The sequence below is a fragment of the Hypomesus nipponensis genome, chromosome 5, assembly GCF_054491055.1.
Source record: "Hypomesus nipponensis isolate SF chromosome 5, ASM5449105v1, whole genome shotgun sequence".
Classification (NCBI taxonomy): Eukaryota; Metazoa; Chordata; class Actinopteri; order Osmeriformes; family Osmeridae; genus Hypomesus; species Hypomesus nipponensis.
The window spans coordinates 7,207,149-7,778,573 of NC_140365.1; the positions used below are offsets into that span (position 1 = coordinate 7,207,149).

General features: G+C 49.2%; 17 protein-coding genes, 1 long non-coding RNA gene and 1 other non-coding gene across 29 annotated transcripts in view; 10 read left to right on the forward strand and 9 right to left on the reverse strand.

The window, feature by feature from the left end:
- Window positions 1-2,976: 2,976 nt before the first annotated feature.
- Window positions 2,977-72,154, reverse strand: uvrag (UV radiation resistance associated gene). 3 transcript variants are annotated; one of them, XM_084697986.1, is made up of 16 exons: window positions 71,859-72,154; window positions 69,565-69,682; window positions 68,931-68,965; window positions 67,162-67,323; window positions 66,995-67,069; window positions 66,786-66,871; window positions 57,717-57,822; window positions 52,555-52,681; window positions 47,915-47,999; window positions 45,713-45,800; window positions 45,230-45,290; window positions 43,731-43,805; window positions 42,224-42,389; window positions 32,907-32,982; window positions 10,970-11,061; window positions 2,977-5,183 (listed from the first exon to the last, which is right to left on the reverse strand). In XM_084697986.1, exons 1-16 carry the CDS (start codon window positions 71,961-71,963, stop codon window positions 4,337-4,339), a joined length of 2,304 nt encoding a protein of 767 aa, XP_084554112.1. In that variant the 5' UTR covers window positions 71,964-72,154; the 3' UTR covers window positions 2,977-4,336. The 3 variants fall into 3 exon arrangements, with proteins under 3 accessions (XP_084554112.1, XP_084554114.1, XP_084554113.1); XM_084697988.1 differs by lacking the exon at window positions 71,859-72,154 and adding an exon at window positions 69,967-70,271; XM_084697987.1 differs by lacking the exon at window positions 43,731-43,805 and having other exon boundaries at window positions 71,859-72,153.
- Window positions 72,155-72,908: 754 nt separating this feature from the next.
- dgat2 (diacylglycerol O-acyltransferase 2) lies at window positions 72,909-80,282 on the reverse strand. Its single transcript, XM_084697989.1, has 8 exons — window positions 80,003-80,282; window positions 78,884-79,012; window positions 78,443-78,550; window positions 78,268-78,338; window positions 76,194-76,398; window positions 75,689-75,863; window positions 74,850-75,052; window positions 72,909-74,499 (listed from the first exon to the last, which is right to left on the reverse strand). The coding sequence occupies exons 1-8, from the start codon at window positions 80,040-80,042 to the stop codon at window positions 74,345-74,347; spliced, it is 1,086 nt and encodes a 361-aa protein (XP_084554115.1). The 5' UTR covers window positions 80,043-80,282; the 3' UTR covers window positions 72,909-74,344.
- A 2,693-nt stretch (window positions 80,283-82,975) lies between these two features.
- On the reverse strand, window positions 82,976-88,744 carry mogat2 (monoacylglycerol O-acyltransferase 2). Its single transcript, XM_084698656.1, has 5 exons — window positions 88,613-88,744; window positions 85,335-85,539; window positions 84,915-85,089; window positions 84,262-84,461; window positions 82,976-83,792 (listed from the first exon to the last, which is right to left on the reverse strand). Exons 1-5 carry the CDS (start codon window positions 88,634-88,636, stop codon window positions 83,638-83,640), a joined length of 759 nt encoding a protein of 252 aa, XP_084554782.1. The 5' UTR covers window positions 88,637-88,744; the 3' UTR covers window positions 82,976-83,637.
- A 2,314-nt stretch (window positions 88,745-91,058) lies between these two features.
- map6a (microtubule-associated protein 6a) lies at window positions 91,059-103,923 on the forward strand. Of its 2 annotated transcripts, XM_084698655.1 has the most exons (5): window positions 91,059-92,044; window positions 98,265-98,481; window positions 98,842-99,056; window positions 102,226-102,336; window positions 103,771-103,923. In XM_084698655.1, the coding sequence occupies exons 1-5, from the start codon at window positions 91,326-91,328 to the stop codon at window positions 103,919-103,921; spliced, it is 1,413 nt and encodes a 470-aa protein (XP_084554781.1). In that variant the 5' UTR covers window positions 91,059-91,325; the 3' UTR covers window positions 103,922-103,923. The 2 variants fall into 2 exon arrangements, 1 of the variants encoding a protein (XP_084554781.1); XR_014755216.1 differs by lacking the exons at window positions 91,059-92,044; window positions 98,265-98,481; window positions 98,842-99,056 and adding exons at window positions 99,329-100,218; window positions 100,478-100,577 and having other exon boundaries at window positions 103,771-103,786.
- Window positions 103,924-106,897: 2,974 nt separating this feature from the next.
- umodl1 (uromodulin-like 1) lies at window positions 106,898-113,942 on the reverse strand. The gene is made up of 17 exons (XM_084698748.1): window positions 113,867-113,942; window positions 113,361-113,603; window positions 112,929-113,081; window positions 112,722-112,828; window positions 112,443-112,629; window positions 111,907-112,047; window positions 111,538-111,762; window positions 111,037-111,294; window positions 110,549-110,661; window positions 110,217-110,436; window positions 109,891-110,028; window positions 109,164-109,726; window positions 108,626-108,786; window positions 108,168-108,401; window positions 107,808-107,967; window positions 107,601-107,685; window positions 106,898-107,508 (listed from the first exon to the last, which is right to left on the reverse strand). The coding sequence occupies exons 1-17, from the start codon at window positions 113,940-113,942 to the stop codon at window positions 107,321-107,323; spliced, it is 3,252 nt and encodes a 1,083-aa protein (XP_084554874.1). The 3' UTR covers window positions 106,898-107,320.
- Window positions 113,943-115,557: 1,615 nt separating this feature from the next.
- zbtb21 (zinc finger and BTB domain containing 21) lies at window positions 115,558-121,597 on the forward strand. Its single transcript, XM_084698662.1, has 2 exons — window positions 115,558-115,672; window positions 116,744-121,597. The coding sequence occupies exon 2, from the start codon at window positions 116,745-116,747 to the stop codon at window positions 119,811-119,813; it is 3,069 nt and encodes a 1,022-aa protein (XP_084554788.1). The 5' UTR covers window positions 115,558-115,672; window position 116,744; the 3' UTR covers window positions 119,814-121,597.
- Window positions 121,598-122,058: 461 nt separating this feature from the next.
- atg101 (autophagy related 101) lies at window positions 122,059-123,711 on the reverse strand. The gene is made up of 2 exons (XM_084698471.1): window positions 123,093-123,711; window positions 122,059-123,010 (listed from the first exon to the last, which is right to left on the reverse strand). The coding sequence occupies exons 1-2, from the start codon at window positions 123,342-123,344 to the stop codon at window positions 122,606-122,608; spliced, it is 657 nt and encodes a 218-aa protein (XP_084554597.1). The 5' UTR covers window positions 123,345-123,711; the 3' UTR covers window positions 122,059-122,605.
- c2cd2 (C2 calcium dependent domain containing 2) lies at window positions 123,693-135,243 on the forward strand. 2 transcript variants are annotated; one of them, XM_084698469.1, is made up of 14 exons: window positions 123,693-124,785; window positions 125,107-125,202; window positions 126,259-126,378; window positions 128,672-128,773; window positions 128,897-129,013; window positions 129,241-129,349; window positions 130,175-130,283; window positions 130,447-130,511; window positions 130,815-130,930; window positions 131,057-131,225; window positions 131,363-131,604; window positions 131,710-131,989; window positions 132,242-132,278; window positions 132,860-135,243. In XM_084698469.1, the coding sequence occupies exons 1-14, from the start codon at window positions 124,501-124,503 to the stop codon at window positions 133,164-133,166; spliced, it is 2,154 nt and encodes a 717-aa protein (XP_084554595.1). In that variant the 5' UTR covers window positions 123,693-124,500; the 3' UTR covers window positions 133,167-135,243. The 2 variants fall into 2 exon arrangements, with proteins under 2 accessions (XP_084554595.1, XP_084554596.1); XM_084698470.1 differs by lacking the exon at window positions 132,242-132,278.
- A 313-nt stretch (window positions 135,244-135,556) lies between these two features.
- prdm15 (PR domain containing 15) lies at window positions 135,557-144,352 on the forward strand. 2 transcript variants are annotated; one of them, XM_084698835.1, is made up of 24 exons: window positions 135,557-135,625; window positions 136,295-136,334; window positions 136,421-136,514; window positions 136,624-136,777; window positions 136,893-137,045; window positions 137,136-137,238; window positions 137,412-137,498; window positions 138,109-138,342; window positions 138,518-138,739; window positions 138,881-138,975; window positions 139,086-139,173; window positions 139,282-139,449; window positions 139,845-139,939; window positions 140,408-140,539; window positions 140,655-140,798; window positions 140,945-141,108; window positions 141,205-141,284; window positions 141,401-141,520; window positions 141,645-141,776; window positions 141,885-141,968; window positions 142,136-142,311; window positions 142,477-142,557; window positions 142,669-142,875; window positions 143,082-144,352. In XM_084698835.1, exons 2-24 carry the CDS (start codon window positions 136,304-136,306, stop codon window positions 143,613-143,615), a joined length of 3,378 nt encoding a protein of 1,125 aa, XP_084554961.1. In that variant the 5' UTR covers window positions 135,557-135,625; window positions 136,295-136,303; the 3' UTR covers window positions 143,616-144,352. The 2 variants fall into 2 exon arrangements, with proteins under 2 accessions (XP_084554961.1, XP_084554960.1); XM_084698834.1 differs by lacking the exon at window positions 135,557-135,625 and having other exon boundaries at window positions 135,846-136,334.
- Window positions 144,353-145,994: 1,642 nt separating this feature from the next.
- Window positions 145,995-154,875, forward strand: ripk4 (receptor-interacting serine-threonine kinase 4). Its single transcript, XM_084698849.1, has 8 exons — window positions 145,995-146,299; window positions 149,092-149,383; window positions 150,277-150,425; window positions 150,695-150,744; window positions 151,757-151,915; window positions 152,142-152,248; window positions 152,774-153,014; window positions 153,192-154,875. The coding sequence occupies exons 1-8, from the start codon at window positions 146,031-146,033 to the stop codon at window positions 154,457-154,459; spliced, it is 2,535 nt and encodes an 844-aa protein (XP_084554975.1). The 5' UTR covers window positions 145,995-146,030; the 3' UTR covers window positions 154,460-154,875.
- Window positions 154,876-155,655: 780 nt separating this feature from the next.
- LOC146288249 (uncharacterized) lies at window positions 155,656-157,247 on the reverse strand. 2 transcript variants are annotated; one of them, XM_084698851.1, is made up of 4 exons: window positions 156,801-157,247; window positions 156,289-156,716; window positions 156,132-156,183; window positions 155,656-156,008 (listed from the first exon to the last, which is right to left on the reverse strand). In XM_084698851.1, exons 1-4 carry the CDS (start codon window positions 156,862-156,864, stop codon window positions 155,839-155,841), a joined length of 714 nt encoding a protein of 237 aa, XP_084554977.1. In that variant the 5' UTR covers window positions 156,865-157,247; the 3' UTR covers window positions 155,656-155,838. The 2 variants fall into 2 exon arrangements, with proteins under 2 accessions (XP_084554977.1, XP_084554976.1); XM_084698850.1 differs by having other exon boundaries at window positions 155,676-156,008; window positions 156,132-156,716; window positions 156,801-157,245.
- Window positions 157,248-160,216: 2,969 nt separating this feature from the next.
- On the forward strand, window positions 160,217-172,357 carry c5h21orf91 (chromosome 5 C21orf91 homolog). The gene is made up of 5 exons (XM_084697413.1): window positions 160,217-160,352; window positions 161,700-161,827; window positions 168,491-168,997; window positions 169,733-169,795; window positions 170,181-172,357. The coding sequence occupies exons 2-5, from the start codon at window positions 161,701-161,703 to the stop codon at window positions 170,348-170,350; spliced, it is 867 nt and encodes a 288-aa protein (XP_084553539.1). The 5' UTR covers window positions 160,217-160,352; window position 161,700; the 3' UTR covers window positions 170,351-172,357.
- Window positions 172,358-172,852: 495 nt separating this feature from the next.
- btg3 (B-cell translocation gene 3) lies at window positions 172,853-177,411 on the forward strand. 3 transcript variants are annotated; one of them, XM_084697688.1, is made up of 6 exons: window positions 172,853-172,870; window positions 173,412-173,552; window positions 174,393-174,600; window positions 174,763-174,900; window positions 176,480-176,675; window positions 176,794-177,411. In XM_084697688.1, exons 3-6 carry the CDS (start codon window positions 174,428-174,430, stop codon window positions 176,995-176,997), a joined length of 711 nt encoding a protein of 236 aa, XP_084553814.1. In that variant the 5' UTR covers window positions 172,853-172,870; window positions 173,412-173,552; window positions 174,393-174,427; the 3' UTR covers window positions 176,998-177,411. The 3 variants fall into 3 exon arrangements, with proteins under 3 accessions (XP_084553814.1, XP_084553813.1, XP_084553812.1); XM_084697687.1 differs by lacking the exon at window positions 172,853-172,870 and adding an exon at window positions 173,291-173,308; XM_084697686.1 differs by lacking the exon at window positions 172,853-172,870 and having other exon boundaries at window positions 173,313-173,552.
- A 268-nt stretch (window positions 177,412-177,679) lies between these two features.
- cxadr (CXADR Ig-like cell adhesion molecule) lies at window positions 177,680-208,421 on the forward strand. The gene is made up of 7 exons (XM_084697685.1): window positions 177,680-177,856; window positions 196,533-196,702; window positions 201,788-201,992; window positions 205,279-205,434; window positions 205,571-205,693; window positions 206,034-206,172; window positions 208,123-208,421. The coding sequence occupies exons 1-7, from the start codon at window positions 177,805-177,807 to the stop codon at window positions 208,406-208,408; spliced, it is 1,131 nt and encodes a 376-aa protein (XP_084553811.1). The 5' UTR covers window positions 177,680-177,804; the 3' UTR covers window positions 208,409-208,421.
- A 9,624-nt stretch (window positions 208,422-218,045) lies between these two features.
- LOC146288253 (uncharacterized) lies at window positions 218,046-222,450 on the forward strand. Its single transcript, XR_014755113.1, has 3 exons — window positions 218,046-218,247; window positions 219,515-219,590; window positions 222,044-222,450. It is a non-coding gene; the product is annotated as an uncharacterized LOC146288253 (long non-coding RNA).
- On the reverse strand, window positions 218,367-456,930 carry auts2a (activator of transcription and developmental regulator AUTS2 a). Of its 2 annotated transcripts, XM_084697684.1 has the most exons (17): window positions 456,652-456,930; window positions 415,686-415,940; window positions 368,707-368,808; window positions 308,805-308,834; window positions 249,887-249,935; window positions 230,800-231,370; window positions 229,307-229,629; window positions 227,828-228,060; window positions 226,480-226,524; window positions 225,469-225,564; window positions 225,166-225,237; window positions 224,650-224,679; window positions 222,587-222,658; window positions 222,081-222,222; window positions 221,694-221,858; window positions 221,181-221,421; window positions 218,367-221,075 (listed from the first exon to the last, which is right to left on the reverse strand). In XM_084697684.1, exons 1-17 carry the CDS (start codon window positions 456,919-456,921, stop codon window positions 219,824-219,826), a joined length of 3,948 nt encoding a protein of 1,315 aa, XP_084553810.1. In that variant the 5' UTR covers window positions 456,922-456,930; the 3' UTR covers window positions 218,367-219,823. The 2 variants fall into 2 exon arrangements, with proteins under 2 accessions (XP_084553810.1, XP_084553809.1); XM_084697683.1 differs by lacking the exons at window positions 249,887-249,935; window positions 308,805-308,834; window positions 368,707-368,808; window positions 415,686-415,940; window positions 456,652-456,930 and adding an exon at window positions 238,020-238,538.
- trnav-aac (transfer RNA valine (anticodon AAC)) lies at window positions 430,600-430,672 on the forward strand. Its single transcript has one exon. It is a non-coding gene; the product is annotated as a tRNA-Val (tRNA).
- A 91,526-nt stretch (window positions 456,931-548,456) lies between the features above and the next one.
- On the reverse strand, window positions 548,457-564,951 carry ints2 (integrator complex subunit 2). 2 transcript variants are annotated; one of them, XM_084698665.1, is made up of 25 exons: window positions 564,159-564,951; window positions 563,200-563,500; window positions 562,890-563,028; window positions 562,676-562,778; window positions 562,401-562,514; window positions 561,067-561,197; window positions 560,803-560,973; window positions 560,264-560,484; window positions 559,958-560,083; window positions 559,652-559,723; window positions 558,750-558,864; window positions 557,591-557,659; window positions 557,340-557,474; window positions 556,988-557,164; window positions 555,926-556,034; window positions 554,929-555,033; window positions 554,580-554,744; window positions 553,191-553,392; window positions 552,420-552,545; window positions 551,628-551,829; window positions 551,153-551,401; window positions 550,310-550,417; window positions 549,969-550,074; window positions 549,496-549,672; window positions 548,457-549,326 (listed from the first exon to the last, which is right to left on the reverse strand). In XM_084698665.1, exons 2-25 carry the CDS (start codon window positions 563,490-563,492, stop codon window positions 549,151-549,153), a joined length of 3,591 nt encoding a protein of 1,196 aa, XP_084554791.1. In that variant the 5' UTR covers window positions 563,493-563,500; window positions 564,159-564,951; the 3' UTR covers window positions 548,457-549,150. The 2 variants fall into 2 exon arrangements, with proteins under 2 accessions (XP_084554791.1, XP_084554792.1); XM_084698666.1 differs by having other exon boundaries at window positions 563,200-563,567.
- Window positions 564,952-565,680: 729 nt separating this feature from the next.
- med13a (mediator complex subunit 13a) overlaps window positions 565,681-571,425 on the reverse strand; it is a 53,377-nt gene continuing 47,632 nt past the window's right edge. The window contains exons 23-30 of the mRNA XM_084698330.1: window positions 570,599-570,822; window positions 570,146-570,288; window positions 569,893-570,051; window positions 568,693-568,881; window positions 568,307-568,458; window positions 567,962-568,126; window positions 567,000-567,100; window positions 565,681-566,783 (exon numbers count right to left, since the gene is read on the reverse strand). Coding sequence (XP_084554456.1) covers window positions 566,651-566,783; window positions 567,000-567,100; window positions 567,962-568,126; window positions 568,307-568,458; window positions 568,693-568,881; window positions 569,893-570,051; window positions 570,146-570,288; window positions 570,599-570,822 — 1,266 coding nt within the window. The 3' untranslated portion in view covers window positions 565,681-566,650. The remainder of the gene's footprint in view (window positions 566,784-566,999; window positions 567,101-567,961; window positions 568,127-568,306; window positions 568,459-568,692; window positions 568,882-569,892; window positions 570,052-570,145; window positions 570,289-570,598; window positions 570,823-571,425) is intronic.

Consider the following 571,425-nt stretch of genomic DNA (forward strand, 5'->3'; position numbering starts at 1 on the left):
CTTCATGGTCACTGCGAAGTTATTTCTTCGCCCAGCATATTCCACTGACAACCGTCCAATCCCAATATTGATAGCGCTCCAATGAAATCAGTTCCACACAAATGCGTTTCATGAGCTTCAACATGTGGCCGTGGAGCGGGCGATTCAGCCCCCATAAAAGTCAGGGTTTGTGAAGGGACGGAGAGATCCTGTTTTGGGGGGAAGGTGGGGGAGGGGCGTGGGGGGAGACAGACGACACAGAAGGGGTGACTCTCAGGAATGAGGCGTCAGCTGACTGGAAGTCGGGGGGGGGGGGGGGGGGGCGCCCACGCGGTTCCAGGCGGGCGAGGCGTCTTGTGGGCTGAGACGACTGCGAACACGGCCCGGCACAGTCCACCGTCACGTGGTCCGGGTCAGGCCGTGGCCAGCAGAGTAGCATGCTGGGATATGCAGCGGCCAGGCCGCTCCCAGACAGGGGACTGGAGCTGCTTGCTTGGACTCCCTCGGCACTCGTAAACATATTCCCTCAATCCTTGTATTATGACTATAATCCTGCAATAAAGAATTATGGCCATGGTATAAGGTCTCTGCACACTTATGAATTAAAAACCACTCCACTTTCAGTGTGTGTGTGTGTGTGTTGATTTAAACCACAGAGTTGAGAGGGTGCCAGGTATGGTTTCTGACACAGGCCTTTGACTCATCACTTCTGATGCCTCTTAAATGGACTGCTGATGGGCCGAGACTAATGGCACTACTCAATTCACAATCATACGCTACTCTCCCCCTGCCCTACCCTTCCATTGATCACTGCAGCGTACTGAGAGAGTGAAGTCATCGAGATGGAATGGAGCATTTAGTTCCAATCCCAAAATGGCTACCACTGGTTTTAACAAGGTGCGTTGCACTGGTATGGTACTGTAAGAGCAGAAATCGCAGGCAGATCATATATTAACCCATGCATAGACACACACATACACACACTTCCTGTTATAAAACAGAGAGGCTAGGGCCCTCACACACAGCCTGGGGTGCTTATTTGGCCAGTGTGTGTTTTGCGAGGTGCTGGTGATGGGGAGCAGGCTAGCAGGCCTGACACCGAGCCTGTTATGAATTCTCAAGATGTGCTCGGCTTCAACACGAAGATGGGTTAATACGGGCAAGAGTAAACAAAGCCCATTTATTCTTAACCCAATCGTTCTTTTCACCTTACCTACCGCATCCAGAAAAACAACCGTGTGTATCACTCACCTTCACCCCATTTCACAAGTTCCTATGGCAGTGATGTCATTTTTCTGGGAGTCCTGCGATGGCGTGGAGGTGACCTTCCCAGCAGCCATTTGGGCTGCGTCTGTGTTCCGTCGCCAAGCTCTCAGACACCTGCAGGGGATTAGTGGTGAGTGGACATACACTCTGCACAGTGAGACAGGGAGCTTAGAGGACTGGGGACAAGAAGTCTGCCTTATGTGGATCTAGAAACAGGACAATCTAAGAGACAGATGGATTTAGCCTCTGCTGAAGTGCACAGGTTTCTCTGCTGCTTTCCTGAAACAGAGAATGAAAAGGTCTAACGTGATTTCATTTCCTCTGATAGAGGTATTTCTTCATGTGGGGATAACCCAGAAGAATACGACTTGCTCACAGCTGGAGAGACTGGACAAGCAGTAGGTTTTAACCCAATTTGGCCAGAGCAAGGCTCCTTTTTAAACTGAGGTTATTAAGTTCTGGGGGGGATTGGGTTATTTCCCAGTCCTGAGTAGTATTTCTTAACAAACGAATAACGGGATTTCATGGGCAATACCTGACAAAACCCTACTGCATCTCACAGTAAGGTTTTAGTTCAAATATCTCTATAGAGTCCATGGCTGCAAAAACGCAAGGCATGACATTAAGAATAGAGATATCTGTAAACCAGCACATACAATGAACACCGCCTGGAGAGAAAAGTCTTGGAAGACTCAATGGCAAAAGTGACAGTGTTCATAGCTGAGGTTCACCTACCCATGAGGTTCCCCTGGCTCCAGGGCAAAAGCCTAGACAATACAGAAGATCACTTTCTAAAGCCTTGAATCCACAAAGAGATGATGCCAATTAGACCCTGAATGGGACCTGAAAGTTTAAGGGTTAAGTCACAGCCAAACAGTCTTTATCTAACCAAAGGCCTCAGGCCATAACACTTCCACATCTGCAAGCTGGTGTCGAACAACCTCTCAACTCTTCTCCTCTTCTCAAACTCTCCCTTTCTACTTAACTCAGTTAGATATGAAAGACTCCTCAGGACAAGCGAAGCAGGGATCTACCTTGTACCACATCCCCCCCAGACCCTCCAATGGTGTTTGAGAAACAGCAGCTAGAATATGACCGTTACTAATCGGAAACGGCAGACCATAGTCACACGTTTATTTTCGTCTTCAAAATACTTTAATGGCACCATTATGAAGGTATGTCAGCCATGAGCGGGACAGACAGCGTTTTGTTCAATGCGCTGATGAAAAGAGCTGGAAGGTACTGTTGACAGCCAGACATTTAGGGAGTTTCTTCAGAAGCAGCTGCACCAAATAGCTCATGATGATGGCGTTGCCTAAAACCTTAATCAAATCTTCATTCCTTTTCCAGTTTTTTTTTTATTTTTTTACATATTTTCTTCTAAAGGTTGCTGCCTCAACTGACCTGCTACAGCTTTTGGCACCTGTTGTTTTCCACTTGCTGTGGCAAAGTTGACCTGACAGTGAAACAAATGTGTTTTTTTCTAATACAGTGAGTATTACTCATCAGTTTGTGTAGTTGTGTTCCAGGGGAGCAGACCCAGCCCAGAGGAGAGCTGGACAGGGCTAGACTTCCAGGTGTAGAGCCGCTAGCCTGCTCAGTGACACAAAGCCAAGACTTTGACTGTCTGTCTATCCATCTCTCACATATGATCACTTGATATCGTCATTCTGTTTACTCACTGTCCAGCCATGAGACGTTCTGTAGAAACAAAGACAACTGGAGACACAGGGCAAAGGGAGCTGTACAGCCATACCACTGGACTGTATGTCTTTAATAATAAAACAGCCTCCATACAAAAGTATATATGTACAAGGTCACATACTGTAGCAGGTTATGGAAATGATCAATGTCCCATCTTGCAGCTTAAATACAATACATTTCAACAGTCTTTAACCACAGTACTTGATCATAATAAAAATAACTAAAAAATCCCATGTTTTTTTTTTGGGGGGGGGGGGGGGGGGGGGGAGTGGTTAGGGTTGGGGGTCCATCTTTGTACGGCAGGCAATGCAAAGCAGTAGACTACCAGCTTTCAATGGTGAGATAATCTGTGGCTCTTGCAAGAAAGACAAATACCCAGGTGACAGATTTGAACATTGGGCAACGTCAATGAGTGATGTCCCACCATGGGAAAGAGAGCAGGAGTGGGGGGAAAAACCTTCCAAACAAATTCACATAACTCAGTGAGCGACATTATAAATAACACACATACTTGCCAATGCACAGCAGTGCAAGAAAACAGCCATTTGGCAGAAAAATCTGAAGACAAACAAATCATGGACAGAGGATTCAAATAAAAGTATCACTGTACAGTTCAGGTCCCAGTGTGATATTTAAAGCGTATTGTACAGGTTGCTCTGTACTCTTTTGTGGATCAAATTTGTGATCTATGGGACTTGACAGTGACAGTGTATTCGAAGGTCATAAAAGAGAATGCAGACATGTAAAAGGAGAGGAAAACAATTGCACAGTATCCCTGGCATGTGCCATTAAGCTACCAACTTTATTCTCCTATTATCGCATCAACCTGAAAAGATGCTCTACCGCTTAGAGTCTCACCCCTAGGAAGACAGACTGACCATGCCTGTCCACTGTGAGGGCCCGATGCTCCTGGGTGGAGTAGTAACAAAGCATCTGATTGGGCAATTACTGATCTTAGGTCCCGCCTCACTCTGAGGTATCGATTGACACAAGACTTAGGTCCAAGGTCATTGGCAGGATTGAGCAGCTCGTTCCGCTGTGCAGGTCTACCACTATGCTTGAGCCCCTAGATGTGTGTAGGCAGCTAAACACACACATACGTACACACACACACAGACACGCAGTCAGTCAGTCACAGTAAACCGCCATGCAAAGAAAGTCCGGGATGCTCTTCAACCACACAAAACATTCGCTTTATTTCAATTTAATGGATGACGAGAGAAATGTTTCAGAGAAGTGCAAATTGGTTGTAATTCCACATCGAAGCTCCTATATCGTATTTTGTTCCGTCGACGTTCAAGAGATGACGTCCCCACGCGGGACTCCTCCCCTTTCTTCTCGGTCCTCCGTGACCCATGGGTCGGCCCCTCCCCTCTGTCCCCCCGCCTCACTTCTCAGAGTTCTTGCGCGGCCGGCGGAAGCTGGACATGTTCTCGTTAAGTGCATAGATGCGTCTGGAGAACTCCTCGAAGCCGGCAGCATCCAGCTCGCCCAGGACCTGCTCGTCACACTCCACCGCCACAGCGTGCTCCACGGGGATGCAGGGGTAGTCCTCCATCCGTGCCCCATCTCCCAGCCCCAACCCCAGGCCCAGCCCCAACCCCAGCCCCAGCCCCAGGCCCAGCCCCAGGCCTGTGGCCTCCGTGCCCATGATCTCCTCAGCCTGCTCCACCGAGCAGCACATCTCGGGGGCTGGGCCTGCGGGCATCGACGGCCCCGCCGGGCCCTCTCCGGGCACCGCCAAACCGTTCATGGCCCCGTCGTGCTGGCGTTCGGGGGCCGCCAGCTCCGCCTCCTCCCCGGTGTCGTCCACAGGAGGGGGTGACCCTGACCCAGGGGTGCTGGTGGTAGCAGGCTGCTCTTCCACCACCGACACCTCGGCCTCTCCATCTCTAACTCCCCCACCTTCATCCCCCTTCCCCTCCCCGTCCATGGTCTTGTCCAGGTGGATGCAGCCATCCAGGGAGGTGGACATGTGCTTGGGGGAGGCTCCTGGCAGCGCCAGCCCTCCTCCCCCTGCCTCCTCCCCCGCCTGGGCCATGGCTGTGCTGTAGCTGGTCGGCGGCGAGGCCTTGTACTTGAGCTTGTCAGCCTCTGAGTTGGCCCTCTTCCTGAGGCCCCGGTCCGGAGAGCTGGTGTGGCTGGGGAAGCCCACCTCGGACGCGGACGCCCCGGACACGCCGAGCTGGGCCTTGGGCGGAACGGGGATGGAGCTGGACACTTGGTGCCGGTCACTGTGAGGCAAAGGAGAGGGGCGGGGCGGGGGAAGAGGGAGAGACGGAGAAAGAGAGAGAAAAATGGGTGTTGAGAGAAATGATGGATCCGGCTCGTAAGTCTGTCACTTCCAACGAGGGTCCTGTGGAGAGGAGAAGGACCCCCCCCCACCCCACCCAGCTCGTCTGATCAGACACGGTTCAGCATCGATCTCCTCTCCCTCTCTGATCCACGACAGAGACACAGCTGCTGGCTTCAGAAAACCCCACTCTCCCCCCCCACCCCCACTCCGCCCTCCCCCCTTACACCCAAAAACATTTGCGCGGCGAATGTGCGATCGTTGGGGCCTCGCGCACTGGGGAACGCGCAGCGGGTGTCCTCAGAAGTATGCGAGGCATTCTTTGGTGGGATAACAGGTAACAGACTGCGGCCCACGCTATCTGGCCCGTTCACATCATAAATTCACAGCAACGAGAGGCCTGGTGGCTCACACACACGCACATATACCTGGACTCATGTTAAGATAGGGCTGCTTCAACCCGTACTGATCCTGGTCACTGCAGTATATGAAAAGCCATTTGTCTGCGAGGTCAGAGGTGAACGTGGACGCGTTCCCTATGCTCGCCAAGCTCACCACCTGTGGCTAGTTAAGGACTGGAGGATCATGGGTAAACTGACCTACATTGTTAAAACGTGAGATGAGGTCCGTCGAAGTGAGTCTGGCTGGAGACCCACGCTAAGGAGGGTGGGGGGGGGGTCTTCAACACACACACAGGGCGTGTGATAGAGGGGCTTGGCACTGTAAGCATGCTAGCTTGAAATAGGGGGCAGAGGCCTGACTGGAGCCCTTCGCCCCCCTGCAGAGATACTTGAACCCGGGGCACTGAGACAGGGTTCACACAGGGGGCGCGCCCCCTAACCCGCTTAGAAAGGCCCGGAAAAGAGAACCCTGATTAGAACTGCATGATGGCCTTAAGCATGAAAATACCAGCTTCTAAATATACACCACAGCACAGTTTGATCTTAAGCCCCAGACAGATATAGACAGAAGATGTTCGGGGGGGGGGGGGTAAATGTAAAGTCAATAAGGATAATCAGTTTGATCTGGTATGTAGTGGGATGGTCTATCATGTGCACAAAGGATCAGCTCGGAAAGTGTCATCGAATTGACCTTAACTGTCAATACAGGGAATGGAAAACAACGTGCTTGATGTTGCAACCCCATTGACCAGGCGGCGAAAAAAAAACTCCTGCGAAAAACTCAATGTTATGGTTTGCCATTAATGACATGTGAACCCTGAACAAAATGATTATGGTGCCGCTGAGAGTTGAGCTCACGGGCCAGAAACACTTACAAGAAGGATTCTGAATCCAAATGAAGAGACGCTCCCTGAACATGAAGAATCATCTAAACGATGGAAACCCTCCCGAAAAGGCCCCTTCAAACCACGAGGCAGGTTTGGAAAACGAAGCTGACTGGTTAAATCTTTCCATGCGTAATTTCTAACAGCTAATGATTAACTGGGGATTGTTGTTTCCTTGTATCCGTGGCAGCGGCCAGTCCAGATTGCAGACCTTCCATTTCAGCGATATACAATTACAGTCACGGCAAGCATATGGACCAATCCCTCCTTCCATCTCCGCTGCGTGATGTCACTGTTGCCACGGGCTAATAAGAAATGTCTCGCTCGGAGCACGTTTGTTTGCGACGTCAATCCTCTCCCCCGCCCCCCCCCCCTCTAAACGGGCTCCTTTGAACAAGCGTTAAATCAAGTCTCATAATCATGTGTGAGTGGTGACGGACCATCGCGACAGAACATCTCCTGGCGCCGTCATCATATTTCCTGCGTGTGACAAACGTGTACACAGCGTGCTGGGGGTGGGGGTGGGGTGCATTCGCGGATCCAGCTCCCCCTCACCACCTTGTGAGCAGGCGTGGAGGGAGGGATGAGCCTGTGGGGGGGGGGGGGGGGGTGGGGGCTGATGCCACGGCCTTTGGGAGGCAGACACGGGGCATCCTTCCACAGAGGAGGACACGAGGAGGGGTCGGCTGATTTACAGCCGGTGGTTCCTCACCTCCTTCACCCTGGCCATTTTAACTCATCATTAAGTTTTACTGGACCTCCGTCCCCACTGCAGACTTCCCCCTCAGTGATTTCACCACATCAAAAAGCTATCGGAGATCTCTCTGCCTAAACCATTAAGGGCCCCGGGACTTGGCAGGGGCCCCGGGACTGTGAACGAGCCCCCCCCCCCCTTCTCTCTCCCACTTCCAAACATGTTGGTTTTAGACGATCTTGCTTCCCCTCCACGGTCCCTGTGTCAGCCCTGCATATTTCAACCGGAGCCAGGAATGTAGTAAACCAAACATTTCCACTGTCTTATCCCCCTCGTACAGACTGGTTTTCAACCCAGAAGAGCCAGGCGGGCCCATGTCCAGGTCCCGCTAAGAAGCCATGGTTTGGGCCAAAACACACACTGGCAGATAAGAGCCCTTCTTTGATGCCGAGGTACAGGAAAAACCCCAGGGGACCCCGGCAAAGCTGAAGATTATAACAAACCACGTTCTATTCATTTAGTGGCGGGGGAGGGGAAGGGAGGGGGGGGGGGGAAGGGGGGTCTGAAAGGGAAAATATTGTAATAAGACATGACTCCTTCTCAGTCTGGCCTTTTGAAGATAGGGAATATGACCGAGCTATCAAACTGTCCACCACCCAGCATGTGTAACACATTGAACAAGCTGATAGGATAAACACTCCAACTGGAGCCAATCGTGAGCGCGGCGCCGAGACGTTTAACGTGACGGCCTCTCTGTTGAATCGACTGGGGAGTGTTCGCCCGCCGTGTGTTCCCAGTGACGAGGCGAGGGACAGGGCTATGACAGGCCGTCATGATGAGGTCACGAGGCCTGGTTAGTGATGTCGGTGACACGTACAGGGGGTGCAGGGGTGTGTTGCTCTAGATGGAACCCCCCCCTTCCCCCTCCCCGCTCTACTCTGTTCTGCAGAGGAGTCCGAATGAATGTGGGAGAGCGTTCCAACAGATGTGGTCTGGGAGATCATCCATGCTTGGTCCACAGGGACACGCACACACACACACACACGCTCTCTCGCACGCTTTCCTAATTCGAGATCTCACAGCCAAGGCGATTGTGTGTGCAGGAATGTTCAGACACATCCAAGCTAATACTTTAGCTTAATTCTAACTAAGTACCGGAATTGAAATAGGATCCACCTCAAATTCAAGTTCAATTTCATTCAACCTAAGAATAAATCATTGCTCTGACTTGCTACCATGTCATTAAATGGACTGAGCTGCATATGTGATTACAGTGCTGAAAGTACAGTACACTGTCTTCTGTCACTGGCCATTGCTTGTGCAAGCACACACACACACACACATCTGTGTGCTTTTGACGGAGCCAGCGTGATTGTGCTTGTGTATACTGCATGTCTGTGTGTGTGTACATGTGTGTGGAGGGGGTGTAGATTTACGACTGTTGTCTCTGTTATCTCATCGGGGGGGGGGGGGTGTATCAAAGGGTGGACAGGATCTTCAGAACCGCCGGGCGCAGCGTGACGTGGCAGAACGAAACCATGCCGTGTCGAAATCGCCCGGTCCCACCCGGCCAGCATCCCCCGCCCCCGCAGACCCAGCCTCGGTGCACCGGGACGGGGCTGGGGGCCCTGTGAAACTCTGCCAGGGCCTCCGCGAATCTGGAGCCACTAATAGGGAGTGTGTGTGTGAAGTGTCTGTTTTGAACTCAGCAGGACTTTCTGTTGAACAAAGCAGAAGCCTCGGTGGGTCTGACTCTCCCGTCTCCTATCCTCCACGATCGCAGTCTTGTCCCCGGCAGTCCCGAGTCGATACTCCTGCTTCCTTCTCGCGTGTGGTCATGTTCCGCATGTTATGCGGTGGGTATTCTTGTAGGGCGCGAGGACACCTGCGGTGGGAAACTGAGGCTTCCTTCGTGAGACCCCGAGCCCAAATCGTCCCACAGCCATTTTACGTTACGGCTCAGGTCCTTTCAAACGCACACACACACGCAGCATCTCTCGCTCTTTCCATCCCGTCCATGTGAAGGGCTCTGGGAGGCCCACTGCTTTGCTATCCCGTGTTCCTCTGGTGGGAAGCTAGCAGATTGAATCCCATGCTGCATTAGCTCTAGATGGAGTGGAGAAACATCTCCAGTACATGGCTGAGAATGGTTCCATTGGACATGCCCTGTATATCCCCCCCCCCCACCCACCCACCCATATAGATGGGAGGGATGGAGAGAGGGCTGGAGGGAGGGTGAGAGGGATGAGGTAAGGAGGGAGTTAGGGAGTGAGGGGAGCGGATATCAACCACTTTCTCTCTCTCTTTCTCGCAGTTTACTGGTTAACTCCCCACAGCTGCCAGGCAGCATTTTTATGCATCCATATTTCAGAGGCTTGGCCCCCTCTGACTGGAAATAGGATCTGAACTGAGGCTTTTTCGAGCGAGGGGGGACTGGAAGTGATCCGACGGGGAGGAAGGCCAATAAAAGGAAAGGAGAGTGAAATGAGCGTCTGCCCTCCCCAGTCGGACGGTGCCGCTCCTGCGTTTCCTGCGTTTCCTGGGCAGGGTGGCGGAGGGGTTTGGGGCGGGAGGACCTGAGGGGGTCACGTGACGAGGCTGGGAGTGACCGGCTGTGCGGTGGCGTAGCCTTCTCACAAGGGCAGTGAGACGGCTGTCTGAGCGGCCGTCTCGCTTCGAGATGATCCGAGATGATCGTTTTGGGGTTGCATGTGTGTGTGTGTGTGGGTGTGTGTGTGAGAGCGAATGTCGTGTGATTGTGAGCTGTGCGTTACACACTCTCACAGACGACATTACAGTCGCTGGCAGCTCTGGAAACCTCAACCACACCGTGTTGAAGAGCGTGCGGACGCGTGTCCGCATGTATCCGAGCGTGAGCCCTCTCCTCCTCCCGCCCTGCCGCACGAGGAAGCCACAATCACGGCCCTCGGCGCTGGGATGGAGAGCCCACAGAGCGGCCCTCGCTCTGTCCCATGCGGCCGCGCTGTCCACCGAGCGGAGCCAGGGCATCGCTCCACCTCCACTCCTCCTCTTCCCTCCACACACACGCACACGCACACGCACACGCACACACAGCCCTGGCCCCAGGTCCAGTCTGCCCCAGCTTTCATCTCCTGTCTTAGGGCCCTTCCACTTGACATTAGGAGGATGTGAGGAGTATATTCAATTGCTTGGCATCTCTCCTTTCAAGACTGAAGATTATTCAATTAACAGCGTAATTCCCCATTTTCCCCTTTGCTGACCCGCCCCCCAGGGGAAACTGGGAGATCAAAGATGTGCTTTTTGAGGCAGTGAGCTGCAGTCTGAGGCTAGCACACCCAGGGTGACTCCCAGACTCTCTGAGGGGTTACCTATGGGCCAGAGGCAGGGGAGGGAGGGGGACCAGAGGCTGGGGAGGGAGGAGGGGGGGACCAGAGGCTGTGGAGGGGGGTGCAAAGGAATGGCATTGGGAGGGAAAAGCCTCCCTCCAGCCTCTAGCCTCTAACAGGTATTTAGGCTGCACCTCAACGTCTGCTGCACATTTGCGTCATGTTGCCAGTCCATAAACAAACACAGAAAGAGCTTCAACAACTGGACGATTTGGGGGTTCCTTCCTACCTCCTGATTCCTCCCTCCCTCCACCCCTTTCCCCGGAACTTTCAAGAGGCCCCAAAGAAAAGCCACACAAAGCTTCTTCACCGTGGCAACTTGAGGAAACGAAATGGTACAGCGGAAGCCCGCAGGACGCAAACATTCGGATCATGCTCACCATCGGACGAGGAGGCCGTGTTCCAGAAAGTTCTTGAGGTTGGGCAGAGTCTGGCGCAGGTCGGGTGTGGACAGGCCGTGCTGATACCTCAGCTGCAACAGACAGAGAGACAAAAAGAATCACCTTTAACATCCACGCTAGAACCTTCCCCTGGGCTCCACCCATCTGCTCGGAGAGGGAAAAACCCTCCAAGCAGGAGGATAGACACAGTCATTACTTAGATTCAGCAAACTATTTTTACTTTCCCTCTAGGACTATATACTTTACCCTGCTGAAAAGGGCCACCTTTCCTGCATCCCTCCCTTTCTCTCCTTTACAGACAAACGAACTAACAGGTGGTTTATGTGTAAAGATGTGTGGATTAGGGGTGGGGTGGGAGGGCAGAGCCCCCTCTCAACGACCCACAGCTCCTCACTGGCCTTCTGCTGTTCCCGGCCCAGGTCCCGCCCTCCTACAGGACTGTACGCTTACAATCATCCTCATAGCCAATCCGAAAAAAAAAAGAAAAAAAAAAGGGGATCTTCGATGGTCTCCCCCCGCAGTCCGGGAGGGGAACTGCGTCCGTCTTCCGAGACTCGACTTCAGTTCACTCTCCGGACAGCAGCCGGACGTCACGCGGCACGTCCAGGGTGTCTCTCCCAGACAGGCCCGCGCGTCGCTCACACTCCCCAACACCGTCCAACATCTGCCTCCTCTACGCTCTGCCCGCGGCGACACCCATTCTTCTTTACACACCGTCACCCACCCACCCCTCCATCCCTTTATCAGCGTAGACCAGTCAGTGAGCGATGAGGAACATGTGATCCTAATTAGGCTGGACACAGTACCAGCGGCGTAAAGCACTCCCACAAGCCCATGCACATCTCCTCCTCTCGTGACAGCGAGATAGCGCTTCTCACGCCCGGCCCGTGAAGACGTTAGCGAGGAGCATGACAGGGCGATATCATGGGGATTAATGACGACAGAGTCTGAAGTCAGAAGGCCACAGGTCACATTTCCCAGTTTGTGTTTATAGATAGAGGGGGGAAGAATGATTTTCTAGGACCAGCGGGCATCTCAACACATTCATCCATAGTTTCTTCTTTTGGGGGGGGGGGGGGGGGGGTGGTTGTGATATCCTATCAGACTGGGATACAGTGTGCAGCCGTTGTTGTAAAGCTTGACTAATGGCATAAGGGGTTGGCATAAGCATTGCCACACGGGTCCCTACTGCCCCTGCCAGGGGAAGAGAGCGCACACACACCCACTCTCTTTCTTCCTGCTGATGAAACAGCTCCAACCTCACGAGAACAACAGACATCCATTCATGGCTCTGGGTAAACCTCGGGGTGAGACCACGACGGTGGAGACATGTCCTCAGGACCAGAAGAAACAGGGTTTCAAAAGAAAAGCCAAGATCAATATCCCTCTTTTATAGAACCCAAGAGAACAGTTATGGAGGACGGGCGGGCTTGAAAGCTCCGGAGCCGCAGATGAAAAAGGAAATCAAACATCTGTGGGCCTCGATGAGATACAAGTGTAGAATAAATCCTACTTGCCAGTGAAAGTCAACTTTATTTGCCAGTCATATTCGAGGATTTGGTCCTGTAAGCGTGCCAAGTTGTACGGCTTAACCGAACACCCTTTTAATCCTCCACGTGAACGAATAAGGTTCGACCTCTTAAGAGTGGTGACCTCATCGCTCATGTGATCCATACAAGTGTATAGGAGATGGATGAATGAGTGCGAGTCGCTGTGTGTACGTGTGTACGAGTCCTCTTACTCTACCCCCTGAGCTGTAGTGCGTGTTGAGTCCACGCCAAGTGTGCAGCACACGGTATAGAAACCAGATAGGGGCGAAGACAAGACAGAGCAGCAGGTGACATCACTGGATGGAGTCCCCCCTCTCCATTGTCGGAGCGATTGTAAAGAGGGACACAGAGAGGAGCTTGTACCTGAGAGGCACGCGTGTGAACGCTGAAGAAGGATATCCACACGCCTGGGCTGGGGAGGATGTACCGTAACACAGTAGGATCAACCAACAAACCAACAAAGACGACAAGGTGACAGGTCTTTCCTACTGTATATCACTTCTCTCTGTCTCGCAACCCCTTTACACAAACAGTACAGCCCAGGACAGCCACAACCCTTGAGCTGAGAGCGAGGCCGGCTGCAGTGTTGGCACCAGGTCTCGGAGGCTGGCTGGTGATTTTTTTTTTAACATTAGCAGGTCCAGGGCTAGTTGACAAGCATTGTCAATACTCTGGCACTGGCCTGGCTGTTTTGATCTGAATTGTGCCTGTATGCACCATGTGCTTGTGTGTGTGTGTGTGTGTGCGTGAGCTCTGCTCTTGGCCCCGGACCTGGGAAGGATTATATCCTGGTCGTTCACTGCAGTGTAAGCAAACACTCGCCTTTTTCCCCTCCCTCCCCTCTTGTGTAAGGGCGACCGAAAAACATCAAGACGGCCGACCACATGAAAAAGGGCCTTGGGAAAACAGAGGAGGGGAAACCTGTGAAAGAGAGAAATGTGCGAAGCAGCTTTGCCTGACATCAAGTTCGATGTCACTTCCAATTAGAGGCAACACCGGGGGCCTTGAGCATGAGGGAGAAACAAACAGCTCAGCGGGAGATTCTGCCTCCCCCATCCGAGGAGTTGTTTGGGTACGTGTCACGACTGACAGGGCAGAAACACTCGCGCTCGGCCTGACAAGATGGTTCCACTCAAAATCAGAAAACACTGACAGGGATATGTATTTATGAATCCCCCCCAAAATCTGTTGGTTGAGCAGGAACGAAAGCGCATCTGCTGTTCGACACGCAGCGTCCGGGTGATATCCATATCAACCTGGGGCAACTGACGAGCCAATTCTAGGTCGACAGCTCACAATGCACCCACGCAAATTGTTCATAATCAACGCATGTCATTTCATATTTCCCTCCCAGACAGGAGGGCTCGAACCCAATCTGAATACAGGTGGTCTCCCTCTGGAAGTGGAAGTCCCCCCCCTCCCTCACCTGGTGGCCCGCGGGCCTCTTTGTGCTGGGCTAACCAGATCGTGGTGAGAAATGGCCAGGCCCCATTGAGGCTGTAAGGCGAGAGGCCCGGGCCAGGGCCGCGCCCACCTGGGCTCTTTCACATGACGTGATGCTGCTGGCGCCCTGAAACGGATCCACCAGCAGCAGTAGCTCCTCCTCCTCTTCCCCCTGCACCTCCTCCTCGTCTCCCCCATGCACCTCCTCCTTCTCTTCCCCCTGCACCTCCTCCTCCTCCTCCTCTCCCTCCTCTACCCCCTCCAATCCCTGCACCTCCTCCTCCTCCTCTCCCTCCTCTCCCCTTGTACTGCTGGTGCTGCTAATACTCACACCTTTTGTGTGTATCCTGCCCCTGGAGAGGTCTGACTTCCTGTTTACCTGGATCTCCTACTCGGGTCCTGTCGAATGCACAACCAGAGCGAGCTGTCCGATTGAGGAACAGGATGTTTGGAGTGCAGTGATGAGGGTTTAAGGGGGCGAGGGGGGGTTAGCATTTCGGCCACATGTGTCAAGGGTCCAACCACCGTGGACAGCCAGAGGAATGCAGAGTTGCATTCAGCCTTGACGGGGGAAACAAACAAACCGGTAAACAAGCCTGGGCTTACAATAGCCAGGCAGTGGCCCTCCAGTTCACGTGCCAGCCCTAACCCGCCGGGGTTCTGTAGCGCAGCTAAACCAACACACTTCAAGCTCACACGGCGGGTTATTGTTTCCTCCCTTTTGTCACAACCAATCGGCTTCAGAGCTGACGGCGCTCGAGGGAGGCCCCCGGCGGTATTTGATGCAGATTGGCTGCGGCGTGGCAAGCGATCATCGCCTCGCTAATGAAGCCGGCAACCTGTCCCGCCGCAAAATCACTTGACGAGCAGTTTGTCAGCAGAGACGTCACAACAGTTCAGCTGGTGGAGATCGTTTACCGTTGCTTGACAAGTGACGGGCCCTGGCATCCACGAGAGAGAGAGAGAGAGAGAGAGAGAGAGAGAGAGAGAGAGAGAGAGAGAGAGAGAGAGAGAGAGAGAGAGAGAGAGAGAGAGAGAGAGAGGGGGTGATCAGGAACCTAGGCCCCTCTTACCAAGCCTATTTGAGGGGCCTGTCCAGGAGGGGGCCGTGGTAGACACTCCCAGGGTTACTCATACGGGGGTGGAGTTCAGTACAAACTACTGTCGTGGCTGACGCCCATCAACCATCTCTACAGACACATTTTTACAGGCAAACAACGCAGCATTTGGAGAGAACAGGCCATCGACAATATTTCAAGGGTTTCTCTCGAGAACAATAGTGGTAGAAGAATACTAGTTTGGCCCAACATACCACGGGAATCTGCCTCGCACACACTTTCATCGCATGTACTGCGCGGAAAATCTCTTGTTAAACGGATGGTTGCAAAAAGAAATATAAATCCAAAGACAGATGAAGTTGCTGGGCCCTGACAGTCTCCAAGACAATAACTGATAAACAAATCATGGCGAGAGAGAGAAAAAATCATCATGGGAGAGCTTTGAGGAACATTGAAAGGGTAAAGCCATTCATCATTGGGGATGAAACCGTGCTCTCGTCTTCTCGAAATCTCTAATTTCTCCTCCACAACACGGAAAGCAGGTCCACATGTTGCGTTGATAACAAACCCTGCATCCAGCGTTATCATGAACCGCTTTCCTCAGGATTCCTGTCGACTCGGCCAAACCCCCATCAGAGTGACCCTCGGGCCAGACGACTTGGCACGCTGCAGCGCCGCTTATGTAGAAACACAACAACAAGAAACAACCAGTGGTCGTTACTGCTGGAACCATGCATACTGGAACCATGCATACATTAGGCAGCGGGCCCGTAAACAGAGCCGTTCACCGTATAGGCCGAGGAGTGGATACGAAGCATGAGAAACACGGAGCAGGTCCCTCCGGGCGATGGGCCCTAGAACCTGCGCTGAGTGTGCCGACACTAGTCTGGCACGGCTGTGTGTTTTGAAGATTCCTCTCGCACAGACTCAAAGGGGCTCTATGCGGTCAGCCCTTCAGCTGGTGTGAGGGCAATGCGGACAGACTGTTTCTCCCTAGGTTAGGAGCTAGCCGGGTCAGCTCACGCAAACCACAGATACTTGGAATGATCCCATGCCATAGGTCAGTAGCAGTCTTCAGGGTTAGAAAAGATGGTGGCTTGATTAAGGGTGAATTAGGCCTACCAGTCACAGTCCAGACTCTGACCTGCTGGCAGGGTGTTGCCTACCAGTCACACTCCAGGCTCAGGCTCTGTGCCAGCTTTCCGTCCAGACCGACCCAACAGAATGGAAGTGGCGGGCCCTACATGCATCTTGTCAGGTCGCTGTTGTTTTCTTCAACACAAACCACACTCCCCACACACACACACACTCCCACACACACACACACACTCCCACACATACACAGCGGCCATTTTCTAAAGTCTCGTAAACGGCAGTGTATGGAAACCACACACCTGTATGAAGCCAGGAGGAGTGACGGGTCTTAACCCAATAACGTTTATGGGCCACTCACGCATCGGTTCCTCATCAATCACAGTGAGGCACCATGGGATATGAAGTCCAAAATGATCCATCAAAAATACCTCGTATAAACATGTGAGTCAAGAGACAGCGCATGAGTAAGACAGTCCATGGCCAACTGGACTATTAAAACGAAGGCAATGCAGGGATTTGGACACGCAGACAATGGATGATCACGATGTCCTTGTAAAACCAAAACGAGGAGCAGAGGTTTGTTTTCAAGTGCATGCACAGCAAAGCACAAAGAGTATTTGTTTACCAGATATCTTAGACCATTTGAGTGTGGAGAATTTCCACTGTCCTCACTTCGTGGTTAAACAATGGTGGTGGAGATGAAGTCCAGATTCCATCCCTACACCATTCCCAGGCCTCGGCCACAACAGGACCTCTCCCTCTCAAACACATGTACTGGCCTTAGTATCAGTGAAAACTGGATGTATAGATTATGCCTGGAATCCGAAGACAGTGTTAGACCTTATTATGATCAGGAGTAGGGCTGGGCTATATGGGTCAAAAATTATTGATATAGATATTTATATTTCCATTTGATAACAATTAAGACGATAAACCATAGATCCATAGACGAAGCAAAATAAGTCTCTTCCTCAACTTTTTCCCTACACTCTGCCAGGGAGCACTTACCTGGGGTCAAGTAACTCAAGCTTTTTAAAACCTTGCTTTATATCAATACCTTGGCGCAAACTCACACTTTCTGCATGTTCCAACAAGTGATTTTGCTTCTGGTGGTAAAAAAGGTTTGTCGTTTTACCAGACTTGGTACTTTTACTACACAATTTGCACCGAACATTGCTTTGCTTTTTGTCAGATTTCAAAAGGCCAAACCACTTCCAAATAACTGAAGAAGACAAACCCTTTTTATCTATAATTTCATCCTTGGAAGTTGCTCCCTCACCATGGTTATCGCTGGCACTGTTTTTGGCAATAAGACTCATTTTCCATGGTTAACACTAGCTACTCCACTTGAGGTGGTCAGTATATTTTAGTGAGCGTAGACTACCATTTCTCCACAACTTCCTGCTGCATCAGAGAAATTAAATGGACCGCTGTTCCTAATTATTCCCTATTGACATTATCAATATTATTGAAAATGAATTAATGTTACGATAAGTTTATTGAGGGAAGTCATTACTTCGATAAATTGATAAAAAAATGTTTTATGCCCAGCCCTAATCAGCAGTCAATAAAACGAGACAAATCTCAAATAAAATTGTCTGACTGACTTTGTAAATCTTCTTTGCAAGGCACTTAAAAAGGACATTGGATCTGCTCCTCTGTGCACGTCCTATACCTGTTGCCATGATAAACAACTGCATCATCAGACAGCACTTTCCATACCTATCTGAAACCAACCATCTCTTCCCCCCCCCGCTTCCTCCTGTACTCTCATCCTCTCTCTCCCCCCCCACCCCTCCCCTCTCATAATGCAACACAGGTGGGGTGCGTTCACCGTGGTGCCTCAGCCAGATCCAATGAAGGGCCTAATTCAAACCAGCCTCTCCCCTCGCATTACTTGTTGTTACACTTTATTGAGTATCGAATTCCCTCCAAATTCGGTCAACAGATTTACATTTTTACAGGAAAGGCTGCGTGAGACGAATGGGAAATTCGGTTAGGAAGCCGCCAGTGACAAGGGGGTGGGGGGGCGCAATGTTATTCCCCATTGACCCCAATCACTGAGGGAGGGAGGGGTTTGTCGCTGTAAGTCCAGCCTTGATGAAAGCCTCTCAAGCATGAACGATACGCGAGTGTGTGCGTATTGGTCTCGTCGCGCCCATGTCTCCATGTGTGTGCATGAGAGAAAGTAGAGGACCTGTCGCGGTACCACACGGGGCCCAGGTTCTGACACGTTGTGCTACAGTGACACCTATTGGAGGGGCCGATGGCAGGGGGGGTCCGAGGGCCCCTCGGGGTTAATGAGCTGCTCGCCGGTAAGACTAGACCCGGATTACAGTGGGGAAACCCTACACCCCATGTCGTATTAGTGAACCCACACATACCCAGGGGTCAAAACCTCCTGTTAGCAATGTACCAGAAGCAGAGGAGTCATCTATCCTCCTGGTCCAGACTGGCAGGTCTGGGGGGCAACTCCGGAACTCAGGCAGTTGGATGAGGCCGACCCTGGCAGGCTATGGTAATACTCCACTTTGTAGTTTCAGAGTCAAAGGACAGGGAGCGAAAAAAACTCGAGGGAAGCCACAGACCTTTGTCGGTTGGATGGTTGATGGAGACAAAACCGCACAGGGACAGCGCGGTGGGAGCATGGAGAGGAAGGGTGGGTGCCTTTGTGTTGGCCGGAGCGAACCGCGGCTCTAATCATGTCAACCACCTCGTCTGGAAAGACGCATTAACGGAGGAAATTGTTCCTCAAGAAACAAAACAAACTTTGCCCCGGCTGCGGCGTGTCGTACATGTGGCACTGCCAAATATAACCGTTAAAACATTACTTCAAATTTAGCCAAAGTCTGGTCACCATTCGTTTTTATTATTTGGAATAAAAGTGTTAGGGTATTACACAAGGAAATCTTTCTGGGCCCGTTCCGTGTTTCCACTGGGTCTCAATATAAACAGCCGTGCAGCTGGATGAATATATAGTCTGTGGTCAGGTGCCCATCCTGGCCTGGGCTGGCCACAGTTCCTCCTTAACACTCCTCCGCTCCCACTCAATGGGCCGATTGTTGTCCTTTCTCTCTTTTTATTGCCGGTTGGGGGGAGGGGGACGCAGGCTTTATGGCCGAGGGTTTTGTATTGGTCCTTACTAGAGGTCAAAGGTCAGCGTGAAAGGCCGGGTTAGTACATCATGAGCGTTCCTCCCGCTCTCCCAGGGAAACGATGATTACCCCCCCTGACGCGTTTGGCCGCGTTGGAAGCCGTAGGAGGGTGAGAGAGTTGCGTGTCCGAGTGTATATTTAAGATGCTCCTAAGTGGAGTTGTCAAACATAAAGTGTGACTGAGACCACAACCAAGAAAGGGGAAGGCCAGAAAGCACTTTTTTTTTAATTCAATTTTTTGGAGTGAAACATTTGGAAACAGGTACTGACACGGCCAACACCACCAAGAGAAAAATGAGTGTTTTTCCAAATCAGTCACCGCTAGGATAACAGCGCTAATTGCTGCATGTCCTATTCATCCTTAAAGCCTACCACGTCAAAATAAAACACGGAAGGCGAGTGCCCTCCTTAAACTGAGCTGCCTAGCCTGTAATGAAGTCCACAGTGCAGTCCTCAGGCCTGCTAAATACAGCTGGAGCTAACCCCACAGATAACATCAGCCTGTTACTCTGCACTGGCATATCCTCTGCTGCTTCATCAGCCTGAGCATACCATGTGACCTTCAATCAAGTAACTGGACAGGCTGCAATCAAACCTCTGCTTCCAGTACTTCACGTGCTTCAATGAGATTTGCTCCCAAATCCTTTACCTACTCGACCTCTATAGAATATGCAGTATCAAACTCAACCGTGGAGGAATTTGGGCAAGGTCGGAGGGAAAAAAAAAATATTGAATCGGTTGAGGAACAAGAGGTCTTTCTCTCGCATATTTGACTCCATGTCAACAAAGAGAAAGATTAGGTGGGGGGGTTTGTGTGTGTTTTTTGCATTAACATAACTGTAAAAGTGTGAGTGCACGTGTGTTAGTTATGTGTGTGTGTGTGTGGGGGGCTAGCTAGAAAGAGGGAGGGATGGATGGGGTTGTGAACATATTAAGTATTAGCGGTCTCTCTCCATCTAAGCTGCCCGATCCTGTCAGATAAAGCAGCCCTGAGCTCCCCATATCATAAACCCAGCAGCTGGAGCCTCTGCTTCTCATGGGCCCAGGAGCACAGACAAAGTCCACATTATACCTCAGCAAGGAAAACACACCAGAACCACATTCTTATATCTGAAACTGGGGGGGAATGAAGGGAGGCAGGTAAAAAATAAGAGTTTGTATGTTGCGATCCATATGCTATCCTTGTGAAACTATACATTGCGCTCTACGTGTTTCGACAGATAACATGCCAAACTCATCTAACATCTGCTGTGGCGCAGTAACACCCATCGAAAAGATGGAGACGCGATCACACACGCATTACACTTTATCAAACGCTCACGCACACACACGCGTAAGGGTGAATGTCTCCCTAGTGGAACGTCCTGGTAGCACAGGCATGATTGAGCATCACACTACTTTCTGTCCAAAGGAAAAAAACACCACATGTTCTCAGACGTGGTAGAGCGTGAGAATCAGACTTTGAGAAAGTCATGGAATATATATAAGACAAAAAAATAAAATAATAAAAGTTATATAAAACCCTCCGCTTTCTTTTCCGTTGGCTCGGACGGAGTATCAAATTAAAACCTGCCGCTGTACAGGATGCCTATAGAGCCTGTGTCCGGTTTTCTTTGGAGCCTCCGGAACATTCCCTGGTCACCTGGGTTTGTTCAACTGTGACCCTGCGTAGTGTTAAGGATGTTAGGGCTTGCTTAACACAGCCCTGGCTGGGTGCACAGTGAATCAAAGCCTCGTTGTACGCGCACACAAAGAGCGTCCTCCCACAATGGTTTATTGATAAGAATCCGAGTTAGAGCGATGGCGACATTCCATCAAACAATCCCTCGTGGATTTGGTCTTTGCAAATCTACAGTACTGCATACAACATTTCATCTGACCTAAACACTGTGGGACTGTTTACTCACACACTGTGTCCTGGCAGTCATGTTTGTTTAAACTCAGATAAGGAAGGCCTAAACACTGACTGGACTATCAAATCCAAATAGTCGGATTATATCTTCATATCAAAGAGAGACCGGCACACAGAGGCCTCAACCTTTGGACTGTTCACTTGAAATAACTGAACTTTTGTTTGCCTATGCCACATCTCTCTTCATTCATTTCTCTCAATTCCTCTCGGCACAGCTTCGAATTCCCATTCGCACCTGCCAAAAAAAAAAAACCCAAATCACGTTAATGTGAGATGTATGTAATAGGCCTCGCTCCCCGAGATCACAGCAGTGACCCCATGTATCAGATACCTGCCCAGGGAGATGAAAGGGGTAGGTAATATTGCTTTTCTCCAACACTGCAGCTCTGTACAAGAACCGGTCTGGTTATGATGCTACACTTTATCCCTGTTCGCAACTCAACTCTTCGCCAACTGGTAGGGGGTACATTTTTATTAGAGTGTATTCTTTTTTTTCCTGTCTTTTCTCTCTCTTGCAAAGCTAGTTCTTTTCTCTTCACTTTTTACTCCTTAAAAAAATATGAGTCAGGAGGGGTAATACTGAGAAACTGGGCTCCACATGGAAGGTTCCAGGTCTTATCAGAGATGCTGGACGGGACCCTCGAGAAGGAGAGAAGGACAAAGGAGAACAGAATAACAAACAGGTAAGAATCCTTCCAAAGAAACGACTAACCTCGCACCTCTTTTTCCAGATTGTTTCAGAGTGCCAAACTCTTCACTTAGATCCATAAATCCTGAGAGAGTGAGAACTTTTAGACAGTATAATGGGCTGGCCCCATGCCTCTGTTCTGACTGCGTCTGTTGTAAGCCACTCAAACTCATTTAGGTATGCAACTTCTCATTTCACCAATTCTTCAGTCTACGAACAGGCATTTTCCATCAAGTCGTTTCCCAGTAACTCTTCTAGAAAGAGTAGACGAGTTCAGAATAGTTTGGTAATAATAATAATAATTGTATTTGTAATGCACTTTTTATTTTTTGTAAAAAGTGCTACAGGTTAAAAACAAGAGAGGGCGCAAAAAAACAAAACACGTAGAACAAAAAGGAAAATTTTCAGAAAGAACATGAAGTTTGGTGTGTCCGTTCTGGAAGGAGTACAGTGCCATGATAGGCCTTTGTTAACAACAGAATTCAACAAAGCAGACAGATAACCAACTAGGAGGCACCCTCACTAACAGGACCCCCACTCATCATCTGAACCTCTGGGAGCAGATAGCCCGGACAGGGAGGGAGGGAGGCGCCGATTAGAGACCTGGGGTTTGTTATCTGCTGGGAGAGCCAGGGATGTGTCCAGGCTGAGGGGAGAAGACAGCTCTTGTCTGCATGGAGGAGCTGGGATGAGTCATGCTGTGGTTGGCTGTGCTGACAGGTACTCCTCTGCTGGTCCCGCCCTCTCCCCCCCCTCCATTCCCCCCCCTCCATCCCCGGAGAGGAGCAGCTCATTGCACCCTGCACCCCCTGAGGAAGGCCGGGCTCACAACTGCCCCACTGTGGCTTTTGGAAGCGAGTGTGTATGAGGCCGGGGAGAGCCAGCCGACGTCAAAGGGAGCCCCTAACACACGTGTTGACACAGTACTCGAGTGCAGTACACGCACCGGCACATGTTTATGTGCCGCGCTGCCCTCGCCCACGCGTCTGGGGGTTGGCCCTCATGGCACACGGGGGCACCGGCTCCTGCGGACAGGGGCACAATTATTCTCCTCCCAGACGAACCAACGATCAGGCTCAGACATGCTTAACCCAAAGACCAGGCGTCGCCATGGAGACCTGTGGCTGAGTGGCAGCTTACTCCATGTAGTGCGGGGGTGGTGGGCCCATTTCTCTAAACCCAATCAAAATGAAAGCAAGAAAAAAAAAAAAAAAAAAACGTAACCCCCCCCCCCCCCCCTTTTTTTTTTTTTTTGAAAGTCGTGCTGTGTTTATTTAAGGGGCGCTTTCATTAGCCACTTAGCTCGTCTTTCTCAAACAACTGTGAAACGATTATGTGGGTCCTGGGACAGGGGCCCTCAGGTCCTCACAGACGCCTCATTAATAAAACTGGGGGGGGTGGGGGGGAGCTCTCATGGGGGGAGGGGGGTCCTCATGGAAGGAGGGGGACGATGATGATGATGGGGGCATGACAGTCGGGCCAGGCAACAGCCACCCATCATACTGTATCGCTCAGCCGCCCAGGCAGAGCAGCGTGGGCTGACATCACAGGGTGGCAGGCCGGGATCCTCCCTAATGGGGTGAGATTTGATTTGACGGAGGAGAGGAGGGAGTGAGAGGGACAGCCTGACAGCCGGGGAGGATGTCTGTGTTTGGGCTTCGTGTGAGGGAGAGAGAAAGAGAGAGAGACAGAGAGGGAGAGACAGAGAAGGAGAGAGAAAGAGAGAGAGACAGAGAGGGAGAGAGAAAGAGAGAGAGACAGAGAGGGAGAGAGAAAGAGGGGGAGAGAGTGGGAGAGAGAGAGGGGGGGAGAGACAGGGAGAGAGAGAGGGGGGGAGAGAGAGAGGGAGGGAGAGAGGGGGGGGAGAGAGAGAGGGAGGGAGGGGGGAGAGAGAGGGAGAGGGGGGAGAGAGAGAGAGAGAGAGAGAGAGAGAGAGAGAGAGAAAGAGAGAGAGGGAGGGAGAGGATGAAGTCTGACTTTGGCCAGCTTTGTTCCCTCAATAAGAGTCTGGCTGAGGAGTACGCTGATGCAGATCCATGGTGTGTTACTGTAGATCAGATGAAAAGCTACCGCACGGAGGAGGAGGGAGAAGGAGGAGGAGGAGACCCTAATCAGACCCACATGGAGGAACAGCACGGGAGAGGCCTGACACAGAACCAAGATGGTTGACATTTCTGAAGGTTTTCTACCAGATGGGGCCACAGCATTGTTTTATACCAACGGCCGTTTCATTTCATCGAAGCGGAATAGGCTCTCGCAGATGACAGATCGTCATTTAACCAGAGCGCACCTAAGGCGGCACACACAGGGTTTCGATGAAAGAAATAGAAAAACAAGTTATCAAAGCTTGCTGACATGAGATCTAGTTGGTCTCAGCAGGAGAGGAAGGCCAGAGCAGTCCTTGGCTGCCGTGACGCGCATGAGGAGAGATTCCTCCCTCCTTTCAGGAGCCGGGAGTCCAGCTTCCTTTTCCATAAGCGAGAAAAACAGTCTTGAATATGAAAGGGGAAAAAAAAAAACATTCTGGGCAGTTATACACATTATCGCAAAGCTCTGATAAGATGACTGATGTAACCCCCCCCCCCCCATACTGAAAAACAGGAACTACTTAAGCCTGTCACATATTTTTATCTCTCCCACCACTTATCAAAAAGTCATATTATTCTCACCGCTTTCCGATGTGTGTCCCATTCCACAGCCATTATTATTATTTTGGAGCTGTCTGTGTGCTCAGACAGAGTAAGAGTGAGAGAGTGAGAGTGAGAGTGAGAGTGAGAGAGTGAGAGACAGAGAGAGAGACAGAGAGAGACAGACAAAGACAGAGAGAGAGAGAGAGAGAGAGAGAGAGAGAGAGAGAGAGAGAGAGAGAGAGAGAGACAGAGAGAGAGACATAGAGAGACAGAGAGAGACAGAGAGAGAGACACAGAGAGAGACAGAGACAGAGAGAGACAGAGAGAGAGAGACAAAGACAGAGAGAGAGAGACAGAGAGAGACAGAGAGAGACAGAGAGAGAGAGACAAAGACAGAGAGAGAGAGAGAGAGAGAGAGAGAGAGACAGAGAGAGAGAGAGAGACAGAGAGACAGAGAGAGAGAGGGGGGGGGGGGCTCTGTGGTGGGACAGAGGAGACCAGACTCCAGCAAACAAACAGACCCAGCTACAAATCTCCACCAGCTGGAAACTTCTGCCGCACTATTAAGTAAATGAGGGAGTAGTGAAGCCAGCACTTTCCACTTTAACACCCACGGTGATGAGGATTCACTCCCCCCCTCCCCCGCCCCCCCTCAGTCAGCAGAACCCCACGATCTGACCGAGGGATATGATGACGTGACACGTCAATGAGCTTCCTACAGTGAGAATGTGACACGACACCTGTCATGGTCCAAACACACAAAGGATGGTTGACCTAATCATCGGATAATGGTCTATGTGACACCGTTGACCCCTCATGGATCAATAGGTTGAACATTTCATGAGATGTCTCCCTCACTAGACCTTTGCCTTTTCACAGTCTTACGAAGTGAACGTATTCGTTGGCCTCTGTACAACACAAAACACAAGGAAAACCCAGTATTTCTCAAAGCCCACGTACACACAGGGGAAACAAGAAGCAGGATTCCACCCGTATATTTAGTGAAAGTGCCTCCTCTGGCACCTCTGTGGTGATGGGCAAAGCCAAGAGACTGACCTCAAACCGTGGAAATTCAATTAGACGACTTTAAGTGTTTCATAAAGCCGTAGGTGGCTATCCGTAGGAATGCCTGTAAAAGCCTCCCGAGGCGGGGCCCTCGGCGCGGCGCGCTGTCGCAGGCCGCACCACTGTAAACCACAAAACAGTGACATAGGCTTCTAACTGCTCTCCCAGATCCCCTCGGTAAATCACAACTGGCCACGGGTCCTCATCGAGGAGATGGATGGAGACAGAGAGACACAGAGACAGACAGGCAGAGAGAGAGACACAGAGACAGACAGGCAGAGAGAGAGACACAGAGACAGACAGGCAGAGAGAGACAGAGACAGGGAGAGAGAGACAGAGACAGGGAGAGAGAGAGAGACAGACAGGGACAGAGAGAGAGACAGAGACAGACAGGGAGAGAGAGACAGAGACAGACAAGGAGAGAGAGACAGACAGGGAGAGAGAGAGACACAAAGACAGACGGGCAGAGAGAGACAGAGACAGACAGGAAGAGAGAGAGAGACAGAGACAGACAGGGAGAGAGAGACAGACAGACAGAGACAAGAGATTGAGGGACACCCACAAACTGAGAAAGAGACAGGAAGAGACAAACAATCTTGAGTGTGTACTATCTGCCAGCCCAGTTCTAAAGGAGCCTCTCTCGTCAGAGCAGTGACTGACGAAGGGCCCTGGGTGCAGCAGCTGGGCCCAGCTCCAACCTCCAGCGGTGCCACTGTTCCCTCTAGTGAGTATGTGGAACTGGAGCACCATGGCGGGCCGGGCTCGACTCTTATCGCGGTATGGGCAAGGGGGTTTACAAGTGCCTCCACACACACGTCAAAATACACGGTACCGCAAAGCCAAAAGCCTGATAAAACTCTAGATGAGGGTGTTTCCGCCAGTAGCTGTTGTAAAAGTGTTCCACCAGGGGACCTGGTCTAGCCAATATTTGGGCTCTGAGTGTGTAGTGGTGGCAACTAGGTTTGTGTTAGAAAGCGGGACCACAAAATAAGAGGGCTAGGAAAATCCATGGAGCGAGAGAGAGCAAGAGAGCGAGAGAGAGGGGTGTCTGGCTCCTCCTGATTATTGCTCCCTTCAAGAGGACCCACATGGAGTCTCCACAATGGAAGCCTGGTTGCTTCTTCATCGGGGATGTATCCAGGACAGAACTACATTTCCCAGCCACCCACAGATCTCTGAGCAGAACACGGCTTGGGAGTTGTAGTCTTTGTGCAAAGTGGGAGAACTTCTCTGACGTCTTCCGTTTCCTCAGTTCCTTCCTGGACCCATTCATCACCACGCTGAAGATTAATTATACTTATGGAATATGACATCTGCTGGATAAAATTTAAAAGGATCAGTAGATTCAAGAGGCTTCTTTTCGAAAGCCAGATAGGTGGGCGGGTTGCATTTAATTTGTAGCACAGATTTACCTACGAGACAGGGCTTCTGGCTGCGTTTAAAAACACAGCCAGGATGAAACGGCCGCTAACGTCTTTACAATGCTGCGGAGATGCAATGACTTCCTCCTCATCTACAACACAGTTCACATACAGTACATCACAGGCTTCGCACGACGTCGGAGAGACTGACAATCTGACAGACCTAATCCTGGGTCTAGGACTGAGAACACAGACTCTCTCGTTGGATATGAATCACGGGGGGAGAAAGACAAGCAGTCAAGCCACGGTCTCTGGTACGGGGCAAGTTCCAGATTTTGGAACAATCCCTTGATACAGATCCTATCACTCCCCTTGCTTACTTAACCTACTTTCACCCTGCCAAAAGCAATTTGTTGCTTGAAATGTGACGAATAAAGTGTGCTAATGAAGTGCTCTTTACTGTTGAAGGGTAGCGAGGAGATCCCCCCCCTTTTAAAGTGGCACCTTAATGGCGTTCAAATATGAACCACATTGTCAAATGCAGGGGTGCGGAACCGGCTTCAGACAAGATGTAGCGGGACAATTACCGCACAGCGGTTATGTATGTGCCCATATGGGGAACCACGGCTTTGAGCTGCCGGCTATTCCTCACCGAGTTAAAACAAAAACAGACACACGAGTATGACCTGGCCTCAAAGAGAACTTGACTTGCTCTCTTCTTCTTCCCTCGCTTCCTCCCTCTTTCAAAGACAGGGGTGGGGGGGGGGGGGGGACTGTAAAGTACAGCACACTGACTCGTAGCTGTGCGCATGAGGCTTGCCCCGTCCATTATGCGCTTACCATATCAATCCCTGCGAAATGGAAAACGGATGCAGCCTTTGCGAAAGGATGGAGACAGTGAAGGCAGTTTGGAAAAGCCGATCCTTTCCAGGTTGCCGTCGGTCATCGCGAGGTGGGTGTGTGTGTGTGTGTGTGTGGGGGGAGAGGGGGTGGAGAACCTGGGTCCAGGTAAACAAACAGCGTACAATGCGGGGCTCTCGGGTTTTCTGGACACAGATGCTTGTTTGTTGAGATGAGGTTTTGGCCTGGGGTGGCTGGAAGAAGGCAACGTGTGGTCGTTCTAAGGGGACAGCACAGACGCAATCGCCGGGGCTTTTTTGGGAGCGCTGCTCGGACCACGCTGAGGGCTGAGTCACAGACCGCAACCCTCAGCCGGACGAGGAGCGAGGGCCTTTTCTTTGAGGGGGGAAAACCTGGAATAGCTGCTACTAAATATGCTCCCCAGAAAGACCATAGAAGAAGAACTGTTCAGGAGCCGAATTCTGCCCTTGCTACCCCTTCTTGTGTTTACCTGACTGATCTTAATTAGAGGGAAGAAAACACGTCGGTGCTGTTTCTGCTCCACGTCTTTTAGCGACACTGTTTGAATTATGAATGAGAGATCCTTGTCAACATTGGCAAGGAGGGGTGTCTGAAATTCTTGGTCAATCTTCCAATCAAGGCGTCTATTTAAGTAAGAACCAAACAGGATCCGAAAATGCGGGACTTTTCCACCCCCTCAATTTAATTCAGTGGTTCATTGAGCATTGTGTTGATCGTTCCCTTGTTGAAGGAGCTAAAATAAGATTAAGCAAGGGCATGGGAACAGCCTGGGTGATTGTGGTGGAGGGAGCGTTCAGGTTAACGTTCAATATGTGAACTCATTAGATAGGAAGGAAGGAATGAGTACCATGAAGGTCTGAGAAAACGAGAAAGAGGGGTAATGCCATCCCTAAATGTTGTTATTCTAGTTTGGGGGTTTGGTTTGGTCACTGACAACCCCACCCCCACACCCTAAGTATTGCCAGCCTCTCCAACACAAAAAGCCCTTTTGCAGCCCTGTTTGGAAGAAGAAAAAAAAATTTGGGAAAATTACTGACAAAGGAAATAAGGTAATAGCTGCTGGAGATCATTTCGAAAAGACATACTTCACTTAACAGTCCCTAGTGCACGTGCTCTGCAGCAGTGAGAGTCGCCACGGCGATGTGAAGGTGGAAGCGGGGTCGGGTGGTGCTGTGCATGTCTCTGAGTCACATGGTTCCCATTGCTGTGTAATCACGCGAGATAATAGCCACGGAAAGCTTTTTTCTTTTCTTTTTTTCCCGCCAATATCTGCCAGCTCACTGTTTTGGGTTCACGAGGAGACTGGTAACGGCATGATGAGTGGCAGGCACAAGAGAGAGAGAGCATCACTGTGTGTGTGGATATAGGAACCATAGAGAGAGAGAGAGAGAGAGCATCACTGTGTGTGTGGATATAGGAACCTTAGAGAGAGAGAGAGAGAGAGAGCATCACTGTGTGTGTGGATATAGGAACCATAGAGAGCGAGAGAGAGAGAGAGAGAGAGAGAGAGAGAGAGAGAGAGAGAGAGAGAGAGAGCATCACTGTGTGTGTGGATATAGGAACCATAGAGAGAGAGAGAGAGAGAGAGCATCACTGTGTGTGTGGGTATAGAAACCATAGAGAGAGAGAGAGAGAGAGAGAGAGAGAGAGAGAGAGAGAGAGAGAGAGAGAGCATCACTGTGTGTGTGGATATAGGAACCATAGAGAGAGAGAGAGAGCATCACTGTGTGTGTGAATATAGGAACCATAGAGAGAGAGAGAGAGAGCATCACTGTGTGTGTGGATATAGGAACCATAGAGAGAGAGAGAGCGCATCACTGTGTGTGTGGATATAGGAACCAGAAAGAGAGACAGAGAGAAAGAGAGAGAGATGGAGGCCGGAGAGAGGTAAGCGGAGGTCAACGAGGATTTGCAGTTCTGCTCGACACAGGTGATTAGGACGAGCAAATAAACAACCCGGAATAACTGATGGCAGAGCCTCTTTCTCGCTCCATGATCATCCACACTGAGTCCAGGTTATTCTAGCCCAAAACACCTTCCTGCCTTTCCGACCGCTCCACCGGTAATAACTCCGAGGCAGCTCCTGGTCCGCATGCTGGCAACTCCGTTAACCACTAAACACAGTGGCTCCCCAATGACTCACAGCCTTGTTTTATTGAGCTCCAGTTGCCACTCCTAATGGCCGCGCAGCTCTGACGTCCGCTCCAGACCACCGGCATGGCACCAGGCCTGAGGTGCATTATGGGAAACGCGCTCAAGACTCTGGAGTGAATGATTGAGAGCAAGTGGCAGTTTCCCCCCACCCCCCTTCACCATGAGGCTTTCTGTGGCGCTGTGCAGGGCTGCCTCATTCATCCACTACAGATTGGTGCCGTTTTAATTCCCAACACTGCGTTTCCTGCTCCCGGACCAGGCAAATACGATACCCCAGGCTTAGCAACTGGAGGCTAATTGTTATGGCCCCTCCACCCCTCCCCCCCCCACCTTAAGATTTCTTGTAGCGTCTGTTGCAGTCTAATCAAGCCCACATGCCTGTTTCACAACGGGCTAGCTTAGCGGATACGGCAGGAGGGGAGAGTGAACACAACACATTGCAGGGCTCCAGGCTCCGAGCACTGCCTTTCCCTAGGAGCCGGCCTCGCTAACTTGGCTAATTTGTCTGCGTGAACGCAGGATTGGCGGTTTTAGCATATCTGCCCCCTGTGGCGCAGGATTTCAGGCCCGGTAATAGGACCTGTGGCCTCATGCTTTCGAGGAGGGAGCTGCCAGAAGCCATTCATTTATTAGCCAGCCTGAGTACTGATCACGCTGAGGTGAAAACGCAGGCCGGCCCCCAGGAGACAGTCACTAGGCATTAGTAACATCTATATCATGGACTCTGGGGACAAGAGGGACCAAAGTGAAAACATGCATGTTAACGAACTTGGAAATGTCTCCAGCTCAAATCCTACAACTCATTTGGGTGTCATTGCCGTTAAAACATGCTCGGTTCAGATTTCAAAAAGAATCAAAGCATTGGGGGGGGGGGGGGGGGGGGGGGCTATCCTGTCGGAGTTTCGCAGGCGGTTTTTGTTGAACAAAAGACCTCAAGACTCCAACGCGAGAGGCTTTTTCCCACCTGCCCTCCAGGGTGGGGCTAACCCTCCACCCGCGTTATGACACGAGACCTAAATAAAAACAACAATGTCTAGTGCTGCTACTTCAAAGCAGCCCCCCCTGCTGTGCCCCTGGTCTCTCGCCAGCTCCTCAGTATCACTTTCAAACAACCACGCGGGACAACTTAATAAGAGATGAACGTCTAATGTCTCCCAGCCAGCCTGCCTGCCAGCCAGCCAGCCAGCACCACTGTGAAACCAGACCTCTGGATTGTGTCAGCAAAGCCAGACGCTAAGGTAACTAAACTTTTCTACACTTCTGCTCTGGACTGCCTCGGTCAACCAACCTAGAAATGACATTAATCACAAAGGGGGAAAAAATTAAAATAAGCAAACAATAATGAAAAAATAAAAATGTCAATAAGAATAATAACAAACAGCCCTGATTGATCTGGTGCATGTTGGTAAATCATACGAGAGTGGAAAAGCCAGGCTCAATTTTCTAATCCAGCTGTGGTCAGTGAAGCAGTCATTTCCTAATAAAGAGTCGGGCAAATTAACAAGAACCATACTCTGGTCTCAGGGATGAGAGGAAAACCAGGTCTCCCTGATGAAGCGGTTCGAAACGCCGGGGTCTGAAAACCCAATTAAGAGTTTTAGAAAGAAGGAAATGACATGTGGCGTGACAGTATTGTGTCACTTCATGCATTCCCTGGGATTTTCAGCCGGCAAAGGCGGACCATGTGTGATGTGGAGGAAGGGAACAGGCGGATCCGACACAGACGGGTATGGTTTCATGTGGCTTGAGAGACGCACCGTGGAGAAGCCGTCTTTGTGGTGGGTTCCACTCTATTGAATATGACGTGTTTACCACTTTTTTTCCGTTCTGGAACGATGCTTAAAAATCAGCGTTGTCGGGGCGACGTGCGTGGTTGCCTGTTGTGTTGCTTTTGAGTGGACACGGTAACTCATCCCAAGAAATGTACATACGCGCGCTCACACATGGAATGCATGAGACGGCGCCTTCAGAAAAGCCCGTGACCTCACGCTGTCGGAACGCTGGGACACTTTGGATTAGTCGGCATAGTTGCTCCGACGGTGAGAATGAGATTTCCTCCGGCTCATTACAAGTCAGCCGACAGACTCCCTCATCTCCTCTCCCTGACATCCAACAACCTGCGCTGGGGATGAACCCAATGGATGGAACATCTGGGAGAGGGCAGGGCTAGAAGAGCACACTGTCCTTTGAGAAAAGCGGAAAGAGAATGTTACTGATTTACATCCCAGTAGGTGTCTCCTGGCTCTCCGTGTGCATGACTGCAGGCTAAATCAGAGCAGCAAATCTCCCACACAGAGAGCTACCTTGCCACGGAGACGAGACAGTTACTGCGGTACTCAGGACTCCCATCCGAGTCATTCACTTGGCCGAGGCGACCAGTAATGGTATGAACGTCACATTTAATTTGATGTCGGAGCATTTCACCACAGTTACAGGTCACCAGGTAATAACCGTACGCAACCATGGAAATAAAGTATGTGAACCTCTCATGCATCGTCAGCCAAACAAAACTGTTTCTTGAATCCGGTTCAGACACATTTTCTTTTCTTAAAAAAAAAATATTAAATAAGAACATGCAGAACTTTTTGTATGTCTTCAAATATTCTGCACCGAACATCGAGCTGGTTCTCCTGTGCAGTCCCCCGCACACGCACGCGCGCAAGCACGCCCACGCACGCACACACACACACACACCTTCCCCTCTCTCTGCTTGGACTGGGAGAGGGATGGTGGATGGAATGCACAGTTTTCTACACGCCGCTAAATGACACACGGAGGGGAGAGGGAGAGGCCGAACGCAAGATGGTGGAAGTGTTAACAGTAGCCACTCCCACCCAGCAAGAGAGGAATTGACCTTTACTGTGTGTGTGTGTGTGTGTGTGTGTGTGTGTGTTTCAAGTAGACACAGCAGTCCATTTCTCACCTGAGCAATGTTCTTGTTGAGCAAGTAGACGCCATATTCAAACTGGAAGCGCTCTCCTCTGGGGTAGAGAGGGAACCTGTGGGGAAAAGAAAAGAGGGGGGGGGGGACAGGAAAGAGGAGGATGAGAGGAGGGTGAACAGAAGCAGGTGGCACAGCCGGTCCACCGGTACCGGCTGAGAGGAAACCGAAGCCTGATAGATTGCCCGACTTCATACAGAGCGGCCCCCTGGCTCTCGGATATAGAAACAGTTACAGAGCCCTCCAAAGAATCATGGGCTTCTAACACGCGTGACACTATGGAAACAACTTCCTGCATGGGAAGGTATTAGAACAGTATGTACAGAATGTCCAGTGCGGTATCCAGACACAGGCGAGGCGGCCTATCCAAAACAAAGAACATTTTCACGCGGTGTTAGTTTGGTTTTACGAGATTCAAAGACAATCTCTGGTTCCATATGGATTCTGTGTATGATTAATTTTTGTTGGGGGGGGTTGCAGGCATGGTCCCAAGCCCCGGCGGCTGTTCAGTCAACAGTGCCTCAACAGATGGTTCTGGAGGGCCCCCCCGAGAAGGACCTGTGATCCCCATCCACATCCGCTTGTTAAACCGGGATATCAGACAGGGCTACCAGGCCATCAAACAGCCGGTTCACCTGCTTCAGACGGAGCGGGGAGAGGGGAGAGCCCCAGGTGGGGAAGCCCCGGGAAGAGAGGCGTGAGCGGAGGCTGGGGATCACAGCTGACGGGGGGAGGGCTGTCGACACCCAGAGAAGACACAGCTGTCATCCCCGGCGATGGCTGAGGACTGGAGGAGTCAGCTCACCCTGTCATTACGGGCTCGGAGGGGCCTTGACAGGGGGCGCTGCCATGGGGGACGGTGGACACGCATACATAGACACAGGCTACGTTCACACACCAGGAAACCACGGGGAGACTCCCAGGCCCAGAGAGACCCTGGAAACGCACACACACACGCAGACACACGCTTGACCTGATAAGACGTTGTCGGGCTGAGGGTCAGAGCTGTCAGAAGCTGCTATCAGATTGTGTGCAAGTGAACATCCGGCAACACTCTCTCTCTCCCCCCCCTTTTACCTTCGTTATCTTCCATTCCTGTCAGGGGCCATGCGGGGGGGGGGGGGGGGGGGGGGGGGTCTGGGGGCCAGGGTCCTGATCTACTGCTAATCCTGTGTGAGAGGTGACATGGCCCCTCACTTTGACCTGCAGGTGCCAGGGGCTGGACAAGTGCTCTCTCTCTCTCTTTCCCACACCACGCAGCAGAGTGCAACCTGTCGGCTTCTTGAGGGGCCGGGCTCTGGTCCCGCATGTGGTCCCGAAAGCTCCACAGATCCGTTTCACACGCCAAAGACAGACGTTCACAGCTCCGCCTCTTTACCCCCCTGGGGGGGACACTCAATGTAAACTCAGCCACTTCCGGAGGTTTCCGCGGACGTCACCTTTAAACCCTTCCCGAACGCAGGCTAACGACGTGGAGTGCACGTCTAAATGTCCTGAGCGCGGTCACAGTCAGTTAGCATGACGGCCTACAGTAGGCCACACAGTCTGAGACACTTGTTCTTCACATGGGCAGCTTAGCCAGGCCCCCAAAGGAAGCCCCCCCCCCCCCCCCCCCTTGCCAGAGGTCACAGCCCAGCACCAGGAAATAACCGGCACAGGAAGAATAACATATCAAACATACCCTTGCACTTCAGGCATTCCGAGTACCACTTCCCCCCTTGGACAAGATACGTTTTGTTTTGCCGCCGCACAGCGGGCCTGAGAGACGTCAGGAACGCTTGGACAAACACGGACTTCTGCTCGCGGGCCGCCCAGATGCACGCGCGCAGACACATGCACAAGGTGATTAATGACTGCTGTCCAGTAGGTCTGAATCACACTGAAGGGACTCTGGTTCACCAAACACATGGAATTCCTCCGAAAAATGTCCAGCAGAGTCTAATATATTATTATACCCTGATGGGCGGGGGGTCAGGGGTCAAGGATCCTACTGGTAGGAGAGGGGAGGGGAGAGAAGAGGAGGGGAGTGACGAGGAAATGGAAATAGAGAGGAGACCTGATTGAGGTAGAGAAAGAGATCGAGCCATGTAAATGTATGTATGTGTATGTGTATAGTGGAGGGGTTTGCAAATCAGCCTAGCATGCATGTGTGTACTCACAGATGCACACAAACACTTTTTGGCTTCCGACAACCCTAAAAGTCTACTGCCCTCTTCTGAGTTGCATTAGAATCCCTCCCTTACCCCACACATGCACTGGACCATTCCTCCTTCTTTCCCCACCTTTGTTTCAATAGCTCCATACATCCTTCTGCCACACCTCCCTCAGGAAGTCATGCTGAATGGCTGAACTGCCCCTGATATCAACGTCCGTCCCCAGCAGACGCTAATGAATCAAACATGAGGTCTGCTTTCATTTTGGCTTCTACGTTGTTGCTGCTCAACCTGGAAGGACATGTTGAAAGCCCAAACCCTTTTTTTTTTTTCCCTAATCGAGCCTTTGGCCCCGCTCTCCCACATTTCCATGTCTCGTTGTCTCTCCGTCACGCACCAGTCTCTCCGAAAGACGGCCGGCGTGCGAGCCAGCGAACCCTCGCCGTACAGGCCTGTAATTAATACGCTAGGAGGACTCAAAGTGTCTGAGTCGTAAAAGTAGCTTCTCAGAGAGACCAGCGCCTCTGTCTGTCTTTATTGGCCTGGGATATTTACCCAGAGCTCTGTCTCTCTTCAGCCTCCAGACCTTAACCTCTCTCTCTCTCTCCTTCCTCACAGACGGAGACGACTGTGAAATATGTTCGAGCGACCCTCGTAAAGACGAGGAAATAAACGCAAAGGGGATAAACGCTCGAAAGAGAGAAGGGACTCGTCTGGGTCCATCTCTCTCTCTCCCTCTCTCTCTTCCCCGTCTCCTAATCTCTCCTTGTCCCCTGCTTCCTCCCTGCTGTTGATGGGAGACGCTCGTTACAGCGGGCCGGGTCACTGTCCTGGGCACACAGGAAGGACCACCAGAGTTTGACGGAGGGGCGGATAGATTCATGGAACCTTCTGGCAGGCGACAACAGCGCGTAACTTTTTTTTTTTTCTTTCTTTTTTTTACGGTCGTCCGTTAAGTGGCGACATTCCGATTTACTGTAGACTGACTCCTTGTGTGGGGGAAGGGGGGGGGGGTTGGGAGGGGGGCTAGGGTATTTCAGTCCAAAAGGCCCTGTGACGGAATTCGAAAGACTTTTGGTCTGTTTGGCTTTGTAAACACGAGCTGCGGAGGGTATTGGTTGCCGTGATTGCGTGCGGTTTTGGAGACGAGTGGACGGCGAAGGAGCCAACATGGAGGGCGGCGGGTCCAGCAGGAACCTCGACCTCTCTGCGGAAAAATGTCCGCCTTCCCAATAGACGGGCCTGTTAAAACAGTCCATTACAGAGCAGTGAACAGCAGGTCACCGGGTGTACCTTTGCACAGACTATTCAGTCCATGTAAGTATGTTATAGGGCATGTGTCTCTCCCCTGAGGGCTGTTGTGCTAAGTACTAGCTCTGAACAAGAGGAGGATCTGGCGGTGCAGGTGGGTGGTCGACGTAGGGGAGGGGGTGTGGGGGAGGGGGGGTTGGATTTGTCGAAAAAATATTCTCGGTGACTCAGTGACCCGCTGTATTGTATACACAGGCAGTGTTCTCCACATGTGTCGGAGCAGACTGTTTACACGTCCTAATTAATAGTCTTAAGTGTGTACAACAACAGCTCTGGTTCACATGGTAGGGACACACTGTAGCAGCCGCAGCCATTACCTCCTCACATCCCGTACTCTGAGGTGGTGGTGGTGGTGGGGGACTAGAGGGAGAGAAGTTCCCCCCAGAAGTTTCGAGAATGTCTTTAATGTGCAATTTCAAACAGTTTCAGGGCCATAAATCATCGAGGCTGCTTTTAAAAAACACCTGCCTCGCAACTGTCAGCCCCTAATGGCAGCCGTTACTATATAAATCACAGCGAGCTGTAATTTCCAATATCGAAGAAATGATTACACTGAGCATCTGTCAGTGAGTGCTATTTTAATGGCTGGAGCTGTGCTTACGGTCGGGTGACTGTTATGCCATTGTGGGGCTGGCTGGGAAAACAGAGAGTGTGTCCAGACTGATGGGCAGGTTGCTCGCTCTGTCAGCTTGGGTTTCTCATCACAGCTCTTAAGAATACCCAGCCGCTCGACTGTTCTCTCTCTCTCTCCCCCCCCCCCTCAATCCCCCCACTCACTCACTCTGTTCTCTTTCTTCCCCACTCTCGCTGTTATCTATTGTCTCTCTCCCGTTCCCTCTCCCTCTCTCCCTCTGTGTTCTCTCTCTCTCTCCCTCTCTCTCTCTCTCTCCCTCTCTCTCTCCCCCCCCCCCCCCCTCTCTCTCTCTCTCTCTCTCTCTCTGTGTTCTGAATCTCTCTCTCTCTGTGTTCTCTCTCTCTCCCCCTCTCTCTCTGTGTTCTCTTCCTCTCTCTCTCCCTCTCTCTCAGTGTTCTCTCTCTAGCTGTACAGTAATTAGAAGCAGGTCAGAACACAGAGGACAGGATCTAAGCCTGGCTCTGAGGGGCTCCACGGGAGCCATCTTACACAGGTCAATCTCCACTTCCCTCCACATGCCTTTTGAAACGCCAAGCACACACACTCGCCTATATAAAACACGTGTCCCATTAATATGGCCGTATAACATTGAAAAGTTGCTGAATCAGAGGGGCGGCTGTGGCAGTGGACTGACCCAGCCCGACGAAGCAGGTTCTGATGCCATCTATGGACAAGCTCAAGGACGCCAGGACTGACCTGGGGCCAGTGGAGTTATTCCATGATGTCTTCACCGGCTACACCAGATAGCATTTGAAGGCAGATGCTTATTGTTAGCAGTTAAATGAAAGAGGCCGGTCTGTCAGACTGTTTCTGAGATCTCAAAGAAAGAGGAAGACAGGATGCGCACAGGGCTGTGGTTCTGAGGACTGGAGCGGAGCAGCTTCGAGCTCTCTCCGCATGGATTTAAGAACATAGGGTGTGCCTTCACGTCATAAGAGCGTAGACCAACCGCTTCCTCTCACATCCAGGAGGATCCTGGATCCAGGAGGATCACGGATCCAGGAGGGTCACGGATCCAGGAGGGTCACGGATCCAGGAGGGTCACGGATCCAGGAGGGTCAGGGATCCAGGAGGATCACGGATCCAGGAGGATCACAGATCCAGGACTGGCCCCTGAGGGGTGAGGGTGTGGGCACACGGGGGTCAGGAGAGCAGCCCTGACGGTCCACACCAAGCCCCTGGTCCTCTGAATGAGACACAGGGTTGGCAGGCCTGGGTTGTGGGGCAATCAGGTCCCCGTACAGCTAACCCGGCACAATAAACAACGATGGCACCTCTGGGCTGAGCGTTCTTCCCGTTGTCCTCACATAATGCAGCACAGAAACGGTTTGTGTGAGCACATGTGCCTGCCTATAGTCTGTGTGCTGTCATTGAGCAGCACACACACACACACACACACACTACCCACCATCTTCTGTGGCTGCTATGTGACCCTAATGGAGGAAGGAGAGGGGGGGTGTATCGACCCCCCTCTCCTTCTGCCCACATGGTCCCTGTTAGGAGACGTGAAAGTGCTCCAGCCCGTAACAATAACCTTCTTCTGAGCTCACGGGTTCCTCCTAGACCCTCTCTATACAGCTTGCCCCCCCCCCCGCCCCCCTGCCCCCTCTACCGTCCTCTCACTGGCACTCCCATTCACACACCACCGCCACCACCAGCTTCTATATACTTAAGCCACGCATTGATGTGTGAATCTCTACAAATTCACTATTTCTTGTTTTTCTTTTCTTTTTTTTCTTTTTTTCTTCACCGTCCCGCCATAAAGAAAATCAGGCACTGAAAAAAATGGATTGGCCTTATTACTCCCTAGTAAAATCCTGTATGAGGCAGCGCTTGGTTTTAATGGCCAGGCTCTGGTCTCAATCATCCAGTGGACATCTGGATCACATCTCTTCTGGTCTCCGCCATGCAATCAGACACACCGAAGCTGGGCTCTGCTCAGCTAAATGTGGGCGCAACGTGTCGTTAGAGACCATTGCATCCAGAGAATGTTCGAGACAGGCGGGAGAGGACGGCTTCGGAGATGCCGAATCGCGGAGCGTTGAGGGTAGGGTTCCAAAATTCCGAGAAGCAGTCCAGTCCTGGAGTTGCCGTTGGCGTTCGAAGCAGAGGCCCCTGCCCGGGTGTCAAGGGCAGTCCAGTTCAGCTCGACACAGGTCTGTAAGCTTTCACCGGGGCAAAATGGCCGCCGACATAAAAGCGAGCCGGTCATTATCCTGGCTTACAATTCCACAACCGCGACGTGGAGTGGAATATAGCAGTAATGCCCTCACTCTACAGGTCAGTCACATTTATATGCCTGGCAGAGAATGGAGGGCCCTAACGATTTTTAAGGCACCAATTAACAAGCCCCTTAAAAAAAAAAAGAAAAAAAAAAAAGAAACGTTTATGCTGAATTGGAATCCTTGTTCTTGTTCTGCTATACGGCCTGAACAACTGTAGGTGGTACACAGAGATGTCATAGTTGGCTCCGGGGGAACACGAACGTGAGAAAGAGGACTGGCGAGGGGGAACGGGGGGGCTCCACCAGTTAGCTCCACATACAGGGAAGCCCTGTGAAGGCCCAAACTGTGGCCCTGAGCTCCGTCTAGTGGGGGCCAGAGTGCAGCATCCAGCCCTCTCTCCCCCGACGACACAGGAGCCGCCCATGGAACAGAGCATCTTGGCGGGGGCCCAGGTTTCTCAGGGCCCCCCTGGCCTGGATGTGGAGCTCCAGAACAGAGCGGGCTCTGTACGCGTGCCACATTGATCGATCGGCCCCCGTCAGCTAATTCCGCCGTGCTTCAAGGTACCTGTCCGCTACCACCTCACTTATCTCCATTGACCGGCCCTTTCCAACACTTTAATGGCTCTTTGCTGGGCTAACCCTGGGTGCTTTCCGTCTCCCCACACATCGTTGGGTGTGTAGCAGCGGTGGGGGGGTGGTGGTGTAAACACAAAGGTCGTCAGGGTGTTTGGCCCTGCTCAGAGCCACCTGAGGGTGGTGGTGGGGGGGGGGCTTCATCCCAGGGCTGGATCTATGGTACACCCTCCCCCCGCCCCTCCGTTTATTTTCTCTGATGTGCCTGGTGTAAATATCCTGCTTTAATGAGCCTGGAAATGCGTACAGTGCAGAATGGTTCCTGGCTTTAGGGGGCTGGAGACACCCCCCCACCCCGCCCCCGCCCCCACCCCCCCCCCACCCCAGAGATACCCTCCAGCTGCCACTATGACATCATGACACGCTCCAGGGGGAGGGGGAAAGGACACAGGCTAGACACACACACACACACAACTTTCTATCTGCATGCTTGTGTCTGAACGTAGAACATGTGGGAAAGTGTGTTTGAGTTTGTGTTTATTTACCGATCGCCCCCCCCCTCCCCCCCCTCCCCCCTCCACCACCCCGTCTGAAACAGACAGATGTGCAGTGTGCCTGTGGGGAGAGCGTGGCAGGAGACACACAGGATGCTCCGGCAGTGGGGGTTCCAGTCAGGGTCAACATGTGAGGGTCAGGCAGGGTCATGGGTCAAGGTCAAGGTCATCTTGCAGAGCCAGCTGAAGAGGTGTGAACCAGCCAGAGGTTCTGGGGTCTAGAGGACCCGGCTTGTTACCCGGGGTCTTAATGAAAAAGAGGTTTGAGGTCTGCTTGTTCTCGGGGTTCTCAGTGATTCATTGAGCCAAATAAGCCCTGCTTGAGCTCTTCAAAGGCTGGCCTGTTCCCCCTACAACACTACCCACAGCAGACACCTCTCTGTCTAACCTGGGCCTTCTGGCCATTAGCAACCACTCCACAGGACCTTCCAGCGACCTAATAGGCCTATGTTTGTCCAGACTGACGACCAGCGATGAGAAAACAAGCCGTCGACGAGGCGCGCTGTCGTTCAGTAGCCTGAAGGTCGACGACCCGACACCCCAAATACGTGAGGCCTAGCCTGAGCGCAGGGATTTCATGGGTTAACGTCTGCAGCCGGCGCGAGCTAGGTGAGGGGCCGTCCACGCCGAGGGGAGAGAGAGGCCGTATAATCTGAGCAAGCTGTGCCAAGGGAGGGAGAGAGAGAGATCATGAGGCGCCGACAGAACTTAGCGTGGCAAGGCGCAATTCTGCAAAAAGAAAAAAAAAAAAAATCATCTTCCTTTGTGCGTTCCTCGCAATTCATTGACTGTGAACTAACGCTTATTAATCAATCTAACACCGAGCATGCCGACATCCATACCCATCACCGCAGAGACTAATTATACCAATTTGGACATCATTCGTTCAGTGCCTTGTTGGTGGGGAAGGGGGGGAAGGTGGGGGGGGGCTGGTTGGGGGTCCTTACCATGCACGGAATGAAGGAATGCACCATGAATACCTCTGAGCACGTGTGTGCCCCAAACATGCAATTATCCCCATCTTCAGGAGTCTTTCACCCCAGCGTGATGCATGGTTACCGCACCAAAACAGATACAAATAATAATTTCAATAGACTGGCCTGCACTGTAATTGTGGTACCCCCCCCCCCCACCAGCCTTAATCGAGCCATTGCGGAGGCCTCTGAGGGTGTATCTTCCCGTCTCCATGGCAACCACGTCGTAAAGCAGTCGTCGTTCAGGTAAACCTGTCTGCGTGCAGCGGGGGTAGAAAAGGAGCGCTCCCTCAGGGAACTGGGACCCGTGAGTCTGTCTACCGGGAACACCAACACAACGCTCTCCATGGCGACTGTCGGAAGCGCTTCTTGGAAATGACAAAAGGAGGGGACTTTTGTAAAGCGGTTAGTGATTGGCAGGGGGTTCATTAACAGAGTGGGGCTCACGCGATCAAACGTGCTGCTCAGAGCGGGAGCCAAGCCGTCTGCACGGGGCATCTGGCTGGACGGAGGACGGGTCACATGACGGGTCACATGACGTCCTCTCTGTCTGGGCCCTCTCCTGTGGAAGCTAGGGGCCCTGTCATACACTACAGAGCTCTCTCTCTCTCTCTCTCTCTCTCTCTCTCTCACACACACTCACACAAACTTCATCTAGACCCCATGTGGCATTGCTATAAGCCTAATTTTAAGACTACTAATTTATCCCTGATTTTAATTAAACCTTAATGAATATCACATAGAGTTAGACAGTGAATTAGAGTTCTGCCATCTTGACTGAAGTCCATGTCAGTGAGACTACACATTTAGCAAACCAGATGCTGCTCTAGTGAACTACATTCAAGGTCAAAGGTTGAGGTGATTGGGTCTTACTCTCTCTCTTTCTCGCTCAGCTTGTCGGTGATGGTGTCCTTGATGGAGGAGCGCGAGCCCTTGTGGATGACCGGGTACCTGAGGGGGATCTGCAGGAAGCACGAGATCATCAGGACCAGGTGCGCCGTGTAACCCAGGGCAACCGCCACACTCCCGTCATCCTTCGCTGTGGCACAAAACACAAACATAGGGTCCATTATTATGTATATTTTACGCCTCAAAGGTTCTCAGAGTGTTTTTTTGTTGGGTAAGGATGTTAGGGATAAAAACACTGGGGTCACAATGCTGGTTAATCATTCAATGAAGTTCACCGCGGTAACCATCCCCACACAAGGCAAGGCCAGAAATGAACAGGGATTCAAATGAGGAGCAGTGGGTGTTTGCGCCACATCAGAGCTTCCAAAGCAGCGGGGTCACAGATGCTTGGAAAACGAGCACATTTCAAGTGCCATAATGAGGCTGTACTGCCCTAATAATTACGCAGTTAAAATGTTCCGTTTCTCAAACACAAACAAAAAATACAATACAAAAAAAAAGACTCCAAACCTACAAAAACGTTTTGGTTACCAAGTAATTAGGAAGATGAAGGGGGGGGCGGGGGGGGGGGGGGAATAAAACGAATGAATCCCGTTTATAACGACAAAGGAGGCAAAATGTTACACGGCATGCAAAGCGAATTGTTTGGAAGCTGCAGAATATCCCATTGACTTCAGAAATGTGCCTGAAAAACAATCCCATCATGTAATACCAGCCCCCTCTGGGCTCAATTACATTTTAAGGGGAAAATTAGACGGTTTTGTGATCATTTCAGAATAGGAAACAGAGCACCGGCCTCAAAGAAAGAGAACCGTTTTTCCTGATGGCACATCAAGTTGTTGAGTGTTTTCACCAAGCAGCAAGACAGCGCTCCGGGCGAAGACTCCATGCTCTCCGAATCACAGTGTGCCGTAACGCTCTGCAATAACACACCGTGGCCCATGCCCCATCCCGAGCCTACGAGACTCATACCGTATGGACGGTGCTGAGACCCGGGACTCTAATGTAGAACATCCTGCCCTGCAGCCCTCCTGTCCTCCCCCCAGCCCCAGCCCCAGCCCCATCTGCACGTTTCCGGACCTGATCAGCCAGACGCAGGCTCTCCCCGGGGGCGGGCCCCGCCGAAATCAGTCGAGGGGTCGGAGGTGAATCCTCCATGACGAGACGGGGTGGTGGAGAGGGTACATGCTCATTCCCCCCCCCCCCCCCCCACACACACACACACACACACACACACACACCATTTACCAGGTCAGTAGACGACAAAGAGAAGCCATGTCTGTTAAGGTGGGGTGAGGCATGATGGGGTTGGACCCCTTTCTCTCTCTCTCTCCCCAGAACACGCCTCGCCTCCTGGCTGAGAGAGGGAGGGGGACGGGAGGTGCTGAGTGAGCGGGTTAGAGCGCCCCCTGTAGGCCCCTCTCTCCTAGGTCTACTGCCACAGCACCACATGCTGGGTGGTGGTACTCACTGCCTGGTCCCAGGAGGCACGCGGGGGTGGGAGGAAGAGGCAACCGCACGCCTCGCCGGGGCGCACACTGCAGAGCTGCAGACACAGACCAGCGTGTGGGTGGGGAGAGGGCCCTCACACCAGGGGGGCGAGGAGAAGGGTTTCAAACGGGTTTAGGAGGGCAGACTGGCCGTGGTTTGAAGTGAATGAGGAGTTGGCGTGTGTGTGTGTGTGTGTGTGTGTGTGTGGGGGGGGTGGGGGTGTGTGCTTGTGTGTTTGTGTATTATATATAATTGTGCGTGTTCCCACTGCAGGTGTGAGTGTTGAGGTGGGGGGGGTGGGGGGCAGGAGGCCTAACATCAGTTGGACAGGGGCGAGCTGCTGAATTCAAGTGGATGTGAGCGATTTGGACGCGGGTGGGTGTGGTGAGAGAGAGTGAGTGCGTGTCTGAGAGGGGAGGGTGGGGGGGGGGGTGTAGTGAGTGTCTGTTGGAGAAGCACCCCTGTCCAAACCTGGCTCCTATTAACCCTCCCCTTTCACTTCCAGGGCTCTTTTGAAGTCATGTTCCCTTGGCCGAGAAAGCCAAATCTGATTTCCCACAACACGGTGCGACATGCAGGAAATGAGATGAATAACGCTTTCCAAATGTAACCCCCCCCCCCCCCCCCCCCGTTCCCCTCCCTCCACCTCTGGAATCATCATCATCTCATTCAGATTCCTCACGGTGTAAACACGCACAATTATATATATAATACACACACACACGCACAGACCCCCACACCCCCACCCACACGCCAACTCCTCATTTGCTTCAAACCACGGCCAGTCCGCCCTCCTCCACAGGCTGATGATACTGTATACATCAAATATGGAACATCCATCCCAGGGTTGGAGCGTGAGAGGGCCTGTGGGGGCAGGAAGCGGCCCAGCGGTGGGATGTAGAAACTGAGAGTCATAACAGTGAAATGGAGGCCAGTCTTTCTCACCCCCCCCACACACACACACACACACCCCAAATCCTTCTAAAGTAGCACTGCACTTTTTTTTCTCTCAATAAATCCATCTTGAAAGTTCAAGTACATCGGAAGTAATTTCCCCACATTCCTGGGTGATGGGGGGGGGGGGTGTGAGGACAGCTTCCAGTCAGTGAGGACTGCTGGGGGGGGACTGGGGTGAAGCTGTGGCTGTGGAATGAGTCTATTATCAGGGTACTTCATCTGGTGTGTCGGCCCAGCTGGCTGATCCTGCCGGGGGGTCCAGTGGGCCGGATGCTCCTGTACGCCTGCTGTTTGTCCCTCCTCATAGCCCCTGACACGCTGACGCGCCGGGACACGGACACACACACACACACACACACCATGTAGACACACACACACACCATGTAGACACACACACACACACCATGTAGACACACACACACCATGTAGATACAGCGGCGGAAAGCGTACGATACCCAAGCCTGAACACACACAAGCACCCGCGCGCAACAACGGCCCTCAGATTCCAATCAGATGAGTTACCTTGGAAGTCTTCAGAGTTGGGCAGCTTAACACCGCAGATGACATAATCAGCCTGATTGGCCTGTGGAAGGAGATGAGAGGAGGTTATCTCAGGGATGAGGATCCAGAAACAAGGATCAACGTCGAGGGGTCGTCTCCTCTAATGACCACTGGAGAACCTATTGAACTAGACTGAAGATGATATCACGTTAGCGCTGGTTATAAAACATGGCACAGAGACTCAATTGAAGCACATGTATTGCATATCATGACTTTTATTAGGGCGGGGTGTAAAGTACTGTAGCTTCAAGAGCAACACAGGAAATCGGGATTATGTCAGTTCCTAAAAAGGGATTCCTGCTCACAATAAATGTGGAACATGGGCCAAAAGAAAGCACTACTGTAAATATTACATTTTCCAATGGTAAACCAGTATTGAGCTTGAGTGTGTGTGTGCTTGTGTGTGTGTGTGTTTGTGCTGGTGTGTGTGTGTGTGTCACTCACCACGTCGATGGGGTAGATGTAGGAGAGCTCCGACAGCAGCTGACGACAGCGGAAGGTGAGCTGAGCGTTGGACTTGAGGAACAGCTCTCTGGGGAGACAGAAGCACACACACACACACACACACACTTCAGAGAGAGAGAGGACTGGGAAGGAGAGAGAAGGAGGGTGTTGGGCTCGATGGATGTGGGGGAGAGACAGAGAAACAGTTGAAGGTGGGAATGGGAAGAGACAGGGAGATGGAGGGAGCGAGTGAGGTAGAGCGAGGCAGGGAGATGGAGGAGTGAGTGAGGTAGAGCGAGGCAGGGAGATGGAGGAGTGAGTGAGGTAGAGCGAGGCAGGGAGATGGAGGAGAGGGAGGTAGAGCGAGGCAGGGAGATGGAGGAGAGTGAGGTAGAGCGAGGCAGGGAGATGGAGGAGTGAGTGAGGTAGAGCGAGGCAGGGAGATGGAAGAGTGAGTGAGGTAGAGCGAGGCAGGGAGATGGAGGAGAAAGTGAGGTAGAGCGAGGCAGGGAGATGGAGGAGAGAGTGAGGTAGAGCGAGGCAGGGAGATGGAGGAGAGAGTGAGGTAGAGCAAGGCAGGGAGATGGAGGAGTGAGGGGGAGGAAGCAGACAGACGGAGGCAGGGGCGAGTGAGGTAGGGCAGTCAGAGAGGTAGATAGGGTATGGAAGTAATGAGGAGTGACGCTGTGTTGACAGCAGGCGGAGAAGGAGAGGAGACCAGCAGGGTTCTGTTAGTTTTGGCTCCGCCTGGACGAGAGAAAACTAATGGCCCCGCACTGAATCATCTCCACAGTAATTGCAAGAGCAACTCAATTATCATAACTGCAAAATTACCAGTCACTCCTCCCCCCACCCCCCCCCCCCCCTCGAGACAGGCCCAAATGATCAACCCCTGGCCCCTTAGCCCTGCCCTGGCCTGTTCCATTACCACAGCTGGTTGGGGGGGGGGGGGGGGGGTCATCCGACCTGCCAAGGTGAGAAGGGGAAACGTCTGGAATAATGTTGACTTTCCCATGTCCACCTCTGACGGAGAAGGTTAGGACTTCAGAGAAAGTGTGCGTGTGCGTGTGATCAAGTGTGAGAGAATGCGAGTGTCAATACAGTAGGTCTTATGTGTTCCAGCCAGTTGTTGGGGATTGTGGGGAACGGCCCATCATCTCACACAGATGAAAAGGCCCGCTGGGGGGAGAGGATGCAGGGGGATGGAGGGATGATTACTGGATGAGACAGGGTGTCTTTCCTCCCCCTGCTCTGGGATCCATTACCCATCCTGCTCTCCGTGCGGTCGCTGAGCCTATGCCACATAAGGGGGTCATGGGTGATCTGAAGACGTCTTATTTTCTCTGGAGACGAGACCATACGAGATTACTTTTCCTACTTATCTCCCACCTCATCCTAATAGGCTTTATTTGATCTGTTAGCTTTAGGCCGCAGATGCAAGGCCTCCGACCCCCCCCCCCCCTCCCACACACGCGCACCTCCCTGAAGTTAAAAGGCCCCCCCAAAAAAGAATCCCCAGAAACAAGCTTCGCTAACTGTATTTTTGCCGCCAACTCAGAAACCTTCAAACAAACACTTTGTGGCCTCTCGGAAACCAAAATAGGCACGTTCCAAAGGGGTGGATGTTAGGCAGATGCACGGGTGTCACAGTTCATTTCCCTGTTGAGTGTGTTGGTGGAGGGAGGGGGGGGCGGGGGGGGGGGGCAGGGGGGTCTGTGTGAGGCTTGCAGGCTGAGGTGTGTGTGCGCGTGGCCCCAGACCGTAGCGGGGCCCAGGCCGTGCCCTGCCGGCTTGCCAGGTACTCCTCAGACAAACAAGCGGAGCGTCCAAGGCTGGCGTTGGAGGCCGTGTGCTCCCCTACAGGCCAAGGCAAACATGCCGGGACCGGCCCCCCCGGCGCAATCTGCTTACTCTCTCCAGGGGCCGGCTGGAAGACACAGCCGGCGGCGGCGCCAACATCCCCACTTTGTCGAGGACGGCTGCAATCTCACGGCGGCCGTTTAGAACCATCAACAGCGTTTTAGAGCACGTTCGTTCCGTGGGGCCTAGGTAATTTCTAGCAGGTGGTGTGTGTGTGTGTGTGTGGGTGAGGGCAAACGGAGTGTGTGCAAACAATTGTGTGAGAATGTTTGTAGCAGCGTGTTTGAGACATGGAGGGGGAAGTCAAATAAAAGAGCTAGATAATCACAGGTTGACACATACCTTTTGGCAGTGCATTCTTTCTGCTGCTCTGCTAACAACTCCTTCTCCACATCCAGACTCTGGTGAAGGGTAGAGAACGCTTCCTCTGGGGGGGGAAATAGAGGAGAGGAGGGAGAGATGAGCAGATAAAAGAGGGGGAGAGAAAAGGGGGGGGGGGGAGCAGGGGGGAAGGGAGAAATAAGGATAGATTACCAGGTGTGTTTCGTCCTGGAGAGAGTTCAGAGACAAGAGGGTGTGTTTGGCATTTGATTCAGTTCAGCGTTAAACACTGGTAACACCCACCCCATGATAACTTTGATCATTAACGACCATTTCCTCTCCGCACAACATATAAAAACCCATCCTAACACAAATAACGATGACAGGCTTTGCTCAAGTTTATAAACACCGACCGGCCTGAAAAAATAAAACAATCTTCATAAGATAGAACGGTAACAGTTTTGGATCTGGAACAATGTGGAGTATTGTGCTGTTGGTTATTATACTGTTAGTTTACCATTCCTTTTTCAACACAAGGCTCAATCACTGAGCGACAGGCGGTACCAAACAAAACTTCAACATCCCATAATGCCCCTCTCATTGTTGGCAGGTTATATGAACTGAAGAACAGATCCAACGGTCTGATACACACTCGGTACACTGGCCCAGCTGGTTTGAATGACCCAGGCCTCCAGTGCATGGTACCTGTCAAAAGCACTCTGCCAATACAGGCTTCCAGGAAGACCGGGGAGGTGGGGGCTAGGACAAATCTCTATCAAATTAGCTAGGGAGAGATTGTGTCTGGGCAGATTAGAATTTCGTTTTTTAAGACGCGACTTGAAAAGCGTTGCACCCCACAACCCCCCCCCCCCTCGCGAGCACGAAGCATGAGAAACTGTTCAACTTTTATGTAACGCCCCCCCCCCCCCTTCCTTTCCTTGGCCATGTCCAATGTACACATCAAAGTGGAGGCCGACAGACCAAGACAAAATACCGCTGTCGTGTAGAAACAGGTCGGGCGTGTGTGTGTGGGTGAGACAACCCACCGCACCGCACAGTAAAGACTCGGGTTAGTCACGCAGCGTTGGAGATGTTGTTCCTCTCCTTCCCCCTGAGACGCCGTGACATCAACCCACTCCACGTCCACACAACCTCCGATAGAACATAACACTGTCTCAGCCCCCTTCAGCAGAAGACAAGAGGGCACAGAGACCTGCGTGAGACGTTTCATTAAGAGGAAAGCATGAGAAAGAACGATGGGAGGGGATCAGAGAGAGAGAGATAGACAGAGAGAGAGAGAGAGAGAGAGAGAGAGAGAGAGAGAGAGAGACAGAGAGACAGAGGGTAGGAAAGGATAGAGTGAGAGTGGGTGATAAAATACCAGGTGCATTGAGACACTGGAATAGAAAACACGGGGGGAGGGGGAGAGATGAAGGGCGAGAGAGGAGGAGAGGAGAACGGCATTAAACCTGATAAAAGGGGGAAGCACGGCGCTCAAGCAGGGGGGGAAGTGACTTCACGTTGACCCTCGCCCGATATCAACAGCCGTGAAACATCACAGGATGTCTGCTCTTTAATGCGCTCTCCCTCTCTCTCCCGTCCTGATGAGGCCGGGGCAGGACGTGTTTCACTCACGCTCACCCAGAACAAAGGAGAGGCGAGGGGCCGGGCCGCAGCTTGTCCTCCACAGAGCGATCCAGCAGACCACCTCTCACTCTCACAGACGGAGGGGAGGAGGGACGCAGGGGTGAAGAGAGAGGGGGAGAGAGAAAGAAAGGGATCGTGAAAGAAAGAGAGAGAGAGTAAGAGTGAGACAGAGAGAGAGAGAGAGAGAGAGAGAGAGAGAGAGAGAGAGTGAAGAGCCTGTTCTGTAGCTCCCATTAGCTCCTGTGGGGCCCACATCACTCCAGCCCTGTAATACCCATCATTAGCCAGGCTGTCAGGCAGAGGCACCTGTCAACGCCGTCTCCACCTAAAAATGGTGGTCGGCTGAGGACCCTGGGGTATGTAGTTCTCACAGGAAGTTTTTGTGCGTGAATGACAAAAACTACAATGTTACACTTTATACAGTGTCAGATATCTTAGCTACTTATCGTAAGTGACCGACACGGTGCTGGAGTATGAGTGAAGCTGCTGTCAGAAAAACAAACAACTGGTAAAGAATTTTCACAGCCCCGATTTGCACGCCTGCCTGAAGTGGACACGGACATTAGACGAGAGGAAATTGTGACCCCACAGGGAGGTATTTATTCTGGAGGTGGAAAACAAGGCCTGAGAGCAAGAGGGTTTCTAAAACAGCAAAGCCACTTCGGTGCCGTCCATGAGGCCCTGGATTGGGACAGTGGACCATGTAATGGCTGTGTTTTTACTGGTGTATTACACAAACACAGGGAGTGGGGTCAACCATCACAGCAAACCAGCGAGTGCTGGACGGTTTGGAACCCGCCTTCGAGCTAAGACGGCAGGTATGTTCCCACTGTAGGACGTGGGCCCGTACAAACACACACACACACACACACACAGCCTGCAGGAATTTCACAGTGTACACAGACACCCACCATCTATGTGCTTGGCTTAACGACCCAGTTAGTTCTCAAAGACCAGGGGGTTCTGAGAACAACAGGCATTCTGAGGGAGATAAAAGGCGGGAAACCAAAGCAGTCCCTCCACGGCGCACAGCGGCAGTACCTGGAAACACAGCCCTGGACTCTGTCAAAAGGGGACCGCCGCTCAAGAGAAGGCTCAAGGCCTGTGTTTATTGAGCCGGGGGCAGTGATCGGGAATTTCGGTCCCTTGTAAGTAAGAGGATATGAAGAGGCTGGGCGCCGGTCTTTGATCAGGTCTCTCAGGTCTTAGACCCCTGAGAAAGAGAAAAAAGGGGGCGCCTAGTCTTTGTAGTTCTCCGTAATCATACGTGGTAATAACCAGTCCCCTCGCCGGGGGAAACCCTAGCACCGGGCCTCGGCTACGCCTCCTCCTCCATCGAGCGCATAGCACTCCTTCTCCGTCCCGTCTCTCCTGTTTCGGTACACACCTCTCCTCCTTCAACAAAGGACGCCCAATGCGCCTCCTCAGAGCCGGGTTCTGAGTGGTGACAGCTAAAGAGGAGGGAGGGATTAAGGGCCATTTGTCAGGATTGGGACACAAAGACAACCTTTCACTGACCTCCACCGCCCCCCCCCCCACCTCCCATCCCCCAGAGAGGTGTGTATCACGTGTGTATGTGGGCATCATGCACTCTATGTGCAGTGTGTGTGCGTATGACATAAGCCTATGCTTTGCCGCGAGTCAATCATTGACTCCTCAAGAGAGAGGCTGGCTGTGTACGCTGCCCCGCCCCTGGGTCAACACGCGGGCCGCATCCATCTGGCTCTGTCAGAACCTCCCCCAACCCCCCTTCCCAACCTGCCTGCCCTGCTACACAAACACACGGAGGGCCTGGGCGGGAACAGGGGGGGAGGGGGGAGATGGATGGCTCATCCAGAGGAGGGGGGCTTTGAAAGGGAACGGGGCGGCCGGGAGCATCAACACTACCTGGCTGTGGATCACTCAGGACAGGCCTCTCCCTCCAAACAACTCTGGTCTCTTCCTGTTTGCCTCTTCCTGTTTGCCTCTTGTTTACCAAGTCCCCTCTGGCATGACAGTGCAGCCGAGACCGCCATCAGGATGAACGCCGAGTGTGGACTGCACGGCTGTGCTTCTGCACACGGCAATCTTCTCTTATTTACAGTTGTGTCATTTTACAGATGCTTCGAGCGAAAGGAGCTAGAACAGGAAGAGCTGAAAACCAAGGATCAGCGGTGCATCATTACAGAAGTCACTGGACCATCTTCTTGATACCAAATCTCTCGGGTTTGGGAAGCCTGAGAAAGCTGAACACGCATGAGGAGAGAACGTGTTATGGTTCACCCACGCTGTAGGATCTACAACATGGCTAGCCATGTGTGTGTGTGTGTGTTTGTGTAACGTACGCATGGGAATGTGTTTTTCCAGCACAGTGGAATTAAAACATGAACTCCGCTCACAGTTGTATTTCCCAGTGGACACCAAGGAAAACGCAGCAGTTAAAGTAGCCAGTAACGCTAAAAGCCCAGCCCAGCATCTCAGACATGATACACTCTGCAGTTATGGACTCCATATAATTTAACCATACGACACCGTAAAAACCGCTAGCGACTTTCCCTCCCAGGGCCCCGCTAGGATGACCTGGCTGGGCTACACAGAAATGCCTCTGTCTGACTGTCGCCACGGCGAGGGAGGAAAACGCCATTGAGGTGTGACTCAGGCCCTCCACAGGAGGGGGGGGGGGGGGGGCGAGGGAGAGGGGTTTCCTGTGTGTGTGAGGTGCCGTACTGTTCCTGACTGGACTCCAGTGTACATATAGACACGCAGGGACTTGTAGACAGTTAGAAGGACTGGGGTTCATGGAAGTAGACTTGAGTCAGTGTCCCTCAGGGATAGACGAGAGGAGAGTTGAACTTGGCGAGCTCAAAGTGATTCCCTAAATATTTTGCTTCCTCGCCCACCCTTGAACCTTCCTTCGTTTTCCAGTGTGTCACCGCACCGCACGCTCGGCAAACAAGGGAGGTCGAGAGACGGGACGGCCGTGTGGGCGTGCCGGCCCCCCCCCCCCTCTGGGGGAGTGCCCTCCTCCCCCTTACCTTTCCTCTGCAGCAGCGCTCTCTCTTTCTGCCGCAGGTCGGTCTCTCTGCCCAGGGCCTTCCTCTGTCGCTCCAGCTCACAGTGCAGCACCCCGAGACGCACCTGCATGCACTCCCTCTCCTTCTTCTGCACACGGAGAGAGAAGGGGAGGAGAGAGAGAGGGAGAGAGAGAACAGACAAAGAAGGAGAGAACAAGACAGAAGAGAGGAAAGACAAACGTGAGAAATAGGAAAGCGAGAGCAAGAAACGATACAGAAAGGAAGGGGGGGTGGTGAGAACGAGACGGCAATTGAGAGCGAGAGAAGACAACATTTGCAATTCAACCGCAGAGGCTTGTGCTTTTAATTACCCAGAACCCCCCCCCCCCAAAGTCCCTCTCTTAGCTCCCTCAGAACAAGCCACCTAATATAAACCCCAATCCCGATACGAACGCATTCGCCACGCCGTCTCTTCACAGCTCCCACTGTCAGGACACGATGAAGACAAAGGAACGAAAAGGAAAGCATATCAGGTCATGAGAGGGGCGCTGGTGTATGTAGGCAGGGCATTATCAGAGGGGGATTACAGGAATGGGCCAGCAGGCCGGGGTTCAACCAGGGACTGGCAGGGATCTGAACCCTGAGCCCTGGTGCTTTTCTCTGGCCGACCAGGCCTGGAGGTTCAGGGTGTACAGTACAATCCAGAGAGAGACGGGAGGGGAGTGAGTGAGTGAGGAAGGGGGCAGGGAGCGAGGGAGGGAGGAAGGGAGCGAGGGAGGGAGCGAGGGAGGGAGCGAGCGAGGGAGCGTAGGAGGGAGCGTAGGAGGGAGGGAGGGAGGGAGGGAGGGAGGGAGGGAGGGAGGGAGGGAGGGAGGGAGGGAGGGAGGGAGGGAGGGAGGGAGGGAGGGAGGGAGGGAGGGAGGGAGGGAGGGAGGGAGGGAGGGAGGGAGGGAGGGAGGGAGGGAGGGAGGGAGGGAGGGAGGGAGGGAGGGAGGGAGGGAGGGAGGGAGGGAGGGAGGGAGGGAGGGAGGGAGGGAGGGAGGGAGGGAGGGAGGGAGGGAGGGAGGGCAAAGAGAACAAGGTGAGGGGCGGAGGAAGTGAGAAGGTCTGAGAGGGAGCAGCAGAGGTGTTCAGAGTTCCTTGCCACCCTGGCAGTCTGCTGGCTGCAGATGGATCACGTGTGAGTGACTTCAGGGGACAGGGGGTGAGAGAGAGACCACCAGCCAGTCAAACACAACCGTGATCATGAGAGGACTTGACAACCCACAGAGAACTCGATGCGTTGATATTTAAAACAAAGTCATTCCAAACTAACAGCCTATCACCTAATCAACTAAGGTTGTTAGGGTAGTGTGTGTGCGTGTGTGTGTCCGGATGGCCTCCAAATGGTCTCCGTTAGAGCAGAGGAGGAGAAGCGCATAGGGAAATTGTTGTGGTGCTGTGATAAATGTGGTATCCTGGTACATCTTGTAACACCAGACTGGCAGTACTGTGGTTGGTGAGAGGGGGGGGGCAGGATTGTCCTGGGGAGAGGGGGACGAGAGACTTGTGCTTTTCATTACCCAGAAAACCCCCAAGTCCCATTAGCTCCCTCAAAACAAGCCACCTAATCTAAACCCCAATCCCGAGACGAACGCATTCGCCACGCCGCATCTTCACAGCTCCCACTGTCAGGACACGATGAAGACAAAGGAACGAGAAGGAGAGGAGGGGGAGCAGGGATGGGGTTATGTTAAACAACCCAGATATGTTGTCATTATGATCTATATCTGTGTTTTTTGATCTGGGAAAATGTTCGGCGCTGTGGCCTCGTTTGCCCTTGCGCTAAATTGTGTTGGTGCTTACCGAGGGCTTAGCTCATCTAATATGAGGCCATGAGAGGGGCCCTGGTGAACCCTGAGCCCTGGTGCTGCTCTCTGGCTGACCTAGACAGAGCACAGGCCTGGGGCTTCAGGACGTACAGTACGATCCAGAGAGAGACGGGAGGAGGAGTATAAGCAGGGAGAGACGAGAGGGAGAAAGACAGAGAGAGAGAGAGAGAGAGAGAGAGAGAGAGAGAGAGAGAGAGAGAGAGACAGAGAGAGACAGAGAGAGACAGAGAGAGAGGGGGAGGGAGGATCTCCAAAAGAAGGCAAAGAGAACAAGGTGAGGAGAGGAGGAAGTGAGAAGGTCTGAGAGGGAGCAGCAGAGGTGTTCAGAGTTCCTTGCCACCCTGGCAGTCTGCTGGCTGCAGATGGATCACGTGTGAGTGACTTCAGGGGACAGGGGGTGAGAGAGAGACCACCAGCCAGTCAAACACAACCGTGATCATGAGAGGACTTGACAACCCACAGAGAACTCGATGCGTTGATATTTAAAACAAAGTCATTCCAAACTAATCAAACCTAATCTCACCTCACCTAATCAACTAAGGTTGTTAGGGTAATGTGTGCATGTGTGTGTGTGCGTGTGTGTGTGTCCAGATGGCCTCCAAATGGTCTCCGTTAGAGCAGAGGAGGAGAATCGCATAGGAGAGACACACACACACACACAGGTGACGGCATTTCCAACAGGCGAGGCTGGTACACCCAGTGGCGTCTTTCTCTCTCTGCACGCTCCAAGGCCTGGGGAGCATCATCAGAGGGCAGGTCACTCATCAACATGTCCACGGGGGTGTCCTGCAATCTGCCCTCGCATTGCTCTCTGGGATCCATTGGCTGGCCTGCGGGAGGCCTGCAGCGCTGTACCCAGCCAAATGAGAACCAGCACGAGAGAGCGTACAGGAGCGCAATGAGCGAGGGGGGACACGGGGCGGGGGGGGGGGGGGATTGATTAGTGCGAGGGTACATACTTGAAGAGATAAGGTGAAACACGAGAAGGGCAGAGGGGCAGATAGGTGGACATCCACTGGGGCACATACTTGGGATAGATAAGAAGAGGGAGGGATGGATAGAGAGATAGTCTTCCATCCCCCAAAGCCTCTTTAATTCCTCTGATCAGTATCGGGCTTCCCCGCTCTGGAGGCTAATGAACACCAGAGCACCCTGGTGTACAACATGTCCCAATGAGCCCCACCAAGTCCCCTCCGCCGCCGGGAATGTTAACCTTGTTATTGAGCAGCCTTTATTTTGACAGTTGCCTGTGGCTTGTGTCACACACACACACAGAGAGACACACACAAGACACACACGCCCAGAGATAGCCATCGCGGGCTGGATCAGAGTACAGGCTGATAGGGCTCTTATCGAGGCCTTCTGAGGCCTTAGCGGCAAAACAGAGGGGTGTCAGTCAGAGGGGGCGGCCAGATAGAGCCTCCATCTCCCCAGAGTGTCACGGCCCTCATGTGGCGCAGGAATGCTGCAGCTCGCGTGTTAGCCACCAGCAGCCCTGGGCCCTGGCACGAACCACACAGCCCGGGAGCTTGTCCTCTCACTGCTGGCCTTCACAGCATATCAGGCTTACGTGTGTGTATGGGTCTGGAGACGTGTGTGTGTGTGTGTGTGTATGTGTTTACGTAGTGTGTGTGTGTGTGGGCCGTCCCAGCCGCCGCGTTGCAGCGTGCCTGAGTCAGCGCCAAGATCAAAGGACAGCTGGTCAGCTGAGCAAACAGGCAGCAGGCAGGACCTGGCCGTAACCCTGGAGATCAAGAGCAGAGAGTGGGTGAGAAGGTGAAGAGGGCCAGGAGCCAGGCTGGTGGGCTCAACTTTGCCCTCTTTGATCCACACTCACTATAGTGGAGGGAAATCCAGAGAGAGACAGACAGACAGACAGACAGACAGACAGACAGACAGACAGACAGACAGAGAGAGAGAGAGAGAGAGAGAGAGACAGACAGACAGACAGACAGAGAGACAGAGAGAGAGAGAGAGAGAGACAGACAGACAGACAGACAGAGAGACAGAGAGACAGAGAGACAGAGAGAGAGAGAGCAACAGAGGACTCATACAGAGTTCAGGAGAAACGTGAAAGACCCATCACACAATACTCCCCTCTTTCTGAAGCCCTGACAATTATTCGCCTATTATTCGATGATCTTTAAAGGAAGAGCCGAGGCCAGTCCTGGTGAGTGAAAGAGATGTATCGCATGATTTACTAGCCAAGGCGGACTGGGAAAGGCCTGGGAATGTTTCCTTGAGGACTCAATAGCAGCCGCAAGGATGTTTTTGTCTTTTACAGGGAACATTGTGCTGGGTGTGTTTGGGAGAGGAGAGACCGGGTTTATGTGAGTGATCCAGGCTTTGGTGCTGAGGTGGTGACTGGAGAAGGGAAGTCGAGAAGCTGGGCATCAAAGGCTGACATGAGGGGACAGCTGTCTCGGAGGTGTGGAGGGAAACAACAACAGAGAGCTGTCAGGGCGCCCCCCCTTCCCCCCCCTTACCCCAAACACCCCCCACCCCAAACACCCCCCCCCCCTCCAGATCTGGTGTCTGCTGACAAAGAGCACACAGACTTTCTCTCTCTCCCTCACACACATGCACGTACTTTGGTGGAATCCAATGCGCCAAGAGGTGGCTTTTAGCATCTGAGTCTCCCTGGGCCATAACACCAGGTAGGTGTCCCCCGCCGCGGGGCCCTTTCCACAGCAGGAGGCGGGGCTTTTGAAGTGTACGTTTACCACAAACACGCCAGTCAAACCTGGGATTAGGCGCTGCGCTTTCACAGCTGCACGGCTGCCAATTCCAAATATGTTAAATATGCTTTTCTTTCTTCTGGCCTGGGTCTTTGTCAAGGATCCGGCCAAGGTGGAAACATAAATAGCGGGGGTTTGGTCAAAAGCCTCCCCTTTGTGAGCCGGGAGGGGGATGTGGCCACCGCTCAGTTCTCTTAGGCCATCAAAACAGAAGATATGATGACTGCCTGAGGGCCCTAATGACATATTTACGAGGCTCTGTGTAATACAAGATATACAATCTGCTAAGTATTTAGTAGAGCGACGCCCCGATAGATTATTATTCCTGCCTGATCTCGAGGAACTGAGAAGCAGAACACGATCCATCAACGCCTCGCCAGAGAACACATGGACTGGTCTGGCTCTCCGCAGCTTCGGATGGGCGCTCCAGGTACTTTTAGGCCGATTTCGAAATGTCGATTTCGACATCGTCACAGTTTCGACGAGTTGCGTTTTGGGATGACCAAGAGAGCCCCGGGTGAGTCTCTGAAGCGCCAGGCGTTGAGGCGTGTGTGGGGGGGCAACGTAAACTCACCCTTTCTGTGCAGGCCGCGGTCGTCCGCAGCTTCTCCTCGATCTCCTTCCCGATCTTCTGCACCGTCACCTGGGTCTGCTTGATGGCTCTCTGGGCCGTGTGGAGCCTGGCAAGAAGCAAACAGGATTCAAGCACCGGCCAAACACCGCTCAATGACATTTATCACAGTACAACAGGAAACAAGTGTCCCATGTTTATACCGGACAGTCCAAGAGGCATGAACTGTATAACAGAGGACGCCTCGAAGATTCTTGAGGATTCACGACCCCCGGAAGGGTAAATAAACAGTCTGCGAAGATGAACAACGAGCTGAGAGTGCAACGTCTATGTCAGCATTTATGTTAGCATGTCTCTTGTGCTTTTTGTTAGCAGGGTTTGTTTGGAGGGCGGAGAGAGGTGGGTCATGAGTTCTGATCATGTACATGTGTGTGATCCTTGAAGCCTTCGTTCACTAGCCTCACTGTTTCTCCTCCTGATTTCCTGGGGTTAATCTGCTTTATGTATCCTGTACCCAGAAATGACTGAAAGTTAATAAAAGTTTAATATGAACAAAGGACAAAGTAGGTATGGCGAATATTGTCTGGGGGGGGGGCTGGGGGAACACAAAGGGCTTCATTAAAAATACTCCATGATGTATTCTTTTAGACTCAAGACACATATCAAGTTCTCAAATACCGCAAACCACAATTAACCACACAGAATTTTAATCACTATTATTTTTTTAAACATTAAACCAGAGGTTTGGATCAAATGTCCTCCTACGGGACCTGAACATATCAAATCTGGAATGTTTCAAGGAACCTCAACAGGTCACCCAATGAACAAAACCTTTTTTTTTCTCTCTTTTTTTCTCACAAACCTTTAAATAACAGTTAGGCCTACAGATGTCAATGTCCTCTGAGGAGATGGAACAATAACAACATCACCAGAGTGACAAGCCAGAACGTTATTGCTGCCATCGATCACAGAGCTGATTAGCTCCAAGCATGCTTTCAACGGCTCCAGATCTCATGTGGAGAGACAGACCGAGCTTCCCACAAAAGTGCGGCCCGGGGGAGACGGGGTCTAAGTACAGCAGACAACCGTTCCACATGGCTGCCATCTTCTCCAGAGACACAAGGGGCTTCCAAACACGAAAGGAGGCCAGCGATTAACAACTGCGTCGAGAGCCTCTTTCGTGTCTAATTTATAGTGGTGCTTACTCGTCGATCTGCATGAATCTCTTGTCTCCCTCTGGCTCCATGCTGAGAATGGCTCCACCGACTCGGCTCTCAGTGGACCATGTGGTTAGCCGGTTCTGGTTAGCGCATTCCCTTTTTGCCATGTTCCCACATTGGAGTCACTTCTACCCCCCCGCCCCGCCCCAAACTCCAAGCCACATCATACGACCTCTATCAGGGACGCATTCTTTCCTCACTTCTCCCGTTCGGTTTATCCGTCGATGTTTCTCACTCCATGTGCTGTTCGGCATTAGTGAACCCTCAGGACCGTCCTCTTCTCACGCTCCGCAGTCAGTAAAACACTCGTGGACGGCGTTTCGTATTCGCAGCCTTCCATCTGACCAGGTAACGCGAAGATAATCCCGCTCAAACTGCAACGTGTCGAATTCTCTCGAATCGAGGCACCAAAAGCCCGGCCAAAACATACAAAGCATTTTGGCAGCGAGCAGCCTCCGATGACAGAGTACCACTGGTGTGTTGGCTGATTCTGGTTACCTTGGTGGGACCACAAGGAGTCTTCAAAAGGCCCAGAGCCTGCAGACACAGTCCCATGTTTGGGCCAAAACACTCTGTGAAAGCCTGGTCCTACACTTCAGCACCTTTTAAACTGTCATCGAGAGCCAGGTGTCATGGTGGTTTTCCTTCCCTCCAAAACCTAGTGCTGTTTTGCTTTAGCTGTGCCTTTCATTCGAAAACTCTAATGCCGTAAGACGTTATGACCGATATATTATCAAGTGGAACAGACCCTCCATCAACTTGTTCTTCAACACTTCACACTTAGAGGCAGGATACTGCGGTGGTCTTTCGGGCCACAAAAGAAAAGAATCTTCACATGCCATCCATCTGCCGAAATGGATCCAAAAGCAAACTAAATTGGGCTGGTTGATGATTGATTTCATTCTCTGTGTGACTGCTAACACCTGGGTCCACACACCCATGTCCCCCCCCCAACAGAATAAGTTCCAACTACAAGCACTCAGATACATTCTCCTTCCGTCATTTTTCGTCTTTGCATCACTCTCGTTCCTCAATTTTCTCAAAAGGCGTCATTTGGCTTAATCTGCCAGATGGGCCATACTCCTCCACGTCGAACGAGTCTGTTGGGGATCTGCTCTACATCATGGGCCTTCAGAGGAAGCACTAAAGGTGCAGCTTCTAACTGGGTTCTACACGGCCGGAGTGGGGCGCAACAACCTTGTGGGCTGCAGCTCATAAGGGTTGCGGTCATGTGGAGAGTTATGGCTTGGGGTTTGCGGTTGTGGGGGAAGTGGAAGAGGGGGGGTTTAGTACTTGCTGTAGGGGGAAAATGACTTCTGCTAAGGTATGCAGTCACTTAAAACTTTCATGATTTGTTTTGTACTCTCCCTAGAGAATGTAACTGAAATCCAGCTAGCTGGGGGAGTTTTGCAAATCCAATGGCCTCTTTCATACCGTTGGATACAAGCTTCCATAGAAACCTTGGGATATTACTGTAGGTGGCATGAGCCCCATTGGAAAATAAATCATCGCTGTACCTACACAACTGGTGAGTTTAGGATTTCCCAAACAGAGAACAAATAATCTCCTCAAGAACCAATCACCTTCTCCCCCATGTTATCCTGCCTGATGAAGCGATAGCTACTGGTGATAGTCCTTGGGAACTTCAGAGAAAAGTCACTTTGACAGCTTTATCTCTTTAGGTGATTGTGACCGAGGAATCTGATATGGTCACTTCCCCCCTAGGTTAACCGAGTTATCTCCCCAGGCTTTCACGCATGTCTGCCCTCATCCCAGCTCCCCAGTCTGGGCCTTGGCCCTGCCCATCAGGCTCCATGTCAGCTTCTGGATCAGAGGAGGAGAGGCTGGGAGAGGTGGGGAGGCCCTGGCCCCCTATGCCCACACTAGGGCACACAAGCCCTGGGCACACCTCCAGACAACACACTCACCCCTGTGAACCATAACAACTTTCCTTTTCTTCACCAGGAGGGTTGGCAGCTATATGACAGCTAAGGCTTCCTGGATAGGACTCTCTGACAGGATTGTGATGTGCTAAACCCTTGATGTGAGAATGATTAACATCTAAAAAGTTACATTCCTTTGACCCTACAGCATTGGCTAGTGTTAGTGTGACTGGTAAAGTCTTATTTTCAACAACGTTTGAAACGTTAAACCCAATGTTTCTCCAATAAACAGATTGCGGAGGTCTTGTTAGCGAGGATTCTTGCAGATGTTGGAATGAACATTTTGATGGATTTACGAGTTCACTAAATCAGTGAACGTTGAAATAAACACAAATTACCTTGACTCTGAGCTTTGAGTCAGTATGTACTAACACCATCCAGTGGGCCTGGATACTTGTAGGGGGGGGGGACTGCCCCTACCCTGAATCACTGTCCATGCCGCCCACCACTACAGCGTGTTTATGTACTTATTTACTCCGCTGACGAACTTTAAATAAATATTTACGACGGTCTGTGTGCAGCCCTACAGCCTTGCAATCAGGTCCGAACAACAGGGAAGAGCAGATGTGTCATCTGGCTCGCAGAGATAAGCCGGAAAAAGAAGTAGGGTTCGAGGAAGAGACGAAACCTCACGTCCTCCGTCCCCTCTGGACCTCCCCGGCGACCGCGTCGGAACAGGGCCCGTCTGTAGGGCGTCACCGCCCTACATGGAGCGGGTGATGGCGGAGGTGTTTGTGTACTATAGGATTAGATAGCTGAAGTCTGGGTAGGACTCCCCTGGCACTCAGCCACGTTCTTTCTTTTCTGCGTTTGCATGAATTCACCCGCCCACCTCCTATCGCTCCGCCGTTTTGTTTTTTTGCTTTTTTTGTTTTGAGAGGCCGATTTGGCACATTTTGTGGCTCTTTTGTGATGGAATGAAAACGAGGATACGGGCTGAAGTGATGTTGTTTCAATGAAAACAGTAAAGGGAGGGAGACAAAAAAAGAGAGTAAAAAAAAACTGTTTTCTTTTGTAGTGCGATATGACAGGATTTCTTAGCTGAAACGCTTTTCTATCAGGTGACAAGAGATTAGGGGCCTTGTTGACGTTCCTCGTCCCCATCTACACCTCCACTTCCTGCGGTTTAGAGATACGGGTCCGACAGGGGGACAAAAAAAAAACCTACTTCCCAATCAGGCCTCCTCTCTGTCAGTCAGTGTGGGACAGCTTCATTTGTCTCCCACGCCTCAATGCGGCTGCTGGAGATTTACGCTTGTTATTCGCCCTGGAAACCTCGGGGTGGTGAGAATGCCGACAAATTTATGACTTGCTTTAATGATCAGATCCAATAGCAATAGCTGTTCACACCATGACCACATTTTTGCCACTTGCAGGAGCTGAAAATACCCTGCGTCGCCAAAATCAGCCAGGTCAAAACAACAGCACTGGGCAGACCCAAAGCAAACAAACACCTTGCACTCTGCTGCATACCTGTGCTTCACTGGCGAGGAATGTCAACACTTTTCACCTCCAATTTCACCATTGCCTCCATCTGCACATGGAGAGATCAGATTGTACCTCCCCGGAAAAATCTTTTTTGGCGGACCTGAACATGCACCGACTCTGAGGAGATGGGTTTTGTGGAGCTGAGAGACGTTTACACGACCACTCTGGGAGGGAAGCAGAGAAGCGAGACGTCTTAAGACAGGCTGCTCCGGTCATGTGATGAGGGGCCTGTGCACCCCGTAGACCGATGTTACCTCTCCTGTCACAAGAACCACCTCCTCACCTCGCACTAAACCCCTAACTGACCTGTCACATCGCTAAAACTGACAAGAGTGAACGAGTGAAACAATAATAATTAAAAAAAAGCTCAACCTCGCAGCAAAAAAACAGCACTTTGTAAACAACGCAGAGTAAAAAATAAAATACAAACGGAAACCACAGCCTAACGTCTTGGTTTAAAGGAGGAACATTATGACAGACGACGTAGTAAGAAACGCGCAAGCCAAGGAGTGGGGTAAGGCCAAGTCCTATTGAGGATGCGATTTAGGAAGGACGCACACCCTCCATCAGCGCTCGGAGATTAGGGCAGACAGCGGGGGCTCGCTGCTCACCAGCGGCCCTCACAGAGAGACTGGGGCAGGCCGAGCCACAGCTTCTACTCAGCTGTGGGGAACAACAGGCCCTGAGTGGAGTCTGGGCCCTGCGGAGAAACAAATCAAACAGGCTGCCGTCCCAGCTACGCACTCCCATTCAAAGGGACGTGACCCCCCCCCCCAAAAAAAACAGGACATACTGGATCCATTCTGCTTCGTCTCGTTAGATGTAGTGTTTAGGACAAGCAGGAAAGGCTTTCTCTAACTGCTTCTCGGCTTAGTGGGGAATTAAAGGCTTAGAACCAAAAAGAATGATTCCAGGAGCATGGAACAAAGGTCCACAGATGTTTTGATGCTGCCTCGGAATACTGCAGAGGTGCTTGAGAACAAGAACAGAATATCCACATTCATACAGGCCTGGCAATTTAGGGCTTAAGGACCCGACTGTACTCTGGAGTCTGGGCCGTGGCTGGTCCAGGGGCTGGTCTCAGGGCTGGCCTACGCCCGTCGTTTAAACAGATCTTCCAACCACATCCTGTGGCGGAGGGCCGCGGCGTTGCGCCCTGCCGCCAGGCGACCTTGCGTCCCACAGGAAGGGCTTATCGCCTCAGTCTCCACAGACACGGGGCAGACCCCTCGCCGACCCGGCAACGCAGCCCACTGCTTCTGTCCACACGCACGGACGCGAGCGAGCGTAAGTGGCAAGTCAGACGAACAAGATCAAGACAACATGTGGCTCTGAAGGGGGGGGGGGGGGGGGGGGGGGGGAGCAGGGGCAGGGGTTGCGGTACAATCATTTTAACAAAGTTAGGAAAAGACTTCTGAACTCATTCACTCGACTGCATGTGCAAAGACAGATGTGTATCGGAGGGGCACTATTAGAATTGTTTCTGCCTCTGTCAGCCAATGTACACACGGCCTGTGTTGACATTAAATCCATTACTCAAAGTCCAAAAGGGAATATGATTTACTTATGCTCTTAAAGACTGTGAATGAGGTTCCTGGAGCTACTTGAGTGCATCCATTTCCAGGGCACTTGAGACCAATGTTCAACAACACCTTATAGTGCCGCAACCACCCAAATTAGGCCTCCGACCAAGACAAACTCGAAGGAAACTAGACAGACCTTCAACCCCACCGGTGGAAACCGTGCCTCTCCGCAACCGTCATCCAACCTCAGCTCCAGCTGATCCAATCAGGTCTTCCCCTTTCCCCTGATTGCAGGTCTCCACTGGTAGAGAGGCTAGCACCTGCAGTCAGCACAGATCTGGGACCGGATGACCTGCGCCTTATTATAACGCTGACCATACCGTTGGATGACCTACAGCTCAAAACCAGATTTTCAAAGGTCAGGACACGTGTACAGAGATCCATGACACAGCTGTGTCATGCTGGCTAACCATCGCTGGCGTTGCTCCAGCCGTGTTCTCTTCCGTCTCCTGGGACGCCAGTCTCTCCCCGCCAGGGTGTGAATCTCCAGCCAAAACCCACAGGAGGCCATGCTGATTGATGGAAAAACGCTCTCTGTTCCGTTTCTGCATCGAGGCTCGACATCTCCACTCCGTTTTCACACGCGCAGCTCAAGGAGGCGTCTTATTCCTGCCCCAATAGCAGCCCCGCCAACCTGGCCAATCAAGAACCTGAAGAGGAGAGGGCGACCCCGGGCATTCATCCCTGTGGGTATAGAAAAAACGACACTACCCATGTCCCTCAAAGCACTGAAACAACCCTCATCATTCTAATGGGTTTATTACACATTATGCGAGCGAGCGAGCGAGCGAGCGAGAGAGAGAGAGAGAGAGAGAGAGAGAGAGAGAGAGCAACAGAGGACTCATACAGAGTTCAGGAGAAACGTGAAAGACCCATCACACAATACTCCCCTCTTTCTGAAGCCCTGACTATGAGAGAGAAAGCAAGCCCTGAGAGAGAGAGAGAGCAGGAGAGGGCGCATGAGAGAAAGAGAGAGAGCGGCAACTGAGGTTTTCCTGTGTGACCCCATCTCACAGCCCTGGTGCTGCTCAGGGCCCGTATCGGACACAGATCCAGAACAAGTCTGGGATTCATTTAAAATTCAACACAGCACATCACTCCAATGTTCCAATTACACTGACAAATTACTGTGTATTTCCAACAAAATGTTTGCGGAGGAAAAAAAAATCCCCCAAAAATGCATACTGTATGAAGTGTTCTTGGCCATTTCCTCCAGCCCAAGTGATTACAGTTAAGGTGTACAGCTAATCCAGTGCTGAGTGTATCATTATCAGCTGGGAAAGCACAATCCAAGAATACAGACAATGTAATGTTTCAACATGCAAACAGTGTAGTCAGAACTGAGGCCAGGTCACAGAGGTTAAACATTCTATAGAATCCTTTACCATGAGGGGTGGGGGTGGAGGGATGGGGATAGAGGTGGAGGGGGACCCTAACGGGAGTGTGCATCTGATGAATCACTCTGAGGCACTGGCCCAGAAGACATGAGCACACCATGGCCTGAAGCCAAGATACTAGCCAGAGACTGGGGGGGGGGGGGAGAGAGAGAGAGAGAGAGAGAGAGAGAGAGAGAGAGAGAGATATAGAGAGAGAGAGAGAGAGAGAGAGAGAGAGAGAGAGAGGCAGACACAGAAGGTCAGCAAGGGGAAGCAACAGAGAAAGGAGTTAGGAGGAGACAGAATCCTAGGCCATAACAGGGGGCCAAACATCCCCCCACCTCCAATTCACCCCTCCAGCCCCCCATCCCTTCCAGCCCCACAATCCCCTCCAGCCCCCCATCCCTCCATCCCCTCATCCCCTCCAGTCCTCCCCAGGCAGCCTCAGGGAAGCTGGGGATCAATGGAGCTGCCTGGAATTCCAGCAAGCCCCACAGGGGACCAGAAGGAGGAGGAACCATGTAAGGAACAACAGCAGCAGCAGGCCCCATAAAGCTGGATGATTCAACCTGGGATGTCCCTTGACGGGATGTAGAGGGGCCATTTTCTGCTCGCATACAAAGTGAAAAACACAAGAGGCGTTCCAGCCCAGGGAGGGCTGCTCAGGGAGCTGCAGACGCACCGAGAGAGGAAGGTTGACGGTGGAGGAAGGTGGTTTTAAATACCTTCTATATAGCACTGAGAGGAAAGGCTATGGGACTTGGCAGTGTTTGTTGTCCCAACAGTGCAAAACGGTTGACTGTTTTTTTTAAGTTAAAAGTTGTAATTGTGGAGGAAGGGTGGATGTTAATCATGGGTTCCCTAGGGGAAGCCCTGCTGGTGCTATAGATAGGGTTTACGGCTCACTACACTCAAATATAGAGCAACAGCACTGTATTATGTCACAAGAGTCTTAATTGAAACTCCCAAGAAAACTTCTAATGCGAAAAGTACGTCCAATGCGAATGTCTGCCACCCCCTTGTGGTATATAATAGTAGGACAGGTCATTAATCTTTAATATCATCAGAGCAGGTAATTCTAATGGAATTCTCCATCTGTGGATTACACCGCTGGCCCATGATGACAGGGTGCCTTGATTTTACTAACTTGATTAGAGCTTTCCATATGTATGTGCTTTCACGTCCAAGTAAAACACTACAGACTGTATTGTTGGCAGCTCTATATAACTTGAGAGCAAAAGCAGATTCATGGTAGAGCTGCAGTTGTATAGTTAGCTGTTTAACAGTGCCATCTACTGGACAAGATGGGAACCATTTCTTTTAAATATATTTTTGCATAATGCTGAGGAAAGGCCTGAGGGTGTGTGTGTGCCTGTGTGTGTGTGCATGTGTGCGCGTGTGCGCGTGTGTGCGCTTGTGTGTGCGTGCGTGTGTGTGTGTGCCTGTGTGTGTGCAGTCTCACCTGAGAAGAGAGAAGACACTGTAGGAGTTTCTGACAGAACTCTGGTCCACCTGAATCAAACTATTCTTCTTCCTTTCAGAGTTGTCCTGAGAACAAGGACATTTTACAACAGGAAAGAGAGAGACAGAGAGAGTACAGCCAAGGTCACTGAATTATACTTTGCCATTTTGCTTCGCAGACTAATCCAGGACACTGACAAAAGGCAGTACCTTCTGATCAAAGTCAGCTGCATAGTAACCATCGTTCAATCCAAAAATAATCTCATTTGGGTTCCTGGAGCGGATCTGTGAGAAAACAAAGAGGAGGTGTGTCACTGGGAACGTCAGAACAGGGCCCTCATAACAGCGGTGACGCGGCAGCGCGCGGCGTGTCTGACCTGCTGGCCTGCGTATCGGAGGCCGTCCAGGTTGACCTTCCACTCGATGAGGAGCTGGTACTGCTGCTCTCGGCCGCCCCAGATCCTCACCACGAAGCTGGACACGGACGTGTCCAGCAGGTCCGGCAGCATGCCAAAGTCCAGACTCCGCCATGTTGGATTCTGCCGGGGTGGGGGGGGGGGGGAAACACAGACAAGAAATAAAATCGCATTTCATGAACATGCAGGGACACTGGGATTGGAAACTTCATCTGACAGTTGGCCCTCAAAACTTGAACTTGAATTAAGGCACTCCGGCACAATAGCAGGCCGTCAGTGAAGGGCCTGGGGATGGGGGGAGCCGAGGTCAACCAGGCTGCGATGCTGTCACTTAACAACCGCCACGTGACGACGTCACAGCAAATGTGGACACATTCAACCTTCATATCCACAAGGCCCTTTCCGGGACCCTTGGGTAACACCAAGCACTCCAGTTTCATAGACTGAACTCCCTTAACTCCATAAAATGTCGGAATTTGAAGGACCATCTGTCAGAGAGCACAACAAAAGTTCTCCCATCATTTAAAGTCTCCAGTGGTTTCCTGTTAAAAGGAATACTGAACTGATCATCTCTTGTTTTTTGGATGGAGCCAGACGCACAGCAAAAACCTTTGCGGACAAAGCGTGTGTGTGCATATGTCTGTGTTTGGCAGAAGGAGGAGGAGAGCACAACTTCTCATAAAAACAGGAAGAACAATCGACAACAGGGAAACGGACAGAACACTCGATAGCAAAGGTCACCGGTGAGGAATGCTGACGTTGTCAACGTTATCATATTCACACACGCTTTCTGGCGGCGGCGCGGGGGGGGGGTTCATCTGCAGTGCATTAGCGCCTGCTGCCCCGGGGGCAGACACAGGAAAGGTAGGCTGGGAAGGAAAACGCCAAGGCCAGCTCCTCGGCCTGGGCTTGGCCTGATAGCATTGCTTTGTTGTACTTGGCTCCATTCAGACAGAATGGAGCAACAAGCTGCCGTTGGTGCATGTGGCCTGGGCAGGGACAGGGCGGTCTAGTACTGTACTAGAACTATACTGGAGCCAAGTCTCCTCCAGGCAAGCAGGACGGGCTCATGACCCACCTGGTGACACTGGAAGCTACGAGAGCGAGGAAGCAAGTCTGATGCTACAGCCGTGTTAGCTGAGGGGAGCATTCCTTGGCACTGACAGAGAGAGGCAGCTGCCTGTTTGTCTGCTGCTGCTGCAGCTTTTAGTCAGACAAGAGACAGGAGGTCCAACTAAAGCCTTATGTGAAGGCACGGCGTGTCCTAAGTGCTCCCGGTTTCCTTCCTAGTCGCTTCAAATATTCATGCTCGGGTACACAACTGGGAATCTAGCATGGAGGATACAGAGAGTGTGTGTGAACAGTTGACACGTCCAGAGGCGTTGTTAAGAGATTAGAGGAACGTGGGAGGCAGCTCTCGATGCGTGTGGACGACCGGAGGCTAGCGCAGCTGGCAGGAATCACAGGCTTTTACACCTCACTGGAGAATGTGATGCACTGTTAACACAGTCACTGTCGGAGTGAGTCTCCAGGAGAAGTGTTGGTGGGAAAAGCAGGGGTCATCATGGGGTCACGTAATCCGAGGTCCAGCGAGAGACCCTGATGTCTCCGTGATCAAAGTCCTTTGGCTCGTCAATTTTGGAATTGATGAACTAATTACACAAAGTGAGACCTTAACTAAATGAATGCCCTGTAAGCGGAACAGAACACTGTCAGATTGTGACACTCACCAGTGAATCCCGGATGACTTCACTCTTGTAAAAGCCTGCAAAGAGAGGACAATGGAAACATCAGAGAAGTGAAATGGACCAGTGCAGGTCAATAGTTTTGGAGAACACAAGCTCAAAATGAAAGATGTCTTGGGTCATCAAACTACTGTACAATAAACTCCCCCCCCCCCCTCCTCAAGGTCGGGTTTCGCTTGAACTTACTAAAACCAAAAATGAGAGAGATGCTTGTCTGATGGAGCATAGAGAGCAGTGGGCCCTACCCCCCCCCTCCCCCCCTCCCTCCCCCCTCAAGCCAAGCAGCTTTGCTTCTCATGTAGAAAGGTGCTTCCACCTCCTTTATGCCTCTGCGGAAAGGGCTCTTCTCTTCCTGCTCCGGATATTATCACAAAAACATATTACAGCTGGAGGCCAATAACCAGGGCCGCATGTGGTCTACCCTCAAAACGTACAACATAACAACCAGAACCAACATCCAATACTACAAAAACACTCCAGATGAATGTATGTCAGGTGAAGTGATTGAGATGACATTGCTGAATTGAGTCTTCAGACTTAAGTGAGGGGGGCTGTTGATCGTGCTAAAAAGGAGTGACCTGGATGGTCGAGGGGAAGAAAAGAGGAAGTGAACCTGCACCTCTGGATATCCGGTCCTCCAGAGAGAGATGGAGGGTGAAGTACGTGTCCAGCAGAGGAGAACCATTCCTATTCACGATGTTTCGGGCAGCGATGCTTCGGAGATGACGTAACCGCCTCTGTGATGGGGGGGGGGGGGGGAGAGAGAGAGAGAGAGGTTAAACTGAGACAAAGAGAAATAGAGTGCAGGGCTATGGACTGGAAGGGTGGGGGGGGGCAGGTGCTTAGTGCCACAGTCGTTAACGTCATACTGTCTGAAAAAGAACAGCGGTAGACTATAACAAATTAGCCCACAGTCACATGCTAGCCATGTACTCCACATTTCCCAGTTCCATGAGCATCTTTTGAACAGTGAAACAAGCCATACTGTACCATTTGAACAGTGAAACAAGCCATACTGTACCATTTGAGCAGTGAGACAAGTAGTCACTGTAGCCTACGGTACACCTCAGACCAGCGAGGACTCTTCTATGAAACACGTTCCAATCCTCCAAAAGAACATGACATCACCGTTGTTGGATATTAGTCAAAAGTCCGCCCTACAAACAACTTGACCAAGTAGTCCCTCCTGCCTGATAAAGATCCTGGTGGAGGATGGAAAGGCTGCATCAACCCTACTCCATCTGACCCTCTTCCTGGAGAACAGGCGACTTGGGACGAGCCTGTGACAGTCAAACAATGGTTCCAAGACAGCCTAGCGCCTCAGCCGGGGTGGGGGTGAAGGGGGAGACATGAGACCCATGAAAAGAGCAGGCCCATTCACCAGGGTTCCCCCACCCCCCACCCCTCCGGCCCAGCAGAGTCAGAGCAGGAAGTACAGGACGTCTACAGAATGGACGAGGCAGGCAGGCATGCAGGCAGGCATGCAGGCCCTCACCTGATCTAGCCCACATTCTCCAGCTCCAGCAGCAGACCGAGCTGCCACTGCCGCAGGCATATTAGGGCTAAATCTAAATCATGGGTTATAGGCCCCTATGAGATTAAGAGCCGCGGAAACAAAAACTTGATTTGTTCAACCAGGGTGCTTTCCCCCCCCCCCCCCCCCCCATTTAAAAATGTAATTTCTGAAAAGAGCTAATTTGACCATGGTTGCTGGGAAGAGGGATTGGGGGGGGAGGGGTCCAGAGAGAGACCATTAGACAGAGACAGTGTGAGAAAGAGGGTGAGAGAAAGTGGAAAGCGAGAGCCTTATACCAGCAGTGCTTGTGGTCACCATTAGAGTAATGTAACATGTTAGAAGGGTCTTAATAAACATGCTTCTAGTAATACTTCTCATGTTCTGTTCCAATAGACTTTTCGTTTGGTCAGAGGTCACATGTGATCACATGATCCCCATACGTGGTAATCTATGACCTAGTGGTCTCATTCACTTGTCAGCCAACTCAACCTTAGCATCGGATACTAGTTCCATTCTCTGCAACTGTACAGTCCTTAGAATGTTAAAGACACATTGAAAAAGCACCCGTATGATACCTGTAAATTGCTCAGATCGGGCTAGGGAGATGGTATTAGTAAATGTGTGAGAGAATAAATATATACAAAAAGAATGAATGAATGAAATAAGAGTGGATATTGTATGCTATAGCTGCAATGGAAATCAAATTCAAAGGAAGGTAAACACAAACTGCAATATATTTGCAGTAGGAGCTTTAAGGAATGAATGCCTGGCGTTCTACCGGTATCTATTATGCATAAAGCATAGTTCCATTAGTGAGTCAGGTTTTAACGTTGGGTTATATAGTTTTTGTAGTAAAAATGGTGGCTGTCACTATGCTAGCTCTTAGAAAGGTGTTCTTAAAAAGACAGCCCGGGCCTTCTGTGTTTGTTAGCTTATTACATCGACCCCGTGACAGTCTTGCGTTTATTCTGGTGCTCGTTGACCTGGCTTGTTGCAAGAAACCTTCTGTATGTATATCTACTTTATGCGAAATGTCATCCTTTCGTTGCTAAAAATGCGATAGCAATATCTGCAAGCTAGCTATTATAACTACGTGGCTATACTGAAACATAGTGATAAACATTAATGATGAGGAGAATGTTTTTTGTTCTTTGCTTAAACTTAAGTTATCTGACTTCCAAGGCTTAGAGTTAGTCAGCTAGCAGTGCTAGTATAACACTAGCCATTTAAGCTAACCGTGCCATAACTCTAGCTTGGTGAGTTAGCTAGTCATGCAATGTAGGCCTGCAATGTTCACTTCACTGTAGCATTGTAGTAAAGACAGCAATAACATTAGTTTTTCTATTAACGTGCGTACTGCAAATACTCAAATATTAAGTTTGAATGCACGTCCTTACCTGCTGAGAGGTGAGTTCTACGTGCAAAGCTCGTGAAGATGAAGATCCAGAGTTTGTGACAGAGGCAGCGGGGACAGCGAGATCCCGACCGGTGATGGAGTTCATCCTATTGGCACCCGGGGCGTTCGCTTCATTCAACAAAATATCCCATCACCAACATCCAGAAACCTACAGTTGTATATATGTATATGCACTCATTAATAGGGAAAGGTGTTCCGACGAAATATACCACCAAACACTCCAGTTAACTAGTTGCTGTCAGACAGCTTGCGACATAAACAAAGTATGGAAAGGAAATCCGCCTTTTTCATAGTCGGACCCCGGAAGATTTCTGATTGGGCAACAGTGGTTGCCAGTCTAATATAGGCGTTACCTTTTAGTCAATGACAACGTCTCGATTTGTCCAATTTAATGCCAATCATTTGAAAAGGGTCGGTTGTTCTTGAGGTGCTCCAATTGAACATGGATAAATTACCGGAATTGTGTTATAGCGTTACCTGCTGGTAACGTTGCCAAACGCATTGGGAACCATATCACATTTTGTGAAATATACATTTAATTTGCATATTTTATTTAATGTACATTAAAAGGTGTGTGTCTGGTTGTGTTGAGTGAATCATTCAGGTTATTTGTTTTAATTTGTAATTGAAATGCACACAAAACAGAAACGTTTCTTTAGTCAATTCTGACACTGGACCATCTTCAGCCATCTCCCTTGAGCAGTCTCTGTATGGTAGACAATTTATTAAAGGTAAAATTACTCAAAAGGCAGCACAGCAATCCCTAATCTCAAACGTAAAGTAATAAGCGAGGTGTGCATATTCTGCAGTGACTGTGTTGGTCACATACAGGAATCTAATGGGATTTGACTGTTCACATTTTCTATATCAGTACTTAATAAATACGTAAATAGCTTTTTATCCACCTCATCTCTTGGATGATTGAGTATTGAGGATTAGTTTTACATTGAGGTTGTGAAAAATATGTTGAGGAGGAATTACCCAAACTTAGTCAGATGTATTATATGATCATGTGTAAAAAAGGAAACAATTAACTATGTACATGTTTTATTCGCAAAATATACAAAACATTGAATTTAAATAGGCAGATTGTGGAGAACCATTCACAACATAAAGGCTGTGCTGTGTTTATTTCTTTATTGCACATTAATCAGACTGAGCTTTACAATGGTTTTTGCAAGTCACAAAGGTGAAGCCAAATAAAACTGCTTATCAGAGGACACTGCCAATAGTTTGTGCCATCATTTTATTTTCATGACAGTGGTAGATAGACTTTGCTTGGTATGACATACCAATGCTAGTTACCTCTGATGATATTTATAACATCCTTGTAAGGCAAGACAAAGACCTGAGATCTTTACACATTTGCCAAAAACAAATGTCTTCACATACAGCACATTATTTCTGATACCTTGCTTTTCATCATTTTCTCATTCATCAACAGTTCATCCTCAAAAAAGACAAACAGTACCCTGGGGTACAGGCTTCAGGTCTTGCCTGATCATCCTAATCTTAACATCCACAATATTCAGTCATCTCCTCTGGGTCTAATGTACTGCTGAACTTCAAGGCACATGTCAATTCTGCAGGCCAGCCAATTCCTTCAGTGTCTGGAAAGTAATTTGGGTGAAATGACAACGTCACAGCACAAATATTGTATTTTGCATTGTCCTGCATTTCTTTTACCAAGAACATTCAAAGAAGATTCTGGTTTATAAGGCATCTCAAGGGTGAATACCTCTGCGAGTCATCACATATACAAAAAGTGCATTGATCATTTCACTGGGAAGACAAAAGGTACACATTTCCATAAGGTGAGGCACACTTTCCTTCTTGCACAAAACACAATTAATACTTAATGGCACCAATCAAATATATACACATGCATTCCCAAACATATGCAAAGCCTTATTTGATTGAACAGAATTCCTTTGTTTTCATGTTCCAACAGAATATACGTGGGTGAAGGGTGGGGCTAGAGGTCAATGACCAACAGATCTTTGGTTTAATTAACCAGTATTGACCCATTAGTGAACCAATACCATACAATTGCATTGTTTGTGCGTATAGCAAAGAGAATAGTCGAGGTGTACACAATTCCATAAGAGGAAAATCCTTGCTACCTTTTAACCAATGCATAGTTTCACCTTGTAGCGCCATCTAGAGGATGCTCTGCACCTGCATGCGGGAGATTTCTTTACATCCCGTTCTCTACTGTCATGAAAAATAACCATGGCCATTAGGTGGATAGCACCTTGCCATAACCAACTTCAAGGACTTTAACACCACCTAATCCTGTCTTTAACATAGGACAAAGACTCAAGCACAGGAGGCTGCTGAAAGTGTTTTTACAAAAACATTAGTGTGTACAAATCCAAGTTCAATAACGTATCAGAGCCAGGCTCGAGAGCTGAGAGGTGTTTCTGAAGCAGCTGTCACAGGTCAGAGGGTCCCAGAGAATCCCTCTCATTGGATGTGCAGCATGTCAGTCTCCTTTAGGCCAAAGCGGGTCTTATGCTTGTCAAAGAGGGTGCAGAGGGAGCGGATGTACATCGCATGATACAGATCCACCATGTCCTGGGTCGGCTCCTCAACCTTTGGCACTGTGACTGGCTCACCAACTGAAAATAAATATATGCATGTGCGTGTTGGTGGTACATCAGAAGTTGAGAACCAGAACGTTAAACATTAATAAGTACTGGATATTGGCTGGTGTAAATATTGACTGTGGATGGCCCTGCTCACAAAGATGAACAGGAACAAGTCCTTGAACAACTTGCTGATACTGATTGTGAAATCACTGCACTCAAAGATTTACACAAATTCCAAATGTATATAATTAACCAATACATCTAATAAGTAAAATACATATGTAAAGTTACTTAAATTCTGACAAATTATTAATGAAAGACATTCTTATTTAGGAACCCCTCCACTAACTGAACCCCAAGAAATAAGGAGCTTTTCTAACCGATGGTGATGATGGGCTTGCTGTAAGGCACAAAGCCCCAGCTGTCTGAGGAGAAGAGACCACAGCCATGGAACAGACAGGGGGCAAAGCCCAGCAGCTTCTGGAGTCTCCTCTGAGCCCACCTCCACCAGGTCCCCTCCTCGAAAATCACCTGCTTGTACACATCATTCTCTCCGAAGGAGTACACCGGCACCAGGTCGGCTCTGAAAGAAACAGGGCATCATTAGCCTCTGTCACTCACAGATGAGTTAACTGCTGTATATTACAGTCACTGTAGTTTGCACGCACAGACATGAAAAGGCGACACCTCCGTTACTCCGAATACTGTGTAACGTACATGTTATGTATATGCGTGTTATGTATATGCCGTTACCCAACGTGTTATGAACGAGGGTCTACATAATAGCATTATTATATTTACTTAACAAAAATCCAAGCTCCTTAGACAAGGTACGACCAGGGTATCTGTAATCCGTGACTAGACGATTAGGTAGGAAGTAGGTTTGTTTGGTTTAGCGGAGCCAATCCGACCTTCAGCGTTTGTGTGCTGCACTGGGAATTCCAATGTTAGCTCCCAGATTTCGCTGTTGTTAAATCCTATCCAGTCTCTTGGCCTTTGTTGCGTTATTTGTGTGTTCATTTTAGCAACAAACCACCTGTGCCAATCACCACGCGTAATCAGGATTTGCCAAAACGTTATGTTCACAATTTTTTTGCCCATTTGTGAGTCATGGATCTTTGTGATGTGAGTCAGCAGTTCAGTCTTTGTTGTCATACCCCCATGTTCTTGGATTAGCTCTGCTTTAGGAGGTGTGCGAGTGTGTTAGTGTTAATCTCACCCTTTCTGAAGGGCCAGTTTCACAAAGCCCTTTCGGTTCTTCAGTGTGACCGTGTTGAGGCCCGGCCTGCACTCCAGCGACTCAGCCGCTCCCCCGACTACGATGACCACTGCATTTCCAGTGCCATTCCGTGAGAGGAGGTAGTCGATGGAGTTTTTGTTCACTGGGCAGATGCCTGGGGTGGGACGTAAGGATGATTTAACACAGTGCTCAAACAAACATTATAGTACCCTACCAGTGGGAACATGCCAGTTCAAAAAGCAATGATGGGCCACTGAATTTTGTACCTTCATAAGAATACTGAGAATTGCAAATTCAGCAAAAGCTGTCTGTAATAGCGGATCAGCAAATATAGTCCGAGAGAGAGATGGGGAGCGTGTTCGAGCTGAGCAACAGGACAAAGCTCAGTTCTCCAAGATAACAGTTGTGCTGTATCTGCGTTGGGTTATCAACAGTGCAGAGGACAGACGCCTCCACACAGGGCAGAAACCCTCAACCTGCTCACCTCCAGACATCAGATAGTCTCTCAGCACCGGCAAACGGAAGTTTCCGGCCAGAGTAGCCAGGGAGGGCTTTATGCCTGGGAACTTCTTGGAGAAACCGGTGGCCTCGGTCCCAAAGTTACAGAAGGCACCAAAACAGAAAATGCCGTGGGGGTGGTAGCCAAATACGTAGTTACGGCTCGGCAGAAGGTCGTGGGTCTTTATGAGCTGAAAAGTAGAAAGACAAAGGGGGTGCGTGAATACTTTAGTTCAGTAAACAAACACAAAAACATAGAAGGCCCATGAGTTGAAGAAACTCAGTTTATAAAAACCATTCAGTTGACAATACATTTTCCTGTTTCAATTCAATTCACAATCCACACAAGAACTGACAGACATTTGAAGGTGAAGCATGTCTGGCAGCAAAAAGCAGCAAGGATGTCAACCTGGCAAGCTTCTGTAAGTGTCCTAGGACAGTAGCCATGTATTCTGGTGCAGTGTTTTTAGCTGAAGCCCCATATAGGGAAAGAACTGTATATCAATTTAGCCCTGATTTGACCTACTTATCTTCATGCCCAGGAACAGCAATAAAAGTAATTGCCAATAAACCATTCTGTTCAATTGTTTATCTTGTTTCTATAAAAATAACTTTAAGTTATGTAAACGTTAATTTTTAATAGTTATATTTCAGTTTTATGTAATGGTGACAGATGGTCAGTGAAGCAAGACCCCCAACACACAAAAACATGCTTGGATCCAAACAGATGTGTGCACAGGGTTCCCATACAGGTAAGTCAAACAGGGCTGTTGCATAAGCACAGCTGTAAGGACCTCCAGGAGATTGGCTGGAGGGCTGCAGCAGAGATGACATGACAGATGTAAAGGGATCTACTATCTGGTGATGGCAAGTAACGTTTTAAATTTTTACATTCAGGAAGACGCAAGGAGAGCTTGTCCATTGGTCAACAGAATGTCTAGCCACATGTACACCTGTAATCAAATAAACCGATCTTATTCAGCGTTCACTGACATATTGAACCATAAAGTATAAAATGATCTCATGACACCCAGACAGACAACTGTAAAACAATGTAAAAAAAAAAATAAAAAAAACAGAACAGAACAAAGTTCAAGTTCCAAAGACAGCAAGGACTTGCCCAGTGTTAATAATAATGACTCATTATTGATTATGCTTTTCACCTTTATTCTAAACAAATGTGGAACAAGGAGCCTTGTATTTGCTTGTCAAGTGTTTTAAGTGGGCTAAACTCATTTTTTCGGTGTAATTGTGATATTACAGTAAATTAATATGAAATCACAAACTTGGTAAGACCACAAAGGGTTAATATAGGCTACTTTATATTCTTTGGTATAAGGGGCCAACAAACAGTTGAGAAGGGAGAGAGAGCGAGAGAAGAGAAAAAGCAGCATCCTGGTAATCGAAAAATCCCTAAACTGATTTAGGAGTGTGTTCATCCTTTTTAAACTGAGTCCATTTCATTAGCAAAACGCATTTAAAATGTTTTATCAAGGTCATTTGCTACAAATACAGATAATGTCAATGGCCGTTGTTCCCACAGCATTAGAGGACTGACAACACAATTTAAAAGGTTTCTTATTCGAGTGGAAGTACTAAACTGAAATAAACCATTATGGTGATTTCCTAAAAAGAAAGTGTTTAGGCAGGAGGAAGCAACTGAAGAGAGACTTCAAGTAAAATAAACAACTCATCATCTGCATTCTCTTATCAGGCAGACTGAAGTCTAACACTCAACCGACGTAATAATCAACAGGGAAAGGAACAGTCGAAAGCCAAATCGATGATACTGACTCCAATAACAGACAATCTTATCGCCCAGCAAGCCTGCGCTACTCGGACTCTGCAGCATAATCAATCAGGGTATTACTGATCGTTAACTTCATATCTGAGCAGCAAAAAGGAGTACATTACATCATAGCTTTTTCCATAGGCTACACAAGTACACATACTGTTTTTTGAAAGATAACTATGTAAATACAATAACAACCTTTCACCATTTTACATAATGGTACAACACTAATTCAAGGGCATACATTCAAGGGCAGAACAACACCTACCCTGATAGGAAAGTAGTCTCTGAAATAAGTCCACATGGTCCAGTTCCTCACCCAAGAGGACCTCCTGCCACCTGGGGGGGGGAAGGAAAGAAAGATGCCTCAGACTTGGATCATCAAAACCAAATAAGACCACCTCCTCCACCATGTTAACTGTAGAACATATGGGGAGACCTACCTCGTTTTGGAGTGTTCCAGTCAAATATGAGCCAGGCGGTATACATGGCAGCGATGACCCAGCAGTCTGTACAGAACATGTACATGAGCAGTATTGTGCAGGCAACACCTGGAGAGAGGGAAGGGTGTCAGGGATGAACATCTCAGTGACACTATGGCTGCAGGTGACTTATGTCACATGGAAGAGACAACATTTGAGGCTGTCAACGACCTCCCCTTCGCTGGGAATGCTATTCTGAGAAAATAATGCCTTACAAAGTGAATGAGTGGGTGGATGGGTGAGTGAGTGAGTGAGTGAGAAAGCTTACAGGCTTGACCTGCTTATTAGAATTACAGTATAGAACTAGACATGTATTTTAACAGTTTGCAGCAGCCACACAGACATTAAGAAGCATGCATACATTCTCTCTCACACACACACCACACACACACACACACTCACCCAGGGCAAGGAAAGACAGGACCCACTGCAGCACAGAGATGACTTGTAGATGTTTCTCCATCTTGGATCTGGAAGGCCAAGGAGCGGAGGGCAGGTCCTGCAAGGCTGAGAGGAGGCTGGTGCCGGTGCCTACAGGAGGGAGATCAGGGGAGGTGGGGGACAAACAACCTCTTAGAACATAACACACATTTTTCACATGGATTAAAAGCAGTCATGCCTTCGTGTTCAAATAGTCCGTGAGCACAGTATCAAGATAATGAGTGTAGCGATTGGATTCCTGGATTATCCTCCTCTTTCAATTACACAGAAAACTAACACAGTTCCAAAGAAAACTAAACCGATGAGACCCTAGGAGGTTATTCTGTAACCAATGAGGACCAACTCACCAGCATGACCCGCTCACCAACTGATAAAAAAAAGAAAGCTACTTTTCCACTGCACAGCTACATGTGTGCCGTTAGTGTAATAGCAGAGATCAGGAGTGACTGAGGAGAACTAATGCTGCTCAGCCACACAATTCAGCCATCCCCGAGGAGAAGAGCCTCCCCACTGGATAACAGAGTCTAGTAATCCCATCTTTGAGGTCTGAAAATAACCCTGTGCCATATTGGCAAAGACTATCACTCTACCAGTGCAGTCAGGCATTGATATCCTACAGGACCAACACCTGCCTAAGGGTCCAGGTAACAGCCACTACAGCAGTGTTGCTGTCAAGACTCTCACACGCTGGTCCCTGGTACTCCCTGGTTCCTGCGGCCATCCAAACCAGACTGGTCTGCATTCTCCAATACATTTGTATTTTAGGTATTTAGCAGACATTTGTATCGAAATGACGCTACAGAGTGTCTAGAAAACCTGTTTCGCTAAACAAACCCCTGCCAAAACGTGGAAAAGTGCTCATCTCTCCTGTGCAAATGGCAATGCCAAAATCATGCCTTAGTCCAAATGTCCATACACAATGTATACTCTTCTTAATTGGTGTCGGTAGTCTTGTTTTCTCAAAAAAATTAAACAATTAGGATTCGATTATTTTCAGGTGGATCCAATTAACACAATATGTACGGGGCAGAATAACAAATTCGTATACACAGTACGATTAAACGATGGTTTAGCGCTTACCTTTAAGGACACCGGAGTAGGCAGCAAGTAAGGTCTTCATAACTGAGGCTCTCTTAAACACAGATGACAAAACTCAGAAATACTTGTTGCAATGAAGTTGTTTCACTCTACAGCCCCTCTGTCATGACTGCATTCGACTGCAATGAAGTGACGAGCCGAGGAGACATTTAACCGGTACGGGGAGGAGCCACTAACGAGTGCGCAGCCAACGAGGTTTACAGATGTCCAAACTGATGTGCCAACTGAAATGGTCCGCGGCGGGGGAAAACCGAGGGAGAACTGAAGTATTATCTGGACTGTGGTGGGGTCGACCCTCCTGGGGTAGTGTATTTATCAGGTAGTGGATGGTCACGTGTGGCCTGTAACGGTCAATGTTCATGTTTTGTCCATTCTAACCAACAAATAACATGAACACTGACCAAAGTAGGTTATGCCGTTTTGTTTAATCCCCAATGTGTATCCAATCAACAGAGACTGTCTCTCTAATACAGTTTTGTATAATAAACAGGCAGATTGAGGCATTACAATTTCGACAAATGTGTGGTCAATCTGCATGTTGGCACTGGTTTAGCGGCATGCCCTTCCCTCCTGTAGGATGCCTCCTGCTCCCATGCCCAGTCTGGCACGCACAGTAACCAGCCTCAGTAAGCTTTTATCAAGGTCAATCATTGATATAATAGTGAGTGGAGGTAATGAATAAACATGTCAAAATAGTCTTTAGACTTTATCTATATGTGGCAATCCCCTGTTTTTAACTGTTGAAAAGAAATTCCAGGTAATGGATGTATTTAGAAAGACTGACAATTTTGATTCATATTTGAGTCAGTGTGCCCCCAACACTTTACACATTTGTTTTATATGTTCTGTGCGGATCCAAGACCCAGGGTAAATAAAAGTGAGTGAAATTGAAGAAAACATTTGACAAAAAGGTTTTGTGCCATTGCTCTGTGTTCCTCGTCCTTGGGCATGTTGTTTCAAAATGTCTCCCTGCATGTCTGTCTGTTTGTCTGTCTCATGCTGTTGTTGCACTCAACCCTTTGCAATGAATGGAACTACGAAAGGCTTGCAGGAATCTGCACAATATTGTTAAACAAAATAATTTTGATAAATTGTTTCAATGAATTCTTAAGGAGAAAAAAAGAAGAAAGAAATCCCACACTCCCAGGCGCTAGTTGGGGATTGATTTACAGTAATTGCCATGGCTGTATTGTTTTGTTACCCCAAAATGTTGTGGGTCCCTCAGATGTGCAAGCATTCCCAAAAATGAATGCAACAGAAGGGTTCATTACTTAGCTTCTTAGCCAATACAAACACAGATGGGGGACTGGCCCATGTCTAGACGTATTACAAATATCGAATGGGTTCAGATCAGAATCAAAATTTCATTTGGCTGATAACCAGCCATATCCTTGACTGGCTGATATCCTTGACTACCGTGTCACTTGTGAAACAGATTGTTTTTGGCTTGCCATCCCCTCTGTACTGTCCAATATGGGACAGTTGATTAGAGGGTGTGTCAGCAGAAAATGGAGCACGAATCCACATCGATTAGAAGGTAAACTAAGCTTACTGAAACAGTTGTGTTATATTGATATACTTGTAGGAAGGCGGACAAGAGTATGTGCAGTCTGTTTTCTTTCAACAAGTTAAATAAGGGACTCCTTTAAGATTAGATATCCCACAAAAGATACCAGTGTGTGTAACATGAGTCTTTATTATCCTTATTCCTTAGTGAGTACTTTGCCCGTTCCTGAAAAAAGGGGATATTGTTTTCACAATAACCCTACAGTAACAGAGTAATGAGAGACAACGCTACCATCCAGGGCTGCCTGTATCAGAGCCACAGATAAAAGGCACTGTTCAAAGCTCAAACCTGGTCATTAAACAGGGACGTTCACATCCCCTCCCCTGTTTTTCGGATGTGTTGCTGTGATAAGGTCAGACCGTCTCACAAACAACACACCAACTCTCACACCCTCGTCTTGATTTGTAACACCTGTGGTTTTATTCTCTTATTGAGGGTTCACTTGATCGAAACATTTCTTGTGATATTATAGATTATACTGCCAGCTCTCATTTCTCATAAAATGAGAATCAACAGCGATGTCATTGTCAATGTCATTGTCATTCAGCTGTGTACAGAAATACGTCCCACAAGGCACAATCCATAGCTCACTGGATGAATGTGCGTACCATGTAGGCTGAGGCCTTACCATGGTGGCTTGGTTTAGAATCTGGCCTTGGTTCTTTGCTACATTAGTAGTCACAGTTCACTTACAGTAAATACTATCCAATCAATCATGACAAATTCCCCAAATATGTCTTTAAAATGTGTAATTGCCATTCCACCTGCTCTTTCCATATGACCTGCATGCTTTACCTGTAATTAACAAGGTAGTCAGCCGTTGTCATCCCTGTCACACTCCTCGCTCCCATACCAACATCCCGTCACGTATTGTTGGCTGAAGATGTTGAAGCGGATGGCAAGGATTCATTTTCCCTCCCTCTTTTGTTCACACATGTTTCTCTATCTCCCTTGGCCCTTTTATGTTCAATCATTTCTTAACCAGTTAATTTGAACTTTCTATATCTCTCCTGTCTTTTCCCAACAAGGTCAGGCTGTGTTGAAACGGTCTGGATACTGTCCATGTGCATGTGAGACTGTGCCATTCTGGTGTGGAAATATGCCACACAGTGTACCAGTGCTGAAAGAGCTAAAGTTCACAGACAGTTGTATCTAGCAAAGATAATATTACGTTTATAAATCAATTCTTAATTGGCAGGTGTGGCAATACAGTGAATGAGACATGTTATCTGTTACTGGAAGCTATTAAAGCAAAATGACTTCACAATTGTCAAAAAGAAAATGATGTAAAAAGAAGAGGGTGTTGCACTTTATTTTTTATTATTATTTGAAAGAATGCAACATAATGCAAGATTTTGTTATTGAATGCAGAAAACCAATACACTTGATACTGTAAATGCTGGCATCACCCTATTTAATGTGTTGCTGCAGCACCATTTAGCCTTTGACTTTATTTGAAAGGATCTGAAGCATTACACAAGTCACAAATCCTCCAGACAGATGTCACTTCCTCTGGGGATTAAGTGAAGAAATATATGGACAAGATGATTATAGTCCTCAGTGTCACTCTTGATACCTTCTACAAATACACCAGATAAATCATATCCACAATTGGTGAAGAAATAAAGACTATAAGTCCAATTCAGTTGTAAAAAAGATGGTCAAATTCATCTTTAGACATGTTGGGATTTCAACTCACCAACATGCCCCATTTATACAAAATACTGATACTCTAGTGTCTTCAACCTATCTACATGATACACACAGATGCCCTCTATGTTTGTTGCTGGAGTTGAAGTATGGAGTATGATTTTGGATGTGCTGGTGCTCGTATTAGCAAGAGTTTTCTTTCGTAAGAAAACATGACAGCGAATCTCTCAAAGTCGGGGTGCTCAGGTATAAATGTCTTTAGATGAAACTCTAGGCGGTTTCCTCCTTCCCTCTCCTCCCACATCCTCTTCTCCACACCACACTCTTCCTTTCTCTCCTCCCACTCTTCCTCTCGCCCTCCACCTCTGAACCCTTCGTCTCTCCGAGTCCTGTGTCCCGCTCAGACGAAGCTGAGATGAGTGTTCTCGTCCACCCCGTACTGGGCCTTGTGCTCCTCAAAAAGCTTGTAGAGCGCGTCCATGTAGCACTCGTGAAGGGCGTCCAGCTCCTCTGTGGAAGGATTCTCGTTCTTCTCCACCCTGATTGGCCGACCCACTGTGAAAAGGTCAAACAATACAGAGTCACACTTGCGCTTGAAAAAGGGCATTGTGTGCAACACGCGCGCTTCGTGCTTTTAGATTTGATGACGGTCCCTGTTTAACTAAGATATCGTAATGCCATCTAAAGTTTGCCAAACAGATGACCCACGCTGGCCGCTATTGCTGAGGGATTGCAGAAGACTGATGCAATAAGTTAAAAAGTGAAACAATCTTTTAAGGAAAAGCATTATCTCTCTGGACGGTTTGAAACTTAACTCCATCACTGCTGCTCACACTCACTTATGTAAAACTGTCGGTAGATTGAAAATGTAACAACTTGCCAAAACAAACAACTGGAAGAAGGTTTTATACATAGTAGATGGTCACTGGTACAATAGCTGCATGACCAAGCCCCTGTGTAGCCTGTTGGTAGTTTAGTTGGGATACAGCATGTGCTGTGTTGTGGTGTGCAGTTAGATACCCACCCACAGTGTTGATGGGTTTCCTGTAAGGCATGAGACCAAAGGAGTATTGAAAGACACCGCGAGCGTGGAAGATAGGCAGAGAGATACCCATGATCCCTTGCAGTTTCTCCTGAATCCAGCGGAGCCAGGTGCCTCGATGGTTCTCTACCTGGTCGAACAATTCGTTTTCCCCAAAGGAGAAGATGGGGACCAGATGGGCCCTGGGGAAGGCATGGTGGAAAATATGTTTGGCATGAGTTCAGCCGCTCTCTTATTTTAACTTCGACAAGAAAAAACTGCCACCAAATATTCACAATTCGGTGATAGACCTGTCTGTTATTGCGCTAACAGTTGAGAACACACTTACACACCTCCATGCTGAGGTAGCAACAGCAATGCTTTCTACTCTGACATATACTGTACTCGTGTCAGTTGGGTCCTATTTGCTCACATGTAAGTTTCCATGTAAGGAAGGCTTAACAATGCTCTTATTTTAGACAGCCTGCAGTTGACACAGTGTTAACATCAGACTGGGATTGATAGAATCACACAGTTGCCTAAACCATGAAAAATAGATTTCCTAAGTGTGAGAGTGTCTACTTTGTGATGTTGTGTTTCTTCTCAGAGATAACAAAAAAAAAAGTAGGACTATAAGAGGCCGGCTCTTGTCTTACCCATGTTCCATTGCCAGTTTAACAAAGCCCTTCTTATTGGCCAGCAGCAGGGTGTAGGCACCAGGCCTGGCATCCAAGGCCTCCGGGGCTCCGCCCACTGCTATCACCACGGCATTACCGCCTTCTTTTCGCCTTAATAAATAACTGGCGCTCTCCTTGTCTGAAGGAATCAGGCCTGGGTTGGACAAACAGACAGACTCCATCAGGCATTTAATGGAGTCGAGTATGACGGCTTAATACATTCACTGATCTCCACGTCCAAAATTTGAGTCACATACACTCTCGTACGTTGTTAACACCATAACTTGAGCAACAGCAACAAAGGGCTATTCTCTAAACGAGGGCAGTTCAACCATCAATTGACCGGGAACATGCTCCCAATGAAACCAGTAAACGTGCCGAATTATATGTGGCCCGGACCTGCGCACATGATGTAGTCTCTGAAGAAGGGGGCTCTGAACCACAGAGGCAGCATGAGCATGTAGCAGGTGAAGCCGGGGAACTTGTCCCTGAAGCCTGTGGCGTAGACGCAGAAGTTGGTGAAGGCTCCGGCCACCAGGACTCCGTGAGGGTGGAAGCCAAGGATGTAGTTGTTCTTGGGGTCAAGATCTGCAGTCTTATGCAGCTGCAAACAGAAAACAGTGACACTTTCAATGGTGAAACCAAACAGTCGAGCACTGAGACACCTCACTTAAAACACTCTTCTAAAAAAAAAAAGGATTCAATCAACTTTTATGACTTTTATGTCTGCTTTTCTGTTTTCTTGTTTTGTTGTCATGTTGGGCATTGCAAAGGCATAGCATGGTCACACTGGATGTAGTCGAGGAGAGGATATCTCACCTGACCTGGGAGCTCTATCTGTAGTCAACCAGTACTACTAAGGTCAGGGTGCATCTCTCCCTCAAATTATTTAACAAATTATAAATCTGAAAGTACTTACATATTGTAAGTTAAAATGTACTTCCTTACTTATAGTTGTCAATAAGTATGCAAGTCTACAAAATCAGTGCACAACAGTAAATCATCATAATACATTTCAATTTGATTCAAGTATTCTATTTTCTGTTGGCCGATGCGTTTGTAGAACCACTGTCATACAGGTTAACTGCTACTATATAGACACTGAAGTGTACTGAGCAAAAAAAAGAAAAATACTTGGAATCACAGTGGTATGTACATTTTTAAGTTTTTTTTACCATACCCGTGATTTGAATGTTTGTGTTTGATTAAGGATTTCGCAAGTCATGCTCCTGGTATCAAAACTAGGTCACGGTAAAAGCTGACCAAGAACAAACTGAATTGTATTTAATCAGCTACTGGACATTGTTCTCATCACAACACTACCTTTTCTGTCTTTTTAGCCTTTCGATTCAATTTTGGGAAGAGACTATTTAGATTTGTTTAAGGCTTGTTTCAATAGAGAGAGAGGGCAGAGAGAAAAAAAGAGAGGAAGAGTGAAAAAGAGATAGAGAGAGAGAACACTAGTGCATTGTTTAGTAACTACTCATTATTTTGGATCCCAACGGCAGCCCCCACATTTTCACAGGGTTAATCATTGGTCCGGTTTCTCCATTGAACAAAGCTGGTGTTTACAAACAAAAGAGCTGTCCTCTGAAAAACGATCCCATCGGAATAACATCTACCCCCAAACCCTGGCTTCAGCATAACTTTCCTAATTATCTATACGTAGCCTTCATCATGCGCAGTTTTGCAGGAACTTTTTTTAAGGGAGATGGACTTAGATAACGTAAAACTTGTCTACATGTTTAATCCTGAGCCCTATCAAACATTGTGTTAGATGGCATCATTCCATTTGTTGTGACTCGATGATGAGTGGATTTTTAAGTGCTTGTGTCCCTAGAAGGAATGCTTGAGATCAGCTGGTGTAGGATCTGACTGAGGCCGAAAGGGATTGATTATAGACTGTGGCAGAAAGCAGACTTTAATGAACTGGATTAGCCTCTTTGAAGGAGGGCTGTTTTCATAAGAACAGACGCTTCATGGTCTTTTTTTCATCACTAATAATGCATAAAGTCATATGTCCTGTCTGCGTAGCATGGGGAAAGTACTCAAAGTCATTTGTGGTTCTTTTTTAAATGTTCAGAGATTTTTTTTATCTGGAAATTCATGGTTTTGTTGTTTACATGGGAATTGTAGGAAAGTACATGGTTTTAAAGCTGTGCAGCTACATGAGTAAGTGATCCAGTGTGTTCTGCTGGAAGAAGAATCTAACTGACATATAAACTCTATTTGACATACGTACAAAAACTTCCAATAAGCAGTTTTCTATCCACTGCTCGGAGGTATGCACATATGTTTACTTCCTAAAACGGTACAAAGTTTAATAGAAAATAGTGGGGACATGCACTGTGCTAGGTACACAAGATAAGAAGGATTATTTGAGATATACAGTATCTACTGTAGTAACATGCTGATATGCACACAAACAGTAAGATATGGATTATCTACTGTGTATTTCTGCTGTTTTCAATAATAATCAAACAAGCTGAAAGACTTCTTTACAACGTTATGTTTAATTTTAAAACCTACAGCACAAACCCATATCTAAACAATGTGATTGACATGAAATTCAATCATAAAGCAGAAGATACACACGGTTTGTTTTGGTCTTTTAAAAAAAGGTTCTCCCCAGATATTATGAAAAACACATTTGGGGGATAATTTGCTATGATTTCAGGTTCATAAAAATACTTGAAGACACTCAATACTTAATTTTAATATGATGTTCTCATAATATAACTCTATTAAAGCCTCCCAAACAACAACTAAAACAAAGGAATAGCTAGATATGACTCCATATGCCCACCAAAAAGGTTCATTTAAGTGTAGAGATATACTGTTGTTGATTTTTTCGTTCTTATCAGTTATGACCAAAGTTTAAAAGCCGTTCAAGGCCAAGAGCATGGAGCTCTTACTCAGGCAATTGACGGCACAGTGTCGTAAACATCATCATATTCAAGTTTTATTTTAAACGTCTGTATCGTTTTAGTCAAACCATCCAGTTTTCTGTTGCTTTTTGTTAAAGCATCTGCTGAATTAACAAAAAAGTATTATTATTAACCTCCTCTCTAATATCCATCATGGGATTGTTTATATGCACAGTCTGCATATCACCACTAGATGGAGACACCACCCATCAACTACAGAGGACAGCAACTCCCACAAAATACTCCCTTGCCTCATAAGCCATGCTTGTCGCTGTTTAGTCCATTGGCTTCATTTGGACACCCTCTCATTTTGGTCATGTCACACCTGAATATCAACAAAGTAAAAATGACGTCTGCCAAGTCATTGTGACACAATGAATTTACTAGGATCAGAGAATGGAATTGGAGTGTGGTCAACATATTCTACTTCCACATAATTTGAGACCTCCTTCCATAATTGACGTTATCAGTGGCCTTGTCTGCCTCCTCCTGCCTGGCCGGGTAAATAGATAAGCAACAAGAAGCCACTGCCAGTTCAGAAACCCAGAGGGTTTTATTTGGACTGAACCCAAGTCCAAATAATAGGGTTAGAGTTTAGATGAGAAAGCAGTTTACCGACAGAGAGATAGAGGTAGGGTCTTGCCTATTAAACAAAGGTCAATGATCTCACTACGTACGCTCGACGGAAACATCTAGATCACAGTCCTTTCGGAGAACTTCAAAGCATTTCGAGTATAAACAGACTCTCACCTGGATGGGAAAGTAGTCCCTCATGTAGTTCCAGATGCGGAGGCCACACACGTAGGGCACCCTGCGACCTCCCTGGGAAGGCGTCTCCCAGTCCACAAACCACCAGACGGCATACAGCACACTGATCAGCCAAAAACGTGTGAACAGGAGGAAGACGAACAGCACGATGCAGAGTGGGGCTGTAGTAAATCACATATGCAAGCATGAGCACACACACACACACACATAGTTCGACACTTGTTAGATATGCAAGTATCAACTTAAAAAAAAGATTGGAAATGTTGTAAATTGAAGGTAGTTCTGTTGACCATTGGCCATCTGTTCATTAAGTCCTTTTTCCATAGGATTAAATAAATCAATATCTCTGAAATACTGTGTTTTTCGTATTTTCTTTCAGATATGTCTTTGCAGGTGAAGGATCGTCAGTCCGGTTTGTATCTCTTGACCCTGTTGACATACTCTGGTGTGATATCTTGATCACGTGACCTACAACCCGGAAGTCTTAAAACGTGAACCCTCATTGCAGCTACTGGCTGAAAAAGTCTTTCCTGGTTAAGTCAAATGTTCAGTAAAAAAACTCTAACCTTCACTTACACTTGTTTCCTCTTGACTGTTTTGAATCAGGGTACATTGTTTCATACCTTATTACAGGAAATCACAATATAATACAATTTAATAGGCTAAATTGGATCACCAGCCCTGGCAGTCCATGCATGCATGTTCTACTGTGTAAACCATACTTGACATTACTTCTCGTCTAAACAGAATTAATGATGTATGCACCACACTTGCTCCCTAAGACTTACTCCCAAGTGTTCAGAGGTCAGTTGGTCAAACACACATATCTCCTCTCAAAATGAGCAACTCCTTGAGCAAACTGACATGAAATCTTGCTTCCCTATTTGGTACAGTAAGGCTGGGGGGCTAAGGAGACACCTGCTGCACGCTCTCAGATGCAAAGTCCATGTGGTACACACACACACACACACCCACAGCTCCAATATACACACCAGGATACTTACCCAGAAGGATAAAGGAGAAGACCCATTGCGCCACAGAAGCTGTCTGCAGTCTCCGGTTAAGGGGCACATCTTTTGGGGCAAATTCGATCTTCATGGTGGGTAGAGAAAGAGAGAGAGCAGTAGAACCGACCACTGTGACAGGCAGCCAACGACGGGAACTGACACCCAGGAAGGATTGAGCAAAGTGGGTCCAAAGTCAACAACACATCTTATCACAATCATCTTTGAAAAAAAAAAAAAAAAAAGCTTTAATTTCTCAAGCTCTATTGCATTTGACTTAACTTAACCTATCTGCAGCTGCCACAACCTTTACTTTAACATGAAATCTGAACAGCTAATATTCATTTAAGAATATTTGAACTAAACGGGTAATGTCCAAGTCATTTTTGTGTTGACTTTACTGTAGACAGTCCTGTACAGTCAGTCTGCTATTGATTTTGACTGACTGTCTCACATCTGTTTAAAAAAGCAGCACCTATGCTACCGCCCAACGTACTTGTTAACTGTGAACAAAGGACTCATAAATAATCTGCATTCATAGGGATTTGAAAAAATGCAAGCAATCTTGACTTTTCTTGACCAGGTACAAGTTCAAATGAATGTCCAGTGTACAGAAGGCTGTAATTTTGTCCAGATATAGTAAAAAATGAATGGCATGTGTCCAGAAGGCTGTCATTTTGTCCAGATATTATATCAAATTAACATCAAACGAGAGAGAGAAGATGTTTTTGTCCAGGTATAACATCAAATAATTGGCCAGTGTCCAAACTGGAAAATATATTTAAATTTGACATAGTAGAGAGTTACACTTAATTTGGTTTATGTTGTTAACACCATGTTAACAAAAAGGACACATGCTGGCTGAAGTACGTCGAAATGAGTTGGCATTATTTATCTCGACCAGCTATAGAACTGAGGCCATCTGTCAATTTTTAACAAGACCTTTGGGCCTAATCACAAGGGCCACCTCCTGCAGTTGGCAACATCCTGCACAATTATGAATGACTTCTTCGTAAAACGAATGTGAAATTGCCATGTAAATCAAAATAATACACATTTAATATGTATGCAATTTCGCTCACATGGCACTTGCAAACCCTTATTATTGTTTGCAAAGTTTCCGTTTCAATTCTAAACGAATAGAAATGTTGCAGTACATGATGCAGTGGGCCTACATAGGAACGTCATCCTTCCTTTGAAATAATAAGGAAAAACTGCGACTGAATAGAGACGTGGAGCGTCGAAACGCCCCTCCCTCTGCAGACGCTGCGTGATGATGGAGGAGGCCAGGTGATGTTTCTCTGGACCAATTCTCAGCATCCGCTTGTGGATGCTGAACGAGAGGGCGGGGCCGTTTTTCTTTGCAGTGCCCTATCGGAGTGTAAATATGCATGACGGGACAGAACGGACGTAGCAGAGTGAAAGGCAAAAGGCAAGACATCCGAAGGAAGATCGTTTTTAGGGCGTAATCCCAATTAACTGTAGACCTAACGCGCTTATTTTTAAGTATAACATGGATTGATTTACTGTTTTTGATTTATATTTGAGAATTCTAAGCTACACGGACATTTCCCTCATATGAGGATTCTGGTTCGCGGTGAGACCAGAGTAGTATCAGACGTTCTCCTATCGGGATCTCTGGGGTAAGGAACAGCTGCATCGCGCGTCAGACCTGAGGTCGAGCCGCTGTCATGGCGTGGCCCTGCATCACCAGGGCGTGCTGTATGGCCCGCTTTTGGAATCAGCTGGACAAAGCTGACATTGCGGTGCCATTGGTTTTTACCAAATACACGGATGTCTCGGAGATGCAGCATCTTCAACTGCAGCCATACCATAAGAAACAGATGCATCCCCAGGCACGGGCAAGCGCTGTCGCCATAGAAACACAACCTACCCGTGCCCAGCCGGCCACGGGTTCTACTGCGCCCGAGGAGCGCGCATGTAGCTCTGTCATGCGCCAAGACTATAAGCACTGGAGAGTTCGCCCTGAGCCTAGCTGTAAACCTAAAAATGAATACCACGGCCCCGAGACACCTTTTAACACTGAGACACAATATCAGAAAGATTACAAGCCATGGCCCATCCAGAAACGCGGTGACCATCCATGGATTCCCAAACCCAGTCCATCTGTTGGAGCACCAGATAGATCGAAACACTCTCACGTGCACGCAGAAGTGGACAGTGGTGTAGAGAAAAGTGAAATTGCTGACAAGGTTCAAGAGAAAGACATTGTGCATGGGGAGAGGAAAAAGAAGGCAACTAAGAAAGTGGAGAATGCTGTCGAAAAGAAAGTGATTATCAAAGTGGAGGGACAACACGGAGATTTTGCGGCAGAGGGCAAAGGGAGGGCGGCAGTCGATGCCCTCAACCAGCAGATAAAAGAGGAAGTGACATCCGGCAGCTCATATAGGTAGGCAGCATAAATGTTACCTAGCAACAAACCACAAGTCCACAAAGTAGACTTGTTCGTCAATTTTGGTGGCTTGTTTTAGTTCACCTTGATAAAGAGTTGTGTGCAGGGCTCTGGGTTGGGTGGTGTACTGTGCATGGAGATGAAATGGTTTTCTGATCTGTCATGCATACACATACTGTAGGTATTACCATCTCTGAAGCAGGTATATCCACCAGGTGTAACCCATAATAGAGCTGAGATAGAATCATAGTTCAACGTTTGATGCAAGTATAATATTGTGTTCTGCTATGTGAGCATGACAGAAGGTGCAGTCTGGCCATCTATCAGCCTAGCACAGAGAGCATGACTTTGGCAATCTACCAGCACTTGGGCAGTTGGAGGCTCAGAAATAGAGAGGAGAAGACTTGGACAGAGGAGTTGGTATTGTTATGCTCCGTGTTCGAAATCTCACGCATGTAAGGAGTTCACTGCCACATCCATTAGAATCGAGAGTAGATGTCTGCATGTGCCCCGCTCTGTCACGATTCCAAAGGACAATACAACAGTCAGGGAGTTTGCTATTGTTTAACACCACTACCATGACATCGCTGAGTTCAATTCAGCCATCGTGACAGTGTACAACGAGTCATACCGGAGGGATATCTCACAAACATTGCTTTATAGCTCCTGTATTTGTACTGTTGAATATTATGATTGCTTTAATTGACACCTCCTAGACCAAAAGTCTGAAAATAGGCTGAACTTGAATGAGTTCACGTGACAGACGAGTGTTTGTGAGATGTGAGAGTCACCGGTCTGGCAGATGTTCACCAGAGGGGTCAGCCCAGGGCTCAGACCTCCCCGCGTGGCAGGAAATGACTGCGTTGGGACAAGCGGCAGTTCACTTTATGCCTTCTGAGAGAGAAAGCAGGTCAGCTGTAGGTTCATGTTTGAACAGCAGACACACTCATGCACAAACCTTTGTGTAATCACATGCCGTAGATACAGACACACACATGCCCGAGGTATGTGGGTGCTATTAAACGAGGTATCACACGGTGCTCTGCAGGTATTGGTCGCCCTTGTACGTGTTTATATTATACTGCGGTTAGTTACTGTCGATATTAAGTTTCAGAGAAAGGCTTTTATTGTTTATGTTGCATTTTACCGTGTAATAACCTTCCAATCGATTTCAGCAAGGGTCCACGTACTGCACCTTTCTGCTCTTCATTGTCTAGAATTGTTTGAGTTGTTTTTTGGTTTTGAAGGGATGAACCACATCCTGATTGCTTACTGTTTCTCAACTCCCTGAAATGGATGATATCTCAGTTAGGAGAGATTGTTCAAGACTCTATGAAAGAATACCCTGCTATCAACAATATTTAGCAGAAGAATTCTCTGCAAAATCTTGCCGATTTTGAAAATAATGTACACCGCAACCAATGATGTGACCAGGCAGCTCAACCCCCAAAACATCCATGAACACCATTTCTTTAGGATTCAGACAAAATGTCCACCCTGCACTTCCTTTGTGCATGAAAAAAGGTGAAAGCAGGGGTCAATAGGTATCTCCATTCTCAGCTACAATCAAAGCGTACCACAGTGTTAGTAATATCAGCCTAATGAGGACGTGGGAAGTGTCCTGCTGTTATCCAACAGAGGGATCTGGCCTTGCAGCCTTGCAGATTAGCTCTTCTGTATGTTTACACTTCAAATGGCACTTGTGCTTGAGAAACGTCCCAAGGCAAGGCCTAACCGGCTGCTACCTAGCTTTTGTTAAATGCTATCACACATCCTTTTTCCTAACAAGAAAATCAGACCATGCTCAGTCAGCCGTCGATTGCTTCATCTAATTGTCTGTTATCCCTTCTATCGTGAAGATCCTATTTGAGATATTCAAATGCTGAATATCCAAGGGAATTGCTTCATCGTTCATATTGCATAATGTGTAATAAACCCATTAGAATGATGAGGGTTGTTTCAGTGCTTCGAGGGACAAGGGTAGTGTCGTTTTTTCTATACCCACAGGGATGAATTTGCACCACGGCTTGACTTTTTAATGCCACAAAATTTCACACGTTCTATCTGGACTCAAGACTGTAGATGCTGTGTTCTCCCATTCATCATACACCCACCTTGGATCTCTTCTCAGCTCTCTCTCTCTCTCTCTCTCTCTCTCTCTCTCTCTCTCTCTCTCTCTCTCTCTCTCTCTCTCTCTCTCTCTCTCTCTCTCTCTCTCTCTCTCTCTCTCTCTCTCTCTCTCTCTCTTTCTCTTGTTTTGAGAGACAGCTGTCAGTGCTTGAACCATGGGGACCTCTGCACTCTGCCAAACAGGGTGTTCAGACAATCATTAGATACGTTTTTTAGTTTTTTTCATTCAGAGTTTATCCCTGCCTGCTGAATACTGTACCAGTGGTGTAAGTCTTGTGAGCAGGCAGCAGCCGCAGTGGCTGACACGTTGTAAAGAAGCCAGCAGATTTGAGTGGATTTTTAAAATGATCCTCTTAGGAGGCCTGTAAAAAACGGCTTTTCCAGCCACAAGCCACGCAGGCAGGAGTCCTGTTGAGGTCCTACTTTCAGCGATGGAGGGAGGGATCGCAGGAGGGATGGATGGAGACAGAGCATGCTGCTCAATTCCCGACTCTCCTCCTATTACACTGAGACAGGCTGCTTTAGCCCTGCAGGTGTAGGAGGTGAGGATCAGCCCAGAGACACTCAACAAACACAAGAGGGGTTGTCAGGGATACAGGTTTAATCTCCGGATTACAACGTTTAATAGTCCCTGTGTCTCTATTGTAGGTTGCTCTCTTCCGAAGTCTGAAAAAGGTCAGTATTGTACAGGACATTATCCAGCCTTCAATCATAATAGGCGTATGACTGAAACTCCTCCAAGTGTTTATAAATCTCCACCCACCCTCGGTGGAGATGACACGGGGGAGAAGTTGTGCCTTAGTGTCGCCTTTTAACTGTCTCTACAAGTCAGAGACACTGTCAGACGGGAGAGAGAGACCCAGTCGAGCAGAGCCCTGAGGGAGGAGTGAGTATCGATCAGATATCATCCGTGGCCTAGCTACATAGCTGACACAGTCCGAGCAGCAGAGTCAGAAGAACCCAGGCCCCGTACACTGGGATTGATTCGCTTTCAATCCCCATGTATCAAAACGATACGTGTGCCGGTCCAGTCGTGGTCTGTAGATGAGAGCTGTGTGTGGTATAGAATGATCATTGATTTTACTAGGACGGTACAGGTATCGAATGATCGTTTGGAACGTATCTTATTTCCTGTGAGATATTCTGGGCATGTTGTCCTTAGACTCTTTTTAGTTATTCTGTGCATATTCTGCTGAGTCACTTGTTCAAGCTTGATTTAATGATTTTTTTTGTCGGACTGTCACTTACTATTCACTATCAAAGATCAATGGGTTTGGTGTTACAATAGCTAAGATTAGTTCTTGCGATTATAATAGTAGTACTGTCGAAATATGAGTGAAAAGGCACTGAACAACGGAAATATACTTAAGGTAGTTTTCTTGTTGTACGTTCTTACATTCAGTCCTATTGCAGTTAATCCAAACAAATATGTTGAAAAAAGTAACTTGTAAAATGTAATAGAATAAGACCAAGATACTGTTAAAGTTGCCATTGAATGTCTGCCCTAATCTCTGTTGACGTGATGTTGTCGATGTGCTGTGTTCATGCCCTTATGTCAATCTCTGCCCTCTGTAAGTGAAGAAGCCTGCCAGGTTGGGTCTTGGCCGGGTCTTGGTTGTGCCATGCTAGAGAGGGGTGACGTGTAGCTCAGCAGTGTTGCATCCTGGCACGACCACCCCTCGTCAGTGCCAGTGTGTTGTCACGGTGACAGAGCTGTGCACCCCACAGGCCGTCTGTACCCACAGGGTCAGCAGGGACGGCCTCTTCCTGACAGACTGGAACACACAGCAAGACCCTCAGCAACACGCTCAGCCTCTTGGCCAGGCCTCGTCAAAAGACACTGCTGCACAAATGTCCGGAAAGTGTTTTTTCTTTGCCCCCAACTTCAAAAGTGCTACAAGAGGAAGAGGAAGGGTTGTTGTTTTGTTTTTTGTTGTTGTCGCAAAACTCGTGTGTGCTTTTTAAAGTGACACATCAGTCCGTTCGTACCAAGCACAACACTGACCTGAGAGACACTGGCCTTATTGTTTACAGTCATATGCGCATGACCACCAGCAATGTACCGTGTACACCCACACACACACACATAAACACACACAGGCACCTCCAGAAAGCACTCAGTGCCCATGGCCTTGGACATTGTATGAGGCTGTCCTTGTACTGCCCCTTGCCCCCCAGCTCAAGCATTAAGTGTGGACTTTAGCTCTGTCTTGCGTAACAGCTCTGTGGTGTTCTAACCTCCATCCAACTTCCGCTCCACCTCATGTCTGCCTCCACACATCCTGACACCAATCGCCGGCCTCTCACACCCTCCTTTCCTGGGAGAAAACATGCTTGGTTGGACTGGAAACAGAATTTGTTTTAATCGGTTATCAGACAAATTGAGCAAACTTTAAAAGTTGATGGGTTATTCAGTTTTATTGATGAAGCTGAAGTGAGCTACACAGTATATATGTAGGGTATTCGTCTATTTTTGAACGCAATTAAAAGTCTTAAATGCCATGATGCAAATGTCAACCATACCATTAATACTAAATGTCATGAAATGGCAGATGAAGACCCTGACATTGCGATAAAAAAGTTTTCTTTACTATTATTTTCTTCCATCCATCTGAGGCCTGGGGCTGTGACAGCTACTATATCGTCATGGATTTACTATGTTCATCATATTGATCCCTTTGATATATTCCTCACGTAATCACACCCAAAGACAATATTATTACTTAATGAGAACTTGCTAAGTTGGTAAGTCAATGACAGAACCGCAGATGGCTGCTCCATGGTGTGAAAATCAGAGAATCTAGATGTGTTACTCTTTTCCTCACAGCCACACATTCTGTTCTGCTTTCTCTCCTTCCCACATGCAGTCCCATGACAACCTACTACAAGAGAATCTTTGAGGTTGGAATCCAAACTGTCACACGCTGTGAAGTAAACTAGAACAGAACCAACAAAAGCTAGCATCTAATTTAAACTCTGGTCATGTTCAAATGACACAACTCAGACCAAGGCCTCATTTTTTCTACAAACAGCACAGTGTGTTACCTAACACTCTCCACAGTTTCCACCCTTCCCGCCAGCTCACTATAGATTTTCATGGGTTGATTGTAATGGATTTAATGTTCAATAATATGATCTTGACCAGTAGACAAATTGTTTTAATGGGCCTGTAGTGCTATAGCCTTCCTGGGAACACTCCTCTATCCCCGGGCAGTAATAGTGTTATCTAATCAATACGCCCCTTCCTGCACAGGCCCAGTGCACACAGGGACCACTGCTCTCACACTGTGTGCCGTCTGTAGGCTGGCTGATGCAGGGGTTTAGCTGTGGCTGGTAGGAAATGTATGGTGTTGTTTGGGGTGGGGGAAAGGGAGGGGGCTGCTTGTGTGTGTGTGTTTTTGTGTGTGTGGGGGGGAGGAGGGTCATATGGAGGCTTGACAGGTAGTTTGTCCTTGTCGAGGGACTGGGTGTGGGCCAGGGATGGAGTCATTCTTTCTTATTTTAGGTCAGTCTTCTTGGCAGCAGTAACCACGGATATGGAAAGGATAGAAATGCATGCTTCTGTATGGCATAGAGTTTTGTACAGAACATTGAGAATACAGAATAATTACAGGTGTAATTATTCATTGAAGGATGGAATTCTGGGAAAGTAACTAATACAAATAGTTGAATGGCGTTGAGTAATTCGACAAATTCTTACCCTGCACTGAACATAGTACAATTTCTCCTGTTGTTATGAATTGCTCTTAGCTAACACAGTGAAAGGCCAGAGCTTGGCTCTTAGCCTACCCGTGCTGCAGGTTAGCTTGCCTTGTATCAAAACCACAGAGGTGACCTTCTCCAGAACTGCTGTGTCCGTATTACAGTAAACAGCTGAGCTACAAGTACAGCGACCAGCTCTCTCACAGACCTTACCTCTGCTGGGAGTAAACCTCCAGCCACTCCAATAAGAGTATTTTCCATGAACAAACACAATTCACTGCATAGGACTCCGACATAAACAGAGTGATAGAAAACTCTGTCCTGTGAACGCCCCGAGCCATTGTCTGGTCTCTAACCGTGTGCCACTGTGTTCTTCCCCATTCAGGAATGAGTTCAAGGCCTACAAGGATGTGAAGCCTGTGAAGTTGTTCAGGGGTCAGTCCCAGTACCTGCCCCCTCACGAGAGGACAGACCCGAAGACCAGTTACAGCTCCTCCTTCAGGGGAGAGCAGGCGGCCAAGATACTGCCCACTGACAACAAGGTGGTGGACCGCAGGAGGATACGGAGCCTGTACAGTGAACCCTACCTGGACCACACTAAGGTGAGAGCATGTGTACCATCTCAGTACAAGCCTTGTCATTTCGAAAGCTAGGATTTGGGATCCTGTGGATGTCAAACGCTGAAGCTCACCCCCACAGCACTGCCACGCTGTGTGTCCCCCTCCCACTGTTTGTCTAAGTCATGTGGAGGTCCTGTAGAGGTCAACTCCTTTATCCTCATGATAACTTCATGGATGTTACAGGGTGCGTGGTTTTTAAAATATCACCTAACTGAAGCTGATAGCTAGTATATATAAGGATGAGTATCCAACTGGTGGAGGTCTAATTTAAGTTATCCATCCCTAACGGGTGTATCAATGAAGAATGACCAGTGAAGGTTTCCTCCATCTCCTACTTCCCAGGCTGACAGAGCTACTGTCCCCCGCTCCAAACCCAAAAAGGCGGCCACCCCGTCGGCCACCCAGGGCAAACCTCTGAAGAAGGCCAGAGACAAGCAGAGTGTGGCCCTGAGGGGCACCAAGACGAAGACCTCAGAGAACCAGGCAGATTCCAGGGCCGCGGTGGGGGACAAGGAGAAAAGTAAAGAGATGAACAACAAACTGGCTGAGGCAAAAGAGTAAAAATCATTTAGCACTACTTCTACTTTTTTTTCTTTTTTTTTGGGGGGGGGGGGGGGGGGGGACGAAAACAAAGGCTGCAAAATTCATTTGAGGGTTCTCATCCCCTTGTATGTTCTCTTTCTCACTCTCTTTCACTCTTTCTCTCTTTGTCTCTCTCACTCCCTCTCTCTTTCTCTCTCTGTTTCTCTTTTGTCTCTCTCTCTTTTCTCATTATTTCCCTTCTTTCTTTCTCCTCCTCTCTTTCCTCTCTCTCCTGTCTGTTGGCCAAGTTTGTAGCAGTGCAGTACTATGTGAGGGTTGGACATGACATGTCACTGCTTTCCGCCTCACATTACATGTAATCACCGTAGTAACGAGGGGGCGTGTACATCCTCTCCCTCTGCTCCTCGACGCCACCCCACCCCCCACTCAGTCTTCATCGCAAGGTTGCCATGGCTACCGGCTGCCTGGTTAGCTAATGGATGGCAAGCTGTTGTCTTGCATGGGCCCTCCGACGAGCAGTTCTGTATGGTTGACTTCCGTCAACTGAACAGATTGCTTGGTTGAGTTTATCAAGGATTTTTGGGGAAAATGAAGACCATGAAGGAATTGGTTCACCGGACTAGATTTCTGTTCATGCCAAATTTATGCAAAGATACTGAACTTGATGGTCTGAAAATCTTTGATAAATGCGAAGCTTGATTTCCGGAGAGTGTATGGTCCATGGCTTGGTTTGCGCCTGCTCGGTCTCTCTGGAATGCTGTTCTCTTCTCAAAAGTGCACATAGGACTTTATGTATGTTATCCAATGCCATTACCAATGTTTTGCTAAACTCTGTTATCATTTTGGAATGCAATGTCTCAGTTCTGTAAACTCTCACTCTTCGGAGGAGCATAATGGATTATTTTGAGGTGGTTTAGAACTTGAATCACCCATCAGAACAACCTAGGTGTACACTCATTCAGTAAAAACTATTTTTATATCTCCATTCATTGAGTTGAGTTTAAGATCACACAAGTCTGTTTGGAGTCAACCAGGTTGTTGCCAGGGAAACGTGTGTTATTCAAATGCAATTATGTTTACTGAACCAGCCATTTACACCGCAAATGTCAACTTCCACCAAAGCAAATGTACTAGCGTGCAGTTATAATGACACTTTGGACATTTCATAGACTCACAGTAGGTACATTTGATTGTGGGTTCTTAGCTTTTTTTCATCTCATCCAGAAGTTTAATTGAGAACACATCTTACACATTCGCACACACATACTTCTTTGCTTTCTGTCATACACACTGCCCCATGGACGTAACAGTTGGGAAAACAACATGATTCCAGACACTCATCCAGAGCCAGAGCTGCTACCATTACACAGCTACACTGTTTGTAAAGGTTTTAACAATGTGCTATTTATAATTATTTACTGTTTCCACTTAACAGCTGTTTTTTTGCTCTGAATTTATGAACAAAGCATGATTTACCTCTGCTAATACCTCTCTTTATGGAAATATACCCCAAAAATGACCCCAGTGATTTGATGGTAAGTTGAAAGCTGCTCATTTTGATATGTTCCTCTCTGTTATCTTTGTTTCTGGCTGCATGTGGTTTTGTCTTTCTGTCTTACTCTGGCCTAACAGATCTGGTCTCTCCTTCCAACCAGGTGTGTAAGTCCGTTTTTGACTGACTCAGCTGAGATTATCTGTTCAACATTAAGTACTGGAGGCAAAATCTATACCTTTTTGCTGAGCCATCCAATAGGTGTTGGCATACCCGTTAAGAGCAGTAAATGTCCCGTTTTTGTTCATGTTATAACAATCTTAGCTTTGGTTCGATCAATCGTTAAACTTTCCAGTATATGTTGCCTCTGCCACTAGATATCATTAATAGGGAGTTAAAACAATATGTATCATAAAGATGAACCTGATTATGTTCAAATTAATCAAGTTAAACCCCCTTGTATATACACAGTATATTTCATGCTATTTTAGCGAGTATTAGGGCCCGGTGTTGGGTGTAGTGCAGCAAGCTACACCAGTCTGTTTACTGTACAGTAGGAATAGAGCAGCCCCAGTCTCCAGGGATGGGGCAGGCCACAATAGGAGTGCTTTGTACAGGGCCTGTCTTGTCCTGGCCACCCCCTACCACCAACCCTTGTCTGTTGTCATCTGTCGTGCCAGCCTGCGTCCCTCCCCCCTCCCCCCCTCCATTTTGAGTGGCAGACTGTATTGTCTCCATGTTCTGTGGTGTCTTGAGTGTGTTAAGACGACGACAGACTGAGCACGTGCCCGTGGAGGGGGAGGGCGAACTCATTCACGTTTTGCAGCCTTTGGTTGGTGGGGGTTGCTCTCTGTCACGTAGCTCAAGGGAGAGGGGGTCAGGAGACGTGAGAGTTGAGGTGGGAGAGGGGATCGTACACATAAAGAGTTGAGTACAACACACACCTGGTTGCTATGATTTCTCCAAGCATTAGGGTAAAAAAAATTACTAGAGAGTATGGTACAAAGTTATGTATTGGGCCAAATATTTTACTGTGACGTGCGTGTGATTCTCTCTGCTTGCTCGTATTTACTGAAATATTACAAATAAATGCAAAAGCAGAAAAAGCGGTGTCCTCTTGGTTCTTTGATTGAAAAGTTATGGAGGATGTGAGAGAACTGGAGGTATATGTTTTTCAAGTATTTCTAGTGTTACAAGGTGGTTTTGTGATAAGTCCTGTTTTAGTGAAAGACTCCACATGGAAGAGAATTTTGCTGTTCGGTTTTCTTTAGCGCTTTTCAAAGATTGTGGCTAATTCTGGCATGAGCTCTGGCATCCTTTTCAGGGCTAACATATTGTCGTAAGAGCTGAGAAATATATTATTTTTTGCATCATGTGTCTAATATATTCCAGGATCTTACCAAATTAATTTGCAATATTCAAGTCAAAGGATGGACAGATTCCTGATTCCAGAATAAGACGTAATTGATTTATTTGGCCGAAATATATTTATTTATCAAATACGTTTTTCTGTGCGGATCACAGTTTTGTGATTTTTCAATATCTTCTCTGATATCACTACTACTATGTCTTAGGTTTATCATTCCAAGTTTTATCCAGTAGTATCATCAGCCTTGGGAGGGACTGTCAAATTTGGATGTACTGTGCGTCGTTCTATCTAGCTAATGAGTGACATTCTGATTCATTTGAAGGGTTGTGGTAAAACAGTACCACTACATACAGCTCTGTCAGCCAATCCGTGACACTGGCTGGGTGCAGACTCTAAAGCAACACCTATGGGGCTGTGCTCTACCCAATTCCAGGTAATCCGAAACACACCCAGACCACAACAAGTCGCTACCCTTCGCTCATTCCCATCCATATGTGCTCATGAAATTTAACGTTTCTTTTGCTGTTGTTTTTCCGATAGTGACACTTTTTGGGGTTTTGGAGGTCGGCCGCTGATGTTTCTCGGTAGTACCATAGTTCGAGTTCTATAGGCTCCTTGGTGGTTCTCTTCCATATGGAAACTAGATCTAGTTGTCAGAGGAGTGAATGGGGGTGGCTGACTGCTGGCTGTCACGTCCTACATGGAAGCTTCCTTAAGGTTCCTCTCTTAAGGAGGCCCAGGGTTTGTCTCATGTAGAGTGTCTACTACAGCAACCATCTTGGAATCCCCATGAGCTGCTGTAAAATGCATCCATTGCTCCTGGTCAGAAGAAATAGGTCAAGGCTAAAGAAACTGCATGACTGCGTGAACGTGACTGAAATGTATTCACACATGAGTTGAGATCGCCCAGTCTATGATGATAGAACAAGCTGATTACTCAATACTGTGCATTCTGTGTGGATTATTTGATATAACATTGGATTTTATATCAAATGGATATGGTTACAAGCCTATCAACAATTGCTATTCAGCTTAGCTGTTATGTTTTAGACCCAAAAGCTATGTTGGATGATTCCATAAATCTATTTTACAGATTCGCCAAGTTCTTCATCTTAATTTTGGTTTATCATTGTTTATCAGCATGATGTAACATGATGTTTTAATGTATGTTCTACTGTATGTAAACGTGAGACCAGCAAACTGGGTGTTTTAGTATTGTCCTTGGGGTAGTTTTGATGATACGTTGAACATACTGTACAGTATCTGTGTAGCGGCATATGTCAGTGTGGTATGTCTGTTTGAGTGGGTTTGTAGAAGCACATGTTTTTGTGATCTTTAAGTTACAGAGCCATAGTGTATATGTTTTTTTGTGTTTTATACCTTGAACACCCTGAGCCTCTCGTTGTGCTGTCAGCACCACAGCTGATTGGGATTCAGAAGCTGTTTTAGCTGACAGACATGAACCCCTTTGAATATAGAAATCCAAAAACATCTACAGAAATCACCTCTTTGGCCGGATAACATCAAGGATGAAACAAAACAAAAAACACGGCTACCCTTTGAATTATCTGGGACGTGATGAGTTGATTCAACCAAGACAGTCTTGGAGCTATTTTTAGTGTGACGTCTGCGACAAGCAGCAAGAGCAGTAAACCCCCAGGAGCTTTCAGAGCTTTGTCTCAGACTGAGCAAACCGCCCCCACAGTACAACCCAACAGTCTGACATTCTCCCCCTCCGACATGAGCGGTCCCAGGGTGCTCAGCTCAGCCCGATGGCTTTGTCACTCGCCGTCCAGCGATGCCTCATCTTCTGTCTTCTCTTGTCTTCTCTCCTTCCTCTGTATCTTAACTGTGTGCTGCCTCCTAGAGAGCCTACAGACGAGGTTCTCCGACCCGGTGATCATCATTCCTACGGTGCTGCTGGAGGAGAACCACCAGAACCTCTGGTGGAACGCCCAGAGCCTCGCCGGAGCGGGGGGGTCGTGCATTTTGCCCCGGATGTGAAGTCCTCGGACTAGATCTCCCCACGGGGGGGTGGGGGGGCGGGGGACACATCGTGATACAGAGACTGCTGTTCCTGTACTGTACATATCTTGCATTTTCAACTGAGTTGTATTAGCGAAATGTTTTAAGCCTATTGAGAGCTCCTGTAAATGAGTAAGAAACTAATATAAGATGCACGCGTTGATCGTTGCTGTTTGATCAAATGCAAATGAAAAGGTGCTATTCGTTTAGTTTAATGTTATGTTTTATTGTCATTAATGTTAGAAATGCCGCGCACAAACACACCATGAAGTGCTTATTTAAAGATTAAGATAGTACTGTACACAGATGAAACAAGTGCAAATAAAAATAGATAACTTGCGGATATGCTAATTTGTGTTCTATTTGTATTGATGAATGGCAATTATGACACTAGAACAAAGAAAAATACATATTGGGCTTACCAACCCAACATAACATGATCTACATACACGACAAATACAAGAGTAAGAATAGAAATTCACATTCATATTTGAGAGTGTGTTTGTGTGAGGACTCTTGGTCTTTCTGGATTAGGTATCGTGTCATGGGGGGAGGATCAGGTCTCTGGCTAGAGCAGCTGTGCCTCTGTCTCCCTCCATCTTGTTCCTCATTAGACTGTCTCTCTTCCTGGTTATACTGTGATTTCATTGGGTGTGAATTAAGTGGTTGGACGTGTGGAGGATGATGTGGCTGATCAGGGCAGGCATGTGGCTGTGCAGTAATCTGTTGCCGGCTTCTCTGTGATCATAGCCTGGAGGACCCAGTGTCCCATCTCATGCAAATAGACATTCACAGAGGAAACAATCACACACGCCACATTTGTGTACTTGCACACCAACACAGAGCCATCACACAGGGCTTGATGATGCCCCAAGAAGTTGAGTTCAGTTGCACGCCATTGACGGAGAACTCACATCTTCCTTCAGTAACCACCACCACCGAAACGACCTTTCGGAAAAGGGTTAGAGTTAGGGTTAGATACAGTTAGTGCCTAACCCCATAAAACCCTGTGATGGAGGTTTGGTTGTACAGACTTTAAATACTTCCCTGTAATTGTCTATTGAAGGGAGGGAGGTACTACAATCTGTCACTCTCCTTCACTGAGTCAGCCATCGTGATGAAGAGCTCCTGAATTATTCAAAGAAAGAGCACTTTGTTTAAAGAGCACAGCAGGCATCAAATATTGAGCTATACTGTAGTTGCCATCCATGTTGTTTGTGAACTTACCAAAAAGGTACAGTATATGATTTGAGGTTGTTCAAATTGATGTAAATACCCAGAACCTGACCACCACAGCCAGGTCAAATCAATACACTCACTCATCTTCTCTAGTTCTTCAGAAGCTGCATGGATGTTTGGGCCGGGGCCTTGGTGGGTCCATAAACAGACACGGGTCTCAGAGGATGGAGGAGGCAGATGGAGCTTTAATTAGTAATGACCTGGGTGAGATGGGGTTTGTCTGAAAGCCCGAGGAGATCACTGAACATAAAGACTCGTAGAGATGATAAATGCTGCCTACCGGGCCACTGAGAGACACACTGACCCAGAGAGATGGAGGGAGGGGGCTGGAGAGGTGGGGAGACGGAGGAGAAAAGAATCAAATTGGTTCAGCTGCCTTCCAAACTGAGGTTTATTGAGTGCGTAGGAAGAAAGTCATTACTCTTCCACTGCCCCACCTAGTCCCAAGGTCATAACAAAAGGTTTGAAATCCCTCCCCGGACAATATTGGAGATATTTTGAGAATAAGAATGTGAATTAGGTTATAGTAGATCCAATGTAGCTGCCGAACCCTATAAAGCTAGGAGACCTAGCCTGTTCCAATTGTCCCTGGCACATCATTAATTGCTGTTAAATTGTTCAAAATGAAATACAACTTAAATACAACACAAAACACAGGGGTACATTTACATTTATGCATTTAGCAGACGCTTTTATCCAAAGCAACTTCCAAGAGAGAGCTTTACAAAAGAGCATAGGCCACTGATCATAACAACGAGCTAGTCCCAAACACTGCAAGCAGCCAAAACATGAAGCATACATTGTGAAAAACTAAACAAGTGACAAGGTAGAAGTGGGTTTAATGTTGGATGGAAATCAGATCAACCCATTTGCTTAGGTGGGGTCTGGGACTGATGGGTGAGTTGTTTGGAGTTGCTACAAACAAACAGGAAGGGGAGGGGGGGAGGACACACGCCATTGTCTGGATGTCATCTGAACGTGATGTGTCCTGAACGAGGCCCTGACGGAGATCCAGTGGTAACATGCTACATGTGACACGTTTGGGTTTGGTTGGGTATGTTACCACAACGTCTCAGATCTCTGTTGCTCTGTTCTCTCTCTTCCCCCAGCCCTCAACAGACTGCGAAGAGCTGTTGCCATGGTGACCGGGCGCCAGTGCAGCTCCACTCCTTGCAGTGAGAGGGTTAATCACGGGGTGGGGTGTGTGTGTTGGGGGGGGGGGGGGGGGACTGTTGCTGGTACCAACCCAGGTCTCAAGGGAACGCCTCGCACGTAGATTCTTCACCTGTTTACTATGTAGGTCTGACGCAGGGCTCACCTTTGTGGGAGAGATGGTTTTCAAGAGGATGAAAGGTCCTGGGGAATAACAACATGGAAATGTTTCTTACATTACATATTTTACATGTTTTGTAAAGGTGGTTTGAAGAGGAAAAACTGGTTTAAACATGGGCCTCTTCAGCACAAAGCTTGTTGACCTTTTTATTTTTCTCTTTCAGTCTATATGCGCACTGTCTCTGACACAAACATAGCTGTTCTCCTGTTATGTTCAACGGAAAGAAGCCATCTTGTCTTTGCCTTGTGGCTCATGGGGATACCACAGCACCATCTAGTGTTTCAAAGATGACAGTGCTTTCAAGAGAGACATCTTTAAACAAATCTACATTAACCTTAAGGTAAAGAACCTTGACAAACGATGTAGCTGTGTAACTTGAATCTTTTTATTAGGACATATTCAATGAGGAAAGTAAGTGGGGTTTTAGGTTTTGAGATTACAACAAACAATGCGCATACTGTACCATTACATAAATAGCTTAAATCTCAAATGTAGAAAAATATTTTTCAAGCTCATATTAGGATTGTAGTAGTTTGATACATTGTATGTTACTTGTGACTTAATATTACTGCATTAAAAGGTAACATACAGTTCTGATGAGAGTTAGAGTAATACAACACTAGTTTAGCAGAGACATATACTTCAAAGACGCAAACCCTTGTTCACAGCCGTCATAAAGTATTCAGACTACAGAGAACAATCATCAATTCCTTGAGGTTTCTATTAGCTGACAGTGAGGCTTGACTGAAAATCGGACATTACAGTTTGCAGGAAGGGACTCATGCGTTACGGTTCTATCTAATATTGCCTGAAAGCACAGCTAGGCATTAAACTCATTGTATGTAAAGATCTCGGGCTTGGGTTTGAGATTGAAGTTGTAGTGTCCGATCTTGTTCCTGTGGTAGTAAAGCACACAGATGAAGGCACCGAGGAAGAAGAGGGTCATTCCTATGCCCAGGAAAGAGAAGCCCACCAGCTGAAGAAGATCCAAGTTCCCGTCTACGGGCTCTGTTAGAAAGTGCAACGATACGTTCATCCCAATCGGTCAAACTGAAGAAATGACCTTATTCTGTAACTGTGTAAAACTACAGTCTACTTACTTTCTTCTGATCTTAGAAATGGACCACAGGATGCCTTTGCTGTCCCGAATGGGTTGGAAAAGCCCTTAGTTTGCTCAATGCAGTTCTAAGAAAGTCAATATTCAACAAAAGAAATGAAAGTTTTGGGGGGGTTGCTTGTTTTTTTATTTCCTTTGAAATGATTACAATCAATCTCTATAAGAAAATAATTTCACCGAAGACACTCACAGGTTTGCAGGAGCCAGAGCCAGTGTCCACGCAGATTTGAATCTCGCAGTGCAGATAGATGACATTCAGGGGGACGAAGGAGAAGATTTTGACACTGACACGGGACCTGCTGGAGTTCCCGTTCTCTATGACTGCACTGTATGCACCTGAGACAGGACAGCTGAGGAGAGGGAGACAAATGATCTCATCACTTGTCAAATCCTCCAGCCCACATGTGGGCAACAGAGCAATACCTCCATCGTCAAAGCTCCAGAGACCACCTTCAATGTTCCAATAGGACCTCTCTGAACCCAAAACTTTGAAGCAGAAGAACAGCGTACCTTCACCAATAGCAGTGTTCTTGGGAGGTAAGGAGCAAACCTGTTTTCCAGGAAGGTATATGGGAACCCATCCGGGTTACTGGTCTCGGTCACCCAGCACCTGTTGATGACCACTGTGATGTTGCTCATGGTGGAGTTGAGGGTGACCTCCACCACAACCTCCTCGTTGGGGGACAGGCTGTAATTCTGAGGCTGGGGATACTTCCCGTTCAGGAGCTGCAAGGTCAGCTGGAACACCCCCGCTCCAGTGATAACATAATTCATCATGTCATACCTGTGGTCAAACACACACAAACACAAGTCTGGATTGGCGGTGGTATATTCATGTCCTGGGGTTTTACATGATACAGGATTATGTTGTATCATCTGTACTGTAGGTTTACCACATTTCCAGTGGCTATTTATGAAACATGTGAGACATGAAAGCAGGTGTGCAGTGGTTTGAGGGAGTGTCTCAGGTGAGGCAGTGATGGTATGGGTAACCATGGTGAGGCTTACCCCGTGGGTCCGTAGCCCGTGGACACGAAGATGTTCCTGCTGTAAGTACAAAGGATGGGCACCTGCAGACGGACTGTGGGCGTGCTCACGTTGCCATCAGGCAGGGCCTGGGGAATCATGGAGCTGAACAAAGTCACCTGGGCCGAGTAGTGGGAGCTGTTCTGAAATCCAAATAGAGACATAGCTCACATCTGCTCACCTCTTAACAGAACATGTGGACAGTTAAACCCATGTCTTCCCCTTTTGTGGTTATGGTGCCTGAACCAACAACAATTGAAAAAAGGTTCGGATTTTTCTCAAATGAATCGCCGTGCTATTCGTCAGGTATTCATACCTGATTCTTGTTCAATGATAACCACACCACCGACAGTACAAGTTTGCATATGCTAGGAACTTACAGATTGTATTTGGGTGCCACACAGGTCCTGTCAGGCCAAATAGTGTCGTACCTAACATCACAATGCCGTTCCGAAGCAAGGAATGTCGCTATGCCGACCTTAAATTCCTTACCCTTTCCATTTCCTTAAGTGGAACTTACAGTTTCTATTTGGGTGCCACACTGGTCCCATGCTGCGGTCAGCTGGATGTGAGTGGTGTTGCCAACAGGGATGCCACATCCTGGCTGGCCCAGGTAGAGGGCTCGGTCACTGATGTGGCCATTCACCAGCAGCTGCCTGGCCACTGTCACTGTGATGGCACTAGGCAAACACTGCACTGAGATGAACTGTGTTTGGGACACCAGAGAAGTTGAGGCTGAGGGCTGTGCAGTCCTACTGGTGCTGACCAGAGAGGTAGCAGTGGTGATGGCGGTTGTGGTAGTTGTAGTTTTCGTGGTGGCTGGGGTCGTAACTGGAATAGTGGTTGCTGCGGCTGTGACTGGAGAAATGGTTGGGGTTTGGACTGTATGAGGGGAAGTGGTTGTGGCTGGCATAGTTGCTGTGGTTGTAACTGTCACGTCATGTGACACTGCAGTAGTTACGGATGTGCTCGCGTTGAAGGTGAGTACTATGTTTGAGGTTGTGTGTGTAACAGGAGAGAATGTGGTTATAGGTGGATTTAGCGTCGTGATGAGAGCTGTTGGTGTAGTGATGGTCGAGGATTCTATGGAAAAAGGAGATTTTATGAAGACAAACATACACATGTTCCCACAGTGACATCAGAGGCTTAAATCTTTATATCTAAAAAAGATTGAGACAGTGAAGTGGGCAAAGGAGAAGATCGTATCTGAGATCTAGAAGTCTCTCATCTCAGCTCTCGGCTGCTACCTTGACAGCTTCGTCCAGGCAAGGAGGGATTGGTGTCTGTGTAGCCTGTCAGGCAGGCACAACTGTAGGAGCCCACGGTGTTGGTACAGTCCGCCAAAGTGGAACAGTCCACGTCCCCCGCCGCGCACTCATCAAAATCTGTCAGGGACAGAACCCATCAGGTCTTCACCATCACCATCCTTGCACATTACTATTGTCTCACTGTGCTCTCTGTAAGGCTGTCTCCCTCACTAAGGGGACACAAATCTATGTAGGTAATGAAGAACAGCCATTTAAAAATAGCAAGGCTCGGCTGGTGTCAAGCTGAACGTGTTTATTTGAGATACCGTATATGTGGGTGCTGTTTCCGTCCACAGTGTACACCGAGCTGTTCTGCAGGGAGGAGATGAACGCTGAGGACACGTTCCAGATGACCTGGGTGTCCGTGGGGACGAAGACGAAGGTGAAATTGACCACCACGCTCCCACGAGACAGGCCTGTGATCAGGAGTTCCACCATCCCTGACTTCACCATGTCCAAGATGTCCGGAGGGAGGGATTTCAGGATCTACGACAAAGAAATCCAAATTGAGAAAGGGTTCAGAAAATACCCACAAAACCAAACTGAAGTGTAAACTTACAGGCAAACTAATGTTTGACTTGAACTTGTAACCTCCTACCTCGTCTTCAATACATCGAGTGAGGTTTTGGTAGGCCTGGCTGCTGTGGTTCAGCATGTCAGCAGTGAACTCAATGTTGGTGAGGCGAGCTGTGGCTTTAAGCGTTTGTGCAGCTATGGATGAAATACATATTCAGTCAGTGGAGTTCCCTGACAGAAACCTTCTCGTTTCCTGACAATGAGAGTTAACAGTCAGCGATCTCAACAGTCAGCGATCTCAAAATCCTGTTTACGGTTTAGCCCAAGTCATGTTGTTGCTACTATAGGTCACATGATAACGGATTAGATCAAATGTTTTCTCTGCGGGTCACTTTGCTCCGTCTTGACATATCACATAAGTGTTGTTTTCAATCATTTGGAGTCAAAGAGGTGCCACGGTATTGAAAGCGAAAGCATTTGAAAACATTCACAAATCTCAGTGTGATCCACAATCATGAAATGACAAAGATTTCACAGGTGTGAATTGGGTGCCATGTGCACCTGATTTACCTGTTCTCACGTGGATCTGCAGGCTGTGACCCTGGACTCCGCAGGCAGAGGGCGTAACCGTGACGTTGTAGAGCACCCCGGGCTGCAGCCCTGTCACCTGCCACATCGTCTGATTGGTCGTCGAGCTGTTCTTTACCTCTGACCCTTGAATAAGGTCAACCCGGAAGGTTTGCCCGCTCTGGGATTGGCTAGTCCAGGACACGCAGAAGGAGGAGCCAGTTACATTGTATGACTGCAGGTTGGTGAGAGGTGGTAAAGCTGGAGGAGGGGAGAAATAGGTGTCACAATCTGTTTGTTAGTTTGTATGGAGCAGCCTATAACTTTCTTCTTGTGATATAAATATAATCAATATATTGGTCATTCTATTTAATGATTGAAGAACTCTGAATTAGGATCAATCTTGCTGACAGCTAGCAATGTGACATTTGGGAAAATTGTAAAAAGACAAATTGCATAAACCAGTGACTTGTGAAATAAAGGGTGTGTTATCCATCCACATACAGCATGGGGGAAGGGTGTTGTCCACGCTGGTGCTGGCTACAGTGCTGTTCTGATGGTTCTCAGAGACAGGCAGGGCCACGCTGGTCAGGAACCCAGTAGAATGCTGCCCTGATGTGGGGTGTGCCGTAACGTTGTCATGCATGCCGGAGCTCCAGCTGCTGCTCTCTTCTGGTGGGTTGTGAACGGTGGTCCAGTGAGGGGGCATATGAGTGACATTGTCCACGACTGGTGTCGAGGAGAGAACAGACGGGAAAAAAACAAACAGATTTTTTCACGTACGTTTTCCAGACTTGACAAAAGATTGCGTGTGAAGTTGCAAACATGTATACTCTCTGATTTCTAGTCAGGGGCAGGAGCCCTAGTCCTCACTATGGCAGTGCACCCCTGGGTTGTGAGGCTGGGTGTCAGTGAATCCCGGAAGGCAGGAGCAGCTGTAGGATCCCACGCTGTTGTTGCAGGTAGCATACGCTGAGCAACAGTTGAGACTAGCATGGACACACTCATCCACATCTATACAAAGACAAACCAATATATGAATGGATACAGCCTGTGTGTGTCTGTCTGTCTGTGTGTGTGTGTGTGTGTGTGTGTGTGTGTCAGTACGTGCATGTGTGAGTGTGTGTATGTGTGTGAATGGCTGTATCCTTGTGTTTGCACTGACGAATTTCCTCGTCGGCATGTGTTACAAGTGTATGCGAGTGACCTCGTTGTTCCATTTGTACAGGAAACACAGATGTCTGTTAGTAGGAAGCGGAGGCAGCAGGACACCATGGTTACACTTAGTCAGCTGTTCCTGAACACAGTGTTCTCGTCAACATTAGTCAAATGCAGTTACGGGAATTACATGACAATAATACTCAGCTGGTGGAGTTAATTCCTCTCTCCGTGGTCCACAGTGCCCCTACCTTCCACTGCCACTGAGGTGATTTCCTCAATGTTTTGGAGGAGAAGTTGAAGCTTTGCCGTGGTATTGGACAGGCACAGAGTACCAGGGGAACCAATCAGGAAGGAGGAGGAGGTCCTGTATGGATCCAAAGGCCAAGACTCAATGTAGAAGATGGACATATTAGGGAAGTTCAGTGTTCCTGTCACCTGGAGGACACAGAACAGTAGTGTCATAAAGAACCGTCTGAACAAGGACCGTCTGTGGGAATGAGAACGTTGAAGAACTCAGGATGACCCACCATTGAGTGAAGGAGGCGTGTGTGGTTAAGGATCCCTCTGTCCAGTGACAGCATGTAGTAATCTGACTTCACTGTCACAGTCAGATTTAAGCGCCAACCTTGGCTACCTGAATGAATAATAAGGAAAAACAATGACTTTTACGAACTATGTGCGTAAATATGATATCAATAATAAGCCACTTATAAATAAGACAAAATGTAGTTGACCTGATGGCTGAGGGTTTGTGCATTGTCCTTGGCAGCACTTCTGCCACCCTGGGCAATCTGTATCCTGTTCACAGCCAACCGTGTAGGCTGCCAGTGCAGCCGGCTCAGGGCAGGACCCTGGCTTGGCTGTGAATTCACCACTTCTGTTCAGGGCTAAGACAAGAAAATAATCTATGAGTTAAGTGTAAAAGGCCTTAACAAGCTAGAAGGGTTAAAATACTGATGCTCTTGTTTTCACAGCCCCATCTGGTGGCTGTTGAAGAATACTGCATATGAAAATGTTACCATGACCACTGCTTGAAACATTAAACATGGGTTTTCAACTCAATTTACTATAAATCCTTTACTTTAAACATAACATTTATTGGTATCATTTCTGGGGAGAAAAAGCTAAATGACCTAAACAAGTAAATGAAGCACTTCAAAACTCACGCAAAGCACAATAGCTGCCAACTTGTTCATAGCCGGCACAGCACATTCTAACTTCTTTGGTGACAGTCTTCTGTTCGATCCGGTAGGCAGTTTTATAAAGTGTGACCTCACACAACCTCCAAGGGAGCCAGCCACCACAAGGTCGCTTCTCTGTGTAGAGGGTCGTGTAGGACGCCACATGACTCTCCACGATGGTCTCATTCCCAGTGCATAGGTTATAGCTGGACATAGACAATCTGTATCCTGGAATGGAGGGATAGTGAGATATTACAGTATAGTAATCAACTGACTGTGTCTACAAACAAATGGTGTAGGCGCAGTGTTACATGCAAAACAAGTCTAATTGATCTAGTAGTTATGTTATCATATTGAACCATTTATTTACAGTTCAGAATGCACCTGCTTTATAGTTGCATTAGCCGTTAATAACATCCTCTCTATCAGTGAACCTATCAACAAAATACATTCAAAATATTAATTGACTGTAAAATATGTTGCCCTCTTACCTTCAGACAGAGTGTTGTGTCCCCTGCAGGACCCCAGCAGGACCACAACCCAAAAGGTAGACAAAATCCAAGTCATGTTGAGCATCTGAGATAGTTTGCAACGTGTTCAAGGACCATTCTGTATATGCATTGCACCTAGCTGAGTTCATAGTGATGGTTTCCAGTTATTTTCATCTTCCACACCACCCCACCCCACCCCACACACTCTCTTCTCCTCCCAGATCCAACAGTCCCTGGTGTACCCTTTCTCTGGCAGCTTCAGTGGCAGAGATACATGGATGGAGTGCAGTGTTTCTAAGATTACATTACAATTACTGCAATCCACTCGAATAGTAGTCATCTATGGTTTTCAATTAAGAAATCATAAATAGATTTGAGAATGTATATTAATTGTTGGGTACTGATGTTTTGTGTGCTTATTTATCAGAAGCCATTAATGACCATTTACCATTAATGATATGACTTTGATATAGAAATGATTTCACATGCTTTTGTATCCCTGCAAGTTGATGGACTACGATGTGGCCTAGTGTCAAACAACATGTTTATGATGCCAGAGGGGCAGAGAGGAAGGCTTAAAGAGCAGCACTGACTGTCCCAGATGGCATGTTTTCCAGTTTGGTATCCATGGCAGTGGTGTACCGTGATATTTACTTTTAAAGCCCTTGGCAACCAGCATCAGTGGAGAGAGGTGCAGGTTAAAGAAAATGTTTTTTTTTTTTGTGAACTTTATATTCTTCAAAAACACTTTTCCAAGAAAATACTAGGACAAAGATATAGTTGGTAGATTATGTTAAATTACAATATTAGAATTAGGCCTATCTCATTTCTTGTGGAACCTTGGGTCCTTTTGTCATAGCTCATTACAAGCTTGTGAAACATTTAATTGCTTTGCGTCATATTGTTCTAATGTGGTGTGAAATGGAAGCTAATTAAACACGCTTCTGTAATTTGAGTAATGAATGTCTCAGTACTAACCAAAGCACTGGACAATGAAGAGGGTGGGTAGGGGTTGAGAGGGTTAAAGCAAATGTTTGTGTATGTGAGGGGGCGGAGTTGATTAGTGATGTGAAGTATTAAGACTATTTAGATCATATTCATGCATACATCAAACAAACATGCGTTTGCATTTGTAACACTGTGCCACACCTGGGTTGGAGCATTACACTGTTCCCAGGTTCCTGTGAACTTTCCATGAGGAGTCCAGATAAACACAGCAACCAATTCCCCTCAGGGAGCAGAGGTACCTGAGCAACTGCTTTCTATCCATGTCTCTTTAATTAGTTTCATTGGGGCCAGTGGATGTGACTACATGAATCAACAACAATCAAGTATCAGCTCAGGCATATTTATTTTACAGGTGATCAACATATCTATAAACCAAGTAGCCTATATAATTAAATTATACTTTGACAGTTTAATACTTTTATTATAGTATTGGCAACACAATACTCACTTTTAACATTGCTGTTGAAAGTACGGATTATTTAGATCATCTACAGCCGCAATTATTAATGATCAGGGATACTACTAATGTAACAATTATCTAAATGAAATGGCGATTATACACAAAAATATGGTCTGTGCCTTTAAAAGAGTGTCTAATGATTTCTGCGTGTCACTTACGCCCACAGTACAAATACAGCCTATCACAGAGTAGTGCACGTGACGAGCGTTCTTTGCGATGACCTCATCTCTAGAGTGGGATGACGTCAAATTCAAGATGGATGGAATCACGACTGGCACATACACTCAACAGAATTCTTAAAGTAGTGTACTCCGTGGGAACAGAGATATTACACCAGGGTAAGTTTAGGTTGCCAATGGACAACTTTGATTGAGATTATCTGACCGTAATGTCTTGTGCTGTTAGCGTTGCTTGGGAAAAGCCTTTTCTCCTGACGTAACTCGGAAGGGGATACTTCTTTTGTAAACCTCTCAGTGCTTGTGGCAGGGCTGAGTCTGCGCTGTAACCAATTCGAGAAGACAGGAGCGGGTGTGTGCTCACGTCCATTGAACACACTCTCAAATAAACAAGTGTTTTCAATTCTGATATTTGCATAGTTGGTTCCATTGAAACTAGGAAAGCCAAACAGCAGTGCATTTTATTACGTCTTGGAAACATTGTAATACAAATAATAATAGCCATGTGCTCGTCAGTAGTAGGCTATAAAGATTTCAACGCACGCTTTCTTGTTTTTTCCCTGCTTGTTCATGAAGAAGGTAGCTAGTTAGTTTCTAGGGGTGCTAAAGCTTATATTCAGCTGAAGTTGAGTTGTGTCATAAGAAATTCAGCCACGTCTCACAAATGAACGCTCCCCGGACTTCCCCATTGCATTTTAGTTTGGACTGCGTTCTCATGTTAGATCTTGTTCTTATAACAGCAATAGCTGACAAGACATAGTTGCTTAGTATAACATACGTCAAGATGACTGCGTCTAGAGTTTCCGTTCATTTTAGAACGTTGCGTCCCAGTCCTGCAGTTTGTGCAGTAGCCTATGTCTTACGGTTAAAACATGATGTAATGTAATGAGCAAACGGCTGAACCCACGCATGCGTCATCTTATTTGCGCTCTTACCACAGATGAATCAAGAAACCAGTTGCTTATTCAACCAGTTCACAGGCGTTTTGCTTGAATGGGATATAACAATATTTCATGTATCAGTTATATCGAGTAAATAGAACTACAAATATTGTTCAGTCCGTATTTGCTATAGAACGGCTAGTTATAGCTTTACATACTTATAGTTTGCATCTATAAAAACGAACGTTGATAAATTTCCTTCATGTTGATGTGCTTAGTCATCATATTTCCTTTATCATTTGTGTTTAGCAACCACATAATAGTAAAATTGTATTCCTTTTTTTCCCGCCAGTATGGAAAGCCTAGTGCATTACAGCCACCCCTCACATGCCCTGTCAGTGCTTGGGGTCCTCAATGAGCAGCGCCTTAGGGGACAGCTGTGTGACACAGTGCTGGTTGTGGGGGATCAACGATACCAGGCTCACCGGAGTGTACTTGCGGCCAGCAGTGAGTATTTCCAATCCCTGTTCACACGGAGAGACTCGGAGCCACAGAAAGCGGTACAGCTGGACTTCTGTGAAGCGGACGCTTTTGAAATAGTGCTAAATTATATATATTCATCCTCCCTTTTTGTGGACAAAGGAAGCTTGGCAGCCATCCAGGAGCTGGGCTACAGTTTAGGAATCCCCTTCCTGACGAATATTATGTCAACAGCTCCTCATGTGTCCTATTGTGTCTCCAGAAAAAGACTGGGTTTTTCCGAGGAGGATGAGAACGACAGTCAGCAGAAGAGTGTTATTGTGTGCCAGACCCAAAGTGATGCACCTGTTCCCAGCGGCGCGTCAACATTTCGAGGGAGACACCAACGTACTCCCCCTGTATCATCTGAGACAGCGTCATCCCCCCACTCCTTCAGAGAGCGGGGTCAACACCCCTCAGGACCCGTCAATGAGTCAGCCAGGCATGCTGCGTCCGTCCCTAGAGAACCAGCCCACGTGATGAGTGACACCGACAGGAAGCCCGTCGGTTCATACGCCTCCATCTTGAAGGGGCACACATCCTCGTCAGCGAGGCCGCAGCTCACTTCGTCAGTCTCCTTCAGTGAAGTTCAGATTCAGCACGTCAGGTTACACGTGGACGGCAGCCTCGGCCCTAAAGAGGAGGAAATGGAGTCCCATTATAGCCCCAGGCCACCCTCTCAAAGCCAGACCAGTGAGCCTAGCCAGACCATAGACCGGAGTGGTCCCCTCATAAAAAGCTTGCTGCGCAGATCGTTATCCATGGATAGTCCTGTCCCGGTTTTCTCCCCAACGTTGGAGCTCAAAGAACTGCAAAACAGAGAGCAGTCTGTTGTTAAGACGGTGGCAAAAAAAGAAAAGCAACCGATATCTGAGCCCAGACCCAACCCAACAAGCCACCAAACCCAAACCAAAAGTATTTCTCCTCTAGTTCTCAGGTCCAGGTATCACAACAGGTATGAGGAAGACCCTCAGGGAGACGAGATCCAGGTGAAAACGGAACCCAGCAGTCCACTCGCTGACCCCTCTGACATCATTCGAATCACGGTCGGGGATAGTTTGCCCGTCAATATCAAAGACTTTCAACTGAATTTTGACACAGACCCCAGACCCTCTTTTAACGTCACAGGAAAGAGAAAGGGTAGGACAGACAACCGAAGGTATCCGTTTAAAAAGTCCAGGGAGATCAATGAACATCATCTTACACTGTCAGAGCCTGTCCAACACGGCTCCAACTTGGAAGACAAAGACGAGGACAACGAGCAGCCTAAGCAGAGTAAAATATTTAAATGCTGGAGCTGCCTGAAAGTATTCCGATCCAGTGCTGGGCTTCATCGTCACGTCAACATGTATCACAACCCCGAAAAGCCATATGCGTGCGACATCTGCCATAAGCGCTTCCATACCAACTTCAAAGTGTGGACCCACTGCCAAACTCAACATGGAGTCGTTCAAAACCCCGCCTCATCCTCTAGCTCTTCTCTACTGGATGAGAAGTTTCAGAAGAAGCTGATAGACATTGTAAGGGAGAGAGAAATCAAGAAAGCCCTGCTCACGAAGCTCAGGAGAAATAAGCAGGGTCTTCCCCCTCAATTGTTTGCCAAAAAGAGGACTAGAGCACATTTGTGTCCTTACTGTGGGAAAACGTTCATGTTCCAGTCTCATTTCAAGCAGCATTTGAAGACTCACCCCGCCGCAAGAGCTGACCAGGAGACGGAGAACGAGGAGGCCGCTTTCCAGAAACAGGATCAGACTGTTCATCAGAAGGAAAACACAAGTACAGAGGTTTACTCCTGCAGACTCTGCAATGAGAAGCTGTCCTCCATCTTTGAGCAGGGGGACCATGAGAGGGGGTGTAGGCATGCGACCGTGTGTCCCTACTGTGGTCTCCGATTCTCCAGTCCCGAGGTCAAGAAGGATCACGAAACCCACTGCAAGTACAAGAAACTGACCTGCTTGGAGTGCATGCGCACCTTCAAGTCCTCCTTCAGCATATGGCGCCACCAGGTGGAAGTTCACAACCACAATATGATGACTGTTAGGGAGCAGATGAGCCTCAGCTGCGACGAGAACAATGGAGAAGTGCCAGATCCTCTCAGAGAGTTGCCCAATACTCAGGAGTCCATGGGCACGAGTGGCTCAAGAGAGGATATGGCCTACAGTGACTCCTCAGGAGCACCCATGTTTGACTCTGAAGACTCTTCGTCGTACATACCTGAGGACCTGAGTGTGGGCCAGCATCACGGAGAGCTGACCGTGAAGGAGGAGCCAATGGAGGAGGCTGTCAGCGAGAGGGAGAACGTGACGCCTATCACAGTCAACCCTGAGGAGCCGGGAGTGTGGCCGTGTGAGAAATGTGGCAAGCTTTTCGGTTCTCACAAGGACCTGGAGCGCCACCAGGAGCTGCTCTGCCACATCAAACCCTTCATCTGCCACATCTGCCACAAGGCCTTCCGGACCAACTTCCGTCTCTGGAGCCACTTTCAGTCCCACATGTCTGCCTCAGATGAACCTGGAGCAAGGGAAGCAGACCGACGGCCCTCGTCTCCTTCTCCATCTCCACCCCTGACCCCACAGGTGACTGCTCCTCCTGCCCTGCTGTCCTCTCCGCCTCGAACAACCCAGGCTGTACCAGTGGCTGAGGAGGAGGAGCCTGGATGCTCATCCATGACCAAGACCAAGAAGCCTGACATGGACAGACAAGACAGTGGCCATAGTCCTCTATCCAGGACGGATAGCATCGAGAATCCAGTGGCTTCTCAAGAGTCTGACACGCTGTTTTACCATGCCCCCTCTCTGTCTGCTCTAACATTTAAGAGGCAGTTTATGTGTAAGCTCTGTCACCGTACTTTCAAGACTGCCTTTAGTCTTTGGAGCCATGAACAGAGCCATAGCCATCTGTGACCTTGTCACCCGAGCACCAGAGCCCCTCGTTGGACATGTGACACACCCACATATTGGAATAAGTACAATAACTACTTACATCTCAGCCTACGCAAGAATGAATGTAGTTATTCCCGTTTATAGTTTGCTGGCCTACCTGTTATCGTTCATGTACATTGGTATAGAGGTGGAAAAGTGAATGTGTACAGTGAAAAGACTTCATCAGCTTCATGTGAACTGATGCTTTGCCTTTAAAATCATAGGTTGGTTCTTTATTTATTTTAGGTATCACCAGAGTGAGCCAACATGCTCATAAAACATGATCATCATGCTAAAAGTGCTGTTTTAGACACTGCTATATAATTTGAGAGAGACTGAAGTGCTTTTCATCTGATTTTTTTTGTTCTGCTAGCTAGTGCATTAAGTTGCAAGTAGTTAATATCAGTGGCCTCAGGCATTCTGTAATTGATAAAATTGATATTCATATACATATTTTTTAAGAATATTAAATGATTCAATTATTTCCTATTATAGTATTGAGTATGTTCTTTTGAGTATTGCACATGTGGTCTAATTGCTGTTATTCTGATATTTTTTTCTAGTTTTAATTCTCCCCATTCCATTTTAGTGTTTTGTACTCATGGATGAAATTCACATACCTCCTAATTTTAAAACTCATTTTTAAATGCCTTTTTAACATAGAAATATGACCAAAGAAAAGGGAGAATAGATACAATATCTGGAAACACCCAAACCCTATTTTGACCCTTACCTATGGCCTATTTGTCCCCAAACTCTTGAGTACAATCTCACCTGAGTTGGACACTTAATTGCACAGTTTAATTGATATTTTACTATGATTGTAACTGTAATACACATTGGTAGATCATTGTTTACTGCAAATGAATGTCATGCTTCTAATAGCCTCTTCCTTAAATATTGTAAAATATGTGTCTATCTTATGATACATAGGCTAGTTGAAGTCATGGCACATGGTATTACATGGTGTAGGAGTTAACATCAGTACAGTATATTGATATGATTAATGAATAACGGCACTAGTTTGACAAAAGGTTTTTGCAAATACATTTGATAATTACACGTATTACTTTTTTTCATTAAAGTGTAGATATCAGAATATCCAAGCTGATAAAATTTACAAAATGCTCTGGAACATAACACAACACAAAAGCACAATATGGATGAACATTTTTTCTAATCAGGCAAATGATCTGAAATACACTTGATCGGAAAATCTGAAGCTTCTGTAAACCACCCCCTTGTATAAGTGACTTAATGAGTCAACAATGTATTGTAGTAATTTTACATTCTTACATAACTGGCATACTTCTGCTGTGGTTGTGGTGGTTTTAGATGTAATCTGAAACAAGAGTCATTATATGGTTCTAATTTTCTTGTCAGAAGTTTATTGTATTAGAAGTGTAACCTTTGGGAATGTTTGTAAATCTGTGGGGGCACCTCTGTCACCACATGAATATTCTACAGTAAATAAAGGAAATTAGGATTTAGCTTGGGAAAAGTATAACTTCTGGTTAATTCTGTATATATTAGTGATGTAATTTTCTGTGAAAAACTTAAAGATCAAGAGTAAGATATAATTTCTGTATTGCAGTGTTTGTATTCAATTTTGTACCTAGTTTGTTGCTTTATAAAAATGTGTGCTTTTACTGAATTTATGCATATTTGTATTAGTATGATTTACATATTGCAGTTTTGTGTTTGGGCTTTTTCTACAGTTTTGTGCTTCAATTCAAAGTAATAAAGTGACATTATGCCTATCCCGACCAGACCTATGCTACCCTTTATTTACATGCATGTTTTTTTTCCATTTTCTAAATTACGAGTCATGCTTTTCAAATGCTTCATTTTTGTATGTGTGTCAGTCAGAGCTGCGACTAGAGGGTGTAGAAGTCAGTAAATAGTATTTTTGTTTACAGATTACTGAAACCTATAAAAGCAGTGATTCCAATGTCCATCCTCTAAAATAGTCAGTTGGTCATGGGATCGTTTTAGATGCTACATGGAAGGCACTGACTCATTTCTTGGCTGGACATCAGGAGGTGAACTAAGGAACTGTCTGTTGCTTTGGAGGATGTGAAAACTTTGGAAATCCTAGGTACTCAACAAATATACAAGCCCCCCCCCCCCCCCCATCCCCATCCCCATAAATGAATGAATCAAGATGTGTTGAAGGAAATACATTTGTACTTAGTTAATACAAACAGAAAAAAACAAGGACACATAATGGTGATCTAAATTTATTTTTAAGAAATGTACAGAATTGTAAATAATCTTGATTATTTGACTAAAAGAGATAAATGCCAAAACATGTTCATAAATAACAAAATTACTTCACCAATAATTTAAGCTTTGCTAGGTTTTTTAAAATGTAAATTCTGCCTTGGACAGACTGCATGCGTGTTTCAGCAGTTTTATTTCAAAACCTTAAAAGCAAAAATGTGATTGCTGTATATTCTAATTTTCTTTCATATTTAAAAATAAGGAAGGCAAGTGGAGAAAGATGAAGGAAAGTATAAACATTCTAAAATTGTTGTTTACAAATGTAAAGATGTGTGATTAGACACGGCATGGTGGTAACTTCTAGCATTTTATCCGTGTTTTAAGCCTAGAGGTCAAGACACAGAAGGGGCTTCAAAGCCACAAAGGGCTCCGAGAGGCACGGAAGCTGAAGTGACTGACTAGTGCCTCAATCTACCGAGTTTGTCATTTCATCCAACAGTCGATCATACCCTCTCACTCACGTCACAGATGTACATCATTTTGAGGCTCTCTCACAGTGCTAACGTGTCTTTGATCAGCCTCCTCATAGTGGTGCTTACAGAGGTGCCGAGTGTGTCAGTGATCTGGAATGTGATCTTGTACAGGTAAGGCTGGACATCTTTCAGACTGGTGTCAAACACATTGTCCACTTCTGACTGTGTGGGCATCTTCGGTAGGTACTCATGGCGGTTGATGACCTCGACAATATTTATCACTTTTTCACCCAGCTTCTCGCCCACTTTCTCGCGACAGATCTGTCTCTCCTGCTCATTGGCCAGATTAACAACGTTGACCTTGATACTCCAGACCTCCCATGGAATGCACTCGTCAGAGAAAGGCCAGCGAGACTTTTTCTTCTGGTAGAACTCCAGGGAAATCTGTCCCATTCCGTCGCTCCCCGAGTTGCCCAAAGCATCCTGAATAATATGAAGTAAATGCAAAGTTATGTCCTCGTTAGCTAACTCACCAAATCAATTCCATATCTATATTCTACATTACCTTAAATTCACACACAGCTCTCCTTATCACTCTGTCAAGCTCATCTGAGCACACTCGGACAAATGTGAAGTCTATGAAATCACAGTCAATGTCCTGGGTGCCCACGGTGCCGATGGAATAGGTGCCCTCCTTCTTGTAGTGAAATTTCCCAGTGCTGCGGTGCAGCAGGATAGTGTGCAACAATGCCAACATGGCTTCATCGACCTGTCTACCCTCGACTGACACCTCCAGCACTTCGGAACGACAATTCATTATGATGATGATGAGGATGGTTTCCAAACAACCTGATATTGCCAGAAATTAGGTGTGCACTAGTCTAACCATCGATGTAATTTACTGCTTATTTTCTGCTGTAGCTAGATGTTACTGTAATGTCCCATGTTGTTGTTTGCCATCAAAATGGCTAGCAGGCTAGCTTAGAAGATTTGTATTGTTGACAAGCTCGCGAGTCACTCAGTATAATGACTGTCTGAACTTTTTTCCATGACAATAATAACTATGTATGAAAATACCTTATGCTCTTTGTTATTTAACTAAATATCGGTATAAACGGTTACGCAATGGTTAGCTAGCAAGCTGACTCACATACGTCGAGCTCGGCCAAAACTCGTCTGTCTGTGCAAATTGGGAGGGGCCATTTTTGTCAACAAAGCAAGCATAAACTACGGCAAGTGCCGTGCTCAAAATTGCACGTCGGTCTTTTTTTGGAAATCTGTCCATAATTGTTTTCATAAGTAGAAACTGAAAAACATCAATAAACTCGTTGTATACTTTGTAAATGTGAGAGGTCATATGCTGGCTATCATCTTATTATAATGTGTAGCTTGTTGTTCTAACACAGGATCGTAGTGGCCCTTTAAGATGCCGCCGTGCGTTCTGGGAAAAACAGTTTGTGCCACATCTTTCGCCACATATTACATTCAAAGGCGAGTTTTCGGTTTTGGTCAACGTTTGTTCTTGCAGCTATTCCGAAAGTTGCTACTGTATAGCTTTATGGTAGAGCTAGCTCAGCTAAGTTATCCGTTTGTTCCATCGCTTGGAACTTAAAACCTTATTACTTTCTTATGGATTTTCTTGAACATTTGTGTGCCTTGAGAACTCCTGTGGTTGCAAACTTGGTTATCAGTAGAACTAAATACATGGGATCATGGCAAGCCATCTCGCAGTCGCAGAGGGGACTTGCAATACAGTTTTAGCTAGCATTAGCAACATTGCGGCAACTAGCGAGTTTGCTAGCTAGCATATGCTACTAGCGGGTGGATCTTGCAATGCCTGATTTCTTGTATGATAGTTAGTTAGCTATGACGTTTTGTTTGGCTCAGAGATAGACAAGTTAGCTGCTTTTGGGGGAATTGTCAATTACATACTTAACTGCTAGCTGGTTTGCTAGCCTAGTTGCTTGCTTAAGATGCCTCAATCGGAATCAGAAAGTTCACCTTCTTATTTTGGTTTGGGGGACCTGCAGTGGCTTTGTATGGTTACACTCTTCATTGCGTCCATCGTTACATTGATATTGTATCTAGTACAATACTTTTTCGGCGACTTACAAGTTCAGCCTCAGCCAGAGAACAGCAATGGGGTCACGGAGGAAGCGGACGCTGTGTTAGGATGGGCACTGTCACTGAAAAGCTGGAAAAGTCAATGGAGAGGTGCGTGGTGCAAAGCCCTTAATGACGAATCGAGGAAGTCTGTGGTGAGTCCCATGACCGAGTTTACAGCCCATTGTAAATGAAATTGAGGATGTGTGATTTTTTTCACAACAGGTAGGTTGGTTGTGTACCCAGTCGAGTGGTTTTATTGTAGCAGTAACCTGAGCACAAGTAGTTCTATAGCTCCTCTACTGCCACCCAATACACCTGAACATTAAATATTTTGTTTGCACATTCTCACGCTTCTTGGGCTTACCGTATCAGATGTTAAAATTCTCTATAAAACATGAATGCTATGGGAATGTGGCTGTGTGATTGCATAGTTCTTGGGGGATGTTGCTGATTGAATTACTTTAACTTCCTAGGATTCTGTGCAACTAACATTTGAGGAAGATGGTCTTCAGTCATCAGAGCTGGTGTTTGGCCAAATGTCCAACTTGCAGAAATCTGCTGGGCATAAGGTAAAGTTCCATTGTCAGACAGATCTAATGACTCAGTTACCTCAAGTAAGCCAATACCGACTTCCAGTGTCTAGGGTTGTTTTTGAATGCGTTTTTACCCCTGATAAAATCAAGGGTGAAGTACGATGAAGATCAATAGAATCATTGTCTTACTCCTTATCTCCAGTGACAGATTTTGCATTTGTTATTCGTTTGACAGGGTGGTTCTCCTACATATTTGTTAGAAAGGCAGGTTTAAAAAAAAATCTTTCTCATTTCCTAGTCATTCTTAGCCTAATGTCATAATTGCTGAGATCAATCTCCTCTTCCTTGTAATTCAATAAAATGGAGGGCTCTTTACTGTCAACAAAGCCTTTTAATTTCTTTCCTGGTCCATAGTGGCCAATTTTTGTTGCACAATGTCCATTAGCAGTCCTGGCACTTTCAGACATTCTTTCTGGAGCCAGTACCCTCAAGAGATTTTTGTGCCGTAAGCAGTTTTTTTATTTATATTTAAAACATTGGCGACTTTCAGACTTGTCTAAATTTTTTCGTAGACTTTCTTTTGAAGGTCGATATTTAGTAAAACAGTAAAGCCCTGAGGATTTGCTTTTCTTTGATAGTGAAGGCTGGTCTGCATCAGTATCTATACACTCTACTGTTTTACAGCCATAAAGAGTTTTGTCAATAAAGGCTCATCTTTGCCTGGCCAGAGTGAGTATGTGTGTAGTAAGGAGCTTATGAAGCTGTTCTTTTAGCCAGCACAGCTTAGCATTAAGGAGACATGGTGAACTAATGACAAGGCCCATGCTGGGAGACATGATCAGACGCAGCCATCATTGAGAAGATGCTTTATGTTTGGGCGAAAATGTCCAAACGCACCGTATCGAAGCCTTATCGAGTTGACTTTGAAACTGTGCCGTATCACTAAAGTACGGTTCTCCGAGTGCTCATCATATTTTGTGTGAAATCAGAAATGCTGCGAAACTAGTCAACTACAAACGCACTGTTTAATGTACTCCTCACATCAACCCTCATTATCCGCCTGTCTGTGTTTGTGTCATCTTGCCATTGCAGATTTCTCGCTGCATGGTGACTGGGGAGAAGCTTCAATTTTCCATCTGTGCAGATTCCCCAGCCATGTCTACAGCTGGGCCCTGCAAGTACACAGTCAGGATATCACCTCTGGAGCTGCAGGTAAAGGAAACCGCCACACAGTTACATGGGATTCATTTAGCTAATTTATTTGATCCATAGCAACATACAAATAGGGCAAAAGAAGGTCAAGAAGAAAATCAAGGATCTGAAGTAGATAGTTCTACCAGTATTTTGTGGTTAATTCAAGTCACCAGCATACCCAGTGTCTAACCTGATGCTGAGGGCAGAGGATGAAGCCAACCAGAGTGGTGGGGAACAGGGCTCCAGAATGTCCACTTGCATTGTCTTAATGGAGGTTGTCTTTGATTCATTGAGCATGACACGTTTCACCGTTGGTTGAGTCTCCACTGGCAGGGGAATCCGATTAAATGTTGAGGCCTGTGATGTGGGCCACTGTCCCAGGGACCTCATCTAAATCACTGTCATACCCGTTCTCAGAACACCCTCACTGTTTGACTAAGGTGTTCCACTTTCACTACCTTAGTCACAGCAGAGAATGCGATGGAATTACAGAAAAGATCTCCTAAAATGTAACTGTGACTGGCTTTGAGTGGTGGGGAATTCATGCAAATAATGCACTTAATATGTTATTATACAATAAATGATCATTTAATTGACACGCCATCAATGCTCATGCCTTTGCTCATCCTATATTTTACATTAAGCTTCACGAATCTTCCAGGCCGTCTAAGGTTTTGACCCACATGTTAAGTCGTGGCAAAAGCAACGGGAGTAAGTGCCTCTGCTAGCTAACCCAATCGAATGAAGGCTATTTTAAGCCAGTAAGGTGCTTGTTGGCTCATTGTGGGGCTGATCTGGGATTGCGCGTAAACACAACCCCAGAAAAAGGTTAGGAAGCTAAACCCAGGATTAGATCCAAGGGCGCCATTGTTTTGGGTAGTTATTGTCACGGCGGCGGGTTGAGGGAGACCTCTGGTGTGTTCAAACTCTTTCATCCGTCGTTTGGTCTGGAAAAGTCCCGAGGCCTTTTCAAATTCTTTCATCCATTTGTGTTTACCAGCCACTGTTGGTCTAGAATGGCCAATGCTGGAATGATCCTAGTTCATTGATGAGTTCAGAGTTAGGCTATAGAGACTGTTATGTTCATTTTCACACCAGGATTCTCCACCCTGTGCACTGTCGTACTGTTTGTTTTCCTGTCCCTGTTGTGGGCTCTTGAGAATTCATGTGACACTCACATGTTACACGCCTAGGCTTTACCTACTTATTTACCATAGGACACTCAGCCATGTTGTTGTAGTCAGATGACAGGGCACATTTTCAGACAGTAGCATTGGAATTGGGGCCCTACTTTGTTGGAAATACAATGCCATTGTGTATAGGTAAAGATTTCTCAGTGTCTTTATTTTCTGAATGGCCCCGATTTGTTAGATCTGGCCATGCATTATAGAGTCGCTCAGAGGACGCTATCAGATAAGGCCTTTGTTTGGTAACAGAGAGGCGGTTCTACTCCCAGAACGGAATCTAGGCATGCTGGGGCAGGATGACCGAGCCCTTCTCAACTGTTCCGCTTTCTCTCTCTGCCCACCCCACCCCACCTTCAGGGGGGCTTTTCTGTCTTTCGCTTTCTGTATGAGTTGACATCAATCCAGTTTCATTTTAGCATTGAACATTGAACAAGTAGTGTAACACGGCTTCGCTGGTGCCGACGGATTGGCTCCTGTAACCAGAGAGGAGGCTGAAGGGAGGGAGGCAGAGTGGGCGAAGGAGGGCAGGGAGGGAGGCAGAGTTGGGGAAGGAAGGGAGGCAGAGTGGGGGAAGGAAGGGGGGCAGAGTGGGGGAAGGAAGGGAGGCAGAGTGGGGGAAGGAAGGGAGGCAGAGTGGGGGAAGGAAGGGAGGCAGAGTGGGGGAAGGAAGGGAGGCAGAGTGGGGGAAGGAAGGGAGGCAGAGTGGGGGAAGGAAGGGAGGCAGAGTGGGGGAAGGAAGGGAGGCAGAGTGGGGGAAGGAAGGGAGGCAGAGTGGGGGAAGGAAGGGAGGGAGGCAGGCAGAGTGGGGGAAGGAAGGGAGGCAGAGTGGGGGAAGGAAGGGAGGCAGAGTGGGGGAAGGAAGGGAGGCAGAGTGGGGGAAGGAAGGGAGGCAGAGTGGGGGAAGGAAGGGAGGCAGAGTGGGGGAAGGAAGGGAGGCAGAGTGGGGGAAGGAAGGGAGGCAGAGTGGGAGAAGGAAGGGAGGGAGGCAGGATGGGGGAAGGAAGGCAGGAAGGGAGGGAGGCAGAGTGGAGGAAAGAAGCCAGGAAGGGAGGCGAGAGGCTTGGATCAGAATGATGTCCATGACTGATGCTCCAGCTGACCACGGTGTTGTCTCTCACCCCCAGCTGGACTTGCAGATGAGGGAGGCTGACGGCATGGTCGAGGTGGGCTGGGGGGTTTCTCACCTGGAGACGATGGACCTTCAGCTCAGCCCCAGCTTTTCTCAGGTGGGGCGGACACGCACCCCGACCACCGCTCAGCCCATGCAGTCAGACCCACATCCAGGAGCGGAGATCCTGGCTTTCTGCTGGTGCCTTTAGTAACGTTTGTTCCGTGTGGTCTGTTCCCAGGGAAACGGCTCTGGACCCGGCGTGGCAGCCGTGAAGGAGCGTCTGAGACAGCTGCTGTGTGCTGTGCGTCCTTCAGTAATGCTGAGCTGCAGGCCTGCACAGGCCACACAGGTCAAGGTGAGCACACACACACACACTCACAGTAGGACCCGGCCATGCAGCCATACACACATCCACATCCTGTCAGCGCAGTGTACCCACCCACCATGTCCATACCCCTTCTGAAAAACTCTATGGTTTCCAGACAGAGATTAAGGCTTTCTTTAGGAAGAAAGCCCTCAATTCAATAAACAATTTCAGTCTTAAAGCTGTATCCCCCCCCCCCCCCCCTCTTTCTTCTCCAGGAGGCCCAGAACAAGGTGATGTCCCCACCGAAGCCTCCCCGCGCCCACGACTGGAAGCTGCTGGTGAAGAACATCAGGGTCATGTGCAGTCAGGAGGATGGTGCTGCAGGTCAGACACACTGTGTCACTGTCTCGGTACAAACGCCCACAGAAAACACCTTGTAGACGGAGGCTAAGGGGTTTTCAATAGAAAGCCCTGGATATCCAGGGTTATATAAAGATGCATTTTGAATGCAGTCTATTCAGATACACACTGCACTCCCAAAACAGTTGGGCGCCATCTTTTTAGCCACAAAACCCTCTGAATTAGGTAGGACCTGGAAGTCTGGGGACTGGAGTTTCTGAGGTTCTGGACACGGTGTTCCAAACTCTGCTATGCTGGGCTGTAAAAGCCCTTGCTCACTGATGTCCGGCGCGTCCATGAATACATGAACCCTGACAGATAAGACAGTGTTCAGCACTTCTCTCCAAGTACCTCTTTCTTCATTTAACTGAAGAGCACAATTATCTTGATCGGTTTATTGATTGATTGGCTCTGAGCCAAGCCATGCCAGCCCCCCCCCCCCCTTTTTATAAGGGGGTGAGAGGGTTCTATCTGGGAAGCTCTTTTAAGAATGGAGATATGCCATTCATTGAGATAGTCCAGCTTTCATTCACAGAGTCCCAGTTTGGCTCGCTGTACTTCCTAATGGCTCTGTTGGCTTGTGTTTATCCTCGGACAGTTCCGAAGAGGAGCACTTAGTCAGCCAAACCAGCGCCACTTCCAGCCCATGCATTATTTATCGGTCTTCATAGGCCGGATAGTCCTACATCCACTCTTACATGAGCATGTTAGAGAGTATCATATTAGGCTGCCGTATTGGATTAGCGAATGATCTAATGACATTGCAGCATCATTAGCTGTGCTAACGTGAGTGGTGTGTTGTGTCTGCAGGCAGTATGAACCCCCTGTGTGTGCTGCAGCTAGATGACCCTCCCCAGAGATTTTCCACCTCGGTGTTGAAGAACACATGCAGTCCTGCCTGGGACCAGCCTTTCATCTTGTAAGTACAACCACAGGTACCACTACCAGGGCTGCTTCTGAGAGCAGAGACCCCTTTCCTCCAGAAGCTTCCACCCTCGAAATATGGTGTATTATTCAACTTGCAGCTCTTTGGCTCCCTGACTTTTGTCATTTGTTCCAACTGTCTTCCTGTGTCTCTACAGTGAGCTGAATGGACGATCAAAGGAGCTCGTCATTCAGTTGTTGGATGATGGGAAACCTCAGGAGGGTGAGTGTACCAACGTTGGCAGGGCTCCCTTTTGTCTGTTTCAATCACATGACAGTCGGCGTTAATCTGCCCAAAGCCCCCTAGAAATGACTTCTCAGAAGTGGATTTTGGGGGGGAAAACAATGAAGGCTTTTCATCCGTCTAAAAATAGGGCCCAGTGTCTGCACGTATCATCTCCTCAGTGTGGACGTTTGTTATGTAGGCCAAATCTCCAAGTTATCAGCTTGGGTGTGATCATAACAGGGCAACATCATACGTTTGGAGTCTTTCAACTGATTTGGGTTGTGATTTGTCGTCCGACAGGCTCGTTGTTGGGTCAGGTGTCGGTGCCTTTCGATCTGGTTAAAAAGCAACCCAAAGGACAGCAAACATTTGCACTCGTGACCAAAGACCAAGTGACCGGGTCTCTTACTACTGAGGTAAGACCCCTATCTGAACCACGAGTGTAGCCTTTAGAAACCCTGACAGGCATACTGGTGACATTATACTGTACAGAGCATTACCTGTGTATTCCCTCACCCTGGGCCCACCTGCTGTGCCCCCAGTTTACCTACCTAGAGCCAAGCGAGGTGCGTTCCTGGCAGACCCCCACGCCTGCTGCTTCCAAGAAGGTGGAGATGGACCGCACGGTCATGCCCTGCGGCACCGTGGTCACCACCATCACAGCTGTGAAATGCAAGCCAGGCCGGCTGCTACCACCTGGACTCACCATAGGTAAACCACCACATGCTAACCATGCTACATGCTAACCACAGTACGAGAAGAATAAAAGGATTCGCCTGCCACTTCAGAGCATCAAAACGCACAACGTCAGTGAGCAGCCCCTCATCCAGATAATCCTCGTGTTCTAGAATCCCCGGTGAGGCCCGCGGTCGCCAAGTCCAAGCTGGCGGGCCGCCGGGTGTCGGAGCAGCCGGCCGTGCTGGGGGCGGCGGTGAGCAAGGCGCTGTCCTCCTCCGACACGGAGCTGCTCATGCTGAACGGCACGGATCCCGTGGCGGAGGCCGCCATCCGCCAGCTGCACCAGTCGGCCAAGCAGAAGCTCAAGTCCCCCGTCAAGAAGAGCACCATCATCATCTCCGGGGTGGCCAAGGTGCGGCGAGCTGCACCCTCACGACAGCCCTCCGTGGTTTTCGCGGTGTGTTGAAACTGTTCCTCCATTGGGCTGACACTTACTGGTTTTCCTTCCCCCTCCCAGACTCCCCTGTCCCAGGATGATGAGATGGCCCTCATGGCGGGTTACGCCGCGGCGATGGATGCGTCCATGTCGGAGGGGGGTTCAACTCAGGACGTGACCGCCGCCGTCGTCTCCGGGTCCAGCAGCCCCACGGAGATGTCGGACCCCCAGGAGGGGCCCAGTGGGCTGGGCCGAGGCCCCAGTGACTGGGAGTGCCAGGTGGAGGAAGAGCAGGGCGCCGACAAGACCTCCCTGTCCAACTGTGTGTCAGAGTCCAGCTGTAAAAAGAACGTTTCGAAAGGTGAGCTGGCGGGTACGTGTGGAGCTGCGGACTCCCCTTATCGGGGACCCCCCCCGGCTCTGTTACATGTTCACACAGTGTCGCTGTTTTCATGTCATGAATGTACTAACTTGACACGCCAAGCCCTGTTGTTGCCGCCGTTGTCTGTGAAGGTGTTTTTTTTTTTGTGTATTTTTTTTTGTCTCTTTGTCCATGTTCTCATTTCTCATCCTTCCCTCCTGTCCCCTGTTCACTTTCTTTGCCATCCTTAAGAGGAAACCTGTGCTAACCAGATATTATGTCACGACGCGTAAGTTACCATTGCAAGCAGCATTTCATAACCTCTATAGTGAGTAGAGTGGAGGGCTGTCCGTCCGTCATGTGACTCTGATCACTCTCAGGTGGGGGTGGGGGGGGGGTGTAGAGAATTAGAGTTGATAACACAAAGATTCTGTGTAACAGTACTGTAGATGTTTTTGAGAATTCCCTTTAATTTCATGTCAGCATCATCAGAGGGTTTGAATGAAGGTGGTCTCATTTCTGCCCTCCTTAAAGTAAAGGGAAGGGTATTTGGCAATACTTACTGCATCTGCAGGTTTTTAAATGATGGGCTTGAGCCAGTTTTGCCTGTTTTGCAAGACAAGCCCTAAAGGAAAACATTTGCTCAGATATTCCCAGTATGTGCGTTTTAACTTGGCTCTGATCATAGGCGATTGTGCTTTTATGAAACTCGGTATTCAGGCCCTATTGTAGCAGAGAGTAGCCTGTGGCATTACTGAGGGTAGAAAAGAATAGCTTACAGTTACTGACTGTCAAAGTAAATCCCTCACGCATCATTTGCCCCCCCCCCCCCTTCTCTCCCCGCCACCTGACCAACACCGCCCCCTACAGGCAGCTTCCTGCAGAAGAGTGCCAAGCTGTTCTTCCGCCGGCGCCACCAGCGCAAGGAGCCGGGCATGAGCCAGTCCCACAACGACCTGGTGTACCTCGAACACCCAGTGGCCGTGGACCGCGCCAGCCGCACCGCCACCCTCACCCGCATGCTCAACCGCAAGCTGCTGCCCAAGAGCAAGAGCAAAGCCAATGGCTTTGCCCCCACAGAGGAGCACCACCCCGGCCCCTGACCCCACCTCCGCTTCCCCCTCCACCACCAACCTGCACTGACTGTGTCTCCTCCGCCCTGTCCCCCACCCCCTGATTCGTAGCGGTAGGAAGGCTGTGTCAACTCAAATCACGGGGGGATTTCCTACCTTGCGGTTCGGCCCATTCATACTCATCTGGGAGCAGTAATACTGTATGTAAGAGAAGAGGTTGCGTGGGTGACGCAAATCTGAAAGAATTTTCAAAAAAACGTCTTATGCCGTTCAGAATTTTAAAATGATAAATATAAACTTTTTATTTTCTATGAGCTTATGCAACATTCTGATCAATTTTTCTGTGTAAGTGGCCTTTTGAAACCACCGGAATACTTGTGGCTGCTCCAAACCCTCATCCACCCCTAGAGCAAAGGCACCGTGTTTCATGAGGGACCAAAGAAGAAGAGTGGCGTTGATATGATTTGCACATTTCTAGAGAACACCTCTAGGCTGGCTCAAGGTGGATAAAGATGCTATCCAGTGCAATGACCAGAGCTACTCTTGAGAACAAGATTGTAACCAAAGCTTCTTTTATAATTGTGATAGAGTGGCTTGGTGTTTTGACAAAGGGAGACTTCACTGCAAAGCTGATTCTAGCTAAACATGCTCATATGCTAATACAATGCCTTTGTGGCACTGTTTTGCCATTACAAAATGACCCACTGTCAACAAAACCCTGGTACACACTGGTTGAAACACACTGCCAAGTGAAGTTCTACCAAGATTTATAATCATAAATGAATTAATATTTCATCTTGGTGTTATGCCAGTGGCAATTATATCACAGAAGATGTTGATATTGTGTAATTGTAAATTATAAATCCAAATTTAAAACCTTGACACTTATGAAATACAATTGGGAATGCAATATCCGGTTTCATTTGAATGCCTTTTAATGTTTATTTTTGTTTGTTTCAATGTTAGTACTCTGCAGTGTGATTTTAAATGATATCCATCACCTTGTCGTCCTGACGATTTTGTCTGTACACTACTATCAGATCTGTGTGAATGGTGACCCCAAGGTGATTACACTACCTTTCAGACATATGCATTGAAGTTTTCACGAACCAAATCTTTATCCACTTATGCATTTCCATTGAATGAATGTGGTCTGCTGTTATCTTGTTTTAAAGATGTCTGGGAGATTTAAACATTTCCTGATTCTGAACACAGACCGGGAAAATCTGTGGAAATCCAATTGACTGCTTTTATTTTTTTTAACTAGCTATAAAGATTGTTATTTTTTAAAAGCATGTTATTGGACTGTCTAATATAAAGCCCTTCATGTAAACTACTGTTAATCCTTCTAACCAGTGAACCTACTGAGAAATACTTGTAAAAACTGATGGATGTGCCAGAACGGATGGACACGAGTGGCAGAGGGCCAATCATGATCGGACAACTGTCCCATTGTACCATGTCGAACTTTGGGGATTTTACCTCTCGGAGAGATGAACAGTTTTTACCATCTGACTTGGAGGGAAATGTGCTGCCCAGGCCTTGTTGGGACCTAACGAATGACACCTGGATTTGAGACCACAAGGCTGACCTTCCTTTTCCTCTGATCCACACCAAGGCTGTATAACTTAGAAGCCCTGTTTCCATTTCCATGTTTGATGACTCGGTTATTACGCTGGGCCATCTGGTTATCCATGGTTGCATGCCATTCATGTTGATATTAGCAGCATTAAGTATCTGCAGATACTGTAGGGGGGGTATTAAACAGTGGTGGGTCAGATACTTACATAAGGGGGGTTTCTGTGACTTAACAGCTCTTTGTTTATGTTGACTCTACTAAGGTTTGGTTTCGAGCCTGTGCGCATCTTGAGGACTATGGTGAAAATCATTTTGAACCTCAGATTTAAACATAAATAAAAAGAATGTGGGATCTTGTAACCATGCGGACCTCTGATTAAGCTTGAAACCGGGCCTCCTGCGCGTGCCAACTATTATGCATACCTGGAAGCAGAAGGCTTGTTTGCAATTGATTTGCTTCCTGACATTTTATATTGGTGTTGGCATTGTGCACAGAACCTGAACTCCCACTCATGCAGAATGCCAGGCCATGCTTGCAGGGACTGTTATTACTAATCAACATATCAGGTTTGTCATCTTGAGCAATAAATATCGAGTTAATAACTTGGTGCTGATGTCGTTTAATTGAACTCAAAGCTTTTTATCTTTATGACACTAGTAGTCTTTTTAAATCACATCCTGGCATTATGATATTTAGTTCTTATGTAGATTGGTTTGTTCTCTACGCTTATTGATCCATGTTTGAAATAAAATATAATGTATTTGTGTGCTTTCATAACCACAAGGATGATTACACTTCGGAGATTAGTTAATTATTTAGAGTATTTTTGATGTCCGTGAAATACTCTTGAGGGACTTCAAGAGTAGAGAAAGACTGCATTTCCCAGATAGCAGTTCAGAGCTTATTTCCGGTCTTGCGCGGTTTCTGGTGCGGATTGGAACCCGGAGTCAGGATTCAATAAATGTGAAGTCGTTTGGACAACAGGTAACAAGACTATTTCAAATATGCACCTTGTATACAAATAATAATTGTGCCAAAGTGTAGAACATTTACAGGGATTTTGCACAGTGCACTCAGAACCGCCCTGAGTGCCCATACTTGAGCCGCGTTGACATTGAAACGTACAGGCTCCAGATGGGGTTTGCGTCTCCATTCCATCCGCCATGCCGATTGTTCTTTGTTACATTTGCATTGCTGTAGAAGACTGAGCAGCCTGTGATCGGAGTTAAAACCCGGCTACAGTTTGGATTCCGCTGAAATCCTGGATCCCGTCTCTACCGGATTGTGTTTGTAGCTACTCGCCCGAAGAATAGTTATTCTGAGTATTATTTTTTGTAGGCTTTCGAGTTCTTAGTAAAGACTCGAGTTGCCTCTGCTGCCGTAATGTCCCTGTAAACTTAGCAACTCATTGTTAACGTAAACATAGACAGTATCTTGTGCGGATGGATTATACACTCAAAATCAGAAGTTTGATTATTTGTCATTCAATCAGTCACTGCCTTATATGCGTTTAAATAGATCTAACCTTAACATTCCACATTACTGGAAATAAAGCAACATTTAAGAGGATTAGCTCACGAGTAGTTAATACGAGTATTGTTGTGTGATGTACGATTTCATTGATATATCATAAATGTATCTTTATGAATTAAGGTGGACACAATGGCTGAGCAGACGCCAGATGACTTTATCTGTAAGTAACTATCTCATGTATTTTTGTAGTTGCGTGCACCCGTTGATACGCTTGTCTAAATATTTCTAATGCATCTATTCCACCAGGGTGTGAGGACTGTGGCCAGTACCATGACTCTGAGTGTCCAGAACTGGGACCAGTAGTGACCGTTCAGGACTCATTTGTCTGGAGCAGAGCACGGTGAGTACATCGAAAGCGTCCAAGAAATACAAAGCCAGGGTAAATAGATGGCAGGGACCACAGATTTGCAACATATTGCATGTCTATATGTTTGTTTTCCCTGGCCTAGTTCATCTCTACCAGACAGTCTGGAAATCCGTCCAATGCCAGATGGGAAAGATGGCGTGTTTGTCCAGCGGCGACTGGTCAAGAGGACCAGGTTTGGGCCCTTTGAGGCCAAGAGAGTGTTCCACCTGCAAGAAGAAGGGCCCTTTCCTCTCAAGGTAGGTCCACAGCAAAATAGTAGGTTACCAATGCATGCACAACATATGTCCATCTCTACTTTACATGTACATGAATCCCACTTCCTGTGTGTTGTTCCTTGTTGTTCTTTTTCAGATCTTCCAAAAAGACGGCCAGGTGGTGTGTTTCGACTCCACCAATGAGGATGACTGTAACTGGATGATGCTTGTGCGTCCAGCCACAGACCACACACACCAGAACCTGACTGCTTACCAGCAGGACGAAGGGATCTACTTCAACACCTCTCAGGTATCCTTCTACCTACCAACCCCTAGCACAACACTCTGAAACCAGTATTCCAACTAAACAAAGGGAACTGACTCTTTGCCTGTTGCTAAGGATGTGCTGCCAGGGACAGAGCTGAGAGTCTGGTATAGAGCTTTCTACGCCAGGAAGATGGATAAACCCATGTTGAAGCTGCCAGTCCCTCCACCTCCACCAGGTCTGCATGGTCACCGAGGACGACACGATTCCACTCGCTGATTGGTCTAGTGGGAATGTGGCGTTGGAAGCCGTTGGCTCAACACAATACGCTTTGTTCTTGAGCAACTTAATCTGTTGTTTAGAATCAATCCGTCTATTTTCTTCAACTTTCTTTCCTTGTGTCTGACTCAGATGTGGTCGCTTCCTCCACCCAGCCAGGGCAGGCCTTCGAGAACGCTGGAACATCACTCCCTCTAGTGGTGCAAGAGAAAAACACAGGTTGGCTCCGTGCAAATGACATACCGCATGTGGTGGTGTCTTATGGTTATTTTTAACATCAGCTCAGCTTGATAAAATACCTGGTCTGACAAAGGCAAATTGTCAACAACTGAAACAAAAATTCACAAAGCATGCACAGATTATTTCTCGTTCACAATGCACAGTGATAAGGTTATGTGTGTACTGATCAGCATGTATTCTGGGTATGATCCGTATAGTGCGTTAGTTGCTAGGCAGTTGCATTCACTTCTGTTTGGTTTGATCAGAATAGAACCTCTCCTTTGCCATACAGAAAGAGGAAGTGACTTGAGTCAGTGTTTTGTCCCTAATTGGACAGTGGCAGGAGGCCAGCAAGTGGTCCTGAAAAAATCCAGTAGAGGAGGGAGTCATGCTGTCTAAACAAAGCCTCATGCAGTTTGGGTTCAGAAATGAGAATCAAAAAGTAGTCTTTATTTTACATGAAGCTATTTTTATGAAATACTTGGTGGCCCTTACAAGTGTCTAGATGTTGAGGGTTTACAACACATGGCTGGATGAAAGGAAGCAAAGAGTTTGCATCAGTGTATTGACGTGTATGTTTTTCATTCACCCATAATTCCACCCGTTTCAGTGTCAGAGCACTTGCTGAGCCACCTCCAGGAGGTGAAAACAGTTGCTCCTCTCCCAGCCAACCAGCCCGCCGACCAGCCCGCCCCCCAGCTAGCAGACCTGGTGACCCACGAGGACATGGAGGATCCCCAGCCCCCTGCCCCCGCTCCTGTGGAACCCAGTCGGAGGCTGGGCCGGGGCCGCAAGGCCAAGGGCCGCAAGGCCGGAGCCTCATCTGCAGCCAGGAGAACCAGAGGTGAGAGGAACACCTTGAGAGATTCCCACAAATACTGCAGTTCAAATCTCTGCTCAGGTCTTTTCTCAATCCCATGATCCATTGTAATTGTACGTGTATGCTGCAAGTACCATGCTCTGCCAGGACAAGCTTTCACATGCGAGTCCTGCACCTCCTCCTCCTCCTGTCCCCCCAGGTGCCATGGCCTCAAGGCTGGGAGAGCGCTCCCTCAGCTTACCTCCTGCCCCCGGGGGAGAGGCCACACAGGCGGGAGGCAACAGCCTGGTGATGGGCTCCGACGGCGTGGCCGTCCTGAGGAGGGCCAAGACCGGGGAGCAGAAGCGGGTCTACAGGTGCTCGCTCTGCAGCAAGGTCTTCCAGAACAGCAGCAACCTCAACAGGCACATCCGCTCCCATGGTAACCATCCCTTCACACCCACAGTTCATTCATTTGTCCTTCTGCACCAATCTCTCCTCCTGCCAGCTCACGGCTGGATTCATTTATATTTTTAATAACACATTTTTTCTTTTTCTCTCTCTCTTCTCCTTGCACGCTCAGGTGACAAGCTGTACAAATGTGACGAATGTGACAAGCTGTTCAGTCGCAAGGAAAGCCTGAAGCAACACATCTCCTACAAGCACAGCAAGAATCTGGTAGGTGTCTCCATCTTAGAAAACATCCAGAGATGACTTGGTTTTGGTGACTCCATAAGCCGCTGTGTCATTACTCAAAGTGTGCGTGCGTGTGTGTGTCTCCTCCACAGCCTGACGTAGAGTACAAGTACAGGTGCAACACATGTGAGAAGTCCTTCCGGGTGGAAAACGCCTTGAAGTTCCACAACTGTCGGACAGGTCGGGGTCAAATGCGCGGGGCGGGGGGGATGGGGGTGGGCGGGTGACTGGCAATGCTCTTCACTCTGTGTCACACACTGCTTCACGCTGCGGTTCGGCTCCCTGCAGATGACAAGACGTTCCAGTGTGAGATCTGCTCGCGGTTCTTCTCCACCAACAGCAACCTGTCCAAGCACAAGAAGAAGCACGGAGAGAAGCTGTACTCCTGTGAGATCTGCAACAAGATGTTTTACCGCAAAGATGTCATGCAGGAGCATCACAGAAGGCATGGCGTGGGTGGGTACTCTGTTTCACTCGTGACTGGACTCTGCAGTGAACCCCATGCATGTTACAGATTCATTTTGCAGACACTTTTATTCAAAGCGAGGTACAGGAGGGGATATGAACTCGTAGCCTCATTGATCATCAGTTCGACGCTCTACAACTGAGCTGTGCCTAGCCCTAACAGCTTCCACCACAATGCTAAAGTGACTGGATTGTATTAAAGTACACACACTGAAGCAGATGTTTGGTTTACAAGCATAACGCATACTTTAGAGCAGATACCATAATCAAATACATGATGAGTTCATTAAAAACCTGGAATCCTTTGATAGTAAGATCGCATAGACCCGTATCCAGAGTTGCCCTCAGGGTTTGTGAAGTGAACTGAATCAAGTGTTTGTGTGCAGGCCCAAAGCACATGAAGAGAGAGGAGCTGGAGGCCAACGGAGACGAAGGGACCAAATACAGGAAGGAGCCCTCTGCTTGTCCCATCTGTGGGAAGGTGAGGGACAGACACCAGACAACAGGCCAACAAGACCCCGCATGAAGGCACCCGAGAAAAGCCTTTTAGTGATTGTTTGTATGTGAATAATGAGGTGTGTGTGTGGTTCTGCAGCATCATGAGGTGTGTGTGTGTGTGTGTGGTTCTGCAGCATGAGGTGTGTGTGCGTGTGTGTGGTTCTGCAGCATCATGAGATGTGTGTGGTTCTGCAGCATGAGGTGTGTGTGTGTGTGTGCGTGTGTGGTTCTGCAGGATCATGAGGTGTGTGTGGTTCTGCAGCATGAGGTGTGTGTGTGTGTGGTTCTGCAGCATCATGAGGTGTGTGTGGTTCTGCAGCATCATGAGGTGTGTGTGGTTCTGCAGCATCATGAGGTGTGTGTGCGTGTGTGGTTCTGCAGCATCACGAGGTGTGTGTGTGTGTGGTTCTGCAGCATCATGAGGTGTGTGCGCGTGTGCGGGTTTCCGCAGGTGTTCTCCTGCAGGAGTAACATGAACAAGCACCTGCTGACTCACGGCGACAAGAAGTACACGTGCGAGATCTGCGGACGCAAGTTCTTCCGGGTGGACGTGCTGAGGGACCACATCCACGTTCACTTCAAGGTGAGGGGACGACGGCCGTGTGAGGAAGTGGTTTTCAACGCGCCGGTCAAAGGGAAGTCCAGTCACTAAGCGATGGGGCGCAGGACGTGACGGTAGCCCTGTTGGTTCCCCTCAGGACATCGCCCTGATGGATGAGCAGGAGAGGGAGGACTTCATCAAGAAGATCGGCATCGCCGTGGACGACAGTGAAGAGTCCGAGGAGGAGGAGGGGGAGGAGGAAGATCCAGAGAACCACAAGTACAGCTGCAAGAAGTGTCAGGTCAGACACACGCACGCAGACACGCGCGCGCGCGCGCGCTATGCAATCCAGCCGAAAGCAAGTCGAATATCGACACCTGCGTCGACGCCCAATCCCGTGTTCAACAGGAAGCGCCCATCAAACGTGTCACTTCTCTCTGTGTTCAGATGTCGTTTGCCAAGGGCAGAGAGTACCTGAAGCATATCATGGAGCAGCACAAAGAGAGGGGCTACGGATGTGTCATCTGCAACCGCCGCTTCGCCCTCAAGGCCACCTACAACGCCCACCTAGTGATCCACAGAGAGCAGCTCCCGGACCCCGCTGTACAGAAGTAAGTTGGAGTGGAGACATTAACAGGAGTCTAAAACAAAGGCATGCTGTTATTCATAGTCAGGAGGTCTTCCTAATGAAAGTCCCTGCCTCAAAGGTACATCCACCCGTGCGAAATGTGCGGGAGGATATTCAACAGCATTGGCAACCTCGAGAGACACAAAATCATCCACACAGGTGTGTAACTCTGTACGGCCCCGAGCATGCATTAACACATTTCCTGCAGTAAGACACCTTCTTTGTTCCTCGGGACCTCGCTCTGTGTACGACTCATCGTGTTTATCTTCTGACAGGGGTGAAGAGTCACGGGTGTGACCAGTGTGGGAAGTCCTTTGCCAGGAAAGACATGCTAAAGGAGCACTTAAGGGTTCATGACAACATACGCGACTTCCTGTGTGCCGAGTGTGGTAAAGGTCAGTCCGCCACCAGGTCAACAGCTCCTAGGAAGAATCTCTTATTCTTTCTCTGTTTATTTTATTTTTTTAAAGCGGGATGAACAGTGCCAAGAAATGGCCTGATGTGTGTTTCCCTCCGTAGGGATGAAGACCAAGCACGCGCTGCGGCACCACATGAAGCTCCACAAGGGCATCAAGGAGTACGAGTGCAAGGAGTGTAACCGCAAGTTTGCCCAGAAGGTCAACATGCTGAAACACTACAAGAGGCACACAGGTTAGCAGGGCTCGTGAGTCAGAACTTCACCTGTGGCTGAACCATCTCCCGCCTCCCACACAGGTTTGTGTGGTCCCCCTGTGACTCATGCTGTGTCCATGCTTGCAGGGATTAAGGACTTTATGTGTGAGTTGTGTGGCAAGACCTTCAGCGAGCGGAACACTTTAGAGACCCACAAGCTGATCCATACAGGTGAGAAGCCTTACTCGTTTTATATTCTCGGAGTATATATATATCCATCTTATAGCTTAGTGATCAATGTCTTATATATGTCTTCTGGCTTTTTAGGGGCCTATATTTGTGTGTCCTCTTCTGTGTCTCCCTGCCTCACTTTCTCTCTCGCCGTATCTCTACTTCAGTGGGGAAGACGTGGTCGTGTGCGGTGTGCGATAAGAAGTACCTGACGGAGTACATGCTCCAGAAGCACGTCCACCTCACCCACGAGAAGGTGGAGGCCCAGTCCTGTCACCTGTGTGGCACCAAGGTCTCCACCCGCGCCTCCATGAACCGGCACATGCGTCGCAAACACCCAGAAGTGAGTCGAGACGGAAGCACGATCTTGCTTTACGATTGTGCTTTATTTTCAGTCACCAAATCGTGCTCTCCAGCTATCTAGTTACTTGTACATGATATCAACATACTGGCTAACGTGTATTTTGTTGATGCAGTTTTCGATTTCTTCTTTTTCCCCCTCCCCAAGATTGTCAGCGTGAGGATCGACGATTTCGACGACCTTCAGGAAGCCTCCACCATCGACGACTCCTCCATCAGCATAGTGCAGGTCCGGAAGCCTCTTCACATTCCTGCGTCCATCGCAAGGTCGCCACAGCCGGTGAAACAACACGCATGTTCACGTTGCCCGTTTCATCCGTCCTTTCCTCCCATCTCCCAGCCCACCCTCACCCTGGACAAGGAGGCTCTGTCGGAGGACAGGCCCTCGCGGACACCCCGCCCCCACAGGAAGAGGCCCAAGCAGCTGGTGGAGCCGGAGCTGTCCGACTCTGACGAGTACGCCGACTTCGCGGCCAAAGCAGCAGAGTTCACCGCTGTCGTAGGGGACGAGACCGAGACCAGCTCTGCTGTGCAGAGTATCCAGCAGGTACATCTACTGGCCTGGACTTATTATGCTTATGCCGTGTTTACAAACCTATATTCAATATGTTGAAGGTCTATTGTGTTTAGTGTAGGTATATCTACTATGAGTCTAGGACTAGTGAGAAAGTGTAAGCATTTCAGGCTTGTGGATGAGTTGGCGATGGTGGAGATGCCATGGGGTCTGACTCAGTGTGGATTCTGTGGTTCCAGGTGGTGGTTTTGGCTGACCCCAGTGCCTCCTCAGCCTCCTCACCCAACAGCTCGGTGGGCTTGACCAACATTACGGTCACCCCCATCACGTCGCACGCCCCCGCCCAGTTCACCAGCCTGCAGCCCGTCGCCGTGGGCCACCTGACCCCCGGCGACCGGCCCCTCACCCTGGACAGCTCCATCCTCACGGTCACCTTCGACGCCGTCAGCGGCTCCGCCATGCTCCACAACCGTCCGGCCGAGCTCGTACCCGAGACCATGGGGCCGGGGGGGGCCGCCGCCCCCCAGTCCGTCGCCCACTTCATCAACCTCACCACCTTCGTCAACCCCATGGGCCACCCGCTGGAGACCTCCACCCTGGCCTGGAGGCCCGTCACTCAGGCCGAAGGCGGCCAGATCTCCCCTGTGGTGGAGGGGGCTCCAGACAACCCCCAGGAAGGTCAGACTCAGGCCTCAGAGGAGGGCCAGGCCCAGGGCCAGCCACAGGCCCAACCACAGCAGCCCAACACGGCACAGCAGATGTTCAGCTACTAGAGGGCAGAGGTGCTGGTCACCTCCCAGCTGGGAACTGTCCTGTGGTCCTGTTGTGAAAGCCCATGCGGAGACGAGAGACTCACCCAGTTGCCTACATTCCCCTTGAGGCACTTCTTGAGAAGTGGATGGAAACCGAATGAGAAATCACTGTTGTGTCTTTAGCCCTATTATCAAAACCCTATAGCTGTTGATCATTGTAATGGACAATGTGATTTACTGTATGTAGAGTAAGACGTTACCATGCAGGTTTCCTTTTTGGTGTACAGTTTACGTTTTCACTTCCAACAGTTACATAAATCAAAGAGGACGATTATGTGAATGCCTTATGATTTAGTATCATCAGACGTGCATGTTTTGTTATATTATCAGAAGGTCCTTGTTAGCTTACAGTCATAATGTCTTACAAACAATGTTTAAAATAATCATTTTCTGTACTAAACTTCTAAAGAGATTAGGGTACACTGCAGAAGCTGAGAATGGTTGATTCATCACAACATGAAGCATTTATCCAAATAGAGTTCAAATGGTAATAAGCTTTGAAAAAAAGTTTGTTTTCAGTGTGTGTAAGACAAATGCAGATTATTGTTGAGCAATTATCTAAGAGATACTTGAAGCCTTTTTTAGTGTTTTATGTTTTTCAAGTAAATATCCTAAAACGGCACGTGGAAAACAATGTCCAAAATGAATAATATAAAAATGGTATATACAAATTCACCTAGGCATTGCAGACTAGTGTTGTGAATTTGTTCCATTCAACTGCCCCCAGGGCTGTCCAAGCCCACCTCACCGGTCCTCAGATATCTGTCCCACTACCCCATCTGTTAACCACTTGTAGACCGAGCATTACCACTGTACCACAGTCATCCACAAGGGGGAGCCATCAACCAATAGAATGCAGTTTTGTAAACGCACCTATCTCAATTACTCATACACTTGTGACGACATAGCACTTAAGGAGAAAATTCTTATAATGCTCCATAAAAGTTCCAGGAAAAACAATTCCCATGGCTATTTCACAACAATACTTCAAGGTACATAAACTCCACCATTCAGCAAGTTCTCTAGAGCCGTGTTCTCATTTCTTGGTGGGTGAATTTGACACGGCCCATGGGATTTGTCTAATGGTCCCTGGGTTGGTAATCTGATTCTGACTCGTACAGCTTTTTATTATTAATAGTAATGGAAGCTTCACCAAATATGTTACTATGTTAGCTGTTGCATCCCTGAGCAAAAATAACCTAGCTTGATGAAGTGGACTGGATTTTTAAACATGTAATTACTTAGAGATTACAAATAAGAGATCTGCTCAGTGGAGGTTGGAGGTGAAATAGCACTCACCAGAGATCAAGCTTAGTGTTTTCACTTTGCACCATATCTACATATCCTTGGGCATTAAATGTTGATTATCACCTCAAACGACCATCAGAGCCAACACCCAAAACACGTTAATGCAATTAGCTCAGTGTTTGAAACGTATGGTTTGATACCCCCAGGCTAAAGACAATTAGGGGGACTATACCTGAGATACAGGATGTTACAATGGGGAGAAGTGGCCTAAGCCTCCTGGATGATTGAAGATCTCATTCCTGTCGTGCAGTCTCCCTCATGGCCCATTCACACTGACTCCCTCCTCTATAGAACCAGCACACCAGACCAGTGTACCCAGGCTTGTCCATAGCCTGAGGGTGGATATCAGAACAGCTATCATACACTACAGCCATCTTATTTGACCTCAGTATTTCATCTGGAACATGTAAACCAAGTCAATTATTTAGACCATCAAACATCCTTCACTAGGATTCAGTCCATTCTTTGGTGTATAAAAAAAACCGTTAAAAAAAACCCATTTTGTATTGTTATTTCATGTCATTGTTATACCTGGTGCTGAATGTTCCTGTCTTGCTGAGTCACTGGCATGTCACAGTACACAGTGTGATTGAGGCAGGTATATGACATAATTACACAAATGCAACAGGCGTGTTGTTTTGAATTTCAGTAGTTCCTCCATTGTGAATCGGCTCATATGCTTTTGAGATGCATTCCCACATTCCTTGGATGAACACTGCCACTTCTCACATGACATTGCCATTGTTAAGAAGTGTTCATCCTTAGGGGGCTATCAGAGACCTGACTTTGAGAAAGACAATGGTGCAGTGTTAAATATAACATTCCAGTGCTCTTAAATTCCACCATGTTACAACGTTTATTTTTTTTCCTGGCCAGAAATATGATTTTCGAGGAGGGGCTTAAACAACATCCATGGAAAAAGCTATTTACTTCACGATTTCGTTGGCTCAGGAACTGATGTCATAACTCCAGGCTCCTCCCCCTTTCACCTGGAGAAGGAGTGGCTTGATCTAGCTAGGCAAGGAGAAAAAAAACAGGAAAAACTCACACAGTCAGACAGGTGTGTGTATGCTCAGTTGTTGTGAATGTGTTTCGGAGAGGAAAATAGAGGGATTTGGGAATTTGAACAAACCTGAAAGCTTTCTGAAGACGGATATGGATATACCAGACAGTTCCCATGGGAATATGGGGCTGTTGAGGACCTTTGATTCTACTGAGTTTGGCAACTGGGAAAAGATAGGCTCCGGCGGTTTTGGACAAGTATACAAAGTCCGGCATGTTCAGTGGAAAACATGGCTGGCTGTGAAGTGCCCTCCCTGCCCTTATGTAGATGACAAGTAAGTATGGCAGCTCCTATGTATCTGTGGTTAAATGTGTTTGCGAATAAAGACTACGTTTGCATGGTTCAAAGTAGTTCTGTGTGTAATATTTAAGGTAATATATTTAACTTGTGTTCTTTTAAAATTAAAAAAAATTCGGCCTCTTATTCAATACTATTTTTACACGCTCATCTGGCTGAAAGTTTATAATTATGATGATCGATTTTATGAAATTACTGATTCACTGCTCATGAGAGTTCTTGAACAGGACACCTGTGAATGTGTGACAACTTCCCCTTTCCACTGGCTTGTACACTACTGCAGAGACGGTATTTGAACAGCCTTCAGGTGTTTTGTTTATTTGTGTGTCCCTCTTATCTTATACTGTCTACTGTAATACAGTGTGATGAGGTATATTTGAGGAGGACATGTTCCCTTCGAACACCCAAACACCTCTGTCACTGAACAAAGGACTCTTTGTTTTTGGGAAGAGCTTGTTTGAATACCTATCTAGCTAAATTAAGGAACCTGGCCTTGTCTCCAGTCGACCCCAGACATTACACATGACAGTGGAATGTAGGGGCTTCTGGTCCTGAGTAACGCTGGCCTGGATTTAATCTCGGATCGCTGGTAGGGTTTCAAAATGGGAAGTTTATGGTCATCATAGTTTTGGGAAGTGATTGTTTTTTTATTATATCAACTGTCAACCAGTTGCTTCTGTTAGTTGTGTCTGCTGTTGGTGTGTCTGTGTGTGTGCGTGTCCATTTGTATGATGTGTTCAGTGGACTTGTATGTAGCCATACATGTGGAGAGGAGGGGGTAGGGGATGAGAGAGTGAAACGTTATCCTAGCATGGTCCTTCCTGTCTAACAACACCATGGATAGCTGCGTGGGTGACTGTGTTCATTACATGTATGTCAACAGCCGTAAAACATCCCTACCTCCACCTTAGCGGAAGTTTCCAGAGGCACAGGCACAATTGTACTTTGTTGTAATTGGCCTTCCTTATATTATAGAAAACCCACAGTCGTTTAACGTTGCACACCGCTTTGGGCTTAAAACATTGCACTGCCTTTCCATTTGAATACCATGTAATGTGTCTAAAGGCTAATCATGCTTCTGGGAATATACTGTTTTCAGGACACAGACAATGAAGAGCATTTAAACCACTGAACCATTGTTATTTGATAAATTGTACAGCCTTGGGAGCAGTAAGTGGATCTGGTTGCACTTCTGAAGCTATTTGAACTCAAGGCAGTGTGAGCCCACTGCATAGACCAAATCACTGGACTTTCTGATTTCGAGATTAAGTCCCTAGGAACCATCACCGGTTCACATTGTTGTTTTTCACAATCAATTTCCTCATATCTCTTTGATGTTTTCCACCCTAGTTCTCTTAATGGCAAAGAAACATCTTTAGAAGATACTAGATGAGACAAAAAAAAAATCTTCAAGTCAAAGTAAAGCCTTGACATGTTCTTCCAACTGACACTTAAATCACCTAGAGAGCTAAGTAAAGAGGGTGTCCGCCCTAAACATCTGCAAAGTACATGCATGTGCCCGACCCCTTACCCCCTCCCCTCCTCCACACTGCTGTAACTCAAAGCCAGCCTTGTTGGACTGGGCTCTGCAGCCGTGTGTCGCAGACAATGAGAGAAGTCGCAGAACCGGTCTGGTTAGGACTCCTTCCATCAGAAAAGGGACTTTGTTTGGTTCTGAAGGGCTGTTGAGTTATTTGGATGAAGCAAGGGATTAGCTGGCCCCGGTGTGGTTCCAACTGCAACATAGACGTAAACAGATTTGCCATGCCTTTGACATTAATTCAACCCTGGTCAATGACTGTACCTGTAAACATGATTCTTGGGTAGTGCGTTGATTAAAAATAGACCTTTCTCAGGACAACATTAGTCAATCAATCAAGGTTTTTGTTGTTGCTGTAAGGAATAAATAAATGTTTTAAAAGTTCAGAATTTGCAGTTTCAACAGTGAAGGACAATTGAGACAATTGAGTTAATGTGTTTTGTAGTTCATACTTTGCAACATGGGCATATTAACCGAATCAATGTTGTTTTAATCGAAAGTAGTGACCTTCCATTGACACTAGTCAGGTGAGTTCAGCGGTGAAATGTCGGCCTGTTTGAGGCTGTTAGGTCACCGCTCTAGAACTGATAAAGGTAACTGTGCAAAGGTTGAGCAAGAGGTCTGAGAACAAGAGGTCTGTTCATGTTTCTCACTGCCCTGGATGCTTCTCAGGAATGCCATTAAGGCCTGTCTCTGTGAAATGGAGCCTTTAGACACAGTAGTTTATAGTCATTTCTGACATACTTCGTTTCATAAATTTGTCATGGCTGTTGGAAGGTCATTAGCTGACAGTGCAGTAAAACTGAAAGCACCTGTCTTTGCTGTATAACTGTGAGAACAGGACCAAGGGCAAGTGAAATAGTATTTTAAATGGCTTGGGTTCACCTGTACATGACCCCAGAGTTTAATTCAACAGACTACAATTCATGGAATTCATGAAACAATGCAGACAATTAGGTTTATATGGCAGGCTAAACCTTATGGTCCTGTGAGCCCATTTATCTAATCGTTCCTCGGCCATTGGGTTTTGCAACTGTCTAGCCACCTGTGCAGAAGATTTCATGTTGCTGAAGAACACAAGTTGAACAATAGGCTTTTTATGCGAGCACCGCTGACACGTTTGGTTGTTAACATCAGGTTCTACACAGCAGTGTCACAGGGTACACCCCCCGTACGCCAGACGGGCTACGTCACGTCACCTGACCGCCATATTCTTCTTCTTCATCTAGGGAGCGCGCAGAGCTGCTGGAGGAGGCCAGGAAGATGGAAGCAGCAAAGTTCCGCTACATCCTGCCCGTGTACGGGATCTGCGGCCTGTCTCAGGGGCTGGTGATGGAGTACATGGAGACGGGCTCGCTGGAGACCCTGCTGGTGGCCGAGACCCTCCCCTGGGAGCTGCGCTTCCGCATCATCCACGAGACGGCCGTGGGGATGAACTTCCTGCACTGCATGAACCCTCCGCTGCTGCACCTGGACCTGAAGCCTGCCAACATCCTGCTGGACGCCCACTACCACGTCAAGGTGAGAGCTCAACGAGGGCGGCTTCGATGGCGACGCTTCTTCCGCGTCTGTCTCTGACTCCCCCTCTGCTGGCGTTGCGACACCGAAACACAGAGGGAAGGGATGGGGATCGCGGGTGTGCATGTTTACACCTAGTATTGTTCTTTTGACATGAGGAAAAAGTAGTGCCGTCAAGTAGATGAGGGAAGGACACTGTGGCAGACTATGGAGATGAACCCCATGTCATTGACTCTGGGATGAGTGCTCACAGTCGATGGACATGTTGCTACAAGCACGAGGCAGTGCTGTGTTTTTTGTTGACTAATATCGAGATGAGCTGAGGGAGTTTAAAGAGCGAGCGCACGCTGTTGTTTCAATGGGGATTACTTGTTACCGTTTTAGGGCTCGTCACTGGATTAACTCCAGTGGAATTATTGATGGAATTATTGTTTTAAATGTCTGTTTTTCAGTCTTGAAGTGGCATTTACTGTAATGCTTTAGGCAGAAAGGAGTCTCCCAAGTCTTCATGACCACCTCATCACCAAACTACCTCACGTTGACTTGACAGAAGGGGAGGAGATTTAGGTGGGAACGCTCATGCTTTTGCCTAATGCCTGGATAAGAAAACACCTTGTCTGGGCCTGTCACAGCAGGCTTCCAAAGGCCCTGCCAAAAGTGTGCGTTCGTGCGTGCATGTCCGTGTGTGTGTGTGTACTCGCCCACGCAGGCCTAGTGGAAAGGGCCTCTCCTTTTGCGAAAGGGAAGCACTGACAGGCTAGGACATGGCTGCGTTATTCATGGTACACATCACACAGTGAGGGCTAAGCCATCACATTAGTCATGTTTGGGAAGACGGGAGAGAACACAGTTGGGTTCTTGTTCTTAAAAGATGGCTCCCATCCCTGCCCTCTCAGATCTCCGATTTTGGCCTGGCCCGCTGGAATGGGCTCTCCAGGGCGGATGACATCAGCCGTGACGGGTTCTGTGGCACCATTGCGTACCTGCCCCCCGAGAGCATCATCGAGAAGGACAGGGTGTCGGACACCAAACACGACGTCTACAGGTGAACCTCCCCACCTCTCTCTTTTGATTTTGAGCACCCTTTTCTTTTCTTTTTTCCTCTCTTATTTCCCTCTTCTCTCTCCAGTTCTCGGTCTCCCTCTCATCCTTTCGATGTCTCCGTCTCTCCATCTCTGTGTGTACCTCATTCCTTTATCATGTTGTTTCTTCCCACTGAACCATATCACTTACATGACTATGATCTGTCCAAAAGCTGACCAATGAGTTAGTGGTGTATCCTATGACACTAACCAGCCCTTCTGCCTGTTCCAGCTTCGCCATCGTCATCTGGGGAATTCTCACACAGAAGAAGCCATACCAAGGTGAGACACGTAGACAGTCGATTTGGCAATAGATTACTAGATAGATAGTTGGGTTTACAGTAAAGGTTGTCATTGAGTTTATCTCCGCTTTTATTAGATCATCTCAAACTGTCTTGGGGCTTTGTAAATCAGTCATCGACCCAATATATGACTTGGAAATTGAACCTGAGAGTCATGCTCTTATCAAAACATTATCTATTCCCTGGAAGGTTTACCCACCCTAAGTTAAGGTCACTGCATTTGAGGGAAAGTTAGTCAGCTTATTTGCTGTGTGTGTGCGCACCTGCGAGTGAGTGAGTGAGTGAGTGAGTGTGTGTGTGTGTATGCAGACATATGTGTGTTTACCTGATGGATCCAGTCGAGGCAAACAGAGCCAGACTGGCAGGTGGAGGGTGTGTTCCCAGGCATATCATGTGCCTCTGTTGCTGGAGGAATTTAGCTTTTTGTATTCGGAAAGCTACCAATCAGGGCAGGAGGGTAGGCATCTCCTCCCCGCATGCTCCCTTCTTTTCTGAAGGAAATTAAAGAGTGTGAATCACTAAACAGGCCTCGGGCACCTGTGATTAGCGCCACTACCTTGTTTGTTTTGAATCATTGACTGGCTGCTCCTACAGCCTGCTAACAATGGGGCCACTTCTCAGCCTGTAGGACGTCTGAACATTTTTTCCACAGCTGCTGTGGGAAACTTAAACACACCAACACCCTTATCTTAGCCCGCCGGAGGAAGATTATAGACATAAAGTCCTGTCAATATTGGTAGTGGTTACTCACATGTGGAGGGGTTTGTTATGGTTTGCGCTGAATACGTGAGCCAGTGTGCCATATGGTGGTTGCTAAACTCCAGCCAGCCTGCAGTGTCATCCTGACTTGCGTTCTTGTTATCATTGTTCTCGTAAGCTTTATTGCACACAGGTGAACCCTAAAGCTCAGGCGCCACTATAAAGGACACAGTGATAACAGGAAGTCTTGTCGTGGCTGTAACCACATCCTCTTGTCGTCGTCCCCCCTCCAGGAGATAACAACATCTTGCAGATCATGGTGAAGGTGGTGCGAGGGGGCCGGCCCGACCTTGGGGCCGTGCCTCGGTGTCGACCCCAGGCCTGCTCCGGTTTCCTGAACCTGATGCAGCGCTGCTGGGCCAACACGCCTGATGCCCGGCCCAGCTTTCAGGGTAAGCCCGCACTACCCATCCCCCCCCCCCCCCCCAGTCAACAGTGTTTCCACACATGGCAACACAGCCTCATGCCATAACAGATGTGTTTTTGCGTGGGTTAGACAACAGGTCACTCCCTTTGTTGATCGAAAGAAAGGGAACATTTTAAATGCGGTTCAGCGAAATGAGAGACACTTGATCTGCTCCTGATGTGTGTTTCCCAATATGTTTTTTCCCCCTTTAGAAATCACTTCAGAAGCAGAGGAACTTTGTTCGAAGCCCCAGGAGGAAAGCAAAACTCAGTCACACGAGCAAGAGAATAACCAGTCCAATGGGCACATTACCAGCCAGGTAAAACCACACCACCCTTCTCAGACTTGTGACCCCACTCACTCACTTTTAGAATCTTTCAATTTCCTGTTCAGCATTCCAGCAATGTTAAGTTATATTCAAGTACACTTGAATAACCCGTGGGTATGCATGAAATTTGTTTTTTTTATCAAACATTTCCGTAAAGGCCCATGTGTTGTCAATGTTTCACTGAGAATAAACAGTTTCATCAGCACACAAGAATGTCATCCTTCAGCATTGTTCCTCTTTGTGTTCTTTAGTCACTTCCTGAGCTGTTATTGTATGTGACTTGAGATGAACAGATGCATGTTTCTGGGAAATGACAGGTGTTGTTAACTTTCCGGTAGAGTGATCATCTTGGTTCTGTTTTGTATTGACATGAAAGACTAGAGGTGGCATGTCTATCTATGTATCTCATGTATTGTTTATCTACAATGCCATTTGATATTGGTTGTTTACTTTTTCAACAATCAAGTGTGACTGACAGTTAGCTATATGCTAACATATCTTTGTATCCTGCAACAGGCCACAGACCAGAAGCCAGTCAGACCCAAGTCGGCCATGTTGCCAGAAAAAGACTACAGCCTTTCAGAGCTTTTGAGCCAGGTGGATTCTGGGATATCCAGGAGTTTTGACCGCGTGAAGGAAGACGGCTGTGCCAGTAAAGACAACACCGGCAAGAGACTGTCGGGGATCTCCTCTGTCGACTCTGCCTTCTCCTCTCAGGACTCCATCACCCTCTCCTTTGAGAAAGAAAGCACATATGGTAAGAGGGAGCTCCTTGGATTTCTTTAAATCATTCAGGGTCTGAGTTAGAGATTTGTACAGCACGGCTTCCTTCCTGAATATTTTTTGTTGTGGCCAGAAGCAAGAATGATGCGGGTCTGTAGATCCTTATGTCGTTTTGGTTAAGTGTGTGTTTTTCTGTCTCCTGCTCTTGCAGACTCGGCGGAGGTGCAGAGGAGGAAGCTGTGCGAGGCCATCAGGACCAAGGACATCGCTAAGCTGATGAAGATCCTCCAGCCCCAGGATGTGGACCTGCTGCTGGACGGAGGAGCCAGCCTGCTCCACCACGCCGTGGCTCTGGCCAACGAGGAAGCCGTCAAGTTCCTCCTCCTCAACAACGCCAACCCGAACCTAGCCAACGCCCGCGGCTCCAGTCCCCTCCACCTGGCCACCGAGAAGCACCTGAAGGCCCTGGTGGAGCTGCTCCTGGGCCGCCGGGGCACCAACGTCAACGCCAAGGACGAAGACCAGTACACTGCGCTGCACTGCTCGGCCCAGAACGGAGACGAGGCCATCACGCGCCTCCTGCTGGACCGCGGCGCCGCCATCAACGAGACGGACGCCCAGGGCCGCACGCCGGCCCACGTGGCCTGCCACCACGGCCAGGAGAACGTGGTGAGGGTGCTGCTCAGCCGCGGGGCCGACGTGCGCGTCAAGGGCCGGGATCATTGGACGGCCCTCCACCTGGCGGCCTGGCAGGGTCACCTGGGCATCGTCAAGTTGCTGGTCAAGCAGGCGAGAGCCGATCTGGACGGGCAGACCACGGACGGGCGGACGCCCCTGCATCTGGCGTCCCAGAGGGGGCAGTACAGGGTGGCGCGGATCCTGATCGAGCTGGGCGCCGACGTCCACGTGACCTCCTCCGGGCTCAACACGCCCCTGCACGTGGCGGCGGAAACAGGCCACACGAGCACGTCACGCCTCCTGGTCAAGCACGGGGCGGACATCCAGGCCCGCAACGCCCAGGGTCTCACCGCCCTCCACCTCGCCGCCCAGCACGGCCACCTGCCCACTGTCAAGATGCTGATCGAGGAACGGGCGGACGCCGACTGCACCAACCAGGCGCTACGTACACCCTGCCACCTGGCAGCAGAGGGCGGGCACTGTGAGGTCGTCAAGGAGCTCCTTCTCCATTGTCCGGAAGGTGCCAGCCTCACGGACGAGCAGGGTCTCAGCCCCTTACACCTGGCCGTGAAGGGAGGCTACACGGACATCATCACCATGCTGCTAGCACAGGGGGTGGAGCTTCCACAGGACTGCCACGACTCCATTTCCCAGAATGCAGAGCAGCTGGTGGAGGACGGCCCCAAGCCCCAGGTAGCCAGCTATTTCCAGAGGAAAGTTGTGATCCTCAAATTGACAGAGCAGGACCGTCCTGGAGTCCAGGAGTCCGCTGACTCTCTGTGTAACTCGGCTCCCTGCTGAGGGGACAGTTGACCGTCGGACTTGAGGTCACTCTGGATTGTACAGACCTGTCTTTAAAACCTGACTTTAAAAACTCCCATTCGATCCCAATGGATGACATGGGGAATGTAGAGTGGAGAGAATGAAGATAACTGTTTTTGTACATATTTTTTTTTATTGTTTTATTTCAGACGGGTGTCATCACTGGCGGATGGTATAATTCTTAGGTGCTGTGGTCTTAAAAGCCACTGTTACCTGTAGAATTGCAACAGAAGGAATACTTGTATGTAAATATGTGTACACTGTATATGGAAACGTGGCTTAAGCCTTAAAATAGACCACATGGACCAAACTTTCAGGTTACTGTTAGATTCCATGTCATGTTTCTTCCTGTTCAACTTTGCATAAGCTGAGGGCAGTATGCCCACAACTTTATAAATAGGATAATGTTGATGACCTGTTGATGATCATTTGTATTTTCCTATTCCATAACATTTTGTAGCAGATGTGTAAAAATGTCCATAAGTTATATTCTCAAATTAAAAAAAATAAAAACAATGCCAGTACTTTTACAATGCTTTTTAGTGTGTGCACATGTGCTTGTGTCCAGAAATGACTACCTCTTTAGATACCAGGTAAAATGGGCATGTCTACATCTGCAGCCCTGTGATTATTCTTATCTCGGGTGCCGCTGCCCGACACAAGTGAGCACGCTTGATTTGGCAAGCACCATGGGAACTGGCCTCAGGGGGGATCGCAGGGAGCAGGAGGGGGGGTGAGCGGGAGGGGGGGCTGACTTCTAGGCTGTTGGCTAATACCACAGACCACTTAAACTTTTCATCGCTCGCTAAAGCAACATGCCAACCCTGACGCCCAGAGGGATGGGCTTTTGAAACCCTAGTCCCCAGCCCTCCCAGCTGAACGCCGGTATAGGTTTGTAATTGCTCTGTTTTTACAGATCATGTTTGCGGAGACCCACAGAATTGACGGGTTGTGGAGCGTGTAATCTGAAGTCTTTGTGTGTGTGCTCAGAGAGGACTATTTTAGCTGTTGCCAGGTGATCCTGTAAACCTGTAGCGGTGTAAAAGATAAAGTTCTGCTGTTGGCCAATTTCCCTTACCTCTTCTGTAAAGAGACAGTCTGGCTAGATTTAACCTGTTTATGGAGTAACAGTAGTAGTTCTGTTTTGTTGTGGAATCTTTTGTTGAATAGTTAACAGTAATGGTCAGTTGATGTTCTACATTGGCAACGATTTATAGTTTGTACTCAACAGACTGGTCTTTTTATACTTTGCACATGCCACTTTTTTGTTGTTGAAAATAGTATGAACGACCATGATAACCTTTAGAGTTGATCACTGTTCAGCCCTTCTGACCACAGTCCGTCCAAACAACTAGAGGTCACAAAGTTGGCCCAATCTCATAGTCAAACTCCATCCCAGACTCCTCTGCTGCCACTGAGGCGTCCTGAGCCTCCGTCGAGGTGTGGGTGTCCAGTAGCCGCTGTACACAGGCCTCCAAGTCCTCCTGGTCCAAAGAGTGGTCCATGGTGTAGTGAGAAGGAGCCTCACCTGCAAAGGAGTCTTGTCAGAGGCATTTACAAATATCTACCGACCACAACATTAGGCTATCAAAATGTTTAATGACATGGGTACATGAGTTTTGAAGACACAGGCTATATCAAATTTAAATACCTGACACCTGGGTGGGAATTGACCCCAGCTCCTGAAAAGGGGTCGGAGAAGCCTGTTTGGGCACAGGCTCACATTGAAAGATCTTCATGGCGTCCTCTAGTGAGGTGGCCTTGGGGAGGCAGCTGTCCCTTGCTCCCTGCAGGTGTGTCTCACTGACCTGGGTCAGGATGGTTGGTCCTGCCACAGGACCCGGGCTCTGGAGTAAAGGCCCGACAGCCTTCTGCCAAGCTGCCAAACAGGTGCTGTCACCAGCCTGAGGGAGGAAGCTGTGTTGTGGGTGAGGCCCTGTGGTGAGGCCAGACCACATCCTGACATTCATAAACCTGTGCCTGTAGGAGCAGGGGCGCTCAGCTTGGCTGGCCACGTTGCAGTCCTCAGGCCACCCGTGTGTGAGGTGCTGGTCAGGGTGCAGTTTGTGATGGGGGAGTGGGTAAGGAACACTACAGCGGTACTGGCTGACACACAACCTCTTGGGGACAGACTGGATGAGGTGTCCCATGTAAGGATCGGGCACCCGGTGGGCGCTCTGGAGCCACTGCCCCTGGGTCTGATGCCACATGACTGGACCCTGCCTTTCTGTAGTATCTATTCACCATCAAACAATATAATTATTGCAAATACTGTACCACTATAGCAGTGAAATTAATGGCAACCATCCATTGGTCTCACCTTGGGCAAAGGCTTCTGCCACAGTTATTGCCAGAAGTTGGTTTTGAATGATGTGGAACTGCATTTCTTCGTCCTCCGTAAGATTGTAGTTTGTATGTTGCGTTTTTACGGGTTAAATTAAAATATGCCGATTGATCGATGGCGAATAAAAGTGTTTTGCTATGATATCTGTACATTCTGTTTGATACGGTTTCTGTGGCAACTATGTTCCATTGGGGGGGGTCATCCCAATGGCTCACTGGGTAAGAGCATGTCCCACTAAGGCCAACGTCTTAATGCAGGGGGCTTCTAATCCAGCTCAGCCCATTTCCTGTGTATTCACCTCTCTCTCACCCTGCTTTCCGATCTCTCTTTCCAAAGTCCATCAATAAAAAAAGGCCCACAAAAAAAACAAGAATCCAATGTTCCATCGCTGTCAAGAAAGTCATCATGTTTTATGACAAAAAATTTAAAAGAATACATAAGAATGCGACAGGGTTTTAATATAGTTTTTATTCAAATTTCTGAACAATCCGTTTTCCTTTGCTCCTATAGCAACCACACAATATTGTTAAAAAGTTGCTGATGACTCAATGCTAAAGAAGGACTAGATACATCTACAACTTTTACAGGAATCACTAATCACAAAAGAAACATACAAAACCATTCCTCAGACTGGTATTGAAACCATTAAAATCCCATGTGTTTTATTATCATACTTTGTACCCATCAAATTATATCTTTGTGTGGCATCGGACATGTGTGGTTTCATCCTTCATTAAATACAAACATTGTATCTGATTGGCAACATTATGACTAGATGAGCAAGTTATTGTTTGCATTGTCTGGCTAGACACCTGTTGCGTATGGCCTTCCTGTATAGGAATATGTTTCAAAGGTTGAATAGACTTCCTTTCTGGGAGACACTGTTACACAGTCAGCTTGCATGGGTGCCTTTCAAGGTGGGCGGTAGCAGAAATGACTCAACACTAATTTCCTGGTCCATCCATGAAAATGACGCAAATGTCCTATCATTTTTGTTATCACCTACTCACAACTTCAGTCAATCATGAGATATGTAGCTTGTGTACTGAGCTATCGTCTGTATACACCCAGTGCCCTTCAAACTGTAGTTATGTAGTGGACTGTCTAAAAACGGTAGTTTAACAGTAACAATATTTATCATAGACAGCTGAGTGATAAGACCATAGGAATCACAACAGCACAAAAAGCTGAGGGCTGTTTTTCACTCCGTTTTCAACCTCGCAAAACCTGTCTAACTAGATGTAGGCTGGTGCCTCTGAAGATGGTGTGCAAGCTGCAACTTGTGGAGATCACCTCAGGGTGATGTGGGTGCACTGAGGGATTCTTAGATTTATAGCTGGATTAGAAAAGGGCTAAAAGCACTGTGCTGAATATATAATTTGAAAAGTTACTCAATAACAAAGGGGTCAGTGTGTTCACATTGTGTGTTTTCTATCAGGAATGATGAAGGGTGAGGCAGCCCCATCACGAACAAATCTAAAGAATTATGTGTAGTGCAAGTTAACATGTATTACTTTCTGCATAAATAAACTTTACTGTTGTTATTGTTGACTTCAGTCTCTCAACAAACCAAGTTCTTATTTCAATCCAACCATCTTTTTTTCTCTGAAAATATACTGACTAGAAACACGTACTTTCACGCCACCTCCTGGAATGCACTGCTCTAAAAATATATTTCAGTCTTGGCCGACACTTAATAGCTGTAAACAAGCTGTTGTTTTTCATTTCCACTGGAAATATACAGTTTTAAAGGTTTCTTCAATACCTCTTTTTAAATTCATGTTGAATGCAACTTACATACTTCATTCCATTTGTGTAACTTTATTAAACATTTACTGCAACCCTATCTTCTGACCAGGAGGTGGCCATGTCAGTCCTTCTCCATTGTGCAGTCAGTAATGTGTTGCATGTCCAGAAGCAGGATTTCTACTGTTGGAAAAAAGGCTACTGGCATGATGAGGCGTTCATTAATGATGCTTGTGTAGATACATTGGTCAAACATGAATATAAAAATCCTAATATCTGTTTACTTCCTCTATAACTGCATTGTGTTCAAATTCGGGAAGACAAAAGTGAAGGCTTTGGAAAGAAATCTAAATCTGAGTTCAGTCTTTGCAGACAAGACAGTCTCATTGGAAAATATATTTTAATCAAGGAGAATGATTCAAACAATTGCTGCGCCAAAAAGGAGGTGTGGCATTGCACGATGCTGGCAGGAGATGAAAGAGGAGAACAGCATGGTAGGCCTGAATGTCACATTTGAACTCTGAAGAGTCCACCCCAATGTTAATTCAGTGCTGCAGATTTCTACTTTAAACTGGGAATTTATATATTGAGCTTTTCTAACTTGTTTGAATGACTGGTTGAAGACTTTTTGGGGACTTTTAGCTGGAAATGTAAACCATCTTGTTGTAAATGTACTCTTCATGGGACATCATATAGTAGCTTAAAGACCACTAATGCTCCAGCTAGAGGGCCAATTTTAAATAGGCCCCTAACCTTGTTGGGACAAAGGTTGTAAATGTTGTCATTTCTATGGACAAAATCAATCGTTTAATTAATGAATGAGACCAATTTATGTCCTGCATTTCAGCATTGCATCTGAAACTATTTGTCTTCAGTAGGTCAATAGTAGTCGATATTAGATGAGAGAGTACGTTAAAATTGTGTGTTGTTACATTCTATTTTTTAATTCCAGCTGTACAGTTAGTTTATAGGTTATTTAAACCACGTTAAAATATAATTAATTTTATTTCTTAAAACATGAACACATATTTCATTTTTTTATGTCACAGCTATACTTCATGTTCATGTTGAGACAGATTATGTAGCCTATAATTTGTTCCGGGCTGACAACAATTTTACACTGGAAATAGGAATGTCCCCAATGGAATTCCCCGGGTTTGCCTTCATGTGAATGAAAAATGAAAGAGGTGTTGTCAATGCTGAAAATCTATTGCAATTTAACTTCAACTGGATAAGGTACAAACCACTCTCTTATTTTTAAATAACATTTTCTTTTAAGTTAGCTTTCTCTAATAAAATGATCAAAATATCTTTGTTTCCTCTGAATCAGCCAGAACTGTTCATCTGTTTTGATAGTACTGTTAAGAAGGAAACTACCGTGTTAGTCTATAAAGGGGCCATAATGTAACAATATTTCAAGATGGGTAATTACAGTATCTTTTTGCATAAAATCTAGTTTTTTAATTGTACGCAGACAATCATAATCTAACTAAAATGCGTTTACATAATAGCAATGTGAAAACACGTCCCATGTTTTATTTGTCAATATTGTATTACACCCACTTTAAAACCAGTGGTTTATTCCGAAAGGGTGGGGGGTGGGGGGGAATTTCCCCGTGTACCAAAACTAATGTAGCTAACTGATGCTAGCGTGCCAGAGAGCGGAGTCTGACTCCATCAGAAGGTACTTTGTGGGCGCCGTAGGACCCGAGGAGGCGCAAGGGAACTAGCAGAACACCCGATCAATTTATCTAAAGTCGATCCGCTGACGAAGCTTACAAGGTAACTAGACGAAATATACATTATCAAATTGCCCTCGCTTGTCATTAACAATTATGTGTTGTATTCTTGGCTTTGGCTTGATGGAGACACTGTAGGCTACTGACTGTAGCTAGCTAGCTAACGGTCACGAATAATCTTGCCCAGCTAGCCAGGTAGACTAGCAATAGCAGCTAGCCTAGCACTAACAGCAGCAAGTGGCACCTGGTAAGTCAGTGAGATAGCTAAATGCTAGTTACTTGCTTACCTTTACTTGCTTTACTTATATTTTCATTAAATATCATATAGATATGTTGTGAGCATAATTTTCAGTTCCTGGCAGTAGTTTGAAACAGCTATCCTTCTGCAAGGGTCAAAGGATGACATTTAGCTAGACTTTTGCCTCTAATCACGACGGAATGGTCAGTGGTCGGGACTGTTGCATAGACTTGTGAGACCACCTTCTTGCCTGTCTTAGTTTCCTAAACATCTAACCTACTTCCTTCCATAGGTCTGTGAACATGTACATTTTAGAAACGTTCTGTATCCGACCATTGTACTGTACTTGGTGAGCGAATGTTGTCATTATTACATTTCCAGCTTGTCCTCCACAAGTCGCAGCACCAGGCGTCTGAAATTAGATTGTGTCAATTATGTTTCAAACTCATGTACACCTTCATTATATAACGCTAGGGTACTGCTTAATTAAACTAAAGGAACTTTCGTGTTCTGAGAAAGACACTGAAATTATTCTTCTCAAATTGTAATGAAATTACACACTTGGTTGTGACATTCCAGAGTAGTGAACTTATGTAAGCTAGGGTAAGCTAATTTGCTGTGTGTAAACATGGGTCACTAGACACACTAGTGTTCTGTTTCTAAAGACCACTGCTGTTTTAGAAGCCAGAAGCCAGACTCTTACAGCCTTTTGATGCTAGCAGAACAAGGTAGTGTCTCCTAGCAGCTTGTCATGTGTGTGAATACAAAGTTCCCCTATCTTAAGAGAGAACCGATGAAGCTCAATAGATTTACATTTATCTATTGCCAGTCGTATTATCCATATTATCTTCTGAAGTCAGCTAGGCTACAGGCTATTATGCAAGTGTTATGGGGGTAGACATGGAAGGCAGATAGTGCTGCATTCAACAGGCCACAGTCTAGCTCAGAGCTCACTGATGTCTAGCTACCTTTTAAGCTGTGAGCCAACAGAAATGCAAGAACACATTTGTCTTGCTGTCGACAAGCCAAGCTGTTTTGTTTGAAATACATTGTCTGGGTAGTGACAATCTTGCCTAAATAGTTTGGAGGTTGTGCAAGGTCTCTCAAATCCTGCTCTGTGTGTGTGTGCATGTGTGTTCCTCTCACGGGCAGCATGGACGAAGAGGAACAGTTTGTGAACATCGACCTGAATGACGACAATATCTGCAGTGTCTGCAAACTGGAGACGGAGACGGGGACCTTATCCTTCTGCCACGTCTGCTTCGAGCTCAGCATTGAAGGTGAGAGAACGAGAAGGGGTCCCCACAGCCTGTTTAGACAGTGGATCTGAAAAGCAAACAGTGTCTCTCATGTGCAGTCAGTGTGCAATGCATGTGACTGCTCACGTTTCAAGGCAACCCGATGACTGTCGGCAAAACGGCGTCTCTCATAAGGACCTTGTTTGTGCACCTCACTGTGGAACCTCTCCCTCATGATTGTTCCGTGGTTATTTGGCACCTGATATCGACCAAAAGCGAAGAACAAAGATGGGCTGGCTTGAGTATGCCGGCGATCATTGTGCCATTTTTGTTTTCGGTTATTTTTAATATGCTTTACTGTGTCTCATATCACTTAGAATGAAGTCTAATGTCGAACCTCTGGCATGTATATCAGCACCTTTTTGTTGCTTGATAAAAAATTTAAGGCCGTGGCTAGGTATCACCACACCAGAAGGCCTCAATCCCCGATCGTATCACTCTCCAGGGACCTTTACATTACCCGCTGAGGTGCACACTGCAGGTTGACAGCAGGGTAGTCCAACTCCTCTTTGAGCCTTGCGAACTCAAAGTGACGACACCTTCATCTCCACATCCGAAGCATCACATCCACCAGTTAGCCCTGGCCTGTTTCTCCACAAGTTTTTTTGTGGCTAATCAGGCTTACGTTTTTGATGTCGTCATCAGGGTCAGTATGTGGACTTGTCTCTCACCAGCATGAACAGTGGGCCCAGAGGGGGCACATGCACGTCAGTCCACTCAGCACCAGCAAGCACCTCTCACCACAGCGGACCACTGCCGAGGCTCCCTCCCCTCATAAGCCTCTCCAACATTACAGCCGTGGGTCTGAAGGGGCTATTTTTGCTGTTCTTAATTAATGAGCAGGCCTACTAGAATGAGAGCGGTGTCTCCCAGGAGACTATACATGCCTGGCCTTCTCCTGGCGCTTTGTCCCAGACCCATGGCACGAGGGGCCCTCCTTTGTTGGGAAGGGAACTGTGTTTATCTTCCCTCCATAAAAGCAGTGGGCTAGCTAGCTAGCGGAGCAGTAGCTGATAGCAGAGCAAAACATTCTCCGAGAAGCATGACATCATATTGACAGGAGGGCAGTTTTATACGCTGCAAGGATTTAAGGCACGGATGGACTTGAGATATTGAATATGGGAACTAACCGAGGGGCAGAACACATCCCATTTGTTCCCGAGCTAAGTCGGTTTATTTTCTGTGGGAATTCATGTGAGTTCTTCCCAGAATGGGCTTCATTGTGAGTTGCCGTGAGCATCATGAGCTGATATCACAGTCTGCCTCCTCGTGTTACCATTGTGGCCCACTGTGCCTCTTTCAGTAGAAAAGTCTAGAATAGATATTGTTGCAGAGGTTCTGATAGAGCCTGTGCAGCCACAAAGTGCTGGTTATGTAACAGGCTGCCTTGGGTGGCAGGCCCATAATAATAGTGTTTGTTGGAAGGAGCCTAGGGTCTGATGGGCTACAGTCTGATAGCAGGCTAGTGTGACCCAGCCCTGCTTACAGGCATCCCTAGCCAGGCTACGTGCCCAGAGATGATCTAGTGCCAACGGCTCATCATCATTAGCTTGACTTAATCGGGGGAGAACAAAAGATTGCTCTATGTCCATGGGGCGCCAAGGGCAGACCGTGCAAAGAGATGCCCTCTTTCTCCATCTCTCTTTCTCGGTCCTATTCTTTAGCCACATTTCCACTGCAGGAACTCTTCCACCTGGAACCAAATGTGTTTCACCCCAGGAACCGGGGTCTAAATTGAGTTCCGAGGTGCTAAAAGCTGGAACCAATGGGGTCCCTCGTCCAGGGGTAGTACTTTCCAGAATGCAGGAACGTTCAGGGTGGGGCTTGCAGCACTGAGCATTTCTAATATGTACTCGCAGCAGCATACAAGGATTTCAACCAAGATTTATTTTGTTCTGCGCCTGCAAACACATCAATACAGAGAACAGAAGACCATGTGATAGATGTCCAGCTTCTATCGCGCAGTTGAATTAGCACCACAAAATATTCATCCGTGCTCCTCTGAATATTCAACATGAGCCATCAAACAGTCCTCGTATAACACTGCACCACTAGCTCAACATGAGCTACTTGGAGGCTACAGATAGGGTTTTTCTCAGTATGACAGCAAGCATACCACGCAGCATTGTAGCTAAAGGCAGGCCTGCAGGCATCTTTTTTTTGGGGGGCTTTCATCTTGCTGCCCTCCTCACACCCTCCTCAGCCCATAGCAACTTCACTGTCGAGGTTCTGGTCTGTTTCCACATAGCTGGCTGATACACTGTACTGTGACAGCTGGAGCCAGAAAATGTACGCCAAGACACTAACAAGATCTCTCGCTCTCTCCACCAGCCAAATACTTTTCCCATGCTCATGAGTCCAGTGATAGCATATCACTAAAGATAGAAGCTGGTGTTGGCGGATAGCACGTACTGTTTTGTGGGTCCATTGATTTACTGACTGGCCACCAAACCCCATACACCAGAGGGCTGACAAGCGGATTCCACTGGTAGCATTGTTAATGGCTTTGTTGCTTACAATGGGGAGAGAGTGCAGTCCTCCATGTGTTCAGGAAGTGCCGCCTCTCTGCTATGTCTCAAAGGGGTTGTTTACATCTCCCAAGTAGTGCTCTGTAGGAGGTGTTGAACCTTTTGGGTGTGCACATTCTGTGGGTTCTAACCGTCAGTAGCTGTGACAGTAATTGTACTATTTTTAAACAAGTGTCCTCTGCGGCGCTGTGTATTTTTTTGCGTATCAATTCATTGTTCTCTTCTACTCCCATGCGCTTCATTCGCCAGCTTTGATGCTTCACACGCTTTGGTCTCTGTAGTGTTTGGTGTTCCACTGTCGGGAAACACGTGCTTGTTTACTGTGGTTCGGTAGAGTCCCGGGCAAACTCCCGCTGAGCTTTCTGTCCTTGTGAAGAAGATCCTGTGATAAGCTGGTTGAAAAGGACCCTCGGCTTCATCCCCGACAGCGGTTCTGCTCTGGCAGAAGAGCCCTGTATCTGACAGGCTGTTCACTCCTAACACCTGATAGGAATCCCCACGATGACCTGAGGGCCCTTTCCTCCAGCTGCTTCTGTCATCCCGATGGGGGCTGACGTTGACGACCTCTCTTGACCCCTTCTCCAAAGCAGACGTCTGCAGAGCAGCAGCCGTCATCTCTCCGGCAACATTCCTTCATCCCTTGACGTAACCGCAGATGGAATTTGGGCTGAGGCCTTGTGAGGTTACCGGCCTGGACTGTGAGTTCCGGAGAGTGTAAAGGCAGGGAATGTTCCAGTGAGGAGAGGGCCGCGCTTCCACACAATGACGGAGCTATGGGCCGCTGTAGAGCTGGCTGTTTGGGGGTCATTGTGCTCCGTAAAAAGCCTGCTTATTGTGGTTGAACTCCTCACCTCGAGGTTGATTATGTTGTGTTGTGGCCATGGTATTTTGTGCCTAATGTAGTCGAATAGAACTGGCAGAGTAATGTGCTGACTCTGCTATACCCTAAAGTCCAAAGCCTGCTGCCCTCCTGGCAATCCATCCACAGGCCATGAAACAGAGGAATAGCATGCTCTTCCTGCTAAATCCTACTATACATAAACTAGGTTATGGGAGATGTTTGGGTTTTTTGAATTGCGTTTTGGGATTTACTCTCTGCGATGTTCTATTGTTCGTTTGCACGTTAAGACAGAAAGCTTTCCACGTCAACCATATAGTGAAACGTTCCACATCAACCATATTTGTGAAACGTTCCATTTCAACCATGTTTCCAGTGGTAGCTGTTCAACCCTGCCTGGTTGGAAAAAGGTCCCCACTCCAGCAGCGGTTGAGGACAGGTTGAGAGATCTGTGTCTGCTGTTCACGTGAGCTCTGCATGGCGTCCAGGTTTAGCTCTGCAGCTGTTGACAGTCTTCCTGTTTAGACTGTGCCACTGCCAAGTGGCTCTATTAGGACACGATGGCCCACTGACCCCTGTCCTATTTCTCCTTACAAACCCGTCACCCACCTACTGGCGGTGAAGTGTGTCAAGGGTTGGGAGCCCTTGCTCAGTACACACAAACTTGCTCAAAGACAAGATTGCTGCCAGCAAGTTTAATCGAGCTGTAATGAAACTATTTTGGAATATTACTCGGAAGGAAACCAGGGAACTTGGGTGTTTTTTTGTTTCTAGAGAATTACATTTTTGTAACATATTTATATTGGCTGGTTAGTGACTTGCACAGTCTATATACTGGTATGGAGTGGAGAAAAGTATCGGTCTTTTGAGACCACACACACACACTATCATGTCTAATTAGATGAGAGGCCTCAGGACTCTATCTTCACAGCAGCGAAAAGACAGCTAAGGCATAGATTACATATGATAAGATTATGGTTTCCATGGCAGCGAGTAGAGAACCACTAGCCCTCCTTGCTCGTGGAGAGGGAGAGCAGATATTTGTCCAGATGCTGGACTGCTCTCTAAATGGAGACAAGGATTAGATCAAATGAAGGAACATATTCTCTTCATAGCCCCAGGGATCCACTTTCCTTTCAGGAGTTACTCAATTTGACACAGTCACTCCAACGCAAGCCCTGTATATTGGCTTTTGGTTATGCTAGTCTGTAGTCGCTACTGACCTAACGTTCCAGTTGTGAGGCCAAGAAGTTGTCCCAAGGCTCCAGGATGTTTCATTCAAGGTCAGGTAGTCTGTCACTCGGAACACAGAACCAAGCGGGCTTCACCCGTATTCAAAGCTCCGTTGCTCACCAGGTCCACGCTGCTTACGTTCAAGACTGGAGAAGGTGTTGACTCACCTCTGCTTGAATGGTGTGTGTGTGTGTGTCTCTGTGTCACAGACAGAAAGAGACTCATGTTAGTGGTTAAGCTGCTTAGCTCCGGTGCTCAGCCTGACTCCCTGCCTGGCTAGTGGAGCGCTGCCCTGGTCGTGGCCTCCTATTTTCAACATGGGGCCAGTGCTTTGTGGCAGAGCAGCGTCTGAGCCTGATCGGCTTATTGCTCTTGGCTGGGGCTTACGGAGGTAAAGGGTGAGCGAGGCAAGTTTGGGAAGTGTTCACTAGCTGTGGACGACGACATTCGAAACACCGGTTGGTTCCTGACCTTAAAATATACGAAGAAGTATTTGTGTCTGTGGCCAGAGTAAGAACGCACACATGCACTAAGAATTGATGCCCCTCATCCCAGAAGTATGGCCTACTTCCAGTTTATCTAAAGAGGCAAATGGGCTTTCTCCAGCCATAAGCCTATAGACTATTTCTGTTGGATTTTGCTCTTTCACCTCCACTGTTAGTCACTGTTGCAAGAACAGGGAAGTATTGTGACAAGTTAAGGCAGGTTGTATCTCTATGGTAAATGGGTTGTGTTACTTCTGTAAGTAGTGGGGGGGGGAAGGAAAAGTACAAGCGAGTCAGCTGCTTTGAATGTGTCTCTGGGGTTGATGGCGCAACAGAGTTTTTTTTTTTTCTTCCCTGTTCGCTTTTCTGTGCTTCGTGTGAGAGGAAGCCAGGGTATTCTATGCGTGGGTATTTGTGTGTTTTATTCTGTGAGGAGACTGTGTGTGTGTGTGTGTGTGTGTGTGTGGGCTCTGGGTGGTCTGAAGGTCCTGGCCTTTACTGCCTCTTTGTTTGGGCTACCGTTTAGACAAGTGAGCCCTTCCTGCTGTTGGCCTCCCCTGTGGGAGGAAATGGTTTAACGGTCAGGTGTTTAGTAGTGGTGTCTCTGGCTTTCTTCTCACCTCGCCTCTCCTTCCTCTAATGTTTAAGTTGAACCCTGCTAACCCAGCTCATCAAGCGCCTCCGTCTTGACGAATGGTGGTGGTGACTAATCCCCTGGCTTCATGTTCATACACGCAAGTCTGCCTCGCAGAAATGGGAGGCCTTGAGAAGACTGCGATCAAACAAAGCCTGCACAAACAGCACAGTCTCTTCCCTTTCTCCCTCTACGTCTTGTGCACACATACACATTCGGTCCTCATCGATCTGCCATCCTGTACCCTTCCATCTCTACTATTTGCCGGCCTCTCTCCTCACCAAGGTTGTTTTGACTTGGAGTGGAGACACTTCTCGGAGTTTCCTTTGTGTAATAAACATGAGAGAAAGAATGTCTCCTGTCTGGAAGTCAGTTTCCTCAAAACGATTTGAAATAATATCTAGAAAAGGTTAACCCAAGCATCATAATTGGATCTGGCCTGTATATTATTCTCAGTTGGTATCCAGAATGCCCAGTAAAATGGAGCACATGCCATTTTTGTAGAGTAAATATGCAGTGATTTACAAAGCCATTGCTCAGGGAAAAAAGAGTCTTTAAAGCTGCAGAGACCGGATTGAACCTGTTTAGAAGTTGTGAGGGAGCCAACAGTGGACTAGGACCCAGCAGATAGCTATCTCTATTTAAGATGGGGTCAGGCTGCAGTCCCTGCCTTCTCCATGCTGGACAATGGCAAGATAATCCATAGCATACTTAAGCCGCTTTCACCCGAATATCCACATATTTTAATCTGACCGTTTTTTTAGCTGCTTTTTATATTGGATTATTTCAAAATGAATTGTTCAAGCGCTTTGAGTCAGGGCTGTGCCGTGATTGGTGTTATATCTCCATAGACCAGCGTCTTGGACACACTTATCAGACTGAGAAACGGAAAGTCCTAACTTAAAACCTCCTGCTCTGTCCCCCTAGGTGTGTCTGCCTCCACCCTTCTCCACTCCAAGTCCCTGCGGGGCCACAGGGACTGCTTCGAAAAGTACCACCTCATCGCCAACCAGAAGCTGTCGCGCTCCAAGGTCTCCCGCAGCGCCTACGAGGGCATGAAGCTGGCCCTGAGCCAGAAAATCGGCCGCATCGTGCAGTACGCCCAGAACAAAGACTCCTCCGACGGGCCGGGCCGACGGGGGGGCAAGCTGCTGTGCCACAGCCAGCAGGGGGACTGCAAGCTGCTGCCCCAGTCTGACGCCCAGGTCCCCCGCTACGCCCCGCGTTGGAACCAGGGCACAGCTACGGGGCTGCCCGACTATGCCGCAGGCATGCTGGAGTGCCACACGGCTGAGGAGCTGGGCCTGGGCCTCTTGGAGGACTCGCAGGGCTGCCTGTGGGGAGGCTCGGGCAGACAGGGCCTGCAGCGCCTCTCCCCGCCTCCGGGGGGCGACCAGACGCAGTGCAGACACCAGGGCCACGGCAGAGACCAGCGTGAGTGTCCAGACCCCCCCCCGCCCCCCGTTCACCGTCACCCTCTTCACTCACACAAAAGAAAGGCAACATCTTCAGATGGCATCAGTATGTTGTGGCTTCCTCCGCGGAGAGTGACTTTGAGTAGGAGGAGGCACATTAGAGAGAGAGGATATGAGAAGAGGGCAGATGGGGGAGACGGGTGGAATGCATCACACGCTCGTTATCCTCCCCTCCGTCGCATCTGCTCTCTGCAGTGTGCGGGCCAGAGATTCCTATCACCCTGGTTTCCTCCTCAGCGATGTGGCAGGCAGACAGTAATGGTGACGCAGGAGCCATGCTTTCCTGGCACTCTCGGGTGTCGGTGCCTGACCTCTCTCCTTCTCCTCCTCACCTCCCTCCACACCGCCACCCTCCTTCCAGAGAGAAGCCGTCTCTTTCTTTCCTACCTCAAAAGATGCCCTTGCTTTCTCCCCGCTCCGTCACTAAACCAAGGTTGTGTTGAACACATCCTCAGGGAGCGAGGGGGGTGCTTTCTCAAGGACGCTGGCCTTTCATACTCTTTGAATTCCATTCCTTTGAAAAAAGAGAACCAGTGTGACTAACCAGCCCCTTAATCTGGCAATGCATAGTTTGTTGCTATGCGACAAGTGCATGAAGTTGTGGTCAGAGACTGTAGTTTGGAAATGAGTTGCTAAAGCACAGGGAGGTTACCAATGCCTGTGTTTTTATAATGTATTCTGTTTTATGTTGCAGTGGTTAAAATGAGTATGGATGAGCTCCACCAGCTGAATGGCCAACTACTACTGCAGATTCAAAGTAAGTTTACAGTCATTTTTAGTGAACAGATGGGTCAGAGTTATGGCTTTGCGTCAGTTATATTGAGAGGAGTGCTTCAGTATACTGGATTTACTGGCCTTTTTGTTTTAACTGCCCTTGTTTATTCAAAACGGATTCAAATGATATGCAGACTGCCGTCTGCAGCTTCGTCCTTGGGAGAAATGGTTTGTTGTGGTTGTCGGAGATTAGCTGTTGTGTCTGCGTGAAGTCATTGCTCTTTGCCCTCTCTTCACTCCGTTTATGGATTTCCTTTGTTTGTTTATTGTCCCTGTTTGTCATGTTGTCAGAGTGAGAGTTTCCTCTGACCTCCGTGTGTGTGTGTGTGTGATCTGTACTTACCTCTGTTTTGTCCTGCCCTCCTCAGAAGTGTTTGAGGAGCTGACCGGGGCAGTGCAGGAGAAGGACTCTCTGGCGTCGGAGCTGCACGTTCGTCACATCGCCATTGAGCAGCTCTTCAAGAACTGTGCCAAGCTGCCCTGGCTGCAGATCAGCAGGGCAGGGGTCAAAGCCAGCAGCAGCGCCCCTGTGGAGTGACTTTGTGAAAGGAGTTCCTGGATGGTCTCCGGGGGGCGGGGTGTGTGGGGAGGGGGGTGGTGTGTCTCCTCCTCCCTGCCACACTGGGCCGTGTGGCTACAGCAGCCTGACCCATGCCCTCTGAACCCTGCTTTCACAACATGGTGTGTGTGGTGAGTGATGGAGGACAGGGGAATGGACATGCTTTCCCTTCGTCTGGGGACCTCTGGTTTCTGCAGTACTTAAAGAAAGGGTTTGAGAAAGGCAATAAAAGGACTTTGGTATCCACCAGTTTCACAATGGAGGACTGAATGTGAAGTCCTAGTGTTGGTGGATCTGTTTCCTATGCAGATAAGATACAAACATGGTAAGGTCTCTGCTGCATTCAAATGTACTTTAGCTAGTTACTTTTTTCCGTATTTTTGTTTTTTATCCTTATATACATTTATTTAATTGGAAACTCACCAGTGTTTATTTTTATTTTATTATTATTGTTTTATCATTGGGGATCAAGCTATTGTGATTGGCCTAGCATCTTCATTATACCCATTGAGCCTTTGGTCGAATGGTTTTTTTGTTGCTGTGGTAACTGTTGCAAAATAAAGAGCAATCTATTACTTTTTTAAATCAGTGCAGTGGAATCATCTGAGTTCCCATGGAAGGCAGTAATATTAACCCGTTATTTTTGCATTTTGCAGTAAAAAAGATGATTTGATTAGTGAAATGCTGCAGACACAGCATTCTGTTTGTCTCAAGTCCTTGATTTCTAACGGCTAGGTATCTAATGATGGTTGTTCGTTAAGCTGTCAAGCACAAGACAGCCTGATACTTGAACAAAGGAATATGAAATAGGTGCTGAAAGGTAGAGATGTGATTGAATGCACTGGGGGTCTGTCCCAGAACCAAAGCCTTCATTTGCTGCAAAGCAAAGTATATTTCAGTATTTATTTCACTAGTGGCCTAAGAGCATAGGCCTCAATAGACTCACTATAGCCTACTTGTTTCTTAGCGAAAATGCAATAGAAAGCACTGATACCAAATTAGCTTTGATGTGGCAAAAATATAATTCACATTCTATTAAATTGCCCATATTGTTAAAACCTGCGACACTTTCAAATGTATTTTGGTTTTGTAAGTGATCTGTGTTAGCAATTATGCAGTTACCTTATTTTGTATATTTGTGTGAATGTTTTTTTCTCTCTTCTGTAATCTATTTAAGACTATGGCTTTACCTTTTCTCCTCTGTAACCATGGATCCAAAGCAATATTGTGAGGAGAGAAAGGTTACAGATGTTCATTGAATAATGCAGATTGTCTGGAGCATTTTAGTTACGGTTTTCAGTTCTGATCAGTGTGTGTGTGTGTGATACCCTGATTGTGTTTTTGGTTGTTTAAACATTTGTCCTCTGCTGTTGGTTTAGATGAGTTGGTTTTGACCACGGGGCTGGAACCTCAAACTTACTGGCCGCCATCATTATCTCAACAAGTGTGTGTGTATATTTGAAAGGTGTGACATTATTTTAACTGGATTGAATTACTTTGTGTCTTTCTCTCTCTTTATAAGAGATGAAATAAATCCAACCCTCTTTGGGTGTATCAAAAAGTTTTTAACTCCACTTAAAACGGTCTGGTTTATTTAGATTTGTAAATGTACGTCCTGTGTGCATGAGTGTTGTGTCTTTTTGGTAAATCACATTGATTGTTATTTATTTTTTATTTGAATTGACTGAGGCTTGTAGATTTGGCAACACTGAAAACATGTGGGGACAAGTGAATAGTGCTTCCCTGCTTTGGGTAAGAAATCATCAGTTACCATTAACATGAATCTGGGATTTGTGCATTTCTGTTTAATTTGACATGGCTCATGGTTTACTGCTGTGGTAGATACATAAGACTGCTCTTGTGCTGTGTGACTTACATTATATTCATGTGTGTTTGTGGAGTTTAATGCCTGTGTAAATTGTCTGAACAATGGTTTGTATTTTTTCAAAAATATTTCAATAAAATAAAAACTATTTTTTCTCATAATGTTTTGCGTTTTTTTTCTCCAAACTGGTTAGGTAGTTGGCTTTATCCCACAGCTTTGTGGTACATAATCAAGCAAACTTTGCAAGCTGGTCATATCCAGTTCATCATATGCTAAATATGAATAGTATAAAAAGGTTTTACGTGGGGAGGTATATTTTGCGAAAGCCTGGGGCATTTAACCTTTCTGCCGGGAATTAAGATGGCTAATGTGAGGAAGCCAAAGCAGAAGCATATATAGACGTTTTTGTACTATTGCATCAGTTTGACTGTGTCTTCATTGATTCCTAATATTGTTGGGATCAAAGTGTAGATAGGTCATATTACAGTTTTGAAACTTGGATGGAAAGTTAAACAGTTATTAAAATAATCAAATTCGACCGGATTCAATTATGTGCAATTTCCTACAGTGGTACGCACTTGCACCTGTCCAGAGTTACAAATCATGATGACATTTCGTTACATCGACATTACTGGACCTGTAATCAAAGAGCAACCCTTGGATGAAGTTTTGAGGTAAAATCCACACGTTATTGCTTTGCCTGTAAATACAGAAATATATTTCTAATACTGCCTATAAAATACCATGCATAAAGGCATGTGTTTTTTTTCTTCTTCGAGAAGCCTTAACATAAAACAACAAATCAGTCGATTGCTAGCTGGTAGTACTAGCCGGGCAATGCTGGTTTTGGTAATTGATTGTAGCTAACGTGACCTAATGTAGTCCCAACTTTACATAAGATAAATTATGCATTGTGTCACTGGCAAATGTTCAAAAACAGTCAACATTCTAAAACGAGTTGGTCGGGCCAGGGTCGTAAGACCTTGAGCCATAGAAAAGAGCCATTTTCTATGGCTTTTAGACCCAAATAAGATAGACACGTGGAGAGTGTGCCCTCTTGTGGACACCATATCACACAAATACGATTAACCTACATGATCATCAAAAACGTGGTAAACTAGCGCGTTTTATTCTTCATCCATGTATTCACCTCCCTCTCCTATGTCGTATAAATGGATAACTCAAATGTATTTCTATGTTAAATTGTTTTGGTAGCCATTTTGGTAGCCGAGATTTGTTAATTGCGGTTGACGCTGACGTTTCTGCCTGGATGGAAAGCGCGCCTGCGGAGACAACGCACGTCTCGGTCACATCTGGCAACAGTTGTCCGTCCACATGTCATGAACATTGAAAACAGTAAGTAGAATTGATTTTAAGTAATTATTTATTTGTAATGTTTTCTACGATGCCGTCGTTTAACTAGCAATACATAGAAGTAAATCGGTGATTTATGACCACATTGGTTCAGATTAGGTTGCCAGCCAAGTACAGTAGGACATAATTTCCAGCTAGCAAATTTACTTTTCTTAACTGAGATTGGTTTATCATCTAGTACTAGTCTAGTTGTTAGTCACTGACTGTTTTACCCAGTTGTTGTTAACTATTAACTCGTGCTAGCTAATGTCATGTAGCTAGAGTTGCTAACCTCAGTCAGCAACATAGTTTCTGAAATTGTATTTTCATATACTTGGACTATAAATTAGCCAGTGCTATTACAGTACAATCCAGTTAACAAACCAAAGTTATTGGCGTAGTACTAATAACCAAGTAGGTTTTTAGATCGTTAACTTGCCCACGCTACATCACCAGCTGTCATGCGGTCATCATAAACCAGCTAACGCTAGTTCTTCTAGCTTAATTTAGCATATATTACCTCGTATAAAGCTATCTAGCTCTAACGTTAAGTCAGTTACAGTTTTAGGCACTAATGACTTAAATGACCATTTATTAGAGGCTTGTCCCGATTATATAGATGCTTTCGAGATGATGGTACAGTTTATTTGTACATGATTGTTAGAGCTGTGGCTTCATACGTGTTAACGGAAATAGTGCGTCACAGCGCGCCTTTCTGGAAGATACCCCGCCATACTGGTATTGTGTCAACAATAGTCAGCCGACAAAATAATTGTATTTCTTGTTGGAAGTTCATGTCGCCGGTTCATTTTGCCGGTTATCATGATTATCTTGCATTCCCAGATCCTGGTCAGCGGTGAGAGGGACATTGATGAAATATGAAGAAGGAAATCGCAGCAGTGGTGTTTTTCCTGAAAAGACTCATCAGGAAGGCTGAGAAGTTGGAGATAGAGCAAGTGGAACAATTTGTTGAGAGGTTAACTGTGGCTCTACAGGAGAAGTTCAGGGGCCATTGGTACCCTGACAACCCCAGCAGAGGTCAAGCGTTCAGGTAAAAGCTTTGCATTGACATCCTTTTTGGCTCAATTTTGTCTCGATGTCAGATATGCTTTGTCCCTGACACTAATTAAAATTAGCATATCTATCAGTCAGGCATTGCACAGCTCATTTGAAACTCAGTCTACAAATTGAGCCTGATATGGTTGTCTTCCAGGTGTATCAGAGTGAACAGGGTACAGAAAGAAGATCCAGAGCTGAAACGGGCCTGCCAGGAATGTGGGGTATATTACGGAGACCTGGGCCTTCCCCATGAGCTAACCCTTTGGGTGGACCCAGGCGAGGTGTGCTGCAGGTCAGTCATTTTTGCTCAGGATCCAAAACAAATCGCTCACACAGTTGTTGATCGCTCGTTTAAAGGGGTCATTGAATTGTAGATTGACATGACAACACAGATTTATTTGAAAGAAACTGTCAGGAACATTAAATAACGTTATCACCATTGCCTATACACTAGGCTAAATCATCACACATTCTATCTATGCTCTTGCGTTAGCAAGCTAAACTAGTTTACACGCCTACAGTCTAGGTGTTTTCACTATATAGTTGTTCTTGCATTCCTTGCAAATCAGCGTTAATAAAAAGCAGATGAGTTAGAGTCTAGCTAACATTGACTAGACGGGCATGGCTGATGTTTGTCTATAATGTAGCGTAGAAGATCCCTGTGCAGTTCGTCCCTCGATACATTTGCACAAACCATTTCACCAAGGACGGTTTCGAAAACCTGGGACAAGCAAGATTTCCTTTGAAGCTGTTGCTGAAAAGAGTTATGTTCATCACAACCGCAAACTGTAGTATGATTTTGTTGGTAACAGGTATTTTCAATGCTAACGTATCCTGTATCTAGCACCTGCCTTTCTCCAGTTCTTTCAAATAGATAATCTAGACAGGCGTTAACAATAGGCTGGACTGCTATTCGTTTTCTGGCTATGTTTACGGAAGCATCCCTTCTAATGCCGACTACAGCTAATCTAGCTAGAGTCATTTGCTAAGTAAGGTATGTTGATGTGTTTAGAAACGTATTTAGCATTCTACCTATGCTACATACAGGAGACGTTCGCATTGCTTATAGGCTAACTGTTAGCGACAAAATCATACTTACAGCTTGCATTTGTGATGAGCATACGGTTGGAACAGCACCTCTTTTCAGCAACAGTGGCTTAGCAAATCCTTCTTTTAAATTGTCCAAGGTTTTCATTCAAAACCTTTGGTGAAATGGTTCGAGCAAATTAATAAATGAGTGTCAAACTTCACAGGGATCTTCTCATAGAAAATCATCAACCCGTCGAGTGTCTGGTAAGGTTCCTTGGGAAGATTCTAAAGTGTCAGCATTCCCAGTACAGCCTGAAACATTGCATTTACAATGGTCCATTTTCAATATACTTTAAAAACTTTCAAACTTTCTCTTTTGTTGTTTGCGTGGAAGTACACAGAGCAGGGCGCAGCTAAACTAGTGTCTGAGATCCTGGGCCAGAACACCAGAGAGCTGGCCTGTATGTAAATGTTGGGTGATGTGGAATTTGTGACGTCACAAATTCCACTTTTTCGAAACTGATTGTTTTACAGCTGCAGTTTCAAGTTGTGAGATTTAGATAGGAAAGAGGTGTCAATGGACTTTGAGGTTTACTGTTTGTCCATTTTACCCACCGAACTGTCGTTATTCAACTTTGACAAGGTAAAATCGGTTTTGCAATCAATGACCCCTTTAAAGCCAGACCCTACAATGTGACATCACTTTTTCAACAAGAGGTATAAAATCAACTATCTCGTGCTTTGGAGGCAGGACTAAGGGCTGAATTTGGAACTGAGCACGCTCTACGTACTGGTTAATATATAGTCACATCATGTTCCTGTTGCTTCCTCCTGCTACTTAGGTATGGAGAGAAAAACCATGCTTTCACAGTGGCCAGTTTTTCTGGTGATAATGACGATGACAAAGAAGACGTCACCAAGAAGGTAACCAGTGCTGTGGAGAGGGTTACCTCAGACTACCATTCTGGCTCTTCATCTGATGAGGAGAACAGCTTCAGGGAAACCCTCGCACTCCCGCGGAGACACTCAACATTCCAGGTACAACAGGTTTACATGCAAGGCTAATCATTTTACTTAAAGATGAATTATTTCAGTTTGAATTTAGCCAACTTTGGCTGTGTCAGAGATGGGACTTAAATCTGTTTACTGTTCCAAGATGAACCCAGCGGCACCCTTGTGGCATCCTGGACCCAAGAATAAGATGGGACCAAGCAGGGGATTCAACCCTCCTCACCATCACTACGGCTTTAGACCTCCAAGCAGACCCAACCAGCCCTTCAGACACAACGGATGGGCTCGTTCTGGCCACAAAGGTTGCCATGGCTACTGGGGTAGCATCCCAAACCTGGCACACTGTTAGAAAGCACTGTAGCAATGTAGTTGAGTTGATGTTATGAAATTGGAGGGAGCTAAAAAGAATTCCACTAAAATGACTGACCAGAATTTTACAATTATTTTTGTAGTGAGATTATAACTCTGGAATTTATATTTGTTTATTTTAATGACGATAGCATAAACACATTGCACTTTAGATCAACTTTATTAGTGTGAGTCCATCTGTAGTTAATTAAGTACAAAATCCAAAGGAATGGGTTTGCCTTGTATCTCATAGCCATGAAAATATGTACTGTATTTATATTTGATGGAATAATCGTTACTTGCTGTCCACTAGTTATTTACCAATGAGCAAATAGTATATTTATTCACATTGTAGTATTATGACTTGTACACCTTTTCTTAAATTATGAAATTCATTAAACACTTTCTAATCAGATTTGTGAGCTCTGGTACTTGGAAGTGTTGTTGTCCTGATAATTTGATATTTGTCATAAATCTATAGCAATAAAAGCAGTTATTTTAACACTGATGACACAGTATTGCACACTAATATGTTCACAAAATGGCAGGCAGGCACGTTCATCTGTCGGGCACAGTGGTGTTATTACTGTTATGAACGGTAGAGGGCATGAGAGCGTCTTGGAATAAAATCCATGGTCTCCTCCGGAAACCACGTGACGACACTCCAGCTCCGTGCACCTGCCGAGGCGAAGAAGGAACGCCGGAGAACTCGGATGCTTTGCTTTGGTGAACTGGTCTGTCAGACAAGCGACACAAGTTCTGTTGTAGCAAGTTTATCACAATTAAGTCTTGGAATAAACCAAAAGGAATGGATTTGACGATATTCCACCTCTGCTGTTTATTAATTAGCGCAATCGCAGGTAAGTTTTTAATTAATCTTTTACTTTACCTTGAATCTTCGTACAAGCAGGCAGCGAAAATGGAGTGGTCAACAGCTCGCACTCGACTACGAGTCGCAAGCAACATGTGAAAAAGTTTGCCGCTTCCAAAATATAACAATACATAAGATACACTGTTTAATCCAGTCAGATAATACTGAATATTTCAAAATTATTTTTAGTTTGTAACGTCCAACTACGTGCTTTTTACTTCGAATAATTACGTTAAACGGATAGCCGACGTTTCAGCATTGATTTTCGAACTGAAAACGGAGCGTTTTTTCGTTACAAATGTTAAATTATAGACCAATACTGCTTCTTGCTTGAACTAAAGACTCAAATTTGATAATATTTGATAACTCAAAAGTTATATGACCTGTTAGTTTATGGCAAGCTAGCTAGGTGTTTTTGTTGTGCATCTGGTAACTATTAGGCTACTTTCCTAGATACAATAGCTTGATCCGCTTTAAACCCGTGGACAAGGGGCTTCAAAAGTTTGCCATCTGCCAGTTAAGGCCAATACTTGGTCCCCCTCCCGCGCAACACCGTCTCACATTCTATGTGGAAGTGCTTTTAAGCCAAGCCTGAAATTGTGACGGCAAATTTTAAGTATCTTTCTCAACTTGATCTGACAACCTTATACGAACGGTTAATGTTTTACAAAAGGAATATATCCCAAATTACTACCCTCAGTTTAAAATGTGACCACTGCAGTCTAGTGCGCAGTGAGAACTCATACAATTGTTGATTCCCATGTCCATTACAAATTCCCCTTAATTGTCAGCAGGCCAAACTATGTGATGGCTTGTTAACATTGATTACCAATAAAACAATACTATACAACTCAAACGTTTTGTCATCAGGGATGCTCTTTACTATAGCCTCCCATTTCATTGCTGGAGGCGAAATGCTTCAAGGGAATTATGCACTTTGGTGTGTCACTCAATGTTCTGGAATTCTCACTGAAACCAGGCAATGCCTCCTCCCTCCCACGTCAGAAGTGAAACTATATATAAAGTATCACTGTGTTGGCCTGTGAAGCCCAGTTTCCTTGTTGAGAATGCAGAGCCATAGTCAGGACAATGGCATTCCAGTCCACTGGTTAGCTTACTGATAAACCCATAAACTAATGAAGTATTTTGTGTACACAGGCATGTCCTTGTCTTTTATAAAGTAGGGACAGTGATGGTAATGTTTAAATGTCTAGTATGGGTGTGGTCAAACTCAAAACAATGCTGCCCCCCCCCCCCTCTCACGCTGCACGTTATTGTATATGGCAGAGGGTCATTACCATTATAATTGCATCTCAGTCTCTCATTTAGACACTGTTCCACTTCAGCAGACATGCATGGAATTTTGACTAGGCAAAAGCGTGTTTAACTGGCAGTAATGATGCATACCTATCTATAATGAGGATCTGTAGTTTCCACCAGACCATTTTATACACTTTGTATTCCTTGTCAAATTTCGGCTATACTATATATTTAATTTCAGATGTTAGCAAATAACTTGTGTTAGAAAAGCATGTTAAGCCATTGACCACGTCTCTGGTTTTTCCCATCACACAGGTATTCCTTTTTTTAAATAATATTTTAGTCAATATTTTTGAGAGCTCCATGCCACATACAATTCTCCTTTACCCCAAGCCTTCTGTCTAGTTTGTGTCCAAGACTTTCTGTTCCTTTGTCTCTCTTGATATGCTAAGGTCCCTATAGTTCCTGACAGCTCTGCCCAGTCCTAGCGGCATTAAGCAGATGCCTCTAGACATCCGGCAGCCAGTCAGCACTTTGCCTGTGTTTGTTTAAAGTTGCGATGCCTGTCTGGTTATTTTCTCTGGAACCTGAGGAGGTCTCCTATAGAGCTGCCTCTTGGGTACTCTCTCCACCCCCTGACCCCCCCCCCCCCCCTCCCCCTGGCCCTGGCTGGGTCAAACAAGGAGTGAATTTGGTGACCTAGGGTAAGGCAAACGCAGCAAAACCACAAAGCAGGACCAGGATGTCATTACCTGATAAGCTTGCACTCTGAGTCCCCGGCTGGGGATCTGGTTGCTAGGTTACCTATTGAAAACAGGCATGCTGATCCTGGGAGTGTGATTGGGTGTGTTTGTATTTCTCCACCGAAACCACCTCTCCCCTTACTGGTGCCTCTTGTGCTTATTTCAGTTCACAATCAGTAGAACATAAACATAAATGTTTATTGGTTCTCACTTTGATTGTTTAATTCTGCACGGTCAACCTGGATTCAGATTTCAGGTATTATAAGCACAATAACACAGGCAACACAAACACAAATCTCTTGAACTGTGAACAGTTCTCATGCTGATCATGTTGCTGGTTGAAACGTGGAACCTCAACTATTGTCAGTGGCCCGATGCCGACAGTTTGTCCTGGGGGTCACAATTCCACATTCAGTTGTCGTGACATGGATGTCCCATCCCTCCAGTTGCCTCTTGTGTTCCGCAACACACTGTGGCAGCAGCTTCACCTCCAACCCAACATCCGCCCGCAAGCCTCGTCCTTGGAAATGAAGCAAGAACATGTAGAATCGGATTACACTCCAGGGACGTGACTGTGTCCTCCACGATCTGATGATGAGGACGACGCCCCATGAATATTCAGCGGCCGAGCCTTAAATATTTTAACATGCCGGAGTCGTACAGGCCTCGCGTCGGCTCCGGTTCCCTCGTCCAGGAGTGCGAAGGGCTGATCCTGCCCCTTAACCTCATGCACTCGACAACCCCTGTCTTTTGTATTTGTTCCATTTTCAATTTCGAGGGCGATTGGACCATTCCATTACAGCCAATGATTAATAGGAGCTCCTGTTTTCCAGGCCTGTGTACAGCAGCGAAAGGCCACTCTGTATTCAGTGTTCATTCCTTATTCACAGGTAGTGGGAGCAATAATTCGGCCTGCTGTTGGGGCTGCTGCCAAGGCACTAGACGTAGAGGAGATGGTGGTAACCTTTCACTTGAACTTGCTGGCCATTAACCCTGCTTTATGTGAGCTGATGTTGTAAATAATTGGAACGACTTTGCTGAAGTTTTCTGCATTATCATTTTTATGGAACTTTTGGTCTGCAGCTTCAGTTGACATTGGGCTGCCATTGTCTTTGAAACTCCAGCTGATAGGCTTTGGCCCGTACAAGTTGCACTATGTACAATTGGGTTAGTTGCCTGTAGCCTTACTTAGATGTGTGTTGATGACTTGAACACACACAGTTCACATTGGTTGACCAGCACTGGGACACGGAAGAGAGACTTTTCCTCCACTCTTAATGTAACCCATCAATAAAAACAAGGTCACTGTGCTGCCATGCTGATTCTCCACCAGCCTGGGAATCCATCTATCATCAGCAGGGTGTCGGTCTGTTAAGACGATAAACACCCCGGCACATCCATCACCCGGCCACTCGGTGATGTGCGGATACTTACGGCCCTGCAACGCCCTCCATCCCTAACAAGGAGTAATGGGCACTGTGATGGATCAACAGGGAGCCGTGACCAAAAATGGGATTTTTCACATTCATATCTGGTGATATTTATCACGCTGAGAACTGCTCCTTTAACGGAACCACTGAGAGCCATATGAGCTTCTAGCTGGCATGACTAAGTGAAGGATTTTCTTTTAGCAAATTTGGGCCATCTGTTGTCATATACTTAGAAGGTGTTATAAAAAAAAAAAAAGCTATATTCTGAGAACTTGCAGCTTGGGTTTACTGCCACTGGATTTTTTTTTTCTAAAATTGGATACCGACTCACTCACTGTCTTGTGATCTCAGTTTGTTTGATCCTCAGTGAGCTTTGAATTGGGCGTTCATCAGTCTGGATGAAGAGGCCTAGTAAAAGGGAAGATCATACATCACTGGAAAGAGCAAGACTGTTTTTCTACCTCATATTCACAGGCCTATTGTGATTTCTCTGCTCCCCTCTCTCCTTATCCTGCTGCCCACCACTCATCCTTCAGAATACCACATCAACCCCCTCTCCGATTGCTTGTCAGCCTTTTGACAAGCTGAAACCACGGTCTATCTGCCTGTCACACTCTCACTCGGTAGTCTCGAGATGACTCCTTGTTCAAGTGTTGTCTAATTGCAGTCTTTATTGTTGTGTTCACCGTGGCGTCCCCTGCTCACAGTGGCTGGTTACTGGCCTCCACCTCCTCCCCTGAGCTATGCGAGACAGTCAGCACGGTGTGACGGTACACAATGAGACAAGCCAGTCCCTAGGGGGTTGCATCTGCAGGTGTTGGTGGGCAGTGAGCTGCTTCCTACCTGCCAGCGAGGTCCCAGATCTCCCCTACACGGCTCCCTCCGTTAGACGCAGTGGGGACTTATGATCGTACAGGTTTAGAACCGGTGAAGACGAGCTGTCAGTCTGAGGGAATTGCCATGGGTAATGTTTTCTCAGATATGAACATTTATTACATGTAAAGTGTGGGTCCTGTTGTCCACACGTTGTGTTGTGCAGATACCAAGCGATTAGAAAATGATAATACTCTGGTATTTTCCAGCAGTAAGCCCACCTCCTCCCTCCACTAAGAACATTAGAGTTAATTGTGAGTCTAATCTTGAAAAATATTATGGCTCTGGAAAATAAGCAGCATGAGCGAAGGTTGGGGCTGGATTTGGAGTGGAGTTGAAGCAGCTGTTGAAGGAGCCATTTTTAGCGCCTTTATCTCATTGAGAAACATTACGCATTGTCGACTAGCAACATGCACGGGGGAGAAGGCAAATATGCACAGACTGTAAAAAGCCTCATCCTTGATTCAAGCCTCTCATCATGCCCTGTGGCGATGGTATTCAAGCCATTTTTTGTCTCATCTTAAATCAAGACAAATTACAATTAGGCCTACGTGCATGGCATGCATATGTAAATGACCCAGCGTGCATAGGAAATGATGTTTCCCTCGATGGCTATTATTAACATGCACCATCTTTTATTTTTTTCGGCTCATGCAGACCTCTGTCTCCAAAAATATGATTTTGTTGTACTTTCTGTGAATGTCCTAAGCTTTGTTACGGTATCTTGGGGAATTGTACACTATAGGCTAACCTTTTGTTAAGATCTGTAATCTGCAGTGCCCAGGGAATATGAATAAATCAGGCAGCGCTTTTATGTTTTTGTCAAAGAGCATTACATTTCAATTTCAGATTTCTTAAATGCTACGGTGGCTTAGAGGCGTCGAGCGTGGCATGTACAAAGCCCCACTATAAATGTTTTATTCTCTTAATGGGTCTTCACTGTGTTCAGATGATTTTCCTTTTGCTGACAACACCATTACAGCCAGGTGCTTCAGAACAGAGTTGCAATCTGCCACTTGGCCACATTGTCCTTAACCTTCACGATCCAGACTCCTTCCCTGCTGGGGTTCTGCAGTTTATTGCCACGGGCAGCAGGCCCTTGGTTGGCTGTGTAAGGGATGATACCCGGACATCTGCTGGCGTCCACTCAGGGGAAGGCTGAGTGCCTGAACCACGAGCAAGGTCAGCAGGCCACATCACACACACTCATTTAATTACCGTAGCACTTCTCACCGCCAAGCCAGGAGATCAACAGCTCGTCCGTTGGCTCGACATTCCACAGGAAATGACCTGAAGAAGACCTCCACGCGACCGGCTGCTTTATGGTGGTCAGAAAGCACAGGTGTGTTAGTGTACAACCTAATCACGAGTGCTCCTGTTTTAACCGCCAGGCACACGGGGGCTGCTAAGCTGCTGCGCTCGCTTGTCAGCAGCTTCCTCAGGAACCAGCTGTTAAGTGTCTTAATAGAGCCCATGTTTTATTCATGTGCACATGCACAGGGCTGCCTGGCTCTCCTCCTCAGAGTGTTGGGTAATTGGCGAGCCAAGCATCCCCCCCCCCCCCCTGTCACATGGGTACAAATGGTAGACATTCTCCTTGTGTGAGGTGTGGAGGAACATCGGCTCCACGTCTAGTGAAATGCCACTGGAGGTTCCAGGGCTGGAGACAACAGGAAGATGTTTGCTACAGGGCCGGCGCTATGGAAACGATAGCAACAGGCTTTATAAATGACAGTTGAAAGGAATTGTGCACTAAAATAAGTAGAGGGACTTAATGTGCTGCTAGCATCACTAACATAGTATTGTTAAAAGTGCTCCATTGTCGATATAGGCTACAACCCCCCCTTTTGTTTTCACCTATATTCATCAGGTAGTTAAAGTGTATCTTGGAGTTCTGTGCCTAAAATGTGTGAAATGCCCTAAGGAATAAGCTGACTTTTGAACAAAAAGTGTTGGTTTGTCTTGCCCAGCTTCTGGGGCAAAACAAACTTGACATGACATTGGGAACCGAATGTTCATTCCTGTCTCAATAAAATACATTTTATCAGTCTTGGAATTCAGGGGGTTGCTATTGCAACATGTAGTGCTATCTATAAGCAGCCACATTTACAATATGCACAATAACAAAGAACCTAACATGCCCAGATTGCCCACTTATCTGGAATGTTTCTCTTCCTAAAAGTACTGTACACATACTTGCAAAATCGTTGCCCACAACGTTGGGTACATTTTAGATTTCCAAAACTTGCAAAAATAACCAAGGTCAACGCAAGCAGAGTTATTATAATTTTTCTTCTGAGTTTAGGTCTAATGATAACATGTAGAAAATGTTTGTGGTCGGTTTCAATCTTGTAGTCATGCACTCCTACTAACTTTTACCTGAGGGGATTGTATCCTTCGGTCTACTGTCCATCAGACACTTTCCCTGGGATTACGTTGTTACCAGACTGACCCAGGGTGCTCTGGAAGTAAGCCTGTGTTGTCTGTTGGGCCACTGGGGGTTTAGCCCTTTTAGATGTCATTAGACTGGCCTGCCTGCTTGTCTGGGAGTTCTTAGGCAGAATCACTCACTGTATACCTGTTGACCTCTCAGGGGGCCTCTGACATTGAGGCATCAGTTGCAAGGTTAAATGTCAAGTTGACTAAACAATTTTGAATTTGGAATGTTTTAAACTTCTCATAAAAAAACAATTTTCAAATGAAAGTGCCGTTTTATCTCGAGACCAGAATAGCAACATGGTGATGTTTCAATGGGGTGAATGAGGTGGTATCTTAGATGGTAAGATGCTCTCGTCAACAGTTTTCATAGTCAAGTCGGTTCCCATCCATCCTGTGTTACTTATCTCTCTAAGCAGGTGTGATTGATGAGGGGTACCTTGGTTGCGTGTGTAGCAACAACACAACAGCAGCAGCTATCTCAACCACGTTTGGTTAGCGATTCAGGTCGTGTGTATTTATAGTAAGACATATTACGCTGTGCGACTGTGAAAGGTCAAGCATGTTTTTCTTGTCTGTCTTGCAAATATGGTGCTGTCAGGCTGTTCACTGTTCGGAACAGATGCAAGACAATATTCTTCAGAGTTTAACCCAGAATGTCGGATGGATAGGGTTTGTGTCTTCCTTCTAAAAAGAGCTTCTGTGGACATCACTGTTGCAACACATATCTTTTTTTTTTTACCTGTATGAAAAAAGACATTGGGTAAGCATAAATTGTCCAGAGTCTTTCCACTATCCAGCACAAAGCCATTCTTTCACATGCCCTTCTGTATCCATGAGTGTCAATTAGGCTTTGAAATGTTAAATCACCAAAATAGCAGAGCTACAGCCTTTCATTCCGGTAGCAATTCAAAACAAATTTCATGCGTTAACATCAATTTCAAATGGCTACAGTGTGTCTAAACATGTATGCATTTCATTTGGTCAGGGGAGTGGCCAGGGTCTTGACTGTCACCTGAACAGCCACACTGAGGCCTGCACACCCTAGTAACAACATTGGACAGGGATTGGACCCCCTAACCTGTTCACAGCCTGAACCCCTGCACTCCCAAGTCCCAAGCTCTGCGGCTTTAAGGGGCTTACTGCATTTATCTCTGCCGTCCAGACTGGGCTCTTCTTTATATCAGCTTGACAGCCTCGTCTCTCATACACTGTAATAGAACGCAACATCAAGAATAAATACCTTCAAGAGATGTCAGAACAGAGATGTAGGGGGAGGGGGAGAGCGGCCTAGAAATCTTTTGCAATATCTTCTTTGTGGGAGATTGCTTAGCCGACACTGTGGAGTGTATTTTCATTCTCGCCTTCGCCTATCGCTCCTTGTCACTCACTCGCTGAACAGGCCAGACGTGGGGTAGAGTGGGTCCTTTAGGGTTTTCTTATCACGTCCCGGCTTACCACGAGAGCTCGGAGAGATGAACATGCCCATTGGGGGTTGGTTTAGCCGTAACAGCAACTGACAAGACTCTGCAGCTAGCCAGCTTGCTACGGGGCCCAAACGCTCAGGTGGGTTCACCTCCAAACTCGTCGCCTTTGTGGGTCCTTAGAGCGAGGGACACTCTCAGTCAGCCCCGAGTTCTCAACAGCCGGCTCCGGTTTCCCTGCCGGTGAGGAGAGAGCTGGAGGATGCAGGAGTCAAAGGGTGATTATCAGAAGGGAGTCAAGAGTCCTGTTATCTGTTATCTTCTGACAGGGAGCTTATCTTGATGTCCTGCTGCACCGTCTCCTCCTCAGAGGGCAGGAAGAGGAGGTCTGTCTGTGTTATTCCAGGCCCACAAAGCACGGCTTTCTTCCTGCATGGGGAGGGCGAAAGGGGCTAAGATTAGTGGGGATACTATAGCAGGGAGGCTACCCATCTCTTTTGAAAGTGATATCGATCTTTTGTGGTTATGAGGTGCTTCATCAATACAGCATTTGCCACGGTTCCCCGAGGCGCTATCATTGGAAATACAATAGTGCTAGATTGAAATGTGTCTTTGTTGCGTGCGCAGAAGTAGACTGATTTAGATGCTCACATGGGCATTCACGCACACAAGCAATCCTCACATGTTCTTGTTGTTGTTGTGTATCTTGTTGGAAATGTCCAGAGGACCAACATCCTTGGGGGGTTAGGGAGTGGGTGGTGTGGACTGGGGGTGTGGGGGGGGGGGGGGGCTAAATTTAGACCAGAACCTGCAAGGGAGAGAACATGAGCAAGTCAGACTCATCAACTGCTCCTGGCCTATCCCGCTGACAGAATCGCATGCTCCTGTTTGCAGCATAGGAACTAGGTTACATTGTAAAATATGCATAGAACACACGTTAATATCTTCATCTGCATGGGTTGTGCGTGTGTATGACATGAAACGCAGGAATATAATAAATTAATTCAACAATAATCCTGAATACGAAATAAGAATTGCTGCTATTTTGACCTACTAAATTCCTCTACGAAAATAAGTTTGGATAAGATTTTTTTATTTATTGTTATAGCACGGGCAGCAGTAGTTGATTGAAGAAGGATTTTCAGTTATTTGAAAGAAACCAGTTCCATCTCTGGAAAATGGAAAGGATCATTTAGAGCTAACAATTTTTTTCCAACCGTCTTTGAATTCCCTAGCTCTGAACTGTCTGCCTAATGCCTCCCACAACTCAATCCTTTTAGTGTTTGGCAGTGAGCCACAAGTCTTTGCCCCATGTGTGTCTATTAGGCCTATGGACACATGGTCATATACAGTGTGGTTCTTTAGTGTACTAGCACCTCGAATGTGATGCGTAGGAGACCTTCACAGCCGTGTATGGTAATAGAAAGGACGGCATACCAGCAATATTCATGTCAAGTATTTGTACCAGACAGTACCAAGGAACTTGTTAGATAAGTGTGGAGTAGCCCTGAACTGACTGCAACCTCCACCAGGGTTCTGGAACTGACCAGACTCCTCCAGACTATCTTCACCAGGCTTTGAGTTAATTCCTTTTTTCTTTTCTTAGTTTCCATAAGATTGTTGGGAGTGCGGCAAATGAAGGTCACTCACAGCACCGATAGGCAGATAAGCATGTTGGCGAGCACTGCTCGCCTCAGACATGGCTTACCCGTGTGTTCCCAACACCAGACATGTCTGGAGCCCTTTTCACAGGCCTGGCCCTCTTTTCAGAACCTCCCATTACTAATGACGTTGAGAAACCGGGGCTTGTTCCGAGTGCTAGCGAGGGCTCTTAATCCTTAATTGAGCCCTGCGTTTCAGGGGAGAATGTTCTAGTCTGATATTCACGCTTCGTCAGTCTAAGCTGGCTACTTGTATGGCCCCCTCCAACGTAATTAAGGACAGTCGTGAGAATGCTTTTTAGTGCTTTTCATTCCTCGGTTAACCCGGCAGAGCTTGACGCATACAGAGAAACTCCATTCCCACTTCTCCTACACTTCACAGGGCCGTTATTTGGGCGCGCTGTTTGCTCATCGCCTAATTACTCTCGCGTGAAAAAATGTGCTGGCCTGCATCCTGCATTGTGCGTAGGTCGGATTTTCCTGTCTCAAAAGCAGGGGTTTGTTGTCGGCCCCGCACCCGCCTGATGTTAAGAGGTCCTGTGTGACTCGATCCCATGATTTGAATGAAGCGGCTGCACTCAGCAGTTGTCTCCCGTGTTTGATCAGAGAGGCCCCCCCCCCCCCCCCCCACCTCCCCGGATCAAAGGGAGCTGTGTGCCCGCCCCGCCCCGGCCTGGACAAAGGCGTGGGCTGGGGTGCCGACAGGCTCTGGCCTCTATCAGGGGCTCTGTTTGTTTTGGGGGATGGTGAGGATGGAATCATGTAGGTATAGGGCTTGGCTACACCCTCCCCCCCCCCCTTGTGTCTAGAGGGACTTGTGGCTGCACCACGCTGAACATGTGGTTTTCATTTTGACAACTTGTTGAATCGCTTGAAGCATGTAAGCCTTTCCTGTATTTCCTTCCTTCTCCCAACATGTCCCACAACCTGCTTTCACCCCTGGAAGAACATGATTTAGTCTCTTATCACTGTTCTCTAGCTGTTTATCCCCTAATCCTCCCTGTATTTTAATCTTCAATAGCTATTTTTTAGGATGTGATTTTTACATAATGTTTATAAGTCTAGATTTCTCATAATATGATATAGAGAAACAAAGTCGAAGCAGAATGGTGAATAAGCTGCTTTAGCTCTCTTGGCATGTTTGAGGGATTGTTAGGATGTGCATGTTGGGAGTGTGTGTGTGTGTTGCAGATGGAAGGCCCGTGGTCAGTGCTGAGTGAGGGACCTCAGTCACCGGTCAGCGGTACTGTCCTATTAGAGCTCCATGAGGGACTGTGAAGATTGACGTCCTCGTAAAGACGCTCCGTCTTCCAGGGTCACGCCGCCGCTTTGCTCCCCTAATGGCCCTGGTCTCCACATCACGTCACATGACTACCGCGTGAACTATCCCCCTCCCCCCCCACCACCACTGTTTGGGTCACCTGCCGTTCACCCGGGGAATGGAACCTGTGACTCGCATTGTGGGATTGTTACTTTACTTCCTAAATGAGTTAAATAAACTCATTACCCCCCGTGTCAGACTAGTTGAAACTTGACTCAGATCTGTTTTCCCTGCTTTTAATTGGGTTATTATGCTGGTTATCAACCACCAGCCTGATGCACTGTGTTGTGGTTGTTTGTGGTTTGAACTACTTGGGGTGAAATCCGCCTCAAACTCCCACGCCATTTACAAGTCTAGTTAATTGGTTTGGTTTGATCCTGCAGTGTAGCTCTGTGGTCCATTAAGTGTAATTTGTGTGTTTGTGTTATTGTGTGTGCACACGCACACTTGCGGCTGTGCAGCCTCTATTTTTAATGCTTTTCAAATCTTCTTTGGTGGTAAGCACCCAATGTTTAGTAATCGCTCACAGGGAGCTATTTTTCACAGAGGGGTGAGGATGACATGGTTTCATAATTACTCCACCAGCCCCACACACCCACCCCACGACTGGAAGAAACATGCTGCATGTCTCCCGTTTGCATGTCTCTGCATCTACAAAGCCAGGGTTTCTAAACAAGGCCGGGCATCACGTCCCTGTAGACACCTCACGCTTAGAACTCTCCCTCTCGTCCTCGGGCTTCCCTCCCATGGCCTACGAGCAGCTTGTTAGTATTTTCCCCTTGAAGGTGTTCTCACGCTTTTCTGGGCTCCCCGGCCCTGGCCTGCGTCCTATCAGTTTGTCTGCAGAGCCTGCCTCCCCCCCTCCTGTCGCCAGCCCACAGTGTCCCTGGGGCTCCGCAGGACTGTGTGTGTGTGTGTGTGTGTGTGTGTTGCCCTCAGGGGTCACACCGGGGAGTGAGGAGGAGCTTAGTCAAGAGGTGTGGGCACTCTTATCTGACCGTCCAGAGCGCTTCAGATACGGGAAGTCCCATCTGGGCCAGACAGCAAGGCAGAGAGAGGGGGTAAAGGGAGAAGGGAAAAGCACGGAGGGAGAGAGGGTGGGTAGGCGGACTGTCTCCAGCTCAAGCTCCAAGACAAAACTTGGAGGGTTAGACATGGAGCAGCTGCTGAAAGTCCACAGCTCTGACACCTTGTAAGATGATAACGCCGAGCCTATAAATAACGCCGCTATTCTTCCCAAGGCTGTGATGGCATGAGAGTCTCGGCGAGCACGTGGGCCTAGAAAGGAGGCTCTGGCCCTTTTTGATTTAGCAAACCATCAAGAAGCGAGGCGAACACGTCCGCCGGGCTGTGCTCCATCCCCGCCAGCCCCTTCGCTCTCACTCCAAAGCCCACGTCGGGTACTATTCACTGCTAGCTCACTCAGCGGGCGGCGTCATCGGAGCCTCATTAGCATGCCCTCAGAAGAAACCGGGAGATGTATTCCGGAGCACAGCCGTGGCCTTTAACGGCTTCGGCCAGGAAGCTTCTGGAACCATCAACAGGGAGAAAGCAGGGAGGTCGTAACGCCAGGCTGCTCACTGGGTCAAGGACTTAACATCTAGGGGTCAGAGACGTGATGAAATCACCCTCAAGCTCTCTTAGTCTGCCCTACATATCGAAACGTGGAACGATACACGAGACGTAAACAGGCCAGCAGCTTTTGAAGTCCTCTGGAGTGATGCGCAAATCCCTGGCACTAACTGCTTTACATTTCCCACGGGCACTGGATCATCTGCGTTCTGTTTAATGTAGCGAAGGAAAGCGAGTGAAACGCCTGTCATTTGTCACCCGCTTGTCTGCTAATGTTCAATTATGTCCAAGCGGAGCCCCCAGGTCAATCTGCTACACAGACAACCGACTGCAGTGCAAACCCAGCTCCCAGGCTGCGTTCCAGCGTGTTCAGTACGGTTCAGCCCTGTGAAACACAACACACGACAACCCCGCTCGCTCTGAACGCATCTAGATGGCTCCAGATGAGATTGCTCAACTAGGGTTCACTAGTTTGAAAACCACCATCGGAACGATGAACCCCGCGCTGCGAAGCTCACCCAAGATGCGCCTCTGCTTGGTCACCGAAGGTTGACAGGCTCTTGAGAAAGGGTGGTGTCTCATCAGTGCTCTTTAATTGGCTCGCTATGGGTGCCCGCCAGACCGTCATTTTCTAACGGTGATCCCCCGCCTTCTAATCCCTTCCCCGCCAGCAGCGCCCACCCAGGAAATTGTGCCACGCTCCTCAGAAGCCCTGTCACTGAGGGCTTCTAGTTAGACAAGCAAGAAGCTCAGTCTCACTCAACGTCCCCAAAAATAACTCCATCCCCCTCTCGCTCTCTCTCCTTCTTTCTTCAATCTTGTTTTACGGTGGTTTGAAATGTTTCTAAAGAGTGTGAGGGACCAAACTATTTCCGTTTTTTGGAATGCGTTTTTTTCCGTGGCTCTGTGTGTGTCAGATGTGAAGATGCCACTCTTATTAGAATTCACAGCGTGCGTACAGGCTGTTGTCTCTGAGGATGTGGAAACCTTCTCCACCCCCACCCCCCCTTCAAACACTCTGACTTGTTTATTGTCACTTGCATGTCTTTACCAACAGGAGAACTCTCTGATTTTTCAGCGCGACGCGGTAGCTTCACAGCTTTTTTTTCCGTCGACGCAAGCTGGTCCTGCATGTTTTGCCTGACACCTAAACACACGTAAAGACACACAACCATAAGACACACACCCAACCACTCGCAGTTTGCCTCACCCAGCTCCTGCCATTGCCATTTTATGGCCCGCTGTGGGCCCCTGCCCTCGTTCCTGGAAGGACCCGGACCTTGCCTTGACTCCCATCTCCTCGCACAGCCGGGCTGTTAAAGGTCATCCGTCGGCTGGGGGAAAAGAGGCTTACTTTTCTCTGCAACCACCGTCAACAGAGAGGGATCTTTGACCAGGTCAGGGCCTGGAGCTAGGCTGGGGAGCTTTAGGCTTTAGTGCTGTCGGCTAGCTGTTGTTTAGAGCAGTCCTAGCGGCGTATTACTTGACTCCTGCCCTTGTAAGAGCTCTTAGTGTAAACACTATAAAGATAATGATCTTTCATGTGGAACATTGTGGCAACCTTACGTAGCCTTGGAAAAAAAAAAGAACACAGCTGTGTTTGCGGCCTCTCGACAGAGTGAATCATTTGGCCTAGATCATCAGGGTCAATGGAAAAGTATACGTTTTGAGTGATGATGTAGTATCTTAAAACACCTCTACTGCTGATCTTGCTCAACATATCCATTCAACCCTGTTTCAGAGAAGGGCAGCGCTTGGGGAGTTGCTGTTTAATGCAGCTAGGCAGCTTTTACGGAGCTCCACCTGGGTTTTTTATACCTCCCACCACGGAATTCCAACCGATGACTGGCCTGACCACAGCCATTTGAAACCTCTTGAGCAACATGACATCTTCCCCTTTCGCCAATCCGTCAGCCTGTTGTTCCTCTCCTCCTTCCTCCTACCACCTGTCTATCACTCTTTCTCTCCCTTCCCCCTCTCTTCCCTTTCTCTCTCTGTCTCTCTCTCTCTTACTGTCTCAAGTGCCATTGCAACGTCCTCAGTAGGATCTGTTGCCAGGAGACGGGATTCTCTCCCCATTGTGCCGCGACAAAGGGGGTCTACAATTGACTCTGCTGGGGAGAATCTGGGACCCAGGGGACCAGCACTGCACAATCAGGGGGTGTGTTTATGTGGAGGGGGTGGGGGGTGGGTAGGTCCCCTCACACACACGATTCAGTAGGCCAGAGCTGGTCGCCAGGTAACGGCACTGGGATGTGCTGTGTCAGACTGGGAGAGTGTAAGCGGGGGGGGGGGGGGGAGGAGAGAGAGAGAGATAGTCTGGCATGGATAGTCAGAATCAGAAGACTTTTTAATTACCCAGTATTCCAGCTCCCACTGCTCCCCTCCTTACACTCACACACACGGCTGGAACAGGAGGGAGTTAATGCAGGCACCACGATTAACGATGATGCTCGTCCTTCCTCTCACTCTCTCTCACTCTCTCTCTCTCTCTCTCCTCTGCTTATCAATGCACACGTTTACCAGCAGGTTTATCTTCATCGTTGTCCCTTTTTCCCCAGACCATAATAATAGGTTATTTTATCACCCGGTGTTGACCATTAGAGAAGGCTCCGGCTGAGGCTGTGCTGCCATTACTCTAAATCCAGAGCCAAGGACATCCTCCTGGATGATTACATGGAGCACTAGCCCACACTGCCCTCCTAAGAACCAGGGCAGAGCTGAGCAAAGGCCATTCCCTCCAGCTAGATGCTCGTAGGTGATTTGCAACTAACTAGTAATATGTTTCTGTTGTCTCTTTGCCTGCTATTGAACCATAAATGAGTGTTGGTTTGATGGGGATTATAGTGATGACTAATTACGTGGAAAAGCATGTCCCATCTGGTGAGCATGTGTCGCGTGAGTTTTTTTCCCCTCCAACTTACTGTAGGGGTAATGGTTAACTTTATTGTTGTAATTTGTCATGATTGAATGTTTTCCCGCCTCAGCCCCCTTCATGTATATGCAGATGTTAATTATGTCTCTTCCATGTCCTATTTTTGTTTACCACACAGCACATTGATTTGCGTGGGCTTATCTAGCCTGATAATCTTTGCCAGAGCTCATTTTCATCACCCTCCCGCCCCCCCCCCCCAAGTGATACCATCTAGTCCCATTCTATTGCCTGTTTATTAAAGTGATGAAATGGATTTTAGTGGAGTCATCTCTCCATTACATAAACTTTCACTGTGTAAAAGGGGCGGCCATCTGGGTCGTTTGATATAAAAAATGTTTTTTAATATGGCGTAATGGTGAGGGGAACGTCAGCAACAGCCAGGTCCTTTTGGCACATTAAGAGCAGCTCTTTAAAACACAAGACGTGCTAGACGAGTTAGAAGCTATTAACATGATTAGAAGATGAACCCAGATGGGCCGGGCGTCCACGCACACCAGGAGCCCCCTCACCTAACTAACCGACCTGGCAGGATGTCAGGCGTCAGTCGAGAGCGACGCCGTTTGACGTTAGCGACGGTCAATCCCCCCCCCCCCCCCTCTCCACTTCCTGTGGCTGAAGCTGCTGTAAAGACGGGGGTGTAAATTTCGCTCGGCCGTCGCAATGTTAAATTAACTTCCCATCACAGACGTGCTGTCTCTCGCCCCCTCTCACTCACCCGGCTCCGCTTTCACCCCAACCCCGCGGCTTCATTCCCCGGGCAGATTTACAGCCGGCGCTCAGAGTGATTAGATGATAGCTCGAAATAGCACTTTCCAACGATTGTGTGGCAGGGTTGGAGGGAGAGAGAGGTCTTGCGATGCGCAACGATGAAGAGTAATGCAGCCCAAGGTCGGCAGGGTCCCAGCCTCCTCCGCTAGACAGCAGCATCAGATGTTGCTCCTCTAACCAAACGTGACGAGAAACAAACCCTGATAAAACGGTTCCAGCTGAACGGAATGTGAAATTTCTGTTCTCTACCCCCCCCCCCCCCCCCCCCCCCCCCCCCCCCACATGTTCAGCTTGATGAATTGATCCAGCTTCCTGTCATGCAGGCCTGGAGATCCGTCCTGACTTGACAGACGTGCGTCTCTGTTTGTTTCTACTGCGCTGGTTCCTCAGGCTGCTGCCCAGGACGACTGTCAGATCCAATGGACAGGAACAACCAACAGTAGAAGTGAGGGGGAATAGCCTTCGCTGACCGGTAGAAAGCCCTGAGGCAGAGCCAGAATCTTCACCAGCAGGCCTGATGGATACTGTGTGCTTGCTTGTGTTTCCGGGTCCTTTGACCATTTTAAAAACAATTGGAGAGGACACATTCGCCTAGTGTTTGTGCGTGTGTGGATACGTGTGTGTGTACTGTATGTATGCGTGGGTGTGTGTAGCCTACCTCCCGGTGTCTATCACTTCAGGGGGCGTGGAGGCGCAACGTGGCGTTGGGTCCGAGCCAATGGGTGTGTGAGTAAGGTCACCATCTGTGGCCTCCACCCTCCCACCACAGGACCAGGGGAACAGGTTCTGGAAGTTTCTGTCAGCTGTTGTTCTGAAGACTCTGGAACACGAGTCATCCGATCCAGAGGATCACAGTCAGTGTCTTTCTTAGCAAGGAACAGGATGGGTGATTTAACACCAACACAGGGACCTAATGATCTAAGCATTTTTTTTCACCACAAGTCATATTCTGGTTTTGACTCATTATGACTGGATGGTATGTCTTCCCTCCTTTATTCTTTGCGTTTAGATCTGTGGTGAGCCGGTAGTATGTGACACTCCCAGCCAGACTTCAGCAGCTGAGAGAGAAAGCAGAGTTCCTCTCCACACAGTCTTTGTGTGCAGATAATTGAGGAGCGAACGGATAGACCCAGGGTTTCTCCCAGCCTATAGAACAGTCTCTATGCTGTGGCGAGGTGGGGGTGGGGAGGGAGCAGGTTTGCTGTGTTACCCCCCTGGCATGAGCCCTTCTATCCAAATACACAGGGATGGAGGGGGTGAATGGGGCGGAGGCGTTGTTTGAAATGTTGGGGGCTGGCAGAACATGCAGCCGAGGTGTGTGATTGATGTAGTCCAGGCAGGGTGTGAAGGGGGTACTCCTATGGTTCTGATCGACTCATCTCTGCGCTTTGTAGATCGCAGGAATGTACCTTCAACTCAGCTCCTTTGTGTGTGTGTGTCTTCCAAGTCTATGCCTTTTCATTTTCCGAATTCGGCTCATGTTGGTTTCACGGATTCCAAAACGCTCCTGTTTGTAAAACCCCCGTCGCCTTGTCTTTCTAGTGTGGCTGATTTCACACCGCTGTTGCAGTCTGTGTAATTGGTAGTACTGTATGTCTTTACTCACAGACACATAACATGCCTTGGAGGGGAGTAAATTTCTTCCTCTTTTTCTTCTCCAGTGGAAAGACGAAGGGATTTTTTCTGTGTGGTGTCAGTATGTGACAACTCCATTCTCTATGGACTGTATTTGCTGCTCAGGCTTAAATCGGCTATTGAATGGAGCATTTTAGCCCTGTGGATGTCACCAGGAAATGATTTTTATTCATTCTATGAATAACTCTTGAAAATGTGCTCCAGTCGGATGATGGCTTGGCTGCAGTCATTCTTAATTTACCCTCCCCCCCCCCCCCCCCACGCAATCCCTCTGTAGAAGTGTCTCTTCACTGCGCAAGTCACATTTCGCACAATAATATTTGCTACCTTCTATTGAAAAGGCCAGAGCCGTCTCTCAGAATGTAATGCCAGCGGTAAATAGCCTACCAATGTCAAGAGTGTTTGTGAACACACTCGCTTGTGTGAAGAATGCAGCGGTGAAGCACTCCCATCGATTGACCGACTCCTAAACATAAGTTTCGTGAAATGCCGCCATTGACATTTTCCGGTGAACTCCAAAGGGCTTCTTAAAGTAGGTTAAATGTCGTCCAGTGTTTGTTATAGTTTCAATGTTTCTTTTTCTCCCTCCCTCTCTCTCCCTCCTCAGGTTCAGTCCAGAGCCTGGAGATCACCTCCACAGGGCCCACGTCTATAGAGAAGGCCAGCGGGCAGACTGTCAAGCTGGACTGTCAGTTCTCCCTGGCCCCTGAAGACTCCGGCCCCCTGGACATAGAATGGAGCCTTCTGGCCTCCGACAACCAGAAAGAAGACAAAGTGGTGAGTGCTGTGTGTGTGTGTGTGTGTGTCAGTGCTAGTCTGTCTTAGACTGCAGTTTATTTTACACAGTAAAATAGTAACCAAACCCTTATGGGGGGTTACATTACTGGTATTTCTTTCTCCAAAATGTTTTTTTTTCTCATTCATACTGTCTCTGATAGACATTTGAGTCGTCAAAGATGAAGTCGCCTTTGTTCCTCTTCTTTGTGAAGCAGCTGAATGGATCTTCTAGTTGGTTCTCCTGGGTGTGTCCTGGAAAACTCTCACTGCACACAGCTGTGGCTGTGGGAAAAAAAAAACCTTAATCTGCTAATGTTTAACCTGGTAGATGTTTTTGGAATTTACACGACTGTGTCCACATTGTTAAAAAGTGTGTGAGGACACAGGTGTGTGTGTGTATAAGGTGTGTAAGAGTACACAAGCCTGTGTTTGTGTGTGTGAGTGGCTAATCTGATACATTTAGTGTATTTTAATACTACGCCGGTTTTGAGGAACTAGTGTGGATGTGGAAGGTTGGAGAGTCTCTGTGCTGCAGTTCCTGGTAGAGGTCATGCAGGGGAAAGTACTGTGTGTTTGTCTGGTTTGTGGTACTGCTCCCCAGTCTGGACCACAGGGGTCTGATGGTGGACTAGACCCGTGGGGATGTATGGAGATCCAGAATGCTGGACTGAGACAGGAGCCCGTTTCTGAGCGTTCCACTCCTGGCTCTCAGTATGGGGGAGGGGGCCTCTCATGGATCTATATCTCTTCGTGTCTCTCTCTTTTTCTCTCTCTCTCTTTCTCTCTCCCCCCCCCCCCCCCGAACCCGTGTGCTGGGCCGAGGCCAGAAATGGGTCAGCAGCCCATCGTTAGCCTTTCCATTCTCTCTCTCTTTCATCTCTCCATCCCCCACTCCCTTCCACCGGGCCCAGTCCAGGAACGCACTGAGGGCTCCATCCCTTGTATGGTCTTTCTCTCTATTTTTTTATATTTCTCTCTCTCCCCCTCCCTCTCTCTCCACCCCTCCCCTATTGTCTCCTATGAACTGGGGAGCGGTGCCTCAGGAGGGACTGTTTGTTTTTGACCTACTTCACTTTATTTAGAAAGGGAACCTCTAATGACTGATTGGAAGGGGGGAGGGGGGGGGGGCGCACAAATGGCATGTTTCCATTTTTTCCTTTTTATGCAGTCTATTAACAGTCCACTATAACAGTGTATTACTGTACAACAACTGCTCCCAGGTTCAGGGGATTTGGCATCAAGGAAAATGATGGCCTAGTGGGTGATCTAGAGGATGTTCCCCATTGTGGACGCCTCTTCCTTACAGCTGCAGCCACACGTAGAATGTTCCAGACTCCAGTCCAGTTTCACAGTTCAGTGCCGCTCCTTAATCTGCAACTCATTTGCGATGTCACCAAACTTTTTTTTGTCCTTTTTGGGGGGGTGGGGAGGGATTTATTATGGCAATCGACTGTATATCCTTCAAGCGGGTTCATTTTCATTGACCTATTAGAGATGGGAGGGAGTGTGCAGTGGTCACGCACACACACACACACAGTCACAGCCTCCCAGTCCCTTATGTGATGATGATGTCATGTGCAGAGTGTATTATCAGTAATTACTGGCCTGTTAAGTCCAGTGGGCAGCTTAGTATATGTGACGGTGCCCAGTGGGATTAGACTGCCCAGCCAGGGCTGGGCCTGCTCTGTACTGGCAGCCTGCACTGACCCCCCTCACACCACCTCCTCCCAGGGAGAGGGAGAGGGAGAGGGAGAGGGGGAAGGAAAGGGAGAGGGAGAGGGAGAGGGAGAGGGGGAGGGGGAGGGAGAGGGAGAGGGGGAGGGAGAGGGAGAGGGAGAGGGAGAGGGAGAGGGAGAGGGGGAGGGGGAGGGGGAGGGGGAGGGGGAGGGGGAGGGGGAGAGGGGGGGGGGTTAGAGAGAGGAACGTTTAGTCTAACTGATAGCCCGAGGGCTCTCCAGAGACTCTCTTAACTGATCCTGAGTCCACCGATAATGGGAGCAGAGGAGGCCAAACGGCCTGGAAAGATGGATCACGGGAGCGAATGGTCGCCCATGCAGCGTACAGCACCGCTCCCCAGGGCAGACTAACCAGATGAGCCGATTCCGCACACACCACGCCGTCACAGACGCCGAGAGCCTCTGCTCGGCAAGGACGGCGTCCGCGGTTTCAGGTCCAGAGAGTTTGGTGGATCCTCTTGACAGAGCAGGGCCTTTGGGGGGGGGGGGGCACTGGTGCATAGCTAATGGTGTTGTCTTTGTTTGGGCTCAGATGATGGGAGATGGCGTCTGCGCTCATGCCTCCAGTAACAGTCGTTTGGCTCTCGTGTCCAGGGGACAGACTGATTCAGAGCAGGCTGGGTTCCGGGTATTGAAACTTGACTATAACGGTGCTAACCATTATAATACACAGCACTGCTGGTGTTGTGTGTGTGTGTGTGTGTTTTGTGAGAGATGCATCTCAGGGGGCAGGAGGGAGATAACGAGCGAAAACGAATCATTTGGTACTTTCAAAACAATTCCCCAGTCGTGCAATCGTCTGTTGTGTTGTGTCCTTGAACAAAGCGGCCGGGCTGCGTGTTTACCCAGGGTGACGACAGCACAGCCGGGAACACCAGAGCGCTGGGAGAGGACTAAGGCAGGGAGGCTTTAGCCGTGAGCCCCTGACACTGTTTGTTTTGGTTTCACAGCCAACAGACCGCCCCCCCCCCCCCCCCTCTTCCTCCTTCACCTATGGATGCTGTCCTCCAATGGTGTTGTTGTGGAGTGCGTTTCATCAACTTAAACTCTCCTCTCGCCCCAAGGGTACTCCGGTCCACTCTGGGAGGAAGGCTCTCTTTTAACCTTGAGAATTCATTTGGGGAAGAGCTGCAGCACATGTAGAAAGGCTGTGGAGGCGTAGCGGGAGTCCTTCAGGATTAAAGCCTCGCTCCAACACGCGCACACACACACGCGCGCACTCAGCCGCATGCTTCAAAGAGCCAGACAGGTCATTGAGAGCACGCAGGTGACCCCGCCCTCTTATTTGACTCCCAAATGAGGCCCCTCCCTCAGGTAGGGTGCGCTCGCCTACACCAGCGATGACCTCATCTTCAGACGTCACCGTGACTCTCCTCTCCACCTCTCCCCCCTGCTGTCACTAAGACAAACACAGGTCTTCATCCCGGGCGGTCCTCAGAGACCTGCTGTCCAGATGGAGCCGGTGAAGGCTAACCTGCTGGCGAGCAGAGCACTGGGGGGAAAACGTCGTCTTTCCCCACCCGGCCGATTCTCTCCTGCCTGCTGGTCTGCTTGATAGCTTAGCGGTCTGGCTGCCTGTCTGTCTCTGGTCTGTCTGCCTGTCTGTCTCCCTGTCTCTGTCTGTGTCTGTCTGCTTGTCTCCCTGTCTATGTCTGTGTCTGTCTGCCTGTCTCCCTGTCTATGTCTGTCTCCTTGTCTCTGTCTGGCGGCCTGTCTCCCTGTCTCTGTCTGTCTGCCTGTCTCTGTCTGTGTGTCTGGCTGCCTGTCTCCCTGTCTCTGTGTGACTGGTTGTCTGCCTGTCTCCCTGCCTCTGTCTGTCTCTGTCTGTCTGCCTGTCTCTGTCTGTGTTTCTGGCTGCCTGTCTCCCTGTCTCTGTGTGGCTGGTTGTCTCCCTGTCTCTGTGTGGCTGGTTGTCTGCCTGTCTCTCTGCTGGCCTGCCTGGCAGCCTAGCTGGCGGTCTGCCGGTGTGTCTGCCCGCTCAGCATGCCGTTTGGCCTTTGTGGTTTCCATCACGCGGGGCCCTGACAAGGTATTGGTGGGATTTGTTTTGTGGGGCTTGGCTTTCACCGGTGTGTACTAGTATGAGACTGTGGTGTGTTTTTTTTATTTTATTTGTTGTTTGAGCAAACGAGTTTTTGTCTGTCTACTCCGCCGCCTCGGGCAATTTAATTTCCTCCCCTCCGCGTTCTCGTCTCGCTGTTATTACTAGCGATGTTCTGATCCCACAAAAGTTTCAGGACTTGCCCCCCCCCTCCTCTCCTCTCCCACCACCCCCTCACCACCCCCTCCCCAGCGATTCAGGTGGAATACATTATACGTTTCCATGGCTAATATGTACAAGATGTACGAGGCGCCTGGTAGCCGTGGGGCGCCATAACAAGACTCCCCAGCCGAGCGGAGCTGCGCTTGGCGTTCTCCTGGACCGCCGTCTCTCCGCTCCCCCCCCCGCCCCCCCCCCGTTCTCTCCCCCTGTGAGCTGGCTGTGTTCTCTGATGTGTTGATTAGGATGCTCCACTCTCCCTCTCTCCTCACATCCTCCCTTTCTCTCCACTCTCCCCCTCCTCACATCCTCTCCTCTCCTCCCTTGCCTTTTCTCTCCTCCACTTCTCCTTTTCCTCTCTTTCCCCCCTCTCCTCCACCCGTGGGTTTTGTGCGTGTCTGACGGTGATCCCAGCACAGAAAGCCTGTTTCTGACAATCTCCATAGAAATGGGGATGAATATGCCCTTGTGTGTGCCTGTGTGTGAGAGAGGGAGAGATGGAGAAAAAGCAAATTGCTGCCTGTTTTTATTGTGTCTTGGCTCTGCGTGGTTGTTATGTTTGCTCCTGTGCATCTATTGGTTGGCCACACCTGGTCTTCATCTCCTGGCATTTCCTCGTTGGCGTCGTCAGCCAGACAGACGGGCGAGGTATGGGGGCTTGGGGGGGCTGTGTAGCTGGGGGGCCGGGGGGCTGTGTAGGGGCGGGGGGGCGGGGCAGCTCTCTGTTGACACAGCAGGTGTTGATTTGACTCAACAGTGGGGGCTTTGTGTGTTCCACGCAGTACCTAGGCAGCACTGAAAGGGCAAAAGCAGTCTGACGGGCAGCTCGGCAGCTATCGCCAAGGAGACAAGCCTGAGACTGTCTTCCCTGTCCTTTGTTTAAGGGAAGGGTGGCTGGATGGGAGGGTCTGGTCTGTGTGTGTGTGTGTGTGACAGATTGGAAACGAGGGCCCTCTTATCACAGCTGGAGTGGTGAAGCATCCTTGTTGAAGGAAAGGTTAGGGTTACTGTGTTCTCACCAGCGACTCTTCTCCTCCTCTCTTCGTCCTCGTCTCCCTCCTCCTCATCTCCCTCCTCCTCCTCCTCCAGGTGATCCTGTACTCGGGTGACCGGGCCTACGAGGACTACTACCCGGCCGTGAAGGGCCGCGCCCACTTCAACTCGGCCGACCCCAAGAACGGCGACGCCTCCATCAACCTGACGGGCCTCAAGTCGTCCGACACGGGCACCTACCAGTGCAAGGTGAAGAAGGCTCCGGGCATCCGCAGCCGCAAGATGCTGCTCACCGTCATGGGTGAGTGACGCTCCCCCGCCCGCCCGCCCGCCCGCCCGCCCCGCGCTGCCACACGAGTGCTCCAGGCCCACAGTTAGCCCAGCACTGCCTGGCTCTGTCAGGGCTTCCTGTTTAGACGAGCCACAGGCTTTTGCCACTCAGTTTTGACCCCCGACCCCAGTTTATTTTTCTTGTACTCGGTAGAATTCTGACAATCCGTTTAACCCCATAACATATGTGATGCATACCTGATTTTCTTGTGTGGGTCTCCGCAGCGTATGATCCCAGGTGATTTGTCAGTGACCTAATCCAATAGAATGCCTACAGATGCAAGAATCACATCTAGTAAAGTAAAGACTCGCTGAACTTGTTACACTTCCTCAGAAGTGCGGCAGCAGCGAAAATGGGATTGCAAAACAATCCCATTCCGCAGCAGCAGCTGAGAATTGGAACGAGCGCGTCCCTAAATGAGTTACCCTGAGGGGAGGGGCCAGTCGGATATTTCAGATGGTACTCACAACAACGGTTAAGATGGGCTTCAAATGGGACTTCAGGCTGACTTGACTTGCTCACAGCTTTTATATAACTCAAGCCAGAATAGTATGTGGAGTGTCTCCACGTCCAAAACCATGACTCACCACCATCATCATCATCATCGAGCTAGGCAGTCTCTCAGGCTCGGAGGGAGAAGACCAAATGTTATTGATCAGACACCTCACTGGGCTTATCTCCCTGTCACAGGCTCGCACCAAGGCTGCATCCGTCAGCTGAATCACTCCCCCAAACAACTGCCCTCCTGTCACAGTCGACAGTCGGTCCACTTCCTGAAACCCGGTTGTGTGGATAGGGAAAGCGCTTGTGGTCAGACATCACGAGACACAGCCCTCAGGGGCCTCTGGAGATAACGCTCGATGGTTTCACCTCACATTCAAAACATGAGCACACAGCCCGCGCCTGCTGTTCAGCACGGCGTGTCTTCTTTATGAGCGATCAACACGCGTTACGACGCTAAACTGCCAAGACGGCTTCCCGCCAGACCGGTTCCCGCGTCAACACGCCGACGTCGACACGCGCGCGCACCTTAGTGCACCGCCAGGCCTCCCCCCCCCCCCCCCCGCGCGGCCTCTGAGGCGAGGGAGATGAATGGCTAGGGTAATGTGTAATGATTAGCCGCACCAAGCTGATGGGCTGGAGGCTGACCAGAGAGAATGTCCCGACGTGACCGGCCTGACCAAGCAGTGCAGGGGGCGGGGCGCACGGCGTGAGACACCAGGGGTGCTGGAGCAGGACCGGAGACATGGCCTAATGTCTGCCCACTCTCTCCCCCCCCCCCAAGCCATTGACCCGAGGGCCAGAGCTCTCCTGGCTAGGAGGGGGAGGAGGAGGGGGGTTGACAAGGAGAAAGGGGACAAGGGGAGACATGTGGCTTGCTCTGCAATTTTACCTCCTGGTCGATCTTGTCAGAGGTTAAAGACGCTCAAGCACATACGCAAAGGAAGGACACGCGGGCGTGAGCTTGTCTAGGCAAGCTGACACACACACATGCACACACGCACACAGCACACACGCACACACAAGTGCGCCGAGATGGACGGTGAAGGTAAGGACAGGCAACGCCAGCGGCCCTCACGCCCAATCACTGTTTCTCTAGCTGGACCTGGCCGAGCCCTCGGCAGCCAATCACCTTCACTCTTCGGGGTGGGGGGGGGGCCTGACCTGATTTTACAACCAGTTGCCCCATTAGCATCAGACCTCGCCGTAGCCAATCACAGCCTCACAGCAGTCAGTCAGCGTGCCGCTCTCTTTATATCTCCCTAGATGTGGTCTACCACAGTGTATCAGCCTCTCCCCTATCTTCACCCCCGCACAGCCCAGCTCCCATAAATCTCTTATCTCCGGTCTTTTATATGCGAACACACAACCAATCACTCTCTCTCTCCTTATCCCTCTCTCTCCTTATTCCTCTCTCTCTCTCTCTCTCTCTCTCTCTCTCTCTCTCTCTCTCTCTCCTTATTCCTCCCTCTCTCTCTCCGTCTTGTCCGGGCTCTGTCTCTCTCCAGGTGCCCTCTCCTTCATCTTTGACCTCATCCCTCTCCCATATCACACAAATAAATCCACTTGTGCCGTCGCTGCCTCTCGCTCATATGAAAAGCGTCCATGTCACAGCCCTGATTTGAAGTGAACAGGGATTCCAAATGCCACCGCAGTATGACATTCATGCAGCGTGCGTTGTGTGTGTGGGTTCACCCTGGCAGAGATCCGATCTCAAGACAGAGCAGCCTTGGCCCCTGTCCTCCCCTCCAGCCGTCCATCAGCACTCCTTTAATTTCTCTCGCTCTCTCTCGCTCTCTCTCTCCCCCCCCCCCCTCTCTGGTTCTCTCCATCCTGACCCCTGACTATCAGATGAGTGTGAGCGTTCCCCCAGGACCGGCCTGTCTGGTGTTAATCCACACGGTTCTGCCCACTAAGCCCCTGGCCCACATCTGCCCCGCCCCCTGCCCTCTCCCTTCCCGGCCCTGTTGTTATAGCGGCCATTAGCACATCATGATGTCAGTGCTGACACACACACACAGACAGAAACTCAACACACACACACACACAAAAGAGTGGCACACATCCACACATGTCTTAAATCTAAGGATTTGAGCTTCATAAAGATGGATTCATGGAGCCACACCGGCCCGTACTCCCCCTATCTCACCCCCCCCTGACCTCCCCCGTCCACCCCTCCCCCGGCGCGCCCAGCAAGCCCGCCTGTCCTTGCCTTCCAGTGGATCCGGTCTGGTTTTAATTTGGAGCTTTGTTTGCTTTTGAATTCCTATCTCATCTCCTGCCAACAGACCAGGGAGTCTGTTTGCGTACGTTTCGGCTTTCACATGGAGGCCTGTGTTCACCCTCCTCTGTGTGTGTGTGTGTGTGTGTGTGTGTGTGTGTGAGTGTGTGAGGAGAGAGCATGCCCCCTACTTTCTGATCTTCATTATCTTGAGTGACAGCACCTGTAATGACAGCAGCTGTATCAATTACCCTGATTACACCTCTCATTATGCTGATGACTGCAGCCATGACGGGACACACAAACACACACCAACACCCTCCCACGCCCGCACGCACACGCCAACCTGCCCAGGGGAGAAAGAGAGAAAATCAGATATGGTTTATGTGGAGCTAATGTGTCCACCTGGGCACAAATGTCACATCTAATATACTTTCCCCCCCTTCTCCCTCCATCCCTCTCTCCTTCCCTTAACTCCATCCGTCCTCCTGTCTCTCCCCCTATCCCTCCATCTCTCCCGCCCTCCCTCCGCAGTGCGTCCGTCCAAGCCCAGATGCTATGCCGAGGGCCCCACAGAGGAGGGGAAGGATGTGGCCCTGAGGTGCACCTCCAGCGAGGGCACCAACCCCCTCCAGTACAAGTGGGAGAAGACCAGTGACACCAAGCTGCTGCCGAGCTCCGCAGTGCTGGGTAACGCACACACACACACACAGTTACACACACACACAGTTACACATACACACATCACGTATAAATACACACCAGACCCCAGTACGTTGTAAATCGTACCGTGTTTGAGAGGGTCGCGATCACGTTCTCTCCGCAGACCCGGTGGGCGGGACAATGAACGTGCGCAACGCGTCGGCCGGCTCGTCAGGGACCTACCGCTGCACGGTCCAGAACCGCGTGGGCATGGAGGAGTGCGTCATGCAGCTCAGCATCACGCCGCGTGAGTCCCCGCCCCCCCCCTCGCCTCCCCACCTATCAGATCCCTCCACACCGACGACGCCACCATGTCGCTACCTCTCGATGGGGAAACAACAGGACTTCTGTCACATGTACCTTTTTAGTGGCTTCCACAAGCTCTGATTAGTTGTTGAGTGCTCTCTGTGGCTTTGGCCTGGCCAATCATGTCCAGCCAACACTCAGTGTGGATGGGTTAAGGGTCTAGTGAGTGGGTTTGGAATTGGGTCATTCTGGTTAGGGAATCAAGCTGTAGGGGTCGGTGAGCTGTCTAAATGAATGTTCCTTCCCTCTCTCTCTCTCTTTCTCCCTTGGCCTGCGTGCAGCCCCCAACACGGCGGGCATCATCGCCGGCGCCATCATCGCCGTGCTCCTGGCCCTCATCCTCCTCGCCATCATCCTCTTCTGCTGCTGCCGCGCTCGCAACCGCAAGAAGTACGAGAAGGAGATCTCCTACGAGATCCGGTAAGGCTGCCCTCCTCCGCACCGTCACACGGCCCCTCTCCCCAGAGACGCCGCCGCCACCGGTCCCCAGAGACGAGGGCCCCAGACTAGGGCGGCGCCCCTCGGCGCGCTTGAAATCGCTATCTCCAATCATACCTCCATGCGATCTCATTTCTAAAATGACGATTTGGACGAATTTTCATGAGGGACGGCAGCTCCATTAAAACGAGCGCCCTTTCTCAACCAATGACGGCGCGGCGTCACACCGTGTGATGCAGAGCGGTAGCTCAAATCGTCCCAGGCAGAAACAGCGGTGAATAGAGAGACTATGAATCCAGTAGGAGGCCGTAGTGAGGTCTGAATCTAACCAACCCTACTGTGCCTGGACTCAGCTGGTTCAATTGAATGGGATATGTAAGCTGGCTATTGAAATGCAGGTGTGTACGTGTCACAGTGACCCAACGCTGGCCTGTGGCCTCACACACACACACACACACACACACACACGCACACGGGCACACCCCGACAGGGCAGGAAAATGGTTGTGGCTCCATCAGCAGTTCTTCTTTCCCTGCCCTCTCTTCCTCAAATAAACGGCTGTGGTCGTCAGTTTGCGAGCTTTGTTTGTTCTGTGGATCCTCTGTCTGCCCCCCCCACCACCCCCACCCCCACACACACACACACACACACACACACACACGGTGTGGTCAGGGGATCCGGCCAGGCAGTGCTGGGCCCGCTGGCCCCTGGGCCTGCAGCTCTGGCCTGGACACTGTGTCTGTCTGACAACACAACAGTACTCTGCTCACAGCCAGACACAAGGGGGGATTAGCCCAGTGAGCATGCTGCCCTGGCCCTGTCACACATCCACTCACACACACACACACTAGCAACACCATGCATACTGGAGATACACACACACACAACACTATGCATACTGGAGATACACACACACACACACACACACAACACTATCAACACCATGCATACTGGAGATACACACACACACAACACTATCAACACTATGCATACTGGAGATACACGCACGCACACACACACACACAACACTATCAACACTATGCATACTGGAGATACACGCACGCACGCACACACACACACTAGCAACACTATGCATACTGGAGATACACACACACACACACAACACTATCAACACTATGCATACTGGAGATACACACACACACACACACACACAACACTAGCAACACTATGCATACTGGAGATACACACACACACACACACACTAGCAACACTATGCATACTGGAGATACACACACACACACACTAGCAACACTATGCATACTGGATATACACACACACACATGCACTTTAACACACGCTATCAACAGTATATATACTATAAGTTTACACACACTAGACACCAAGTACACACACACATTCACTCACTATACACACAAAGTATACATGTACACTCACACACATACACACACACACACACACACTCTTCAAAGGCACACACTGCACAGACAGACGATGTATATGTACACACACGCTGCAGGCCCCCCCAGGCTCAGTTTGATTGAGCTCTTTAATGGATTATCGCTGCTTATTAGTTGGTAAATGTGGTGGCTCTGGGTGTGAAGGCTCGCTAGTTGCTTAGTTACCTCTGCAGGGAATTCAGAGTGGCTGACCGGGGCTGACTGCTGTGGCCAGGAGCTGTCTCTCTGTGTCCGTCTGTCTGTCCGTCTCTGCCTTTCTCCTGTCTGCCTCCATCTCTCTCTCTCTGTCGCTTCCTCTCTCTTTCTCTTCCTTTCTCTGACTCCTACCCCCCTCGCTCGCCCCCCCCCCCCCAGTCTCCCTCTCTCTCTGTGGTCGTGCATCAGGCCCCGAGTGAGTGGAGAGTCTTGTCTGCTGTCTAACACGGCACCCTTCTCTTTCTCCGTCCCTCCATCCACCGCTCTCTCTCCCACTCCACCTTCCCCCCCCCCCCAGAGAGGACGTGCCGCCCCCTAAGAGCCGCGTGTCGACGGCCCGCAGCTTCACCAGCGTGGGCAGCCAGCGCTCCTCCCTGGGCTCCATGTCTCCCTCCAACCTGCACGAGTACGCCATCAAGCCCCAGTACGACAAGATCCCCTCCACCGAGGACTACGACCGCCCGCCCAGCCGCGCCCCGCTGCCCCCGCCCGTCGCCGCTAAGATGGCGGGGCCCAACCTCAGCCGCATGGGCGCCATCCCCGTCATGATCCCCGCCCAGAACAGGGACGGCTCCATTGTCTAGGAGCCCCGCCCCCCAGCCCCCCCCCCCCCCCCCCAGGCGAGGGGACAGGGGGGGACAGGGGCGTGGCGGGACAAGAGCCGGTGGAGACGGGAGGGGGATTGGAGAGCCGGTTCAACCGGATTAACCACTTCCTGTGTGGAGGTGTGGGCGTGGCACGGAAAGGAGAGATGGCGGTGCTGTAAATCAACTCCCTCGGAGAAGATGAACTGTATTTACTGAAGATGCAAAACCAACACACACATGCTTTCATGAATTTCCGACTTCCGTAACTTGTAGGGTTGGACGTACAGTTGAATGGTCAAATGTACAGGTTCTATTGTACATACTGTAGGTGGATGCATGGTGTTTCCTGTTTAAGTCTAGCTGGCCCTGTACACAGAGATGTTTAGAGAAAGCACACCTCTGATGAGGGTACAGTGTTACTCAGACTGTTTATGGGCGTGAGAGATCTGTAAAACTCTACTCTCTCTCTCGCTGAATGAATTGTCCTCGCTTTGATCTGTTTTTGAAACTTTTATCCATTTACTACATTTTTTTAAACATTTTTAATTCTTGGTTGCTATCATACCTTTTTGTTTTTTTTAAGGACCTATAGATATACAATAACGTGGATCGTGAATTTGAGTTGTTTCAGTAGAATCGGAGGCTGGCTGGGATTGTCCAGGAATCACACAAAAGTTTTCACTAACAGAAAACACTCCCTTTTCTCGAAGTTGAACAATCTGGCCGATGGTCAGATGTATCAGTCCTGGGAGCAATTAGGTCAACTCTCTGACCGTTATAGCGTTGGAAACATCCAACGGGGGTTGGGGGGGGGGGTTGGGTGGGTGTTGAGGCCAACACAGTGTGATTGGTGGATGATTGTGTCTTTGCCCGGCTTACACAACAAAAAGAACCCCTCCTGCTTGAGTTCTTAGAACCGTCCGTGTTTCAGAGAACAGTGGAGGGCCAGAGGTCACCGAGCAATCTCATCTGATTGTGTTTGACTGGCACCGGACACCCCCCAATCCTGCTGACCCCTCCCAGCAGGTCCCCCCCCCCACAGTCCCCTCCCCCGGCCCAGCCCAGCTGCTCATGAAGCCCTGCTGGAGCTGCATCCACCGCAGGGCTGCTTCATCATCTTTGGTATTTAGAACGGGAGCCCAAAGGTCCCCCTCATTTGTCATGGTCCTAGTTGTAAGTGGTATCTATTTGTAACTGCACACCTGCTATTCCGTATCTTCATTTACCCCCCCCCCCCCCTCCCCTCTCCTCACATTGGTTCATATGAAGTTATTAGTGGTCCTATTACCCTGAGTGGGGAAGTTTTAAATGAAGGATTTCTCGGTGCAGTCGTGACATGCCGGGTAGAGGAGGCGAAGCGGGGTAGGATGCAGGCGCGGGGGAGGACGGGCCGGGAGGGGTGGCCGGGAGGGGGGGTTTAGGCTGCTCCTCCAGTCCAGGATGCTCACTGTCTGTTCTGACCCTCAGTCACGAGAGGCTGCTCCATCCTGTCTCTCTCACTGCCCCTCCCCCCCCCCCCTCCTCTCTGTGCTTCTCCACAGCCCCCATAGCTGTGACTGACAGCTGTGTCTCTACAATTGACATATACTATTGTTGTGCCTTGGCCCTATTGACTTCACACCCGGCTGCCACAGGCACTGTGTGTGTGTGTGTGTGTATGTGTGTGTGTGCTTGTGCACGTTAGTGGAGCTAGGCTACATATTGCAGGTCCCAGTGGTCATTAAAAGTCTGTGTTCAAGGACCCAGAGCCCCGGTCAGCATATGCAGAATGCATTGCTGGCTGTTCTGCTGCTGCAGAACTGAGAGCCCTGTACCACTACTGAGACCACGGCGCTGGTGGAGGTTAGCTCCCACACCTAAAGCTTGCCTCCTTGATAGATGGAAACATAACGACACGTTTTAGCACTGTATGTAATCATTTTTCAAGCATTTCTTAATTTTTTTTTCCACACATGAATTCGTACATTTTATTTCTTCCTTTTAGTTTTTTACACAAAAGATTTTTTTGGCTCCTTGTAAATATCCTGTGAAAGTATCTTGTACTGTATCTCTAGAACTAATCACAACACAGTCTAACAGTCTGGTGTTTGTTGTATGATGCTCTGCAGTGCTGTGCTTGGCTATGCTCTATCTAAACCCCAGAGAGCTCTTATCAGTGAGAATGACTGCTTTCTTGTATGGGTGGGCACCGCTGACACGCGCACACACACTCCCCTGTGTGTGTGTGTGTGTGTGTGACTAGAATGTAATGTAGTGCAGGTGTGTGGTCTAAGGGGGGGGGGGGGGGTGACAGGTGTAGAAGTGTCCTAGCCTGTTCCAGGCGGTGGCAGGTGTAATCTCACACCTTGGACACATCCTCCTCCTCCTCCTGGGCTCTGGAAGAGAGGATGAGAATCCCAGCACCTTCTCTAGCCTAAGGTGTCAAATCTGTCCGCTTTAACGGCGACTCGTCTCTGTGTGTGTGCTGCTGCTTCTTTTGTCTGTGTGCGAGTATATCTGTGTGTCTGTGTGTGAGCGAGCGAGCGAGAGTGTGTGTGTGTGCTTTCTTGCGTGTGTGTGTTCTGTCTGGATGGGCCCCTGTAGTATTCTAGTAGACTTAGACATTCAACTGCTGACAACCTGTAAAGAGCCATTAGCTAGTTAGACAAACTGTACAGTCCCTCACACACTAAATACTAATACTTATCATATTAACGGTAGCTTTGAAGACAAACGTACTAATATTGTATGAAACCGATTGGCACATTGCGTGGAATCCATTTTAGTTGTACTTTTTCTTTTTGTGCGTGTATTTTTTTGTGCTGTATTTTTCCATAATAAAAGTCTGTAAAATGAAAAACGCTTGGTTTTTTTCTTTTTCCGTAGCAGCAGCTGTTGACTGGAGCCTAAATCAAAGTAATTTCTTCACTCTCTGCAACTCTCGGCCTCCAGGGAGCCGGTCTCCTGCAGCCTTCCACTGTGATTAATTCTAATCAGGCAGTGATTTTCACCCCTAACACCAGGTGAGGTGACTTTCCAACCACCTAATGACTGTAATTAATCAATGAAGCCGCGAGGCTCGATCACAACCAGCCAGCTCCTCGGTTTTAAAAAGATAACCGTAGAACGCGTACAGGTTTACGTCCCAGCACGGCGTTTAGAACCTTCCGGCACTTGAGCACCTGAGTGAGAGCGTGTGCGCGCGAGCCTCATTGTTATTCCCGGGCTATAGAGCTCACCCTGGTGCTTTGTCCCCCCCGCTGCGACGCAAAGGGGACGAGTCAACGTTTGCTGAGCTTTTTTCAATTACAGGCAATTTCCTCTCCTGGTTAATGTGGTTTGTAATTAACTGCATCGAGAGTCACAGCTAATCAACGTTTGTTTCTAAATTAGCTCTCCTAAATAGCTTGTCTGAGCTGAATACGGAGGAATGTAAGGTTAATGGCTATGAAGCCTATCATCCCTGCTGGCGTTTGTAGCCATGTCTTAGCGGGTCAAAGCTGAACCCACTATAACATCCTTGTTTTCCTTCCTTTTTCCTTTTGCGATCTTGAGTTACGGGTGAATCTATGGCTGATCATTTGCCAATAGAGCGGTTGTGACTGGTGTAGTTGACTGGTGGCCGATAAAATACTGGAGCACTTAGTGGCAGAATGAGGCTGACAAGCCCAGCTATAATTAGATGCCTGTAATGGATAGAGCCTGGATGTATTGATCTGTGGTCAGTCAAAGTCACTGATGGCTTCAATAGCTCCCACATCATCATGGAGTTCTACTCTGGGTTGGTTTAGCTGGGCTGGCCATGCTTTCCCCACACCGTCACGGCCCAGATGGATGTTCATGCTAATGTAATGGCCTCCTTTTACGACTGTGTATTCAAAACACACATTAAAAGGATATTAGCGCTGTCTGGCTATGACATGTATGGATTAGATTTAAGGGCTGTGTGCCATTCAACTGTCATTGAATTAGAGTACCATGCATTATATATCTCCTCTTGTTTCGTGGCCCAATCTCCATTTGTGACACGTTTAGCCTCTTGTCCCGGCTTGGAGAGAGAGGGGGAGGACGAGAGACTGCCGTTTTGTTAAGCACCTGGGGATTTGTGCCTTCTCTTCCTACCTCTCCGCTCACTCCCATTTGACTGCAAGGTATTAATTGTTTGCACAGATCGAGGGGGGGGGAGGGGAGGATGGGGGGTTGTGGGGGATAGGGGAGAGCTCTCATTGGTTTGCCAGGCGGGTTTCCTTGGCAACCTTATCTGGTTGTACACAGTCTAAGCTGGCTGCGCCGTCGGATGATTTATCTTGTAAGCGTGATTCTCCCCCTGCGAACAAAAGGACCCCTCTAAAATGCACTGGTCTCATCGCAAAGACCCTCTTCCTCCCGTGTGTAAAGCCTCCACCGAAAAGTCTGTCTGTGTTTAGAAACCTCCGCAAAGACCTCCTCCAGGAAGGTCTCCGGGTCCTGACAGTCAAGCCAACCGTCATGTGTAGGCAAGACTCTCGCCAGGCGTGAGCAATGAGCACTCGTGTAAGATTCTCCTGACACCCACAACACTCATTCGGCTACGGCCAGACGTGACAGACAAGCTATCTGGGATGAATCCTCCAGCTGTTCCTCTTGCGTTTGTCATCTCCTCTGCTAGGGAGGGGGGGGGGGGGGGCGAATAACACCCTTGTGCCCTTTGCCTGCAATCTCTTACCATCGGTCCACATGCACAGGATGAGGCGTGTCATACATTGGACAGTCTGTACAAGGTCTGGATTCTCTTCTCATGGAGTGACCGTCACATGGCCCTGACTGAGGTCACCTCTGACGTCACCGCGACACCTCTCTTGTGGTGACTAACGCGAATGCCAGCTCGCCTTTTTCCCCCAAGCGGGAGACCCAATGCCGTAGGGGTCTGAGAGACCCAACACACAACACATTTCATTCACCCATGAAGCACGCCAGTGAGCCAGGCACCCTTACCGGAGGAAATCCTGCTGAATGTCACCCGGCTCCTTGTAGGTAACAGTGACATTTTCATCACTCCCTTCAGTCATGGGACCAAACTAACGGCGCTTTGCAACACCGCGGTGGCGCTCCCCATGTGGTGAATTAACTTCATCAGAGATGCTCTGGCAGCATGTTCCATATGGCGAGGAAGGAAAAAAGTGCCCAGGCGTGCGATGGAGAGGTTGAGGGCAGGCAGGCAGGCAGACGTGCGCTGGTTTAATATCCTCCTCTCTGTGGTCTAGTCTCACAGCACGGCCACATCCCCACCTCTTGCTCTGCTGGCTGCCTGACGGGCAGCTCTGTTATCGGCCCTGCTTGACCTCAGAGGAGGGGCAGGGGGGCTCGGCTGGGCTAGCGGTCGGGGAGGCTGGAAGTCAGACCGGGGCTCGCCCCCGGAGAGCCCTGCCCGAGGAACTGCAGTCGTTCACACGGTGATTTGTACCGTTAATCTGCACCTCCGCTGGACTCCATTACAGGTGATCAACCTCCACTGCCAGGTAATCAGGAGGGCACAATGGACGCGGCAGTGAAACGCAGCCTTGGCCCCGGGAATGGAATGCATTTCTTTTTTCCTTCCCTTGTGATTGGGGTCATCTCTGTTATTACCATGGTGATGCCGGTGATAAATCGGCTGTGTGCGCGCGTGTGTATATGTGTCCTGTGTGTGCTTGGTGAGATTGTGTGTGTGTGTGTGTGTGTGTGTGAGAGAGAGGGAGAGAGAGTTTGTGTCTGTGTACACACATTTGTACACTGTGCGGCAACACCGGGCGGAGGGGCTACCGTGAGGCCACAGGTCAGGGTGGTGATTTAGTGGAGAGGGGCCATCCCTCTCCAGTCCCAGCCCCTTGGACATGACAGCAGCCCACCCCAGGCTATTTCCAGCCAGGCAATTAGAGTGTCCTTCCCCCTTCTCAGTGCTGCACACGGACCCCACAGTAGCCCTGTCCACGCACACAGATTGAGACCTCCCTCCCTGGCAGAACTCACCCTTCACATCGGCTGGAAGTGGGGCTTTTCCTCCAAGGGGCTGTGTGGGTGAAGGGGGTGATCTGGAGATCTGGGCCTGATTCAGCTGCCTTCAGGAGAGAGATTGGCTAAATTGTTTTTCTGGTTGTAGCAGCAGCCCCGAGGGACACGGCCGGGTCAGGGAGCAGACATGATCAGGAGGAGGAGATGGAGAAGGCATGGGTCAACCCATCTGATGGCACAGAGGAGCCAATGGGCTCACAGGGTCAGTGAAAGCATAGATTCATTTGTGAGAAATGGCTGCTTCCTTCAAGGAGCCCAGGGGGAACATAAGATTGCACCAGTTAGTTATCGGCTTTCTATTGTGGCGTGAACACCTATGGGGGTTCGAGTGCAGATTTCTGACGTGGTTGTTGAAAATAAATCCATCTTCCATCACAAATAGAAGCAGGTTCCTAAAACCTGCAGGCAGGCAAAATGTGTTTTTTAGTAAGGTCCAAGAAGATTGGCAGTCAAGGGGCGCAGTTTGATTCGATAATCCGAGGGAATTCATTAGGCTATAGATACTGAATGACAAAAAAAAACGTATTCCTTATTTCTATTCCATTGTCTTTGAGAGGCAGAATGTGACAGCTTCACCCAATTACATTAATGATGCTCTCCCGCCCCAGTTTCTGTGAAAAGGTTACTTTGGATTTTTTGCAAAAGGGACACTGTTCTCAGGACTGCAAAATACTGATATGTAAATTCCTGGTTGTTCGGAATTACAATCTCAGATATTACAAAAGGATGTAGGCTGTCACAGCAAGAGCTTGTTAAGTACCCCTTACACCTGTCTATGTGGTAATTCAGGGAGATAAAAATGGGGAAAGTAGACAAAGAACATGTTCCTCTGCTGTTGTAACAGCTAGCTGGTTAATAAGACATTCATAATGAGGGCTGAAATGAGGAGAAATGTTGTAATGAGTAAAGTGTTGAAGAATGTTGCCTCATCAAAACGGAACTATTCTCCTACTTTTTGAATGCTGAACAAATATTAATAGAAAATGTACCCAAGGATTTCATTTCAAGACCTAACATGTAGGTTGTGCATTGCCCTAGAAAGAAATTCTACCAAATTCAGGTTGTTAAACTTCTTTAGCTTAGCACTTGATGGCATTCAAAAATAATATTTTTAGGTCAAATTATTTATTGTAGACTATTACAAAGTGGCTGTCCTTTGACCTTGTGAGATTTTAGTGCCAGGCATATTCTTGCTCAGAGCAAGGCTGCACGAAAACTCTGCATGAACCATTTTGTGTCAATCTAGCCATCGGCTTGTCATGTGTAGCTTAAGAAGCTAATCTAATAGAAAACCAATGAAACATATGCCTGAAACATTCCTCTTCTGAGACACTGGAACACTGGAAATGAGTTTGACAGTAAATAGACTTATTGGACCGTTGAGGTCATAAAATAGTGGTTTATTCCACTGTGCTGTGGGTAATTTAACACAGGCTTTGTAATCTATTCTTTCAGAATTCTTAGAAAACAGTTAAGATTCCGTGCAGATTTAAAAAGGGTGTCACATTCTCTCTGTCTGCATCCTTCACGGCTGTGTAAATGGAGAGACTTCTGGGAAAACAACCATTCCAAACACCTCCTCCATTAGCTGGAAGCGTAGCAGTAATGGTGTTCAGATTAATACCAGTTGTGTGTTTATAGTCCATTTCTGAAAGGAGTCTGCAGTCAGGGGAACATTACCACGGAGAGGGGGATATTTTCCCATTTATGAGAAGGAAGGGTATTTTTAGGAGAGCTTGAGAGTGTTTGTTTGGATGTGATTAGGATTGTTGTCAGGGAGAAGCTCCTCAGCGTTCCCACCTAATCGCCTTCGCTATAGACTCCCTCTGTTCTACAGTGGCCAGGGAGGGTGTTCTATAAGGCTGAGGAGGCCGTGTAAGACTGAGAAGGGGACGGGAGTAATCTGGTAACACCTCCCCATCCTCAGTGTTTGAGTGCAGGGATTGACACGTTTCGACCCCCCGAAGAGAATGTTGTGTCTCTACCTGTGAGGATTCACCCCGGGGTTCAGTATGCTCGAAAACATTGATTTTGAATCTCTTTTTGTTGTAGAAATAATCCTGTTCCAATGGCTGTGTGAACACCATGACATGGCCCAGACACAATCACACGGCTCTCTGTCAGTGCTCACCGCCTAGAGATCTTTACCAACCGGGTTTGATTCCCATGGACGTCAGATGTGTCATTAACCACCACTTCTCTTCATCTCTGTCATGCAGCTCTTCCAGTTAGACGGCAGTGTTGGCGTTCAGTTCCACATAAAACAAATACCAGGGAAGTACCAAAACAGAAAAACACCCTTTTGTTAACCTGCAAGACTGGTTCTGCCTCGTCAAGAGGCAACAGCAGAAGCGCTGGGTTCTGTTTACAGGATGTCATGCACGGTATGACTTGACTGGCGTTATTTGGACACTGGTTGGGCTTTTTCATCCTTCACGTTATGTTTTGTCGCCCTCTAGTGTTGAAGAAGCAAAGTACACCCGGAAAGGTAACGTATAATGCCTGCACGCACGTCGTTTTGAAACCTTAACACTAGCTTTGTGTTCCATGTATTTCTGTTGGGGGATCTCTATTTTATGTATATTGAGAGGGTACAATTCCTGGGGGGAATGAATGTGAGCCTGCAGCCAAGAGAGTTTATTTAACTCCCTAAAATACATATTTTAAGTGGCCTTTTTTGAAAAAGAAAGACATGTTAATGTGGGCAGATCGTTTCTGCTTTATTTGGGACAGACCAGTGACGTTAGGGGAGGACATGCAGGTGAATGGCTCAGGTGGGATTCAGAGCCCTGCAGTAAGGCCTCAGCTCACATGGAGCCACAAGGGTCCCAGTCCAGGAGTCTCCCTGTACAATGTCTCTCAGGAGACATGAGCATGTTGGTCTCTAGAGCTTATGCCACTGATAAAACATGTCATATCTTTAAAGTGGCCTTATTTATATTTATTTTTAAATATGATTCCAGATTGTTTTATTCTAAATGAAGTGGGAGGTTGGCCCAGTGGATAAGGTAAGAGCAAGCACACTACTTCAAAACAAACATGTTTAAGTACAGTAGACCAATATAGCTTTAGTGCTGTAACCAGTGTGTGCTGGAATAAGACAAGCATAGTAAGAGTGAGGGTTATGCTGGCGATTTGAAATGTAACAGCTGTCAGGATCTTTTTCAGGGGCGATTTTGAATGGCGCAGTGCCGCCCAAACCGTACCTATAGACCCGGCGGTACAGTCATAGGTAAGTCTGTTAATATATTAAGCCTTTTGCAGTTGTACAATGGTGTGGCCTTGTGAATGTAAAGCTTTTACAAAACCTCTTGTGTTTCTCTTGTGGTTTGAAAGAAAATAAGAATAATGAAAAAGATATTAAATGGTTGAGAAGCCTTGAGGAGAGAATACATTTCCTGAAAAGGTATAAAATGAGAGAGAATATATATATATTTAAAGAGATGAATCTGGAGGACAGGGATAGTCCCTTTCAGAAATGCACAGTAGAGTCCAGCAGCTCATTTGACCTGACTGATGGACTGTGCCCTTGTATGACAATATCTCAGTAGTGACTCATGTCACGGCTGTATCTGTTATCAGATGGACCTCGGTCTCTTTCAGAATAGACATAACAGAAACTCTTGCTCAATTTCAGTTTCACTCCCATCCTCCACTGGAGACATATACTGCTATATCTGATAGTTCACGCTTTGCATAACCTGATTTTGTTGTGGTTCTGCACCCAGGGGCCATCAGTGATTCCAAATGCAAGACCATCCCACTGACACGTTGTACTGTGTGAACAACCCTGACTGATGATCCTCTGACCCTGACACATCTACCTGGTATGTGTCTGTTAAGTACTAAATCCTCAGACTGTATATGCTATCTGTTCTATCTCTACCTATAGAGTGTAGCACAGACCACACCGTCAGCGAGAGTCATAAACAGCACATGGACAACGTTAGTTCACATTTTTTAATAACATGGCACAATTTACATAACACAAGTTTAAATGAGGATCATGCTGAAGATTCAGTCGCTTTTGTTTTTTTTTCTTCTCATTTTTGTACATGATCTAGAAAGACTTCATTTTTTTACGTACATGATAAACAGCAAAAAAGTTCTTGTTAACAATCTCTTTGCAATACGCATTGACTAACCACTACGGCTCCAGTGGACATTTTTAATGTTGGATTTAAAAAAAACACTGCACAACATGATCTCACAGAGTTTGAAGCGCACAACTAACCCTTCAGTAGACTACTAAAATAGATCTCTGCTCATTAGAAACAAACCGTCCATAGTTCAGACTTGCTTTTTTGTCTTTTTGTTTTGTAGATACAACAACTTAGGATAGCACTTTTAATACACTGTTTGACCAACAGAACTTTTTATCCAAACACGTACTTTACACTCCTTCAGAGGGGGAATTGTGATGTCCTGTTGTTAGTGTGCTGTGGTGTGTTCTCTCCATAACCAGGAAGTATACGGGGGGGAACACAAAGTTCTCTCTCCCTTCAAACTAAATTTGCAGCGGTGACTTGGCAGTTCCCCCCCCCCCCCCCCCAAAACAAATATATAATACCTCTATTACAAGAACTTGAAGGATTGTCACCACGAAAATCTCCTATCTAAGACTTACATTACCACAGATTGTAGCTGGCTCTCCCAGACTGGTTGTCATGGAGTGAAGGGATGTGAACTGAAAGATGAGTGGGGTTGTGGAGAGAACACAGCGTTGTCAGGTGGGGAGGCAGTGTCTGAGGCAGCCTCTGAGGCGGGCCCAGACTGTTGTTGCATAGTTGAATGGGGGAGGTGGTCTCTCTGGTACAACGTTCATCTTGTTCTGCTGCAGCAAGCGAAAACGGATCTGCCCGAAGCACATTCTGCACCTGTTCCTCAACAGTCCTCTATTTACATTTGTTCAAAGTAAAGCTTTCAAAAACACCCTTTTGCATATTTGTACCATGATTTTTTTTTTCTCCCCCCGTAAGGAGTGAGCAATTTGACTGTACACATATCTACACGCTTCCCCTCTCTCGTTGAAGTACCTGTACATTCCAATATTGTCTCTGTGGGGGCTTTCATCTCATTTCTACTTTTCTACAGACCTTCAGCATACTCCAGACCACTTCACCAAACAAGAGAAAGAATACACACAAAAGCAGGAGCCAACTGGAAAAAGGTGTGTAAAATCTCATTTTTTTGTCCCCATCCTTTTGTCCCTTTTTGTACAAAAAAACAACTCATGGTGTATATGTGTGTGTGTTTGCGCGCCCATATCTGTTATTCACAGCTATGTTGGAGTCTGCTTCGCCCAAGGGTAAGTGCTTGGTGTGAGTTCACGATGAGTTGAGGCACAGGGCTGCTGGGTGAGGGGCGGGGCAGTCTAGTCTGGAGTGACAGCCCAAGCTCTCCTCACCGTGCCTCAATGTCCTTGTGGGTGTGTGAGTTGGGCCTGTCCCTGATGTCTGTGCCCAGGGGCGTAGTCCGTCTGGGCGAGCCCGCTCTGGCGCCGTGAGTGGGTATCAGAGGGGGCGGGGCGCTCAGGGAGGCTGTGGGCGGGGTCTTGTTGAGGATGCCGTTCTGGTGGGCGGCGGCGGCGGCGGCGGCAGCCGCCATACCGGCAGCCGCCGAGGGGCTGACCCGGGGGTAGTGCATGCTGGGTAGTCCGGGGGCCATGAGGGCGTGGTGGGGGTGAGGCAGGTGGCCGTCCAGGGCGTGGTGGTGCATGGGGTGGAGGCGGCCGTGCTCGTAGTCCTCCCTGAGCATCTGCAGCCGCTCCCTCTCCTCCAGGTGGGCGCGCTCGTGCTCCCTCCTCTGCTCCAGCACCAGGGGGTGCGGGTGGTCGCGGTTAAAGTCATGGGGCTCCCGGTCCCGGTAGGAGCGCTCGGCCTCGTACAGCCGGGGCCCCGCCAGCCTGTGCAGGGAGTCGTTCCTCAGCAGCAGGTCGCGGCCCAGAGGGTCCCTCCTGTGGATGTCCAGGCCCCTGTAGGGGTCCCTCATGGGGTCCCAGTGGAAGGCCGGGTAGGGGAACCTCTCGGCCCCCGGGATGGGGCTGATGCCCATGAAGGGCGCCACCATTCGAGTCCTCTCCAAGCCACTGATGGCGTTCATGGGGTGGACGCCAGCCATGCCCATGGGCATGGGCATGGAGGAGGGCGGGTGGAGGGTGGGTGTGGGGGCCACATGGGGGGGGTGCTCGGCCGGTCTGTCCGGGGGGCTGTCCTGCTCCTCCTTCCGCTCCTCCTTCACCTTCACCTCGTTCCCGTTGTTCTTCTTGGGGTGCTCGTAGATCGGCTCCCCCTTCTTCTCCGAGACGCCCAGGCCCCCGCTGGGGCGCTCCAGACTGGTCTGACGGATGTAGGGGGACGTCCCGCCCCGGTTGGGGGTCTTGTTCTCGGACACCCGCCCGTCCAGGATGACGGGCGTGTCCTTGTCCCCGTGGTGGTTCTCCTTGAGCTTGTGCTCGTCCGACGGGCTGCGGCCCTCCTTCCAGGACTCGGAGTGCTCGCGCTCCCTGTCTTTGGCCTTGCCGTCCTTGTCCCTGGGGTTGTCAGCGGGGGGCAGGTGGTTCCGGGGGGGCTCCTGGGGCCGTCCGTGGCCCAGCAGGGTGAGGGGGTTGATGGGCACGGGGGACGGGTGGCTGGAGTGGCGCTTCTCCACGTCCCTGGAAAGGAGCACAAACAAGCGAGGTCAGTACAACCGCAAAATTCCACCCCCACTTTCGTGGGCGTCACGCAGCGACGCGTTACGTCAGGTAAGACACACCCACCTGTCCTTGTCGTCCTTGGTGACGGAGGAGGAGTCTCTCTTGTCCGAGTCGCGGTCTCTCTCGTGGGAGCTGACCGAGGCGCTCCTCTCCGAGTCCCCGGGCTTGAGCCAGGGCGGCGGCGTGGGGAAGGAGGGCGGCGTGCGGTGCAGCCGGTTCCACGGCTCGTGGTTGTTGCCGAAGTGCTGCTGTGCGTTGGGGTTGTCTTTATGGCCGAACATGGAGTTGGGCGCTGTTAGGGATTCAACACACGGAAAACACACAACGACGCAAGTTAAAAGGCATATCGACATGGGCCTACATTGTCCATCGAGGTTCAAACTACATGCGTTCCCATCCTATGTAATACTATAGCTTAGATGCTGTTCCTGTTCAACTGTATCTCGGTTAAAGTATAAATTGTTAGAACTTCTGGTCTTTGATTATCTACCCACGTATATGTCGATTTTTGGCAGTGAGTACAAATATGCATACAACATGTCAACTGTAAGGTGTGGCCAGGGAGCTGGAACTCACTTAGTGCCGGGTTCCCCAGCCCCCCGAACGCGGCCGAGCTGAGCGACGCCAGGCCGCCGAAGGAGGGAGGCCTGCTGAACGGCTCGAGGTGAGGGGCGGGGGTGAGGAAGTTTCCGGGGTGGTGGGAGGGGTGACCGAAGGGTCCTGCTGAAGGGTGTGTCGGTCCTGAGGGAGGGAGGGAGAGGAATCATTACCAAGCATTAGGGATGGGGGGGAAATAGATTCACATTCAGTCTTACATCCATTCACAAATTTCAAAAATTGATTTTTTATTTTTATGTAAGCATATATTGATGAGATCATTAATCTCATCAAACTTGAACTCGGATGTTATCTGCTCTGTGTTGCAGGGTAAAGTGTCCTGGGCTCCAAGGTAAACACACTTACCTCCAGCTGAGAAGAGCGTGGCGGGGCGTGCCAAATCATGGGGGTGGTGGATCGCACCAAAGAGGCTGGGGCCCGGGGGCCGGCTGAAGAACTCTGGCTTGAGGCCGAAGTCCAGCTTATGAGGGTCGACCTGCATCTGCTGCTGGAAGACGCCAGGCGGAGTAACAGCACATGAGAAACCAAGCCCTCCACTCAACCTCACATATACAATAGTAGTACACAGCATACTGTAGACAACACCATCTTATGCATTCTACTATAAAATAAATAAAATGTTGGGCAACAATTGACTGGAAGTTAATGGAACAATTAAGAGTTGTCAGACGCTGCCTCAATAAATATGTCTTGATGAAATGCAAGAAGATTTGGATGTCTGTCTCCTTGTTGTTGTTACTGTAATGAACCACTAGATGGCAGTGGTATCAGCTGCACACTCAGCCCTAGTAACAACAAAGCTAAAAAGACCCTCGTTTGATTGAGTCACACAGCATTAGGGGAGGTCTCACCTTTACTTTCTGTTGGTGGTGGTAGATCTGCCAGGCTATGTGCACATGCATCGCACACCACTTCCCCGGTTTCTGGAGACACAAAAAGAGGACATGGTTACCGTCAACAGCTAACATTCAGCAGTCAGAAAACACACATTCTAGCTTACACTGTAGGGCATTTATGTGACTGTGACATGGTGTATGTGCATGGATGGGTCGAAATCCTTGCCACGAGCCAAACCTACATTTGGCTGGGTTTGTTCTTGTGTTACATTTCTACAGAGATGGCAAAGCACACATCCTTCACTCAAGTAGAAGTACAGATCATGTTTAAAAAGACATGAAGGAACTGACCACTTTTTCACTCAAATTAAAGTATAGAAGTATGGGCTCTGACATGTATGTAAGTAGAAAGTATGCTTTACTACTACCGGTTTCAATGTCACACTGGTAACTGGACCTCACATTATATTAATACGTTCATACAAATATACACTAGACATGCATTCGCCAGGAATAATTTTAACACAGACAATTTCGAACATCTCCCTCATGTGTGGCCATGGGTGATCAGGAATGTCTCTATTCTCAGTCATGTCGACATTGCTAACTCCCTCCGTCTCATCCATAACATGATGCCATTCTTGTTGCCTTGCTCCCTGGCAGCTTTGTAGACTATATTACTAACCCCTTTGGTAATATCCCCCAAAGCACACATACCCTTTGGTAATTTCCCCCAAAGCAGACATAACCTTTGGTAATTTCCCCCCAAAACACCCATACTAACCCCTTTGGTAATATCCTCAAAAACACACATACTAACCCCTTTAGTCATTTCCCCCAAAACACACATACTAACCCCTTTGGTAATTTCCCCCAAAACACCCATACTAACCCCTTTGATAATTTCCCCCAAAACACCCATACTAACCCCTTTGGTCATTTCCCCCAAAACACCCATACTAACCCCTTTGGTCATTTCCCCCAAAACACCCATACTAACCCCTTTGGTCATTTCCCCCAAAACACCCATACTAACCCCTTTGGTCATTTCCCCCAAAACACACATACTAACCCCTTTGGACATATCCTAAAAAACACCCATACTAACCCCTTTGGTCATTTCCCCCAAAACACACATACTAACCCCTTTGGTCATTTCCCCCAAAACACACATACTAACCCCTTTAGTCATTTCCCCCAAAACACCCATACTAACCCCTTTGGTAATTTCCCCCAAAACACACATACTAACCCCTTTGGTAATTTCCCCCAAAACACACATATTAACCCCTTTGGTAATTTCCCCCAAAACACACATACTAACCCCTTTGATAATTTCCCCCAAAACACCCATACTAACCCCTTTGGTAATATCCTCAAAAACACATACTAACCCCTTTGGTAATTTCCCCCCAAAACACACATACTAACCCCTTTAGTCATTTCCCCCAAAACACCCATACTAACCCCTTTGGTAATTTCCCCCCAAAACACACATACTAACCCCTTTAGTAATTTCCCCCAAAACACACATACTAACCCCTTTAGTCATTTCCCCCAAAACACCCATACTAACCCCTTTGGTAATATCCTCAAAAACACATACTAACCCCTTTGGTAATTTCCCCCCAAAACACACATACTAACCCCTTTAGTCATTTCCCCCAAAACACCCATACTAACCCCTTTGGTCATTTCCCCCAAAACACCCATACTAACCCCTTTGGTCATATCTCCCAAAACACCCACACTAACCCCTTTGGTAATTTCCTAAAAAACACACACATGCCCAACATGGTAAACAGTGGTTTCAGACCTCTCCACACTGTTATCCTCTAGCAGAGACATCATCATCCTGCTACCTGCTCTCTGTTGTTGTGGAGCTGAAAACACTCGAGTGCTGCGCTCAGTTCATTAAAAACTCTATCGACTCAATCAGACAACACTTATAAGGCAGGCTGACGCTGTAATTAGTTTTTCTAGGTAAGAGTGTGTCAGGTAAGAGAGTGTGTCTGTGTGTGTGGGGAGGGAGGGGAGATGGTGGGGAGGGGATATGACCGCTGATAGAGCACTCTTACCCTGAGAATGGGCCGAAACGGATCCGTTAGCTAGAGACACAGAGAAGGGAGGGAGAGAAGAGACAAGGCTCAGTTATTTAGCTGTCAATCAAGCCATTCTAATTAGCAGCGGAGCATCGTTTCATTATTGGCCAAATTAAAATGTTAGAATTTCCCTTTTAAATGAAGCATTGGGGGAGTAATTAGGAGTGTGTTTTATGAATGTGCCTGCCCTCAGTACACCCCCTGCATATCAATACAGACAGGCTGTTAGACTGCGGTGTGGTAGTACCACGCCAGCGCCCGAGCTAACCAGCCGTAAACACACAATCAGCCACGCAGCACAGCGCGCAGGCTGATCAACACACAACTGATAATGAGCTGCTTGTTGATGATTCGAGAACAGGCTCAACAGGAAGCATCGCTCAAAAATGCTGACGGCCTCTCAAAGTCTGGGGGTGGATTTTAATAACATGGTACAGGGTTTTGTGTGTGTGTGTGTGTGCGCGTGTGTTTGAGTGTGTGTCTAAGACTTACCCTGGGGTCCTTTTGTAAGAGTGTGTGTGGGACTGCGCCGGGTCTGGAAGCTACGTCCAGAGGATTGGAGGTCTGAGGAACACACACGGAACACGCTATCAGACAGCAGCCCCCCGGTAGCAGCCCGCTTCCCAGACGGTCACATGGTAAGTGAAGGACACTTTGGAGGCCGCAGAGTGCGAGTGGCTCTTCATCAGGCCTTGACCGTGTATTCCACATGGTGTGTGTGTGTTTTCATCGACCACTCCCTATGCTGAAACACAAGCGTAGGGCGTGTGTGTGTGTGTGTGTGGTGCTCCGTACCTTAGGCTGAAAGGCCCCCTGCAGCGAGCCGAAGGGTCCAGTGGGGGGGATGACCGGGGGAATGCCGGACACGGCAGGGGGGTAGGAGTGGAACAGCTGAGAAAAGAGAGAGAGAGCAGAGGAGTGAGGACAGGTGTGGCGGTTCACTGAGGCCAGCAGCTGTATGGACTCCGAGGGTCCAGGAGGGCCCCCCTTGCCTTGGAGAGCCCACTCTGACAGCCCCCTTGAGCCCCCAGGCTACCCACGCCAGAACCTCCACCTATTCATCTACACTGGGTGTATGTGTGGAGTCATTAAGTGTCTCTATATGTTCAGCACAGCTACTGGAAAAAGGTAATTGGAGCGTTTCCCCCAACTCCCTTGACAAGAGATGGAATGCTTTGGTTGAAACTAAACAGACATATTTTAATGTAGGAATGAAGGCCATGCAGGGCCTGCCCTGGGTAACCATTCTAACAGCAATAAGAGGTATTAACATAACTGATGGGCGTTATTGCTGCTCTCAGTCACAATGAGCACAACAGCTGAATCACTCTGGATAACAGAGCGCTAATTAAAGCCAGGGGGTCAAGTGCGGTAGATACAAAAGCACGTACACACAAAGACACACACAGACACACAGACACACACACACACAAATACACAGTGCAGCTGTTTCAGCTATTAGCTGTGGGTTGTTCAGTAAATGGCAGCATGTGAAAAATGTTACCGGTTAGCAAACAAGACACAGGATTAGTAGCACAAACATATCTTCCTTCATCTCCATCTCTCTCTCAGTCTCTCTCATTCACAACATAATGCAAGAGCCAAGCAGCCGGACAGTGATGAACTGGATGCTGGAGTGTCCTCCAGCAGCAGCAGATGGGAGATGGCATGAGATCATAAACACACTAGGACACCGACGAGCACGATGAGGTGACATGACAGAGCAAGACGACAGGGTGGGGGGGTGGCAGATGAGGGACTTCCCCAGCGGCACAGATAAAAAAGGCGACGTTGTCAGAAACTCACGCTGTGTCTGTAGAAGGGGTCGACTTTTGTCGGGTATTTTTCAAACTGTTGGAAGGAATGACATAAACACCATTGAGAATGGGAGCACTCTTTCCCCCCTCACACCAAAGCAACAGAACAAAGAGCTGACTCTTAGAACGTGCCTTCGAAAGGACGTTTTTAGGGGACAGGCGTGTATTTTTGCCGCTGAGTCATCTCCGTGCTAGCGGCGACGTTTGAGACTTGAAGGCTTGTTTTGTCGACACTAGACGGGCAGCGATTTGAACGCTCCCTGCTGCCCTGCCTCAGAGAGACCACCCCCCTCCCTTCCTTCCTCCCTTCTTCCCTCCCTTCCTCCCTCCCTCCATTTTGTCCCTCATTCACTGCGTGACTGGAGCCCTGGTGAACTTTGCAGAGCTGCCTCTCATTTAGGGCAGCTTTAGGTGACTTTAATGTGGGTCTGGGGAGAGCGTTCTCCTTCCCCCAAGTCAGGACTAAACGGTGCCATCATAAAAAAAGCTTCTCTTTTAGGCCCTCATTAGCTGTCACCCAGCTAGCCACACAGCGCCTTGGAGGAATCTTCAGAGCTGCCGAAAAAATCTCTAGTCTAAGCAATTTACAGTGGGTCTGTGTGTGCGTGTCTAAGGGACTGCCACCCCATCGCCTACAGTCGCAGACTAACAGCATGGCTCGAACCCAAAGCATTCTCCCATAATGAAACCCCCACACAACTAAATGATGTCATTAAAGCTAGCATGAATAAACCGGTATTATGTTCTCAAAGCTGGCTCGGAATTAAACAACTCGCTCTGGCCAGTTATTGCCAATTTAGAAATAACTGTATTTGAGTTTTGTTGGGGTGGGGGGGGGAGGGGGGGCACATATGCCAGAGAAAACACTAGAAAGGGTTTTGGGGAGAAGAAAGGCATCATTGTGGTTGGAGAGAAACACATGGTCATCATTGAGCACAGCCCACAGAAACCTCTGTTTTCCTCCAGACAGAGTCCTACACACACGCATACTGTACTGTGTAAAATACTCACGTTCTTCAAAACTCACAAAAAACACTTTCCTTTCCACCCCACCCTAACCCACTTTTATACATGTAAAACACTTAACTGCTGCACATGAAAAATAGTATAAACTTCATCCCCAATGACCTCCCTCCCTCCCTCCCTCCCTCCCTCCCTCCCTCCCTCCCTCCCTCCCTCCCTCCCTCCCTCCCTCCCTCCCTCCCTCCCTCCCTCCCTCCCTCCCTCCCTCCCTCCCTCCCTCCCTCCCTCCCTCCCTCCCTCCCTCCCTCCCTCCCTCCCTCCCTCCCTCCCTCCCAAAGGTACCCCTGTTGGAGTTGTGCTCTACTTATCCTCACATTTCTGGCTGGGGTACGCACCATGGGCGGTGCAGGGGTGGGCATGATGGCGTGGGGGAAGGGGGTGAAGGTGTGCTGGTGGGTGTGCTGGTGGGTGTGTTGGTGCTGGTGCTGATGCTGGTGCTGGTGGAACTCTGTGCGCAGGTATGGGGGCGGACCCAATGAGGCGCCGCGGTCTGCACTCTGGGAGGCCAGGAAGCGAGTGTTGAGTTCCTGACGCAACAGGTCTTGTTCTGGATTGGTGGAGGAGAGAGAGAGGAGATGGAGACAGAGTGGTAGGGGTGTGAGGTAGGGTTTTCATCGCGGCTGTTTGAATGACTTGTAACCTTAAACAATGCTACAATCTTAAAGTAAGTCATAATCATACAAAGAATAGATATCATACTGATCAAAAATGTACAATTGTGCAACTTTTCTCCAATAAATAAGAGGATGGATCTTAATCTTAATCATGTTGACCTATGTATCAGTGCTTAGAATTACTGTAGAACTAAACTCTTTAGGCACAAATATTTATTGGCAACCGAATCCAGCCTTGCACAGACCCGGTTATCCATTGGCACAAGCTCTCAAACACAAACCCAAGAACATTTTATATTTCGCTCTCTGTCCAAATTGAGCAAATTGCCCAAGAAAAGTTATTTTCTCCAGAGTAACCGTATAATTTGTATTCCACAGTAATTCAATGCACCGTTTTATACATTTATTTCTATCTTTTATTGAGTTATGGGGGAGGGGAAATTGTTTTTTTTCTTCATAAAAATGTCATTAGAATCTTTGAACAATATCCAGCCTGGTTCATTGTGTATCGACTAAATTGATTTCTCCTAGATGAACACATTTCCCTGTGAAAATGAAATGGCAGTGAGCGTTACTAAAGCCTTCCATTCCTCCTCGTCCACCCTGACCCTGACATTTAGCTTGATAACGCCCTGTCAAAACACTGAGAGCGTGTAATCACTTTTACACCAAGGCATAATTGGCTGGTGTCTGTCATTTGTGTGTGAAGCCAGGGGCCCATCCATCAAAGCTGGCAGCGAGAGAGAGCGAGACAGAGAGCGAGACAGAGAGAGAGAGAGAGAGAGAGAGAGAGAGAGAGAGAGAGAGAGAGAGAGAGAGAGAGAGAGAGAGAGAGAGAAACAAAGGGAGAGAGTGTGTGCTCCTGTCCACACCGTCACACATCGCCCCCCAGAGCCCCTGTGGAATCTTGGAATCTTAAAACGACTGTCGCTGTCCTTCATAAATGATCACCAAGGTAACATTCTGCCCATCCGTCTGTCTGTCTGTTTGTCTTCCCCTCACGTGTTTCCATGGCTATAACACTCACACACGCACATCTCACAGAGCATGACAGGGCTAGCATCTGCCACAACAGCCCCTGCATAATTCACGACTCTTCGTGTGTTCAGGCAGCTGTCGGGTGCGCTTCCTCGCCGCTCCAGAGGGGGGCGTTGTGGCTGCATGGGGGCGCCGGCTTACCTGAGTAGGCACTCCCAGCGGCAGGGTGTCCAGGGACCGGCAGGGTACTAGACGTCAGTGGCGGTGGTGGGGGCAAGGCCGCTGGAGGCGCAAACATATTGGGGTGATGTGGGTGTGGCGAAGACTGCAGGGCCTGAGGGAAGCCGTGGGGAGCGTTCTGGTTGGCCGGCAGGGGCAGGGGGAAGCCGTGGGGAGCGTTCTGGTTGGCCGGGAGGGGCAGGGGGAAGCCGGCGGCGGCGGCGGAGGGCGGGAGGTGGTGTAGGTGTGGGGGCGGAGCCTGCTGGCCGTGGGGGGGCTTGCCAGGTGTGCTGCTCCTACTACTGCTGGGGAGAGAGAGAGAAAGGGAGGGAGAGAGAGAGAGGGGGGTTGGAAGAGAGGAGGGTTAATTCATCGGACTCCCTTTACGCCATCTGTTTCTTCGCCGTCCTCCATCTGAAGACAAACACAGGGGCGCTCCACCCTGTCAAAAGGCCACGGCTGCATCGCCGTACGAAGGAACCACGCCACCTTCACAAGCCACTCCAGTACATGCGCCGCTAGCAAACACCACCGAAGCGGCGTCTGTCTTCAAGTTAAGCCAGATGCAGTAGCATGGAACAGAGAGAGAGAGATAGAGAGAGAGAGAAAGAGAGGGAGAGAGAAAGAGAGAGAAAGGGGGGGGGGAGAGGGGGAGAGAGAAAGAAAGAAAGAGAGAGAGAGAGACAACTTCTAGCGTGCGGGCATGTGTTCCCCCTGAGGACCCTGGAGGAGCCTGTGTCTCGGTGTCTTACACACACTAAAGCCCTGGAAGCCGGTCTGCCCGTCTCCACTGTGGTCCCATGATTATGCACAGTGACTGCCAGGCCTGCTGGCTGACTGGCAAGGCTGGCGTTGAGGGAGGGGAGGGAGGGTGGGGGGAAACGAGCGCCAGCTCCCCAGAGCCTGAGAGCTGGAGCAGCTTTCACTGGGACTACAAAGGGGCCTCTGGAGGGGGGGAAGCTATCCTGGAGCTCTGAATTAATGGAGAGCGTTCCAGCGAGCAGGCTGAGGCTGGAGCCTGGGCGCACCACTATGTGGGGAGCAGAGCATATCCGTCGACAAGAGAGCCTGCTTGTGCGTGTGTGTGTGTTTGTGACAAGCCGTGCTGGAGGGCTAGGGAGAACGCGGATGACAATGTGGGTGGGTAATAAATCAAAGGCACTTATCTCTCAGCACGAGTGCCGTTTTACCCACCCTGTTGACAATCAGCGCTATTGTGCGGCAGGGAGAGGTTCAGCTTTTCCAGACAATAATTTACATACCGATATGGTATCAGAGTTCCGGCGCTTTCAGTTTAAGAGGGACTTGGGTATTTTGAAGAGTGTTGGAGTGTGTGTGTGTGTGTATGCCCAGGTTCAATGCTATTACATTGTAGCCCACTTAAAAACCAAAGTGCACAAAAACATAGGCTGGAACTCAAACAAGCTCAACGAGAAAATCTACTTTTGTCCAAGTGTGGTAAAGATGGTGCTCACCTGTGCCCGTTGAGGGTGAGGTTGCTATTGTAGTTAGACAGCGGGCGAGGATGGCAGCGGGAGGGGGGCCGGTGGGGCCCGGCCTGGCTGGGGTGGTGATTGTGGTGGGTTTGTAGAACTGGAGATGGAGGGTGGTGGGGGTGGAGGTTGGGCGTGGGCGGGGGCCGGGGATGGGCTTTCTCAGGTTGGTGCTGGGGCCGCGGAGGGTGGGCCTGCGAGGGCTCGTGGCCCTGGGCGAGAGGCAGGGCTGCGGGGGTCTGAGGCCTGAGGAGAGCCTCGGAGCGTGGGGGCAGGTGGGCCTGGGCCTGGCTCTGGCTCTGGGCCAGCCGCGGGGGAGAGGGCTGGATCTGGGGGCCGGGGGGTGGGGCCAGAGGCAGGGAGCGGACGGCCGCTCGGGCCTGGGGGGGTGGAGGCTGCTTGGGGCCGCTGGGCGCAGGAGGCTGGACGTCCCGGCAGCTCTCCTGGCTCTTCTCCTGACTCCGCTCTAGGCCTGACACCTTGGGGAGGGCCGGGCCGCAAGGCTCCTGGCTGCCATTGGTGGAGGAGAGCGCATCAACGCTGAAATCTGGAACTAGAGAGAGAGAGAGAGGGGGGGGGAGCACAAGAGAGAGTGAGAGACTGGTCAGATTTCAGCACACCACTAATTAGGCAGCTAAAACTGTCCCGCATCAAAAATCAGGAAGTAGAGAAAACACCGCAAAGAGAACTCCTACACTGATTTCCTCTGACTTACCAGAGAACATGCCAGAACATATCGAGCTGCAGGAAAACATCGGACCAGATCAAGCCTTTCACAAACGTTACCATGTGTCTCTACAACGACGGTTCAGACGTCACGGTGCAGATGTGTGTACGTGCGTGCGTGTGTAATGAGCTCATTCCCGGTGTAAATGATGATTACCAGTCCCAGAGAGGCCGCCACTACCGGGTGTGTGAGTGAGTGATGGAGCCTCGACAGTGTCATGTCTGTGTAATTGCCTCCGCGTTATTGTTCGACGTGATGTGTGTGAGCCCGCGCGCGTGTGTGTGGCACAGCGGTGTTCTGCACTAACAGACAAGGCCCCTCAGAATATGAACTGCTCTCTCACACAACCACACACACACACACACCGCCCCCGCTGTGACAGCATCTGGGCCTATTCACTTGTAATACAAGTCCCCACGTTCCAGCCCTCACACACACACACACACACACTCTAATATCATCCCCAGGGCCTAACTACAGAGCACTTCTGCGGTTCCTGTTCCAAGATCTTGTAAGTCAGAAAACTGTGGTTTAATATATACACATAGTTCATCTTTGGGCCTTTAAAAAGCTATGATGCTCCGATATGCCCTGTGCATATGGAACATAGCTTTAAAACAGCCTTCAGTAGAGACCCACTCATTACACTGCATCCTGTAGTCGGTTCTGGTGTTCTGGGGCTAGGCAGAGAGGCTCATGGGGGATGACAGTGCATACATCTCCCGTAATTAACTCTCTTCCCTGGCCTGGGCCTCTAGGGATGGGGGGGTGGGGTTAAATCCCTTCTCCGGCAGCGCAGAGCTGCGTTGATGAGCCCCGATTCCCCTGGGTGAGGGCCTGTAGAGAGAGAGCGAGGGTGTGTGTGCGTGCGGAGGGAGGGGGGGGGGGGGGTGGTACTCGACTGGCAGGCTGAGGCCTCTCTGGGGAGGACCCCCCACCCCCTCCACCCCCATCCTCGGAGTACCGGTGTCCCCCTGGGCCCAACCGAGCAAGCGCTAACACCACACAGAACTGAGCGCGACACGCCTCAGCTAGCACGGTCTATGGCGGGCCCCTTCCACTGGCATTAGCATGTAAAGCAGGGTGTTAGGGGCCCCCGCACATGTGACACCATCATTAGGGGTCAGCGAAGCTACTGCCTGCTGCCAGATGAGGATCAATACAGGCTATAACTGCTATTGACTACAAGTCCCAGGAGGCCTGTCACTGTGCCAGACATCTGGCAGGCTGACTGAGACAAAAGACACACTTGCCAGAGATCTGTTGATCCCATATGACCACCGCGCTTCACAGAGCAGACCCCCCAAACAAACACTGGCTGGGAGACAAGAGGGTTAGGAGGAATTCACCACTGCCAACATTCAACCCCTCAGGCTAGCTCAGACTTTTCATGAAATCTTCCCAAGTCCCGATAGACATCTCTGTCCTTCCCCCGCCCTCCCCCCACGCACGCCAAACAAGATGCCATCTTGGGGCCGCGGTGCATCGAGTAAATCCATATCAGTGTCCGCAAGCCTGCCTCCTCCTATGCCCGACCCCACGAGGGCTCCCCCCCCCCCTTCACAAACACCTCAGCAGAAGGAGGGAAAACTCCCTAATTCTCCCCTCCCTCCCCAGTCGTCCTCCCCCCTGGGCATCCAGGGGCTTGTTTTCAGGAAAGTGTGAACGTGTTGAAGTGACGGTGGTCTGTCCTGCTTGTAATGAAGACCCCAGGGCCCGGCTTGGAGGATGAGCTGCCCCCCCACCCTCCCCCCCGCCTCCCACAAGGCTTCATTTGTCAGTCTCCTTAATCCCAGGAAACAAATACAACCAACCCTCCCCCTCCCTCCCCAGGAAGAGCCAACCTTGCTGTTTTCGCCTCTTACGTTTCATTATTCTCGATTCCTTAAGTAGTAGGTGGGTCCTGTGGACATGGGGGGGGGGGGGGGGGTGATTAGACATGAAGGCCTGGTGGGGAGCCAGGGGCTGGATTTGAGGGGTTAAGAGGGGAGTGGGGGAAGGGGGAGCAGGGATGTGGAGGGGCTTTGTGTGGGTCAGCAGGGTCTGTGTGTGTAGCCGAGCCTGGTGTCAGGGGACGCACCGAGGGACTTAGGAGTGCAAGTCATTAACCGGGGGGGCGAGACACCTCTTACCCCTCGCAGAACAACAGGAACACACCCCACCCCTCTGCTGAGGGGGGAGGGGGGGTAACAGGGGGAGAGACAAAGAAAGAGGAGAAATGAGGGCCGCTCAGAACACGAGATGAAGAGCATGGGGCTACCTCGAAAAAAGGACGCTTCCGCCGTAGCGACGAGAGTGAGAGATTCCATCTGAATCATGTTGGTCATAGACACTGCCTATAAAACGGTTACAACACAGCTGTCTACGTTACACCATCCTCCAAACAGCTAGTCCACACCTGTCCTAATAAAAAACACTTTCCTATGCTACACACAAACACACACACACACACACACACACACACACACAGAGATATAGAGAATGCGTCTCCCTGCAGTCTTGGAGACCTCCTGACAGATTTATGAGGGAAGAGACCTCTGCGACACGCCTGGACTCCGTCCTTCTCTGCCCCTTCTCGCCCCCCCCCCCATCTCTTCATTCCTCCTACAAATAGCCACCTCTCACATTCTATACCCACACGCTCACCTGCAGGATCCAATCACGTCAGGGGTCACACAGGCTCAATCACACAAAACCAACAAGCTAACACTCACAGGGTGAGTGTCTGACCCTTCATCTCTCTCTCTCTCTCTCTCTCTCTCTCTTCTCTTTCTCAATGATCTCCCTCCTTGCATCCCTCTCTCTCTCTTTCTAAGAGGCTGGTGTCTGTCTGAGCAGAGCAGACCTGAGCAGGAGTGACGTGAGGGAGGCTAGGCTGGCTGACCCAGGCTGCTGACCCAGGCTGCTGACCCAGGCTGGCTGACCCAGGCTGGCTGACCCAGGCTGCTAACCCAGGCTGGCTGACCCAGGCTGGCTGACCCAGGCTGGCTGACCCAGGCTGGCTGACCCAGGCTGGCTGACCCAGGCTGGCTGACCCAGGCTGCTGACCCAGGCTGGCTGACCCAGGCTGGCTGACTCAGGCTGCTGACCCAGGCTGCTGACCCAGGCTGGCTGACTCAGGCTGCTAACCCAGGCTGGCTGACCCAGGCGTGGTGGTGCGTCTGGGTGCGCCTGCCTCCCAGGACGCGGAGCTGTCCGGGCGGCTCAGCGTCACACACCCAACCTCCAGCATGCACTGCTAATCCATCTGAGTCTAACCCGGCCGCCGAGGCCCGCTCGTGGACGCTTCCCCGCTCCGCAGCCCCGGGGGCCCAGTGCGCCGGAGACGTCTCCCTCTGTCACAACCAGCTCGTTTTCTCCTCCTCTTTCACAGCCTCTCAGGTGTCCGTCAGATAGGCGGTGAGACGGAGTGCTAATTTTCATTTAGCCTCGTCCGTGTTGCCCTCTTAAAGTTAAGTGACTCCCGTAAAGACTTAGCATCGCATGGAGGTTAGGGTTACTGGCAACACCGGGCAAGCTGACAACTATGCACCTGTTGAGGGCTTCTAGGGAGACAAGTGGTGCCAGGGCAAGCCATGCCAGGAAACAAGCCGGGATCAGCCACCGGAGGCCCTGTCACTGCCCTGTGGGTGGAGACACTGGAGCAGGTACCTTGTGGGCATTGTTGCTGGGTGGTGTCGTAACTGACCAAGTCCCTGTTGTGTGGGTGGAGAGGGGGGTGGGGCGGGAGGTTGTGTCCATGACGAGGCAGTTTCAGCGGGGGACCGGTGGAAGACGAGCCACCCTGTGACAGGTCGCTGACAGCCATAATCCCAGCTGTCTGTCACATCTGACAGATGCCTTTGGATCTCTCTCTCTCTTTCTCTCTCTCTCTCTCTCTCTACCCAACCCTCCCCTCTCTCTCTCTCTCTCTCTCTCTCTCTCTACCCAACCCTCCCTCTCTCTCTCTCTCTCTCTCTCTCTCTCTCTCTCTACCCAACCCTCCCCTCTCTCTCTCTCTCTCTCTCTCTCTCTCTCTCCCTTTCTGCCTTTATCTCTCCTCTATTCTCTTGCCACAGTAAGCAAAATCCGTCCCAGGCTGCTGTGCTTCAGGGGAGATGCATCACTCTCTGCACTTTCTGAACTCTTCCGACATTCTGCAGCCAAAGCAAGGCTGCGAAACGGAAGGCCGCACTGCAGCCAGGGATCGAGAGAAAATCAAGCGAAACAGATTAATTTGGTCTAGACAGAGCAGCGTGGGCGACATTTTCGTCGCTCCCCTGCCCCCACTTTCTTTTCCACTCCAAGTCTTCCAGCCGGACTCACAATTACGCACTTAAACAATGGCGGTGTTGTTCGGCGACTGCCCCTCGTCTCACCTCCCCTCCTCCTGCCTACTGCTGTTTTTCTCCCCCGGAAAAAAACAAACGGACAAATACAAGAGGGGGAAGGCTGACTGTTTGCTTGAGTCAAATTAACTAAAGAATACATGGTGCCCGAATGCACTTCCCTCCTCTGACAGAATCCCATTCTCCATCTGTCCATCTATGTAAACATTCATTATAATCAGTCGTTCCCTCGGCAGGCAAGGGGCTGTAGAGGGCTCCTGTGTTGTCAGAAGGCTCCATGAATAAAACAAGAGGACACACAGTCCCGGATGTGCTCGGCAAAAGGTGTCTCTTGTTTCGAAGGAGTAACCGCACTGCAGCCCGTGGAGAAAGCAGCCTGGAAACCCATTCGCCTCACAAGAGGGGATCCAGCTCGCTTCTCAGCCGGGTTCATGTTTTGTTAGGCAACAAAATGAGGCTCGTAATTGGGCGGGGTGGGTGGGTAAGGGGGGCTGCTGACTGTGTGGTGACCAGAGTGCCGCTGGACCTCCCTGCTGGCTGGAGGGCCTGTTTATTTACTCCCAACCAAGCCTGCAGTCAGATACCCGGCAGAAGTCTTTAACACATCCCTCCCACACCCATGAGGAACAATAAACACTCCTCTCTTCCCCCCCCCCACACACACATCTCCTCTCTTCTCTGTCAGTGTGTGTGTGTGGTTCCCTCCACCGTGGGACGGCAACCCTGTCTGTCAGCGCCAACGAGGCAGTTGGAAGGACACGGCCCACAATGCACCTCGACACCAGGCCGTCTGAGGGAACGCTTCCTGTTTCGGAGCCCTATACTCGGCGACGCTCGCCTGCTGTTCCAAGTCAGAGGCTAATGAAATGTTTACAGCAGCTTGAGCCAAACTACCAGAGACGCCGACTTAAGGCTGGGGCCGTAACGTGACTCCCTCTCTGCAAAGCCCCGCGCCTGTAACCGCACCTCAGGGAGCTTAGCCCCCCCTCGCCACACTGCCCAAACCTCTGAGAATCCCCAAAGTATCGCCCCCGCTTGTCCCTCTCCGGTTTTAAGGCCTTAAAAGCATTAGCAGCGGCAGGAGCGATGACACCGCCCTCCCTGATCCCAGTCTCCAGAGTGTCGGAGCAGCCCACAGCTATGTGCTCACAGCGCCCAGGCATGCGTGTTAGACATGCCCAGTAAAAAAGGGCCCTTTGGCTGGGCCTGACAGTAATGGCCCCCACCCCCCTCAGAGCTCATCCATGTCAGCAGCCAAGGGTAGGAGGGGTGTGGGTTACACACCAGGCCTTACCCCCCTGAAGCTTGGAGGGGCTGAGGGACGAAGGCAGGCCTGGGTTACCAGCATTACCCTCCGCAGGGGAGTGGAAGCCACACAGACATCCATCCAGGGTTGGAAGGAGAAACTATTCGGGGGCTGTTTCCCCCCCGGGAGACGGCATGAGGCGTGTCATGTTTCGGGAGGATTCCTCGGTGAAATCTTCCCCGGTGTAAGGCACACCGAGGCATCAACCACGACTGAGGGAGAAAACGGCCAGGAAAGCGCGAGAAGGACCTCTCAGTTTCCACTCAAGTCCGTGATTCCTTCTGGCGATGTGGTGCCGGTGTCTGACGCGATGAAGGGTGTGTGGATTAGCACTTTTGCTGTTCTCTCCTAGACCCATGGCAGCGTGTGTGGGATTCCCAGGGAACAGCCAGCTATCTGCTGTAATTAGGCTTATTAACACAGTGACTGTTGTCCTAAGAGTTTCTGACAGAGGCATGGCCATGGGAGAGGCCCTGGGGCCAGAGGGCCCCCAAACACAAGCACTCATACAGAGAGAGAGAGAGAGAGAGAGAGAGAAAGAGAGGGGTAGAGAGAGAGAGAGAGAGAGGGGTAGAGAGAGAGAGAGAGAGAGGGGTAGAGAGAGAGAGAGAGAGGGGTAGAGAGAGAGAGAGAGAGGGGTAGAGAGAGAGAGAGAGAGAGAGAGAGAGAGAGAGAGAGAGAGAGAGAGAGAGAGAGAGAGAGAGAGAGAGAGAGAGAGAGAGAGAGAGAGAGAGAGAGAGAGAGAGAGAGAGAGAGAGAGAGAAAGCAAGAACAGGCAACTGATCGTCAGCAAGGGAGCGAAACCCGACAGGGCCGAGAGCCGCCCCGCTTCCTCACCTACCTTGCCCGCTCTCCATCTTCCCTCCAATCAAACACACAAGCTCAGCAGCAAGCCACCTGACTCCTCAGTGGTCTCCTCTCCTGAGTCATCAACACCGCGTCACTAACTCTCAGCCAAAGTGGTGGAGGCGGCTCTCAGCCCGACCCAGGTGTGACTACCACAGGGCTCCCGGGGCCCCTTCAGAGGCCTGTCTCGTGGCCCTCCACAGGAGTGGGCAGAATCTGCTTCATCCTCCGATGGTCGCGGTAACACTGTCCGCTACGGCACCCTGCTCTCTCCAGAGGCGTGTGCACGTGTGTGTGTGTGTGTGGCCGGCCACGCGCGTCTGCGAGGAAGGAGTGCTCGATGGCAGTGTCCCATTTCCAGGCCCTGCAGAGTTCCATCGCTGGCCCTCTTCAGAGAACAAATCTTTATATATCCCAGAGGAGGTGAGGTCAGCCTCACGGACAGTAACCTGAGAGGGTTGTCACAAACCCCCTGATGACGGGCACGCTGGCACAGGTGCTCGCATGGAGGTCCGGGGAGGGGGGCTGCTCCTGCCAGGGGGGCCCACCAGGGGCCACCCCTCAGGGAGGTCAGGCCAGAGGAGGGTGCTAACTTCCCTGACATGGTGTCGCTGACGGATACGCCGCGGCTTAGGCTGCCGTCTAAAGCGGCCACAGCCGGCTTTGGAAGTAACACCACCGCGACAAGCAGTGCCAGCATCTGGTGGGTCTCTCTGCCAAGGGGGGGGGGGGGGGGGGGGGGGGGGGGGGGGTGGGGTAAACCTACACCCCGACATGCAGCAGCCGGCAGGCCGGGGGGCAAGTCTTTAACCCCCACCGTGTCAAAGTTGACCAGCTGATAGGATTTCTCACAGAGCCTGATGTCTTCACTGGCGACGAGTGAAAGATGGTAGGTGGCCCCTCTGCTTGTTGTGTGTGTGTGTGTGTGTTGTGTGTGTGTGTGTGAGTGTGTGTGTTCTCCCCAGAGGGAGGTCTGAGCTTCCTAGAGCCCTCACAGTCCAGGGCCGTCAGTCAACGCCGCCCCTCTCCCGCTCCCCCGTGACTCTCCCGTCACTCCTCAGTCCATTGGCAGCCAGGCCCCCGCAGAGACAAGCAGTCTTAAACACAACTAAACTCCCATTAGCACCTAGCACAGCCCCCCCCCCCCACACTCATGTTACTGGGAAGTCCACCATGGGAAGCTTTTCAGGCAGAAGCTGGAGTATGTGGAAGCTAAGATATCTCCATGGGATTTGACTTCAAACGGGGAACAAGTCCTGTTGGTTTGAACTTCCACCTCGGTCGGAGACTGCTCCACTCTCCCTTTTCTACATGTGAGCTGGCCCCAGCTCCCACTAAGCTAGGAATCCATCAACAAGGCTCCAAGAGGATCAGGCCAACAGGCAACATATGGCCAAACCGCGGTATGAAGAACACAAATAAAACTGGCAGCGGTTATACGATCTCTGTCAAAACAAACAAGCAGCCGCTTAGAAACGCAATACCACACCGGCCTCATAAGCTTGAGCTCCTAGACGCATACTCGTGCTTCAATGTCACTTTCTCGCCCCGTATTCTAACTCACATGCGACACAAGTACACACACACACACAACCCTACCGGTCTATAGGTCCAACTGCCGCCTCAGTCATGTGCTTTGTGTTGCCATATGTCCTTTGGTCAGGTCTATTCTCTGTGAAGAGGGGTTCCTCCATTGAGACCCCGGCAGTCTGCAAGCTCGTTCCCAGCGGGTCGTACCAAACAGGTCCACGGGGGTGGCCGCTACCCTGCAGCAAGACGAGGGCAACTCCGGAGGGGTGTGCTCCTTATGCTCTCTCTCCGGTGAGAAGCTCCGTAGCGCTGAGGGGCAACAACGCTCCCTTTCCTCTCGCCTGTGGTGTCAAGTAACCATCCCTCCAGCAGTCCCTAACTGATCCCTCACCCTCTCTCTATCGCTCTCTCTCGCTCTCTTTCTCTCTCTCTCTCTCTATCGCTCTCTTTCGCTCTCTCTCTCTCTCTCTCTCTCTCTCTATCGCTCTCTCTCTCTGTCTCTCTCGCTCTCTATATATCTCTCTCCTCCTCCTTTACTCTCCCCAAGTTTCGCTCGTCCAGGGGGAGTGAGCGAGAGTAAGTGACTGGCTGCAAGCAGAGGACTGACAGCTTGACACGAGGCCGTCACTTGATTTCAGAGGGAGGGAGGGAGAGGGAGAGGGAGAGAGGGTGATGTATTCCTCTAGAGAGCCATCAGTCCTGCTCGGACTGTCTCTTTAGAACAAGGGGGGGGGCAGGGGCAGCTCCGAGATTTAAAGGTTCTACAGATGCGCATGTGGCGGTTTGTCACAGAGGTCGCCGTCGTCGCGGAGGAAACTGAGACGAGAGATTAAATGACAGCGAAATATCTTTTTTCGACAGGCAGTAATTATAATTAGGGGGGGGATGTATTACAGGGATAACATATGCAGGGGTAGCAAATTACATGTAGCTCTCTTTCTCTCATTAAATATACACCTGGATTCCTCTGCCAGCCGGTCCGTGTGTGAGCGCGTGTTCGTCAAACGCTCTCTCATAGCCCCCCCTCTCGGGTTTCGGGTGCGGGTAGATTATCGGGGTGCCGACCGTGAAGCACAAAGACAGGGCTGCCTCTTCTACCTCCTTTCCCCTCGAAGACCTTCCCCTCCCGTGTGGCCCTGCTGATGTGGCTGTAAACCTATCTGTCTGTCTGTCCTCCGCACTCCCTCCTCTCTCCCCCCGAACCCTCTCTGGAGCTCCTCCACCGCTTCCCCTTTTAAAAAATAACACCGCAAATTAGCCAGGGGTGTGTGTGTGTGTAGCGGGAATAGGGGTGGGGGGGGGTGGGGGCTTGATGGAGATGAGGTTTGGCTGTGTGATTGCTGGCTTTCCAGGGGAGAGGTGGGGGGGGGTGGGGGGGTTCAGCCCTGAACTGTTTATTTGAACTAAGTCAAGCAGCCCAAGCAGTCAGCTGCCTCGCTCCTCTCTCAACAAGCCTCTGGGTTTAGCGTGAGAGGGGGGGGGGGGGGGGGGCGGCTGCGGGGTACATGATACCCCCCTCCTGGCCGCGGCGGCCCGGGGGTTGGGTTACGGCGGCAACAAAGCGGCCTCTGTGCGGGGCTTCCTCCAGCCGAGGAGGCGTGGGTCTAGACAGGCTCACTGGTGTCAGAGCCAGCTAGCGGATTCATACATCACTACACCGCACTGCATGTCTGAGGGCAGGGGACGCGCTCCAAACCCCCTCCGCCCCACACCGCTCCACACACAGGCCCAGGCTGAACTCCTCTCAGCCCACCGCGAGCTACGCCAGGACTGGCTACGCTAGCCCAACGCTCTGCTGGTTTCCCTCCTTGAAAGTTCCAACAACAAAAAAATTGGCTCTTCTAAGATGTCGGCTTTGGTACGCCGGTGTTTACACTAAAACTTGACACGTGGAATAAAGCGGGGACCCTCGAAAGTCCAAATCAAATAGCTCCCACCAGGAGCGCCCTAATCTTCAACAGATGGTAACAATCCGGGGGGTGTTGATGTGCCTGGGCAGGCTTTTCAAAACCCGGCCAAACTCAAGAGATGTTGAACTCACGTAGTGACAAAATGGAACATTTCACAGTTCATTAGACCATGTTTATATCAAATGCACATGCTTCGCTTTCCTTTTCCAGCGTCTGTGTGTAACGTGACACACGCATAACCCTGTCCTCTGTGGCCTCGCTCTCCTGGTGGAACACAACACCGCCAGCAGGGGGCGATGTTGGACCGGGGTTTGAGGCGGGGGGAGGGGGGCCTTGTCAGACCCATCGCTCCCCATTACTCCAGACAATCTCCTCTGTCTGTCCAATCAATGGCGTGTCGTAATGAATGAACACTGTCTGGGACAAATGAAAGCCAGACTCCTGTCAGTGGCTTTTGGCTCAGAATGTACTGGAACCACATGTAGGCTATCGCTGGGGTTAGGGCAGCCGTGGCGGGCCCGTCTCTTAACTGCAGGATCTGGCTCTGAGGTTGCATCTAATCTGGCCTCTGGCCCCCCTCGAGACGTCTATTCCAACTCTGCATATTTATGAGGCGAACGAGGGAACGAAAGGGTGAGAGCGCGAGGGCAAAAGGGAAAGAGAAAAAAAAAAAGATAACTTCTTCTCTTGGGGGAGCAATTACAGCTGTGCTTTCATCAAGCCAGGCCGGATTCCTCCTGCTTACCCCCGCCTGGCCTGGGCACCATCTGTGTGTGTCTCCAACCTTATCCTCCATCTCCCAGCCACGGTGTTTACCCTTTCAGCCTGTAACCCTGCCTCCCCTTGGGGGACCACACGGGCGGAGAGGGACCAGACAGGGCAGCCTGATCCCACCCGTGAGTGCCCCTACCCACCCCCCTCACCCCCTCTGCACCTCCTATCAGTTCTTGTAAGTCCCCTCACCGAAACACAATGCTCTGTTCTGGTGCCCCAGACGACTATGTAACTCACAACACCGTCTGGGTTTCGGTAACTCTAGACCCAAACAGACTAACAGATCCCATGTCACAACTGAGGATAACTGAGGGACTATGGGATGGGGGGGGGGGGGATATCCATCAAGTAGAATGCACTCAACACAGGAAACCGCCTCACTATTTTGGGAATACCGTCTGGGAAAAAAAACCAAACAGATGATAAATGGTGTTTTGGTCCAAAAAAACTCTAAGCAGCCTCCCGATACGCCGTGAAGTAAAACTGCGACGGGTTTACCAACTGTCGTACCTTCATCTCACTCATCAGCTCGAAAACCTCCGAATCCTGCTTCACAGCCCGCCCTGCTCAGAGCAGCGCGGCCCTCTGGGCGGAAAAACACTTCACGGCAAACAGTCATCAGAACCTGGGAATCGAATCCTGTGTGTTAATCCCATCATGTCTTACTATTTCATGCGGCAAGGGCTGTTAAGCTGCATTTGCTACGGAGCTATGGAGGCCTGGAGTCGTTCAGCAGCATTCAAGTCTCACGGTTTGAACCGCCCTCTGATATCACTGGTGAGGTGACCTGACAAGGCAGGTCTGAAGAGGCAGACAGATGGATAGCACTCCTCAGGAGAGAGGCTCCGGGGAGGGGAGAGACTGCCTCCGGACTCGACCAGTAAACAAGGATGGTAACAAGGATGAGTCCATGCAGGGTTCCTCCCCTGACACGCACACTAAGACCTCAGCCACCGTGAGGCCTCATTAGAAACACCATTCTGGCATTAGGTTTTTAGACACACACACACACACACACACACACACACACTGACAATGTCACCTCTGCAACAGGGACTGCAGACTGACACAGGCATAATTGGGCCAAACAAACCGGTGGTGCACTGGGAATGCCAAGGCTCTGATAGACAGTGTGTGCGGTGTGTGTGTGGTGTGCGTTTGTGTGTGGCTGGCTGGATAAGAAGCTGTGACCCTGTTAATACTGGCCCACAGGGAGAAGAGTAGCTGATGTCACATTGGATCAGCGGATAAGGAGGCTCTGGGAGGAGGGACGAGAGCATAAACCCCCTGACACCAGGAGAGTGGGCCTTTCATCACCTCCACCAATCAACAGCCTCCCATCCATCACACATATGTCAATGTAACGCCGGCAGTACAAAGTTCCCATCGGCATCATGGGGCATTTTGAAAGAACCATCATGAAATGGGCTCTGTATTTTCGTATGTGGAAATTACGTAACACAATAAAGGATATATTTAACTTATGAACTCTTTCACAAAGTTAAAATGTATTCAAAAAAATGTTGACACTTTTTAAATACGAGATTGTAACAAACTGCTACTACTTCTGAAAGCGGAGTGTTCCATCGTCCAAGTAAACTACTTCTAGAAAAAAAGGAGAATCCTCTTTTCACCTCCATCCAATCGAATCATTAGGCTTCAAACACATACCACGGTAGGTCCAAAAGATCCAGAAAATGTGTTATTAAGTCCTGTTGTCTGTGCAATCCAGCTCAGACTCAAAGGAAAACTTAGAAAGGCTTCTAATGTGAAAACATCTGCGATTATAGGCTACCTACTTTTCGACACCAAACCAAGTTAGCCAAGAGGGCTTGAGCGGGAACTAAAAAAGACTAAAGAATGATGAAACTGTTCCAAGCCTCTGCACTGCTCCTGCACATATCTCAGTGGAGCACAAACATGGCGTGGGGTGGAGGGGTGGGAGGGTTGGTTGGGTCGAGACCAAGAGTTCTAACTTTGATCTCTGGAGTGTTGCCCATTCAAATGTTTGTGTTTGAGAGGTAGGCCTTTAATTTGGCCCGATGGGTTCCAGGCTCTCTGGGTTTAGCATGGCATGTCGGATATGGGAGTGTTTACACACTCTCCCTCCAGCTCGACTGGTGCTGAAATAAGTGCATTAAGATGGATGGATTTACTTAGTCTCTAACCTCGGGACTTAGGGAACAAACTCTGAACGACCTCTTTGTGAGGTGCCGGTGAGGGGGAGGGAGTGAGGGGAGGGTGGGGAGGAGTGAGGGATGGAGGGAGAGGGGACCAGGCCAGAAGCTCTGTTTGTCTCCACCAACTGCCCCACCAGATCCAATCTCCTCAACACCCCCGAGGCCTGCACCTCTGGGGCCGGGAGATAACAGACCTCAATGGGGCACTTCATTACTGGCTGGTTCCACTGCACAAAGCCCGCCCAATTGGCTCAGGGAGCAGTCCGTGCCATTCATGAAACGCTTGAATTTGTATCGAAATATTACAACAACAGCAGTGGACTAATGCCTCAGGACGTACACTGGAGCTTAACGGCTCAGACCGGTCCTCGTTAAAACGGAAATTTGGTAACATTATTGTTGTTAGTACAAGGGAACGACACACTGATATGTCTTGCTTTCTCTCTTTCCCAGTCACACACACACACGGGCCATGCGTGCCCATGCATCACTCTGCAGGTTGTGTAAGAGAGGGAGGGGGCGGGCAATTATTTGTGGCGGCGTGGTAGTAAATCACCCAGTGCTGCCCTTGATTTGTTAACCTTTGTGTGGCCATGTCAGCCGATGAGACATCGCTGGAGCGCTTCCTTTCATGGCCGTGAAATACAGCCCCCCCCACCCCCCCTCACCCCTCCTTCCCCTGAGGGAGAGGGGGGGTGGAGGAGGGGTATCCTGTCTGCATATAATACTTCCAAGCATCTACAGGGACAGTTAACGCCCCTGGCTGAAGACTTGACGCTCACATAGAGTAACTTCCAACGGGGAGAGGCTGAGATCTGTTTTTCGATTTTCTTCTCCAGCCCCGCCCTCTGGGGAACACGGGCTATAACAGACATATTTGTGTGGGAGCTAAGAGAATAGCTACAGGACAGTGTGCGTTTACCAGACAAACTGTAACTAACAAGTCTCCTTCATTGTTGTGTCTGGAGGAGGCAGTGGCCTCTGTTTGACCTTGTCTCCCCTCCAAGAGGGAACAGGCTGTCATTGGCTGCTGACTTTTCTGCCGAATCCACAAAAGGCCAATCAGAAGCAGGTCATCTTTCCACTGTGTAGCAGGTCAAGTTCCACGGGCTCCTCATGTCTCACCGGACACACAAACCCACACAGACAGTAGAGGTCAAACCAAGGGCGCGGTGAAGCCTTGTGGCTGTAAACCAATGCCAGTAGTGTCGAGAAAGGCTAACCTTTCTGATCCCAGACACTGCGTGGGTCAGAGGCTGAACACGGGCTCCATCCTGTGTTTGCCATAGCATCAATACATCAGCCGGTTAGGAGTAATGCTCCACTTCAGAGAGAGAGAGAGAGAGAGAGAAAGCGAGATAGAGATACACAGTGCATGTGGCGGGGGATTTTGCAATAATGGAGCTAACTCGGTCAGAAAAAAAGAGAGAGAAAGAATGGGAAAAATGAGAGCGAGGGAAAGAGAGCAAGATAGAGAGGGGAAGCTATCAGCTTACTCCCACACAGTGGTAATACACTTCCAGGCCATTGGGCTGGCTGAAGGACTCTCCACCACAATCCAGGCAGCTCTCCAGCCGTGTTATCAGTCCCAAAGTTCCCTTCTGCTTCTCTCTTTAACTCACTCGCTCCCCCCCCCCCCCCCCCCCCCCCTCAAACACAATGACAAAAACGACACATCGCTCTCTCCCCCGACAACCGATGCACTCGAGGCCCGACTCGGTCCGCTGAGTGGCGGCCGGTCTCTCTGGCGTGGGCCCGCGGGTCTCACTGTGACGCCGCTGAATCAGCTGCAGCGACACACCCGGCGACATCGACGTCTGAGGGGAGGGCCGTCAGATGGAACGACCCTGCCTGGACCGCGGGCCCGCTCTCCACATCCACAAGCTGATCTAAGGGTCCAGATATCTCTCCTTCACATCCCGCACGCAGCAGCTCGTTGACTAGCTCGTTAGTACTTTTTTGATGTGAAATTCTAGAAAAGCTCAATAAAACGACTTGGCAACAATTTGCCACAGTCAGGTATTTCACGGTCTGTACCACGCTATGATATTGTTCGCATTATTGTTATTTGAGAGAACTCACTGCAACATAACAGGAGTTTGTGTAGTACTAATGAGGACCTCGCCTATTTTAATGATGCACTGCATTGGTAATGCCATTTGATCCTTTTAGATTTTCTAGTAATCTGCAATACCGTCTCTTCTGTTCAATACTTTGTCTGATGCATGGCTACAGGCGCACCAATGACTCATAACCTTTATTTACAGATGTGAAAGATTACAAGACCGCTCACCATAAACGGTTCCACATCGCTTTTCAAACGTCATTTAAGCATTACCTTAACATCATTACCGTGGCTCTGCTCAAACAAATGAGCTGTAATACGTTTAGGCTGTCATCTCGAGTGACTTAGAGCCGTTTAGGCCCTGGCTCCGGGACCGCCAAATATCATAAAGGATGGCAGTGGAACAGCGGCGAGGAGAGATTACCCAGGCGAGACTGGGACTTTAATCATTTGATAGATCTATGTGAAGAGGCTTTTCTAGTTACATGGTGCTCTGGTCTGTTATCAGAGTCTAGGCACCCCTGCTCCTAGGCACTTTTCTCCTTCCGTGGACAGCACACACACACACACCCTTCAACAACACACACACACACCTAACAAAGTCTGCAGAGTTAAAGTAAGGATTTAAGACAGCAGAGTCGTGTGCTAGCAGCCACTAGACTGCGTCGAGGCCTCCACAAACAGCATACGCTTGCCTTCTTGGTCCAATTTCTCCGGGAAAGTAAACGAATGAGGCTAGCAGGCAGGCTGACACCTGCAGGTGGCTTGACAGGTCCCGTAATTAGAGCTAACGTTTAATGATTCTTAGTTAATGAAGGCTGCGCCTGGGCAAATTGAACTCAGACCGAGTGGAGAGAGAGAGAGGGGCAAGGAGCGCACGAGCGAGCGAGAGAGTGTGTGTGAAAGTGGTACAGCCGCCAATTACACACAACGGGTGTCATTGGCCCTGAGGGTTAGGCGTTAGGTGAGGCACCAGGAAGAAAATAAATCCACTGTTAAAAAAACACAATAAGGCTAGCAACTCAGGATCTGTACGGCTTTTCTTTTTTCCCTGTGCGCGAATGGGCCTCAGGCGATAAGTAATCAGTGAGTTGGCTGTAAAGAGAGTACAGTAAGTGGGTCTGGCAGGGTAGTAATTGTAGAGTAGGTGAGGCGGCTGAGACGCAGAGCGAGGGGCCCCCACTGAGAGACATCAAGTCATCAAATTGAGCAGGGACCACGGGCTGCGCTATGGGGCCCGCCTGATTTCGACACCCTCAGACAGGCTGCCGTCCCCAGTCAAACATCAGAAAGGTGAAGCGTGAGAGCCCGACACCTGAAGGTTTCCTCCACCTCCGTGTCCCACGTCTTATCTTCTGTCTGAGGAAAGCTCCGGCAATCACTTGATTTGTCCTCAGGATTTACGATGGAAGATTAACAAACGGCTGAAACGCCAAGTGCAGTATTACCGAAAACCCATATTTCACAGCTCATTACTTACTATGCGGTTACTCGCTGCGTTCACCCAAAACATTTTCTTTGTTCTACTTCTGTGCACATATCTTTCTCTTTCTGCTCTGAAGAACAAGTCACCTTTACCTCAGGTTTGTGCCTGCTGCCTGGTATGGCTAACTCGTTAAAAGACGATAGCTACATCGAGACCGGCAACCTGCGTTTTAGAGTGTTGTTGCTGCTGCTGCCTTTCCTTTGACCTTTGGTGTTCTTGCAGTGATGTCCAGGACCTCCCAGCCTATGTCCGAAACGCTAAGCCCTATAAGCATTCCATGTGTACCAACGAGACAGCGCAAACCACCAAACAAACAAGAGATCTCTTGCACCTGCCCTCCGGCAAATATCGACGTTTATCTCCACACAATCTAGCCCTCTCTCCTGTCCTGCCGGGGCCCCTGTCTTGTCCTAAGGCTTGGTCGCATCCTAGCATGGGTTAATCCCCTCCAACAAAACCTCAAGCCTGCTCCTTTTATCTGACCGACTCCCCTCTATAAAAAAATACCAGCGGCCTTGGTTTTCCCGCACCTGGATTCTTTTACTCGTCTTTTGCGATGGCAATAGGAATTTGCATATAGCAGGAGAGGAGGAGGGGACAGGGTGTTAAAAGGGAAGAAAAGAGGGGATATTTAAATGGAAATGGGGGCCAGGAGAGAGTGCACAGCCATCCACCCCGGGAGAAAGAAAGCGTATTTGTGAACTGTTTCCCCCAGTCAGGCCTTTCAGCGGAGGGGGGGGGGGGGGGGGGGGGGGCGGGGGGGGCAGAGGGAGGTCTCGTGTTGATTTAGCCTGGACAAAGAGGGCCTTAATCCTTTCAAGGAAACCAAATCTGCCCACAGAGAGGTTCCTTCAAAAGGAAGCCTCCCTGTCAAGCATGGCCATTGAGCCCTGGATGGACGCCACAAATCAAGCCCTGGAGGGAATCAAAGGCCAGAATGTGGGAAATGTGTTTGGGGTGCCCCGCGCTAAGGAGGGGGCAGGAAGAAAAGAGCGGGGGGCTGACACAAGGACCTATCTACACCAATCGGGCGTCCTCTCTCCAAGTTCTGTGGAGGGGTCACCACCTCTGTCTCCAGCCGCCCCCCCCCCCCCCCCCTTCCCCTCCCCTCCCACCCGCCCGCCCGGCCCACAAGCAGGGTAAACTCCCTCCATTACAGAGGAATGGCCATTCACTCCAGAGCCCCTCCATTATCTGGGCTCCCCCGGGGACAGAGAAAATGGGGCTGCTTTTAACAGCAAATTAGTGACGTGATAATGAGGTCACATGTGGTGTTGGCACACTAAGGTCATAAACAGATGCCTTTACTGCACTGACTTCATCTCACAGTGCATTGGCACACCCTCCTGCTCAGCTTCTATACAAACCCTTGGAACACGGACACACAGACAAAACACTGGCCCCTCGTCACAAACACAGCCAGTTGTTAGGTAGTTCTTTTTGTTGTTATATAGCGAGTCATGCTTCAAAGAGATGTTATTGTTTTAATCTTTGCAAGTATTTCCACTAAAAGGTGTAACATTTCTTGTATAAAACCCTGCAAGCTGTTTATCTGAGACAGAGGTCTATATGGGTTTTCTCATTCATCACACTGTATCCAATTCAATCCCATTTAATAGACCACCGAGAATGAATTTTCAGTCACGCACAGACGTGAGCCAACACAGATTGATATTTCACACCTGTGCAGCATTGCAAATGAAGAATGCTTTGATGCAATACATTCATCTCTAGATCTGACAAAACATGTGTGTAGGCAAACATCTCTTTCACAGCAGATACAAACAAGCATGCAGAGTCAAATCAAGTTGCCAGACATTAAAACACTGCAAAAGACCATTTTGATACAGCCTTTGAAACAGCCCAGCACTGATTTTTTCATTACAGCTTTAAAACACTATTTTAATAGAGCCATACCTTTAACTGCGGCGGTTCTGAAGAATTTCTCTGAGCTGGCATCGGACGCCTGTAAAAAAGGAAGGGGATATTAAATTAATTAGCAAATCTGCTTAAACAGCCAAGCTTAGAGTGAAAGCCAAATGCTCAAAAGGGCATTATAAACCGACTGTAGCAACACATTTTGCACTTCCTAAAGCAGCCACTTGATGGCAATGTTGGTCCACAACAGGACACTACATTCCATCTCCTCGCCTTCTCGACAGAACCCACATTAACATTGCTGTGTTATTGTGCAAACGTGCAGTGCTAGCATTTACACAGTATTAGGTAATGAAAGCTATTAGGTGACAATGTGGTGCCAAATGGGCATTGGCTAAATCGATGCTGATGAAAAGGTGAAAGAACAATTTGTTACAACGTAACAATGGTGCGTGTCCGTGATCGCAGAGGGATAATAAAGCAGGATAAACAACCTGCAGTCTACCGTTATGAACTGAATTTTCATGTACATCCATTTATTGACGTTTTGTTTTAAATATATCTTCCTTATTCGCAGAAAATTGCCTATAGTCTAGTCCAAGCCCGGGTAGGCCTCAATTAGGCTGAAAACTAAGAGGACGCCCTAGATATGTCAGAAATGGTCACACCTGTCTGCAGGTGGACAGGGGTGTCAAGCCCAACAATAATTGAGGGGATTTGAAATGCGGTTCTCACATGAAATTGTCATCAAATTTCCCAACGTGAAATGCACCGTAATGATGATAATCAACATAAATATGGAACACAATATTTTTTTTCTTATGTCTGAACACAACATTGGCTTTCGGAGCAGGTAGCTTACTTCCAATTCGCCAGAGACATCGGGGCATCCTAACAATTCAAATCAACGTTTAATGCGTCTGCATGGTTGAAAATGAGGTAGGTATTCGTGGTTTGGATGAAAACTAAAAACAAGGGTTTCCAACTGCAGAATGTAACTTTAATTTTCATAATTTGAAAACCTTCATGTGATTTTGCAACAGTTTCCATGGGGTATAAGAGTCAAACATAAATACACACTATGCTGTTCCACTGCAAGACATACAGTACCTTAAAAACCCACTAATGTCGACTACTGTAGTTTTACTTAATTCATAAACCAATAGTATTATTAATGTGCAATTTTACTATGCAACAGCGTATAACCCACTGTCTGCTATGTAAACAACTGCAGGCACAAATCAATGCTGAAAAAGCATGACATAAATGTTCCATCAAATAAATCTACCACATTCCAAATGTTAATTTATAACATACATCGTATATGCATGCATTTTCCCACAATAGTGTTATGGTAAGGAAATAGGAAATAGAAACGCGACGCGCATACCTCTGATGTGGCTGAGATGGCAAGGAGGAAAATAACAAGTCAAGATATCACTTTCGCGGTCTAATAAATATGGCCCCGTTTCACATTCTGCTTGTCAAAAATGTAATCCACAAACAGGCGGCGAATTCAACTCCGTTTAAATTGATGACAGCCATGCGATAAGAAAAGCCTTTCCAAGAAAATTCCAACGAGAGACGAGAAGCGCTCACAAAGCTACCGTCACCGTGCCCTTCGGACAAAGAGAGCCATGTGTTTTGCCAGTGAAGGCATAATCAACACCAGAGTCGCAAATCCCTCTAAGCACGTTTCGTCTTCCGTTCAAAACGGGATATACATATCTTAAAAGATGATCCTATTCATTAAATCCGTGGTCAAGAATAAGCAGGATCCGAAGGACTGTGTCAGGGCGCGCAAGAAGGCTGTTACATTCGAAGGGTCGCCAGATCGATCCAACAAAGCGCACACAAATTTCCTCTGCAGCGCGAGGGAGACAAAAGCAAACGTAGAATCACACGAATTCGAAAGGAGATCCCACTTTATTTACGTGTTTAACTGAAAAACTCGCGTCTTGCGGTAGCTGTTGGTTCCGTCGCTGAAAGGGAGACTCTCATCCGCTCTGAGCATCAGACAAACTCCCATTCATCCAAGATGCCTGAGCGGTACTCGGCTGACGGTCGGGCCCTCCCACTTCCTGATTCTAACCTGACTTGATTCAACCTCGACCTCCTCTCCTCAAGAACACAAACGCACGTGTGTTTCTGCTTCCAAGGGTCCAAATACGGTTCCAACGACCGCGCGTTCCACAGAACAACCGTGCTTGAGTGTGTTTGCGTTAACGTGAATGGAGCTCTGAGAAAACTGCTTGCACTAGCAGGACTGGAGAACTACAGAGGAAAGAGAGAGCGAGAGAGAGAGCGAGAGAGAGAGCGAGAGAGAGAGAGAGAGAGAGCGAGAGGCAAAGGAGGGAGGGATAGGGGGAGGGACAGAGACTAGAAGGATATTCTTTCTTTCACTCTCTACTGAGTGAGATGATGTCAGCCACTAATGAATTCCCTTGTAGGGTGCTGCTACCATGAGGTGAAGGAAACAAAACATCCTTTATGAGTGGCATGCAGCCCTCAGAGCTCCCAGCCCCAGTCCTTCGGTTGGATCAACTCCCACTTCACTGTCCTGGAGGGAGGTCACACTGTACTATTGAGTCAACCTCCGGGACAGTAATCCACACTGATGCCCATGCAGTCCAGGGCACACACACACACACACTGCAAGCTGCAAATCCCACTCGACACTGTCTCTCACTGGCATATGGCACCATGGCCAAGTTCAGAGGGATTTTGTCTATGTTGGAACCGCAATATAAGTGAGTTATAAGAGGATCGTGGGGCAGTTTTAGGGAGAACGTGGCCTGTTCCTTCTGAAGTGAGGCCCACTGGCTGGTTTGTGCCGTAGAGCGTCATTGAGCCTCTCTCTTCGGATCCATCTCACCAATTCTGGTGCTGCTGGATACCAAACAAAAACAATTCCAATATCTTCAGCTAATGTTGGACTTTCCTGGTAAATCGGCTTAATGGTGCGGACCTTGCACACCATAGCTCGGCTAATCAGCATTAACCCCCTGTCCAGGAGGTCACTGGATCAACAATGGAGGCACATAGGGAGGACCCCTCCCTCCCTCCCTCCCTCCCTCCCTCCCTCCCTCCCTCCCTCCCTCCCTCCCTCCCTCCCTCCCTCCCTCCCTCCCTCCCTCCCTCCCTCCCTCCCTCCCTCCCTCCCTCCCTCCCTCCCTCCCTCCCTCCCTCCCTCCCTCCCTCCCTCCCTCCCTCCCTCCCTCCCTCCCTCCCTCCCTCCCTCCCTCCCTCCCTCCCTCCCTCCCTCCCTCCCTCCCTCCCTCCCTCCGGCTGCCTGGCCAGCCCAGCCCCCAGAGAGCAGAAAACAGACTTAGCTCATAGCTGGGTGCTAATCCCTCTCTCCCCTCCCTCTCCTATACCATGGAGGGAGAGAGAATGGCCCGACAGAGCGGGAGACGGCCGTTAAAGAAGAGATTCCACTGAGCATCCATGTCTCCCGGCCAACCGCTCCTGTAGTCCCCACCTTGATATCACCCACGCTACACCGAATGCGATTCAAACCGCTTACAGCTGTCACCGTTCCAGGAAAGATTAAACCTGTCATTTTGCTGTTTAAACAATGTTTACTACTCCAACCCTCTTTATAGCTCTCACGATGCTTGGCAGTTGAAACAGGTTGTCGAGCAAACGATAGACGGGGGTTCTCTCCTTGTGGCTTGCCTGATGCTAATCTGTTTATCGGGAGACGGGATCTCTAGATGAGTATCAGCAAGGAAACAGACACACCGGAGTGACACAGCCTCGAGGGGGATAGTCCCAGACCAGCAGCCAAGCCTGCAGAACCAGCCTGTTCTCTAGTTCCCAACCCCAGCCTCCAGTACCCCAGGGGAGGCTCATTCTTCTGACACAATGGGCCTGGGAAAACGACAGAGCTCCACAGCTCTCCATTACCGCCGTGTTCAGAAGGGGCCGGGGGCCCCGCCTTGACCGCCACTGGGCAACCGTTGAATAAATGATGAAGCCATGTTGACAAGTATCTGCTTTGAACATCTTGAATGTAGACGTGCTTGACGAGCACTGGAAACAAAAGGGATAGGGAGGCGGGATATCAGCTGGAGCTGGAACACAATCGACGGCAGCTCAAAATGTCATAAGATGGCGGGGCCTCTGACTGATGTCTCATAACTTTTTCTTAAAATGGGAATGAGAATTGGGTGTGAAAATCATGTCAATTTAATTGGGCTGCACTTCAAACAGTCAAGTTGCCCCAGAGCTATTCTATAACGACTGTGGTAACAAGAACAAAATCATACATCAGTACACTCCTAAAAATAATGATTCAATTTGAACATGCAGACTTGACGCAAATTCTGTCTGGGAGTTAAACGGGTTACAGGTGTAATCCTTGTTGTGAATGCAATACTATATAATTATATTAAGTAGCATAATTAACCCCCATGATTCAGAATTGCGTTTGTTGTGGTTGAGTTTAGTTGCCCAAAAATTGGTGGCGATTAAACGTCAAGTGTTTCCAGTGGCCTCAGAGGCATGACATGGTTGGTTGCTAGATGTGTGTTTATACTGCTACCATCGACGAAAATGGCTACACAGCTCCTCGCATGGTTCCATGGAATGGCAGCCATCAACAACTCCCAGCTCCCAGTACTAAACGATCATTATCGGGTTTGAGAGCGGCCTCAAGTCGGTGATTACGGCTCGCCGCCACACAAACAGCGTCCGGACCTCTCTCACTATATATTATTTTTAATTCAAATGAAATGATGACAGACATGAAGAAAGAGAGAGCGAGAGAGAGAGAGAGAGAGAGAGAGAGAGAGAGAGAGAGAGAGAGACAGAGAGAGAGAGAGAGAGAGAGAGAGAGAGAGAGAGAGAGAAAAAAGTCTCTGCTGTTGTAGCCAAGAAAATAATATAAAGTGGCACTTTGGTATGGAAAAGCACTTGATGCCTGAGTATGAGAGTTCCTAGATCAAACATCATGTCTGGAGTTACGTTATGTATGCCAGTAATTGCTGTCTGTGCCTCTAACGTCTGTCTATAGACCATCAACCCACCTCACTGACGTTTTGTCATCTTTTATTCCGTTTTTTTGGCCTTGATCCTTCACTTCAAAGTCACCAGAGCGTGTTTTTCTTTTACTCCGGTTTAATTTTACAGGAACTCTTTCCTAGATTGCAATCACAGGAGACCGGCTCCCTTTCATGAGTCTTCCTGCCATTACGGCAAATCTCCTCTCATTTTTAAATAGTACTGATAAGTGTAACATGAGTGCTGGCGATGTAATATGTTAAAAGCTCTTATTAAATTTGCCCGTTGTGTCTGGGCGCTGTATTCCCCCCCCCTGGCTCCCAGCATGCTCGTGGTGAAAAAAGATGTGGAAACGAAAGCACTGTGAAAAGAAAAAAAATCCCTTCATGCCATTCAGAAACGACAGCTTCTGAAGGAAGATGGCGGACGCCATTTCTACTGAGCTGGCCGTCACAGACAGAGAGACTCTCGGGTTCGCAAGTCACCCTAATGACACCGGAGTCCTAACTAGAGTCCTGCAGAACAAGGCCCGCCACAGGGATTATCAGAGAGCTCGTCTTCTCTGGCCAGCGTGGGCCTTTTGATCCACTGACGGAATTCTGAAGCATCCGGCCAAGAATGCCTGGGTGATTCTGTCCACGTTCTCCTCCAAGCCTGCCTTGGTGCTGCCTCTCCCGCTACAGACACAGGGTGGAGGAGCGCGGGGGGGCCTCCTAGCCTGCCTCGCAGGGACACAACACCCCACACACACAACAAGCACCACAGTCTGGTCTGTGCTCGTTCCATCCCAGTAATAACCAAATGTAGTCGCCATGCAAAAATGGAGAAGCTACCCAGTGTCTGCCACCACGGGGGGAAGGAGGATGATGAAATCAAACACGCTACATTCAAATTCCTCCTTTTCAAGATGAGGCGAGGATCCTTTTTACAGTCATTACATTCAACCTTATCTCTCCGAGCCGGAACTGGGCTGCCAGTGACAACTGCCTCTAATCTCTCTCTAACTCCCCCCCCCACCCCCCCCACCCCCCCGCCCCACGACAAGCAGCCCTGACAGGCCCTTTCTTCCCAATGCCTCAGACACGTAGCCAGACATATATTAATCTGTCACTCAGTGCTGGTATTAATGGGGGGATGACACATGCGCACACACAGATACACACACACACACAGACACACACACCCGTACCGAATCAGAAAGAGAAAAACGACAGGTCTGTGAGGTGTGTGTTCCCAGTTAGAAGGAGTAGACAAGAAGTCTGAGCAGGGGCCCAGGGGAAAGGTGGAAAACACCATTCCCTTGCCTGTGTGTATTACACACAGTCATATACCTGGCAAAGAGACCCACCGGCTTAGATAAAACATTTTTCCCACTACACTCCGCCTGTCACGCTCGGAACAGGCGCCCTGCAAATATGAATGGCGGGGAGACAGGCACCTGACTTCCCTCTCACGAGTCTTTCACACGCACGCCGGAGCGGGTATTTATCACACAAGAGGGATTCGGCGTTTGTGAATAGGGAAAGAGATAGGCAGACGCGGGGACAGAAGCGAGCTTTCGTCAGATACGGCCAGGACGACAGCAGCGCTGGAGCAGGTCTTCTCCCTCCACTGGTGGCTGTCGGGCTTCCCGGGGCTTCGAGATAGCAGCGGACAGAGGGTCTCTCTGCCTCCCTCCAGCTGTAAGCCTGCAGAGCCACTGCTATCTGGTCATCAGGATCCTATCTCTCCCGAATTAACAAACCAGACAGGGCTGTTGGACTACTAGGCAAATGGGCTAAGTAAAGTTTGACATTATCTCCATCTGGAAGTCCATAATCAGGGAGTTGACATAGGGTTGGCCAAGTAGTCGTTTGACAGCATGAGTAAACCCATTCTGTTGGCCATTACGCCAATGTCCCTTCCAGGGACTCCCTTTCCAAAACAAACCGGACAAGAAAATTGGTTTAACCTTCCCTCCTCAAATGCTTCGGTTACGTCCTTAATGCATTTTTTCCCCTCCCCCCCCCAGTCGCAGTAGAAATGGGAGCCCCTTTTGTCTAAATTATAGACATGCCAGAGAGAGTGGGACGCCATGCCAGGGGTAATTTCAGGCCAGTCAATCACTTCTCATCCAGGAGACCAACAGAGAGAAGCACTCTACTGCAGTGAACGCACGCACACGCACACACAGACACACACACACACTCGTACATATGCACAGCCACACAGTCACTCTCCCATGCTGTTAATGTCGTCTCAGTGTGTGGCAGGCCTACTGTCATGGCCGACTTGGAACAATACAGTCTATCCGATCTGCACTGTTATCAAGCAATGCTACTTCCAAACGACTGCCGCTGCTTGTGATCAAATGGGTTCATATGACAGACGACCAAACACTGTGCTGAGGGTAACTTTGGGGGCTGCTGGCTCCTTGAAGGGAGTTCTATCGCAAAACGGGCGATAGCTTTCAGCTGCCTTCAACCACGACGAGGCCCAGGACGGGTCTCCATATTCCAAATCTACTCCAAATATCTCCCCCCCCCCTAAATCTCTCTCTCTGAAGTCTTGCAGCGGAGCCACCCACCAGACACGAACCACAAAAACAGAAACACAGTAAAATGTCAAAGCCCGGCTTTAATTTCTGCCCCCTAATCTGCACACAAGTCTCCATATTCACAGAGGCACAGCAGACATCAGTAACCAGAGAACTACAGAGCTAGCACCCCCCCCCCCCCCCCCCCCACGAGGCTCGACTTAATTCCAACCAAGAGCCACTACGTTGGCCAGGATTATAATTTTCCCTTTGTTACTTCCCTGCACCGCACAGGGAGCAAGAGGAGACGGCCAGAGAAAAGAGGCTGAAACAGAAAAAGGGGACAGAGAGACAGAGGGAGACAGAGGGAGAGAGAGATATAAAGAGAGAGAGGGAGAGTGACACAGAAAAAGAAAAGACACAGAAAAAAAGAGAACCAGACAGGGAAGTAAAGGGAGGGAACAGAGAGGCGAAAGGGAAAATGAAAGGGGGGAGGGGGGGAGGGAGGGAGGGGGGAGAGAGGGAGGGGGTGCATAGCTGTGTCTGTGAAGGGGACTCACGGCAGGAAAGCACTGAGGAAATCACCAGGAAGGGCCGTATTAAAATCTGTCTGACCTGCGATAGACTCCTGCAGGCCTCGAGCGATCTGCCCGACTGGAGAAATATGGTCTGGGGGATTGGGCCTCCGAAACGCTCCGTCAAGACCATTCTGTCAGGCATGCAGTGAGACAACCCGAACCTCCCTCATTCCCTCTCGTCCCCCCCACCCCCATCCCACCTCCCCCCTCCTCTCCTCTCTCCCTCCCTCCACTCAGCCCCGACCACTCCAGGCTCTTTCTCTGCTGAACTGCACCAGAGTGGGGGCCTGATGATATGCTCTCTGGGGGGACATAAGATGGCCCCAGACTTCAAAAGCCAGCAGACTGACAGACAGCAGGGAGGTCTCCCTCCCTCCCTCCCTCCCTCCCTCCCTCCCTCCCTCCCTCCCTCCCTCCCTCCCTCCCTCCCTCCCTCCCTCCCTCCCTCCCTCCCTCCCTCCCTCCCTCCCTCCCTCCCTCCCTCCCTCCCTCCCTCCCTCCCTCCCTCCCTCCGTCCCTCCGTCCCTCTCCCTCTCCCTCTCTCTCTCTCTTGGCCCGGGCCCCCGCTGGCCCTAGAGGGGTTTCTAATTGCATTTCACAGGGACTGAACTAAATAAGGGCCTTGTTCTGCCTACAGTAGCCACCCTGCAGGGGCGTGGGGGGGGGGGGGGGGGAGAGGAGGGGTGAGACTGGGGAGGAGGAGGAGAAGGAGTGGTTTGAGCCACCTCCTGTTCGTGTGACAGAAAGCTTTGACATGTCAAAATCCACAGAGACAGGGCTAGGATATCCAGCCCCACCCCACCCTCATATTCCCCTTGGTGATGGTAGAACATGGGAGACGGAACCAGAGAAGGAGGGCTGTGTTAAAGACATAAGGAAGACATTTCATCCGCATTGAGAAAGAATAAAACTCAGTTCCCCTGTGGAGGAGAGTCCCACACACCAGAGCCTGTGTGACCTACATGTGGGACTGGGACGGGAACAGCCCCGCCCCTCCGCTCCCCCGCCCCTCCACCCTGTCTGACTTTGGACAAGCAGGGAGCTTCCTCTTTGAAGCCCCGTGCATTTAAATATTTCATGGCCCTCATCTCCAGACCCTCTCATCGGGTATGTGAACTTTCATTAATAGCCCGGCAGAGTGGTTTAGCGTGAAGCTAATGCCCCATCAGTTTCACAGATCTGAAGCCGCTCTTTAGCCCATCTCCTGTACCCAGCCTGCCGGCTCTGCATATCTAGGAGGATGATCTCACTAAACGCTGGTAGCAATTAAAACAATTACAGATAAGCTAAGTGTGTCAAAGCCCTGGCGGAGACAACAGCGTGTTTACAATGATTAACACGCAGCGTTATCAGTGGGGATGGTAATCAACCATGCCTAACACACCCCAAGATCACAGGGCTCTTTATCTGTGGCTATCTAGGGGAGGAGAAGGCGGGGATACGCTCTCAGGGACGGGCTTGTCATACGTTGAGCTGTCACTCTGTTGCCCCCGAACCCCCCCCCCCCCCCAAAAAAATGGCGTCCAAAATCTCTTCGTTTTCCCGTTCGGTTTGAGCCGGTAGGTTTGGCGGCGTCCTTTTGCCGTAGAGCTGCAGTCTGACAGCCGGGAGGGGGGGGGGGGGAGGGTTCTCTGACGGGATCAAAGCCCCAAAACATCAAAACAAGAGGCCTTATTTCCATGAATCATCATCATCAGTGCGATCAAAAAAGGGCTCCTTTCAGCCACTCTCCAGACCCTTGTTCCACAGCCTCAGCCGATCAACCTCCTCGCCCCCCTCCCCCCCCCCCCCCTTTCCTCCTGTCTGTCGCCGCTGTCTATTTTGATAGAGGAGCGTGCCGGTACATTTCCACAGGGGCCTGGTGCTGGCATGGCCCCCTTGCCCCCCAGCCCTATCTGTGCCCCGGGCCTGGGAGCGTGACAGAAGGGCCGGTTGTCTGACCCTCATAGAGAGGCCTTTTAGTGGGCCTGCGTCTGCCCGCCGGACACATTCCAGCTTTCTCTTCCACAAACTGACACTCGCGGCCCGGGCCTAAATGTCCACATTGTGAAGCAGCCCTGGCGGCAGGACGAGAGAGTCACATTCACCGTGAGTGAGACAGAGAGAGAGAGAGAGCCCAGGGCACTTACACAGTGTTCTCTATGAGTGAATGGCATGTGTACACATGTGTGCGGACGCGTTTCGGCGGGCGGAAGTTTGTTTATTTGTGATTTGTGTAATTGTGTCGAACGAGGGAAATTTAACGACGTGTTTTGCGAGGAGAAGTACGAGGGTAAGTGGACATGGGGGAAAGACTGAGATGTGTGTGGGGACAAGTGCACGTCTGTGTGGAATAGTATGGCCCCCGCTTGATGGGGGGGGGGGGAAATGGCCCGCGCGAGAGGTGTGTTAAAGTGTGCATGTATGTGTGTGTGCGTGTGTGTGTGTGGGTGGGTCGGTCAGGTCCCAGTGGGACTGGGTATAGGGCTGGCGTCGCAGGGAGCCAGCCGCCACATCATTTAGCGCTAAGCTCAATCATCAGTGCCCGTCTCAGCCGGGCTTAGCATGCGCAGTGTTTACCAACAGAGGCTCGACAAGAGGATCTGGGGCTGCTCGCCGCCCATCACAGGCCCAGCCTGTAAGAGGATTTCACACTGGAAACAGGGACAGCCCGCACGGCTCGCCCACAGAGGGAGTAGACAGCTGCAGAAGCTCGCACAGACGCAAACACACACGCAAACACACACGCAAACACACACACAGCGAAGGATCCAACACGCGCTGTGGAAACTCCGAAACACACTCGCTGAAGCACACAAAACACACACAAACTCCAAAAAGAATAAAACACACACATATGGACACTAAAAGACACACACACACACACTCCTAAAGTACACAACACACACACACACACAGAAAAAAGCACACAAGCTTTCTCCCCCCCAAAGCCCCGCATCAGAGAAAATATCAAATGAGCGAGGGAGTAGATAATCCTTCCTGGAAACCCAATAAAAAGAGCCAATTGTCCTGCCAGGCAGATTTGCCGTTGGCTAAGACACATGCAGACTGGTCGGCCCCAGGGCCAGCAGGACTGACAATATCGCCGTCATCATATCATGTGGGATGTTGTCGTGCAAACACGCAGCAGGAGCGTAAAGGCTCGGGTGAGGCCGCAGGCTGCTCCTAGGGGCTAACGTAACGTTCAGGCCCAACTGAGAAGAAGCTGGAGCCAGGAGAGGATCATGTGTGGGTCAGAGGACTGCATGGGGTTTCATCGTTCGACCACAGCTAGCAAAGAGGGGGGGGGGACAAACACAGCAACACAAAAACAACCACATATCTAACCTCTGAATCATTCAAGATGGAAGTTGCGATGGCTCTTTCGAAGTTCCCCAAGTCTCTATGGCTTGGATGCTTGGACCCAGTTTACTGGCTGGCACAGCTCCAAACACAAACACAGCCTCTAAAGCACACACACACACACACACGTACACGTACACACAAACACAGATACACACACAAACACAACAAGGCGGAGGCTCCTCGATCCCAGGAGCTCCGGGCCGTGGAGAGAGGCGCCCAGGTCCACGGAGAGGATCAGCGAACACAGATTAAGACGCGTCCCAGAGCAGCTTAGAAACAAGGAGAAAGGAGTCTCTGGGGTGTTGCGTTTCCCTGCCTCCCTGCCACGGAGGTAAACAGTTTGTTGTGTGAAAAGCTTTTCATTCCCCACCCCCTCTATAAAAGACCTGTGCACAGAGCCACCATCCACAGGGGTGGCAGGGAAATCCAAACAAGCGCTGAGCCGCGGCTAACGGGAGTTAGCGGTGTTAGCGCCGGTTTAATTGAGGGTGTTCACAGACGCATCGGCTGGCATGAGAGGAGGCGACTCATGTCTTTGTGTTCCTCTCTGGCGCGGAGTGATTAGTCTGCTCCGATGACCACATTGTGGCTGTGTGGCAGTGGAGGGCGGTTGGCTGCCCTTCAGGAAGTCTTTTGTGGCGCTGACCAATGGAGGCCGGGGCTGCCAACTCCCCCCCCCCCCCCCCTAATGATATTAGAATAAGGCCTTTCAGTGGTGCTGGGCCGAGTTCGAGCTGTGGCCTGGCTGAGCAGGAGACCGAGAGGGGGAAAACTGACATGACTGTATTTGCCTTCGACAACTAACACTGAGGTTCCACAGAGGCTTAGGGGCACAGTAGCACCTGACACGTTTAATGAGTTCACTCATGGAAACGTACCATAAACACACAACGCGCGCACGCAAACACACACACAGACACACTGCTGTTGGGGGTCTTCATGAGGCCCCGTGAGGTGACAGAGGTGTCAAAACAACATATTGGTTTCCCTCCACTTAGCTGTGGTGTGGCTTTGTTCCTCATGCTGACGAGCATCACATCTGATTTGCTCTGCATATCGCCGATGCATTTTTCAAGAGTTACTTTGAAAACACCGTGTTCCTCGGCATTAAAAAGCAATTTGGCACTCCCAGGATTAAAAGCTCATGTTATATTGAAGGCTACACTTGGCACAAGCATGAAAAATTGAGCAGCCCCTTATATTAACCAGACTGAGCTGTGCACACAGCATTTAAAAGACAACATGGATTCTTTTAGCATTACTAATTAATCTGCAGCAAAGCTGCGGGGATGCTTCACTCAGGAGTGTACACCTTTACACGCTGAAAAAAGTCTATATTACAAACATTACCTCCAGCTAGAAACAGCTTAAGCCTTTGTGTTGCTAACCCAGCTCCGAATGCGATAAGAAACCTTGCGATCGCAACGGTCATTCTTTGTAATGTTTACCTGAACGAGTTCTACCATTTTCTCAGCCAAACAAACTCTTCAATACAAAAGGTCAAGGTTGCGCCTTCAACAGTACATTGTAAGACACACAGCCCACTTGCATGAAAAATAAAACCAGAGGGTTCTTCAGCTAACTCCAACATCATGCCCCTCTCCATGCCTCCCGCAGCCCTCCAAGAGTCCTGGTTCTTCAGCTAACTTCAACATCATGCCCCTCTCCATGCCTCCCGCAGCCCTCCAAGAGTCCTGGTTCTTCAGCTAACTCCAACATCATGCCCCTCTCCATGCCTCCCGCAGCCCTCCAAGAGTCCTGTCAATCTTGAGTGTCTGCCCTGCAGGGTGGAGATGAGGGGGGGGGTTGCACTACAGTTGAGGGATATCAGTGCCAGGGCACTCTCTCCCTCTGTCTGCTGAAATGTGAACTCATTCTGGGGTGAAGCCATCCGCGAGGGCCTGGTTAAATATGTATAATGGTTCTGCCTGGACCAGTCCCACTGGGCTGCTGAAAGTGGTAGACTAGAAAACCTGTTTGGGTTGGCTGTGACACCACAACGAGCCCCATGATGCCTCACCCATCCCCCCATCCGGCCTTCAACCAACCCCCCCCCCCCCCCCCCCCATTTCTGCACCGAACTACGATAGACCACAGACACTGGAGAAAGATCAAGAGAGATCAAATCCCATTTGATTTGGGGGCTTGTAGAAGGTGGGGATAGTGGACCATATCCTCATTTAAGCATAACGATGGCCTCTAATGATGGCCGTAATGACACTTTCAAAAATGGTCATTATTGCTCTTTTTTTTTTTTTTTTCGTTTCCAGCAGCGTATCGTCGCCCGGACGGCCATTAGAACGATAGGCTTTGGGTCGACGTGCGAGAACTTGACCTACATGCCTCAGTTAGTATCTCAGAATTCACCGGCACATCTCTCAGTGCTCTAGGACAGCGGTCCCCAACCTTTTTTGCGCCACGGACCGGTTTAATGTTGCAATATTTTCACGGACCGGCCTTTAAGGCGTGGCGCATAAATACATAAAATAAAATGATACGACCGGCATACAAACGGTGGCATTTTCTAAATACAATAATAAACGTGAATCCACTGTGTACTCTTATGCAACTTTATTAGCAGCGGCCTCGTAACATCGTGCCAACAACATAACATGAATCCTCTCTGCCCTTATTATGTCCATGTCTCTGCGGCTCTGCCCCGCTCTGCCCCAAACACTCTCTGGTCGCTATGGTAACATTTAAACATGCCTTCAAAATAAGACGCAACACAAAAACAAATATTGAAAGTGCATTTTTTTTTAATAAAACTGAAATAATGTAATTATTTATTCTTTCTCTGCGGACCGGTACCAAATGACCCACGGACCAGTACCGGTCCGCGGCCCGGGGGTTGGGGACCGCTGCTCTAGGACACATACTGAGCATCTGTTTATCCACCCCCCTGCCCCCTCCCCCCTCCGCCCTCCCCCCTCAAAAACAAAGGACATCAATGGTTGAGTGGCACTGTTCTAGCCATCAATATTTAAAATAGCAAACTGGCATTTAACCCGTGGTCCATAGAGCACCAAATCTTCTTCAGAAGCCCAGCATTGCTAGCAGACACCTCTACCTCTGCCAGGGCATACAGACCGCCATCTTGTGAAGTGTCTCTATTCTAGCCTGCATTGCTATGTGGAACCTGTTCCTCCATCACATGGTCCAGATCGCCCCGGTACTCCAGCGCAGGCTTGATAACGCAATCAAGCGGCTTTGAGGCCCAATGATCCTCCAGAGGCTGTCCTAATGAGGGGAAATGAAACCCTGAGCCTCGGCCTCAGCTCTGGTCTCTGATGACACCACATCTCAGAGAGAGGAAGAGAGAGAGAGAGAGAGAGAGAGAGAGAGAGAGAGAGAGAGAGGGAGAGGGAGAGAGAGAGAGGAGGTGGGAGGGTAGAGGAGGGAAATACCACACTAACAAAGTCCATCCATCATACGCCATAGGGGGCTGGTAGCCAAGGGATGTGGAACAGCATTTTGCCCCATGAGATCTTCCCCAACACTGGTGTGGGTGTGTGTGTGTATAGGGGGGGGGGGGAGGGGGAGGGGTTGTTCTGGATGTCTCTATGTGTGCAGAGTGAGGAGGTTCATGCATACAGTACATCAATATAGACGAGAATGAGAGCAACACATTACCTGTCTAACAATCTTTCCCTTCTTCCTTCTCTCTCTCTCTCTCCCCGGCTCCCTTTCGCCCTCCCTCCTCTCTTTCTCAGTGTGGAGGCTGGTCATGTGTAACTCGGGGAGAGATGAAGGTGACTGTGTCTGCCTGCCTGCAGTCCCGGCACCGCGGCGACGGATAATAATGAGCTGGATCAGTGCATCCATCATCTATTACCATACCGCACTCCACAGAACCTCCCTACCCTTCCCCTTCACACCGCCCTAGTCCCACGCACCCCGTCCTCCACCTACCACCACGACGGCTTCTCAGAAGCGACGCCCGCTTCATCACAGGACGTAAACCCGTTCTTTTTTCGCCGCCTCGCCCCTGCGTCAGGGCCCGTTCTGGAAATAGATCTGCACATTTGCGAGGGCCACGCGTCGAGCCGGACCCAGACACAGAGCCACGGCGGCTTGGAGCAGCGTGATGTCATCCTGTGTGATGTGCCTCATTAATATTAGCCTTCTGGGTGGCTGGTGGGAGGGATGGCGACGTGTCCGCCATGCTGAGCAGGACTCTGGGGAGGGGGGCTTTATGGAAATCGGCGCGGCGCTCTCCCCCCATCTCTCTCGCGGGCTCTCTGAAGGAGGAATTAAACCACTCTTGATCCAGGTTAGGTACAATATGTTTCCTCGAGAGCCCGCTGGATGGCTGAACCCTGAGAGCAACCATAACAACAACAACAACAAACTGACAGGCAGGAGGGCGAGAGGGAAACAAACTGCTCCTGCTGCACTGCATCAGTCAGTTAGTGGCTTAGGTGTGGAGGTCGCAGAAGAAGAAAAAAACAGTGCGTGCGCAAAAACACACCATACCTGCCAGTAGGGATGTGTGTGTGTGTGTGTGACCTGAACACTCCAGGAGAACCACACCTGCAGCAGCTGTAAGGCCTCTTTAAACGCTCACTCTTTCAGCACTGATTGCTGGCATTGTTGCCGATTCTTCGACACAACAGACCTCCCGTTGTCGAGCGCTCCGACAAACACACAGTCACCTACACGCCGTCTGAACGACAGGGGATCCTTCCTCTCCTATTTGAATAACTGCCCTGTCCGTTCACTACAATGGTCCTCTCATGCCACAGTCAGCTCCAACCACTCCAGTCTCTCCAGCACACCGCATCTTCACGCCAGCCTAGTTTTCATGGCTGACGATCGATGCCAAGGCCCTGTGTCAATCCTAACAAGTGTTTACTTGTGTTTTTTTTTCCCTGACACCTGACAAATGAGAACCAGGGGAGGCTGGGTTTGGGGGAGGAAGGGTGAGGGGAGCACAGACTGCCTCCCACACTAAAGGTCAACTCTAGACACCTGGCAGGGAGCCAGTGTGTGTGTGTGTGTGTGTGTGTGTGTGTGTGTGTGTGTGGGCTCCTGTGTTTGGACAGGGGGAAGCTGTGCAAGAGTCCTCAGTAAAAAGGTGCTGAGAGAGATGGGATCTAACCAGGTCAAGTCTTTATTCTCTCGTTATGGCTGTTCTTACGCAGCCCAGGACAAAGTGAGCTCTCACACGTCCCTTTCTTACTGCGCAAGAGAGCTCGCCACCAATGCTAGCCGCTAACATATAGGGACATCCTGTAATACGCTCCCCCTGCCAGGCGCCCCATCGAAACACACTGCACATCTTCTGTGGTCAGAGCATGTTTAACAGATTACAGTTTACCTCAGATACTTCACAAAAAAACATTTCATTTATGAAACTGTGTGATTTACAGAGACAAAATAAAAAAAAGGCAGGGCAGACATTGCGGCCTTGTCTGCTCCTTCTTTTCCATCGGCTGGAAGCCATCACCTTTCCTATTAGAAAGATGACAAACGGATCAGGCTGCAAGAATCTGAACGCCGCACTGCACTGGAAAGCTTGACACTACAATCGGGGGCTCCGTCACCCGTGAGCCATGTGTGGACACGCAGGTGTCCTCCAGCACACGCGCGCTCGCGGCAAAATGTTTTCGTCTCCAGGTATAAGGCAGCCTGCTGAGCTCATTAAGCCCTAACACAGGGGAGAGTCTAAAACATGGCAACTCTGCCTGGCAGAGACAGGCACACCAGCACAGAGGAAGTCAGCCTTTTACGCCTTTTGGAACTGAGGTTTGAGAAGAAGGAGGTGTATGTGTGTGTGTGAGCGTGTGTGGTGTGTGAGGGGGGGTGTTCTTACGCTATTAGGACTTGAAATAACGACGGCGAATTGCCAAGCAGAAATGATTTGATTTGTGCTTTCAGGTCTAATAAGGAGCCTGGAAGTGTACCAAATGACTGCAGAGAGAGAGAGAGGGGGGGAGAGAGAGAGTAGGTGTGATGGAGCTCCTAATTGCTGTAACTGCACCTAGAGACTTGATGATTTGTGACATCTTATCCCGCGCACTGCGCTAACACTAATAACTGTTAATTAACTGTAGCAAAGATTCTGGGGAAAGAAAGACTCACAGACTCACAGACTCACAGACACACACACACAAACACCAGCATCTTGTGTGCTTCCTAGATTAAAGGCAAGAGTTCCCTGGGGGACATGTGTAACTGAGTGAAGATGCTGGGGAGGTCAGGAGCCATGTTGCTCGCTAATGCTTATGGGCATACTCTAGCCACATCGCTATCAAATGAGAAAAACAAAGAGGACAAAACAAACCACTAAAACTGTTATGGAGCGATTGTTTTCAGTTTGATCTGACTGTGTAAATCTGTTATCCCTAATTGGTCCACCAAGACAACAACAAAAGTCAACGTTCCATTCGGAGGCAAATTCTAATTTTCCAAGCAGATGTTCACAGATGTCGTTTGTGCCATTTAGGGCCCCCACATCTGCAACCGGGGCTCTTTAGCACAATGACAGGAAAACGCATGTGCTCAATGCTGTCCTAATTAAACACAAAGTGTTCAGCGGAGGTTGATCGATGTCCCCCACTGCCCCGACCCCCCCTTTTGTGCAACTCTGCATGCCGAGGAGAAGGCTCAACTCTCCACGGACGACATCCCGGACGTGTGCCGTACAGTAGCCTGTAATGAGAGAGTGCGCTGGGGCAGGCCAGATCCATAGTGATGAATGGTGCGATCAATCACTGAGATGCCCGATGAATCTGTGCGTTCAACAGGTCAGGAATACAGGGACACCTCCACCAGTTGACATGCTCACAATACGAGGCTAATGAGGCCTTGGACTCTCCCGCCTGATCGCTAGGTTGAGTCAGGTCTGCGGCTAGGCTTTCCCGTCCAACCGTAGCGTATAAATAACGAGTGCAACATTTGAATGTTTTAAAACGTAGTCCTTGAGAGTGCTGATAAGCGTGCGTTCCCCTTCTTCATCCGCGGGGCCTTCAGCAGGATTCTCTGGGATAAGGGAGCACAGTGTGCGCCGAGGGCTGACTTCCTGTTCGCTTCCCTACGTCTCCAGCTGTCATGTTTCATGTGTCCATCACAGCTCGGGCCTGGTGGGCCTCTAACATCGCCACACACATCAACAACAACAACAAAATCAACAACAACAACAACATGTCCCAACTGCTGTGACTGTTTACCACCCGACTTGGCCCGCCCCCCAGCCCCACACACTGTCCTCCACTGGCCCAGGAGAACACAAACACAGTGTCATCAGACGTCCCTCCTCCTCCTCCTGATGTCACTGGGTCTTGGAGGGCTTGGAGGGGGGAGGAGGACAGTTAGAGACCTTGGGGCACCTTGTGCACACACACACACGCGTCTCCTGTAATAGCCTGTCATTTGTCCGTGACATGCCTCCGACGTGCCCCAACGGCGGGCGAGATGTCCCATTTTTAAATACCGGGGGCGAGCGAGGTTGCACATTCTGACGCTACATATCCACATGTCTCTATTGAGTCCTCTCCAGTCCATTAAGCTTCAGGATACAGCGGGGCCCACGAAGCACGCTCGCCTCGCCGCATGACAGGAAATAAGAGCAAATAGACCGTCGAGTCGCGCCGGTGAGTGTCTCATTGTTATTCCACGGGGGCTTGAGTGTGCGCCCGTCGCTGCGAGAAGCACCGACGAAGGACAGGAAAGATCGTACCCCTGTCTGCTGACGATAAGGAGGGTGGTTTTGGTTAAGTGGAGGCCTTAGTTTAGTCACACAACACTTCAGGCCCCACAGCTCACTTATCAATGTTCTATCTGGCCAGAAAAACAAAAAACACAAAACACTAAACAAAATCGCCCATTTCCTCCTCATTTTCACATTGATAACGATGCCCGCTCGGGCTAAGGAACAACAAAAGATGTTTCCGGAAAAGGGAAAAAAACAAGATCTTGCGCTCGGTGGTACTTACAAAGAGGGAAAAAGGAGACAGCTTGTGACAGGTTTCTGTTTCTCGAAACCTTAATCCCTTTACAGCTGGGTGTTTGACAGGCTCGCTATTGGAGTGTGATCTGGTGTGTTTGTACACAGTGTCGAACAACTAGCTGGCGCGCAACGCTTTCATTCCTGAGATTGCGCTGACGTTTTGACAGATGATCGGCGCTGGCACGCAGCCTATCTGCCAGCCTCGTTAAGCGTGGAGAAGGGAGATTATTCGTTACAAAGCCAATTAAGGAATGCTTAATGAAGACATGCTACATCTATCTGCCTCCTTCTCCTCCTCTGAAGGACTGGCGCGCGAGAGAGGGTGTGTCGATTTAGCCGGGAGGGGTTCATCAAAGGCACCTCGGCAAAAAACAAGATATTTAATGAAGAAGAAGATGTCAAAACAAAACTTGGTGTTTGATGATTGCCGTGCTGTAAGTGCCGTCTAGACCTCTCCGTTGCGTAACCACAATGCATACTGTACTAGGCCAGAATGATGCAAGACGGCATTCTAAAGTCCTACTTAAGTGACAGTGACATAGTGTCAGGGTACATGACGGCACTGCTTCAGGCAATGGTACTAAGACTTTGGAGAACTGCATACTTTGGCCGAATGTTTGCAAGCTAGTCAGGCAAAGAAAAATGTGAGATTTTCAAAAGCAGTTCTTTTAAATATGTGCACTGGCTTCACGCAACATGCATTGTGAGAATTCAGATTGGGTGATATCAAAGTTCAGTGCATTTGTTGTGCTGGTCTTGTCTGTAACTTGTTTGTTACTACAAGTACATGTTTTATATTTTTTATGTTTACTGTCGCTGTTTATATCGTTGATATCTGTACTTTTTAGGTTTATTATTGGTCATGTTACTTCTTTCTATATTAATTTATTATCTTGACTTTTTGCTCGTCTCTCTGCTACTCTGGTCTGGGGAGCGTGATCTTTGAGGATGGATCACACAGCCCTTCATCCCTGGCCCACCTCTGCTCCTCCCCTACAGAGAGACTCTGCATGAGGCGTGGAGGCCTCCACCACCCCTACAGCACACTGCTAACCCCAGAGAGGCCAGGGCAGAGAGGCTGGAAGGCCGCGTGGCCTCACAGTGGACCACAGCTGAAAGAGCCAGAGTGGGGAGAGAACAGCTCCAGGCTGTCCTTGGTGGTGGGAGAAGAGTATTAGCAATGTTCAATATGAGACTCCACAGTATGACTGGACAGTATTTTCTTCAGTATTTTCTTCAACCCAGCCCAAAACCAGTGGGCTGGTTTTGGGCTGGGTTGCGTTGGGTTAAAGACAAGCATGCTCTGAGGTAACAGCTACGATTACAGCTGAAGCTACAAGATGACGCAGCACAACCGTTCAAATCCAAACCCCATAGTCTTTTACTAAATTACTGATTTCAGTGAAAACCATGTAGAAAAAAACAGGGCTAAAAGGCCCACATTCCCCACTAACATGCCAAGCCAGCTTAAGCCTGGCAAAACAAGGGCAACATTTTCTAATCTTCAAAAGCCTTCTTTATAAGTGGGTAATGAGAGAGACCGCAATGGAAAAACAAACCATTTATCCCCCCCCTCCAAACCAGCAATCCCCACCCCAACAAGTGAGTGGAAACATATGGTCTCTATGGGGCTGGATCGTACCATCTGGGAAGGGCGGGGGGAGATGGATTGGGGGTGTCGAATCAAAGACAAATGCACCGTGGGCCGAAGTCTCCTCGCATGCCCTGACGGAACCCTGCTTAATGGAAACACACGTTGGGAACATGTTCCCCTCCGTGTCCACGGTTCTCTCCCTACCTTCCCTTGGTGTAATTGCTAATCAAAAGGGAACTGCCGGCAGGGCTCAGGGCACGATCCGGAGCTCTAATGGTTGGCAGCTGGGACAGCCTGACTACACAGAAACAGCTGAAACAGCCCCGCCGCAAATTCCTGCGTTGAAAACTCTCTCCCCGATATTGGGTGGAGGTCACGGATGGTTGGCTTAGCTCGGGAGAGGAATGGTCTCCAAAGACTTTGCTGCCCCTCAGGGTCACCCCACTGTGGGATGATGCCACAGAGATGCAAAATAACCCTGAAAAGGTTACATTTTTTGGACTATGTTTAACATGGAGCTGACAGAGCCTAACATTAAGGTAAGACTAAATAGCCTGTGTTCCTGTTGTTGATACACTGCACAGTGATTCAATCTACTGATTAGCATCGTCGGAACTAAGCTTTGTTTATTAGCCTTTGGCTTGTCTACATTACTCTCTAACGGACTACAAAGAAGCATTCTTATCATAAGTTGCAGGCTGAGGTTGAGAAGCACAGCACCTGAGGGCTATGTATTCGGCTTCGGGATTTAGAGTCTTACACTAAGCCACCCTCTCCCTCCCTCCCTCGCCTCCATTCCTCTCTCCCTCTCTCCCTCTCCCTCTCCCCTTTGGATCACTTTCTCCTGGAACGAGCATACAAACAGCAGGTAAATGGCTTGGAAGCCAATAAAAGTTTACAAGATCAGCTGCAGTGTTTATTAACTTACAAACAATATCCTGCTTGGAATAATTCAGGAGCAGGGTTTATGGTCTATGACTTTGGGGTGGAGAGGCAGATGAACGCACACAAAGGACACATTTCCTCCGCGCCCCCGAGGTGCAATCATGTATTTTAATGTGGGCTGCAGATAAGGCGTGACACAGAGCTCACCCTTCCCCTGGGAGGCACGGAGGGGCGGGGCCCGGCCATCCCTCCTGTCCAATCACATTACTCCGGGGGGGGGGGGGGGGGGGGGGGGGGGGGGGGGCTGCAGCCTCGCTAATGTATTCCCAAGTGGTCCCGGGGGGAGTTGTAGTCATAACGAGCCCTCTCAGGCCCTTCCCCCTCTGCCCGGGCTGCGTCCTGCAGCCTGGAGGCCCAGCCTCCCCCCAGAGAGGCTGGGCCCCACAGGCACACGCTGCAGAGTAATGATGCCATTGTCAGCTGGGCACCTTGGTGGGCTGTTAGCTGGGAGGGCGGCTAGGAAGATTAGGCTGGCATAGCAGCAAGACCCGATAAGGCGTAATCCGGGGAAGGGTTGTGGGGGCCGGGGGGGGGGGGGTCAGGAAAACACAGCCCTCTAATCATCATTTTTTCCTGGAGTATGGTGTGGTGTCTTGTCCCCCCGTCTCTCCCTCCCACACTCTCCCTACTTTGGCCCAGCTCGGGGTTAGCCTACCACACACAGGGGAGTGGCAGCTGGACTGTGGTTAAAAGCCGGCTTCAGGAAGTTAGTCCGTCGGCAGGCCAGCCAGGGCTACACTAGAGCGAGCAGTAACTGGCTGCAGAGAGCCTATGAAACACCCAAGAAACGACTTGATCTTCTTCGTTAAGCCAGTTTAGAGAGAGAGAGAGAGACATGGAGAGAGAGAGAGACATAGAGAGAGAGGGAGAGAGAGAGAGACAGAGCGAGAGAGAGAGAGTGAAAGAAATCCATTTTCTTTAAAAGTCTCTGGAACAGATGGAACTAAATTAATTGCACCATTAGCCCCCTCCCCCCCCCGATAGACAATACCGGAGTGGTTTTCCTTCAACGCTGCACGCGTGTTACAAAGTACTCTTCGTAAAAAGCCAATTACTGCAACATTTGCCGTAAAATAAAGGTTGATTTAATGGGCAATAAACACAGGTTTGAGACTGGTGGGGGCACGGTCTCTGAAGGGGGCAGTGCTATTTGCTGCTTCCCAGCAGGGTTCCTCTCTTGTACCTGGAGGAGACATCTGTCTCCATCTCCCTCTCTGCAGGACCAGCTCGTGTTCAGAGGTCCACGCCACAGGCGGCTCTGACCCTCTTTACTGGCCCAATCCCCCGCGGTCCCGAACGGCAGAATTTGCACGAAGGTAGAACTTTAACCAGGGAAATGGTATTCAACAACAGTCCCACTTCCTGTGGCACTGAGAGGGTAATCCAGTTTGGTGGCCGAGACAGGAAATAGAAATGCCGCAGAAGGAAACCCAGATAGGAGAGGGAGCTGGGGGGGACTAGGGGGAAGATGGGAACTGACATGTTTGTATGTAATGCTAACACATTTACATGAACAATGTGTACAATTCTCTCCTGTCAATTTCCAGTCAACATGTTGAGACCACTGATAAAGAATCCAACCACTTGACTAACAATAAAGACTTTAAATCCTTCATAATTTCCCATCAAATATTTTTGCTTGTTTGCCTTGGGCTTGTAATTAATGTGCTTTCATCTAGAGACTAATTGGTGGTAATGTATCTCACCAGAGATCTGTCTGTGTGTGCGTATACGTGTGTGTGTCTGTGTGTACAGGGTGTGTGTCTCTGTGCGTGTGTGTGTGTATGCGTGTGTGATGTAGTGGTGTGTGTGTGCATACCTGTGTGTGTGTGTGTGGGGGGGGGGGGCACCATGGAAACACACTCTGGTCTCCCACAGGCGGACATGTCATCCTGCACGTACCCCTAAGAGGAGGTCGTCACGACAACCATCACCACTCCACGGACAAAGGGAGTTCAAAGAGCGACAGCCCAACAATGACCCCCCAGACCAGACGGCTTGTCCCCACAGCAGGCTCCAGCAACAACCAGCCACCATCTTCTCTGACCGTTCGAGGGTATGGAAGATCTTACATGCAGTGCAGTGGCGTTAGAGGCTGGTTGAGGTAGGGGTGGAGGATGAGGCCATGGAGGTACCAGGAGGGGTTCACTTTCATTGATGTGCCACCCCCCCTACACACACACACACAGACACTGGAGGTCCCCGGAGGGGGCTCTGCATAATCACGCAGGAAACTTTTATAGCTACAGAATGATGATGATCGATGGAACCCTTTGATTGGACCTTAGCGCCTGGCGCCCCCCGCCGCCGGCGAGGACAAATCTACCCCCCTGACTCCCCCACCCCCACCTCCCCCCTTCCCCAACTCCCCCCCACCCCAAACCCTCAGTGCTCCAGTCCCCAAAGGCCCTACCCATCAGCCCCGGGCGCCCCCAGACGAGGTTTCCAGAGTGTGATCACAGACAGCCAGGGTCAGGCCTCTGAGATTAAGGGGTGTGGGGCCCCCCCCGTTGGGCACAAAAGAAGCGGGGCTCCCCAGGCCATTAGCACTGGTCCCTGGGACAGGATGGTGCTTGGGGCCCCCCCTCTGGGCCTGAGCTCAGCTGGAGCTCTCCACACAGCGCCAGCACTGCGGTGGCCCCCCATTAGACGAGATCAGGTCCCTGTCGGCATCTCAACAACACATAGGAGGAACGGAGTACACACATACAAGAGCGCACACACACACACACACACACTATAGTCAGTTTATATTGGAGGCAAGGAGCCACACACTCACTCCTGTGTTGTGTGGAGTTGTTGTTTGGTCTGCAGTTTCACTTCACTTTGAGAGCAGTGTTTGCAATCAGTGGCCGGCAGCCAAAGCTGAATAAATAGTATTGAATTTGTGCTCTGTGCGTGCGTCATAACTCCCATTTTGCGTTTCCACTGAAAAAAAGGATGCATACATTCTAAGCTTGAGCTCATTTTGGACTGAGCGGTCCTAATTCTCCCACACGTAATGCCTTGCAATACGATTGCGATTTCACAGGTAATACCCTTATTACAAACACCAACACTGGTGAGATTACAGATGATGGCTCTCCATTGTGGTGGAGTACAGAGAGTTAGCTCAGAAAAGATTGCTTCCTAAACGGCCTGTGCAAGCCAAGCTGGGGGAAACCATGGGCTAAACAACAAGCCTGCTGCCAAGATGGACCTGTTATTCGGTGCAAGACATCATTTTTTTCCAAGGCAGAAAATAGCCCCTCCCCCCCCCCTCTCTCTCTCTCTCTCTCTCTTTCTCTCTCTCTCTCTCTCTCTCTCTCTCTCTCTCTCTCTCTCTCTCCCCCCCTCTTTCTCTCTCTCTCTCTCCCCCACCCCCTCTCTCTCTCTCTCTCTCCCCCACCCCCTCTCTCTCTCTCTCTCTCCCCCACCCCCTCTCTCTCTCCCCCCCTCCCCCTCCCCCTCTCTCTCTCTCTCTCTCTCCCGCTCCATCCTTCCCATGGCCCGCCGCTCTCTTTTAATGAGTTGCAGGAAATGACAGCTTTAATTGCCGCCTGTGGCCGCAGAGAAGCGCCTGTTAATGGTAGGGAAAGAACAGAGGGGCCATTTGCATCAATCAGCTCTAAATCACTTTTTATGATAATGCAGTGGAGCCAGAGGACAAGTTCCCTGGACACCTCCTGCATGGGGAGGAGGAGGATGAGGGTGGTGTTCATGATGCAACACTGGCCACCATGGCTGTCTCCTCGGCACACACGTCGCAGGGAACACACTGACGTCCAGTGCCCCCCCCCCCCCCACACACACACACACACACACACACGGCATCAGGCATGCAGCGGGCCGCCCCACAAGAGGGCCCGAGCCAAGGACCAATGAAAGACACCACTGTGTGTTTGGCTCTCCGTGGGAGCCATCGCGTTAGGCACCAGACGGGAACAGGATCCAGCGTGCATATTCTACTTCAAACTGAATAACATCATGTAACTCAATATTAGAGATTTCATTCCTTCAAAGCACTCTCGCATGATTACATGAAATAACATGGCGCACGACCACACACACTAGCACATAATGACAGCTATTCTGTCAAAAGTGGTCTCAAGTGAAAGGAAGAGGAGATTGAGAGTGTTCTTGTATTATTCCAATATTCTTTTCTCAGAAGCACTGCGTTGGTTTGAAGTCAAGCAGAAACGACTATGACAACAATTTGTTTCACGCTAAGAAGTCTGTAATGACAGCACCGAGATGGCGACATTTTCAAAGTCAATAGAGTGTTGCTGGATTGAATGCGGTTAGGTTTGCAAACTAGTACACAGAAAGCTCTTTGTGCTGTACATTTAAAAACAAATGTTTGGAAGACAAGGAATACAAAAATTATTATTTTCTTTACCATATGCCACAGACAACCAATGTAATAGTCTTACTTTATCATTGCATAGTCTGATTGATTGTATATTTGTTCTCTTAATGAATACATCACTAACACTGTAACGTGTGCATATTTACTGATTCATGATATCAGTTTTAGTGTCTTTAAAAGGGAAAAGGAATAATCTCGGGAACTTGGTGCAGTCAAAATCAAAAGTTTCTGCACCAAGAAGTTATAACGAGTTACAGGAAGGCAGAAAAACTTCCACAAAGCTGAATAAACTTCAAACTAGACAGGAGAAAGGAGACTTACCTAAAAACCGCCAAAAGTTCCAAACTAAAGTGCTTGCCTCTTTTCTGGGGAAAAAAGACATGTAAATGCCAAAGATCCAAAGTACTATAAGAAAGTAAAAAAGCAAACAGCCTTTTTTTTTTCTTCCTCTTTTTCAGATGACCTCAAATGATCCTGAATAACAGACTGGAAAGGTCATCGGAGCCCGGCAGTTTGAAATGGCAGTACAAAACATCCCAATTTGACACAAAAGACCCTCTGACAAGCACACAATCCTCACCAACACACACAGGCGTGACAATGCTCCTTCGGGCTATTTTCAACGCCTATTTTTCCTCTTGTCTTTCTGAATCCCTTTCCCTCACTCTCTGTCTCTATGTTGCCACCCAGCCCCTCTCCCTCTCTTGTCGTCGCCCCCCCCCCCCCCCTCTCTCTACAGATGGCTCCCAGTGAGTGGAGGCGAGGAGAGGCGAGGGGAGGTTACTGCTGTTTCAGAGTAATCCCCAGCCACACAGACGGAAAAGCTTGTTATAGCGCTTGCTGATCATCACAAAAAGTCAGCCCAGAGCCGGGGAAAGGTCACCAGGAATTAGGCTGCGCTCAAACTCCAAACACTCGCCTAATTCCCCCGCTAAGCCCCTTTGAAACCCAACCTGTTCTGGCTGTGCCATGAGCTCAGTCTTGACTGGTACTAAACCCCCTAGCAAAATCTATCTGGAACTCATTTACACTGAGGTACACACACACACACACACACACACACACAAACGGCCTCCAACAGAACTAGCACAAGCTTTTCCCAATGACTAGACTAGAACAATCGACCAAAGAATCAATGATTTTCAATGGCTGTAAAAGGACTTGGAGCGGCCCAGACGCTGCACAACAGCTTTAAGACTGAGCTCCTCTGGATGTGAGGAAGCTTTGAAGCTGTGTCATGGTAATAGACCTGGGTTTGGGGTTCATGCCACAGCTGCTGTTGTTGTCAATTATCCACTTTGAAAAGTAGACCTTGGAGGGGGAACCCCCACCCCCCCCCAGCTTGAAGGTTAAAGAATTGAGTCAAAGAGGACTTGTGAGATTTAAACATGAGTTGGTTTTCAAGCCCCCAACTTTAAATACCCTTTAAACTATTTGGCTGTCTATAGACACAGGAGTGTCAGTTAGGAACTGCATTCCACAGGAACTGAGAGGCCTAGACTGTAAGGGGAAAAAAACTAAACTTGAACAACGGTTGCCATGGTTGCCAAAACCTCTAACGATGGCAGCAGCGGTATCTTCTACGCACAACTACTGAACATGAAAATATATTAGGATGTCTTTGTTTTCGCAAACCTTTTTCATCCAGTCAAATGGTAACATTAGCACACATAACCTGGTGTGTATTAGATTTGTATTCAAATATGGGGTGCATATTAGGTGATTATTAGGTGAGTACATGGTGTGTATTGGGTCGCATATTCTGCATGTGTTACGAGAGTTAGGTGTGTATCATGTATGTAATACGTGAGTAGTCATGCTGTTACACTGTGCTGTTCAGCGAGACACCTAGGGGCTACAATTCACAACAGCCTCACAGTATGCTCTGCATATCATTAGCCCCTCCTCCTCTCCTCCCCGGGAAGCAAGCTGCATACTCAAACACCTCGCACGCCTTGTCAGCGCGCACTTAACAAACAAACAGTCGTGTGCGTGCGTGCATGTGTGTGTGTATGTGTTGATCACTTAATTATGCGGCAGAAGAAGTTGTTCTCATTTGCATTCGCTGCAAGTTGTAACGGAGGGAAAATCTGGGCGTTGTGATCATGTGACGCGGCGGCGCGGGGGCGTGTGTGTGCCCCCGGGCGTACGTCTGGGTAACGATGAAAACACTTGTTTTCCTGTCCCTCTGGTGGGCCGCAGCACGCTCTCCCTGCGCCCCGCCACTCTCCGTATGAATCACTGCGCCGGAGGGGGGTCTGCGGCCCCGGAGACTGAAGATCTCCGACAGCGATGCCAAGACGGGCCTGGGGAATCGCGTCTTAAAGGCGGAGTCAGTCGGAAGTCGGAGTCAGTCGGAGTCCGTTTGACAGCGCGGGGCACTTTTTTTTAATGAAGTAAAATGAGCAACACCCTGAAATGGTAGTGTCTGCTTTGTCACCTGCCGTGCTAAGTGTGGCCACAGCTCAATAGGTGAACTTCACTAGAGGTGTCGCTAAACCCGCGCCCCCACCGCCACCCTCCCGCCACTCCTTTTCACAGCCACACACACCCACCCACACGCACACTCTCTTATCTGCTCAGCAAACGACTGTTAAAACAGTATGCACAGCCGTGCACTGGCCCACTTAGCCACGGCGCAAACAAAGTGACAGGCGCTGCTTAGCCCCCCCCCCCCCCCCGCAGCCACGACACTCTGGGCCTGACACACAGCAGGAGAAGAGGGCAGGGGGAGAAAGACGTGGCCGAGAAAACGGGCGTTTGGAAGAAAGACGGGAGGACAAGGACGGCGGGCGACGGGAGGGAAGGAGAAAAGAGAAACGCGTCTGCCATGGCTGCGGGAAGGGAAGCGAACACAGGCGAAGAGCGACACGAAGGAAGCCTAACGTGTTTTCGCCTTCGAGAGGCAGATGCGGCCCCGCCGGTGTGCCTACACCGGCCCTGTGTTCAAGCCAAGGGGAGACACGGAGTGCTCGGCCATTACACGGAGTGATCCAGGTCACAGCAATCCAGACGCTAGGCCCTAACAGAGGGTAGAGAGATGTGTTGTAAAGACACCTGTCACCTGCCCCTTCCTGTCACAAAGCTAATAGCTCCATCAGGCTCCATCCATCCGGAAGACAAGTCCAGCTACGGGGCCAGGCTATTAGCTGACAAGGCCTGGCCCGGCAAAATGTTCTGGATGTGGAGGCCATTATGGCGGTGGAGGAGCCAGGTGCCAGGGAAGCGTCAATAGCAGACATCAGGGTGCCTGGAGGTCTGATGACAATAGCATATCTCAACGGGCTGAGCCAGCCAAACACAGGGACGCTTGTTAGTTTGCGCTGTTTGTTTTGCCGAGAGAGTCGTTTGCAAACACCTATGCAGATAAGTGTCAGAGAAAGTGTGATTTCAATGTGTTTGCATGTGTTTGTGTAGTATTTACATAATGGGAGCGCTTGCTTGCGTGTGTCGGGGGAGAGAGTGTGTGCGGGCGTGGGTGCGTGTGCGTGCGTACACACAAAGGCGAAGAGGTGAGTGGGGAGCGGGGAGAGGACGGAGGAAGGCCCGGGCCAGGGCTTTTCTAGAATCCTCCTCATTAACAGCTCATGATGGCTGGCAACGCTGCCGCACCCCCCTGGCCTGCTCTCATTAGCAGCTGGCAGCCGGGGGGGGATATGAGTGGACATTGGCACAAACTTGTCTATACCCCAGTTTAGGGAGGTGGGGTGGTTGAGAGAGATGGGGGGAGGGGGAGAAAGGGGGTTGGGGGTGCCGGAGAGAGAGAGAAGGGAGAGGGGGGGGGGGGTTAGGATGTGGGAGGGATTAGAGGGGAAAAAAAGCGGGAACAATTCTCATCTCGGTAGATTTAATTAAAACTGGAGAGAACAGATGGGGAAGATGGAAGGAAGTCCAACAGGAGACAGCTCATCTGTCTGGGTCTCTGCACCTCTCTCTCTCTCTCTCTCTCTCTCTCTCTCTCTCTCTCTCTCTCTCTCTCTCTCTCTCTCTCTCTCTCTCTCTCTCTCTCTCTCTCTCTCTCTCTCTCTCTCTCTCTCTCTCTCTCTCTCTCTCTCTCTCTCTCTCTCTCTCTCTCTCTCTCTCTCTCTCTCTCTCTCTCTCTCTCTCTCTCTCTCTCTCCCTCCCTCCCTCCCTCCCTCCCTCCCTCCCTCCCTCCCTCCCTCCCTCCCTCCCTCCCTCCCTCCCTCCCTCCCTCCCTCCCTCCCTCCCTCCCTCCCTCCCTCCCTCCCTCCCTCCCTCCCTCCCTCCCTCCCTCCCTCTCTCTCTCTCTCTCTCTCTCTCTCTCCATCCCTCCTCCCTCTCTCATTGTCTACTCTCCTTTTTTTCGAATGAATCCTTGGCTTCTAGAATGTCCCAATTCGAGGCTTCCACCCTGGCTTTGTGACAGACGCCAGAAAACAATTTAACCAGTCAGCTTGCCAGGAGGGAGAGGGCCCCGTTTGTGCATAATAAAACACAGGGGATGACCAAAACTAGGCCAGATCAGACTAGACCTGACCTAAACAGACCACTCCAGGCCAGACCACACCAGGCTGGGCTCTGATGCTCCATGGAGTGCCGGTCTGTGCTGTTGCAATGGAGAATGTAATCCCAATGTTAAAGAAACCATTTGTTTGAAACATTGCTGTGCAGCTGGTCTGACCAAGGTCACACTCAGTCAAGTTTCAGATCAGGAAAAAAAAAGAGATCTGCCCATCTCTTTTCTGCCTCAGCTCCCTGAAGAACTCGCTTTTCATTTAAATGTAATCATCACCGCAAGGTAATATGACCTTCATGGTAGCATGTTAGAAGCAGCCAAAGCAAACCATTCAGTTCCTGCACGGTCATCCCTGGGTACACCAGTACATATACAAGATTTCAAACCATTGTGTACAGTGACTTCAAGTTAAAATGGACAACTTTTGAATGTCATGATTTGTAAATCTTGCCTTACAGGGCAAGGCAAATCAAAAATGGTCATACATTTAAATACATACAGGATATTTACACAGAATATTATGTTCTTAAGCAGATACTCAGAAGAAAATTCTTGGCAACTACAGTTATAAGGACATAAGGCAACCGAGAGAACAACATCACATCTAAATAAGAGTTTATGCAACTTTTCCATGTTCCATTCCTTTTCTATTTTCTATTTTTCATGCTTAGCTCAATTCCCTACTACATTAATCTCATTATCCTTTGAACCTTTTCACAAGCAATGCCAAATGCAATTTGTATTCTGAAGCCGGGCAAAAAGCTCTAAACTGATTATCCCAATATGAACCGTGGCAATTCTTGATATTGTTGGGTCTGAAAGGGCTATCTAGCTGCTGAAAGGGGTTCCCATATGCCTTCTGAGTTTCATGACACAATGTTGCGTCTGCTTTGCAAGGGATAAATTAAGCGTGTGAAAGTCTAAGCAAAGCCCTCATTTTCCAGTTAATCAAATCTCCCCCTAATCAAATTAGCGCACATAATTCCTCTGGATGCGTGGCACAAAAAAGGCATTATCCCCTTCTCTGGAGCTGAAAGGAAGGGAGTCAGCGTGGTGCCTCTCGCCTCTGCATGAGCACCCCTGAATGGCAGGGGAGGTCCAGGGTGAGGCAGGGGGGTGAGTGGAGGGGGAGGTGCTGGTAGTGGTGGTGGTGTGTGAGGGGGGAGGCTGCGTACACAGCTCTTCCCCGAGGGCCTGACTGAGAGAGGCATGGCCGGGGTAAACTTTGGCAGCGTTTAAGTTCCCAGCTCATTAAAAAGCCTGGCTCAGCGGCCACCTCCAGGGAGCGGCGGAGCGTTCGCTAATGAGGTACTTGTTTAATTTTTCTTTCAAAGGGACGGACATCTGTGACAACCCCCACATCCCCTCACCCCTGCTTCCCCTGGCCATCCCTCCACCACCCCACCCCCCCCCCACACACACACACACACACACACACACACACACCCCTTCCCCAGTCTTCCACCTCCATGCCTCTTCTTACAAACCCCACACAAAGCCCATCCATCAACAGGCCCCCGGGCTCCGTCAGGATTGATGAAGTGCCGTTCCATTGAGCAAAAGCAGATAATACATGTGGAGGGGCGCAGAACAATCGCCATCAGCTCTGATCTCTGGAGCCGAGTCAAAGCCCATCATCGGCGTTCAATAGCGCTCAATCTGAATGGATAAATGTTCACAGTCGACCCCACCACTCTAATTGATTTCCCCTCATGAGATAATCCACTCTCCTCAAAGACCTTCCCCATGACCCCCCATCCCCCATATCCCCATACAGACCATGTATGTATAGGGCCCTGGGCTGAGAACAGGAATGAATAGTCATAGGTTCCATGCCCATCGGGCAGAGGCAAATGTGGCTACAAACAGTGTTGGCTGGGTTCCTCAAAGCAGCCGTCCTCTGGGTTCCTGGGTTTGAGTCGTAGCTGTCTCAGCCGCACTGACCTTTATCCCAGAGCCCCCCCCCCTCCCCCCACCCCCGCCCCCCAGGCCCCAGAACACCTTGGGAGACATTAAAAGGCATCTCCCTCCAACCGTCAAGTCTGTAATTGGAATTCAAAGCGGCCAGTGCCGCGTCTCTCTTCGTTGGTCACTTCCACTTACTTCATAATGCGCCTCGATTCTTTCATTATGAGAGCTGTCTGACTCATATTTGCACCTTGATGCCCCTCCTAATGTCTCCGGACACGTGTGGAATACCAACGCGCTCTCCCTCATGGCCTCATTCCTCTCTGTCCTTATCCCTCTCTCTGTCCCTCTCTCTCCCTATCTCCTCCTCCTCTCCCCTCCCCCCTTAACCTCCCTCCCTCCCTTAACCTCCCTCCCTCTGCTTATCAGGAAGAGAGGACTTAGCATGGACAGGGTGAAGAGCTGTCAGGAGATACGGCATGGGAGAGGAGATATGGCGGAGGGGGGGGTTACCGAAAACATTTTGGTTCATTTGCACAATGTAAACAGGCTGTAACAATGTGTCCCAGGGTCAGGGGTCAAACCCATGGATCATGCATCAGCTGGCGCGTGGTTATTGTCCCAGTCCGCCTGTCGCACAAGGCGGGCGGGGGGGGGGGGGGGGGGGGGGGATTGAGTAGGGGGGCGGGCGGGCGGGTGGGAGATGGAGGGGGGGGTGGGAGAGGCCACTGGGGTGATCTGAACTAAAACAGCATGCTATTATTAGAATGCCACTAGAGAGCACCATCTGTGTGGTTTAAGCAGCGGCGTTGTTAGAAAGCAGAGGAACGCAGCTTCCAAGTTCACACTGGTCAGAGAACACTGATGAAGCGCAGACTACACAGCCCTAGCTGCGCCCCATCAGCATTCTGTATTCCAATAAAAGTGTATTGGATTTTCTCCGATCCATCATCTAAACTGAAATAAAATATTAATGCTTATTGAGACGGCAGCTTTATTGACGAGAGAGATAAAACCGACAATATAAATAAAGGTGCTTAAACTATTTAATGATGTCGTGCGAACATCAGTCATGTACCGACGTGAGTTTAAATACTAATCTCAAACCTTTCCGTTTGTATATTTCAGTTATGTTTGCTAGAGACAGCTAGACACAGCGTCAGGTAGGCTGGGTCTAGCAGTGCGGGGAAGACCCAAATGGTTTCCATATTGGCAAAGAAAAACATGAAAAAGGAATTTAAAAGATGAACAATGGTATTTAAATCTCGGGATGATCAAGAAGGTGACATTAGTTCATTTTTGAGCCAGAATGGATTCCTTGTTTTTCTTCATCTGTGCTGTCATTGGAGCCAAAGAGCGAATCTCTTTAGGGGGGTCAGACGACATGGCGCGGGGGGGGGGCACCACAGTGGGAGTGTCTGCTGGACTTGCTCGTCTTGACCCCTGACCCTGGCTGATTCATCATGAGGTCTGCCGCTCCGGGTGGGATGGAGGGGTGGGAGAGTGATAAGGACGGCTTTATGTGTGTGAGTGTGTTTGTTCGAGAGAGAGAGAGAGAGAGAGAGAGGTAGGGACCATTGTAGGCGTGTGGGCAGAGTGTTATCTTTCTCTATCTGACAGTTGACTTTGTTTGGCTCTCAAGTGAACCAGCCCCAGGGCCTTGCCCTCGAGCTGAAAGAAGGTGCTCGTGAGACTACAGGATGAGACGACATGATAAGAACCGAAAACTCGAGGCAGCTACTGAACGTGTGCCCAAACTTTAAACAAGACAACCCCCCCCCCGCCCCCCGCCCCCCGCCCCGATACTCCGAGCTTGCCTGTGTCTCCACGGGAGATGTCAAGGATGTGGTCGAGTTTGGATAACAATCAGAGCTACCGGCGCGAGGTTAGGGGGCTTCCCAGTCTCTGGTCTTGGGGGGGGGGGGGTGTTATTAGCTAGGTCCCCTTGCTTTACGGAGGTGCTCCTTCACAGGCTGTAGCCTTCAGCCAGAGCAGCTGGGAGGCCTACCTCCACCGCCTCCACTCCTCCCCCTAATGGGCTGGGATCTAACAAGGGGTTTTCGGGCGGGGGGAAGCAGGGTGAACTTGCTCCTGGCAACATCTGACAACTCCCAGTTAGTCATTAGCTAGAGCCTGAGAGGTGGCCTTGAGGACGCCTGAATGCTTAGCGCCTGTTCGTCCACACCCGTGTGTGTGTGTGTGTGTGTGTGGGGGGGGGGGGTTAAGTTCTGACAGATTGTGGGTTGTGTTCTGCCCCCTTCCCCCTTCCTGTCCCCATCGCCCCAACCGGCCCGCTGTCCTGTAAGCATGTACGAAGCAACCTAAATCATGCATGGCGCTGCTGGAGGCGAGCGTGCGGCGGTCGGGGCGCAGCACGTCGCCATGGCAGGCCCCGGGAAACGCCGCCTGTCTGCAGACTTTATTGGACGAGACAGGACAGGAGAGCCTCCCGCAAATACCTCGGAAAACAGATGCTGCTGCTGCTGCACATGAAAACAAAACAAAACGCCTGGACCAAACAAGCCGGGGACAGGCAGGCGTAGCGAAGCGGGAGCCTGGCTAAGATGCTAGCGTCTGAAGCCTTGGGGTAGCCTCATCCTCGGTCGCGTCTGAAGCCCTGCTCGCGGGAACCTCCGCGTCGACAAGGGCCCGCGTCGTGTTTTGAGTGACAGGCTGAACGATCAAATCAAGACCATCCCAGCCGTCCCCCGAAGTCTAATCATGTCATTGGCAGAGTACAGTAATAAGCTTAATGATGAAGACAGTAGGGAGCTTTCAGCACAGGCAATGACCGACACGTCCTCACTAAACAACCAGTCACTTTCAAACGAACACGTATTACAAATGGGATTTCCTCTGTTAGGCTCTAATCAGGGATATCGAAACGCTTCAAGCCTCTTTTTAAGAAAGGAAAGATCACACACGAAAAACCTCCAAGTTGAGTTCTTATCAGGAAAAATAGGCACGGCCTTGGTTTAAGAAGGGATTGAAGTGACATTGGTTCTCACAAGCCCGTTCCTCTGCAATTTGCAACATATCTGTTACTTTAAACCCATCTGGGATGAGAAATATTAACTCTTGAGTCTCCCACGTGTTTGAGTGGGTGAGAGGCAGATTAGTCCAAACCGGTGAGAAACAGGCTAATCTGAGAGATTAGGGTTAGGATTTATGGATGCGTTAGAACAAAACCCACATTGTAAACAAAGCATGGCAGTAACTGTTGCAGATCCCAAATCCCTTTTCTGGCTTACAATGACATTAATGTCATGCATCCACAGCTTAGAGGCAGCACTATAAACAAATATGTCTTTCCTGGGATTCAAATCAATGCAACTGCCACTTTCACAACCTAGTAGGATTTTACTGAACTGCGCCCAGATTTTCCCTGAGCACCAGTTCCCACAATGTTCACAACAAATATTCACGATATCAATCCAAAATCCATAAATACTCCATGATTGCCTTCAGCTGTTCGATACATGTACAGTGTAGCACGCAATCAGAATGTGTTTATGTGACGCTTCAAGTTCCAAAGTACTGATCTTGCTTGTTGGACGCCTGGGTTGTTCTCTCTATGTGTGTGTGGTTTGTCTGTGTGTGTGTGTGCGTACCACAATTCTGTGTTTAATACCGGTCTCTTCTTCTTCCAGTCTCCTGGGTTACACCACTGGTCCCATAGTACATTTACATTTAGTCATTTAGCAAACGCTCTTATCCAGAGCGACTTACAGTAAGTACAGGGACATTCCCCCCTGAGGCAAGTAGGGTGAAGCGCCTTCCCAAGGACACAACGTCATTTGGCACGGCAGGGAATCGATCCGGAAACCTTCTGATTACGAGCCCAACTCCCTCACCGCTCAGCCATCTGACTCCCCCCTCCATTGTAAAACAGTCACAGAGGGGATCTGGGTGGGCTTTAGGACCCCAGCGGGTACCTGGCAGGCTGAGAGGATGCTAACCTAGCAGACAGGGGAGCAGTCTACCATCTGCAGCAGATGTATTATTTAGCTGTGGTGATGCTGACTGGCGCGGCCTTTCTGCAGCTGCTCATGTCAGCAGGACCACTTGTCTCCTGCCTCTGAACCTTTCTGGATCCAGCTGAATATTTAATGGAGCACATGTTCCATTGACTGTAACAGCAGTCATTTGTGTAGAGGTGCAGTGATCAGGGTGTGCACGATGTAGTAGTCGGCCAACCAACTGAAGTGCCTTCAAATTCAGTTGGGTCTGTATTTGAATGTCAAATTCAGTCATTGTTTGCCGAAGCCATGAACTCGGGAGATAAAAAAATAAAAAAAAGATTACTAGCAACGGAAAAGGGACTATGGTGTAAGACAATAGCAATTTGCAAGTCTCTGACAAAAAGTCACACCGGTGACACACTCTCATCCGTGAGAGGTGTCTCACCTGAGGAGAAAGGTGGCACCGGGTGACAGGAGGGGGGGGGGGGGTGCCGCAGGGTGGGGGGGGGCTGGGGAATCGGCAAGTAGGCGTGATCGTTTTCCAAAGCTCTCCTGGCAGATGTGCCTATGTGCATGTCTTTGATTAACTTCATTAATATACATGGCTGGCTCTGATACCCGGGCAGTGGCATATGGCAAAAAGTAGGAACAGGAAAGGAGTGATTTGCTGTTTGCTCTGGAAAACAAACAAGCCAACAGGTCCTAGCAGATGGTGCCGCACGGCGTGCCGGTGGGAGGCCTCGCGCTGCGCCGACGCTGGAGACAGGAAGCTTTCCCGTGGATGAAGAGGAGTTTGACTAGCGCCCTCGGCCTAGCGCCTCGGCCTAGCGCACGGTAAACAAATAAAACGTCCTCCTGCTTTTTTCCTGTGTGTTGAGCCTTTCATCCCAGGCTGATCCTCCCTCGCCCGTTTCAGAGCACCACCCCCCCCCCCGAAAAAAAAAAAGCTTGTTTGTGGCAAGTCAAAGTGCTACGGTCCCGATTCTCTTCAGACAAGCACTTGAAGAAGTGTTGACTGATATCGGCTTGTTTGTGTGGAGCTCTCATTTCGCTTCCTCTGCTCTGCTTCCTCCTCAGGGTCCCTCATGTTCCACCTTCTCATTTGCATCGCCGAGGTATGGAGGTATGCGGGTATCTGCTAGCTAGGCAACACTGCTAATTTAACCGGTGCGTAACTGCCTTTCAATCAGTTCCCTCACAATGCATCGTTTGATTTACATCATGTGATTAAAATGTTTCAATTATGCTTCTCTGAGATGATGTGAAGGACAAGGTGATTTATAGAATGCGGGCTGTGTAATTGAGGCAATTCAAATGCAACAATTAATTAATTACCATAACATTAACTGCACCGCAAACAGAGACAAGCTCTAATTAGACGCTGAACACACGCAAAGCCCATGTCAACACGACAAAGACGCAATGCACCGCGTGACGCATTGGAATTCAAGTTTCACCCTTTGTTCACCCCCCCCTCATAGGTATAGTATATGTATAGGTATGCTAAAGAGATCAGGGGTAGAAAGTTATGGAGGGAATAAAGTGCTTAGTTGGCGGCTTGTTCCCTAGCATTACTTCGCTGGTCAACAGAGCCCGAGGGTTAGTCTCCAGGCTAACTCCGCCACGCCCGCCCGCCCCCGCTGCCGGAACATTCCAACGGAACAGTGGCTCTACTGATTGGCGCTGGTGAATTATGGGGAGGGTGTGGAGGCGAGAGCCAGCTGGACTGTGACTCGGCGCGGCTGACCGTGGGGCTGTCATCTTAACACATTCAGACGGGGGCCCTCATGTGACGTGTAGGTTAGGAGGAGGAGGGAGGAGGAGGGGAGGGAGGGAGGGAGGGAGGGAGGGAGGGAGGGAGGGAGGGAGGGAGGGAGGGAGGGAGGGAGGGAGGGAGGGAGGGAGGGAGGGAGGGAAGGGGGCAAGACTGGCTGTGGCGTTACAGCACCCCACCGTTCAGCGGGATGGGGGACGAATGAGGGACGATTGTCTTTGAGGATGGGCCATGACAAGTCACTTACATGCCCGGGATCTGAGACGGTTTCTACTGTCATAGAACGGGAAGAGAGGCGTCAATTCTACACACACACACACACTAAGCAAACACATGACCCGTAGACAACATCCAAAGTGTTTTGCTGGAGTCCCAGACACACAGCATTGTCTCTGAAGGAGCAGATTCCTCACTGAACTGAGACGGGTCTTAGATGTCGTGCACTAGTGAGAGTTTGAGGGAGGTTTCCTTCTCTGATGGTTCAGGTTGGTTATACATGCTCGTCTGTGGGCCTCGTGAAGCCATGTGATAAAGGCTACGGGGTTCGGTTAGAGAGAGAGAGAGAGAGACAGAGAGAGAGACAGAGAGAGAGAGAGAGAGAGAGAGAGAGAGAGAGAGAGAGAGAGTGACAGAGACAGAGACAGAGACAGAGAGACAGAGACAGAGACAGAGACAGAGAGAGAGAGAGAGAGAGAGAGAGAGAGAGAGAGAGAGAGAGAGAGAGAGAGAGAGAGAGAGAGAGAGAGAGAGAGAGAGAGAGAGAGAGAGAGAATAAATAAAATGAAGGTTCTTTTGAAGATGAAGAATCCTCCAAGGACCAGTGGGCTGAACTGATTTCTCATTCTGTCATCCAAATGTGTACTGTACCATTCCTTCTAGCCACAATAGTCAAAGGAAAGAGAGACCAATCAAGTCCTCCTCAACATTCACCAAATATTCAGCCAGCCCCGGTAGAATTCTGTTTTTATTCATGAGGTTTCTTAAGCATTCTAAACTAACTTAAATCCCACTGTGTTTATAGTGGATCTCACTAACACCCAGTGTCAATGGACCATTACAGATGCACAGGCAGACTAAGGACATGGACAAGCTACTGTTTTGCAAACACATGAAACTGCCCCCCTTAGTGATTTTTGACTCTTAGAAGAAGTGTGGAGTGTTTTGACTTTCATAAGAGCTGAGCTGAGTATTCAAGCGGTATGGTGAAGACTAGATCAGAAACAACAAACCTGTTTGTAGTACCTTCCACGGCGTCCACACCAGGCGCCCAAGCCTGTGATTACACTACATTTGCTCATGTCTGGAACCCTGACGGTGGTAATTTCATCATTTGCACTTAAGATTGACTATCATCACCTTGCGCTACACAGCAATTAACATACATGGCTTGCTAATGTTAATGATTAAGACAGTCGCAGGCACTGATTAAAATATTTCCCCTTGATTAGTGAACGGTAAACAACTTGGCGAAGGCCAGGGCTGATGAGCGTGTCAACGCAATCAGCCACTGACAGAACAAGAATGGGAGAGAGAGGGGGAGGGGGGGAGGGACGGAGAGAGAGGTAGGGAGGGAGAGAGGGAGGGAGGGGGGATGTCGCAATAATAATAAAAAAAAGAACAGGAACCTCGAAACTGAAGGTTTGGAGTCCATAATTAGAGAACTGTTCCTTTTTTCCCCCTCCTCTCTCTCTCTTTCCCTCTCCCTCTCCCTCTCTCCTCCCTTCATCCCGTTTCTCCCGAAAGAAAAGAACTCTGACTACTTAATTGGAGGAATCAAATTTAGTCAAGCACCCCGTCGGCTCAAACCTACATCATTAAAGTTGCCAGCTAACAAACATCAAACACGAGGCTGCATTAATGAAGCAGATGTATTAATTTCCCATTTATGAGCAGCTAAGCAACTCACTGGCGCGCCCATCTCTCCCTCTCCCGCTCCCTCTCTGACAGCACTATTAATGATCTTTAATGCCCCACAGGCAGTAATAGGCCCCACTGGGAGAGCTGAAACACTGCGATTTGTATTGAGGATTTAGACATAACGGAGGGAGAGGGGAAATAAAGCAAGAGAGGGAGATCGCGGGCCGCTTTGAGGCGCTTGATCAGGCCCAGGCCTCACTGGGGGCAGCCGTCGCCGCGGAATAATAAATGACAGCCTGGCGCTGAAATCAAACCCTCTGCTCAAAAGGGGCCCAGGCGTCTGATTGTCACTAACAATCTAGCGCTTTTTTCAAACACCTCAGGGGAGTAGGAATCAAAAGTAGACAGCATGGAAAGAAAGAACGAACAAAAAAAACCAAAAAAACATCAAGTGAAGTCTGTCTGGGAACACCTGACAGTTACTCTGAGAGACAGGGACCACTGGTGGCAGAGAGGCCTGGTCTGGGGACAGGATCAGTCCATTGTCATAATCAATGTGACTATGCAGTCATCATGAGTGGGCCGAGGCTGTTTATTCATGTGGATATACAAACTCACCAGCTGACGTTGACTCGGGTCATCATCATTAGTCCTATTAAATGTGCATGAAACAACATACCATTCCGTTTTTTACAAACACAGTCTGAGAATAGTGAAGCCCTAAGAGATTGAATGACCATTTGTTCAGTTATTATAATAGCACGGTGTGTTTTTAAAGAGTCGGCCTGATCTCTTTTAAAAGCAACTCCAATGACATTTAGTTGCACGATAAATACGCGTGAAATTCTATCTACATCAGGTCTATACAATTTGAATAATAAGTCCATTATTGACAGAGGATAAGGTTTCCTTAAGGACATGAACCTCCGACTACCCTTTCAAATAAGTGGAGAGGGATACTGTACTGTGCATACAAAGACCTCTAAAGCCGAGTACTGTGCTGGCTGAGGCTTGGTTGATATTGTCCTCCAGAGTCAATTTGCAGTTCCAAGTATCCATTACAGAGCTTAGCCCAGATAAATATCTTGCAATAACGTTAACCTACAAATTAGCTTTGCGCCATTCACCAGACCTGCAGCGTTCTGAAGTCTGCCCTAAAAGCCTCATGGTTGTTTCATCTTAAGCTAAAATAAGGCTCTCGTCGTCTCCCTGGAGACAGACTTCCCAGAGCTTTGCTGTGGAACATGTGTTTGTGATGAGGACAATAAGGCTGCTTTGTGGAGCCAAAACACGAAAAAGCGCGCCCTCCATCCTCACGCTACGCCGCCGCTCGCTGCCAACTCTCCTTCCACCAACCAAGACCCCGAGGACGCCAGGGATCCGTTTGGCATCGTGTCCATGCAGCCAAAGACACGTCGTCCACACACGCACACCGCCCTTGGAAAAAACATCAACTCCCACTTTGAAAGTCCACCACGTCATTCCTTTCACGTTCCCGCCACGAAACCGACCGAACGACTGGCGAAACCGAACCTAGCGTCCCTTTGGCATTTGTCTGGAAACGATAAAGCCGGGTCTGCCGGCGGGCCTGACTGTGTAGAACTACACCTCCGGTGCCAACCGAGCCAGTGTCAACAGCAGCCCGTGGGGGTCCTCCTCTCTCTCTCTCCCAGATAGGGCCATCATCTCCAGATGCTGCCCCAGGGATGGCATCGGGGGGATTAAACCGCCTGCCAGCGATGCGGAGATAGGGAGGGCCTGCAGCTGGGGTCTGAAGATAGGCCAGGCTGTCAGATAGCCTCAGCAGGCTGCTTGCATAATGAAGTGAGGAGGACAGGGCAGGAGGAGGGAGGGAGGGAAGGAGGTGGAGGGGGGAGGAAAAACGCGGCGTGCTTTCATTTGTTATCTCGGCAGCCAATACGCTTACTGGCAGTAGTGGCAGTCACCATGGCTTAGAAACACGAGGAGGTGCATCATTTAGTAGTGGGCTGACTAATGACAAAAGCCCAACTGTGTGTTGTTTTTATACGTGTGGTGGAATGCGTGTGTGGATGGGACACCCCCCCCCCCCAACACACACTTTTTGACTTGATGTCCAAATGCTGATGAGATCCACCATATCACGCACTTGACAAAAGGGTTCTTGACTCGTACGATCGGAACCCGTGCTCGGGGGGTGTGATTGATAGCGGGCCAGAGTCCTGTGCTCACGCATTCGTCATCATTGGACTCCGCTTGATCAATGCTCTCTTTATCATGATATGTTTCTAAAGTGACTTATGACCCCCCCTACCCCCCCCCCCTCTACCCCCCCTACCTCTCTCCCCCTCCCAACACCCAACGATTTCATTAGAGCTGTATTAGGATTGATGGGCCTCCGTGAGGGGATATTAATCAATCTGAAAACACCTTCCAACCTCCCCACCCCACCCCGCCTCCCCGCCCCCTCGCAACCTCCCCGCAATGGAGCCGTCACACAGGAGATAAAAGAGGGGAGCCGCGCCATTGGTCGCTTTCAGCAATGGGGGGGGGGGGGAGAGGGGGGGGGCAGTCTTTCGGGACCAAGAGTCATTTTTGCCTTCAGGCTTTATGACGAAAAGAGCGTTCTCCCTCCTCCTTCTCCTCCTCCTCCTCTCCACAACCACCTTTCATCCCCACCACCTCTCCTTCCCTTCTGTACCTCCGTGATTTACAGCCAGGACTCACACGCTTCCTGGGAATTGATTTCCCGGGGACTGCACCTCGCGCCGATCCTTTCTGTGGGGGCCATAACGACCAGGCTGCGGATCATTAGTCTGGACCACTGTTTTCTACTGCTCTGTCGGCTGGGGGCCATACATCTTCTCCCCAGCGGCACGGCCCTCTTTAAATGGCCTGGCCCTATCCCTCCCTCCCTCCCTCCCACCTCTCTCTCCCCCCCCCTCGCCCCCCACCGCAGCTCACGATCCCCATCCATCTTCCAGGACTGTGCCACAGCGTTTATTTAAGGGCAAGAGCAGAGAGAGAGACAGAGAGAAAGATTGAAATGGAGAGAGAGAGATAGAGAGATAGAGAGAGGGGGCGGATGGAGCCATAGACAGCAGTGCAAGATCCCAGGCAGCTGAGGACCCCCTCCCCCCCATACCGCGAGTGACCCCGCCACGCCCATTCAACCATATATGACAGGGGGGACGACACAAACCGTGTGCTCCTCATGACAGGAAATGACGAAAGACCCCCCCCCCCCCCCCCCCGCCCGCCTCCCCATCGCCACGCTGGCGCCAGCTGCTGGTCACAGACGAGAGGAGCTGTGACGGAGTGAAAGGCTCTCAGGTCGCCATTATCCCCCCCCTCCCCCCACCACTCACCCACCACCCCCGTGGAACAATGCGATCTGATTTGTTGCTCTCGTTCCGTGACAATGTGCTGAATCGAGGTTCTGATTGAGCTTCCTGGCCTGTTTCACAATGGCCGCGGCGCCGCTTCCCTTCCTGCGCGGCCACCTTTGTCCCCTCCCCCTCCCCACGCTCGCTCTATAATCTCCGATTTGAAGCAACAATGGAGCAGCACTCAGGTTCGACTTCTCCCTCTAATGGCGCTCATTCAGCCCGTCCGGTCTTCAGGACCGTAATCACCGCAGTGATGATCTGCCACATTTGAAACACTCGAGCGGGACAAGTATTTCTGTAATTGTAGAGCTTAGAACAAGCCAAACAAAGGAACGCCGAGTCCTGGCATTAATCAGTGTCGCTGTGCCTTGAAGTTGAAGTCATCGTTCCTCATGTCTTGGGGAAATAACAGCTCCGAGTGCCCAAACCATCTCCAGCTGCCGGGGATGTTTGAAGCTCCGTTCGGTCAGGGGATCTTGTCTACGCAAAGTCTCCCAAGCTCGCTGTACCCATCCTCTCACGAATCCGGGGACTGAAACCCCAAACCTGCACAAATAAAAATCGCTTCACGATATTAAGCCGCATAACTAAAACAAACAGCAGCGTGGAACAACAGTGTTGTTTTATTTTTTTCTTCTTTCCCGTGGCTGCTCTTTGCTGTGACTTGGCTTGGCAGCGGAAGCTTCCAGATCTGGTGCTCGGGCATGGGTACAGGGCCTAGCGCCTGGCACTGCTTACTGGCAGCCATGATTTACAACAGCGTTTAAGTGAATCTAATAAGGGGGAGCGAACGCTTCCCATTGCTCTGGCACGGCCTGGGCCCGGGCTCTAATTATTCACATATTTTGGCAAAAAAAGCGAAGCCAGCGCTCCTCTCCAAAAACAGAATAACGAGACACGGAGCTCTTAATCACAGCAGATCAGTTCAAATAAATGAAATGAGAATCAAAAGGCGCTCTCTGCCGAAGCTGCTGGCACTCCCGTCCAAATGAGCTGACAGCCCGCCAGATCTGGGAGATGGAGATTTACCCAGGGGAGGGGGGGGGGGGGGGAGGGAGGGAGTTTCCACCATGAGGGGAGTGTGTGTGTGTGCGCAGCGTGTGTACTCATTTCTTGAAACTCAAGCATTCGGAGACACACACACACACAAACACACTTTTTTGGCAAAGTAAAACCATGCTAATGGAGCCACACCATTTCCTCAGCGTTTTAATCAGGCCCTCCTCTAGGCTTCCTCTTCCAGTGTCACCTCTGAGGGTTGCTGGCTTCTGAGGCAGGATGAGGCAGGATCTACCAACGCACATTGTCTGAACCCAATCACTCACTCCACTTGCTGCTTCCAATCCACGCTCTGCCAATCTGAGAGCATTCTGCGCACCCTCCCCGCTTTCTGGGACAATGCTCGTACAAACGATGCTGTCAGTTAACAAGATGGAGAAACATTCTGTAAAAAAAAAATCCCCTCTCCCTCTCTCCCTCTCACTCCGCCCTCCCTCCAAGATTCTTGATGTGGAAAGAAGAAGGCTGGATCACAGTTTGCCTGGGGGGGGGAAGCCTGACACCAGACAGCCTGCTGCTGACATGATGAGCCTCGAGACTGCCGATGAAATCTTGTGATGTCACTTACGTACACCCCCCCCCCCTCCCCCCCAACACCTCCCCTTCCCCGACAACTCTGACACCCTGTGTGGGGAGAAGTAGCTGGTAGTGATGGGCTGTGCGCGCGCGGGCGGGCGGGCGCGTACGACGAGGAGGAACAGAGGCGCGGCCGACTGGCGCGGCTCCTCTGTTTTCCTTTAATGTTCCCTCTTTTATCAGCGGCCGGGGCTGTCAGCGGTAATCACGCTCGCAGTGAAGAGCCGCAGAGACGATAAGCCCGGGCCTGTCAGCGCCACATCCACCAACACAGACATATGCTGTTTCCTCTCCGCTCGCCACCCCCCGTCCCCCCTTCTCTATCTGGCTCTCCGTATGACGGCGCGGTCCCCGGAGAAGGAGAGAGACGGAGAATGATGGGTATCTCCAAGGAGTAGATGGAGGCAGTATTATCGTTTCACCCCTGTCTGCCGTGTGGGTATTAGGGATGTGTGGGAGAGGATGGCCCTCAATGGGTACCAGAGGTAGAAGCTCATCTGGAGAACAGCCATTCTGTTCCACTGTGGGCAAGGCATGGGTCGCAGATGCAGATAGCGCCTAGATACAGTATCGGGCATTCAGTCCCAAGCAGAATGATATCCATTGAAGTTGCCTTTTAAGGCGGATATGGATGGCCAACGCATATGACTAAGGCCTTTTACTTTCAATACATTCATAACTAAAAGGGGAAAAAACGACGTGAATAACTGAATAAAGCCGTTTTTGACGATCTTGCAGCAATTTTTTGGGACGTACGCTGTGAGTTTAAAAAATGAAAACGCTGCCACATCAGTCACAGACACACACGTCTGTGTCACACGACATCTGTCCCGCATGAAAACAAACGGGGGAAAAAAATAAACGAGGACCCCCCACAGTAGCCTGGCGTTCAGTTACCCATCGTCCTCCCCTTCTGAGCGTTAAAACAGTTGCTATTGTTTACTGTTAACACACCTAATTGAATAGAAATGTCGAGGGCACACCTGTTCCCTGTAGCCTGGTTCTCCGGCTCAAATAAATGAAGTGTTTTTCCTCTCCAGCCTCCTACCAGGGAGGCCTGGCCTGGCAGCGGGCATTAAAATAAAGTGACCTGACCTGTGGCAGGGTTAACCAGCTAATGTCCTCTCTGCTGCCGCTCTCTCAACATGAATAATGCAGATCAGGATCCTAAACAAGCACACAAATGAATCCATAAATCACCCCGGTCAGGGCCATCTTATTAAACCCCATGTCCTCCTACCCGGCCTCCCTCTCTCTCTCTCTCTCCCTCTCTCCCTCTCTCCCTCTCTCCCTCTCTCCCTCTCTCTCTCTCTCTCTCTCTCTCTCTCTCTCTCTCTCACTCTCTCTCTCTCTCTCCACCCAACCCTCCCCCCTCTCTCTCTCTCCCTTTCCACACACAAACACACACACACACACACTCTCTCTCTGATTCATTCCTGTCAGGTTAATGGTGTGGGAGCTACCTTGTATAAACATGCAGTTGACTGTTAAGTCCAGTTGGTTCAATACCAGGAAGTAGAATAGGGTTAGGAATAATAACACAGAGTCTGCAATAGGACTTGCAATACTGTAGGTTTAGAGTGTTGTCTATATGTCCTCATGTTTGTCTTAACTAGTATACTAACCCACACTGTGTGACGTTTCAAGCCATATCTAATAACATACTCTGACTACATAAATGTATACAGGGCATCGTTATATTTTCAAAATACAGGTAAAAGCCCTTCTAATTAAGTTGATATTATCTGTCGTAACATGACATTGTTGAATTGTTAGCATTTTTGTTTGTTCCATGGTGGTATATCATGGGAAGCGTTACGATAAATTTAATTTTAATGTGTCCCTTTTTGCCTCAGCAAAAGTGGGCACTAAGTGTTTTTTAAATGGACTCATTTAACTGTTGCCACGCTAATGTCCATGGTTACTATGATCATCCTTGAGCCAGCCAGCCCACAATAAGTGAAATTATAACCGCAGTATGTGGCAGACCACTTGGAAAATGAAAACATAAAACAAGTAATCTTGGTCAATTAAATATAATCAGAAATATGAAATCAACAACAGCTGTTTACTTTCCATATGCTCCTAACAAAAACAGCGGGTATAAAACATCCACACACACACACACACACACACGCACGCACAGCTACTGTAAGTGAAAAGGTTGAAAAAATTAGGGAACTAAGTGACTAACCAACTTAATAACTAAATATCTTGTATTCAAAGGCTGCCTCTCAGCGGTACAGTACATTTATATTAGTTTGTATAAAAGCTATTAATTCCCTTTAAATTGGTATACTGTAGAGGGAAAGACATTGCTTATATTCCAGGGACAGCTATGGTGTCTCTACAAATCACCCCACCATCACATACCTCCCCCCCCTTGCTACCCTATTCCTGAAAGTCGATTTCACCCCAATTACCTCTCTTCACATTCCCCCTTTTCACAACTCTCTCTGCACCTTCTCAGGGTCTCAGGGGGGTGACTCCCCCCCTCCCAACCCAACAAATAGGGGCACGTTCCTTAAGGTGGGCCACAGCGAGACACAGAGAGAGAAAGGGAGACAGACACAGAGAGAGAGAGAAAAAGAGAGAGGGGGAGAGAGAGAGAGAGAGAGAGAGTGAGAGAGACAGACACAGAGAGAGAGGGAGAGAGAGAGAGAGAGAGAGTGAGAGAGACAGACACAGAGAGAGAGGGAGAGAGAGAGAGAGAGAGAGAGAGAGAGAGAGAGAGAGAGAGAGAGAGAGGGAGAGAGAGAGACAGACAGAGAGAGAGAAAGAGAGAGGGGGAGAGAGAGAGAGAGAGAAAGAGAGTGAGAGAGACAGACACAGAGAACGAGGGAGACAGAGATAGACAGACACAGAGAGAGAGAGAGACAGAGAGAGAGAGGGAGAGAGAGACAGACACAGAGAGAGAGAGAGAGAGAGACAGAGAGACAGAGAGAGAGAGAGAGAGAGAGAGAGAGAGAGAGAGAGAGAGAGAGAGAGAGAGAGAGAGAGAGAGAGTGGGCGGGTGGACGCATGTGTCGGAGGGGAAGATGGCAAGGACGGCGCGCACTCACACAAAAGACGACAACCCCCGTTCTGTTCATTTGTCAGTGCTAGCGAGCGCTCTTCGTACTCCATCAAACAAAGCTGCTGCTAGCGAGCGGAGTCATTTCCCTCTCTCCCAATTACAAATTAGTCCATTAGTGTGTCTGCACTGAGCCCTCTGCCGTCTCCCAGTAATGGCTTGTGAGATTTCCATCATAATCGTAATGGCTCCCGGAGCAGCCATGAGTGCAGATGGAAGGTCGCTCATAGGTAATGAGCTATCTCACCACCAAAGGGCACATCTTCGGCTTTGTTATTTACTGAGTGTGTGCGCGCTTATGTTTGTGTGTGTGCGTGCGTGCGCAAAGGCGGCGCGGCGGAGGGCGGGGCCAGCGAGAGAGGAGGACAGAAGAGAGACACATGAGAAAATGAGGGAATAAATAGTGCGCACGGCGTTTTGATAGACATCACGAAATTGCTGTCTGGGTTGAAATCGCAGATAGTAAATCACATAACACCGGCGAAATGCATGCGGGGGGGAAGAGCCAAGCTGAAAATGCCATCTTCACATTAGGCTGCTCGCTGACATTCTTCCTCCTCCTCTCGTTTCGTGGCAAGCCAAACTAAAATATCATTAGCGAGGGTGCTGCCAGCGTGAGTCACCTCTACTTGCCATTCCAGACACTTCACATTCCCCTTTCCCGGCCTCTGAACGAAGCGCTTCCGCATCTGCATCTTCCACCAATTATTTTCCCCGGCTTCTCATAACAATTTTAAGGTTGTGTGTCCCATCGCTAGCTACGGCCTGAGCTCCATCGCTAGCTACGGCCTGAGCTCCATAGCCAGAGGCGAATGTGACTGGGCCCCAATCTGGGCTGACATGCCACTCTCCCTGGCCCATGCCTAATTGACCGGAGAGCGATGTGTTGTTGTGAAACGGATCGCATCAACCTGGTATCCTGACATTTTCACGCGTCGGTGACAATCTCATAAAGACCTGTGCCCTCCTGGAGGTTTGGTGTCGGTCTGAAGAGGCCGTGACATGGTCAATCCGGAGCATAACCACAAGTGTAGTTTGGATCTCATTATCTGTCTGCCTTTCAGGATGGCAAAATAGGCCCAATTAGGTTAAAGTGTCATTACTCAATTATAGAAAAAACGAATGTATTGCCTGTGCCTGTTGCACTACATCTTCATAAGAGTTAGGCCAAGTGGAAGCCCATGCAGGTTTCCCCTGGTGCATTTGGATTCATGTCCTTCTTGAACCATATAATATTCTCAACTCGGTGCTTCGCAAACCAATGATAAAGCTTTTAGAGGCAGGATCTAAAGCAAATAGATTTCTCCAGAAGTGGTCCTTGAAGGCCCAATGCATATAACGTCGCTTGAATTATTAATGATTGTTCAGACTGATCAATGTACACCCTTCTGGGATACGGCTGCCCCCACCCCCCCACAGTCCAGCAAATCAAAGACTGCCAAAATCAAAGGATCAAACGGAATACAGCAGTTATTGCTAACCTTGCAGTTTGGGCGATACGCCATTGGGCCACGCTCACGGGTAACGAGTGAGACAACTAAGAGAAATATGCAGAAGGGTCAGTCTTGACTTCTACACACTGCGGTTCAATCGGCTCCCGAGAGAGTGTGGCGTGTCGTCCCCCCCCCCCCTGCCTTTCATTTGAAATCATTTGGAGGCAAACTGGCATCGGGGTGATTCATTCCTCATTATATTGCTTTTTAAGGAACTGTCAGCCGAGCTCATAGATTCATTCATCTCCATGAGCTTCCTCAGATCCACTTAGACTGTGTGTAATCTGGGCGAGACCTCTTATCTCTTCATTTGCACAAGCGGGGGACCATCAATTCCTGTCCGCTATCTAGGGCGAGAGGAATTAGAGCTTAGGTGCTTAGACATGTCCGGAGAGAACCACCCTGACAGGAAATGGATAACACAGTGAGACACCATGCAGGTGCTGCATTAGCGGCCTATTGTCACATTGCTGGATGAAAATACTTTATTTTTTTCTTCTTAATAGCTTACATTTAGAGCAACAAAGATAGCGACAGAGCGGCAATTTTCAATCACAATTCATTGATGCACCAATGCAGTGAAGTAGAGTCGAGGCTGTTAAAGGCAGTTAGCGTGGTGTCTAGCCCGACACAGTGGCCTCGTAAAGCCAGACAATGGCTGGGCTTAATAAGATCCCAAATGGATCCCGGGGGGCGCTAGTGGCCCATCAAGCTGGGGAATTTCATTTAATTTCCCTGGGGCCGCCTGTGTCTTGTACACATAATTAGAGCCCAACATGCCATGCTCGTGTGTTTTGTCAATAAATCCCCTGGGAGCAATCAGGACAGGGCTTGGACATGCCTCCGTGACCTGGCCCGGCACAGCCACCTAATTACGCCTCCTCTAACAAGCGTCGCGGCGAGGACGGCAACAGGCCCGAGCACCCCCCCCCCCCCCCCCACCACCACCACCACCCAGTCCGCAGAGTCACTCCCTGTCGTCGTTAGGATCATTTGTGGCCACCGCCGTGCATGCTGGGACGCTATTGTTCTGACAGGCCCGTTGTCAGATCCCCGTGTTTAAGATCTTCCTGTGTGGTGGCCCGCGTTCTCCCCAGGGAGTTTCTACTAGCCATGTGGCACGCATGGGAGACCTATTATAAAATACGGCATTTACAGTGAAGCACAATAGAGAGAGCTTCCGCGAGGTACAGTTGGTCGTTGGAGGCAATATCTGCCATCAACAAAGGCAGTGGTGACTGCGCCGCTGCGGAAGGCTTTAAGGAACCGTACGATATGCAGTGCATGATAAAGGAATCTCATTCTTCCTGTTTATCTCCGCAATCACATTTTTTTCCACAAAGCCGACGCTAGCCCACAGCCCATTCCAACTGCTCTCACTGTGATAATGGCACTAAAAACACATTATAGAGCTAGCCAAGGCTTTACACCCTCAGCAGGGTGAGCATGTGGAGCGGGTAAAAGGCCGCCGCAAAAAAGGAATAGAGTCATTTTGTGTAGGTGAGGCGGGGAAGGGGAAGAAAAACACTGTCAATTCTAAAGTGAGCGCCTCCAGAAAACGCCAGGCTCCACAAAAGGGCAATGAGGGGTCATAGGTCTGTGTGCGACTGACTGCGCCAGTCGCTGGGGGGCCTTTTGCGTAGGTGAGCAGGGCCATGACTGACATCCGCTGTGCGCTCGGAGAAAGTTTAACCTTGGTGTGTCTGAGAACTCACTCTCAACAGGGAGAGATGGAGGGAGGGGGAGAGCGGAGAGACAGGAGAAATAGGCATAGGAAAGACTGCTGCATGACAACAATAGCTTCTTTTTTTTCTTTTTTCTCTCCATGAAGCACCTGTTTCCAGAGACTGTGGTTTGAACCCAAGGTCTGAGTACATGCATTATTAAAGGCAGGTAACTGACAATGCTCCCTCATAAATATATATGAGGCCAGACACCTGAGGAGGGCATGGCTCAAGCTTGATCCACCTCGAATATAGATCGGCCTGACATGCCATGGAACATTCTAGACCCTGAGGTAGGTTCCTGCTGAAGTGAACTCTGAATTGAACCCGGTTCCACCCGACTAATACAACAGAGGTAAATACCAGCAGTACGGTTGGATAATACTAGTGACATCCGACTGAATGACGGCCACAGCCACAGCAATGTCCCAGACATCTCCGTTGCCTCGGACTGTCCAATATCTCACAGCTAATAAAACCACCATGTTGTCCGTTGTCTTGTTTCAGAAAGCTTACTGTGACACCGTATCATTTTTATTGAGTGTGCTGTAGAGCTGTAGAGAATATAAGCTACAGTCCTTCGTGTGTTTTGTTTCCACGGCGTGTGTTTTGTGTCCCCCCCCCCCCCCCCGCCCCCCTGGAATTTCCTTTTCCAGGGAATATTTCATTCAAACGGTGTATTTGTGGGTTTTGTTGCTGATTGAATTATTTTCCATTGCCTACATTTTCCCTTTGTATGAATATTATTCAGTGCAGTGCGTTTTTTCCTTCACTCAATTTAAGGACTTGGCAGCCTTGTCCTATTCAAACATGTGTCATTACCTTTTATCATGAGCATACATAAATGGTGAGGTCAAGGACCCTAGACACAAAAAAAAAAAAAAAAAAAAAAAAAAAGGGCTTTGTATAATATCCCATAACCAGATTCAAGTCAACCCTCTCACAACAACAGTCTGTTCGACACCAAAACTACTAAGTTCAGGGCCATCAGCAGCAAGTGGATAATTCAATTTGACTAGCAAAAAAGAACAGCTAGTGCCCTTTTTGGATGTTAAAACAATAGTACTTCCATGAGCCACTTTGCTGTAGAGATGAGTCAAGAAGCTTTGCAGCGTGCTTGTAAGAACTGATGAATCAGCTCAAGTATGAAAACAAATCAACAACAACAATCTCCCATGATATTCGTTCCCTCTCCTTTCCCCCGTGAAGACGGATGGGTCTACAGCTGGAGGGTAGGCCTCTGCGCGCTGGTTCACAAATGCAGCTTGAAGGGTATGTATACTGCACGGCAAAATCCAAGAAGAGCCCCTGACTCTAATGGACATGGTGCTGTCACTTATTAGTTAACATGCACTGCAGAGTGCTGGCCCAGGAGGATATAGGAGTTGGTGGCAGAGATGTGTGTGTTATGCCAAGGGGACATGGAGGGGGATGATCCTGGAGCTCAACTGTAGCTGTCACCACTGACCCCCTCCCCCCCTTTACCCGGATGTTCAGTCTACACAAGGGCTGGAGGCCTGGGAGGCTGGTGAACAAAGCCCACCAGGGACCAGCCAGCCCACTAGGACAAGCTGAGGCAGAGTAGAGACAGCCACCCTTAAACCCTGCCTCCCCCCCCACGCCCCAGACCTCCCAGCCCTCCCAGCCCCCACCACAGGCCCGCGGGGGCTCTGCTCGTGGTCCAGGGGACCAGGGGGCTTGTCGGCCCGGCTCCTTTGAGTTGATTTACCAGCTCTGGAACAAGACAGCCGAGCTGGGCTCCTACAGGAAGTGCTTTGGGGGGAGCGCTGGACGCTGAGTGGACATTAATGACAGCTTGATCGTTGTCCACATCGAAACCCTTCCATGTTAGCGTGGGGAGATGTGTGGTGACAGAATGAGGATGTGCCTGCTGGGGAGGGGTGGTGGGGTGGCACGGAGGGTAGCTAAATGGGTCTCAGTGGTGAGAGGGGAGGAGGAAGAGAGGTTGTGGAGTGTGTGTGTGTGTGTGTGTGTGTGTGTGTGTAGGGGGCGGTCACTACCCAGGGGGAAGCTGCTGACACTTGGCTTTCGCAGGAGAGACAATAGCTCCAGGTTCAAAACAACTACCGCATGGTGACATAGATGCGTACCGACAAACATATTTACATCCGCTAACACTATTTCATGGTCGAGCACACAATCTATTGCTATTGCTTTGTAAATACACACAAAAAAAGGGGGGGGGGGCTAACCCTTGCTTGTGTAATGTAAATCGCTGGCATCGCAATAGGAAAATAGATGGGAGTGAAAATAATCAACTGTCTGACATTTAGCCCCATGTCATCCTTTCCCCTCAGAAAAAAAGGCGTGAAATGCGCCCGTCACTTGCGCCGGTTCCATTTAATTATGGGCATGTCAGTGTGAGGAGGGAGACGAGGCACCACGGAGCACGGTGACCTTCTCTCCCCCTGGCCGCAAGCTCTGTTCGGTCATTACTCTACAGCAGGGAGGAGCTGGGCAGGCGGGGTGGGAGGGGGCTCCAGTGGGAGCGAGTGAGGTTAGAAGAGGAGGAGTTTGTGTCCGTGTGTGTGCGTTCAGCTTGTACAAGGAGTCATTCTGACCTGGCCATCCGTCAGCCAGCGTCCATCTATCCCCCCCCCCACCCCCCATCCCGCCCCCCCCCCACCCCTCTGCCAAGTCCGGGGTCTCCACATTAATTTCTCATCTGAGGCGCGCTAATGAGCTCCGCCTGCTCCACCACCTTTGGGACCTCACTGATTACCAGACAGGGGGTGACCATTTGTCAATGGCAAGAGGTGGCATTTACAGCTCTGACCTTGCTGAAGAGGAGGAAGATGAGGAGGAGGAGATCTCACCTGGCTTAGGGGAAACCAATAAAAAATACCCATCACCCATAACACTGTGGTGAAGAGCAATGCTCAGCTTTAAAAAGGCGCTTTCATTGACGACCATGTCTCGATTCAAGTCAATTCGGTTAAATTAAATTCAAACGTTTTATGCCGTGATCCCAGGTTGCTCCAGTTACCGTTCCAGAATAGGTCAAAATGACAGAATTGCCTAAGAAAAAATACTGAGCGGGTGAATGGAGGAGATTTAAGAACTTATGGAAGGAGGGGGGGTGGGAGGGGAGGGAGACAGCAGGCTTGCTGTCTGACTGTTCTCTATCTGTTGTCAACATTTTTCTTATAGGCCATCTTCGGAGAAAATTGCTCGCAGTGACAAATGTCAAGGCACAACCCGTTTTATTTCTCACATCTGTCGTAACTCCTTTCATATGCCCCTGTTACAGGGAGTAAATGGAGGCTTTCTCAGTCACCCTGTCTCTCCAGCTCTTTGTGCGTGCGTGAGTGTGTGCGTGTTTGTGTGTTGTATACGTACGTGCGCTTGTGTGTGGATGCGTGGATGAAAGCAAAGCAAGACGGCTCGCTGCAATCCACCATGGGGGTGAGCCTGTGTGCATGTGCTTGTGTCTCGGAGGGGGCAGGGATTTGGCGGTTGTGGGATAGAGGGGACCCATGTAGGTCTGTGACACTGGCTAACCTTGGCGGGGGCTGCTGGGACTCTGGGGGTATCCATCACTGTGGCAGCCCGGAGCCCCAGTCCGGGGGAAAAGCCACAGAAGTTGCCGGGGGAGGAAAAAAAGGCTAGTAAAAATTTAATGCACTCGGCAGAGCGGTCATGTCATACTTGGTTATGGAAAATAATCCCAGATGCCTGCAGTGCTAAAATGGAGCTGTAATGTGCTCGCCTCCTAACCCGGGCTGACAGCGATGATGTACGACTACCATTACCGGAAAATATCACTTCAACTAACCCATGATCCGGCTCCGCTAAGGGTCATATTATCCATGAGGAACAAATTACACTCCCCCAAAGTAAATACAAATTTCCTACACGGACCGGCAACAAAGCGGGAGGGGGCGGGGGGGGGGAGGGGACGGAGGCCGGCGATACGTTACCTATGACAACGCTCTGCGGAGTGACAAGGATGATAAAGTACATGACAAATCATTGGCTGACAGGGTACTCTAGTGCAATCAGCCTCAGCCTTGGCCTGGCGAGCACCCACTCACGCCTGTAAACAGCACTCTCTTCCACTGGGGGAGGGGGGCAAAACACATCATCTTTTAACGCTGACAAGTCGCTCCCTCGTTTTTATTACTCATCCTTCTCTCCCACAGTGGGGGTGGGGTGTGGGGTGTGGGGGTGGGGTGGGGGGTTGAGCCGAAGAGATAAAACGTTTTTTATGTACAGCGCAGCGTGGAGTGATTGAGCAATGCGACTCTTCTCCTGTAATTGCCTGAGGGCAAACACAGCAAAACAATAATAAAAAAAAAAAAAAAAAAAAAGAAACTGCAAATATATTACCAGTTCACATCTTTATTTTATGTCAAGGACAAACAGGTTCTCCCGGCTGCACTAAAGCACCCACTTAGAGTCCTCGTCTCCAATAAGAGCCAAGTACAGCAAATTACACCACTTTCCCATGCCAGGCCATTAATAAGACGCAAAACGTTTTCAAAATGGCATTTACTGCTTGTGCCTGCTGATAGATGGTGAACAAATACACACTTAGGAAAGGTGTGGCTTAAGTAAAGAGGCTCAGGGGTGAGAGACAGAAGTGCTGGGGGGAAAAAAAGTTGTGGATTAGTTTACCTTCATGGCGGGGTCTCCTCTTCATAAAAGGCCTAAGTATTTCTGTCTGTGAGCTGCAGCTGAAGCATCGAAAAGCACTTGAGAACGACCAGATTTTTCTTGCAAAAAATACATTTGACTGACAGCTTTTAAAGGTGCCACTTACCAGGAAAATCACAGACACATTAGCTAGGTACTCAGAACAGAAGGTCCGCTCTAGACTATGTCACCAAGACCCACACAAGAAGATTACTGCACATTCATTTCCATCAAATAGTTTCAAAGATTACTACCTTGAGGAATGTTTTTTTTTCTCTCTTTCTCTATCCAAAAGGGCACGAGGAAGTCCTGAAGGAGACCTTTTAAAAACACACGTGTGCCGCCCACCTTCCGCACAAGAGGCTCTCTCTGCGACTCCTCTTAAATCGTTGAAAGATGCGACGCAGGTTCCTGTGCACACAAACATGTGTGCATTCGCTTTTCTCCACAAAATCCACAGCCATTTCACATTCACTTTAGCCTCATCGGTCCCCATAAACGGCCTCAGATGGCGAAAAGCCTGTTGGCGTTAACGGCGCTGTGAAACGGGGGGAATGTTATTGGGTCTTTGGCGGACGGACTTCAAAGGCACCTTTTGACTGTGGAATGTCTCCCTCTCCTCTCTCCCCCTGGCAGTATCACCAGTGTAATCATCTCCGTCAAGCTGCTCCAAATGAACAGGCCGCTCCTACCTGTTAGACCTAATAAAAAGGACCCACCTGATCCGTCCAGGGTCCCCAGCCGCCAGAGGGGGGGAGAGGAAGTGCACAATCACCGACTGACAAGCTACTTTACAACCGGGGCCAGGATTTGGACTTCCAGGGGGGGGGGCAGCCAAAAGCTTTGAGAGGAGCTTCTGGCTCCCGCGCTTGGTTTTTGCACTTTGTAACCCAACCGATTCATCAACCACTCGGGAGTCCCTGGAACCAGGGCCCAGGCCCGGAGCCAGGGGGTCCCGGCCAGCGCGGTGAACAGAGAGCCGACCGGAGAGCTCCACACGTGCTGGGTTAGCGCCCACACAACGGGGCCCGTCAAACTCATGCTTGCCACGTTAACGACATCTCCCTTGACCGCTTGTGGCTGGCGAGGGCGAGTCATGGCGGTTTACGTGCATCACCAGACCCACTGGTCTGACTGAACTCTGCCTGAGGGGTGGCGTGTCGCAGGCTGGCCCCCAGATGAAAGAGGGGGAGGCATCAGCGTCGGTGATGAGGCCTCAGCAGCGATGTTAACAGCGCCAGATACCGAGCTAATAATAGCAGAGGGCCTGGCTTCTCTCTATCACCTCGCGCGCTGTTATCGTGTCACGTTGGAGAGGTCCCATCCAACAGGTCACTTTCTACACAGTACCGCGGAGAACATTTGTGTCACTGCAGCTGTCGAGTGTTGGACGTCCTGCGCGCACACACACACACACACACACACACACACTGAGAGGGAAATAGCTGGATCTTATCAGCGTCCCGTCGGCTTCCAGGGACACGGCGGAGGCCTTCAACACAGGAACCTGATTTCTCCGGGGATCACTTTTTTCCATGTCCCCCGTTTTGGAAGGAAACGAAATAAGCCGCGTTTTGGTCCTCATCTGAATACATTTGACCCGTTTAAAGCGACTGCGGACCCCTCTCCTCAGTCTTCCTCGGTGGCGTTCTAAAGTAGAACGCATCGCCCGCAGAATGCTAATGACTCCAGGGGTGGGTGTAGCGAGGCGTCTGGCAGGGACAGATAGAGACGGGGGTGATTGTGGGGGCGGGCTGGGCGGGTGGGACCGGGGGAGGAGGCTACCTGGGCTGAGTGTAAGCTCCAATTACACCCCAACACCGAAGGGAACAGGGAAGTCAGCCATCACAGGCCCCCCCGTCACTATCCCCATATTTACTAATTCACTCCTCTGTTATTTGAACACACGATTAATCATGACCAGAGGGGTGCAGTGGGCTACTTTCTTCAACGCTGTGATGCAAGGGTGGATGAGAGCAGGTGGGGGTTTACAGGCTAGAATGCCCCCCTCCCCCCTGAAAACCAAACAATAAGCTACCAGGACCAAGGTCATTTGAATCATAAACACTGACTAATGATACAATACTGAACAGCACAACATCAGACAAGCACATTGCATTGTCATCACACAATGTCTGGATTTCCAGATACAGTTTAATGGTCTTGGAAAAATATAACTGCTCATTGGATCTGTGCATACTATGCTGTATGAAATGAAATCAAAGATTGAGAAACACGTGCTTCATGAGTCTTTAAACTACACCGCCACAGATGTAAGCTCTACTGTACATTAGTACAACAGTAACATTTACAATCCTCGTAATAGAATTAGGTGATGGTTAGTCAATGATACATGGGACTATAGTCTCGGGACTATAGCATGCTGTATGCATTCTGTGATCTCATTCTAAGCCCACAGCGCTTTAGGAATAAGGCGCCAATCATTTTCTTTAAGGACAAATCCTCTCAAGTGTAGCAGCTTCATTTCCGTGCAATCTCAAGCTTAAACCCCAGAACAGTTCAATTTCGATTTTGCACATCATTAAGTCATTCATAATTAATGTGCAGCTAATTAAGGCTTTCTCACAGTTATTAACTGGATGTTTCATTCTAATTAAATAGAAATTCACACTCTAAAAGCAAGTCTAATATTTGATTCTCCTTGAAGCTACACTGATAAAAGATACATGGAAATGAACGGCTGTGACCGTGTGTACTATTGTGTGTTTGGAAACGTGATGGGCTCTTACCTTGTCCTCCTGGTCAGTCTCACTGTCACACTGCAAGAGGGGAGAGACACATGGTCAGAATAACAAGTCGGCCATGGGCTTCATCTCGAAATCAGTCATCCGTCTTGTCATTTGGTTTCATTCAAATGCATAAGGTCGTTTGAATCTAATATACCTGCGAGCAGTACATATATCTACAGCATCAGCCCTGAAATGGAGTCCTGAGTAAAGATTAGTATGTTTATCGTACCCAATGCCATTAGATGCGTCTATTACGCTGTTCAGATCGGGCATGGCCCTGAATACGAAAGGTGCACGGGCTCTCAGGCAGCAAGCACATGAAATCTAATAAGCATTTCAAAATTCAAATGTCGAAATGTGAAAATGCACAGAGAATCAAAGTGATTATGTCGCTTATGTTTCCCTCATATTTAAAAAAAAAATTGGTCGAGAGGCGGGACGGCGGGAAAAGGATGTGGTTGAAGGGGAGAGGGGAAAAAAAAACAGATACAAAAAAAGAGGATTTGAGTTTCTCTTCCCAATTTCAATTTCAAGGTCCACTTAATTCTTTATCAACTAATTAGTGCGATGCTGGGTGACCGGCGGCCCTCGAAGCTGTGCATATGGCCAAGGAGTGGGGAGGCACTGGAGTCGGTAATGAAGAAGGCACTGGGGGGGGAGAGCGTGTGGAGCTGTTGGTGTGTATGTTGTGTGTGTGTGTGCGTGTGTCGATTAAAGCAGAGGGGGGTTTAGCTCATGTGCCAGCATGGCGGGAGTGATTGACAGCGCTGGGAGCCGGGCCATGGAAAGGGCCCCTGCCTAAGCCTGCTTTCTCTCCCCCCCCCTCTCCTTTCCTCTCTGTCGAGGTGGTAGGAGCCCCGCGGAGCTCAAAGGTAGCAGGCTGGGCTGCTCGCTCCTCTATTCCCAGGGCTGCCCCGGCCGACAGGGGCCTGCAAGCTCGGCAGGAGCACGGCATCCAATTTACAGGCCTGTCCCACACGGCCCCAGGGGCGGGCCCCAGGCACTCTGCCACGATGGTCAGCTCCAGCAACTCATAAATTATGCAGAGGCAATAAACGCGGCGAGCAAACACTCCTCTATCGCTGCTCTGCTCTCTCTTGCTCATTCTCTCTCTCTCTCTCTCTCTCTCTCTCTCTCTCTCTCTCTCTCTCTCAATGTGCTGCTACCCCTCCCTCCCTTCTCCCTCCCTCCCACCCACTCCCTTGGTTTTAATACAGTGCACAAAGAGCCAGCAGCCAAATATAGACTGTCAGTTGCAGGAAATAAACAGGGTTAATAGTTAACTGATCACAGTGACAATGCATGCGTTACAAATGGCGCCCGTCGCCCGTTCATGAATGTGTTTGTTCTAGCGTGTGAACAAAGTGCTTGGCCTGCACCCGGCAGCCTCCCTCCCCACTCTGGGGTCGTGCAGACGGCGGGCAGGAGATGATGTGCTGCGTGTTCCTGTCAGTGCTCTATCCTGGCGTTTAAGCCTTCAGACTGTGACAGAGTAAAGGGGGACCAGGACTCATTAGCCACCCCTCCTCCCTCTCTCGTCTCTGGCACACCAAGGCGGGCATGCAGGTACACAGTTAAAATAATGGGGGGGACATCATTTTTTTTTTTACCCGCGACCGTGTTGTGATCCATAAAAAAAAAAAAAATAAACTCCAGCCTTCAACCCAAACCCCCCACCCCCACACACACACCTCCTCCACCCCCACACACACACCTCCTCCACCCCCACACACACACCTCCTCCACCCCTACACACACACCTCCTCCACCCCCCCCAACACCTCCCCCCCCCCCCCCCCCCGCCTTCCTCTCCCCTGCCTGTGTACCCGATTGCTTTGATTGCCGAGATAGATGCAGGGCTGGAATGGCTTGCCCTTGCTTGTGAAGCAAATGGAACATGCTAATAGAACTCATCGTATTACCCGATGCAAAAGTGCCATAGCTCATTACTCTAAGATAAAAGGATATCATTGTAGACGGCAAGCAGAATTGACTTTCGGCGGCGCGACTTGATGATGATTTAATCAACTGCTCTCTTTCACTTCCCATCCCGGCGCCTGTCGCTTTCGCAGGTGCCGCTAAACGAGACACTCGCACAGCTAGTGGGGCGAGAGAAAAGAAAAGAAATTGCTGTCATTACTTTTTTTTTTCTCCTTCTCTCTCCCCGAGAATAGAGGTATGCAAATTTCTCCGCGGCACAAAGGGTGAGGAAAAAAAAAAAAAGAGAACTTAATAAAATGGAAATACCTTTATAATGAGCAAAGTAAAAAACCCAGAGATCAAGCCTGACAGGCAAGGGCAGGCAATTTGTACGTCCTTAAAGCACGCGCGGCGACGCTCCCTCGCACTCACTTCCCCGCGCGGCGAGAGGCGGCGGGGAAATAATCACAAACGCCGCAAACATAAAAACATCTCCGCCATGAAAACAAGTGGGAGCTGCCACTCACTGATAAGAGATCATGCTTGCACTAATGTGCAGGCCTGCTCCAGCCAGAGAGCCGCAATCACCCGCACATCTAGAAGGTTCTTTTCTCTTTGCTGGCCCCCGTCTCGAAATACAAATGTAGTGCCGTGGGGAAATAGGCATCGGTATTGGATTGTGGGGGTGAGCCAGCCGAACCTGGCCCGCTGAGAATGCATACAGAGAGGTTCAGTGTTTGACACTGGCATGGACTGGTTTTAACATAAGATCCAGCCTATAAACAATATGATCTGATTCATTTGGAGCTTTGAACGAGGTGAGAGCACAGTCAGTATTCACCTTGCTGCCTTTCAGGCACTCACACTGCAATTGCTGAGTGAATGTGAGAATGGTCTTCTCTGTCCAAATACTACAACGTTCTTACATGTTTTATGTTTAAAATAAAAATAATAAAAAACGGGGGGAAAAAAAACGAAAACAGTGGTGCCATTTAGTGCCTGAAGGCCTGCTCTCTCTGACAGGCCAAGGCAGGCAGAGAGGCTGAGGTTGATTTAGTCCAGTCATGTACAATAAGGAAAGCATTAGTCCTGGGAGAAGGCTGACAGAGGAAAGTGATACCCCGGCCAGGCCCTCTGCTATTTACACAGGCCCGCCATTCTACTGTACACCCAGACCTCAGTGTTTAGGTTAAGTAACAGAGGAATGTCAAACATTAGCCTCAGCGCTAAGAGCTGTTGATGTTGGCTTGTATCCGGAGCACTTCTGATTGCCCTGCTGCCACTACTGCTGCAAGTCTTTCCCCTCCTCCCCTCCTCCCCCCCCCACCACCCTTCTTTTTTCAGCCCAGTGCACTTACACAGTTCTCTACAATGTGTCCAAAGCATCCAGGCTTTTGTTTATGTCGGCCTCAAAGTAGGAGAAAATGATTCTCGTCCCAAACCCTCTCCAGCTGAGAGCAATATCAGTCGTGGAAGAGGGGGGAGAGAAGGTGGCATGCCCTGAATGGGAAACGATTCAGCTACGCTATCGCCTCTAGCAGCAGGGTCCATGTCTAGGCCTAGCAAACTCTCATAACACACACACACACACACACTCAAACAATATAAACTATTGTCGGAAAGAGGTAACCACGCCACACAGGCACGCTATGTTCCCCAAACCCAGGGACACGGGCCACAGCCTCGGTGCTTAGCCGTTCCACAAACCCATGCCGAGTCCAATCACCGCAAAACATTCATTCATTCAAAGAAATGAGTTGGGGGAGTTATTCTAGGACAATTTCATCGACATGTGCATATCTCCTAATGCCAGAATGGGTCTGTGATTTAACTCTTCGCTAGAATGTCAACCTCTTGAACGTGAACGCACGTTTGCTGTGGCCATGTGCGATCCCACCCTCAGGTTACGCCGGTCAGCATCCATGACCCTTGAATTAATTACAGCTGATATGGGCTTCATTAAAGGGGCCAGTCAAGCTGGGAAGTGTGGGCCTTTATCTGTGCGGGCCAGATTCCCTGCAGGTTGGCTGAAGGGGTTAAAGCATGGAGGAGTTGGAGGAGGGGGGCAGAGGGGGAGGGGGGTGGCTGCTGGTGCCAGCCAGCCTGCCAGCCTGCATGCCTGGAAGCGAGAGGGACAGCATGAAGGATGGCAGCTATTGCCAGGGTCAGCTCTGACGGTGCCAATTTGATGTGCCGCCGTCAAGGGCTCTTCGCTTCTTTTTTTTCCCTCTCTCCTCCTCCTCTTCCTCCCCATCCCTCTCCCATCCCACTCCCCCCCTCTCTCTCTCTCTCTCTCTCTCTCTCTTTCTCTCTCTCTCTCTCTCTCTCCCTCTCTCCTCCCTCGGAAAGCTGTGCGTCCTGATGGTTTTCTGATGCAAACAGTCGCATCGCAAAATGGTTTTTTCCCCTCCCGCTGCCTGCTCTTCCATCTGCTGCTGGGGCCTGTGCGCCGCCGGCCGCCTGCCTGTCACAGCGTGCCTGGAAATTAGCTGGGGAGGAGGCGCTCGCTTGTGCTAATTACATTTTAATCATTGGAAATGTGTTGGCAAATCAAGCCTTGATTGCCATCTTGGAGCCCACCGCTCCTCCCCGCAGTGAGGAAGGGGGCCTGCCACGGCTCTGGCGGCTGAGTCCCCCGCCCCCCTTCCCCTCCTCCTCCCTCCCTCCCTCCCTCCCTCCCTCCCTCCCTCCCTCCCTCCCTCCCTCCCTCCCTCCCTCCCTCCCTCCGCACCTCTTTACCCCCCCCCCCCCTTCCACCCTCCCCCCACGCCACCCTCGCGCAATATGGCGGCGGGCCGCGTCTACCGCTGGGCCCTGGGCTGTGCAGCGTTATTCACGGGGTATGGAGGGGTACGGAGGGAGGGGGGACAGGGCTCGGTGCCATGCTCATTCTCACCTCCCCTCCCACGGCCCACGCCAGGCCCAGCCTGCTGCCGTCTCCACCCAGAGTGCGGGACCAACACACACAGTCATCCTGACAGGCCCAAAGCTTCCCGACACAGCACCTGCTCTGCCTGGCCGCTCCAACACAACTAATAAGGCCGCTTCTAGAACGAACCGAGGAGAGCGTGCGGCGTGTCTGCGTGTCCGATTTTGGCCTCCGCTACAAAGGCCGAGAGAGGAGAGGAGGAAAGGAGAGGAAGCGAAAGAAAAGAAAAGGCCAGTTGTGCTTGTACGGTCGCCAGTAGGACAGAGTTATCCATCTCACAGATGTCAAGTTGAGATGGTCCCCAGCTGGGTGAACAGGACCAGACACAGCGAAGGGCCTATGAATGTAAAATGGCCCCTGCCTAGGTACCTCGGCTACTACCATAGATCTCTGGGAGAGAAAAGCTGGTCGGCTGTCTGGAACACAGAAGGTATTAAATCTGGCATCAAAGGTAATCTACACCTGACAGGAATTCCATTGTTTTAAAGCCCCTTTAACTAAATTGGAGTTAACTGGGCTTACATTACGACTTAGCTGCTACGCTAACTGATAGCCTAATTGTTAGACAAACACACAAAGGCTGATTGTTCCAAGAGGGGATCACAGTGGAATTAACCTCAAAACAAACCCTCAGTTCATCTTACCCCCGTTACCTCAACCAAGATGACAAAATCACATTTTCAAAAAAAGAATTCCCTCAACACACCCTCGGACAACAAGGAGGAAATTCGACATGACAAGTCTTACTCGGACAGGTCATTGAAAGAAAGCAGAGGTCTGTGGCGATGACATCTAACATCTAATTTCCCCAGCATCTGCTTGATGTCGAGCTGTCAAATAAAGTACGGTGGGGGAGAAGGGGAAAAAAGGACTCCCCCCCAAAAATAAAATCCCGTGTAGCTCTAGGGCATCTGCAGTGACATAAGGCTAACGTCTCGTCCACCAGCCAAGTGTGTCCCGTCAGGGAGGAGCACTCTGCTGTCTGGCCCAATAGAACCAGGCCTGCTCCACACAGCCAGACCCAGCCAACTGCAGCAGGCCAACATCTGAAGGCAATTTCCTTTCAAATGTAAAACTTTATCCAGACGACATTCATTTTGACCGCGGACGCTGGATTCCAGTTGGTGAGACAGAGCAGGGGAGAGAGGAAGAGCAAATTCTTTTTTTCTATTTTTTTTTTACTCCATAAAATAATAAGAGCTTTATAGCCTATGACCTCTGGTTTCAATACTCCAGAGTGCATTCTTTTTATGTTTTATTTCTTTGGATGCTGCCCAGACTCATTGAAAGAACATTTGAGGGCGAAATAGAGAACTTTCTTGCGCTGCATTTTATGATTATTTCCATATTGCTCCATCTCAGAAGGCTTACATTAGAACAACACCAATAACGTTGAATTAGAGAGGCAGATCGTCGCGTGTGTAAAGGGAATCCATTTCGACATGTGAGCTCACATGAAAAAGAGGGGTGTTTGAAAGTCTGAAACTCCTCCAAGGAGAAAGTACTCATACAGTACTTACAACACATCCAATACCAGGAGATGAACTTCCTTGCATGTCTTGCCTGCGGTAAAAATAAGCATCCAGAGGGCATTGAAGGTGTGTGTGTGCCTTGGTGGGCGGATGTCTATCTTTAAAACAACTTGTCAGTTGAGATGCTCTCCCCGACAGATGTGGCAACAGAGCTCTGAAGTGGTGCTGGGCACAGATGGTGCTGCGGGGCAAGGCTCTCGGCTGATCTGTCTGGGGCCAGGGGGGAGCAGGAGGAGGGGGGGGAAACAGGAGGAGGGGGGGGGAGCAGGAGGAGGGGGGGCAGGAGGAGTGGGGGGGGCAGGAGGGGGGGGAGCAAGAGGAGGGGGGGGGAGCAGGAGGAGGGGGGGGGGGGGGCAGGAGGAGGGGGGAGGGGGCAGGAGGAGGGGGGCAGGAGGAGGGGGGGGGGAGCAGGAGGAGGGGAGGGGGAGCAGGAGGAGGAGGGGGGCTGCTGTGCTGCTTTATCAGCAGGTAACAAATCCATTTGTTACACAAGCTCCAAGTTCAATATCTCTGACTCTCAACATGGGTCTCACAGCCATGGGGTAGGCTTTGGGGCGCCTGAAGGTGGGGAAGAGTTTACTGAAGGTTAACTTGATGGAAATGGACGCGCACTCACACACACTCACACACACGCACTCACACTCACTCACAGAAACGTGCACTCCCGCGCACACACACACACACACACACACACACAGCTCCCACACGCACAATTGTTCACATACAGAGCGCGCACGTGCGCATACCTCACATCTGCACCCCCTTTTCCACCCAAGCCAATCGTAACATAGTTTGGGGGGGGCTGGGGGGGGCATGAAACAGATGCTGGCTTAATCAAAGATTAATGGAAGGATTTTGAGACAATTACATACATCAGACTCCATTGTTTGTGCCATTATGGCGAGTCCCCTGAGTCAGGTCCACTTGGTGTGCATTTTAATTACCACACACAGCAGACATTAGCACCGGTGTCAGCTGGCATCTTTATTATGGCAATCTACCGGCAAATACAGCAACGTACACCCGCCCACGCATGCTCCATGAGGCTCCGGTTGTGAACAAGCAATCAGACACATATTGAGCTGGCAATCCAATATTGCTCAACAAGGACAGTATCGGAAGCCACGTATTGTTATGGAAACGGTACTGTATCTTTAGAACTCCTGAAAGTGTAAGTATAAAAGATCCGTGTCAAGAAAATCTGAAGTGGGTGGCGTCGTTACCGCGTGGCTGCTTAGCAACAACTGCAGAGTTCTGCTTTGTTTACACAGACGATCGTCAAGCGAAACCTTGGGGAGGAAATGTACAGGAGACGCTATATCTCATGCACTACTGTGTGTGTGTGAACGTGTGTTTGCCAAGGCTTGACGCACCTTGCAGTAGCCTCTGTTGTCGAAGCTCTGCTTATCCTCTCCCTTCAACACTCCTAGCCCACCCCCACCCTGGGCTGAGGGAGGGGGGGGGGGAGCCAGGATTAGGTTCTATGCCTCTAATCACTTAGCTCCTCACACCTGACGGCACACTATTAACTTTCACTGTCTCCCGTGACCCTGTGGGTCGTTGCCCATCACATCAAGTTTTTATTAGGGAATTTTCCTCGTCATTAGCCATGGCCTGGAAACGAACCATTAATATTCATACAGGCTACAGGAATGAGCTCCTGAGGCCCTCTATCATCGCTGGTATCTCTGCAGCTGCCGCCGCGAACAGTTGTCCCAACACTGCACATTCACCGGCTGTCATTAGGAGCTCCATAAAGCTTTTTCTCAGTTTCTGCTCTGGTGGAGGAGGTTGGAGGGCAAGAAAGGGGGGGGGAGGAGGAGGAGGTGAGGGAGAAGGAGGTTGATGTGGAGGAGGAGGTGGGGGATGAGGAGGTTGATGTGGAGGAGGAGGTGGGGGATGAGGAGGTTGATGTGGAGGAGGAGGTGGGGGATGAGGAGGTTGATGTGGAGGAGGAGGGTGAAGGAGCCGGATGGAGGATGAGGAGAGCGCTGCACGAGCTGACAGCAGTCTGAGAGTCTGCCATGCTGTGCCAACAGCCTCCCAGTCGCATCCATAAAGACCAGGCCTGTCAGTGCTAACAGCCCCACAGGCAGACCCTGCCAAGGACACAGCTGAGACACACAGTAGCACAACCCCTCTCTGAGCGCTCACGTTAGGACAACACTTTGTTACTGGGAGGAATGGCAGGCTACAGTGCCTAGTTTTGGCTGGGGTGGGGGCTAGGGAAATAACACAAACTGGAGTATTTTTTTATTTTGTTTATCATAATAGTTGTAGGCAGTGTGGACAAAAGGACTGAGGTTCACATGCTATGTCATGTAAAAGTGTCCTCATTTGTGTAAAAGGTGAATACGGACAAAAAATAACAGGCGTCTTTGAGCTTTCTCCATGTGTGCCTGTTCAAGATGGCCGCCACTGCAGATTGCACAGCTCAATCCCGCCTATCTATCTGCCGGGATAGGAAAGCTTCTCTCACTCTCCCACTCGCCAATATGAACATTCATTTCCATATGTATTACACATACGTACACACACACACGCACACACGTGTGATAAAGCAGCTCCTAGCAGCGGTAGCACAAGCCTCTGACAAAATGCCCAGCTCCAGATCTGTGTTCCCCACATGGCAGAGCAGACTACAGCAGAGGACAGCAGAGCAGAAGATAGCAGAGCAGACTAGCGCAGAGCAGAGCATCGCATGGAAGAGCAGACCCTGGCTCCGAGCTAGTGGAAGGCCCCACTCCTCTATGGGAGGCAGCACCGCAGCCGACAGCTCCCTGACAAGGCCTGATTCCCCTCAGAGGAGAGAACCAAGGGGAGGCAGCCGTCATCGTGGCGCGTGGGACGAAAAGCAGGCCAGTTATTGTCTCTCTCTCAGAAAGAGATGGACAGAGAGAGAGAGAGGGGAAGTGTATCATAGATAATGACAAGAGCAGGCCCCTCTATTGAATACAATCTAAAACACTTCATTAGATACAGCGTGTGTGGTGGTTTGTGTTCCCAGTGGTGTGTGGCAGTAGCTGTGGTAACATTGGTTGACAGTAAAAAAAAACTAAACGTACAGTTTGTGTCTAGGTATGTCTAGTCTTGTAGGATTTGTATGTGCAGTTCTTTGACTTAAAAGAGGCCTTTGTAGATTATTTAGAATGACTACGACACCTAATACGCACAAGCAGACGCTGCCATTTTAACGCAGGCTTTATAGTAATTAGACTTTCCATGACAAAAAAAACCCCCTTGTTATTCTCATTTTTTGATATGCTAGCTGTCATGGCGACATCAGAGTAGCCTCATTATGCAGAATGTCGTCAAAGGGAAACTGAAGCTGAGTATCCTGTCAAGCTTGTGTCTTGCACACATGCAAACAAGCAAAGATGAATAAACATTAGTTGTGTCAAGCGCTCGACTTGAAGCCGGCAGGCTTGCAAAGATGCGCTTTGTAGCAAATAAAAATATTTAATTTGAAAGAATGATGCAAGGCAAAATGAAATTAAAAGGAAACCATGCTAACTGTTAAAACAAATTACTTGCAGCGCGCTAAAATTACATTTGCTCCTCCATCAGAGAGATCAAACAAGCCAACACCGGCTCTCCTGCGCTAATTATTTACTGCCTTCACCTCCTTTTACATCCCAGGGGTGTTAATAAACACTCCGTCTGGCTTTTCTGTTTGTTTGTTTGGTTTATTTATACGATTCTCCATCTCCATCACCCTCCCTCTCTCTCTTTCTCTCCATATACTGTACATATATATATATTTATATCTCCTAACCAGGCTCCACCATCTCTCCCTGCATCTTCCCTCCTCTCTCTTCATCTCTCCCTCTCCCTCTCTACCTCTCTCCCTCCCTCCCCCCTGCTCCTCTTCCCTCCCAGTGCCTCTGCCGCTTGCGGGCTGGGTGAATTAGGGAGATCTAATGTAATCCCGCGTACGGCGGGCTCCTGAAAAACGTGCTCAATTACAGCGGGATGATCCCTGTGGGAGCGTCCCTGGCGGAGTGCGGGGGTGAGCGACACGGCCCCTCTGCTTGGGATTAATTAGCATGCTAAGTGGAGGAGCACGGAGGCGGGCGGGCGGCGGGCCGCGTCCTCGCCATCTGACATCCCACCTCCCACACCACGGCCCCCACTATCACCGACCAGCAGACGCGCCTGGGCCCCCGCGTCCATACACGGCCCGGCCCCCCAGCGCATGTGGGAGTAGGGGAGGGAGGGGGTTCCAGATCTCACCATTCCCCTAGAGCTGGGAGTTTGCTCTCTCATGTGTGTGTGTGTGTGTGTGTGTGTGTGGGGGGGGGGGGGGGGGGGGTGCGTGGGTGGAGGGGGGAATCGAGAGAGAAAATCTAGTTGGATCTCAGTTCAGATGTTGGACCCGGACTGGCATAGGTGGATACGGTGAGGCGGGTAAACGGTGTGACAGGAGAGCGGAACTCTGCATCTCATCAAGTTGCTCTTGGAAGCTTTGGTCAATTAGACTGGAAATGGAAAGTTCCCCTGGGAGGCACCGCATTGGCCAAAGATAAATCCAATTACGAGTTAAAGAGTTGAGGGTATTAAGTGGGCCAGGATAATCTTCTAACTCTTAACTCCTTTTCTTCTATTCCAGTCTTAACCATTCGGTGCTTACACTCCACACATTGGTCAAAGACCTATTTGTTTGATACAAAAGGCACATCGTCTTTCGTCAATTCAAAATACATGTGCATTAAAACAATGTCAAATACCGCATTCATGAAAATACGAGTTTTTGATGTATTTTACATCTAGAATTGAGGCTTTTGGGCTTAACAGTCACTCTCTCAGTCAATTTTAAAAACAGTTGGCAGTTGAATGGCTGTTTGGTTGGATTCCTCCATCCTTACCACAGTGGATGATTTAGTGTTCAGGGCCCTGCTAAGCTGTGAGAGGCCACAGAGCAGAGGAACTCCACTAACCTCCATCATTTACACTGTGTTGTCAGAGACAACAAGAGACAGGATAAATCTGTCAGAGGCAGAGAGAGAGCAGAAAACGGCTCTTTGGAGAGGTGGTCGTCATGTCAGTAGCGGCAGGGTCAACAGATCATGTTTCCCCTCTCATGTGGCTCCGCCATGTTATTCCAGGCCACTGGCTGCCACTGGCTGCCACTGGCTGTCCATGTGTGTTTGTTGGTGTGTGTGTGTGTGTGTGTCTGGGTGTGCACGCTCCAATAAAAACCGACCTCCCCTCAGTTTCCCCTCCTCACTCTTCGTGGGATTTCTCGTCGAGTCAGCACACGGCATCCTGTATACTGTAGGGCAGCCCTGGCCTCTCTCACAGTCCAGAGAGAGAGCGAGAGAGAGAGAGAAAAAAAAACACAAAAAAAAAAACCACTGGAGTGTTTTGTCAGCCATAATTACTCTCCAATTATACGGTCAAAACATGGTATTAAGGGGCACTTTGTTGTCTGGCCGGGCCTGCTTTGATCAGGTTGCGGTGGAATGTGTTTCACATTAGGGGCCATGCGATGATGTATGTTTCCTGTCAGGGCAAGGATAACAGTGGGGGCCTCAGAGCAGGGCCCCTCTGCCCCCTGCCACCTGCTGGGAGCAACAGGGGTCTCCATCCAACCCTCAGGCTAGCTCGCTCACACCCGCTCGCCGGACGGAGAGAGGGAGGGGAAGTGAGAGAGAGAATAAGGGAAAGAGAGAAAGTACATGGCACTTGAGGTATATACCCACAAAAACAGAGTGGGAGCCAGAGTGAACAACTCTATTTCCCTGGGCATAATAACATATATTAGACATATTTATATATATATATGCATACTATAACTACCAACTACCATAGGTATTTCCGTCTGTCTGCTTGCTTAGATTTTGCTATGGCTTCAATGGAGAAGCCGAAAATCTTGATTGAGAATACAATGATCTGATCTTAGGGGCGCATTTCCCAACCTCCTGAATATTTCATCGAAACACATTCCCACAATTTATATATGCACTGTTCCAATAAATGTGTGAGCATACTATATGTGAGCTAATTATGTGTGTTTTATGTAGGACATTATCTCCATATGCAATCCCCCCCCCCCCCCCGCCCCCCCATTCTACTGTCAACTCCTGCAGAGTAAAGTAGATGGCTCAGGAGTAAACCATTCATCACTTTAACACATCGCCAAGGTCAGGGGACTGGTGCCCTGGAGCAAAACACCAGACATAATATATTAACACCAACTGTTTCTAGGGAGATCTCAATGACTTTGAATATGCCTGCCTTTTCCCAAACACTCGGGGTTGGCAGTCCTTTGAAAGTGAGAAACTACCCTACTTATCAAAGATGTCCATGTGGGCGAAAAAAAAGCATTATGCCGCGGCCATCTCCGGTAGGGAACAGAGAGAGAGTGGGCCAGTCTGGGCTGGTCATCTGCTGTGGGCCAATGAGAGCTCATGCTGGGGGATATGGGTGGTGTCCCGGGCCAGGCGTGGCATGTGCTCTCTCCAGGCTCCCTCTAGGCCCTGCTCCATGCTGGCCTGCGCTGCGCCCACTGCCATCTGCTGCCTCCCATTGGTGAGTTGGCCGGCGAGACTTGGGCAGGCAGGCAGGCAGGCAGGCAGGCAGGGAGGGAGGCAGACGGCCCTCCCCTGGTTTGGGCGCAGGGCCGGAGGGGGTGGAGGAGAGGGGGGGGTGGTGGGGCTCCCTGGTGCTTCTGAGAGCCACTCCATAACACTTTCCTCATGAGCAGGGCCCTCCAGAGGGCTGCTGGAACGTCTCAGAGCCATCTGGGGAGAAGTGGAGCGTGGCGGGGAGCAGCTGGACGCTTAGAGCTGCTATTTAAGCCCTGGCAGCACAGCTCCATCAGTCAGTCAGCGGGAAACGCAGGGAGCCCGGCCCAGCACAGCCCAGCGGAGCAGGGCCACGGCCCCAAGCGCACCACGTCACACATATACACACCCCATCACTAACCCCCCCCCCCCCCCCCTTCATCCACTTTGCCCCCCCTCCCCACTACCATAGCAAAGTGAAAGAGCTTTCAGTCAGTAGGGTCAAGGTTAAACAGCAGTACTAGCATGCAGCGGTAATGTGTACCGATGCCCTTAGCACGGCGATGTGCTAATGTGATAATGTTGACCTTGTGGAAGCTGATTAGTTAGGTCAAAACAAAGGTTTATTTCTGACTCTGGGTCTGGGCCAGTTGACTGTTCCCTGTGGTTAGAGTTGTGTATACTTGTGTTTAGTACGGGCTGCGGGTTCACAGACAGGAAATGGCGGTGTTTTCTGTGAATCAAGATGTGGCGTGTGGCTGACTGAATAGTGTACTTAAGATGTTATCACTGAGTAAATAGAAGTGAGAGAAGAACAGCCGGATTGAAGTGGCCAGGAAAACAGCAACAATCCCTGGAAACGCACAGCGTCCACAGAGGCACTTTGGCGAGAGTAAACACACGAGGATCGTTTACGACGGCAGGCAGTTCCAACGGACAACTGCCGTCTTCCAAAATGTGGTACGAGTTTGCTGCAACTCATTACAAACATTCCTCACACCCTGGTTCATCCTCTAATGGGCTGATATGACCAAAACTCGCAGAGCAAACAGAAAAAAAAACACAAAAAGACTGCTAGCAAGCCAGCTGAAATGACTGCTTGAGTTTGAGTAAACAGAGAGCAGAACAGCAATAAAACAGATGTAGGAGAGTAAATCACTCCTCCTTTGGTAGTTGCAATACATGAAATAATAAATTATTAGAAGGAAACCCTGAATTATTAATCGACGGTGACATCACACCAAGCTCATTATGCTGAGGAACGACATACTCACTTCTCTTCTCTCAAAGCCAGATTCTTTTTTTCAAGTGAGCAACACGCCCAGTCACGGACATGCACAAATAAATGCGCAGACATGTCTGAAAAAGGAGGAAATCATTGAAAAGAGACATGGTAGTCTTAGCAACTGCCAATTGGCCACTGGAGACTGCATGTGAGGTTTTCTCCGCGTGCTGGGAAAAGTCTACATTCTCCCCTGTCTCCCGGGAGCTTAGCCTATATGAAGCTATGGGAGTAAGAAGGGGGGAAAAAAACCTTGTCAGGAGAACATTAATTAAAGTGTTAAAGGTAAAAGAAGTATTGACTTCCCCTTCTCTGCAATCCCCTCCCACCCCCTCTCCCACACTCCTCCACACATCCCTGAGGTGGAGTCTTCCACTACCACAGGCCCGGGAGCTAACTGGGGAAAAAAAAAGCCCCACTAAGACCAATTAAGGCCTTCACGAGGAGACTGAAAGGAAGACAAATGGAGGCAGAGGGCCCGATTACAAGAAACCTTTGTACAGATGTAAAGCAATTAGAGTGGTCTCTGGGGCCAGACCGTGTGGTACCTGTGAGTCATAGATCCTACAGCCGCCCTAAACTCAGAACAATCCCTCTTTTCTGTTTAGGGGCCCCCGAGCCTGGCTGTGTATTAGTGTCATATATCAGCCGATAGGCCCAGTATTGGTTTCTCCAATACGGGGAAGAAGCAGCGGTCTGCCAAACAGACCCACTCTGCCCTCCATTATCCCTCCATGGAGAGAACAGGAGTGGCTTTATACCTGGAGCCTGCTGATGGCGGCCCGCTGATGGAACGTTAACAGATAGGACCTGTCGGAGCTCTCGGGTGACTCGCGTCGTCGCCGTGGCGATCTGAGAGGTCACCGATGAAGGCTGGGGTTGCTTATACGGAACACGGATGACTCATCAAAGCTAAGCAGGGCTGCACCCTGGCCTCCAGGACACAGGGAGGCAGCAGCGGGTATCGCGACTGAAAGAGCTGCACCAAGGACAAAAGGCCATGTTCAATTCCACAGAGGCATGGGAAACGGGTTCTTTTTGTGAACCACCTTTCACAACACGCTTGCGCTTTGCAAGACAAACTCAACCCTGTATATAAAAAAAAACATCCACACACACACACACTTACGCACTCTGAAATAAGCATCTCACGTTGACAAAGCCAGCATCAGAAGGCAGTGTTAATGTGTACACATGATGTCACCATGATAAGTACCCCAACGAGGATCAAACCAGCGTTCCAGGCTGACAAGCTGCTAGCAGGTGCTGTGGTCCACAGCCCCCCCCCCCCATTGGGGCGGGGCAGGAGAGGGCCACACACTGCGGAGGGTAACAAATTGATTCCTAATGGAAATTTATGTCCAATGGTCCTGTCTCCAATTAACTAAGCAAAAGAAAATCCTCAATGAGGACTATAAGATTATGAAATAATTTTGACAAATGGCGGCCGAGCCGTAATGACCTTTTTTCCCTTTTCTTCTCGGAGTCGACCGGCTGTGCTGGAGCTCCTCGTTATTTATTGGCCCTTTTTAAAAAGCAGGTAGGGGAGAATGAATGCGTGCCTGTCTTTGTGTGTAATGGGGCCAATAATGGTGTCCCGCACACTGCATAATGATGTTCCTTCTCCCTGCACAGGCCTGCTCTGTTCCAGCGCTGGAGTGAGCGCATGCTTCAGCACATTCTCCCAGGGTTATAAAAGCACCCGTCCCCGCTGTCTATCTGTGTGGCCTGTATAACACTGGAGAGTTAACGAGAAGGAGGGGATGAATAGCAGTGAAGTGGTCCTGTGCATTCCACACGGTATCTCAGTCCACACATGGACACAACTCTATTATACAGCCAACACACAAGCCCCGGTCTATTTTGCTTTTAATACTGCTCTGAATTACAATAGTTGTGTATAAGATGAATACGAATAATTCAAAGTAAAGAACAAATACATTTTCAGCTCCCACCGTTTTTTTCACAAACTCTGTGCAGATGACACGGTGCATGGTTACAGTTCATGGTTAAGTGATGTGTTAAATAGCGTAACCAGAACGATCTAGCGTATCATAAAATATAACACACGGCTGATGTTTGCCAGTGTAGTAAATCATCTCAGTGCGATAGTTTGACTTCAGAGCAGTAGAAAACCATCTGACTTCACAGTTCGAACTTGATGAAGTCCCTAGATGCTGCTGGTTAAAGACTTGAGCAGATGGCCAAATACTTGGCTTAGGAAAAGAGCTGCTCTAAATATTTTTGGCAGAGCTACAGGCGTATGGCAAAGGTTCATGTCAAACGCTTCGTTTCACAAGAAGATCTAGCCTGAAGGAAAGATGGAGGACAAAAAAAAACAACACACACACACACACACACACACACACACACACACCCAAGAAAAGAATAAAAGCCAGAGAGAAACAAGAGAAAAAGGCCAGAGAAATGTGGAGATACCAGACACGAGATATGATGATATCTGGTGAGCATGGGCCGTGCATGGATCTCATTTAGCCTGAACCCCATCCAGATCCTCGGGTTCTCAGATGATCACTGCCACAGTAACGCAGGGCTGAGGGACAACCCAGGGCTTCTTTGGTAGATCAGACTGAGATGGTGTCTCGGAGGGCAGAGCCAGGGACACGGTGCCCCTTGGCACTCTTGGGAAAGGCTCCCCCGCTCACGCTCCTGATCTCTGTCTGGGGCACCGGACGAAGGCAAGTCCTTTAGTCTCTGGCCAAGAGATTAGAGGCGAGGACATTTGCGGTGAGTGGACACACATTTCAGATTTGAGGGGGGATCAGCTGGGGGGATTTGGTATCAATAAAGACACAGATATCAGGCTCTAAGAGCCACAAGGGAGAAAATCAAATCAAAAGCTAATATCCTGTGAACATCCCCCTATATGACAGTGGGGAATCGACTGTACACGTTCCTCGTGAGGTTCTTTGACGTCATGCAGTAGGGCTAGCGGCAGAGAAGTGGCCACATAGAAACAAAAAGACAGAGGGTTTATTGTCGAGGGAGAGCATCTTTCTCCAAGCTTTGGCAGTCAGGACTAATGGATCAACATGCTGTAGCGCACTCACAATCACGCAAGTCTTCAACAAATGGCATCCCTTTTATTCCGCCGTGGTCCATTGTACAGTGCGGCACAGACGAAGCCACCATTGTGGGTTTTGATCTACGGAGAAAACAAGCTTCCTTTCGTATGCTAGTTGAGAGAGGGAGCGAGACAAAAACACAACCTTCAACATCACAGAGCTGTCAGGTGGCAATATCCTGCTTTTCTTCCATTATGATCTCCCCTTCTGAAGCTTCGAAGAAAGCATGGCCAAAATATGGGTTATGTCAAAATGAAAGGAGGCTCTATCAAACCCTGATGCACTGACACACTTTGCCTTCAAACTGAATTACAGGGCAGCAGTGAATTGGGACAGGATAACAATAGAGAAAACCCACTCTAACGAGCAGCCCTGGACAGTCTTTCATGTTGGCCAACTTGTGTGATTTTAGGCCTTCGTCGCGTCATCTTCCTCTACCTCCTGCTTGACCTCGCCTTTGAAGTAGAAGAGGGGGTTGGGGGAGAAAGTATTGTGATTTCTTTCAAATTGCAGAAAAAAATAAAAGATCGCCCTCCGTATCTGCTCCAGTGTGTGTTGTTGAACACACAAACCTTCATAAAAAAAATTACCCGCCGCAAAAAAAAAGTGTGTACGCTTTTCGCAAAATACTCAGTAGGAGAAACAGCACCTGGAAAATAATTCTGTGAACCTTGCATGAAAGAGAGGCCAAGGACGTTCTATCCCAAGCGTTAGATTGGTTTCACATCAGCTGATTAGCCTCATCCATGCTAATTATAGTGAATGGAAACTAATTAGGAGGGACTAGTCTTCGGCTAATGAGGATTTGGGGGCTCTGTCCGTCTTAGGACATAATTTGCACTGTGCTAACCCTCCCAAGAATCAGCTAGTGCTCTCAGATAAATCTCTCCTCAGTAACTCAGAGCTGGATCCATCTTTGTATGTTCCAGCTAACCAGATGATACCACCCCAAAACCAGAATCAGAAAAAAATACATATAACTGACAATTGAATGAAGACACAATAGATAAGTCAAGGGGCCAGAGTTTCGTGTAAAATGTGAAGTCGGAAAAAGAACGAATGCATGTGTGGCTTTGATTCATTTGGCATTCAACGCCATCCTCCTGTCATCCCTTCAACAACACGTGGTGCATCCCAACGGTGGCAGCAGTCTAGGCATGTACCGTACTGTAGGTAATAAGTCACTCCAGGAGGGGGGCAACTTTCAGCGGGCCGCACCAATTACCTCAACAGCCGCCTCACCCAGGGTCCCCCTCCACCTGGGCCCTGCGACCAGAGGGCAGGAGCCGTGACTCCAAACTGCTGAGCTGTTACACAGACCCGATAGGGTCCTTTCACAGGCATGGCTGCCATTAGGTATGGTAGAGAATACTTATTAGAAGCTAGTCAACCCCCACACACTATACTGTGAAAACCTCGAGAGCGTTAAAGTAGAGCTTCACTCGCATGGACTCTCCTGAGACTGCTGTAGAAAGCTTGGGTATTTCTGGATTCAGCAGGACCGCAAAGGACAAGTATGGACATCAACATGCTTTAAGTGATGCAGCGTGGCCACCACAGTGGTTGTGTAGAAAGTAATTGCTAAATTAGTCATTCTGAAGACCGGAACAGATAAATGTATACTGATATATGACGCAATCACATTGGGTACGGCAAGGCTATTAGGGATGCTAATATCATGCAACTGCTTGATAAATTCCCTCTTCCATATTAATCCCTATCTAATACCATTAATCTGAGCGCAAGCATGCTTTTCTTATGCGGTCAAAGAGAGGGATTGATGCTTTCATTACCACCGAGTTGTTTAAGCAGCTGAGAGTGTAGGCTTGGCTCTCATCCCTGCTTCTTTACCTTCTCATTTTGGTTTTCTGTTTGTTGGTTTGAGATCAGACCGCTTCACATAGATTGTTCTAGGTGACCCTTCAACATGCCTGTCCTTACGCTTTTCCACGCCTGAAGTCATTTGAATATATCAAAATCATCGACAAAGTAGACCGGACCCCAATCAAGCGTGTTTGACGACCTCATTCAGACACACGCACCCACGCACACACACACACACACACACACACACACACACAACCAACACGTGTGCACGCTCTGCCTGGCTTCACAAGGGAACCCAGGCCTGTAATTAGGCACGTGAGCTGCAATCAGAGCCCAATGACAATACCTCTCCACTGGCTTGTTTTCCTAACCTCTCCTAGGCCTCAGGCAGAGGTCCACTTACCCTGTCAGAAACAGCCCACCACGAAAATCAAAACACTAAAATCACTCCAGCTCGCCATGGCTCCCCTGATTAGATGTGCAGAGAGGAGAGTGCAATTTGCTAAATTACAAGTATTCTGCACATGTAAATATAGTTTAATTACTGCAATTAAAGAAGATTACGGGAGATTGGCAGATGGGGGCTGTAATGTTGTTTTAATTAGGGTTTGAATACACTGTAACATAAACAGAATGTTAACCTCAGTGAAGGGAAAGGGCTGTTAGGCCCTGACAAATTGTATCCTGATACTTTTCCTCAGGCTTATAATCACCTAGAGTTAGATCGCGGGTGAAATAGGAGAGAGAGGGAGAAAGAGAGAGAGGGGATGACAGAGACAGCAATAATCAAGGCTCAGAGGAAAGAAAATGAGATGTGAGAGGGAGAGAGAGGGAGGGAGAGAGAGAGGGAGAGAGAGAGAGAATCAAAACCAGGCGTGACTTCAACCATGCCGGTCTTGGAATAGCAGATTGAATTAGGATGACATAAGTAAAAATATTTTGACAAGAGTTAATACCGCATTAGAGGCAATTAAATTGGATTTAGTCTCTGAGATCACTCACAGAAAATTTGAAACAGTCCTTCGGTTGGAAATTTAGACTAACAAAAGTTCTACATCTGGAAAGACATCAAAGCCATGCCAGGGGGGAAGAGAGGAGAAAAGGACTAAGCTGACAGAGTAAAAAATCTTGACCACAAAAATAGGATACGATGATCAAAGGGCTTGAGTAAAATGACTATATTACAAAGGTGGCTCTACATAATGCAGTTTAAAGCACACGCCATGACATCTAAGAATCCCAACCAGAGCCACATGAATAGATACAGTATGACAGAAGGGTCAGGGCTCAGGCATCGAGCTAGATTGTCTGTACTAACAGGTTATAGTCGATGTACACCTTACTCTGGGGGAGGTCTGGGTTATGCTCCCTGGTTACAAAGAAATACCTTTTCAGGGATCTATAGAGCTGTGTAGCAACATTTTATACATTCCAGTCAATAGCCTATTAGAAATTCTAATTGAAAGTTCAATGCCCTCGCTCCAGGCCACGCAATAAAGATTGCCTTTGGAAGGCCATTTAAAAGCTTAATCTCTTTATCATGTGGTATTTGGAAGCCTAACTTTGTTCTTGTTAGGTAGATCAATCGCATTAATTTACAAAATGGGGGAAAATGTCACCCTTCATCCTTTAAATCTCATTGCGGCAAAAGAGCAGCATTAACGAGAGCCACCGCTGCTTTCCCCCGTATTAGCAGAAATAGGTGTCATGGGAGACTTGACCTACAAATTTTAATTACCACATGAAAAATTCAGCTCCTGAGATGAATGGCAACACCCAAAGTGCAACCGAGGGCCTGCCTCAGCCGGTTAACAGTTTCAGGCCTGAGGTAAAACAGATAGCCTGTGCTACTTTACACATGGAGTCACACAAATGCAGACCCACACACACCATCACACTGTACAGTAGGATGGCTTCCCTCTGAACGTAGCCCCCGCATTAACCTCAATAGGGCGATCGTTATTTAACGGGAGACGATCTCTCCTCCATCTCCTGTTCGTTTCAATAAAGACATAATAGCTGGTTACGGCTCGCTGCACCCTCCATTGTCAGGTTCTTGTTTGGCATGTGCATCAGGGACTGTGTTCCATCTAGTCAGTAATAATTAATCCAGAGTCAGGGGGAACACTGGGGTACTGATCCAGCCCTCTCAGAGGGAGTGTTCCTGGCCTCGGTGCCCCTGTCAGACTAACAGGGTGCAGGGAGAAGCAACAGAAGACAGTTATTGACTGTCTCATTGTCTGCTCTCTTAAGGAGGAGGAGCCTGTCGCTAATGCCTCCATGAATACCCAGCCTTCCACATGAAAACTTCCAAGGGAACACTTCGGATTGCTGTTGTGTAACTTAGCACACGCAAGTGAAGCGTGGCATGTAACTACCTAAACCGATCCCTGCAAGTTGAACTTACTACAATCGTTTGTCGAGATATTTATCTTATTTTTAAAGTAATGAGTTACGCAGGCCTGCAGGAGGTTGCACAACCCACAGAGTGGAGTGGAGCCCAGGGGTTGCAGCAAGTCAAGCTGACCCAGACGCACCACTGAGAGCAGTCAATCAGCGTCGCTGAATAATTCATCGTTTGTGTGGAAACGACCACACTGACTGGCCAGGTCGACGGGAGTCCTAATCCAGCCTCCACTTCCACCTCCTCTCCCTCCTCCAGTTCTCACGCCTTCCACAACATTCAAATCAGCAGGCCCACTTCACAGGGCCAGGCCACTGCCGGGAGGCCCATACAGGGCACTGTAACCCCCCCCCCCCCCCCCACACACACACACACACACACCTCCTTCCCAATCCACACCCCCTCCCTTTCTCCTCCGGTTTTCTTCTCCCACTTTGTATGGCCCTCTGAAAATGATGGACAGATCACAGGCTAGCACAAAAGGCATTCAGTAGACCGCGGGTTAAAGAAACTTTAACAGCCAAAGTCTTTAAATTGTCACATAAGCCAGTGGCTTTTAGACAAATTGAACAAAATGGGCCCTTTCAGGTCTCTGGGGAGAGTAGCATGTGAGCTGTGGCACAAAGGGGGCCCCTTCTGGAGAGGGTCTGAATGGCTGTATTATGCTTCCCGTGGATGAGGAGTCCACAGGCCCATTTCACACCTACAGCCACCTGCCATTAGCTTTCTTAAAGTCATTATGGCGAGCCTCGAAGGCCGCCATTGTTTAAGGGAGGACCTAAACAAGCGTGATAATGCCAGTCGACGACCGAACTCTCCATCCTCCCAGCCCCCAACACCTTGTCTCCTGATTGACAGTTGTTATGGCAATTTTCCTTGTGAGCAGGCAAGGTAAAATGGTGGTCTGGGGGATGCAGTCAATAAGAAGCAAATTACATTTTGTACCCTATTCATTCTGTCTTCAACCAGATATTTAGATATCTCTGAAGCATCTCTTTAAGAGCTGGTTGCATCGATAATGACCCGGACATGGATGGATGTCAACAATGACACCAAGTACAGCTAGCACCACTTTTTTTCATTTGTATCAATCAACGGCTAGAGCATTCCATGTACAAAAAACGTATTTGAAAGTTTACTTTGGGTTCGTTTGTTTGCAGTACGGCAAGGCTACATTCGCATAAACGACGTTCAAGTGGCAAAGGAGGAAGATAAACATCCTCAAACAGCCATGTTAAACACCATCAAGCGTTGTTTGTTTCCTCCGTGAGCGCAGGCCGCATCCGCACACGGACAAACAAGTCCCAGATGATGAGGAAGGTCATCCGAACTGAAGAACAAAGAGGCCTCTAGAGTGGCATGGTGTATGCTTCAAAACCAGGATCCTGTAGGAGTTCTAAATCGGAGTGAAACCCCAGAGTTCCAGCAGCATTCAGAGGCTTGACCTCATCTCCATGGAGACCTATAGCCCGCCAGCCAGTTAAACTGCAGGATTGTAATAACGCACAGTGGAGAAGCCCACGGAGGGTTGCAGCTGAACCTTGTCTATCCACAGCAACAGAGCCTACTCCTAATGTGTCGGGGAACATAATGACAGAACACCTGCTAATAAACATTCAGTCTCGCTTTCACAATATTACGAGCAATCAAGTCGAGTACAAAATGAGCCACAAGCGAGAAGTACCGTGAGTGCTTCATTTATAGTTTTACCCCTGAGGTCCATCTTAAATGATTCATTTCCTAACTGGAAAAGACTCCTTGGTTCTAATGAGTGCTCCTTCATGCTTTTTTTAAATGTGATTACAGAGTCTGTGCAGAGCCTGTGTAGACCCCCCTCCCCACCCCCAGGTAACTGAATCACAGGGCTTGATTCCACAAAATGTGTCACGTGTGAAAGAGATGTTCCATGGTGTCTGCTTCACCCAAACACACCTGATTCTCATCAATAGGCAGACAGCATTTTTTTTCTCCCCCCAAATGGGAGGGTTGCAAGAGACCCCATCACCATGGGGGCGGATGGGGGGGGGGGGGGGATGGGGGGAGGGGGGAGGGGGGGGGGGGGAGTAAAATCAAACCGACAGACACAACACACAGCACACATGGCTCGCTAGCTTTTGCAAGGCTTAAGGCCGATATGTGCTTCTGCGTTTTTCGAAAAACGGACACATGGGAACGCCCTCGTCTCCGTGGAACGCCCTCTACGAGCTCTCCGTCAGCCCTCGGAGAGCTTGACGTGCACCTCCTGTGCACTGTCCATTTTCTAACTACCCGCTGTAGCATCGGAGAGCTACGGAGACCCCATTGGCTGTGATTGGTCAGTATAAAGAACTGCTTCCGCCAGGGGCGGGGTTGCCCTGATAGCAGGAAGAACAGAATCCTTTGACCGCCATTGCTTGTAAAGTTTTTACAATTCATATTTCAGCTAAACAGTACATGTAAATCAGCATCTGAATTCAAATGTGACGAGAAATAGGTAGTGTAGTTACTGAAAATGTGTGTATTTTATTGATGAAACGGCTCATTTGTAAATTTGCTCCGACTTCTCGGTAACCTTGGTAAATAAACACTCTACGACGTCTAAACAAAAAACGGTGGTGAATTGTTTTCAGCACCCATAGCCTACGGAGAACCATAAACGCTGTCTATCCGTCCGTATCCGTGCGTATCAGTGCGCCCGCCCATCTGTAAACGGAGATGCAGAAGGATATTTCGGCTTTAAGCCCCAGCACTGAAATAAAGTGTATCAAACGAAACAGATAGTCAGCTGTTACACTGCACCCAGGGCCATTGAAGGTCAATATTTCCGGAACGTCAATCTCGAAAAAATGATGAAGGCACACAGCGCCGCAGAATTGGAATTCCACCACATGTCAAAATAGGTCGGAACGTTCCTGCCTTCCACCGTCTGGACGGACGGGCGTGCTCATCTGAATCCGCCTCACCATGACAACAGGGCTCAGGCAAGTAAACAGGGATGAAAGCAGGTCTATCTGGCAGAAGACGCTCATTGCCCCCCCCCCAGAGCTGTCGGACTGACTTTCAACTTCAAACCGCAGAGATCAAGGTGCAGCCATGGGCGATGCAACAGCCTGCTCTCAGGTGGAGGGTGATAGGGGGGGGGGGGGGTGTGGGGGGGGCTGAGAGGTGGAGAGAGTATCTTTCAACTGGATGCTCTTCAGGACATGCACCCCCCCCCTCCCCCCCCCCCCCCCAAAAAAAAAGCACACATCTTGAGTATGTTCTCTATAACAGACAAAGATGTGGGTTCCATGTCAAAATGAATTGAATAATGGTATACAATAGGGTGGTTGTACAGTACAATCATTGTTTGTAGCTCACCTGCTGTATTAGCATCACACACAGCAGCTTCCAGAGCTTTCTACGCTTGAATTTGTTTTTTCTCCCCTGAACTGTGTGCAAGCATAAGCACTCAAGGGGTAGCCATGGAAATGGCAACACACCAGACAAGTATTATTCAATGACCCCTTAAGACTCTGAGGTCTAAAGGAGTTGGCCTCGCATCCAACTCAATTCCCTTGAATAAAACATACAAAAACAATCCGTGGAGCTCTGGATAAATCTCTTCTCCCTGGAGAGTGCTCTCCTCCCTGTGCTCTCTGGGATATCTTTCTGAATTAGCCTGACACTCTGGCTACTGGGACAGAGAGTGTTTATGTGAACCCTAACTGGTGGCCCAGTGCAAGGACAGCAAGAGAAAGCACACAGCATGAAGAGCGCATTATAACCACTCTGTCCGCTGTCTGCCAGAAAGAGTTCTCACCCCCCAAAAATCTGTTTGCCATGACTGTTAGACAGCCTTTGTGTGCATGTCTATCTGTAATATGTGTACAGTGTCTGTGTGTATAGGTTCGTCTGTGTGTAAAATCAAGTAGGAATGTATGTGTGCCTGTATGTGTTTGGGGGGGGGGGGGGGGGAAATACATCTGAGTAACTAAGCACAATGATGACAGGATTGTTTCAGCTCTGTGCTGTGTCTACGAGTTCCGTGTTGTTTTTGCACGTGCGTGTGCGTGTCTAGCATCTGTGCCTCTGTGTGTGTGTGTGTGTATGAGCGAGCGGGCGCGCGCGCGTGTGTGTGTGCATGCTGAGTGATTTCGCCGGACCATGTGCATTAGAGCAACAGTCACAGAAATGGACAGCTGTACTCTCAGGGGAGTCTGCAATCAGGCCGCGAGGAACTGCTTCTGTCCTTCAACAGGCAATTAACGCTGAGTCCATTACAGCTCCCAGGGGGCCGCAGACGGTGGGGTGGGGAGGGAGGCATCCTCCCAAAGGTCAGCGCCTGGAGAGGGAGGCTGGAGATGGAGTGGAGGGGAGGGGGGGGGGGGGGTGGGTGTGATGGAGGAGGAGGAGTAGGAGGAGGGGGTGTTGCTGGCTGCCCCAGACCAAATGGAGTGGAAAGCAGAAACTATTTGTCACCCGCCAGCTATTCACCATGGGGACTGCAGTGTTTTCCAGTGAGCGTGGGCACGTGTCGGTGACAAAGGCGTAAACTAAGGTAACCTCAGGGGCTCCAGGACGGTCCCGGCCTTGCCAACCCTCCCAGGACCCTCTGCCTCCCTCCAGATCACCGCAGCCCGACCAGGGATGTCTCCCTACTGCCCGATCCGTCACAACTCATAAATGTTTCAAGGCTGTTTCTTGTGTTTCTTTTGATCCGAAATGTAAGTCGAGGAGCAGTTGTTCACACTGTGCAATGTAATACCCACTTCCCCTGTAGGGAGTTCACCTCCAGCATGTATACAATCCCCTTTACCCACTTGGCTTCCACAGCTTTTTATATTTGGAGATTATAGTTTTTGGGGAACAAAATCTCTTATAGGATAATGCGCCCAGTTTTTTTTTTTTGTCTTCCTCTTTTTCGTAAGAGTAAGTCTGAAAAGTATCTTAATATTTTCACTCTGACCTTGAAAGGGCTCAGTGAAAATGTGAGGCAGTTTGATATTTTATTACCAAGCGAAAGGGAGAATGAGAGGCACACAAAGGCTTGGACCGTGTACGAGGAGCAGCTTAAACTACTTTACCATCAGGGCACCAGGGAAAATCCAGTTTTTGGCAGAGGGTCTGCTCGTACTAAGCCCAAATTTCAATATCGAAATCTGCACTTAGTCTTTTGGAAATTCCCCGATGAGGCTCTCATTAAACAGGCCGTTAAATCAAAAAGATTTAAGACTTGGGAGAGAGAGACGAGGAGAGAAAAGGGGGGTGAGAGAGAGAGTGAGAGTGGCGGGATCTTGGGATTGACGGGCGTTCGAGGAAGATGTGTTGCGGTCCTCCGTCTGTCACACTGGGCTTGGTTAACGCGTTCGAGGGGAGATCCATGGTTTCCGTGGAGAGCATTATGCCGTGTCAACCCCCCTGTTGACAAGTTTATCCTCCGGCACGTACCACAGATGCTGCTGTTGCTGGTGGCACACCTCGGTCTTCTGATTGGCAAGAGTCCGTAGAAATACTCCACTGTGTCTGCCGATGGTGGGAGCCAAGTATAGTACGCAGCTGAAACCAATAAACAGATCCCAGCGCTTCGAATGGGAACCATACTGTCTGCCAGGACAAGGCTGGATGCATGGGAGATATGAGACATATCTGAGCTTTAAGCCAACATTTGAGCTCAAATCATTTTTATGTTCAGCCGTTTTTTAGGGGTTGCCGAGGACTGCAAGCAATTTATGAATCTGCCTCCATCATCAGAGAGTCCCTTTACGGTTTTTTGAGTTGTGTCCATTGTGTGCTACTTGAGGCTTAAAGGCATTATGGTAGATTGAAATGGCATCCGTAACCAATAAAAAAAGAGCATAAGAGCCGGAGAGCTCTGAATGTGGACAGCATGTGGCGACATTTCCACGGGCTTACAAAGCCACGGTGAAAAAAAAAGAAAGTATTTCCATTGGTTTTCCAACTCCCAGGACAGAACTGGCAACTTCTCAGAAGACCTGTCTTTGAAATGGGCAATGAGTTGGCAATTGGCCATTTGAACGTCGCCGCTAAAGAGGCTTGGACACAGAGGTGGGGGGGGGGGAGAGCCGGGTCAGGGGATCAATGCCACCCAGTCTCAGGAGCTGTCTGTTGTCTAGTTCTCCACGGGTGTTCAAATGGGGGTATGTCAGTGTGTGTGTGTGTGTGTGTGTGTGTACAAGTGGATGCTAGTGTTTGGCAACCAGACCTGACCGACTCACATGTTGCAGCATCAACTGTTGGCCTGATTCTTACAGGTTGTGCCTGCCGCAGGAATCCACTGACTTTATCACTGTGCATTCATGGGGAGTGGAGAGGGTACACTACCCATGCATGGAGACATGAACACCTAGTGAGGTATTGGGCAATCAATTTTTTTTTTTGTTGCTTGGCCTCTCCGGTGATGCTTTGGTGGCCAATTACAATTGCATTAGGGCATTCAAAAGATAAATATGTTATAGAACAACCTGCATTTTCACTTTCACTTTCAATACATTTTTATTGGAAAAAACATTCACTACTCAGCCATTAATGGGAAACTACACACTGATGCACTCCAATGTTCTATGATGTATTGGAAATGCTTGACTAGACACATTTAGTAAAGTTAAGGAATATATTTCTTTCTATACCATTCCCTGCTAAACACATTAAGTAATTAAATACGGCACTTATCATTGCTGCCTACAGTAACTTGGCAGATACCGTATGGTTTGCGATTTAGATACTGCACTTAGCCAAGAAACTTGGAACAAGCGTATACTAACCACATAAAACCACACAAAAAGAATAAGAACGCCAAGTGAGCTGTCTAAAACAGTGAGCGAGGGAGGATTTTGTACTTAGTGTGGGAGTGTGTGTGTGTGTGTGTTTGAGCCGTGTGATAAACGTCAGGCTCCTCGCTCCTCCAGGGGCTCCTGCTCCTCCAGGAACACTGATCTTTGTCTGCCCCGGCCCTCGCTGTTGCTCCTTCCCATCCGCTCCTGTGAGAAGACGCCACCGCGTGCCAGCGCTTCGCGGGTCGCTGTAATCTCCTGCATTACACAGCAGGCAGGCTGATCGCCGACCTCTGCTTGGATTTACTCGCCATATCTTTTAATACCCGAAGGTGAGGTGTGGGCCCCGTGGCCCTGTCTCTCTATTGATCTGCGAGCTAGCGCTGGGGGAGGCTATCTCCACTCTCCCCCCCCCCCCCCCCCACACCCAGTCCCCCGCCAGGTTCGCTGACTCGCAGTATGATGAGCTGAGAGTGGGTGCTTTGAGGAGCCCTTGGCAGACAATACAACACCGTTTTCTCCATTTCCTGTGTGGCGTGGTCTCACGCGGCCTACGCCTCTCCGAATGCCCGGCTCACGGCAGCACCGACTTCCTGTAAACAGGCTACACCTACCGGAGTTCAAGGCGGCACTGCAGTTTGTCAATGAAACGAATATGCTGTATGGAGACTGGCCTTCGTCAAGCTCTCAACTTAATGTCACGTACAGTGTCAAGAGAGTCAAACTGTCTTATGAAATGTTTTTGTTTGTTCGTCTTTTTCCTTGGAAGGGACCCACATTGTGGAGATGACATTGCATTGGCTGGCTCAGTCTACTCTGTTGCCTGGGAATCTCGCGTCTGCCGACTCCTGACAATATCCCCTTCCCTCTTTCAAACCAGCCGCTCTTTCATCTCCCAGCTCCACGGACCTCCTATACGAGCGTCTGGACGAGAAACTGACCCTGACAGCCCCCCACTACAGCACACATCTCCAGCACGACCAGGAGTAAACACACTCTAATTGATAACTAAATAAGCCGGATGTAACAGAGTGTTAGGAGCTGCCTACTGTAGTTCTGCCAGACTGACAGGAGCAGTCAAATCACTCTTGGATCTTTGGCACTTTGAAGAACATCAAAGCAGCTGCTCAGCCCCCCTGGGCCCCTGGCAAACATGCTTCTCTGCTGACTCCTCGATGCAGCCCACACACTAGTGAGGCCCTGGAAGTCTGACCTAACACACACACACTCGTATGGTGTATAATATATACACATGAACAACCGTATATGCCTATGAAAATATGGGCATTCTTGTATGGCTCATTTAACCGTATATGAGATGTACTCACACTTGCACGCACACATGGCCGGCCCTCCCAGTGGAGCTTGGTGGAAAATGCAGTGTCATGCCACCTCGCAGGGAACGCTGTTTCCATCTCCTGTCATGCTCCCAAGTTAATCTGTCAGTCAGCCAGTGGAACTGTGACCGGGAGGACATGGTGCTATTTACTCCCTGCCAATCAACTGCATCGGGACATTGGCACGACTTATTGCAGCCGGATTCATCATTTTAAAAAAAAAGCGAATAAAGTCTGAGTTGGTTCCCCCTGAGAGACGCTTTCTTAGTGCATCTCTGTATTTCCCCGCCAGTGTTTGTTTTCCAGCTATTGGCTGCCTGTGAAAGCAGCCGGCACACAGGAGACCAAGGATTCTGGGTAAATGTTATGTGTACCTGACAACCTTTCACTGGGCGCCGGGGTGCTGACCTGAGCTCGACCTCCCTGACCTCCCAGGTCTTATCCTCTCTTATCACCTGGGGGAGGCCTCCCAGTGTACAATATGTTCACACAGAAACTCAATACTACACCCACGCAGCCCTGGCTAACTGCCTCACCACTGACCCTCATTTGACCCTCTGATGGGAAGGTTGGCTGTGCGAGTGTGGTAAAACTAATCCATTTATCGCTCATGTTAGGGCCTTGAAAGCACTGACATAATTGCCTGAAAAGCTTTGATCGAACGGATTTAAGTAATTAAACAAATGTTGCCAGCTGGAACTTTACAACCCCCAACCCACTCAATACATCTCAGCCCAGAGAGAAGGAAGGAAAGGGAGGGGGGGGTGTTATAAGCACAGCCAAGCGCACAGATCCATTTTTACAGACAAGCGCAACAAAATCTTTAATCTTTTTTTAAAGTCGGTTGACAACAACTTATTTGCTGATCAATCCGGGGCTGGGCTGAACGCTGGACGCCGGCACCGTCAATACAAGCCCTAAGGGGGCCAGATAGAGAGTTAGTCTGGAACTGCTCTTTCTGGGCACGCACATGAACAGAGCAACGCGGCTACACTGAGTGCATCCGAGATGCATAACTCAAGAGATTCATGGGCTCCGCAGGGGGCGGCCATCTTGTGTTTCAGTAGCTGCTGTGCTTCCCGACGGGGAAGAAGCACATGGCTGGATGTGCTGGGGAGGTCGTTTCACCACAGACAGCTAGCATTACGGCTAGCCAATACCAGTCTGCATTCTGTGGACAGGCCAGAGAGGTGCAGTTGTTCCAGGATTAAACTGCATGTCACCGGGGCATTAAACCCCCTGTTTAGGCCCAATACACATCCCTGGCAAACAGGGCAGCTCATTGATTGAATGCAGGCAAGACGAGAATGAAACGAGTGGATCGATGAATGAATGAATGGACAAACAAACCTGTGTGTGTGTGGGTGAGTAAATGAGTGGCAGACAGACCAGGGGCGTGAGAGACCACCTGAACCAGAGAATGGATAGCATTCATTCATTCATTACGCACATTCATTCATCACACAATCATTGAATGCACATCCTGAAATCTCTGACATAATTCAATGTCTGGATGATATAATACATATTATTCTGTTATCCCCACTTGGAACTATTATGATAAAGGATGAACCATAAATGAAAAAAAGCAAATATACACTGGAATATCACAATAATATTTCATACTACTGTTTGTCCTTATCCCCTCCATTTATTTTACAAACAGCCATTTCTACTAAACAATCAGCCTCCACAAGTGCGCCTCAATACAAGAAACCTACTGTCAACACAAATGCCAGCACAATAAACATCGCACTACAGAATTTACAACACAGAACAGTCAGATGAGTGCACAATGCAATCCCAGGCTGTATCGTACAAGCTGCAAATCCACCTACTTGGCTGAAATTGTAGCATTGGCTTCCAACTGCATTTCATGCATCCAAAAGTAAGCATAAGCGGTGAACGCAGACCCAAGCTCAGCCCCCCCACCCCCCACCCTGCTGCAGGGCACAACACTGCTGAGAGAGGCAGCACTACACATGTGTGAGCAGGGACGGACTGGGAGTAAAAATAGGCCCTGGACTTTGATCCAGACCAGCCTACCAGAACCGGTCCCGTATATGCCACCACAGCGAGCGCCCTGCTACTGCATGCAAATTCTGTGCCTGATGTGATGCATTGGGACTTCCACGAGTGCGCGTAGCGCGCGAGCGAATTATTTTGGCTGATTTGAGTGAAAAGTAGTTTTTGGAGCTTGATGTAAAACAAACAAACATAGCCTTTTGTCCAATTGGTAAAACATTGTCTCGTGAAGGTAATTACGTTTACGTTTCTTAACCTGGTTTTCCATCTTTATATTGTCTCTATAGCTAACTTTCGATCTGTCAGTGTCACTGTTGTGTATGAGCGGCACTAAGGGCTGCATAGACGTTCATTTGGAATAGACCAACCGGCCTGGGGGAAAGGGGGGCCAGAAACCGTGTTGCTCAATCTTCTTCCAACATTTTTATTAGTAGTAAAAAAGTGCTTCGGCCCATCGGGAATTCTCCCGATGGCCAGTCCGCTACTGTGTGTGGGTGACCCTGCCATGTGTGTTAATGTTAAACAATATCCCTGTATATTGTAGATATTCCTAAAAACTGTTTTTTCCTTCTATGAATTTACCTCACTCTTACCAAAGACCTCACAGTAAGATCCTTCTCAAATATCATTATAGTAACTGTGCTTGGGAACATGCCATGACGTTCCGAGTGTCTCGATCTACTGTCCATCTGAATACAGACAAGAAACGTGTACATGTATGTTATTAGAAGCTATGGTATTCCATCCAGTTCCAGAACAAACATGTCCTAGTCTCCACCGGGAAGGCTTTTACTGTTTCATCAACGTCATCCTGGGACCAACATGAATTATGAAGGAGCGACACCCCACTGAGTGGAACATCCTTAACCGTGAAATATGTCCTCTGATGTCTTTTAGTCAAGCCTGGGCGAGGATTCTAAAATAATGATACAGAATTCATTTCATCTTCCCGGCTCTCACTCATGCACACATCAGCCGTTATCTGAGGAGTTATTGTCGAGGAGAGGACGAGGAGGCAGGCATGGCGGAGAACTGCAGGCCTCTCTGTCTCTCTCTGTCTCTCTCCCTCTCTCTGTGTGTCTCTCTCTCTGTCTCTCTCCCCCGCCTCGTTCAGCCATTCCTCCTTCACTTTATCTCCCTCTCCCCCTGCCTTTTCCATCTCGGTGTGCCTCTGCACATCCATCCCCTTTCCCCTCCAACCGCTCTCTCTCTCTCGCTCCCCCGCTCTCTCTCTCTCTCCTGGGAGGTGAGCACAATCTCATTAGGCAGTGCTGGATGAGGCGTCCTCTCCTCGCAGGTTCAAGGTGATGGAAGATTAGCCCGTTTGGCCCAGCTTCATTCCATATTCACGTCACGTCCCTCTCTGCCCGTGAACACCAAATTACATTGAACCTGGGGAGTCTAACTCCATTAATTTTAAATGGAAGATTAATTTAACAATATGCAACGGATATTTGTTACAAACCCATCATGTAAAAGTGACGTTTGGCAATAAATTTACTGGTGGCTCGCAGTGGCTCTTGCGGCCTTTATGGCTCAAATAAATCAAGGGGTATTTTGCAGCTAATCTCTGTTTTTGCACACGCTCTCACACATGTGCACACGCACAAAATGCAACAGTAAAAATGAAATCTGTTTTAAGATTACAAATGTACTTGGATGGAATTCCAATGTTTTAGCAGTCTCTAGCCATTTTATCATCTTTGACCTGGATAGACCTGGATTTATACATCTTTCCTTATGGCTGAGCTGAGGCCATTTTAAATGTGGAAATGATGACGAATCAAACAACTGTGCACCTTTGTTTCATGGACACACCCCTATGTCAAATCCATCAAAATGCACTGGACTGAACCAGTCTTTTGAAAGTGACAACATGATCTGTATCGACAAAGATTGGATTCACAGTTAACAGGGTCCGCCTGCACAAACACAAGAGGTGAGTGGAAGTGAGCCTGGCAGATGCATAAGTACCGCAGTGTCACATTGTCTCTGGATCAGTGACGCAGACAGAAGGCAAGCGTCCAAGCTCCCCCGGAACACCACGTAAACCTAACCCAGACGGCCTCGGCGCGGCCTCGACACGTCAGCCGGAGATATGGACGGCGTGGCGCTGTGACGGTAAGTCCTGATCGTATTACACACCTCGACAGAGCCAGTGGCTGCTCCCTCGCCAGCCTCTTATTACCACCGCTCCCCTGGCCCCCCCTGGCAGCCATTACCCCCTCTGCACGCACATGCTGATAGTCCTAATATGTAAGTGAAACAGTCGTTTACAGAGAGGGGGTTGGGGGGGAGGGCGGGCGGGGGGGGGCGGAGGTGGGGGGTAGAGTAGGAGACTGGAGGGAGGGCGGTAGGGCTGGTGGGTGGTGACTAAATGGCTTATCCTCTCAGACAGGAGAAAGACTGACTTTTTTGCTTTATAGCCCCACCCCCCTGACACTATCACCACCCCCCTTCCTCCAGCCTTTCTGCCCCCACCCCCTCCACTCCTGGCCCCCACCCTTCGGTCCACCAGCATCCCATGTCTGTTTCTCTCTGCCATTTCATTTGGAATTTCTTAAGGGAGCCCACCGCCTAATTAGTGGAATTGATAACCCCAGCGCTTATTAACGAGGTCCATACATTTCAAAGTCATTAAAGATAACCATGGCAATAAGTCTGGCTTTAAGCGTCACTAGGTTTCACAGTCACCGTGTAGAGGTTGTAAAAGGAGGAGAGGAGGGATGGAGGGAGGGGGGGGGGGGAGAGAGAGAGAGCAGGAGAAGGAGGGGAGGGGGGGAAAAAAGCAATTCCTGCCTAGTCAACTGTAAACGGTTGGTTATTGGAATCTTTAGAACAGGCAGCCAGGAGAAAATTACAGGACCAAATCTCCTTTTTCCTCAGAGTTAATGAAGAATTAGGGCTCCCATTTGCCATATTAGAGGGTTCGCGGGGGGTCACGCCGTTGTGGAAAGTGTGTTTGACAACGGTGTCAATTTAGCTGCCGAGCAGCTCACAGGCCCGTGGCAGAACATCATTCACAACTGTCACAACCACTTATCTTTCTCATTGTCACCAAACCAACAGAATTCAGGTCAAGATACCCCCTCCATCCCCAACTTGCCTCTCTCCATTACTTTGTTTTACTCGGGGCTATAACCAACTGCCTGTGGAGACGCCTGGTTCTGAAAAAGCAAACACCATCCCATAATAACACCGTCTGTTATTGTGATGTTCAATGCATGAACGAAGAACTATTTAAAAAAAAACCTCGCCCACTTTCACAGTTGTCCAGGGAATAGGTTATGGATTGTTCATTTATTTTCTGAATTGAAGTAATAATACTGTCCATTTCCTGTCCGGTTGAGTGTATTCTAGTTGTCTCTATACGTGTCTTTACTATAATAATGTATGTCAGCAACTTTTGGAGTATACAATACAAGCACCCTTTTTGGCAGAATAAATACATCATATGTCAACACACCTTTGTCTTACATCTGTCCACATTATAATACTATACCAATCATCATATTTAAGAGGTTTTAGCGGTGAAAGACCCTACTAGTATGGGCCATCCCCCATAATGATCACATCACTCATGGTGATGGACTTTGGGCAAGGGAGCGCGACCAAGCTGAGAATAATGCAGTCACAGAGAGGTGTCAGCTGTAATGTGTTGTGTGCTGGGCGCTGAGGGGTGTGCTAAAGCTAGCTTGGCTAATGGAGCGTGGCTCTGATGGCAGTGTGGCACTTGGTGAGGCGTGAGGAATGAACGTAAAGGAAATGCCACGGCACATTTCATCTCAGATTCTCATCCAAGCACAGGCGTATCCTGTAGGCCCGGGCGTGGATACGCACACAGACACACAAACGCGCGCACGGTGTGCCTCTGGGACGCTAACGTGCTGTAGCGTCTCGTTGCTGCATTGGTAGTGGTACTGAACTCTGAGGAAACGACACTCTGACAAAATAGTGATCAATCACACTTTCATGTTGACAGGAAAGGCTTGCTTTGGAATTTGGGGGGGGGGGGGGGGGGGGTGCATGACATGCTGGGAAACACACCATATCATATCAATGGTTGCATATATAACCATTACATCATGAAAACATCCTATTATTAGGGTTAGGAAGGCAATAGCCAGTATGTTGGTAATATGAGCCCGACAGAAGACATGCTACCATAGGGTAAGAAGGATAAGAGGGCCTTTACCTGTCTGAGAGGCTGTGAATAACTGGAGTAAAGCTGTTTACTGGCAGGAGGTTCTTAAGCATTCTCCTGGCTGCCAGACCTGAGGTAATTTGGTAGTTAGTTGCAGCGTCTTTCATTTCCTGCAACTCTATTAGGCCATAAGAGCAGCACTGTGTGTGTTGTAATTAATCAAAGCAATCAGAGGAGAGGCCTGCTAGGACCGGACGTACACAACAGACCATTAGCCTTGTTAGGGCCAGCCGTGGGATCTTCACCACTACACCATCAGTAACATGTACTCACGCCATTTCTTCTGTCCCATTGATTACCATCAAAACAGTAGTCAGTCAACAAGGTGAATTACATCTGTAGCTGGAGAGCAAATAAAGACTGAGACAGAGTCGATCCATCTACAATGCTGAGTATTTGATAAAGGCACTACTTTTCTGCTCGCATTCAAAGAGTAGAATATGAGGGGCGAACATTAAAAGAAAAGTCAATATTCAAGAGGAATTATTCATCAAAGCAGCAAGTGTAATATTTAGGTAACCAGTTCTCTTTATAGACAACTTTTTGAAAGCACACATTCATGCATGAAACATGAAGAAAAAAAAATATATATATAGGCTATATTTATTTTATTTTTTTAAGAAATATTTAGAAATGTGGTTTTGCAACCATTTCTAAAAGAACATAACAGGTAATCATAAAAACACATCATCTGATGTCTTGTTTTGCATCTCGTTTAATTTACAGTTTGTTGACAGTTCTATGTACTCACTTTGTTTAGCATATGCTTATCCAGCTAGAAACCCAGTGGAACATGAGGTGGATTTAAATTAAGAGGTCAAATGATTTAACAGGACTATTTTTTTTATATTCACATAGGGAATTGTCAGTGTGACATCCAATTATGTTGCTATGGCAGTGTAAAATAGTTACCGTGCTGTAATGAAACACTGTTGAAATAGAAACACAGCCTCTAAAAAAACCTCTTTGCAGGCTTGGAAATTGACTTGGAAATCTTCAAAAGTAATGAAGCCATGTCTGAAGTTAGATATACACTAGACACATCTCAGACTGATAATCGCCATCAATGGAAAATCCACAGATACAATCTCAGGCTTCTCACATGTCCTGCTATCGGTGATCTTAGTTGAGGTTTGTGCAGACTGTGATAATGTTAAACAGTCCAATGTGATTATGTGAAGATGCTAAATTGTACAGGCTGTCCATTGCTAGCATGTTGACAGATGTGAAGTGTATGTCTGGTTTGACTGAAGTATTCAATGGTAGCATAATGTATTGCGTGCCTTTAAACAAGTACAAAACTAACAGTGGCAAAGAGGAACTGTATCAAATATGATTTGTCCAGTGCTTTATACTAGCCATCCCTTATTAAACCTCACTGTGGCCTGTATGGTTCACCCCAGCCCAGCCACTACCACAACCCTGGCGGTTGTCACAGCTTTGACATGAACATGGTGTCGCACCCAATCAAAGGCCTTCGCTTTGACACAAAAGTCTACCACAATGTCAAGCCACAAGAAAATCAGCGTTGACAAAGCATATCAGCCCTGCCAAACCCAATCACTATCACAAGCTCGTACCAAATGGCAGCTTGGGAAATGAGACAAGAAGTTTGACGGGAAGGGCTTCTCTTACCCTTTCACTCTTCTCAGAGTAAGCTTTCATTATTCCAATGAAGAGGTTTACAGACAATTACAGGTAATTATACAGGCTCTGAAATCAAATAAGAATCCATTATCTTGCAAGGAACACTGCATTAAGTGTTAACATTAGAAGTGATTGGCTTCTGACAATTAGATTAAATTCAATATGTTTATGTTTTCCCTGTTTGGTTTTATAATTGCATTTGGTGCCAGAGAAAGCAATGTGATGCATTTGTAATTGATGGTTTCAACATAACACACTCTTTTGTGATGGCTGTACGCAACCGCTGGAATATAAAATCTTGACGAGTTGAGTCTTGTTTAACTTCTCCAACGATGTGAAATGCTCAAAGACGTACAGTATGTAAGTATACAAACAAATGTACTAATAACATGATGTACTACTAATGAGGCATTGGACTGTTACAAAAGTCCCTAAAATTATGTATTCTAAAGACATTAAAACACACACAAAACAAGAAGCCCTTTCATCTGCTTTTGTGCTCCACTGCTTTTATCATATTTTAAATACATTAGGCTGGGAGACGAATTCTAACAAATCTGCTTCCTTCAGAAGTGTACTTCTATTGAGCGGCAATTAGGCCTGCTTCAAAATGCCACGACTTCCCTTTCAAATTGGGGAATAATACTTGCTCCGCCAAAGGTTGGCCCTAACTGGGTCTCTGGAGACTCCATGGATCTTTGGCCCATCCATAACTCAATGGCACCTTCTGGGACTGGCAGTCCACTTCCTGAACCCTCCGAGCTCATTATCCAAAGTCTCTGGGGCACACTGCTAACCAGAGACTCAGGAATTAGGAGTCTCTCTGCACTCTCAGAGCCATAAATGGATGGTAGCAGGCAGAGAGATCACTAGCAGGGAGAACCTCAGGGAATACAGCAACTTGCAGAGTAAGGCTCTTTTTAATATATATTTAGCATTACACCTGCTACACTTTAGCCTGCCGAGGCAGGGAAGGGCGGGCGATGCTCCCCTTTTTCCGCCAGTCGTTTGAAGTGATGAAGCACCAGCGAGGCTCCGTGGCTTGATGCTACCTGCTTCGAGACGAGATGCGGAGCGCCGAACCTCCATTAAGACACGCACCTGTGCAAGACCCGTCAGAATCCCACTGAACAGTTGAAATACAATTCAGAGAGAAAGAGAGAGAGAGAGAGAGAGAGAGAGAGAGAGAGAGAGAGAGAGAGAGAGAGAGAGAGAGAGAGAGAGAGAGAGAGAAAAAAAAAAAGTTCAATTTCTGACTCCAAGCTGTTCTATTTTAGCTTAATGAAAAAGAGAAGTGCTCCTTTAGATTTCTGTGTGGAAGGGCATTGATGAGATCACTGCATGTTCAAAGCAACCCCCATCCCACAATTCACAAGCGGGACAGTATGATTGCATAAGCTGTGTGCAGACACACAAAAAAAACAGACTACCGAGTGGAAAACATGATATGTACGCCCCCGAGCGCCTAATCCGCAAAGGACAAACACTGAAATAGAGGTCCAACGAGAACCCAATTTCTTTTTTTCACCGCCACTAATTTGTGCTCTTAGATGAAGCAGGGGTGACGGCTGTCGATCTGGAGGCTGTTCTTCCATCTTGTGAAGACTGCCGTCTCTGAAGCAGAATACTGATTCCTGTCAGCTGTGGATCTCGTTAACGAGGAGAGACGAGAAAGCTGGAGCGAGAAGCTCTCCAAAACTAACTCTACATTCCTTTTAAACCCTCAAACTTCATTACCGACTCCCCCATTTCTCTCGCTCGCTCTCTCCTCAAGGCTTAGCCAAGGCCAAAAGTTGCTTCCTTGACAAACTTTTTCTTGTGTGTCAGGGACTTTTGGGGCTGTGCTGAAATGATGGATTGTTTTGTACGGTAGAAGCCTGGCTCTTACATTAACATTATGAAGCTCTGACCCTTTCTATGCATTAAGCAGTCCCTGAAGAAGCAGAGAAACGCCTCACATTGTGCAGCACCGTGGCAAAGCCTACTGACTTCCCCCTACCGAGGCTGATTAAAACCTGGGTGTTTTGGTAAGGGCACAGCGCTAATGTTTTATTGCTTTCACAACACAACATAAAAAAGGCTTGCGGTCACAATACAGCTCAGCCAATTGCAGTGAATGTAGAAGGAGCAGGCTGGGAAATAACGAATAAATATCTGAGATACTCTAACGTTTCTGCTCAGGTCAATACTAGTAGAGTAGAGTTTCGAAACAGACTTGGTCTGGTCAATTTTATAGGTTGGTTCTCGCTGATGATCTGTAGACATCTATGCAGCCCTCTGTTACACTGCATAAAAAAGAGCTATACAAATCCTGTTTTTAGACTGTCCAGTCTAATGCCAAGTGTGTTTCACTTACTGTATGCTCTGGCAACAGAATTCAGTATTGGATCTTTCACGGAAGGTCTCTACAGAAGGTCACGCAACTACAGTACACAGGACGTGGCGGCTCGCGAAGATGAATGCATCGACCGCCATTTCTCAAGAGTGAACTTGAAGGCTGCTAAATAAATAAATAAACCCAAAGCAAATGGATACAGAGGGAGGCAAATGAGGAAGAGGACGAGAGCCTCCAGGAGAGATGTTCTCAGATTCTGTTCTTTGAATGTTGCAAATTAAATTCCCTCGTCAAGACTCTAATCATTCACAGCAGATGGGGCTTACGCATTGCTTTAGATCCGAGGGATTCCTAATGGTTATTGTTTCTGTTTAAATAGGGAGATTATTGCATTTTAATAAGTCCTCTTTGGGACTTGCTGCAACAATGGAGTGCCATGAATTACTCTAGATAGTTGTTACTGTGTGCAGGGGGGGAAATCTAGTTACTAAGTGTGACAAGTTGCTCTTCCCCCTCTCCACCCGACGCTCCCCTTTCCAGAGATGGCTGCGAGTGTATTTACCACCAAATTAAGCATGTGCCATGGGGATAATATTTTCATCGAATGGAGGCGAAGGGAAGGAGCTTGGCTGTGGATTTTCATTAAAATGACACATCTGCTCAGCAATTTCGGCAAAGTAATTCTGCTGAAAGTTTTATCAGCTAATTTTAATTATTCACTCCACTGAGTTGAATACAGGATTCATCATGTTGAATTAATACATTCAACAAGGTTTTTTTTTCCTTCTCCACTCGCCAAAAAGACGAAAGAAAGAAGCCATCAACAAATTGAATTGTCATGCACTGCGGATTAAAATGTGATTCGTTAATTACAAAAAAAAAACTTATATTGGCTACTATGTTTTGAGGACTTAGGTGGCTCAGAAATTCAGCAGCAGGGATTAAGTCCCGCACACATCATGTGCAAGGACGTTTGTGATTACAGCTTCTAGGTAGGGTGTGTCAATCAGTTAATACTATGACTGTGACTTCCCTAGTGTTTATACACAGTCATAATAGAATATGTTATCTTCATGTGCCGCCTAGTATCCACCGACCACACAGTCTTTAACTGCATTCTTTGTCACTGGTTCAGGAGGGACATTTCTCACAAGGTCCTCCAAAGCGTTGACGACCAGGAAAATAAAAGCTTTTTAGTCACAGATTAGAGAGTGACACCCTATCTAATGAACATTTGGACCATGAAGGTTTTCCATTGCCCATAAACAAGATCCATCAGAGAATACTGTAGCTGGGAGCTAGGACAGGCCTTGTGTCTGGATCCAGCCCAGCCCTGCCGATAACACTGTAGCAGAGGAGAATCACAAAGACCTTCCCAGTCAAAGAGCTCTCATTCAAAGGGAACACATTCAAAAGAGCCAGTCATTCAAAGACATCCCATTCAAGGACCTCTGGCTTCCCAGTCAAGTTACCGCAGGGCTTCTGCTAAACCAAGCTTTTGGTCTGGGCAGACACAAAGACCTGAAGCTGCAGAAAAAGGATATTTTTCCCCTCTATTCCATCTTATCTCCTCAGGTAACTTTCCTTAGCAACTTGTCCCTGGAGACTATCACCTTGCCCTGCAGCCCTGATGCACATCAGCACACAGAACAAATGAGACGCCAGGGCAGGGGGAGACGAGCAGATTGCAAAGTGATACCTTTCAAGTGTGGCCTCTCTCTCACTCTCCCTCCCTCCCTCCATCCTCCCCCCCCTCCTCCTCATCCTCCTCTTCTCTCTCTCTCTCTCTCTCTCTGAATTGTGTAAACTGTCCCAGGGGAGTAGTGTAAGGACTAAGAGGACAGAGAAAGAACGAAATAACACAGTTGTGTTCTGTGGCATACAGTAGATCAGGTGAGGATGTCTCCCTGCCTGCCAAACACCTGCGATGGCCATGGGCACATGCAAGGAACCTTGCATGAACACATGCAGTGGTGCATGACTCAGAGGCCATGCCTGTAAAACAGGCTTTACCTAGTCAGCAACGCTGTTCTTTTTCTTTTGAACCGTCAATCAATTCGCCCTATTTACCTATCTATCCTTTCATACGGAGCTTCTTACACCTTTGAAAATGGAAAGCACCGAAATTGCATTCACAAATTCAGTCCTGCAATAAAAGATTTGCCTTCCTTGAAGTCAGAAGAGTTCAAGCCCAATATCCTACTGGCAAACTCTTGAGGCAGAAGCAAAGGTGGGAGGTGTGAAATATTTACCCATAAATCTGCAGAGCAGCCAAATGTCAAAGTTTTTATTAATCTGTTTATGGCAGAAGAGTGGGTGCACATAAATAAAGGTATTGGTGGGCCCATTGATGCTTTACTGCTGAAGTGACTGAATGATTGGAAAGCTGTCTTTGACAGCTCTCTGCTTCCCTCCCTCCCTCCCACCAAAAACACCATACAGCCCAATGTTTTCCCTCTCTCTGGAGGCCTGTACCGGTTATCAAATTTAATAAATAAAGCAACTGGAATCTGTCTACTCTTCATCTTTACTGCTCTCTCAGGATTTGCTCAGGCTGGCAAATTACCATTTTTCAGACGCTATATTCCCAAGGCACCACGGTGCTTTTCTTCTCTTCCTGATGGAATCAGATGAGCACAACCCAGGGAGTCATTGTTATCCACTCGCAAGGATTCTGAAACCCCCAGATGATGCTGCGACAGCCGTCTCTGACAGCTACCCATTGGAGAGTGTACGCCATGACAGGAGACGGAAGGTTTTGGGGGGGAAAAAATAAAAAATGGGCATTTCGTTTTTCAGACTTGGGGGGGGGGGGGGGGGGGGGGGGATCCCTTTAAGTAGCATGGATTGTAAGAGAGTTGAAATATACTGTAGCTCTGCTCTTAAAAAGCTCTGAATATTAAGCACTCTGCAGAATAACTGCCATTTCTAGTGGAACAGTGAATTTTGCAGCAGTTGAGGGGAAAAAAGATGTGCAAATTGAAATGAATTGAAATGGTTCCAGATTGATGTGGGGTAGAGGGGATTTAAATAGGTAGAATGAAAAGGGCATTTTTAAAATACATATCTAAGCGAAAAAAAGGGAGCCCTAAGTGTGAAAGTAAATGTATATGATCTATGGCAAGCGAGGATATGAACCTCCTGCAAGCTTGGCGGTGTAAGAGCAGCTATTTCACGGATTACAGGGTAAATCTGGGGAGAGAGTAACACCGAAGAGCGACTCCCTGCGGGCCTCAGGCAATGGAGAAGGGGGGGGGGGGAATCGACAGAATTTTCCATCTCATAAATTTAATGGATAGCAAATATTCTTTAATGCTTCCCTACAACGGCAGCGACGGAGGGACCGGCTCAGAGGACGGAACATCATGTGATCTGATTTAAAGAAGGGAGGTTTTCCATTTCCCCTACAGAAAAGGTTAGAGAGGAGGGAAAACATGTATATGTTCACAAGCAATGTTGCCGATCACCAGACACTGAACGAGCTCCTGGCAATGATGTGTTCTATGTTCGCGTCAATTCTATCTCGGAGGGGGGGGGGGGGGGCTTGAATTTCATTTTGATATTTCACCTCTAAAATTGGAAGGTGAGGAAATAACCACTTCAGAGAATACTGATCTTATTACAGAGACAGTGTATGCAAACACCCCTGGATGTGCCAACATGGCCGTTTAAATGAACTTGCATCGTGTAACATGGCCGGCGTCTCAGCAGGCAGCAACAATGTGACCTTTTCACTGATATATAATTAAAGTAGACTACCCTCTAACTGCTTTTAATATGAGCCGGCCCAGCCGAGCCACTTCCCTCCGACAATAATTGGCGTCATAAATAAATTCATGATAGGGGACAACATGATCTCCTTTCCACCAGGGTGACCCGTTGACATTGCGGCCGATTGTGGCTGTGAATCAAATCAACGCCGCTGACAGGCAGTAAAAGAGGTTTGTCGTGTCACAATTAATCCACGGCGAGGTGGTTCTATGTTCCCGGTGGGGGGGAGGAGGGAGAGGGGGGCTGGTGGGCGGAGATGTTTGACTCATTGTGGTGTAAACATGTCGGAGATATCTTTGAATCGACTCAATCCTTTAATGATTTCTAATAATGCCACGCAGCAGGAAGCAGGCTACACCTGGTGCACCGTCAAATAGGATGGGAGGTTACTAACCCACAACCCAATCCGAGGGGATAATTGGGCTCAGGACCAATCCAATACATTCGCTTAAACTGCATGTAATCCACTCAACTAACCTGTCACAAACAATGAACCGTTCCTCAGCCTAGCCACCAGCCCCCCCCCAAACCCCAGGGCCTGCTAACACTATCACAGGAACACTCCAATAGTCTGTACCTGGCATCCCGTTGAGCCCATTATCCACTAATCCACACCAAAGCGGAGCGTTTAAGTAGTTCTAAAAGGATTGGAGAGAGCAGGGAGGCTTCCACAGAAGCCCTGCAATTAAGGTCAGAGAAATTATCTCACAATTTAGATGTTGACAACTCCCTCGGCGTGCTGCCAAAGAGTTTGGGTCCTCAATCTCAGCTCAACATGTTTGGACATCACCGAGTTGATCCTACGTCTGTTGGTTAACAGCGAGGAGATACCATTGATCTCCTCTCTGACGTGTGATAGTGTAAGACTATGGTCAAAAGCCTTATTAGTAACTGAGTTGATCACACTACACCTATTCAACACTCCCACCAGGAGCCCATTCCCTCTATTCTGATGGGTTAAACTCCCACATGGGGATGGGAGCGGACCAGGACACAGATTGAACAGTTCCTCGTCATCCTGTCTCTGGTTACAATGTGCTGCTGCCCTCGAAGCTGCCCAGGTTTCTGATGTTGTTCTTAAGAATCTCAGGAGGAAAAAACTCCACGCCAAAGCCACCAGATCTAAGCCAGAAGGCATATGGCCTAATGTGTGCTTCAAGAGTGGACTCTTGTTTTATCTTCTCTTTAAGGAATTACAAGAGAGAAAGGGCAAAAAAACGTCAGGTCAGGTTAAGGCCAGCTTAAAGTCCCAACGGGGAGCAACAGCAGTAATGCCTGAATATACAGTATAAATGGCTGAACGATAAAACCAGTAAATAGTATCTTCACAGTCGTGAACATTACTGCATTGCTAGGGCTTTGTTCAAATGGAAATGAAGGCTCAACGTAGAGATTGTATAAAACATTTTGTGGTGCAACGATCCTACACTCGCAGGTTTGGTTGCACACGCAGTTGCACCCCACGACCACATAGGTTCAAGGATGGAACCGCAAAGTCTAATAAACGCATGCATCTTCCTCCCTGCACCACTGCTCTTTAGATAGTGCTGAGCTCCAGAGAAAATGAGAACATACGAGGGCCGAGCAGTAATCACTGCTCGTTTTCATTCGATCCATGGACAGGGACAGTGTATTACATTGCTCAGAGGGAACCATCAAATTCTAACCTCCACATAACTCTGTCTGAAAATCAATAGGAGAGAGTCCAGTGGAGACTGCCATCTTTACGCCAGAGTGCCTGACTGCAAAACAGACAGGGAAGAAAGACGAGACTCTCTCCGGTACCCAGCAGCTATAATATCCATCCTTGGCGGTTCACTTGACATTTACTCGCCCCGCTTCCCCGTAGCATTCTCCTCCCCTAACTGCGAGCGCTCCAACTCTCTGGGGTTTGCCGACCGGGTGAACAGATAACAAACCTGTCAAGGCAGGTTTAGGGGGGGAATAAATCCAGGGTTGGGACTGGGACTGGGGGGGGCGGGGGGAAGGGCTGGAGGGGGTTGTGATGTGTTCCAGAGGGTTATGGGGGTGTCTGGTTTGAGTGTGGGGGGGGGGGGGGGGGTTGACATGAGACGGCCTGTGAGGCCCAATCCTAAGAGAGACAGTCGTAATGCCACAGTGCTCGCTCCTTCAAAAGGCATGGCTGCCACAGCCCTGATTAGATCACACTGCGGACGTTTCCAATGCCTGGCGCTCTTTTTTACCCTCCATTTCACCTATTATTTTCTAGAAAGACCCCCCCCACCCGCCCCCCTCCCTTTCGGAGGACCTGTCAAGGGCCTTTTCTGCCCGGCAGACAGGTCAGGGGTGAAAGGCTAAGGTGGGGAGTGCTCTTTAAGGCGGGGATGAGAGTGCCTCCCAGGGCTGTATGGGGGTTGAGGGCTGTCTTTAAGGTGTTGATAACATTCATGGTGATGGTCTCCCAGGGGATGCGCAAATGTCATGGCTCTTCTGCTACGAGGGAAATCATTCTAGGCATAGAAAAGGCCAGGACTGAGCCAGGGCTTTGCCTTTGTGAGGCAGCCTGTCAATGACTCATTTCAGCGTGTCTGACCCCCTGACACTTTGTGCTTGGTCATCTTTATCTTTTAACCAGCCATACATAGAGCCCAAAAATGTATTTTCTATTATAACAAATAGGAACACGGGTGTACAGTAGTGCCATTTTGGAGAATTCCTAAGCGTGGAAAAGAATCCTCTTCAAAAACAACTTTTGTGTTGACATTATACATCTGGCACAACCTGACTGATTTCTTAATGCTTCTTAACAACGTTAAGGGTCATGCTGGATGACGGTTATTTACCCCCAGTGTGCCACACACTACTGCAGATCCTCTTCAGATACTCCATCGTTTGACAGATGATAAACATCAAGCCAATTGGAACGCACCCCATAAACTATGTAAATATTGTAGATTTGAGTAGGTGCTCAATCAACCTGTAATACTAACATCAACACAGCAGATACAACAGTTGCGAAACTTGAAACATGATATACTTGTACGGCTTAGCACATTTAAACAGCACAAAAAGAGACTGGGAAACCAAGCAAGACGGCTTTGCTCGAAACTGGAATGATGGAGGTGTCCCGCGGTGATGCTAAAACTGGACATCAATTTGCTGAGGCACCAAGGCATGTCCTCTCTATCCACATTGAAAACACTTGTCCGTGAAGCCAACATGTCAGTAAACTAGCTATTCAAGAATAATACTGAGATGGAGGACATTTCAAGAAAGGGGAAATGGCACACAAGATGGCAGGTCAACATTGATAGAGATAGAATTACCCTTTTACTTTCATGGGAATAGCTTTGTAGCCTTGGAGGTGGTGTGCACTACGAGTGTAGAACTCTAGGACATGTTTAGAACCCAGCACAAGCCTTAGTCTCATTGCTTAGTGAGAGCTGCAGATGGATAAAATACATGTTGTTTAGTTTCGGAATTGAATAAAAAAATATTGGGTAAGAGTCAATGAAAAAAGAGAGTGATAAGAAATATGAAAACAAACTGACACCACTTCCCTTTATTTATTTTTTTCTTTTCTTTTTTTTAAGAAAACTGTAATTTTAACAGCGAGAGAGAACAAAATACAAAGGCCCGTGTTCTCATTTTCCGTCTGAAAGGCCCACCAGGACCACTGGAACTTGCTTGATTTCCCCAGTCCAATTATATCTCTGTGCTCAATCCTTCCAGAATAGCAACACCACGCCGAGGGACGCCGTCTGCCTAAGCGCAGCGTGCCTAATGGAGTCCCAGAAGTTGACTCCATTTCATTGCTCCTAACTAATGGGCTGTGATATTTTCCCAAACTGACTGCTGCTCTGCCCCCTGGAAGCTAATCTAGTCTGTGCTGTAGAGGGCCCAGCCCCGACAACATGCCAGCCCACTGCCTCGCTTCCTAACGAACCCCCCCCCCCTCCCCCTCCTCCTGCCCACTGCTGCTGCCTGCTGCTGGCAGGGCCGCCTCTGCCTCTGCCTCCCCTTCCCCATGCTCATTAGTGCTCGCTGGCCGGGTGCTGATTGTCATAAGGCCCCTGTGACGCCGGCTTTTCCTGTGAGGCCGCCCTGCTGTGGTGAATTTAAGAGGCCTTTTATCTAACTGGGCTGAGGACAGGAGGGACAGCCAGGGACACACGGAGGCGGCCTAGTCTGGAGAATGCCGCTGAAGGACAGAGCCTCTTTGAGGATACCTATGGCTCTCCAGTGGAAACCCGTGTCCAGGATGCGAGCGTTAGGAGAGATGGCCGTCTATAAATCCAGCGAAATGTGTCCCTTTCCAGTCATGTGGCGGGCGTGTAGCCCTCCTCCAGATGGCTCTGGGACAGACCAGTGGTGCCATACCATCACTGGCAGCGTGGGCGAGCGTAAGGAGTAAATACAAAGGGGGTTTTAGACTTCCGTTTAAACACGAGGGCTGCTTGCAACGACTTGTTTTCGAAGATACTTTCATTTCGAGGGCGTATATTGAAATGAAACCACCCCTTTGAGCGTGCAGAATTGTTAGTCGTAATGTCCGAGAAATTGATTTAGGGATGATTTTATGACACAAAATTGGTACTTATTACATTGAGGGAAGAGAACGAATAGAGTTGAACATTTGCAATTATTTTTGCGAGGTTCAAAGTCTGGGGACATTCAAAGTCGGGTTTATATATTGTAATACCATGTTAAGTGCAGAAAATTGTAATTAATGGATGTGAACTGCCATAAAGATGAATAATCCCCCTAAAACGTAATTTCACAGGAAGAAAAATGTCCAATTTAATCAAGGCGCTACAACTAAAAGTCAGCGAGCAAGACGAGTCCATTTCAAGAAGAGAGATGTTGGGGAGAAAAAAATCTGCTTTTATGTGGAACATGTAGAGGTTAATCATTTTCCCAATTACATCTACAAATGTCAAACATTTGTTTTCCCCTCTAATTGACAAGAAAATTAACTGTGGACTACATTAACCACCAAGGATTGCTCTTTAACCATTGTACAATGCTTAAAAGTAGGCTTTTGCATGCATTATGGATAGAAAGCTATTACTACTCTGTAGTACCTCTTAGCCACCTGAATCAGCAGAGAAAATTAATCAACGGTAAGAGGAAAACCTGTAATTATGTACAGTATTCGACCAACTAAGTGCTACACTTGAGGATGAAATGCACAAAGGAGCCCAAATGCATAAAAGTGAATGCCCACAAAAATGGAGAGGCGAAGGTGATGTACTTTACAAGCAGACCCATGAGCTCATGGCAAACTGTGCCGCGTCTAACGCACGCAGGCCGTCCTCGTCCACAGCGCCCGATTATCACACCTTCCCCAGCCAGCCAGGTCTTTATACCCTCCATGCATTGATCTCATTCGGCAAAGGAGATAAGGCAGTAATTGGATGAGGCTTGGAATCGGATGACCGTAGCTGGCCTGGCTGATTCCACTCTTCCTGGGCTGGGGGCCAGGGGTCTTAGGGGTAAAAGGGTTGCAGGGCGAGGGGAACGGTAAAACACACAAATCCTCTGGCCCGTCTGGTCTTTTACTGCTCTATGACTCTTCACTGTGGCTCTAAGAAAAACTCTGTGGCTATCCTGCAACGACATATTGACATCTATTCATCTTACATCAAAACGTTGAAATGATCCAGGATAAATCTGCTTTCAGGGGTGATTACATGTAGCATCTTGAAATGGGTCAGGTCATATTGGGTAATAGGTTTACAGGGTATTGGGCATTTCTTTAACCCTTAAGGATGTTACATCACCTTCTGCTTAGAGCAAACAAAGGCTTTCCACTCACATGGGCTGTTCATACAGAAGGCGTGATGGCTACAGTTAAATGCTATCATCATCATCATCATCATCATCATCATCATCATCATGTCTCAACAAAACGGAAAAATGACTCATTTGAACTCAGAGAATGTCAAGTCGCACAGCTAACAAACTCACACTCGTTAGCTATATTTGCTCTATATTTTCACAATCTCTGCAAGAACAGAACACAACAGTTGTTTACTCTATAGAAGTTAAACAACACTGCCAGTTAACGTGCAGTAATCATGGTGATAGGATTGCCCGATTGTTGTCTTGTCCACAACGGAACCAGCAACACTCATCACCATTGCCATGGAATCCGACGTTAATCCCGGATTTCAGTGAATGATATCCTTAGCTACATTAGCCAATAGTACGACTACGTGCATTACAGGGATTGGAGGGGGAGTCATGGAGGGGGGGTGGAAGGTGAAGGTTACTGTAGCTGTGGACAGGAAAAGGGAATGAGCCGTTTGTCAGTCTATTGGAGTTGACGTGGTGATGCTAAAGGCATGATCTAGGCAAGCTGAGGGCTGTGTCTACGTGATGAATAGTGGAACAAATTTCTGATTAACGTGGAACCGTTCTCCTCACAAAAGGGCTCTGCAAAATTTCAACCCCCCCCCCCCCCCACACACACACACACACACACACGCACGCACACTTCCCCCCTTTGACGCGAGACTGCTGCTGGTCCATTAAAGGCAGCTGGCAGATTCATCTCCGTCCCTCGGTTCTATTTACACGTTAGTGCAGACAGAGATGGGAATTGCCTGTATGAATCAAGCCCTGTCTCTCAGGGGCTGGGCTAGCCTCATCAGGAGGGAACACGAGGGGGGGGGGGGGGGGTGTAGAGGGAATGGGGGGCACCGCACTCTCCGGAAACACTAATCTGCTTATTGCATACGCACTTATTCAATTTAGGTGTCAATTTTGAGCGGAATCAAATGGTGTATGCGTGAGTAGACGAGGCCTTTGTGAGGCGTCTGATAAGAGAGGAATGGTAAGCAGCTTAATCACATGGGAGCACAGCACTACTGGCAGGTCTGGATCAAAGCTCGGTGACTGGAGATGAACCGTGAACAAGCAGGTATAAATAACCTCAACTCACTCTGTGGGTTTGTGGAAGTGACAGGTAGCACACAGACAATGATTCTGAAGTCAAATGTAAAACGAAATTGGTCGTATGTCACACGACACGTGCAGTCCTACGATAGTCAAGCACCATGGAACCCAACGGTCACTGTTTCAATTGGCAAGGTGGATGAACTTACATTTGAAATGGATCACGTGTCCATGTTGTTTTAGTGTTCCTCATAGAACCTTCGAATGGACAATAGAGATGCCATGTGAGGAACAAATCCTTGTCTCTCACAGCACGTAGATGTGAATGTACTGTATGAAGTGTTGATAAAGTCAAAAGCAGTGAAGGCAAAATTGGGTACAATCTTTCTGACAAGTTAAGAAGAGAGCTTGATGCCACGAAGGGAGAAGTTTGTGACACATTTTACCTGAGGCAAATAAACTGACAAACCAACTCCCACAATACAAGATGAAGAAAATACAAGGAAATTCAACAAACACACACACACACACAATTCAGACATTTCCAAAGATGCCAAGTTCTGGGAGTGAATCAAAAATAGATTTGCCTTTGTTTTCCTATTTGACTTAAACACAACAACAACATCTAGCTTTAACAAAGTTAGGGCATCTACTCGACCCACCTCAATGCCTCACTTCACAGAGAATATTTCATTTCCAAGCTCTAAACCTAATACCTCAGAAACACCGCCTAAAACAATGGGATGAATAAAAATCATTCTTGTACGTGCTGGTTGTGGCTAATGTACTAGCCTCTGTAGGCTGCTCTTAACCATGCATGATTAAACTAAAGGAAACAGACACAGAAGAAAGCAGGGAGAGATGGAAATAAACAGAGTCTGCGGTAAGCTTTGGGGAGACGAGGCCCGGCTAGCACTCGTGTGTCATGAGGAGGACAGAGCGGCGGCCGTGCTGCAGATTCCTGGGGTCTGACATCTAGATTGCAGATGGATAAGTGAGCCTTAAAACCGCATCCCCGCTGACAAAGAAATCATTTCTCATAACTGTTTCTATTTACTGGAAGGCCCTACATCTCCGGAGGGAGCAGAAACAAATGAAAATGTTATTTCGCTCCTCATGAACTCCTACCTTGTATGCTTTTTCACTGCTGGCAATTTCATTCGCCTCCCAAATTTGACTTAAGCCCATGACTTGAGGGAAATAATGTTGCTGGAATAATCTTCAGAAACTGTAATTCAAGGGACTTGTTTTCTTACACACATATTTATTTCTTTATTTGGTTGGTTCTTGGGCTGTTGCCTTGTGGTTTAAGGGAAATTGCGCTGGCTTCTGAAATAGAAGTGATGTGACATCCAAAGCCTCACTGAGTAATCCCGTCAGACGCCCCGGCATCGTAGAAGACAGAACATGCCCTTCTCCATCGCACAAGGAAAAGGCCTTAATGCACTTCGACAGCCTTGTAAAGTGCAGCCTGTCAAGACCCAAAACACGGGCTCAATGCAAAACATAATATTAGCTAAACATTCTCAGATCCTAAGCCTGAAAAATCACATTCTGACATTCTTAGTGTAATAACGGGGACAGTAAATCAATTTTTCCACGCCCAGCCATCATCCTTTTCCCTTTCTTCAGCACAATCCGCCACTTGAGGATACTCAGGGCACAAAATGCAAAACAATATAAGAGAAAAATGAACTAACTGAGTGCTGAAAGCTACACTAAATAGAGTCCACATCATTTCCTCTGGGTTTGTTATGGATAAAAGCAGACCTTACCACCTCCATGCTCTAGGCAGTGTAGTAATCCTGTGGGTCCGAAGATGCCGGGACTACTTCCATTGCACTAAAAGAAGGCATTGATTACAACTGGCTCAGCACTTCCTGCCCCTAGCTCTCATCCATAAATTTCCTCAGTGGACTGAAGGATACATTGGGCCTGGCAAGAGCTAACACAGTCTTTAAAGATTTATGACAGTTAACAACTTGTTCACTGGAACAGGGCTCTTTAAATCAAAAGCTCTGGCAGGAATTAAAATGCAATAACCAATTTGTATTTTCAAATTTCAATGTTTTCTGGAGAAGAGAAGAACCCCCCCCACACACACACACACACAAAAAGACAATAAATCCTTGACAGATTTTTTTTTCAGGAAATGTTTTGCAACACCTCATTTTAATGTTCACTGGCTACATGTCTGAGACATTAAGCTCGGAAGTGTGATTGAAACACCAATGAAATGTACAGCACGGGTGTACACGCCACAAATGTTATTGCCGCTCAGATGGGCCACCTGGCTGCAGTGGAGCGGGCACGCGTCTCAATAGAGCGCTGTGGGCCAGCCCAGCGGGATGCGACGCATGAGAGGAGATAGCCTGTGTTAGCCTGGTGCGTTTGGCCCTCAGATGTGAGAGAGGGGAAAGGGGTCATGACCCAGCAGGCCTTTCCTCACATCCCCCCCACCCCCCCCCATGCCCAACAGCACAGATACACATCCTCCCCACACACCAGCAGGACCAACATAAAACCTCGCCCACACACATTTCCATACGACACACACACACACACACACACACGTGGATACACGCGGCTCCTCCTCCTCCGCTAAGCCGGAATGATCCCCGGCGATACGGGTGGCTAGTCATCTGTGGAGAACATTAGGGGGGTAAAGAATGCCCCGCTCACCCCTGGAGAAAGACAGGAAAAGGCGGCGAGGGAAGAGGGGGAAAGCCGTCTGTGATGTTTACAGAGCTCAGACTGAGCTCGGAAAGAAAGGGGCCGTGATGATTTGTCGGCCCAGGAGAGGTAAGCGATACCCAGACGAGGATGGCTGGTAATCATGTTTATGAGGTGGAGCCGGTGCTAGGCCCCTGGTGAGCTGGGCTGTGCTTTCTCTGGCTCCCAGCCTGGGCCTGAGTGCACACCTACCAGGCCTTTGTGATTGAAGGACACAGTCATGCTAGGCCTCTCCCCTAAGGATGATCGAGGTATATGCCACGCTCTTTGTGTGTGTGTGTCTGTGTGTGTGCGTGCACTTGTGATCGCACGCGCTCTTAGGAGGGGAAAGAGCAGAGGTCCGTTGGTCGATGAAGTGCTCCCGTAGCAGAAGAATGCATCCCCCCCCCCCCTTCCTCCCATGGCAGAGCCGGTTTCCCACATGGCTCGCATCGCCATGGCAACCGGCGCACTCTCTCTCTTTCCCTCCCTCTCTCTCTCTCTCTCTCTCTCTCTATCTCTCTCTCTCTCATCCAATCACAGTGAGACCTTTGTGGAGATTCCTCCGGGCTCCACTTATTCAACTTACCCCACCGGAACAACCTCGACGCTGAAAAGGACGGAACAAAAGAGAAAGCCTCGGTTGCCAGAAGCCCGACATGACATCAGAAAAATGGAGGCTACGTGACTGGTTTACAGGGGGGTACGGAAGCACGGCGCAGCCAACAAGAGAGGGACACATGGCGGGCACACAGCAACGCAGGATGGCAGACCTCAGCCACGGCCAATTTCAGTGGAAATTATGCGGAATAGGATTTGTCATTGGAAGCCTCGAAGCCGGAATAGTTGGCAAGTGTTGAGTGGCTCTGGCGTATGCTTGATAAGTCGAAATGGATTCAGGCTGAGCCTATTTATGTCATTCCTGAAAACATATGGATAGGATTCAGACGCTCAATACTTTCAACCTTCAACAATGACATCCAACACCACAATTGCATCCCATTAATCTTCGATGAGACTGGATCCCTAACATATTGGGAAAGCGTCCAGTCCGAATCAGCCAAGCGCGGCTGAAACGACTTCGCCATATTGAGTCGGAAGGAAATACATATAAAAAGAACTGACGACAACTGGGAGAGAGCCGCAGTGTTTGACTCGCCTTAAATAAGATGACCCTCGATGCATTTTTTAAAAGACAGAAGAGGCCCTGAAGGTGGAGAATTAATTAGCAGGAATGAACTGCGTCGAGCTTTCGACCTGAGGGCTGTTCGAGGGTCACCGCACACAGTCACATTATTACGCCCCTCGTACACTAATTATACTTGTGGAAATCAAATCCGCCCGGGTGAGCGTGTTTGTTATGAGAACGCGGGCGTCCCCGCGGCGCCTGTGGTGACGGTTCACCGGGGCCTCTCAGAAGTCCCTGACGGACAGTTGGCTGCTGGGTAATGACAGCCGGACAGAGTGGCGGCGGAATTCCGCCCGAGCACCGTGTCAGAATCTGTTCCCGACACCCCTAATCACAAGCCCCCCCAACGACAGACCCACTACGTTAGAGAGGAGGGAGAGAGGGGGAGAACCAGAGAGAGAGAGACAGAGAGAGACAGAGAGAGAGAGATGGCATGGGTCTTGATCTGATACGCCGGCCCGTCATGGGCCAGCTTGAAAGACAAAGAGAAAGTGACGTCGTAGACATCCCTCACCCGGAGACAGGAAGCATGTTCCTCCCCTCAACATGTTCATCCGACTGTCTTCTGTTAGAAGGTGTACCTTTCGTCAATAACTCTTGAGATGTTTTATGAACACCTGGCCAGGTGCATTACATCTGCACCCATCATTAGACTACAAATCCATTTCACTGCAGCTTAGGAGGGACATATGGGCCCTGGACAGGTGGCAGGTTTATTGTGTGAGCGTGAGTGTGTTTGTGTGTCAGAGAAAGCCTACTCTGACCGAGGTGTGCTCTGCTGGGCTGTCGTGAAGCCATAAAGCAATCAGAAAGGTCGGTGAGCTCTCCCATGTTCTCACATCTTTCATTTCTGCCACACACACACACAGACACACACACACACACACACACACACACACACACACAGGGCAGCCAGCATTGACTGAGCAGGGAGTATGATTCTATGATAATGAACTAATTATAGGTATAACATTCTGACTTCCATATCTGAATGCTCGTCGCTAATAAGGAACATTTCAAATTATAGTGAGACAGAGAGATAGAGATAGGGGAGGAAAAAAAAATACATACTGGATAATTGATGCAAGCAATTACAACTTCCATGTCGGAGCAAATTGGCCGGCATATCTCCACTTGTAAGGGGACTGCGACCTCATTTGCAGCGATGTGTCAGGAAATAATCCCAGAATGTATTGGAGAGGTGGGACGAATGCTGTGTCACGCACAACCTACCGAGGCCAGATGACATAAGCAGTTCAGAGAGAGGGCTAGGAACAGTCTCCTGGAGCCCCTCAGGGCACCCAACGCACCGCGAGGTCAAAAACAAAACACCAGAGACACGCTGCGGTTTCTTCTTCATATGTTCAAGCAAATTGAATAATAACAGTGATCATTAGAAACAACAACTATATCGTATGACATTAATAGGGCCTTTCAAAAAATGGCGGTCATTTGAGAGCCGAAGATTGTTTTGCCACATGCTAGAGAGATTCCAACTCCAACGCGTGTATTAATCGGAAAGCCACTAATAACAGGGTTTAGGTTTTTACCGGGAGTAGGGGAGAATTCTGCATTCGTTTGGGGAGAAACCGCTCGATAATGGTGGATATGAGAAGCTAGACAGATATGAGTTCCAGATGTTTGGTTACGAGTCGGCTGTAGCCTCCACACCACAGGGAGGGACAAGCTTCTCGAGTGAGGTAGGCCGAGGTCGACCAGAAGGAATTTCACAGGAACCCACAATTTTCACATTTTCATCTCTGTTGGGAACCCTCCATGTTTGACTGTCCACAGCAACAGTCATAAACCAGCTGTATTAACGACAGGCTTCCAGCCACACGACTCGTAAACTACCAATAGGACCAGCAGATGCTTCATCTGAAGACAATGGCTGCAGAGGGAAGAGCATAGATCAAACACCTTCCATGATCAAATTCCAGCCGGTCTTGCAAGCATGCTATCCTAGTTACTCAGCCATACTGTATACTCTGACCTCTTAAGAAAAAGGTCAGTATTTGTTGGCTTAAAGATGGAGTTTAAACTACTCGCTGTAAGCGTTAACGATGGCACAGACCCTCAGGTGAATGGAGTTTGAGTAGCAAGAAAAATATACAAAACCGAGAAAGAAACATAATAGCAAGATGCAAAAATCCAGCTGGAGAAAAATGACAAATGAATGGTCACATTTTATTATTTCCTGTTTCAGTCTTTCGGCTGAATATGTTAGTGTCAGCTCCTTGCGTCTCTCATCATCCTGTCTCGGGGCTGACTGGCTGACGGGCGTGCGCTGACACCAAACGCTCTTGGGTCTCTCTCTCTCGCTCCCGCCTCTCATCAAGGGTCTCGGGTCGGGGGGGGGGGGGGGGGGGGGGGAAGGAGTAACGTGCTGTTTACTTGCATTCCAAGGCCCGTAATTGGCAATTTATTTGATAGGCAGCCGGGTAATGATGGCATTTCACCCCTCGCCGCAGAGACTAAACACGAGTGATTCATCCGAGGCTCCACGCCCACCATGATCCAACAGCCTGACTGTGCCCAGGACCGCAGCCTGCCTCCCAGGCCGGCAAGCATGGGAGTGGGGAGGAATGGTGGAGGGGTAGAAGGGGGGAAAAGGGGGAACAGTGGCGGCACTGGGGAGGTCTGGCGCGCTGGCTTCAAACACTCCCAAAAGGAAAACCCGGGGCTTCGGGAAAAAAAAAAAAACACGGCGTAGCCGGGCCAATTTAGCTGGGGTGTGGGGTTGAGGCAAACACAACAAGGCTGATGTGCCATTTGTAGGGGCCCTAATGAGCTGGCAGGACTGGAGGAAGGGAGAGAGACAGCGAAGAGAGAGAAAGGGAGAGGAGAGAGAGAGAGAGAGAAAGAGCCAGGTTGACCTCTCCTGCCCTCTCTCTCTCCCTCCCAGACAGGGCCAGGCCAGCCAACTGGGCTTACCCGTTTCATCTGGGCCGAGTCACAGAGTTAGGGGAGAGGGAAGGCCTTCAGCAAACATCATTAGCAAACTGCTGGTGTCTAACGAAGGACCAGGGTCACTCAGAGCCCTGCCCCACACTGGATCCGGGGACTAATAACTCACTTTGATCCACCTGTGTGTGTGTGTGTGTGTGTGTGTGTGTGTGTGGGGGGGGGGGGGGTAAGTGCGTGTGCGTGAGAGAGAAAAAGAGAGTGACAGAGTGTGTGTGAGGCTGCAAATTAATTCCGACCTGTGTGTATGCAGCTGTGGCCCACATCTTGCACACGACAGCAGCGTTTTGCATCGGAGACATCACACATTAAAGCAACGAGCAAACACACCGGCCCGGTTTCACGGTGACCTCCAGTAACCCCCTCAGTCCTGTGCCCACTCAGAGCTATGAAACAAAGCCATCCGAGACCATTTATCAACAGCTCCTAATGGCTCGCGCCCTATGCACTCTCGCCCTCCCTCCCCCCCCGTCCCCCAGCCTTCCTTGCTCCTTCCATCCAGGGAAGGAGCTGGCTACTAGGGCCTCGGCTGACACCTCCTGCGATGTGTGAAGTGGGTTTTTACAGAGCGGACACGGGGGACTTGTTCAGGGGCCCCACGGGGATCCGAGATGGGGCCCTCTGACAGTGTGACTCTCTAAGTGGAGCGCTGTCCTCGCGCGGGCTAGCTTTCAGCGGCTCCTCCCGGACACGCAGAGCTCTGAGCTGGACGCCAGACCAGACAGGCGAGCAGACAGGCCGCCAGACAGCGTGGGGGACTCGCCTCAACCATTCAGTCCTCCAGAGGACACGTGGTGCATAAAAGCCCTCGTGCCTGGCATAGGGCTGGCAGTGAAACGTCAACCACAACCACATGTAGCAGAGAAATGATGGTTGGATTGGTGTTTGGACACTGAAAGACTATTATGAATGTTCAATTTGAGAGTGTGGTCTAAACTTATAATAAGAATGAATTCTACGGAGATCTGAGGATATACATATATTTACAGCTACATTGCGGTGGGCTGGTTGCTGTGTTGTGGGTGGTATTTGGTCGTAATGGGAAGGCAGTGGTACAATTTCCCTGAAGACGTGATCAAAATACAGGGGAAATGAGGGCGTGCCATAATTTGAAGTTGTTTCCTTTTTATAATGATGAAATTCACCAGCAGACAAGCCCGTCACAATGACACCTGATCCGAAGACGGTTGGCTCCCAAATCTCTCCAGCGAGCCAGAAAGCCCCGGGCAAGAAAAGGAGGCTTCACACATCATCCTTTGAAAGTTTCAAGGAGTCTACACGAAAGACACGCGTAATCGCATCTCGGCACCGCACCATTATGTAAATAATCTCCAGACCGACAGCTTACATTTCTGACCTTTCATGGGTGCCAACGATCACACGGCGCACGCATCCATTTCCCCCCCCAAATTGACAATGACAGTGTCAATTTTCAGCCTTTGAATACCGTTCAGCGTGGAACAGTTGATGACAAATTGAAAACGGCTGTAAACGGGCCGTGGCAGACGGGGCTGTGGATATCAGTCGTTCAAAGGAAGTGTCCGGAGTTGTGTTTATTCGCCCGGTGTTTGTTTCCCTGCTTCTCCTCATCCGGGGCCCCCCCGCGACCGCAGAGCGCAGCCCACAAGCAGTCGGTATCATTTCAATTTCTGATGTCAACATCAAATTACTTATTTCATTTCATGCCTGGCCAAGCATCCTATAGCTACACGCAGAATCGGTTTTGCTTCACTTGTTCGACCGTGTCGCCCTCGACGACTGGCTCGCCTTCCCGACTGACAGCTTTAATTATGGGGAGACATCTGATAGCTCCTCTGTAGATGCTCCACGCAAATCAAAGGAACCAGGGGCTGGCAGGCGGGCGGGCGGGCTGGCCGCAACGCGAGTTCCTCCAGCTCTCTGTACATCTCCGGGCGTGTCACAGACCAGCCTCGGAGCAGGTCCCCGCCCCCCCCGCCCCCCCGTCCTTTTCTCTGTGTGTCGTTTAGCGCTAGCCTTCCAGTGTGGCTCCTGCATGGCAGCTGGACAGGCAGACACTGAGTCAATAGGATGTCCTTGACTCAGTGACCCTGAAACACAGGTGTGTGTGTGTGTGTGTGTGTGTGCAGTTCAAAGAGAGCTATGCACCTGACGGAACGCCATAGACAACACAGCGCTGGGGGTCTCAGAGGGCACTGTCTTGTCGGGCCTGTTGTTCCCAAGGCCAGAGAAAATCATGTCATTCCTGCCACTTACCTTTTGTCAGTGGTAAAATAGATGAGGGCCCAACATAACATGTACAGTACAGAACTTACCTGATCCAATTACCTTGACATGAATCCAAAGATACACACAAAGATACTCTAAACAAATACAAAAGCAAAGACGCACTGTTGCGGTTTTGAAACTGTATGGTAAGTCACTCTGACAGATCAATGTGTATGTACCAATGTGTACCTAACAACAACAAAAAAAACTGGTTCGCTAACGTGAGAATCTTTCCGATAACGAGGAAGTGATCCTTCACCTTGAAAGTGGGCGACACTTAAAAGAACAGTAAGCAAGTGACAGAGGTCAGGGGGTAGCGGGGCGTTGAAGCTCCGGACAGTGTGGGTGTGCGGGGTCTGTTTCCGGACTCACGTCTGTCAGCCTGTCTCTGGAGCTACTCCTGACGGATGGCTTGGACTCCCCGCTCACGCTCTCGCTGTCACTGTCCTTACTGTTGTTCTGGCCCGTCTTCAGCTGTAACACACACACACACAGTACGTTAACACACTGAATTGGCTGCGGAGAGGCTGCGGTTATATTGCGAGGGCTGACAGAGACAGACAGTACTGTCGGAGGCCCACAGACGTCAGGTTTGCCACGAAATTGTGGGAACTGAGGGGAAGAGAGAGAGAGAGAGAGAGAGAGAGAGAGAGAGAGAGAGAGAGAGAGAGAGAGAGAGAGGGAGAGAGACACAGGAAGGCAAAGGAAGAGCACATCAAGAAGTGGTTATTCACTCTGTCATTGTGAGTGAGAGAGAGAGGGGGGCACAGCGCTGTATACGTAAATCTATCACGTTTATGGGCCTCACCCGCCAACATCCGTCACTCTCCCTGCCAGTGACAAGCAGCATCTGATCTGGTCCCTCACTGACAGGATTCCTATCAACCTTCCAGAAAGAAAGGAAACCAAAGCCCAGGCAGCAACAACAACAAACACAAAAAGGAACTTCAAAAGCCTCCTCCAGCGGTGGCCACATGCCGAGACCACAGGACCTTGGCAGGTGTCCTTTTCCAAACACAGACTGTGGCGCGCGCGCGCACACACACACACACACACACACAGAGAAATACAGACAGAAAAAAAGGCCAACATGCGCTCCAAGTACAGGCCCTCAAAGCCTTGGAGAACAATGTGAAGCTCGTGGGAGCAGAGACCAGTTCCTGGTCCAAGTCTGCAATTTATGTCCTCCAAAGATGACTCACGGCTCCTTCAAGCCCAGGCCGACCCTGCCAAGATGCACAGGCTTCATTTCAGAGCCCATAAAGAATGTGCTTTACGGGCCAGCGTGGAGCTTACAGCAGTTAATGGGTGCAATGCCACCTAATAGAAAAAGCAGAGTGTGGCACAACAGCACACAGGGGGATTGTACCGCTTGAAAATGGCTGTGCCTCGCTTTCTGTCTCCCTCTCTCTATCTCATTGTGTCTCGTCCCCATCCTTCTCTCCCTCTCCCTCTCCCTCTCCCTCTGTGTGGGACTGAACCGTACAGGTTGCTTTTGATACAAACTTTCTTTTAATATTCTCATTGCTGGTACCAGCCATCATTTATTGAAAGGGCATAGGGTGAGGGAAATGCCTAAAGAGCCCTTGAGTTAAGCGCATAATTAAAATGAAAACGTTCCCTTTTCTGTAGCCATTAGTAGTGTGAAAGGATTCCTTTCCTTGGGAGGATTGCGTGATGGGTGAAAGGCGGCGAGCGTGGCCGAGTGCTGACTGTGATAAGAGGGTAGGGAGCGCTGGGAACGTCTGATGGGCCCTGGAGAAGAGGAGGATGGAGAGCGGGGCCACACAAGACACGGCTGGCGGGAACACACACACACACACAGGGGCCCTGCACTGTGATAGCACTAATTACCTCCAACACTCTTCTGAGGCACAAAGAGAGAGAGAGAGAGCCCTTTCCCTCCTTTCTCGTGTAAAAGGCCAATACCTCAGAAGGGAGTTTGCATATTTTCAGAGAGAGGAGAGGAAATAATATCCCCCTAACTCACTGGCAGGGAAACAGAGCCTGAGGAAAGGGCATGGGAGGGGGGCACTGTTTATGCCCCAACCTGCAGGTCCTCCATCAAAACATGTTGACCTATAATATTCATTAACCAGGCAGTGTCCCTGCTGACAGCGGAGAGCATCATACACACATGCGCGCGCACGCACGCAGACACACACACACACACAGACACACACACACAGACACATTCAGCTTCTCCCTAATAACCAGGACACAACCTTCCTTACCTGTTCGAGCACATCCAGTACTGAATAGTCTGAATAGCCGTTTGCCTACAGTTTCAGCACCTCTTATGACCCTCTCCCCTCCGCAGCCCCCCCTCCCTCCCAGTATGAAAAGCTGTGTGAGAACACAGATAAGTAGATAAAAGGATGATGAATAACAAAGCAGATGTCAGTCACAGTGCATAATGGTTGTTAAATATGCATGTTTCTTTGAAAAAAAGAAAAAAAGAAAAGAAAAAGAAATCTGGTGAGTGTTCAGTATTAATAAAAGTGTGAATTCCCTCTGTTCTACCCTGATCAGGTTAGAGACGCTAGCTACTCGGCTAGACTTGACATCGCAGCACATGTAGCTGCGCAAAAGTGTGAAGAACATATCTAATAAAGCCAATCCAATAAGGCCCGGAACGTTCCGCAGCCAGAGCTCCATCACACACAGTGATATGCTAATGTGTCCCTCGCTGGACCCTCTTCATTTCCCCCAAAGCTTCTCAAATGACTTTCGAGAATTCCGTCTCCTTCTGGGGTGTCGGTGCCCCCGCTCTGTGACTTTTCTCAACGGGGTGATTAATAGATGTGCTAAATGAAGGAAAGGCAGGCCCAGTGGTCACGATAAATCTGCCCCATCAAAAAAGTTGAGCTGAGCTTTAATGGCTTCTCACTGTCAATAAATCTGAGGGATAAACCTCGTCTCCATGTGAGTCTCTGTGTGTGTGTGTGTGTGTGTGCGTGCGTGCGTCCGTGCAGACCAGTCCCTGAGCAGCCAGGCAGTGGTTGATCATGTATACGGCCTCTCATGACTCAAGCTAGTCATTTCCTGTTTCATCACTTAATTGCCTTTTCCCTTGGAGGTTAGGTTCTTCTCCCACATAGAACAGGACTGGCCATGCAAGCGTTCAATACAGCCATGGCTGAAGCCAGGGAGGAGAGTATGCGTGGTTGTGTGTGTAAGTGTATATCTGTGTGTGGATGTGAGTGTGTGCGTATGCGTGTGTGTGTGTGTGTGTGTGTGTGTGTTTGTCTGGCTACAGTACACCTGCCCAGACTGTTTTGCTATGCTCATAATAACGTAAACACATTAATTAAGGGGTAGGTTGAAACATAAGGATGCATTGGGATAATGACCTTATCTCCACAGTCTATGTGAAGACTGGCCCTGCAGGAAGAGAACAAACAGATGGGTTTAATATTCCAGAGGCTAATTTTGCAACAATTAAAAACACAGCAAGACATTAGCATCTAATGAAACATTTAAACTACAAGTAAGTGCATCTGCCATTAATTTCAACACAGTGAGGTTGTGTGTTCTTGCAATCTGTTCAGTATCGGGGGGAGTGGGGGGGGGGGGGTAATTATTTTCTCCTGGCCTGAATTTATTGAAGTAAAAAATGAACAACTGTTCAGTCGTTAGCGAGACTTTGGCATTTTAGTCCACTGTCATGTCATTGCCTGCCATTACTACAATGATAAAAATAGCATTTTATTTCCTTATATTTTGTGAAGATGAATGAGTTGTATCAAATATGATGTGAAACAGTCTAGCAAGTAACATACTATAGAATAATTCTGTGAATCAATGGAATACATCCTGTTCCTGACCTTGTTTTTTCATCTCTAGTTTCACTTATTCAGGAAGATGTTTTGTGTCCTGACTTTTGTATGTTTAGATGCATTGTAACAAAGAGTTCTTAACAATGTAACTTAATAGGTGGATACACTACACTGGTATAAGTACTGTCCGTACAAAATGCCCAAGGTGCAATAGAACTGTTTTTGTAAAGAAAAAAAGAAAAAATAAATTATATATATATACCCCTAAGCAGAAATGACATCAGCGGTTGCATTATGAGGGGTTAAAAAAAGATCTAATGAAGAAATATAATGATTAAGATGGATAGAAGAGGACTGGCCATGGTGAGTGATTGACTAAAGCAGTGTGGCTATTGGGCAGCACAAAGGAGAAAGTACCAGATCTATTCAGCTACAGAATGCAGACAGGACTAAATAAGTAGCCTACTTCAGCCCCTGCCAGGGAGTTCTCAGTTCTCAGGGTAGAGCTACATACGACGCCAAGAAAATAACTCACTTAAGATGCCGTCAGTGCATGCTGTACAGTAAGTGGAGGTTAAAAACTGCCTTTGAACGCTTTACAGGATTATCGTTAACACATGGAGTCAATTATTTCCTCTGCCCACTTACTGAAAGGTGCTTTGCCAGAACCGTGAAGGAACTTTACAAGTGTATTGACCTATTCCCAGGGGCCACGCTAGCAACTGAATGCAATCAAATACCAAAGTGGGCTAGGAAACACTGCTAACCACACAGGCCTTTTTAACACCACTGCACACAACAAGTCGCCCCTTCTCCCTCCCCTGCCACCCCCAAAGCCCTCTCTTCCCACCCAACAGAAAAGGAAAAGAGCGAGAGCTCGGTTTTCTATGTTGGCCCCAGTGGGATTCCGTTGCTATCAGCTCCTGGTTTCCCTTAGTTACGCACAACAGCAGCTGCGGAACTCACTGGTAATAAAACCTGGAACAATTTAGCGGCTTTTATTGTTCTGCTGCGGCTTTCAGAACAGCTAACCTGTCCTCTCAGGATCCGCCAGAGAGATTCCCACAAGGGTTGCAATGAAAGAGGATCTCATTTACCTAAAAGCGCTTATAAATTTTTAATTTGCTTTAACAAGTAAATTAACAAGTCCCTCATTCAGGAAGTTTTATGGCTGCTTGCCACTGAGGGAGTACCATGAAAGTTTTATAGATAATCCACTAGCTAGCTTGGCCCGTATATAATAAATTGTCTATTTCCTGCTGTACTGTCAAATCCCCTTGGTTTCCAGTGACTACACTTTGAATATCTCCTTTATGCTACCTTACAGCTCTATATATAAGGGCTATTAAAATGCTCGGAGCTGCACTGCTCAGCAGTTAAAATGAGCCATTGGAGGAGCTTTCTGTCTGCAGCATAGAAGCGGTATTGTATAGCTCTACGACAAACCAACGCCAAGCATTACACTACATTTTTCACGATTGATGACAGGTTTGAAAAGAGTCAACCGATGCTCACGATCAATGCAAGTCGATGTAAGTCAATTTAAAAGGGTATAATGAGTTTATACTGTAGGCTCAACGAACATGCTGAAATTGTCCTAAGCATAGCACCATCATTATCACCTGATTAGCATTGGCAGTAAGACTTCAACTCCCAAAACACCTTGGGGCTGGCAGACAGCAGCAGTTGGAAACTGTTGTTCCTGGTTAGCGCGCGGCTGAGGTAATACCCGAGACGGCACTATGTGAAAGGGGGCCGTCAGGGGCCGTCAGGGCCTGTAAAGGGGCCGGCCGGCGCTCGCCGTCATCTTTCCGACAGCAGCTGTGTCGGCGAGCCAACTGCCGTGGCCTGGGTCTGACCCGGCACTTGGCTCTGAGGCGCGGGCTCTCTAACCGCCACAGACAGGCGCCCTGCGTCCCCGCCCGCATCCCCTCCGCCACCCACAGTCACAGCCTGTCACTGGGCATCAGCTCGGCACGGGGATCCTACAGCGACTGTTTGTTTACTATTTAGTGTGCGTGGGGAGAGATGATCGCGCACACAGCTCAAATAAGACTTAATTCATCACTTGGAGTCTGTGTTACGACTGCACGCTAGCCCCACCACATGTGTCTAGATTGACATTCCTGGTATTTTTGGTTTTGTTTAACCCCAAGCCTCTGTCTGGCCGTGACAAAGTCCCTTAGATACAGTAGGTGTCACCAACGATTCGGCAGAACGGCAGTTTGCATCAGCGTCCCTCGTTCCTGGAGGGGTGCTATCGCCATGGAAACGCTCCATTTCCCCCCCCCCCCCCTCACCTCTCCGGTCGGCTGTCGTGATGCTCAGGCGACTTTTTTTGGTGACCTTGTCAGACGTTATTGTTATGGTCATAGCAGGGCTATTCACCAGGCCAGGCTAATACAGGACAGGCTTAGGACCCTGGGGAGGCTCCAGAGGCTCTGTGATGGAATGGAAGCAGCCGTGATGCTGCAGTGGAGCCACCCAGGACTAGCCCTGGTACCCTCAGGGGCCTGAGCAGAGTACCCTGGCTGGAGGCAGGGATTTGAGAAGGGGGGGGGGGGGGGGTGGAAGGAATGGGAAAGGTAAAACGTGGTTAAGAGGCCTGTCTTCATCACATCACTCATTCTAAAGGCTCCTTTTAGTCAACCACAAGTTTGTGTGTGTGTATGTGAGGTTAGTTCATTGGGGGTGGGGGGGGCGGCAGGAGGATATGAGGCTTGAGGCTGCATTTATATACAGATATAAATCTGCGATCTATGATGACACTGCAGACAAATCAATATGCTTTTAACATCCATCCTCTCACGCCGCATCGCAATCACCTCCTCCCTCTTACAAATGGCCATATAATACTGTAGTCTGGTGCACTGAGTTATGGGGACAATTCCCAGATTTAATAATGAACTGGGAAAGTGGAAATAGAGAGAGAGAGAGAGAGAGAGAGAGAGAGGGAGTAAGGGTGGGGGGATAATAAGAGGAGAAGGGGGATCTCCAGTCTCTCAGATCGTATCAGAACACCTTGTTATAGGACCCTGGTGCGGCAATAAAAGCCAAACCCGTCCTCCTACTAACACGCCTCCATTTCTCCTTGCCTAGCTACAGCACCCCCCAGGCTCTTAGCATGGAACAGAGGAGAGAGAGAGATAGAGAGAGAGAGAGAGAGAGAGAGAGAGAGAGAGAGAGAGAGAGAGATAGAGAGAGAGAGAGAGAGAGACGGAGAGGAAAAGAGCAACAGAGAGAGAGGGCACAGGGAGGGGGAGTTGTTGGGCGATGCTTTCCCAGAATGCAACAGCTGCACAAGGAGGGAGAGAGAGAAGGAGAGAGAGGGAGGAAAGGAGAGAGGGGGAGAGAGCGAGAGCCCGAGACCTTCAGCTGCTCAGCAGAGTGCTTATCACCGCATAACTATTCATCAAAGAAATTTGTGTGCAATTAATTACATTATTCCCTAGTTCCCCCAACCATGGCACAGAGTCGTTACTCCAATATCAGCTTTCAGCTAGCCATCTCGCTAAGCCGCAGCCTCGGTGCCAAGTCACAACTCCCTGGGACGGAGAGCCTCAATAAAGGAAGCCGGGGCAAGGGGAAGGGGAGGAAAAAAGGAAAAGAGACTGCTCTCCTATCAGCTTGCAGGGGCTATCATTTCTCTTTTTTATTGCCATTTATTTTCCTCCAGGAATTCACTGCCAGTATATTGGCAGGCCTTCCAGTAGATGGAGGCAATGAAATTTAGCGCGGACACTTAACACCGGGTCAAGCCTCGTGCTCGTCTCATGTGTGGCGGTAATATGATAAACAAACGCTTCCAGTTTGAGGAAAGAGCACTTTTCTTTTTTACGTTACAGGAATAGGGTGAGGAGCCGGGGCTGGGTGCATGCCGCAGTAAAGGAAGATGGAAAATGCACGACTGGAGCCTCGCAGGAATAAAGATAATACGCATCTCTGCAAAATGGCGGAGAGGCACTGTCGCCTAGCCCGCGCTATTAAAGAGAGAGGACCTAAATAGGTCATTGCGGTGCCATTATTGCAGACCCCGAGGCACGGGAAACTCACAGCCTGGATGTAATGCAGTAAATAAGCCGAGAAAAAAAAATGTATAATGGAGATTCATTTAAAGCGATTCCACTTACACCCTCTCTGAGAAAGAACAGGCAATAAACGCGCAATTTACGTCCATTTAAAGCCACTCGCCGACAGTAAAGGACAAAATGACAGTAATTGAATTCTACACCCACAGTAGCCATTTTACTAATAGGCCTACCTACAGTATCCCTGATGCACTCACAAGTCTAACTACACCCATATCCCCTGCATTTACAAGCCTGTAAAAAAGGTCTGTGACTGTTTGATAATATGCCAAGCTGCTAGCTATGAATGCCATATTGTTCTATGAGGCTCCAGATAACAGAATCAAATTTGGTGTCACTAAGCCCTGGTACGTTGGCACAGCGACAAGTTCATTGGTCTTTGTCTGCCCGACATGCACCCCGGGCCCCACCCAGTCCCACAGGCTGGGGGTCGGAGGGCAGGGGTCAAGCTGAGCAGACTCGATCTGCATGCTCCAGGTAAATGTGCTCCCAGTGCAGTAACACGGCTCGCCTACCAAATGTCACGTTTGGCGTCGGGTGCCAAAATGTCCACGAGGGGAGTGTCACCTTACTTGTGTTTGGCTCCCCAGCGCTGGATTAGGAAGACTGTAAAATCTGTTTAGGATAATATACTGTTCCCCTAAGGCTGACCCCCAGGGTGCTGGCCCTAAGCTGACGCTTTCACTAATCCTGGTTGTAAACTTGCCATGGTGGCCGCCATCCCGAAAGTCCCATCTACGATTAGGAGCAAACAAGAACATAGAAAAGGCGCCACAGTAATAATAGGCGCAACAAGGACCAAGAGTTGGCACCGAGCAACCATCCGTTTGTGCTTTATCATCTGCAAACTTCAAATTGGATATGGGGGAATGGGGGTGGGCAGACTGCATTCCCATTGTAGAAATGCTATTTATTAGCGCGATGCTAGCATGACCTAATGGCTTAGCGAGGAAGCCTTTGAGACGAGGTGAGATCACATGTCTGCAAGCGCAGCGGGATTTGACCGCCGGGTCGAGTTTGGCCCTGCTCGTGACCGCGACAGTAGTCGACCTGCATTAACGCAGGGCCTGTCTCAGCAGCTGAGACCCGCCCTGCTTTCACACCCTAAACCCCAGGAGGAGTTCCACACATGCCTGGCAGTAACAGGCAGAGCAGTCTCCATGCCGGACGACCCCTCGGGCCCCGCGAGACTGCCCACTCTGAACCTGAGCAAGGCTAACACCCGCGGGCACAAGCTATTTGCGGTTAAAAGCCGAAACACGGGAGAACCATTACACGACAAACCTTGCGTGTCATCTTGCGTGTTCCCTTCTGCTCCCATAGGGGGGATATCACATCAGAAGAATAACGGTTAGCAATGATCAAAGGAAAGGAGGTGAGTTACAATGGGGCGCAGTCATTTAGCCTCCAACGTTCTAGTGTATAATGCCGGGTAAGTAGCCTCCATGATGAAAGACCATTAACGTTACTATGTAATCACATTAACAATGTGCCCAGTTCCCTTTGATCCCGCCGGGCGGAACAGCTGGAACACAGCCATGATGGACGGGAGCGCCGCAGACAGGAAAGAGCAGAGCAATGATCTCAGAGCCACATTCTACGCTGTCGTCTAGGACCTTCATGTTCCTGATCCTCGTCCAATGACAGCCTGTCTCGCCGGCTCAGGTGACAGGAACCACACTCCGCTCGTAGCAACAATTTGAAACGTTCATAAGAAAGAAAGAAGAAAAAAAGAATGTCAAACTTGTTTTTACCGGTGAAACCTTGTAAACAACGTCTGAACGAACCCTGGTATCAGACTACCGTTGGCCCGCTAGTTCAGTGACTGATCATCTTTGTCGTATGACGCTGTCAGCAGTGACAACTCCAACCATCGAAAATAAAGCTCTTTATTTCAGGCTATCTGCAAGACTCCGCCGAAAAGAATCAGTTCACTCTTGATGATTTAGCCTACATGGAGCTGGAAATAGCTACCTGCCATTCGAGACCTGTCAGCACCCGGCGCAGGCAGCTGGCAGGAATAGCTTCCCCACCTGTGTCCAAGCCAAATGACAACACTCAGAGGGCCCAGTCACTTCCCAGCCCAGTTCCACACCGCTTGACGAAAGAAAAAAAAAAAAGAACTATTTAGGTACGAGGGGTTTGGATTTAAGTCGAGAATTACAGCAAGATCAAAATGGTGTTTTTAAATTGTTGTTTTTCTGCGGCCAAGACACGTTCGGGAGTTATCGGAAATCTAGGCAGGGAGAAAAGAAATCCAGCGTGACCCTCTTTGGAGGAGCTGCCCTCGCTGTGTTGTTGTTTTGGGCTGGGCGTCCTCTTGCAAGTAATGGACTTCCTTCCAACCATAAATCACACTCATGTGCCCCTTTTCATCTCGAGTTTGTTCTCTCTCTGCTGTGTTTTGTTTAGTGGACCACATCTTTGTTAGTGCGACAATATCATTTTTTTTTCCCCCTTTCTCAAAGTACAAGCAGACAATGCTGGCCCTCGTCTTCCTTGGCTCTGTAAGGCTCTTTTACAAGCTTAGAGTGCCACAAATGTCAACCACAGGAAAGCAATTATGAGAGTAAAATTACTTCCCTACAGTTATCAATCCACTCTCTGGGCCCCGGGAATGGTTAAAAGCCACCATGTAATGGGCCACAGCTAGAGTTTTCTCCTGGGCCCTGGCCAAGGCTGCTAACCTTGCTATTAAAGGCCCCGACAAGCTTTGTCAATGCAATCTGCTGAATGCCTTGAGTGACACGCGATCGATATTCTCCACTCTCCCAGGTCATCACCGGTGACAGAGGCCTAAGTAATAATACAGCGCTGGCTGCCTCCTCTAACTTAAATGCTTCCCCTGCCACAATATTTCTTTTTTGTCTCAGGGCTTGTGAGCAGAATTTTCTCGCCGATCGAAAGAGGAAGATAGGGAGTAGTGAGGTTGGAGGGGGGGGGGGGGGGGGGGGGGCAGGTGGGAGAGGACTGAGGAATTGCTATGTGTCTGGATTGATGCTGGCCGAGGAGCAAGCTTGGCAGGCTGAGGGGGGAGGAGACGTGGAGGGAGGGGGCGAGGGGGGGGGGGGGGGGCTCAGATAAATCGAAAATGACTGGCTGCCGAGTTGTAATCTGCCAGCGCAGAGCCCCCTGTAGCAACAAGCCAAATGAAAAAGCACGCTGACAGGCCACAGAGATGGAGAGCCTGAGGTAGATTGCGGGGAGGAGAGGGCGCGAAACGAGGGAGGGAGGGAGGGAGAACGAGGAAAGGCTGAGGGAGAGGAAGAGGCAGGCAGGCACACAGAGAGGAATTGCAGGGAGACATTTAATGTTTGTTCCAGTGCATGAAGGTGTCAGGGAGCAGGGAGAGAAATGTGGCATGTGCTTGTAGGCAGTAAATAAAGCAGAGACACAAGTGCGCGCGTGCGAGCAACCGCGCACGCACACACACACACACACACACACACAATCCCCAGCTGGAGCACATAATACACCCATTACAATTTCTAATAAGCTCCAATGTAAACATTAACATTTGGCAATGCTTCACTCCCAATCAAGCACTGTCAATTACACTGGAAATGTGTTTATTTATACGTCTGGGATGGTGTGTGTTTACATGGAGGGCATGCGAATCTCATATAATATGCCATCCTTGCATAAATGTCATTTTCACCATCTGACACAAACACAGACTCTCATTGGCAGCCGGCAGGTGGACCATCACACTGCAGCAGCTACCAACCCAACACAAGAGCTCCACCTACTGATAGAGCCTCCACTGTGACCCAGCCTTCTTTGTTTAGACGTAGGGACATATGCCAACCGACCAACCCTGGAGGAAACCCCCAAGACAGACCAGGGACTGCTGGTTGCTCGATGTCCTGCACACAACCGCTTTCCAAACCGGTTTGCTTTATATCACGGTAACCTTTTCTCATTCATTAGCGTCTAACAGGGTTCTGGACCACTCAGACAGGCCTAATGAGGTGGCTGTGGAACAGCCTCGTCTGGCTGGAACTGTGTCTGCAGGAGCGATGAGCACTAAAAGCTAACCCCTCTGTCCTCGTGGCAGGTAGTGGTCGGTAAGCCTGATGCCTGTTAAACAGGGTCTTGGAGGGAAGCAGTCTTCTGTCACACTGGCTGGCTGGCTGGCTAACCAGGAAGTCTGGCCTGAATGCTTAACAGCCCTCCTTACGGTGGTGAGGAGGGATGGTCCTTCTAGGAAACGAGGTCTTCCCTAGAGACAAGGACAGTCATCTGGATGTCGGTTTCTCTCTCCAAAACAATGCCAGATGGACCAGTTCCTACCCAGCAGGCTCCAAACCCGACCCAGACACCAACCAAAAAAATCCATCCATGGCAGTACACAGTGTTTGCAAATGTCTGCATCAAACAAGCGAAACATCCTTATAAATCTTTTTTGTTTTTTTTGTTGTTTTTTACACTGCAGGAGGTTGGTTGAATTCGCAAACACATGAAAATAATGGCCCTGGCTTTTTCCGGAATTATCCATGGATGTTTATGTGTGTGTCAATGGCTTTTTATCCCCAGCAGCAGCACACATGTACTGCCAGGCAACAGCATCCTGGATCAGCTAAGGCAACGTTCCCCCCCCCCCCCCCCCCCCCCCCCCCCCCCCTTCCTTTTCATTTGTAACCCTGCGGCTCACTGTCGGACTGTCACGGAGGAAAGCCATCTCCCTCACAGCGTGAAGGCTGTTCCAGGGCCGGCCCGATCCACCGCGCCCGGCCCCACTTCCTGCGCTCCCGCTGGGCTATTGAGGAAATCACGGCTGATACCAAATCATTTGTCTCCCTCGTGCGCTCGGCCCCTGGTCGTGCCGCGGCGAATAGGGAGAAATGGGAGGGCCGCTTTTTCTTGGAGGAAACACTGGAAATTAGTTTTGTAACCCTCAGTGTGGCAATTTTGGTGAAAGCATACAGAAATGGATAAAACACCAATCTAAAAGGCAGCCTCCACAGGGCACGGTGGCTGCCTGTGGCTTTGGAGTTTGCTGAGGAAAATTAGGTTCTCAATTCTGGGTTTATCACTTTCAACTCTAGGCATTTTTTTTTTTTTTTTTTTCTGGAACACAAAATGTGCCATAATCATTTCAAATCCACTTGGACGATTTAGAGACAGAGACCTTAAAGAAATAGCGGCGGGCCAACCACTGAGATTCTGCACCTAATCAAAAGAGCAGCAGAGAGTTACTTCGGATTTATTTTTTCATCTTCCTTTTTCTCGGTAGTGAGAGTTGGAAGGCTCTAAAGCTGTAGTCTTGTCTCCTGGAAGGGAAACGGCATAAGAACACCGGGGATGAGCCAGGGATCACAGGCTTATCAGTGCAGTCCTGTTATTGCTGGACAGTGCACACATATTTCTTCATTCAAATGCATTTTGCTGCCATAAACACTACCCAAGGAGAGATGGCTAGAATAATTAACATTGTTAACATTGTTTGTGGCTAATGAGCGTCAAAAAACAAGATAACCTGCACCTCAAGACCTTGTCCACAGCTCACTGATTAGATGAACCCAGATTCCAGTCCCCATTATCAGCACAGACAAACAACATGCCGTTCAGCCAAAGTAAAACAGGAGGGCCTAGTGTAGTGTGCAGGTTAGTATGTCTGCTCACCATCTTATCCCCACTAATCACTAAAGATATAGCAAGAAGGTTCTCTGATAGTACTACACTTTATCACCTGTGCTATGTTGTTGAAGCAAATACTGCAGAACAATTTATGACCTCCACTTATCGCCTTTCCTAGAGACAGTATCTATGTTGTGATGGGGTAGGTGCATATCAAAGTTCTCTCACACAGATAGCTAGTGTGCCACCCTCCCAGTCCAACGGGAACACACAGCCAGTCAAAACACCACACCGGTGATAAGAATGATAGTAACCGGTTTGAAGTAAAAACACTCAATAGCAGACATATCAATGAGTTCCGTAAACAGAGGAGGGGATTGTTTATTACAGCCAGACTGAGCAGAGTGCCAGACAAAGGGTTTGTTCCTGTCAGTAACAACTCATTAGTGAAATATGAGCAACAAAGCACCTGCAACATTCCCTCTCTCAAACACACTTTCATTTCTGTTTGGCTTACTTTGAGATGTTCACAGCTTTCTCCATTAAACAACCTAATTCATTATTGAAGATGTCTAACGTGGCGGCGCACACAAAATTAACACGTACACACAAACACACTTTAGCAACTGGCACACTTGGAACTACAGTTCCAAAGCTCTGTTCACACTATGAAAGACAGTTGTTTTATGAATTATGGAAAAGTGTGCTGAATGCAAATGAGAACCAAACAGGGTTTATTTTCGACCCAAAAGCAACAGAAGAAAAGCTATGAAACAGAAAAACATCCTAGGCTGGGAGCCAACTTAAAAGTGTCGGGGAGCGTTGGGGGGGTTGGAGTGGAGAGAACACTTTTCCATTTCTCCGTTCTCGCCCCCAGAGAGCGAGTGCGAGCCAGAGTACAGGGCTAAAGCCAGTAACAACAGTATTCTCGAGCTTTAAAAAAAAAAAAAAAAAAAAAAAGAGATATGCTTTGTACAGTATGCATTCAGCTACGACAATCGACTCGCATCTCTTTTTTTTCCCAAGACACTTCAGAGGGTGTTCTAGACTGTATTCTTAAAATGTAAATGTATACCCGTCTGTCACAAACCCCTTTTCCGGGGAGCCCACTGTGCGAAAACTAATGCACTAATGCAGATATTCCAGCGAGCAAAAATAAAATAAAAAAATGTTAGGCACACACAGGTAAATAATTTAGCAAGCTCTGAACAAAGACTGTCAGAAAAATCTGAGGGAGCCCAGGTCTCTCATGTAGGCTGCGCCGTGTACGCTCGCCTCTGCAGAATACACAATGAGACCACTAGCTACCCTCGGGCTCCCAGTCCTCTCAGAGTTCCCCCTGAAATCCAGTCCAGCCTCTCCCCAGAGCTGCACTGTGGAGCACCGGGGAGTTCCATCAGCCCCGGCCTGCCACCCCCTTGATGGCCTGCAGGTGGTGCTACACGACCACTCTTCAGGGCAGGAGGGGAAGGCAGAAGAAGAGGAAGCAGAGGACGAGGACCGAAGGGATGAGGGGAGATGAAGAGTCGGGTACATTACAACTGGGGAGTCACTGGATCCCTAACACATTCAGGGAGCGGGGCTTTGTGCGATTACCAAACAGGTTGTGAACCCTGAAAAGAATGAAGCTACTGCGTTAAGACTCTCCGGAATATAGACCTTTGTCAGACAACTGACGTCTCAATAGCAAGTTCCACAAGCCTTTTGTTGTTATTCCGTGATAAACACCGGGGTGAACAACGCGTAAAATATCTTATGCATTCCTTCTTGGCATGATAGTGCGTCTTTCGCTCCTTTCTCTGGCCTGGCATGGAGAATCAGAGGTTAGAGTTTTAGGACTTACTACCCTGTACGTTACATACTTCTCCCACGTCCCTTAAAGCACACACAGCAAGGGTCTGACCTTTCCACCTCGCTGCCCACTTCTAACGCCCCGCTCGGGAGGCAAGGCCAAGGCTGTGAACGCAGAGGGCAGTGGGGTGATACTGAAAAGAAAAAGGCCTGTACATGCATAAAAGGATATACTGCTGTGTAGTGTAGATTGTCCATTTGGAGGATTTGTGTGTTTTTTCGTGTGGTCTTTTTTAACTACCCTTCCTATTTATTACAAGAAGATGACCTTGTGGGGATATCTCGGCCACACAAGTGATATATAAAAAAAAAAAAATTGGGGTTAGGGTTGGAATTTGTGTTAGAATTAAGGGTTGAGGTTAAGATTAAAGGTTGGAGATTCAACTATTTTGAAGGGGAGTGAATGGTTGGTCGTCACTAGGGTAGTAAAACAAACCTGGTGTGTGTGTGTGGGTGCGTTCCCCGAATATTTCGAAGTTCCGAGACAAATACCACTGTACCTTTCCATAACTCGGAAGCTTTGAAAGCCGACTGCACTAGACACTGGAGCGCAGCTTGGCCCCCACCACAAGACAGGCCCACGTTTAGCCCCTCCCACGTCTAGCCCCTGGCTGGAACGCAGTCTGTCTCTCTCAAGGACACTGAGCCAGTATCTCAAAATGCTCCATGTTCTGTCATGCCTGCGATCCCATGAACTGATTCAGGCCCAGAGAGAAATCCTAGGAGGCACGGCAGGTACGTCCACTCGACCGCGATATGACTTTGTTTTCTCAACGCACACGCACAACCAGGGACCCCCAATGGTCCTCGGTGGGATTCAAAGACGCAGCTTCAGCTGAGCTTATGCCTGTACAGCGATCTGACAACCTGCCGCTACCTGGGCTGTGGAGGAGTAACACAAATCAAGAGAAGAGGGGAGGGTGGGGGAGAGTGAGAGTGTGTGTGTGGAGGGGGAGGGGTTCACTCCAGTTTGTAGCCCGGGGCCCGGCTGGGAATCAGTTCAAAAGATTCCCCATATAACTCTGATTAAAAATACACAATGGATCTTTTTTAACTTTCATCGCTAATAATTGATGAACACAAAGGCCCTCTTGAATTTTCCATGTGAAAGGGGATCTGACATTCTGAGGTTCGCTGAATCGAAACAAGCTTCTACTCTCTCTCTCCCCCTGCTCCCCCCCCCCCCCCCCCCCCCCTCTTTCCCGCTCTCTCGTCTCCTCGTAGCTGCGGGCTAATTGCAGCGATTTTAGATAATTGTTATTAAAAACAGGAGAGCGCCGGCGCTTTATGAGCAGAGCTGCCGGAGGAGAGTCTCTGTCACGCTGGGAGCACCCGTGCATCATAATGACTACAATCAGGCCCGGCAGGATGGGCCGCCTTTGTTTGGTACTGTGTTGCCGGAGCGCAGTGTGAAGGAGGCACAGACACACACCAACACACACTCCAGTGCACTTGAAGTGGAAGGATGAATACAAAAAAGAGCGCGGCTTTTCTCCCTCCCTCCTTCCCTCCTTCCCTCCCCCTCCCCCTCCCCCTCCCCTTCTCCCTCTCCCTCTCCCTCTCTCTCCTCTCTCTCTCTCTCTCTCTCTCTCTCTCCCTCTCACCTGTATGCACGGGTAAGCCCACATACGAGTGAGCGGGCCCGTGCCAAGAGAAAACAGAAACACACCGGGGCATGCACACATTAACGACACATGTCATTCTGTCGTCTTCACAGGCATGGTTCGGGGCAATGCTACGGTTAACATGCTGGGCTGGCTGAAGCATGTTACACACGGAGCCTAAAAACCACCCAGAGTCACTCATTAGACGATGCAGAGCACGAGGGCCCTCATGGCCATACGCTTAACGGCACATCGTGTTCTGGAATACAACACTGGTTGTGTTGCAAATGAATTGGATGAGGGAGTGGAGTGAAGATGGAAGTTCAGAAGGAATACAAGGGGATTGATTGAGACCGGGTTCGGAGCTTCTCCGTGGATTCCTGCAACGGTTTGACTTCATCCCCGTCTCTTCGCCTGTTTACTGTGCACGGCACATTAGCACACACACACACACACACACAAAGCCCACAGTCATCACCCTGCGAAGTACCAGTGATTTAACCACTATGATTAATTAAGCTGTAACTAAATCAATTCCAATTAGCAGCCAGGGCTCATTCTCATGCCAAGAAGCACAATGCACACTGACCTGTTTCACGGGACATGTCATGTATCACTACAACAGACAAATTATAAGATTGGGGCAGGGTCTGGAGGTGGGGGAGGGGGCAAGGCCAAGGCTGAGACAGAGTTTTGGGTTAGAGCTGGGGCTAGGGCTAGGGCTGGAGCCACAAACGGATCAATACATGGTGGCCGCGAGGCAGAGAGTTAAATAGCTTTGGGCTAGTCCAGAAATAAAGTCAGCTGATCGATCCATCCAAGTGCGGAATCGGTCAAATGGGAGCTGTGCATTAACCTGATCAATCATGCATCGGAGAAGGAGAGAGGCCTCTGTTTGTTTTTCTCTGCCCCTCTCGTCTCTGTCGAGGGGGGAGGTAATGTTTTCGCTCAGCACATTGAATTCCGAATTTCCGCAGACACTGTCAGTCAGCGGTGGAGCGATCGAAAGTGCCAAGTGCTCAGCTGCTGGGGTAAGCACATGAATGTGTCAACAACAGAGGCGAGGGAATGAATACATTACTGGGGGAGGCTGAAAAGGAGGGGATGGGTTTGCGTGTGTCTGTGTGTATGTGTGTGCGTGGGGGGGGGGGGGGGCAGGGTAGAGCACACTCATAAAAGGTTAATTGTGCTTACTGTACATGCTCTTGAACAAAACACCCACTGATCCATGGAGGACAGAGCAAGCAGTCTCCATCACGCTGGCTGCGACCCTGACTGCCCTTACGGAAAGCAAACAGGAAACCATGTCTGTTTTCCCAACAACTTTCTCCCTCTCTCCAGCCGCTACAGCGGAGACTGGAGCCCCTGGCAGGTAGCTAGCAGGGCTGAATGTAAATCAGTTGATGTGCTCAAACACACACACACACACACACCCAGAGAAATGCAGGGCCTGTGGCAGAGGGTCCTCCACACAACATCACTGCCCTCTCCCCGCCGCATGCATAACGCATGAGAACATGTAAATACGTTATTCCGCGCATGCATTAATGATCACGGGGAGAGAGGCGCTCTTTGCGCCTCGGCAATTAATAAAAGATGGCGTACGGATAAAGGCCGACACACATGCCTTTTTTTTACCCCCCCCCCCGATCCACTGAGGCACATTTCACGCCAATTCTTAACCTTTTTTTTTCTGTTCTAGTGGGGGTTGGGGCGGTAGAGAAGACATGCTGAATAATGAATGTGGGTTGTGTTATCAGAGCCACTGACTAGCAGAGTAAAGGCCTGTTGACAGCTGACAGAACGCGCGCACATACACACACACACACACACACACACACACGCCGTGCTCCCTGAGGGTCTATCTGGGGAGGATACGAGGGGTTAACTGGTCTCTCGGGAGCTGGGAGCTGAGCGCCTCACGGCACTGAGGGGGTGCATTAAACAGGAAGCGAACAAACACACTCGCCCACAAACACACAATCCCCCCCCCTACCCCCCACGCACACACACAGCTTCGACTCCCTATCCACTTTCTCCTGCCTCAGTCCTCACACCAGAGAGAGGAAGAAAAGGGTGGGGGGGAGTGAGAAAGAAAGAGAAAAAGAAGGAAAGAAAGAGAGAGACAGAGTGGGAGGGGGAAGAGAGAGAGAGAGACAGAGAGAGGGAGCTAGGGGAAAGAGAGAGACAGAGGGAGGGAGGGGAAAGAGAACGAGAGACAGAGAGAGGGGAAAGAGGGAGAGAGAGAGACAGAGAGAGGGAGCTAGGGGAAAGAGAGAGACAGAGGGAGGGAGGGGAAAGAGAGAGAGAGACAGAGAGAGGGGAAAGAGAGAGAGAGAGAGATAGACAGAGAGAGGGAGCTAGGGGAAAGAGAGAGACAGAGGGAGGGAGGGGAAAGAGAACGAGAGACAGAGAGAGGGGAAAGAAGGAGAGAGAGAGACAGAGAGAGGGAGCTAGGGGAAAGAGAGAGACAGAGGGAGGGAGGGGAAAGAGAGAGAGAGACAGAGAGAGGGGAAAGAGAGAGAGCGATGCAGAAGGCCAGGAGAAGTGACAGCACTGCCTCGTCAAGTCTATGTTCCTCAGAGTGTGAGTCGGCCAGGCGGCCTGTCAGTCTGCCAGCCGGGGGAGAGAAGATGAGAGACATCTCGTGAGAGATGACAGCCCCACCCGTCAGCTTCTCTCTGTCTCTCTCTGTCTCTCTCTGTCTCTCTCTGTCTCTCTCTGTCTCTCTCTGTCTCTCTCTCTCTCTCTCTCTCTCTCTCTCTCTCTCTCTCTCTCTCTCTCTCTCTCTCTCTCTCTCTCTGTCTCTCTGTCTCTCTCTGTCTCTCTCTGTCTCTCTCTGTCTCTCTCTCCTGACGCTCCCTCCTACACGTGTGCCTCGGCCATGAGGTGACCTATCTCCGCCTCAGCATCTGCCACCCTTTCTCCTCCTCATCAGACGTGGGGGGGAAAAGGAGGAGGAGGAGAGGGGCGGGTGGGGTAAGCTGGGGTCCCCCGCGGCTAACTTTCTCTGCTCCCCAGTCTGGAAACGGTAATCACACTTTATTAGCCCGCCATGCCCTTGTCATGTCCATGAGCCATGGCCACATATTAAAGTGATTAGACAATTAGGGCCATTATGGAATTACACTGCCCAATGTCATGCAGATCACACATTATGTTGGAGTGGGGAGGGAGGGAGGGAGGGAGGGAGGGAGGGAGGGAGGGAGGGAGGGAGGGAGGGAGGGAGGGAGGGAGGGAGGGAGGGAGGGAGGGAGGGAGGGAGGGAGGGAGGGAGGGAGGGAGGGAGGGAGGGAGGGAGGGAGGGAGGGAGGGAGGGAGGGAGGGAGGGAGGGAGGGAGAGAGAGAGAGAGGGGGGGGGGTGGGGGGGAGGGGGAGAGAGAGAGAGAGAGAGAGAGAGAGAGAGAGAGAGAGAGAGAGAGAGAGAGAGAGAGAGAAAGAGAGGGGGGGAGGGGGAGAGAGAGGGGGAGGGGGAGAGAGAGAGAGAGAGAGAGATAGAGAAAAAAAAAGAGAGAGAAAAAAAGAGAGAAAAATAGAGAGAAAAAGAGAGAGAAAAAGAGAGAGAGAAACCTCTCTCAGTTCGCATTATTTCAACAGCTCTAAGCTGGCAGAAAATGGGCTTAATGATTGCAGCCAGGCCCTCTTGTGCTCTGCTGCCCTATTTAGAAACACTGGGCCTTTTTTTCCTTCCTCTGCTTTCTTTCCTGTTTAAATTAACACGCTGTATCAAAGACACAAAGAGAAGAGGGAATAGGTAAGAGATGTTTTACTGTAATAAGGGCTTAATACCAAACACGAGCCAAGTGGTCTTTTCCGAAAACAAACTTAACACTAACTCAGCTATGGTACTGAACTCAATGAAGTGAATAGAAACTAGCGGATTCATTTGTAATCATCCAGGATGGGTCCATTTTCAAACTGAAGAATTCACAGGACAAAACTACAGTAGAAGAACAAAAAGGATTATTACAAATTAGTGCCTCTTAAAAAAATAAAAAATAAACAGTTGAGAACATCTCCCCCCAAAAAGTGTAAGTTGCACAAAAACAATACACAAACAACCCCTAACTAGCTAACTAGCCACCAGAGGAAGAAGCCGTCTGCTCCTCTGTTTGCAGGGACTCTCTGAGCTGTTCCAATGACATCAACAACCACATGCAAATGTGTTTGGAGTAGCAGATGCTGGCATCTGGGGAGAAATCAGACCCCCCGGACGGTCCGAACCCCCCCGTCCCCGTCCCCCTCTCCAGGAGAGGAAGTGAGGGAAATCTGTTTCCTGTCATAGTCCATCTTGTCAGTCTCTGTTCAGACATCTTGCATCTTCTCCACCAGCTGTTGGCTACCCGCGCTGACAGATGGCTCCATCTCTTTCATATACACTCTTGTCAGGCTTACTCGGCCCTCTCTTTTCAAATCTTGCCCCACCTCTCTCTCTCTCATATGCTTTACTTTGGGGAAAAGTTTGCAGCCTAGGTCTGACCCTCAGAGATCCATATTAAAGACCACCACGCTGCCAACGGTATGATAATAACCAACAGAATATTATTTTTCACTTTAGGCTTTCACAGGGGAAATAATTATGGATGTATGGATGTGTTTGTCTATGTGCGAGTGTGTTTGTAAGTGTGTGTTGTCCAAAACCCCTTTCCAGAGACCCTGCCAAGTCAGACGGATTTCCAGCCAAGCCTAGCTCAGGAGGCGGACAGAGAAAAGCACAGGATTGTTCTCTGGACAATAGCTGCATGGGCTGGTATTGCCAGACAGCTACACAAGTTTACATTCAGACAAACAGTGATTGTTCAGCCCCAGCCTCCCTATGCAGTCTGCAAGCATGTGATCAAATCCTCACACAAATCTGCGATCGGTCCTGAGAGCCTGCCAGGTACTGTGTGCATATGTATCTATGTGTGAGCGACAGAGAGAGAGAGAGAGAGAGAGAGAGAGAGAGAGAGAGAGAGAGAGAGAGAGAGAGAGAGAGAGAGAGAGAAAGGGAGAGAGAGAGAGAGAGAGAGAGAGAGAGAGAGAGAGAGAGAGAGAGAGAGAAAGGGAGAGAGAGAGAGAGAGAGAGAAAGGGAGAGAGAGAGAGAGAGAGAGAGAGAGAAAGGGAGAGAGAGAGAGATATAGATAGATAGATAGATAGAAAGAAAGAAAGAAAGAAAGAAAGAAAGAAAGAAAGAAAGAAAGAAAAACTGTGTTTGTGTGTGTGTCTGGGACTACAGAGGGCTCATTGAGGTTGGGTACAGGGCCGTACCCATGCCAGGTCAGAAGCCAGCCAAACTATGGGAACCATCCCAGTGCCCAGTCATCCGACAGCCCAGAAACCGGAGCTCTTCACGGGCCGCTAGCAGACGGCCAGTGGCCCGGCATTCCGAAAGGAACTTGAACCGAGACGGTAATGAGCTCTTGAAGCATATTGCACTGAACAGACTGAGCTTGGCCCTCTGGTACGAGTGGATATATTAACGGCGGCGGGGGGGGGGGGGGGGCACATTTGTGTTCAAGACCAGGTGAGCGAGCCTGAGTGTTGGGCTACCAGGCCCCAGATGAAGTCATCACGCTATGACGACTTCACACACAGCCAGAGCCAGACAGACTCAATCAACCCCCCCCCACTCCTCTCAGTCAGTGCGACACAGACACACAGTAAAACACACCCACGGTGTTGGGAGGGGGGGGCCTTTTCCGGTTGGCTGGGCACGCTGTCAGTGTCAGTCGCCGGCTCTCATGCCCGCCTTTGACAGGTGGGCTTAAGACACGGCCCCGCTACAGGCGACCACTGCTCAGTGATCCGAGCTCTGCCCATCCGCTCTCCTCCTCCTCCTCCTCCTCCTCCTCCTCTCCCCTCCGGTAGGGGGGAGAGAGACAAAGACAGGCAGAGACAGGGAGATGAAGGGGAAGAGGGTAGGGGGGGTGCCCTGTTACAGTCTAGTCTTACTGTTTACATCCAGCTGGTGAACACAAACACGGAGGAGGGTCATGTGATCTGCCCAGGGCGTGACCCCTCCTCCCTCGGCCAGGCCTGTCACCCTGAGGAGGATCATGTCTCCGGCTGACAGACTGACAGAATGACAGAATGACAGAGAGGCAGAGAGGCAGAGAGAGAGAGAGGCAGAGAGAGAGAGAGAGAGAGAGAGAGAGAGAGAGAGAGAGAGAGAGAGAGAGAGAGGCAGAGAGAGAGAGAGAGAGAGAGAGAAAAACAGAGGGAGAGAGAGAGAAAAACAGAGGGAGAAAGAAAGAAAGCAACCACAACAAAAAAAGAGTCGCATAATGTATCCAACGGTAAAATAAACCTTTCCAAACGATCCAGCTCTGCAGTGGAGAGCTCAGGTGATAAATCCACTTAGTTGGGCTTTTCTTCTTCCTCCGGCCCAGCCGCTGTTATCGCTGCGGCAACGGAGGCTTTTGTTTGACAGATGTTTCGAGGGGATGTGCAGTGTTTGCTCGCTGTGTACGCGCCTCCTAAACATCTGGAGTTTCCCAGGGATTTGTCAGTAATCCCTCTGCAAGCTGCACAACACGGCGGCAGCACTTCCATGTGTGTCCAAAAAAGTACAAGTTGCTTTTCTGGAGAAGTCGGGGGCTTTGCGGCACGGCACAGGGTCAAACGCTCCCTAAGCCTCTTAACACTTCAGCTTTTTGAGCATAAATAAATTAAAACTGGCTTGGCAAAACAGCTCCAGTAAACTCTCATTAAACTTCGGCAGAGCGTGGTCGGGGATTTTTTACTTTCATACACATGAACTCATTCATTATTTGAGGGGAGGACGACTTGTGCCTAAAGGGATGTGCTGTCGGGTTCCTATGGGCTGATGGGGGGCCCCCTGAAGGGATGTCCGAGGGATGCAGTGACACAGCTCAGCCCCTGCCCAGGAAGCATATCACCGGCTGGGCCACAAAGACAGGCAGGTGGGCATGGTGTTTGTGGTTCCCGCTGACAAAAAGGCCATGTTGGAGTATATCTGATCTGGCCTGCTACCTTTATGTGGGTTTGCATTGACATAGTCTAGCATAAACCACCCAGGGATATATGTCTGTGTGTGTGTGTGTGTGGGGGGGGGGTCTCTTTACTTGAAGAGATTCCAGCCTCCAATTACAGAGGAGTACGACAAACCTCTCTAAATTCAAACCCACACCCCACTTGGCGGTTGGCATCGTCATTATGGTCATTACGCCTTCCCGTCCCCCACTGGTCTACACCCATTGCCACCCAGCTCAGACTGGCACCCGATGGCAGAGTAAATACAGTGGGGAACGGAGACGTCCTCTCTAATTATACCCACTGAGGTTGGAACCGTTGCACCACTTTCTACAGGTGAGGTCAACGCTCCTTATCTGTTCCACTGCCACAGGGTGGGATTAAACGGATAGGGGGGGAGAGAGAGAGAGAGAGATAATAAGTGTGTGAAAGAAAAAAAAAGAAAAGAGCAAAAAGATAGAATGATACCACATGTGAAATAAACAAAAGCACACGAGAGCACTTCTCATCTGCTGTAATGGAGACCGCTCTCAACCAGAGGACCTCCTCTCTGCTTCTCAGGCTGAGTGTGGTTTTGGAGGCCGCCATCTGGCCTCGGGGAGGGGGGGGGGGGGGGGGGGGGGCGAGATTAGCACGGCGAATCGGGGGGACTCGCCGTGCTCGCGGCTCGCACACGGCCCTGTGGAAAATTGAATTAGTCCGGAGAGAGCGGGGTCATCGCTCACCTTTGGCGGCCTGCGACACGGCGGACAGCCCTCGGCGGGCACAGCAGCGGGCAAGACAAAATAACAGAAAGAGAGAGAGAGAATAAGAGAGAGAAAATAAGAGAGAGAGAGAAAAAGAGTCGACGCACAGAATAGAGCTACAGTCCTCTATCTCCACCGGGGGGAAGGGAGCCCTCCCTCCCTCCGCCTCCACACTTCAGGACACGAGGCCACACACAGGGGTGGTAATTACCCACTCTGTGGCAGAGTGACCCCCAGGTCTCCAGCCAGAAGCTAGCCCCGTCCATCACCCCCCTCTGCCGTCACGGCAGGCCAGGGTAGGGGGGAAGGAAAACAGCCACTCTGTCAGAAATGGAAGCGCTGAACCCGCTAGTTTGAGGTCACTTACTATTCACATGCCACTGTCAGCCAGCCTGTCAATCACAAGCCTTGGTGAAGGAGAAAATGTCTCTCTCTCTCTCTCTCTGTTTCCCTCGTTCTCTCTCTCTGTCTCTCCGCCTCCCTCTTTGGTGTGTAGGAATGACCCTGGCGAAAATATGCAACGTATGATCCTTAAGAGCTAAAACACAAAACAGTAGTTTCTCTGGCTTCAAATCTGTTGAATACGTTTCATCCGCCTGCTCTGAAACTCAACGCAGATGCCTGAAATCAATTCAAGAGCAAAATGAGGAGATATCCACCATTCAACATGGCTAAGCTGCACATTCTTTTTTTCCGAGATAACAATCACAGAGGAAATCACACTCCCCCTCATCTCGCTCTCGTCCTATTCTTGACCCCATCCCTCGCATTTCCTTCATCAACTCTGAAGTGAACGTATTCGCGCTCCGATAGCGCGCTCCGCTCTTCCACCTGCCCGTTGGGCGCTCATCCGGTCATCGGCGCCCCGTCAACATGCCTGCGTGGCGGCCGAGCGTCCTGGTGTGGCGAGGTGACCCCGACCCACCAAACTGCCGCTCACGCTGAGACACGAGGAGCAGGCAGGAGGGAGGAGCAGAGAGAGGAGCAGGAGGAGGACCAGGACCAAGAGGAGGACCAGGACCAGGAGGAGGAGGTGCAGAAGAACGAGCAGAGAGGAGCACGCAGGAACCGAGGCCTTCTGAAGTATCCACAGGCGCTCCCAGGAGGCCAAGTACAACCATTTCCCCTCCCCCACCCCTAAAGTGTCGCTTGATCGCGGTATCATTTATGCACAATGACCGTAACTTTACTCAGTTAAGGCGCGGCGGCTAAAAAAAGGTGAGAGGAACAACCAGAAGCCCCAAGGAGGTGTTTACGTAAGACGATCTCCGGAGCAATCGAGCAGACCAGCCACCTGATGCTACAGAGAGAACCTGACCGCCCGTGGGGGGGTCACGACCCCAGACGCTAGCCTTTGTCCCCGGAAGAGGAGGAAGAGCGATGGATGCCGTGCTCGTCTGACTGGCTGGCTGGAGGGGGGGAGGGGAGGGGGAGGGGTTGAGGGAGTGAAACTGAAACCCCTTGTGTTTTTCTGCCTTGCAGGAGGCAGCTTGACTAAGTGCTCGGGTCTGGCTCGGAGTGAGGTGTTCGCAAGGTAACCCCATACTACGCACGCACGCACAAACGCACGCAAGCACGTTCTCGAGCACCCAAGACAAGCACGCCTGCAGGTCTAATCACATTAAGCTGTGGACAGGGCTGAATGTCAAGAAAAGTAACACCCCCCCCCCTCCCACAAACACACATTCCACACCCCCCAACATTAAAACTTCAAAAGTCTAAGACCCCACAAGAAGGGATGTGCTGGAAGCAGTCCGAGAAATGAAATAACACAACTGTCTCATTTCCTCACAAAGAACAAGTATTAGTGCCAATAACAATTTACTATACACATATACAAAGATGCTACCAAATGATCTGCAAGTCAGAAGCAAGTATAACACGTTGCTCAACCACACCAACACAATAGCCATAATAACATAGAGATTCACATAAGAAGGGACTTGTTCATTCATCCATGTGCAACTTCAGAATACAACATTTCTCAGATCAGGCTGTTTAATACGCTCAGACATTTACCCAAGAGAAATAACGCTGCTTTTGGCTGAGTAACGCTGGATAATGTTGAATATCACTCGGAGATAACGAATCAAAAGGGCCACAGTCTTACCTTTTCGTTGTACTTGAACTTGACATAAAACCAACTTGACTTGATCATCCTGCCTCCCGGTGTGCCTGACTGACTCAGCGTGCTAGAGGGGGGGGAGAGCAAGGAGCTGCTCCGACAAGGAACCCACCGGAATGAGACAAAAATGTCACTCGGAGGATAAAAACTAAACAAGCAGCGTTTCTTCTATCCTAAGTCTTCACGTATCGATCTCTCTTTTTCTCAGGAATCCCTCTTGAGCTTTGTTGTTCTCGTTTTGCCTCTCTCTCTCTCCTGTGTGGTGTGGCGCACAGTGTGTGGTGTGTGCGTGCGCGGGGGGGAGGGAGGGTGGGGGGCGCGCGTCGTGGTGTGTTTGGCAGGCTGTCAGAAGAGTCCCTCAGATGGTCTTCAGCTGGGCTCATCACCAGAGGCACATAGCAGTCAGAACCAGGTCCTCTCCAAGCACACTGTACCGTGGCTCCTGCAGAGCCAGCCTCTTCCGTGCGGCGCAGTCCAACCCCTCCGCTCCCTCTCGCGCTCCCTCCCTCTCGCTCTCCCCCGCCCCCCCCCTCTCTTCCTCCAGTCTTTCTCCCACCCTTTTCTTCCCCCCTGCTCTCGCACTGCTGTCCCCTTCTTTAAAAGTCTATTTTTTTTCCCCCCTTCTTCCCTCTCCCTCTGTCGCGCTGCTTTCTGCACCACCGACTTCTTTCTGTCTGACCTTAACTCACCTCCTTCTCTTCCACCCTCCAACTCCTCTGCTCGCGGTATCAAGTATCACCCTTTTCAAGCGGTCACAAATTCCTGTAACTGTACATCTTCCCCGTCTAACAACTAAGCCCCTTGAATGTCAAGTTGCGTCTAACCCCGAATGAAAACGGAGTTGTCTCGGACTGCCAACACACTTGGCTACCAGTCTTCTACCTGCTTCAGTGCATAGGGGGGTGTTCTTAGATTTGACAATCGGAGTAGCACCACTGTGGGGATGGAGTGCGAGGCTAAACATGGCCATGTGCAGACGGGGCCACCCTGTCAGTGTTTACATTCTGCCCTTCTCCCCAGCACACGAAGCAAGGGCCTCATGTACACACTCTGCTTGTGTATATAATTATGTCATCCGTGACTAGGTGTGTGAAACGTGTGCCAACAGCAATCCCTTATCCAAGGTGAATTATCCAAATTTGGCGAGGCCAAAACAGCGACCGAACCACGGCTCTCTCCCACTCTCTCGCCAAGGACACACTTAGCTGGAGTTAAGCCAACCAACAAAGAGGAGCATGTTATAATTCATGGGAAAATGTATACTTGTCAAGTAAATGCAGAAACGGGGTCAAAAAGAACATTCTGTTCCGAATGGAAGTCGGAATGAAGCATATGGAAACTCGACCAGAAAACACTATAGTTACAGTCGGCTTGAGTGCACGTTTACTTCCAATTCCACTCCCATTTAAGGGTCACAGAACAAGGACACATGTGTTTGTAAGAGACGTGCATTTTCTAATTGTCTAGCCTGGGACAACAAACAAGTGGAAAACAGGCCCGTAAGGCTCGGTTACCAACTCCAGACCCTCGTGAAACCCCCCTCCTATCAGGTGTGCTGAGCTCATCGATGGGACTGTTGTAAACAGACACAACACACAGCAGGTTCCAGCCGCCCCCACGGGCTGGACTGAATTGGCTCCTCTCTCCCACATCTTCCTGGCGTCTCTGGCCTCCGTCGGCGGGGAGCGCCCCCCCCCCCGTGCTGTAACGCTAAGTGACAGCCCTCCTGCCGGCTCACGTCGTCACACACACGCCCACGGCCACCACTGTGCCTGAGCCACTCTGGAGGGGGGGGGGGGGGGGGGGGGGAAGGGAGAGGGAGGACACCCTTCCACCGTCTGGTTTGCATTGAGGACGCGGAACAACACACAAGCACACACACAGAGTTCACGGGAAGGCATGGTAACAGGGAGAGACAGAGCAGGGGGGAAAAAGACCCGCTATTGTGTCGTGGCGTGTGAGCGTAGCGTGCGCTCGCCGGAGATGAAAAGGTTATCTTCAGCTGCGGTCGGATCTTAGCTCAACAATTAAGCACAGCATGCAATAAGATCATATCATTAAAATTGAATATGAAGGGGGCGGGAGGGGGGGGGGGGGATGGAATCATGTGAGACAAAAGAACATTGCTTATGCATGGTTATATCGCCTGATGGCTGTGTGTGTGTGTGTGTGTGTGTGGAGGGTGGGTATATGCAGCAAAAAAAGCCTGTCCCACTGCAGAAAAGCACTCCAAGCCCATGGGCACGTTATCTGGCGCTAGGACAAGTGTTGTCTTTGGTTCCTCTCCTGTTAAATCCAGGGATCCCCACGGGGGCCTGGGAGAGGCTGCTAAGGAGCCCCGCAAGGCCCCAGGCTGCCTGCCTGCCTGCCTGCCTGCCACTACAGACACTTCCCTGCTGGAGGCACTGGATCTCCCGGGTGCTGTGTGTGCACGTGTGCACGTGTGTGTGTGTGTGAGAAAGAGAGAGAGAGAGAAACGTGTGTGTGGGCTCCGTCCCCACCCGCTCTGGTTCTCCAGGGGGGTGCTAAGAGGGCGAGGCCTCAGGCGTCTCCCCCAGTTACAGATGTTCCACAGTTCTCGGCTACAGAGCCCGAGCCCCTTTCCAATTTTCCGCTAAACCTGCTGCCGTTAAAAGGAGGGGGGCGGTGGGGGCGGGGGGGTTGGGGGGGGGGGGGGGGGAGGGGGCCCAGAGCCCTCGTGCAAAAAAAAAACTTCCCCTTCACTTCCCCTAAATGCTTTTAGTGGTTCCTTTAATCTTTTAAGCTCTCGGGGGGCTAATGCAGCGCTACTCTATCGAATGTAACACAGCCCCTTACATAATCACACTGGAGGAAAGGAGGTGGGGAGCGAGGGAGGGAGAGAGAGAAAGGGAGAGAGAGAGAAAGGGAGGGAGAGAGAGAAAGGGAGAGAGAGAAAGGGAGGGAGAGAGAGAAAGGGAGGGAGGGAGAGAAAGAGAGAATGTAGTTCTCGACACATTGTCTCTACATTTCCGTTTCTGTGTCCCGTACACTTGAGGGCTGGAAGGAGCCAATCGGAGAGGGCGGGGGGACCGGAGGGGGTGCGGGGGGCTTCAGTGGAAGAGTACAAGGAACAATGGGGCTGGAGCGTGCATGTGCAAGGTAGTCTCAGGCCTTTCTCCCTCCCTCTCTCCCTCCCTCTTGTTCTCTCCAGCGCTCTCTCCGCTGAGGACTTTAATGTTGCTGCACGCAGGGGGAAGCAGTGGCCAGGCTTGGCACGGCATGGCCTGGCCTCCTTCCCTCCCCAGGCCCTCCTGGCTGGAAGCAGGCTACACCCCCCCCCCCCCCTCCCCTCCACTCAACTCCACTCCACTCCACTCGGATAAGACAAATGATGTGGCCCCTGGCTGATGGGGAGATACCACAGGGAGGAGGGCCTGAGCTCTGGCCCCCGTATGACTGTTACATAACCTGTGGGCCCGGCCTGTCCACTCCTGTGGCTATGATGTGACCCCTGACTACAAGATGTGCTGTTTCCCCTGATCTGATGGAGCCTCTCTCTGATGGCGAGTTAGGGCCAGAGGTGTAGCCCCACACAAGTGGCTCCACCCCCCTCTCCCTGTGCTAATGCGGGAGATTATGGCACCAGTTTGCCTTGGCATAGGCCTTGATGCTGCTGTAAACACTGGCCTTGGACCTCCTAATGCACAATAATAACACAGACCACTCGAGGGCTGGACAGGGACCAGACAGGACTTGTTGTGTTGAGAAGGAGATAAACAAATATGGCACTGTTGCCCAAATCATTATCAGACTGGTTATTACATGAAGGGTGTTATGTATATAAATGCTGGTGGTGTGGCTAGCTGCACAAGGAAAAAAGTGGACACAAGCAACAACCACAGCTATCACTAACACCCTGAATTTAAGTATTGTGGAGATACTGTATACATTTCCACTTGCCAAAAGTAGGTAAGTATATATAAAATATCAACAAGTGAAATAATTAACTTTTTTTTTGTTACTGAATGACAAGTGAGACTGCTGGTAAAAAACACACCTTTACTCCATATCCAATTATTTAACACTAGCCAGTCTAGCAGTTGGCTATCTAGACTTAGGGGATACACTGGATCAATACTCAGTCACAGGCACTTCGGGAAGCCAATCCAACCAATCAGGCTCAGTGTTCGGAACCACAAATCAAGTGATAGGTTGTTGTCATCGATGCCTCAGTAGTCTCTATGTCGACGTCCACCCCCCAAAGCCTGATGGTGATGGTACGGTCGATGTGCCACCGGGAGGGGCGGTCAATACGGGGAACTGGAGATCAGAGAAGAGGGATGATCGCCCCCCGCCCCCCGCCAGACTCCTTCCAGGCGTGATGGGCTGGGCTGCTTCGCCCGGTGGGTGCCATGCTGTGCCATGCTGTGCCATGCTGTGCCATGCTGTGCCATGCTGTGCCAGGCCCACCCGTTCTCCCTCTCGGGAAGGCAGCGGAGCATGCTGGCATGACGCGAGGGCACCCGTGTGCAAACGCAAACTCATACGCACAGTCTCACATTGAGGTCATAATAACGTAATGGCATTTTCATATTTGACGGAGAGCGGATGTCGTGACTGGAAAAGACGGTTACACAACCAGCAATCTTTGGAACTGTAGCGAGCGATGCAGCCTGTGTGTGCGTGTGTGTGTGCTGCGAGGTAGTAGCAGGGCACAAATGGAGTGGAAGTGAGGAGCGCTTGGCACTAGCTCTGGGTACAGAGTCCCATGTTCATGTCCAGGTGAGTGGGCGGGCGGGCGGGAGTTTAGCCTCTGAAGCAGGGAGAGGAATGTCCGGCTCCCTCGCCTCTGCCCTCCTGGCAGGCCAGGCCCGGGCTGGGCTGACAAGTGACTCCGGAGGGTCTATGGAGGACTGCGTGGAGGTTAGTCTCACAGGTCGTACATTCTCGCTGTGTCACGAGATGTGGCTTCTAGTGGTGCGGGGCCTGACAAACCGGAGCCGAGAGGAGGAGCTGTAAGATGAGAGGGCTCCACTTCTACCGGACATACGTACTCCTCTCCAGTCTCCTCCCAGGAGACCAGCGAAGGGACCAGGAGGTTCAGCACTCTTTCCTTAACACAGATCAGCAGAGATTTGGACAGGAGAGGGGAGGGGGGGGGAATCCAGAGAGGAGGAGGAGGAGGGGAGGAATGTGGGGGATGGTGGAGGGGTTCAGTTCCACGTTCCAGTGACTTTCAGACGCAGGGGCCGGTGCCAACCCCCCTGTTCCAGATCTCTAGCTCTCTAAACGGCTTCGCACGCACAACTTCCCCCCCTTCCTCTACCTCCTCCTCTCCTCTCTTCCTCCTCCTCCTCCTCCTCCTCCCCTCTCTTCCTCCTCCTCCTCCTCCTCTCCCCGCTGCACAGTACATGGTGCTGTACATAACCCACAAGCCCAACTGCCTGGGTTCTGCCTAGAGGACGGTTCAGATGAAAGCAGGAAGGAGAGATAAATGTGTCGTAATTGCTCGCAGGCGGAAGGAGGGGGGGGGGGGGGGGGAGGAGGGGGGGAGTAACCGTGGCGAGGCTCACAGGATGGGGAGGGAAGCAGAGCGGAATAGGACCTGAACCGGGCCAGGAGCCTGCTTCGCGTGTGCACTCGAGGCCTGGACCACAGACCTTGCAAATCATTACCAGAGAGAGACACAGCGCGTGTGTCTGTCTGTGTGTGTGTGTGTGTGTGCGTGCGGGCGGGCGCGCACGGGCAAAGACAGACGGCTGCGCAAACAGCGAGCGAGTCATACTCTGACCTTGGCCGGTTGACGAGACGACAAAGACAGCGAGACAGCAACCTGCGCTCGAGAAGCGACACGACCAGCGCTCCCCACCTCCAGGCTCCCTCCAACAGCTGCCTTTCCCTTTCAAATGCAGCTCCACTCCAGGTAACAACTCAGGCAGACCTCCCCCCCCCCCAGGCTGTCTCCGTGAGGCCCGGCAAGCCCCGCAAACACACGCCACGTGTCACGACAACCATCTCGGAGGAGGTGCTCGGCCGGAGTGCCCGTCGTTCCGGGTGTGACAACATCTCCGGAAAACATGTTTGTCATCGCGGATCGCCGGGCGATGCCTGACATGCACACGCTGTCTGGTGACACGCCTCATGCAACGGTGCGTCTCTCTGTCTCTCTCTGTCTCTCTCTCACACACACACACTAGACAGCGGACGGCATTTTGCTGCTTGAGTTAGCGAAATCCTGCTGTAATCCCAGGGGGAGATAAAACAGGGCGGTCGAACCAGCTCTGACTGGATGATACTGGAGTGGAATGGAGGGGAGAGGCTGGGAGGGGAGAGAAGAGAAGGGGAGGGGAGAGGCTGGGAGGGGAGAGGCTGGGAGGGGAGAGGAGAGAAGGGGAGGGGAGAGAAGGGGGAGGGAGAGAGGCTGGGAGGGGAGAGGCTGGGAGGGGAGAGGAGAGGAGGGGAGGGGAGAGGAGAGAAGGGGAGGGGAGGGGAGGGGAGAGGAGAGAAGGGGAGGGGAGGGGAGAGGAGAGAAGGGGAGGGGAGAGAAGGGGAGGGGAGAGGCTGGGGAGGGGAGAGGCTGGGAGGGGAGAGGAGAGGAGGGGAGGGGAGAGGAGAGAAGGGGAGGGGAGAGGCTGGGAGGGGAGAGGCTGGGAGGGGAGAGGAGAGGAGGGGAGGGGAGAGGCTGGGAGGGGAGAGGCTGGGAGGGGAGAGGAGAGAAGGGGAGGGGAGAGGCTGGGAGGGGAGAGGAGAGAAGGGGAGGGGAGAGGCTGGGAGGGGAGGGGAGAGGCTGGGAGGGGAGAGGAGAGAAGGGGAGGGGAGAGGCCAACTCCCTGAGATCCAGCTCCCCAGGGGAGGGAAGAGCAGAGGCCAGGAGAGCATTCGATGATACGCATGTGTGAAAATTAGGATACAGAAAATAACTATGTCTCTAACGAAAGTCATTTGAACACATAAGGATATTTAGACAAATACATCCTTCAAAAAATACCCAGGCATTCAGGTCTTCTGAGTGCCCACGGCGTACAGTATTACCGCACAGGGTCTGACCAACAGTGCGCGACTTTGTATGTCTCCATGCAACGGCTACGGTGTCCATGACGACGCCGATAATGACCTCAGCGTGGTGACTCTCCTGACAGCCGGACGGTCAGCCGGGTCATTACCGCTGGCCGGTCCAAGGCTCTGACGCCGGGGCGCCATTAAACCGGAGCTGCATGACTCTGCCTCTCAGCCAGCGCCATTACCGTGGGATTGGTGGAGACGCCTCTTAGTGAAGGGGGGGGAGGGGGTTGAGTAACGGTATTGATCGCATGGCCTGTGAACTACATGTGTAACACTGACAGGTGTACACATGGAGGGGGCGGGGGGCGCAGGGGCAGGGGGGGGGGGGGGGGGGGGCGGGCCCCAAGGCAGAGAGAGAGCAGACAGAGATAATAGCACCTGAGGGTGAGAATGAAAGAGAGCTTCATGGCCTCTGACTCTCCCCCTCCCCCTCCCCCTCCCCCTCTCTCTTTATGTCTCTCTCTCTCTCTCTCTTTATGTCTCTCTCTCTCTCTCACACACACACTTGTGTTCCATCAATATCATGCGTGTGCATGTGCTTGTGTGTGCGTGTGAGATCCAGAGAGAGAAAAAAAAAAAAAAGAGTCCGTGCGCTGGTGTGAGAAGCCGAGTGTGTGTAAGTGTGTGTACCGCATGGCCTGAGGGGGTCTGGTGTCTCTTGAGGAGCCACAGAGCAGCATCAAAGCAGCCTCCCTCCCCCCGTCTAAAGGAGGCAGGGCAGGGCAGGGCAGGGCAGGGGAGTGGTGGGGGGGGGAGGGGATGGGGGAGACAGCCCCTTCCATCGGTGCAGGGGCTAAACGGGGATAAACAGAGCAGGGGGAGTGGAAGTCATGCATGCCCACTGTTCCAACGAGCGGCCCGCACGTCTCTGAGCCAGCAAACCGCCGCTTCACCGCGCGGCCGTGTCGACATCCACCTGCGTTCCAGAGATACGGTGAGGAAAGTACAAACCCTGATGGAAAAGTGCCTTTGAAAGACAAAGTGCAGCCGTGCCCCCTTCCTAGTGTGGGTTTGGGGTTTAGGGGTGAGAAGGTCAGTTTATTATGGGATAGCAAGGCAGGATTCCATCTCTCCAGCCCCAGCGTGAGCCCAGCCGGTGTGATGATACTCCTACACCTACGCGGCGGGAATGCTCCCGATTCTAATGAGGCCCCAGACGGTCGGTGTCGACATCCACCTCGCTGGATGGAGAAGTGTGAGAAGGAACGCTATACCGGGCACGGCGAACACGCCGTCACATGCACCGTGCTGTGTTCGCTTCTCAGGTTGAGCTCTGCGCGGTGACATATTTCAGCGTGATAACTGGGGAGTGCGAGTATGTCGAGAGCCCTGTTCCAGCCTGCTGGAATGGCTAATAAGATGTACTTATTTTAGCTTGAGCATCATTATCGTCAGGCAGCTCCCCAACCCCTGCTAAAAACATCGATAATTGGCACTGAGATGGAGAAAGAGAGACAGTCAGAGTGAGATAGCAGGCAAAGAGCCAGGCAGAGAGAGAGAGAGAGAGAGAGAGAGAGAGAGAGAGAGAGACACAGAGAGAGAGAGAGAGAGAGAGAGAGAGAGAGAGAGAGAGAGAGAGAGAGAGAGGAGGAAGGAGGAATCATACTCAATCATCCACTCGTATGACAACACAGAACGCTAAACCAACCAAGATAATGCTGATGCCTTCAGTTTGGACTAAGCATCTCGCGTAGCCTTGGAAAAGAGGAGTTTGCGTCCTCGGATAAGAACACAATCATCGCGTGAAATAAATCCTGCAAGAGTAGAACTCCAATCTAAGCGCCTACTCGGGCATTCTCCAAGATGGGCAGTGGAGGGAGCCAAAACACCACTAAAACACCAGCAATGAGTCAAATACCTCACATTCCAACGATGCGGCGTGTGAAAACACAAGAGGCATTCACGCCCAGACTATTTTTCCACGCCGGGCCAGGGCTCTAACAGTTATGACATCTTTTCCTGGCTGTCTGCGTCCGGGACACCGTCTAGACTTAGCTATGCGCGGACATGGCACTGGGCCGTTTGGGATCGAGGCATGTTGTGCATTTAACAAAATAAAAACATCACGGAGGGATGGCGGGAGGGGCGTAAAATCCATATCATCTCCGATCAGAGAGATTTATGTGGATATCATCTGAGATTTCAGGTAGTACTAGCCAGTATGTACACAACCCAGCACACAGGAAACATACGAGACACAGTGTGTCCTTAATGCAGACCAGACAGCTCTCAGACAGCTGGAGATTTATTGATGGAGTGCACACCTGGGTCTAAAGCCCGGAGGCTAAGAGGCTGGAGGTTAGAGGCTGGTAAACTTGGGAGGCTGGAGGTTAAAGGTTGGGAGGCCTGAAGGCGGGAAAGGGTACAGATGTCTGGTACCTCATTTCCATGTCTATGCTCTGCACCTTTGCAAGGACTAAAACAGATTCAGGTGTGTGTGTGTGTGTGTGTGTGTGTGTGTGGTACAGACCAGACTTTCCACTGTATCTAGACTGGCAAGGTTAGCTGATCAATATTAGATTTCTCGGGCCATGCTCCACAGCCCTCAAAGCTATGATGGAGGGAGCAAGGGAAGGAGGGAGCAAGGGAAGGAGGGAGGGAAGGAAGGAGGAACAGGGAGAGAAAGAGAAAGAGAAAGAGAGAAAATTAACTTGATAAAATAAGACGTAGATTAGTATGGGGAGGTCTACCTAAATTTTGTTTTACAACCCAGGAGATTCTTCTCTGTGCTACAGAGAAGGTGAATGCCTGGCCCATTCAACCAATCAAGATCCAGGACCAGTGGGCCCAGGAAATGACCTACGGTGCGGAGACCGTCCTCGGGGAGTGTAAACCACAAGAGCTTTGCGAAAACCCACGCCGTGATGACACCAGTCATTTCAAACTAGTTTGGGTGTCATGCTCGGTAAAGCGCTCATGTGCAACCCCTTCACGCCAGGGCGGCGCCGAGCAGCGCTCAGTCAGGGAGAGCAGGGGACGAACGTCCCTCTCTCCCACTCACACCCTCGCCACCAAGGCTGTGCTGGCTGCAGAGGGAGCAGAGGAGCCTGGCATGCAGCTGACCTCCTGGCTTCTCGGTGTATAACGGATTCAGATAAGAGCGACGCGTTCGGTTGGGAGTAACGCCACACGCCTGTGAGCAGCTGTAGGCCTGGGAAGAGATGGATGTAACCCTTCGGCCAGTACTCCCATGGTCTTCACTGTTTGTATGTACCTGTATGTATGTCAACCCCCGCCCCCCAACCCCCACCATGTTGAACATGACCACCACCCGCTTCCCTTTCACAGGTGTATACACAGTAAACAAGCTGTGTGTGTGTGTGTGTGTGTTTGTGAAAGAGAGAGATTGTGTGTGTGTGTGGGTTAATCTCCTGCAGACAACAGAGCGGCACAGCAGAAGAGCACATCCTACCCGAGGAGATTAAGGCTAATCTAGACACAGTGTGCAAACAGCACAACACAAATCACAGCCTTAGCATCACCTGGCACCCCCCTTTCTGAAAAGAAAGACAGACTCTCTGGAACCCCCCGGAGACAGCATCAATCACCGCTTAATGAATCAACACATTACTTTTAGCTCGCAACAGCCTTAAAGCATTCTCCCTGGACAGTCTTACACATGGCTTTGTATTGGGAGTGACAGGATCTGCAGTGCAATGATAGGCTAACTGAGGCTTACATTACAGCCAATTAGCCGGGAGACGACATGTAGCAATGACCTAGTTGTCATGAATGGCCTTATCAGACTGAACATGAATCACATCCGCTAAAGTTCCTCCCCAATTATTACACCCAATTTAATGCTGTTTCCATCAGCATCAGGCTACGGAGAATCAGGAAGAGGAGGCAAATCAGGGAAATCTTGGGAGTTTCCATGGGGAGCTGGGGAAAGGGGGGTGATTGCGCTATCAAAGCAAAGGAAATGAACTGTATTGGAATGAAGGGATATTGATATCCCGGGATATTTCAGGGTTTTTTCCGCCAGGGAATGTGGATCTGATGAAAAGCTAACTGTGATAAGGACTTTCCAGGAATCACTCAAGGCGGCACAAATTGGTTTCTGGAATATTCTTTGGCACCTACATCGGCCAGGATGCTCATTATGCCCACCAATCGCAAGCACACCGTCTCCACCTCCTCCCTCTCTGCTCTCTGTGTGAGACCTCTGTTGTGTCTCTCTGCTGACAGGACTGCCTCGTTGGCAAAGAGTGTGTTGTTGACGCTGTTGGCTGGACCTGGACTGTGCCGGACATGGACTGTGTTGTGCTGTGCTGGGCTGAGCTCTGTGATGCTGTGCTGGGCATTGCCAGGCTGTGCCAGTGCCAGGTATGTCTGGCAGTGTGATTTGGCTGACCTCAGAGCCGAGGGCGGAAGGGGGATTCAGCTCAGTAAATACACGCGAGTCGTCTGTTGTCAGCATGATAAGGCTCTCAAACTGGGCCCCACACACGCCACCCCGCCCACAGGCGGGGCCAGCTACACGGGAGGGAGCGTTCTCTCAGAGAGGAGAGCACCATGATGGGAGGTCAGAGGAAGGGGAGGAAAAAAGGAATTCAAACGAGTCAGGAGTGCGCGGGTGTGTGGGTCCGTGTGTGGTGGCGGACCGAAAGTTGGGAGGGACCGAGAGATTTCCTTTGAAACTGAAAGTAAATGTACACAAATTAGTTTTAGTGTAGGGATATTTCTCCCCCCCAGGAGCATGTTTGGAAATTTCCAGAGATGCTATTTGGATATGATTTAAGTGACTTCTCTACACAGACTGTGCAAACTTGGATAATCCAAAAAGACACTTTGGGATGATTCAACTCGCTGTAATACTTCCCATTCGCTGTGTATCAAAGCTCCCCTGAGTCAGCATACATCAGTGTATTCTCTCAGGGATGGTGTCAGAGCACCGAGCACTCCTCCGAGCCCCGTTTCGAAGCCTTACGTAAGGCTTCCGAAGCCCGTACGGAGCTCCACAGACGAGGCCGCGACCCGCTCTCGTCACGCCGCCAGCCTGGCACGAAGAGAGTGTGAACGCCAGCGGCCCGCGTCACAGGAACCAGAGGATGAACCAATAAGATCGCTCTCAGTGTGAGGGGAGGGGAGGGGGGGGGGAGAGAGGGTGTGAGGGGGGGGATCTTTCCATTGCATCAGAGGCTTTCAGACTGTCTGGGGGAGTGTTTCTTTTAGAGCACAAGACAAGGAGAGGAGGGGAGGAAGAGGAGGAGGGTGGGGGGGGGGGATGGGAGATTAAGTCCTGTCTGCAGCCTCACAGCCAGGCCTCCTGCTAACAGCACGGGCCCCAGAGGAGGAGTCCCTCCACACAGCTGGAGCAGATCAGGAGGACACCTGCAGCCCTGGCCAGACACACTCTGCTCCACAGGAGGAGGGGGGAGAGAGAGAGAGAGAGAGAGAGAGAGAGAGAGAGAGAGAGAGAGAGAGAGAGAGAGAGAGAGAGAGAGAGAGAGAGAGAGAGAGAGAGAGAGAGAGAGAGAGAGAGAGAGAGAGAGAGAGAGAGAGAGAGAGAGAGAGAGAGAGAGAGAGAGAGAGAGAGAGAGAGAGAGAGAGAAGAGAGAGAGAGAGAAAGAAACAGAGCAAGGGAAAAGGACAGCGTGAGATACAGAGAGACGGGCGGGGGGGGGGGGGGGGAGTGGCACCACTCCAGGAAGAGAACGGGGGATCTGCTCAATGTAAATCACAGATCGCTTCATCCAGGATCCTGGAGGTTTACCCCCCCCTCCCCAGTGTTATTCCAACACAGTTCAAACAGTGTACAGTGTTCCCTGTCTGAGCCCCTGCATAAGCCCAGACACTGTCACCACTTCTCCCACACTCAGCACATCTCCACATGGAGAGCTTTCCGTCAGGGAGGAGGCCCAATCTATGGCGCTTGGGGGTGGTGGTGGTGCGGTGGGGCCTCATTTTTCCCACGAGAGAAGGGGTTTGAGAGGGTGGGAGCGGGCACACAGCCTCCCTTGCTATCTCCTCCTAAGCCTGGATTAGCCCTCTGCCTGTCCAGTGCAGCGCCAGGTCAGCCTGCCTTGTTTGTACGCTGCGGGGTCCTGGGGCTCCAGGAGGGGCTGTGGAGCCAACAGCACTCACACACACCTGCTCCGAACCTGGGCTTAGGGAGAGCGATGGGGGAGGGAGGGAGGGAGGGAGGGTACAAAATCGAGTTTTTCTAGCCACAGCCCAGAACTTCAAAAACGATACAGTATTTTCCACAAACACAAACAAGTCACACGTGTGCACACAAACACACAAACACACACGCAGACCTTTCGGATCTACCTGCAGTATCTGCGGTGGATCTTGTCCCAGGGAGGTCTGTGCCCAGCCTAATTGGTATTTACAGAGCGATGGGCTCAGTCGGCTGACTGCTTAACACAGTGGCCAGGGGGGTCACCCGCAATTATACACCTTATTAAAGACTATTAGTGGTGCAGGAAACCTGGCAGTTAGCTGGGGCTGTGTGTGTGTGGGTGTGTGTGTACTGGCTGCTGCCCAGGTGGTCCATTACAGAGCCTAGGCCAAACCCTCCGACGTGAGCAGGGCTTACCATATTAACACTTAATAACCAAATAATGACACATGAACCCTGAGCCCAGTGGGAACTCCCCCTTTCCTAACCCAATTTGTGTGTGTGTGTGTGTGTGTGTGTGTGTGTGTGTATGTGTGTGTGGAGAGAAACACGCAGAGCAGAACTGTGAAAGAAGATAAGCTATCAAAGCCGAGGCAGCCTGGACAGGGGCGGTGAGCGCGTGTCTCAGACTCAGAGTGCGCTCCTTTTCTCTCTGTTATTCTCCCCTCCATACACACACACACCCTGACAGGACAAAAAGAACACTCCTGATTTGTTGGTTCCACCACTGACGGTGTTCATGAGAAAAGAGTATTCTCTGTTCCTTGGCGAACGACATAGGGGGGACCACTTGAGGAGACAGGGTGTGTGTTTGTGTGTGTGCGTGCGCGCGTGTGTAGGTGTAAACTCCGACACTTTCGAAATCATAAAAAAAATATGACTCATGTTCTGGAATGGAATTGAACGTCACACATTGTCCCTGGCACTGCCTGGCTGACAAAGTGACACGTAACCTCCCTCTCTCCCTCTCTCCCTCTCTCCCTCTCCCTCTCCCTCTCCCTCTCCCTCTCCCTCTCCCTCTCCCTCTCCCTCTCTCTCTGCCAAGAGGACATTAAATAACTGTGACCGGCGTTGCTGCGAGCTGTGGCAGTGACAGGCGCTGGACAGCACTGATAAAAGCTTCTTAAGCACCTGCCCTGCCAGCCAGGCTGATTGACAGGTGCGAGAGGATGCAGCTAAAGTGGCCGGCACTTTGGTCGAAGCGTCGCCGCTTAATTTCGGCAAATTGACTTGGAGGGTTTTTGTCGGGCGAGTGACAGGAGCTGGGGGGCCGCCGGCGTCACCTGGCGCCACGGCCCGCCCGTCGCCACGGCTACTCCCTCCAACCCCGCCCCCAGAGCGGCTAACGAGCGGACAGACGCGGGGGCCCGCCGTCGCCCCTGACAGCCGGAGGGACGGTAATGGGACCGAATGATGTGGGAAGGATCTGATTAACATGCACGTCGCAAAGTACCCGCCCGCCCGCGCGCCTCGCTTCAACCAAACTTCAAAAGGAAGGTATCGATGGAGAAGGAGAGGAGGAGGAGGGGCGAGAAGTGTTGTGAACACGTCGCCCTCGGGGCTCTTCATTGGTGGGGAGGGGCGCGTGAGGAGCAGCCAGTCATGGAAAAGAGAGGGAGACGTGCCGAACAGGACAAAGGAAAGAAACGCAGTCATCCAGGGCGTCGAACACCCTCTGGGAGACGCCCGTTGATTCGCGACAGACCGAGAGTGACAGACGCGTGTTGACACCGGGTTACTGTGCCCCCAAGAGCGAGCGCTGTTGACGGAAGAGCCGAGTGACAGCGCTGCCACACCACGGCTGACAGCGCGTCAACACCAGCTCCCGGTGCCGTCCTGATAACCACCAACCTCCACCGCCGCCTTCTCGCCTCAGCCCACCACACACACACTCCGTGCCCACACCCCTCTCCGATGGAGAACAAGGACAGGTCGGCCTCGTGAAAAACGCAGACGCCTGGCTCAAACGACACATGAGGAAGCGGGGTGTTTTGTTTTTTTTGATCGCGTGAGTCGGAACAGGGGCGCTGATTGGATTGGATTGGATTCACGTCTGCGAATCAGGACTGTGACAGGAACAATTATCCTCCCAGCGTCCCGGGGCAGAGCGTTCGGGATCCATCTCAACACACAGGGACATCGCGCTTCTTTCGTTGACTTATTGGCTTAGCCAATAAGCTCATCAAGGGTGACCCGCGCACGCTGAAATTGAACATAATATCACATTTGCACAGCAGAATTTGTGACACGCGCGAAGCAATCCCAGGTCGACGCTTTGCCCAGGAAAATGTTTACACACCTGTTGTCCCACACAGGAGACACATCACCAGGTGCGGAAGTTCATCCTGGGGTCTCCTGAAACAGAGAGTCCATGCCCTCCCCCCCCCCCAGAGAGAAACAGGCTCCGACTGAAGTCTGTGATCACAGCTGCAGCAGTCGGCGGCCATCTTTCATCAGACGTCTGCTGTGAGCCCCGAAGGTCTTGGAAATCGGATGAGAAGAGGGTCTCCTCCGGGAGGCGAGGGAGTTAAAGGACCTCGACCCTCGAAAACGCCCTCCTGCAGTCCCCGAGGTCCCAGGCTGACCCACAGAGACAACCCCCCCCGTGCGGGGTTGTCCTCCAGCCCCAGATGGGGGCAACGTTCTGTGGGTTCGACGGCGCGCTGCCAGCCTGGGGATGACCCACTCTCGATCGCCCTCCTCTGTCCTGTCTTGTTGCTGACAAATGGAGACTGCTGTTTGGCGGGCGGGTGGACGTCAAAGGGAGCGTCTCGTCAAAACCTGCCAAGCTGGGAAAGGAGACCTGTTGATGAGCTGGGCTGTCAAAACACCCGTCACATCAATCCTTCCCCCCCCCCCCTCCACCCTCTCCACCCCCTCCCGTTGGGGAGGACAGGGAGAGAACGGATCGCTCACTTAAAGAGAGAGTGACACCTGCCGCCGCTCAGCCAGAGATCCGGGGGTGCGTGTTGGTACAAGGGGACGATCGTGAGTGACGGTAAAGTGCAGGGTGGCGAGTCTCGCCTACTGACGGTGGGTGGAAAGGCAAGTGTGCGTGTGCCTGTGAGTATTCAAAAGTATCAGAGAGAGACAGGCGGAGAGCCACGGAGAAGCAGGCCGACGGAGAGAGAGGAGACAGACACGGGCAAACGCTGTCGAGGAAACGAGACCACAGCTTGTGGTCGATCCTCCTTCCGACTCAAGGCGAGTTTACAACATGCATGCTTTATGCACTCTAAGCGCGCGCTTAAAGTTCCTGGGACACCAACAGCTGCTTCCTGTTGTTTGTCCTGCGGTTCGCGTACGCGAGACAGCTCGAGCATCGTCAGCAACACGCGCGAACGCAAGTCAGCAGTTAAACAGAAGTAATAAACAATCAAAGTAAATTGCAACACTGCTTACAGAGCAAATACATTTCAGGGTAGGATATAGACACATACGGACCGACACACAGCAACACACGGACGATACTGAGAAAGAGCAATATCTGAGGCCGCCATGACAGGAGACGGACCGAGAGACAGACAGGCAGGGTGAGGACAGGGGGCTGGGTCCACTCTGCCCCGGTCCCCCCTTCCTCTCTGCCAGAGCAGATGGACCTCGCCGCGCGGCCCTCTGTTCACCAACGCCACCCAACACAGCGCCACACGCCACGGCCTGTGACTCAAGCACCCGCCGCCCACAGCTCCCACATCCCCCCTCCTCCTCCTCCGGCCCGCGAGTGTGTGTGTGTGTGTGTGGGGGGGGGGAGGGCGTTTACAAACCACGGCCCCCTCCACGTCCACCCCCTCACCGAGCCCCTCGGACAGCTTCATCCATCTTGAGCGACGCCCACCCCGGCCCGCACTCTCCCTCCCTCCCTCTCCTTCACTCTCTCCCACGGAGCAAAGCGTGACGGCGCGCAGGGCCCGGCCCTCACACCGTCGTGCCGTCGAGCCACTCGATGCTCAAAGTACTGCCTTAAAAAGGGTGCCGTGACAGGACTGCAGAGTGGTAAACATCCGCCCCCGCGGGGGGCCCGGGCTGAGCAGAAACCAAACGGGCAGGGTGACACGCTCCCCCACACGCGTGGCACTGTACAGCACTGGGCTGCTGGGAGCCCCATTTACCTGCAGAGGGTTCCTTTCATGCCAACACTGGCCCGCTGGCATGAGCGGATCACACGAGCGTGCACGCTCACACGCACGCTCACACACACATGCTCACACACACGCTCACACACACGCACGAGGCAAGAGCAAGGAACACTTTTCTGTGTATTAATGCAGTATGTCCGAGTGGGAAGTAATACCCGTGCGTCTATACTTGTGCAGTCTAACACTTGCAGCCAACTACCCTTCGCACAACTACCAGCTGTATAACGAGCTGCAAAAATTGGTCTGCACATTCAATCTCCAATTGAAACAATTTGAAAAATAAACCTCCCTCTTCTTCGTAAAATCTCGACAGCAAAAACAAATAGCGGAACAGATTTTGTTTATCACACGCGCAGTAGCACTCTGGACAGAAAAACGACCAAAACACCACAGCAGGTGCATTGTTAACACCAGGCACAAGTTCAACCCAACAACAACAGCCACAGCCATAAACAAAGACCAACATAGCTGGAAAGCTCTCATTTGCAGTTTGCTACCGCAAGCTCATGCATTTTCAACTGACAGAATGTTACCCTATCTGAACTCTCCATTTCAGCACTGGGCGATGTGGCAGAGGAGGTTGTAAACATGTTCGTGTTCTCTACGCCCCCTGAGCTTACAATATCTCACACGGTTTAGCACATTGGGTCAGTGCCAGAGTTGGAAAATGTTTGCCGCAATCTGTGGGCCTCATGGTAAAAGAAAGGGGGGGGGTGGGACGGACATTTCACTTCTGTTCTCAAAACTCCCTCTCACACTCCCTCTCTTTTCTTCTCTCTCTCTCTCTCGTTCTTGTATACACTCTCTCTCTTGCTCTTTCTCTCTCCTCTGTCTGTCCCAATCTCTCTCCCTGCCTCCCTCCCTCCCTCCCCCACCTCAGTGTGGGCAGCAGCCAGAGAGGGGGCAGATGAAAGCACGCCTTCCCAGACTGCTGCTTAACTAAACGGGGAGTTAAACCTTGAGAATAACCTCTGACATGAAACCCTCCCCTTGTAGGAGGACCATGCCGTAACGATTATTTATGGCCGGATAAGATAACATTTCCCCTGCGGGATAACTAGGGGAGATCGCCTCGGTTCTGTTTAAAGGACAATGGGGCCCTTGGAGGGCAGAGATGATGATCTATTCAATTATGCATATATGTCATAAGGCGTGACTGGTTCGAATGCGATTGGGGCTGAATGCGATATGCAAATGTTCTCTGAGCGGGGTGGAACCAAAGCAGGAGGAAATGTGAGCGCTTACAGGAACCACAATGAACAATCAACAGCCTCGTCGTCGTCATCATCGTCGCCGCCGCCATCATCACCAGCGTCGCCGTTATCGTGCTATTGACCTGTTCTTCATTAGCAGGAAGGGGAGGATCTTCGACCCTGGAGCCACACAGGAGTCAAAGCAGACTCCTTCTCGTGTGTGTGTGTGTGTGTGTGTGTACATGCATGTGAGAAAGACATTTGTGCGTGTGTGTGTGTATATACGCCAAAACGTGTGTACATGCATGTGAGTGAGTAGATCTGCGTGCCAAGCTCCCCTGAGCCCCGCGCTCCGACGGCAGATGCTCCGGCCCTGATCAGTGTTGCCTGGCAGGGGCCACGGAGGGGAGGAGGGTCCTTCAGTCCTGGGCCTAAACACCACTTTGTGCTGCTCTTGTCACAGAGGTCGTTGTCAACTCCCCTGGCTCACACACCCGGGCGGAGCCAAAGAAGACCCATCTGTGCTCTCTTTATCTGTCGCCGTCGCTCTTGTTCTCACCCACCGTCTCTCAATCTCTCGCGCTCACGCGCGCACGTGCTCACACCTCGCCCTCAGCAGTCACCTCTGCTGCCATGCAACTGCATGCGCCAGACAACCTTGAGACTGGCAGGTGGCACCATCTGTCTGTACCAGGAGTGGCACACCTTCAGCCGTGCGGCAGAGGGCTTCCAGCAGGTCCTTCTACACAGCCATCAGATACGTCGCCTGCGGCAAAATGACAACGCCGCGGACGCGCGTCCGTGTGATCGGGGTGGACTTCGGTGCTCGGAGAACTCAGGAAAAGGGGGCGGCTGCTGTGACCGTGAGACCAGATATTTACCCGGGAAGTGCGTTTTCCCCCTGTGTTGAGGTTATGTCGAAGTCCTGTTGGGGTCGTGTTGTTTGTACTGTTCTGGTCGTGTTGCGGTCGTGCTGCGGTCGTATAGTCGACGTCCAGAGAGAGTAGCTCAATGATGAACAGCCTGAGATGTCTGCCCCGGCCCTGCTGTGATGACACGGACAAACGATGACCTCTGCCCCTCCCCCTGCCTCCGAGTGCGTGTGCGGGTGTGTGTTGGGGTGGACTGTGGGCGGTGCTGTAACTGATAGCTCTAGCTTGCAGAGAGACACCCCTGTGTCCGTGTGCCATAAATACTCATTAGCGCCACACACTCCCTCGCCGCACACACACACACACACCCACATGCTTTTGTCTCCTCTTGCTCTTTCTTTCTTTCTCTCTCTCTCGTTCTCTTTCTTTCCCCCTCTCTCTCCATACTCCCAGCCTCTAGCCCATAATCCTCAACCCTCCTTCCAAATCTGACGTCAGCCACGGTGACTAATCTCTAATGTGCTTTCTATTTTATTAGCGGCCATCATTGATAATAACAGCCTCAACCAATAGACAGCCTCATCATCAGTCGTCAGGCAGAGAAACGACACAGCGCCCCCCCCCCCCCCCCCCACCCCACACACACACACACACACACACACACCCCCAACAATGTGGCAATTTGCTCTAATTGCAGACAGTGAACAGGAGAAGCAGTCTCCAAACCTAATGTAACATTAATTAAGTCCTCGGATTAGAATCTGAAATGAATCTCACGCAGTAAGACGGCCCCTCTAATGATACGGCACGATTAAAGAATCCATCTGAGTTGGTTCTAATTGTCTGTGAATAGAACATCTCTATTGTGCAACGATGCTCGACGAAGGCCCGGGTTCAAAGGAGCTTTATTTCCCATATCATGCTGCCGGTCTCACTACAACAGGAGCATTCCCCACGGTTTACCGTGAGAGGATTGTGTCCGTGACGTCATCCGGCCATCCAGATGCAAATCGTGTCCACCTCTAAGTGCCACCGACGGCACCATCAGGCCTGATCATGATCCCGGTTAAGGACAGGACACAAGACCAGACCTGGCACCTGGCACTCCACAACGTCACCCAGCATCCGCTTGCCCTTTCAGGGAGCTGAGGAAGACAGGACCCCCCCCCCCCCCCCCCCCTCAACAACAACAAAAGATAGAGATAGAGAGAAGGAAACCCAGAGAGAGGACAGGAAGGAGAGAAGACTGACCGTCCTGTTCTTCTTCTGCAGGTGTTTCTTCTTCTTCTTCTTGCCATAGGTGTGGGCCAGGCGGGGGTTGTTCTCCTGGTCCGAGTGCTGGTGCTGGTGGTGGGGTCTGTGGGGTTTGTGGGGGTGGTTGTTCTGGCGGCCCTGGGCCTTGCAGGGCTCCAGGCTCAGCCCGTTGGGGACCCTCGGGGGCCTCTTCTTGTGCAGGGGCCCGGCGCGGTGGGCCCGGCGCTCCTGCGGCTTCAGGGTCATGTCGTTCTGGACGGAAGGAGAGAGAAGAACAGAGGCGAGTCAATAAACCAGACCGGAAAATGCATCGCTAAAAATACAACCATCCGGGCCACAGATGTCAGATTTATTTACAGTCGGATTCTCAGTGCCCGAGATGAGAGGCTTATTCAAATGATCCGTTTTCCGCCCAGGGGTGAAAATGTACTACAAAAGACGTGCCGTTGATCAGCACCACCGTATCAGTACTCTCCAGTGAGCACAGCGCAGAGTGAACACCGCACTCCCTACTGGGGGAGGAGGCGGGGGGGGGGGACCCCCGTGGGTCGCTAAGCGCTAACAACGCGTTTCATTTAGACGTCCTGTCACCGGAGCGCCTTCAGAAGCCAGGCAGAGCACAGTGTGTGTTTAACCACATAGCTATTACCGGAGCAAGGCGGTCCATTAACGGCTGTTTAGTTAGCGTGGAGCACAGGATCCCAGCACACTGAGAGAACAACAGCTAACGAGGAAGCACTGGGAAAGTTCAGTCTGTTAGAAACCCAGCAGGAAGCATTGGGGACACACACACACAACATGTCTTAAACTGTCGTAACATTTCCAATATAGCGGGGTATTTTTCTAAATAGATGGAGCAATGTAGTTTGACTGAAAGATCAATACGCCCACTCATCTGCCGGAGGGAGGTAGAGCACAGCGTTGTACGATTCCCAGAGCAAAACTTTTGGAACAAATCAATCCCATTGTTTGCGAACGGGAACTAGGTGGGTTCCACGGTGTGCCGCGCAGGCTAACAGCCCCCCCCCCCCCCCCCCCAGGTTTGGCCCACCCTCTCAGTCAGAGGCCTGGTGGGGCAGCCGCCATGACACGTCAGTGTGGACGGCCGTTCGCAAGCGCAACACGCCACCGCCAAGGGGGCAGGTGTGAAACTACCACGGGGCCGCTAATAAGGTGTCGACGCCCTGTGAAATGTCCACGGGTGGACCGTAGGACAAACCTGCAGACTTTTCATAAGTGTGGAGGCATTGGTGGGGGTGGTGAGCTGAGAGAAGGGGGTCGGCCCTGTGGAGAGCTGAACTGTTTCTCTTCTCGCCGCCCCCCCCACCACCGGTATCCACTTTCACAGCAAACTGATTGGTTTCGACGGCCCGCCTCATACGAGACACTGTGAATCCAGATGGATTCAGATGGCGGCCTAGAAGTCGGCAAAAATAAAATGGCCTCCATTTGGGCCTTACTTGGGGACTTGGCCACCGTGTGAACATCTACCGGCATGTTCACAGGAGGTTCCTAACAATGACATCACTGTCGCTGTTGACTAATCAGAGCTGTTGTATGACGACTACAACCCAGCACACCGGGCGTGTCCTTAGGGGCGGAGGGCAGTTAAACATCTAAGACAGGCCGTCTCCCTACGCAGCGTCTGCTCCACGAGCGAGCGCGAGGCAGTCGGGCGAGGAGAGAGAGTTCAGCGAGGGTGCTGCTGGCTCTCTCCTCCTCTCTCTCTCCTCCTCTCTCTCCTCCTCTCTCCAGCTGGCTGCATGAGTCCAAATAATAGCCTTTTGTTTCTCCCCACGTCACCCGACGCGAATACAACAAAATGACACGCATTGTCGGCCTTGTGAAATGAGTGACAAACTTATGAGTGGGCCGAGAGGAGCCCCATTGTGGTACCTTTGTGTGTGGTTCTAAGCCTTTTAAACCGATTGGACGCGGAAGGGAAAACGAAGGCGCTATCCCCTGGGCATGTCGCTGCCACAATAGCGAAAGACAAATTCCAGATCTATACCATTTCTCCGGGGAGAGGGGCCATACGTTAGACGTTTGGAAATACTGCAGCAAAGCTGTTTACGTGCTCAATAGCGTATGAAATGCCTTTCCGTTCCTGTGGCAGGCCCGGGATGAATGTAGAACATTGTGCTGAGCTGTACGCCTGTTTCACATGAAGCAGGCTAGGGAAGGCAGTTTCACAGACGAGAATTGGAACGGTTTGAGAGATTGGAAAGCCAATATCAGCCCAGAAAGAATATATAAGATTGGACTTGGTATGGACGGAAAGAGATGTTGGCTGGACCCGACTGGTGCGTTATAAGGTCCTGCCTGGAACGCCTACACAACAACATCTTGTTAACCAGTGATGATGTCAAAGAACGTTGTCAGACATGGGGGGAGAAACTAACATAGCTCATGCTGTTCACAAACTGAACTTCCAGTCACCTGTAACCTTGTAAAAACTTTATTCACCTACGCACAAAACCGCCTCATGACTGTCGGCGGCTACAAACGATAGCAAACACATTCAGCTCCTGAACTCTCCCCCCACCCCTCCCACCCCCCCCCCCCTACAGGGCTGTAATAACTTTGAAAATATCTCTAGAAACAAAAACCAGGCATGTGTTTGATTATGTGCTCCTCTGCGAGTCCCCTTGGCAAACTATCAAGCCTCTCTTCTTTTTTTTTTCTTTTCCCTTTCCAGAGGTTTCAGTTTCAGTGCTTTTTACATCCCGCTTCACTTGGCGTCTCCAGCTCTCTCCCCCTCCCTCAGTCTCTCCGTAAACACTGCTCGGCCAAGCTCCTCCATCCATCCCCGCGGAACTGGAGAAGTCAGCTGGCCGTCCCTGAGCCCCCCGGCTGTGGAGGGCCTAACCTGGAGCACTCAGCTGGCCGTCCCTGAGCGCACAGCTGCGGAGGGAGCCTAACCAGAAACGCCGTCTCTCGCCTCGGCACGCCTGCTAGTTCTTTAAGCTGGAGGCTGCCTCTCTTCTCCGGACGATGTGAATCAGTCCTCGCGGACAGGCCTCAAGAGTTAAAGGCATAAGCCCCGAGTAAACCTGCCACAGCCCGGTGAAACTGGTCGACGCGCAGGTTGGATTGGGTCTGAAGCGTGGAGGGGTTGGCGTGTGCCGTGCGCTTCTCACGGCCTGCTTTACAGAGCTGTGGAGGCGAGCTGAAAGCCCATGACATCACCGTGGGAGACCACCCAGACACGGTGGAGGCTCTCTCAGTAAATCTGACTCCCAGTGCAGATCAAGACAGCCCAGCCCAGGTTCGTCCAGGCTGGATCAGCAACACACACAGCCTACAGTACACACACACACACACACGTCACGCAATGTTGGCCCACAGTTAACACACTGAAATATCATACAACACATGCTAAACACAGAGATTAGATGGAGAAATATGCTCATTAAGCCTCATAACCGGTTGGCAATGCCACTTGCTATTCTGCATCATGTCTTGCCCACTGGCCTACATTACACAGTGGGCCAGCTGTCTGTTTTCAGTTCAGAAACTTAACACTGCATTAAGCAGAGAACTGACTGTTTACTGTAGAAGCCAAACCCCAACCAGTACACAGGCATGTCTCTCTCTTTCTCTGTGTACGAGAGAGAGAGCGAGAGAGCGAGAGAGAGAGCGAGAGAGAGCGAGAGAGAGCGAGAGAGAGGGAGAGAGAGCGAGAGAGAGAGAGAGAGAGAGAGAGCATAGTCATGCTTTAGTCATGCTTTCCACTGCATGTCTTATGTATGACAGGACTTGGGGACGGAAGAGACAGACACCAAAGCAGCAGCTCGTTTCAGAGTGCATCAGCGCCTGGATGAAAAGGTTGAATAACGATGACTCATGACCAGGGAAGCGAGAGGGCGCCACAAAGAAACCACTCAATGATATGTGGAGAGCGAGAGAAAGATAGAGAGAGAGAGAGAGAGAGAGAGAGAGAGAACAGGGCAACCTGTGTGGTGCTCAACTTCAAATCCAATAAATAGAAAACGGTTGCTCTCAGACGATTCCAACACCAGCGGCACTGAATGCGTACTGTAAAAGACCGCTGCCTCGACCTGTAAACGTGTCTTCCGTTCCCACGGAGAGCAGAATGAGCTCCCACAGGTGTGGGGAGATCCGACGGCTGCAGAAGTTGTAGATGAGTCCCACCCAGACACCACTTACACCCCTGTTTATCAGTCAGCCTTGGCTCTGTCCCGCCTGTTTATCACAGCACTTAAACACCAACAGAGGGCACATTGTAAAATATGTGAAGCCAGTAAACACCTATACACACACACACACACACACGTCAGGGCCAGTTTTCTGGCATGTGTCTTATCACCGCAGAGGCACATTTTCTTTCCCTCAGGAGAGGTAAACAGATCTTGGGGGAGGGAGGGAGGGGGGGGGGCGTGGCGCAGCATCACAGGATATCCTGTGCGGAGCCATCTGATTGTGTTGTGGGTTGTTCTACAGCTAAATCAACGCGAGCCCATTCCTTCCCCGGAGCCTCGCAGGACCGTCTGCCCAGACGGGGAGTCCTGATCTGGGCTGAGATTCCATTTGTATCTCTGTTATTCTTCTTATCTGGGTTCCTGAGAGCCGCACCATCAGTGGGCCCCGGCAGACAAAAAAAAAAACCTAAAGCTGCCAGGGGGCCCCCAGGATCATATCAAAGGCAACCATCAAACGGCTGCCCCAACCCAGGCACGGTTGCTGGGTGGGAACAGGCGATGCCTGACAATACGGCAGTCTGGAGGAGGAGAAGGGGGGGGGGGCTATTTCCTGTCAAGCAGCTGAAGCTGCTCTCTGGCTCTTGGTGTGCTGAGTCCTGCTGACTGCAGCTGATCTTTACAGACGTCAAACTGACATGTTTGTATATTGCGTGTTAAGCATTGGGAGGAGGATGGGGGGGGGGGGGGGGGGGTAGGGTGTGAGGGTGTGTGATCATGAACCTGTGTGTGCTTGGTCTTTGCCACAGCGCCGGCTGACCGAGCCAGGGTCGTCGATAGCTGCAGCTACAGCTAGCGCTAAACGGACCAGAGAGCCGTAATGAGAGGCAACATATTCAGCGTCAGTAGGACGAGCCCACAACATTTACACTCATTAAATAACCATGAGAAGCAGTGTTCTGGATCAAATTGAAGAGATAGAGCTTGTCAGGCTGTGTTTCTGATGTTAATGATCATGTAAACCACACTGTGCATTCGCCCCAGAATGACATCTGAGCAACAGAAACTGACAGATTGTCTGTTGACGAGCCAAACGATTCCCTTCAACGTAAAAACGGCATCAAAGGCTGCAGGTGGAGTAGCTCCAACAGGTACACAACACAACACACTACCTGGAAAGGCTCACAAAGTAGGTGGAGGACCTGACTTTATAAATCATTTATCATTTTCAAATAACAATTCGGCCCTAAAACAGACTTTGCTCTCGTCACAGATATTCATTTTATAAAGGTTAACGTTGGAGATAATACTCTTGTCAACATAGAATTGTGTGGTTTGCCTCACTTGATTAAACAAACAACTTAAATCTCTTAACAATCGTTATGTTTATCTACATAAACAAAACTTATGTAGGTCTTTACAAAGAAGAAAATAACACTAGTAGCAGATTCCCGTGAAGACAATTAACTTGCAGTGAAATCAATCGAGTCATGGGTGTTTAGTGGATTTCCCTCTGAGGCCATAGCCCTTCAGTGTCGGTCATTCCCTTTAATGGATGACATATGACGGAGTAAATTAAGTGTGTGCTTGAGCGAGCACGGATGAATCACTCTCTGCCAAAGCACCAGTTTTTGCTCTTCAATCAAAACATTTTCATTAATGAATTATTTGAATAACCAGGAAAAGCATGTGTTACTGGAATCACCATTTGTAAAGGAATCGCTTACTACTTTGTTGGAGTCAGCGTGAGTGGAGAAGGAAGGTTGCAGGTGTTTGAGCCAAAAACATCTCAGCGAAGAAAAAAACGAAGAAGCAATTCCAAATCAAACATATCCCGATAAATGAACAAAATAGCCCACTTAAAAGGTTTACAAAATAAAAAATGTCCCATACATCTCTAGACAAACATAGGATCGCTATACAATATTGATGGCAAATATTGCTGATAGCAAAATAAACATTTCACAAACGCCCGCGCCACTCCCTGCCAATGTTGTGACGACCAACAAAGCCGCAAATTTCGTTTCCTCCCGGTTTTGACCGACACAGGATGCCAGAGCTAACGTTGGTGTGCTAGATTCACAGGGATTCAAAACTCATGACCAAACCGAAAACTATTTAGCCTACGTGTTACATAATATTGTGGTTTCAACCGTGCAAAAGCCTAAACACCTATTTATCGCATGAACGTGTGTAACATCATGTCTTGGCCCCAAACCTTCGTAGCGTAGTACGATTTGTTAATGTTATTTTACAGTAATGTGAGAAGGGGACGAGGAGCAGGGGGGGGATTTGTTGATCTGTTGAATTAGGGTTATGGGGGGGAGGGGGCAGGGAGTTGTTGAGTTGTTTTGTTGTGTTGATTTGTATTGTTTGCTATGGTGTTTTTAATGTGAAATTGAAAGGAGAGTGAGGGAAGGGGGCGCTCGGGGTGAACATAACATCCGGTTCAGATCCTGAGGTTCTGAACCATCCAGTGGCTGGCCCATCAGGCCGAGCCTTAGCTCTCTGCGTCACTACCCGCTGTGACGTGCTGTTCATTCACCGTGCTTGCTATGGCAGAGCTTGCATCATCATTGTCCTTGCTCTCTCCCCCTGCCCTCCTCCCTCGCCCTACCATTCCCTCGAGACTTGTCTGGGGAAACAAAGGGAGGAGAGAGAGAGAGAGAGAGAGAGAGAGAGAGAGAGAGTAATCCTGTTTAGGCCCACTTTAGTGTACTCAAAAGTACACCCATGCACTGACTTCGGCACTCAAGATAACACGTCTCTCCTCAGGCCTCTTTTGTCTCTTCAGAGAAAAATAAACTTGTTTGTTGACGGCGGTGAGGCCAGGACAACAATCACGGTACAAAAACCAACCCCTCCCTTGGGATGACGACGGAAAGAGAAAAGCTTGATTTCTCCTTCACCCGGGCTTTGAGACGGCCTATCACACACTCCGCTGTGATTCACTCCAGAAAATTGACTCGGGGAGAAGGGAAGAAGATGGGGCGACGTTGAAGGCTTCCAGTCCTGATGGGGTCCATATTCTCTCTCTCTCTCTCTCTCTCTCTCTCTCTCTCTCTCTCTCTCTCTCTCTCTCTCTCTCTCTCTCTCTCTCTCTCTCTCTCTCTCTCTCTCTCTCTCTCTCTCTCTCTCTCTCTCTCTCTCTCTCTCTCTCTCTCTCTCTCTCTCTCTCTCTCTCTCTCTCTCTCTCTCTCTCTCTCTCTCTCTCTCTCTCTCTCTCTCTCTCTCTCTCTCTCTCTCTCTCTCTCTCTCTCTCTCTCTCTCTCTCTCTCTCTCTCTCTCTCTCTCTCTCTCTCTCTCTCTCTCTCTCTCTCTCTCAGCAAACTGCTGTCAGGGCACAGGAGCAGGTCTTTCAGCAGGGAAAACAACTGAAATTGCACCAGTGTAATTCTGCATCTTTCATTCGCACTCTCGCTCTCTCCCTCTCTATCCGCCACTGTGTTCGGGTTAATGGCTTTGGAACAAATGAGCTTGTCTCTCTCTATGTGCTCTCCAGCAGGGGAGTGGTTAGCACAGATATTGGCCCCAGCGTTCTCCCACAATGGACCTGGCCAGACTACACCAACCACCACTCAGACCTGCCCACACAGCCGACCAGCACAGGAATACCACCCCACTGCCGCCTGTCACCACACTGCCCTGGAAAAAAAAATGATCATTAAGCTTTCCGGGGGGGGAGTGAAAGTTAAGCAGGTTTTTTTAGAAGCTTGAGAAACCTTGTCTGCATGAGACTGTCCTGTGTATGTAGGTGGTGAATAGAACGCCCTCGCTCCCCACCAGTACTACCAGTCCCACCCCCACTCCCACCCATCTCCCCCTCCGCTACAGTCATGTGATGTTTCTTATGGGACAACGCCGCTTCAGCCGAACAGCCGAGGTTGCTAAGCAACTGGGTACAGAAAGCAGATCATTAAACTGCACTGATGCTCACTCAGTCCTCTTGCTGATGTGTGTGTGTGTGTGTGTGTGTGTGTGCGTGTGTGTGTACTTGTTGCTCAACCCAGCTAAATTAAAATCTTGAGTGTTCCTTCAGGAAGACACCATTACCATTTTGAGGCAAGTCATATATTCAACTGCTTAAGTTGATGTCAACCAATACATTCATATAACTTTCATAATTGAAAGTCAAAATTAAAACAGCCCAAAAATGTAATTTCAATGTTCACTCTTTGCCCCACAAAAGAAAGACCTTTTACTATCCATGCATACCCTTTGCTTTATGTCACAGCCCTATAGGGGCAAATCACCTCTGACTGGACCAGTCATCGAAAAAAGAAAAAAAAACGTGTATTTACAGTTAAGTTAGTTATGACCAACTTGGCTTGGAAAATACGCCGATATTTCAACGAGCCATACGTCATTCCAGCTCGAGAGACAAGACACCGTTACTCTTCACAATGATACGTGCATTGCTCAGACATGATTTACGTCACAGCACTATTCATGTTGAGTCGCATCAACAGGCTCTGGGGGGAATGTGTCTCTGGGCCTGACTGTGCAGGTTTATTTCCTGCCTCTATAAAGGCCGTAAGCTGGGCCTGCTACACTCTGGAGACACGCCACTTGCACTATTTATAGCCTGTGGACATTAAAGCTACAGGGTAATGTGAACTCGCTGGCCTTCCCCTTCAGCTGGTAATTAGAAGCAGAGTGAGAGCTCACCGTTCCGAGTCCTGAGGGAGAAATAGATGGCGAGACGCACAGGGAATGTGCTAGAGGAATATCATTCCTCAGCCTGGACAAGGGAGCCTGAAAAAACAGCGGATCAAAAACATGAACGATGGAGGTGGTCGTTCACAGTGACTCAGAAGCACTGAACTGTCGATAGAATGGATTTTTACCTCAGGGACGGAGGGAAAAGGCCACAGTGAGTGTAGAAACACGGTATGTCCACCTGGGACAACAGAAAACTCCCAGCGTTTGCTCACCAAGCCAATGATTTTGATATTGAAATACCCAACAGAAATGATTACATCTGTTGAGTTGAAAGAGATCAAGCATTGCTGACAAAGCGACAAAGAAACCAGTGGTTATACGTAACTTTAGGAGAAATAAAAAGAACCTGGGTCTAATCTGGAGTGACATGCACTTCTACATTATATTTCCTACCAGCACCCGGGAAGGCCAGAGGCCTTCATGTTGGCTCTGAAGTGTTTGGTTTCCTCCTTACATAAACAGACAAGATGGCTGATTTATCAGCAGTGACAAGTGTTTGTCCAACAGTGTCACTGACAAAGCAGAGTTTATGGCTACTGATGGTGTTCTTCACACACTATGCTCCTGAGAGCCATGGCCACCTCAGTAGAGAAATCCTTCAACATAACAGGAAGCTCTGCCACGTGGAACTACCTCAGCCTTGGCAATGACATCGCGGACGAAGAATGGAGGATGTGTCTCTACTGGTCAACACCGGTCACAGACGTGGTAGACTAGACTTTACTGTCCACTTATCTTTTGTAGATTTTCATCCAATCAGTTCTATGGGGGATGAGCTTTCAGTTACAGATTTACAGATTTAACAATTATTTACAAAACGATCCAAACGCCAAAGCACACAATGTAAAAAGACTATAGATGGAGACTTGTGCTACGAGTTAATCGAAATGCAAATATTTATAGACAACATTAATCTGATTAAGGGATAAAACAGTATTATCTGCTAAGAGCTTTGGCAGCCTCGTCTGACCTGATTTACCTGTATCTGCCAACACAACCATCACTTGTTCTCTCATCTCTAGTCCAGTACTCTCTCCTTCCCTTCGACACACTCAACCATCACATTTGTGGAAGCAACAATTTGCGAAACCAAAATGGGTTAGATAAAGTGCCAACACTACAGAGCTACATAATAAGAACACTGGCAAGCAGCTATGAAGAATAACTAATAAATATGTTAATTATGTTAGTATTATTTGCATGCAAGTACTTAAAGCATTTCAGCAGGGAATCCTAAAATAAAGATTAGGCTTCCACGGTACAGCATTGTGATTGCTACTGAAATATTGCTTTGATAAGAATAATTCCAATTCAGCAATTCCATGCCCAAGGTGTCTGTTTGGAGATTTTTGTTCCCTAGAAATGACAAAATACTTCTTACCAACAATAAAACCATTTGACACTTTTGAAAAAAACAAAAAAAAAAAAAACTTTTTTTAAATGTAAAATGAACTTTCCGTTTGCACCTTGAAAAAGGACACCAAAAGCGTTCCATCCACAAGTCCTTCTCTGAAACATCTGGTGCTATGCGGGCTGCTGAACCATGTGGGAGGTACTGGGAACTGAACAGGCAAAAAAAAAACACCCAATTCCTATTTGTTTTGACTAAAGTCCACAACTCTCCTGTGAGGCCAAACTAACATCCCACACCTCTCAGCCGTAAAAACATTGCTATGATATATTGCTGTGTCCTGCCTCCCTCTCTCCCTTGCTCTTTCTCTCTTCCTCTCTCTTTTTTCCCTGGAGCTCTGGATAATTATTGCTCATCATAGTTGCTAAACACCATGCTGGCACAACCTCAGTGCAACACCGGAGGGATAATTGCCCTCCCCCCACCCACCCCCTCACTGCCACTAACCACCCCCCTGTGGTCAAGTGTGGCCATAGCTGTTTAGTCTATCCCAGGGAAAAGAGAGGCCCCTTCACACACTGAGGGGGGTGTTTATACCCCACCACCAACACCACCACCTCCTCCTCACCACTACCGGCTAACACAACCACAGAGCCCTATAGTATTGTTAAATACACTGACTGGCCTACTATTTCCTGTTTTACATTAGTCTGGCCTGACCCTGTAGAATGAGAGGCTGCCAGCTGCACTGTCTCCAACACACTTCACAAGTCAGTATGTATCCTACAGCCGTAGACAGTGTGTGTGTGTGTGTGTGTGTGCAGGAGACATGGGTGGCATGTCAAACTCAAGGGAGAGGAAGTCGAGGAAACATAGAGCAAAATAACAGGTCACCTGGCTCCAGCTGCCAGTCACACTGAGTGGCATGGTGTGAGGGGCCAGGCCACTGAGAGCTCATTAGAACCCAATGGAGCAGCTGGGGGGGAGGAGAGGGGGGGGGGGGGAGGGCTCTCGTATGGAGTGTCAAAACAGTCGCTTAACCCCTTCATCTCTGTCTGTCTGGACACCAAGTCCCTTGACAAATCCCCCTAAGAGTGTGTGTGTGTGTGTGTGTCAGTCTGCCTCTCGGGCTGTCTCTCTTCCTGTCTGTGTCTGTCTGTCTGTCTGTCAATCTCTGCATCATGACCTCCAGCCAAACCACCTCCGCCCCTCCCCCGAGAATATGTTACCCACAGACACCTTAATGACATCCTGAGGTGAAGTGGCTAAGTCCTTCCAGCGTTTATCACCTCTTCCCGACTGTCCGTCTGAAATGCTGGGATGTCTGAATTACAGGGCCACTTGATTGCTGCCGGATAATGACGAGCGCAGACTTCCCCCAGAACACCCAGGAACAAAACTCTGCAATGAGACGCGCAGCACAGACGTGCCGAACAAAATGGTTCACAGAATGTTGGCACTGCACTACATTTGAGTCAATTTAATGTCTAAAAATAGTTGAACTAAACGTCACAGAGGACTACATTCGATGTGAATATGCAAATCAAGATGTTTCAAACAGAGCTTCAATGTCTTAACACTGCGGTAGTAAATTACACCAATGATGATCCAACTTAGAGCCTGCCCCCCCCCCTCCCCCCCTCCCCTCTCTTTCCGCCATTCCTGATGCCATTAACGAGAAATTGGCTATGATTAACACTTTTTCCAGAGGTGGCACAAGGTATTATTAGGGAGCGACTTCAGAGCAGTCATTATCAGCAGACAGGGTTATGGAGGGAATATGAATGTGGGTAAAAACACTGTAGCAGCTCGGCTGCTAGTGGTGTGTCATGGTGAAATTTCACCCTGCTATTAAACCAGGACAATAGAAGCGAAGGAAGGAAGGAAGAGAGAGAGAGAGAGAGAGAGAGAGAGAGAGAGAGAGAGAGAGGGGGAGGGAGGGGGAGAGAGGGGGAGAGAGAGGGGGAGAGAGGGAGAGAGAGAGAGAGAGAGAGAGAGAGAGAGAGAGAGAGGGGGAGAGAGGGGGAGAGAGGGGGAGAGAGGGGGAGAGAGAGGGAGAGAGAGGGAGAGAGGGGGAGAGAGGGAGAGAGAGAGAGAGAGAGAGAGAGAGAGAGAGAGAGAGAGAGAGAGAGAGAGAGGGAGAGAGAGGGAGAGAGAGGGAGAGAGAGGGAGAGAGAGGGGGAGAAAGGGGGAGAGAGGGAGAGAGAGAGAGAGAGAGAGAGAGAGAGAGAGAAAGGAGGAGAGAAGACTGAGGGAGACAGAAGACACACAGCATGTATATGGCTGTGTCAGAGTGTGTCCTTGGTAGTGCCTGTGTATGCGGAGCTTGCAGTTACAGGCTCCATGTCACTTCATATAAATCTGTAGCATCAGGCCGAGGTCAGCAGTTCTGAACATTAACAGTCTGTTTGATTGTGTTATCATCATTACCATCCATCCCACTATATTCCCTGATGGCCACAGGGAGCTGTGCATTCTCCTTCAATCAGCAAATTCAGACAGAATACAATTATAAGAACACACATAGACTAATGTACAGTCTGCTGATATGTCATACCGGTTTCTCGTCAGTACAGAAATGACTACAATTGGATTGGAATTAAATTCAGTCATATATGATACGATGTGTTGTCTGAAAATCTTTGTTGTGAAAAACGAATATGAAACTCGTACATAGTGAGAGCAATAGGGTAGTCACAAGGAGTTCTTTAGATCTTTATGACTTATTCTTTAACCAGGCATGAGTTACCTGAACGCATGAATTTCCGTCGGGAAATCCAATACAGTGAATTGAATTGCATTGAACATCTCTTTAAAGAATGGCAGTGATAAATCCTGACAGAGGGCCGTCTGCGTTAAGCAAGGGATAAATTATGTTAGACAACAAGTCCAGGACTTCTGAACAAGGGAAAATGAGTTCCCTTTCAATTAACGGCACTAATGAAATACTACAGATGTGGAAAATATCATTAAGCCCGAGCAGCCGGTCTCATTCTTTATTACATGGCAGCATTTCCCTTCGCTCGTTCATCAGACAAATCAATTATTGTGACATATTAAGCCGACTCAGGTGTCTGCCAAATACTGTATGTATTGTATAGATACCAGAGCAAGATAGAAAGTGAGATGGTGACAGAGTGAGAGACAGAAGGAGAGAGAAAGGGTTAGAGAGAGAGGGTTAGAGAGAGAGAGAGAGAGGGTTAGAGAGAGAGAGAGGGTTAGAGAGAGAGAGAGAGAGGGTTAGAGAGAGAGAGAGAGAGAGGGTTAGAGAGAGAGAGAGAGAGAGAGAGAGAGAGAGAGAGAACCTGGCAGCGGTTAAGATGTAGCTACAGAGAGAGAAGCAGGGGGGGGGGGGGAATAGGGTGGGGCTGTGGCTAACAGGAAGCCAGCTCCTGTAGCGTAGCGGTTATCATGTCCATCTAACTGCTACACACAAAACAACAATGCAGCAATCACTTCAGTATTCAAACCTAGAGAGCGGGCCAAACACCAGACAATCAATACGAGGTGCATGCTCGGGCCGCCCATTGACCCATGAATGGATGCTTATCTGTCCGAACACTTCATAAACCTCCCATGTATCCGAAGGGAGTGAACTGAACGCAGTCATGTTTCAACCTATATCCTCTACCCCGCACACAAACACGGCCTTGTTAGCGGTGGGCCGGTGTGGTATCGGTCACCGTGCGCCAGGCCCCAATCAGAGGGACCTCTGCTCGGCCTGTTCCCTCCTCTGGCTGAACACGCACTCCCAGTTCCAGGGCATGCGTGCCTGGCTGCCTTGATTTAGCTCAAAGCACTAAATGTTTATGGGGCCATGTTCCATGGGATAAGGAAAGCGGAGTAGCGCTTAGGAAATGGCTGCTTTTTTTTTTTTTTACTACCCGCACTACTACTAGGGAAAGAAAATGCACTAAAGTCTGACGTGGGAGCATGGGAGCAGGAAATATGAGTTCCAACTGTTGTGGGATGAATACCCAGTACAGCGTGCTGCATGGGTGGAGTTTGGGAAGGAGTGTAATGTGAGTGGCTTTGAGACGGTGTTCCAGCAGCCGTGGTCTACCCTCCAGGCTGCTCTGTGGCTCTGCTATCTTGGGGGTGACACCGGGTGTCACCAGCACTCTGACTTCAAAGACAGGCTATTCTATATCCCCTGTCTGCCTGGCTGACTGGCTGCCTGGCTGACTGCATGTACGTCTGTCTGTCAATAGTTTCCCCCTGACTGTCTTTGACAGCTTTCAACCTGTCTCCTGCAGCAACGCAGCCGGGAAGCTCCGAGTTTGGGTCTCGGCAGTGGGGTATGGACTGCTCCGTTTTAAGTCATTCGTTATCCACAGTTGACCAACTGGGGCTTCTTTCACTTCGGCATGAAAGCGAGTGAATCCAGCCCGGAGATCCCCTTCATGTCAGCCAGACATGAGTGACAGGGCTTAGTAGCGGTGACATTCTGCTTATAAAAAAAGAAAAGAAATTGGGAGCCTGTCACTTCTCACACATCTTGTCATCGAGAGAGACAGAATAGGAGGGATGAGACAGAAGAACTGCGCGAGAGAGCGAGGGAGAGTAAGATTGAGAGAGACAACTGGCAGAGTGCTTGATATTTAACCAAAAGGGGAGGAGGGAGAGGGGGGTTAGGGTTGGGGTTAGGCCAGGGGGGAACTGACAGAGGTGACAGTCAGTTCCCGTAGTGTAGTGGTTATCACGTTCGCCTAACACGCGAAAGGTCCCCGGTTCGAGACCGGGCGGGAACAGCAAACACTTTTGCCTAGCATGTGTTGAAAACAATGAGTAGATATTGTGGAGGACAGCTACACAGACACGCACAGTTACGACTGTAGATAGAAGTCAGCACGTAGACTAAGTGGGATAGAAGGCAGCATGTCTGGAGTTAAGCGAAAGTGCAGGGCTCTCTGGGGATCCTAGTGCGGGTGGGGAATACACACACAAGGCTGAACCAGACCACCCTGATCCACAATCTGCTAAAACCTCAGTCTAGGGCTTTGTAAAGATTACCGAGGAACTACGGCTGAATGAAGAGGGAGAAGCTGGACGATACACACACACACACACACACACACGGTACTGTGTGTGTATCCCTCTCTGAGAGATGAGCCAGGAGATGGAACGGAGAGAACAGAATGCCCTGGCGTGAGAATAGAGACAGCAGTTTGCAGACAAGTGCTTCCTCCAGAGTGGGTGTGGCGAACAACAGAATTCAAAGTGAACTCCTCGAGTCCAGGATGCAACGGGGGAAACATTGTTCCTTCGTGTCACTCACTGCAGGAGCATCAGTGGGAGGCCTTTCATGACACAGGATAAAACTCTTCCTCGGACACAGGGCGGCAAAGAAAATACACGCACAGATATATAAACAACCATCCTTCTCTCCAACCTGTGTCCTAGCTCGGCAGTTTATCTGGGCCAGGAACAGTGGGTGCTTCTGCGTGCGTGCGTGTGTGTGTGTGTTTGTTTGTCGAATCTGTACCCTTGCTGATCGGTGGAAATCAGTAACAGCGGCAGGGCTGTGTCCTGAAGGTGAGCAACACAATCAGCCTGACAGCTGACAAGACGCAGGCAGTCCCTTCCTTGGCGCACACACACACACAGAGCTCTGTGAAACATTGCAAAACCCCTTTGAGGCCTGGAAACAGCTCAGGGGCACAGAGAGCAGAGAGAGAGAAAGAGAGAGAGAGAGAGGGGGGGGAGGGGTTGGGAGGGAGATACACAGAGAGAGAGGGGGGTTGGGAGGGAGATACACAGAGAGAGAGGGAGAGGGGGAGAGAAGGAGAGAAACTGATGGCTCTGCTGCGTAATACTAAGTGCTCCATGTGATCCGCTCACTAAACCAGCCGGCCTTACACGGACAGAAAAAGAAGAACATGCCTGGATGAGAGACCACCTTAAGCCTCCTTTCCCTCCCCTCGGCGTGGCCCCAGTAGCCTGACAGAGCGGCCCTGAGCGCTACGGTGGCTCCCCTATACTTAGAGAGACCCAGATAAAAGAGGGGATCGCTCCACGATCGTTACAACATCACAAGCGCTGGCCTCGGGGCTGAGCCTGTCCAGAAAACTGAGCAGCCTTCAGGAGACCCTGAAGGACAGCGCGAGCGAGGGAGAAACAGGGAGAGGCCGCTGGCACAGAGTGTCGTCCTGATACCATTCTCCTCACTCGAGTTTAGAGGGGAAAGCGTTTACATCTACTATTGACGTCAAACAGGCTTAAATCAGTTTGGCCTCCCGTGCCTTTAAGGTCCGAACTTGAAAACCGGCTCGTCGTCCATTCATCCTGGTAATCGGCTTCAGCAAATCAAGAGGCCTCTCTCCCCGGCATCGCTCGAAGCCTCCTCGCTCCGAACCCGACAAAGGACCCGACAGACGCTGGGATGTTCCTCTCGTCTTGTTGAGTGAGATGTTTTATGCCCTGCCTCTGCGTTGGCCCAAAATCCCCTTCCCTCCGCACTATGGGAAAAATGGCCTAATCAGCTTCAATACAGCAGAAATTCAACTAGAGCATGGATTGAGGAATGGAGGGGAACGTTGAGCCCGGCTGACAGGCAAATAGAAAGCTTAACAGAGGGAGAAATCAAACACCGAGTTCGCTGGCCTGAACAATACAGCACTGATTTCACTCAGCACAGACAAGAAGAGCGACGACTTCGGCAAGGAGGAGAAGAGTAAAGAGGTAAAGAGAAGCGGAGGGGAAAGAAAGACAAAGGAGTTCAAACTATCCGAGGCGGATGGAGTGAAGTCACGACGGGAGACGCGGTATTGCCATTTAATAACCACACGCACGCCCTCACAGATGGCTCCCACTCGATAGAGTGGCTTTGTGATGGAGGTAGCTGAGGCCTGGTCACCTTCTTCCATTCAGAGGGCTCTGCTTGAGCACGCAGAGACACGAAGGCAGGGAGAGCGGGAGAGAGAGCGCGGGAGAGAGAGAGCGGGAGAGAGAGCGCGGGAGAGAGAGAGCGGGAGAGAGAGAGAGAGAGAGAGAGAGAGAGCGAGAGAGAGAGAGAGAGCGGGAGAGAGAGAGCGGGAGAGAGAGAGAGAGAGAGAGAGAGAGAGAGAGAGAGAGAGAGAGAGAGAGAGAGCGCGGGAGAGAGAGAGCGGGAGAGAGAGAGCGGGAGAGAGAGAGCGAGAGAGCGAGAGAGAGAGAGAGAGCGTCTCGCCTTCATCACAGGTGCGTTGCGGCGGGGGCATGTGCATCACGACCAGCACAAAGGCATAATCACTCTGAACCCAAGCTGAGAGTTCAAGAGCTGGAATACTGCCCCCCCCCTCCCCGGACAAGCAGCAAGAACAGAGGTGGGAGAGCTCTAATGGGACGGCGGCACAGTGAGAAAGAGAGAGGAAGGGAAACGAAAGAGAGGGAGAGACAGGGAGGGGAGACAAAAGGGACGTGGACAGGCGGGCAGGCCGCCATGGCAGACTGTTTCTCATTATCTGTGCGGCTTGTGGACTGGAACATCAGCAGTGCAACGGGGCCGGTCGACGTTCCTGGTTGGCTGTGCCCATTGCATTTGCTTGTTTTTACAAACACGAAAGGAATAAAGGTTATGAGCCACCTGTGACCCTGTTTCTGTTTCAAACAGTTAGTAATACAGCAGTATTTCTGGCTGGTCTACTGACCATACAACAGTCAGTAGACCAGCCAAACAGTCAGTAATACAGCAGTCAGTAGACCAGCCAAACAGCCATAAATACAGCAGTCAGTAGACCAGCCAAACATCCAGAAATACAGCAGTCAGTAGACCACCCAAACAGACAAAAATACAGCAGTCAGTAGACCAGCTAAACAGCAAGAAATACAGCAGTCAGTAGACCACCCAAACAGACAAAAATATAGCAGTCAGTAGACCAGCCAAACAGACAAAAATACAACAGTCAGTAGACCAGCCAAACAGCCAGAAATACAGCAGTCAGTAGACCAGCCAAACAGCCAGAAATACAGCAGTCAGTAGACCAGCCAAACAGCCACAGGCAGCGAGGCACCTAGAGGGTGTTTAGACAGGAGAAAAGCGTCTCCTCTTCACACTTAATTACACTAATCACTTCCTCGCCAGCCAGCCCGCCAGCTAGCCCGCCCTCCCTTCTTGTTACCTCAGCCTGGTCAGAAACACAGAGGCAGATGAGAGGAGACTGAGAGCCTCCCCCCCCCCACCTAGCCCCCTCCCCCCCACCCCCCACTCCAACGCCCTGCAGTAGAGAACTGTCTGTTAGCCAAGGTAAACACAGAAGCCCTCCAAGGAACGGACGCAGGCGAGCCTGCTGGCTAGCCGGAGCCCTGCGGCAGCCCAGGACCAGGGAGTAGGCAGACAGGCAGACACAGTCCTAGCAGGGGGTCTGGAGAGTCTTCTGTAGATAAGGTTACAGGCTGTGGGGGGGCACCCTGGTGAGGCCCCGATGCTGCGGCCTGGGTTCGATTTGGGTTAAAACCATTTTTGCATTTCCTCCCCTCTTTCTACCATATATTTCCTGTTTCTCTTTCTCTGTCCAAGTAATCAAGAAAAAGTCCCCAAATGTTTCTAAAAAGACAGGCTAGTCAGGTTACAGGCTGTGGAGATTGAATCTTTTGCACTGTAACACGACTTTCAAACACTCATCTGTGCTTGGTGGTTGGTCAGTCTGGCTTAACAGAAACAAAACTCGCACTCTCTGACCTGCCGTGCAGGAAAGGATTTCAACTGGCGTCTCGACCCAGGTCTGTGACACCCAAACACCACTTTTATCCCACCATGCCAGAAAATGAAGTCAAACAACGGAAAGGTCCGGGAGGCTAATCTCACCCAATGGAAAATGGATGAACTCAAATCCACCTCTGCAGAGAGCGGAACTCTTGTGGGTCGCCCCTGACTGGCGGCAGGTCACGGAGGGAACAGAACTCTGCGAGAGGCGGCGGGTGAACGGGCCTGGGTGGAGATACGGTGCGCCGGCGGCAACAGTGTTTGTTCACTCCCACCACGGTGATCCCAGTCCCACCCCTGTGTGCTGCTCCCCCTCGCCGGGCCATATCACTGTCATCTACGCCAAGCTAGCATCTCAAGGCCCACGTGGAAGCTTAGAACAGCCTCTCGCAACCCCTCTCCCTTTCATTCTCTCTCTCTCTCTCTCTCCTCTCAAACTGCCATAAAGCTGTCTTTGAAGGGGGAGAGGTTGATTGATTTCCACACAGTAAATTCTGTCATCGAGAGATCTCCCCCATATCACTCACTCAGTCCTGTCAAGAGCATTTTATTTGCAACCTAAAGCCTGCTATTTGAACTTGAATCGGGGAATAACTGGCACCTTGTGAGGGACTACATTTAAACATACAGTATTGTCTTTAACCTAGCTTTATGGAAGTATGTTATATGCCACTTGGACTAATCCTGTAATTCACTGTGAATGAGTAGAATGACATGAACACGGCTGAATATAATATATTAGAATAGAATGGACTAGTCATATGTCAGTGTCTGTATCCAGTTGTAAATATCTCTCTCTCTCCTTCCCGCACCACTGTTCATTTCGCCAGTCATCGACACTGGGGATTTCCTCCACTCATCCCAGGGCCATTCAACACAGAGCAAGCTCGCTGTGGCAACATAAAACAGCCACACGGAAAAGAGGTTTAAAACATAATGAGCTGGAGATACATATCCATTTAGGTAGACAATATAACGCGGAGATAAAGATATTTCTTATGGGTAAATATATATATATATATATATATATGTGCTTTGTTAGCCTGTGAAGATACTGCTGTGGCGGCGCCAGCAGAAGTGCATTATTTATGCCTTGCCTCTCCTCATGGCTCTCTGTATCCAAGATGAATGAGGAGGAAGATGAAATGCTTCCCTGTCACAGCCGGGGCGAAGGGCTCAGGGATGAAAAATCTAACCGGGATGCCCCCCCCCCATTCCCCCCGACGCCTATTTGAAGGTGACATGTAGGCGGAAATGGATGCCTGGTTGGCGGCCATTAAAATGTCCCCGCAAAGCAAGGGTGCCGCCTGTGACTGAGGAGCGGACAGAGGTCAACTGCGGTGTCTTCAGATCATCGCGATGACCCCTGTCTCTCTGGGTCAGCCGGCACAGGTAACGTAATGGGAGTAGGCCGCGGGGAGAAGGCCACGGCCTCGGGAAGGAGGCCTTGGGAAGTAAGCCAAGGCCTCCTACATATATATCAACATAACGTTTGTAGAGTTGACAAAGGGAGAGATATACGGTGAGAGGAAACAACGACAGGATATGATTCCCTTCCATGTGCCTGCTCCTCCTATAACCGCGTGGATTCACACGAGAGGAGGATGGGTGTGTTTATGAAGACCATGTAGCATGCTGCACTCCTCAGAGCTGTGACAAAACGAACCCCTGAGACTCATCACAGCTGCAGTAGACAAGTGCTAGACACACAGACACACAGTCTCGCCCGCCCGCCCACCCGCCCGCACACACACACACACACACTCCCCCTCTCTCTGTGCAGTCTCCAAACACAGCAGCAGCATAATGTAACAGCCAAGCAGTTATCATAAAAAGCAATAGTTGCTCAGGGATTATGGGCTCTTAATGATCACAGTGCCAATTAATGCTATATATTTTCTCTGGCTCATTGTCATGCATGCTGGCAGAGGTGGAGATGACACACTGCCTAAGGGGGGGAGGGAGAGAGAGAGAGAGAGAGAGAGAGAGAGAGAGAGAGAGAGAGAGAGAGAGAGAGAGAGAGAGAGAGGGAGGGGGGGAGGGTGGACGTAGACAGACACAGGGAAGAGAAAGCAGAGAGGGAAGCAGAAGGAGAGAGAAAGAGAGCGGGAGAGAGAGAGCAAGAGAGAAAGAGAGAGAAAGAGAGAGCAAGAGAGAGAAAGAGAGAGCAAGAGAGAGAGAAAGAGAGAGCAAGAGGGAGAGAAAAAGCAGGTTGCTGGTAGAGAGACAGCCCTGTCCTTGAGAGTATTTGAACTGAATGCTGAAGAAGGACAGTCTGGTAGGCGGCTGGCTGGCTCACACTCGCTGTCTGTCTTTCTGTGTGACTATGTGACTATGTGACTGTGTGACTGTGTGACTGTGTGACTGTGTGACTGTGTGTGTGCCAGAGGAAAAGGCAATGCCAGAATAGCTTCTCAATATTAGGATACTACTGCCAATTCACAATGTATAACAGACCAAATTGGTGTGTGTATGTATGTGTGTGTGTATGTGTGTGTGTGTGTGTGTGTGTGTGTAGACATGCACAAAACGGTCTATATCCATGTATGAGCAAACTGAGTTGTGGCTCATGCACCCATGCAGCCTCCATACACTCGAAGGGGCTTTCAAACAATCCCTCACATCCATGTCTCAGCGGTATCTCCTGTCCACGATGCGGCAGGGGGATCCGTGCGTGTGTTTAATCCCAAAGCATTAACACTGGGCATGATTACCTCAATGTCAAATGAGGAAAAGTACCTATCAACTCGGCAGCGGTATATAATCATACAGCAATTAAAAACGAGTTAACGCCTCGGCCGCCGTAACTGTCGTCGGCTCGGTCGCAGGAGAAGCCAGATGCAGGTCTGCTCTATCCACTTGACACGCGCTGCACCCTGTTTACGTTGACGGGAGGGAGGCGGCGCGGGGAGGGAAGAGATAATTAGAACGTGGAAGGCGTATAATGCTAGACCAATTTGAATCCTTATGCCTAGAGACGGGGCTAAGTTCGCGGAAATTGATTCATCATAACTGTAGCAATTACTGTAAAAAGGCTTAAATGCTATCATTGTCTAATGGATAGATGAAACAGTGTGACAGGCGTCAAGTCAACGCATGCATTTCATTAGCATACGTAATCTGGGCTTTGGCCTGTTAGGTACATTAGGCAAATCAAATAAGAAGTGTTCTCTGTGTGGGTTAGAACCATGTGGTACCTGAAAGTAGTCCTACACACACCCCACAGCTCCTCCCCCTCCCTCTCGGCGGTGGTTCCCGGCAGTATGTTATGTAGGCTACATTATTCTGGGTGCGCTACAGTAGCTTCCCCTGGAGAGGAAGATTACACTTTCCATCAGCTGAACACTCGAGGATAGCGCTATAAGGCGTCGACTCGTTTTACACCTCTTGGAAAACAAGGAAGAGGGAACTCGGTTTGATACCAGCCTTGAGCACTAAACAATACTACGTAACGAGGGTGAAGTCTCACCTTGACTGCTTCTCATGGGAAATAGTGGCTTTGATTCCCGCCTACGAATGTATACTCGTGAGGATCTAGCATGGTCCTCAAATGCACGCTCCGACATGAAACGTTGACACCCGTGCACACACTTGAGGTGTGCTACAACTTCCAGCACCGCATTCCTAAGTATTTGACCTGGGGATTAATGCACTTGGAAACAGGATGAAGACAGCTGGTCTCAGCGCTCCTAAACAGTTCCATTTCATCCAAACGCCTTGTGAGCTGAGTAAAGAGACACAAGGGCACAGCAGTTTCCTCGTTCCACCAGTGTTCATCAGTGTCCCTGCGCCAGAGTCATTACTCACGCTCACCCGCTCAACGCCGGCCCGCTCCCGCAAACCCCCAGATGTATGCAAATCCAGGCTCCACTCCTCGCCGGGATCCTTGTGGCATTGTCATAGGACGTCGCAAAAGTAGAAGGCCAACTCTTTTAGTTTTGTCAGGGTATCATTTATCGTTTGACAAACAACCACCCTGAAGAGACGTTTTTTTTGTTGTTCTTCTTCTTCCCAGTGGACTCGAGAACATCCAATTTCGGAAAACAATAATGGCAATAACGGTGCATTAAAGTGGGGTGGCAGGCAGACATGTTGGTGTGCATGAGCTCCAGGGGAGGTTGACTTGCACAGAGGAGCTGAAGAATTTTAAGTAGACATTTAAGCAGCCCTTCCTGGCAAACGTACACTCAGAGCAATAATGCTAATGGGCTCCACAACTCCCTCAGCTCCTCCAGAGAACCGCAACAGTGTGTCTTCCCTGTCCGGTGTCAACACGCAAACACACACAACACACACACACACAAACACAGAGAAAGACATGGGGGGGGGGGGGGGGGTTGGAACATGTCTCTAAGGCCTCATTTCCCTGACCCATTTATCATGAGAGGAAACACAGAGGAATCCAACACAGGAAAAGCCTTCAGTGCAGGTTAATTCCCGCCATGCACCCGAGAGGGAACTGAGGATATGCAGAAAAGCCTCCCAAGTCGAAATGATCAGCCAGGAAAAGGAAGCTAAACACACACGCTGTAAGCCATTAAACACAGTACTCGGTGCCTGTCAGGCCTAATTCATAATCGCTACATAATAGCCTACATTGCACATGTTTGCTATCCATAATACGTGATGAGCCATTGTGCTTCGCCCCCCCCCCCCGCCCCCCGATTACAGCGGAGGGGTGGTGTGTTGTCTCACGGGCCCCGGGGGGAAAGCGAGAGAGGGCCGACAGGCGTGATGGAGACGACAACATCGTGTAGCACATCTGAAAGTCTAATCAGAGCGCTCGGCGGGGTAGAGAGGAGGCGCCCGCTGGGCTGCCTGGGCCCACTGTGACCCGCCAGTAGAATCACACAGCGCCACAAACTTGACTCACCGCCGGCCGAACAACACGCCTAGCAGAGTGAGCGAAAATGGAGATTGAGAAATGCTCTGGGTTTAGCTGAAACGGATACAGCAATTACCCGGCAGGCACGGGGAGACGCTGGCTACCCAACTACTACATTCTCCTGGTCTCCCTCCACGACCCTGCCTCTAGGCCTGTGTTTGGTGATGTTCAAGACAGATAAGTCAGTATAAATTACACGCCAAAAATCGAAACAATGCAGATACTTTTTTTTTTTCTCCGTAGGACAGTATTCCTATATGTGGACCGGATTCATTGCATATTTCCGTATTTGGTTGGACATCATAGAGCAGAGCGAGGAGATTTCCATTTTAACTAAACCTGCTTCCCTTTAACCAACGATGGTGTGCAGGCAATGAAGTCATACATACGTTTGCTGCCTGTCCCTTTGAGAAGATGCCTCCTCCCCCCTCCCCCCTACACCCCCCCCCCCCTCCCTACCCCCCGGTCAATAAAGTGCTACTCTGTCTCTTTCATTCTCCTCTATGAGAATCCCTGTGGAGCACTTCCACAGGGCACACAATGTCATGTGCCACCACAGGGAACTCACTCCCCCCTCCCCCCAAACCCCCCCCTCCTCCTCCTCGTTTTCTCTCTGCTTTCAAACAGACCACAGGGCCACCGCGGCCTCCGTTCACCACGCTGGTGAGACACACCAACTCGCAAACAGCTGAGCATGTGGCTGCTAAAGAACAGACCACAAGAGGAGGGCTGTCTCTTAATGGAACAAGACAAGTTTGCCCTCACGGGTCCGGCCGATATAGGCATCTATTTTTACGACAACGTCTCCCCGCCCAGCACACCTTGATGCCCCAGGCGGTAAAGAGTTCAATTACTTTGCTAAATCCAATCACTATTAGGGAGGATGGAATAATTCAGACCTCAAGGGTCTGCTTCCCCTCTGCTTTACAACAATCCTTTCAATTAAGAGCAGCTTAGCACCTGGGGGCAGGGGGACGGGTGATTTAATTAACCCTGTCCTATTACTGTCAGCCTGGCTCTGTTGTTCCAGGACTACTCGGAGCCACCGCGCTACAATGCGAGGACGGCACGAGCGTCATCGTCAGACGCTGCATCGGTAATGACCGGTTGCAGAGAACGGCGCGCCTTCATTTTGCACCGTTGATGTGGTGCGTGTCTGGAAGCCCCTCCTTCCAAGGTCTGAGGATGGCCTATATCCAAGTGAACGGCAGTGCGACGATAGGAGAGGTTCATCCCTAGTCACAGACCTCCCCTACTCCCCAATTCCTTCTTTCTCCATCAGCTCAAACTTTCGAGGCATGCCCTCCTTCCACTTGGCACGGCGGCCGTGTAAACAGAAAGCTGGAAGAGATGGCTTCATCGACCGCAAACACGTTTCCCCCTCATTAGAGGCACTCAAGTGTCCGACTGATCCCACACTTGATCAGGAGAACAAATGAGATGGATATGTGAGTCCAGCCCGCGCTGGTGGACGCTCCCTAAGAGCCTAATGCTGCTTCAATGATCTCCCGCTAATGACAGGGCCAAACTGGAAGCGAGTCGATAGCGAAAGCATCGGAGCGCACAAATTAATTTGCCTTTCCATTCATTTGGAGGGCAAATCTGTGGGGGTGGGGGTTGGGGAGTGGAGCGTTGAACAAGGGGCTCAGCTCTGCAGACTGATCACCCGAGTACTTGTAAGCTGTGTGAGAAAGACAGTGAAACAACAAGGGCATGTTCCGCTGTGAATCATCGTTTCGAAAAACCTCAAAGCTTTGGGAGTCCAACATGGAGCTGTCATTCACGTGCTGACTAAGACGCTTCACGTTCCAGATGTTGTGACATGTTGTCTTTAGGGAAATATTTAACCGTGTTTTTGTTTTTGTTTTTTTTTTTCAACAGAGGCACGTTCTGTTTGTGTTCAAGAAAGTCGTGTGTCACCGGAAACCGTTGTTGACATCTTAGTGTAAATAGGCCCTGAGGTTTTCCAGAACAAATCATAATTCCATCAACTGAAAAATGTCGAGTCATAAAAGCCAATCCTCTTAAACAGACCCATTCCTCTAGATGTTGTGACAGAAAATACCTTAACATTCATGAAGGAAAGAGCCTTTAACTTGAGCAAAAAGCTTTGATTCCCCCCCCCCCAAAGACCACGAGCTGTTAAAGTGATCCGTTTTTTTCTTCTAATTAGGCACTGACTGAAAGATTCAAATACAGAGAGACTGCATGCATGGGGTTCTGGGAGACGAAGTCTCCGCCTGGATCACTTCATCCATCAGGCCTGTCAGGAATCCCAACAGCAACAGCCGCAGCACATGGAAACAACACATCATTAAACGCGACAGGTACTCGTTCGCGCATAACTCAGCGCGTAAAGTTGGAGCGCTCAACCCGCTACCCCTCCCCATCTCAGCATGTAATTTGCTTACAGCTCCGAAGACAGGCATCGATAACAATTACTGTTGCTTAAAAGGTGCATTTCGGGGAAGGGTTGTGGGGTATGTGGGTCGGCGCACATTTGTTTCCTTTACATCCTAGGGTTAGGGAAAGCTCGTTAACCAAAGCAGTTGGAAGCCCGGGTGTTTGATTTGATCAGATGGATTGAGTTGGATGGAGGAGATACAACGTGGCAACTAATGAGAACGGACCAACACTAGGCTAAACCTGTAAGCTGGCAATCGTAAGCTTGTGGTCAGTGCTTGTGAGCGGTCACCTCAGGTGACTCCTAAGGCGGTGCCACAGGCCAGTCCCCTGCCATGGTCCAACGGGGCCTGGATGTTAGGAGCAGCGCTCGGCAGATGCAGGAAGCGTTTTCCTGTGTTTTGTGCAGACGCTGAGCTGAAGGCTGTGACTCCCTGACCTCATGTTGCGGGATTATACATCTGCTTGTGAGTGCCATTCCTCCAAGGGAGTATTAGCGTTCTTTACCAGGCCAAGGTCCAACAATCGATGCCAAATGCGTTTAACTGACCGGAATGTCTAGTGGTGAATATACAGACGAATAGACCATTAAATAGTCTTGAATCCGTGCTTGTTTTGTTGAAGGAAAGTGGAATGATATGAACACAGACCAGTTCAGTCTAGATGTAGTTGCATGTAAGCACATAGGACAGAACACTAAATGGCACGTTTAATTCTTCTGAATGAAAGTGGAAACACATTTTAGCAGGCTCCAGGAAATCCAAGCTTATTAAAAAAAGAATCGTGATACTGACACTGTTGTTCTCAAAGCTTTTAGACAATCCTCACATGTGCCCCACTTTAAATCACTATCATTAAATCAAGTTAGCAGGCAAATGACCCGTTTGGCCAACGTGTCAGGCAGAGATCTCTGTCCTTCCCTAAAAGCATGCTATTATGCACAGATGAACAGGCCCAACACGCTGGGAGACGCGAGGGCCTAACTCCACACACAGGGCGTCTGTGTGGGTGAACTAATGCGAGGCAGGCGTAGCGGGATTCTTGACATTCCCGCTGCAGTCTATCAGGCTAATTTAATCCCGAGGCCCGCCGGTCCGGTGGTATTGCGGATGGGTCTCGGGGGCTTCCTCTTGACGGTGGCATTAGCCTACATACTGGAGGAGACAGTCTCCACCCCCCCCGCACTCACTCTGCCGAGAGATTCAGAAGAGGCCAGGGCCCGCAGACGACTTAAAGATGCTTCACCTCAATGCAATAAGATCAAAATCAATCCTTTGGCAGAGACCCGCGGTATCTAATTCCGTGGCCGCCGAGCACCGCTGATTGGGTTACACGTGAAAGCGCTCCGCTTGTCAAACAAGCCCCTTCAGGAACCACCGAGCGCAGCCTTCTGATCTCCGTTTATTACAGCCGTGTTGTTCACGGCACCGCATGCAATGTTTCATGCAACAAATGTCATGCATTATACACCAGCCGCACGGACTACAATAGGCAGAAAGTGCTTTTTCAGTCTTGTGAAAATGTTTCGAGAGGCATACAAAATATTTATGATAGTGACAGCGTAGAGAATGTTGTCTGGCAGACTGCAGTCAAACTAACTAGTTCCAACTCCAGCCCCTCTGATTATATTTTACAGATCTGGCTGCCAAGCCCCGATGCATTTCCCTTGCAAAGCAGCTCTCCGCGGAAGAGATGAAAGACCGAGGAATGACAAGAAACACATTCAACATCTCTGGCTTTCAAGCTCTGGCTTTGGTGGATTTGACGTTCACAATGTCAACTCACTACACACGCACACACACACACACACACACACACAGACACGCGAGCGCACACAACATAAAAAGATTAGTTTTCCCTTCGCCGTATCTGTGTGTTTCCGTCTTGCTTAAAGCACACCTCCTGTCAGTTGGTCTCCTGATGTACAACTGGGCCGCATGTCAAGCCAGACAGAGCCGACTCATTCAAGAGGCCTCACTCGGAGGACTCTTCAGATATCAAACACTTCAAATGTCACTCACGTTGGCCCTTGTATTACCCAGGAAGCCTCTCTATTTCCAAAGTAATAGGTGAGTAGAATAGAGCCTATTTGTGAAAACAATTGTACATAGTCTTGACTGCTCATGAGTAGCAGGGGTTCCCTGGAGCATGTATAAGGTCTGGTACTTGTGTTGGTGCTCACGGCCAAAGCATGCGACCCAGCTCTCAACAGCCGTTTTAACAACAGCTATAAAAAGGCATCCAACCCTTGTATTTTAACAGCCATCATTCTCTCAAATGGTTCATTAAATCCCTCAAAAGTATCTGCAAAATTAACATAAGTATTTGGTCAAATTAGGGGATAATAACGTTCAATCTGATTTGCACAACAGACAGATGTTGCCCATTCGTGAGAGAGAATGAGAGAAACTATTCATTGAACACCACTGTGTCTGGGTGCATTTTCTCTTTGTGCGAGGGTAGCACCCCGCTGGTTCGCAATCTTCTTAAGTGGCGATCCAGTAAACACTCACTAAGCTGATCCTGAGCTACCTGCAGAATCCAGCTTTAAACGACAAAAGTTGTTTGCAACGTTATACCCCTCCACCAATGGGAGTTGCTGTATGTCTGAAGAGGCCGTCACACACACTTCCTGTCCTAATCAGCATGCCAATGGTCATGCCTCGACCTCAGCTGACAGAAGCTGGAAGTAGTCCCACTTGAAAGTGTATGTGTGTGTGTGTGTGTGTGCGCGTGCGTGCGGAGAGGAGAGGGAAATCATTATTAAAATAGACTATTGTCTGAACTCCCTAAAATGACTTCAGGGCAACATAATAGCTAATGAACACAAATCAAAATTCTTCTTTCATTACTTTATCATCAGCGTTTCCTGGATGCTATGTAAGGTACTTAGTTATACTACAATAAGGTCAAGGCAATGGGAAGTGATTGCTCTGTGTCCTCTTGTTAATAAACAGGAAGTGACATCCTCCTCTGTCATATCCTCCCGAGCCCGACCCAGCCAGAGGTCAAGTGGTTCTTAGAGAGCCAGGGCAAGTTCATTACGCATCCAACGGAGCGGGAGCAGGGAGTCAAGAAGACCACGTGCTTCTGATAAACGCATGCACGCAGCTTTTAAGGTCACAGTGAAACGTCACATTTCCATATACTTACAAACCAATTACCTGAGGTAAAACCTCGAGGTGGGTGCCTAGCGCAGAGAGCCTGAGTCTTACACCAAATTGAAGTAGAGACCTGAAATGACTGTGTTTGAACGTGAGGAGGCGTTGACCTTGTGAAATAGCTTGACAGCCCGATTACAGGTCTGATCCACACATCACTTGGAATTCCACTGTAAATCTAGTCTGAATTTGATCATGTGTCGTTCGTTGTATGAGACTAGGTGCGTTCGACTTCATGACAGCCGGCTGCAGTCGGCTGCCTTGAATCTGAGAATGCCATTGGCTGCTTCAAGTCAGCCGGGCTGCAGGCGGCTGCAGGCGACGCCGGCGCTGCATGCAGTCGAACCCATCTAATGTCTCACGTAGACAAACAGGCAATTCACTGTGACTGTTTACTTGTCATGCACTGACGGGCCAGTCAAGTAAACACAGACAGTGTGTGTGGATGTTTCTTTCAACAGTGCTTACAGTGTCATTTCCAGATCTCTAAACCTGATCTAGAGTCTGAGTTGCTCTCTCTCACACAGGGATAAGCTGTGGAGGCCGATGACAAAATTAGACTGTTTTCCACCCAACTGTTTTTGTTTCAAGAACACAATAAAAATACAAATAATTGGTAAACAAGAAGCAGCACAAACTTATTTTAAAGGTCACTAGCTTTTTTAAAGTTGCTGAGATATAAAGTCCCTCAAATGCTGTTTGACATTAATTAAGTGTGATAAATCACTGTATCCAAAACAATAATCTTGAAAGTAATATTCCATTTAGCTTGGAGAGAAGCTATTTATAGCAACGTCTTGGCTTCCCACAAGAGATTACAAACATACACTATTATACCTTATTATACACAAAATATTCATCACAAAGTCTCTGCTTGGCTGAAGTTAAAATTACAACAAGGAAAACAAGGTTGTTCAATTATTCATCAGGAGCAGGAGCAGCTTTCTAATCAGGACTCTGGCAGAGCTGGAGCAGAGCTGAGTAGACAGGCCAGGCCCTGCAAGTGTGAGCCACTGCTCCGTCAATCCCCCCTTCCCCTCCCCTCCCTCCCCCCCCCCTTCCCCTCCCTCCCTCCATCCCCCCTCCCGTCTCGTGTCCTGTCCACCCTCCTTTCTCTCCTGCTCCCCCCCTCCCCACCTGCTGTGAGCTGCTGGCCCTGGCTCCTACTCTGGAGGGGGAGGATTACGGAGAGCAATAATATTATGCATTACGCTCCGTCCGCACTGATGCAATCAATGCTCCATTTCACAGTCCTTTTGGGGAGCGAGAGAGAGAGAGAGGGGGGGGGAGAGAGAGAGAGAGAGAGTAAGAGAGAGAGAGAGAGAGAAGCGAGGCAGCGAGGCGGGCAGGCAGCATGGGGCTCCTCTCTGGCATCTGTCTCCAGCGTGGAGCTGAAGCCTGAGCCCTGTGGGAGCAGGGGGATGACTACCCGGACACTGAGGAGCTGTTGACAAGCAGGAGCCCCCCTCCCCCCTCCTACACCACCCCCCCCCCCTCTCTACTCCTCCCTCCTCCTCCTCTACTCCCACTGCTGCTGTAATAAGGCCATTTATGCAGCACTCAGTGCGGGCCCAGCCCAGCGCCACAGAGAGGGAGCTGAGAGGCACCAAGGCTGTCTCACAGCATTTTCATTTTACAGTCCTTCAGAGATGGAACCCGGTGCAGTGTGTACGTCAATGCACCGCGCTCGCACAGTGCACTCCCGTGAAACCTCACAGAAGACGTGGGCCCCCATAAATCACTCTCACTGCACATGGCCGTGCCCCAGCACCCTTATCTAATGTCAATTTCCCGGGGGGGGGGGGGGGGGGGGGGGGCGAGGGGGGGTATGGAACACAACACCTTCCGTTCAAGGATGATCTTAGATGGCCGGGGCCACCGGGGCATTTCCGGCAAAGTTGAGAGATTTACATTCATCTCTGTAATAGACCTGCATCGCGACCCTGTCTACATGTAGCGGATGTCTGGGAAAGGGAATAACTGCCTGGCTTGATCATGCTGCTGGAGGTTCTCTGCTACAATGGGGATCAGCGCTAAATGTTCCTACGTGCGTCCATGCTGAGTTACGATACACCACCGGCTGTGGAACTGGGTGTAAGCTTTCTCGTGGATGACCCTTAAGTCCTTTGTTGCTGTCGACTGTAGGCACATACAGGTGTCGGCGCATCAACACGTTTCCTGCTCGGTAAGCTACGACGGCAGCTTGTAGCGCTTATCATTTCATCTCATGCCAGGAATATCTTAACATACCGATGGAACAGTGGCAACCGCACTGGATCTCGAGTTCTGCAAATAACACACCTTGAAACTAAAGCGAAAAGAAGCGCGTGACTTTGACCTTTCGTGTTACTCACCGTTAAATGGTCAAAATGTTTATCAATTTAGTTTTTTTGTACACATTTAGGGGTTAAAGACAACAAAGTGGAAAATTGCTGAGGAGAGAAGGCGTGCACTACCAACGAGAGAGATGGGAAGGGGGTGAAGATCAAAAAGTAAGTACACTGTCCTTAATTAGCTTACACCTGCCCTTCGTGTCGATGGGCCTTGATTACGGCGGTAAGACGAGGTAACTTGAGCCCAGCCTGGGACTGAGGGGCCCGGGGAGGACAGCACTGTGGGCGGGGCAGTGACGGCAGTAGCTGGGTTCCTGCTAAGGGATAGCCGGACGCCGTGTAAACCAGCCCCTGCCACAGTGAAACTCAATAACAGCCCTCTTAGAAGGGCCGTCTGAAATGCACCTCACACACCTCTCGATGAAGGGGATCAATATAACAAGACGGATGACTACTTACCTGCTCAGCCTCCAAAGCGGAGGACGAGGCAGACGGCCTCATGAGGAAGGATGGACGAGGCAGACGGCCTCATGAGGAAGGATGGACGAGGCAGACGGCCTCATGAGGAAGGATGGACGAGGCAGACGGCCTCATAAGGAAGGATGCCATGGAGGGCAGATCAATGGAAACGTAAGAACAGTTCATGTAAGACCAGCTTCAGATGGATTGGTAACACTTTCACAATGTTTCAAGGGGGCATTAATTGAGCATGAATAAACATGAAGTACTTGATGTATGAATTCATTATTTGATGTTCATTCACCCATTATTTCATGTTTGTTAAATTACCCTTGATGTTAAGTATATTGCCAATACTTTTTCTGAGTACTGCTCAAGTATTCCATTATAACATGGTAACTTAAAGACTTAACATTAAGGATACATTCATGAACATTAATAAATGCATGACTTAACATCAATTACTAAATGAACATCAGTTCATTAACACCCTGTGCTATAAATTATTTCATGTTAATCCGTGCAATTTTACATTTCATATGCAACACTTTACAATGAGTGTACATGAATTAACATGAATTAAACCGATCAAGTTGTTTAACTAAACTGCTTTTGCAGCCATTTGGGATTCAAACGATGCTGTGCAGACAGTGGGAAACTAAGCCGCCTCCTATTCCTCAGGTCGAGGCAGCAGTTATGAGGGCCTAATACATCATATCATGAAGTCTGCAAGCTGACTGATAATGGCTGTGAGAATGGCCCACAGGCCTCCTCAACTCCTGCTTGTACAGAGAAGCTGATACCCACTATTAAATATAAAAACAAAATCCCAGCTAATGCCAAGCCAGCTCTGGGCTGTGTGCAAGTGTGTGACACAAGAAGGCCTCTGGTGGAAACCAATAAGACGAGGTGGGAGACATTCAAAAATCTTTCGTTTGTCTTGGAAATCGACTCGCCTAGTGCGCGCCACAGTAAGAACATACACAGTGTATGTCGAAGCGTCTGTTTCAGAATGCGAGGACGAGGTGAGCGATTCAGTAGACTTCGGAGTCAGAGGGTTAAGCCTTCTTAAGTCTGCTTTCTTTGTCTACCTGGCTGCCTGTCGGTCTTTCTGTCTCACTGTCTGCTTGCCTTGTCACAAAGACGGACAGGGCAAGTGTGGTCAAGCGGGCTCTATAGAGCGGGGAGGGAACTCTAGGCTGGGAGAGAAAGAGAGTTAAGAGAGCAGTGATAGAGAAGGACGAGGAGAGAGAGAGACAGAGAGAGAGAGAGAGAGAGACAGAGAGAGAGAGAGAGAGAGAGAGAGAGAGAGAGAGAGAGAGAGAGAGAGAGAGACAGAGAGAGAGAGAGAGAGAGAGAGACAGAGACAGAGACAGAGAGAGAGAGAGAGAGAGAGAGAGAGAGAGAGAGAGAGAGAGAGAGAGAGAGAGAGGGGGGGGGGGAGAAAGGGAGAAAGGAAGTGGACAGATAGGAAAGGTTAGCTATGTCTATACTCAGTGAGTGTCAGTTAATCCTGTGTGTTTGCGGTGAATGAGTAGTATGCATGTGTGTGTGTGCGTGTGTATGTAGAATAAGCGAATAGTGTGAAGGTTTTTCTTAAGAGGCTGTAGTGATGGGAGTTGCAGACAATCAGCAGGCAAACACCTGCATTGTACCAAGACATCAGAAATCACTTAAGATCCGGCTTTCACACAAAAATGCTTCATAAGCAGGAGGGCTAAACAATCACCAGAAACACATGGAGGAAATAAAAGGCACGCCACTTACCCCAATAGCCGTCAAAGAAGCCGTTTTGGTGCCTGTGGACCACTGAGGCTAGGGAATGCAGATTCACATCTCTTCCGTTTTTGTGCAGAATAACACTACAAAACAAGTCTTTGGTTGTTTTGACATCCAAACAAACTCCCCAGGCAAGCACTTATCCAGATCTTTGTGTGAAATGTGCTCATTGAGCTTCAATGCTGTTGCTATCCTGAACTCCTTTTTTTCTGACTGAAGGCATGGGAGCCAAAACGCCCATATTGAGAACAATTTAGGCTAGCGAATTCAGGCACAATCTGGCTGACAATCTTTTGGACTGAAGTCGTCCCCATACACACTCAGACACTCACACACACTCACACAAAAACACACACAATAACGAGCTCTATACTGTACGTGACAAACAAACACACCTCTTCCAACGTGATCCACCCCACTCGGCCCAATTTCGTCACAAAGAACAACAACATATGTCTATAAGCTTCAATTCAATTACTGCACAAACCATCTTGCGAGCCAATCTCATCCCATTAGAAACACCACACTCTCATTAAGCGCCAACTCCAAGACCCACTAGGGTTCCAAAATGTACCTAATGCATAATTTACTCTGGCTCTGTACTTTGTGGATGCCTCTTAAAGTGATGAAATAAACAGCAACGATCCAACAAGCAGGAAAACACGCATGGTGAATGACAGGCTTAAAACATGAATCACATACACACAAAGATAGAGACATATAGACACTGACAGACGTGTTTGAGCCGTATTCTAGCCCTGCTATACCAGCAAACCTTGTTTCGGAATTCCCTGGAAGAACATTTGTCACTTGAAGTGCTGCTGTCGTCTTTACTTTCCCCTATTCTCCCCCTGCTTTCATCTTGGATGTTCTGTGCATGTCAACACGAGCAATGGAATCACAGCCGTGATGTGGGGTTCACCTCGTGTTTGTGCAAGCATGTTTTCCATAAATGGGAAAACCGAGCAGGGGGGCTTCATCTGTTCACTCTGTGAACAGAGTTATTCAGTGCAAGCCAGATGCCAGTGCATCGTCATGCCGCTTACATCGACACTACCCTCAAATCCAGTGTTGTTTTACGAGTATATGACATGCCCATCCCGCTCCATATGGACCAGACCAATCCCCACACCCCAGGCACCCACCTGACCGATGGAGGGACAAGTAACCAAAGTCACCAGCACAGGAAGGTGTATATGAGGTGTGGGGAGTCAGCCGGCTGAGCGGTTAGGAAATCGGACTATTAATCTGAAGGTTGCCAGTTCGATTCCCGGCCGTGCCCAATGACGTTGTGTCCTTGGGCAAGGCACTTCGCCCTACTTGCCTTGGGGGAATGTCTCTGTACTTACTGTAAGTCGCTATTGATAAGAGCGTCTGCTAAATGACTAAATGTAAATGTATATGGCTACTGGCGTATAGTGAATGGTCATCTTTACTGTCAGACAGGTTGTTAAACAACATCTGATGGGCTCTCTCTTTTCCGTGTACTCGGCTCCACCGCTGCAGCCCTGAGACACAGCCAGGGAACTTTTAATTAGGATTTCAACACCGTTTGACCTGGAAAAGACAGATATATAATTGCTTGTGGGGAGAGGCGCAGGCTGTGCCATCATACAGAGACTTGACATCAATGGACCGAGATCAGCATGGTGCGGGCTAGGCAGAGGGGAAGACAGAGAGAGGCTGAGCCAGGCTCGACCAATCAAATGTTAACCTTCACAGACATATTTGATATGGCAAAATTCAGATAAGGATGCAATGGTAGACGCAGGTAAAAACAAGGCTCTTTAACAAAACTGAGTTCCAATATGGCTTGGAGTTCCAGTGAACTCAATGATACAGTGAGTACTCAGGGCGAATACTCAGGGCGTGGAAGAGGAGAGCAAATTATCCAAAATGCAGGTGGGGGTGCCCAATAGGGCCCTGTCCATAAGCCCCAAAGCATCATGGGTAAGCCTATTTACGACACACACACATATCCAGTAGGCATACAGATCCACACACCCGCAGACAAGTGTGTCCCATGCAAGCTACCATTGGTATGCACTGTGCAGCCAGCCAGCAAAAAGGTCCTCTGTCGAGCCCACCGAAAAAACAACTTGATCAAATGCATCATCATGTGGGCAATTACACACAAAACACGTTTTTTCCCCCAACTGAATCTGAAGAGGGCTGTACCACTGTGATGGGAATTTCAAATTACACTGAGCAAACATTTGTCTTTTCAAACACATCTTTTTACCAGTCCCTTCATACAACAGATAATGAAAAAAGTCCTGGGCTCTACGAGACGATAGCACCCAGACCTATGAAATCCAGTATTATAAACAAACTTGGACAAGCCAATTATATGGGCATAAAATGTAAATGGTCTGTATGCTAATACCCCAGTGAAGATGTGCCACAATATAACTTTCCCCCAGCTGAGGACTGCATTAACCAGCGTCTAGGAGACTTACATTTCTCAAGCTGCTGCAGAACCATTAATTCAATGCTCTTATCCGCCTCTCTGGCTGTGAAATTAGTTACACATTCTCCCGCCGAAAAACATGCTTGTTTGTCTTTTGAGTTTCGCCTCGGCTAGCGTGTAGCGACAGCAGCTCTGGAGAAGGTTTAAGTACACTGACTCTTACTATTTTAGAGAGGGATTTCATGTGCAGTATCCTTCCAGACGTTTGGTAAACACTGTGAACAAACAGATTTGACAGCATCAGCCTCGAAAAGAATCAATAACTGTTGAGTGGATGAAAGGATTTCCACCTGCATTGTTACCAGTCGCCTGCTGCAAGTAATCTTGCATACAAATCCCAGGAAGATAAAGGCACTTTATAACCCATGACCTTTGCTTGAAATTAACAGTATTTTCTGCGTTGGATATAAAATTCCACATGTGCGTGATCATTAACTATTGAGTATATGAAAACACGCACCAGACACTTCTCTGATTCTCAAAAACATTTTGAATAGCCTTGGGACATATCAGGGCACTCATTCCGTCTCTCCACCAATCACACAGACCCCATTTATCCTGACCAATGAAACGGTTATACGTTTCAAAAGAAGCTGTGCTGAGAACATTTGTATCGTCCTAAACGTTTTTGGCATCGAGGATTAAAAGCTATGGAGGCAGCAGTGTGTGACCGTGAACAGATGCCGGGTGGTTTGTGTAAACCTATTTTAATATGAGATCTACAGGGGTCTCCCCACTGCCCCATGAACAAGCTCCTTCCCAGCATATTAAATCAGGAGAGCAAACATTTACTGTGGTTAACAACTGTTTTCCTGCTGCATGCTGCAAATGAGCCTAGATGGTGTTTAGTATGGAAGTGACTTTTTACACAGGCATGGACACTTGACCCATCTTTCATGCGTTTGGAATCCTGCACCTTGGTGTTCATCATACATGACTTCCCATGAGGATAAACATGCTTGCATGCCACGACAATAAGCAGGCATACAGTTACATAAATGCAAGAAATTACTGTAATTTGTACTGACTCACCGTGTGTATTACAATTGCATTTAGTCATTTAGCAACTTACAGTAAGTACAGGGACATTCTCCCCGAGGCAAGTAGGGTGAAGTGCCTTGCCCAAGGACATAAATTTGACACAGACAGGAATCGAACCGGCGACCTTCTGATTAATAGCCCGAATCCCTTACCGCTCAGCCATCTGACTCCTCGGTATTAGTTTCAAACACGGAAGATATATTTGACCAAATGATGAAAGAAGATTAAAGATGCAAAGCCCTTCATGAACCACAACAGGGTATCTACATGGGAAGTGCACTAGACAGCTATGTCAACTGGTATGGGGAGATCAATGAGGATTTGAGCGAGGCCAAGGGAATGGGGACCAGTCCATTGCCTCAGTTCATGTTACATTGATCTGAGAAGCCCCCTTCTGGTTCCCCCTTCTCCTCCTCCACTTTCTCCTCTTGTTGAGTGGCTGTTCACTTACTAGACACAGCATGCATTTAAAACCTGTTATTTATTCAATTTTTCATGATTTCAAGTTTGATTGTTTTGCAAACATATATTGCGTACTGGGGAGTTAAAAATCAGAAAAGCAGGATTATCTGGATGTGGCCTTAAACACATCCAGTAATGACAGAACATCATATTTGATGTGTCAGTCACTCAGCTGCCAGGCTCCATTAACACACATCATACATCATTCGCTGACAGGTTCAGAACGCAGCTAAATGAAAATCTGGCATTACTGCCAAGAGGTTGAAATATAGGGTAGTGGAAGGTGGGAAATTAATAGAGGGCCTGAAAAAAAGTGGTATTTTGTTATGAGAGGAAAATATCTTGCAGCATGCCCCTGAGTACCACGGGGGTGTGATTAAAGAATCGTTCGAGTTTTCTCTTTCAACCTAGCAGATGTGCTCAGTAGTACACTGAGGGATGACGAGATGCAAGCTTTGTCTGCGTTTTAAGCCTTATGAACTGCTTTGAGTAGTTTGGTGTTATTCTTCACAGTGAAGAGCTACCGGTTTCTTCTCTCTCTCTCTCACTCTCTATCCCCATCTCTATCTTTCTGTATATTTCTCTGTGCTCGCTCTCTCTCTCTCTCTCTCCATTTTCTGTGCTCTCTGTGCTCTCTCATTCTAAAGTCAGTTTCTGATGGAGGCTATCCACATAGATTAATACATGAAAGCCTGTCAAAGAGCATCTGTTTACACTGCCTACCCTTACACTCTGTTTACATAACAAGTGCTTTTGTTACAGTGTACAGAGTAATAAGCAATGTTACAACATGAATCACATATGTTTAATATGCAATAACATGTTGGCAGAGCCTGTAATTATACACTTTAATTACATGTGTTGTCAAGTATCACCCTGAGTACTAATCAGGTGGCTCATTCACATGGTTGTTCTATTGACAGTGTGTAATTCAAGACTGTTCTAATTATGTTACTGAAAATTGTTCAGGCGGGTCAGATGGCTGAGCGGTTATGGAGTCAGGCTATTAATCAGAAGGTTGCCGGTTCGATTACTGGCCATGCCAAATGACGTTGTGTCCTTGGGCAAGTCACTTCACCCTACTTGCCTCGGGGGAATGTCCCTGTACTTACTGTAAGTCGCTCTGGATGATAGTGTCTGCTAAATGACTAAATGTAAATGTTCCACTGCCTATTATTCTGTAACCAACATTTGTAGTAACAATTTAACAAAAACACTCATGTAAAGTTTAAGTGAGTAGCAAGTTACCCTTACACTCCACATGTTTTTATCACATTCATTTTTGATCTAATTAGTCAGCGTGTTGCCTTGAACCCTACAGCAGTTGGCAGAAATCAAGCCAGTCATTCATTTTCATTAAATTCTATTAGTCTTTTGTGGACAATTATAATTTCCTACTAGATCCCAGACAGCTTAGCAATAAATATTTTGCAGCTGAGTAACCTTGAGTTTATTACAAAATGTCAGTCATCCTGAACCATGTCATCCAAAATAGGCTATACTGATATGATTAGGCATAAGTGAGAAATCCCTCACTATAAGTGACAGCATGACACAATATTTATTGACGACAGCCGTTTAGTGCCTTATGATAAGGTACTGGTGTAAATGTTCTGTCAGGCTTTGATAGGAGAATAACCGATTTGACTCAACCTGCCATAGAACTAGAGCACAGCTCCACAGCAGGAGGTGAAAGCAGGTCCTTTCAGAATTATTGCACTCTTGCTGGTAGAGACCATAGTGTAGTGTAGTTAGTATGGTAACTATTAATTTAACCAATGGAAATTGGTTCCTCTTTAGCGAAGTCTTCATTGTTTGAGCACTATGAAATCCACCAAGTGATAGATTTCTGAGGGTAGTACAACCTTTTGGCCTTGACCAAATGAAGCTTAGTGCGGATATGAAAAAGCCTACGACACAACGAACATGTGATATTGAATTGAAGTAGGTACAAAGGTGACAATTGCAGTTATTGTATTGCTGTGCGATCACAGCTTTAAAAGAAATGTGGTACAATCATTTGGTAATTTTGCTCAAAATGCTTTAACACAGAAAACCCAGAGCCTCTCGCATCACTCAATAGGCAGGCTTAATGGAAAGCCTACCTCTGAGAGTTCACTTGTAAAGGCCAGCTGCAGCAGGGGCATGCGGAGCGTCTGGATTTCTATGCACTGAATGAAAACACCTTGCTGAATTTCAAGAGAGCTACTCTGCAAAACTGACAAGCAATTCACTGGCACGCGGAAACCAAAAAAAGGGTTTGTCGGTGTGGAGAAAACACATTGCTTTTGGTGATACTGTACAGGCCACACTGAGAGACAACATAAATGGGGAGTGGCAGAAGGAAAACAGGAAACTGTTTCAGCTCAGAATGTTAGGTGGAGGATACCACTGACTAAGACTGTAACATCATGCCAGTGTAATATAAGATAATGTATTCTTTTAGCAGACACTTTCATTCAAAGCGTAAAGGTTTTGAACCTGCAATCTCTTGCCCTGCAGTAAGGCATGTAAAAGTAGTACATGTATGCTTTCATCCATGATTTGGTAAGCTAAAATCCAAAATAAAGACCAATGTTAACTAACAAATCAGGGGAACACTCCCAAGAAGATATTGGTTGTATTCCTGTAGTTCCACTAGTGCCATGCTAGGGACTTAGAACCTTATAGAGCTTCTGGACGCCATCCATCCAACTGTAAGCCCTTGTCTGGCACATTCTTGTACAAACAAATCCTGAGCGGTGCACAACAACACGCGCTCTGTGATGGAGATAGAGATCTCTGGCTGAACAAACTCGTTTAAAGCCACATCTGTTGATATCCAGCTTCCACAACAACAAAATATGCACACAGGAGCCAGGGTATTGGGCAGTCCACCCAGCCAGGCAGTAGCCTGGGCTGGAGACAATAACAAGCACATCCTAACATAGCGTTAAGATGGATTTAGGGCCTTTCCAACCGAGATAGCAAAACACAGATTAAACGCTGAAAACACACATCCAAGCACATCTCAAGAGAGGGCCGTGTAGCAGCAGACTGAGGGGTAGCACTTACCTCCAACGCCTCGAGTGTCGTGAAGCCGGCGATGGAAAAGCCATCGATGATGTCCTCCTCGGAGGAATTGGACTCCTTCCTCTTCCTCCTCGGGGGCCTGGGACGAGAGGAAGGGGGCTCCCTGGCCCCTTCTCGCTCCGAGTCCGAGGAGAAACGGAACACAGAGCCCCTCGCGTGGTTGTTCCTTATCCCATTCGATATCCGCTCCCGATCCCTCTTTGACCTCGACTTCCTTTTTTTGCGGAGCCCATTGGACCGAGGGCCATCCATTGCCTCTGAGGGAAAGCCCACCTAAGCACTTTCTCTAACTGAAGAGAACCAAGCCCGTTTAAGAGCAACAGTTCCAGGTACAGCTTAACTCCCCACCAATAAAGGCCTCCTACACAGGTGTGCCGCAGTTTCCAACAAGCAGTAAATTCGGATGTGAGCGTGTGAAATCCAATCGAAAGCGAGGTGTCATGTAATATCCAAAGGGCACTAGCTCATTGAGAGAATGCAGAGTTGCTTTTAGCGTGCTAGGTTCCGAACCCAAAATTCCCAAAAGGTGGTCCGTGAAATCTGCTAGCACAAGAGTGAAACAAGACGCCGGAAGCCAAAAAACATGGTCGACTCCAAGAGCCGGGAAAAAAGAGGTTCAAGTTGAACAAAAGGTCTGGTCACTGGCCATGTCCTGCCATGGTGAGCCGACTGCAGCATGCCACATCCTCCTCGTCGAGGGCCCCTCTCTCCTTACAGACAGCCGGGGCAGCTCTCTCTCCTGGAAGTCAAAGAGAAAGAGAGCACACATTTGCAACATGTTCACAGCGGCAGGCCTGGCTGTAGAATGCATGAGGTCAATGAGCCCTTTTCAAAAAGTTAGGGATATCATACAGGGCGAATGCAAGATGAGTCTGTGACCACAGACTCATCTGCAGACCAGATTGTGCTTTTTTTAAATGGGTAATCATTATGCCCTTTGGCTGAGATCATTATGTGCTTTAAGTGCTCCTCAGTTGGTGTCTAGAGCTGTTTCTGTTCATTTCACCCCTACCAAATCTTTCAACAAAATAAGTACTTCCGACCAGTTATCAGCTGCTGACTGTGTATGGCATAGACATTGCAACACTGTTCCTTACAGAACCACTGCACAGAAAGGTGTCACTTTCATTTGTCTTTTCATCTCCACCCTGTAAGTGTTTAAAGCTTTCATTCCTGGAAATGGAATCGCCAGCATACAGTGCATTAAGAGCAATGCAGCCCACCAAGACAGGAGAGCGTGTCATAATGCGTTTCATTTACCACACGCGGTTCACCCTTTCACGACCCAGTATCAACAAGTTGCTCCACAGCAAACTCCACAAGTCACCTCTTCTACCCAGAGAACCCTTTCACTCCGTCTTAATCTCATGCGAGTCATCCCATGACGTCTCGCCCTTGCGGGTCCTACGAGGAGACCCGTCCCATCCACCGCTCTGTCCAACACCTGAGACATGTCCAGACGCATCCCGCGGGAACAAACTTGAACACGTGGTCCCCTCGGCCTGACGACGCAGGCCGTGACCTCTACGCTACACGCTGTCGTCACTCTGTATTACCACGGTGACAGGTTCATCTTCCTGACAGGTCCGTGACACCTCCACGTCACATGGCGTCACAATCCCAACACACTGAAGCACACACCGTTCTTTTCATTCCCGGCATTAGTGCTGAAAACCCTCCAGTGGCTGCTGAAGTCTGCATGACATCATCTATGAGGGAATGTAGCAAAACTATACAGACACGCACAAAAACAGTGCCCCAGCCCCGTCCAAGCCGTCCCTATGTCATCATTCTCCTCCCCGTACCTAGCAATGTTCCACAGACAGTGGAAACACACCTTTTCCCAGCACCACCCAGCACACCTCGATCATCAGTCATTGCCAACCATCATCTCCAACTTTACACAATGTCATGGTCCAAGCATGGCTCAGCAAGGTGGATGGGGTTGAACAAAAATGAACAAGTCATAAAAACCTAGAGCCAGAAAGCCTGCATGTGTCAAATGTTGCATATCAGCACATTACAATGGCTTTGAACACATGCATAATAAGAGGGGAATACAATCTCTTCAAAATCCCAAGCTCGTCTATGCCACAACCATTCCAAAATCATCCCTGTCTATGCTGCAGTTTTGGTCTTGTTCAGCCTTGAAGCCAAATCCAGCTTTCCTATAACGGTCCTAAGCTGCTGTTTCCCAGTACCTATCCCTTTTAACCTGATGCCCCGTGCCACCACTGCTCTAATGACATAGGATAATGTACAGCTGTAGTAAATCGTTCCAAAGCAATTTTCGCCCCTCCAATTTCTCGTTCCCTGCTAACATAACACTCTCTAGCTGTCTTCGTTCAGTCCTTTTTGTCTGCCTCTCTGTCAGTAAATCTCGCGCTCCGTGGCCAGTCCAGCCCACAACAGCGACTGGCACTGCCTGCTGCTCCAGCTCCGCTTTATTTTCACTAACACACAAAGCGAACCTTTTTTCCTCCAAGACACGTCATGCAAAACCAAGAAATGCAAACCCTGGCAAGTGAGGACCGTCCAGGCAAGTCGCAGGCATACGGATACGAATGGTCAATGAAAGATAAAACAAAAGGAAAAAAATTAGCAAACAAATAAATCCCGCAAGGAAGCAAAGGGGCTCTCCTCTCCCAGTCCGTGCTTCAGGATCCCGGAGAAGGCACCGGGCGCAGTGATATGGCGATGCCGCAGTGCCGCTTTACAGTGCATGCGCTTCCCCGGCGCAAGTAGTGCTGTCTGTGGAATTGTGTCCAGGCTGTTATGGCAGGTGGTACTTCTCCCCATGTAATCCATCGGCGATGTCACATTTTCAGACACAAGTGCAGACATACGCCTCTAACTTAACAATTACCGTTGTAATTCTTTGTTATTTACTAAGGTACAAAAACTGAATTATTGACAGCAGCTCAATATTTAGCCTACACTGTTTATTTCATACATTTCATTGTCATTTAAGTACATTTTGCAAACAAAATAAGTATTCCGACAAGAGTCAAGAAGTATTTGTTTGTATGGCAAAATCCATAGAACCAATCGAAGCTTCAGAATGAGCCCCACAATCCACATACCTCAGAGCAAGTGACACCATTTATACAACAGCCTATGCATATGCAGTAGGTTCCTCAGCAGGTGAACTCAGAAGGTTAGAACTGGGAATGACACCATGGCAGGCAGTATTATCGACACATCCATCCTCTCTGTACCAGGTATCAGATTATGGGCTGGGTTATGTAACAAGAATAGGCTTTCGCTGTGGGAAGACCTGGGGGACATCTAAGGTAATCTCTCCTGTCAACACAACTGTGAAACTGACGCAGGAGGCTATGGCAGGAAACATTTGATAAATGTTTACATGTTTTACACATAAATGTTCATTCCACCAGGAAGGAATGCCTGAACATCTTAATAAATTTGATGGTAGTGGGAAAAGTTATATCTGATATCCCCATTATAGTCTCAACCTTTCCAGAATGCTGAAAGAAACAAAATCCCTGTTGGGCTAAGCACAATGGAAATTACACATGTAGCCTGCATCATGTAGATTAATGGCTATTCAGTATCACATTAATAGACTCATGGGGTGTATTTATTGCATTCTCCTTTGGTAAAGACATCCATCTGAAAATACATGAACAAGCCAAGAGTTAACGTTCCACCTCAGGATACACAATGTTACTCGGTGATTGATTCTCTGATGTTTCACGCTTGGTCTAACCAATAACTGCAGTCCACGAACAGTGAGTCTCCTGAGTTGCAGATTCATTATGGCCAGAGTAATGCATTCAATTGATATTCTATTGCCTGGAGAGGGAACATGATTATGCAAGGTTGTAGTTTCAATTCAAGATCTATGCAATGTATCATTCGAGAACAAAGAATCAATACGTTCATACATAGTTATTGCAGCCCTTTTTGGTGACCTGTGAGCAAGAAGGGAGTGTCTGAACCTGTGAGTGCACTCCCAAAGGGCCTGAAAAATGGATCCTGAAAACTATAATTACTTAAGCACATTATTTGAATTACTTATTTTTCTTGCAATCGTGGCACACGGTCCTTAGTTTAGATCAGCCAAAGACCCAATGTGTTATTTCAGTGACCTTAAACATTTCAAACTATGCCACTGAACAATGTGTACATTATTTAACGTGTTGCCATGATTTCTGTGTTAGTGTTGTGTTAATTTCACAATGAGACGATTTTTGGGGGTTGCAGTTGTCACTCATAATACTAGCTCAACAGTATTGATTCCTTCTCCACCCCAGCCTGTTAAATGCTCAAATGTGTGTGTGCGTAAAAAAGCACGAGTTATGACCACGAAGAATTTGAATGCACACCAAGACCAGTAGTGTTTTCATGTGTGTTTGGGGAGGGGTGGGGTACAGCGGCCATGTGTATGACACGTGCAGGGGGTGTGAAGAAGGGGTGTTGGGGCTTGTCGTACCCCCCTCCCCCCCCCCCAGACTAAAGCAAGGCTAACAGCGGTGCCCTATAACACACACGCACGCACACCAGCACACGCACACAGCCACACACTTGACCCTGTCTCATCTTCGAGGAGGGGCATCCTTTTGACAAAGTGTCATGTGGGGAGGGGGGGGGGGAGGTGACAAAGAGCTGGCTAATTCAGCTGTCCCGGCCGCTCCTCATTAGGAGGGGAAGATGAATGGGCTGGCCTGCCCTCCTCTCAGCTTAACCACAGTCAGCTTCCATTACACAAGCCCAATTCTGTGCTCTGTGCCCTCCCCGATACCGTCTCCAAGTTTAGGCAACTCTGCTGCATACGTGCACCGTACTGACTTGCAATCATATGGCAACATTCATGTTACGTAGATGAATTTTGGGCATTTCAAGTTTCATACGAAATCTGAATAGTGGAAGTCTACAATGATTAAGCTTTTCCCATTTGCCTCTCAAGACTCTATCCTGACTACCATTGACAAAAGCTCATCAACACTCAATATTCCCCCTTGAGTAGCGGCTCCAAGAAGATGAGAACTACTTCTAACTTGTTCAATAAACTGGAGACACTGCAGTGCAACTAACCAAGAGCACCACACCAGGTGTAAACAGTGTGCCTGGCTGCCGGCCTTCAGTAACTCTGTCAACATTAGAGTCGAGTCAGAGGCTAAGCCCCACCAGTTGTAATTTCATCACCTGGCTCCAACCATGACTTGGAACCTCCATTACCAAGACACAGGTCAAACACTTGGAGGAGAAAAGCAACAGGCTGAGAAGCAACGAGCTACTCTGGAGAAGAGAAGCGAGAGGCGAGGAGGACTACTCAGTCAGAGGTGATTCAGAATGTGTACTTGAAGATGCCAAAGCCAACAGAGAGTTAATTACTACTTCATCTGAGGAATTAATCTAGCTCAGAGCTGCCAGGTGTATGAAACACCGAGGAGGTGTCAAGGCATTCACCTTATGCCTTGTGGTGTTTGATGTAAGGTGTAACTATGCCAGCTACCTCAGAAATGGCTTCAGTCTTAGCATGATCGTCACACAGGGAAAATAATACTCTATAATGTGTAACTACAGTAGATTTACCAGCCAGCACAGAACGGACAGACTTTCCCTGTAAGAACTGAAGCTAAGCAGTCTCTGCTGTTTTCCTAAATGATGCAACAACATAGCAGATAGACGTAATTAGGGAACAAGATCTACAAATAGATAATCTCTTTGTTACCTCCTTTGCTCTGCCACAAACCCTGGTTCTCCACCAAAACACCTCTCGACAATCCAGACAGCATGTCTAGTCTTGGACTGCAACATTAAACTACTCAGTGGTGTCGTGGTCTTACCTACATCCCCCGGGCTTTTGTTTGTGAGCCACAGCGGCCCTTGTCGTACACTCGGCGTGTTCACCCATGGTCTTTATTTAGATGTCTCCAGCTCTGCAGGCAGGAACATCAGCATGACGGACCGCTAAGCAGCGTCTCCGCGGCTCTCTGACTCCATCCTCCACCTGCAGAGCGTGGTGCTGAATACGCTGGTGCAGCCACACAACATGTCCATCACTGCTGTAACGCTGATTTCAGTGGTATAATCACGTCTGGGGAAAACTGGGATTTCAGGGAAGTGTGCAGCTGTTTTGAGGGGCTGTTGCTCCGACCTGAAACAAGGTTAGAGCAAAAGTCTTCCCTGTGATTTTAGGTATCACCGGGAGGTATCACATCAACATGTACCTGAATGGGGCAAAATAAGATAATTGAACCACAAACGAATTTTACATATTTAAACATATGTAAAATGTTAAAGACGACTGACGTTTTAAAAGCTTGATCATTGATTCCTTCATATGAACAAGAGCATATTAAACATTTTGCAAGAATAACCACAAATGTAGTTGATGACACCCAAAATATAAAGCAACCAACTGGCTGTACAACAAAACTGTTGGAGTCTGTGGAACATTGAGACTGCACTTGCATGTTTTCTGGAATTGTACAAAGATAGATATATTTTCAGAGGTTATGTTGGGATAATGTCGATGCAGTTGTTACACATATTTTGGGATAGGACAGCACAAATACCTGTGATGTTATATAGCTTGGGAACATTGATGATGTTGTCATGACAGAATATTTCCACGGGACTGAAGTTGTACTCGCAGCAAGTAAGAAAGCTATTTAATTTAATCTAATTTAAGCAATTATGCATTAGATATTAAAATATTACAGGGACAGCTCAGCCAAAGAGTTCAAATGGGCGGTTGCTCCATGAACTTGATCCCGAACCTGTGCACATCCCTAGGATTAATGACTAACCCAGACCCTTAAGGCTCAAGGAGTGCTTCATGCCCTTGAACCACATGCTAAAACACAGGGAAGCAGGTGGCTAATTAATTTCGAATGACCCAGACCTCCCAATGACCCATCGTTCTCAAGAGGGGATGCAGAGCCGACTGTGACAGTGTGACTATGTTTTACTGATATATGACAAACAACGGCAAACACATTTTGCCCTGATGTCAAAGAGAGATGAGAACTTGATTCAAACAGCAGATTTACAATTCCGGAACCAGAACATAAATGTGCGCTACGTGAGCGAGTGAAGAGGCAGTGAGCCTAACATCATTTCATCAGAGCGCTGAGTATGATTGTGTGAAGATGATATTGTCCACGAAGCACCAGTATGAATCCACATGATTGAAAACTAAAGCCCACAGCTGTGAATTGGAAGGCATTGGGAAAAACTCCCTGATGCTAATGTATGGGGCTTGTCAGAATCCTCTTTGTTCATGTTACTTCCACTGGCTCACACAATCAATCACTTTAGCTTGTGAAGTTTGCCAGTTCATCCAGACAGGCGATGACACAATGGACCAAGATGAACAACTACATGAGGACATAAGCCCAGAGTGACATTGAGTCCAATAGCAGCTGGTCTCACAGAGAGATCTCAGTGATTAAAGAAGGGATGCAGGTCTCTCTGAAGTCCTTCACCCTCTATGCCAGTGAAGGCATTTCACTCAAATACTCCAGACCTAGATATGGTGCATACCTGAGAGTGAATCATTCTATTGAATGCTAGTCCCATTTTTCTTGATATACTTCAGCTGTACATGTTAAGCTTCAGACTTGGCTTTGCATAGAGGAGTATTTTCCATATCTGTCATCTGGGCAAATAAAGCCCACCGGCTTCCAAATATAGCCTCGGAAGAAATGCAACAAAGAGAAAACAAAAAGATGAAGGAAGGAATAAAGCACTGACACAAAGCTGCTCTTCCTTTGGCTTTTTTGCTTAAACAGTGTGCTACCATAATGCTTTCAAGTTACACCGAGGATATTGAAAATGATGGTTGACCTATAAAAACAAGAACATGTTGAAACCAGCCATTGCTCACCACAGATGCATCTTAAACTCAGGTTCAAGTTTTGACAGGTATCTTGGTATACCACAGTGTAAGTCTTCATAGAAGTTGGACTTGTGTTCCTGGCATAGTGTATAGTACTTAATGGCCTCAGTGCTTTGGTGTCGAATGTCTGACCCACAAAGAGAATCAGCGACATTTATCTCCACATTTATTGGTGCAATGACAGAAAGTTCCCAACCCCATTGTTACCTAAATCAGCCAGTCCCCTATGCTGAAGCATTTCTAGGGCGTGTGTCCTGTACAAACACACTGTGGCAGACAGTGTGATGACCGCAGGAAAACCCTACCCTCCTCCACACCCAGCCTCTGCTAAAGACACACAGACGCATGCAAACATTTCCAGTCCGTTTCCCTAACACTACAAACACATCCCTGTACAAGCAGCCTCCCTCAAACTGGGCTAATTGTGTGTTTTATGATCCAAAACGGGAACAGTGTGTCTCATTGTGCAGTGCAGAGGAGGGTGAGGGGTGGAGTAAGGGGCGGTGAGGAGCAGGGGTTGTGGGGGGGCGGGGGGGTACTGTGGCTGTGGGGGGGGGGGGGGGGTGGGCGGGGCTCTCTCTGGAGTACGAGGCAGGGATATTTTCCAATTACTCAGCCCTCTCTCCCTCACGTCCCACAGGGCGAGGGAGGCAGAGGCAGTGTCGTGCCCGTTTATTAGTATTAGGGCCTCGTTCCCCCTGCGAGGCGACTCCCCCTCCTGCTCCGTAAAGCGGCGGGCCACGCTCCATGCTCACAGGATCCCCCCCCCCCCCTAATAGAATTTGTAAGCCTCCAAATGAAGTGGATTGTGAAAGACAAAATGACATGAAATATATTTGCTGGAGGAAAGGGTTGAGTGGGGGTCTGGGACATGAGGAGTCCTGGGGAGGACTGGAAGGATGTAGGAGGTGCATGCCACAAAGAAATAGAAAAAGGCAGAGAGAGAGAGAGAGAGAGAGAGAGAGAGAGAGAGAGAGAGAGAGAGAGAGAGCGAGAGAGAGAGAAAGAGAAAGAGAGAGTGAGAGAAAGGGAGTGTGAGACAGAGATACTAGCAACGACTAAATTCCATTCTCATTACTCTCCTACAGTACAGATTCGCCTACTTGCATTATTGGGGGCAATCCGTTTTGCGGTCATTAATTTACAGGCTCACCTACAGTAACACTCCATTATGGGGAAAAACCTGCATCATCACAAATGAATCTCATGGGTTACAGAGCGTTTACACGACATGTTTTGTTAGGTTCCAAAATCACACACACCACACGCACACACACACACACACGCAGAACGTGGCGAGGGACCTCTTCTATAAACAGTTGCTCCAATTTCTCAAATCACCCTCACCGGTTGAGAGCCCAGAGATAAGAAATCATGTAATACTCCCATTTTTTTTTCCCATTTCCATAATGGAGAGCCATTGTTCCCGAGGATTGAGCCGGCTTACTGGGATCAGGAGGGATGATCGTGTGCCCTCCTCACCAGACTCCTCCTCAACAGACCTCCACGGCGTGTGCTCACACACGCTCTGGCGCCAAACGGACGGCAGAGGTCAATGCGAAAGGTCAAACCTCTGCCGACACCACAGGGTTGGACCCGGCGAGCGACCCCCCCTCGTGGAATAACAACCGGGTATTGCGACATGGAGGCGGAGCGCAAACAGGGGGGGGGTTTGTCACCGGTTGAGCTGGCGGCAGACTTCTCTCCACAGCTCCAGGTGAGAACACACCAGGGTGGGGAGGAACCTGGAGCTTCGTCTGCAGGCTGGGGCTGACTCCGTCTGCCCTTACAGCCCGAGACCCCCGCAGGAAGCCCCGTGATGCTGAGGAACCTGGGCTGTCGCTTTAGATGTTGAAAACCTTTCCCCTTGATGGGGACAGATGACCACTCGGTGACAATTTCCCAGTCTTTTAATGATCCTCTTCATGCGCAGGCGTGGACGAAATGCTGCAGGGGTCACCGGAAGGGTCGCGGGAAACAGATTGAAAGACAGAAATGCTTAATGCCAATTGGCTAATTTGGAGCAATTGACTTGCTGCCTCTGCAGCATGAAAGTGATGCGAGATTAAGTTTGAAGGCGCTTACTGTGATTGATATTTGGGGCACACACACACACACCTGTAAAACTTGAGCAATTAAGCCATGTGAACACGCAAGGGAGGGTCATTCTCAAAAGACCTGTCTTCATGAAACCTTTGCCTAAAATATTGCAGTCAGTCGAGGAAAACAAATATTCTATTTAATCATGCTGCAGCATTCAGCTTTGAGAGGGGCTACACTCATGAATTGTTTATGAGCTAGTCCAGGGCTTCAATAAGGAGTGACAAATACGGATCATTAGGGTGCAAACAGGCTTCAAGCAGGATTTCCCACATGCCCCAGGCTCTCAATCAAAGCGCTCATGAGGAAACGACAGGATGCTGTTGCCCTAGCGACTTGAGGACAAAGAGCAGTCAGGCCTTTCTCCACTTCACGCTGGTGTGCTGCTTCAAGTACTTACCTCTCAACCTGCAAAAGACACTGGTCACTCTTCCAAATATAATCCAACAACTTAATGTGTGTCTGTGTGAGTGCGTGTCTGAGAGATAAGATGTTAGGGTCGGGTGCGCACGCGCGGGGGCAGCCCTCCCCCACCCTCTGTGGTTCCCTCTCTCTCTGTTGCGCACTTTCACTCTCGTACCTTCCCTCGGCCCTCTCTCCTGTCCCTCTTGTTTTTCTCTCTGGTCTCTCTCTCTCTCTGCACTACATTTCCCATCCTGTTGTCCTTCCTCTGAGGGCAGCCAGGAGTAGTGGTCAGCCACGTCCAGGTGACCAGGGGCCACGTCAAGTGCTCACCCATGTCCTGGGCCAGGGTTGTGGGTAGGAGGAGCCATCTGCTCTGCAGGGTTTTATTGGGGATCGTTTGCGGAGGAAACCCTTGTGAGCGCGGGCAGAACATGTCAACTCCACGCAGAGAGGCCCGAGAGGAAGTGCAGCTGATCACTAAAATAACGAATTCTCAACATGCTGCCGATCGTCAAGTTACTCTTACACATCTACCAATGGTGCTGGTGCTGACTATTGGATCGTTTGGTTACAACGGCAAAGAACCATTATCCTCTATTTATTCAATATACAAGCTGCTCTATTTGGGTTCAGTGGACAATTTGGGTCCATTTCGTCCTTCGCCAGAGCACCGGGGGGGGGGGGGTTGCCATGGCGACGTAGACCCCCACTTTTCTTTTTGTCTTCTCCTTATTCAAATGCTTGTACAGTAGGAGGCAATCACACAGAGGTTGTAATTACAAGCAAGTATCTCACAAGCTCCCCATGGTAATGGGATCTTTCTATGGGCTTTGATGGCACTGTCTGCACGGCGTGATGAATAACTCAGGAACACAGACTTCGATTGTCGTCCCACTTCCCTCCTGACGGTCACATGACGAGCCTCTGTTGTCGGGGGAACGCCGGGAACGCGCGGCCCGCGGAATGGCGGGCCGGAAGACAAATTGATAGAGTGATGGTGACAGATGGATTCAGGAGCAGCCAATCTGGCTGATGGACTGAAGATATGTTAATAGAAAGAGGCTCCGGGGTGTCACAGCGCTGGTGTGTCCTCCGCACTGGGGAGGCCTGAAAACAAGCCTCCAGATTATAGCTTCAGCACTGATGAATACCTGCTGGGTGACATCACCACCGTAACGCTTCTAAAACTGTCACCTCTCATCGACGCTGGTGTGTTTTTTCCCCCGTTTCTTTTTCTTCTGTGAGATTTGAAAAGAACCTTTCAAGGAGTCGTGATTAAAGCGTGGAACCTTGAGTCTTGATTTTGTCGGCTGAAAGCCCTCAGATGCGTGTGTGGTCCATGTGAGGAACATGCACCTGTTCATACATCATGCTGTAAACCAGCTATACCCCACGAAGGAACACAATGTTTCAGAGCACACTACAACCTGTTCATTAGGGGCGGGTGCCGCGCACATTCTGCTCGCTCGTGTAGGCTTGGAATATTTCCCGGAATTCACAACTGTGAGTAAACTGCAGATAGTGTGGAGCAAAGTTCAGCGACAGTGGAGGCTTTCTGATTCCAACATGCTTGGCGGATGCAGCGCACTGAATTGAATCCAGTTTGGCATTGCTGCCGTTGTATTATCCGTACACACAATGACTTCTGCGCGCACAGCCACTTCTCTTGAAAACGCATCTTGTCAAGGACATTGCTGACATTACTGGTCTGAAAAGTCCCTTTGGTCAATTCATCAAGTGAAAACGTGTCAACTACAAATGTTCAGCAATTAAAGCGTGAAAGGAAATGCATAGAACTTTGTGTTTAAGACCTGGGCTGGCTGAAGATGGCAGAAATATTGTGTTACTAGGACAGGACTGTTCTTTATCATCCCACACCTCCACGTCCAGATCTTGCGAGAACACCTGTCTGCAGCCCTGTGATTGGGAGAGGAGAGAAACCTACTTCTGTCTCTGAGACAGGCCTGTGTGTGTGTGTGTGTGCTGCCTGCCGGCCCTCTCTTGCACCTGGGTGATGACATTACCTCCCAGTGATTGCAGCTGTGGCAGGGACAGAAGGGGGTGGGGGGGGGGCTACAAGGCCAGTCCAGGGCCAAGATGAAGTCATACATCACGCCAGAACAACTGGAACCGCTCATCGAATCTGCAGCAGGGAGAGGGGGCTTGGGGGCGCTTTTTGTCTGGTGCATCTGGAACAATCACAGAAAACAGAGGAGAAAGAGAGAGAGCCAGGGGGAGGGGGGGGGTGGAGGGTGGAGACAGGGAAGGAATAAAGGGTTAAGGAACAAAGGGCAAAGATGAGAGTCAAGATAACTGTGAAAATAGATTGTCAGGGTATTCGAGATAAATGTTATTCAGGGAAATCCAATCCACAGAAAACACAGTCTGTAAATCACCAGGGGAGAGGGGGTCTTTCAAACAAGAGCGCAGACCTGGAGTCGACAGATTTGCGAGAGTTTCAGCTCACTGTCAGAAGTTGAGGGATACATTTCAAACCCGAGGAGATTATGAGAGTCGGAACCTCTTGTCAGACAAGCAAGCAGTCAGTCAGTCGGAAGTCTGGGTGATTTTCGTCATCACTGTCCAACCAGGGCAAAGACACATACAGCCCCCAAACAAATACATGCGGGACAGATTTTCCATTTCCTTTCCATTTTCAGCTTGTCATTTCAGTGACGACAAGATGTCAGACATGTTTTATTCAGCCTCATCCATGAAAGAATATGAGGCGTCTCGACATAGAGGGAAGGGGGAGGGGGAAAGCATATTCATTTCACTAAATAAATCAGCAGAGAGAGACGAGAGAGAGAGAAAGGAAAGAAGAAGCTGAATTTCACATGTGAGATTGTGCGGCTATGTTGTTTGTCCTTGAGCAATGATGCGCAGGCATCTTCTTTGAAATGGGACTGTGTGAGTGACAAATTGCACTGTCACTCAATGAATTAAATAGACAGAAATGAAGCCTCACTTTAAAACAATGCCTACGACAGGGGGGCAAAGGCGTTGTGTCTTCTCCAGGGTAAACTGTTTTGATACAAAACATCATCCTCTGAACTGATTTGATTTCCAAAGAGAAAGACGTACCAAGCAGGGGGTAAACAGGCCTGTGTTGGAACAGTGCCCTGTAGGTGCAGACAGACAGACTGACAGACAGACAGACAGACAGATAGACAGACTGATAAACAGACAGACTGATAGACAGGCAGTCAGGCAGGCAGGCAGGCAGGCAGGCAGGCAGTGGAGAGCATAGCTTCCACACCCTGCATGTGTGTGGGTTCAGGAAGAGCCAGAGAATTGCAGGCTATCATAGCCAAGTGGGTGTCAAATTATCCCTTCACCGCAATTACATTGCCACGCGTTGCAGTGCCTGTCTGTTAAGTAACAGCCCGCTGTCTCCTGTCAAACCCTTCTCCCCCCCCCCTGCGTGTCAGAGCACCACAGCCATGGGCCTGGGTTGTTGCGCGCGTGTGTGTGTCACCCCACTACACTAATGAGGTAATGTCAGAGGGAGAGATAGAGAGAGAAATAAGAGAGAAAAGACAGTGAAGAGAGTGAGGGGGGAGGGGCAGGAAGGGAGGGGGGGGGGACCTGAGGATAACCGTGCATTTTCGGGGTGTTTCTTGCATCAACAAGGAACTCTGGGTAAGAAACACCTTTACACATGTCAAAGACATGGCTGTGACTGGTGCTGCCACTGACGGCGCGCACAATTCCGGGACCCTTTTCACGGGCACAATAGTCGTCATTCAATAACAGCAGAAAAAACGGAGCCTTTAGCACGGCTCAGAGGGAAACGCTGGCTTGACAGTTCACTGTGGCGTAGCTTGTCATTTCGCTGGTCGAATTCTGATGTCTCGAACGAGTTTACTCGATATGCTTGACAGGGCGTGCGGTGCACAAATCGGAGATGGAAAGTCTCGCTCCTCCAAGGCTCCCTGCCAAGGTGACCGCGTTTCACTGGCGCGTCGCTGTTCCGCTGGAAGGGCACCGCGCACGGAGCGCGTCGTGCCAAGGATCCTCTGGGGACTATAGAGAGCCTGCGTGTTGACCTCGTCCCTTTTCACTGATGTGGGTCAAGGTGACGGCCGCGTCCGCCGCTGACGGCGGGGACAGGAAGTGACATTGACCCTCGCCTCGAAGCAGCGGCGTGAGGAGGAAGCGTCTCAGCCCAGCGGCATTAAACACATGAGTGATGACAAACCTCCAAGTCCAGAGCAGAGAGGACTGATCAAATAAACATCAACTGCTGACCGACTGCTCCCCTCTCTCCAACACACACACGCGCACACACACACATCTCGTAGTAACTCATAGCGTTGATACATCTTGGGCCTTAGAGTGGGACACCCTGTGGAGTAGAGAGCCGGAAGAAAATGTCACTTTTAACAGCCCTCTCCAGAACAAATGAGATCCCCGTTGGAGAGATAGTGAGAGAGACAGACTGAGAGATATGGAAATAAATACAATGCCTGGCCAAAGGAAATCAGAAGCCATCACTCAAACTATTATCAACTGCAAGGCTCGGAGACTCACAGTAGGTGTGCAATGTTACTGAAGAACAGCAGGTCAAGACTGACAAAAATATATGGCCCTGGGCATCAGGGTTGTTGATACAACTCTTAAGACACGCTGACCCATACGAATGCAAGGCTTGTAATCTCTGTGTACAATCTCCACCCCCCCCCCACCCCCCCTGGAATTGAAAAACTTCCCATCCAGAATATTTTGTTTTCCACACATCTGTGTTCTACATTTGCCCCGTTGAAAGCCCAGATTGTAGGTGACAGGGTGACATTTTAACTACGCAGGGTTGGCTGTGCGCGTGGAGGATTTCCTTGACTGCCTGTCAACTGCTATTAACAGCCAAGTGCCATATCTCCGGGAGAATCATCCCACTTTCAAGTGCCATCAATTGACTTTTGCGTGTAAGCACCTTGATCTGGTATTTCCAGACTGGTGCGTCTGTTAGTGCCTGTGCTTCCCCGCAGATCAACAGCACCGCAGAGCCATGAATAGCTTTGCATATATTTCCAGCCCGGCGGTGTAATTGTAATGCCGTGCGCGCTCCCCTGTCCCCACCCACCCACATCCCCAACCACACACCCCAAAACCCCCCAGCCCCACACCGCTTCCCCAAAACACACACCCCGCATCCTCCCCCTTCTTCCTCTCAACCCTTCCAAATGTCACGCCGTCCCTACAATCCGTGCAGATGAGAGGAATCTTCAAGACCAAACGCGGACCCTGGTGACAGCTGCTTGATAGCTGATAAGACTCCAAATGATTCTGTTCGTTTGTTGACTTTTGCAAACTCCATCCGTTGATTGAGGCAGGGGTCTTTTCTTTAGCCTTGGATGGCCAAACGTGCAATGCTTTTTGAGACTGAGTCTACAAAGGCGCCTGTCATTAAGTTTCCTCCAGGTGTCACTGAGACAAATTTGTCAAACTCCCTCCCAGAGAAAAATACTGTTCGCCCTATCCCCTTCATCACATTTCTAGCTTCCCCGATTAAAGCACATTTCTGTATTTCACTTTAGTTGTCTTCATGGGTTGATGGGTATTTCTGTACCTCGTTAACAAGGACCCATGAGGATTTGGTTTCTTCTGAGGGTCTATAATCCCTGGTGTAATGATAGAGTTTATCCAATTAATGATGGTTAATCTCTGTAAATTGAATAAACTGTGTGCATAAAAATGGCGCTGGGTAAAATTTCTACGTCTGCTTGTGTAAGTTCTAGAGGTCGATAAAGCTAAATATTCCATAGGGCCATCCAATTCAGGCCGAGGTAATGAACCCCAAAATTGATCCAATTTTGCTAATGGTTTTCAGAGATCCTGAATAGAAAAGCTATCCTTCTGCTTGTTTTATGCCCCGTGCAAAGCTCCCTGTTAGATTTTACATCCAGTCGGCCACAACACGTCCTTCCTGAGCTGTTAACGAGGATGGCGTGACAAACCAAGGTAGGTAGCAGTAAAGGCTGAGGACCTGAGACAGACGGCTATCAGTCTTGCCAAGCCTGTCAGGGACAGGGTAGACAACCACCTGGGCTGGGCCTCAGGAGAGCTGACTGGAGCAGATGGGTCTGACTTGAGCATCAGGCCCCAGCAGGGCTCCCACATAATCCGTCTGAAGGGGCTCTTGAAGCAGCCCGGGCCTGACTGCGAGGAGGAGGAGGAGGCCGCGAATGACGATAATGAGGATAACGATCGTAATGATGATAGACATCTCTGAGGGCGATCCAAGAGAATGATGATTAGTCCACTTGTTCGTGGGTGAGCCATTTTCATTCTCTTCGAGAGGATCGTGCCCTGCGAGACTATCAATTTCTAACCCCGCATCGGAGAGAGGGGGAGGGAGAGACAGACCCACCGATGGAAGTCCCTCTCCACAGGTCTCTGACAGAGGAAACGGAAGTTGTCTTCCCCTCGCACGATCGTGCGGATGCTGGAGACCTTCGATTACCAAGTGCAGAAGAACACAGCAGAAGTAAGTTGTGTAAGTCGTCTTTGTATCTACATAAGCAACTCATGAACAAGTGGAATATTTCAGGTTTATTAGAGAGAGAGAGGAACACTTTAGCTGGAGGAAGACATGGAGAAAGAACCCTGAGCTGAAAAGATTAAAATAAATCAGCTCCGAGGCCTGACTGCTTCCAGGCCCGCTTAAACGCATCAAGATGAATAGTTAGCACCCGCTCACATAACTCACACCTTGGGGAACTATTTGCAGAAGCATCTTGATGCTTTTGCAGGTTATCTCCCCAAGCATCAACAGAGCACCTAATTTATTCCCATCTGGGCTCCTCCGAGAAGCAACGGGGCCCCAGTGCGGTGCCTCATCTTCCTTGCCTGCCTCGCCTGCCTCACAACCTCACCAGGAACACACCAGGGAGCTCCAAGTTGAAGTCAGGAGATCACAGAGCGCTCCCATGTCGACTGGGGCGAGGACGGTCTCTGGGAGACACCGTCACCAGCCGTCCAGAAGTCATTCCTCCCTTCCGTTTACTTACCGAAGCTTTGAGGGACATTTGACTGGTACCAGAACCCGAGTGGGTTTACAGAGAGACACAGGCTCGTTGAACAAGCGGGCAGTCTGGGGGGGGAGGTGGGAAACGAAGCGGAACGTTGGCCACCATAAAGCCCAGCTGAACTTTGCATGCTGTATCCCGCCAGGATCATTAGTGCACGCGGAGGGACGACTACGAACCACAAACATCCACTGTCACAACTCCACCACACGGCTCAGCTGATCTTTTGTAGTTAAATAATAATAATAATCTGGGGCTGAAAGCACCGATGAGAAAAGATATGTCGGCAGCAATAACACCGTCTTTTTCATCACTCCTGTTTTCATTTACTACTAAGTGCCCATTAAGGAGTCCTAGTATAATATGCGGTGGGGTTAGAGGGGCTGGCAACAGACAGTAGCTTATAGAGACAGCACCATATCTTTTCTTCGTCATCAAGACAATTACAAACTCGTTAGCTTTTAATGCAGGAGACATAAAACTTACAAGGACACTCGTTAGGAGGATTTAAAAGTCCCCTCCAGTCCTTCTCAAAGGGCCTCCTTATCAATGTCATCGAGCTTCCTGCTTTTATAAGTGTTCTCTTTGTGCCCAAAGAGCCTCCCTCCCTCTTAAAGAGACGGCGCAGTAAATCGGCTCAATCAAATAGGCTTTACGAGAAAGACAGCGAGAGAGACAGAGCGAGAGTGAGCGAGTTCCCCCTGCACATTGTTCTACAGAGTCTGGTTCACATTCCGGCACAAACGCGACAGAGTCCCCTGACATTTTGAGACGAGCGATATGTGAGATAAGACAATGACTTCATCGAGAGGCAAGCCACACTACACATGGGCTGATGTTTATCTATCATTTTGGTAGTAGAAATACATGTGTATTGTCTACCATGTAAAAGGAACACGTTCCCAGGAATGACAGCATGTATCAGTCTATGTTCAATCATACTGGGCCTCCCAGCCCGGCATGAACAGTTGGTTGTGCCTCCCTGATATCCGCCAGTATCCATCAGGCTTCTCACTTCTATGCCCAATTAAAACCCTGCCCATTGTGACAGCGGCACTGGTCGGGCAAAGATTAAAAAAAATAATTAAAAAAAACCTTCTTCCCTTCTTTCGCATATCAGTCTCTCCCTCTCTCCCCTGCTCTCCCTCCATCTCTTCAGGGCTTCTGTTTCAAAAAGGGCTCTGAAGAAAGGAGGGCACAATGGGTGTGCTATCAGGTGACGGCTGCCCTTGTTGTGCCTCTGGCCCACATTGTGAACAAGCCCTCTTCGGAGCCCTCGTCGTAAAACAAGAAAAGACCTGACGTGGCCGGAATCCTCTATCAAAGTTAAATTCATGCATGTAGACCCACACCCACACCCGCGTGTAGGCCCCCCGCACATCTCTCAGGAGAAAAGAGTGATTGGATTGGTGGGTACACTATTTTACACTGAGTTACCAAGCACCAGGCCTCATGAAAGCTGACACTTGAGGTTTGTCTCAGGACGTCCACTTGCTTGATGTATAGCTAATGCAGCACTCTTGCCCCATTATTAAACCATGGCAAAGAAAGGACACGCTCAGCACTCTGCGGCATCTTCACTGTGAGTCACAATCGATACGTTCCTATTGATCTTATTGTGGGAATGACAGCCTCGTTTTCCCTCCTTAGCATGCTCCTGGCAAACCTGGAGGGAATTTCACCTCACAACGTTTGACAGCTTCACGGTTTGTGTGTTCGAGGGTTGCCACCGTTTAGCACCAGTGAGAACATCTTTCCAAGCAGATTCACTCAATTAAAAATATGCTAATTGGCTTAACCAACGGCACAAAAAAAAGCCCTTTTGTGCGAATTGTCAGAAGAGAGTGCAGCGTGGCGGGTTGTTGATTTGCCACGTGACCCTGTAAGAGAAAGGATTCCATGAGTGCCAGCAGAGGTGACCGGACTGGATTAATGCTGGAGTGTCCTTCAGTTTCTGACCACATGATCAATTCCCCTGTAATAATCCACTCTTAGTTGGAATCTTTCTCGAGCACATATTGCCGCGTAAACTCTGGTTGACCTTTCACAGTCCCCAGAGCATTTGTTCACGAAATGCATTATTTATCACACCCCCGCATCAAAGTTATTGTTTCCATTAGGCTAGCTTATCTTGCGTCATCCTGTAGAAGCAAGCAAAGGGTTCACATACTGCCCTTCATAGGATTCAGACTTGGCACAGAGTGCAACAAATTATTTCATATTTACATTATCTATGCTGTGGCACAGCCTACTCTGTAGAATACATTAGTGATATAATGGTTTATTGGTATGGAAGGAATGTCTTAGGGATTTAACCTCTTGCTTTGATACATCTAGACTATAACAAATCATTGAAAAATAAATTGAGACAAAGTTCAAATGTGAACCTTTCTTTGAGTAAAAATCTAGTACATCAGCTCGATTGGCCCAATCACAAGGTTTACTTCAAAAAGTGAGTCAACTTATTATTATAGGTTATATATGTTCTCCTAGTTAGAACACATTCAGCTGTGCCTGTTGTCTAATGGAATGCTGTGAGAATCCCTGTCACTGGAGCTGCAAACAGATTTTGGGGAAAATGTTTGAGGTCGGAGGTTGAGTCAGACAACACGTCCCATAACGCTGTGTTGGTTGCCAGGTTTTCTCACTCAAACCCTTTGTTTTTAGCAACAACAAGCTCCCTCGGCTACATTTATTTCCAAACACTAAACTAAAACATGAAATCAAAGGACATTCGGAAATAGACAGTCGTCTTATCCTACAGCAGACATGCAGTCGTATGGCTCAAAGGGTTTTCTTTCTGCACTGTCTAGAAGCCAAAGAAGTTAAAAGACTTGGGTTATGAATACCAAATCTTTTCACATCCTCTCCAATTCGTGAGTACACCAGGCTCATGCTCATTCAGATACAGAGCTGCACAGACAAGTGTCTGCAGGGGGCTACAACCAACTTTAAAATGATCAAACATTTTTTTTTTACTAATCAAATCCTTGGTGGAGCATAAATGGCACTGGAATCAAATCAAGAGAAAAAGGATGTGCGAGGAGGATGATGTTCTTCAGATTCCTCTCCAGGCTCTGGAGTGCTGGGAGCTGATGAGGTTCCCCTTCGCAGGCACCACAGCCGTGCTCCAGAGGCACACTGGGCCAATCAGCTCGGGGGATGGGGATTGCAGGTGGTCAGAGGTCGACGCGGGACAGTGGCAGAACCAGACAGGAAGTCGGACGGGTGCTTTCGGGACTGTTGTTTGTTAACCTTGGGTTAACCTTGGGGTCCCAGTCCCAGGGCTGTGTCTCCAGATCCACAGACGGCCGAGTCTCGTGGCCTCTCCACGGTTCAGCTGCCCCCCCCCCCCCCTTGGTCAGTCACACTTCCTGGCCTCACCTCCAGGACTTCTGGTGGGGAGGGGTTGGCCTGTGTGAGATGGGGAAGACGGCAGTCCCCATCAATCCTCTCTCCTCAACCTCACTGTCACTGGGTTGCTTAGAACACAGCATCTCCAAGAAATTCTGTGTCAAGGTGTTTCGAGATAAACCAGCACACATCGTGTATAAGCCAGTACATTTTACATTCTACCACAGTGTGAGTTTAAGAGACACAGTTAACATGTCATTTGTGTTGAAGAACAGACACACAAAAAACGCCACGTGATTTTTAAGAAGGCTAAAGATGAATATGTAATTGTTCAGCTTGTAGCAAATTACACATTCATACCCACACCTGATAAACTTCCAAGAGCTCATTAGGATTCATAAATAGTTCATAAGTCATGGATGCCAGCAGCCCACTTAGCGTTGTGCTGGATTCAGCGAGTGCAGGTGTAATTATCAACTATTCACAACAGAAAGTCTGGGGGGTGTCAGATCAGTCAGGTCAGCCACCATCACCTGGAGAAAGAGATACAGAGAGGGTAGCTTGTTGAGACAAGCAGGGCACGAGTGGAGCCCATGCATATTTGAACACAGAGGTACTGATGCATGTGTAAGCTTAAACGTTTTCTTCAGCGACTCGAGCCATCACAGGATGAAATGATGCTTCATCCTATTGTATTTTATGCAGACAATTGGACGAGGCTGCACTTCCTTTGGACGAGGCTGCCACTGAGAATGTCTACAGTGCCGCCCCTCCTCTCTCTCTCCCCTCTCTCTCTCCCCCTCCCTCTACTCCTCTCCCCTCCCTTTCCTCTCTCTCCCCTCTCTCTCTCCGCTCTCTCTATTCTCCCTCTCCCCCTCCCCCTCCCTCTCCCCTCCCGCTCTCCCTCTCTCTCCCTCTCCCTCCCTCTCTCCCCCTCCCACTCCCCCTCCCTCTCTCCCCTCTCTCTCCCTCCCTCTCCCCTCCTTGTCCTCTCTACAGGCCTGCAGTGCAGACAGGAACTTGGAGCCCCACGCCAGTCTCCATAACTGAGTTTGACAAGTGAATTAGGCAGATAGCCGATACGGGCGACCTCAGCCGTGCGTCCAGGCAGACAGGCCGACATGCAGCTCAGATAACACAGCGCTCTGGTCTTCCTGGAGGAAAAATGGAAACCGACCCCTTAAACCTGTGATAGAAAAATCTGGATGATTTTCCTCATTTTACAGCATTAAATTGAACAGTGCCTTTCATTCACGTCGAAGGTTGACTCTCTGATTTGCAGTTTGATTGTATGGTCAATGGCCAGGGCCACGCAGATCCACATAAGACTCTTTTGCATGAGAGTGGTGAAGCAAAAGCAATAAGATGAATCCTGAGCATTACAGCTGCACTCGTTAGATGCACTCAAAAGACAACTCTAAGGAATAATGAACATTATGATGCCATTTATGACTTCTTCACCTTTACTGTACCTTCAGTATTTGGGTTTTTCAAGCTTTCTATATGGGATCACAAATATCAAACTTCTGATGTGTATCACCAGAATACAAGTCACATCAAAATCCTCTTTGTGTAGTTGTAATCCATTTCAGAATTATTACACAGTTGAATACTATGTCAACTTGACATGAATTGCTATTGTGTAAGGCTCTCAATGTCAACATGATAACTAAATACATTTCAACCACAACAACAACAACCAGTGTGCAGCCACAGCCAATCAACACATAAACCCACAGCCTTTGTTCTCGTGCTATTTCCAGGGTAACCGCTGTGATGAATCTTTTATGATTTCATAATCCATCCATTTACACTGCCAGTCTGTTGAAATCACACAACATCACCTGGGAACCACTTGGAATTATTCTCATCTCTCTGTGATACAATACCACTGCTTCCGGTAGATTCTCACATGAGTCAGCACTGGTCAACAAGGCCAGGGGGGCTGTAAGACTCCTTCATTTCTGTGACGGTATCTAACTTCTACTGGGTAAGAGGAAGAAATATGTCACGAAACACAAGGTGCGAGTCTTTTTCCAGATAGCGCATAGCATTGGCACAGTTTGTGTAACAGGCAATGCTGATTCCTACTAGTCTGGTCACATGGCTGCTGTGCCTTAGATACCCTCGAGTCACGCTCAGCTGCCTCCATACATCCAGGGAACAACCAAGCCTGACACCGGCCGCTTGCTGAGGAAGGCAAGGCAGAGAAGTGGATGGAGGTGGAGGGAGGGGGAGAGAGAGAGAGAGAGCGAGAGAGAGCGAGAGAGCGAGCGAGAGAGAGAGAGAGAGAGAGAGAGAGAGAGAGAGAGAGAGAGAGAGAGAGAGAGAGAGAGAGAGAGAGAGAGAGAGAGAGAGAGAGAGAGAGAGAGAGCGAGAGCGAGTGTGAAAACAGTCCCCTCTCGATGAACGAGCTGATGGATTAAGCTTGTCCGCCTCCGAGCTGCTGACTGGAGATATATAAAAGCAGAGAGGAAAGCAAACATCACTATGGAGACACTTAAGACTCGTACGGCGCTCGGCACAACATCTTACATGATAGGCCGTGTTATGCGCTCCTCCTCTCTCTGCAGACTACCCCGGCTGTTTACAAGTGCCCACTCGTGTGCTCTGTCATTACTGCGCGCCCGCTTGTTGTCGAAGGTCAGGGTCATCAGTTGTAAAGAGGTGGGCTTTCATCAGACTGGGACAGGCACACATCATCGAAAGGTTAGATGACAGATCAAACATGACCTTAAGACACAATCATACATCAAAACCCCGCTCCCGGAGCCCAGGCTCGGCCAATCAGACAGGCCGAGGCAACTTAATTGCGCCGATAAATATCCAATCATGTGAATGTTTACTTGATCTGCATTGGGCTCACAGTACTTGCGCTACAGGACCTCAAACAAAGGAGAAGGTTAATTAGAACAATGCCAAATTGACCTGAAATTCCCATTAAAACGCAAGCAATAAACTTGATATTTCTAAACTATTTTGTGATTGGATGGGGGGGGGGGGGGGGGAGGAGGGACTTAGCATTCATACTCAGTATGTGTGTCTCTCCGAAGCATTCCGCTCGTCTGCGATGGTGTGAGCACCTGGAGGGATGATTTGGTGTGTGACTGATTCAATCCTGCCCAGAGAGCAGGGGGAGGTGGCGGTGTCATCGCTGATCGTTTGTCAGAGTGTCTTCTGGACAGATTAGCTGTCAGATTAGAAAACACCCCTGTCAGAAGCAGAGACAGCCGGCCAGCTCAGACCACTGCGTGCTGACATGCTACTCCATCACGGCTTACACTGACGGACACACACTTACACAGATGCACACATGCGGACTCACACACACACACACATATACCAGTACATGTATAAATAGTCTATGTATTGTATGTGGAATCAAACTCTGAAATGCAGATCTATCTGACTGCTATTGCCATGGTAATAGGACAATGCATGTTTTAGTGTGGCAACTAATTATTATGGATCTTAAGAGTACGTTGTGCACGTTGTGTGGAGATCAAATCAATAGAGCAGTTTTCTCTCTGGCTGTTTTTCTTTTCAGGTCGAGGCGAAGTAATACAGTTTGAAATGGCTCTGCTGAAGTTGAGTTAATATACTGCAAATCGATAACCTCTCTCTCTCACTCCCTCTCTCTCTTCTCTCTCTTAATCTCGCTCTTTGTCTCTCTCCTGCTCTCTCCCGCCCTCTATCTCTCTCCTTCTCCATCTACCCCCTCTCTCATCTACAAACCACCATACCACCAATGTGTGATGATTAATCTCTTGCATTTGGAGAGCCCTAATCACTTAACTTCCGATGCGCTCAGTCCATCCTTCAAATGTTTTGATTGAGTAAATGAAGTCTCGATTCAATGGTCTACAGTTAATTAGACATGAAGATTGCGTAAACACTGAACGATTTCAGCCTAATTCATCCTCTTAGATTTTCTTAACAGCAGCGGCACACTGGCAACCAACGCTGAAAATCCCAGGTTTGATTTTTCCCCTCAGTGCGAAAGTAAAAGCTCTCAGGGCAAAGCAATATTGATTTCACGGCTGTGTACCTAGTTTTAATGGAACACATTGTGATGTCCACAAACTGTATCTCTGGTCAATATGTCTAAGCAAGAGGTCCCTTCTCTTCATTCCTCAGCAAGCTCTCTCCATATGGCCTGTTAGCTCCAAAGCACAAAATGAGCCCTGGTATAAATCTACTTTATCATTGAGGGAGTCTCTTATTTTGATTTAATTATCATGCAGAAGCTGTTCAGAGTTCACACACACACACAAACTCCTGCTCCAAAGTGATTCGTCAACATTGACATCACTTCCTTGCGTTCATGGCGTCCTTTCCTTCTCATACTCCTCAGGAGACGGGAAGTGCAGCCTGGCACACGCACTTGTGTCGCACCTACCCTATTATATAGAGAGTTTGGGAGAGAGAGAGAATCCCTGCAAATGCTGCAGTGACTGGTTACTGTCACTGTTACACACACACACACACACACACACACACAAAGGCATGGAACAGAATGTAGGAAGGCAAACCAGACACAGTGGGCCCTTGCACACTTGCATAGAGACTTATATTGATTTAGTTAGACTGGGTTAGGGTTAGACTAACCACTCATCTCATTGACCAATTGATGTTGGTTGATAGACTGACCGACATTATCATACACATGCATGTCTGCACAGTAGAAGGTTACAAATACTACACACACAATGGGCACACTGTGGCTCAACAGGCCCTCTGTATCTCTGTGGATGATTGTGCGACCTCAGGTGCGTCCTCCTCCAGGCTCGCGTGCATCGTACAGAGCAGGAAATGCCCCCTCAGAGGGGGTTCTCTCCGAGCACTGCCGAGTCTCATAACTGAAGATGGGAGAGACTGCATTAGCAGAGAGCACTCGGTCTGTGGCAGGGCTGCGTATAAGCAATCTGTCTGTGCTGCCTTATCTCCCAGGCGGTAAGCTCTGACACAAGCTCCCTCCACACTCTCGCAGACACCGGATGGATTTCATAACCAGACGCACCGAAAAAACAATTTCATCTTATTAGACATGCTACATATTTCTCTCAAACGTATTTAATGTTAAAATAAACCTCTCGCGGCTATCCTTTCCCCTCATATTGTGCCAAACGATGACTAAACGACTTATTTCTCCAAATAGGGTTTCAAACTCATGTCCTCTGGGAATCTCATGTCTATGTTTTTCTTGTTTGCCTTTATCTTTTCCCTTCTGTTATTAGTTTTTCTTTTCCAGCCACCGTGTTTCTTTTTCTTTCACTCTTACTTACATTGTTTTCCCTGTAGTTCACCCAAGTCAAGTTTACAACAGTTTCCCACAAGGGGAAAAGCCAAGTCGATCCATCTCCCCGCTCCTTGCAAGTGTCCCTGACAGAGCGGTTGCCAGGTTTAGAAAAGACTAATTGCTGTTGAACTCACACACTGTAATTAATTGGACTTTTCCTGCGAGTGGGGGTGCGGGGTGAGGGTGGGGGTGGGTAGGGGGAGGGAATCTTGCTGTTGCATCAGTCCATTTGAAAGTAAATACATGGCTGATGTTGCTCATCGATATTACCGCCACGTTTCGGACAGCGAGAGACGATCTGTCCAGATGACTGGCTCATTAGCATCTATTACAGAGCCATTAGTGCTGAAGTCGTCCACAGACTCGGCTTCTGTGGTGGAAATGAACTTTGGCAGGCTGCTGTACATACTGTTTCTAGCGACAGAATGCAGAAACAATCTCATCTCTCCTCGAGACCTTGGCTGACCCCCGAAACAAAGACCAACGATTTCAATGACTTTGACCTTTTCCCCCCCGCCTGAGAAGGTGGGTGCTCGATCAATGAAATCAGCTTGGGTTTAAGGACGTGACACATGGGAGAGGACTAACAGTGAAACAAGCGGAACAGAGGAGAGAAGTCTGTTCTGGATCTCACTCGACGATACAGAACTGTCTCGACGGTAAAGCAGAAGTCTGTATTTTTCTCTCTTTCTTTCTTCCTCTCCTTTTTTGATATTTCTTTCTTTCTGACACACTCAATAATCTGAAGAGCTTGGGCCGCATGCCTCCCATCACCACAGCGGCTCTATGCACACTGCTCTGAACCTGTGGCCCATCTTTTCTCAGTCATTCATGAGTGCGTGGGGGTGTGTAATAGTCCACTTGCTGTGACGGTCTGAAGAAATAATTACAGACTCCGTCTTTCATCTCGCACCACACAAACGGGTAAATAAGGGCAAGTTCGCAATAGCCGCCACCACATTCCACTGTGGACAACTGAGCGACTGACAAAGCGAGCCATAGAGCTGCTCTCCGCCTTGAAAAGTGTCCGTTTACAGGTTGTTTGGTGCTCTAAGGATTCAGACTTGCCGTTAAATAGAATGTTTTGTAACACTGTGACAGCAGTGTGTCACAGTGTGTGTTTGTTCCGGAGCATGCTACACATGCAGGACTGCGTGAGTTTGCGTGCGTCTGTGTTTTGTCGCGTGGTCTCTATTTCTCGCGCCATGGGATGCCTTATTGGAAAAATAAATTGAATGTGACACACTTTTAGCTTCATCCTGGGATGCAGACATGCTAACCAGGGGCCTTATTAATTAGCTGGTAATGAAGTGCTTCTGTGCTGTTCCACTTGAAGGCCAGGACAGCATGCTGGATCCTCACTAGCGTAATGATAAAAGGATCCTGTGGAGTTTTCCCTTTCCTACGCACACACAAAAACACACACACAAACACACACACACACACACACACACATGCACACACCCTCACAGACATTCACACACACCTGCAAACACACACCTACATGAGCACCCACACCAAACACATGCCGGTGTATGTGTGAGTCATTTCCTCTGCAGTCTTCGTGAGCTCCATGTCAGCACCCAATGAGAAGCGTGTGTCACAGTGAGCTCCATGTCAGCACCCAATGAGAAGCGTGTGTCACAGTGAGCTCCATGTCAGCACCCAATGAGAAGCGTGTGTCACAGTGAGCTCCATGTCAGCACCCAATGAGAAGTGTGTGTCACAGTGAGCTCCATGTCAGCACCCAATGAGAAGCGTGTGTCACAGTGAGCTCCATGTCAGCACCCAATGAGAAGCGTGTGTCACAGTGAGCAAGAACCACCAGGCTCCCCAAAATCCCCAGGATCTCCAACAACACCCCAACAATCACATTCCCACACATTAGGAGAGGACAAAAAGTAATAATATCTGCAGTCCTTTTGCTATAGTCTGCTCAAAGAGAGCAATCAATGGCCTTGTGGGTCACTGTGATGAACAATCAATAGGAGGCAGTAAAACAGCCTGATGGATAAGAGCCCTCACACTACCCCATGGGAGTGTGTGTGTGTGTTTGTGTGTGTGTGTTTAAAGGACTGTGGGGCTGGGGATATGTGAAAAAGAGGTGATGGAAGTGTATTGAACAGGTGCATTGTTCATACTAGTCATAGGTCAGGGGGGGTCGGTATGGTCTGGTGTCAGTGCTGTACAATTCTAGCAGTACTGAGAGGTTTGGAGCACAATAGAAACACCACTGTCTGAGACCTCGCTGGTCAATACTGACACGAGGGCTTTGTTAATTGATCTCCCTTCCTGTATGTGTGAAGAACGAGACATGGAGAAAGATGACAGTTGAGCCCGACTGTTTTCCCGCCCTTTTCTCTCTCTCTCTGCCTCTCAGACGCGTGTGTGGGTGTCGGTGAGTAGAGAGTGAAGAAACTGTCCCAGAAATACCACAGACATATTCAGACAGCACGGGGAAAGCCACGAAGGCAAGCTGACATTCAATCTAATTGACATCACACCAACAGCCATTTCCTTTCTCCCGCGCAGCTGGAAAACTTCTGAAACGTCTGAAATGATTTATCGCCTGCCGCTTTAAGCGCATGCACATTTCTGCCTGTCAGAGTGTCTAAATAAACATTACAGCTTTTTTTTTTCCTTCTTCCCTTTCCTGATTGCACCTCGAGCAGGGGCCCTGACACGATCCGCACACTGTGTTTGACTCTTCGTTTATCCATCCACCTGTTCCTGTGCGGCTTTTACCAAAACTTTATTGGAAAAGCGCATTGTGGCACTCACGGACACCCACTAGGAAGATTAGCAATGAAGGAGGAAGCCATGTTTAAACACTGGCTAATCCTTTAATTGAATGCAGATTTATTCCAGCCCTCTGGTTGGACCAGTTTGCACAGTAGCGTGGGGGGGGGGGGGGGGGGGGAGGGGGATGCTGGGAATGTGGGTCAAAGCGGGCTTCCATCGTGCCTGAAAATTGATTTCAATCCCCTTTTCAGGAAATCGTTGTCATTTTCTGCCATGGCGTTGATTCCCGCTCCTCTGTACTGGCGAGTCAGTGTAGATGTCCACTTCGACGACAACAACAAGGCCTCCCTTCCCTGCTCTGTTAACCTTCCTAGTCTGGTTTGTGCTGTGAGCTCATCCTGCACTTTCACCTGATTAAGAACAACAATACTACCTCTCTAAACCTCCATCTGAGCCACGTGCTTGCAGAGGATGCAGTCCCCCCCGCCCTTCCTATTGGCTCCTGCCAGCCCTGGGGGGGGGGGGGGGGAGGGAGGGCTCCATCTCTCTGCTGCGGCAGTCTGAGGCGTCCTAACATGATTTAACGGGAAGGGGCAGAGGCAGCTGTGGAGGGCCGCGATGACAGCAGGAAGTTTGCTTTCAGTCAGGCTCGGCTGGTGTTTTATGTGCAGGAGACTGACAGGAGAACAAGAGTGTAACTGCAGGCGTTGATGTCTTGGAAGGGAGCCAGACACCCTCCCATCACTCTCTCTCTCTCTCTCTCTCTCTCTCTCTCTCTCTCTCTCTCTCTCTCTCTCTCTCTCTCTCTCTCTCTCTCTCTCTCTCTCTCTCTCTCTCTCTCTCTCTCTCTCTCTCTCTCTCTCTCTCTCTCTCTCTCTCTCTCTCTCTCTCTCTCTCTCTCTCTCTCTCTCTCTCTCTCTCTCTCTCTCTCTCTCTCTCTCTCTCTCTCTCTCTCTCTCTCTCTCTCTCTCTCTCTCTCTCTCTCTCTCTCTCTCTCTCTCTCTCTCTCTCTCTCTCTCTCTCTCTCTCTCTCTCTCTCTCTCTCTCTCTCTCTCTCTCTCTCTCTCTCTCTCTCTCTCTCTCTCTCTCTCTCTCTCTCTCTCTCTCTCTCTCTCTCTCTCTCTCTCTCTCTCTCTCTCTCTCTGACTGCTGACTGTTTTAACTTCAACAAGCAGAGCTAACACTCCATCAGAGAACAGGAGAGCGGTTGCCGTGGATCCAGAACCGTACGTGATCTGGGATCATAGTCCGCGGCGTGCGACGTCAATCAGACGTCCCGTCTGAACGTGCGGCGGTGAAGTACAGGAAGTGTTCTTCATGGCATCCACTCATCTTTTGGCCCCCTCTCTCCCCTTGGCAACGTGCATCCGTCCACACGTGCACACACGTGGAGCCTCACCTTTGTTTTAGTAACCCCTCCTAATGGGTGGGCTCCACTCGTCTGTCTAAGAAGCGATGATCAATTTGCATGCTCGAGCAGTTAATTAGGTCCTTTCACATCTGGAGCAGGAGAGGAGCTGTAATCTCTGTGCACCTGAACACCCCCCCACCCCCCCCCCATCACGTTCTCCCTCCATCTCTCCATCTCTCCATCTCTCTCTCTATCTCATGCGTACATACACGCGGGGCCCCTGGATAATACCTCGGTCCTCCTGGCTGCATGTCACCACATTAGTCTAATTTTCCACAGCGCCGGTCCGGGGAGGGAGACAGCCTTCCTGTGAGGCCAGCCCACAGCTACAGAACACACTCTCTCCTCACTCGGCTTCACACATGGATAACCCTGTCTGCCACTCCCTTCACCTCTCTCCCTACCTCTCTGTATGTCTATCCCCCCCCCTCTTTTTCACTCCCTCTCTCTCGCTCTCTCTCTTTGTCTCTCTTTGTCTCTTTCTTTCTCTCACCTTTCATTTTCTGAAGCCCATACAAGAAAAAAAGGTTACTTGCTGGTGATTAAAAAATAAATAAAAACTGGAAAATTACAAAGCCTCAGGATATAACTTAGTTGTATCTATGACTGTTGTCGTACAAAAGACTGACATAAAGAAAAAAACATACGTTCACTTTTTATTCAAATGCAGTTAAACTCCTAAGATCATATACGCAAAGGCATGTTTGAGTAATGTGCTTTTCTGTTATTTAAGTGCAGCAGCCCCCCTTTCCTTCAAACGGTGGGTTTCCAGTTTCATTTACCATTTCAGCCATTCAAATTAGTTTAGTGGCAGGTCAAAGGTCAGGAAAAACAAATTCCCCAGCCGTTCCCCCGGCTAAGAACCAGGATATTAATTGTGTGTATTAATTTGCTCACAAGCCTCAAGTTGCCTTTCTCCGATAATGAGAAAGGCCCCTAACCTGTGCTTGAGAAGCATTATGTCTGATCACCAGAAGACAGCATCAGTATTCTGCTGCTGCTCCCAGTTCTGAAAGACTGCACTCTGATTTGTCCTGTCCCCAGTAGTGAGAATGATACACTCAAGACACGCCATAGTCATTAACAGCTCTAATACCGCATCGTTTCCTCCAGCTCATCTGATTGGATCGCAAAAAGGAAGTAGGAAAGTGAGGTCGTGGCTGGGGTCTTATTAATCAGCCAATGAGAACCCTCGACAGATCTCATCAAGGAAATAACCCTGACAGGCCACACCAGTATTACAGTATTACTACAGTAGTCAGTAGTGGAAAAAAGGAACCTCCCTTTAGATTGTAATTACTGCAAGTACAGACATGGCACAAAGGGATGGACAAAATAAAGGACTGTGACCCACTTCAAACTGATAGAAATCTCTTCATCCCAGACAGAAATCCAAAACTGGACGTTGTCAACGTACAAGTAAGCGATCAGTACAATTCTCGGGTTTTGGTGTGTATGCTCACTGACCGGTAACCAGAACATCTCTGGACACGGCGGTCCGTGTTCTCCCTGGAGCCGGACGTCTCGTCTTGGCCTTGTCAAACCGGCCCGCTGGCTGATCTGACCTGCCATGTTGGATGGACTGTGGGCCAGCCTTGATGGGATGTGAGGGCGCACTCGCACAGGAACGGTTGGCTGACCTCACGCGCCACACTGACACAGTTGGACGGTGGCCTCTGTACTGCAGACAGAAGGGCAAAGTGAGAGAGGAGAGAGAGCGACATAGAGAGAGAGAGAGAAAGAGAGAGAGAGAGAGAGAGAGAGAGAGAGAGAGAGAGAGAAAGAGAGAGAGAAAGAGAGAGGGAGGGAGGGAGAAAGAGAGAAGGAGGGAGGGAGACAGAGACAGGGTCAAGGTCTTTAAGCCAATGACAGAGCAGTAAGCCATGTCGACCTAAACCAACCAACCAACTGTGATGTAAGCTGGGTTGAGGTGTGCAGACTCTGCAGCTCGTTAATTCCCCCTGCCTCCTCAACATGTCACCGAGGTTTTACCCGTGTATTGGCCTGGAATAGCTCCTCGCAACGCATGGAGATCCGATGCACAACCCGAACAAAGCGCATTATCCCTATTTAGCCTGAGCTCTCATTCAAGATGCAACAGCCAGCTCGATATCTAGGGTTTATCCCAAACAATAACATCTCTGTATAAACTATTCCCTTTCATGTCAGACGGATGCCCCTTGGGGGCAAACGAGGAATGGTTTCAGTAAACGTTGAAGAAGCTACGATTCTCCTTGATCCTGGAGATTTATAAGAGACCAAAGATTAGAGGCGTTTTACGTCTGATTCAGAAGCCACCTTTGCAGGGTTTCTAGGATCCGACATGCTCCTTACTGAACTCTGACATCACTTAGAAACAGGGTAACAGCCAAGGGGAAATCTCCATTTATTCCTGATATCATAGCACATCTTATGATATTTCTACTCATCCGTGATGTAGAGGAAGAAACACATGAATAAATCCAACACTAACTTGGCCGTTGAGGGTTTGTGTTGGAACTGTGCTGTCCATTGTGGCAACGAACGAGTTTCCAACGCATGCCAATGTTTCCCGTCATGCAAATAGACATGCAAATATCATACCATCCACAAGCTCGCCTGCCAGCCAGGCGATGCCTGTGAGGATCGCATTACCATCCCACAACCGCCTCGGAAACCCAGGACTGTCCCCCTCCCCCACCCCCCCTCCTCGTAACAGGAAGACGCGTTCCAGCGCGTCCTCATCCGTGGCAGAGAAGAACGACCATCCCTCTCTCTCCTGACAAGCCTTTTCATTCTCTATCACTATCCATACCTATGCCTGCCGGAGAGGTACCATTCCTCAGCTGTCGTCTAGCCGGCTTCATCCATCTTTCTCCTCGCCCTGGGAGAGAGGGGGAGACGGGCGCGGAGCGACTCCTGGAACGAAGGAGACGGCGAGAGGACGAGAGGAGATCAATGAAAGAGGGAAACAGAGAGGTAACTGAGGGCCGATGGAGACCGTGTCTGGCTCGTTAGGTCACATAATACAGTGCCTTTCCGATATGAATTATTGAATGGGGCGAATGAAGCTTATCTGTCAATGGTATTGGCACAACAAAAGGGGGCTGGATGGAATCGCACGGGCACCGCGTATGAAAGACAATACGTCTCAAATCTTGTTCCATGGGAGTAACATTAGTTGAATGTCTATTTACCCCTGACATGTTCGTGGTGACTCTGCATCGAAGAACCAGGTTCTCTGGCGCCGCACGGCAACCGCTCTGCCCCCTCGTGCCAACAGGTGACATCACTGTCACATCTGTGAGGCTGGCACAAGCCGGTAGAAAGCACTGAACCCACGGGCGGTGACGGAGCCAAGTGGAGTTGCCAATTCCCAAAGCAACACATGCGTCCACGTTGGCGCGTGCATGCACACCCACAGTCCGTCACTGGAGTTAACCAGAGTCGGCCCCCTGACAAAGACACTGTGGCCCCCCACCCCCACCCCAGACATGTTGGCCCTCCCAGGCAGCCATGGCTGACTACCCTGATCCAGCCCTGCTCTATCTATCTATCCCTGGGCTCCTCCCCTCCTCCCCTCCTGTATGGCCAGAATTTGTCCAATCAGCAAAAAGCTGGAGTTTGAATAAGCCAGGGCTCCCCCGGGGGCTGTTGGTTATTAAACGGTAAATGTTAGGGCCAGGCCCAGAGGACTGCAACTTGCAGGGGTGTGTGGAAGCTTTGTCTATGACTCTACACACACACACTCCCTCTCTTGCTCTCTCTGTCTGTCTCTGTCTCTCTCTCTCTCTCTCTGTTCCCTTCGTCTTCTCTCCTTCCCTCTCCATCTCTCTCTCAGCTACAAGCCAAGTGAATAAAGAGCTAGTGCCATGCTCGGGTGCTTGGGGGATGGAGGGGAGAAGAGGGCCCACAGGCCTAAAGCACAGTCAGTGAGCAGGGCCAAGGACAGGGCCAGCTCCATACCACGTCTGGTTGAGCAGAGGGATGGGGCCTCGGTGTGGGCAGGAGAGGACAGGGAGAGGGACTGGATGAGTGAGCGTGGAAACGTTGCCTGAGTGTACAGTTCTCCTCTCCTGAACGGTCAAGGAACACGTCCGATCATATCCAACAGCACTTTAAACCATCAGAAACCCTCCGGTCCCCCACCCCATATCTCTTTCTCATTCCGCCTACCCCAAGGGTGGGGGTGCGGGGGAGGAGGGGGGGGGGGCAGGCTCTAACTGATAATCTCCTAAACCACCAGGACTGAAATATGTTTCCCTCCACTCAGCTGTCCAACACGTTAATCCAGACAGGATTAAATTATCATTATTTTTAAACAGTGATGGCTGATCCTATTAATTTAATCACAATGGCCACATGAGGCCTGCCTGGCTTTGGGTGTATTTCTGTTGCAGTTTCTCCAAGGCGTAGTACGACACCTCCAATGCCCAGTGCTGGCCTGGAGACGGAAGGGAGGTTGCCAGGTTCAGCAAACGTGTCAACCCCCTCCAACGCAAACATTTCCCCTCCGCTCGACGCGAGGCGGAAACAGGAACGCCGCCGGCGCGGCCGCGACGACAACCGAACCGTAAGCGAGAATCACGGCGGCGGGCGGCGCACATTAGTCGAGTGTTATGAAAATGTTATGAATGGATGTGAAGAGGCATCCGCCAGACCAAAGCTGCGAGGGCTGCCACGCCGTCTGGCGAGGCAGCTGTTTTTCAGAGTCTGTGCTTCACACCACGCTGCGTGTGTGTGTGTCCTCCCCCACACCCCTCACCCCCCACCCCCCACGCCGAACCACCCACCAGGGAGACCGTGTTACAGAGCGATAAGTGCCTGACCCGGCGAGACCCTGTCGGAGCGCTGCCCACCGCGCCGGGGCGTGACGTGCCAGGGAGCGGGACGCTCGGTCGGCTGGCTCGCGCTGGCGTCGCGCTGTCCAGCCACTTCATGTCCAGATAAAACGAAACAACAGCTCGGAGAATAAAGATAAAGCCCTTAGTTCTGTGGAATACGCACGCACACACGGACAAGGACACACACACTGGGCGAACAGCCTGCTTTGCATGAATTAAACACTTTCCTGACAAGGTCCCAGATGCCTGGGCTGGAAGCACAGTCAGGAGGAATTGGCTGAGAGATCCACTGCTAAAGCAGCAGCTCGGGGAGGGGGGGGGGGGTGAGGGGGGGGGGGGGCTGAGCGGTAAGACGGAAAATAAATGTTAAATAAAGCGTATTGTAACACCTATTCAGACCTCGAGTGGGTAAGTGTTACAGTGTGTGTGTGTGTGTGTTTGTGTGTGTTCCTGGCTGTGCTTAAGCCCGGGGTAATTTTTACATGCACCGTTCTTTTCCATGGAAGGTGACAGACAGTAATTGACGACTGGAACATAGAGTGATGCCACACAAACCGTTGTGGCTGAAGTCTCCATTTAGTGGCTCTCACAGCAGAACATTTCCATCTTATGAATACCGAGTCGCCAGGCCGGGAACGCCGGGCAGACGGACAGCTCCCCTGAGGCCCCTGCCCCTGCCCCTGCCCCTGGGGAGCACGGCTAGCTCTGCCTGCTGGAGGAGAGCAGGGCAGGAAAGCAGATGCCGTGGAGCAAGCCATCAAGAGACGAAGGCGTTCTTCTTCCTTTGCATGGCCTTAGGGCACCGAAAGCAACACTTGGCAGTGCATGGCTTCTTGTAGTATCTGCGTATTTGTCCTCTCTCTGAACTTGAAATCCTGTCTGGCGGGAGACGGCACCCACGGAATTGTTTGATGGCGCACTTGTGATGTGACCTTGACTTTGTTGCGCTGCAGAATGTGCTGTTGTATTGAGATGTTGTTGTGGCACTGCACATGATGTACATTCCTTGACTATAACCACCAACATACTGTTAACTATGCCTTGATGCATGCCTTCTGCTGTACTGTCGTCATGCAACTGTATGTCACATTGGGATAAAAGCACCTTCCACAATAATTTAAATGTAAAAATGGAATTATATTGTATTTCATTTCTGAGGCTCATTTCACGGTCACCTTTTCCAATCATAAAATATGAGAATCAATTCCTGCTTTGACATCATCCATGGATACCATCTCCCTGCCCGCCTTGGAGCTATCCATGCCCTCCGCTTTGTCCTACTCAAGATAACACAAGCTAAAATGACATACCACACAACATCTTCCATCCCCCATGGTTTCCATTATCTGGTAAATGGAAAAATACTGCTGTATCTTTCCTTGCGTTTTCAGCTCCCAGGTATTCTCTCCTGTCTGCTTACTGATTCTGACCACAGCAACACAGTAATTATGGCCTCCATTCACTTCTGAGTGTTCTCCATCAGGGCTGTCCAATTACATTACCCCGGCTACATCATTGACTAAAAAGATTCTTAAAGCAGTGGGGAATTAAGAGTAATTAATGAGGAACTTTTTTTCCCCCTCAAAGTCTAATTTTCACAGGAATTCATTAAAAATTGTTTACAAGAGAAGTGTTTTTATTACAATTTTTTCACCTTTGCCTCACAACTTTTAATTAGCGCCAGCCTCAAGGTCGTAATGGCTTCTAGAACAATACTTGCATAGGTAAGCACATTTGAGGAAAACGTAGCCTTTCAAATTGAGATGAATGGAGGACTGAGTAATGAGCAGAGAGACACACTGGGATCTGCCCACCAAGCAGAGATGACATTTAGAACAAAGAAGAGATGACCCAGTGATCTCTCTCACTTTGTCTCTCTCCAACCTTAACCTCGCTCTCTGTATGCATCTCTGTCTTTCAGTAAAAAAAAAAAATCCTCCCGAAAAATTCATGATCCAACCTAGTCGGAGCAGCTAAGCATTGCATTTCCCGAGCTCTACTTCATTACAGTCACAGCATGTTACGGGTGAATCTGGATATCCAGCAACACTTCCACAGGCCTCACGAAGAAACGAGTGTCCAGGGTGTGACTCACTGTTCTGTGTCCAGCACCCCGGCGCTGGTTGACTCTACGCCCAGCGGGTCCCTGATGTGGAGTTCAGCAGGTGTCAGCGCAGTGCCGTCAGAACCCAGGAGCTGTGCAGAGGAGAGGATTTCATCACACGCCAGGGGAGCGCTGTGGGATGACGGGGGGGGGGGGGGGACACACAGACACACACACTCTCCAGACACACTCTCCAGAGACGGCCCCATGCTGACACCCGGGCCCAGAGCGCCTTTCACACACGCACCGAACGTGGCTGGACACACACACACACACGCGTGTACACACACACACATACACACGCTAAGTGACGAAACTTGGTTAGTTAGAAGAAGCACGTTTCCGAGGCGCTAATCTGAGTGGAGTGTGTGGGGACGGCTTCGCAAATACATACTGGCATCCATCAGCTGTTAGCTCTTACAAACCCTAAGCATTCATAAACAGACCTAAAAGACTGTTGAAATGTAACAGCTGTGAAAATACTGTCTCCCTGACTAAATTACTTTTTTGCTGCATAAAAGCTCACTATGGACTTTCGCAGATAAATGTAATTGCAAAAAGCTGTCTGTCTGTTTAAATATGCAGGCTCTGAGCTCAATAAATGAGCTCAATTAAATATCTGTATTTGAACAATGGCACTTATCTATGATAATTGGCACATAACTAAACATTTTTCTAAATGAAAATAAGGGAAGGGGACCATGGGCCCAGTTGAAGACATTCCATAAATCTAACACTACTGCTGCTTTGCATATAGTGCTGCAGGGCAAGTGCTGACACGTTCTGTGCTCCTTGATTTAATTTCTCTTTAGGCACTGTCAAATGTTTTCTCACAACGAGTCTATATTAAAAAGGGCCCAGAGTCAATGATCTCATCTAAAAAAAGAAAGGAAAGAAAAGGACTGCGGCGCTCCTAACAATGAGATGACATAATCAGACAAGATAATCGTGGCGGGGGAATCATCGCAAACATTAATCAAGGTGGGACAGAGACAGAGCAGGCCCCGGCTCCTGCCGATGATGGCGGATCTCCGCTCTGTGTGGGGAGACCGGGACTTGCAGATGATGGATGACTCTCTCGGCCAAGGAGATCCATCACCGGTTCTCTGATGGCCTATCAGCTTGCTCACATTTCATTTACATCATAAATTAGGCCCCCAGAGAGGGTTCCCGGGCCCCGTGACAGTGGACACGCCCTTTGACACCCAGGGATTAGCTGCTGAGGGCTCGGAGAACGAGGGTACAGAAGGAAGAGGGCCCGATGTTTAACTCCCATTACACGTGTTAGCGAGCTAATGGTTTGCTTAGAAGCTCAAAGTGAAGCTTACAGCGCATTACGGTGAGTCAAGTCATCATCAAATCAAAATGAATAAGTATTGATCTAAAAGCATTAGGTCAAGGATGCTGCAGAGCGACTGTGAAAAGTAAGTAAATGGTTACAAATTAGAGTGCGCTCCATCTTCAAGGCAAAAGTCAATGTCTAATTAGGTTTAATTGACCAGAAAAGTGACCCATGTAAATGACTGTCTAACTCATGTAAGCACCTCAGTAGCTCACCATTCTTATGTAATGAACCTCAATAAATCTCACTCCTTAAGAGAGCTAGCCCTGAGAATAAATTAGCAAAGGGGGCTGGTTTTACAAGGGCTTATTTCCCCTTTGTTGAACTAAAATATGTTTATTATATACACTGCCCTGCTCCTGGGAAGGTTTCTAGACAAACTGTCATTATTTTCACCACCGCCGAGAATTGAGCCGTGTTTGGAAGTAGCACAATAAGAGGCTTGTGTTTCTGATTAAACAAATGCAGAATCTAAGTGTTAACCTCCTTATTTACATGTTTTGTAAGCCGCAAGATGATTGACATGAAAATAAACATACAGCAATGAAGTTCAAGGAGAAGACGGACGTGATTTGCATTTGCCGCTAGCGTTGTCACATGGAAACACACAAAGTGTGAGGTTTGTCTGTAGTTTCGATCACCAAACCCAGGAAGCAGAATTAACCTTTGATGCATAACATGGGATGGGATGTTTATGGATTTGGAATTCCTCGACGTTCTCATTTTTCAAATTGACTCTCTAACACAGTAAGACTTAACATGAGACTTAACACAAGACCCAACAAAGTATACAACACTGGCCCTAACAGAGAGCCTGATAAAAGACCTAAAAGAAAAAGACCCACAGGACCTAACACAGACACAACAGAGGACCTACCAGGAAGTCTGTGAGACGACCTCAGAGCTCAGTGGCCACACACTGACTCCCCCAAACCCCTCATTAGTTAGCTCTGTGTTCAAAGAGCAGAGCCACCCTGGGAATAACCGGGAAAACTTCCGTCTCTGGAAGAGGACTGGAGCTGCTTTATCTTAATGCCAGCTTGGGAACATAGCCATATCCCCCTCTTCTAATAAACTCACATTCTCACATTCTGAGAAGGCACGCCACAATTTTTTTTTTATCACTGCTTGTAAGTACAGGCAATAAGCAGCATCTGATTATTAAAATCATGTTTTTGTAATATCTGGCAAAGTGGGATAAACAAAGCCGAGAAATTATTTCAATACAATTTGTTTACTGAACTGCTGAGCTCAGGCATCTCATTTGTAATGAGAACAAAATTAGCATTGCAGAAAGTCATGGCCACTATTTGATTGTGTTTCATTTAATGAAAGACAAACGGGAGACGTAGCTTTCTCATTTCGAAAAACTGCATGTTGAACTGGAGTTTTGTTGAAGCAAGGAGTAAGGATAGTTTGTCAGTTGTCAAAAGACACAACTGGTGAAACTGGCCATTTACCCTTCAGAACTACCCAGCTAAGATAAGCAACCACACACACACGCATGCACGCACACGCACACGCACACTCACGCAAACACACATGAAGCAGAGCATGGGCTGAAGAGGAGTAGAGACTGAGGCCAGGCTGACAGAACGGACAGGTCTTCACACCCTCCGTGGTGTGCTTTAGAGCAGTCAGTGTCCAGTGAACAGGAGCCCGAGCATCAGGCTCCTCACGGCGAGCTCTTCTCCGGCCTCGCCAACACACAGCACAGGGAGAGAGATCACCGCTCAGGCGAAACCAGGCCTTCACGTTCTGAAGGAGTGCTTTGTGGCTTTGCTTGCAGAACAGCGCCAGGCCCCGCCCGTCATGGGAAGCAGACAGTCTTAAGCGTACAGTATGCTGTTGTTTTGTTTTTTTGACACGAGAGCCTGGTCAGGGGGGCTCTTCAGAGAGAGTCCTCCTGCGATGCTCCTCGTGAAAACGCCCGTCAGTCCTGTCTCACCGCCGCCGGGCTCTGAAGACGGTTGTTCTTTTCATTGCCGTGTTCATCTGAGCCACGGACAGAGAACGAGACGGTGGGAGGAAGGCCGACGCGGAAAGCCAAGGAAGCGAGCCAGGATTTTTTCCTCCATCTTCCACGATCCAATTTAGGAATGACGTTTTTTGGACGCAGCGTCAGCGCAGGGAGATGACAACTGTTCATCCGCTGCTTGAGACTCGACGACGGCTTCCTGGACAGCGGAAGTCTGGGATGTGGGCGTATCTTCTGCCCGTAGCACCCAAAGGAGGAGAATCGCTGCGGCTGGCCTACATCTTCAGATCAAAGTGTAGAAAAGGAGAGGCGTGTAAAAGAGGCTTTTTACCGTTTCCTTTTTCGGTTGGCGAGTCTAAATTAGCTAGATTGTTATCTTTGCTGGGTGGACATCAATGAAGGGTTCAATAATTGAGATCTCTGACTCGCCTCGGAACGACTTCCTGTGTTTTGCTCATTTAACGGCAAGTGCACACTGTAAAGGAAGGCCCATATAGGATCGACACCCTCCTAGCTTAATGGATTCTACTCGGATGGTGAGGTCACAAGATACCGAGGGTACTTGAAACATCAGATAAGACTCGACATATCAATAATCTTTGGATCAAATTTGCCCTCTCTAAAGATATTTGTACTAGTATTTGACTTTCATTCAGTCTATTATTCTTGCAAAGTGTGTGCAGTATTCCTAGCTGGAATCACTGCTTGACATGAAGCGTCCTTCAAGCTGCAAGGCTCGCAGTTCAATTTGTCCTAATTCAAGCCCTAATTGTACTGGGGCTACCAGCTAATTAAATGTTCAGAGGAGTGATGAATTAGGTGGGTCAATCATAACAACTACAGTAATTACTCAGGAACTGTCGTACGCCTCATGCATACAGATTTCGACAGGAGCAGGATGATTAGGTTTTACTGTGACCCCTTAGGTGGCAATGAGTCACAGTAAATCATAGGCAGGATGAATTCAGCAAACATGGCGAGGCTAAGTCATCAGTCCGGAATTCCAGCAATATGTAGAACTGTGCAATCCCATCTGAACTCACTTTTGTTTTTGACCACATCTCACTGTTGTGTCAGGGGACATCTTTCCCTGGCAGAAACTATCACAGGAGCACCAAGGAGACATTCCTTCTGACAGTTAAACTGAAGCCTGTTGGACAGGAACATGTCTAGAATTGTACTTGCTGCTTACAACACAACATGCTTGCTATGATGGAATTGTCAGTGTGTGCTGGGGTTCATCTATTATGGGATGTGTCAGGGCCAGAGAGCCCTGCTAGGGCTGTGGAAGCCAGCAGGGTTAATGATGAACGCTGGGACAGATGGCTTTTGTTGTCTGATGAAGTGATGGCTCCCAGAAGCCTCTGCTCTGTCACTAAACACCAAGTCTGACAGGCCTGGAGGAGAGAGGGAGAGGCAGCCAAACACCGAGGGAGGGAGGGAGGGAATACAAGGCTGTGATAAGAGCCCTTCACAGAGGGCTGATAACGATGTATATTTTCAAGATACATTCTGTAAAGGAGCCATTCTAATTCACCTGTTAATCTAGCACTTGAGTTGATAATGCTTAGCTTCCTGGCAACACATTCCAGTTCCCTCACGAAGGAAGACATAGTTTAATGAATATCAACAACATCCAGACCAGGACATCCAAACCTAGACCGGTTTGAATCCAAATGCAATTTCGAAGCCAAACAGAATCCTCTCAAGCTTTTTCAACGTGGCTGCAATTTGCATGATACAGCTCAGTCACTTTGTAACAAGCAGCCGTGAGAACAATGTGTGGCTGCACTCTTGCCTATTAACATTCAGCAGGTCAACGTTGGACAAGCTCCACTCTTGTACAGCCCAGAGAGGGTACTACTGCAGGGATGAACTAAAGAGACAGATTGCTGTGGGTTTTTTTGTTGCGAGCGCTAAGGCTTGATAATTTAATGTAACAAAAGCTTTTCCGCTGAGAAAAGCTTGGCTGCGTTTTAATTGACTTAATCATTTTATTACTCTACAAAGACAAAAGATGAATACCCTCTTATCTGTGAGGAACCAAATGAGAACAAGCGAACAAGTGTGCCAACGCTGTTGAGTTGTGTTGAAATGAAAGGGAACTGTAGTCAGTACAGATAATTCTCAGGGATAAGATATCTTTAAACACTATCAGTGTCAGTTTTGGTCTTGATGACAGCTAAACCTTTCATTACATTTGTACTCATCAGTTATTGAGGAGCTAGGAGCTATAATCACTGCATTGGCAAGACAGACCATTCACTAACTCAATGGGTTCCTGTCAAGTGCCTTATCGCATTGTACTCATTGTATCATTGTATTCAGATGAGATTCCACAGAGTGAAAAAAAGAGAGTCGACCTGACGAGTGGATGCACAGCATCTTCTCAACAGATTGAGGGGCGCTCGGAGCTAGTCACAAGAGCACAAGAGGATGATCGTGTCACCTGCTCTGACCATAGCTGGGAGTTACAAAAAGGTCATAGGAGATGGTCTGACATGCCCAGACCGAGGGGGAAACAACTCAAGAGGATTGAGAGTGAGGAGGATAATATTTTTATCAGATGTCCTCGGGCCCGGGCTGCTGTTGTTTGACTCTTCTTGCTAAATGGAGCCTCGAGGAAGTGGATAAGAACAACAAGTGCCGACAAAGGCAAAGGTAATTTACCGGCGTGGCTCATCAGCCATTCCCTTCACAGGCGGGGAGCAGAGAGAAATATGCATGCTAATCCACAGTTTATGGAACGGAAAAGCCTCCACCAGCTGCCGAAGGAGATAAAACATGGAACGAAGGAATATATTTTTCCGTGCGTTTTAGCACAGCCGCCGCGCACATGAAAGGAGAGTGAAACATTCCGCTGCAATCAATTTCAATTACGGTGGCCCTTGTTTCGCGGCCTGACGGTAAAAAAAAGGCCCTCTTTCGATTCCTCACACGCTGACTCCAACAGCTGCTTTCCATCCATCAAGCTTCCCAGGCAACTTGACAGACATCCGTCATCGGTGCCTAAATCAAATCAAGTCATCCGAATGAAAAGCTGCCACGATGGGAGACTGGAGATGCTTCTAGCTCCAGTCCTATCCCCATCCCTAGGCCTAGCCCCGGGCCTATCCCTAACCCTAGCCCTAGCTCTACAACCCCAGCAGAAATGCAGCATTGAGGAAGTGGAACATGTAATAACGTTAGGCATGCTCGGAGAGAACGAGAGGCAAATCTATAGTAATGAGCCATTTCCTTCCAGGTTAAACAGCGTTTTTGCTCTCCCGGCCACATCGTGGCCCTGTTGCCCCGAGGTGCTGAGGGGTTGACTGAGCTGAGTTGACTCCAGGGAGGGAGGAAGGGGGAAGGGCGGGGGGTGGGGTGAAGAGGGGTGGAGGGGGAGGACAGAACGGCTGTCTCCATGAAGCCTCAGATCTTTCCTGGGATTGACCTACATTGGCCCCTGTCTTTGATGTCTCACCGGTTTCCCCAGGCAGGCTGGCCGTGAGCCTCCACAACAGACGGAATCAGACACACACACACACACACACAACAACAACATGCACACACAGACTTACGCACAGGTAACGTGTACACAAGCGCAGGTAGGCATAGCCTGAGGGCGGACAGCGCGAATGAGCTGTTTTTAAATGAGCGCAGTTGATGCCTCCACATACTCGCTGAATACAAAAGCACTTTTGTACAAAGTCATTGAGTCGAGGTTTCCTGCTTATGTTCCGCCTTGCATTGCTTTTGCAACAACAGAAACCAGTTGAAAGGCGTTTCTCCAGAGGGCTTTCTCTCATTTTGCTTCACTGATCATCAAAGATCCGCCAACCCCCCCATGCACCCGCATTGCTGGCAGTGAGCAAACCTGGCAACCAACCAAGTCCACTGCATTGCCCCAGCATGACCACCCACTATCAAGCGCCATTCCATGCTGCAACACATGGCTGTCTGAGTGGAAATCGGCCATGCAGTTATAGGATTCTCTGGTGGAATTCTGTGGTTTGGAGAATAAATGGGGGCCTGATTGAGAAGAGAAGTTTCAGCCCTGCACCCTGCCTCCCTCTCCCTCTCTCTTTCTGTTTCTCTTTCTCTGAAAGCCCTGGTCTATCATCATTGGTAGAGGGCATTAAAGCCACCTGGACGGGAGCCAATACCCACGGCGATGGATTTGAGCCTGGTCAGTCCACCTTTCATTATTCAACATCAATCTGCGGCCGGGGAATAAAAGATCCACAATCAGATCAGCAGCAGGTCTCGTCCAGATAACAGCATTAGCTCCTCAGAGACATGGCTGACTCGAGGCCCTGGGCCACCTCACACTCCACCCCGGTAGCCTTCTCTGCTCCCTGCTCCCTGCACATGAGCTACTCCCTGGTGTCACATTGCTCGTGTGTGAGAGAGCTGGCTGTCACAGAGGACAAGAGCCAAGGGAAAAAAACAGTCTGAGTCTTATCATTTGTCCAGATCTTCTCTTCCGGTTTCGATTCAGTGATTGGTTGTGCCTCGACTCCAGTTAAAGGTGGTGCAAATGACAGGTTTTAGAGCTCCCAGGGTCCTCCTGCCTCCTGGTAATCTTCCCCTCTTAGGACCATGGAGCTCAGGGCACGCCTGGCCTGCAGATTGGAGACGGCTCACCCTCCAGTCGTTCCTATTAGATGTGCACCTCCAGGCTCCTCATCAAAGCAGCAGGCGGATTTCATCTGGCACTGAGCTGACACCTCGTAGATTAGACCTTCTCTCTCCCTCTCTCCCTCTCTCCCTCTCTCCCTCTCTCCCTCTCTCTCTCTCTCTCTCTCTCTCTCTCTCTCTCTCTCACCTTCTTTTCCCCTCTGTCACTCTCTCTCTAACCCTTTTTCTCCCTCTGTGTCATTCTCTGTCTTTGTCTATCCCCCATCCATCCCTCTTTTATTCTCTCGTCAAAACCTTCGTCTATCACAAAACAGCTGTCCAATTAGACTTTCCACAGCCAAACGTCAATAAAAGTCTTGCTGAATGCGATGAAAGCCCCCATACCCTCCCTCCAAGCCACATTAGAGAAACATTTCTCAGTTAAGAGAAAGTAGCGACACATGACCACCTGCTGTGCCTGTAATAGGAACATGCATGCAGGGTCACAGTTAAGTAAGTAGCGGAAGATGATGTCGTTTGGGGCTTATGAAAACCAAACGCCATAAAAATGAAACGTTAATTTGCCACCGCCAACCCCTTCCAAACCCCCCCCCCCCCCCCGAAAAAACAAGACAGTCCCTTTAAGAGCTGTATCTCTTGGTTTCAAGTCTCATAAAACGGTACTTCTTTATCAATAAAAAGCTGTGAAGGGAGGAGGAGTGGGCCTCAAATGGGCGGGTGTCGACAGCCCATCCCGGCTGCAGATAAGTCACCTAAGAGTGTTTAAAAGGCTTTCTGCTGTTATCTCCAGGACAGAGGGGGGAGACCCTATTGAATGTGATGGGATCTGGCAGAAAATCAGTGCCGGTTGAGCCAGTAAAGCGAAGCCCAGATAATGGAATACAATGGAAAACAAAAGCCACTCTATAAAATCTGAATTGGTCCAATTTTGGTCCTGTCTGGGTTTAGCTGTTTCTGTCTGAGGGAAGTGAACAAAGGTGGTGTACGTCCGGGCTTGTGTACTAGCAGGGATACGGATCCAGTGGAAACAGAAGGGTCATGAGTTGCTGTATCTGCTTAGAGAGATAATGAACAGAAACACGCTGAACCGGTGTACCTTCAAAGGCAGTCTCCTCCGGTACAAAAGGCCAACTTTGATGCGTTCCCGTACCAAACGACTAAAGTTTTCATCTCGTTTTGGCGTGTCATGTTTTGATGTGTCAGTGTAGTCGTGGTATAACAAGACGCCCTCAGGCTGGGAGAGAAGTGGTGCAGTTCCCACCAAGGCGTCGTGGGATTCAGCTGCCATCTGTCACTGCGTCAGTGGGACACAGTCACAGAAGAGTCACCGGCTCCACCCCCACCACCTCACAGCCACACAGAAGGACTAATATTACCAAGCTGCTCTGGTCTTTCGCGTTGAGTCATGAGTGCTAACGTCAAACCTTTTTATTTTTCAGTTTGAAACTTTCAAAAGGCCGTGGGTCAGCTGCGATCTAAAAAAGAGCCGTGCCGGGTAAACGCTGAATCATGTGAATCTTCCCAGGGTGCAAGGACAGCTTCAGGTGAGTTAGACCCCAGCGCAGCTGACACGGCAGCTACTCCAGGGAGCGCACCATGACTTCTAGCAGGCAGGGGTGATATCATACATCCTGCTGACGACGCCAACACCTGGCAACGCTGCCTGGTTGACGGGCAGGTGAGCGTTGCTAACAGGTGGCCGGGGGGGTGGGGGGGTTGGGGGGGCGGTGTGGCTGCTTGAACAGCAGGAGGAGCCCCAGAGAGACGCCAGCCTGAGTACCGGCCCTGGCACCGCGCCAGCTGCACTTCCACCCATCACCATGGACACCATCGTCGGGGGACACGTCCTAAGAACACTTTAGGCCCATGAAAGCCTGCCCCCTCTTAGTAACTGCATGGCTGTGAGTGTTCGTGTTTACTTAGCCCATTATGCAGGGCTAAGTGGTGTTCTTGATGAACATCAGGTGACTGGCTAAGAGTTCTGAGGAACACTATTATGTAGTAAATTAAGCACCGATAAAGTCTCTCCTTCAGCTCTGGCTGAAACAAGCTGTACTCTGCTTACCGTTTGACGTGTGTCGGGGGAGCGAAAACTGACTAGCATAGTGGCACATTTTTAGCATTTTTATTGGCACAGTGGCCCAAAAGGTTAATTAAGCAAAGCATTTCACTTCCTGGATGGCTGTTTGAATTTCACGACCTGTGCTAGAGTAGGGAGGCCGTGATGATTATCATTTAACCCCGGGCGTGACACCCAATCAGAGTGCTAATAGAGAGAAAAGGTGTTGAAATGGCAACCCAGCCAAACATGCTGGAGCAGCATAATGAGGCCCCGAGTGCTCCTGGACCAGAAAGAGAGGAAGAACATCCAAACAAAACCTTGCAGCTAATTGCGTTCGCTGCATCTTACACGTGTTTAAAGACGGGGCGACGCATCCAACACCAAAACACCGCTGGATTCCTCATGGGACAACGCTCAGACATGGATTTGTCACCTGGCAGGAAGACAAACGACGAAAATGAACTTTCTAGAAATCAAAAAACGCAGAAATAGATTATATTTGGTTTATAGCGGGCACTGTCTCCTCCCCTCTATCCATCCCTGCCCTCCACTCGATCTCAAACCTAGATTCATGAACAAACTCATAATAAAAACACCAAAATGGATGATGAAATGATGAGCAGGATAGATGCTGGTCCTGATGGGCCTGTCTAAACTTGGCCATGTGAAGTCAAACATAGCGGGAGAAGCTAGCTGTTGAACAGACAGCACTGCGACTGAGCAAACCTGACTAATGACCCATGTCATTGGCACCTCCCCTGACGCACAGGCAAAGCAGTCTGGGAAATGGAATTCTGATGTGGCCCAACATGTCGGCCTCATTGTTCATCTGTGACCATTTAAGACTGCGTCCGACAGCTGTAATGAATATAAATATTAGCAGAGCAGTGCATAGTATTGGCCTCAATGCAACATTCTATAAAGGGTCAGGGAAGTCATGCTAATCAATGGCACGTTATTAAATTGAGGGAGCCAGGGCATGGGAGATGTAGTTCAATATGCAGACACTGCAGTGCCCCACTGCAGGTCATGCAATGACCTGATTGGAAATTGATAATTAAAAGCTTTCCATCTCACTCAGGGGGTCAATGAAATCATCCCCAGAACCAACACCCACCAGCTTCATCCAAGGATGACTCCTCATCTCCACATCCCATCACTTGACGGCATTTCCCTCCTCAAACACCACGGTTTAGTTGTGAATTGAAAAACCAATTATCCGTAGCCAAAGGGAGAGAAAAAAAAAACACTCTTGAACAAACAGCACACAGCAGGGAAACGACAGAATAGGAAACAAGTACAAATATGCTCCTACTCTGTGGCAAACAGCCGTGAACTGACAACTGGATATAAACAAGAGTGTACAGAAAAATGGATGTGGAAGAGGGGGCATTACTGAAAGGGATCACGCCGTGCTAGATTCACACGGGAACCCGGAGGAGGGGAGTCCAAACACACGGATCTAACTGATGCCTGGAAAGAGCCCCCGCCCTTTGGCTGAAGCATGACAGCGTAAACCTCCCAGTGCCTAATGAGTGAATCCATTCAGGCAGACCAGGAGTGGAGGAGGAGACTGGGGGAGGAGGAGGAGGAGACTGGGGGAGGAAGAGGACTGGGCGAGCGAGGCGCAGTTGTAGCTGGGCTTCCGCAGAGGGGTTATGTAAACAGAGTGGTGCTGTACAGTGCATGGCCTGGCCAAACTGAGAAGTGCAGTATTAAACACTGACCTCAGCCCATCCGCAAATAGTCGGACCGCGTTTCTGAAACATGACGGGGGGGAGAGAAGGACATCCCAGCCCACCATAAGTAACGGAAGACGACTGTGGAGCATAAACAGAGAGAGAGAGAGAGAGAGAGTAAGATAGAAAGACAGAGAGGGAGAAAAAGACACACATATTGGGGGTCGTGGGAGGATGGGGGGGAAACATGACAACTTGACAACTTCTCCCCCCACCCCCCACCCACCCACCCCCCCAGTGCTCAAGAGACAACCACAGCGGTGATGACAGAAGAGATGGCCAGCCCAGCCGTGTCAGCTCCTGGGGGGAACACACTGTTGGAGAGGAGCCCATTATGAACTAGGAGATGTGTTTGGATGTTAGAGCCCTCCCAGGGCGCTGGTGGGGGCTGTACCACAACACCTCAGTCTGGACACATCTCTACTGCAGTTTGAGGAAGATCGGGAGAGAAGGGTCTTGGCTGGAGGCTCAGGGTCTAGTTGTTTTAAGGGGCCCCGTGTGTGTGTGTGTGTATTTGTGTGTGTGTGTGTGTGTGTGTGTGTCCAGTTCATTCTGAGAACCACTAAGACAAGATTCATAGTTGTTGTAGAATGTCTCGTTGAAATGAAACATTATCGTGCAAGACCAATAATCAAAAATATAGCCGCAAGCAACGATGGCGGATTCCTCCTCAAAATCATATGAATAATATCAAATGATTGGCCAGTGTCCAGAAGGCTGACATTTTGTCCAGATATAGTATTTTGACTGAGGAACAAAAGGGTTCAACTTGCAGTGGTACAATACAGATGAAGGTAGAGCCCTCATCTTGTGTTGAGACGCTCAAGTCATTATTATGCATCGTTAATATAAATATCTTAGGAGTCTGTACGCACGCAAGTATGGTAGCTATAAAATCATGATGTTAATTTCTACACATGGCCTCTGCCATCCTACATCAATGTGATAAGACGCACACACACACACACACACACACACCTACACACAATCCACACAAACTTCAAAGTCCCAGTCTAATGAAGATGCATGCCTTTTTCAGGCTCACATCTCAACTCAAGACGCTGTAGCGGAGGATGTTAAAGGCTTGTTCAACACAGGGAGAAACGGATTTGACAGCGCACACCTTAAGCGCCATCCCCATTAAGACCTAACAACATCTGTGGGCTGGCATATGTCCTCCGTCTTCCCAACTGATCTCAATAGCGCACGCAGCACTTTAGAGGCATTTGCATAAAGCCCCGTATAGGCTCAGGTAATGGCTGGCGGGCAGGCAGGGTCTGGCCTCCCTGTGCATGAATATTGATGAGCGCATGATCGCGGGCGGGAAACTGGCCACCTAATCATGCTGGCCAGTGGCGTTGGCGGGCCATGATGGGAATATAGCGCATGCTCCCGACTTTGCTGACCTTGGCGAATTAACATGCAAAGAGCAGAGGGCAATTAGGAGAGAAATATGCCCCGCGCATCTAAAAGCACATCTGTGTCAGTCCGATAGAGTCAAGTAGCTAACATCGCCGAGAGGAGAAGCAGATACTGATTTATTAACGGAAATAGTCCCGTGGGAATCACAGGCTTTTTTCTCAACGGTAAATATTCATGATATGTAATACAGCTCATGGTCATAGTTCAGAAGAGAGGAATACACGCTGTTGAACTGTTATTATTTTCACATTTACATAGGAACTGCTGTTTTAATCAACTCCAATTGAAACGCCAGACAGTATAGGACTTACCAGAATGTGTAAAAGCTTGTGTAGTTACAGTGAACATGATACAGTGCCACACTGGAGATTTAAACGTGAAAAAGAAATGGCTTGAGTTTCTTTCCTTTTACCCAGCAGACATCTAGGATTACAATGTAAACACTGTTGAGTTGAGAGCACTGCAGAGTGCTGCATCGCAGGACCGTGGGGAACAGCTCTCTGGTTCTCCGCAAACCTTTGTTCACCTCCTACAACATGTTCCACATCACAGAACACGTAGAGACTTTCCTTCTCGACAGACTCTCGAAGTCCTGCTGAAGCCTCATAGAATACAGTAGAACTGTGTCTTTCACTGTCTAAACACACCGAAACTGTTCAATGTGCTGCACAGGGCCGGTTCACACGATATACCAGCCTGGCTGTGATATGTGATTTTAATTGCAAATACGTGACACAGGAGTAGGTTCAGCCTTTTTTGGCAATAAAACGAAGTGTGAGAAAGACATAGCATCTTTGGAAACGTTCTAAGTCTTAATTAGTGCCATTTGAGAATGAATGAGCCATTGCTCAAAGCACCAAGTCTGGTATCGCAAATTGCATGCATAGATGAAGGCTGAATAGTGCAGCACTGAAACACAAATTATGATCAATTTCTATAAATGATGAGCCATTTTCCATACTAGGAATGGTGGGTAGGGAATTTAAATTATTCTGCTGTGGAAAAAAAAACAAAAACAGATGTTTGCGCTTCTGAAGATCATAAATGTTTCCAGGCACACTTTAACATCCTAATTTCCGATGGGATAATATTTCAATTTAATAGCTTTGCTTCATTTACTATCCCATTCCCCTCTCTCTCACACTCTCTCTCTCTCTCTCTGTCTGTCTCTCTCTCTCACTCTCTCTCTCTGTCTGTCTCTCTCTCTCTCTCTCTCTCTCTCTCTCTCTCTCTCTCTCTCTCTCTCTCTCTCTCTCTCTGTCTCGCCCTCATGCCTCCCAACAGGATGCAGCATCATCATCATTATCTTGGAGTGTTTCTTTACCTGTGGCAATCCGCTTCACGACAATGAGATTACAGACAGCCCTAATTAAAGCTGTTGTTGTATTTATGGAATTAGCAGGGAATTAATTGAACCAGAACAAGCTGAGCATTTGTAATACAAGCAGACACAAGGTAAACAAACATGGGGCGGGAGAAGCAAACATCTCTTATCGGCCAAGCTTTCATCTATGGACTCCAAGGAGGTGCAATGGTGTTAATGAAGCATGCTAATCCATCACACCTAGTAAAATAAACACTAAACAGATTTCCTCTTGGCTCACTGTAAATGCACTCACACCTGGACGCAAGGCTTGTTGTGCATTCTGCCAGGGATTTCTCAGGTCAAAGTTTTTCGTTTCTTTCAAGGCCAGCCAGATGAACCATGTTCTACATTTCAAAATGTACTCCTGAAGGCATCCTGAAGGCATCTCAAGAGGGAGATTCATTTTGAGATGACAAAAGCCCAAGTATGCGGTAATCACTTAAATACCCGCTGTGAGGCAATAAAGCCAGATTGGATTCTGCCATTCCGAGGCAGCAGAGTGAAAAAGCGCCTGGGCTTTCAGAGTGCAAGGACTGATCGATTTTACAGTGGGGTCAGTTAAATCTTGGTATCAGGTGATAGACATGCCAATGGATCTCAAAACAGACATTACACCTTCAACTGCCGTGTTTTTTTCTCTCCTGCCCACCTCAATTGGATTTCTTATTGATATGTGTCAGAAAAATCATTCCACCGGCTGACCCAGCACACATGCCTTTATTAATACCTAGTTTGGAATGACAGTTCCATCAATAGAGGTGATCCGGGCACTTATTACACGTGTTATCTGGCCTGAACGCTTACAACGATACGATGTTTCTGTAACCGCAGGAGGGAGGGCGCGAGGGAGGGCTGAGGGGCGGACATTTAGTGGCGGGAACAAGGTCAGCGGGAGAGAAGTGCCGCTGCAGCAGAACGGCCCCGTTTGATTCCGTTTGGTCAGGCGATTTGGTCAGAGCCGATTAAGCTGTCAGGGGAGAGGGGACACTATCGATCCAGTCACGAGAGGGTTGGTTGGCCGTTGTCTGAATTTATTACAAGCGTGCATTTGATTTGATAGTACGGAGGTGTTCTCGTGCGCTGAAGAAGAACACTGGGCCTCACCTTATCAGGGTGTGTAGGCATCTATCCTGACTGTGAAAGGAGTCCCCTTGGACAAATTAAAATAGTGACAGCCCAGGCAGTTTTTATTGTCAAGTTAATCCTTTCAGGTAACTTGATAAGATTTGGGTCTGGATCGATAGAGCTTGACACAGGATTTTGACGTTTTGATATATAAAGGAAAGGCAGCCCAGAGGGTTTAATGCAGGGGAGTTGAAAGAGAGACTGTATGGTCGTAAGGTTTAATGACATAACACAGAAATAGTCAGAGGAAATGGCTCTCTCAGTATTTGGCGAGGTGATGTCATTGAGCATGGGCTCAGACTAGTGAGCAGGGAGCCAGAGCCCTGCATGTACAGAACAGGCAGAGCTATTCAAATGGGATCCTGATAAGGTCAAGCGAATGAGGAGAACCTTCCGGAGTGCCCTGGCTCTCCACAGGCTACTTGAGCAGAGAGAGAACGGCTACAGGCTCACTGAAGCTGCAGCTGGCGCACACACTGAAGGAGTCAATTCATGATTCACTGACTAGGAATTTAAAGCACGACCGAACATCTGATTGTATTCATATGGGGCAATAGTTCACTCTACTGGTTGAAAGATTATTTAGTGGGGCACGCTGGCGGTTCTCAAGGTAAGAGCACAGACCAGAAAGGCAAAGGCTTTCATGCAGGGGCCAGTGGTTTGAGTCCTTCCCAGGCCCTTTCCTGCATGCCTCTCCCTCTCTCTCTTCCAGCTCTCCTGTCTTTCTCTCCAACTGTCTATAAATAAGCTGAAAAAAAAGCCACCAGAAAAAGGATTAATTAAAGCCTTTCACTGATACATGGAGCCAGGTGAATTGGTTTGTACTGCCAAAGAAACTGTTACTGTAGACATCTTGATCCTTGTCCTTGATTTGCTCACTTCGCACAGGGTGACATTTTCAGTGCGCTGAGATATGGTCTTTGGTGGCCCGTGGTTGTCACCTACATCACCTGACGCAGTATATCGTCCTCCGCTCGTGGCCTGTCTCAACACAGGGACGAGGCCATCTAAACCCTCTTCACAGGCTACATCAGATATGAATATGTCGTTTAAAGGCGTTTTATGACCCTTCTATAATGTCTTTGACACGGTTTCCTTTCATTTTACCCAAGGTCACAGATTCAGGAGGCTTGAATAGAGCCAAGTCGTGAATACACTCAGAGATAGCTGTGAGAGTTAAACTATGAGAACTGTGAATTAGATTTCTTTTTCCTCACAATTTTCCTCCACATCCCAGTTTGTTGAATTATTGCCTTTCAATCATTCACGAGGGTCAAAACTGACAGTGTTAGAAAGTATATTTTGAGAAATGTTCTGTTTGAATAAAATACATCCATAAATTACTCGATGCATGAATATCTTCTAGTTTTTCTTTTGCTTCATTTCTCCCTGAACTGGGACCAATTTGTCCATGCCCAGTGCTCCATTGTAGTCCTTGTAGGAGGAGTGCTCTCGGCACTCAGAGAAAGAGGGAGAGGTACCCGGTTCATTTTATCCTGACAGAGGGGGAGAGGAGAGGAGCCACAAAAAGGCCACAGCTCCAATTACATGCCGTCCAAACTCCTTAAATGTCAAGCTACTTTGCATTAACCAAAGAGCAGTGGCATTCAGCGGGCATTAGCCTGGGTACAACCATAACTGTCACATTGTTTCATGTGGGTCTTCGACCAAAGGATGATTCCCCCCCCTGCCTCCCCCTGCCTCCCCCTGCCTCCTCCCCCCCCCCCAGCCCCCTGCTCTCTCCATAACACACTACCCCTTCATTAATGGCGGGCGTGTCCATAAAAATGTCAAAACGCTGAATCCATTGAACCAATGTAGTTGTTTCAGAGATTCTGCATGGCTTTAACAGGGACGATTGGATTGTTGGACGATTATTCATGGGAGGGCCTGGGCCTGGGCCTGGGCCTGGGCTTGGGCCTGGGCTTGGGCCTGGGCCTGGGCCTGGCTATGTATGTGTGTGGAGCTCCAGTGGTACACTCACTGTCTCCATCTTCACCCTGAGGCCTCTTGACTCCCCCCGTTACAGACCTGCACAGGCCCTGCCAATTCACCAGTGCCAGCGATCGTTACAAGGGTGACACAGAGCTTTACCCGCGCTAATTAAACCTTAATTCGAAAATTGGTTTAACGCTCAGTGTGGCTGACACACTGGAGAAGAGGGGAAGGGAGGGGGGGGGTTGTTTCTGCTACCTGTCACTGGGAGTCGGCAGGTGGCGTTGCTTTGTGTCTGTCTTCAAGCTGCCTCTGTGGCTCCAGCAGTCATTAAAGCCTTCTGTCTCCTAGGCCCTTCCGACAAGGGCAGACAGCGTGTTCTGACGCACTAGCACTGCACCATCTAAAAGGACTGGCTGCCGTTCAGATTAAGATGTGACTGCCAAGGAAGTCAACAGTGTAATCACACTGAGTCACCGGGAGCCTAATCTGTAGTGGTTGGATAGTAGATCCAGGCAGGGTTCAGCTGTTTGCTGGTTCGGCAGCATGTCTTTTCTGTTCGTCTCCAGAGCCCACAAATCTGGCCCGTCCTCCCTTACAGCTCTATTATCCATCCACTACCCACCTCCCCCACCGAATGGCTTCTCTCACCGTCTTCCCAGCATGCACGCTGAAACACGCCGGCTCCTGGCCGACGGGTGGTGCAAAAACTCGAGACCTAAGAGTACGTCGTCAGGTTCCTGTTCTTTGACGCGAGGATTTCACAGACGATGGGTCTGGTCTAGTGTGTATTTATCCAGCCTGAGCGCACGTCTCTCTCTCTCCCTCTCTCCGTCTCTCTCTCTCCCTCTCTCCGTCACTCTCTCTCACTTCTCATTCGTTTCACAAGGTTAACGCTCTGATGCATTTTTACTCAGGCAAGGACACCGACGCCAGACGAACATCCTCAATCATGGCACGTCCTCAACACTGCATCACGTCACCCCCAAGGCCCCCGACACACACACTCACATACACACACACAGACACACACCCGCAGAGTTGCTCCAGCCACCAGTCCACAAAGAAGCCAATGAAGCTGCGTTGAGCACACACCCGCCCGCTAAATACACACTATAAAGACACTTTGAGCACGCAAGAGTTGCAGTTCAAACGTTGGATCAGGCGGCGCGCGTTCCTGAACACGTAGAATACACACTCGTGAATCCTTCAACAGCTTGGTACGCTTCACCCGCTAAAGAGCAGCTTGTACCTTCTCATGGTTAACTTGTGGCCGGTCGACCATGCAGGGAGAAATTACCTCTGCCTCGCGTTCACTAATGTCATTTTCCACAAGGTTAGGCTGCATGTAATCATTTCCCTGGTCCTGTGTGAGAGAGCCCTGAGCTGCACTGGCCCCATGTTACACTTAATGAGACTGATCTGAGCAGATGGAAAGGCCTGGTCTCCCAGGCTGGTCCCACCATCTACCAGTCATCCCAGCGCTCCACAACTCCTCTCTCCTCTCTCTTCCCATTTACATCTCTCTGTCTCCCGTCTCCCGTCTCCCCTCTCCCTCTCTCCCCTCTCCCCTCTCCCCTCTCCCCTCTCCCCTCTCCCCTCTTCCCTCTTCCCTCTTCCCTCTTCCCTCTCCCTCTCTCTCCCTCTCTCTCCCTCTCTCTCCCTCTCTCTCCCTCTCTCTCCCTCTCTCTCTCTCTCTCTCTCTCTCTCTCTCTCTCTCTCTCTCTCTCTCTCTCTCTCTCTCTCTCTCTCTCTCTCTCTCTCTCTCTCGCTCTCGCTCTCGCTCTCGCTCTCGCTCTCGCTCTCCAGCAGGCCTGATGCTCCACAGATGACTTTGAATTCAGCTGAGCGTCCAGTGAAATGAACCCAGCTTGATGTTCAGTAAAGACAGGGGCAGGATGAGGAGAGCATGAAGTCAAACTGTCTCGTGAGTTAACCTGCTCACTCACCAGCTACTGTGGATTGTCACAGTGCAGCGGTCGACTGTATTTTTAACGCAGTTATTGCACTTAACTTTGAGTTGAAGCAGCGTGATGTTGGAATCACAGCGTTTTGATATACGATTACCAGCCTGCTGTGAACACTTAAAGCTCCAAGTGTTAAGGCTTCTAAATCTGTTGTGTGGGTTGTATTATGAAAATGTTCTCGCTTATTCACACATAGGGGCAAAATATCCCCAAAGCGTTTAACATTCACCACAGCCCAGGGGGCCAACTTCAACCAGAACAATGCAACACTCACAGTGCCCTGTAGCTATTGACGTCTTTACAAACTCTTCTCGGAACCAAAGAGCATGAAGTCAGGCACCAGGAACAAGTCTACAGAGTTCATAGAATAGAGTCTGTTTAAATGCTGAAAGGAACTGCTTGAACTTCCACGAGAGTTTTCTATCCTGAGCCCCATCGACAACAAAGCCGATAAACTGAACCGAAAGAGAGAAAACTAGAGAGAGGGGGATGGAGAAAGTGAGGGTGGGAAATAGAGAGAGAGAGAGCGACAGAGAGAGAAATCCGTTCCCTCTGGGGAAGCTCTCCCAGGTGACTTCACCCACTTATCAGATGAGCCTTTAGAGGATAAGAGCAGGGCTTTCTCTCCTCGCAGCCGGGGAAAGATGAGAAGATCCTCTCGCCTCAGTGGTCAAACCCCTGTCTGGATGACAGGCAGACGGGGCGAACACCAGGGACTCTGGGCTGGCATTAGAGTGGACGTGCGGGAGAGCAAGGTGGGAGAGACATGGCAGAAACACTCAGCAGTAGTGCTGGGTGGTTGAGTTCCTGAAAACCACGCGGGAAATAACTAACAAGGTAATAGGTTTCTGTTTCAGCTCATTTATGTTTGGTCTTTGTTATCCTCCCACTCCCCTTTGGTTTCATTTTACAAACACACGGCGCACTTTACTTCTGTTCTCGGTATTCCGCTTAATTTGCACCATAAACACACTGAAATGTTTCGTCTTTTTCCAATAACTACAAAACAAGATCACACGGTTCAGCCGTACAGAACGGCAGCAACGTTCTTTTTCGAACGTGACTCCGATTCCCTAATTGCTGTGCGAGATCCGGCCAATGAAGAGCTGCTTTGTTCCTGTAAGTGAACCTCACCAGAGTTCCAATGTGTCCAACATGGCAGCCTCTCGTTAACACTGGATCAGAGGCCCTGGTCAGGGGAGGGCCACAGGAGAGCCCCTGGAGCCAGCGGTGGTAAGCTTTGGGCTTATGGCTGTGGGCCGTGGAGTTGTGGCCCGTAGGTTGATAGGCCAGTGGAGGAGACAAGCTCCCCTGCATACAGATAAAACAGCACGAGCGGAGACAGTAATGAGGCCTGGGCTCTCCCACCACGCCAGGGCACTTTCTCTGGGCCCAGACATGAGTCTCCAGGATACTGTGAGTCTTTAATCCGTTTCCCATTGCCATCTCTTTCCCTCTCCCCCTCCCCTCTCTCCCTCTCTCGGCGTTTCGCAGGAGCGAACCCGGTGGGAATGAGGGGATGTGGCTGGGGAGACGTGCCGACCGGCTGGCCTATTAGGCTGCCGTCACATGGGAGCAGCTGGAACTCTCCACAGGGCTCCTCGTCTGTGAAGACCCCGGCGCTCCTCGGGGGCCCCTCGTCGGGGAGGCCTCAGAGACACCCAGAGGAGCTCCGTCTCCTCCCCCCGCTCCCCGCTCCCCGCTCCCCCTGTCAGCCTGTGGCCCTGATGACCCCCACGTCTCTCGTGTCTCCCCAGCCTCTTCCGACAGAGCCTCTCTCTTCACGCGTCCCCCCCCCCCCCCCCCGGCCCTGTCTCCCTGTCGTCTACGCTCCTCCTCGCCCTGGCTTCCTGTCCGCCTCGGCCCCCGTCTTCCCACCCCCTGTCTCCTCCATCCATCTATTCCACCCCCCTCTATCGGCATCTTGAGTTCAGTGGCTGGGCTGCATAGACAAGACGCCAAGAGATGCTATGATTATATAGCTCTGTGCGTTTCAGACACGGGGAACTGCTAAGCAGATTGGAGGGGTTTTTCAATTTGTTCTAACGTGCCAGAATGATTGCCATCCTCTAACCAGACGTAATAGATGGGTATGTACATGAATACTAGTCATATTTGTGGTCATTATCACACTCTCTTGGGCGAAGATGCACAAAGGCATCTCTCCACAAATCAGACAGGCAACGCTTCTCTCCTCCCGGGGGGCCGAGTGACTGGGGAGAATGGGGAGCGCGCAGAGAACCTGTCTGTAAGCACACGACAACACTGCAGTGATGTACAGTACTCTATGATGCCATATGGCGGCTGTGCCCACAGTCTTGGAGCCCAGATTAGGTTGGTGGAGAAAAGTAATTGTTTTCTTAATGGCGTGCGACAGCAGAGGAATGATCAACACACTGGCTGATGAAATATGCAGAAGTGTGGCTGCCTCAGAGGTGAGTTCCATGACGACCGAGCGAGGCACAGGATTTTCTGGTTCGGCTGCCGCGGCGACCAGGAACTAACTCCATTTTCATTGAACGTCTCATAGCCATGAAACATGTAGGCCGCTATTGTTGGGATTTTCCTCCCTCCTATGTTGTTTAGCAGCAGCAAAGTTCACCAGCACGGTCGCTGTATATGGAATGGCAATGGAGTTGTTCCATGTACAAAAATGTATTTGAGAATACTACTGCTGGAAAAATGGTGTTTATACAATATAGGCATAGAGAAGGAATGCCTTTACTCAAAGATGTTCTTAAAGTGGCAATCCCCCAAAAACATTTTAGCCAATGGTAGATATCCACCCAATACTACCACTCTTGTCTCCTCAGGTCTGCATCCTCTGGCTTCTCAGAGGTGCCTGTGGAGAGTAATAAAGTAGCCTGGTCCAGAGCCCCAGAGCCAGGCTACCGTACCTCCATCCATCCCCTCCACATTAAAGCAGCCCAGCAGACGACCAGCAGTCAAACACAGGCCCTGTCCACCAGGCTCTGGACCCCTGACCCGACTCCCATTAGCTGACATACAGGCCTGCAGGGCCAGTCATGGACAGGCCTCACACTCATTAGCCTCACTCTGCACCCCTCCATCCCTCACGTCTGGCCTGCCCCTACCTCTCTCTCCCTCTCTTTCTTGACTTTACTCACTCCGGTTGCGCTCTCTTTTAGTTTTCTCTCTCTCTCTCTCTCTCTCTCTCTCTCTCTCTCTCTCTCTCTCTCTCTCTCTCTCTCTCTCTCTCTCTCTCTCTCTCTCTCTCTCTCTCTCTCTCTCTCTCTCTCTCTCTCTCTCTCTCTCTCTCTCTCTCTCTCTCTCTCTCTCTCTCTCTCTCTCTCTCTCTCTCTCTCTCTCTCTCTCTCTCTCTCTCTCTCTCTCCACCTCACTGTTTCTCTCTCCATCCCTCTGCAGCCTCCCCTGCCCTCTCTCTGATCTCTTCCTCCCCAACTCTCAGTGCTGCAAACTCAGGCCAGGTGGCTGGGTCAAGGCCATTAAGCGAGGCCAACTCTTCCTCCCTCCCACCCGGGGCAGTAGCAACAGCTGCGGTCGGGCAGCCAATCACTCCCCCCTTCCCTCCCCAGCCACAGCTGTCCTGTGTCCCTGCAGCAGGCCCAGGCCTGGTTCAACCCCCAACAGCACCAGCCCTCTCCTCCACGAAACAGCTGTACTGCTCCGAATCGGGAAGTAACCAGAGTCCAAAACAGTCGGAATAAAGATATGGAACGTGGGGAGATTTGGCCTTGGTTACTCCTCTCTGATCAAGCACTAGAAATCCTTCCATGCCCGGCTAACGGCTTAGCGCCGCCGTACAGCATGCGAGCACGGTGTCACCTCTCACTCCCTGTCTCGCCCTGTGACCCCGGACCTCTTGAACCTCTGAAAGGTCAGCCGTAATGAGCGGAGGGGCGGAGGAAAGTGTGCCGTGCTCCGTTGGACATGCTACCCCCCAGGGGTTAATGCCACCCAACTGATAACTTGTTTGACTTCTTGACCCCTCTCAGCAGGCGAGAAAGAGAGTGCAAATTAAACGCCCCCAGCTAACGTCCTCTCAGTTGAGTCGGTTCTTAAAAGGGTAAAAAGGAGGAAAAAACTGACATGAACACACACACGCACACACACACACACACACACACACACTGAAGCCCCAGGGCTTTCGAAGACAGGAGACTATGGAGGCCTGATGAAGTTGGCCACATTTCAGTTTGAGCCTCTGTCCCTGTCAGAGATGGAGAGTGAAGGGGAGCTGGACGGGAGCTGGAGGGGAGCTGGAGGGAGGGGGGAACTGCCTCTTTGAGAAGCCATTTGTTTAGTGTTTGAGGCGCCAGGCAGTTTGTGGGCGAGGAGGAGACTGAGCAGACAGACCCACAGAGCGACACGCGGGGAGCTGTCGTAGCCACGGCGACACAAGCTGCTAGCGAACGTGTCTAGTCGTCCTCCACTCAGACATCAGTTATCTCTCCTCTCCATGTAGAAGCTTCACAGAGCAGCAGTAGATTGCACCTGGCTTGTATGAGGAAATACTGATGCTGTTTCAGACGCCATACACACACGCACACACACACACACACACACACACACACACACATACATATGTATGTTGCTGTATCCTTTCCCACCAAAACAACAGCACACATAGTTCCTGTTTCATCATCTATGGAAGGAAGGGGAGGTGAATAACAAAGTTGGAGTCTCTCTGAGAATGTGTTCATCTCCAACATCGACCAAAGGACACTTTGAGACAAATAAAAGCATCAACATTTCGATCAAAACTGTTTGATGCTTCTGACAAGTTTAGTAACACATTCAGTAACCTGTAGTTAGAGTAAGGTGTTTGAACTCATCCAGCTTACAATTTTCTACAATGGAGAATAATCCCATTTATTTATGGAAATGACCCCCCGCCTCAAAAAAATTTAGTGTGTAACAATTTGTCAAAATTGTATTCATGCCATTTTATTCAGACATCAACTCCCACGGGAATTGTCGCTTGTTAAAGCTGGTTGAGCACTAGGTGTTCTATTTCACATCAAAAGCCGCTATAGGTGCAGTGAGAAATGAGACATGGGAAAAATGAAGTGAGGGCACAAAAACAACTAGACGAGAGAGAGAGAGAGAGAGAGAGAGAGAGAGAGAGAGAGAGAGAGAGAGAGAGAGAGAGAGAGAGAGGGGAATAGAGAAAGAGAAAAAATCATTTCAAGCCAGGCTGCATGGTACAAGTGTGAATCTAAGCTAGAGGAAGAACCATCAGAATTCAGCGGGTGGCAGCAGTCTAAGAGGGGTGGGGGGGGCTGGTGGTGGGGGGGGCTGGTGGTGGTGGTGGGGGCTGGTGGGGGGGGGGGTGGGGGGGGGGGTGGGGGGGGCTATGGAGACTGTCTACATACACTGCCTGGAACACAGACAGACACACTCCCCAAGCACTCATTACGAAGTCATCATTATACCCCTGCAGTAGAGAAAAGACTGCAAGGTTTGCCTGGGCCACACTGCTCCTAGTCAATTGATCTCCATTGGCATTAGTCGAAAACATCTGCTTTTGGATCATTGGGGACGGCTTTTCTCTAATGCCTGATTAATAAATCATCAACCTAAAACTCCACTTACACTGGAATTCAGCGCATGAGAGGAGCATTTTTTCTCCATCTAATTATTACTCATGGAAATCTCTCTCTCTTCCATCAGTTCCATGTCATCAGTCAGACATACCATTAAGCAGAGGCAGTATCATTAACCAAACAGCACGGTTGCCATGGGAAATTCCACCAGCGATTTACAACCCACCGCTGGAATGAAATAAGGAACAGAGATGAATTGTATAAACAGGGATTCCTGACAAATATTTGAAAAGAAAGCCGAGATGCAGAGCCTGAAGAATGCCTACATCTTGTCTGACAACACAGAGCGTCTTATTCAGCTGGGAACACATGAACCAGGGAGCAACGTGAGGAGGATGCAGCAATCGACTGGAATTGCAGCCGTACGGGTGACTCTGCAAAACAATGCTCCCTTCATAGCTGCCTACTTCCATTCATCCTGTGCGAATCGCAACTGACTTAGAAGTGTGTAATTGTTTACATGACTGTGCACGAAACCAGCCCGAGCCATTGTCCCTTAAATGTTTGATTGTAAATGGCCCGAGTGCCGAATTTCATCATTTCGAAATTAGCATCCCTCAAAAGTGTATAGATCACACGTTCCTGTTCTTCCTCTTGGCTAGGCTCTCACTATCAATTAGCAAAACAACAGTGTCAGCACAACATTGATTTGACCCGCATCCCCCCCCCCCCCCGACAGTAAAGTGAGTAAACGCCGACCATAAGAGCGGTCAGGGATGGACAAAGTGAGTATTTCAACTTCGTCCAGGCCTGTATTCATGAGGCTGGGGCTGCTGAACACTGACAGGGGAGGTGATGAATAGGACCGGGATGAACTCCCCAGCACACTGAATTACAATCCCCTCCTTCTTTCTTCCTCTCATGAAAAGCTCGTAACAAGATCTGCCAAGGGAAGGCAGGGTTTGGCCCACTGCTGAAGGAGATCCTAATGGTAAACATGCTGGAACAAGAGCCTTAGGCTCCCTTCACTGGAGAAGGAGCTGTAATCTCCCTCACTCCCTCGGGGCGGGGGGCGACTAAGTCACTGAAAAAGGATGGAGAACGAGGTGGGGGTGGGGGGTGAGGAGGGGAGGAGATACACACGGAGGCCAGCACACCTTGAGTGTGTCCCGCTGGATCGCCACAGGGAAGGTAAGCCTGGTGGTGGTGTGGGGGGGGGGGGGTTATCTGATTGGACGTCTTCAAGGTGGAGAAGCACGGGCCCGAGGCCTGGAGGAGGATTAGGCTGCAGATGCCTCTAGTCTGCTAGAGAGACACCACACAAATGGGTTTACAGTGTAGGAGCACTGCATGACGGCCGATACAGAGGACTGGAGGCATCTGGGACTCGGACCGCTCGAACAAGACAGGGAAATGTTTACGGATGGGAATACCTTCTGAATGGCTGTCATTGCGATGTCTAGCTTACAGTTGACGGATATTATTGATTTGAGATGGACGGTATTACGGGAGTGGTTGAGAGCAGAGGCGTTGGCGCGGTAGAAATCAAATCAAATCAAATCTAAAGTATTTGTATAGCCCTTTTTACACGCAAGCATGTCACAGAGGGCTTCACATACGCCCATAGAACTGCCCCTCAACCAACCTAAACCCTCTAGGAAGACAAGGAAAAACTCCCAGAAAAGCTCCCAATGGGAGAAGAAATTGAAGAATCCTTCACATACACACACACGCCCAACCTGCGACGGCTGCTATGATTACAGATTACAGATGTAGGCACATCTGCCGACAGGAATCATTTCACACCATTACTATAACATCAGCAACAAACACGGACACAAACATGCACGTGATGCGCATGTCTGGACTGGGTTCAGAGCGACTGAGGACAACATGACATTGTTATTTAGCTAATTACAGAGACCCTACAAAAATCAGAGTTTTGAAAACAACAGCTGCTTTTTGTTATGAGGGGACCGCCCGTATAACAACAGACGGTGCTCTGCGGCGACGTCGTAAAGCTACGAACAGTTTGATGGCGTGTTTCATGAGGCAGATGGGGCCGTCCCGTGTCCTGAAAGGATTGACTGGTTGTCTGGTTCTCCCTCTGCCTCTCCATGGTTCAGCTGAGGGGGGGTGGAGAGGGCAGAAAGAGGGCTTGAGCAGGTGATCAGGATGAGAACGTGCTGCTATTGGCCCCGGACAGTAGCGCCAATGTTTGCTTTGGATCTATAACATCATCATCTTCATTCCCAATCTACCACGGCAGGACCGCGGCTCATGGAAAAACATGGCCTCGGATTTAGTTACATATCCTTTTGATCCTCACCATACAGGTAACTGCTCACAAAAATTATTTTTGAGCTCCCAAGTAAAAAAAAAATATATATATGTGCAAAAAATGTGTGGATCCATATGGTTTCCTAAACCTGGTTTCCAATTTCTAAGCGCAGTCAGTCTAGTCACAGTGCTTCCTGTGTGTGCTGGTATTGTATCCAAGCTCCATATGTTGACCTCTATGCTACTCTGCAGGGTTGTAATATAGTTTCCCCTGTAGAGCCCAAATGATGGAAGTCAAGCCATACATCGGTATGCTTTGAAGATAAACCAGGTCAGGGTCACTAATATCTCCAATTGATAAATACACATGCTAATTCTATAGTTTAAGGAGATTACCTTGGCGGAAACCAGGGAACTGTGGTATCTTGGGAGAAATAGATTGCAAATGAACCTTGATTGAACCAATGTTTCATTCAGAGAGTTAAGAGAAGGTACAAAAAAAAGGGGGGTTCAAAAAGGAGGCTTGTTAGATTGCATGGCCTCTTGACCGGATAACCGTCTCCATGTGTGCTTGTCTGCATGGGCCTCTCTACACAGGCTGGAGGAAATGGGATCCAGAAATGACTTTCCACCACAGGAATGTAGGGATGTAGGACTCCCTACGGAGAAGATGTAGGAGCTGGTGGTGGTGATGATGGTGGTGCTGATGGTGGTGCTGGTGGTGGTGGTTGTGGTGGTGGTGGTGCTGGTGGTGGTTGTGGGGGTGGTGGTTGTGGTGGAGGTGGTGGTGCTGGTGGTGGTGCTGGTGGTGCTGGTGGTGGTGATGGTGGTGGTGGTGGTGCTGGTGGTGGTGAATGAGGGAAATGGGGGTGAGGGAGGAGCGGGGAGGGGGCTTGTTTAGGTTACTCACCACCACAACACAACCTCATCACCAACTCTCACTTTATGAGTTTTCCTGAGCTAAAGGTTCAGGCATCCTTGAACCTGCCCATCTTTAAAAAATTAAAACCTCAATTTGATTGTGTGAGTGTACAGCCAGCTATAAAAGAGAAAATAAAATTGAGAACACATATATATATAAAAAAGAACAGTATACCTCTCACAGGCAGTTGGAAAAACAAGCATGCTCTTTTTTTTTTGTCTCGAAATCTCAGCTTCAGTCTAAATTGAAATAAATGGAATGTGGATCAGACAACAAGCTCGATCTGTGAGGCACAAAGCCACACCCGTTGCAATATCCCTTTTGGTACAATTTTCTCCTCACGAATGTCTTTGTGCGTTGCTTCCTGGTGATTATGGATTTAGACCCCCTTGTCCCACGTTCAATTCCATCCCCAAGATCAGTTAACAATAGGCTCCAGGGCCAACTGAGCTGGACTGATAACATCTTAAGCACTTTGCTGTCGGCGGAGCTGCCAGTCTGAACACACCACATGTTCTTAGGGCAATACCCAACACTTCCTTTCCTAGTTTGGGGTTTCTAGTGAACCAAAAGCATAAATACAATCTAGAACGCTCACATTCTGACCACATATTGTTGCAGAATGCAAGGATGTAATACATGGTCATGCCATCAAGACCTAAAAAAGAAATGCAACACTTGCTTCCAAACATATCATTGCCACAATTAACCATTATTTCACATTGTTATGTTAATTGTGAAGGTAAAATATTGTTACCAAGTCATATACACTCAGAGATATATTTATTGGGTAAATAGTATGGTAATACAATGTTGCAGTATCTCTTAAGAGTAGAGAACACTAGCCTGGGGTAGGTAGGTCAGGTTGAATCAGAGCCTTTCCCCCCCTCCCCATACCCCTCCCCCCACCCACCCACCCAGAGACCACTGTGGTGATGCTGCCGCTGCAGACATCTCACTGCTGCTGTCCTCAGCTGACTGGTGATGCTGGGCTTCTGTGCATGAGTAAGCAGAACAGGAGACAGGGGAGAGGGAGAGGGAGAGGGAGAGGGAGAGGGAGAGGGAGAGGGAGAGGGAGAGGGGAAGGGAGAGGGAGAGGGAGAGGGAGAGGGAGAGGGAGAGGGAGAGGGGAGAGGGAGAGGGAGAGGGAGAGGGAGAGGGAGAGGGAGAGGGAGAGGGAGAGGGAGAGGGAGAGGGAGAGGGAGAGGGAGAGGGAGAGGGAGAGGGAGAGGGAGAGGGAGAGAGGGAGAGGGAGAGGGAGAGGGAGAGGGAGAGGGAGAGGGAGAGGGAGAGGGAGAGGGAGAGGGAGAGGGAGAGGGAGAGGGAGAGGGAGAGGGGAAGGGAGAGGGGAGAGGGAGAGGGGAAGGGAGAGGGAGAGTCTGCTGCCTAGGCCATAACACAGTGTGTACTCACTCACAAATCAATGGGTGTCAAGAGGCTGCAAGGGGTCCAGATAGCCCCGCTGCGCCACACCGTTTCAGAGAGAGACTCGTAGATAGGCTGCATGCTGCTCCCACCTACTATAGCATGCTAGTGGGTGAGTGTGGGTGTGCAGAAGGGGGAGGGGGGGGGCGTCTTTCGTCCGAGCAGAGGAAGTTAAATCACACAGAGGTTTGTGTTCCATATGAGAAATAGAGAGGAAGAAAGCAAAGAGGTGCAATTGCACAGCCAACCATTTAGGTACTCGATGAGGTGAGAGTGGGGCATGAGTGCACCTATGACGAGCTTGTTCCCCCGGGGCTGGCCGAAGCTGTGGATGCCAGACCTGACCACGGTGGGTGGTGTAGGTAGGGGGGACGGTGTGTGTCTGGAATGGGGACGAGCGTCAGCATCTGCCAGGCTCTGCAGTGGAGGGTAAATGAAGAACATGGCAACCCGAGGAGTGGAGGATTGATGGGAGAGAACTGAGGGCCGGAACCAGGAAGGAAAGAGCAACACTGCCCCCATGTGAGAGGGAGAGATGAGGAGACTCTCTCTCTCTCTCACACGCTCTCTCTCTCTCTCTCTGTCTCTCTCTCGCCCTCGTCCAAAGCACGTCCGCTCCTCATGCTCGCATGATTGGTCGTGACTTTAGCTGTCCGCATGTGACTTTTAACCTATCAACTCATCACTGACAAACCCCACCTACCCTGTCCTCACGTCTCCACAATCAACTGAATGTGGACACACACATTGTGTTGGCAAAAGGCCGGGACCATGGATGAAACAAACAAGCATGTGAGCTGGTGCGGAAGGGCAAAAGGGCCCCCCCAAAAAAACAACGGTCCACCAATATCAAACACGCACCCTTTTCTCCAAGCTGCTCTGTTGGGGGCCTCAGGGTGGAGGACGGGAACAGAAAGAATCACATGATGGGATGGGGGGGGAGCAGAGGCTTGGGAGGCTGTGAAGATCTCTAATGTTATTCAGAGCTCGCTGACCTTTCCCTCGGACATGTTTGGTGCCTTTTATGAAAAGGGCAATGGTGGAAGAATAGGAGGCGAGCCCTCCATGCAAGTAAAACCCAGGCTGGAGTCGGGATGGGAAACGATAGAGATGTCTCCTGTGCAGCCTTCTGTGGAACGCCGGCAGGGGCCGACTCCAAACGAGAACCCCTGTGGTGCATCGTGAACGTAACCCAGACCACTCTGCGCCCTCACAACAACGTTTCCAGAAAGAACACAGATCCAAACACAGATCCAAAACGTGAACGCAGTCAGCCCGACTGAGGCGGGGAATCCATTTGGTTCTGCCATAAACGCTTCTAACAGCACAGAACTGCACAACAGTTCAAGATAAACCTCTTCAAATATACTTCCCCAACGACACACTTGGCAGCCGTGGTAACCATGGCAATACGCAAACCTTTCTCTCAAGATCGACAAACACGATAGTCAACTTTGTGGTCACTGAGTTGGGATTGAGCAGATACACGCACACACACACACACACACACACAGAAATGGAATGAGAGGCTGAGGTTCATGCGTCTGGGGAGCACTTCAGAACATCTTAGCAGATATAGAAGCAGTACAGTGGCGCCTTGGCCAGAGTGGCATTCAGGAGATCGTGTTTGTAACTACGTTTCCATGTCTTTGTCAAAGAAAACCAACAGATTTGGACTGGGGAGGATGGCACGGTCATCCAGATAAACTAACCGTGATGGTCACCGTCAGCTCTTATTCAATGCTGATGTGTGTATGTATGACGCATTCAACAGACTTGGTTGGTGAGTGAACTGGTTTATAATTGGAAGAGGGATTTTGATAGTGAGCATTTGGGCGCAGACCAAAACGGACGTAATTGGAGATCAAACCAGGGCAACAAAACATCCTCTTGGTTGTTTAAGACCTCCACAATCCTCGTATTAAACTCTCCCTTTTTCAGATAAACGGTGGTGATTGGCCCGACCAGATCCCGGTCAGATGGAAATCTGTTTGAATAAGAGGGTGGCCAGAATTGTCTGCCAGAGCAAATAAAACATGAGCTCTCAGATTCCTTTGGTTCCCTGGGGAACTGCACCCGCCAGGCAAATTTCACCTCTGATTAGTACCAGTTAGGATACCACACAGAGGATTTGCTCATTGTCCCCTAAAATTACAACCAGCCTGGGCCATGGCATTGAAAACTTTCTTCACTGTTGAATAGAAAAATAAGGAGATATGAATTAATCTCCACTATTATTTCATTCTGCAGCCACTTGCCTCACGACTCTTCCTTTGACAAAGCAAACTTTATTAATGCAGAATTGTGAAGAATAACCAATTTATTATTTCTCCTTGTTCGGCGCTGTGGTGAGCTTTGTTCTTAAAAATAGTCGACCTTGTGCTTTGAATTCTGTCTGGAGGATGAGGAAATGAACCGAGATCAAAGAGGTCTTCGAAGACTCACTTTACCAACGTGTGGAGAAAAGAGTAGTCTCGCTGGATCACATGAGGGAAATACTAGGGCTTTGGACGCCTATAACAAATCTTATTAGGTAGAAACTGTGCCATTCAATAAGACAATGTTAATATGCTCTCTAATGAGAGGGAAAATGTTTGCCTCTTGTGATTGAAGCCTCGCTGCTCTAATTATATCAGAATCGGTTTACAACAGCAGTCTCTCTCCACTGCTGAGAATTGGCTAGGGTAGCATTCAATTAGTGTGTTAGACTGACAATCAGATCATCTAATGGATTACAAGGTATTCTGTGCCACACTCTTGAGTGCGCCTAAAACCTGGCAGATTGAAAATAATTAAATTGACAAGTTAAGGAGTTTAGATATAAAAAAGGTTTGAATATTCTTAGTGGTGAGGCTGAAGTGAGAGTTAATGAAACAGTGTTGATATGTTTAGTTTAGGTTGTTTTCGTTTAATAGAGCTATTCGAGATTAATATCTCAATTATTAAATCTCATAATATTTGAGATTATTACAGATGAATCCGGGTTGCAGCCAACATTCTGCTGTACGTAACACTTGCACTGAGCCAATTGGAGAGCATCTACAAAAGTCTAATTCATGTGATTAATCTGTTGTTCTCATCTTTTTTTTTCTATTTCAAATTTGGCATGCAAATTGTGCTAATGAAAGTAATTAAAATCTTGCCAAACCAACTTGTGCAAACAATGGATCATTGGAAAAAAAACATTAGGAAGAATCATTTAACAGATTGATGATAATTAATTTAAAAAGCTCTCCAGTCCAGTTCCTTATACAATAGCAACTAGCAAAGGAAGGATTTTTATCCCAAGGCATTCTAGTCACTGATCTCAATGTAACAGTAAGATGATCCTCATCAGGCTGCTTCAGCTAACTAGGCACATCAGATTCCTATGGAGACGCCAGTCCACCAGTTCTCAGCTGCACAGCCCCCCCACTCCCCCCCCCCACCGCCAGGCAGAAGAAGATGACATCCACAGGCCACCAGCGGTGAATATAACCAGGCCAGACAGCCAGAGGCACACATGGGTCTGATTAAAGCACCACTGTGTGGGGGCCCATTCAGCTGCTCAATATTGATTGGGACATCCAGATGAATTCCCATGATTAGGGAGCCCTGCTCCCGCCCGGTGACAGGTGATGCACTCCATGCTAATGGGCTGAGAGATCTGCTTCTCCACGCTGCATCCGTCTGTCAGCCAGGTGGAAACAGAGATGACAATCAATGCTCTTCCCTCTCCCTCTCCCTCTCGGTCTCCCTCTCCCTCTCTCTCTCTCTTTCTCTCTCCCAGACCATCTCTGATCCAGACCTTTTATTGCAATCGGAAACATCAATAGATCAGATAGAGATTTAACAGACACAAAACATTTCATTGTACATTTTCATCAATGCTACTTTACAAAATCCCTGACATGTGCACCTGCAGCAGTTTCTGAAAGGAAGTTAATGGAAACGGTCTGAATGTTTTCCAATGACTTCTTCCATCCTGGATCCACTCCTATTCTTCCCTTTGAAATAGATGAGGATTCTGAGGCCAAACATGTCAGCGACTGACCTCATACGTTGTCATGTGGTCATTAGGGGACCCGCAATGCCACATTAACATTCATAGTGGGCATTCATGCTTCTTTGCCACAATAGAGCCGCAGAACGTTGTCTGGCGGAAGCCATGGAGCGGCAGGAGTTGAATGGAGTTCTCCAGAGTGACACACAACAACACCGTTTTCAATAAGGCCGGGGAGAATCAGCACCTTAATGAATCTCATCATGCCCGCTCCACCCATCACTATTAATAATATCCACTTTTTATAAAGCTTGCTGATTTCTTTTATTTACACCCAGTCATCTCTGCAGGCTGCCAGGGGAAAGCGGAGCCCGCGTAATCACCGCTAATAAATGAAGCTCAATGCGACTGTCACATCTCATTTGGACTCATTTGCGCATGATTGTGTTTGCTTATGTTCCATCTGGTAAAAAAAAAAAAAAAAAAAAAAAAGAGAGAAAGAGACGAAGAGCTTTGACTGGCAAATCGCTGGAATTAATGAATTCTATTCCAGCACCCCTCCCCCCTGCCACACACAAACACACTCCACAAACACAGGAACACGCATACACCAGAACAAACACACACACACACACACACATTGCATGAATGAATGAGAAATCAAACGGTTGTTTTCCTCGCCTTCCTCTGACAGTAACACGACGTGGCGGAACGTTCCGCCGACGAGCACAGCTGTCAGCCGTCGACGGGGATCTCGGTAGGCGCTCCGCGCCGTTATTAGCGTAGCGCACGTAGCTAACTGCCCATCAACTGCCAACGGGAGATGATTAGTGGGAAGATATGGAGAGGCTGTGAGCCGAACGCTGACACAGCGTGGCTTCAGCACCACTCCGAGCTCTTCACTCAGTCACGTGCCGTACAGCGACAAGCTGAGAAAGACACTTGGTAAACCATGATCTGACACTGTAGGTCTGATTCAGGGAGGGCATCGGGGAAGGGGCTGGGTTTGGCTAGGCTTCAGAGGGCATCCATCGCCGCTGTCTGGGCTGCACTCGGTCCCTGACAGGAAACAGGAAACCGGGAGCAGAGCTCGGAGGTGGAGACTAGACCTCCGCCAGACCGCCGTCGCTATCAATCTCTCAGCGGCAGAAGGCTGCCTTCCTTTCCGACGTCCTGTCTGAGTGACGTCACTGATGATGAACGTCTGGGTGGGTTGGCTGGCCCTGGCTGGCTACGCGCTGGCTGTCCATTCATCGCTCTAGTCGTCTGTCTGCCTTTCTGTCTATATGAGTCTCTCTGTCAGCTCGGGCTGGCTCTGGCCAGGTCTGGATAGCAGTTTTTGATCTCTACAGCACAGCTGCCATACTGCTCTTCATATATAATTCATCACAGGAAAGGGCTAGAGAGGAGACAGAAAACCCGTTCATACAGACCAGTGAATAACCTGCCAAGCCCACAGCACGATAGTCAGCTGCCAAGCCAGGGCTGGTGGAGCACCATACCAAAGAGCATAAAGTATGATGAGCAATGTAACAAAATACTAAATCACTCCACGCAGCAAGACTCCACCGACCCTCGGGTAGCTGGAGCCATGTTTGGCCTGCCAAACAAACGTTTCACTGGAACGTTGTCCGAAAATGTCCATTGTTCTGCAAACGCACGGCTACTGCCAATCCTGCTGAGACAGCAAGGTTTGCCACGCCCTCTCCGCAACCTATGCGTTGGAGAAGTCGGGCTTCATAAACCCTCCAGGCTTTACACAGACCTGGCCTCCTCAGCGCGGAGTGACAGTGAAGACAGGTAAGATTTACAGAACCAACAATACCAACATCCAGTCCTTCCAGCACACCGCAGGAAGCCTCCAGTCAGCTGTACAAATAAATAACGTGGCGCTGAGCGCAGGGAGCGTGTTTCCTCCCTAATCAACACTACTTCCTTTGATAGCTCACTCTGTCAACAGCGTTGCCCTCCTCTTGGCATCAGCCTCCCACAGAGGGAGGGAGAGAGTGAGGGGGAGTAAGAGAGGGGAAGACAGAGAGAAGGTGAGAGAGAGAGAGAGAGAGAGAGAGAGAGAGAGAGAGAGAGAGAGAGAGAAAGAGGACATAGCATTTTCCGAAAGGCAAATGCCTATGAAACTGCTTTCATAGGCAGACGACTAACAATGAGTTATGATTAGACAGCTGAATCTAGGCTCTCCACACCTCTTTGCTCAACCCCCCTCGCCCCTTCTCTAACAAGGTGGATGCCTGTGGACATGCCTTTGGGAAGAACCGATCACAACCTACCCTAGTGAGCGCCACGGGAAGGCTAGGAGGCATTTGTTGTTCCAACTGTGAGCCACTGTATTTCATTCAATCTCAATTAGTTGTCCAGGGAATTGATCCAGCCTGAATGATGGGCATTATGTAGCGGGATTTACACTAGGATGATGTATGAGTGCCAAGACAGGCCACAGCACAGCTACGAGAGCAACATCAATAGGCAAGGCCTGGGAGATTTATAGTTTGTGTGTGTGTTTGTGAGAGAGAGCGAGAGAGAGAGAGAGAGAGAGGAGAGAGAGAGAGAGAGAGAGAGAGCGAGAGAGAGAGAGAGAGAGAGGAGAGAGAGAGAGAGAAACAAAGAGAATAAAGAACGTACAGCTAGAACGGCCATGACATACTGCAGCTGATGGGTTTGCTAACCAAGCATGTGCTGCATCTCTAAGTCTTTCACTTCAGTAGCATGGATGTCTGTTGACATTGGCAGAGGTGATGACAAAGCACCGCTGGGCCAGCCCCAGGGTTACTTCATTCTTCTTTTTACTGACAAGGCTGATTTCAGCCAGGGAAGAACCATTGATTCATACGCGCATATTTAAGCTACACTTGGCAAAGGAACAGGGAGACAAGCTGATTGATCACGTTTTTAACAGTGGACAAAATCCAAGCAATATGCAGCAAATGTTCATTCCACAGTGGAATGGCCAAAGTCATCAGAGTATATATTGATTCGTCTGGCTTCAAAGACCCTCGCGATTAGAGTGGAGTTTGTAAAAACACATCTTGGCAGTGAGATCCGTCCGGTCTACCTTTGAAATGAAGTTGTCCGTTTGATTTAACCGTCCTTCCTGTCTCTGAGCTGAACGAACATCGCATCTGTAAACACGACTTGAAAAATGGATTTCTCTCCGTCGCTCTCTTCCTACGCCCTCGGGGTCACACACAGACGCAGTTTTGCAGTGCTCCAGGCTGACGGAGGAGACGCCATCTTGGAAGCGCAGAGAGAAACCCATCCAACTGGGTCAGCTCTGTCCCCGTCGTGGCGATGCGGTGGGTTCTGTCGTTTCAGCAGGTGGACGATGTGAGGAGAGGGGTTGGCCGGAGGGGGATGGGGGGGGGGGGGGCGGGGGTTGCCGTTGGCAGCGGTGTCGGCAGGTGGCTCGGGGAGCGTTCCCTGGCAGGCATCGGCTTCTCCCGAGTCCATCTGGCCGTCGCCGCTCTCTCTCTCCCTTTGAACTCAACCATGGGAAAGATCCACAGGGCCGGGCTGCGCCGCACGCCCAACACACCCTTCCTTGCACACGAGATCATTTACAAAATGCTAATGCCGCGCCGCGCTGGAGACTTACGGGAGGAGGGGGGACTGGTTCACAACGCGGAGGGGGTGGGGGGGCTGAGAGGCGCCAAGGTGGGAAGGGAGCGGGCGAGGCACGGGCGCACCTCGACAAGGGAGTCGTCGAGCTGCGCGGGGAGTTGGGAGGGAACGCGTGGGCTGGCACGCTGCAAAGCAGTCTGGGACACAGGACGGGGAGAGAGGTTGGATTTAAGGATTCTTCAGAGACACACACACTCTAACTTGCAGCATCAGCGAAGAGTAAATAAATCCTCCTGGAGCTGTCCTGGGTTTTAAAGGGAAATCGTACAGGAACAAAATGACCGAGACCAGTCTGATGACTTGGCAGGGAAGTTTTATATCAAGCGTCAAGCTAATGACCGCTACTGGACCAGTCACAGCAGGGGCATGCTGGGATACCTGGGTGCTAGGCACAGCATCATATGTTGATCCCAGGTTGGGAGACGTCGCCGTTAGACGGTACACGATACACTCGTAGCTGGGCAATTAGCATGGACTTGATCAGGACTGCCACGGCTGTCGCATTTCTCAGCCCGAGTTATTGTGTTTCTGGCATCTAAGCCGCACATCTGTCAGAACTGCAATTCTTGTTTGTTGCATTGAATCATTGATGATCACAAAATGGTTGAATATAAGATTTTACGACAGGTGTGATACATACCTTACTTCACTGTCTGATTTTGATTTATCAGTCCAGAGAGGACACCATATGGCAGGCAATTTAATTACAATGGCGTTGAAAGCCCGAAGCAGGCTGGGATATGGTGTGCACAGGGAATATTTACTGGTAAACAGCGCCACCCTGTGGTAACACCTGGCCCTTCACTGGCCTATTCCATTAGTCAGCTCAGCAGCAACATCATTTTAAAAATTCATGCTGAAGTCTACTGTTAAACCTCCTGGCTTGTGTATTATTTAAAACCCACCTGCTATGTTTTTGCATTACACTCATGTCGGTGGTTTTCCGACAAATCTCCACTCTTGCCAGCGGAAGGGAATCTAAGCAGTGAAATATTCCAAACAAACCCTCCAGAACTGGAGCCGATCACACAAACTGTCACAAGCATTCTTCTCCAGCTGTCACGAGAGGTAAACATATCAGTGGACACACTGCAGTGTGCAGAACAGCTCAACACAAGGACTTTTTTTCCAGCATAGTGTGAAGCGCAGGCATTTCTGACAGGCTTGTCAAGATATTTAACCTTTAACCACACATGCAGCGTCATGACGTGAGCTATCCACTTGGGCACATAACATGGGTCATTCAATTAACTGGCGTTCAAACTCTTCAAGCTGTCCTCTGACATCAAATAGCCGTTGGGATGGGAAGATGTGTTAACAGAGACTAAAATAAAGGTGGGATGTTTTCATATTAGATCAAAATTAGCAGGATATGTTGTATGCCGCGGTGACAGAAGCAGGGAGAGGAATCATCCACCTGAGACCTGTTCACAGCCGGGTGAGCGTGAGAGGAGGATTTAAGTGGTCCATGCATATTTCCATTTGGTCTTTCCCGTCATTATAAGTGTTAGACCCAGGCCTATTAGAGCCCATTCACCGTAATGAGGTTTGACAATTATATGGTTGATAAAGAAAAATATGGACAGACATTTATTGATGTGGCCAGGAATTAAATGATTAACTATCTCGTTAAAATTATGAACCTTGAAGTGCAATTACTTGTGAAATGATTTGACCTTCAAGATGAATTTTTATATTCGGTATGTGCTGGTTCACGTACGTGTTATCTGTAATGGCTGGCCGGGGTTTTGAATGTCCGTGGTTTTGTGTGAGCAAGGATTTCTTCAAAAAAGCTAGACACGGCATGACCCTTTATGTTTCTTATGTTTAAAATCATCCCTTTTCGAATGTCCTTGTCTCCTCGTTTTTTGGCCACTCACCTTAAATCCCCACAAAACTGTCCAATGAACAGCTAGCTTGCCTTTGTACGTTTTTATTCCTACTGAATGAACCTGAGGGAGGGGTAAGGATGAAGATTTCTCTTTCCTTTAAAGTGCAAGAGGTAAGGAGGTTAGACGCGAGCAGTTGGATGTGAGTGTTCACAGATGGCTGAATGTCAGGTTCAAATGTTGTTACCTGAAAATGTTTAACCCTAGGGCTTATTTCTTAACAAGTGTGGGTCTTTGGCTGAACTAATCTTATCTGGATCCAGGTCCTTATGGATCTTCTGGCCATGGATATCACTTAGCCTTTCAAGGTGCACCTGCATCACTGAAGTGCTCCTCTCTCCCTATTTCTGTCCATTTCTGTTGGATTTCATGCTTTTCTTCACATTGCTCCTCCATAATTGGACCCTTCCTATAGAGTACGAAGCCCCTCCTTCACCCTTTCTATTCTTGAGTCCATTCCCAGTGGACATTTTGTGATTCATCCTCTCTTTTTCCATCCCCTCCTTCCTGTTCAGACCCTTCTCTTATGCCTTATTCACATATGACATGCGGACTCCTTCGTCACCATTTAATGCTTTCTTTGCGATCCTTCAGTTTGGCCGTCTCCTCCTGAACACATGCTTCCTCTCTTGACATCCTTCAAGATCAGTCTGTCCATCTCTCGCTTCATCCTCGCCCTCCCGGTGCTCTCTCAGGTTCATTTCTCCTTCATTGGTTCATTTCCTCCTTGACTTTTCTCAGACTTTCTCTAATCAAGTCGACCTTGTACTTCGGTGTTTTTCTCTGTCCGCCGCTCTCTTCCTGGCATCAACAGAGCCTTTCTTCCTGTCCGTCTCCTAACTGGTTCCAGCCTGCACTCAGAGATTGATCCCGTTCGCTTTCAAGTCCCTCCAGCTAGGAGGTTGGGCTCTGAAAATGGATCCTCTTTTTCTAAACCTCCTCTTACTCTTGTGAGCTCCTTGGTGGTATGAGCGAACATAGCAGGGTATAGATGCCTAGTACATTCAGAACTTTCAAAACTGTATAAAATATATAAAGTAGTCTGTATTTGTCACCTTTAATTACAGTTAATTGATCAGTGGTGAGTGACAGACCTCTTCATTAGTTAGACAGGAAGATGACATGCCATACAATAAAAAAAAATACATTGTAATAAATAGTAGAGAACTGGGTTGTCTGCCGTAACATTATACACCCTTAGGAGCTTACACAGTCTCGTTCCTCCACCTAGAAAAGGCCAGAAGGCCATCAAAGAAAACTGTTTCCGTTTGAGGAAACTGTCTCAATATAGTAAATGTTAAGAGGTAGCTTCAGACAAAGGTTTGTTGGGTGAAAGGGCCAGAATGAAAACTGTTGGTAAATCTCAAATGGTTTCCTGTGTTGTCATGGTCATGACATTTTGATGCAAGCATTGTTCAGATATGTAAATCTTTGAATTCCAGAGGCACTGTCAACGATGAGTACTAACATCCAATTGTCCCCATGCTGGGAAGCATAGCCTTATCCAAATACATGCCTCGAATGACAAACCACTGTTTGGTCACCAGACCTTGCTATGGGCACTGGGCCAGCCCACTAGACTTCTAACATCGTTTGAAACAGACTTGGAAGGGAAGGGATCTCATGATTGATGTCAAAATATGATCTAGAAATACTCATGCAAACTGAGCCTGTTGGCCATATCATAGAGAAGGACTAAGAACACATTTTCAGTGAGTCAATGTAGGCCTTATTCGAAGCAGTGAATAAGACATGAGATCATTTCCTAAGTGAGACCCTGTTGCTCCCAGCGTGCCCTATGATCCGTGATGAACTGAAAAGAACGGGAAAAACGCCACGGGTGAGAGGGGACGACAGCGAATGAACGTCGAACCTACAAAGCGACAAGCTCGCAGGGGAATGGAGCCCTGGCCGCCCCTAGAACAGAACGTCAACGGACTGTCCGCCGGTGAGCATGAATCAATGCCCCTGACGAGCCCATTGGACAAGAAATTAGATGGAGCCTAATGGCAGCGGTCCAGTCGAGACACGCGATGAAAGAGGGTTTTAAAGATGAGTCATTTATTGCACCTGAGAGGGAGGGATTGTCTGTCAGCCACCTTGAGGGGAACGTGCCCGACGACACTTAATACATCTCCATGATCTGGAGGATGAATATATGCATCGATTTCCGTTTTTCTTTTACCGTGAAATGACCATACACTCAGACAATGTGAGCAGGACATCTCATCAAGCCAGACAAGTCTCCGTCCTGGATCGATCCCCCCATGCGCTTCAGATTAGCTAAATCATCAGTCAATATCAATAGACTCGCAATCATTTGGAATTACACTGGTTGGGAGGAGAGGGTGGCGGTTGGGGGAGGGGAGTGGAGGGGAGGGGGGGGGGGGTGGCGACATCAATGAGAGAATGTAGAGCCCAATTAGCTCGAGGTAAAAATCGCAGGCTTTACGATGACTGCAGCTTACAGTACGTGCTCAATATGTAACTGCAACGTTTCCGTTTTTGTGACCCTCTCCTGGTGTGGATAAATCAGGGTATGGATAAATGTGTCAAGTGCAGCTGTAAAATCCACAGTAATTCCTGAGACAGTCAATTACGCCGGTTCAAGATCCCTCAGAGTTTATACTTCATAACGTCAGCACTCGCAGCAAAATGAGACCATATAGGAGATATAAACCAAAATGAACACTACGCCATACTGTAACAAACTCTCACGTATAACATAACTTGAAACCCTTCCATTTCCAACAACTAAAGAAACACAGTCATGGGTCCCCTTAAAAAATGAATATCATTTCCTAAAAGAAAAGGCAAGTCTGAGGGCAGTTTGTCTTCCTCATCAGGCTCCGGGTGCTCGTCTAACGTGGGCCAGACTGCGGGACACGTCGCTAGAAATGATCCAGTCATTGTGGAGGGAACAGGAAACCTAGTCTGCTCACCACCCAACGTCTTTTCTTCAGAACCGACTTTCAGACCATGTGCAGGCCAGGGTGGGATCACCACTCCTGTGATGAATTACAGCAGCGTAGAGAGGGAACACATGAGAAAGGGCGCGAGGGAGTGAGAGGAGAGGGTGACAGATAGCCAAAGGACAGTGAGTTAGAAGGTGATGAAGAATACTTGAAGCCAAAAGTGTGAGCAAAACCTAATAATATCTTATTAGCTCGTCCACACGCACACAATACACATCTGGCAGAAGATGAATTGAGCTGCCACTCAGAATAATTATCCTCCTGATCAGCATTGGGGGAAACAAATTAAAGAGCCTCAGGGCCACTTCGGAAGCCAAGAAAATTCATTTATAAATATAGAATCACACAGAAAGATAATGATAAGTTAATTCTGTCCTCGGGGTACAAATGTGATAAAGAAAATGTCAAGATGTATCAAATGAGGTATCACTACTAACATGGAGTCATAGAGGCAACACTGGGCAAATCAACCAGAAGGTGCTTATAGCATGAAGGCCTGCATTGTCGGCGACCTTATAGCAATAAATAACCTTTTCATTTAGCTGTTGGTTATCGAACGTGACGTACATCGCAGGGGGAGGTATTGAACCTGCAACTTCTCAATCTGAAGTCACACGCTCCATCACTTAGCAAGACCCACACCCATACTCCATCATGCAGCCAATAGGAACCAACACTGGAGCGAGGCTCCTGAATACAATTAACAGTCCTGGCTGACCAATCAGGAGGCAGTACAGGAGTGTGGTCGGTTTTGGGGTGTTCCAAAACCCACAGTCTGCTGGACCTGGCTGGTGTGGGTGGCACCAGAGGGTGAGGTGGGGATGGGGGTGGGTAGGGTGAGGCGAAGAGGGGGGCAGGGGAGGGGGTCCTCTAGAGACTCGTGGCACACGACAGACACACTCCCATCCCCAAGGCAGCCGTGCTCAATAAGAGGCAATCAGCCACAGCAGAGAGACCTCTCAGGCAGCCCTCCGTCTTCCCACAAGGCACTGCTCCTGTTCGGCCCGTATCCATTATACATCCAACCCCCCTGTGACGAATCCCCACAAATAGAACATAGTGTCACCCATGATGAAGAACAATCAACTTCGGGGGGGGGGGGGGGGGGTCCAAAAAATGAACCTTTTTTCTTTTCTTCCACAGACGAATATTCCGCCTTCTCTCTTGCTCTCTCTCTCGGCTGTCTACGAGTGTTTGTTTGTGTTTGTTATTCAAGTTGTGTACTCATTTTCCTCGCGGGACGTCAGCAGAGACAGAAGTCATCCGTCATGGTAATTGGGCGTGTTTAGAGAGCAGAGCTGTGCTGATAGAGATGCTTCCTCCTCCTTCTGGTCAAATCAAAGTTGGGTCGCCTCGCATCAAAGACGGATTGCTATGTAAATGTAAGCAGCCACAGATGTGATTATGCGAGCTGGTTTGTTTTTCGAAAGTTTGCTTTTGTGTGTCAGTCGTGTAATCCCCCCCGCCCTACATCTGGGTGTCTCTGGTGGACTAGATGTTGCTTTTTGAGGAAGCCAGGCCTAGCATCTGTTTTTAATGGGAAGAAGCTGAGGAGGCCTTGCTACAGAGTGTTTGTAGCGTGCACGTTTGCACAGGAACATGTGCTGAGGCTGGCTGTGGGAACAACAAATTACTTTCTCAAGTGTATTATCTTGTCCGGGTCAATTTTATAGTCTTCTAGCATTACAGGACACCTCAGACTATAGTTTTTGCTGGCGACTTGCTCCCTGAAAACTCAAACTCACAAGCATCCTGATTGAAATAATGTAATCCCACAACTTTTTGGCTGGGTTCCAATGCAGTTGCTTTCATGAAAGGTTTCTCGCCTTCTCCGTTTGGTACAGGGTCAGAGTAGTGGTGAATACCTCCTCTCTCTACCGGCCAAGCACTGGAATTCCATTGAGAATGTGGCTGTCCGAGCAAGGCCCCTGAGCGTCACACTGAAGTCTGGAAACCAAATCATGTTGAGGTGAAAAAAAGTCAGTCTTGTTAAACTGGGAGAACAGTGCTCCAAGAAAAAGTTAGAGGACCTAGGAGGCAGTTAATAAACAGAGTAAAAGCACACTGTGTCTGTGCCAAAGGAAACAGGCGGCTTTGAAAAGGCGCACCACACAAATATAAATTCCCTCCATCTCCTTTGCCAAGCTCAGAGGAGCTTGCAACGAAGAATAGAGAGGTTTAAACAAGGTTAGGACTGAGAGGAAATCTTTGGGTCACAAAAATAATTTGGAGGAAAGATAATCTGCCCTGACGGGGTTTTGGCGAGGAACGAAATACAGACTGCTCATTGTGGCGGAGTGCATCATTTCAACTGTGAAGCAATTAGTTTTTTTTTTAAGCTCTTTTTTTCCGAAACAAAGCCAAAGACAGGATCCACAGACAGAAAAGTAATGGGAAAGAAAAACATGTTTACCATGGACTTTGGAAAAGCTTTAGTGCTAATAAAAATATGATGGAGTTGATGAGCCGCACTTGGCCAAAGCTTAACACCCAGGACGTGTCAAAGAGTGGAGCGCGCCACCTCACCGTTGGCAGAGACAGAAAACAGCATGAGTGGAGCTCGTTACAGCGCGGCGTGTATGCAAAGCAGAACATCTGGCCACCAAGAGCAAGCCTCTTGCTCGTCCACAGCCCCCTTTCAGCAGGTGTGAGCATGTGAGAGAGACAGAGTGTGAACGAGAGGGGGAGAGTGAGGGCTTGTCTCTAGGCCCGCCAAAGGAAGAAGACTGAAGGGTTCACACTGCCCCCACCCCCCACCCCACACACACACACTGTCCAACCCTCACCAGCTCCCCTCTACCCCCCCTGCCTCAGCCCCTACCCCCCCAGCCTCAGCCCCTACCCCCCCTGCCTCAGCCCCTACCCCCCCCTGCCTCAGCCCCTACCCCCCCAGCCTCAGCCCCTACCCCCCCCGCCTCAGCCCCTTCCCCCCCAGCCTCAGCCCCTACCCCCCCTGCCTCAGCCCCTACCCCCCCCTGCCACCCTGCCTCAGCCCCTACCCCCCTGCCTCAGCCCCTACCCCCCCCCCCCGCCTCAGCCCCTACCCCCCCCCCCCTCCCGCCTCAGCCCCTACCCCCCCCCCCCCCCCCCGCCTCAGCCCCTACCCAAGCCGCCTGTCCTCCATCTGCTTGGCATCAATTTCCTCTACGGCGAGGAGGCCCAGCAGCATATGCCACTGTTTGGATAAGCGAAGCTCGGCTCCCAGGGTCAGCCTTTCATCTGCCCCACTTTGATGGGCCTCGGTGGGGACGGCGGGCCCAGCCGGGACGCAGACGTGTGGAGGTTACAACTCTCATCTCATTCACCACCCCTCAGAATACACCCAGGGCTGGTACAGGCCATGTGAGTGTGTGGCACTTACTCATCCCTACTTCCTCATGAATCATCCCTTCGTCCCACTTGTTCTTAGAATCACTGGTGCCGCCGAGCTGAATAATAACATCAGCCCGGTTCAGGCATCTGTGACCTTTTATCCAAACATCTTTAGAAGGAAAAGGCAGCATGCAAATAGATTGTTGTTGACTAATGTCATATTTGTTCTATTCTAATTAGTCATTCCTTCTGTTTGTTATTGTCTTCTTCAGTGGTGAGCCTGGGGTATAAAAAAAAGATGAAAATGACTTTCAGAGCAGTGTGGAGGATGAAAAAGTAGCAAAGCAAGCCCTGTGTCAAAATAGCAATTACACGGCAGTCTGATTCATGAGGACAAAAGCCGAGCGTGGTAAGGAAGGAGATTAGTAGAGTTTCATTACAGCAAACCCCAGGAAATCAATTAGTCTTCTCCCCTGAACTCTCTAACACACACACACACACACACACACTACTCACACACCTCCGCCGGTACGCGGAAAGGCAAACGTGTCATTCTCAGTCTAATGAGACCAACACACAGGTGGGCAAGCCCTGCTCACATTGATCCATAAGACACTTGTTGAGAAGGCCATGTTCCATGTGGATTCCTGCTGTTGTTCTGACAGCTGCGTTTCAATACAAAAGCAACGCAAAACGGACCTTGTGGTCAAACGCAGTCTATGGTATTTTCATTAAAGTACAGAATCCTAGTGGACAAAATATTGAATTTGCCTCAATGTAGAAAGGTAGATCCATATACATATCTAGCCCTCAGGCTCCTGTGTTAACCCAGCTGCATTAAGTCAGACTCCAGCTGGTATGGTCCACTAGCACCCCCCGAGGCTAGGCTACAAGACTAATATACCTCTCAGATCAGTGGTTCCAAGCCCAGCCATGATGAAAGCTCCATCTGATTTAGGATCCGTGCTAATTGGACCTCGGCAGTGCTAATTAAATCAAGGCCGCTTCTGCGGGCGTGTGTGCGAGCGTGCGCGCGCGTGCGCGCCACCAAGTCACGCACCACTGTTCAAACAGACATTCCGGAAGACTGTTGTTTTTTCCATATTTCATCCCAGCGGGCGTGGCCCGTCTCGTTTAAATGCAGCTCGTGATGCAGTCGCCTCGGCTGTGTCTGGGTGTCCTGATCTCCTTTGGAATCGGGACCATTTGAAAATGTCAGGCTCCCCTAGTTAGCAATTCAAACAACCTAAGAGGCAATTATGCCTTTTTCATGTTTCCGGCGTGCCCCGCTTCATCAAAGGCTGACACGGCGCACGCCGTTTAAATACGACGACGCGGAGGGAAATGTTTCAGAGCGTATGAAAAGGTAACCGCCACAATTCGAATGGCTCCCTTCCACCCCCCCCTCTCTCCACCGCTCTCCCCCTCTCTCTCTCACGCCCTCCCTCATCTCTCCCCTCGTCTCCCAGACAGTCTATCATTGAGAAGAGTCGCTGCTGTGATTGAGCCTCTGCTGGAGGACGGCTCTGAATAGTATCATCACTCCCTGGGCTATAATCATTGGTGTCAGTGATGGTGGGGGGTGGGGGTGGTTATAGGTGGGGGAGGCCGGGGTGGGGGAGGCCGGAGTGGGGGGGGTTATAGGTCAATCAGGGACAGTACAGTCCCTCGCTTCTCTCTCTGCTCCTGTTGAATTATTCCATGGGCGTCCTCTCTCTTGTGCCTCCATAACCGGAATCTAATACGCTGGTAAAAGGGCTCTCTGAGCACCCTCTTAAATAGGACATTGAACATTAAGGAAACTGTTGTTGCCCGGCAGATGGATGCTAGTCATTTGTTTTGGTGTTACATACTGGCAACAACAAACGGCTCAGTGGTGTGGCCCTGCAATACATTTATGGTGCGGACAAATGAAGCTGTGTCGTACACCTCTCTCTGTCCATTCACCACCCCCCCTTCACACACACACACACACACACACACAGGGAGGTGAGTATTACTGAGTTGAATTGGTTCAACTCACACATCATCAAATCATTTTAGTGCATCGGCAGTCAAAGTTTGGGAAAAGAAAGGAAATTCAAACAACATAAAAAACCTAGCTCCTCACGTAAAATGTTGTTTTTAATGAGCTCATTGTTGACTCTGTGTGTACTGTAATGAGCTGTCCAGTAATATGTGTATGAGCCTACTGGGATGTTCCAGTTCAGTCCTGTAGGAGACATGCTGCTGTCCAGCCATTCTGGAAATGTGTGTGTGCGTGTGTGAGTCAGTGAAATGTGCTGCCTCGTGGTGGATTGTGGAAAGAAAGTAGGACATTACTGTGAAAGCAGGAGTAGGGCAGGATAGATGAGGCGACTCCAGAGTGTGAGAGGAACCGTGTGTGTCTCAGACTGCTTCACACACACACTCACACACACACACACCTCATACCGCTACATGCTCTGGTGACGCCACACAAAGAAGGCTGACTTCTATGTTTTTAGTATGGGTATTGTACAATTCAAAATGGATGCAATTAAATCCTTAAGACTACCATTTCCATGGACCCCGTCTAAATGAGAAGCCCCCCACCTGGTGGTAAAAACCTAGCATGCTAAACGATCAAGCGTACAAGTCTAAGGATGTTCATTTGTAGATTAGCAGCTACAGCATAGAGAGCTGGCCAGTGTGAAGGGCAGGCTGAGAAGAGGAGTCTTAAGAGAGATGAGAGGAAGGCGGGGGAGTGAAGTCAGACAGGAAAGAGAAAGAGAGATACACCGGGTTATTCAGCTGTGGAATGCAATAGCTTCTCACACAGGGACGTACCGTACATTTTACCAAGGGAGAAGAACGGCTTGCCATCGTCACCCCGTCAGAGGTGTCGGGCTGGGGTGGGGCTGGGAGGGTGGGGGATGGGGGGGTGTCGAAAAGATACAATTTCACAGCTGAGCACGCCCGTCTAGCCCTCCGGCGGCAGCGGGAGAGGATTTCACACCTGAGATGGTAACAGCAGCGGAGATGGGATCAAACTTACACACCCAGAACCTGATTCTCTTCGTGAAGGAAGTTGGCTTCTCTCTTAGCCTGGTCTACACCAACATCAACTCCCAACTACAACACAAAACATTTACTCACACGTTATCCTGCCTTTATCCCCCATTATGGCATTACCTCAGGCTGGAGGATGAGGCCTTATGTTGTTTCTCGGTTGGTCACCCTGTTCTATCCCCGATTTGAGAAGAGGTTTCGTCATTTTGGACTGAGTCCAACTGATCTCCGGCTGCTTCCATGATATGAGTAATAATTTTATCTCGATGAAACCTTTCTTGAAAAAAAAAAAAAAGAAAACCGGTCGTTCACAGTTCTAGGAGTGTTAGAGTGTATCTCGAGCTCCGTCGCATCTAGCTGCAGCTCCAGGGGTCTGGGCTGGGAGCCCTCCTTCCAGATGGACCCAGGCGAGTGGAACTAGGACAGTACTCTTACCCTGGGGGTGTCCAGCCCTCCTGCCCCCCCCCCCCCCCCCCCAGACCCTCTCACCTCGACACGGGTCGCCAGCTCCATCTGGAACCGTAGATGCTCTTCTCGCCATCACAAGACCCGCCCACGGGGCCGTGCCCCCCCCCTCCTCCCGAGCATCACCATGACGATGCTATTTCAGATCATTAGGTGTCAGTCAGCAGAGAGAGGCAGAAAAAAAAAAAAAAAAATACGTCCCCCACTGAGGAAATCAATCTGCCTTCTAAAGCCCCCCACGGCAACACAAACACTCTCTGTATCGCAGTGGCTGATGATAATCAAGCGCCGTAATTGCTTTTTAAATCACTACGTTAATGACAAGATCTTGATGTAATGCATTGTAATCATGCTATTAATATGGATAGGACTCTGGCGTTTGCAGCCATCTGTTGTGCTGGGGGACCGATGGACGTTTTCCAAAAGACCTGCTTCATTTCAAGGACTGTATTTCTGGACGGCGTCCATGGCCAACATAATCAATTTGAATGCCACCGACGCTGGGAGATGGGGGGGACCCAAATTGACCCATCAATCTCCCATTCAGCCACTGTTTATTCAGCCTTGCATCAAGGTACTGTCAGTCAGACTTCCACGTTTGAGCAGGAGAAGTGCTTGCACTAGAGAAGGGCGTTAAAAGACTGTACAGAGGCACAAACAAACACTGCTCGGCAAACACACGAGCCCTTGTCGCAGAGCCAGGGTGAGCGAAGTGGCTGCCTGGAGTTACCTCTGAGAAGAATCGTTTATACAGGGGTTTAAAAGACCTGCTTTGGTCTTGACGAAAGCACATGTACTGAGAGAACCTCCCGAGGTATCTCGCATTCCTCCTTTTTATGTTTCACCATCAAACTTTCTCTTTCTTCGCAAACTTTTCCATAGCGACTGAGGTGAAAATATGGGGTGTTCGAGTTGTTCTTTTCCACAACTTCAATGGGTACCTCGGTTTCTTTTCCCTTCTCTTATGACTAACGCATTTCCAGTACAAAAGTATTTGTAGCTCAAAAGTTTCTCTGCAGAATCTGCAAGAATGTGCCTCCACACGTGTGGTCGCTGGGGGAACGAGGCAAGGTCTTTTTCTTCCTTAAGGGTATTTTTCATAGCTCTACAATCATTCTTTGGTTGCGATAAATGTCACAACCTGTCTTCCATGCTGGGCAAGTGCTCTCGTTAGTGTCACCGCTCACATTTGTGTTCTCATCAACCATCTGGGGAGCTGTTGTTCTCTTTGAATACCAAAATGGCCCCTGGCTCCAGCAGCGATTCCTCAAGCAGACCTCAAAGAACAGCATTATCAGAAGTAAAAGGTGAGCAGTAGAAGATACAGTGAAGATACAGAGGTCTGCTTCAAGGTGTGCCTCCAGTTTTTGAAAGAGTTCGACTTTTTATTTGTGATTTCTTTTTTTTTTTTGGGGGGGGGGGGTTTATATTAAAGAACTCTTATTGCTTGATACGAGTGTTTCGTGAGTTCCTGAGGGAGGTTTCAAAGTCTTTGAACAGGATGCTTTCAAAATCCGCTCACCCTGTAGCTGAGGGCAGTATCATTTGTGATATACAGATAGCATCTGTTTGTCATGGCACGTTTGCATTTATTTTTTTATTTTTTTTGCAGGCAATTTAAATTTCAGGCCGTTTACCTGCTGAAATAGAAACAGAGGATCTCTTTTAGTCTGTTGCTAATTGGCACGCCTGTATACACCCCCTCAGAGCAGAGGAGTGTCAGGGGGAGGGGGGCTGAGGGAGGGGGGGGGAGGTTGCAACACTTTTCATCTCTCCCTCCGCAGATTTCTTCATCGGTTGTAATTAATCACGTCTTTAAATGAACAAAATGTAAATACGCCGTTGACACACTGCCAATTAATTCCCAGATTCCGTTCGGTTCAGATGCTTTCTGCTCAACCGAAGGGAGTTTCAATTAAAAGTTTTGGAGGGTGTTATGAAAGCTTTAATGGTGTCCCTTTGTTCCATGCGACGCATCCTGGGAAATACATTCCTCCTCTACAAAGTACTCCTGCACTGTGTAATCAATTCCCTCAGCATCTTCAACCACGAAAGACGAGAGAGAAAAAAATCGACGCACTCAAGTCTCCCCCCTCATTGTCAGTACAACAACAGTTTTTTTTCTAACTAGCCTTGAGAGCATCTCGACAGAGTTCAATGCAGTTCACCATCTCTGCCCCTGAGACGGCTTCTGGTGCTTTCCGACTGTCTGAACTCCCCTAGAGCCGGAGCTGGTGGTGAGACCCAGGCAGACTGTGACCGCCCCCCGGGGACAGGCACCCTTCCTGCTGGGGAGCTAACGAGGATCACTGGAGGCCCAGACACACACAGCTACACACACACAACCAAACCTGCATCTTTCACACAAAATGATCCACCTGCCACTTGTGGCCCTGACGAGGCCAAATGTCACACTGTGGTGAAAGACGTCCCCCATGTTGACTGAGAGCCCCAGAAGCCCGGGTACGCCTGGGTCCTCGTGGACACTAATTGCCTCCTGTGCCAATGAGAATCTCAGACCCTGACAGTGGGAGCCAATGATTCTCCTCTCCTCCTCCAAACTGGGTTATCTGACCCCTTTCTCAAACAAAGAGGGTTTGGCTGGTCCATGCTGTCCCATCTCTGTCTTCCATCTTTAGTGACCAGCACATGTCATAACACCACAGTAATTGGTCTCGTTGGCCAGCAGTCATGCAATAATCCAAAAGTGACAGTCAAAATGTGGCTGGCTGAACATAGCCTCATGCCATATACGTTCTTGGCGATGTAATAACAGCAATGTGAGAGGCCATTTTGTCACTCAGTAAATTACATTTGAATTCCTTTAACTGTAGATTAGTAATACATCTGTAAAATGTATTGTTCTTGTAGGCACATTCACACATTATGACCGACGACAGTCATTGTGCGGTACAGCTTCCCTGAACGACCCGTGAGAGCAATCCAGAAAAGGAAAGACTTAGAAACCTTAGAAATGAACTTTGTTACACGTTGAATTGTTATTTAACCACTTTTATTGCTAGTAAGTGACTGGCCACTGGTAGACTGTGAATGGCAGAGGCTTAATGTCGTGTTTTCAAACTCTAAGCCATTAGAAGGCTTCTCTGAGGAACACTTGAGGAGCAGTATAAAAGTAACAACCCAGTAACTTTAAATGCTGCTACTTTAAAAAGTCACGTTATTTTAAATAGTGAAACACATGACTCGGTTTCCCAGAGAACCTAAACTACAAGCTGCCACGACCCTGCCAAGACATGATGTCACGCAACCAGTCAGCCTGCTTTTATTTTCCTCTCCACACACCAAGTTACATCCAAATGAATGCTTTATGGCAGTCAAACTAAAGCTAATTGGATTGTGAGGGACCGTAAATAACAGTGCTGACTTTTGCCAGATTGCCCGTGCAATGACAGCATGATTGGCACGGCAGCTTGTTTCGACATGACAAACAGGAACCACCGAGCATGATCTCGAGCCATGATCCTCTTACAGGGGACCTTTGTCAACACTCGCCAGTCATTCTATAAGTGGTGGGTGAGAGCAGGGGGGGCCCTGATTCATGTCCTGTGACCACCATCAGTAGGATGATGTCACGATTGGGGTTCTGTGACAGCCTTCAAGACAGTGAAACATTTAAACATCAATCAATCAACCTGTTTGTGAGAACGGGCGTGCGGGTTCTCGTCGTCCCCAGGGTGGTGGTGATGCAGCAAGGTGAGGAGGCAGAAGAGCTATCAGCACCAGCAGAGGTCACGCGGCCTCACTGACATCACCTGTCTCCCAGGTCATTCCAGACAGTCTGAACCAATCAATACTTTCCACCAAACGATCTCATAATCACTCGGCGACTTAATTCAGTCACCTTCAGGAGTAGGTTCCTTCTTTCTCTCTGCATTGCAGAGGAAAAAGGATGTTTGAGTGCATGCTTGTGTGTGAGCCCTCGAGGGGGTGGAGAGCAGAGATGTGTGTGTGTGTGTGATTTGTAAGCAGCGCAAGGTGTTATAAACACAGCAGCACCCCAGAAAGAAAACAGAACAGCTCTGTGATTTCACCTCCGCCTGCCTCAGGCATATCTCTCAGAGCATCAGAGAGTTACAGCATGCTAAACTCTGCACACCGCAGTGTGCCTCCCATCAGCACCCACAACAACATCAGGTCTCACGGATCATGAATTCAAATGGAGCTCAATAACCCACCATGGATGATAGATATACACCCCGGCAGTTTGTGTGTTGGGTGAACGCGATATCCTAGTCCTCTCACACAGCTCCGTTGCACAAGCCAAACTGCTCATGATTTATTCGAGGAGTCTGTAAGGGTTGACAAAACCCAACAGCCCTGTGAGGGGGGAAAATTGAGAAATCTATTGGAGGTCAGGGGTCTAACTACATGTATAGCATTCCCATGTATATAATACAGTGCCATCACATTGTCTGTAAAGCTAATCCACGACAGCCAGCTTTTCATAGTTGTTCTCGAAGAGGTGGAAAAACACTTGATTGCATTGGACTGAAGTAACAGCCATAAATCTGAATCATGTAGGACTGCAGCTGAGGAAGTCTGGGACTGAGACTACCCATCTATGGTGTGGCAAGAGTGCCCTCTGGTGAACAAAATATCTTTAACAAACAGCCTGACTGTTACAGTGGGGGAGGCTGTTCCTTGTGCTGCCTTCGGGTCACATGACCCAAAGGTTCACAAAGAACCATCATTGTGTTGCGACAACTTTGCCCAATACAAAAACAAATAAAAAGCATGTTCTTTTAACTTTTGCGATGTGAAAAGTCTGAGACAGCCCGATGGTTAAAAGAAAATTCTTCACTTTGTTTTTGTATGCGGTAAAGTTGTCGCAATATGACGGTGGGTCACAATGACTGATGGGTCAGAATGACCCGAAGATAACACAAGGGTTAACGCGTGCATCTGAAACTAAGGAAAGTTTGTTTCTCAGCTCCAACCCACCTGATTCAAATGAATGGTCGTTATCAGGGTTCTGCTGAGTTTGATAACGACCCACTCATTTGAGTCAGGTGTGTTGAAGCTGGGAAACATCTAGAACATGCAGGTCCCCGAGGACCAGGGTTGAAGACTACTGCTGTACAAAGTGTTCACACACAGAGCCCATAGGAATACGCCTGTCAGCTCCACGTATTCCTCAAATGACCCTGCAGATTGCACATAAGCATCACTTTGTTTGAATACTTCCTACATTTGAGAAGTGCTTCTATTCCACGAGCAATCCCTTCCAATCACGGAAGCATCACTTTTTCAAAACATTAAACGCAACGCTTCAGCAGCAACCCACCGCAGAAGGGCTCTCAAAGAATTGGACAGCGCCGTCAGTAATAGCTAACGCAACATGATTAATGGATTCACATTGTGGAGCCTTGGGCTCGGGATATCTTCAATCTGACTTGAGACACAGCCATTATGAATGAGTGGCTTACCTTGGAGTTGAGGCTGCCAGGCTGACTGAGGTTAAACAGGTATGACACACCACGTCAGTGCATCATGCCCTGAGGCAATTATTGAATTCAGGTGTTTGAGCCCCACACATTGCTTACAGCCAACTAAAGCCACAAGCTTTGACTTATGCTACGTTCAAGTAAGCCATTTTGACACAAACAAACAATGAAGCAGTAAAGGAGACCACAGGTGGTTGTTTTTTTTCCATGTTTTCTTTTTACAAACGTGTACAATACAAAACTACAAATTGAGTCCACAAGTCCCCTCATACATTTTTCCGCAGAGTAAAATGTGTCCAGTGGTCAAATAAACAGACCAATAGCATGAGACAGGACCCAACAATTCATACATTGTTGGAGGAAAATAAGAACTAATGAGGAACTTGACATGTCATTACGTACAAAACGTAGCGCTCACAATTTATACCAAAAAGAGAAATGACAAAGTCGGCATTCACACTACAAACATTCTCTAAATCGCACTCATATTTGTATTTATTCCCAACATACTACTTACCATGTCTTACTGAATCCCACTGAAGAAAGACACCTGTGTGTGTGTGTGTGTGTGTGTGTGTGTATAACACGAGTCTAGAAGTACCTAAAAACGTCCAAACTCAATAGGCTGCCAGTGAATTTGGTTTGGGACCCAGAATGACCGGCCCACCTGATGACCAACCGCTCCCCACCAGCGTGGCTCCAGTCGGCTGCGATGACTGCCCACCAGTGCGTGGCCACTTCAAAACAAACAGCAGGACTCGTGCGTTTGACAGTCTCCCTGTGGGTGTGGCCCGTCTATGAGCAGAGCCAGCTTCCCTCCAGGTCTTGTGAGCACGTCTGTCTAGAAACCTCAGTGTCTGCGCACGTGCCTGTGTGTGTGTGTCTACAGGCCATGCAGGCTGGTGCTGATGATGTCCATGAAGGTGGCCTCTATGCGGTAGCAGAGCTGGACGTCTGAGTCGGCTCCCCCCAGCTGCTCTGCCGTCCTCTGGGACAGGCTCAGCTTGGAAGCCCCCGCGCCCTGCACCTCCTGGGGCTTCTGCTTCAGGTACTGGAGGCCTGCAGCACAGGGGGGGTGGAGACAGAGGGGGTGGAGACAGGAGGGGGTGGAAACATAGGGGGTGGAGACAGGAGGGGGTAGAGACAGAGAGGGGGGAGGGGTCACACGTTAGAGACGTTCTCTCCAAGAGCCTTGGTGACGGTTGGTGAGCGGGAGCGGGCGACTCACGGGCGATGAGGGGGTCGATGTCCCTGGCCTTGGTGGCCACGTCGGAGGCACACACCTGGCCCACCTGCACCAGCAGGGCGGCCACGTCGTCGTACAGGGGAGGGAAGGCCTGGCAGAAGGCCACCAGGCACGGCAGCGTGGGCATGAAGAAGGAGAAGCGCTTGGCCCGGGTCAGGACTGAGGGGAGGGGGGAGAGACGTGTGGGTGAGACCAACAGCAGAGGGGGCCGGGGGAGAGAGAGCGCAAACAGGTTCTGCACGGACACAGATCCACCAGCAGATGGCGGCGTGATATCAAGAAACAATGGAGGAAGAGGAAATCTCCCATGTCATCGGATACTTGAGAAGGACAGAGCAACACAAATGAGGGGAATAATGAGACTGAGCTCAGTCAATGCCCGAGCAAACAGCAGAGAACAAAGTGAGACGGAGAATGAAGCTAAGCTAGGGGGGCTAGCCGGTCGGGGGACTGACCTGTGAGCAGGGTTGCCATGACGCTGACGGCCAGGCGGGCTACGCTCAGGGACTTGGGCAGGGCGTACTGGGTGCACAGGTGAGACAGCAGCTGGATGGCAAAGATCTGAGGAGGGAAACAAACCCCCACACTGAGTCACACCCCGCTTGGTCACCACGCCTGTCCTCCTGTCGACGTAGGACAGACACTGGCACAGAGCCAGCATCGCTGTGGGCTCCACGGCGAGGCCAGGAGAGGGGAGGGGAGAGGAGAGGAGGGGAGAGAGGAGGAAAGAGGAGACCAGAAGAGGAGAGGATGGGAGGAGAAAGGAGAGAAGGAGGAGGAGGGGGGGGGAGCTCACCTGCTTCTCCAGCTGAGGCTGGGCCAGCAGCTCGGGGATGAAGTCCAGGCAGATGTGGATGGAGGGGATGCCTGCCACGGTGAGGGGCAGCAGGGCCTGGGGGTAGCCCTGGGAGGAGACGGCCACAGGGGGGAGGAGACCAGGAGGCCAAGGGGGAACAGCGAGGGGACGGGGAAGAAAAAAAAAAAAAAAAGATTACAAGGGATTAAGGGAGAGCTTAATAATCAGTGGATGAGTGTTTAGTAGTAGCAGTATAATTTGATGAGCCATTTCATCCAGAACACACACACACACACACACGGCAGCTTGTGCGAGCAGCATGAAACCGCGGCGGATTACTGCGACAGAGGGCCAGGATTGCAGTGACGAGGTCTAACATATGGCGGGCGGCTCGTTGCGGGAGCGCTGCAGTCATTCAGGCTCACCGAGCGCCGCCGCTGTTGTTGTTGTGACTCGCAGCAACTACTGCGGCTCGACGCCTGACCGCGTCTTAGCTGACCGCGCTTGGACTCGACCACATGCTCGTCTCACCGCGCCAAAACGACGTTTCATACGGCGTGTATAGAGAGAGCAGCCGCAGCAACTTGTGCGGGGTTATAGGACCCGCTGGCTTTCTGGGTGAAGGGGAACATTCTGTTGACATTCCAATACAGCCACTCGGGGTTCAAATTGGTTTTGATCGGCATGTATTTAGAGGGTCCATAGAGATTCTCCGGGATATTCTTTTTGTCAGTGGAGCGGTTATGAAATACGAGAAGCAGCCGATCGAGACGAAATCGGCAAAGTGAACAAGGCGTGGAGAAGACGCCCGTCTCCTGGTCTGCGCGCGCGTGGGGTCGTTACCTGGAAGTGCACTAGCTTGGCGATGTTGGGGTCGGCGATGAACATCTGGTGGAGCAGGCAGCAGATGAGACACTGCACCTCCCTCAGGTCGCTGAGCAGCCCCCCCTCCTGCTCGCCCGGGGCCCCGGGCCCCCCGGGCTCTGCGGGGCCCCTCACGCCGCTCAGCAGGCTCTCGCCCTCCGACCCCAGCTGCTGGCCCTCCGAGGAGGGCAGACACACCTCCAGCAGGATCTGGACCGCTGCACTGTCCTGGGAGGGAACACACACAGAGAAGAACAAAGGTCATTTGGGAAGTGTGTGTGTGTTTGTTTGTATGTGAGGTGTACATGTGTATGCGCGTGTGGTACGCGTGTGTATGTATGCGAGGTGTAGTGCAGGTGTCTGGTGTGTGTGTGTGTGTGTGTGTGTAATGTGTGCGTGTGTGTAATGCGTGTGTGTATTGTGTGTAATGTGTGTGTGTGTGTGTGTGTGGTACCTGAGCTGCCAGCAGGGCGTTCTTGAGCTCCTCGCGCGTGACCTCGGGGGTGTCGGGCTGGCCCGTGAGGCCCAGGTTAGAGATGGTCTGGCTCTGCCTGTCCAGGTCGGCCGTCTCCTTCAGGTGGGAGTTCAGGTAGGCCTTGGAGGCCAGCAGGTAGCCGTTCAACATGTGGAGGACGATGTCCATCAGGGGAGGACACCTGGACACGGACACACACGTAAGTCCCCCAAAACAGAGGTAACATCCTCACGACAGTTAAGTCCAATTTCATTTCAGCACTGACTCCCGTCTCCAAGTATGGAGTCTGCAGCTCTAGAGAATGTGGTTGTGTACCGTAACCAACCCTAACCGCCCACCAGATGGATATACTGTCTCTCCCTCTCTCTCTGCTTCCTACCTTGGCTGTGGTGGCGCTACCCAGCATGCCGCGCTCCTCACCTGTACGCCCTGCTGTACCCAGCATGCCGCGCTCCTCACCTGTACGCCCTGCGCTACCCAGCATGCCGCGCTCCTCACCTGTACGCCCTGCGCTACCCAGCATGCCGCGCTCCTCACCTGTACGCCCTGCGTTACCCAGCATGCCGCGCTCCTCACCTGTACGCCCTGCTGTACCCAGCATGCCGCGCTCCTCACCTGTACGCCCTGCTGTACCCAGCATGCCGCGCTCCTCACCTGTACGCCCTGCGCTACCCAGCATGCCGCGCTCCTCACCTGTACGCCCTGCGTTACCCAGCATGCCGCGCTCCTCACCTGTACACCCTGTGCTACCCAGCATGCCGCGCTCCTCACCTGTACACCCTGCGGTGGCAGCGCAGCACAATGAGGGGGTCCACCATCAGGTCGTTCTGGCTGTACGTCTGCTGCCGCGCCATCTTCGCCGAGGGCTGCAGGGCATTCACCGTCATCACCCACAGCCTGGCGCGCACAGGGACGCCTGCGTTACTCACACAGGACCAGGACCAGGCCCCAGCCCACCCCCCCACCCCCCCCTCCGTTCAGTCGAGCCAAACTAGCCAGAGGGCATGGTCACCTCAGGGTGGAGGGTCAGTATGAAATAAGTGTCCGAATCGAACCGCTTTTGGAGAGGTTCCCAGTTTGTCTTTAGCGACGCTGCCCTGAGGGTGGCTTGGATTGATTAGGGGGCCTTTTTCCTCTGAGTCAGAGAAGCACCGAGTCTGGAAGAACTGGATTCTTCCCCTCTGCTGGCTGGCTGGCTGGGGCAGGCTTCAATCAATGTGTGTAAAGAGAGGGTCCCCACTAAGGCCCTGCTCGTACTTGTACCTGCTCGTGCTTGTGACTGTGAGAGAATGTGTGTGTGTGTGAGAGAGGGAGATCGATCAGCTCCTCTCCTCTTCGGTGTGGTGACCCTGGGGACCTGTGGGGCCCGTGTCATCCTGTCCAGTTAGGAGGCTAGGAGCTGACCTGACCCCAGCCCAGCTCCTCAGTCCACTCCCAGTCAACATGGGGGGAGGGGGGACAACGACGAAGGGAATGACACAAGCCCTATCGGGCAACCCCCCCCCCCCCCCCGAACTGTCTCGGCCCAGGCCCCGGCCCTACCTGCGGGGCATGACGGTGTTGAGGACCATCCACAGCTTGTTGAGGGTCTGGATGATGCGCCTGGGGACGCCCGACTGCAGCAGCAGGGTCAGGCTGCCCGTCAGGGCCTCTGCGTAGGGCATCAGGTCCCCCGCCGACAGCAGCGTCAGGTGCTCCAGGATCCGCATCAGCCTGGGCCCGCTGGACGGAAGCTTCTGGAAGGCTGGAGGGGGGGGGGGGGGGGGAGGAGACATACTGTATTTAATGATGTCATACATCAGTAGCCATGTAGTGATACACACACCCCCCTACCCACTTCAGGAGGCGAGGGAATGGAATACTTTTAAAAAGAGAGTTGAGGTCTAGAGTGACTCGTGTGGGTCAAACCACACTGACGTGGAAACACGCTCCATGGGTAGAATGCTATGAAAAGAGGTCAAACTGCAGAGCCCGTTTGATCTGGTCGGTTGTTTTAGATCAGTGTTGAACAGAGAGAGACAGAAAGAGCACATATCTCTGCGAGTAAAAGAGAGGAGAGAGAGAGCGAGAGAGTGGAGAGACTTCCCACTCCTCTTTGTTCTGCAACTGAGTCATTCGCTTCCAAAGGTCAGGCTTCACATCTAACCGGAGGCTGGTCAAATCACACAGAGAGAGAGAGAACAGTCCAGCTAGCTTCCCAACCAGCCTCACCCAGCCTCTGAGACCCGCAGCCTCTCCCCCCCCCCCCCCCCCCAGCTTCAAGCACTTACAGAAGCAACACAAAGGGGAAAAAAGCCCTTTAGGTTAACATCCTCCCTTTGGTTTTTACTAAGAAAAGCAGTTCTCCACAGTGGCACACCGTTGGATTAAATCATGTTTGGATTTCCATAATCAGATGTCGTTTTGCAGATTAGATTAGCCTTGCCTTGGAGCACAGGGGGATAACTCACAAAGGAGAGAGAGAGAGAGAAGAAACCATAAGGACCATGTGTTTCTATGTGTGCATGCGTGTGTCTGTGTGTGTGTGTGCCTAGGCCTGCTGTATCAGAAGGCTCGATCTGTTATTAAAGTCTAATAGCAGTCTAATCCTCCAGACAGTGGGGCCTGGGGGATTACTGCACACTGATCTGGACCAAGGGGGAGGAGGGAAGGAAGGAGGGCTCGAGGCTGTTCCTCTGAAAGCTCGGGATCTGCCGTTGACAAACTCCCCATGACTGACTCCCCACGCACCAGTGTCGCGCCACGCCCTCTTCACTCACCAACCCTACCGTCCACCTAAAACCCCTCAGCCGAGCTCGTCTAATCTCAGGATCCTCTAATCTCAGGATCGCTCTCGTTAACCCTGATTTAAACACTCCACCACCCCCTTTTCCATCTGATTGCCCCCCCCCCTCCCCTTTATTGATCCCCCCCCCCCCCCCCAATGCTCACCCTCGTGCAGCTGGCTGTGGGAGTATCTGCAGGTGTTGCTGGGCAGCAGCATCCTGCGCAGCAGGGGCAGGGTGCCCGTCACCTCCTCCTCACACACCCAGTCCTCCACCATGCACAGGTGGGGGTAGTTGGTGGCCAGCAGGCGCAGCAGGGCAGAGTGGAGGCCTGGAGGAAGGGACGTGGAGGGGGAGATCGTCAGAGGGTGGGGACTGGGGGTGGGTATCGTGAGGCATCCGTTTGATTCAACTTTGTGTCAGTCATGCGCAGCTGAAGTCGTAGGTGGGGTTTCCACGATAACACGATTTGGTGGACATGGTAAATGTCTGCAGTGGGGGGCCAGGCCTTGTACCTCCCAGCTCCTGCTGGAGCCCCTGGGCCTGGGTGATGAGGTACTTGATGGGGATCTGGTCCATCAGAGTGGCCGAGTACGACCGGGGCTTCCTCTGCATCAGAGCTGGGGAGGAGATAGGGGGGAGGAGACGGGGGAGAGGGCGGAGACAGGTGGGGAGAGGGCGGGGGAGGAGATAGGTGGAGTAGAGGAACCAGGGGGAGGTGGAGCAAAGAAAGGGAGAAGCCAGGGGAGAAGCAGAGGCGAGTAGAGGAGAAAGACGGAGAGGGGAGGAAGAAAGGCGGGGCGGGAGAGGAGAGAGAGAGAGGACGACAACAAGAGAAGAGAGGCTTTATTGGGATGGACTGTGTCAGTGGTAGTCCAGCGCTTGCATTTCCAGGGGCCACGGTGATTTTTCACCACCGTAGGTTCATTAACACCGCCGATGGGCGCCATCATTCTTCCTTTGGACGGAGCGGGGAGGACTTAGGTAAACACAGCTATTAAAGAGAGAGCAGGGGAGAGGATGGGCATAAACCTTGATGCAAATGAGGACTAATGGAGAGGGCCGGAGGAAAGCTCAACATTAAGAGGGGGGGAAAAAACACTGACTGGGCTCGCTGCAACCTGGCCTAACCTACAGCTGTCCTACGCTCCTGTGGCTAAGCTAGCACTCTGGCACCTCTCCCCCTCACTGGGCTGCATCGGACTGAATGAAAGGGCTGGCAGAGCCACAGCCAACGTTCAACAGGAGGGATGAATCACTCAAGAGAGATGGAGAGAGAGAGAGAGAGAGAGGGGGGGGGGGGGGGAAGTCCTCTCGCTCAACAACAGGAGGCCAAAGTCTGACGAGCTGCCTGGCAGACACACTCCCTCAGTCTGACATGCTGCACACCTTCCTGAAGAGACACGCACACGCTAAAAAAGACGCCTGGATAGTCGGGGGGAGATATGCGGGGAGGAGGGGGCATGGCACTGAGGAGGGGAGTGAGGGTGGAGAGGGGGTCGGGGCTCGTACCCAGGGCCTTGGTGCTGACCAGGAGGGCTTCCTCGTACGACAGGATGTAGTAGAGGATCAACAGCTGGGTGGTGATGCTGTAGCGCTGGCGAACTCGCCCTCCCTCGCCCTGCAGACAGAGAGAGTGAGAGAGACAGAGAGTGACAGAGTGAGAGAGGGGGGGGGGTGTACAGACAGTGAGTCACAGAGAGAGACACAAGGAGAAAGATGAATATAGAGGACAGAGAGAGAGCGCCAGGAGAGAGAGCGCCAGGAGAGAGAGCGCCAGGAGAGAGAGAGAGAGAGAGAGAGAGAGAGAGAGAGAGAGAGAGAGAGAGAGGAGGAAGGGGTTGACAAGGAAGGGTCAGGGACAGGTCAGCTGCAAATGCATCTCTCCACGGGGCAGCAGCGGCCCCCTCTTAGCGACAAATCGTCCCTCTCTCGTCGCAGGACCAGCAAGGCGGAATAAGAGGATGAAGTGGATAGGGGGGTGTGTGTATCACTACATGGCTACTGATGTATGACATCATTAAATACAGTATGTCACTGGCTGCAGTGCAGACACAGTAATAGGCTGGGGGAACCATAATGACATTAAAGGCAATTTACTCTGAACGGCCTCCAAACGGGAGGAATGAGGAGATTAATTGAAACCGACTACAAAGTCTACATCATTTGATGCTCAGCCCCCCCCCCCACAGTGAGCTTCTGTACTGGTCACTGGTGAACACGCTGCTCTCTGCAACCTTAGCTGTGAAGCTCCCCAGCCTGCCAGATCTATACTTCAGAGTGGGAGCAGATGGGAATAGGGGAGCGGCCATCGAACGGCGTGGACACATTACAGCACGTCTGGCCGCAGAGTCAAACCCCCCCTCCCCCCGTTATTGAGTTACTGGCCATGCCGGTGTGCTCCCAGCGACACTTGTCTTTACTGATGAATTTCCCTTCCGGGGTCCGCTGGGAACACGCGTGTCAACTTGATCGATCGATCGACGCAGAAGGATAGGGATATTGCCTGTAAGCCTAAACACCCCACACACACACACACACGCGCGCACACACACACACCCCAGGAAGACTCACGGGGGCAGAGCCCAGGAAGACGGCGAGGATCTCCTGCTCGGTGATGGGCTGGTTGGTGGCCTCGGGGTTGGCCTTGGAGGCGGGGGTGAGGATGGAGTTGATGTACACGTCTATGAGGGGCAGCAGCTGGGTGTGGAGGGGCGTGGACGTCTCGCACAGCTGCCGGTAGATCCAGTCCTACGGGGGCACGCGCACAGCAAACCTGACTCAGAGCGCTCTCTTCATGAGGACTCAGGACAGAGATAAACGTCTGAATTTCCACCTGTACAGGTCAGGTGTGTTGTGTGTGTGTCCCCCCCCCCCCCCCCCGTGTGCCCAGCAGGTGGAGCACCAGAGCCAGGTGGCTCCCTACCTTGATGGAGACCTTGTGCTTGGTGAAGGCCCGGCTGCGGAGCAGCTGGTAGATGCAGTGGATGGGCAGGAACCCCGTGATGTTGGCGCTCAGGTTGTTGGTGACGGCCACCCTCACGGCGTGGGCAGTCACCACCTGGGGGGGGGGGGGGGTGGAGAAGGAGACAGACTCAACGCTCTGCTCTGATGGGGCGTTCAGGTAAAACGCCCCGGGGCGAGACCTGAGGGACTTGGGCGGGGGTCGAGAGGTACCTGCTCGGTGAAGATCTCCTGGGTAAAGATGGTCTTCATCTTGCTCAGGGAGCTGGGCTTGATGGCGATCTGGAAGAGGAGTCAGAAAAAGAGGAGGGGTTTGACATTGAGAGACGGTGGGGAACGCTCTTACTGAGAACATGTGTTTTAGCCGCGCTGAGGCAGCGGTCCTCATTGTCCCAGTACCGTCCCAAGGAGCAAAATGAACCGTCCCAAACTGAACTTGACCTGTCCCAAAATGTGAATTCTTGTGTTTTTGCATGTTGACATTCTGAAATCTAGGGTTAATTGCAACACTAAGTCTTCTATACAGTCGTGGGGCTCAAATCAATGTCTGAATTTCAATGTGAATACACACACAAAAGAACACACCATGTTCTAGCGTGTTTCATATACACCAGTCTTTCACACTGAGAACACAGGGAGAACAGTCTTCCCTGGAGGCCTAAGGAAAGTGCGCCCCCCCCTGAATATTACAGTCTGGCCATTTATAAAGCAAATACAGTGATGTGTGTTACTGTGATCATTATGTATAATGAGTTTCATCTATACACCAGTTTTTCACACTGAGAACACAGAGGGAACAGATTTCCCTGGAGGCCTGAGGGAAGTGGTCCCCCCCCCGAATATTACAGTCTGATGATTTAGATGCAATACAGTGATGCCGGTGATGTATTTTACAGTGATCATTATAATAACCATAATACATTTATGATCAGATGATACACGGACCATATCACTATTGGACTATTGGACATACACAATGACTAACTTAAGAGACTTGATGCTCTTGATGACTTGAGCCTGCTAAATGAATACATGTCAATGTAACTGTCCCAGACATCTTTATCATGGTTGCCGGGACGACTGGCTGCCATTTATTTCTTGCTCTGCTGTGGGGAACCCCCCCCCCCCTGATTCTACACAGCCTATGATAGACAGCCCTGGGGGGAAAACAAATAGGTCCGGAATCGAATCACTTTGCATCTCATAAGATGACAAATACACTGGGATCAAAATATACCACAACTTGTTGCTTGTGTGTGTGTGTGTGTGTGTGTGTATGTGGCTCTGTGTAGCTGCAGTACAGCATCTACAGAGAGAGAGAGAGAGAGAGGCAGGTGTATCAAACCTCCCCGCCCCCACCCCTTCACCTCACCTTCATCCCCAAAGTGGAGCACACCAACTCGATGATGGCGCTGAGCTGGTTGCTATGGAAATACATGGCAACCAGTAACAGCATCTCTCCGAACGAAGCAGCTACGCCCGCGGCACTGTGTGACGTCGGGGGGGGGGGGAGGGGGAGGGAGGGAGGGGACAAAAGACAAGAGAGAGAGATTTAAAACATCCGTTTACCATGCCTCTTAGAGGATGGCACTTTATTAAACTGATTATGCCGTTACCCACACACACACTGCCACAGAAGCCCCCCCGCCCCCCATCCTCCCTCACAGCCCCCGCCAACACTCATTTACCTCCCTGCTGATGGGTCCACAGTTACAGATTTATTGCCCAGCGCGCACACACACACCCACACACGCACAGACTGAGGACAGGGAAAGCTCGACCGCTGCAATGATAACTCGGAGTGGATGAAGGTCTTATTCAATTCCAAAAAGCCTGTCAGAGCCCATCTGGTGTACACTCCTCGCACATACGCACAAGCGCACACACACACACACGCACAGCTAACACTCTCACCCTGTGTGCTCACACACACACACACACACACACATGACACACAACCCTGCTCTGTTTGTTTAGAGGTAGACAGTCTGCTGGCTTTAGGACAGTGATGCAGAGGTAGGTGGCAGAAACTGGGACATGAACACACACTCCTATTTGGCCAAGAACAGCGTAAATACTGCCATCGCGTGACACACACACACACACCACCAAACGACACGAGATGCAAACATTCATCTTCCACAACAAGACATTTCCCCTTCTTAGTGTTTTATGACGTAGGCCGAATTGTTTTCAAAACAAGGTCAGTTTTATGCTTTCACAGCTAATAAACATACACATGTGAAACACGGTAACAGATGATGATGCTTTTACCTTTCAAAGTATTCCTCCTCCTTGATCATCCAGCTGAGCCACATCACCATCAGCTGTTCCTGCTCCGGGGTGCTGGACACAACACACACACACACACACACACACACACACACAGAGCAGTGTTTCCCACAGATTAGAAAGCAATTTGTGGCGGGGGGGGGGGGGGTCGTTTCATGTCAGACCGGGGGTGGTGGTGGTGGGGAGTTCAAAATAATTCCTTCGTTAATAATTAGTTACACGGAACTTCCCAGTGGCTGGGAAGACAGAGAGAGAGGGAGGGTGTGTGTCTGTGGGTGTTGTCCCTACCTGACCAGGGTGGGGAAGGCCAGCAGCTTGCAGAAGGACAGGGAGACGAAGCGCACCCCAGCAGGAGTAGCCGGGGGGCGGCTGGTCATCAGCTGGAGGAGCTGCTCCGCCTCTTCATCGGTGGGCCTAGGGAGGGCAGGTGTTACACACTGACATACCCACACCACAATGACCATGCCCACACCCAACGCAGAAACACACACACACACAGTCTCAACAAACGCCGTCTCACGCCGACAAACCCGCAAAAATCGGCGTACGTGCGACGCACTCAAGCCACACACACACACAGAGGGCCGACCCTACCGGAGGCCCGCGATGCCCATGAGGGCGCAGTAGAGCCGGAGCAGGGCGCTGGCCTTGACCACGTGCTCCTCGCGGAGCCCCGAGTAGCCGGAGCTGCTCTCGGCGTCGCTCTCGCTGTCGTTGGGGACGTGGGTGCTGCGGGAGCGCGGCAGGATGGCCACCAGCTCCAGCAGCAGCTGCCGGCGCATCTGCCACAGCACCGAGCTGCTCTCCCTCTTACGCTGAGGGGGAGAGAGAGAGAGAGGGGGGAGAGGGAGGTAGAGGCACACAGTGAGAGAGAGAGAGAGACAGAGAGAGTGAGACAGAGAGAGAGCGAGAGCGAGACAGAGAGCGAGAGGGGTGAAGGCGGGGAAAAAAGGTGAAGGCCATGGGTGAATTACGGTTGACATTTCAGCAGGAAGTGAATGAATTCTGTATTCGTGAGAGTGTGTGTGTGTGAGGAGGCTGAGTGAAGGAGGAGGTTATCGTCCCCTCTTCTCGGGGGGCCTCCGTGACGGCAGGTGTCCCCCCTCCGGAGGGAGGCGGGGGGCTCGGCTCACCTGCTGTCCGTTGCGGATGAACATGCTGAACCAGGTGCGGACCTTCCCGTTGGTGCCCAGCAGCAGGCCGCTCACGTAGGAGACCAGGGGGCTGACGGCGTCGTCCGCCGTGTCCGGCTTGTAGTCCAGGGTCAGGGCCACCCCCAGGCCCGGCAGGTGACACTCCTCCACCTGGGAGCAGCCAGGAGCACAGGGGTCAGGGGGAGGGGGCCGAGCCAAACAGAGGGCAAGGGAAGGGGGTGTGTGTCTCCCAGAGTGACTCACCACCATGGCCCTGATGTTGAGGGCCTGGGAGGGGTTCATCTGACACAGCTGCCTCAAGGCCTCCGTCCTGCGACGGCCCCCCATGCTCTCCTCGTCCTGACGCTCGCCGTTCTTGATCAAGCCCCTGCACACTAGAAACACACACACACACACACCAAACACTTCAACATGACATTTCTAATGTGATCTTGTGCAAAATATTGCATTACAAACAAACTAAGGCCTGAGACATTTCTCATAACATTTTACAAAATTAAAAGTAAAGTAAAGTTGCAAAATCCTAAAACCCAATTCAGAATGATTAAATAAAAGGCATACTGTATTTCTGCCTAGTGTGTAACTTCATCTGTCTGGCAAATTTCACCATCATGTCAAACGGCCAAAGACAACCAAACGCTTTATAAATGAACTGAACCGTAAAACATTGATTGCTTTATGTGCCTGTAAAAAATGATTTATTGTCTCTCAAATTTCTGCATTTCACAAAACACATCTCACTCTGCCGGTTGTTCACTGCAAACTGACAGTTTAAAAGGCAGAATGTTTATGGTTGGCTGAAACTATGACATGGCACTGAAACGATATTTAGCATCCATCTCCGCTGCTTGTGGAGAACGGCATGCTGCACGTCAAAAAATAAGCATTGGAGCTAGTTACCGCTTCGCGGTAAAACGTGATCGCGGCTGATACTTCAGGACCGGCCTGCTTCCACAGATTCCCCCTAAAATTGATTCATTCCCCCCACGGCGCCGATAAAAGGGGCCATTGCTAAAAACAAGCCGGGAGGATTCACTAATGTTCAATCACTGCTATGTTATGCGGCTCACTGTTTCCTCCTCAAACCTCGCGCAAACAAGCCATTGACCCAGCCCTGACCCCACAGTGATGAGAAGGCACCAGAGGCAGCCAACAGCCCATTTCCTCATCATGCGTCTCTCCAACCTCCAAACACACTCCCTCATCCTGAGCAAGACAGTCATATTCATTACCTTTCCACCCAAAAAAAAAGGATACATTTATCTGCGCCAGAGGCAGATACATGGCTAGAATTAGAAGGGACATATTTAATTGGACGGGAAACGACATGACACGGCGAGTCGATCGTTTCTCAGACTAGAATTACAACAAGGCTTACACAGACAGGTACTTCCATTAAGTTAAGTGTACTTTGCTTTATGGAGCATCCGCTGACAGAGTATACGGGGTTCAACAGAAGTACTAATAAGCTGCTGATTAAAATGCTCTGGAGCTCCCATCTCTCCCCCCACCGCACCCCAAAAAACAGTTTGTCAGTTGCTTTAGTAAGTATTGGCCTTGAATGCAACCCACTGTACCTTCGTTGAAGCTGTCGGGGACGTTGGCGACCAGCAGACACAGGAACCAGTCACCGTTGCGCACGTGCAGCAGAGCCTCTGCCACGTCTATGATCGGCAGCAGGGAGGGCAGCTCTGTGGAGGACCGCAACGTCATTCAAGTTCAATCTCTCAGAACAGACGAAATCCCCAAACGGGTACTTTTGATGGAACATTTCACACCGTGATCAAATGTTAGGCATACATGGAAATACGAAATGTAGTCATATATATTTGTTTGAATCCGTTTCGTGTACCTGCTTGTAGGATACAGAGCACATCGGCCACTTCCTCCAGATACACGGGACTCTCAAACAGCTCAGAGGACTTCATGAAAAACTCTCCATTGGAGTCAGTCACCTAGACAGAAGGAATATGAAATGGATGAAAACAAACAACTGGTTCGACGGGCCACACGGCAACATGGGACCTGGCGGGTCCTCGCGATACACCAACAGCATGCCGAGTTACCTTGTTCATTATGGCCAGCAGTTCGCTGAGGGCGAGCCTCAGTCTCCGGAGAGGGTCGCTGTGTTCAAACTCCAGGGTGAGGCCATGCTGCAGCTGGGACACCAGGATGCTCTCTCCATTAGAGCCCCCTGCCTTATGTCTGTCACGAGGGAACAAACGTGTCAACACCTATCCAACACGCCAAACGCAAAAATGACGCCCCGAAGACGTGCCTCTGTTTTCATGTGACATTGCACCTGCAACTTTCATAATCAAACAGTGACGCTGCCGTGCGCCGGTTGGCTTGTTCGGCTCATCGGTCCCGTTTTACCTCAGCTGTTGCTCCTTGCGGGCGTCCTGCTCCAGAGCGTGGAAATCGACAGACAGGAGTGCCACGATGGAGTTGACTGCCTCCACTCCTGAGAGCAGGCGTAGGATGAGCTTCTTGTCCTGCGCCCAGGCTTGGCTCTGGTCTGCTGGGGCACACAGAGCCATCCTCACCAGGCAGGGCAGCAGCAGCCTCAGCTCTGGGTCACTGAGGGCTGCCAGACGCACCACGTCCACCTTCTGCATGGCCTCAAAGGCATAGGAGCTGACAAACTGCAGCCCTGCACTGTCTGACATATCTGTGTCTGAAAGAGATTATATTTCAACTTCGTGTGGTAGTTGCCCAGTCTGACCTTGTGTTGTTCCGTGGACCTGACAAATAAAAGACTTGAACTAGTTTCACACTTAATTCGTTCACACCAGGCTTCCTAATATGTCAGACAACGTGTGAATGACCAAACTATTTTATCCATACTTCATGACAGCTGAAATTATTTATCCTGCATTAGTGCTACCATAAAACCGGTAGCTGTAGAAGTGACTAATAGTACCGGCTAATACAATCTAGCTATTTTAGCAAACACAGGTAGCTAGCGAGACAACGTTAGCTAGCTAGGTTGCTCAGTATCTAGCGTTAGCCAACTTAACTGACATATTAATCAGAAAACAACTCGTATTAAAGGACCTAGGATTCCAGCGAATTAAATAATAACTTTCAGTCCACCCCACAACGTACCAAGATTGGTTTGTGGCAGTTCGCTAGCAACCAACAATAACTACTTCATAGCAGAGTAGCTTAGCAGCTAGCTAGCTAGCTAGAGTAGGTGTTGCGCTACTGTATCTACTTACGGGACAACTTAGAGATTGAGCTACTCAAGTTAGCATTACTTGCAAACTGCCCGGAGTGCAAGATAAATCTACAATTATAGCCAGTACTATTTTAAGAGGCACTAGTCAGCTTACCTTGATAAAGATAACCCTTTATAAATGTTCAACTGGAAATGCTGCCTATTAGGGCCTCAGAGTCAGACCTCGGACTGGCGTAGCTGTACAAAGAAGACCTTGTGGGCATCCGTTGAGGCTCACTTTCCTCTGAGAGCTAATCTGCTAGCTAGCGGGCTCTGAGCCCCATTCTAAATACATATCTGTATCTGCAAACGAATGCAATGTATGCCCAGATGAATATCTACAATGTAATCACAACAAAGTAATGAGTAGGTGATTACACAAAAGTATCAAATACAAAAAGCAGGGAATGTGTGTGTAGCTCTTTCAGCATCAATGCTAGCCATTATCAGTCTGGAGAGTACAACTGACTGCAAGTTCTCCGCGTGTACTGATGCATTTAGCCCGCTTCTGCGTTTGGGAGGTTTTGACAGCTAAACAAAAGGCTCATCCTCATCGATGACTTGAAAGTGACAACAAATCAATCATGATGAGATTACTAGGTAAAAAACCAGGACTGACTTCAAACTAACTTCCTATCGGCATTATTAGGACTTTTAAATATACACTTCAACATTTGTAAAAGCAATCTTAAAGGAAATAAAGCCATCACGTGGATTAAGCTAAACACTTGTTTGATGTAAGCATGGATAACTGGCACCAAAAAACAAAACGATTTAAACACAAGTCAGGCATAATTCAATTCTAAATGGACTAAACCCATAAATATCTCTATAAAGTATGTGGCAAATGCGGGCAAATACATTGTTTTAACTACTCTATTACAAACTTCCTGCAAGGATGGAGGACCTTGTGTCCGTTGTATAAAGCCATTTGCACTGTAATCTACAGTAATTTAATTTCTTTTTTTTTTATATTGTGGACCACGAATCACCATTTTCAAAACTATTTAATAAAATGGCACCAGACATCTAACTGAATATTAATTTTCAGATTTTCAAATCATTTTTCTGTATGTATCTACATCCAAAAGAGGACCACATACATTTTAATGTTCAAATATTTCAATTGCATGTAGAAATAAACCAAGACGAGCAAGAAAAAATACTTCGGTTTTCTGATCGTTGAAGAAGTTTCATTCTGAACAGGTGAAGATTCAGGTCACTGATCTTCCTCTGTGCACAAACACCCCAGATCCAGTGGTCATCCATAACAAGTTTAGTTAATTTACACCACACATTTACTTTCACACAAAAGTAAAATGGGGTTGGTCTTAATGCATCTGTAACCACTCCAAAAAGGGTGTCACAGGAGCCAAACCTATGAGTCAATTAGGAGTTTATGAGATCAAGGAGAGGTCTATAAAGGATGTGCTACAAAGGACACAGCATTTCTCCCACTTAGATATATAAACTGTTCTCTAATGGTCTAATGGTGTTATCTTTCGGGAGCTATGAGAATCAAACCAGAGGTTACATCCAAGACATGGCAATAGTCCTCGCTTTATTCTTGGTGTCCTTGTCTAATTGCACATCACAATCCCCTCCCCCAGTAATAAACACAAGCACAGAAGAATCAATTGAGTTGACGCACTTTATTCCTAAAACAGAAGCCGCACCACCCATCGCTGGCACGGCATTCATATATATTTATATATATTGCCGTTTGGTTTTTGTGTCTAAATGTGTGGTATAAAATACTATATACGACAATGTACCTCTTTATTTGAACACAGTGAACTTCATTGCTGTACAAGTCCTCTGCAGCTACAGCTTAGCTGCAAATCTTCCAGGCGCAAAGGCCTGGGCATAATTCTCCCTCTACTTCTTCTGTACATTGTAACAATACAAATATTCTGTCCCCATTACAAAAAATAATACTCTAAAAGCAACCTACTGCGACTTTATTCATGTTTCTGGGATTTTTTGTCGTTTTTTTTTATTAAGACGATTACATATATCTTAGACCAATTGCTTTAAAGCAGGAAGGCGATATAAACCTTCTTGATTTTTTCATATATAAAAGAGGTTAAGAAATAAGACAAATTATACATTTAAAAACTTACAATAAATAGATAGATGCAGGCATTTCATTTGGATAGAATGTCATCCAAAGGATTAAAAGGGAATTTCAGGTCTTAAAAGGATCCATTCTTGGAGAGGGGAGGGGGGTGGCGGCGGGGGCACAGATGTCCCTTCTCTTCCAATACTTCAGACTTGCTTCCCCACACGTACTGGCCAATGTCAACATTGCATACACAATGGCAACTGGGAACTCGTCTAATGCTCTCTCTCTCATTGGCTTCTATTATTTCCAATACAGGATTCAATCCCTCTACATGTATGTGTGTGCGCGTGTGTGTGTGTGTCACAGTGGCAGGAGATGGCTGAGCTGGTGCGATTACAGCAGGCCCTGGGATCCACTGCCATCCCACGCCGAGGTCCCCGTCCCTGTGGTCGTCTTCTGCCGTCGAGCTGGAGTCCCTCGGGAGCGTCCCCTTCTCCGGTGTCCTCCGCCCCCGTCGCCCTCCTCCCTCCTCAGACTGGCTGTTACAACATGTTCATGATGAAGTTGTACATCTGGTTGAGCACCACAAAGTGGATGGGCAGGCAGGAGCGCCGGTCCTGGGTGGCCGGGTCGCACGTCAGCCAGGAGAGGGCGTTGTACTGCTCCAGCACGAATCTGCAGACGGGAGACAGAGGAAAGGACCGCACGTTTACTCACACACACAGGGAGAGAGACTCGGCTTTCTTGGGAAGCTCCCCGCGGGACCATCTGATGAAGTGGGCCGTTAACACGCTTTTCAAAAACAGCTGAATAGGTGTGCGGGCGAGAGGGCGAACCGACCGGGCGGGCGGGCGGGCCCCCTCCAATCTGAGGAGGCGTGGGTGTGTTTACCTGAGTACGTCTGAGGTCTGATTGGAGTCGAGGGGGTGGGAGTGTTTGCTGTGCAGCAGTTCGTCTGATTGCACTGAAGACACGTGGAGGTGCAGAGAGGCCTGGGCAGAGGAGGAGGAGGAGGAGGAGGGGGGGAGGATCATTGTCAAACTCCAGACAATCTCACAGTGGAGCCAGAGCAGTGATCAGCCAGTACACCCTGGCTAAGGGGAATACATCGGAAGAAAGTAGCCAGACAAAAAAAAAGCGTCATTCATCTCTGTGACGGCGTATCTACCTCGGGTGTTAGTCAGGGTCGGCCCTGCCAGCACACACGTGAGCGGAGACACACACACGCGCGCGCATGCACACACACACACACCTCTAAACCACCACTGGATGTTAATTATTCAACGGTTTCCTTTGCTGGAGAGTGAATCAATAATGGAGGAGTGTGGAGAACACGTCACACGTGAGCCCAGGTAGGAAGGACAGACACACAGACAGACAGACACACAGACAGACACACACACAGACAGACAGACAGACAGACAGACAGACAGACAGACAGACACACAGACACACAGACAGACAGACACACAGACAGACACACACACAGACAGACAGACAGACAGACAGACACACAGACAGACAGACAGACAGACAGACACACAGATAGGTCAGACACAGACATGCAGGAGGGAAGGAAGGCAGGCAGACAAAGACAGATAGGCAGACAAGCAGGCAGTCAGACAGACACACAGACGGCAGGCAGGAAAGAAGGCAGACAAAGACAGATATACAGACAAGCAGGCAGGCAAACCGACAAGACAGACAGACAGTCATATTTAAAAAGAGATTCAGGATGACTGAACAAGACAGATCCAGCCATATGAAACCGAGACAATGTTAAAGGCACAGTTGACCTTGCACAAAGATGCCTGCAGAGTGAAGTCAGCTGGTGAAGGTAAACATCACGGTACCTTAAGGAAAAGGGGACACTGGTTCTGGGCTTGAGGGCAGGCTGACCAGAACCAGTCAGGCAGTGGGCCGGCTTTGGCTGTGGACACAAAGTAGCCCAGGGCCAGGGGCTGCTGCAGGATGTTGGGGGTCTCCTCGTGGGTCTCCATCCTGTCTGCACTCTGGCCCTGCAACACAGGAGGAGAGGGGGGGGGGGTTAGATGGGGTGGAAGCAGACAGCAGACATAACCCATGGTTATTTCTGACTGGAGAGAAAGTGTCACGGTCTTTAGACTTGAGTTCAGTCCGTTTGCGGTATCTCCTGATTCTAAAGGTTTCTAGAGGTTTCTAAAGGTGTGTGTGCCTACCTTGCTGCCGTCTCCTCCGTGGTGGTACTGGGAGCCTGGGGAGTGGACTGGAGAGGTGGTGGGCGAGGCTGGCAGGATGTTGATGATGTCTGGGTCTACAAGGTCATTCTCCTGGTCCAGCAGGTCGAAGATGCCCATGACCTCGCCCGATTCTGGAGACCCCCGCCCAAAAAAATATTATGTGAGTGACAAGTGTCGAAAAGTCAAAAGTAAAAAACAAAAAAAACAAAACACCCGTTTCCAAATGTCTGCACAGTTGTATTCTCATTTTGGGATTTTTCCGTGAGGACATGTCGCTTCTCCCCTGCCATGGGTGTGATGTGACTCCTACCCTGTCCAGATGGGAAGGATGAAGGGGGGGGGGGGGGGAGGAGGAGGTGACTCACCCGTGGTGGCGTTGAAGGCGATGTCGATGTTGGTGTCAGTAGTGTAGTTGGAGCTGGCCACCTGGACGAAGGCGGAGGTGGGGAACACCAGGATGTGGGTGCAGGACGTGTCCTGCGGCGTGCTCAGCTGGGACGTCTGCATGTTCAGGGTGGTGCTGCGGCCGAACACGGAGCCCGTCGACACTGAGTCTGCAGAGAGAGAGAGAGAGAGAGAGAGAGAGAGAGAGGGAGAGACAGAGGGAGAGAGAGAGAGAGGGAGAGAGAGGGGGCAAAAGAGAGGGAGAGAGAGAGAGAGAGAGAGGGAGAGAGAGAGGGAGAGAGAGAGGGGGCAAAAGAGAGGGAGAGAGAGAGGGAGAGAGAGAAAAAGAGAGGGAAAAAGAGAGGGCGAAAGAGAGGGAGAGAGAGAGGGAGAAAGAGAGGGTGAAAGAGAGAAAGAGAGGGAGAGAAAGAGAGAGTCAGGTCAGTGCATACATTCACATGCCGATACATTATGTGCATTCAGCACACACACACAGTCAGCGGCTGTAATTGGCACGTCCTAATAATCCATTAGTCCCCTTATGTACGACGTTAACAATGTCCGCCGAGTGCTGACTGGTGTAAATCCCCCCCTCTTTCTAACAGAGCCATCCATTATCCCCTTAAAACACTTTATCTGTAAATCTGTATTAAACGTGTGTTTGGGAGGAAGGCCAGCCCTCCACTCGGTTCTCCAGATCAGACCGGCAGATGTGGCTGATCTCCATGGACCAGAGGGCTGCTGGGAGGAGGCCACACGGGTGGGCCTCAGCCCAGGGCCTCCTCCCAGCCCAGCCCAGGGCCTCCTCCCAGCCCAGGGGCCTACGCCACGCAGCTCCAGCCCTGTCACCACCCAAAATAAACCCCCATCGATCAGGCGCTCCATCACATCAAGACAAAAATCGATTGGAGGCTCTGAAACCTGTGCTTTATGAGCGCGAGGAACACGGTTCCCGGAGCCATCCATCTGAGCGCGATGAAGGAGGGACATGGGTTATGATAGCTGTCGCCATCCATCACACACACACACACACACACGTCAGAACGGCACTCCCTGTGGTGCACCGTCATAGGAGGCGGAGGCTGGAAGTTATTATTGTACAGATGGGCAAGATATTTTTAGTGTGTTTACAGCAGCAGCACGCGCGCGCGGGCACGCACACACAAAGGAAGACAAACTACCTGGCATGATGACAAAGGAGCCCTGGGGCTCCATGGCGACCAGACAGGCGCTGAGGATGCTGGGAGTGTCGGAGGCGGAGATGCCGCACATGCGACACATGTCTTTGAGCCGGCGGCTGAGGGACTGCAGGTTCCTCCTGCTCAGCAGAATGCTCCAGTCTGGAACGCACAAGGAACAGTGACGTCAGTGTTTTTTCGCGTCCAACAGCATCTCCGACACAACGGATGATAAATCGGTCCAAAAAGCCTTTACCTTTCAACTCCCCGTGTCCCATTCGGCCCAGTCGGCCAATCACCACCCTCCACGGCACCGATGTCATCTGCACCAGCCCTAAGCACCAATCCCACAGCTTCTGCAAGCCCAACCGACGAGCGGAGCCTTTTTTCCTCCGCGCCCTGGTTGAGAAGAACACACACACACACACACACACACACACACACATGGTCACACACTAAACAACAGCGACTGAGCATCTGTGACAAGCTCCCGAAAGCCATGCATGTAGGAGGAACAACGAACCACTTATCTCTCGGTGTGTTTACTACCGTGTTGTCTATCGTCATGGTTACCTGCACATGTCCCCCGCTCAAGTCACAACGAGCCCAGCGTTTGATCAAAATTGCGAGCTGCGCGGGTCTGCTATTAAACACAGTCTGGAGACGAGAGGCTGAGGAGGAGGAGGAGGGGGGGGTGGGGCAGACCCACCTGTTGGGCACGTCGATGCTGATGATGCAGGTCTCCAGCAGCTCGCCGTACAGGTCCGTGCAAGTGGCCAGGAGCCAGCGCTGGTCATGTGACAGGCAGTAGCCCACGAAGAGCACGTTGTACTTCTGGGCCGCCTCGCCGAACGTCTCGCCCAGCTCCGCCTGCTTGTCCTTGACCGGCGCCAGGATGAAGGGGGGGGTGTACAGGCGCGGGCATTCCGGTCGCTGGGGGGTGGGGGAGAGAACAGAGGTCCGAGAGTCAAGTTGGGTGGAATGTACCTTTATCTAGTACCGGCCCACAGCCTGTTACACTGAGACATGGGCATGGACTCCATCATTTCTCTTTATTTACATTTGAACACAGCCACGTTGGTGTCACTTTTAGTCCCAGCCGTATCTAACTGGTACCACATTCCAACAGGGGTGGAGTGGAGTGTTGTGTGTCGTCGAGTGCGTCGAGGCTAGAATGTAGAAAGTGCATTGGGACAGTGTCTGGGATTGGGTCTTAGTCCGAAACTCCCTCTCTGTCTAAACCTACACACTGTATCCCATTAGGGAGGTTTCACAGAGCTAGCCAAGCAGATAATAGAAAGAAAACTCCAGAAGGTTGGGACGGTTCCAAGTCTACAAGGGTTAGTGTAATACTCTCCAGCTCCCTGCCCTCTGTTCCACCTCTCTGACACGCCAAACACAGCTGGAATAAAGGCCCGGCCGAGGTCGGGCTAAGGGTTCGCTTGAGCTATTGAGCTAACGGTAATACCTCAGCCTGACAGCAGCTATTTGTAGCCGGCCTTGTGTTAGCATGCTAACAAAGCTAACACCTAAAAA

What these genes read in the sequence shown, in the direction of transcription:
- uvrag (XM_084697986.1), bottom strand. Translation starts at nt 71,963, where the DNA reads ATGAACTCCATCACCGGTCGGGATCTCGCTGTCCCCGCTGCCTCTGTC. An exon ending in CAGCTGACTTTGATCAGAAG is followed by an intron (nt 66,872 to 66,994) that starts GTACTGCCTTTT and finishes CCTTGTTCTCAG; the next exon opens with GACAACTCTGAAAGGAAGAA. An exon ending in ACATCTACCCCATCGACGTG is followed by an intron (nt 45,291 to 45,712) that starts GTGAGTGACACA and finishes CTCCTTCCACAG; the next exon opens with GCCAATCAGGCTGATTATGT.
- dgat2 (XM_084697989.1), bottom strand. Translation starts at nt 80,042, where the DNA reads ATGAAGACCTTACTTGCTGCCTACTCCGGTGTCCTTAAAG. An exon ending in CTGGAACACTCCAAAACGAG is followed by an intron (nt 78,339 to 78,442) that starts GTAGGTCTCCCC and finishes TCCCCCCCCCAG; the next exon opens with GTGGCAGGAGGTCCTCTTGG. An exon ending in AAACTGGCCCTTCAGAAAGG is followed by an intron (nt 75,053 to 75,688) that starts GTGAGATTAACA and finishes TGTTTCTTTCAG; the next exon opens with AGCCGACCTGGTGCCGGTGT.
- mogat2 (XM_084698656.1), bottom strand. Translation starts at nt 88,636, where the DNA reads ATGAGGGACTACTTTCCCATCCAG. An exon ending in GGGACTACTTTCCCATCCAG is followed by an intron (nt 85,540 to 88,612) that starts GTGAGAGTCTGT and finishes TTCTGTTTGCAG; the next exon opens with CTGCATAAGACTGCAGATCT. An exon ending in AGACTACATCATGTGCGCAG is followed by an intron (nt 85,090 to 85,334) that starts GTCCGGGCCACA and finishes TGTCCAACCCAG; the next exon opens with GCCTGATTCCTTCAGACAAG.
- map6a (XM_084698655.1), top strand. Translation starts at nt 91,326, where the DNA reads ATGGCGTGGCCCTGCATCACCAGGGCGTGCTGTATGGCCCGCTTTTGG. An exon ending in CCTACCTGGACCACACTAAG is followed by an intron (nt 98,482 to 98,841) that starts GTGAGAGCATGT and finishes CCTACTTCCCAG; the next exon opens with GCTGACAGAGCTACTGTCCC. An exon ending in AAACTGGCTGAGGCAAAAGA is followed by an intron (nt 99,057 to 102,225) that starts GTAAAAATCATT and finishes ATTCATTTGAAG; the next exon opens with GGTTGTGGTAAAACAGTACC.
- umodl1 (XM_084698748.1), bottom strand. Translation starts at nt 113,942, where the DNA reads ATGACTTGGATTTTGTCTACCTTTTGGGTTGTGGTCCTGCTGGGGTCC. An exon ending in GTGGCACCCAAATAGAAACT is followed by an intron (nt 108,787 to 109,163) that starts GTAAGTTCCACT and finishes TTTGGATTTCAG; the next exon opens with AACAGCTCCCACTACTCGGC. An exon ending in TATACCTTCCTGGAAAACAG is followed by an intron (nt 107,968 to 108,167) that starts GTTTGCTCCTTA and finishes CCCTCTCCTCAG; the next exon opens with CTGTCCTGTCTCAGGTGCAT.
- zbtb21 (XM_084698662.1), top strand. Translation starts at nt 116,745, where the DNA reads ATGGAAAGCCTAGTGCATTACAGCCACCCCTCACATGCCCTGTCAGTG.
- atg101 (XM_084698471.1), bottom strand. Translation starts at nt 123,344, where the DNA reads ATGAATTGTCGTTCCGAAGTGCTGGAGGTGTCAGTCGAGGGTAGACAG. An exon ending in GAGCTGTGTGTGAATTTAAG is followed by an intron (nt 123,011 to 123,092) that starts GTAATGTAGAAT and finishes CATATTATTCAG; the next exon opens with GATGCTTTGGGCAACTCGGG.
- c2cd2 (XM_084698469.1), top strand. Translation starts at nt 124,501, where the DNA reads ATGCCTCAATCGGAATCAGAAAGTTCACCTTCTTATTTTGGTTTGGGG. An exon ending in TGATGGGAAACCTCAGGAGG is followed by an intron (nt 130,512 to 130,814) that starts GTGAGTGTACCA and finishes GTCGTCCGACAG; the next exon opens with GCTCGTTGTTGGGTCAGGTG. An exon ending in CCGGGTCTCTTACTACTGAG is followed by an intron (nt 130,931 to 131,056) that starts GTAAGACCCCTA and finishes CTGTGCCCCCAG; the next exon opens with TTTACCTACCTAGAGCCAAG.
- prdm15 (XM_084698835.1), top strand. Translation starts at nt 136,304, where the DNA reads ATGGCTGAGCAGACGCCAGATGACTTTATCT. An exon ending in GGTGCAAGAGAAAAACACAG is followed by an intron (nt 137,499 to 138,108) that starts GTTGGCTCCGTG and finishes CACCCGTTTCAG; the next exon opens with TGTCAGAGCACTTGCTGAGC. An exon ending in ACAAGCACAGCAAGAATCTG is followed by an intron (nt 138,976 to 139,085) that starts GTAGGTGTCTCC and finishes TCTCCTCCACAG; the next exon opens with CCTGACGTAGAGTACAAGTA.
- ripk4 (XM_084698849.1), top strand. Translation starts at nt 146,031, where the DNA reads ATGCTCAGTTGTTGTGAATGTGTTTCGGAGAGGAAAATAGAGGGATTT. An exon ending in ACGCCCACTACCACGTCAAG is followed by an intron (nt 149,384 to 150,276) that starts GTGAGAGCTCAA and finishes CTGCCCTCTCAG; the next exon opens with ATCTCCGATTTTGGCCTGGC. An exon ending in TGAGAAAGAAAGCACATATG is followed by an intron (nt 153,015 to 153,191) that starts GTAAGAGGGAGC and finishes CTGCTCTTGCAG; the next exon opens with ACTCGGCGGAGGTGCAGAGG.
- LOC146288249 (XM_084698850.1), bottom strand. Translation starts at nt 156,864, where the DNA reads ATGCAGTTCCACATCATTCAAAACCAACTTCTGGCAATAACTGTGGCA. An exon ending in GGCAGAAGCCTTTGCCCAAG is followed by an intron (nt 156,717 to 156,800) that starts GTGAGACCAATG and finishes GATGGTGAATAG; the next exon opens with ATACTACAGAAAGGCAGGGT. An exon ending in AATTCCCACCCAGGTGTCAG is followed by an intron (nt 156,009 to 156,131) that starts GTATTTAAATTT and finishes ACTCCTTTGCAG; the next exon opens with GTGAGGCTCCTTCTCACTAC.
- c5h21orf91 (XM_084697413.1), top strand. Translation starts at nt 161,701, where the DNA reads ATGGACGAAGAGGAACAGTTTGTGAACATCGACCTGAATGACGACAAT. An exon ending in CTTCGAGCTCAGCATTGAAG is followed by an intron (nt 161,828 to 168,490) that starts GTGAGAGAACGA and finishes CTGTCCCCCTAG; the next exon opens with GTGTGTCTGCCTCCACCCTT. An exon ending in GGGCCACGGCAGAGACCAGC is followed by an intron (nt 168,998 to 169,732) that starts GTGAGTGTCCAG and finishes TTTATGTTGCAG; the next exon opens with TGGTTAAAATGAGTATGGAT.
- btg3 (XM_084697688.1), top strand. Translation starts at nt 174,428, where the DNA reads ATGAAGAAGGAAATCGCAGCAGTGGTGTTTTTCCTGAAAAGACTCATC. An exon ending in AGCAGAGGTCAAGCGTTCAG is followed by an intron (nt 174,601 to 174,762) that starts GTAAAAGCTTTG and finishes GTTGTCTTCCAG; the next exon opens with GTGTATCAGAGTGAACAGGG. An exon ending in CCAGGCGAGGTGTGCTGCAG is followed by an intron (nt 174,901 to 176,479) that starts GTCAGTCATTTT and finishes CCTGCTACTTAG; the next exon opens with GTATGGAGAGAAAAACCATG.
- cxadr (XM_084697685.1), top strand. Translation starts at nt 177,805, where the DNA reads ATGGATTTGACGATATTCCACCTCTGCTGTTTATTAATTAGCGCAATC. An exon ending in ATTAATTAGCGCAATCGCAG is followed by an intron (nt 177,857 to 196,532) that starts GTAAGTTTTTAA and finishes CTCCCTCCTCAG; the next exon opens with GTTCAGTCCAGAGCCTGGAG. An exon ending in ACCAGAAAGAAGACAAAGTG is followed by an intron (nt 196,703 to 201,787) that starts GTGAGTGCTGTG and finishes CTCCTCCTCCAG; the next exon opens with GTGATCCTGTACTCGGGTGA.
- auts2a (XM_084697684.1), bottom strand. Translation starts at nt 456,921, where the DNA reads ATGGATGGCCCTCGGTCCAATGGGCTCCGCAAAAAAAGGAAGTCGAGG. An exon ending in TGCAGAAGAAGAACAGGACG is followed by an intron (nt 368,809 to 415,685) that starts GTCAGTCTTCTC and finishes TGTGTGTTACAG; the next exon opens with CTGAAGACGGGCCAGAACAA. An exon ending in TCTTACAAAAGGACCCCAGG is followed by an intron (nt 224,680 to 225,165) that starts GTAAGTCTTAGA and finishes CTGTGTCTCTAG; the next exon opens with CTAACGGATCCGTTTCGGCC.
- ints2 (XM_084698665.1), bottom strand. Translation starts at nt 563,492, where the DNA reads ATGTCAGACAGTGCAGGGCTGCAGTTTGTCAGCTCCTATGCCTTTGAG. An exon ending in TCATCCGCAACGGACAGCAG is followed by an intron (nt 560,485 to 560,802) that starts GTGAGCCGAGCC and finishes TCTCCCCCTCAG; the next exon opens with CGTAAGAGGGAGAGCAGCTC. An exon ending in AGCACAAGGTCTCCATCAAG is followed by an intron (nt 557,165 to 557,339) that starts GTAGGGAGCCAC and finishes GTGCCCCCGTAG; the next exon opens with GACTGGATCTACCGGCAGCT.